This window comes from Rousettus aegyptiacus, unplaced genomic scaffold (genome assembly GCF_014176215.1).
Source record: "Rousettus aegyptiacus isolate mRouAeg1 unplaced genomic scaffold, mRouAeg1.p scaffold_m13_p_3, whole genome shotgun sequence".
NCBI lineage: Eukaryota > Metazoa > Chordata > Mammalia > Chiroptera > Pteropodidae > Rousettus > Rousettus aegyptiacus.
In genome coordinates, this window is record NW_023416306.1 from 25,219,252 (window position 1) to 25,761,864 (window position 542,613).

Sequence of the window (542,613 nt, forward strand, 5' to 3'; positions counted from 1 at the left end):
TTTGATGTTTTGTTAGTGGAGCTTTGCTTAAATGCCAACAGGTCGAGTCCTTTGCAAAACTCACTAGCAACATGTTAGACAAAGAATGTACCCCATTCCAGTTTGTTTTTATCCAGAAAAAAAGATGTAAGCCCTGAGACTAGGGGTTTTTTTTGAAACACAAATCAACCAGTTTCGTACTTGAAACAGAAAAGGCTTTGAAGAGATTAGAATCACATTATCTTGCATTTTTCCAGTCAATATCAGAGGAAGAAAACTATTTCAGCCAAATTAACCCCTTATTGTCACACTTAAACATTCTCACACCAAGGCAGACATTTCTTAAAATTCAGAATTGCCTGTCAGGACCCCTTTGGATCAGGGGTCCCTGAACCCCGGGCCGCAGACTGGTACCAGTCCATGGCCTGCTAAGGACCTGGCCGCACAGCAGGTGAGCAAAGCTTCATCTGTATTTGCAGCCGCTCCTCAGAGCTAACATCACCACCTCAGTTCCACGTCAGATCATCAGGCATTAGATTCTCATAAGAGCATCGGTCCCTGGGACCAAAAATGTTGGGGACTGCCGCTTTAGACTATTGATTTCTGTTCTATAAAAGGCACCAGGTATCATGCCCCACATATCAATTTATACTTATTGAGTGCCTACAGGGTGACTGGTACTGTGTCAAAAGCTGGAGACACCAAGGTGAGTGAATATGGCATGCTCTCTTCTGTGGACAGAGGGCTACCTTGGCAAGCCCTGCAAGCTCAATAACTAAAAGTGACCACATGAGATGTTTTGATCATAAAAAAATTTAACTGAGTGAGTTATGGAGGGAAGTCACGTCCTGTACGATAGATTAATCTCTACCTTGAACAAGCTCTGCCCATTGTTTTTCTGTCTCTGGAAGAACATACGTGAAGTGTCAAAGTGAGCTTTTCTCTAGATCCTGGTACAGAGTGAGTACCCAACATTCCTCATTATTACCTTTTACCCACATACCCCTGTGAACTATGTATGTGAAGTGTTAACTATCCTGCACCCACCAGTGTAAAAGAAGTATGTATCTCTCCCTTTTACTTTTTATCCAGTCCTAGAGATTTCCCTGCTTTGCTTTCTTCTACTTCCTTCGTCTACCACCGATGGATTTCATGTAACCTTTCTTAAGTCTCTCCTTTGATTCTAATGTATAAAGTCAACTACAAAGCTACTATTTTCCAAAGCATCTTCTCAGTCTCTTGAGATTTTGCTTCTAGGACTAGCCCCCAAACCCTTGGCTCATAATAAACTCTCTAAACCTTTCTTTAGTTTTGGAATTTCTTTTGTCAACACTTCCTTTCAGTACCTTGGTGTCTAATAGAGGAGTTAGTATGGTGAAGTAAATCTGGGATGGTGGGGTCACAGGGTGCCACCTATAACTGCCCCAAAGTACCAGGACTCTAAGTTACCCCAGTTTTCTCCATTCTTTTGCTGAGCACAACATAGCCCACCAAAGAAACCTCCAACTAACAAAGGAAATGATTGGCACAAACATTTAATTATAGAAATAAATGAGGGGTGGGGGTGGAGGAGAATTAGACTGTCCCAGCTAAAGGGAGATAAAGAAGGTGAGTTGGCTTTTGGAGCAGGTGCTTTGGGGAGAAGATTTATAGCTTTCGATACAAGAGGAAGATCCAGAAAATGATCTTTGAACATATTAAGTGTTATTTTTTTCCTTGCATATCCAGAAAAAAAAAAAAAAGCCCCTTGATGTCATGTTTTATAATCCAAATTCATGTGACATCTTTTTTTGGAACTGAATTAAAAATACCTATTTTACAAAAAAAAAAAAAAAAAAAAAAAGACTCCTAAAGAACTTTGCTTGCCCCAAAGTGACACATCTTGTTGGCAGCAACTTGCCACACCTTCCTCAAAAACGAATCAAGAAAAGCTGCAAGTAAATTTTTTTTTTTTTTTTTTTTTTTTGCCTACCCCATCTTGCTGACAGAAGTCCACTGATTGTCAGATGGAGAGGGGATTGTGAGGGTCACACTTGCCCTCATCCCTCAGGGTGAGTCTTCCCCTAGAGCTTTCCTGCTTGTTCAATACCTCACCCAAGGCTTATGGCCTTTGAGTTTCTCGTGTAAAGTCTGCTCTTTCCATGGCTCATCTTCTTTAAGGCTGACTGCAAGTTAGAGCCAGTCTTGTGTAGCTCTCTATCCTCGCAGGATGACTATGGCTCACCCCTCGCAAGTTATGAGTGAGCATGCTTTGCAAGAATTTTGAACAAAATGTCACATTATTTCATCTACCAATTTGCATATGGATCTCCAAACCCAAAGACACTCATCCCTTACATTTAAACTTTATGAATTTTTTTTTTAACCAATCCGCATTGAAGCGGTGTTAGCCAAGTTCCTCAGTCTGGCTCCTAGAATAGCAGGCCGAGCCAATGCTCCTACAGTGGAATGTTTCATATTTCACAAGCATTGTTCATAGGAGTGAACAATTTTAATCACAGGCAAATGGAAATGGGATGAGCCCAATCACAATTCATTCGCTGTGTCTTGAATGGGGGCCTATTTTTCTTGACCTCATGGGCTGTCTACCCACCACCCCAACAAGCTGGGGCTTTTGTGAGGCAAGAAGAACATGTATGTGGATAGCTCATGGGCAAAATGTGAACAGTGACTGCCCTGTTGCTGGGGGAGATGACCAAGATTTTTAATAATTTTCCTGTTCTTGCTACTTTACATGACATTTAGAAATTGAAGCAACAAGGGGATTTATTTTATTTGGCTTTATTTAACCATATAGTCATGTAGGTCATAAGAGCCTTTTGAAAACACACTGCTACAGATTGTTGTGGAGTGTCAAAGGGTGTTGAGAGGCTTAGCTTGTTAGATTCCTAGAGGCCCATAGGGTAGCTTTTTTTCTTTTTTCTTTTTCTTTTTTTTTTTTTTTTTACAATAAGACAGCTGAGCAACTTAACATGAAACATCATGGGAACGGTAAGATCACTGTTCTAGTTTGAAGGAAGTACAGATAATTGAACTCAAATAAGACATAGGGATTGTCTAGTTAACAACGAAAAGTTATGCTTTCTACCATTTTTTTTCTTCGTTCACAAGTTTATTATGAAAAACACTGCCGTGCTCTCTCTCATGCAGTAATATCATCTTTTAGGAGGGGGAAAAACAGTTCCGTTCAAAACAACTCAGCAAGTTCTGACAATAGTGAAGAACAATATGAGGCTGACATTTGAGAAGGGAAAAAAACTGAGTGCAAACAAATTATAGAATTAAATTAAACAATGTCCCGGGAAATAAATAAAATGATTTCAAAACTCATAAGTAGAGAGGGGGTCTCGGTACTTAAACCACAACCTTCGTTGTCAATTGGTCAATTCCCATGTGTTAGTAAACCATATACCTATTAATATCCAAAAAAATATATAAAGAACTGAAACAACTCAAGAGCAAAAAATTAACAATCCATATTTTAAAATGGGCAGGGGAACTGAATAAACTTTTTTCCCAAGAAGACATACCAATGGTCAACAGATACCTGAACAGGTGCTCAACATCACTAATTATCAGGGAAATACAAATCAAAACCACAACAAGATATTACCTCAGACTTGTTAAATGGCTATTATCAAAAAGAAAAGAGATAGCCTATGGCCATGCCACCCTGAACATGCCTGATCTTGTCCAATCTCGGAAGCTAAGCAGGGTCGGGCCTGGTTAATACTTGTATGGAAACTACCTAGGAATCCCTGGTGCTGTAGGTGTTTAAAGAAAGAGAGAGAGAGAGAGAGAGAGAGAGAGAGAGAGAGAGAGAGAGAGAATAAATGCTAGAAAGGAAGTGGGAAAAAGAAAATCCTTGTGCACTTTTGGTGGAAATAAAAATTAGTACAGCTACTATGGAAAATGGTTTATAGAGTTTCCTCAAAAATTTAAAAATATAACTGCCATATGATCTAGCAATCCCATTTCTGGGTATATATCCAAAAGAATTGAAATTAGAATCTCAAAGAAATATTTGTACTCCCATACTTATTGCAGCATTATTCACGATAGCCAAGACATGGAAGTAATCTTAAATGTCCATCAACAGAATAATGGATAAAGAAAATGGAGTGTATACATTTAATAGAACATTCGGCCTTTAAAAATAAGGAATTCTTGCCATTCGTGACAACAAGAATGAACCTGGAGGACATTATGCTAAGTAAAATAAGCTAGACCCAGAAGGACAATTACTACATGATACTACATATATGAGGAATCTAAAATAGTCAGACTTATAGAACAGAGAGTATAATGGTGGTTGTCAGGGTCTGGGGGAAGCAGAAAATTAGAAGGTTTTAGTTAAATGGTGCAAAGTTTCAGTTATATAAAATGAATAAGTCCTAGAGATCTACCATACAACCCAGAGCCTATAGTTAACAATACTGTTTTGCGTACTTTAAAATTTGCTAAGATCATATGTTAAATGTCATCATACAAAAAAAAGTGATACTAATGAAAAAGGGTGGGTGGGACTTTTGGAGGTGATAAATATGTTTTGGACATACATTGTGATGGTTTTATGAGTATATACTTATCTCTAAACTCATCAAGTGACATATATTAAATATGTACAGCTTTTATATGTCAAAAAGTAAATGAAAGTTAAATCATCCATATTTCCCTTCATTTGGATGTCACATAAACTTTGAGAGATTCCATCTTGACTTTCTTTGTGAGACAATCAGAGACCTTTTTAGGCCTCCTTACATAACAATGTGCAAATGGAAACATTAATAGACTATAAAAATATAAGAGATGAAAATAATGGAATCGATCTAAGAACCAAAGAAAAATCTTTCTATAAAATGTAGATTGCTGTAACAAATTTTAGAGAATTTCTAAATTAAGTTTTTGTAAGATTCAAAAGGACCTTGAATCTACAAATCATGTAGTTTTGAAACAATAATGAAAAATTAATGAACAAATCAAATAAAAGTATTTAAAGATGTCTGTTGGTTGCAGTGAATTTGGTAAGTGTGCCTGGGTCCCAAATTTCTAAACCCTGTCCTGCCACTCCTTTCAAAAGCCATCTCCTGGAGTATGTGTATTGGTGACTAGTTATGGCGAAATCATCCCCAAATCCAAACGTTATTTATTTTTGTGAACTGGGCTAGACCATGTGACTTGTGCCTAGAGGAGGTATCTTCCTGACTGGGGGGAGGGAGGAGAACTTCACTCTGGTTCTTGTTTAGTCTTCTAAGTGGAGGAAGCAAATTTTTCAAGTGAGAGGAGTACCTAGTTTCCTCCTACAATACCAACTGCACAGGAACAAAGAGAAAAGCGATTCAATAGGAAACACCCAGAAAGAGAGGTTCCCCAGCACCAAGAACATTTATCTCAGCCCAGTTCAACTTAAGCTGTGTCCTTAACTACTCTCTTCAGACTTCAAAGGAGAAAAGCCTTGAACTCCCCCTAGAGAACAGAGCTTGTGGCCAGCACTTCTCCATTCTGCGCTTCCCACGGGCTTCACTGGGAGCTCACTTCCCTTCTCAAGTAGAGGCACTGGAGATTCCCTCATGCCTTGAGCCTACTTCTCCTTTAGTACTTAGCACTTTGTGTGACTTGTTATAGCCCATCTCTCCCCTGCACATATGAGCCCAGAAGGAAACCAGAATATGTCTCCCCCCCACCCGCCCCCCACAAAATGCCACTTTGACATAAGGATTATTTTGAGTTAAAGGCACCTAAAAAAACAGCAGATGGGAAAAGGGTACTCTGACCTTCCTTTTGTATTCCTGAAAGCAGGAGATGAAATTCCCGTGTGAATGATCTCCTCCCTAGACCAGGAGGAAAAAAAAAATTCTTATCTCAAGAGATGGAAGATGAGGCTGAGAGTAATTTGTACAACCCAACCTTGTTGAACTCACCCCCTTTATGTCACTTTTCCAGAATTAACTGCCCTAACACAAGTTCCTTTATCTTGTCCATGTTTTTTGCAATTTACTACTTTCGTCCAACTTAGTATGTAAGTGTTTGGCTGTAATTGCTTCTTAAGGTCTTTCCCGTGGTACATGTAAAAATTTGTACATTTTCTTCTGTTAATCTGCCTTATGTCGAGGAGACGGTAGAGGGTAAAGTTTTGCCTCCCCTGCAGCCCCGCAAGGTAAAGGACTATGGACTGTCACTAGGTCTCCTCCATCCTTGAAACAGGGTCTGGAATGCAGTCCACCATTGAACAACATATTCGTTGGAAGAATGAAAGCCTGTGAGAAACAGAAAGTCTTAACATTCCCGGATGACCACATTTTATCTTGTAATGTTCAGTTATTTTGCTTTTTTTTCTGTTTCCCCCACCCCTCTATCACCTATTATAATTAACAATTTACAACGGCCCTTGCCCATGAAATGTTTCATTTAATTCTCATAATTGTGTTAGGGGGCAGATATCTGTGCCTGCTTTTACTAGATAAGAAAACTGACATTCAAAAAGGTGAAGTGAGTTGCTCAAAGTCACACAGCCAAGAAGTAGTAGAATGAAGAAACTAAGTTAGGGCTTTCTGACTTCAGACTCCATCGTCTAACTTAGGACACTTTACTTATTTTCTTTGGACTTTTGCGAGCTTAGTCTTAGTGTAATTGTCTGCAATAGTGTGTGTGTGCATACCCCCACACACATGCACATTGCACATAAATTGGCAAAATGAAGATAGCTTTCTCTGGTTCCTGCTTCTGTTTTGTAAACATGATCACCGATTGTAAAAGAGTCAAATAATAGAATATTGGTTCTCAACTTGATTGCATATTGGACCTCACCCTATGATTCTGACTTTATTGGTCTAGAGCATTTAGATTTTTAATGTGCTGTGTAAGTTGAGAACTACCACAATACAGAAAAATGTAAAGAAAATTTAAAAAGAAACTTATATCACTACTCAGATAAAACCATTCCTGTTAATATTCTGGTGACTTTCTCTTTTCGTGGAAACACAAATCCAATGTTACAAAAACAGGGTATCATACAAGTTGTTACGTAGCTTGGTTTCTTTATCCACACACTCCCCACTGCCCTTGTACCTTGAGTGTGTATGGCACACATATAAAAATACATTTTAATGCATTTATAATATTCTATTACATGAATGGAATATAATCATCTTAAAAATCTCCTACTAATGGATGTTCATATATTGTTTAAAATTTTCTGTTAAAATCTGCATTGCAGTAAACACCTTGGTACACACTTTGATACCATCAGTCTTGTTATATTACTGCTATTTGTTTTTCCAGTCTGATTTATGCTTCATTATAATGTTCCCACCTAAATTAAGAAGGAAAAGAGGGGAAGGAATGAAAGAAGGAAGGAAGGAAGGAAGGAAAGAAGGAAGGAAGGAAGGAAGGAAGGAAGGAAGGAAGGAAGGAAGGAAGGAAAGAAGGAAGGAAGGAAGGAAGGAAGGAAAAAAGATATGAAAGGCAATTTCAAGAAACAGAAAATCTGGCTTTCTTACATGTTTCCTCTGCTTATTTTACAGATGACACATATTAGAATGATGCTCTTTTTAACGCTGACTCCCAAGCATATCAGTGTATGTGAAACAAGGCCATGTCCCATTTCCTGGTTCCCCTGTGGCTCATTTTCTGTAGCCGAAGGATGACCATTTAGGAGGCAACAAGCCACAGATTCTCAGGAGGGAGATTTTCCAGCAAGTAGTCCATTAGCCACAAGAGGTCACTAGGGGATAAAAGACCACTGCTATTCTGAGCAAACTCTTTCTGGCTGAATGCACTAGTTTTCCAGGTGTGTGTTAGCAAGGGCAGGAATCATAGGAATAGAATGATCTGATAGGAAACCAGGGTTCTGGATTAATTGTAGACATTGATTTGCTGCAAGATATAAAGGAAACATTCTTTTCCTAATCACATCACCAGCCATTGTTTTAGGAATTATCTTGCCATCATAAAATGCTTGAATAGAGAGAAATGGTTAAGCACGTAGGCTTTGGAGTCATGTCTCAGATCAGTAGACCTTGAGCAAGTTACATAAGTTCTCTAAGCATCCATTTCTTCATTGGGAAAATGGTGATGATGATGGCTAGATCTATTAAAAGAAGTAAGTATGTAAAATGCTTGGTTCACTTTAAAGCCTAAATAAATGTTTCGCATTGATATTGAAGGGGATATGAGTTCAGTTTGGGGCCTTTTAAGTTAGAGGTGGTTGAACATCAAAATGGAAGAAAAGCAAGAGCAGAGGGAAGCATTCGCCACCAAACACAGCTTATAGGGTAAGTTCAACTGTCACTCAACTGTCTAGATACTCTTGGTTATGCTATCTAGCAATGTTTTACTTTTTTTTAAGATAGATTTTATTTTATAAACAATACAGTGTTTTCATGAGAAATTCAGGAAATTCTACTATAGATATGGATCAAGGAGAAAACATGGGGGAAAAAGTACACGGATAAAATCGTGTCTATGAGATGCCAAAATTTTTAAACGAAGAAATGAAAAGTTTGGTAGGTTATCTGGTTGACATTTGGCATCATGCAAATTTCAAAAAGGACTTTAATAGTCATTTATTCATCCTTACCATATACTTGCTGCCTTATTAGAATTTTATTCAGCTAGTAAAGGGGTTGTATACTTAAGGTTCAAGGTTCCATGTAGAAATATGAAATATCTTAACTCTTTCCTAATGAAAACCCTTGACACAAGGGAAGGAGGATGGAGAAGATTCTGTTTTAGAGAGGTGTCTGGGAGAGCTTTAGAGGAGATTAGAGATGGAGAGTTTAAGATAGTGACTCTGGAGTATGACATATAAGACAAAAACAAAAGGAGATTTAAAGAAGTGTTGCTGCAGTTATGAGTCTGACCTTCATTAATGTCCCTTGAAACACGTGAATAAATATGAATTATTTTTAATTGCTTTTAGTTCTGTGACCTTAAAGGGTCCTGGTATAATATTCCAGGGACACAAAAGATAAAAAAGTAACTAGTGATTTTAAATCTACGTTACATACATCAGTAGTTAAAAAATCATTTCAAGATACTTAGATATAGATAATATTCAATATTTGTTCCTCTCTTTTAAAAATGAAAAGATTTGATATATGTATCCATTGAAGAAAAACTCTTAAGTACCTTTAAGATAGTCTTTGAACTGTGCCTACAAGTCTCTAAAAATAATATTGAGAAACTATGTACACTATGTGTCTTTATCGCCAAATGCATGGAGTTTTTCTAGTTATTTTTGTTATTGATTTCTAACTTACCCTTATTGAGGTTTGTATAATATAGCGAGCCTGCAGAATTTCCTGAGACATGTTTTATGGCCCAGGATGCGGTCAATTTCGTAAATGTTCTAAGTGTCCTTATATATAATATGTGTTCCGCACTTATTGGATGCTGTGCTCCATTAGGTCAAGGTCATTAATTATGCTGTTCAAACTTTTATATCCTTAGAAAATTACTATGAAAAGTATAAATAAATTCTCCTCCAGATTCTGGATTTATGTTTTTGTCCTTACAGTTTTTGCAATGTAGTTAAAGTTTCTATTATTCATAACATTAAATATAGGGAAAAAGTTACTTGTTCTTGGTGAATAAATCCTCTTATTATATGGTAACCCTCTCTTTTGACTTAAAAATCCACTTGGAACTTCATATAATCATGTCAGTTTAGTTTGGTTAGTGTTTGCCTGGTGTAATTTTTCCATCCTTTTACGTTGAATCTTTCTCATTCTTTACATTTAGCTTCATTGCTTGTAAACAGCATATATTGTTTTTTTTTTTAAAAAAATCTATTATGATAAATGTAAAAATCTACATTTATCACAAATGAGGTTTTTGTATTTATATCTACCATTTTATTTTGCACTGTTTCTTCTTCCTCTATTTGTTTCTTTCTCTCCTTCCTTGCTTTCTTTTGGACAGAATACTTCCTTCCTCCTTCATTCTTCAAGCATATTTTCATTGGGCATAGAATTCATTTTCTTCTATCATATTGACGATCACATACTTTCTCTGGCTTGTGTTGTTGCTGTCAAGATGTCATCTGTGAGTCAGACTGTAGTTCCTTTAAAAGGCCTGTTCTCTCTGGTTGCTTTTAAGACTTTCCCCTTTCTTGTTCTACACTGTCACTATAAAGTATTTAGATCTACTTTTCAAAAATTTTGTCCTGCTTGAAATTCACTGGATTTCCTGAATCTGTGAATTGATGCTTCATCAGTTTAGAAATTTTTCAGCCATGCTCTTTTCAAATGTTACTTCTGCTTCATTTTTTTCTCTCCTTCTGCTAGTCCGTTTACACATAGGTTAGAAATTCTCACTGATTCCTGTGTCTCTAACTCCCTCTTCTGTATTTTTATCCTAGCCCTCACCCACCTTTGTGCTCTATAGGTCCTACTTTCAGTTCATTAATTCTCTTTTGACCCATGCCTAATCTACTATTAAATTTACCCATCGAGTTCTTGATTTCAGTTGTTTTTTAGTGCACTTCTCTGCTTATATTTTAAGGTATGCTAGACACTGTTTTGGAAGTTTATTTGTAGAAGTAATTTGGAGGCCTAAGATAGTTATTTTCTTCCAGGAAAGGATGTTAGATTTGCTTCTATAAATGCCTGGGGAGTGGGCCCACATCAAAGCTATATCTTACTGTATAAACAGTTTTTTCCAGTTTTTTAAATTTCTTTTATTAATGCCTTATTAAATAACTGACTGTATCTGCATTCCCTTATTCTTCTACTACTCTGAAGTGCTTGCATATCTTCAATTAGTTTTAGAAGTGGGAAAGGATGATCTTTATCTATCTATATATCTATATCTGTATTATCTATTCTATCTCCAGGGATCTGTACCAGCATCTGTTCTTTACAAGGTGATATATTGCAACCCTCACACATTTTACTGTACTTTTAAAGTTAGTTCAGCTGACTGTGCTGACATGTAGAATTCCAGTTATGCATAACCTCTGCTCTTTAGTAAGCTGCCTGGAGACACGTGATTTGTACCGTTACACTTCCTCTGTTCTTGTACATCCGTCTGAAGTTTGCTCAAGGAAAATAATGCTTGCTCTGGGAGGTCACATGGGTTTGATCGAGCCTAAGGCCAACTCATCCGGTGGCTTCGCTCACTGATGTGCTCCCTGAAAGTGGTGGTCTTCTTACCGCCTCCGCCTCTGGAATCCAACTACGCCGTCTCAGCTGCCACTCGGGCCACCACGTCCCTGTGCGCCGCCCAGTGGTCATCAGACGACCTTAGCGCGAGCATCTGGGACGCGCAAAGGGTCGGTGAGCTCCCTGTAGAACACCTGGCCTCTGCGTGTCCCTCTCGTCCTTCACTGCCCCCGCAGAGCACAGCGACCGCCTCTCCCACGCCTCATCCCGGCATCCCCTATCCCACTCCACAGGGACCGCCAGGCTAGTCTCGCGTACCTCGCGGGGACCACAGGGACCTGCGTTCTGGACCCGCACCTTCTGCTGGGCTAGGGCAGGGTCCCCTCTCCGAAACCAGCTCTTCAGCACCTTTTTCAGGCGCCCTGCGCTGTTGCCTTATGCCATCAGATTTTTTTTTTTTTTTTTGCTTAAATGTTGTAGGGTTTTTTTTTAAATTGTAAATTAAAATAGATAATTTTCTAAAAGAACGAATATCTCCAACTAAAAAGTTATCACAACAAAACACGAGCGACTTTACCATGAAAAAGAGTAAACAATCACACTATCATCACAAAATTTTAGCCTTTTCCTATAAATTCTAACCACTATATATACATGAGATTGTTAAAAAGAACTTTAACAATTAATTTTTCATTACTTGTACTACATGCCATTTCTCCTAGTTTATAATTTTTTACTTATTATTCATTATTGTCATTATTTATGCCTACAACACCTGGTGTTCCAAGGTGGTGTCCCATCCAAGTACTACCCAGGCTAGACCCTGCTTAGCTTCAGAGATCAGACATGGGGCTTGTTCAGGGTAGCATGACAATAGATCATGCTTTATGGCTCGAACCCAGGACTTTCTGCATGTAAAGCAGACATGCTGACTGCTACACTATGGAACCACGTCTCCCCAATTCTTTTTTACATAAACGCCCAAGCCAATAGTTCCCCAAAGTTGCAGGTTTCCATTGAGTTTTTTTAAAGTTCTTTTACTAGAATCATCTTGCGGTGTGGTCAGGTATTTCTTCTGGATGTGCTAACTATGCCTGTCTTGTTCTTGGCTATGTATCCTATAAAAAGCCTTGTTTCCTGGCCCTCCCAGAGGTCTGTGAATTACCAAATATCCTTTGGTAAATCCCTTTCTGCTTAAGCTAGTCAGAGTAGTGTTATGAACTAAATGTTTGTGTCCCCTCAGATTCATATGTTGAAATCCTAACCCCCCAATGTGATGGTATAAGGAGGCGAGGGCCTTTGAGAAATAATTAAGTCTTGAGGTTGGAGCCTTCATGAATGGGTTTAGTACCTTCATAAGAAGAGACATAAGAGAGCTTGCTTGCTTTCTCTGCACTCTGCCATGTGAGAATACAAGAAGATAGCCATCTGCAAACTAGGAATCCAGCCCTCACCAGAACCTGGATCTGTGAGCACCTTGATCTTGGACTTTCCAGCCTCCAGACTGTGAGAAAATAAATGTTTGTTGTTTAAGTCACTCCACCTATGGTATTTGTTCTAGCAGCCCGAGCAAAGACAGGTAGAGTCTGTTATTTGCTTTTAAGAACGTACAGTAAGAACATTAAAAACACACATGACATACGATTTACTATTTGGGGAAAAATACATTTAAATTCCTTCCTCAAACCATTCACAAAAATAAAATACTTAATGACTAAAGTGTTGAAAAGCAAACAAACAAACAAACAAATAAACACAAACACTAAAACATCAAAGACAAAAGCCCAAAGATTAACCTAAAAAGAAGTGACCAAATAAATTATAATTAACTAACTACTATGGTTCACTACTTCATATTGGTAGATCAAAAATGTGTTTCTGCATGAACTAGCAGACAATGAGAAATGGAAACCTAGTCAGTTGAGCAATTTCACATTATACAATAAAATGAAATTGATTGCTCAGAAGAAGTACAACTCTTCTTAGTTCTCAGATCAGACAAGAAATTTCTATCTGAGCAATGCATAATGAGCACAGTTTGTGATAGGATTTTATTGGACAATGACCATAGTGAATTTGACCCATCTATTTTTGTTTATGGCCCTCAGGCAAGACAGATGGCATCACGCCAAAAGCACACTAGTGCTATTCACCCAAAAAATTCCAGCAGGAAAGGTGTAGTAGGCCTGGTTGTGTAATGTGCCCATTCTCTGTACTTCTGATATCATCCAACTGAACGGACTGCTTATTCTTCAAGGAATCCTCTCCCAATATTTCTTTCAGGTGATCTTCTGATAAATAATTAGACTGGAGCCCAAGTTTATATTCCTTTGTTGTGGAATAAAGATCTATATACATATGTAAACAATCAAGACAGGTGTGAGACAGTGCCTTTTAGAGGCCAAGGGAAATCCAGGCGACTTCCATAATTTTAAGCTTTTAGTAAAAATGAAGAAGAAACAGCAACACCAGAGTTACCAAAACTGTAGTACAATTCGAATGTATGTATTTAGCAAATTAATGCTTTGACTGTACACATGAAACAATAACTGTGTGTATAACTCATTTGTCAATAACATCTAAGCCAAATTGGAGGTCTTTCTTGAATGTGAAGCTCAAGACCCTCCTAGCCCTCTGGCACTGGTTCTGGAGAACAGATAAGAATCTATTGGCATGGGCCTGAATAGAAGTTCATTCAGCCTTTACTCATCAGGGAACCACTGGTGTAGAAGCCAATACAAAATTGTTTTACTTCATTTTAAATGGTTGTCTGAATTGCCAAAGACTTGTCGTCTGTATGTTAATAGCCAGGTAGTTATAGCCTTGGCTAGACTCCCTCTTTGGCCAAGATTAAAATATCATTGATACATACCTAACTTAAAACAAAGCTTTCTCTGGCTTTAAGCAAACATGTAAGAAGGTCAATCCTGTGTGGGCTTGATTATTACAATCCAGTTTAAAGAAGATGGAGGACTCTAAAAAAGTTATTTAAGGTTCAGAATTGTCCATATCTTCCTGGTAATGATTAGCTAACAGGGCTACTGTCTGTCCTGGTCATGTCTAGCTCAAGAAAATAAAATTACATCATCTTGGTTTAAAGGGATGCTTGTCCTTTGTTAATTCTTCTCTAGTGTTTTCTGGTTTGTTCTACTCCCACAGTCATGGAGCAGAAGGGCAGTTGTGGGGTAGGGGGAGCAGAGAATAGGCCCATGGAAGGATTGCTCCTCATCACAGCTTGGCATCCATCTCTATCCTCTCTTACACATGCGCGAGTGCACGCACACACACACACACACACACACACACACACATACACACACACACACACACACACACTTCAAGTTCTGTCTCAGAGCAGGAAACACGCTATACTCCCAGCTCCGGTCAGTGCGTCCACATTTGCATTCTTCCCTCAGCCTCAAAGAGACTGCCTTCCTCAGAACTCACTTACGAGGGGGCTTGCTTCTCTTGTGACCCTCACCACACAACCTTGGAATATACTTAAAAGAAAAGCCAGCATTGGGATATAATACCAAAACACCTTTTAAGGAAGGTGGGCTATGTCAGAGGAGGTCTCAGGGCTTCTCAGTGGCTCATCTCTAGCACAGGAGCCAGTCCAACAGCCCAGCAAGTTGATTTCTTTGGAGATAAAAGGTTTAGAGGTGAGTTGGGGGTAGTGCCTCAACTAGTAGAGTGAAAACAATTCACGCTTCCAAGAGCAATCAGAGAGGGAGAGAACAAGGAGGAAAAATGGAAGAGGAGGGAAGATTAGAGCATGCAGCAGTGAGTGGAACACATCTGGCATCTGGAGGGATGTTTCAATGGACTTTTAAGAATAGAGATGACTCAATTCTAGATTGTTCTTTGGCCACTGTGTAATTTCCCTTTCTCTCTGCAAACCTTTAGCTCTATCTGCTGTTAAATCAATTAACAAAGCCATTAGACAGAGGTGGCTCTAATGCTGTGGCACCTACATTAGCAAACCACAATCTAGGCCTGTAAATGCCTCAAGGATATGAGATCAAAACCTAAAATCAACCAATCACAAAGAGCCAACTAGGTTTTAAGCTATCGCCAATCAATAGTTTCTTTACTTTGCTTCTGCCTTTTCTCTATTAAAGTTTTTCTCCAGCTTCCTCTGATGGAGCACTTCTAACCACTTGGTATTGCTGAAATAAATTCTTAAAATTTTAATATGCACCAGTTTATCTTTTAACATTATAAAAAGTCTTTGTGCAAGTGAAATTGCTTGGTTTTGGCCTTTTATAGAACTCTGAGGAAGGAGACATTTGCCATCTAGGTTACCATGGAATGGATTGGGCTGGTGCAGTGGGACTGGGGGTGCTGGGGCAGGGGGCAGGTGAAGCATGTGCTTGACCGAACTGATTGGGTGAGAAGCTCTGAGCCAGAGTGCCCTTAATAACAGAAACCCATGGGACTTTCCCCCAAATTAAGGGAAAGGCATTGGACTATCTGGAGTTTATAGAATAAAGATGTGAGCCAATCTTATCTGAATCTAAAAAGTCTTAGATCAGAGTTATTTGTGTTTATTTGTGATCTTGCCTCCTCTTCCTTACCAGACCCAAAAGGGATGTTCACTTTTGCAGAATCACTATAAGTGGCTAACCTCATAGATTCAGGATGGATAAGGGAGAAGGTATGAGGGAAAAGATCCCAGTGACAGTGCCTTTTGGGCGCTGGGGGAGAGGACAGGGCACTGGAAAACTGACTGGCAAGTTTACCTGCACACACATGAGCAAGAGCTCTAGCAAGAGGTAACTGTTTGTATTCTCTGACCATGATGTTCCAGAATGTAAATATTTTTAATGTCACTGCCTTTTTTCTTTCCACTTTCAAAGTGACAGCTTTTACATTCCTCTCTGGAATCGAAAGCCTCTGTTCTCACTTGGCAAATGGCCCAAAGGAGAACCATCGAAATGAGTGACAGAAGAGGGCAGGACGGGGCCAGGGGACGGATTAAAGGACAGCAAACATTTCCCGCTTCTCTGCTCCAGTGGGGCCAGGGCATCCGCTGCCTGATCATGATCATTCTGCATGCAGCCTCCTCTGCTGGGTGCCAGTGATTGAATGAGGACCTCCCTCGGCAACCTGCCACAGAGACAACTTGTTCCAGCCTCTTATTTGCTCCTCCATCTGGCAGCCCTGTGGGGCCTAGCAGGCCTAAGGGTTAGCTGTGCTGCAGAGGATAGGTTTGGGATGGCACAGGCCAGCAGTATATCCTCAATGGTCAGCACAGGGGTGCTAATGAAGTCAGCCTGTCCGCCTGCCTGGCAGGGTGGCCCTTCTCGCATTCAGTCTCTTCTGCCTCCAGAAATGTGGGTACATGGCCTTATCTATTTATCCATTTCTCATCTTTCATTCCTCTTTACACTTCCCACAAGTAATATTGCCATTTTCTTCGGTCTCCTCAAACCTGCTTCTCTCCATCTCTTTCAGTGGATAAGCCATAGTCTCCTTTGGTTCACGTAATGAAGTAAAAAAAAGTCTTTCCTCATCTACGGCTCCCACTACACTCTGAGAGGCATAGCACCTCTTCCCGGGGTGGACATGTAACTTTTGAGATAGACTCGGGGGTCAATCTTAATTTTTCTTTGCATTAAATGGAGACAGTTTTGTGGGTGGGAGTGAGGTGGGAGGACTCAGAATGGAGGACACGGTTGATGAGGTTGGATACTGTCGGAGCAAGCATTTTAGAACCATTCTTCTTTGGCGATTGAATTTTGAGAATGTGATTAGGAGAAAGGAATGATGATGATGATGATGATGATGATGATGACGACGACGCTAGCAATGTCTATTATTTCACAAAAAAGCATTATGCTTTTTTGTTCATTTAATCCAATCCTCCAACAACACTGAAGGTTAAGTTTTAGAAAACTTCCTAGGAAACTGAGGCTCAAAAAGGTTAGAGAAATTGCCCAAAGTAACACCAGACGTGAAGCTCTGCGCTGGAGTTTGGAGCAAGTTCTATCCGACTTCAAAGTTCACATTCTTAATTATTGGACTATGTTGGCTTGCCGAGAAAAACTTATGGCTGGACCTTCAGAAGGACAGAAAGTTCAGTTTGTAGATGACTGGATTATATAACTCACTTGGGAGGCTAAGTAACCCTGTTTTTCATTTTTGGGGGGAAGAGTAGGTGGCACTGAGGTAGTCACTAAGCAATTGACTGGTCTGCCAGCTACATATGCTGGCTAGCTACCTGCCCCTCAGTGTCTGGGCCTTTTTATATAGCTTGTCAGGAAAATTTAATTCTGGGTCTGGTCAGCCTGGCACTCTACATTCCTAAAGAGTGATGAGATGAGATGAAGCAAACTCAAAGAATAACAGAGGAATGAGAGGTGGGTGGTTAGAACGACCTAGTTTCTTTTATATATTCCAGGATTTTGAAGCTCTCTAGTCAATAAATATTTCATTTCAACAATACTTTCTCCCCCCCCCCCCCAAAAAAAAAACACTTTATGGTCAAATCTAAGTTTCTTATATTATTATTTAAAACCATTTCCTTTACTTTATGATAACTGCAATTTGTCAAGAACATGCAAGTTTGGGAGAAAAGACCATGAAATACCATAGCTAGAAGCAACCCCCTCCTTCACTGTATAGATGATGAGTTCAAGGTCCCAGGATTACTTTAGAATAACGGATCTGTAGTTTAGTTCTTGCCTTACTGCTTACTAATGGTGTGACCTTGAGTGAGAGATGGAATCAATTTCTCTCCTCCCCCAATAATACCTACCCTGTTGATGTTGCAGGGATTAAATGGAATATTCTATGTGAAGTGCCCAGAAAAGGCCCTGTAAGAATTAAGTGCTCAACAGAATGTAAAACTCTCCCTTGGTATCATCCAGCTATGCAGGGTAGAGATAAGGTCAGAACCTTATTTTATGATTCTCAAATATGTGTGTGTACGCACACACACGCACACACATGCCACAGGAGCAGTGTGTAATGTCCGCTTCTGTGAAGTAACAGGGTTTATAACACTTTGTAATTATGTAGGGAGTTACGGTTTTCATAGCACTTATTTAGATGACAACATTCAGTCAGGGCAACAACGTGGTAAAGTTAGACACGGTGGTATCCCTCAGCCCGCTTTGCACAGCAGGGAAGGGAGGCTGAGAGGTGATTTCCATCCACTTTACAGCTATTCAGCGGTGAGACTAGACTGCCACCCAGACCTCATGCCTCTGCGCTTATGAGTCTTTCCATTCGTGCTCAATGCCTTCCTACCTAAAGGCTAAACAATTTCACCTAAGAGATAAGGAAGATTGAAAGAAACATGCTAGGGGTCACCAATGACATAAATAGCCATCGATTCTGATTAGATAGTGAGAAAAATTGGACTTTGAGATGATTGAGCAAGAGGTAAAGAGAGAACACTGAGGAGGCAGTAAACAACCCGCTAGGAAGGAATGTGGAAGATGGGGCCAGGCCGTCTCTGCAGACCACGCTGTAACCCTTTCCTGGCAGATAAGTACTGGGCACTCAGCAGTTCTGAAACTCTGCAGCCCATTTCTTCCACTTTACTCTGTCTCTGCAGAGTCTAACTGCACAGACCCACGTCCTCAGACAAGGAAAACCTCAGTTCTTTATCACATTTTGAGCTTTTTAGTTTTATTCTTCAGTTGCAATGGGGTGGTATCTCTAAGTCCTAGAATTTCGATACTCTTAAATTTACTTACCCTGGAGACCTGAGAATACACAGAATTCAGATTTCCTAGAGATGAAGGGTGTCTTAAAAAAAAAAAAAAAAGAAGAGCACACTGAGGAAATGGAAGGCACCCAAATGGTTCCTGGCCCCAGGCTTCATTCTGGTTTTTTAAAGACTATGCACTCTCAGATTATGGGTTTTTAAAAAGCTTACCGCATCTCTCTCACAAACTAATGTTTAATACTCCAACTCTGTGAGTATACCAAACAACATTGTATTGTACATTTTAAATAGGTGAATTATATGGTAGGTGGGGTCAATGAAACTGTTACATTAATAAAAGGGCCATAAAATAATTGAAAGCCTGATTTCAGAGAGAGATGTATGCACTCACATTGAAAGCAACATTATTCACAATAGCTGAAAGCCGGAAGCAGCCCAAATGACCATAGAACAATGAATGGATTAACAAAATGCTGTATATACGTATGATGAGAATATTATTCAGCCTTTAAAAGAGAGGATATTCTGATACATGATATAGCATGGATAAATCTTGAAGACATTATGACAAATGAAATAAGCCAGTCACAAAATGATTAATACTGTATAATTCCACATATATGAGGTACCTAGAGGATAGTCAAATTCAGAGACAGAAAGTAAATGGTAGTTTCTGGGGCGCTGGGGACAGGCAGGAATGAAGAGTTGTTTAATGAATATAGAGTCTCAGTTTTTTGCAAGATAATAGGAGTTCTGGAGATTGATTGCACAATGATGTGAATGTAATTAACACTACTGAACTAGACACTTAAAAATGGTTACAGCGATAAATGTTATGTTATGTGCATTTATCACAATTTTTTAAAAAGGCAGGGGGACTGTGCATCATCGTTCATGTGTATCATTTCAGGAGAGCTGCAGCTTGGACTCCTGTGGAATTCCAAAAGAACAATGATAGAAGAGTTTTCAGAAGCTAGTGCAGCTTTAGAAGAACGTAATGGTCATATTATACCTCTTAATTATTTAGAAGTTCTCAGGGATAAATATTATAAGACTCCAGACTTTTCTGAGACTGATATAAATGAGATAAAAACAATATATTTGTTTATTCATTTATTCAACAAAAGTTAATTGGATGCCACTGTGCTCTAGGCATGGTGCTGGGTGCTGGGGAGAGATTGGTGAGGCATTCTTGCCCCCACCGCCACAGGTCCTACGGTCTAATGGGCTGAATTTGTTGGTATGGAGCATGAGTTGGCCGTGTAAAAGTCCAGAATATCTGGACTTTTCTTTCATATTACTACATACTTAGAGTCTTCCCTGAATTCGGCAATAGCAACCACCACCACACCAATCTCTTTGTATTCTGATATACTTTCTCTTCTTTGGTTTAATTTGATTTGATGTGATCCTGACCTTAACCCTGTCCTCCCACTTCTTACATTACAAGCCTCTTGCTGAGAACAGGTCAGTCTTATCTCGTATTCTCTACAAAGTACATACTCTATGAAACGTCTCTGCAGCCAACAAAATGCATTATAAATGCAAAACCTCAATAAAAATTTTGTGAACTGTGCTGAAATAATACTAGCCCTATCTCTAGGGTCGAAATCACGACTGCAGGTTTCAGGGTCCTGAAACGATCCCAACTATCCAAGCAGATTGCAATACAATAAGGAACTATCCGAACCACAGAGTGGAAAAGATCATTTTAAATACCGTATTAACCTAGCCATGGTTTTTCCTTGTGTTGTGTCAATGTGGCCCCTTTTTATGAAAGTTCTTTTTACATAATAATAGTAATCTGACAGTGAGTGTAACTTTATGATATACGAGGTTTACTTGCATGTTACAAGTTTATTTGTGGACTCAGACCTCATACAGTACATGGACATATTTAACTCATGGCCTGTCAGTTGACTTATGTAGATATCATATTCAAATCAGAAATATCTAGAGTGGGTCAGGGAACAGAAAATAAATAAAGTAATTATTAGAGGTAATTATAGTCATGATCATGAATGATATCATCTTATTATTGCCTATTAGAAGATTCTGCAATTGGGGGCCTCTAAATCAAAATTATGCATTTAGATCCAGCTACTTAATGAAAACTATCTGTGTGCTAAGCTCCCATTCATATGTTATTTCATTCAGGCTTCACAATCAGTTTCTGATGGAGCTCACTTATTAGCCCATTTACAGATGATGAAGCTCGGGACAAAAGAGGTTGGAGGATTCCCCAATATTTTACGGCCTCCAAGTCCCATGGTCTTTCCATATATCATGACATCTCAATTTTGAACATTTTATGGAGTTAAGAGACTAAAAAATTTGCAAGCAGTCTGTGATGCTCAGGAGTTCGTGTTTCTTTAAGGTCCAGTAAGCTTTAGCCTTGCACTCTTGAACTTTGAGTTTCAGCTGCACATCAAAACAAACCCTGGCAGTGGGCAAATACTGATGCCACAGGAGCAGCAGCAGGTGGCATCATTCGGGGGCAGGTGTATTCATGCCCCTCTGACGTGCCTGGCCAGTCTGCTGTTCACGTGAAACGATGGCCAGCAGGACCAGGGCCACCTAGGTCTGTTGACAAGTCATTCTTCCCTGGTTAATGAAGGTTTAATGTCCAAGGTTATAAAGTGCCGGGGGGCAGAGAGGGAAGAGCTAATCTATGTAGTTTTTGGTGACTAAAAGGTAAATACCTCTCCTTTAGACACTGACTTGGAGTGAGACAGACTTTCTGTATACCTGTCTTGTGACTCTAAGCCAGTTACTTGCCCTCTCTGAACCAGTTTTCTTATCCAGAAAACAGGGTAATAAACTTTTCCTCAGAGAGAGGCTGAGATTGAGGATACGTGTAAAAAGAACCTAATGTATTATAGAACCTCAGAAAAATAGCTATCACTATTATTGTTGTCGTAACAAGAATTAGTCCTGGCAGCATAAGTGAACTTATTTCTACCAAGCAGCTGTCAGTAGTTAGAATGTTTCAGTCACAGTTTTGACCACCCAAGTCCTGACCCCAAACAACGGTTTCCAGCCTCACTCTCTACTCTTTTATCACCATCCACCTCTAATTCTCCTATTCATCTTTGATAAAAATCATGTCTGATGAAACCTCCTATGTCCCCTAGATCATATCATCTCAGTCTGATAAATTAAGCACCAAGCACTTGAATAAGCACCAGGTGGAGATGAGGAAATCAGAAAGTGTGCCTTTGGGTGTCTAGTGGCATCAAGAATGCCGATGGGAGCTGTGCCTGAGCTAGCCTTCCACCATCCTTAGGACAAGCCTTGACCAAAACTTCCCCAGCCAAATGAGCCTCAAATTTTGTGTTTCAGACATTTCCATTTCCTTTACAAATGTCTGAAACACAAAATTTGAGGCTCATTTGTCTAACAGTGCCTACTTTTAGAAGCTATCTGAGCCTAAACTCTATTTAGACAACCTAGTTCTCTGCTACTTTTTCCTTCATTTCATTGACATTTCACTTTTTCACCCACAGATTCTTGTGTTACACTCAATATCATGGAGCACTTTGATTCCCGCCCCCCACCACCATCAGTTTATGAGTTATTCCAAAAGAACATATTCCTGAGAATTTACATTTTCCTGTGATTATGGTTGTTTCATTATTTTTAGATTTCCTCATGACATTTTTTGTTTCATTCATTATTTGACTCAGGAAGCATGCAATATTTTTATTTACCTTCTTTTGAATTAGATTTTGCTTCAATGCTTAGGAAAAAAACCTGTAGAATGAACCTATACCCAGACATTGCCATCTCTAGGTGAGCTGATGGCTTAGATCAATCACTTTGAGTTTTATTCTAGCTTTTAACCAGCTTTAAAGGCAAAAATGTAAATATTGAGAAAGAATGAGAATAGAGCAAAAGACAGTGAGTTCTGGCATTACAAATATCAGGGAGCCCAGCTTGGTTTTGGGGCATGGAACAGGGTAAATCTTTGAATGCCTACTATATAAGGGTACTTTACAAACTTACTTAATACTTTTATGAAGTTGACATTCTACTTTACAGAGGAGAAAATTAAGGCTCAGGAAAAAAATAAATAATAATAATAGTAAAAACCTTGCCCAAAAGTCATGTGTTTCAAGTGCTGAAGCTAAGCTAACATTCTTCTCAGTTTCCCTTGGTGTTCTCTAGAGCTCAGTCATTCATTAGCTGTGTCACTTAGGGGAATCCTCTAACCCTCCGTGTCTCAGTTTCCTAACTTGTAAAATGAAGAGTCTGAATTAAGAGCCAAAGGGTCTTGCTAGCCTTTGTAGCTTTAACATTCTATGCGATGCAATGAGTGCATGAGATGATTAGAAGGATTGGCTGTTTATGAACCAATCAGAGGTATGGGATAAACACCTTCCTACCAGGCCAAGGTGGAAGGGGGAAGGCAAAGTTAAAGAAAAAAAAAAAAAAGACTGTGATGAGAGGTCTATAAAAGCTGTGTGTTCCCAAAGATTCGTCCTATTTGGCAGCTGCTGCCTCATCTACAGCTTCTGATTTCTAAGAAGAGTCTTCTCTCCCCCGCTGTAAGTAAAAGAACATCTTTTGTCTGCTTGGACTGCACCAGGGAGTAAGGGGTTAAGGATAGCTTGTAGAGGAAAAAGTTCGCTTGCATCTGTTTTCAGGGAAAACTTGATAGCGGCTGGAAACGGTGATAATCTGCTGCACTGATTGTTTTTCTCCCTCTCCCTAAGTATAACTGTTCGCTCACACCTTTCCTGGCTCTGAGTGGCGAGCAAAAAGCTCATTTGCAACCGATGCTAGTTCCTGTTCTTTTGCATCTTGACCTAGGAAAAGCAACTCGAATACTCCTATTTGTTTAGTTCTACTCAGTTTTTGAGATTCCTGCTCATTTCTACTCTCTTCATAACAACTTACATTTTGATTTATTTATATATCTATCACCTTATGTCATTTTCTTCATTTTCTTCCCCCACCTGCTGGTACAAGCACTAAAGTTTCTTTGTCACAGAAATGAACTCGTGCATGTTGCCCTTCACCTTCACCCACTGCCCAAATGAGAAAAGGGAAAAGGCTCGGAAACGTCACAGCATAGTTGTCATTTAATTATGAATTCTCAAAGCTTCCACTTGTTTGATACTTCCTATAACATTTCCTTTCGGTACCAAATACTTAGAAGACCCTAAAGCTTAAGATATTTGGAATCAAAAGCTGCTGATATATTTCAGTGCAGTTATTCTACTCTCTGGAAAATAGGCATATGAAGATATGATGCCTTTTAAAATAAATGACTTTAACTAGTTACTAGGGCTCCATTAGCCACGTGGGATCAAATAGGGGCTCAAGCTCACTTTAGCCAAGGCATATGTGGAGAAGACCCAGGCCCAGGCTAAACCTGAGGTGCTGGGCCAGGGAATGGAGTGTAGTTGCTGTAAACCTAGGCATTCCTCTAACTTACTTGCCAGTTTAGAGGAAAGAACAACACTTCCTTTTTCTGGGCTGCTGCATGTGTGTTCACAGGCTGTCTGACAGCATCACACTGCATTTGTCACTGTGGCACTGGGGTGCGTAAGGAGGCTGTGGTCATCTTCATGCATCCATATGCAAAAATGCTGCACATAGTACTTGGCGATTATAGGCTTTCAGTGAACAAGCCCCTCATGTCTTTCTTCTTAAAAATTCATCTGCCTTGCACATGGAGAAGCAAATGGACTCTCTACTGCCTTATACATTTCTCCAGGAGTTAAACATTCATTTTTTTTTACAAATTCGTATCTTTTCACAGAAGCTCTTCTAGGAAGGCAGAAAGAACCACACTGTAGGGTTCTAGCTGTTATTTTGCTGAAGAAGGATTAGAAATAGTATTCCAAATAATAAACCAATAGGACATGCTTACAATCCTAGAACATCACAACCTAGGAGAATCAGATGTATTCTTCCTGGGCCTCTGTCTCCTCATTTCTGGGTTGGTGGGGTTGATTGATACAGATATCTGTGAGGTCATTTGTAGCTCTGTTTTTCTGGGTTTACCTTTTACATTCATTCTCACAACCTTCTCCGAGATTTGTGTGCGTGTGTAGAATATATATATATAATATGTATGGCCTGTTAACATTTTGTGTATAATAAATTATGTAATATGTAAACCTGCTAATTAAGAAATCAAATATTATTAAAAATTTTCATAAAGTGAAGTGTGAGAGTCATTCCACCCCATCTCATTCCCCAGAGGCAAGCCCAGGATGGTTATTCTCTGCTTAAATAGACCCACAAACAGTGTATGTCTATATCATGTTTTTAATTTAAAAAATAAAGAATGGTACTCCATATTACATACTTTTATGAAACTTGCTTTTTTTCATTTTTAATGTGAACAACTTCCAGTCACACTTTAAAAAAAATTTCGACCTGAGAGCTCAGTGAACAGAGGCTTAAGGGCATAGAAATCATTTTCTATCATTACCTACTCCCAGCTGGCCTCGTCTCCCAGGGGTGAACATTGGCCTGAGACCCTGTTTTATGATTAACAGATGGTAACATTTGTGCTGATGTGGTTCAGACCTTTAGTCCCTCTGTAGAAGTTTAACTTCCCACAAACACTATTGGTTTGATTTGATCTTTTCTCTGTTTGTTTTTCTGGTCGAGTCAGCACACTGTCTGAAGAAAATAGCCTGATAGTAAGTAGAAACATGGAAGTCCTTTAGATAATTATTTTTTTTTAATTTAAAAAAGAGAAATAATAATAGTTTACATTTTTGTAATGCTTTATAAAGCATCTTCATGTTTATCATGTAATTCAACAAATATATTTTGAGAAACTACAATGAGTAGGGTGCTCACAGGTCACATTTGGCAATGAGACAACCAGAGCAGATATTATCGCCATTTAATCCATAATAAACTAAGACTGAGAAGTTACCGACCTGTGCATGGTCCCAGCCGGGGAGAAGCAGAGCTGGTCATTGAATACAGGTCTGTCTGATCTATTAGCAGTAAACCTCTGTGTGAATATGCAGACGTTTATGAATTGGTAATGCCAGTGGATTGGGGATAAACAATCCATAGCCCAGGGATTTGGGGTACTCTGGGGTATCATCAAGGACATCAGAGTCATCCATGGTCCATTCCTTTTACCCAGCTCACTCTTTCTTTGAAAGAGAGGAGTACTGCCCCTTAGCCCAACTTTGTGCCTCATTAGCTATTTTTCCTTGGACACATAATTAAACTCTCATATATTCTTTCTTTCTCTATTATATGGGAGGAGGCAATATCCCAGCTGCCTTCTAGGAATATTGTGAGAAATAAATTATATAGTGCATGTAAAGCAATTAGTAGAGTGTTTAGCAGTAAATAATAATTTGCTATTATTATCGGGTTACTTTTCACTTTTGTTTCATTTAGAAAACATCTTTATTTTTTTGGTGACTGTCAACTCCTTTGTGCAAATTCCTAAACTGAGAAAGAAAATTTGCCTTTTGGCCTGAATGTCACTTTTATCTGCACGAAGACCTGGAGGTCAGGTCCAAAGCTAAAAATCCCTGACTGCAATATCAGGCCTAACTTATCAACAGAGAGAACACTATTTTCAGGTGGCTGGGATGTGAGGAGCCTTGGAAGATCACCTTCTCTAGAAATTGTTGTCCACTAGCCTGCCCTGGTGCCCAGTGACATCACTGTAGTTTTCTTCTTTTCAGTTAAGACAAGAACCTGTTGAAGAAAGAGTGGCAACAATGGGAGTGGTGTCAGTTATAGCTTCTCATGAATTAGTTCAGTAGCCATCGACTTCTTATATCAGGGGACAGGGTACTGAGAACCTGCCTTGAAGGGATGCAGAAAATATGAAGAAATCAATTTGCCATGAGAGACATGCTTCATCCTAGCTGAAACCTTGGACAAATCAGTAAGCTTCTCTGAGTCTTAGCTCATTAATTAATAAAGATAATGCCTGGGCTGGTTACCTCATTGTTGAGAGGATCAAAGGAGAACTGAGTTGCCCCTGGGCTTCCAGAAAGTAGAATGCAGGCACAGGGCACCTTCCCTGTGCATGAGTGTATGAGACGGACAGGAGGCCACAGGATTGGGTAGGAAACTACTCAAAATACTCTTCACCGATTTGTTCTCTTTGATAGCTCAACCTATGCAAAATCACTCTTTCTAACATACAAGATAAGAGACCTGTGGGCCAGCATTTTCAAGAGCGCCCAAAGTGGCAGCTGAACAGGGGTAGTGAATCCCTTCAGAGGCCCACTACTGAGGGGGTTGTTTGAGTAGGGGTCTTCGGGGCAGAGTCTCTCTTCAATAAAGCACTGAAGCAGGAATAACCACATGACTTCAGCATCCTTGGGGCACTTAGTAAAAATCCTCCTTATCCGTCTCAAATAATCTTGTAGGTAGTAGAATATAAGAAAAAGGTGGCTTGTACCTCACACACTAAGTACCAAAGCTGAAGGGAGGTTAACATGAAGGCCGAATGGTGTTTTCTTCTCTCAAGCTTAGAATAATCTGGTGCTATAGGATAACAGAATAAAGTAGAGAATGGTCACACAAACCAAAAGCCTCACTCTCCTGGCCTCAGGCCACCTGATGACATCAGGAATCCACAGAAGAGAGAGATAGTCAATTATTGCAGTGCCCTCTATTTGTCATATTTGAATGGGTCATTAATTAGCTGATTCAGTCTCAAGATCAGTGATCCCAAAGGTCTCCTGGAAGGCATTCTGTTCAGGATCACTATGAACATTTGGCGACTCACCTTTATCCGTTATGGCTGACTGCAACTACCTAGGCTAAAGGGAAAAAAACCTCAGACCTCATTTATTTATCCATTTATGGAAATGGGCCGGAAATGTCAGAGGGGCCTACGGGGCTTGTCTGCACACCCCGGCTGCCTCGGTCATGAGTCTTTCTGAGACACCCACAGCTCTGTTCAGGACTCTCCTGCATTCTTTTCCAGACCCGTCACCATGGCCCACCAATTTCCAGCCCTCACCGCACAACAAAAGAAGGAGCTCTCAGATATCGCCCAGCGCATAGTTGCCAATGGGAAGGGGATCCTGGCTGCCGATGAGTCTGTAGGTGAGTGCAAGGAACAGCATACGACAGACAAACGTACTCTTGTCGCTGCACTTAGCAAAGGCAACTTGATGGTCACATTCTCTCTCCTCTCAGAGGAGTAAAGGCTTATGCACAAAGGGGTGGGAGCAGAAGACTCCGTAAGCATGGACCTTTTGAGTCCTGTCATTCCAGTATGCAGGTTTCTGAAAACCAAGGACAGAGGCTGGAGCTGTCCATTTTAAGGCCCCTTGCCAGAGATCATTTGAATCCAGGCTATAGCAGGGCCAGGAATTCAGTAGCCAGAACGAGGTCAGATGCACAGCCCTCTGCTGCTAAGGAGAAAGCCAAGGAAAGGCAGAGAGGGCAGGGAAGTGTCCGCATCTGGCCCAGGGAAGGGCTTGCGGTTGAGAGAAGCCCGAGATGGTGCAGGGGAGAGCTGCGGCAGGCCCGCACGCCACCATAAAATGATAAAAGCCAGAGAAGCTAATAGCTTGCCCCGCTCCTCCTACTGTGTGTACATCCGATCAGATTGAGGACTGGAGCAAGGGCGGTCTGGACAGGCTGGAGGGCTTTACCTACCCACCTGGACATGCCCACCCCATACACTTCCTAACCAGCATCCTGACAGCACCCAAGGTCTCCCTGGGTGAGGGTCACTGAGACGGTGTCACCGAGAAGGGCTGCGGGAAATCCCGGCTTGCTCCTCATGCCGCCTGCGCACACCCGCCATAGGCACCATGGGAAACCGCCTGCAGAGGATCAAGGTGGAGAACACCGAGGAGAACCGCCGGCAGTTCCGAGAAATCCTCTTCAGTGTGGACAGCTCCATCAGCCAGAGCATCGGGGGCGTGATCCTGTTCCATGAGACCCTCTACCAGAAGGACAGCCATGGGAAGCTGTTCAGAGACATCCTTAAGGAAAAGGGGATCGTGGTGGGAATCAAGGTGAATAATTCCACTCCCCTCTCCCCTCTGCTTCACCCCTGCCGAGCTCCTAGCACAGGGGCAGGGGCCGGGCTGACACCCAGAACTTTCTCATTACTTAAGTGCTGCTCTCACTCCTTTCCTTCACATCTTCCTCTTGAGAACAGACCCTCCTCCAGACTTTTCTTCCAAAGCCCTTTTCTTTCAACTGTTTTCTATAAGGTATTAAATCTCTTAGTGTCTCTGTTTCCTCATTTCTGAAATGGGGATGATAGTACCTACCTCATAAGGTTCTTATAAAGATGAAATCGGTTTTAAAAACAGTCCCCATTACATAATTATTTTTCAGGGCATCATAGCTATTATTATTAAAGCACTTACGGTGCGGCTGTAACTAGGTCTTCCAAACTGTGTGAGCTTCTCAAGAGTGAACATTAGTATTCAATGAGTGTTTACAACTCCAGGCACTCGTTTAATCCTCCTCACATCCTCTGGAGGTAGACTCAATTTTTATCCTTATTTTAGAGAAGAGGTGAGAAAATAGCATGACCGGGGGTAAAGTAATTTGCCCACAGCAAGGGCAAAATTGGAGCCATTTCAGCCCAGACTGTCTACCTCCCTGGCTCATGAACTTAGGCCCTGCTCTGCTGAAAGTAGAGGCTGCATCATTATTCTCTGTTATAAACACAGTGCCTGGGATATGCAGGTGCTCAATACACGTCTCTTGAATAAACAAATGAATCATTTAAGGGAAGCTGCTCTTACATGGAACCTCTGCTTCTCAGGTGGTATCAGACTACTTCTTATTTACCAAGCTCCAGATTGTGCTTTCCGTCCTCTTAAGGTTGACACTCTTACATTGTTCCTTCCAGGTAACTTTCCTTCTGCTATGGACTGGACAATTAGTTTGCGAAAGATGAGAACTATTCTTTAACACCAGGGGCTCTGCTTGTGTTTTACTGGGACACCTGACATCTGCTAATTACTTGTTAATTATTTATATTCACAGTTAGACAAAGGAGGTGCTCCCCTTGCAGGAACAAACAAAGAAACCAGCATTCAAGGTAAGAGTATTGCCTACTGATATGAATCATGCCAATATATGTTTGAAATGAGCAAGGGTAAACACTGGTATCACACTGGTATCACGGGTATCACACTGGTTTTAGAGCTATGTATACTTGATTTTCAGTCCTACCTCCTCTATTAATAACTGTGGGACTCAGGCTAGTCACTTAAATGTTGAGTCCATTTTAAGGATAACAATATCTGCTTTGCAGAATAGTTTTGGACATTAAATCAGACAATATATATAAAGTACTTATTATAATGTCTTGCGCAGAGAAGATACTCTGTACCTGGGAATATTATTTTTAGAGAAAACTCCCACAGCAGTAGAATGGTCCCAGGCTTTGAGATCAGATACACCTGGATTTGAATCCTGGTTGCATCATTCACTACTTAGATAATTTTGCAAGGTACTTGCCCAAGTAGACAAACACAAACCACAGCACTGGGTTAGCTAAGCAGAATTTGAATCTCCGCTCTGTCACTCTTTAGCTATGCAATCTTGGTTAATTCATTTAACCTCATGGAGCCTCAATATCCACATCTGTAAAGTGAGTATAATATTAACTATTAGAGTTGTTATGATAACTAAATGAGAAAAGATGTACAAAATACCTAGAATCATGCCTCAAACATAGTAACAAATATTAATTCCTTCTAGCCTTCTGGAGTATCCACTATGTATATCAAACCATATTTATTAAATCCAGTCCTTTGGCTCAGTATTGGATCAATGTTTATTCGCTCAGTATTGGATCAATGTTTTTGGTTCTCAGGCTCTGCTGACCAAGAGCTAATTTAAGGGAGAACTCATTCACTTTATCTGTAGCCCCATGGATGAGGGACAGGGGTGCAAAGAAGCCATTCTCTCTTTTGTGACTTGCAGGTCTCGATGGTCTTTCTGAGCTCTGTGCTCAGTATAAGAAGGATGGTGTTGATTTTGGAAAATGGCGTGCTGTGCTGAGGATTGACAGCAATTGTCCATCCACCCTTGCTATCCAGGAAAATGCCAACACCCTGGCCCGCTATGCCAGCATCTGTCAGCAGGTGCTCTGCCTTCCTTGTGGACTAAAAATCAGTAGGCGGGAGCCGTCTTCAGAGTCTATCTTTCTAATTTTACTATAATTACACATGAGCCCTACTCTCACCAGTATATCCTGATGGCATTTTTCACTACTTTTTCTATAGCTGCCTGTAGTAAGGAAAGATTTGGTTCCACAAGCCAGCTATGAGTCCAAAAGGCAAATGTCATCAACTGCTGCCCTTCTGTCAAAGTGCTATAAGCTGAGTCCTAAAAGTGCTCAGGCTTTTGAGGCCACAGCACTTGATCAGCCATGTTTCACCATGTCCAAGACAGAGTGATAACTCTGACCTAGTCACAATCCAAATAATTTCTTAGAGGATGGTGAACTGATGCTAAACTTTCCAACATATGTTGAAGTATATCTGGGATCCAAGTTAAGTCTGATTTGCTTGTGTGGGTGCTGTGTTGGGGTTCCCTGAGTTGCAGGCACCTGAAGATTCCCAGTCAGAATTATAAACACTTCTCGAATTCCTTAATTAACCCACACAAGAGACATCTTTCTTAGTGGTTTAAGCTTGACTGCTCTACAAGGGTGACGGTTAGGTTCTGAGAAAGCTAGAATAGTTTCTAGAATAAGATATGGAAATTTAGAGTTAGCATTTATTTTACCCCATTCTTAGTAAGACATTTTTTTAAAAAAACCTCATGGTTCCTTTTTGGCTAAGCCATGCTCACTAGACAACCCATTCCACTCCTTTTCATTGCCTTTAAATCACCTGTATGGTATTTTCCTATAAGGGCTTCATTTTACACTAATTGCAACTGTTGAAAATCCTCTTAAGGAAAGGGCCCCAGGGAACAGAGCTTTACCCTGTCCTGTCCTTTTTCCTTTTAAGAATGGACTGGTACCCATTGTCGAACCAGAGGTAATTCCTGATGGAGACCACGACTTGGAACACTGCCAGTATGTCACCGAGAAGGTAAGTCTTAAATATAAAAGTCCCAATTCTAGTTGGAAATCTTGTTTTTAAGTAATAGCTGTTACTTTACATATGTTAGTTGTTATATATAAAATATTCTTCAATTGGAATCATTATGCAGTGTTGAGAACGTAAGGGCGTATTATCAAACCCTCTACTTTGTTGGCATATGCTATTCTCTTTATGGAAAAAGCACAGGATTTGCAGTACCACAGCTAGGGTTTGAAAATCCATGTTCCCTGTTGTGGGACTTTGGATAAGTATATTATCTTTTTGGACTTCATTGCCATTATGTATAAACTAAGAACATTTTTAAAAAGATATGAAGTTCATATGAAAATATGTAATTAGAAAATAATTTGTTCGCATGTGACTTTCTAAATTAGCCACAGTATTATCTGTAAGAGAGTAAGAGAGTTGTAATATAACCTGAGCTCGGCTTCTTCACTTGCAAAATTAGGTGGACTAAAATGAGATCTGAAAGCACTTCTATGCCCAAAATGTATGTTTTTATGACTATTCAGCATCTATGGGAATGGTGAATAGAGGCCAGTTTAGATGTCCCAACTGATTAAATCAAGGCAGTCTCAGTTGACCAAAGGGAGTCATGGTAAGACAAAAGTGAAGCGCCTCTAGGAAGCAGAGCCATGCCCATAGTTCATGCAGAGAGCAGTTAGAAAAGGCCAGCTTGGCTGTGCTTAATGGCTGTAGTTTGCAATACATTGCCCTGATGAGGCCTAGTAGCTGATCAGGAAGCTTTGATCAGATCACATTGGGAATTCTTCCATCCTGCATCCCTGCAGGGTAAAAATTGCCAAGGCCAGGTAACTCTAAGGCTGGCTCTAGGTTTCACCTGTTTGGACTTCTCTTGTCCTTCAGGTCCTGGCTGCTGTCTACAAGGCCTTAAGTGACCATCATGTTTATCTGGAGGGCACTCTGCTGAAGCCCAACATGGTGACTGCTGGACATGCCTGCACCAAGAAGTATACTCCAGAGCAAGTCGCTATGGCCACTGTCACAGCTCTCTTCCGTACTGTTCCTGCAGCTGTTCCTGGTAAGGCCTTCCCTCTCCTCTAACTAGAGGTCTTAGCCCTCATCCTTTGAAGGAGCTTCATAAGCATTTGTGTTTATCCAGGTTTCTTCTATCCTGCAAAGAGACCTCTCCTATGTCACAGGCAGCCAGCACTTCCCCTCACACTCCACGATACCTGAGTCTGTCCAGATGCACACAATCCATTGGTTTCCTCAGCATTTCAGCACCCTCCTTATTTATTAAAGCCCTTCTCTCCTTAGCCCGACTAACCTCAGCATAGGCAAACTAATATCTCTGACTCAGTCCCAAGTAAATCAAGTAGAGAACAGATTGAGAGATTATATCTCTTTTAGGCTCATTGCTTGCTTTCTCAAACAGGGTTCCTAAACTAGGACTAACAGAGTGGAATGGCTTCTGTCCTTCTAGGCATCTGCTTTTTGTCTGGAGGCATGAGTGAAGAGGATGCTACTCTCAACCTCAACGCTATCAACCTTTGCCCTCTGCCAAGGCCCTGGAAACTAAGTTTCTCTTATGGGCGAGCCCTGCAGGCCAGTGCACTGGCTGCCTGGAGTGGCAAGGCTATAAACAAGAAGGCGACTCAGGAGGCTTTTATGAAGCGAGCCGTGGTAAGATGCTACTACTTCTTATCTAGTTGATTGAGTAAACACTTGGTGGCTGGCTCTATCACATGGAAAAGCTTTGCTTTCCTCAGGCCATAAAGGTGTCTCCAGATACTGTCTACTAGGTATTTGAAAATGTGGCATTACAGCTCAGTAGGAAGGTTAGGGCTAGACACAGTTGCGTTATCCACACTGAAGGTATAGTTGATGGCAGTAAATTAGAGGACAGTTTCCATGGAGACACTTCAGAGGGAAGATAAGAGGGCCAAGGACTGAACCAGGGACACCTTTCATTTTGAGAAGTTGAAGAAGAGAAGTCACCAAGACAAGCAGCAATAATATGATAGGATGAACCAAAGATTCACAAGAATTTCAATAACAACACACTACAGAAAGATTCAGAATAAGGTCTTAGAAAAGGCAGAGACTGGCATTTAGGAACATGTCAGTGAGCCTCCACAATACAGCTTCAATAAAGGAGAGGGAAGGTATACAGTCAAGAATTTGACAGGGAAGGAACCAGAAAAATTACCAGGGTAAATAAGAATGATTTTTTTTTTTTAATTCGACTAGTAACCATTCCTTTTTGAACACCTACTATGAGTCAAGGACTGAGGTGAACGAAGCATACACAGCCACTGCCTTCGGGGAGGTTAGATTTTAACCAAACAGGAGAAAGCTTGGCATATTTAAGTATAAAGCAAAAAAAAAAAAAAAAAAAGTAAAGATCAGGAGAATAGGGATTATTGAGAGGACAGGGATTTAGAGGAAATAGGATTGCATGAGACTAAATATTAAATACAGGTGGCAGAGTGGGTCTTAGACGGGAGGGAAGAGCAAAGGAGAATGGTTTTGAAATAAAGTCTATTGAGGTAAAGATCTGTAGCAGCTGATTGCTGACTATAATTGAGGGTATCTGTTTGAGAGGGATAACAGAATGGAGTTTTCAGTCTCTACAGTGGATAAGCTGGATTAGCAGTTGAAGTTGTCTGCTGGGAAACTGACCAGATGGGCCAAGCATCAAGCATGGTGCTGCTGAAAATGAGAGCATGTTTGTGGTACATTAACTTAGATCTTGAATTTTCCTAACAGCTCTCTTAAGCATGCAGGAAGATGCAGATCAACTTAAATGGAAATAGAGTAGAAGAGTAAAAGTTTAGCAGGAAGACAGAAGAGGGCTAAATTTGAGTGACAGCCTTGTAGCCTTGTTCAGCTTGCTGATCACAGAAGAGGCTGGGCAAGGAAATCAAATGTAGCCAGAGGTTTGGCAATGAGGTACTGAAGGAAAGGAAGGCCCAAGGGGAATTTAAAAAAATCATTTTAGGCACATAAGAGAGGCGTGAGATTTTAGAGGGAGTGCTTTACCTTATGATGGTGGCAAGCTGGGTATGGCTGTGCTGGTGTGTGGCTGATGGGGTGGGGAGATGCAGCAAACATGATAGAGGGATTCTGACAGGACAGGCCTGAAGGGCCACCACACAAAAGGGAAGCTGAGTTTGGCATCTAAGATGTGGTTCTCAAGCTTGAGTTCCCTGGCAGGCTTGTTGAAATACAGATTACTGTGCCACAGTCACCAAGTTTCAGATTCAGATGACCAAACTGGAGAATTTCCATTTCTAACAAGTGCTTAGGTCCATGAAACAGACTTTGAAAATCACTGTAGATGAAGAAATAAGTCCTGGAGAGAACAAACAATGGTAACAGTGACTCGAAGGCCTGGTAAGGCTGAGTGGCATTCAAATATTATTATAGGATCCATAATTTAAACTCACCTTTAATTAAAATTAACACAGGGAATCAAATGATATTTTGATAACAACTACATAAAAATTGCATAGTCTTGTGGAAAAGTTAGACAGAAAGTAGGATTTTTTTTTTTTTTTTTTTTTTTTTTTTTTTTTTGCAATAGGGTACCTTCAGCTGCACCTTGCCGGATGCTTGGTAGTAACAGCTGATCAATTTCTTAGTAGACTACTTCAACAGCTATTCCAAGCTTCCCTACTGTTAAGATGGAAATCTCTGGTCCTTTATCACTATGCTAATGAGAAGTTTCTCAGCTTTAATTTCTAGTACTGTTGCAATACTGTTGGTACTAAAAAGAAACTTTCCCAATAACTGACACAAACCTATGCTCAGAAAACAGGGATAAAAGAGATAACATGTTACAGAAGGAGGGGTAGGTATCAGCCGTAATATTCAGCAAAATCACTATAAGGAGAAAAATATCAAAATGAAGGTGTTGCTGGTTTCAAATGCAAAGTAGCAAGGGTCAAGCCCAGGGTTTCCTTCGCTTTAACTCACTCTCCTCTCTCTCCTTTGTTTTCTAGGCTAACAGCCAGGCAGCCAAAGGAAAGTATGTTTCCACCGGCTCCTCTAGTGCTGCCTCCACCCAGTCACTCTTCACAGCCTGCTATACCTATTAGAATCGGAGGCAGGCCAGCTGGCTCCAGCTCTTCTAGCCCGGTAGGAGGGCTGCAAGAGAACAAACATTCGACTGACTCTGGAAATTAGCCAAAATTAAATTGGAACTACTGGAAACAAGATACATGTTAAATTCTTAGACACAAGGAAAAAAAAAAAAAACAGTTCTTGAAACTTAAGTCTGAATATCAGGGATCTGACAAAATTTCACATGATTTCCTCGACACACTTTCTGTTCCCCAAGCCGCAGAGCATCCATCTAAGAAAAGAATAAACTTTAAAACAAAATTACCTCTCCATTCAGATAACGACCATTTGATGAAACATCTCAGAAGCTGAGGGTAGAGGAGTGCCTCTTATTAAACAGTCCTAGCAGTAGTAGGTTGTGGAGACAGCCGCAACCAAAAAAGAAATAAAATATGCTGTAAACCTTCAGTTGGCATCAGGGTCTTACTTTCTGCTTTCTGTTTTTAAAGGGCTTGGTACATTGTATTACCTTTGACTCTACTAGACATGACTGACTTTAGGGTCAGGGTCCTCAACTTTGGCTACTTATCGGAATCACCTGGGAAAAAAATTCCAAGTGTTCAGGCCATTTTCCAGCACAATTAAATCAGAAACTTTTGAGGTGGGATCCACTAAATATCAGGGTTTCCTAAAGCTCCTTTGATTCTAATGGGCAGTCCAGTTAGAGAACTACCAGTCTAGATTTCAAGTTTGAGGCTATCCAAAAATGAATGCCATTTATAATTTAAAGCAAGCTAACATGGAAAATGATTTGGAGCAATATGTGGAGTGTAATAAGAGAATCATGTGACTTTGCAACTTGGAACATTCCTCTTCAGGGGGCCCAGGTTTGGTGACACAGGACTACATCTTCCCCTGCACATCCAAACATACTGCCTAGTTGTGCGATAGTAACATTCACATAATTATACTTCACTGGCTTTTAATTTTCAGAATTATTCTATAGAAAAAGCATTAGAGACAACCACAGTTACAAAGGAAAATTTAAACATTATAACTGGACAATATCAAAGTAATAATTTTGGTTAAAAAAAAAGCAGCAGTTTAACAAACAGAAGGTGGGAAATTCAAGTGGAGGAAAGCAAAGGGGGCACTAATTCACTTAATGGGGAATCAGGAATACTACTTAAAACTGATGGATTTAGAAATAGCACTTTAATTCTGTTAAAGTAATAAATGGATACAAATTATTTAAAAATGTATACATATAATTAAAACAGAAGATAGTAAATTCTTTGCCTTGAAGAGTACAAAGATAAATGATATTGCTTTGAGTTAATACAGTAAGAAATAGAGGCATAAGCATATTATTTAGAGGAATAAGAATTAGTCCAAAAGGGCTGCTTCTGATGAGAAAGACATGGGATTGGGGTGCAGGGAAGGAGTTATTATTTATGTATGTAATGTATAAGAATGTTATATATTTACAAATTACATATATAAGGAAGTCCTCACTATGTGCCTCTACAACATTTGAATATTTATTTCCATGTACTTGTATTACTTTTCTAAAAACTACATCTATGTAAGCAATTCAAATCTACCTTAGAGGACATTTAGCCTAAGGCTTTCATTTTACAGATTATAAAACCAAGCCTTGAGCACTTAAATTACTTGCTGACTGTTACACATTCTGGGGTTTAGGGAAAAGCTGAGAGGTGAGAATTTAGGTCTTTTTCTCTTACAAGAAACACATAGCCAGGGAAGAAGGTAAGGGCATGGTAACAGGCAGTGTTCAATACCTCTGCCACCAGAGTCGTAAATCTTCGACATTCCTTATTGTATCCATTCATTCAATCAGCAACTACTTAAGCTCCTACCATGTGCTAAGCTGCCCTAAAAGCTGATGGCACCTGGTGTGACAAATCTCTTCTGCCAATTTTTATCTAGAGCTTACTCAGCATCACTGACCCTATGTTGTAGAGAAACCTCTCAAATTCTCATGTATGGCTTGAACATGAATTTATAATCAAGGTTGAGTTATTTATATCTTTTGGCCAAAGTCAAATTATCTTTCGCTGAGGGTGAGGATTTACGAAATGCATTTTCCTTGGCTATCATCCAATATATTTTCCTACTAAAGCACTACAGTTGTCTTTGAAATTTTAAGCCCAGTATTTTTTCTACTCAGGGTAATATGAAGACAAGTGTTATGAAGCTATAGACTTCAACTTCTACTAACTTTATGGTCACTGAGTGAATATATTAGTGGCTTCCTAGCTTTGGGTACTTTGTCAGATTTATTCTAGTAGTTACTGAACATCCACTAAAAATAAAACCTGGTACTAGGTACTGAAAGTAATTAAGACAAGTTTCAACTTTAGGGTAGCCATGGCATTTGTATACCAGACAAGTAGACTTAAGCAAGAAACACGATGCCATTGACTGAGGGTTGGAAAGTGGGGAGGAGAGTCTATTAGTCTAGCTGGGTGCACAGAAGGAAGTGATGGCATCTACGCTGGACATCCCAAGATGGCAAAAAGGAAAGGAATTCTTAGAAAAAGGAACTGCTATTGCATAAGAAAATACTCCGATAATTCACTGAAAGGAGATAATACCTTGAAGGCCTAAGTGTTAAAAGCCAAAGTCACCAAAAATTTCTAAATGCTGGAAGGAATAAAAATAATTGTTTTTTTGCTCTGAAGAGGGAGGATGTGAGAAGGGAGAGTAGGAGTAGGGAAAAGGAGGAGGAGAAAAAAGGAAATGAAAACGGAAGAGGAAGAGAAGGCAGGGAAAAACTAGGGCAATCTGGAATTGCGGAGAGGTGACTAAAGGATTTTCGAAAAGGGGGAGAGATATCAAGCAATCTTAAGATACGTGTCTTCTTGATAGAAAGCCAAGTTTCACGTGAGTCTACATCATGTTTTACAAAAACAAGATAATGAGATGATTCATCATTCATAATTTGAATTTAGTAGAAGCCAACTGTGATAATGAGAATATAAGCCTCTAAAAACTTGCAGAAATCTTGGAGCAGGCTTTAGGTAAAGCAGAAATGGGACTTCAGGTCCACCTGACTTAGCTCCCCTGGAGTGAAAGACTCCACATGATGTCTACATTTCACTCACGGCAACAGCAGAGTAAATGGGGGTCCAGTGTGCAAAGGAAGTTGTCCAAGGTCACAAACAGTAGGTGAGACTTAAACTAGCGTGATTTTGCAAAGTCCTCTTGGAAGGTAGTATTCACAGTGGTGAAAAGCATAGATTCTGGAGTCAGACAGTCTAAGTTCAAATGCTGACTCTGCCACTTACTAGCCATGTGACCTTGGACTTATTACACAATCTTCCTGTAGTTCAATTTTTCATCTCCAAAATAAAGTACAGTATCACAAATTATTGAGAAATTAAATGAGTCGATACATCTCAATAACAGGTTCACAATCCCTATCCACAACTCAGAAATCCAAAAAATTCTGAAAATCGAAAGTTTACAGCAAATTATTTGGTGGCAAAACTTGACTCTAGGCTGTCATCTTCATTCCACTTGAGGAGATACAGAGGTATTAAATGTCTGATTGTAGGTGATAACTCAGACCCTGCAGAGCTATACACTATATAGCATAAACACTATATTTACTCTCTAAACTCCAAAAAATGCTCGTTTCCAAAATACATAGGCCCTCAAGGCCCTCAGATAAAGAATTGTGGACTTGTGCTTAGAACAATATCTGCCATACTTCTAGGGTAAAAGATACATTATCCATGCTCGAAAGAGCCTGGACCATTCATGTGATGTTACCAGTTCCCTACCTGAGCCCATTTTCTAGAGAAGATGAGTTAAGAGATAGAAGTAGTGGCAAGCTCAACACTGCCAGTCACAACTCTCTTTCTATTACCCAAATAAACATGGTTTTCCAACAGTCTGTTCCATGCTTCTTAAAATAGCCGCACGGTACTGGGCATCAATACATGTAAATATATGAAAATCAGTCAAGAAGTATCCATTCAGCACCTACTGTAATGTCAGCACTATAATTATATGGTCCTTGTAGGCTTACCATTGAGATGAGGAAAACAAGGATACAATTAGTTAGCAAACAAAATGGTACACAATAATGAGCTAAACTGCAGTGGCATAGCCCAGGTGGTGAGATGAAAAGGGAAGGAATGCCTTACAAAGGATGAGTTGCAGGCAGTTTATTGCTTGTAATACGATCTTGGGAAACATACTTAGTCTCTCTGAGCCCCCGTTTCCTCAACTGTAAAACAGGACTGTTGTGAGTTAGCAATATTTTATGAATAGTGCCAGATACATAAGGCATGAATAAATATATTTTTCCCCTGTCAGTTTATAGGCACTTGGGAGTGAAGATGAATTAACTGTGTCTTGACTAGTGTATAGATTATACAGGCTGAGGGAACTGTGGGAGGTTTAGAATGGTGAGATCAAATGGAGTGGCATAGTGGCAGAAAAGGGGAACTTGACAGAGATATTATGCGAAGTCTTGCCTTAACGTATTAATAGGGAAATGTGAATGATTTTTGACAGGGAATAACATGATAAAAGAGTATTGCTGAAAATTATTTTTTAGAATGTAGAGGATTGAGGAGAAACTGGGAGCCAGCTAAGTGTGCATAATGGCAATTCAACATAGGGCCTAATGCCTTGTCGGTGGAAGTTGGTGAGTGGACATGACATAATTGGACTTGAGAAAACAACAAAACTCTCCTTTTGCAGCATAGCCATTTGCCACCCTAATAAAGTCTTCATTTTATTCTAACTAGAGAGGCAAGTACTAGAACAAATGAATATTCAAAATACTTCTACATCTACTTCTCAAAAAGAGGCTCACATACACGCACAGAATCAGCTCTTTGAGCACGATGATGTAATGAAATATAGCACATCTCCTAAACATAGAATCAATTCTGTGGTAGTCAGAACAACCAGGCTGGGCTGTAGCCCGAGGGTTCAGGTGTCAAAGAAATCTACTCTGCGTCTCTTTATCTACTTGGTTTAATGTTTATCCACTGTGATGGTTAATTTTGTTTCAATTTGACTAGGCTAAAGGATGCTGGTAAAACATTATTTCTGGGTTTGTCTGTGAGGGTATTTCTGAGAGATCAGCATTTGAATCTGTAGACTGAATAATGATCTGCTTCACCAATGCTGGTGGGCGTCATTCAATTCACTGAGGGTGTGAACCAAACAAAAAGATGGAGGAAGGACAACTTTGCTGCCTAGGCTGGGGAATCCGCTATCCTGCCTTTGGACACCAGTGCTCCTACTTCTTGGGCCTTTGGACTCAGGCTGAATTATACCACTGGCTTTTGTGGTTCTTCACCTTAAAGACAGCACCTGTGGGACTTCTTGGCCTCCATAATTATAAGCCAATCCTAGCCTTTCCTTTCTGTCTTTCCTATCTGCCAATCAATCCTGTTAGTTTATTGGTTTTTTCTGAAGAACCTGAATATATCTATTATTTTGCTTTTTTCTTTGAAAATTGTTCCACCTGTTATTCCCACAAAGAATTTCAGTAATTCCATTAAAAGACCAGTCTTTTACATCAGCTGAGCCCTGAACTTAACCCACAAACCACCCTCAAGTTTTTGTTTGGTTCTCTTCATTCTCCTCACTGCTACTCTAAACCTGTAGTAGTGATGAGGCTCTTAAATCTTATCCGTGTCCACTCATCTTCCTCCTGATTCTCAAAACATGATTATGACTATTTCTTGAAAATGGTTTATCTCGAGTACATTCTATTTCCCTCAACTGTCTCCTTCCTTTTACTCACAAATGGAAGCCTCCAAAAATTTTTTTCTCATTAGTACTAGAATTTTAGCTTATCTAATTAATTTTCCACTTGCTTCCCTTTATCTTCAACCTCTCCCTCAACTGGCTATCTTTCCAGAATGAAAAAATACTCAAATTTTTCTTTAATCTCAATCTACATCCCTTTTTATACTTACAGTCAAGCAATCTACCTTTTATAGACCAGTAAAATTAAGACTTGGAAAAGGTTGCCAATATTTTTACCTAAAAAAATTGCTATTATTTCATAAAAGGACTTCATTTTTTAAAAAGTGAGAGCAAATTTCAGAATGTAGTAAAGGTCTTTAATCGATTTAGTTTTACAAAGACACTGTATTGTCCTACCATTTGAATGTAGAACCGTCATGAATTGGTATTTGGGAACTGATGATTTACACTCTGACACTACTTAACCCCTCTTCTCATACAGAACTCATTGACTTTCTAATTGTCTAAAAGACCCTCTTCAACCCTTCTTTGATGTCTCTGCAGTGCTCTTCCAGGTCATCTTCCTAGAGCAGCTATCACCATATACTGGGTTTTCCATACTTCTGGATGTTCCATTCTCAGTCTCCTTTAAATCTTGCCCACCCACTAAACGAGAGTAGGCCTCAGGATTCTGGGTTTTTTGTTTTTGTTTTTTGTTTTTTGCTTTATCCTATACCTAAATCTTAATTCATTGCTGTGTCTAAACACTGAATTCCTAAATAAATTTCTAGCCCAGTTATGTTCCCTATCATGTCCATATCTCCATTTGCCTCTGGACATCTCTACTGTCTCACAGGCAGAACAAGTGACGATTTACTTTAAATCCTTGGTTCTACTTTTTAAACATACTAATATATTTGACAGGATAGATTTTATACTATAGTAACAAAGAACTTACACAAAACAAAAAACACAACAGGTTTAATGATTAAAACAGATGAAGAGGTTTATAATTACCATTAACTAAAGGAAGCCCTAAAACCAGAAATAAGGATTTTAAACTTGCATGCAAAGTCTAGTTACCATAAAAACCAAAGCAATACCAAAATATCTCAGCTTCCTAACATAAACTCCAGGTCTTTTTATTTCCAATTCTTGGCAGTCAAAATATGTACACTTTCACATGCTACTGGTAGTGAAGGAGTAAAATTATTTGTATAGCACTACAAATATCTTTCACAGATGGGAGGGCACAAAAAGAAGTGTCTTCCTCTACCTTTTTGGGCCCATCTTGGAAAAAAAAAAAAAAGGCACTCCCAAAGGTTCCTTGGTAACACCTTTGCTAGGTTTGTTACATAACCTTTACATGAAAAATTAATGGTCCATTTATTTCACAGATGTGGGAACCACAAGGCATTGGAACTTTCTTTAACTCACATGCCAAACAATTGGCTGAAACTGACAAAAACTTTGGATACCAGTTTTTTAAAAAAGCTGGGCTTTGTTTCCTTGAAAACTTCATTGTGTGCTTAATTACCGCCCTCTGGCCATGCACAGCCAAACATACTAGGGAACTGAAAGAGCCACCATGTGATGGTAGCAAAGGACTCTGAATGATTTCTAGTTTTCTAGCAGTAGCTGCTTCCGGCTCCTTTGTACCAATGCAGCGCTGTCATTCTCCCTTTATTAATTATAACCAAGAGCTCTGAGCCCAGGTTTAACCTATTGAAAGATTTGTTTAAAAAAGATGCTTAAATTACTGAGTCTTTCTCTATGATCATCAAAACAAAGTAATGGAAATCTTCAAATGCCTGTGGGCAACTGTCCAATAGTCACAAAATCTGTAGAAACCATTTGCCTGAGGCCAAGAATTATTTATCACTAAATCTGATGTTAACACTGAAACTGCACTTGGGAAGCTAGTGTCCAGTCAAACTAAGCTTAAATATTCCTCTACATTTACTGCATCCATGTAGTATGCAATTTTTGATGCTGAATAAGCGATATGCGACAATTGAAGGCCTCGCCACAAGCATCACATTCATGTGTTTCTTGGGTTTTCACTTCTGCGTGGATCTTCTGATGGTTGACAAGGCTGCGCTGTTGACTAAAACTTTTGTCACACTTCTCACACTTGTAAGGTTTCTCTCCTGTGTGTATTCTCTGATGCTGAATAAGGCCTGAGTTCCGGCTAAAGGCCTTCCCACATTCATCACATTTATGGGGTTTATTACCTGTGTGAACACCCTGATGTCGAATAAGATTACAAAGTTGGCTAAAGCTTTTACCACACTGTCTACAGAGATAGGGTCTCTCACCAGTGTGGATTCTCTGATGTTCAATAAGAAATGAGCTCCGACTGAAGCTTTTCCCACATACAGTACATAGATAGGGCTTTTCACCAGTGTGGATTCTTTGATGTTGTACAAGATGAGCACTGACACTAAAAGTTTTCCCACATTCATCGCATTTATAAGATTTTTCCTTAGGGAAGACTTCTTGTTGTATAACAAGACTGCAATTTGGATCAAAACTTTCCTTAGTTTCATTGTAGGAATAAGTCTTCTCTCTGGTATGGATTCTCTGATGCTGAATAAGACCTGAGCTTCTACTAAAGGCTTTTCCACATTCCTCACACTTGTGGGGTTTATCTCCTGTGTGAATTCTCTGATGACGAGTAAGGTTGCAAAGCTGACTGAAGCTTTTCCCGCACTCTTTGCACTGATAAGGTCTTTCACCTGTATGGATCCTCTGATGTTCAATAAGGAATGAGCTCCGACTGAAGCTTTTTCCACATTCGATACAAAGAAAAGGCTTCTCACCAGTGTGGATTTTTTGGTGTTGTATAAGGTATGTACTTAATCTAAAGGCTTTCCCACATTCACCACATTTATGGGGTCTCTCTCCAGTGTGAATTCGCTGATGTTCAACAAGTAATGAATTTCTACTAAAGCTTTTCTTACATTTGGTACAGTGATAGGGTTTCTCACCAGTGTGAGTTCTTTGATGTTCAATAAGGTGTGACTTCCAACTGAATGCTTTCCCACAGTCAGTACATTTATGGGGTTTTTCACCTGTGTGAATCCTTTGATGTTTAACAAGGCTCCTTCTCTGGCTGAAGCTCTGTTTACACTGATTACACTGGTAGGGTCTCTCTCCAGTATGGATTCTCTGATGTCTAATAAGTGTTGAACTTACACTAAAGGTTTTTCCACAGTAATTGCACTCATAGGGTCTTTCCCCAGTGTGAATTCTCTGATGTTCAATAACAAATGAGCTGCGACTAAAACTTTTCCCACATTCATTGCACTGAAAAGGTTTCTCACCAGTATGGACCCTTTGATGCTGAATGAAATGGGCCTTGCGGACAAACCCTTTTCCACATTCTTCACATTTATGGCATTTCTCTTCTGAGTTAGGTCTCTTACGAATAATGTTAGTGTTTCCTCTGAACATTCTCTGTTCCTGGGTCAAAGATTCCCTTGGTATTTCCCATAAGAAGATTCCTCTCTGTTTATCTAACCTACCAACAAGTTCAAAAGTTTCTCTACACATGGGATCCTGGTCAATTTCGCTTTTTATTCTTGTAACTATTATACCCTGTGATTCCACTTTTTCCTCGATTTCCTCAATTTCTTGTTTCACAGTTGGCTCCTCATCCTTATCTCTGTTCAAAACATCTGGAATAATAAACAGAAAACAGGAACATCAGCCAAGCTCTTTGCTAGAAGAGCAAAAATGAGATAATTCAGATAAATTAATCTACTACTGCACAGTATTGTTGTCAGATTAAATTAGTCCATTTACAAATAAGGCATTTAGGTCAGGACCTGGCAAAGAGTACAAACTATATGAAAATTATTATTATTTAGCATTAGTTATCTGATGGAATGTAATGTATTTCTTGGACAATGGGTATGAAAAGAGTGTTTATGAGGCAAAAAAAGAGTCAGTAGGAGCAAGCAGAGTTGGAAGAGCTGGTAAACCAAGAGCAAATTATGCAAAGTAGGGTGGACAAAGAAATGAAACAAGTAGTAGTGGGATGAAGAAAGAATAATATGGGAAGAAAACAGTAGGTTCCAGAAAATTTAGAATGAGATAGCATTATTGGAATGTGAGTAGACCAAATAACTGACAAAATGGAACACATAAAATGATGCTAAGAAGGACAAAAAACAAAAACCAGGAGAAGCAAGAATTCATTCATTAATAAGAATTTATTTGTTGAAATCAAAAGTATTCCACACACTGTACAATGAGGCCTCCTACTAAAAGGAATGGACCATGAATACACATGGAGAACGAAAATAACATGCTAAATGTTAAGTAAAAAGCAGCTGCTATATAAAGACACAAATTGGTTTTTAACAAAAATAATGCACTGAAGTGACATGGTGATATCAAAGTCTATGCTATAGAAAGACAATAAAATAAATATAAAGGAACAAGGTCAGAGCTAAAGAAGAAACAAAAGAAAAAGAGCAGTCTATGGTAGCTTATCACTTTACCTACCACAAATCATACCACATTCTTCAAGTATGTATGATTTCCACTCCTCTAAAGATATTAAGACCCAAGTTGGAACCATTCAGTTTCAGCTGAGAATCTCTGTGACATCTGAGAAATGAAAATCTTGCATATGTTGGAGAAAAGATAACATAAAGGTGTATGACATGGCAGAGTGCATACAAGACATGTAAGCCTGTCTCTGAATTCTTTCCTGATTTTCTCTTTCTTGCTGCCTGCTGAATAACTTCAGTAGAGGATTCGATCGCTACAAAATTGATATTTAGCTTACAGCAATTTCCTTTTTAGACTTTTTCTTTTCTCTCAATTTTCTAGTCTTTTAACTGTACTGTCATCTTTGGATTTTCTTTTCACTTACTTTGAACTAATCATTAAGTTATTTTACTCCCCTCAAAACATCTTCCCTTATTCCCCTAACAAACTACTAGAAACTTTATCTCTACTTGGGCTACTCACAGTATTTTCTCTTAACCTCACTTTCGGTGGACTGTTTTCCTTCACACTTATGAAAAAAGATATGTGCACTCCCTCAACTTTCTGCCCCCTGCCTATAAAATTATCTGCAATGGTACATGAATACATATATTCCATTCCCATCTAAGGCTAATCCATCTACCCTCTCTAGATCCCACGTGCCTCTGGGAACTTGATCAATTAATACAATTTCTTCTCTTTCGTCAATTTGTATTCTCCACTGACACTTTCCCATGAACATACAAATATGTCCAGTTTTATCCTGAACCCGAACTCCTCTTGATGGAAGTCAAGCTTTGAAAAAAATCTTAGGTGTAGCTCTCCATTTCATAATTGTTTTCATGCCTAACCTATTCCCATTCAATCTATTCTAAAACCTACTGTGAAATCTGGTTTTCGCTTCCAGCATTTAAAGAAACTTCTCATTCAGTCACCAATGACTTCTGAATAATAAATAAAATGGATATTTTTCAGTTCTTATTTCACATAGAGGCATCTGACACTGCTGACCACTCCTATTTCTTGAGACTATCTGTTTTTGGCTTCTACATTATCATATTCTTCTCATTCTCTCCCTACTACTTCTTTGCCCTTTTTTCTAATACATTTCCCTCATGTTTTTCTCTTCCTCTGTGAACTGGTCATCATCTGCCACCATGTCTGTCTCCACCTCTAACCATCATCTCTCGAGGGATACCACTACCCTAAAGTCTCAAAATAGGAAATCATCCTAGATTTGCTTTTCTTAGCATTAATAAACCACCAAAATCAATGATTCTACTCTCCATCACCTACCTTCTTCCTTTTACTACCCTCATGACCATGCTTTTCCTGGATTACTGCAAAAGCCACCTTATAACTCTTAGCTCTGGTCTTTAGGCTGCCCCCACACTATGCCTACTTCATTGCCTCCAGAGAGATCTTCATAAAATGGAATTCTACTCATGTTACCACCTGTAGATTCACCAGCACTTCATCACTTCTAAGATCAAATCAAAGCTCTTTACACTATGATACTCAGTACTTCGTAACAGTGTTTCTAAGCTGCAATTCACTCTTACCCAATCTATCACACAATTCTAAGTGAGCACACTGATTGTGTTATAGTCTTTCATCTCATTTCATTGAATATCTTGCTTATTAAATGAACCCCAACATTATTTACCTGGCAAATCTTTGGTTTCTCTTTAAGATTCAATTCAGAGCATTAGTTCCTCTACAAAGCCTTCACTAACTCCACTAGACAGATTTAGGTATTGTTTTTTTATCACTAGCTCTTATATCTATAACTCCGTTATAGTTGTTATTACATTATACTTTTAGCTGTTTGTATTTGTTTCTTCCACTGGATTGTAAATTCCTTGTAAAAAGGGAAAGTCTCTTACCCAGTAAATATTGTTTCAGGGGTTTTACTCTAAGGAATAAGAAAAAGTTATCATTGTTTATAAATAATGTTTACCTAAAATCGCTAAAATAATTAAATGAAATATAATAGCAATGACAAGACTAATATGTAATAAATACTGTTTCTTAGTACCAAGAAAAACCAGTTAGCAAATAGTTAAAATATGTTCTTCATAATAACAAAAACCATAAAACTTAGGAATAAATCTAAGAATAAAAGTGTAAGATCCATAAAAATCCCCCATAAATTTTTTTCCAAAAGACATAAAAGACAGTTTAAATAGTCCACAAAATTGCTAAAGAGATTCAATATTATAACGATCCTATCTGCCTCTGGGAATTTAATTCTTCCCAAACCAATTTATGAAACTGACTGCATTTTAATCAAAATCCTATGAACTAAAAACCCCCCAATGAATCTAAATTTCAACAGAATGTAGAAAACTAGTAAGTATATCCTGAAAAGGAATATAAATATAAAAGAATGATTCACCTTGACAGATATACAACGCAAAATATTGCTAAAGTAAATAAAACAGTGAGGCACTGGCATAAAAATAAATAGGTCAATCAGATAGACAGGTAAAGAAAATTAATCACTTTAGGCTTCCACATGAAACACCCAAGAAATGACTACCCATTAGATCTGGGTTTGGTAGCTATAATAACCTTCTGGAGTATCTGCCATGCTTGCATTATATGTTCCCATCTTGTGATTATAATTTGTCTAGAGTAGACAGCTGACTTAAAGTTCATTTCTCCTAAGAATTTGGAATTGAAACTGAAATAGCTAGTTAGTCTGACTGTGACTAAAATTGTAATCTACCAAGTCAGAAGGTAAAGCATATGAACACAGGAGGAAAGACTAGTCTTCCAAGGAGAAAGAAACAGAGCAAAAAGATAGTTAATTCCCAACTTTCTGAGTGATCCAATTCCTGGTTTTAGTCCTTTTCTGAGGTCCAGTTGCAATCCTGCTCATATATTCCATGAGCTATCTATGCGCCTGTAATAACTTATCTTGTTGGCTTTAGCTAGCTTGGACTGATTTTTATATTCTTTAACCAGACAGTTTCATAATGACAGCTGAGGGGAGAGAAAAGGCAAGAATATGGGAAAGCAGAACAAAACAGAAGTTGGCACACTTTTCCTATAAAGGACCAGATGGTAAATATTTTTGGCTTTGTGAGCCATGTGGTTGCTGTTGCAACTACTCAACTCTGACACTCTGAAAAATAATACATAAAATAATGGGCATGTATATGTTCCAATAAAACTTTATTTACAAAAAATGGCAGTGGGACAGATTTGTCCTGTATACTATAGATGCCAACCCGGCTATCCAACAGTGTATAAAAACAACAGTTTTCTTGGTACTTGCATTCCTAGGACTAGCACAGTGCTTGATAACTATTTACTAAATGAATGAGTAGTTGAACAAATAATTGCAGAGAGACTACAGTCAAATAAAAGAAACAATGAATTTATGGTCTTGTTGGTACAGCAATTCAAAATTCTGTCAAGGTCCAACATGGCTCAAGCAGACTCGAAAGAAGTCATTAAAACTAAGTAAGCTGATTTCAAGTGAAAGGAATTAAAAATCAAGAACTGAGAAATCAAGCTGTCAGCTGTATTATCAATGTAGTTATTAAAGTTTTTTAAAGAAAAATCAGCATGGAAAGGAAAGATATGAATCAAGAACCAAAATCACAAAGCTAAAAGAGAGCTGTGTTAAGCGACACGATGAAGTGGAAGAAAACTGTACAGTGAAACAGTCGAGTGATAGTGATCTTTCATCAAAGGAGCTCTCATGAAGGGGATGGAGAGTCTATCGAGGAAGATAAAAAGACTGTGGAGGGAGAATAAATGATGAAAAGCTATATTTCAACTAAAAAAAGAAGAGACTGAAAATAGATCACAGATGGACTCATGCCATGCCTTTGTCCATATTGTACTCGCATTTGCAGTACTAGGGATAGGCAAGGCTGGGTGTTTGCCTGGTTCTATCAACCAGGATATCCATACGTGTGGATAAAGCCAGCAGTGACTCGGAGAGACACCATGCACGGAAAAAAAAATCAGCAGCTGATATTGCTGGAGATTGAGATGGTGTGCTAGAAAAGGATGAAGCTAGAAATCTAGGCAAGGACTATATTTGGGAGGTCCCAATATGACCTCCCAAATATAAGAAATCAAGATTTTTTAATCCTTTAATTTATCAAGGATCATTAGAAGTAATAAGCAGTTAACTAAGACAAAATCACTTTGGTGGCAATAAAGAGAACATATTCAAAGAAAGGCAGGAGGCTAGTTTATGGGCTAATGCAATCATCTAGTCAAAAAGTATGAGTCTTAAGTTTATTCATTTAGTCACACAAATATTTAAGAAGTATATATGCATGGTTCTGTGCTAAGTGCTAGAGAAATCAAATGAAAAAAATATAGTTACTGTCCTCATGAAGATCAATCTAGTTAGAGAAATAACATAAGAATGATTATAGTACCATGTGATAAATTCAATAATGAAAGGGTAATACAAGGTAGCACAGTGGAAGGAGTGCTTAATTCTGAAGAAGCCCTTGAGATCTTACTGAATTATCTGATTAGCCACGTATGAGTTAATTATGCAGGCCTCAAAAGGAGATGACTAGGAAATCAGTGCTCAACAGCGAAGATAATGACAATGATGACACTAGCAATCGACATTTATACTGTACTTACTAAATGGTGGTCGGTGTCTTAAGTTTTTTACATATATTGATTCAGTTAGTGCTCACAATTACCCTAAGAAGTAAGTGCTATTACCATTTCTATTTTATAAAAAAAGAAACCAAGGCGCAGAGAAGTAATTCATCCCTGGTTACAAGGCTAGTAAGTGGTAGAAGCAGGATTTTTTCTTAGGGCTCCATATCACCTCTCTTATATGGAGATAAAAATTTGGGCTTTATCATCACATAATGGCAGCTGATGACCTGAGTGTAGACAATGTCTGCAAAAGAAAGTATAGAGACCGAGGAGAAGTCTGAGAATGCAAAGCAATGGAAGGAAGCAATAGTTTCAAATATCAATAGAGAACTGGAATAAAATAAGGTCCAAAGAGAGTCTTGCATTTGATAACTGGGCTATATTATTATAGACCAATGTTAAACAATTTAAGGGGAGTGGTAGAGGCAAGAAAAGGGGTTTAGAGATAATGGGAGGAAAAAAAGTACAGAAACACATAAACTATACTTAAAAAAAAGTTGGCTGTGAAGAAAATAAAGAGCAGGTTACAGGGAGCTGCAGGAAAGAGACTGTGGCTCAAAGGAGAGTTTTTACTTTTTCCTCTTTCTTTCCCCAGTTGGAAGAGCCAAGAACATATCTATCATCAGAAAAAAAATAATGAAAAAAGAATAGAGACTGAAGCTATAAGGAAAGTAAAAGATAGCCAGCTGATGTATAAGTGCTTAGAGAAATAAGAAGATAGGAAGAGCCTTAAGTGTGCAGAAGAGGGGCACAAAAGTTCAGAGTTCATGTTTAGTGGCCTCTATCCTTGTGAAATAGAAGGTGAGGTCCCCTACTGAGTGATGGACCCAAAAACTCTTGTTTTTGGAAGAGTCACCAAAAGGAACAGGGGAATGAGCAAATAAAGGATAAAAAACTTATCGAGATGTAAAAACCCAGTGGAGACTAGAAGAAAGAAAACCCATGCATATATACAGGGAGTCAATCCTTTCCGTTAAAGAATTTCTCTTGCTGTGTTGCAACTTACATAGGAGAGAAAAGAGACAGATTTTATAACCACTACAGGATTTGAAGTTTACAGAATGGGTAGAGCGTAATGACAAGGTGACACGAGAGCATGATGGTGATCATTCAATTCATATAGAAACCCATGGATTAGACAAGGAGGCGAACCAGGAGGAGAAAAAAACGGACAAGTCAAGGAATAGAAAACATCATTAACAACAAATAGGTTCAGTAGGAAAGGAGTAGGAGAGGAAGAAAGGTAAAAAAGTTACAGTAAGCTCCACTTGAGATTATGTCTGTTTTGGTCACACCTAGTTAGTCAATAAACATCTACTGCCTGAACAATTAGTGAAAGAATAAAATATTGGGGTTTAAGAGTTGCCTGTTATGACAAAATTGAGAGTATGATCACTGATGTGAGTTGCTGAATAAAATTGGAAAGCAGGGTCCCTGAACACAATATGGTCAAGATACACTGAGGCTTAAATAATGACTGTATAACTGATGGTGTGGGTAAGTACAGAGAAGACTCTGAAACATGTGACAAAGTCTATGTATGAGGATCCAAAAAAAAAGTTGACAAATGATAGCGAAAAGGAATTGAGTGGGTAGAGCAAAACCACGGAGGTCTCAAAAGAGAGAAATTTTGTTTGAAGGTGGAAAACAAATGCTTTGGGAAGAGCACTGAAAAGCTGGAGAGCAATAACTTCTCCCTTCCAGCTCAGACAAAGGATGAGGAAGGAAGAGGATGTGGGAGAATAAGCAGCCCGTGCTAGTGAAGCTGTGCCCTTGGGAAAGCGCCAGGTTTCAGTTAAGGCCAGGAGGGGCAAGGAACATTATGTGAAGAGGAACAGGGGCTCCAGAAGGCAGAGTGAAAAGGGGTGGGAGGAAAGCAGTGGGAGGATGAGCCAGGAGGAAAAGTACAGAGCAATACGGGAATAAGATTATGAAGACAGGAAGCCAGAAAGGCTTATATTTTTGGTCACTGCAAGGATGCTAGAGATGACAGTCATGGAAACAATTAATGGCTGAAAGGTCTGAATCAGAAGTTTGGAACAAAGCAGTCCAAGTGTCTCAGGGTCTAATTTCTAATAGCCTCTTAGATATTTTAATCACAGAAACAGCAGATTCTTACCCAGTGAGACCAGGTTTCCATAATTCTCCATCATGACATCTTTATACAAGCTTCTCTGAGCTGGATCCAGATAATCCCACTCCTCCTGGGTAAAAAACACAGCCACATCCTCAAATGTCAGCAACCCCTGAAATAGTATGATTTCTGTAGTCAGTTCTTGTTGTCTCAAGGACAATTCTACCACTGCAAGTAGCAGAAGCAATCATTTATTGGGGCCATACAGGCTAGAAGGAACATAATAACAGTTCCAAACGGAGCCCACTTCTGGGAACAAACTGTAATAGACGGGCACCTCAGACTGGAGGGTAACTAAGCTGGATCCTTGTCCTTGCTAGTAAGGGGCCAAAGGATCAAGCTTTTCTGGTGTAATAGTTATGTCCTGATATTTTAATTTCAGTAAGCTGCCCCAAGGTTCCTTCACCTTGTCACCTCATTCCAATTCTCTATTCACACTGGCTTGTGACCCTGTTCAATTCAATTTCACGAAGTTCTATTAAGCGTTTATCTTGGGTCCAAGCATCGTGACAAACGCAGAAGACACTACGGAGGGTCAAAAACGATGCCTCACCTGGAATAATTCAATTCACAAATGAGAGCGCTAGTTTGGAACACTAATTTTCTGTACTTGATTTATCAAGTCGCTCTTGAGAACAAGAAAAAAAAAAAAAAAAGAAGTCGGTGGGCAGTTTGGTCACGAACCGCACCCCAAAGCAGTAGGGGGCACTTCTTGCACTATGCTCACCCTAAAGACCACAGTCTGAGAGGTGGGAGCGGGGATGGGGGTGGCGCGGCCTAGCTTGGGTAGTGGAGAAATAAGATACCCGGAGGGGCGACTTACCTTGGGCTCCAGCGGGGCACTCGGGGAGGCCATCTCTTGGCCAGAAATCAGGGCAGGAACTTGGGGCGGCCGCACGGAAAGGAGCCTCTTGTGAGGCCTACCGGATAGTTGGAAATTAGGCCCGACGAAAGAGAGGCCTCCAGGACGGGTCTGGCCAGGTCCTGCCTCAGCCCCCGAGCGGTCACGACCCCAGCAGCATATCAAATGCGTCCTGTGACCGCCCCCCAAACCCCAACCCCCTCCCCTGCGTGGCTGCGCAGCATTCCAGGCCTCGCTACAGCCTCCTCCCAGTTGCCAGTTCCTCCTCCTTTCAGCCTAGTGGTGCTCTGACCGCCCGCCCCCAGACCAGAAGGCGTCACCCGGAACCTTCCCGGGACGCCCCCTAACTACAACTCCCGTCATGCTCCGCGAAAACGTCACGGTCCGGACTCTGTCGGCAATGGCTACTGGACTACATTTCCCGGCATGCAAAGGGCGAGGGCCCCTTGGATGAGTAGTCACAGAAAGAGAGAACATCCGCCACTAAGTTGACACGCGATTGGATAGTCTTGGAGCGTCCCTGCCGGTCTGGTCGAAGCTCCATCCGGTAGCTGTCGTCAAAGATGGCGGCTCTTTCAGGGCTGCGTGTTACCAGAAGAGGCCTCACGTGGATAATCGCAGGGATGCCACGCAGAGAATTTTGGTCTCGATTCAGGTAAAGCGGAAGGTTAGGTGGTGGATCACATTCATGGAAAGTAAAGAGAGAAACACTGAGAAGGAAGAAGGGACGAACTGAGAAGGGAGTGTTGTGCCATTAAGACGGAACTCAAGAAAGTGCTGTTAGGGTGCGGAGTTCAGAAGCTTCAGCGCCGGTCTCCCCGAATGGTGGGGTTCAGTCACTTCTCTTCTTGGCCTCAGTTTTCTCATCTTGTAACGGAAACACTGTCCCCTTTCCCTGCCACTGCACTCATTAACTTATTAAGCAAACTATTGAGTTTGAGTTCCAGGCACCAAGTGTGATGTCGGGAAACAAATGACTCCTTTGGAGAGAGCAGCTTAGAACATGAATGTGGAAGTGCTCGGTAAACTAAACTCGCGGGATATTTCTAAGCAAGCAAAATTCAGCGGTGAAGTGCAGCCTCCTCATTTTGTTGGTTTGTTCATTGATTTATTCAACAGATATTAAATGTCTGCTCCGGCCCAGCATTTCTCTAAGTAGGATACAGCAGTAGAAACAAAGTCCCTTGTCAGAGCTTAAGTATTCTGACTTATGAGGAAACCGAGGCCCTACAGAGAGAAAGTATTTTTCTAAAAGGCACAAGTTAACCGCAGAGCTGGATCTAGAGGCTAGGTCTCTTTACTCCTCATTTACTGCCTTTCCCACAGTACCATGTGGAATGTTTTGAAGGAAAATTTAGACTCGCGTAGTGTTAAGGCAGCAAAACTATTGGAAACCTCAGGGAACAATGTGTGCATTCCCTCTTAGTTTTCAAACAAAAACTCTTTCACTCCAGAAGGATTTTTGTTATCAGCTTATGTATTTATTAGCTTCTAGTCTTTTTTGGTTACTATTTGTTATTTCTCAGATCTCCTTCAAGTTTGTTACATTCATTCAACAAATATAGAATGTCTACTATATGCCAGATGTCTAGATATTAGGGATATGATTGTAAAACAGACCAAATCTTTGTCCTCATAAAGCATGTGTTCTGGTGGATAAAAAAACTGAACAAATGCAGAATATAATTTCAGAAAGTGGTAAACTATGAAGTTAACTAGAACAGTTTAAAAGGTTACTGAGATGGAAGGAATGAATTAAACTTCATTCAGATGAGATGTGACTGGAGTAGTTTGAGGAGAAATTGGCAATGAGGAAGTATAGACTAAGTATAGACAACTCTTTTGAGAAATTTTGTTGTAAAGGAAGCTAGAGAGGAACATAGAAATTTGGAATTTTTTTCTTTAAAGGGTGGCGATGTCATAGAGTTTTGTGTGCCCTAGGGGTACTCAGTAGATAGGGAGACATTGATAAAGAGTTGATGCCGAAAGAGGGCTAAATTTCTGGAAGAGTCTGAGTGCGCAAAGAGGAATAGTGTTGCAAACTATACTGTTGGTCAACATTGTTCATTTCCAGTGCTTCCAATTTCTATAGAGATGACCGATCCCAATCTAATGCTAACTCCATGGAAAATAAGTCAGTTCATAAATAGATATTTTATTAAGCACTGAAATAGTGTCATGCAGATTCCCTCATGTTGGTCCATCTACTCAATAAGAGTTATGCAAGTAGTTTTCAAAAAACCCCAAGGTCAATAAAACAGTTCTCTTTATTTAGGAGTTGATAATCTAACATGACGGTTCTTAACTAGGGTGGAGGTGGGGGGGCAGTTTTGCCCACTAGTGGGTGTTTGACAGTTATTTTGTTTGTTGTGACTTAAGGACAGGTATACTACTGGCATGTGCATTAGTGGAAAGAGGCCAGAGATGCTGCTAAGCATCCTACAGTGAACAGGATAGCCCCCCACAACAAAGAATTACCTGGTTCAAAGTGTTTATGTTTGGGCTGAGAAACTTTGATCTGGTAAGAGAAGTAGCATGTCAAAAAAATGAAAACTCAGGTAGAATACAGTTTGCTCTGAGAGCAATTTGAAGTGCTATAGGAGAGCAAAGAAACATATTGAAGTTATATTTGATTGAGGAAATCAGGTAAAGGTCTTTGGAAGAAACAATTTTGTTCTAGGACTTAGAAGATGAGTAGTATTTCTACAGGTAGAGATGAAAGACAGGCATTTCAGATAGGTTATAACTTGAACTAATACACGATGTCAGGAAAGCAGGAAATAGAATGCAGTTTAGTTTGTGTAGGGCATAGAGTATACATAGGAGATGAGTGAAAGATGAGGTTAGAGAAGGTAGATTGGGTTTGGATTTTGGAGGACTGGAAATCACAGACAGAATGATTTACCTTCTTTCCCCATCCTTGGCAATCCTTAGAGCATGTAAAATCTGTAATTAGCTTTTGCTTTTTGCACAGACAAAAAACAAAGACAAAAGCTAATTATAGGTTTTACATGCTCTAAGAATTTACATCAGTTCAACTGTAAGTTGCTTCTCTCCACCTTGGTCAGAAGAGTGGTAAGTGTGCAATTTATTTGTTGATTTGTCGGCAAGAATGGTTCTTGTGTTTGTCAACTTGTCAACTTCATTAATCTAGTGAACTAAAGATTTCTTTTTGATCATTCCAGAGAAGAGAAAAAGCCAGTGGTGGCAGAGATTGTGGAAGAGGTGAAGAAAGAACCTATCCTGGTGTGCCCACCCTTACGAAGCCGAACATATGTACCACCTGAAGACCTCCAGAATCGTTTGCAATCTCGTGTCAAAGAAATTTTTGGCTCATCTGCTTCTAGCAATTGGAAGGACACCTCCCTGGAAGATGGTCACCTGAAGTTCAGGTTCTTGGCACGTTTAGCTGATGACTTGGGCCATGCAGTGCCTAACTCCAGGCTTCATCAGATGTGCAGTGTCAGAGATGTTCTTGATTTCTATAATGTGCCTGTTCAAGAGAGATCCAAATTTGATGAACTGATTGCCAGTAATCTGCCTTCCAATTTAAAAATCACTTGGGGTTACTGAGCAGTTCAGAAGAGGAACACATTGAAATCATTTTTTCCCCCTGAGCAAAGGGGCTGCTTATCATATCTTTTGATGCTTTGCCATGTGAAATACTGTCAGAACTGTTCTCTAAAACCATTTTTTCTGTGGAAGAATGCATCATTTTTTTTCTCCTATCATCATGATTTGACAATAGGATTTTTTTTTTACATTTGTTCAAACTTTGTTTTTTTTAAAAATGGAATCGAGCCATTAATAATTTATGAAAATCTTCTCTTGAGGACACTAATTAACTTGGTTTAAGATATGAAGCTACTTGTTAAAATGTGGTCTTTATTCATTATAGCCATAAAATAATAGATGCAAGAAAATGTTTTAATCTTTTTAGTGCTCTAAATCTAAGATAGTATTATGTATAATATATATACAAATAAGGAAACTTAGATATTTATAAAAGAAACATAAAAGTCTATGTTGTATATTATAGAACTTTGTTTCACACTTTGCTTTAGTGCACAAGTAGAAATAGTAGAAAGTGATACTGTTTTGGATTAATCTCTTTTGGAATTAAAGTAGATTTCTTGATGTGTGTTTTGTTTTTTTTTTTAAGGTGAAATATGTTTTTCTGCCTTGCCAATTCCTTAATTTATTATAAATGAAAAAAATTAGAATATGTACCAACCATTAAGCATTATGACTTTTTTTAATAAGCTATACCAGATTCTATATCTAAATGATAGTCTCTTCAAAGGAGATTATATTTATTTCAAACCTTTTTTATCTTTTCTGTAACTTTTTTAAAGTGGCCTTGAATACCCATGAGTATACACTATGTGGTAAGTCTTTACAGACTGTGGTGTACTTAATTTGTGAAACTACTCAAATACTGAGTTACCAGATGGTTCTGAATGACAAAATGATTAAACAAGGAAGGGATTAAATTAGGAATTATTTTTTTTAGGCTTTAGATATGGCTACAGAATAATGAGACAGGAGAAGGAATTTTTCATATTTTGACTACTGATAATTTTGAAAGAAAGGTGATACATTTTAAACAAAGGAAATTACATTTATTTTCATTCCCAGGGTAACTCCTTTTAAGAGGGCAAAAATCAGTTGAGTTTATAAATTCTGGCATGTTTATTAGAAAAATTAGTTACAGTACAGTCATGTCCTATAAATATCAGCAGACAGATACCCGATAATCTACATTTAAGAACTTCAGCAGTGTCTACAGTGTCAGTATTTGGAACCCTGGAGCTTTAACATTAGAGCTGTTATATCCCGTCTGCGTCTGTGAAAAGGGTTCAGCATGAAAGCATTTGAATTATAGGATTGGGTTATCGCCTGTCCCACACAATTCTTCTAATCTGAAGACAAAAAAAATGTACAATGGGCAAGATGGAAATAAAGGATGGTAAGGGCAGTGTGATATAAAACTAACAAATGAACAAACAAAACAGACACAGTCAACAGTACGAAGGTTACAGGAGGAAAGGGGGTCAAATATATGGTGACTGAAGGAGACTGGACTTTGAGTAATGAACACACAATGCAATATACAAGTAATGTATTACAGGATTCTATACTCGAAACTTAGATAATATTAATATCACCCCAATACACTTAATAGTTATCAGTTAATTTTATTTTATTGAGCCTTCGAACTCAGTAAGTATGCTTATACAACACCTAACAAAATAGATTCAGAACTAGTAGAAATGGTTTTGCATTATCTATTTCAAGCAGCATAAAACTGACTTTACTGTTCTTTTTCATTGTAATGTTATTTTTCTGACTATAAAAGCACCTTTTTTTTTTTTTGAGGAAACTGGGAAAGACAAAACATTTTTATCCCGTGGCTCAGATAATCACCTAACATTCTGGGATAGTTCCAAATGTAAAAAAAAACTTTTTGTATTTTAAAATTTATTGTGACATGTCCACCTGTTCCCTTCACACTATGAGCATTTCTGATTATCTTCAGTCTTAAGAATAACAAATTTGAGTAATGTCATATTATTCCATAACTGGATATTACACATTTATTTAGCCATATTTTCTAACTGGATATTTAAATTGTTGCCAGTTTATTATTATTATTGTTATTTTTTAATCTGTGTTTTCTAGTTCTTCGAGTATTGGTGGGCTACAAAACTCCCTCTTGCTCAGAAGAGGAAGTTGTTCCCACTGTAAATTTCTTGACCGTAAACCTAGGAATGGACGGACTACTTGGTCCTGCTGCTTTGATTTGTAATGCTGTTAGCATAAGTCCTGTGTATCCTAAAGTACAAAGTGACAGGTACCTTGAAATCAATCATATCTGCATTCATGAACTTATCTGCAATTTTTACAATCTTTTATTTTCTTGAAGTTTCAAAATGCAAAAGTCCCAGAGTTTTTACTTGAATGGTTTCCAAATTCAAAAGCAGCCTCTAAAGTTATTTTCTAATTCCACAAATGTTATTTCAGTTGTACAATTGCAGACTGCAGCTACCATCACATTTCTGCTGCTTTCCATCAGGAAATATCAAATGCAAAATATTTAACACTGATTCAACACTAAGGATACACTGTTCATATTTAAATTTCACCCCCGATCCAGTTTTGGTTCATGCTTAGCATTTTGTTGTCATGTCTACTTCATCTCCCTTACTTTGAAACAACTCTTTCAGTAAATTGGGTTTTTTTTACGAGAAATTTATTCATTTATTCTCAGTTGCCAAATTAGTTGGCATAAAGTTGTTCATAATATTCTTACAGAAGTCCCCCTTATCCGCGGGGCATATGTTGTGCTTCATTTATTTTCATTGCTTTATAGTAAGTACTCCACTGTATGAGTATGCCAAAATTTATTCATTCATTTTATTAATCAATATTTGGTGGTTTTCAGTTTTTTAATATCTTAAGAAATACTGCTTTGGCTATTTTTATACGTAATTCCTGATGTACTTGGGCACACATTTCTGTTGGGTATATGGTGGTGTGGTGCGTTTAAATCTGAGACCCACGGAGCCAACTGAGATTAATTATGAGCCTTTATTAGCCGGCCGGCGACTGACTCTCCCCACTAGAGAATCAGCCCAGAGCTTTCAGAGGAGGCAGCTTATAAAGCCTAAAACCACATCAAACAAGCAAGCAGGTTTACAGAAGCAGAAGTTAGCTATTAGTATATCTTTGCACAGGACATCTCCTAGAACTACACCCTAGTTATACATTAAGCAGATTATAGAAGCAGAAGTTGGCTGTTATCGTCTGGTGCAAAAATGTTGTTTATGGGGGACTCTTAAATCTTATAGCAAACAGGGCCTGATAGCCAGTTCTGTTATTTGCATCCTGGTGGTGATGTTGTTTGCTTTTTTTTTTCTTTCTTGGGAGCTGGCGCTTAAAGATATCACTACTCCCTGTCTTGCCCTAGTGACTAATTTACTGGAGAATTTTTCACTCTTACAATGGAATTATACCCAAGAAATTATACCCAAGAGTCTGAGTCTTGGTGATCTATTTCCTAACCAACTCTTCTTATTTTAAGAATTTGTAATCTTTGCCAATCTTGTAGGTGTAAATATACCCCATGATTTTAATTTGCATTTTTCTGATGACTAATGAGATTAAGCCTTTTTTTTCCCATTTGCTTCTATTTGTTTTCTCTTCTGTACAGTGCCTGTTTAAGTCTTGAACTCAACTGAGATTTTTATAAATTGAGTTTTTAGGAATTCTTTGTATATTCTGTTTAATAATTCTTAATTAGTTTTATGTGTAACATAACTTGTGTTTTTGAGGATTTTGCGGAATATTTGGCAGATCAGAAGTCCTTAAAATCAAGAAAGTTAAATTTACTAATAGTATAATAGATTGTACTTTTAAAATGCTCTGTCCATCACCTCAAGTAAATAAGGACTCAAGTTTTATGAAGATTGGGCTTTTATTTTCTTGTTATGTAAAATCCCACTACTGCTCCATTTATAACTATCTCAAGAGCCCCTATGAATCAGTCAGGGACAGGGAGGGAATCTATGGGAGATTTGGTCTTGCCCAAATTCTAAAAGCAGAAATTGTGCCCACCAAGAAGTATTTTGTTACTCATTACTGTGACCACATTAGCAATTCTCAGCTTATTAGGGAACCCCCTTGACTTCCTTATTTGCAGAGGGAAAATGTGCCTGAATGCTACCTATAGAGGTGGACTCATTTCCTATGAAATTGATAAAAATATATGAGTAAATTCAGGGGATATCCTTAAGAGGAAGAGATTTACAGCAGTCCTCTCCCCCTTTCTGCCCGTCCCCGCCCTGCCTACCCTGGCTACACAGCAGGAGGTGAGCATTGGGCTAGGGAGCAAAGCTTCATTTCTATTTGCCCCAGCACTAGCACCACCTCAGCTCCACCTCAGATCATCATTAGATTCTCACGGGAGCACTGGTCCCTGGTGCTAAAAAAGGTTGGGGACTGCTGATTTAGAAAGCATAGAAAATGAAAAGAGGGAAAATAGGAGGAGACTGGATTCAATTAATTTTCAGGTTAGTAGGTAACTAGAGCAAGGAGGGGGACAGTAAGCTGGGTTTCCTCTTTCGTAAGCTCAGTTAGACTACAGAAGGTACATTTGAGGTTTTGGCCATCAGGACAACTCTAGGTAGAGTATAGTTCATCCTTTGCTGCTGGAGAAGAAAACTCAAGAGGAAGAAGTCAGGTACTTTGGCTTGTAATCAGAGCTATCTTTTCTGGGCTGATTGGAGATGGGTTAAAATCTCAGTTCTAATGAGAAATAAAATTATTAATGCCAGTGTTTGGCATTTAGCAGTTCACAAGGTCAAATAATCTTTCTGCTTATTTTATAATCTCAGAGAGCTGTGGGATTCCAACAGTGCTCAGATAAGGGTATATATTTCAGTGGATTTTGTTTAGAAAGGTTATCAATAGAGTTGCAATTATGAGGCTATCAAGGAAGAATTAATATTTCTGAGGGAAAAAATGAAAGGCTATCCAAAATTATTTAACTTTATTTTATCTCCCACCTCCATTAATATTTTTCTCCATCTATAAGGATGATTTTTGTGGAATATCTTAAAAGAACTCTTAGTCTGGGAAGCTGAATTGTGGTTGTATTTTTATAAGTTTGTTTGAAGGATGATTGAATGTAAAACTAATAACACGTTAGAATTACATTCTGCGAAAATATTTTTGAAGGTTGACTATATTTCATATGTATTCATGTAACTAAGGAATACTTTCTGGTAGTGAAATGTAGTAAACTAGGGATACGAAGAAAATACTGATGACATTTGAAAAGAAAAACTAAAGTTAGTCATGAACTAAAGTTAATGACTTTTCAATTAATTTCTTTTTGTTTGGGTACACTGGTTGATGCGTGTGATATTTAACTAGAAGCTTAATGGATAATGCATGGAAGGAATACTACCCCTTTAGGCTTATTTAAAGAAAGGGCTGCATCTGATCTCTCAGTGACTGTCACAGTAGACCCTTGATAAGTTTTTGTTGAACTACTTACTAATCAATTTGACCAAGAGTTGGAGATATGAATTCCATCCTTGACTCTGCCATGCATTTCTGTGTAACCTTAAAGTCCTTGATTTCTTGAATATTTTTACAAGAGAAATATGGTACTTTTGGGCTATACAGTAATTTTTTAAAGTTTCCAGGGAACAATATTTTATTTGCCATCATATTCTCATTCTCAGCATTTCTCTCTCCTTAGGCTCATTCTCATCAGCCTGTATCATGCTTGTGTCTATCTGATCGATCTCTCTCTTCCCCTCCCCTCCCCCTCCTCCCCTGCCTCCCCCTTTCCACTTCCCCTCTCCCTCTCTGCCTCTTCCCCCTCCCTTTCCTCTCCCCTTCCCCTCTTCCCCTCCTCCTTCTTTTCCACTCCACTCCTCCTCCTCCCCTCCCCTTCCCTCCCCTCTTCAGCCAGACCCAGAGGTGCTCCCTCCCCCTCCCTTCCCCTTTCTGGGGTAGCTGGCGTAAAACTAGATCCCACCAACCATTAAAAGTACATTAGATTATGTGTTGATTTCTCTTCATTTTTCTCTACAGGGGTTCCTTTTTTGTTGCTTTATCATAACTGAAAGTCCCCATGTGGAAGAGATGGTTTTCCATAAGGAATTTGTCACTCACTGGAGTTTAATTTAGATTCTTTGCTTTCCTGGCTTCTAGTTTATAAAAACAAAAACAAAACTGATTTTGTAGTTAATCCAGATACTTTGGTTATTGGAATAAGAATGATGGTCCTTTTCGTGGCTTTCTCCACACTAACCAAAAAAGGAGGGCATTCCTTAACTTTTAAGAGGGAGGTTATAAAAAGGTCAGCAAGACTTCTATGTACCTAGAGGGCTTGTCAGCTTCTAGTTTTTCTTAGGACTTGGTAAATTCTAAATACTAAGCTATAACTATTTTTTTCTCTAGGGAGCAATACACATGTCAGTCTCCTTGTTCTTCCCAAAGATTTTATTCTCATTCTTTTGAGAAGATCCCTCTATTTATTATATTCTGTTGGAGGTAAATTTTTAAATGCTAAGCATTTTGTTTGTAGGACTTGGGCAGGGCATTAGTAATAGAATCATCTGTTCCATTTTTACAAACGTTTAACAAATCTCACTGTTTTCAATGCTACATCTCACTCTTCTCCTCCGCTGCTCTTGATTTTTTAAGGGTTCTGAACGGCAGATGGCAATATCTTCCTTGGATGTGTTGATACCATTCATGCATATTTTGACTGATGCTTGGTTCATTATTATTATGAAAGTTATCAACTTTTTTTTTTTGTATCTTCTAGAAATTTGTTGGCAGCTCCCAGGCGTTTCGTATTCAAAAGTTATTTCAGAGTATTTGCTAACTAACTGAAGAATTAGAACAGAATCCCAAGCAGCCTGATTCCTGGTTCAGTTCACTGCCTTATTTCTTTCTCCCATATTTCTTTCTATTTTGAGGTTTTACTGAAGACGTTACTGAAAAATCATTCAAGGTGCCACACTGTAACGATGATTCAGTTGACAGCTACACCGGCGAAAGCCCTTTTTGATGATCTAGTGCATATCCGAGCTACAGGCCTGACTCCCTTTCAGATAGTGCTTCTTCAGGCAGCACTGAAAGATGAAAATGGGAATCTCTTTCATTCTTATGCCTACTATAGGGCCGATGAAAATGGTGAGGTAGAGCTGGAGCATGCCTCTGCACTTGGAGGTGACTATGTTGGAGTCCACCCCACGGGTCTCTTCTGGTCCCTGAAACCTGAAACGAAGTTTACTGAACTGCTGAAAAGAGATGTAATAAATAGCCCCTTCCAGATCCAATTGAAACTTTATGATTCAGATTTCACAATGATCCCCGGTGCGACCGCTCCTCCAAGGGTCAGCCTAATTTTGGAGAGGAGGTACGTAGCACCCGGTGTCACACGAGTCCAAGTCCGAGAAGGCCACGTTCGAGGAGCTCTCTTTGTCCCTCCGGGTGAGTGGGATTACCCTGGTTCTTGTCATCCTTCTTTTCCTCCTTCGAATACCTTATACTTCTAGGAGTTTAGCTTGGATATGGATAACATAGAGAGCATTCCTTTTCTGCCTTAGAATTGGGGTTAACTGGGTTAGGACAAGAATGTGGTGATACATTCTTCCAACTCAAGTTTCATCTCAATAATTCTGGAACTTGGCTAAGGATATGACTACAAAGAGTTTTGGAGTCCTTGTATTATGGGATTTCCATAGTTTTGGATTTATGTGAAATTTATCTGCGTTGAACCTTAGCTATCTGAAGACCCACGTCCTGATATTGTGGATCATGTCCCCATTTTGGGGGGCGGTTCTGTCATATCTCAGTTTCAATTTAGGCGTAGGTCATTGCAAGATTGTCACAATAAGCTGATAATTTAATGGACTGAAATGTTGCAATAAATATAGAGGATGCAAAAAAGTTTATACCCTCTATTTCCATAACTATTGCATATTTATAGAATATTCTATAAATCAGCAAATAATACATCATTCTCCCTAGTAGCTATAAAACTTTCCAGAACACTCATAGTTTCCCATAGTGATCTCTCCATATCAATAGGTGTCTCGAAACATCTATTGGTCTATTTCTCAGAGTTCATTGTAGGTCTGAATGAAGCAAAGCTCATTTCCCAGAAGTATCCCTAAGCAGATCCAGGTTTCAGGTATGTCTGAAATCCCCTTATTCAGACTGAGGCTTTGGTCTGAGACACAGCCATCGCATCATCAGGATGTATTGTTTCTCTCTCTCTCTCTCTCTCTCTCTCTCTCTCTCTCTCTCTCTCTCTCTCTCTCTCTCTCTCTTTCTCTCTCTCTCTCTTTCTCTCTCTCTTTCTCTCTCTCTCTCTCTCTCTCTCTCTCTCTCTCTCTCTCTCTCTCTCTCTAATAATTACCTTGTAGAACTGAGATGGGTTGAGGAAATCTGACGTGTTGGCACTGGTTTCTGACAGCATAAATTTATAGATGGTGTAGAAGGAATGAAAACTTTCCTTTCCAAATTCACCATGACCCATGCACTTACTTGGGTAAATTTGATTTTTTTTTTTTTTTACACCCAGTAATGAGTATATAGGCTACTTTATTGTGTGTAGGGATTAGGAAGCAAGTGGCACAAACCTCTACGCCTCTATTACCCCGCCTCAGTTAAAATCTGAATATCAGTGCAGGCCTTCCACCTTGGGATGATATATGCTGTTTTGGAGCGTGCTGTTTGGGAACACTCTTGGACACCGCACATGCTGGCTCTCCTGATTTAGGTGAATGTTCTGTGGGGATACAAAGGAAGGTTGAGTTGTGCAGGGCCAAAAGAGATCGGGTCCAATCTCAAAGCATTTCTCAACTACGGTGTCCTTCTAAAATAAGAGGCTCAGTACTCTTGAAGCGTTTCCTTTATTTCTGTCAATCAGAAGATGCAAAAGCATCCCTATTTATTTACTAATGTGATACTTTTTAAACCAAGATACATTCAGTATTGTTTTATTTTTTTCTTTTCTCAAGGTGAAAAAACATAGCAATGTTTGTTTCAAAATTCCCAATATACCTTTAAATCAAGCCACTCTTTGCATATGGATGGGACCAGATTTCCTTGGCTAATATTGCTGATAACAAAAATAGAATACCCTCAGTAAGTGCAGTCTGCATTACTTTCAGTATACGTGCTCTGTTTTATTTTAGAAAGAAGCTGCCTACACAGAGTTTGAGTGTAGAATAATATGATCCAGTGAATGAACAGTGCTATTTCATGAAAGAACTAATCATTTACATCTGCATGGATGCAAAATTTAATGACCATATAGTCAGATGAGTGTGACAGATCAATGCTAAGTAAGGATTTTAGCTAAAATAATCATTTTGATAGCCCTCTTTTTGGAAAACCATACATTTTTGAACCCTTTTTTTGGGCTTTGTAATTCTTTGATAACCCATTTAAACCTGTGGAGCCTCTCATCAGTGAAATGAACATATAATCACGTGCATTTTGTATACAATTTTGGGGTCTTCATTAATCTCCTGAAGCCTATTCGTGTACCTATTTACAGGTTAAGAATCTCGGGCCTAATTTCTTTGGCTTTCTTTACTGTAAGGCTATAGAAGTGAATCTCTTTTAGTTCCCATTTTCCTTGGCCACAGAGATTAGATATGTGACTGAACATGGTTTCCAATCAAACTTCTGGATACTATGTTCCATTATATATTTAATCCATTTTAATTCTGTCTCAGATACAATGCTGAACATTTTCTCTTGAAAATTTGTCTGTTAATTCCAAAATTTGTGATGCATTTCCTTTTTGTGTTGTCATTTTTCTTTTCTTTACCTCACCTTCCCTTCATACCCAATTCTGTTCTGTTTTGTTCTTTTTCAGGAGAAGGCCATTTCCCAGGGGTAATTAATTTGTTTGGTAATTTTGGGAAACTGGTTGAAAGCCGGGCCAGTCTCCTGGCTAGTCATGGCTTTGTCGCCTTGGCCTTGGCTTACTGTGACTGTGAAGACCTGCCTTCCCAATTGAAGAAAGTAGATTTGGAATATTTTGAGGAAGCTACCAACTTTCTCCTGAGACATCCTAAGGTAATTTTTGCCTTTTCATTAGATCTCAGTCCATGTGTTTTTAATAACCATAATATTCTTTGACTTCTTTTGATTTCCAAGTGTGATTCTCCCTCAGTAAAATTCAAATTCTATTACATAGCCATATTAGTCATAGAATTTATTTCTTATGCAGTGCCTTTTGCTCAAAAATTTGAAATGTATAAGAAGTTTACCTGTGTATATCATGGTATCATAAGGCATTGGCTTTGGTTTCAGACAGAATTGGGTTACATTTCCAGCTCTATCCCATCTGGTTGTGGGAATTTGGGTGAGTTACTAAGACTCTCTTTCTTCATCTGTTAAATCATATCATAGTGAGACTACTTCATAGTCATTGTGAGAATTAAAGGGGATAATAGAAATAAAATGCTTATGAGAGTAACTGGCAATAATAAACACTCAATAAATGTAAGCAATTAATATTTACATCATCTTTTCTGATAACTATTATATCACCATACTTGACCAAACAGATAATCTGTATGTCTTTGAAGAGTTGCTCTAAATTTTTAGTTACCTCTAAATTTTTAGAGGTAAACATTATGCTGTAGTACTTTCCAGTCTATATGCCTTTAAATCTTAAAATGTGCTTGTTATCCCTTGTAATTTTTCATTTTTTTTCTTAGTAAGAATTGATCTAAGGAAAATTAAGTCTCTGTACTACATCTTTTTTCATATAAGGATCACATAAATATGATCAGAATTGCAATAGTAAGATGAGCAACAATTATGACAATCTACTGATGCATTGAAATTATTAATAGTTTTTTTTGATGCATATAATGGAATTATCCTTCAATGCCCCAACAGGCAATGTTATCATTGTGCTAGGCTTCTGTGTGGCTTAGATGGGAAACGTAGTTACACAGTCTTGCTTTTCACTTTCTTAGCCTTGTTCCCCTTATATTCTCTGTGTGACTTTTGTTTCGCTGTTCTTACCAGTGTCACAGGGACCACTGGTTAACGACTCAGCCAGGCCTGGAAACTGGGTTTCTTTCCTAGGCTCTGAGTACTTTTATTAAACCTGCCATGCACTGTCTCTTCTGTGGAATAATAGAGCACAAATCTGTCAGTTCTTTGTAGAACTTATTACTCCATCTGTTAATTTTAAGCATCTTCAAAGGACTCTAACATCCCTGATCCCAAATTTGGTGGCCAAAGTTGTAACAAGAGTTGGTGTTCTGCCAAAGGCCAGAAACAAATTAGATAAAGCCTGCAAATATTTGAGTCACTTAAAAAAAAATTAAAGTACAGTTAACATATAATATTATATTAGTTTAAGGTGTCCAGCATAGTGATTTGACATTTATATACGTTACAATGTGATCACCATGATAAGTCTAGTAACCATCTGTCATGGCACAAAGTTATTACAATCTTATTGACTATATTCCCTGTGCTATACATTACATCCATGTGACTTTTTGTTGTTGTTGTTTATCCGTGTTATACTTGCTTTCACTTTATCTTCCATGACCAAATCCATTCAGAGTTCTCATGTCTCCTGTGACTCTATATTTTGTATATTAATACACAGAATTTCAGAGCTTGGAAAGTCCTTTTACTTTGACTCACTCTTCTTAATATACAGGATAGAAGTGGAGAATATATATGACTCATTCAATTTATTTCATTTTCCCCCCTTACCTTAAGAATTTATCACATTCTGTCAACTGAATACAAGTGGTAGGTTCATTCATAGCTTTCTAAATAGTAAGACACCCCCTACCCCCAACATTAGCTAATGAAATGCCTTGTTTTCTTAAGAAAACATAGGAAATAAATTAAAGCTTTAGAAAAGATGTGACTCTCTGTAACACTGAGAAGACTGGGAAATTTAAGAAATATCATTCTAGCCTTCTCCATCAGAAACTCCACAAGCTTTCTTAACCAAAGCTGAAAACATCTACCTCCATATGTGTTTTATGAGAATAAAATGCCTTATGTTGATACTGGTTAAGCCACCATCGGGCACTTTCCTGGGAAACAGCCAAAACATTCCTAATGGATTCGTCATAGGAGGAGCAAAATCTCTATCCTTACATGGAGCTAGAGCTCAAGGAAAATCAAGGCTTCATTTTGTGCTGTAAGAAAAAAAATGTCATCTTTACTCCTTCTCATTTGTTCTTCCGTACCAAATTGGGGACTGGGAGCTGTACATTCTGCACTCATAAATAACTCATGAACTTATTTGCTTCTTATCTCCACTGGTGTTACCTTAGTTCAGGGCACCATCATTTTTTGCCTGTACGGTTGCAATACGCTTTAGCTTTTCTGTCTCCATATGTTTAAGTCATACTTATAAGATTGGTTTTTCTAGAGCAAAATGATTTTACTCACTTGCTTAAAGGTCTCCCAATTTACTACAGGATAAAGGCAGGCTTCCTAGCATGTTAGATAAAACTTTTCATGATCTGACCTCTGCATACTTCTTTAGCCTTATCTTAAGCCTATCCTTAAAATCTGTCCTAATTCTCTTCTGCAGTTAGGTAAAAGGTCAAGGCTGATTAGCATGTCTTTCAAACCTCTTCATTACCAAGTTGCTGTTTTCTTTCCCAAACATTTTGCTATAAACTCAAGTGATAAAGAACCACCTGTGATTCCTTCAACGCATTGCTTCTTAGTTTTTGCTCCTCCCTGGTGAATCCATTAGGAATGTTTTGGCTATGTTTCCCAGAAAAGTGGCTGATGGTGGCTTAAACAACATCAACATAAGGCATTTTATTCTCATAGAACACATAAGGAGGTAGTGGTTCTAGCTCTGGTTTAGAAAGCCAGTGGAGTTTCTGATAGAGGAGATTGAATTGATATTTCTTCAATTTCCCAGCCTTCTCCTTGATGTTGCAAGATGGCTGTGGCAGTTTCAGGCATTAATTCAACATGGAAACATCATAAGCAAGAAAGAGTAGTCAGAAACCTAGGCTTTCTTCTCATGATTCTATGCCATTTTATGTGAGGGGAAAAAACCTATACTCTAGGTAGAAGGTGTTGGTCTTACAAGAAAGGCTGAAAGAGTATGTAGCAAAGGGGAATAGAGCCATCAGAATTTATCCCTTGAGTCTGGATACATTGCTATGTACCACAAAATGGAGGTCTTGTTGGCCTTCAAATTGCGGAGAATGGCTCCTGTGTAAGCAGCTAACAGTGTCTACTATACTCAGCGTAGAATGACAATACTTCTTGTTTGCACCCACCTTTTGTTCGTTCTTTTCTTTCTTTCTTTCTTTCTTTCTTCTTTCTTTCTTTCTTCTTTCTTTCTTTCTTTCTTTCTTTCTTTCTTTCTTTCTTTCTTTCTTTCTTTCTTTCTTTCTTTCTTTCTTTCTTTCTTTCTTTCTTTCTTTCTTTTTCTCTCTCTCTCTCTCTCTCTCTCTTTCTTTCTTTCTTACTGTTTTTTAAAGAAAGATTTATTTCTATTCATAGTAATAAAAATCACATTCCCTAAATAACTCCCTCTATAAATATAAAAACAAATGATAAACAAAGCATAAGGCTACATTTTAAAAGGTAACCCTTTCTTACTTTATCTTGTCCCCCTTTCCGATTTTTCAGGTATCAGTTCGGTTTTATTTCAAACATGGTCTGAACATTTTTTAAAAACTAATTTTAATTTTTTATTTTTTATTGACATTGATTAATGAAATCCAGTAAGTTTCAGGTATACAATTTAACATGTGTCCATTTTTAAATATACAGACTCGACATCCATTTCTTTTGAGAATCTTTCTTTAATCCTGCCTTTATTTTTTGACAAGCTGAGTTGGCAGCCTTGCCTGTATGCATTCTTATTTATAAAGTACTATAATCATAATTTTTTTCTTTCCTGTCACTTTACCTGGCAGTGAGTTCTTTAACAATAAGAGATCATGCCTTTCTTCTCTGTGTACCCAATGCTTGGTACAGGGTACATGATCTAAAAATGCTTGTTTGATCACTGACAATGAAAGAAACTGAGCCAAGCCTCCTTTATGAAAACTTTCTCCAAAGGAGAAACCTTGTGGGGAAACCAAAGCAAATCTAGAATTCTCTGTTCAAATTTTCATGCTCTATCTTACTAGTCTCACTTTTTTCTCAGTCTTTTCCTACAGAGTGTACTTTCCTCTGACCCGCTAGAGAGCTCAGAATTTGTACCACAGAGTTTAGCAATTACACCATGACTCATATTATTCACAATAGTAATATTCATTTTTCTTATTCTCCTCACTACACTGGTACTTCTTTAGGATATTTTAAATTCAGCGCCCAACACAATGCTAAATCCATAGTACTCAGTCAGTAAAGACAGACAAATTTTTGAGGGAGTATTTCCTTTGAACACATATTATATATTCCAGAACTCTAGAACCAGGGAGTGGGATTAGTACTTTCTTTGCTCCCACTGGCCACAGAAGTTCTTCGGTTGTTTGAGATTGTAGGGTTTTGCTAAATGATGGATAGACTCAACATCTCATCTCCATTATTTTCAGGTCCTTGGCCCAGGCATTGGGGTCCTCTCCATAAGCAAAGGAGCAGAGATTGGACTCTCCATGGCTATTCACCTGAAACAAGTCATAGCCACCGTACTTATTAACAGGCCCAACTTCGTAGCTTTAATTCCACAGGTATATCATGGGCAGATAAGTCAGCCCTTGCCCTCTTCTCCACAATTTGTATCCATCAGCAACTTAGGGTTTGTTGAGCTTCAACAATTGTTCTCGGGAAACTGAAGATGAAGCCAGTCACACTTTTCTCCTCCCCATTGAAAAGGCCCAGGGACATTTTCTCTTCATCGTGGGAGAAGATGATAAGGCTATCAACAGCAAGGTTTATGCTTGGCAAGCCACAGAACAGCTGAAGAGAAATGGGAAGAACAATTGGACCCTGCTATCCTACCCGGGGGCAGGCCACCTAATAGAGCCTCCCTATACCCCACTGTGCTGTGCCTCAGAGGTGCTCAGTTTTCAATGCTTTATGCACTGGGGAGGGCAGGTGGTCCCACATGCTGCTGCACAGGAACATTCTTGGAAGGAGATCCAGAAGTTTCTCAGAAAGCGCCTCCTTCCGGTTGTGACCAGTCAACTCTGAGAAGAGTAGATAGTCCAAGAAATAGAGAAGCACCATGGTCTTTAACCCGATCTTCACTTGATTTTCATAGAGCAATGCCTTTGACCTCTCATTGTAAGAAGGAAGTTATAGCAAGAGAAGGCAGGAGGACCGAGAATGGTCATATCTTGACTTGGCAAAGGGAAAACCACTTCCATTTAATCCAATATTATATGCTGAGGGTTTTCCATTTTTAGAAATAAACTGAGGAATCTACTTGCCCTAAAATATTCCGTTTTACAATGATAGCAATTCTCTAGAGGAAAAAATTACCAACAACAAACCACAGAATTATCTGCCTTATAAAACAAACATGAATAGAATCAGGGGCTGATTTCTTATAAGTCAAATTATGTATGCTTAAACCTCATGTTTGAAAATATGTTCATGGCTCTTGGTTACTTCATTGTCATTGGAGAGCTAGAGCTGGGCAAAAAAAAAATATGTCATTTTAAGGCAAAATGGAAGCTGATATGGAGGTAACATCCTTGAGTCAGTCTACAATGGGTAATTCAACAAAATTTAATAAAATAAAACAAAATAATTTTTTTGTATCTAAATAGGTACTGCATTTTGAGAGAGGAACAATGGAACGATTCAAGATTCACAGAGTTGCAATTTAGGAAAATAGCTGTGATGGTGTAGGTTGATTATGTGCCTCCAGATTAGGGCCTGGCAAACTCTTTCTAGTAAAGTACTTTTGAAGAGTAAGTATTTTGGCTTTGTGGGCCATAAGGTCTTTATTACTATTACCCAGCTCTGCAATTATAGCACAAAGCAGCCACGTAGATAGGACATAATGAATGATTGTGGCTGTGTTCCAGTTAAACTATTTACGGACGCTGAAATTTTCATTTCATATAATTTTTACATGGAACAAAAATAGTAATTTTCTTTTCATTTTTCTCCAAGCAGTTACATACGTAAAAACCATTTTTAGCTCACAGGCAGCATAAAAACAGGCCATAGGCTAAATTTAGTGTGTGGGGCATAATTTGAGGACCCTGCATATAGAGCAATCCAAATGACCTTGTCCAAGGTCAAATTTGAGGTATCTTCTCTAAGGGGCAAGTCACAGCCCAAATATTCCTGAGCTATGGAATTGCATTGGATGGAAGTGGAAGGTGATTAATAGATAATCAAGATGAAGATGAACCAATAGAAAAGTATTTTGTAAATATGGGGAGCCAATAAGGAATTAGAGTAATAGAAATAATATGAGGAGATTTCAGTTGCATCTGCCTAAATTCTTTTTTTTATCTGCTTTCTGATATTCCCTCTGTTCAGAATAAAATCATTCCATTCAGTATGATTGGGGCTGTTAGCCTCGCTCCTCTCCCATTCATAGACATTTTCACATTTCCCAGACCTGACCAATCATAATACCCCACTCCTTCGACTGTCCTAATTGTGTAATTGCGATGACTAATACCTTCTATTCTATACAATAGTTATATGTGTTATGTGCTACATGCATTAGTTATATATGCGACATGCTATATGATAGTTATATTGGGTATAATTTTACATGTTTCCTGTTTTGGGCTTTAGGAAGAATGCCTGTCTGTAAGGTATAATGTTTGTGTTTGGTCTGATATATATCTCTCAATTTATAGTTTATGGATTTTTTTTTTTTTTAAATCAAGAAGGTTTGGGTGCTTTTTCAGCATCACTGGAAATGATTATATGGTTTTTTTTTCCTCTGTAGATCTATTACTATGATGAATTATTTTTTCTAGTATTGAATCATCTTTGCAATTGTAGATAAAAACTTACTTGGTCAGGATGTAATTAACAATTACAAATAAGTTTGAACCACTGTGTGTGTGTGTGTATGTGTGTTTGCTTAAGTAGTACACCAATGTTCTTGTTTTATAAAAAAAATTTAAAAGTTTTTCTTCCTTGTTATAGTAGTTTAATTAAGACAGAAATATCTTCCCTTTAAAGCTAGTAGCTCCATTCTGGGTATTCTACTGTTCCCGGTAATTTTTTTTAAAAGACAACCTGGATTTTTATTAATAGTTGGTATATATCTTGTCTGTACCATAGTAGATTTTTTTCAAATCGTACTAGTTCTTTTTTTTTTTTTTTTAAAAAAACATTTTATATATCAGAAAAATCAGAAACATTTGAAATTAAACTGTGATAAAATATTTTTAAAAATACGCTCCAATTTTGGCACATCAATGTTACAAAAGTTAGAACAAATAAACTGCACATTGATTTTATTTAATTTTAAAAATTATATGAACAAAACTTTGTAGACGTTTCTGGCATTTTGTTGTTGTCGTGGGAACACAAACAAGGCATAAAACTGACCATTTTAACCATTTTCAGGTGACTCCACACTGAACTATACTGCGACATTAAGTACATGCACATTGTTTGCTTCCATCACCACCATTAGTTTCCAGAAGTTTTTCATCTTCCCAGACCGAAACTCTATACCCATTACACAATAGCTTTTCATTATCACCTTCCCTTAGTCCCTGGCAACCACTTTTCTATTTTCTGATATTTTTATGTTATTTTTTAAAACACTCTAGATACCTCATATAAGTGATTTCATACAATACGTGTCCTATTGTGCCTGGCATAGTTCACTTAGCATAATGTCTTTAAGTTTCGTCCATGTTGTAGCATGTGTCAGAATTCTCTTCTTTTTTAAGACTGAATAATATTCCATTGTATGTATACATCCCTACATTTTGTTTATCTATATATCCGTCAATGGACATTTGGGTTGATTCTACTTTTTAGCTATTTTAAAAAATGCTGCTGTGAATATTGATGGATAAATATCTGTTTGAGTCCCTGTTTTCAGTTTTTTGGTTGTATATCCAGAAGTGAAACTGCCAGGTCTTATTGCAATTCTATATTAATTTTTTGAGGGACCACTGTGTATGTGTAATATCCAAAATACACAAAGAATTCACACAACTTAAAAACAAAAATAAACAAACAAAAAACAATTGAAAATGGGCTGAGGATCTGAACAGATATTTTTCCAAGGATGACATACAGATAGCGAACAGGTAAATGAAAAGATGTCCAGTATCACTAATTATCAGGGAAATGCAAATTGAAACCAAAATGAGAAATCACCTCACACCCGTTAAAATAGCTATTATCAACACAATAAATAATAAGTGCTGGAATGGATGTGGAGAAAAGGAAATCTTCTTGTGCACTGTCGGTGGGATTGTAATTGGTGCAGCCACTTTGGAAAACAGTATGGAGATTCCTCAACAACTTAAGAATAGAACTACCATATATCTAGCAATTCATCTTTCGGGTATTGATCCAATGAATACGAAAACACTAATTCAAAAAGATAAGTGAACCCCTATGTTTGTTGCAGCATTTTTTATAATAATCGAGAGATGGAAATAACCTAAGTGATGAATGGATAAAGAAGATGTGGTATATATATACAATACTACTTAGCCACAAAAAAAGATGAAATATTACCATTTGTGACAACGTGGATGGATCTTGGGACAGGCTAAGTGAAATAGTCAGGTGGAAAAGGACAGAAACCATATGATTTCACTCATATGTGGAATATAAAACAAATGAACAAACATAACAAAACCATACAAAACTCATAGGTCTAGACAACAGAATGGTAGGTATCAGAGGGGAAGGAGGCTGTGGGTAAAGAGGGTCAAATATGTGGTAATGGATAAAAAGTAGACTTTTGGTAGTGAGCACACAATAGAGAAAACAGCTATTGAATTATAATGTGCACTTGACATTTATATAATATTAACCAATGTTACCTCAATAAAAATTAGTTAATAAAAATGAAAATCATAATCAGCTATTTGCTAAAATGTGGGCACAAAATAAATGTCTAATAATTTATGAATTATGAACGTCTTTATTTTATTTCTCATTTGAAACATTGCTGGCCCATAGAGAGAACACCTAGATATATATTATAATAATTCAATTCAATTGTCTTTGATATTTGCAAACTTCTAGTCATAGAAAAATCTACAAATATGTTTAATTTTATCATTATGATGGTATATTTCAAGTTAGAAGGTGGGAGAGAGCCTATTGTATTGAACTGTTGGTTCCTTTGGTTTATAAGTTTAAACATTTGTAATATTGCATGTAGGTCTTATTTTTTACTACTGCTCCAGGTCCCATAAATGTAAGGGATAGGTTTGTACATTACAAGTACCCATCACCTTCTACAGATGAATTCTCGGTAATATGGCTCTGATTGACTGCAAGGAAAGCTGGGAAATGTAGTGTAGCCCAGGAGGAAAAGAATGGCATTTGTTGAAAACATCATGGTCTCTACTACACAGTCTCATAAAAAAAAACAAAAACAACAGGAACAATAAAAACAAAACAAACAAACAAACAAAAAACCTTAGTAACTTTCAAAGTACCAGGTTCTTTAACATACTTGGTCTCAGTAGCTATGCGCATTATTTGCTTGAAACTATCAAGTGTCAGCTTTCAAAATTTTAGATGATCTAGTGCAGTGTTTTAAAATTTTATGTAAGTTTTACTATTGATAGACAAGATAATTTTAGATGGTTCTGAAACATTTTTACTTTAGTGGTTATTTACTTCATAATAATGCATACCATAAAAAAATTACTATTTTATCAAACCTATGTTTTCATGAATGCTATCATTTAGGATGGAGTTAAGATAAAAAGGGAATATATTTTAAAAATTAACTAAACAAAGCAGACTCCACATTTACTTACTATAACTCAGATATACAAACACAGAATTTTCTTTAATTTTCTATAAAAGAACCAGGTTTCCTATCAAACAACTGTTTCCAATGATGGGGGAGGGGAAAAAAACAACATAAACCAGGTCATTAAAGGTATCTTCATCTTTTTCTGTTTAATGTAGCCCATGTTCATGTAAATATTGAGTTAATTTGAAGTTCAGATACTAGCAGGAATGTTTATCTCCTTCAAAAGATATTCTCTGTCTTTTTCTCCAAATCTGGGTGCAAGGGGAATTGTATATTCTCACCAGATCAAATAACTATTCTTGGCCAGCTTTTCTAATCTGGTAGAAGTGCAACCTGTCTCATCTCCAGGCATTTACCTCTGGTGTACACCGGTGAAGTATCTGTACCTGATATAGCTCATAGTCTGTCCTCTTAGCGTGGTCAAGGCCAGTAGCAAACGCACACTCACCCTCTGGGACTGGGTTTGCCCCACTTGACTTTCATTGTCCTTGAAAATTCTCTGAGTGTTAGTTGTGTCTTTTATGAGGTCTCTGGTAGACCTGTATACCCCGTATTCTCTGCTAAAGGGTCGGCTCACATGTTGCCACAATGATCCCAGGGAGGACTTGCTGGCCTTCAACTCTTAGGTGCTGTCCTTGACCAGTACTATGAGAATATGGGAACTTCTGGAACCCTTTCACACAACAGGAGTACAAAGAGAGACTTGTGTGTACTGTCTTTGCATCTCTGCCTGCCTAAACACACAACACCCCATTTTACTCTGCTTTCTAGAACTTCAAACAGGAAGCAGGACAAAAGTTTCCTCTGGGGCTTTCAAGTTTCTCATAATTCAGTTCCACCTTTAGTCAAGGCCTAGACCTTCTTTTTAGGCAGGGCTGCCTTCTCCCCTAGGACAACAAACCCCAAGGCCTAGCTTTAAGATAATAAAGCTTCAAAGGAAGAATAAATACTGAGAACATAAATACTTTGGCAGGTATTAATAATAATGATTATCCTTGCCTTACATGTAATAGGTCTGAGTACACACATATGGCTAGCTTTGTGAAGGTGTTACTTAATGACTGTTTTTTTTTTTTGAATACTGAGCTATGTCAGCTTTCTTATTTTCTAGCTGAGCAATAGAGACTCACAGAAATTTTTACGATGAATTAGTAGCAGGGCTGGGATCAGAACCCAGGGACACTCCTAAATTCTATTACACTATGAGATTCTCCCCCGATCCTACCCCATAGGCTGTTAAACTCTATACTCTGGAAATTTGAAATGCATTTGGGGCTATAAACTGTTTTTGTCTGAGGAGAACTAGCAACACTTTAATTTTTGTATATACTAATTATGGAGAACTTTTTCTCAGTTCTAATGTATAGGAACAGTGTTGGGTCTGTCACTGAGAGGAAGTCGCTGCTTCCCACTGATTGTGTCGCAGCTATGTGGATGCTTCAGTCTGTGAGTTGGATTAGTTGTACATTTTGACAACAAGGCAGACTACAGAGCTTGTGTCCCGAGGAGGCATTTTTGCATTGGGGGCAGAGAGACTGGGGCAGGGGGAGGGGTGCTTCTGCTGTTCCTTGGAAAAGTGGTTTGCAAACTGGGCTATGGATTAGCATCTGTTAAAACTATGGATCTTGGAACCTTACCCCAGGCCTATATCAAGTCAGAATCGCCAGGTGCAAAGCCCCTGTGGGAATCCTTAACAGACTTCATATGTGAGTCTTAAAACCACACTGCTCTGAAGATGGATTTTTGGGACTCACTTTCCTAGAAACCACCAAAAAGGCAGCCGTCAAAGAGACCACTTAGAGGAGGAAATACAGAAGGAATTGAAACAAAAGAGACTAGAGCTGAGAGTAGGGAGGAGGAGTGAAGGGAATGGCTTAAGAGCCAGAGTTCTGCGATGAAATGTAAGACTCCATTATGAAACACCTCAGTGAAAGGCACACCAGCTAGGCTGAGCCTCCGCCCCCAGATTACGTGGCAGCATATTCTGGTAGCTCTGTCACTGAGAACTTCAAAATAAGCTGCTAACGGTTTCTGTAGAGACAATTTCAACTTTGAACAATAGGCTGGGGTGTTTTGAATGACATAAATTAAGGAGCAACAGGAAAGTATCCACCACTTCTAGTTGGCTCAGTAAGCCGTCCTGCTCCAGAGGCTTCCTGCAGCAGAATTTAGGGTGAGTGTTTGGGGAATCAGGGCTGTCATGGCCTCCGCAGAAAAGATCTGCTTTCTGATTCAGGCTGCTTTCATTTTGGCATGTGTGTTTCTTTCATCTCAGCAGGTAGCACAGTTCTGGGAGGGACCAGCAATTACCACCCTTGGTGTTTTTTTTTGCTCAGAAACATTTGTCTGTAAACGTCAGCGTCCAGCTGGTAAACTTATGGAGAAATTGTTTCATGACTCAAGTAATATTTTTTTAGGATTTATTGCTTGGAAGGAGAGTGAGGAAGTAAGTACCCAGTGAAGAAAGGAAAGCAACAGCTTCCTAAAGGGAATGAAATTTTGTTTCTTGATTAGTAAGTTTAACTTCTATGGGTAAAGCTTTGCTCTCCTTTATTCTTTGCTTCTTGCCTCCTGAAATGTTAGTGTCTTGTCAGTTTTTGACTGCCCCTCCTCCTAATGGGTCAAATTCTCTCAGAGACTTTAGCTTGACCCCCTTCATGCTGGGAGTCTGGCTCAACAATGTAGCTTTCAGCTTTCAGCTGTTCTGGGTTTGCATCCCTTTTACTGAGGGGTCACTCTTTAACCACAACAGGCTAATCCTGGGTGAGGCATCTGAATTCTGGTTTCTTGCCCTCTGATTTCTTTGTAATCTTGGTTTCATTGATACTCTGCAGTGCAGTCTTGCCTTCTGCTGCAAAGAAGTGAGGAAACCTGGGTTGAGTCACATGGTATAAACATAGCTGCTGAGTGTCCATCTCTGGGCTTTAGGTGGGTAATTCTCAGATAAAGAGAAACCATGACTGAGATAAAAAGAAACCATGACTTAGAAGAAACCCCAGTTTCTATATTACAAAAGCTCGATATAAGTATTTTAATTACATTTTTGGTGATTCTTTTTCCTGCCAGTTATAAATCTCAGAACTCCTAAGTACGTACAGTATATGATTTGCTAAATTAGTATTAATAAGATCCCTAGAGTTTTCACACATAGTTGCTGCCCCTGAGGAGTTTGCAGTCTGCTTGGAAGGATCAGATGTGTGACCGAGAGGGGGTATGGTACGCAATTCAAATTAATTCAACTTGGAAATAAAATCTGTATTGTGTCATTGCATTGTATAACAGTTTTGAGAAAGAAAATAATAACAAGAAAAGTTGGGAAAGCATTTGTAAAATAGTTCAAATCAATGATTCCTTCTTAATGATCTCTTTTGGGGGGACAAAGGAAACTCAGATACAGAGGCTTACAGGAAGGATCAGATCAGAAAATACCTACAGAGCATCAAAATGTTGCTTGGGACATGGGGTGCTTTTTTTTTTTTTAATATTATGTGCCCATTTCCCTAACATAAATGAAAATTTGAATTGGTGCCACCTTCTTTTGTCAAAAACTTTCTTGTATTGTGGGAAAACATTCAGAATCATTTAATTAATTTAAAATTAATCTGTTGACCATGAGTTTAAATTTATATGAAATGGTCAGTACTGCTGATTTTTGATAGGGGATCAGGTTGGGAGTGTGAGCTCTGCAGAAAATCACTTTTTTTTTTTGTAAATTACTTTTTCATAGTAAGTGCGAAAAGGCATTTTTCCCTTTAGCATCTCCTCCCTCCAACGACTGTTTCTACAGTAAAGAATTGGGCATCAAGAGCTGCTTTTCTGTCCCTGCACAGCCAGAGCCAGTTTACTTTTTCCAGAAGCTTTCTTCTACTCACAAATCTAAACCCCAAAGCCTTTATATTCTGTAGTCCTCCATAAAAAATTAAGCATCTCTTGAAGTTTTTTGAATCAAGCTTTTCAAAGGGACACTGATTACGACGATTTGTGTGAAGATCTTGTTGAAAAAAAAAAAAAAAAAGATGCATACCTATGCCAAAGTCTCTGTGAGAAATTTTCTTTAGAGCTAAATTTTGGAAAGGCTTCACTTTTTCCTTTCCCCTGAGGAACTTGTAAGTTTTTTTCTGAGGATAATTGGAGCTACGGAACTGCCCAGGTTGCCTTTTTCCCTTTGGCTATCACTAATTCAGCGCCAAACTTATAGCCCACAAAATGCTCTATGTATCATGCCTCAGGTTTTCTTTGACCAATGCCTCTGATTCTAGTTCATATTTTCCTAGATTCTATTTTGTTTTTACTCTTTATTTGTTTATCTGTAAACAGGTTCAAATCCTTTGCGGGCTGAGGTATAGAGGAAAGAAAGGAAGGAGAGAAAAGGAAGGAAGGAAAGAAGGAAGGAAGGAAGAAAGGATGAAAGGATGGAAAGATGATAAGAAACACCCCGAATTTTCCTCATAACTGAGCAGAGTAAGAAATGGCTGATCAAATGTATAATACAGTCTCTTTATTACAAACATTTTGACATTTATCACTCCAATGAAAAGGCAGGAAAGCAGAAACAAAATCATAAAGTTTTATCTTCTCTTAAAAAGAGCAAATAGGAACTGCGAAACGAGCTGGAGTTTGGTCTTACAAGGGCAGAAAGGGATTAGAGACTAAAAAATATGAACACCTCCACAACATAGTTCTTGTTTATGTAATTGCATCCCAGGTAGGTTTGAGGACTGAAACGCAGCATGGATTTTTCTTATAAGCCCTTTGTCATGAATCACTCCTTTGGGTTTTAACAAACACCCTGTGAAACTGGTCACATGGGTATAATCTGAACTGAGGAATTAAAGTTCAATTTACTGAAAACCACAGAACTAAGACTTACTACAGCATTAGAATGGGTAAGACAGAACACGAAAGCGTCAGACCCAGCTTTAATTTCTCATTCTCCTATCAATTACTTGTGAAACTGAGCATGCCATTCACCCTGTTTCTTCCCAGGTAAAACAAGAATAATGGGTATTCTCCACATGTCTTCTCCCTCCTCCTAGTGTTCTGTGTGCTTTGCCTGTCTCCAGAAATCTAACTTGGCCAGACCTAATGTAGGCCTTGTTTAGCCCTTGGAATATAGTCTCCAACCCAAAGTCTCCTCTTCCACCTCAGGGGAGGAACTACCATGTGGCCCGTTGGCCAGTTACCCATGCTCCAGCTGACAGCCACGCCAGCAAGTGCCCTTGCGGATGAGCCAATACATATCCGAGCGACAGGCCTGGCCCCGTTGCAGATGGTGACCCTTACTGCATCTCTGAAGGATGAGACAGGGAAGCTGTTCCGCTCTAAAGCCTTCTACAGGGCTAATGAGGATGGTGAGCTGGACCTGAAGCAGGCGCCTTCGTTTGGAGGCGACTACGTGGGGGTCCATCCCATGGGCCTCTTCTGGTCTCTGAAGCCCGAGAGACCTTTTGGAAGGCTGCTTAAGAGGGATGTGATGAACAGCCCTTTTTTGGTCACTCTGAACCTGTATGACTCAGTTTGCTTCCAATATTCAGCTACGGTTGAGCCCAGGGCCAGCCAGGTGGTGCAGCGTTGGTTCCTCAGCCCTGGGACACGGCGGGTGCAGATCCGAGAAGGCCGGGTGCGAGGAGCCCTTTTCCTCCCTCCAGGTGAGACGAATCTTTGGTGATAGAGAAACCATTGTTGGTTGCAATAGAAATAGAAGCAAAAACAAATGGCATCAAACTTGTGGAGAACTACTACTTCCCACAATCTATTATGACTAACGTGCCATTTATGTTAGTGAATGAAGGTGGAATTTGTACTGCTCGGCCTCTCCTTGACCCTCTTTTTACTCTTTCTGATCCCCTTCTCTTCTCTCTCTGTTGCTCTCAGGAGAAGGCCCTTTCCCGGGAATCATTGATTTGTTTGGGGGCCTTGGGGGTCTAGTTGAGTTTCGAGCCAGTCTTTTGGCTGCCCATGGCTTTGCAGTGCTGGCATTAGCGTATTTTGCCTATGAAGACCTGCCCGACCTGCTGGAGGTGGACCTGGACTATTTCGAGGAAGCTGCCAACTTGCTACTGGCTCACCCCAAGGTATTTAAAGTACTTTTAATTTTACCTTGCAACATCATGATAAAAGACAAAAAAAATTTACAAATATCTATTCTGCCTGTTTTACCAATCTGTTTAGACTCGGGCATAGCAAAGTTTACAGTTAAAATAGGAATACTAATACCTACCTTGTAGGATTGTGGAGTTGGTTAGAGATCAACTTAGTGCTTATTGACACAAAGACAATAGAAAAAGGGTGGCTATATTGTGGTTATTTTCGGTGGGAAAAAAAGCCAAGACTTCTTACATTTAAAGTGCTTGTAATTGATTCACAAGTGTCTCTTTAGTGTTTTGTCTGCCACCAATCTCAAATCATGAATTCTCTGGCTTGACATGTTTTCACACTTTAATAATGATCTCAGCATAGGGTAATGCTAGAGTAAGTCACACTACAGAGCCCTGAGACTGAGAACAACGTAGAAGTTCAGTGCTAGAGCTGGCCGGAGGCATCAGAGTAAGATTACCAGCAAAACTGACTTGGCTGTACCATCCGATTAGCCGAATAAGCTCTTTAGTTAGTTTCAGATCTAGGAGCAGAACTAAGCCTGAAGTAAGCTCTCAATGGCAGGAACTAGGCTAAGGAAAGGAGTCTGGGAAGGAAGGGTGATTTTAGAACTCTCTCTTGTACTATTGAAAATGAAGACCATGGACTCCTTGGCGTCACCTAAGAGTGTTTGTTTGAATGCAAACTCTCAAGCCTCATCTCTAAATTGGTACCTACATTATAACAAGATCCCCAGGTGGTTTGTATGCACATTCAGATTTGATAAGGACTGGAAAAGTACATCTCATAACTCAGCTTTTTTCTAGGAATTAAATATCATATGATTTATAATTCAGTACCCCTCATGAGGTCCCAGAATACTGATATTTGTGGTAATGATTATCAAAAGAAACATACAGTCAGGTGTCAAGGTTGACATTCTATTACGTTGAATCATATTAGCTTAAGGTCTACTAGTTAAAAAATGTTCAAATGATTTCTTATCGTTCAATCTAACAGTGGTAAAATAATCATACCAGCTAACGTTAAGTGATTATTTGTTAGACTCTATGCTAAATACTTTACAGGCACTATCTATCTCATTTAATGCTCACAATACCCTCATGAAGTAAGTACTATTGACATCACCCTCACTATCTCAGATGAGAAAGCATATTCAGATGAACTAATGTGCCAAAACTATACGGCTAGTAGGTGACAGAGACCTCTGGCAAAATCTTTGCTCCAAACGTTCAGTCATCCTGACTCCTTGACGTTTCTTCTCTCCCTGGAGAGCCTCAACTTTTCTCAAGGCAAGAGAGGATATGCATCCTATTGGAGCATCATCGGTACCCTTATTTTCAGTGTCGCCATCGTCGTCATCAAATATATATGTGATTTTTCTAAGCACATTTGACTCTTTTTGAAAGACTGCCTAAAAGGAATTAAATCCCATGTAAAATGTTATCATGTTAATTTTTTTATTTTCATTTCAAATTTAACCATTTGTGTTGTTTGCAGAGAAAGGGCAATTGCCAAAATTCAATTTGGGTTTAAATTTAACAGAAAAAATTCAATTCCCCCCTTCACCTCTTGGTATTGTTGTAAACTTAAGCAAAACTTAAACTTCCTGAATCTCAGTTTCCTTGGAAGGACTGAGATAATGTATGTAAAGCACTTAGCCTAAAGTCTAGCATATAGTAAACTCTCGATAAATCCATCTTGTCATCTTTGTCCATCTGGTGTCTTCTCTTTCCCTTTCCCCACTCCTCAACCAATCCCAAAGCGTTTTAGGTTTTACCCCTGAATCTTTGTCAATACATCATACTCCCTCCATCCTTCCTGCCAATGTTTTAGCTCATTCTCTTATCATTGTGCGCCTGTGAGACTGCAATTGTGTATTAATCAATTTCCTGTCTCCAGTTACAACCCTCCTCCCTCGTTCCCCGATCCATTCCTCACACAGATAGTTTCCAAATGTGGATGTACATTGGATTTCTAGGTAATATTTTGTTGTATTAGATTCTTGGGCCCACTCGGCCCCATTGAAGTAGAGATTTGAAATATTGAATCTCAGAGAGCTCTACTTTAAAAAGTTTTTTTCTCCCAGGTGATTCTGATGATAGTAAGGTTCTGGGAACACAATTATGAACAAAATAAATATACCAGGTCATTATGTCTTTGCCATTGTCTGTCCAGAATGCCCGTCCTGTTCTCCTTCATCTCTTAGACTCTTCCTTCCCCTCCGCTTCCTCAGCCTATCACAGAATGTAGGGCTCTCTCCTGAGACTTACTACTTTTCTTATTGAACTGGGTACTGAAATTCAGCTGTAGGTAGAATCCAAATCTTTCCTCATTACAGTCCTCCTCAGCCCCTCAAGGCTTTCAGGATTAGCCTTTGGATTAATGGATGTGCAAAGCCTTTGTAGCCTTAAAAGGCTATTTAACTATGAATTACACTAACGTAATATTTGAAAGAACCCAGAAAATCTCTGGAGAGAAGAATTTGATTCTTCAGCAAGCTTACTGACCTTTGCTCTTTTAATGTAGAGTGTTGCTGGTGTATTAAATCCTTTTATAGCACTTTCATGAAGTTTTTATTTCTATTGTTTCACTTGATCCTAACAATTTGGAAGGTAGATAATATTATTGCCCCCATAAGGCAATAAGGCTTGTAAAGGGTAAGGAGGTAGAGTGTTTGGTCACAGAAGCTGGTAAACCAGAGTGCCAGGACCCCCACCTCACATTTCCTGATTGTCTATCATACTAGCTTATGGCATATGTGACAGATCCTTCTCAGAGTATGGTCTGTAACAGGTCCCCTTTATTTGTACTTCAGATCCAAAAGCCAGGAATTGGAGTGATCTCTGTGAGCAAAGGTGCAGAGATTGGGCTGGCCATGGCCTGCTTTCTGAAGCAGGTGGTAGCCATCGTCTGCATCAATGGACCAAATGCTATCTTTGAATTTCCGCTCAGGTACAGAAACCTGGTTATTACACCCATCCCCTCATTTCTGGAGCACATGCAGATCGATGTCTCAGGGGCTGTACGCCTCCGCCACTACAGGGGTGACCCTCGGGATAAATCGAATCAGCAGAGCGTGCTTCCTGTCGAAAAGGCTGGGGGTCAGATCCTCTTCATTGTAGGAGAGGATGATGAATCATCCAATAGCAAAGAATATGCTAAGCAGGCCCTGGACCAGCTGCGGAGCCATGGGAGAAGCAATGGAAGGATGCTGGTCTACCCTGGGGCGGGCCACCTCATAGAGCCACCCTATGCGCCCCTGTGCTATGCTTCCCGAAACAACCACCTTTCCGTACCCCTGCTCTGGGGAGGGGACCCTGCTGCTCACACGGCAGCCCAAGAGCACGCCTGGGGAGAGATCCAGAAATTCTTCAGGCAGTACCTCTCTCAGGCCAGAAGCCAGCTCTGAGCAAAGGCTAAGGGTGATGATGGCGTAGGGAGAACAAAAACGAGAATAGGCAGGGATGTGGCGAGGAGAGGGGGCTCTTCGGAGTTTTCCGTATTCACAGTCATCTTCAATGACCTGGGAGGAAATTGGACAAAATCAAAGGACAAAGGTATAAGTGCATCTGAAATATTTCTAACAAATTTGTATGTACTTTGAATTTTTGTAAATTGACTTATGTGCACCAGAAGATGTTGTTATTTCAAAATTATGATACCATTGCAAATGGAGTAATCTTTTGTACCCCTGTGGGAGATACCTTGATCCAGTGATTGTCATGCTAGATAAATTCCCTGGAACTTCCAAGTTACTTGTGGAAATGTTTTATGTTTAAACTATTATGAGTTGAGTTTTTGACATTTGATAGGAAAATTCTGATACCATCATCAGGTATAACGCTTGCTATAGATTGCCAGTAGATAATTATTTTATAATGATGCTTCTTTTTATTCCTAAAACATATTTATTTTTGCAGTTTTAATCAGGAATGGGATTAAATTTAATCAAGTGCCTTTGTAGCATTTATTGAAATTAAATGAGTTAGTATATTTAAAGCTCTTAAAACAGTGCCTGGTACATAGCTTTTTTAAAAATATGAGTTAGCTATTATTTTCAAAATGCTTTCTCTTTCAATTTGTTAATGTGGTGAATTACATTCATTAATGAAATTGTTTTGCTTATTCATCTAACTTTAATAAATGAATTTCTCATATTGATTAATTCAGGTTTTAAAATTTATTATGGAGCCAATCTAGTCATTTATATTTTCTCAGAATTTCGCCTGTATTTTCTGGAACACATTTTCCTCTTATGATTTTTTATATATTTTTTGTTGTTTATTTTCATGCTTTCTCTTTTTCCTCTCTGTCTGACTTGTAAAATATTTGTCTCTTTTATCGATCTTTTCCAAGAACAGCTTTTGGTTTATTTATTGGTCAAATCTATTTTTTCCTGATTCATCAATTTCTGTTTCTTTAAAATAAATACATTCTTCCTGTGATCTTTGTGTTTATCTTTCTGGCTTTTTGATATGCAGTGTTCTTATTTTTTTAATTTCTAAGTAGTTTCTAATTTACTTTCCCCTCCCCTCTTAAACCCAAAGCACAAAGTATCATCCTTTAGATAACTTTCTGGTTATAAAGAGAGGGGAAGAATGACATCATTTTTAATGAAGGGGTCAGACCGTAACCACCTGAACCCACAGATCAAACTTAGCACCTCTAAAATGGCCAGTTTGACATAACGTACTTCATGATCAGATGTAATGTGGAGAAGCCATCTCCTGCTTACTGAGGGTTCTCTGTCCACTAAGGACTTCCTGTCACTTTGGGATAAATTCCAAAATCCATAACGAGGCTTCTAAATTGCCCAGCATGCTCTCTAGCACCATCAAATGTTTCCTACTATATTCCAGTCACTCTGGCTTTCCTTCAGGTCTTCACATTTGTAAAGCTCTTTCCTGCCCCAGGATCTTTGCACATGCTGTTCTCTTGGCCTCAGGTGCTTTTCTCTGCTTTCTGTCTAGTCACTTCCTATTCATTCTAACATATATATCATTTCTTTAAAGAAGCCTTTCCTGATAACACTCTCTTTTGCCCTATCTAAATCGAGTCCCCTCTTCAAAGTACTAATTATATGTCGTTTTGTGGTTGTTTTCCTTTCCTTCCACTTTGAGTTCCAGGAGGGTAAGAAGTGGGTCAGTTAATTTTCTTGCATATTCTCGGTTCTTACCTTGACCCCTGACAAATAATAAATGCTCATTAAGTACTTACTGAAGGAATGAAAGTATCAGTTGATCCTGGGGCCTCTGGATCCAGAACTGGGATACAAGCAAGAGGTTTGGTGTTCATTACAAATTCCCAACAGACTATATTGTACACTTATTGAATTCAGCAGGGGAGAAATAGTATAATAGCCTTAATGTAACATTCTTTAAAACAGACTAGGGCAATCTAGTATTTGATGTGTCTGCTTCCAAGATACTTAACACACTCGAGAGATACAGGTAGTTGTATACAATAGAGAAATCAAGTCAATTTTTTTGAAACAAAAGTGCTTCTCCTGACTCTTCTGTTCTTTAAGTCATGCCAGTGATACTCCCTCTCCTCCTGAGTATGCGATTATGCTTGTTTGCATTCTCTAATTCACTCGAGCTACATTCAGCCCTTCTGTCTATCACAGCCTAATAGGGAGATTGTTAGGATGTGTCGAGAGAGGCTCCCACGTGTTCGTAACTGCTGAGTGCGGTTTCCTCACCCTTATTATACCTGTATCTAAATCTTCTTTTCATTTCCAAATGAGTCAAGTTTCCTTTGGCCAATTTAGGAAGATGTCTGGAATCCATCTATTTGACACACTTTAACTGCTTGCTCTGTGTCAGGCCCTGTTCTGGGCACCGAATCAAAAAAAATGAAAAATGTCATAGATATCCTCAGGGGCTAATAGTCTCATGAGGTTGCTTATGTCAACAGACTTGATTAGCCTTTCTTTTGTTCCTTCCCACTTTCTTCTCACAGAGAGTCAGACTTCTCAGGCTACTGTAAGCTTTCCATAAAAAAAGGAAGAAAAGCTCATTGCAGAATTTATTCTTTCTGAGGCTAAGTGACCACTTGCCCATTGGACAGAGGGCTTTGTCCTTGGTGGGTGGCCCAAGTGGAGGCTTCCCTAACCCTAAGACATGAATCTCAAATGGCAGGCTTGGAAGATCAACATGAGGCTCACGAAGTGACTTGTGGTTAATTGGGGGCAATGCTAAGGTTGCCTTGGCATAATGGAAGGAATAAGACTGGCTCAGGGGTCCTAGGAATGTGAGCCCAGGATGCCCCTTAGTTTCAAGTGCCCCAGTGTGGTTATGGTGTCCTATAGAGGATGACTCAGGTAAGTACCAATAACCCTAAGCCCAAGGCCAGGAAATTGGGTTCTCTGGATAGAGATCTTGGAACACTTCTAAAGTCCTTCCAGACTGAGACTTGAGAGAAGAATAGAAGGATAACGCACACTTTGTCAACTTGACTTAAGTTCTTGGAAATACCATCTGCTAGTCAGACAGTTAAAGGGTCTGTCATTGAGATAATAAATGGGTAATGTAAAACTAATATAGCCAGATAGCATTTTCCAGAATGTCTTATCATGAATAGTTAAATAGAATTGAGCTCTTATTGCTGTTCTGAAAAAAAAAAAATCCTAAAATATGTTTAGAAAAGGAATCACTCTGAAATTGGGCTACTTAGGTAGCCCAGAGTTTGCAAATTCTTTTTCTCGTAAGCAGTATGCACTCTTCTCATGATGTACTTTCTTCACCTCCACCACCCCCTGAACCATTTAAGTAGCCTTTGAAAAAATGTGGACTTGGTTTGAAGGCATCTTGATGTAGTGCAGCAGTCTCCAACCTTTTCGGCACCAGAGACCAGTGCTCCTACGAGAATCTAATGCCTGATGAGCTGAGGTAGAGCTGGGGTGGCGGGGGCGGGGGGTGGTGGTGATGGTGATGGTAGCACTGGGGAGCAGCTGCAAATACAGATGAAGCTTCGCTTGCTTGCCTGCCGCTCACCTTCTGCTGTGTGGCCCAGTTCTTAACAGGTCATGGACCAGTACCAGCAAATGGCCTTGTGGTTGGGGACCCCTGATGTAATGAAAATAGTAAAAGTTGGAGTCAGGCAGACCTGTATTCTAATATAAGTGCTGATATGTACAGCATCTATTAGGATTTATCTCAATGGGCATGGAATCGAAAAGGATGAATACTTACTGAGGTCTCTTCATTGTAACCCTTCAAATACCTTTGCTCAGTGAATGAAGCTTAAAACAAAAGACATGAGCCAGAATACATTTTGTGATAACTTTTATCTTCTCTTTAGAAAAAAAAAATATGTACAAAAAAAGGTAAGAAGAGCCAACATGGAAGTGTCAAGAAAACATTCAGATAGATACAGACAAAGGAGCTCCTCTCTTAAAGGAGTTACACGTCAGTTATTACCATGCTAGAAAAATGAGATGCAGTGAAAAGTCTAGAACAGTTAAAAGCCACAAAGTCAGGCTGTTGCTCTGGGCTCTGGGTTGTAGATGCTCTGATACCTTTCCGTAAAATAATACTGTGCAAACTGTAAAATATTCATTTTCATATAAAGTCCATACAATATGATATACAAAACTTGAGTTGACAGGGAAGGCTGGTGCTGGCTGCTGTTTAGAAAGAAGGCTGCAGTGTCGCCTGTCTGCCCAAGGACATAATTCCAGAAAGATCTTGAGAGACGATTATCTAAGAAAGAATCATAATAACCCTAACAGTCCTCAAATCCAGGATTTTCTGCCAATTGTTTGTGTAACTGGGTCACTTCATTAATGCATTACTTAAACTTAGAATGCAGTAACATGTTTAGAGGTCAGAACACAGAGTTCTTTTTGAAAGTGATACTTCTTTCTGTACAATTGATTTTGAGATTTACCTTTAACCAACATTGTCCTCCCTGAAACTCAAAGGTTAACTTTCATTAATATTTAAAACTTCTGGAGGAGGCAGCAACTGTGGTAATAAAAGGTTAAAGTGAATTGTTATATTAATTTTATTTCTGTGTCTATAAAAATGAGAAAAGAAGGTTTGTGTACAAATATCACAAAACAACATCAATCATTGAATAAATGTGGTTCTTCAATGCACACTTGAACAAGAAGAAATTTTCGTTGGTTTAAAATTCTGGCATAAATATATTAAAGCTAACCAAAAAAAAAAAAAAAAAAAAAGTCAGGGCAAGCGACATCAATTCCTCATACAAAAAAATGTACAAAACATTAGCCTCTAACTAGATAAACATAATACTTGTCACAGTTTGACATTGAGTAACTGTGTGTCTTGAAGTATCGAACTGGAGAGTGATAAAAAAAAAAAAAAACAGCTTGAGACACATCAGCCATCTCAGGTAACTTCGGTCATGGAGGCAGAGTGATTCTGCAAACACAAGCAGATAAAATCTTAGCGTCGGATTGATGGACTCATGCACACGTTCACTTTTTCCTGAATATCCCTTTGTTGCACAGGCTCCTCCTTTTTTCTGACATGCTCTTCCAAGGCCTCTCAAATTGTTACTTCTTCTATTAAATCTTTCTTAATTTTCAACCCAAATCAGCTTATTCTTCATCTGAATTTGTTCTCTATTTAATTCTGTCTCATATTTACTTGGCTATATTCTAATATGAACATTTATGATCTCAAAAAGAAATTTTAACTGTATTCTACATCTTTTTTAAGATAGTTTTTAATATTGAACAGTTCTAATTTTTGAAAAAAAATTCCACATGATTTATTCTTTGAGTCACGAGTTATATAGAAATGACTGAATTTAATATTTTCAAACGTATATCTTTTTGTTTTTAGGTATCTGAATTTTTCTCAAAAGAATGTGGTTTGTGTGATATCGATTCTTTAAAATTTTTTAGACTTATTTTATAGGTGCGTACATGGTCTATTTTCATAATGTTCCATGTGTTTTGAGAAGGATTATACATAATACACATTAGATCAACCTTATTAATCATCAAATGTCTTTACAATATTTTGTTTGTTTTCTTAATTACTGAGAGAACAGTAGGCTATATTAATAGTTAAGTTTTGGAGGAGTCAAAAGTTATACATAGATTTTCAACTGCGTGTGGGGGCCAACTCCCAATCCTAGTGTTGTTTAAGGGTCAACAACCTTTTGCAGGCCCTAAGTCTTTCTCTTTTGTTTGGATTTAAAACTTCTAGTCCATGGAGCTGGCAAATACCGTAAGAAACTGTGGCTATGGATCTAAATGATTATTACAGGCTTCCTGGTTTCTGTTTGTTTTTAAGACACAAGAGATTAACATTATATTCCTGAGAGCTCAATCATACATGTTAGAAACTGAGTATTTTGGATTTTTCAAGATACTTTTATCGGCCATATTTGTAAAAGCTAAGGTTTGATACATTTTATCATTAATGTGGAAAATAATTTCTTTTATGTTTTTACTTATATAACATGGTTTTTGAAAATTGTTTTTTGGTCAATATCTTGTTTATGTGTTTATAAGATTCCATCTAAGAGTAAGAGGTAAAGATAAATTCAGCATCCTAACATAACAAAATGTGTGACTATGGGCAGACTTCTTTAACTCTCCAAGTCTTTTTTTCTATTGATAATATGAAGTGTTTTGCATGAAGGGGACCATTAGAATTGCTCTGGGAATATTTTTTTAAATATATAATTTTTTTTCACTCCAGAATTGCTGAATCAGAATCTCTTGGAGTTAGGTCCCAGGCATTTGGGTCTCGGCATACACAGAATTCTTTGTCTGTGTTAAAGAGAGAAAAAAAGTCTTCTTTACTCTGGAGACACAGGGAGACTTTATGTCATATCTACAGTGAGTTAACACAGTTGTTTCATCTCTAATTTCTTTGTTAATATAAACTGTGTGTGACAAGGACACACATTGTTCAACACTAAGCTTAATCGCTCCAGTGAATGTGGACTTAGAGATGTAGGATATGGCTGGCGGGAAGCGGGTGTCTTTAGGGTCACAGTGAGATGTGAGCCTAAAAGGGGATCTCTGTGAGATCACAGTGACTCTCTAAGACCACAAAATAATGATTTGGAAACTTGACTATTTTTGTTTTGTTTGCATTCTGTAATTATTTACTTTTTGATTTCTCTTTACTACTTGGGAAAGATTTTAGAAAAATGCACCTTGTTTACATCAGCCCCACTAAGGGGAATCACACGAGGCAAATATGCAAATTTGAGCTGGTTTTAGAGAGGAAAAGGAACACCATAGCTCCAGGGGGCTCAAAGTGGCAAAGAGAAAGGGATGCCTCAGGGGGAAGGAAAGGAGGGTGCCTGGGTGCCGTCCCCATCCAGACAGTCTTCCTTTTGAAGTATTTTGGACAGCGGAGTGCATTTCCTGCATGTGAATGTGTGCTCTAAAGAGAGGCTCATCTCTTCTCTTGAATCTCCAGAGATCCTTTTCCTAGGTTCTATCCCAGAACTGACAAAGGCGCAACTTCCAATAGAAGCCAAGGCTGTTGGAATGCACAGGGAGTTCTTGCCCACAGGGGAAAAGAAAGGGTATATTTATTTTGGAAGAGCTCTAGCTCAATTCAAATTCACCAGTCTGTGCAGCTCAGTTCAAACACACTATCCCCTATGGCATATTTCCATATTCAATGCCAAGAGCTGCAGATTTCAGAATGGAATTTCCCTTGAATGATGCATCAGGCAGCATGGTGTATCAAGCAAGGCCTTTAGAAATAGATGGGCCTGTGTTTTAATTCTGACTGGGCTACCCTGGGCATGTTACTTAATCTCTTTTTGCCTTACACACTTCATCTGTAAAATAGAATAATAATGCCAATTGCAGGATTAGATTCAATGTGATGGCTCGCAACAAATGCTAACTTTCATTTCTTGATCAACGAATAAAGGGTACATTCCCCTAACTAACTACATAGAAATATATGACCCTAAAAGTTACTTGAATCTTCCACAACTGGTATGGAAGGCATCACTGAATCTTCCACAACTGGTATGGAAGGCATCACTGGAGATATAACAATCTCCACCTAGCTTTCTGGAGCTTCATTTTGACTAGCTTGCAGAAGTCTTGTTCATTGTTTCAATAAATTTCTAATTTCCATGGAGGTTCAGATAGTAACTATGGTCTGATTTTAAGTTCTTGGTTTTGACTAAAGTGTCTATTTCAGATTTTGGTTCTGCCTTGCACCTGTTCTTCCATCAAATATTTATTCCACACCTAGTGAATGCCAGACACTATGGAGAATAAGACATGGTTCAGATACTCAAAGGTCTCTAAGTCCTCGGGGAGGTAGATATGAGAGGGCGCTATTGGCATTAATTATGAGGGGCAATCATAGCAGGGGCCCTGAGGGTCCTCTCACCCAAGCCTAATATTCTAGAAAGGCCTCAAATTATATGCAGATGAGGTACCTGTGTACAAAGATATGTGAACAGATTTGAAAGAAGTTCTACTACTGCCTATAATGAATAATAAATTAATATGTATTTTAAAAGGATTTTTAATCTTGTGAATAGCAGTTTTTGGAAACCCATTTGGCACTTCATTTTTCAGTGTAAGTAGAATCCCCCCAAATATGGCCTGATGTCTCTCGGTCTGGTCAACAATTCATGGTTCTGAGGGAGAAGAGAGAGGGAAATCTGGAGAAGGCTTCAGACAGAGGATAATGCTCGAGCACTGCTGGGCAGAAGGATGGGGAGGAAGGGGGTATCCTTAGGCCAGGACGTTCAGGGGGAAGTAAACAACATTTACTAGGACACAGAGACTGACATGTTTGTGGAACTCAGCAAATATTTCTCTGCCTTTTAAATTGACCTTTGTCTTCCGTTGCTTCACCTGAAAAATAGAGGTAATAATTCTGACCTTGCCAGGTATAGAATCATAATTCGAGAGGTAAGAAAAACTAGAGAGAGAGTCATTTTATTATTTCATTACAGGGTATCATTATTTAGCTAATTTGTGATTCCACCTGCATCAACAGGCCGTATATAGATAAACTAGCAATAATGTTTTTCGGTATGTTATTTCTAATTAGACCAAGTCAAAATTTTCATCTTAATACAGGGTAAGGTAGAATAAACAAATAAATAAAATACTTAGCACTGATTTAATGCAGAGCCCTAAATATTTTTCTCAAGATGGCAATAGCTTTATTGTTTTGTTGTCTTAGATGTCTGATAGGTAATAATCTTTAAATAGTAAAAAATATTATTTTTCTACTTTACTGATGTGAAGCACATGCTAATTCCAGGGGGAGGTGATTTGCTGTTCCTTTGCATGACCTTTAAAAATGATTTAGTAAGGAAATTTCCAAATACAAGAAAGATTTCAAGATAAATAGACTGTTATGGAAAATAAACATTTTAGCAGGATTCAGCTATCTGAAAAAAGTGGCATGACAATAAAAACCCTGTTTTATTATTAGTCATTCCTCTGTCTGCTTAAAGAACTGCCCCCTATCCAGCTCTCTATAGGCCAGCTACGCGGCCTTGAGCAAGTAATTTAACATCGCTATCTTCATCTTCGGCATTCCTCTCTTTATCCTGGAAATAGGAATTACACTATCAATGCAATAGGTTTTTGTTCAAATAATACTTGTAAAGCACCTAGCAATTATCCCAGGCAAAAATAAGTACCTAATGCCATCTTTCTAGTCTCCTTTCAGTTGGCAAGCCTTTTCCATAGTTTTCTCTATCTTCACTTTGTACCCACACAGCACTTTGGACCTCTGATTCAGCCTGCCACATTCTGGTTACTCATTTATATCTACTTTTCCTAATCATCTGTGAGTTCTATGAGGGCAAGGACTATGTGGCTCGTTATTTTCTGTATCCCTGATGTGAACTGAGGTCCTGGCGTAAATAAGCGATCAGTAAGCATTGTTGCCTTGAATTTTTGATGGCTATCATCAAAATAGATCCAAAAGGCTACTTAGTTAAAAACTTTTTCAAAGTGCTTATAGTTTATATCTGTCCCTGAATGTAACAAAACCTTCTTCTTTCAAAATATTATTGTCCTAGTTATTAAATCAGATTGGCCTCCCACATTATTGGTCCAAATTTTATAACTGTGGAATTACATCGGAGGTCAGAGGTCAGGGTATCCTGAAGCAGCTGAGTTTAAGATAGACATTACTAAAACTTCCTGAGGATTCACAATTGCCTAGCCCCAGAATAAATACAGGACTGATTGAGGAAGCTATAAAGTTCTTGAGGGCCTTCATATCAGATTCTTATTGGTGCTGGATAGATCCGGTGGTATCCTGCTTCCAGTAGAGGACTAGATTAGTTGGCCTCCCAAGATAACATGCCTGAGCCAGTGGGGTTGGTTTGCTAAAATCATTGTACTATACCTGTGCACTTAAGGTTTCCAATGGGCTTTCTATCCTTGGGAAAGCCATTAGGGGTACTCCACGGGGGTCCTCGGGTTTGGGTTTGGAAGGAGAGCCTTGTGTTCCTTTAAAGTTATGGACCACACACATTCCCTGCAGAATGAGGGGGAAAAAAGATTGGGTCAGACTACAGCCTTCGCTGAGTGGCCATCTCTGAATGTGACAGACCTTTCCTTAGATCATCATTGCCCAAGTGACTTTCTTCCTTTGAGCCAGTAGGTAGGGACCATGGAAAGACCTAGAGTATGGTCCAGGATGTCTGCTGAGCACAGTCTAGGTGCTGAGGAAGTATCTGTTTGATCTTCAGATGGCTAGTGATAATCAATCCACCCCATTGAGTCTGTTACCTCATCTGTAAAATGATAATAATATAATACCTGCCTCATAGATCTGTAATGATTAAAAGACAATTGTAAACCACCTATAATTAACAGCTAACACTTATTGAGGGACACTATCTGTCTGGCACTATTCTGAGAGTTTTACTGTATTTCATTTAACTTTCTCAACAATCTCACACGAAAGGTATTATGATGATCTCCAACTTAGATAAGGAGGCTCAGAGATGCTGGATAACTTGCCCAAGGTCACAAAGAGATTTAAACTACATAGCTCACAACACTATAATATTTTGCCTCTTAAGTGGCAAATGTATAGCAAATACCCATTCAAGATTAGCTAGTTTTTAATTCTTGTGTAAGATGATCATCCTTGAATTTTGCGACTAGTATTTACTAAAGATTAAGTAATTCCTCAGTGGCATTCTTCTGTTTTTGATTCCATTAAAAAAACTTTCCTCTAAATTACTACCTACTTTTCTTATTTCCGACTGAGGCCCTTTCATACTTGAGTCTGTTTTTACCATCTGCTGGGCTTCCTTTGCCCATGTAGAGTTTATCTGTTTCTTTCCATGCTCTCTTCTTCCATTGTTCTCTGTCTTTGTTTCTATGTCCAATACCTTTTAATCTTTCCTGTAATTCTTCACACCCTGCAGAACATTTCCATAATATTCTCTGCTTTCCTTCATCTCACTCTCCAGTTCTGCTTAAACTTCCTCCACTCAGGAAATGGGAGAAGTAGAAGGTGTAAGCGCTCTGGAGTTGAAGAGACTCAGGTTAGATTTGCAGCTTATTGGCCGTGTGGCCACTGGGCAAGTTACTTATCTTGAGCTTCGCTTTCCTCATCCAAAAAATGAGAATGGACTATTGTTAGGGTCATTCCAGGAGCCCACGATCTGGTGTATGCAAAGTGTAGGGTAGTAGTAATTGCTCAATTAATCATCCCCTGCCCCCTTTTTACCACTTTCATCTTCATTGGAAACAAAACAACAATCAATATATGCCACAAGTATGCTCCTATTCTCAGACCCCTCTCTTTTTTTGTCTGTCTTCTCTCCGACATCTGCTTTGAAATGTTTTCACTCTCTTCTCCAACATCCTTCCCCTCTCATTTCCCAGCTCAGTGTATGTGTATATGAAATACTCATTTCCCAGCTCAGTGTATGTGTATATGAAATATATATATGCACACATGCAGACTCAGTGAGAGACAGTGTGGTATGTCTTCTACCAGAGCAACTTAAGAGCAGGTTTGGGTCTTCCATAAAGATCGTTCGTGGAAAACAAATTTCGTTATTTGCTATCAATTGGGAAGGCAACAATAGTCCAGATAGTAAACTGAGCGGTAGGCAGCAGGGCTGTGAGTCACTGAGAGAAAGCAAGGTTAATGTTAAAGTGGCATTTGCATAGGGGGCCATAGCAAACACCAAGGATTTTACAGATTTCTTCCCAGATTTCTTGACTGTCTTGGGACAGTCCAGACTGCTCTTTCTAGCTGGGGATGGCTGGCTCTAGGACTGATCAGCAACATTGTTTGGCTCTTCTTTTGAGCCCAAGCCTTTATTTATGCACCATTGATCTCTCTTTAAGAATACTCTCTTCTGTTTAAGTCGACTGTATTCTTTCCTTCATTTAAAAAACAATCTTAGGGAAATATTCCCTCTGATATGTCAACATCTCAGGATCATCTCAACATCACTTTTCCTGCAGCTTCACCCAGAGATTTTGCATTTAAATCCTTGTCTTCCACTGTAGAAGGACTTGAAAAGGCAGAGAGGCAAGCTGAGTAAAGGCTGATGTATTCCAAACCATTTCTTTTTGAAATGTAAAACGATGGAAAAAAAGGATGGAAGGCTGGACTTTAAACCTTTACAAAAAAACTTCTGGAGAGGAATCTCATCTAAATGGTTATTTTTAACATTGCTTGTAGTCATTTTTTTTTCTAAATAAAAATGAAAAATTAAAATTTAGTCTTTTAAAAATTAATTTGCTGAGATCTATAATAAACTACATTTTGAATTGAAAAAATTTGGTGCTGGTTGAAAAGAATGCAAATCCTGTGATAGTGATCATGTGATCACTATGCCCAATATGCTGCCTAAACTCTGAGCTGTCTGCAAGTACTAAGTGGTGGCTTTTTTTTTTTTTTAATACAAAACTCTACCAGATTATTCATATGAGGAAATAAATTTGAGAAGTTATTTTAAAACAGTGCCCAAGAAGCATGTTCAGATAATAACAGAGACCTTCTAAAAAGTCCGGGTGTGGTTAGCTGAGGCTTTTCGTATTTCCAAGTGGGATGGATATGCAAGTCTGGGCCAGAGCTGAGTTTCCTGGGATGCTGGAGAAGGGGCTGCCTACTTCCACCAGTGGCCTTCGTTCTCTGTTCTTCCCGCAAGCAACACTTAGCTCTGCTCCCCATACATTCTGAACAAATATTTTAGAACAATGGTTTGAAGGTATACCAATTACTAGTCTGCCCAGCCCCAGGCCCCAGAGCAGTGTTGAAGGAAGAGATGCAAGTCATCTTTCCTGCGCATTCCTCTTCCTGATCCCCAGAGGAATATGCAATCGTATTTCTCAAAGAAAGGGTGCTTTAGAAATCATTCTTGCAGCAAAAGGATGCCTAATACTCAGAGAATAATTGCAGCTCACAAGGTTGGGGTCAGGGGAACGCAAGCTTAGAATTGCGAAGTCTGAGAAAACTGACTCTCCATGGTCTTGGGCATCCTTTCAGAAGGAAAGCAGTAGAGAGGCGGAAGCTGACCTACCAGAAACAGGGCTACAGCAGTGCCCAGGATGAAGCCCGCGATCACATCAGAGCAGTGGTTCCTATACTCAGAGACCCGGTTGAGGCCTGTCAGGAAGGCTGTGCAGAGGGTCCCGAGGCACAGCACTGGCTTGGCCAGTCGACTGCTCTTCGTCTTGATTGTGCTTGTGATGTACATCTGGAATAGGACAGAGACTGGGGAGTGACTGGACCGGGCAGCCTCCTCATACAGTACATACACACACATGCACGCACACGTACCAGCACAGGCAAATAGAGGTGGTGCCAAAGCAACCACATCAACTAGTTGAACAATTCCCCTGAGTTACTCAGTGAAGAATTTGGGAAGGAAACCAGCACGGCAAGAACAACAGATGTACATTCATTGTGGTGTTTTGTATTCTCGTGGGCATATGAACAGGAATTCTAATGACATGAAAAATGACTACATAATAATGATCAGATTTAGAACATATCGTTTTAATGCAACAAGTTAATGAAACTCATATAAGATTCTCAGATACCAAGTAAATTTTCTATGACAGTGAAATTTATGGGAGAGAAGCCTAGTAGCTATACATTTTACTTTATGCATTCCACCACCCACCTGCCCTGCATAGTTAAAGCTGATTCTTCACATTTTCGAACAATGAATACAAGAGTGTTAACTGATTAGTTGGTTGAACTAGAACTTCTACATCAGTGTGGCACACAGATTGATTTCAGCTGTGCTGGAAAATTAATTCCCACATTCTTCAGGACAACTGTGATCAGCTCTATCCATTTACTCCAATATTAAATTTTTTTCAGTGTGTGCCATGACATACGGAAGATTTGGATAACTGCTAAGTAAAGAATGATTAAACTTATGACATAGGAAATTTATGAAGCCTAAGTTTATGTAAGCTGTTCTGATTTCTTTGTAAGGAGCTGGTGGTGCAGAATTGGGAAGATGGACCTTTTTCTAGTAAGTAAACACGTTGCCAGATCACTTTGGTAATAGCTACAAGCAACCAGTAGAGGGCATTACTGATCCATCATTTCTTTAACAAATAAGCTGAATTTGCAACCCTGAAAAATACTTTGCCGATACTAAAATTATAGGCTATAGAGTGTTTGTGTCGCCTGAGCACATACAATTTCAAATAGGTGCATTTTACAATATGATATTGGAAATTGTTAATTTCCTAGAGTGATGCTTCAATACTGGTGTGAATACGGGATGACGGAATCGTCTTTATAGCAGATGCCCTACAAAACTGGTTAGATCGGAGTCACATAAATTAGAGCATATTATTATACCATTCTGAGGCGAGGTAAGAAATATCATGTAGCATTTCTGCTAGGTATATTTAAGTTTAGTTTTTTATGCTTCTACATTGTTTTTAAATTATAACCTTTATTGGTCTTTCTTATAAGATTACAAACTATTAAGAACATGAAGCCTACAGCTAATACTCTTCACAGGATGAACTAGTACTTAGGAGATTTTTGTCAAGTAATCTCTGAAAGTGCTTCACACATAACAGGGATTCAGGAACATCTGCACAACTGGAATCTTGTGTCAGTGTTTATCTGATGATTGTCCACGGGCATGATTTGAACTGCATCGTATCAAGACTTTAAAAACACACGCTACAGCTGCATCTATTCCGAGTAAGCTGACTGTACTTACTTCTTTCTCCCCAAAGGAGATTTATATCTCACGTGATGAGAGTAATTATGAGTAACAGATTTAATTTTATAATGGTGTCATAAAATTATTTTCACATAGCAATAACGAGTTTGCTAAAAATATAGAAAAAGGTGCAAGAGTACACTGCTTCATTGCTTTAGGTTCTGGATAATTTAGGGCAAATCAATATTTTGGAAACTAAAAAATATGCTTAAACAATGTTTGGCATAGGTTTTTTCTTTTGTTGTTTTTGTTTTTTTTGGTAAAGTGGAGAAGCTCGCTGAACTGTAAGTGATCTGTCTTGTATTCTGAGACTTCTAATATCATTAACATTCATATTTCTTTAATGTGGGGGCAGCGAAATAACTTTTATCATGTATTCATTAAAGAGTAGATCTAAAAGGAATCACTAAGAAGACTTATTGTGGATAACTGCTGGTTGATGAATTAATTCTATAAATATGATCCTGCAAATGGGACACAAAGGGACCTTTTTTTTTTTCTTAAAGAGAATATTCAGCAATTTATTTCAAACACTACTAAAGAGACCAGTAGTCAGTCACCTTTTCTCCACCCTGAATGTATGTGTTTGGGGTGGTGGCAGAGACGCTCTTCCATCAGAGGCTGGCTGTCAGTGGAGGGGATGGGAACATACTCTCTAGGGGTGGGGGTAGAGATGGGGGGCAGTGTGGGCGTGCTCAGAATCTCTGGGAAGAATGGGTGGGCAGTTCGAAAGAGTCTTTCCTTTGTCTTCTCCTTCCTTCACATTCACTGGGAATCATTAGACTAGCCACATACGGAACATAAAAGAAGTAGGAGAAAGGTCTGTTTCTGACCAATAGTTGCTCTTCCACAGATAATTGCATAAGAAATCTAGCCTTTGAGCTGATCCCTAAGCATAGTCCAGAAAAAGGTGAAAGGAGTTCATTTCCTAAATGGATGCAATTAGGAGTAGAAAAAAAAGAGGGACACTATTTTTTCTTATTGTATTTTAAGATGTGAGATGCACTTCAAGTTTTCCCTGTGATGAAAGCAAAAAATTTAAAAAGAATATTATACCTCAGTGGGGACAGTTAAAGCCTGTGAGATCTGGAGAGAAGTGAGAAGTGAACTTTTGAGTGTTGGGGGTCTTATAGGATCATGCATATGTCCTGGCAAACTGATGGAGAAGAGTGTCGAGAGGAGCAGAAGAAAGCTGTGTCTTTATCTTGGGTTTGCTGCACTGCAGGGGGAGCCATTCATATAAGGACCACACCTGCAAATTTGTGGGCAGGTGTGAGGCATGTGTGCTGTTCTGGAACCAATGAAAACTTTGGCCTAGAGTGTTGCTGTGGGTTGTGAGAGAATCCCAGACACGGTGCCAGGAGTCTGGGTACCAGCTCTAACTGTGTGTTCTTAACTATTCTCTGGGTCTCAGTTTCTGCATCTATAAAATAGGAAAATTCGACTAAGTGATTATTAACATCCCTTCCAGAACTAATAGCCTCTGGCAGGATATTACACTAGGATGTTGGGGGTGGGGGTAACGGCATAATAGTATATAGGAGAAACATATTGTAATGTGACTTTAAAAATCACTGTGACAGCGATGAAAGAATGGGGCTGAGGAGGGCAGAGAGACACACATCCCAGCCAGAGCTCGACTTGGGAAGGATGACAAGACTTGCATACTCACCGTGGCGTATAAGGCGGAATAAATGCTCAGAGCAGCGTGTTTGGAAGGAAAGGATCTCCGAGCCTTTTCTATCACTTCCAGGTCCCCGGTGCAAATGTTCCCATTGTTTATAAACTGGTGGTGAGCTTGGCAGTCTGTACTGGTGTAGTTCGGCTTGCACACCGTCAAGAAGTATGGAGTTAGGTGCCCAGTGACTACTTGTCCAGCATTTACAAAAATATCAGTAGCAAAAAGTCCAAACGCAAATACCCCTATAAGGAGATTTAAAATTATTAGAAATGGTGACAGACACCATTGATAGGTTTTGTCCCTGAGAGAAAATGGTGGTGAGTCCATGATGACCTATCAAAAAGGTCCTACCCAAAGTCAAATTGTCCCCTTACTTTTAACTTTCCAGGGAGCGATGTCTGCTCTTCTCAAATCATGATTTCTTCCAAATTGATGCAGAAATTTTGCTGTTAGCATTGTATTGTTTCGTATATTAGAAGCCGCATATTCTAATGGAAATAACTTGAATTTTGGAGTCATATTGGACCGGGGCTCCAGTCCTACCTTTGGTGACCCGTTCATGGAATAAGTTATTTACCTTTTCTGAACCCTGGTACCCTCAGCCACAAAATGACTGGAGGGAGTGACACCTCTAAAAGGAGTTGGAGAGATAAAATAAGATAGGCACGAAATACCCGAGATGGTGCCTGGCTCTAACCAGTTACTCAACATCACTTTTCCTTCTACAGAAAATAGCTTCTTTCTGTTTGAAAATGTAAATTCTCCTAGCAGAAGTTATCTCTAACATCATGGCAGGCAAGAGTGAATGAGGCTGTTAGGGAGTTGTCCCTAAAAGAGAGAAAAAAGATCGTTCCAGAAACCTTGATTGAATTGGACGTTTCGTTTGACATTGGACAGAGAAAACCAGAAGAAAGGAAGTGTTAAAGATGCCTGTTGTTGACTGTACTACTTTCCTATTACTGCTGTAACAAATTACCACAAACTGAGGGCCTTAGAACAACACAGACTTATCCTCTTACAGTTCTGGAGGTCAGAATAGGTTTCACTGGGCTAACCTCAAAGTGTGGGCAGGGCTATGTTCCTTCTGTAGGCTCCAGAGTAGAATTCATTCCTTGCCTTTTTCAGCTTCTGGCTGATGCCATCATTCCTGTCTCATGACCCCCTTTCAGCAATCACATCATTATGACCTCTGCTTCCACTCTCACATCTCCTTCTCTGACTCTCCTGCTTCCTTTGATAAAGACCCTTTGATCATATTGGGCCCACTGGATAATCCAGTACAATCTCCTCCTCTCAGGATCCTTATTTTAATCACACTTGTAAATTCCCTTTTTCCATGTAAGGTATCGTATCCACAGTTTCCAGGGATTAGGATATGGACATTTAGGGACAAGGGAGCATTATTCTTTCTACCACACTGACTGTCATTTGGCTGAGAATCCTATGAGTAGGCTATATTTCTTGGATTTTATCTGTTCTCTGGTAAATTCCAAAGGATTCACACCACTAAGCTTGAAAATGGACAGGCAGATCTCCTTACAAGAAGCTTCACTGTTAATTCGTTTGAAGCCTATACAGTACATCTATAAATTGTCTGTTAAGTATATCAAATATATCAAGACATGCTGTGCAGTGCCAAGGTATGTATAAGTTCCTTGAAGGGATAAACCTGACTTCTGAAATGCAGCTGAATTATGGGTTAAGTTGGCAAGTACGAGAGGCTAACCCTTGTAAATGTCAAGGGTCTGCTATAGTTTCAGCTACTTTTCTACCCAACTTTGACTCCCATATTTAATGTCCTGAATCTGCATATTGTTCCAATATCAGCACCCAAAAGTTAATCCATTAGAGCAGAAGTGGGGATGAGTTTGGCTGAAAACTTCATCCGGTTTTCATTTTGATCTGTATTGATTGCCATAATTTTCTTTTTTTGTCTTTGCCAGGATGTGCTTTATCACAATGAGAACTGGCTCCTTTAATAGCTCAGCCAGCTCGCTCTCTTAGGGTCTGACCTCTGAGAGCAGGCATTCATTCATCATTCGTGGCAGTTCCCACCCCTACATTCCAGAATGGCTAGAAATTTTTTCACATCCTCAAGCCAGATTCTCAAAGAGCAGGTCTCTGGCTTTTTTTTAAGGGGCAATAAGTCTGTCTAGACATACTTTTCTGGGAAACTAGGGTAATTTATGAATCGAAAAGGGAAAAACGACAGTGTTTTCCTCTGGCATTTTATTTGTCAGAAGTGCTTCCAATTTGGGTTTGTTCTTTCTGAGACAGGATTTCTAGGCTCCTTGGCTTGGTGTCTGAAGTGCCAGCCCCGTGGTCACAGAGATTCTGTGACAGGCAGTTCTCCTCTTGGCTGTTGTGCGATGCTGCTTCTGAAAGTCGCTTGCCCCGGTTCTTCTCTGCCTCTTCGGACTCTGTCTGCTCCTCCCGACAGCTGGACAAGTATCTGCTTTCCAAACATTGCATTCTGGTGCATTTGATCTAGCTTCATGAGGGCACCAAAACGGCCCAAGGAATCCACTTACCTGGCACAGGCCATGCCATCAAAGGGAAGGGGCACCTCACAGACCATGTCAGATCACACTGCGCTTTTGTAAGAAACTCCAGCTATTCCTGTTATTAACCCTGAGCTCCTTGTGTATAATTTTACAAGCCTCAGAAACTAAAAATAATGAATTCTTGTCCTTAGAGTCAGGTGGAACACCAATGATGGTCTCCTATATTGCAAAGTATGATGGTTTTAAAATATCTAGATACCCTGAAATTGGTGTCTAAAATTCTTTAAGTGAGATCATATATTTGAAATGTTAACAGATACTTTTATTCATGCCCTCCCTAGTAGGTTCTGTTTATCTTACAGCTCTGCTCCCAGTGGCATTGCTTGCTTTGGGAGAGCTGGTTACATTTCTGAATGGATTTACAGCAAACAAAAAAAGACTAAAAGTGAAGTGCTTTTGGTCTGCCAGGGCTATGTGCTCCAGACACTTGTTACTGCCATTGCTTCATTTATTTGGAATCTGAAAAGGCCTGGCTGGGAGGACCAAGAGCCATGGTCTGTAAGCTAAGACCACGGAGTTTAAGAAACAACCCTAGAGCAGGGGAGGATGTGGCTGAGGATGTCACTCAGGGAGGAGACAGAGCCCTTGCGTGTCTGTCTGAAGGAGAGGAGGGGCACTCCATGTTCCCTGCCTCATTCTGGTTTTTGGAAATCCAGTTGAAGTGTGTCCTGTGCCTCTCAGGCTGTAGCTCAGGAGCCCTGCATACCATTTAGAGAAGTTTCACATTCAATGTGGTATCAGAGCCACAGGGCATCTGAATTAGCAATGACGGTGGGAGGGTCAAAATGGCTGAACCCAAGGTCCACCTCACAGGATTCACACATTCTGGCATGGAATGGGGTAAGCTGTTGTGAACACCCACAGGCCTACGAGGCGAGAGGTATTCGAATCTTGAGAGGACCAGGAGGCTAGAAGAAGCCCAAAATTATGACAAAGATTGGAATCAGTTACAGAAATTAGGGTGGTAGTCACTTCAATTCTGCTCTCTGTATTTCCCTGAAACTGTCTCCTCTCCTCCAGCATTCTTCCAAATGTATTTAGGGACACACTCCTGCACAGTGACTAGTGGCAGGGCACGGGCATTTGCCATCTTGCTTCTGAGAAGATTAGACCAGTGCGCTCTGGAGAACAGTGCATGCTGGGCACTGCAGCTTTGTGTTCACTCCATCTTTATAGCAGTGGGGATGTGGGGAGATGCCAGCTCATTGGAGCTCGGGGAGCGCTAGTAGAAAGCCTACTAACTTGGGATTGGACTCAATGCTGTGCACACTGATGGGTCTCAAGATGAAGCTCTGAACAGTGGGCCAAGAGCAAGCCACACTTCCATTTGATGAATATCAAATGTGTATAGATCTTGCCCCGCTTAACAGCAAACAGGGATAGGTGCCAGAGTTGGATGGGTGGTGGGGTAAAATGGGTGAAGGGGGTCAAAAGCCACAAAGTTCCAGTTATAAAATAAAAAAAAAATCACGGGGATATAATGTATAGCATGGGGACTATAATTAATAAGACCACATTGCATATTTGAAAGTTGCTAAGAGAGATCTTAAAATTTCTCATCACAAGAAAAAAGTTTTGTAACTATGTATAGTGATACATGTTAAATAGACTTATTGTGGTGATCGTTTTGCAATAAATACAAAAGTAAAATCATCATGTTGTATATCTGGAACTAATATAATGTTATAGGTGAATTATACCTTAATTTAAAAAAAAGAGTGAATAGGGAGAAATAATCTCCCGTCACATGGGTTCTTGGAAAGAATACTTCTATTTTAGACTAGCATAGTACCATTATATGTTTTTTTACCCCTTGTACCAGTATGAATTTCAGATTTGTATAATTATTCAATAATGTCCATCTCTCCTATTAGATGGGTAGTATATACAAGTTTTACTTTTACTTAATGTTATAATACAAGCACCTATTATGAAACCCAGCACATAGTAAATATTTAATAGATATTCATGGAATCAATGAATGAACTGCTGAAGATACTTCAGAGATTATCGGGAGAAGAGGAATAAAGAATATAGAAACTTGCCTACATTTTCTAACTCACATTGGTGTCTCACATCCCCGATTATATTGAATACAGGATTGACAACAAATCATTTAGCATGTAAGTTGTAGGAACTTTTTATAAACGTCACAAAATCCAGAATAGTTCTAGGCACCTAGCAAATGAAAAGAATAATTGAAAACTGGGGCTTATGTGTCTCACGAGTTAGGAAACTTATAAATCATAATTTAGAATAAGAGCATTATACATTTTCAATGCAACAAGAATAAAAAAGGAACCTCGAGTTGGAGTATTAAGATCCATGATATACATAGGAAAGACTTCTTACGGGAAACATTTGTGAAGCAGAAGGAATCTGGAAGTCATGAGGAACTTTGGGAAAGTTTTACTTATGTCCCCATTTCTGATCTGAGAGCTGCAATAGTTGTCCATTTAAATATTAATGATGGGCATATGGAAGCATGGCTCCTACAATAGTTTCACGTGGGGAAATCAACACAGGGAGCTTTAAAAAAGAAAAAGATGGTGAAAAGACATAAAAACAAATTATCTGCAGCAGATCGGTAATCCTACTACTTCCTCAACATATGTTTTCAACCTCTTATCGAACATTTCTAAAAGAGGACTGCCCTTTTGTCTGTGTATGGCAAGGCAATGTATTGGAAGAGAGTATTTAAGAACTATTGTGTTGTGTGATGTTAAGAATGCTTGAATACTTTCCTGTTTTCAAAATTTAACCAGCATTGGGATTCTTTTGTTGTAGCTTGTTTACCGTGATGTTCAAGAAACAAGGTAACCTGCCCTCAAATCAGTTCCTGGCCTTTGTTTTAGTGGGGAAATGATGAAAATCTTATCCCACACAAACAAGTACAAACAGGTGGCATGGGTTCATCAGTGCTGTTTTTGACAGCAGAAGGGGAATATCTAAGGAATTCTTATGTTCAGTTTCCTCAAAGTACATTCTGATTCAATTACCAGCTCTTAATTATAGATCACATCTTTCATCCAATTACCACTCTAAATATAATACAAAATATAAAGAAATGCGAAGAGTTCGTTGTTGCCTTTTTTTCCCCCTCCTTATCAAGATCCCCAGGGGAAAATTTCAACAGAGAAAGTCATTCAGCTGTTGCAAATGTGTTCTTAATTCAGCTGTGAAGACCATTCCTTCAGAAAACAACCGTTTCTTTAGGAAAAGATGGTGAAATGATTTCTCCTTAACATGCTTTATTCAAACTGAACATTTCCTAATGAAGATATTGATCTGCAGTTACCATGTTCAACCCATTTCCTTGTAAGAACCAACTGAGCAGATGAGTTGTTTAAGATTGGCACGAATATTAGTAAATAATAATGATAAAAATTATAATGGAGGCTAATACATTGTGCTTTGTATGTACTAGATGTTGTAAATGTTTTGAAATATTACTTCTCTTAATTCTCATTTTAACTCTATGAGGAAGATGATATTATTATCTCCACATTTCATAGATGAGGAAATTGAGGCACAGAGAGGTCAAATAACTTGATCAAGTTCACATGGCTAGTATATAGCAAAGTTGAGATTAGAAACTAGTGTGGCTCTAAATCCATACCCTTAATCATAACCCTCTAGATTATACTTCCATGTACTTAAAAATATATATGGGTTGGAATCAAACCATGAAAAAAGCACTTTAGCTCTGTATGCCCAATAGTGTGCACACACATGCGTGTGCACATGCATGCACACACACCCACACAGGCACTAAGAGGCAAGGATTTAGAGCATGCCTCTGATGAAATGTATCACTTTTTCACAACAGAACAAGAATTCCTTAATTTTTTAGCCAACAATTTCCCAACAAGAATATGATAGAACACCTATGACATGTCATCATTGGGTGAGGCAATTTTCTCATCACTTTGGCAATTAATCTGCCTTTTTTCCCCTAGTATAATACAAACGCCATCAGTGCGAATTGGTCTACATATGTCAAATATTATCTTAAACTTCAAAAAGAAGTTTCTGACAGAATTGAGTTCCTTGAATAGTTAATTTCAGGAGTTCACAGAACAAGATTCTTGTGGTCTCTTTCTCCAATAGATGTTGCAAAAACACCAAAGGCTGACAGCTATCTACTTGTCTTGATGTCATGGTTTTAATTCTAAGTGTAGGTTTCATTTAAATTAATTAATATCACAGGGTTATTATGTAACTCATAGAAAAAGCTGTAAAAAACATTTTGTAAATTGTGAGCTCTATATAGATATTAATTACCATGATTTTTTAACTGAGAGAAGTAGATGTCCTCGGTATTTAAGTCGATTGTAAAATTATTTTTAAACAGAGAAAAGTTACAAGAACCCTATAATTTTATCAACCTCAAACAAACATTTGTCTCTAAATGTTATTTGTTCTTTATGTTAATAAAGCACCTTTTATAATATGATGAGCTGGTAGTTTTTGAAAAATGCTTTACACTTGGCATTATAACTACTCAGGATGTTAAGATGAAGAATAATTACTCAGTAAAGATGGTGGGTAATTCACTAGAAATCCCCCCAAATATTTTTTACAAATGAAGGAACAAACACATACATCTCTACTTCCCCAGAACATAAAATGACATAATTTCTTAATGACATGGTTGTATTGTAATAGGAGTGTCCTCTTTCCCAGGACAGCATCTCTGTGCTTTATCTCTCAGCTGTTTGACTCTCTTTCATTCCTGCTAGCCTTTAAATATCTGATTCTCAGCTCTTCTAGGAAGTGTGGATCCAAGTGCTGATTAATAGAGACCAAAATCCTGAAACCTTGCCAGAAGCAATGATAATTTTACAATAAAATGTGTGGAGGATATGGATAGAGACTGGTCTGGGAAGTATGCTGTAGATTAATAAACTCAATGTGGGGTTCCTTACCTACCAAGGAATCTAAAAACAAGCATAGCAAAACCTGGCAGGCGCCAAATAACGGCCCTCAGATTATGCCCTTTTGGATTCTTGTTTTTAGTTTCTGAATCCACCCCCATTCCAGATCGGCACTGAGCCCTGATGGGCTGCTGCCAGCCCTGCTGACGACTAACAGATACTGACCCGATGCTCTTGTTCTCTGCTTGATGCATTTCCTAATCACTTCTAGTATGCTCTAATATAATAATTTAAATGATTTCTAGAATGCACGCTACTTTTTTTCATTATAGGAAACTTTGAATTTGCCCTTTCTTAATTGTTAGGAATCATTCCCAATGTTCAGATAGTATTTTTGCACCTTGCTGTGACGAATTTTGTTATGTGTGTAATATCTTACATAGAAAAAATATTCTTTTTTTAAAAAAAAGTCCTTAAAATATACTCATTTTCTTAAATCTTTACAGCAGTGGATCTCAACTCAAGGTAATCCCTCTCCCAGGGAACAGTTTGCAATGTTTGGAGACATTTTTGATTGTCACTAGTCAGGGAGGAGAGTGCTGTTAGCATCTGGCAGGTAGAGGCCAGGGATCCTACTAAACATCCTACAATGTTTTGGACAGTTCTCCACCTCTATACAGAAAAGAATTATCTGGCCCAAAATGTCAACAGTGCTGACTGAGGCTGAGAAACTCTGCTTTAGAGCAAATAAGTTCATTTTGGTGCCAAGAATTTGCACTGGCTAATCTGCAAAGTGCTAGAGAAAACAGCAGTCTACTCAGTCCTTTTATTTGAGTCGAGCCTCCAAACATTTGTGTTGGGGAGGGCCCTTGGAAAAGGATCATTAGAGAGTCTCATGTGACTAAATAACTTTCCTCTTGATAATTAGAGTGACCTCTAGAGTTCTGGGTCAGGAGTCTTGTTTGGGTCTGTAATGTTCTGGTTCACCGAGGATGACATTCAGAGGGAAGATTTGTTCTCTGTACTGATCAGAGCCATTGAAAGCAGCCTTGCCACAGCTTCTCCAGACCTCAGCAGAGGCTGATCCCTGGCTATGCCATTTGGATCAACCAAGCTCCTGGTTTCAGCATCCCTCTTCTCCCTGCATCCTTGATCCCCACATACAGGGCAAAAATCCTGATCCCTAGTAGGAAGTACCAAACATCTTGGTCTCAAAGTCTGGTGGTTTGGCTACTCATGGAGTCCAAAAACTGAGGTCCCATTTTTTCCCCGCAAAATCCATTCTGGCTTCTCCTTCTGATCTATGTACTTGAGCTGCAACTCTGCTTCCTAGAAATATCTTCACCTGCTTGTAGGCCCATGCCCTGTTTTGCTCTTGACATTTTTTCTTTGAAGGTCTAGCTTCTTTTCTCAGCATTAAAGTTGGGTGCCTAGGCAATGCGTTATTTTTAGACTACCCAGCCAGGCTCAGCTTTCTTGGTCAGCACATGTAGCTGATCTAGTGCACTGGAAACCTGGTTGGCTGGGGTGGTCCCTGTCCTGCTATGACATCACTGCCAACTTTAGACAATTCTCATTGTAGAACAGCTTCTCCCTCTTCATTTAAAATTACATATCTTCTTCCACAAACTCACAATTTCCCTTCTCTATAGCACTTATCTTCTCATGAACATAGTAATTTATTTATTTTGCTTAATACCTGGCTTCCTCCACTAGAATATAAACTCAATGAGGGCAAATCTCTTCCTCCTAGGTCCACTAATATGTTCTTAACATCTTAATCAGTGCCTAGTATATGGTATATGCCCAACAAATTATTCATTGAAGTTTGAATGAATGTGATCAGTCCCCCAGTTTGTAATTTAATTATAATAACTAAATACAAGCAGAAATAGACTGACTGAATCAAATAAAGTCTCTTCAGATAAAGTACAATTAAATGACTTTCAAAATTGAGAAGGATTCTCTAGTTCTTGAAAAGGCTAACATTAAGCTTGTCTCAGGGTATCAATTCTTACAACCATAAAACACTGTGACCTTTGAAATTGCATTTAAAATATTCATGCTTCATTTAGATCACACTTAATTTATGGCAATTAATTAGTGTTACATGAATTAACTGTTTACCCTGGCACTTTCTATTCTGTCCAGTGCTACTAAATACTTAGAGCTGACCAAAATGGAATAAGGCTTGCTAGGAATTTAATTAAATTTTTATTAGAAGTAATAATGGAACAACTATGTAATTCCAAATGAAAAGGCCGTAACAAAAAACTTCTAGATGACAGGCTATTTTAGGTGCTAATAGTCTAATCTTGGTATATTTGGATCTGTTTTTTTTTTCTTTAACTCAAAAGAAACTAGTAATTGAGGAAAAGGTTAATTTCCATTACTTCTGTATGTTAAACATCCCCTAAATCCTCAGAATTCTAATGCTATTTATGCATTACTTTTCAATGTTAATCAAAAATTGCTATTTAATAATTGATATTTACAAGAATATATTTATTCGAGTATATTTGTGAATGAAAAGAATTGAACTTCATAAATTTTGAGGGAAATGTGACTTCCTTATTTTGCTTCGCTGCTGAAAAAGGATTACAGGGGTTTATCTCTCTTGAGAACTTAAATCTGTATATTGTTCAGTTTCACGCAATACCGAAAGAAATGGTGTAAGATGGAAAGGAGAGGGAAGAAATGAGGAAGGGGAGAAGTCCAAATATGTGTCACATTTGCTTTTATAAAATATTGGTCAAACTTGTTAGTTCAGCCATCTCTTTTCTTCCATTTGTATATCATGGATACACAACTTAAGAAATTACACAATAGTTTAGAAATGGGTAGAGGAGTTTACTTATGAAGGTTTATACCTAAAGTGTAGGAGGTGGGACATCCTTCTTATAATGATAATCTGGGGTGGGGGGCAAAATACATTGTTGGATTTGTGAACCAGAGGATCTCAATCCTCTCTGTCAAGGTCAACACAATTAGCATTTATCTACAGGAGGAGATGGTTTAATTGGAATATTTTCCCCTTGACTTTGCTATTCTTGCCGTTTTTCATTTAAAATTAAATTTGGATCTGTGGCATGGGCAACAGGCTATCTATTGAAGTCTATGTCACACAGACCAGAGGAGACAGGAAATTTGGGAGCTGAAGTGCCAATTTCAGTTCTGCTTTCTACATCGAAGACTACGTTAAAGAAGTTGGCCATCCTTCTGGATAGCCTTTATTATGCCACCCCGCTCTCAAAAAAGGTAATGTTTAGCTCTCTTTCTGATTTTAAAATTCTACACATTCATGATAAAATATTAGAAAATATGGAATAGAAAGTAAAAAATTAAAAAAAAAATATCCATTATCCTACAACTCAAGAGTGACAATAGTTAACACTTAGTGTATTTCCCTCCAGTGTATTTCCCTTCAATATTTTGTATGAGATACACATGCACAAATAGATATATATACACCACATATGCACACTTATATAATGTGTCCTTTTTATTTTGAAATAATTATAGATTCATAGTGTGTTGACTTTTTCACATAACACTATATCTTGAATATTTTCCCTTTTATTAATAATTCTTAAAAATACCATTTTCTTAGGCTGCAACTTATGGTGGTAGTGTTATTTTTTTAAAATGTATTATCAGATAATTCTAATTTATATTATGATAAAATAATTATAGTCCATAAAAATTAATCTATATCTCTGATCATTTCCTTAGGGTAGATTATTTGAAGTGGAATTTTGGGTTTAAAAGGACAGTTATTTTTAAAACTATTGAAATATACTGTCAAATTGCTATGCAGAAAGGGTAATTAACTTAGTTTCCCCAGAAATCTATTAGAATCCCAAATTTTTTCTCATTCTTGAAAGCATAAATCATTATTTTGTTAAAAAATATTTTGCTAATTCATTAGCCATTTTTTGTCATGTAAAGCTGATTGTTTTTGTCAGGAAATTCTATTTGTAATGGATTCTAAAATAATAACATAAACTGTAAGAGAAAAGTCATGCCATTTCAGCTTAATTAGAATAGTTTGCTGAAACAGTTATCATTTTCTAATGCGAATTGCATAGTTTGCATTTTGGTAGTTATTGGGCTAGAAAAAAAGGACTGTTAAAGCTCTTTACAAATAACATCTTTAATATATTTTGATTATTACCTTATTTTACCTTAATTTTTTCAAAGGAAACAGCTCTATTGAAAATATCTTTATTTTTAGTGCTTTTTTTATGAAAAAAATTAATTCACAGCCCTTAGTTACCCTTCTTTAGGTAAACAAATACCTCCTGCATCTCCAGTTCTCCTATATGAAAAGGCAGACTAGACTGCTCTGACTTTCTCTTAGAAACTGCTGCTAATTTCCTAGAAATAATGTGAAGGGTAGTAATACATTTAATTAAACAGGAGGCAAATGAAAATTTAAGAATCGGCATTTATGAAAGCAATTTTAGGAAAATCTGTGATTTAATGGAGTTTATCTCTGCTTCAAAAAAAATTTATTGAAAACCTACTATGTGCCAGGCATTTTGCAATATGCCATTGATACAAAGTGAAAAAGATACAGTCCCTGCTCTCCAAGGGATCACAAATTAATTCGAGTAATAGATTTAGGTAATTACAGCAATGTGGTAAGTGCCTATAAAAGGCATAGGTATAAGGCTCAGTGGGGGCCTGGAGGAGGAGGTAGCTTGGCTGTCTGGATTGGCACAGAGGCAAAATATAAGCACCATTCCAAAGGATGAGTAGGATGTGTCAGCTTTAATGGTGAGAGGGTGGCGATGGAATATTCTGGGTAAAAGGAACAGCGCATGAACAGGAATGGAGGCAAAGCACCAACTGTTAAAAACACTAGGAATGCCTGCCTTGAAAGATTTTAAGCAGTGAAATGACTTCATTATATTTTTCCTCCAGAAAGATCTGCAAAATGGTCAATAAACGATATTTTTGCGGGACTGGAGTGAATGGAGCCAAGACAAGAAGTAGAAAGACCACTTAAAAGGGTAAGAAAATTTCATGTCCTAAACCCGTGGCTGTTAAACTTTGGTGTGTATTAGAATCACCTGGATGACTGGTTATATGACACAGATTATCAGGCTCTATCTGCAGATTTTCTGATTCGATAGGTATGGGATGAGGCCCAAGAATTTACATTTCTAACAAGTTCCCAGATGGCTTAGGGTGACTTCCTTGTTTTTGATTTAAGCAACTGTGTAGATTCTGGTGCCACAAAACGGAAGACGGAAATCATGAAGCTAGTGCTTCTTTGTCTCGCAATCCCCCTTCCCTTTTGATGCTGTTTCCCCTAATTCTCCAAGGTTGACCTGTTTCCCACTGAATGTCTTCCTTTTCTAATATCCCTTCCTTATAAGCAGTCTCTCAGGCTGTTGAACTCTTAACTAATCTCATTTGCATGTCCCTGGTTTATGCTCCTAGGATCCAGCTCCCTGTTAGCTTATAATAGAGCCAAATAAACTGATGTGTTATTGATTCTGAACATGGAAATCTGATACTTCTACAAGGGTGATACATTTCCACTTTAATAGTGGTCTTCCTGAAACCATGCCTCAGACCAATGCAAGTAGAACACAAGTAGGAATTTCATGTATCACAACGGACAACATGCAAGATTCATTCCTGGCTGGAGGAGTCTTCTGACGTCTCTCAGTGAACAAAGACTTGCCCTGATAATACATACAGGTAGGCCTAACATACCTGACAGATGCCAGTTAAAATTTCCATTTTTTGGACTCTGCTGCAGCTAAGGTGGTTCACAAACAGGTATGACTTATATTTGCCAGGGAAAAATAATGGTGACTTTCAAAGATACTTCCATTTAATTGTAATCTGATAACCTTCTACTTGAATAATTTACTTCATTTACATGTGCCAGAAACAGATCAGACCATGGTCATAAAATCATTTTCCCTGAATCAAATTATGTATTTGTGTGGGCATGCATTCTTCCTCTCTCTCCCCTGCCCCCACCCATCAGGAAAAGTTACTGTATCCTATTTTACATCAGATTAAGACTGTAACCTACCTTAAAGGGTTTTGAGTGAATTAAATAAAATAATGTATGTAAAGTGTCTAGTCCAGTGTCCTGTATAATAAATATTCTCTTCTCTCCATTTTTCTCTTTGATGATTTGTTACCTAGCCACCATGCTGAGAAGTGACTAAACTCTGAATGTCTTTGAAAGGTAACCTCAGTTTGGAATGAGCAAACCAATCAGCGGGGACATCATTTTGACCAGGGTATACCCGAATGAACTGACTGCAGATTTCCACAGGTCATTCTGCAAATAACATTAGGAATTGCCAAAGACTACTTTTTCTGCTTTCGAATTAGATTTTCTTAGGCTTCCCACTCTACTACTTCCCTCATTCTCACTACAATCATAGAAGTTATTGCATATTTGATTTTGATGTTATCATTTCCTTATGACTTGAAGAAATCTGACCCATTCTATAACAGGAAAAAAAGAACTAAAGGTAACCAAAAGAGTTGAGAGCATGCTGTATTCTGGCCCTCATTTTCTCAGTTGTCAGTTCCATATGTTCTAAGTAGTATCATGGCTTGTTTTAATTCCAGCCATGTCCATACTTTGGGAGTTTTATCCTGGTTTCCATGAAGATTTGATCAGTAGGTATTTGAAGGATCACATTAGAATACTGTAATAGTTATTTACTGAGTATTTACTGTGTAGGAATTCTGCATGATCTATAGTCTACCTACACCCAAGCACACATTCATTCCCATACCTACAATCATTACCCATATACCCCAGGAATTTTTATAGAAGCCCTGGAAGGAAGGATCCAGAACACACCTTAACTATTCCTTGTCATGAACACTAATGAAACTATTTGTTTCCAACTTTGGAAATGCATTATTTTCAAGAACCTGATGAATTAGATTTCCCACACTTTGTTAAGTTCCTTGCATAACAAAATTACTGATGGAACAATTTTGTCAGAAAATTTGATTATCCCTAAATTCATTTTCTTGGTGTCCCTTCCTTCCCCCAACTCTTGCCTAAACGGTAGGTACATGGCAATATCCAGTCAATATTAAAATATATGTCCAGAGGGCATCTCAGATAAATATTGTGTGCTCTTGTACTCACCTATGAATCTTATGATCCTTCGGAGTAAGGGGTTCAGGTAACAGCATTCTCCGGTTAGAATTGTTTTCTCCTGGGCAATCAGAGATTCTCTGGTTGACTTTATGAAATACATGGAAATCTCCCCAATAAAAATCTGGAGAAGGAATGTTTAAGAAATGTCAAGTTGGAGAGCTCTCTGATAAAAGAGACCAGTGACTTAAAAAAACAAACAACAAAAAAACCTTCTAAGGCTCCACAATCTTTTGAAAAGGTATCACGTTGGAGAGATGGGGAGTTAAATAATAGTTTGCATGGAATGCTTCGAAGAATTAGAGAAAGCAATAATTGATCATTTCAGATAGATTTCAGGTTATACTATTAAATTCGAAGGTCATAAAATATAAGTTGGAATAATAAATTGTAATAGAATTTACAATGTCGTTCATTAATGCTGGTACTGAATTTTTTTTTTTAACGTAATGTGTAAGTTGCAATGATGAGGAATGATTGGGACAGCCAATACTCTCAACAAGGCATTGTATGCTCACATTGCAGTAAATTATTACTTCATTATATGGCAATACTACCATTATTTACATGATAAATCATTTATTTGAACATGGTTGCCTGAGCTATATTTATACTGCTCTGAACTGGCTGATTGTCCTGTCCCTTCTTTATGATTGGCAGATCTCTCTTGTTATCTCGAACTAATACATGTACGTCACCATTTAAATCATAATGCCTTTGCATAGATCGTAAGCTCCCTGATGATAGGGAGCTTACATCTTATATTTCTTCATTGTGCTTACAGCACCCAGAACAGTGTATTCTCATTTAAAATAAGAAACTAGCATGAGGCAAGTTGTCACCAACTCTGACACTGCCACCATTAAAGACCGAGAACCATCAATGAAGAATAAAAAATTAAACTAGGCATCGGGCACTTTCTCATAGTATTTTCCATGCTCAGAAGGTCTCTAGTGTAGGTGTTATTACTCTGCTTTTCTGGGGAAGAATGAAAGTTCAGTTATGTTGAGTAACTTACCCTTCAGAGCATGCAATTGGTATGTGGTGGCACTGGGAATGGTACCCGAGACACCTGGGTGCCAAAGTCCACACTTCCCACCATATCATACACCATTTTTATTTTCCTAATTTCTATATTTCCCCCAGAAGAATTTGATCTTGTAGATGCTCTTCTTTTGCACATCCTGTGGTTTTATATAAACTCTATCAGTGTTCTTAATTCCCATGCCTTATAGTCCTCCTGTCATTATGGAATATCTGTTTAGATGAAGAAAGATGACAATATCATGAATGGCACATGGGCGATGGAAATCAAATTACAGAATTTAAAAACTGGAATCCTTGATAGCTGTTTTCCCTCTCTTTTTATGAATGAGGAAACCGAAGCTCTCGGCGACTTGGCCACACGTAGCCAGACAGTTCCTGAAAGCAGCTCTAGAATGGGGTTTATAAACAGGTGCTGTCATCCTGATCATAGAGGTAAGGCAGAGTCAGGTTAAAATAATTCATCCAAGGTCTTCAGAGCTAGTGAGCCACAAACCCCAGCTCTGAAGCCAGGCAAGCTTGAGTCCAGAGCCCTCCCTCTTAACCACTACACTTATCCTTAGTAGGACTTGGTAAAAATGTGTGTTGAATTTGTGTTTAATTTTGAGAAGACAGAAAACAAAACAAGTTAATTGCAATGTTCTTTAAACACTGGAAAAGTCATGTGATAGTGAAGTACAAAATAGAATAGTGTAGTGGAAACAGAACCATAGGCAAGTCAGAATAGGTTGGGAAGTCGATGGAAATAGAATTCCGGGTTAGACAGCCAAACAATGAGCCAGAATGAATCACCTTGTCAGCTGCTGTGTAGGTACAGTAGTGCAGAGGTAGAAATATTTTGTGCCTAACAGGCCTTGGAATCAACAATGAGTTAATGAGTTTCACATTGTAAAAATATTTGAACATCTTCAAGAACTCAGCCCTCCCTCTTTGCCCATAAGGTGCCAAGGGGCTTTGTTTGTCCCTACTGTACATGATGGAACTACATTACTCTTCTTTATCTTAGTGAACAGATGGGGAAAAATTCATGCATGCTCAGGTACATGAAATAGCGTTGCCTTGCAGGAGCTTTCACTCGTCCCACAGACCAGCTCAGGCGTTCTTATTATACATGAATCTCTTACCTCGTGTTTCTCCTTGCTCATTCTTATCATAAATAATTACATATTATTATTGTTATTCTTTTTCATGGAATGTTGTACCTCTCTTATTCTCTGTTGTACCTCACAGGCCTAACCCAGTGGAAGGGACACAGTAGTTAATCAACGTTGAATGAATTAAGCATATCGGATTAATGAAGGCCTTTGGAATATAGATTTAATGAGGTAGACCATAAAGAAAGAAAAATGATTTCTATTATTTATCCTTTGAGACCCACTGAAAATGTCACTGCTCTTTCCAAAGCCTTTGCCAAGTCCCCTGGGGAAAAGGTAGACCCAGCATTGTCGTCACTCCCACAGCACATTATACAGATCCCTATCCTGACATCTATCCAATTAATTACAGTTACTGTTTGTATGTCCCTCTTTATTTGACTATGACATCCTTATGGGAAGGACTTCTTCCTCCCTTGTATAGTGCCTAGAAAAAACTAGTATGTAGTAGGCTCAGTCAATATTTATTGAATGAATAAAAGATTGAATCTTTAGAAGACCCTCTTATAGATGGAAAGAATGCTCTGATCTTAATTTCTCTGCAGATAAACACTGTAGGACATTTCCACTATAGACCAGACAGCATGCAATGATTGGTTAATTGCTTAAGATAAATAAAAAACAAGGACTAAGTAACACAGAGTGAACGCTCTCTGTCATACTAAATTCCTTTATACACTCATTGCACAATCAACAGCTTTGGAGAGGGTGTACCCACTCTGCCAGGACTTTTTCTAGCACTGCGTCTCCACATAGCTGTGACAGGTGTACAGTCAGGGCCGCGGGGAGGGAATGCAAACAAACTGATAAATATACCATGAAATGACATCTGATTAAAAAGGAAATCAGGGAGATGGGATGGAGAGTGAAAAACACATGAAAATAAACAAGAAAAGAAATAAACATTGCTTGCCTCAGCAATTTCAGAAGCCCAAAATATTCTTACACTATAGGAAAGAGTTGTGCAAATTCTAAAAGTTTTACATTCAATGAAGCCTTCCTTCTACTATTCACACAAGAGAGCATAAAAGCAAGACAATGCATAAGAAAAATCTATACACGACCTTCTTGTTCAAAAATACACATGTGTGTGCACACATGTACACACATAAAAATTGAAATAAAATCACATCAAGGCATACCAGACTAAACAGAAGATGAAAGGGTATGGGGCTCAAATAAATCCATAAGTAAAATGTCCTAAGATTCTCATGTCAAAGGTGATTAGCAGTAAAGAATTATTACTACCAGCAAATCACAACTGAGGTATGAGGCATAAAAGAAAAAAATCAGAGCAAGGATATACATTAACCTATATATCTAGATACTGACTGAATGCCTGGAATATATCAAATGATAATGAATGTTTACATAAGGAAGAAAAGAAGGAAGGGAGAGAGGAAGGGGGTCATTTTATAACTAAAATGTAGGAAGATATTCTTGGTTTTCGGTTAAGAGTGATAGACATAAACGTTGCTGATGAAACAATCCAGCTCTCAGATCCCAGTGAGTGGACTTCACAGATGTTCGTTTTCCTGCAATTTATTGACCATATATAGGGTGCTATTTCTCCATTCTCTGGGTCTCACAGTCCCACACAGGGCCTGAATCTGCTAGGAGAGAGGGAGAGGGAGGATTCTGCTTGATAAGGGGAAGGGGTCTCCTTTCCTGCCAGGCCTCCAGCCCACATTGGATGCCATTTTGCACATTGTGGCAGATTTATGACTCTGGTTTTGGCAGTGATTGGGTTCCTCCATCTGTACCTTTGCCACGCACACTCTGCCTCTATCTACCACTCTGTTCAGAGAGCAGCTGGAGCATGTGGGACTCACCATGTGTTTGGCCCTGGCCGCCCTGCCTATTATGGCCTTTCTCATTGTTAGCTAACAAACATCATATCACTCATAGCAAATGAGAATATCCTCTGGTAAAAAAAACGATTAAGGCCCAGCTCTAGGTCTGGCAATGAACGAACTGTGAATGGATGCCATCGGTGGATTTCTCATCCCCCAGTTATGCCAGCTACAATCCCCAGTGACACAAGGCATTTAGATAATAGCAAATATACGTTAAGTAATTGTTCTATCTTGCTAAAGTTGTCTTTAAAGTACGGAAACCTAAGTAGCAAATATATAAACAAATAACCCTGAAACATGGTACATCAGTTTGGTGTGTTATCTTTTACACTTCATTTCTTCACAGTGTTTTACAGGATATCTGGTCAGTGATAAATAAGGCATATACATGCAAAATACTTAGGAAATAGTTTTTAGATTTCAAAATATAAACAGTCTGCAGAAGAAAATGGACACTGCAATTTCATGTTGTAAGGGAGGTTCACTGCATGTTACATGTGGTTGTCATTTTAAAGGGCATCTATAATTACTAGAATACATCCACACATATGCGAGCTGTGGCAGTATCAAAGTCGGTACTGTTTCTTGAGTGTGGGCTGTGAAGCTGAAATCCCAGCTCTCTCCCTTCTTGAGGTGTGAGTTTGGGCAAGTACTTGGATCTTTTTGAGTCTCGGTTTTTCTTTCTCTTTTTTTTCTACATGATTTTGAACATGGGGGTAATAGCTGTATTAGAAAATTGTCGACAGTATTATAAAATGTATGCCAAAGCACCTATAGAGGTGCTCAAGGAATGTTTGTTGCCTTAATTTCCTGGTCTGTCTAGGCAAGAATATGTGTTGGAATTGATTTTAAAAAACTCATTGTCTCTAGTCCTGGAGTAAGGAAATATGGTGTGACTCTAGCTTGGTACTGCCCTAAGCGGGTGTTTGAACTTGGACCAGTTGATTGACCTCTCTGGGCCTCAGTTTCATGTCTGTTGGACTAAAAACCTCTTGGGTGCTTTTTCAGCTCCGACACCTTTGCCTTTGTGAGAGAAGCTGACAAGAGAAGACTGATTAAGGGAAATCGAAATTATACAACTGAGCTTCGATCTCAGTCCCATCAGTTAAACTCTCTGGGGCCAGCATGGTTTCTTGTAATGCTTCTTCCCTCAGCTTTCATTCACTTTTAAAATCCCATGGGAATTTGCCCTCACCAGGAATCTTTCCTTAAAGCAAAGTAGACACAGATTTACTCCAGAGTCATCAGATCTGTTGATATTTGTCACTTGGGTTCTTAAAGGACGGCAGAGGCTTACAGCCCCCTCTCTGGGTTTTGCTTTGAGGGAGAAGAAGAGAGGGTTCTTTGCACACTTCTCAATATTAGTATATTAGTGTCTACATGGCTTCAGAGCTTTCAGTCCCAGTGATTTTTAGATGCTTCCAATACTCTTCCTGGGAATTTTCTACAGGCATGAATGTTTCCAAGAAAGGCAGATATGATTTTTGTTGTAGATTGTTTAGAAGTGACCCAGGAAAGTTTAAATGTGTAGACTGCTGTCTGCATGCTCTGCTTCCATCTTTCCTGATGAGTGCTGTTGACCACCCAGGTCTGCAGAGAGAATCTGGTCCTCTCGTTTGCTGAGTTTTGGTTGGTTCAAGAACCCTTGACTTTTGCTTTATTGTACCTAAGTGTAAAGAAAGGAATTTAGCTCTAGATACTTCCTATGCCTTTCAAAGCTCAAGGCTTCGATAGAATCAAGGTCATTGGGATGATGGTATTTTGAAAATCATTCAAGAACTGATAAAATAAGTGTTTTGTGGATTAGAGCCTCTCTTCTGGTTTTAATTCAGGGGCTGAATCTACCCATTTAGAAGGTCATCTTAATTTGACACTTGTTATAAAACGTAGCCCCAACATGGTACACTGTTTCCAAAGCATAGTAAGTAGCCTCTTATGCTCTTCCCACCCCCCTCTGAACGGTGGGAAATTAAAATGAGCTAGCTAAAACAATGCTCTCAATAAAAAGTAAAATGCATTGCGATCACCAAATAAATTGATCATCATGTCTTTCTGGGTAGACAAGAGTGGGATGAGTAATTCAAGAAATGATTGATCAAAGCTCCTTACACAATCACCTAGTTTCCAATCATTCGAAGGGGCATCTTGAAGGTGGGAATAAGCAAATCTCTCTGTAGGATGACGTTGGGGGCAAAAACAATCTGTAATGGAATTTGGAGTTCTCATTTGAAGTATTGACAGAAAATCAGGACGTGGATATTTTTCTTCAAGTTTTTAAAAAGTCCACAACAATTAATGGGCATCTCTATAAACCTTTTTCAGAAAAAAAAAAAAACTGTAAATTGTAAAGACTAAATACATCAGCAGTAAAGAAAATGTGCTCATGCTAAAAAAAAAAAAAGTATACAAAGAAGTCATGTGATAATGTACAAAAGGAAAGTTGATGTGAATTATAAAGTGCTAAAAGGGGTTTCACCAAATGAGATTGCTCAGAGCCTGGAAGAGGCGGACTATGAGGCAGGACAAGGTCCTGTAATGTCTCCTTTGCTTCAGCAGCTGTGTCCTCATCAGCCGGCCCGCAGACTTGCACTGATTGAGAGTCCACTGTGTGATCCGCACTGGGCTTGGGCTTTCATAGTCACCGTAAGGGCGTACAGCCCAGAAACCCCCTAAGTGAAGATTCACTATTTCCTCCAGACTGTGCCTTTCCATCAGATCGTGTTGGTCTCTTACTTTCCTGGGAAATTCTAGATGAGTCTTGTATGTGTGCATGCACACTTGCATGCAAACTGTGAGCTGTTTCAATTCTCTTGGGCAGAACAGTCAAATGTTCTGCTGCTTCGATACTAAATACTTCCCTGTTACTTTGTTGTGAAGCCAAGAAAAAGGCTTAATAGTCATTTTCTCATGCCTTGCAGCGCTGGAGCTGAGATAAAATAAGGATAAATCAGATTCTCTGCTGAGTTAAATCCTCTTATCCAAACAGGCTCTCTGCCTTTGACTACGAGTGTCTGAGTTTACTGAGGGGGCCTGAGGCAGTAGTCAGCCAGGATTTCCACACTGGTCAGAATGTACCCTGTAGACGTGGAAGTATGAGCCACCACTTTTGGCTAAACGGTTCTGGACACAACAAGTCCCCAAGCTCTAACCTTTCCTAAAGATCTGGGACAATAGTAGTTTGTCCCTGTAAAGTTTATCTCATGTGGCCTTGCTTTAACATGATGTTGATATTTTCTGACAACAAAGCACAAAAAGGAGAAATAGGAAATGATGGGTCAAACGCACAGCAGTCTTTTCGCTCCTGCCTTTCCGTGCGTCCCTGCAGTTGTGAATGGAGTTGTTAATATCCACTGAGACACAGAGCAGTGTAAAGCACTAGGTTTTTCTATGGCTGATGTGCTTGAGAATGCACAGAAAACCAAGGACCAGTTACACAAGTGACCCCAGAGGAGTCTTGCCTTCCTTTTACTCCAGGGAAAACAGGAAACGGGTTTAAGAAGGAATAAAAAACAAAAACAAAAAACTGTGCACTTCTGTGAAACACTTAACCAGGCACAGAGATGTAATACTGAACTCCAGAAAGAAAGTTGAGACCTGGGAGTTGAGAATTCGACATTGGAGCCTTTTTGTCAGATTTTTTTTAAGCTCTCATGGAACATCGGAACTGGAAAGATCCTGGAGGTCATTTTGTCCAACTCTTCCTTTTATTTACAGATAAGAAATTGAACCCATTAAGGGATGACTTACTAGAGGTTACAGCATTACTGAAGGCAAAGCCATACCTGGGATCTCTGTCTCTCTTGATAAGGCAAACTTGAGATAGAATGATTCTGCAGTGTGATAAGGACGAAGAGGCCATGCTGAGTTAGCCACTTGGGATCTGTGTCTCTGTGGCCCTATTAAGGCTGTTCTTGCCAAGGCGCCCCACCCTTGGATGGGGCAGAAGAAATGAACATAGCGCCTTCCTCCCAGGAAATGAACCTGAGCATCACGAGAGTTCTGCTTTCTGTCTTGATGCTGCTCACTTATTTTCATGTTTTGGGGGAAAGATCAAGCACCATCAACAGGTTTCAAAGGCCTCCTGGTTTTCTGCCATTAACCCACCAGCTATAATTAGCCTTGGTTCCTAGCAATGCCCCCATTCAGGGGAAAAATAAAAGGGGAACCAAATGGGAGGCTATCTGCCCAGTCACGTATAGAACTAGCTGGGACCTTCAGCAAATCATTTGATGACCTAGTTAAATCTCAATGTTCTCAACTCAGAAATGAAGGGTATTAGACCACATACTTTCTCCGTGTTATTTGGGATGTCTCTTTTCTATTTTGGTCACATTTTCACCCGGAGAAGCAAAGGCATAGAAAGGCTGAATCAGGGTTCCATGCTTAAGAGCTAGACCAGAACTGTAGGTTCTTAATACTCAGTCACTGTCCATTGACCACATCCTCTTGGCTTCCCATTGAAGCAGCTGAACACTATGTCAATTTGTGTCACGTCGGGAAAGGAATCAATGGAAGAAAAATGACCAAAATTTGTAACCAGGAGAAGAGTTTCTGCTGAAAATCTTACAATAAGAGATCTATAATTTTTGCCCAGAGATAACAGAAAATTCTTCACAAAGTTCTGTTTTTCTATTTTTGTGTTTGGCTATGTGCGTCTTTGTTTATTAGAACTGCCATTTTCCAGTTTTGTTAAAGATTGGTCTTTCCATAATTATCACCAGAAGAACTGGAGTATACAATTTGTTTTAAAAATATATCTTTTGATTTGAAAATAATATGCATTCATGTAGAACGGGAAAGAAATATATAAAAGTATTAAAGAGAAGAAAATATTAACTGTACTATTAGCATTCAGAGTTGGTAGCTGTAAATTTTAGTTTATTTTTTACTAGTCTTTTTATACATAATTATATATTTGGGATTATACTTACAATACACATAAGGTATCTTCTTAGGGTCTATTAAATATTCAGACCTACTGATAATCACATGCTCCATTTGGCATTGGTCCACTTCAAAGGAACCACAGCTTGCCAACAGGGCAGTGTCATATGCTCCTCTTTAGCACGTGTCCAGCAGTGGTCTAGCAGAGTATTACAGCTCAGGTGCAAGGAGACCACAGACTTGATAATGAATGCAGAAGCCACCCTGGCTTAAAAGCTTCATGCCCTACAGGAGTCAATATATGGTGTAGCAACTCCATAGGCAAAGCCTTAGAGTTCCCAAAATGGACATGCCAAGTTTCCAGAGTCACTGCACTTGTAAGTCTTAGCCTGGAACTTCCTTGTGTAATTACAATTCTCTGAGTCCAGATGCAATTAACCAATCAGGGGGTAATTTTGCCCAATAACATAGACACATATCATCTTTTTTTTTTTTTTTTTTTACTAGGAAAACAGAGCCAGAAAATTGAGAAGTTTAGATTTTCTTGCAGAAGGGGAAAAAGATTTCCTTTGCCATGCTATACACAATTTTTAGCTTTAAAGTCACAAGCATGTTTCATTGCTATTAAGGGTGTTTCAAAAACATAACTGCCTCATAATGTATTTACACAATCCACTAATATTGTGTATTTAGCTAGCTCCAAGTTTTTCACTATTAAAACTATTGCTGAGATAAAAATCCCTTTACAGAAATCTTTGTATTTACATAAAACTCTAATCAGTTTCCTTAACAGAAATTCAGGAAATGGAATTAGTGACTAAGTTTAAAGTTTATAAAACCTTTAATACGTGGTTGACAAGCTTCTCTTTAGAAAAAAAAAAAGTAAGTCTATACTTTGTGTGAAAGTATTTGCCCTTTCAACAACATGGGCTATGCTTCTTTAAAACATTTGCCAATTTTACATGGGGAAATTGCTGTATTTTTTAAAATGACTTTTCTTTCATAATTGATGAGTTAAAAAATGTTTAAAGCACATAGTCAATTTAATGTTTTTTTACTTGTCTATTCTTGTCCACCCCCACCCTTTTTATTTTGGAAAGCTCATCTTTTTAATTATTAATTTTTTAATTATTTACATTTGAATCTCAAAAGAAAAGTTTGAACGCACCAACTTTTTCTTTGCAGTTTTTATTTACTTTTTCTTTTGACAGAAATGCTCATTTTTAGGTCGACAAATCTATCAATCCTTTTCTCTATGCTTGCATCAACATTACTAAGTGAGACTCTTATTGCTACTGAGAGTGCTCTTGTGGGTGTGTATGTACACTTTCTAAATGTTGGAAATCATATTTTTCTGACTTTGTAATATGCATTTAAATGCTTTCTATTTGTTTTTAGGCTCTGGAACATTTTGTTTAGTTATGGATTTTCTACTCTTTAACAGTTCGAAGGAATTTATGCCATAGTTATGTATCCTCAGTAACATTTTGTGAGAAAAATTTTAGACATCTTTAAAATTTTATTCCATTGTTATTTATCTAGTCAGTTTTTCTACACCCTTTTAAGGTATTGTTAGTAAATTATCTTGTCATAGAATAGTATGTTTTCTTGAGATGTAAGCTTTTATGGGCACAGAATTGTATATCCAATTTGAATAAAAATATATTGTAGACTTTTAAAGGTTTATGCATTTTTGCTTATATATACTTTTTTTTTCTTAACGTGTTTTACTTTTGCCTTTCTTATATTAGACACCAGGAGGTTGTACATTTTACTTTTCAAAGAATAGGCTCCTGACTTTATAAATCAATTCTATTATTTTCTCATTCACTTATTTTTTATTCATAATTTCATTAATTCATTTACCTTGCTTTCTTTAGTTTTTTTTTTTTAATGAAAAATCTCTAAAATAACAATAAGTAATAATAGGAGAACCTAGGTAATGATATTTCTGGGGTCTGGGAAGAAGAGAGCAAAGTATTAGTTAAGTCAATAGATCACTCAGAAATTCATGCTTGAATATATAAAGAAATGATATGCTTATGGGACAGGAAGAAACCAGATTCCAGACTAAGCCCACCACCCCCAGGTATAGCCGCCATAAAACCATTTCAGACGGAACCCAAGGTCACCTCCTGGTTTTATCTGTGGAGTACAGTGTGTCACTTTTTAAGGTACATAGAAGGGTATCTTTTATGCTTTCTCTTATTCCTGGCTGGTGAGAAAGGTTATGGTAAAGGATATAAGAGGGATAATAGAGATCAGCTTTGCTCTGGGAGAGGGCACATCTCCCATCATTCTGAGGGTTCTCAGTGGAATCTCATTCTCTCTTCAGGTGGAAGAAGTTGGTCTGTGACCCTGAAGAGGGCAAAAAACAGTTTCCAGCCAGGTTCTTTGTTTCCCTACTTCTAACCACTTAGTACATGCCAGACACTGTGCTAAGTCACTTGTATGAATCATCTTATTTAAGTCTCATGACAACTCTATGAAATAGTCACATTATTTCCATTTTTCATGGGGGTAGGGAACAACAGAGTGACTTGTTTAAAGTCACACCAGCCAGGACATAAATCCAGGTATGTCAGACTGCAAAGCTTGTATTTTTAAACACTCTGATACATCATGTTTTATCAGCGCTGACTTTAATCTCGACAGCACAGTCTCGTCATTTAAGGGGAAGTGTGCTGAGCCTGGGATCAATGATCAAAATGAACTTAAAGCACTAGGATTCATCACTTCTTAAAATTCTATATTTCTCATCTTTAAAGCAAGCAAAAACTTTGCATAGAAAACTATACTTGAGCTGAATGTCTGAGGAATTAGTATATTCCTCGGCATGTCAGTATTTTTCTTACTGCTCAAAAAAAGAGTGGAGAGGGAGAGGACAGGTGGGGGAGGATGGAGGGTTGAGGGAGGCATCTATTTGGAAGAAAAAGGGGGAAATGATCACTGAGATGACATCCAGGCAATTTGACCTTGTAGCATGGTTAGACACAGAAACGCTTATTTTTAAACCCTCACACAGTCATTTTTAAAATTAAAATGTCTAAGTGTTATATCACTTTACCAGAGAAAACAGATTCGTGAGCTTTATGCTTTGAAATAGTCTCCCTAAAGAATTGTCTGGCCAATTTTTTTGTTGCTTCACAAGAGAGAAGAATGAAATAAATGAAGGTAATGTTGCAACCTAATTGAATGAGATGTAATGTGAACAGAGTAAGAGCTATCAAGAATGAATCACTGTAAACTTCAGGTCAAGTGATTTCTCTCATCTCCAGCCTCTCTGGAAGTTCAATCAAAACAGCCGGCGATACAGGCCTGGGGGTTTCTAGTCTGCTCTAATCTGAGGCCTTATATCAGCACTGGCATTTATATTCAAGATCTCTTCTTAATACTCACAACATTAGCATGTTAGCCAACCACGCCTGTTGATTTATGATATTCATACATCGCGTGCGCGCGCACACACGCACACACACACACACACACACACACACACACACACACACACACAAGTTCAGATACCAAAAAGCAAAATCCACTTATAGAAGACAAGACCTATTTTAATCAGCTTTTACGCAGAGCTCCACTCATTCTGTTTTGGCTGAAACAGGATTCCCCTGATAAGGTTGCTGGTGAATGCCCAGGAAGAGAGAAAAGAGGAGAAAAGGCAAAGAAGAAATGTTGTTTCATTTCTGACAATAAAGAAGGAAGTCTATTTCTGTACTTACAATAGCAGTTGGGGTGGCAGCCAGCACACAATAGAGCACCAGAGGGGTGATGAAGCTTTCTTCCTCTGTCCCCGGGTAAGGCTTCATTAAGTCTCCATCCTGACAGAAGAATCCTTGGATATGCACCTGAAAAGTGTCAGTGCATTCGAAGTAGTAGGCAAGCAGCACTGTCCCAGCCATGATGACAAGCTGAAAATATAGCATGGCCACACAGAGACATTAGCAGGGCTTTGGAGCAGCGCTTGCCCCTCAAAGCACAGTCCCTCCATCACCTGGCAGCTCTCCTGGTACGGATATTGGCCAGTGTGTGAGTCCCTGGCTCAGCATGCTCTGGGCTCAGGGAGTGTGTGTTTGCTCGTCTGCCTTATAACATCTGTTATTTAAGCCTTCCAGAAAATAATGAACAGCTTCCATGTGAGAGGCAGACCACAGCAAAGCTTGCAGAGAGACCCAGCTTCTGCTGCCAGTCTCTCGGAGGATACATGAGAACCAAGACAATCTTTCCATTCAGGTCAGAGGTGAAAAGTCAAAGGTCAGTGGAATAAGAATTGGTAAGATGTGGATGTGAGATCTGTTCATGAGAGATTTCATAAAATACTAGAGATAGACTTACCTTAATATAAAAAAAATTAGAGGTACATAAATTATGAACAAGTAAATGAATGAACAGGAAATCTAAAGCTTAGAAAAGTCAAGGGAAATTTTCAGAACCACACCCTAAATTATTGGCAGGGATGAAAATAGTACAGGTATCCTATATCTCTTGTAACTTTTATCCTTTCCCCAAAAAACTTTGCCTTTATTCCAAAATGTTTTTCACCAGTAAATCTCTGCTGACGATTACATCTTATTATAGATATATATCCTCCATAAGGTTTAGACATGAAAAGGGATACATTATCCTTTAATTTTGACTCAGAAATGTCCTAGATACTCAGCAAGGTTTTAGGCATTGCCTTTAACAGGTTTGAGGCATTGAGGGGATACGGAAAGGCCAACATTATTTTTCTCATTCACATTGGGAAGACACTAAAAGACCAGGATAAGATGGTGATAAAGGTAGATAGAAAATAGGTCTTTGGGGTTATGAAATTATGGAAAATTAAGCTGAAAGAGATCTTAGAGACTTTCCAGTTGAACACCTTGGTTTCCTAGGTGAGAAAACCGAGGCCCAGCAAGGACAACTGACCACTGCTAAATCATTCAGCAAGTAAACAAAATAGGTGTTTAGACAGCATCGGCAATGCAGGAAAACTCAAATGAAGAAAGAACATTTTAAAATGTTGATTTGCTTAAAAATATCAATGTAATCATTATGGGAAAAATTCATAACTTGTGAGAATGTCTTTGTACATCTTGTATGGCTTAAAATTGGTTTTATTTGCAGGGGAAGAATATAAATCAAAGCAAATCTAAAATGTTAATGTTAAAATTTGGGGCATCTAAGCAAATGGTATTTGAGAATTCTTTGTACCAAAAAAATTGGTTTTATTTGGAAGTACATATGGGCAAATGAGGGGGAAGCCATAATCTTTTCAGGTTTTAATAAAGGCTATACATTTCTAATTCCAGCCTCGGAATGACTAACTTAAGGTCATAATGAGTTAATATTAAAGCCAGAACTAGAAACCCACATTTTCTGGTCCCCAGGGGGAAAAAACCCCACCTATACCATTTTTCTATTCACTTCTTTAGCCATCATATTGAAGCAGAGTCTTAAACTCTGCCCTTCTCTACCCCATTCTCTGGAACCAGCCACAGCCTCTGTATCTGAAATATCACCTCTGCAATTCCTCCTCACCACAGCCAAGAGCATCATTTCCTTTAAGGGTCATTTGGATTAAGAATCCTCCACCATCCTTCCATTTTCCCTATTTCAATGCCTTTCCTCGCTGGCTCTGAAGGCTTGGGTATCTCTGCTTGCAGTGTGTCTCAAGCACAAACTCCTAACCATCCTGTGATATAGGTCTTCAGCTTTTGGCTGTTTTCATCACCACCTTTCTTTATCTCCAGGTAGGTTACAGATTATTCTGTCCTTTCACTCTCCCTCATATGTGACTTGTTTCTGGCTCTGTGAGGATTATACTCTTCTGTTGTCTGGCATTTTCTGCTCTTCTTTCCAAGTGGACCTTCTGTCACAACTTCTAACCATCCAGTAAGCGTTGGATACTCCCACATGTGTCTCTATGCCTGAAGTTTATTGGCACCATGTGTAAATCACTGAGGCTCATGCCAGCCATCTCTGCTGTTTCAAGCATTTGGTTTACTTTTCTTTTGAGCAATAGAGAAGAGTCTCGGATACATACGTTTCCTATAAGAATGAGAGATCGTTGCTCCGAAGCCGCCCCTACTAATGGGCAATCTTGTCAGCAACTAATTTAGAAAGTCAAGACATGCAGTCTATTTCTTTTCTGCTTTACTTATCATTTGAGCTTCCCTAATCAGAAGGAAGGTAGCCAGCTGATCTGAATGTTTTGGAGCTCTACCTCTGGGGTCGTCTGTCTCCTGCATAGGGGTGATCTGGGATTTCTGTGTGTCTTATCCATGTGGCTGGAAACACATTTGTCCCTCTCTTGGCATCATCAGCCCTTAGGAGATATCTGCTGGGAGAAAGGCGGAATCTACGCAGGCCTTTTAGACAAAACAAAAACAAAACTGCATGTGGCTTCCTCTACTGAGGAAGAGTATTCTATTCGATTGAGTGCCTTTGTGCTACCACTTCCACTTAAAACAGGAAAAGGTGAAAGTGAAATAAACAAAAGCAAAAACACATATATGGTGTATATATATATAAAAGGACTCAACGGAAAAGAGAATAGAAACTTTTAGAACGTAGAACTACCTTAACATCGAATGCATCAAAATCAACAACAACAACAGAAGAGCCAAGGTCATATGCCCAAATTTCAAATCTTGAATAGCTCCCTGACCAATTTAATCCTGAAAGCAGCATTCAAAGATAATTGAAGGAATGAGTTAATGAATTAATTGCAGAGCATAAAGTAAAGAACGGAGGACCTTGGAGACTCAGGGTGGGAAGTAGGTGGAAACTTCAGCACCCTATGAGACAAAACGGATCCAACAGCCTGAGTCACCTTGCCTTTGCTTCTCTGTGAGTAGCCAGAAACCCCTCCCTGTTGGATTTTGAGCAATACTCAAAACTCCCCGGAGAATCTCCAATAATGCCAGTCAGAGATGCACAGAAGCAAAAATAGAACAATTCAGATCTTGATTTCTAGATTTCTTTTCTATTGAATATCCTCTTGTGACCATATATTAAAAAGGAGCTTATGCATTTACTGCAGGAACAGAAACGCCATGTCGATCCTTCTTCCGCCTCGCGGCACTGACGACACTGCACAGTTAGCTGTCAGCATCCTCCCTTCCTGCTCCGTCTAGGCCATGATTCATCACTGTCTAGGTTTGTGTCACTGGTGCCAGCTGGCACACTTGCCATCTCTGTTGTCTTCTTCGGCCCCATTTAGGGATGCATGGAGGGAGGCCATAATGTTGGTGTCACATGAGCAGATGGTGAGACCATGCTGGGACCCAAGCGCTGGTGGAAGGGTCGAAGATGTCAGTGTGGAAGGAACAATTATGGCTGTCGGGGGGGGGGGGGAGGCAGGGGGTAACAAGGTGTAAGGAGCTCATGTACCAGGCGTTTTCCTCAGCTGTCACTTTCCAAGAATGACAATCCAACATATATGTACGATATCCTCAATTCTTATTACGACCCTGAAAAGTAACTCAATTTTTTTTTTCTTTTATAGAAGACACTGGGAAAGGTTAAAAGATTGGTCCTACCTGATTAAAGATCCCTTCCATTAGACAACTGTAATAATAACATTTAAGCACGTCAAACAAATAAATCATTTTTAAAAAGTAATGCATCTGTATTTTACTACCAGAGCGCTTAATAGAAGATAGTCTCTAATTCATTGTTACCCCAAAATTTTTAAAACCCAAACCGAGAAAAACTATGTGTATGAAGGAGTGCTTGAAGAATACATAGACCATCTATTCTTCCAGAAAATGCTTACTGTTATGAGTTAGATACTGCTCTAAATATTTAATACCCACTCCTCACTTAATTCTCACAAAAACCTGAACAGGTAGCTGCTATAGTATTATTAGCCCTATTTTACAAACAAACAAACAAACAAAAAAACCTAAGGCAAAAAATTTAAGTCAGCAGAGCTAGTTCCCAACCAGGCGGTCTGGCCTATACTCTTAACCTTTCATTGTTCTGACTCTCTCAAGTTCAACCTAGTCTAAATTATAATGCCCGCCTCCCCTATTCTGTCCTGAAATTTTGTTTCTGTGCATTTCTCTTTGATGTGACATCATCGGCCTATATCAAGAGTTTGATATGTGGTCCCATACGGAAAACAGCACCATCCTACCTTTTTTCTTACCATGGATGATAACCCAAAAAATCCTTCAAAAAAAACTTGATTTTATTAGATACTTGTCTCACAGTATGCAAGTTCTGTATACTGTAGAGACTAAGACACATAGGTGCAGATTTCAAATCTGCTAGTTATTACTGTATGACTTTGAACCAATTGTATAACCTGTCTGTGCCTTAGTTTCCTCACTTGTGAGATGGATAACTCATTTCTCACATAAGAAAGAAGTTCTCATGGGAGTGGTATGAGAACTATATGCTTTAATTTTGAAACCACTTAGGTGCTTAATAACTGTCAGTTGTTATTAAGACTTGAGTATAATTTTTTTTTCTGAATAAGCAAATACTAAGCGTCTTATTTCCACAAATACAGATTTTCAAGAGCCATGTAACTATTCTGTTCTTCTATTTGCAAACAATATTCTTTCTCAAGATACGAAGAAATGAAAATACAATATTAAGCAATCAACAAGTCTTCCCTTGTCAGTATATTCAATCCTTAATTGCCTATTGTATTTCTGTATTTTCTGAAAGACCTTTTATTTTATTGTCATAAGAACACTTAAGATCTACTCTCTTAACAAAGATATAAGAGTACCATACATCATTGTTGATTATGTAGCAGATTTATAGATTGTATTCATCTTGCTTAATTGAAACTTTATGCCCTTTGATTAGTAACTCTCCATTTCTCCCTCAGACTTCCTTCTTCTAATTAACAGGCAATTATGCTGTGGTTAAGAATGGCATCCTCTTGTGAAATTGAAAAACTTACATTAGACTAGTGCATGTACGAGAATTCTTCCCCTCTTGTTTAAGGAGAACCAAAGGTATAGCCATAGGCAAGGATATGTAGATGTGATGAGATTGTTCAGTTATTCAACTAATATTATTGAATGCCTACTACATGTAGACATTGGGTGTATTGAGTTGTTAACAAACTGAATAACAAATAAAAAACTGTTAACAAAACAGACATGATCTTTGGATTCATTACAACTTTCTGTGAGAAAGACAGTATTATAAAAGCAAGCCCCCCAAAATGATAATGACTCTCATTGACCACTTAACTAGTTATGTAACTTGAAATGCATTATCTTACATGATACTAATGCCGCCCTGTGATATAATGCATTAACCTCATTTAAAGAAGAGGAAACTTATCCAGGCTCATAGAATCGTGAATGGTGGGGCCAGGATATGAACCTCTGGTGCCACTGAACCACTCTTTCATACTTTAAACCTGCAGTAAGTATAGCAAGGCAATGTTTGTGAAATGCTTGGCATAATGCAGAGCACTTAGTAAATGCTCAGACTTTTCTCTTGCTCTTTGATTTTTATTTGCTTGTCTTTTTAAATGCTTTTTTAACATGGCTTTGGGGTAAAAGTGGGAGTTGACTGAAGGTCTCTCGCTTACGCCCCTCTGCTTTCGTAATATTTAAAAACACTACTTTCTCCTGCCTTTGGCCATTCTTTCCCCAACTCTTAACTTTTCCTTTTCCTCTGCCAGGTCTGTCAGTGGTGGTGCCCATCTAGGATATACCTTTACCCCTCTTTTCATTTTCTTCCCATGCTCTCCTCTTGAGAGATCTCATCTCTCACTATAGTTCCCACTCTTATATTGATTCCACTGACCATCATATTACCATTCTTGGCCCCATATGCTCTCCTGACCACCATCCTGGTGTTCTAGATACTCCAAATGCCACAAGTCTAAAACAGGATTCAGCATTTCTCCTTCCTTCAACCTGTATCATCTTGAGTTCCCTATCCTGGTAAATCCAGCCAACATCCTCTCAATCACCCAGGCTGAAAATTTCAACATTATCTTAGACTTTTCCTTCTTCTAGCTTTCTCACTCCCCATCATCATGCCATCTTTGGTCAGTTGCCACATCTTTCTTACTGTAGTGCCCCCCGTATTTGTCTCATTTTCCTTATGCATGTTCTTATTCAGGCCTCCATACTCTCTCATCTACACTACTGAAATCCTGTCCTACCTGCTCTCGTTACCTTTGGGAGTTCGACCTCTTTATGCCATCACTTACCTTGATACTAAAGAGTTATCTCCTAAGGCACAGCTATAATTATGTCTCTCCACTCTGCCAAAATCTTCAGTGATAGCCATTTCAGGTAAATCAAGCAATTTTCTCTGTATTCTACCTGTGTTTTGGTAATGAAGAGAAGAAGCCTGCCATATGCATACAGAGCAAGCCAGGCATTGCTACTCATTTAGCAAAAACTACACAGGTCTATCTTTCAGCCTAGACTCCTATACCTCCCTACGTGGCCCTGCCTTGAAGAATAAATGCAAGTACCACATCCTTATCTTTTTTTTTTTTTTTTTGGTCTGCCAGTGTCGGTTATTTACTGGTAAATAATATGGAGAAATGTAGAGTGTATGATAATATTTTCAGGTAGATTTACAACTATACTAAGAAAGGGATAATTATGGGGTCTAAATTAAGCTAAATTGAGCCCCAAATTTTTCTTTATATTCTGCCATCAGGGATTTTTTTTTTTCATTCAATGACATGGGCGAATACATATAAAAGATGTTAAGTGTCTACTGACACAAAAGTGGCAGACATAGCTAATATTAGAGAAAGCAGAATAAAAATCCAAAATGATTTTGACATTTGAGAACTTACCTTAGGAATAAGTGTTAAGTCCTACAGTGAGACTCTGCTATTCAATAACTTCAGAAGCTAGTAGAATGGAAGGCCTAGAACTCTGTCCTGAGAAGCCGGCTGTCTCTGCCCTTCCATAGGGCTGCCTTAGGACTCAGAGGTGGGGAAGGTCTGAGCTCACTAGATGTTAAACATGTGAGAAAGTGAAAGTAATGAGAGGATGAGTCAAGAGAAGTCTGTGAAAAGAAAATTCTGGATGACTCTGATGTGCCTTTTATTTACTTATTAGAGGTAAGAGAGATGGAATCAACATATCGATGATCCCTATGATCTAAGTCCTACTACAGTCCTAGAACCTCCTCTGTTAACACTAAGTTGGTTTGGGTGCTAACCTAAGATTTCTCAGCAGAAGCCTTAGAAGTCAGCAAACTACAGCTGAACACCAGCTATGTGCTAAACCCCTCAGCTAACTGATGAAAACATAAAGACAGAGGAGTTCTTAGTTTTTCAAGGATATGAGAAACTGAGCCAATGATCGCTGTTATAACACAATTGCTTAGTTATTATAATTGGATGATGGATGGATGGATGGATGGATGGATGATAGCTGTGTGGAAGGATGGATGGGTGTTATGATGACATTAAGAAGAGAACATTAACTGTTAGAGACATTTGGTGAGAGGCAGGGAAGAGCTGTGTTAGTAGCGATATCTGAGCTGGTTATATAATGTAATGGAAGTTCATGTGTTCGGAGCTTAAAGACCCAGATGTGGTACTAGATGGACCATGTACTACCTGTGTGGCTTAAGCCCATGTATAAAATCTCACTGAATCTCAGTTTTATCATACAGAAAATGGATATACTAATATGTAACACTTATTCGTGAAAATTAAAATATGTAAATAGTACTTCTTAGCCCACAGCTTACCTGAAATCAACTGATCAATCAGAAACTCCATAAATTTAAGGTGTTACAGAGCATATCAATATGCAGAGAACTGTTGCCCTGTGAGAGAATGTACACTAACAAGGTGTTGGTCTGCTCAGCTTTTGAAGATGATACTGAAGGTTGGGGAAAGGATAGAAACTGTGAGCAATCACTTCTCAGTTGAGTACCAAAGGGAAGTGGCACTGGAAATCCTTTCTAAGGACAGCTGAATGTCTCCTTGGTCAGGATGTTCCACATTTAGCCCTCATACTCTGATGACAAAAAGGAGAATCAAAAAGAGGGGGAGAAAATCATAATTTAGAGATAAAGGCCTAACTTTTGGTCTTTATTCTGCCACTGACTGGCTTTGTAATCCTAGACACATTACTCTGGCTTTTCTGATCCTCTGACCCACACTGGGTGGGGGTGGCGAGACCTTAACGCATATGAGGTAACATAAATGAGAAGACTTGAAGAAACTCTTTGCAGATGGTAAAGCACCACATTACATAAAGTATCATATAATATACATATTATACAAATATGTATAACCATTGAGAAAATTTAAAAATTCCAGGCCAATATAAGGAATGAGTAGCTAAAAATAGGTTTAGGAGGTATAAATGCATATATTATTAGAATTTTCTTTAATTTATGAACATATTTAGGCCCACAGCCTAATTCTCCTTTATGCCAAAGGATGGTGCCTTTATGTTTACAAGATGTTAAACCAAATCAATCCTCATTCTTCATTGCACTGTAATGGGCAGAATCTGAGCTGGCCCCCAATATTTCTTCCCCTGGTGTACGTGTCTAGTATGATCCTCCTCTTTGGGTGTGGACAAGATTTATAAATACAATGTGATGTCACTCCCTTAATTATGTTACATTATATGGCAAAGACATAGGAATTGTGATTATACGATTAAGGTCCCTAATCAGTTAACTATGATTTAGTAAAAACAAAGATTATCCTGAGTAGGCCTGACCTAATCAGTTGAGACTTAAAATGAAGTCAAAAGATTCAAAGCAGCAGATGCACTTGCTGTTGGCTTTGAAGAAGCAAACTGCCATATTATGGAAAAGACCACACAATCAGAATTTGCAGTCAGTCTCTAGCTGTTGAGGGTCTCAGTCCTACATTTCTGCCAACAACCAGTGAGCCTGGAAGAAGATTTTGAGCCTCAGGTAAGATCACAGTACCAGCTGACATTTTAACTTTCAGCTAACAAGACATTGAGCAGAGGACCCAGCTAACTTACACCCAGACTCCTGATCCACAGAAACTATGAGATAATAATTTTGTGTGGTTTTGACGGGCCATACGTGTGGCAATTAGTTACATAGCATAGAAAACTAATGTAATCAGAGAAGCTCTCCAGTGACGGCCATAAGCAGATCAGTTCCATAGAGGCTGCTCCTGTAGGGCAGAGAATTGCTGCTTTTATGCTTTTGCTGACTCTCTTTCATATGCAGAAACTGGAACCTCTGCTAAAGCTAAAGTTCCTGAGCTCAACACCCTCTCTGGTTCCCAAACTTGAAACATGCTGTATGCTTAGCAAGTTGAATTTATTTACTTTGGAATAATTAATTTGATTTCTAACTGTAATCATATAATTACTTTTAAATTAAGTATAAATGCAGGGGGTCCTGACTGGCACAAAATGAACAGAGTAATCAAACTATATGACTCTTTTTTCCACTCCAAATCAACGAAATCGGATATTTTGGTCATTCCTTACAGGTTTAACATGGATAAAGGTACATTCTAACTTCTATTCAAGCTTTCGGAAAGACAGAAGGTAGCTCTGGTAGTTGGCATCATTTGGAATGTTCATCCAGACGCCGACGGCCTTCCTCTGAGAACTGTACACGCAAACTCCCAGTTGTGCTTCTCCTGCGAGACTGAGTCCCTGGCTGCAGCTGACTTGTCCATGGGTGGATAACTGACCCAACTTAGGCCATGAGCTTCTCTCTCAAGAACTTGAAGTGGGATTTACAGACCTTTATGTGTCTTTCTTGACCATTTGAACTCAGGACATATAAATCCAGGAGCTACAGAGCTGTGCTGTGTGGCAATTTGAACCTGGAAAAGCTGTGAAAGTTAATGGACAGATCTACAGAGGAAAGAATAAAGTGGTCATGTAAAGTCAACAGACCAGAAGGCCTGGAAAGAAAGAACAGTTCTGGTTCTAATGGTTTTTAAAAAATTTTTCATTTTAGTTTATGCTGAGGCCAGTCTATACTTCTTGGGTTTCATAGGATCCACTTATCTTTATCAAAAAATTCATTTTTGGCTTCACAAAGTACAAGTGGTTTTCTGTTCTATGAATCCAAAGAACTATAGCTAAAACGACCTACTTTGCCCATAGAGATATTACTTCTCTAGGGCTCTGGAATGGAACCTCTGCTCTAAACCCAAAGTAATCTCTTGGGTTTGACTGTCCCAGTGCCTGCCTTCTATGTAGGGAAGAACATCATTGGGCAAGCTACAAGAACACCACCAAAGGCATCCCTTACCTCTTGCAGAGGAAAAGGAGGAGGGTGTGGATGTGGGAACAGAGCCTTTTCTATGCCATCCACTCCAGTCAAAAACGCTGAAGAAAATCTCTGGAAATATGATTGCCTAAGTGACCAGAATAGTTACCCCTGCTCAATGGAATGAAGATGTGTGTCATTTGTGATGGGTGAGACATATGCAGCAGACATCGTGAATAAGCAGGTCCGAGGCAGTTTGAGTGGGAACAGGCGAGGAAAATTTCATTAATTTGTAAGGATGAGGCCTTCTTAATTTTTAAAGAGCCAGTTGAAGAAACTACACTTAAACCATAATTTCAAAAGGAAATGTAATTTTCTTAGCATCTTTAAAATTTCCTTCATTAATAATCAAAAGACTTTTTCAGTAAAAGAGATATGGATTTAATCAGCGGGCAGAGCCGCTGTGTGAGCAAAACCTGACATCGCAAGTGAATGCACAAGCTGAGCGCTTGAATTGTTATCACTGCGGCCTTTGCTTTCCAAATGAACACCGAACTGGCTTTGGGAAAACTGGTTTGACTTTCTGCCTAAACAATGGCTTTCTAATTGGTCTTACACCATTTTGAGACTTGTGCCTAGTCTGAAGAAAAAGGAGAACTTTATTGTCACTTTCTTTGGCCTGTCTGCGCTATAATAATATCCACATTAAAATCCTAGTGTATGATGTTTCAGGTAAAGGTAATTAAGAACTTCAATATTCTAATCCACTTAATCTTGGGGAAATATGACAGAATAGGATTTCAGCCCAACAAAAGAAATTCGCCTAGACATTATGGATCCTCCAGAGTGGAATTACATTCGGTGGGGCTTCATGGTTTATTTTATCCTGTACTTTTCTGTATTTAGGGGTGGGGGCATAGGATGTGTTTTTCATCACTAGGAATACTTTGGTATAGGACACTTGGTGTAGATATCATAAAGAAGAACCTAGAAGTAGATGGACATTGGCTTAGCTCCTGAACACTAAAGATCCTGAAATTGCTCCAGAAGTCCTCCTTGGTCACCTTTGCCATGTGCTGAAATGGCTCACTCCTGGGCTCCTATAGCAAACCTAACAAGATCCCAGCCTTCATGGTGTTGCATAGCCATCCCTGGTTTTCCTGTGTCTCTCTCTACCAAGGTGTGAGGTCCCTTGTGAAGGAAGGGAAGGTATCCTTCAAATTTGTAACCCCAGCTCAGCACCGGTATTTAACAGGTATTTAAAAAGATATCAGCTGAATGCATGGATGAGACTTTATAGTTTGTTTTACTCTTAGCAATTTTGCCATCTGTTCAAGAAACCTAAAAACTTTTGGAACATCTTAGTCTGTTGGCTAAAATAAAGTTTTTAATATAAATTAGAATGTTTTCAACAGTGATCTCCAGTATATAAGATCTTAATAAGTGCTTTGGAAAGACAGAGAAAGGGAGAGAAGGGTATTTGTGGTTAAAAAAAAAAGCTGTAATTATTTTGCTCTAAAGAATAAGGGATATGTTCATGGACCTACTGTTTCATGGTTTTAAAAGGATATTAGAGATATAATCAGTTGTCATTAAATATTAAAATCAAACTGTTATTTCATAAATAAAAAATATTGAGACTTCCTGTTTTGTTATTTACAACATGAATCCTTTTCTCATCATGGGCTTTTAAATTTTCAGGAAAAAAAGCACTAAAAAGATTTTATGACTATTTGGGCAAAAAGGCACTAAAATGATTTTATGACTCTAAATTAGAAAGAAAACATAAAACTAACATTGAATAGTCTGCATGCCGTATAGAGCAAATGTTAAAAGTTTGGACTGAAAAAGAAAAAAATAAACTAAGGAAACAAGGTAGAGTTTCCTGTTTACTTTAAAACAATTTTAAACAGAAGTACTTAAGATACCATTTTAATTTCCCTACCAGGAAGGAACATGATTCTTTTTTCTCCATATGCATTGCCAATTTTCTTGGGAATTAGGCAAATGAGAAGAAAAGGAAAAACACTCTTCTGAATCAACCAGTTTGTTTTTCTTTCTAATTAAAACAGGTAAATCTCAACATTGCAAGATTTAGATTTCTCATTTTCCTTTAAAAATTACTGAGTGGGGATTTTCCTTATTTCCCTTAAAATTACTAAGTTGCCTCTATACTAGTGTGTCTCCCAAACACATTAGAAATGCTGCATAAATGAACACAGACCCGATCCTCACACAAACTCTTGGAAATTGTCAGATCACAGGTGCTCAGGCCTTCACCTGCTTCGCTCTGGCCTCATCTAAATGAACCCGAAAGCAATTGGGTGAGCATTGAGGTTCATCTAGCTTGTCAGGTCTTTCCCACTGTGACGGTAATGTTTTGCATTGATGGAAATGTTCTATATCTGTACTCTCAATATGGCAGTCACTAGCCATGTGTGGCTATCAAGCCTTTGAAATGTGGCCATTGTAACTGAAAAACGGATTTTTGAAACCTTATTTTGTCTTATTTAAATTTAAATAGCCACACATGGCTAGACTATATATTAGATGGTGCATAGTTTTGCATTAGCAGAATTGTGCCGTGAACCAAGCATAAATTTGAAGCTTTTTAAAAATTATAAAACACTCTAACACATAAAAATTATAAAACACTCTAACATGTAAAGGTATAAATTGAAAAACATGTCATCAGAATTTTATTCACTAGAGATTAGTCATTATTAACATATGGTATGTATTTATTCTTCCAGACTTTTTTTTCTCCCCACATAAACAGGTAGATTTTAAATTATATAAGGTAGAATCACACTATACATGCTATTCTGCCACTTGTATTTATCTTAACATCTTTCGCCCACCTTTTTATGTTAGTAAATAGAGGTCTGCACAGTTACATGACCCAGCAGATTCCCTTTTTCATTAAGCCAGTCTTATTTTTGTCATTTCCTGTCAAGGAGTTTTGATTGACACAGGCGTGTCCAAGGACCAGATTCACCTTTAGGGTTAGCATGTTGGGTGTATCAAGGGCTCTATCTCAGGATGAAAGATGAGAAGTGGTGCAAACTCAAAAGAGAGCTTTGCATTGCAGGCAGAGGAAGTTAACATTATATACTTAAAAGGAAACTGAAGGGTTTTGAGCAGGGAAGTGGCACCATGAAAACTGTCACTAAAGACTTGAAGATGGTGACCCTGGCAGTAATCTGTATTAGACTGGAGCAGAGACCCTTGGCAGAGAAATCAAAGTTTATTGAGAGGTCAGTTACCAGGTACTCAGCATACCACTAATACTGCTGTGCCATAGCATTTACAGAGTGAGCTCACGAGATCCTATTTAGGTCTCACTCACAATAGAGTAGAATTAAAATATTGTGTAAGTTTAGTTTTCAACTACTATCATGAAGCTATAAAGTAATTCATTCATAAATCTTCTACTGATAAACCAGACCTTACAGAAATAGCAATGTACGAAATGAAGTCTCTGTCCACATGGAGAAGGCTGTAAAAGGAATAGATTTGGGGCTGGGGAAAATAATAAGTTTGATTTTGAACAAACAAATTTTAATTTTAAAACGCCTATTAGACATCCAAGTGAAAGGAGGCAATCAGATATATGAATTAGAGAAACATCTTGGGCATCATCAGAGTATGTGATCGCCTAGTGAGTGAACATACATAGAGAAAAGAGGAGTCTAATAGATGAAACAAATGAGCAAAGGAGACTAAAGAAAGTGGTGACAAGAGAGTTGAAGAGAAAATAACAATGAGCCAAGAAATATAATCTCCAAAGAATGGGGGAGAGGGGTGGTCCAGGGCTTTGTATAACTGCAACAAGGAGGCAGACTAAATGGTGCTGACTGATGGCATGAGTTTCTAAGCTGAGTGACTTTTAAGGAGAGTAGGACAACAGTCCAGAAGAGGCAATGAGGAGCAAAGACACCTACATTGTCTCCTGGTTCAGTAGCACATGTGGTATGAGAAATAAAAATGGCCACTTGGGAGGGCTCTAGGGAAGCCATATAATCAAGAAAGCCAAGTTTAAAGTAAGAAGTGGAAGGAACTGTTCAGACAAGGTTAAGGATAAGGAACTTTACTGATGACAGATTTGTGAGTTTGGGAGTTCATGGGGCAGCAATTTAGGGATTGAAGAGGGTGTGAGTTGGAATTAAGTAGAGACGGAGTTGTGTGAGGATGAGAGATTACCTGAGGTCCTTGTTTTCTCATTGTGGTTAATTTAGACAGGGACAAAGAGCATAGCAGAATTAGTCCCAGTGTTCTCTGGGGCAGATTAGTGGGGCCGTTTCGAGAAGTAAGAAAGAGACAGAGAGAGCTCTTCTGTGCCTGTGAATTAAAAAATAATAAGCCTTTGGGTGCTAATGTAGGAATGTGACCAATTAAAAATGTTTTTATCATAAAATATGTTTCCTAAGTTGTGGCAGTTTTAGCAGTAGGCATCCAGGCAGCACGGATTCAACCCTTATCACAATAAATATGTGTTGAATATCTACTATCATACTACGTATGGGAAAGGATGAAGAGAAAGGAAAGCAGTCATCTCTAGGAAATGTACATCCTCAAATGCAGCTGTGCCTATTGTCCAGCAGGTGACAAGAAGAGACTTGGCAGTCTTAAAAACCTTTTCTTGCTCTTTGGGAATCCAGAAGATGTGTCTCCTCCTTTGTTTCCAGGGCAGCAAAGGCCAGTTGTCTACTTCCCCAAGTAGTCCTATCATGGATATCTGTGGTTCAGAAATCCCTGTACTGTTTATAACAAGCACCTAATAAACTATCGGAGAATGACACAAATACAGAACCAACATCTTCATTGTTCAAAATGTGGAGGACTTAACCCATCTTATATACCTAATCAGACTTCTCTTTCCCCATGTATTTTTAAAGAAATGAGGAAATGTGAGAAAAAATAGTAGTCTAAAGTCAACAGAACTAGAATGACAAAAAGATGCCAAATGTGCCATGCTCCTCCATCCATAATTATGACAGACAGAATGAGTTTCTTGAGATTCTTTCCTTCTCTTCAAATCACTTTTCATGTGGTACTCCATATAATCATCACCAATTGATTAGAATTAGGTCTCCCCCAATAACCTAAGGAGCACCACCTTTCCAGATATATAAAGTGGTTCCTGAAATAGAATAGAATACCATGACAGTTTTAGTACATGTAAAACAATTTCTGTGCTCCTTCAAAGTACTCCTCATTCCTGAGACAAGAAAACTCTAGATCCAAAGTGTCCTCTCCAGAGGAGAGGCACACGAGAGGCAATCTAGCATGGCATTACCAGATGTTTGTTCATCACTGGTTTATCTTACTTTTGGAGGAAGCCAGTAGCTTCAGTAAAGATGGTTACCTCTTGCCCCAGGAAAGGCCCCAATTCTGTCAGCTGATAGTATTGCTGTATCATGGAGTTTGGCATGGAAATTGATTTAATTGTGGTAATTCTACTAAATTCAGAGCATTGAATGGAGCAAAGATTTTTTCCCCCCCTCTAATCTTAGATTAAGTCATCCCCAAATGCATTTCATTAGGAAAATGTTATACTCGCCTAACAATCCTAAGACCATTTCTCAGTTTCAGTCTTGGCCTGGGGGAGGCTTTCTTCACCTTGTCTTTAAAAGGAATGTCCAGCTATGTGGTTAACTACATAAGCTCAGAGCTTGGAGTCATTTGAAAAGTCTCATTTAGAGAAGCAGAGACTGAACAGATACAGCATTTTTGTTCTTCTATTCTCTCTAAATTGAACTAAGATAAGAACAGTCATTAAGCTGCTTAGAGATTTGAATTAGGAAAATAATTATTCTAATACACATGATAGGGGAAAGGCTCACAGAGCTCATACATATTCTGATTCTTATGAAAAACTGTCACTTTCTGGATATACATGCTTGGCTGGAGGTTCTTAAAATAATCTAAGTCTCCTTTTCTCACTTTTATTCTCTTGGATTGATTTTTGTTCCTTTTGAAAAGGATTGTTCCATTTAACGATTGTTCCATTTTAAAACTTCCTGAACATGGAACAATGCATAATCTGTATCATTTAGCACTCTAAATACTCTGCCATTATACTAGGGTCCTTATGACTGAGCATGCCTTGTCAATGGAAATTTACTCAATGAAATGTGAAATTACTTTAGAAGACACATTTAGAGCATTTGATTTAAGCCAGGCATGTTGAGCTGAAAGGTTCAGGAAGTTAGTTATATTCTAGGTAGTTAGTAATTGTTTATCATAGGGTACCTTTTCATTCTCAACTGCTGCCTCTGCCTTTTGACCTTTCACAATGGTCTTAGAGGGTAAAGGATCTAGCATGTAAAAGATCATTTTAATGGCGTCTTCACATTTTCATGACATCTTTGATGTCAGAACTGTTATAACTAGGGTGTGCAGTCAGGGTGCTGGTCTAAAGCCCATCAACTGTCACCTTATACCTTGCATTATTATCATCTCATAGTCCCCCAAAGCAGGCTCTGTTAACAGTAGTGCCGTGTGAGCAAACCAGGCTTACCCCAACTCATTCCTAGGCACAGCTCTTTTGTTTTCAATGAAGGAGGATAGAAACTCTATTCCCCGGGAATCAGAAAAAAATATTTTTAGCTTTACATATTTAAGAGAAGGTTATAGTCACTTAACATGTTCAAAGACTGAGAGATGTAGAAGATAGAATAGCAATAATCTTGCAACTTTAATCTCTAAAAATATTCCAATAAGCACCCTGGGTCTGAAAGACAAATCCTTCCACCTGTGAGCCTGTAAAAAAGATCAGTACACTAGACTAAGAAGTCTCTAGGGATTGAGAACACAGCACAGCTATTATGTTCTCAGAGCCTGCTATGTGGTAGGTGCTCCATGAGTGCTTGTTCAGCAAGTGGATGAAAGCCAGAGCAGAACTGCAAGATCCAGACGCTAGGCAGATGGGTACTAACACACAGACCACTACACCTTCAGTCCATGTTCTCTCAAATGCCTCAAGACAACCATGAACAACAAGGAATGTCGTGCAAATTGCTATAGTAAATCTAAAAACCCCATCAGAAACTGAAAATACTTTTCCTCAGAAACAACTCTTTAGATTCCCTTCCCTTCTTTGTGATGGCTGTAAAACTCTCTTCTCTGACATTACAGGTGAAGGATGGGTTTGGTTGATGGAAGTGCCCAATTTGGTCATTTAGAAACCTGAGACAGGAGGAGAGTGAGTTGGAGTTGCTTTTGTGTTGCTTATTCTGCTTTTCTCTCTTTTGTTGGACAATCTATGGAGACCAAATTTCTAAATTCTGTTGTCTAACAGGTTTGGCTCCAGATGACATATTATTGGGCTCTCCCTCCTTCTAGAAGCTGCTACCCATGGTTTCAGAAAAGAGCCTTGAAGCATCTTGGAGAGTCCTTGTCACTGCAGCAAAAGCTTCATTGGATATGACTACAAACAGAGGCATAAAAGGGATGTTTATGTTTTTGTTTGCTCTTGCACCTCTGCCTGTGCCAGGACAGCATGCCTGGGTTCACTGGCTAGAGGGAGCTGTAAGATACATGGATGAGAGCCAAGTCACCCCCCAGGTGATAGCCAACTAACCCACAGATGTGTGAGCCCCAGACAATAGCTGGTCAACTCTCAGACCTATGTGTGAGCCCAGCCAAGACTAGAACTGCCTAGTGAGGTCTAAATAGCCCATCTACAAGACTCATAAGCTAAATAAATGCTCACTGTTGCATATCACTGAGTTTTGGAGTGGTTTTCTGTGAATCCTTATTGTGTCCAAAGACACAAGACACAGCTACTTTCTGTTGCTAAGTGATAGTATAGTTCAGTGATTAAGGCGCTTGACTGGAAGCTGAGAGTTCAGGTTCAAATTCCACCTCTGCAACTTATTGACCTGGGGAGAGTCTCTTAAACTCTCTATATCTCAGTTTCTTCATCTATAAAATGGAGACAATAATATCTACCAATAGAGGGCTGATGTAAAGAGTAAATGAACTAATTATATGTGAAGAGCATGGAATAGTCTCCGGATTATAATAAGTACTATAATGCGATACTATCACGTGCTATTATGTTGATTTGCATTGGTGAAAAAAGAGCTAACTGGTTTCATTCTGCACATCCCACAGCCTGACTCATCTTAATTAGGAATGTTAGCGGGGTTTTCCCGAGGATTTTATTTTATTTTTAAACTATATGTGTTGCTGCTGATCTCTTTGGGTAGGCAAGAGGTTTTTTTAAGTTGGCCTGTTTTTTCTCCCTTTTCCTGACTTAGTCTGTACTGTATCTGTGGCTATTTGAGATTTTTGTCATTTTTATGTCATTTCCCCTAGATTTCAGTGTTTATGCAATTTTTCCTTATTTTTATATTGTTTTTTAAATTTTTGGAAGGGCTATGAGAAGGGGAAATAGAAGGCTTGTGGTCAAGTAGCTATTTGACTCAGGGGGACAACAGTATAATTTCAAACAATCTAATCCAACCTTGTTTATTTCATCTTCCTTATTTTAAATTTTCATTTATTTGGAATAGCTTGGTAGATTAATATTCTTTGCTGCTTTCCTCATATTTGAGCCTATGTCAATATGTATCAATTGAAAGTTAACTGGGGAAGTTCCTTGGTTTACGTACTCTATCATTTCTCTAAATTATGGGATTACAGACTCTAGTAATTGGAAGGCACACCACAGATTATTCAGTCTCTTTTTACAGATGAAGAAACTGAGCCTCAGACAAGCTAAGTGACTTGTTTGAGGTTCCAGAACAAGTTAGCAAAAGATCCTGTATAAGAATACAGTATTCTTCTAAGTCCACTGGGTTCTTATTTTTTATTGTTCAATAACATATGTTAAAATACTATATATGTGTATATGTAGTATATATAAGTTAGACACAAAATATTAAAATAAATATCTGGACACATCACCCCATTTTAGAAGTATGACATCATCAATGCCATAAAAGTTTCCTGTTTATGTAGCTTTAACCTCAATCTACTGTATCCTGCTGCATCCCCAACCTAATGCATCCCCAGAGGTCACCATTTTCCTGAACTTTACATTTTTTATTTTCTTGTACATTTGTATGTTTCCATATCCATATATTTAATAAAAATTTTATCATACTACAGTTGTGTTTTTTTCACTTAACATTACATTCTATATTCACCTATATTTTTGCATGTAACGGGTTCATTCATTTTCACTGTTCAAATTGAGTATTTTCGGGGATTTTTTTTTTTTTTTTTGCTATTAGGCAAAAAAATCTTGATCACGTCTACTGAGACATATATAAGTTTATAACGTTTCTCTAGGGTAAGGGCTTAGGAGTGGAGTTTCTGGATAATAGGATAATATACATTTTCAACTTTGTAAAATAATGCCAAATTGTTTTTCAAAGTGGTTTTCCATTCCATGTTCATCAGCATGTTTGACAATTCTCACTCTTCACAAGATCAGTAATGCTTGGTGTAGTCAGCTCTTCAGTCTAGTAAATATGCTACTCACAGGTAGGTAGGTATATGGTAGTCTTAACTTACAGTTTTCTAATAAATAATAAAGTTGAACATCTTTTCATATATTTATTTATCTTTATGTTTCCTCCTCTTTGAAATGCATATGTAGTCCCTTTTTTTCTATTTTTTTGGTATTATCTTCTTAAAAAATTGACTTGAAGTAGATTTTAATATATTTTAGACATCAATCTTTTATCAGCTACATAGGTGCCAAATACATTTTCCCAGGGATTAATTTATCTTTTTAATTTCATTATGCTATTTTTTGATGAACACAATTTCTTGGTTTTAATATTTTCTTTAGTATTTCTTTACAATTCAAAGGTATATTTTATTGTATGTATACACAGAAAAGAAATTATCTCCAAATTATAGAGATTTTATATATACAAATAATCTACTATCCTAGTCAATCATATATCTAAAATAATCTAAAACCAGTACCATATGGTTTTACTTACATGTGGTAGTTTAAAAAAGCGACCAACCGACCAAACAAACAAATCAGAAAGCATAAAAACAGAGATCAAACTGATGGTTGTCAGAGGGGAGGGAGGTAGGGGGGACGGGTGAGCAAAGTGAAGGGGAATGCAGCCAATAATATTGTGATAAGTTTGCAAGCTGATAGATTACTAGATGTAGTGTGGTGATCACGTTGCAAGCTATAAAAAAGTTGAATCACTATATCGTACACCTGAAGCAAATATAATATTGTATACTAACTGTACCAAATTTCAAAAAAACTTTAAAAAATTACTGAGAATAAAAGAGAAGCAGGAAGGTTTGAAATGAGCAACCATATTTCCAAATTTCTAAAAGGAAAGGATATAGAATTAAAAGCATTACTGACAATAATGATTGAATTTTACATGCATCCTGGACACGATCATAGAATTGATGTTAACAGGGCAACTTTGTTTGTGTTAGAAAAGGAAGTATTGATCACCCTGAGCCAGGACAGGTTCACTAAGTACAAGTCAGGTCATTTCAGACTGATCTTATTTCATTCTTCATAATGGAGTTACTAGATTGGTATAGCAGAAAAACGGGCTATTTGTAGTCTGTTTAGACTACATGCAGAAATCTGGCAAAAGGTGACCTTGAGAATTTGGTAGACAAGACAGAAATGTAGATTGGTTAATAGGTATACTGAATAATGGATGAACTCAAAATGAGTTTATTAATGAATCGGTAGTAATATATTACAGAGAATTCTAGGTGTGTTCATTTCTCAGTCTTACGCCAATGAGTTAGAAGTCAGCCTTATCAAATCTGTAAATGATGTGAACTTTGAAGGACAGACAGCATATGCACTGAAAGACTGAATTTAACAAAGAAATTCATAGAGCTCATAAACAGAAGCCCAATACTTGGGCCTAAAATAATCTGTTGGTCAAATACTGAGAGATGGTAATGAGAGGGGCATAAATACAACTTAACAGAACAGCAATATTTAAATAAACAGGGCTTAGGGGAAATCCTGTTTACTCTCAGCTGATAATTAATGCTAACTAATGTGTCTTTCTTGGAAATGTTGCTCTCCAATATTTTTCTTCTTTCTGAATGGTAAACCCCTCCATCTTCACTGCCTCTGAAACAAAGTAATGTAAACCACAAACAGAAAATAAAACCCTTCTTTGATTTTATTACTGCTGTTAGCCCAATCTTTACTTTTTTACACTACAGAGAGCTATTCAGGGGTTACTTTCATTTGCTCTCGCCACTCTTCACAAATCAGTCTCATTTAAGTCATCAATGACCTCCTAATTGAAAAACTCATTATTTTTTAGTATTAGGCTTGCTTGAAGCTTCTGTAGCATTTGACACTCCTAGCCACTTTTTAATTCTTGAATTTCTCTTTCCTTGGTTTCCTTTCTTTTGTGGTTATTTTTATAGTCTCAGAATTCTATCTTGTCTCTTTTGTCAACTCCCTTCATGTGCACATCTCATTCTACCATCAGCTTTGTACTTTCTTCTCACTGTGCTAGGGGAATCTCATGTACTCCCAGGGGTTCAACTGCATCTTATTGTTGAAACCGTTATTTCTTACACAAACCCCCTTCTTGAACTCTAGACTTTATTTTCTACCGAACTTCTCCAATAGCTTCAAGTACTACCTATACTTTGATTATTCACAGATATATAATCCTAGTCCAGACCTCTCTCTATTGACATCCAGGCCCTTATTTCTAAATCCATACTCAACATCTTCCTTTGTATGTTTTTTAGGCTTCTTATACTCAAGATTTTCATTCTGAATTGTAACCTCTACCTCCTGAAAACTCTTTTTATAGTACTTTCTTTTCAGAACACCTCCCTACCCCCATAGTTATTAAAGCCAGAAAATGAAGAGTTGTTCCTGATTCTTCCTTCTTTTTTCCCCCACTTCATGTTCAGGCAGACTCCAAGTCTGATCTATTCTATTTCCTTAATATCACATTGCCACTAAAGCATTTTTTAAAAAAAATACAAGCCTACTGATTTTCTTTTTCTAGAGGACAAAAATTCTGACTCCTTAGCATGCCACCCTAGATCCAGATGAGCTGATTCCTCCCTAGCTTTCTAATCTTATCCCATAGCTCTTCCCTGCAAATATCCAAAGGACTATATGTTTCTACTAAAAGTAAGGTTACCTTCCTACTTTTTGCTTTTTTATATATATCTTTGGGCCTATTCATGTTTTTCCTTTTGCTTCAATTGTTCTATCTTCCATTTCTTTGCATGATAAATTTTTTTAAGGCTTAACCTTATTTTCTTTCAGCAGCATCTGCAACTTTCTCTTCCGTGTTCATGTAGAGCCTCATTTTCCTATTATAGTGTATAACAGAGTAGTAACTACTTGTTTCTATTTATCTTTGTAGCCCTGGCACTTAGCATAGTACCTGGTATACAGTGAACACTTAATTCATGTTTATCGAATAGATTAACTCAATGTGCATGACTTCTGCAGTGTCACTTCCAAAAAAGTTTGTTCTCCTCTGGCCCTAATAAAGTTCCAAAACTTAAAGACAGTGATAGTTCTGCTTTTTTCTGGGTTGATCATTCCACATTTAGAATATTCTGCTTTAATGTGATGCTGCACTTACCTTGAGGCAGATATAAGCTAAAAAACATTAAAGAAGAGCAATAAGGAATCCAACATCAAATCAAAGGAGCAATAATTGAAGAAATAGGAAATAGTTATGTGAGGCCCCAAGAATCATATGAGGATTAACAGTACCTATTATAATAGTAAGCAATTAAGAGCAAGCCACTCTTTTGTAATAAAACACAACTCTGGCAGATTAAACATGACAGGTTCTTTGTTGTTTCTCTCTTTGAGAGGTGGAGTCTAATTCTTTGTCCTTGAAGGCAGTTTGCTTGACCAAAAGCATGGGATGAAAAGGACATGGCAAAACTTCTACAACAAGGTCCTACAAAACCCTGTCACACCACGTTGGTTACTCTGAATGTTTCTGTTGGGGTGTTCCATTCCAAACACAGTCATGATCCTGTGAGAAGCCCAAGGCACATAAAGAGGCTGTAAGTAGGTGCTGCTAGATAGTGCCAGTGAAAGTCATGGGTGATAGCCAGTTTCAGCTGTCACCAATTAGTGAGCCATTTTGGACACCCAATCCAAATGAGCCTTTAGATAGCTGGAGACTGTCAACATCTAACTGCAACTACATAAGAAACTCAAGCAAGAACCAGCCAGCCAGACCCTTTCTGATCCACAAATTTGAGCACAAAAATAAAATTTTTTAACCATTAACTTTGGAGTTTCAGACCATTGTGTTTGTTACACAGCAATAGATACCTAAAATAATAACTACAAGTGTTGATTGACTGAAGAGTGATTTGGTAACAATAAACCACTATGGCAAAAACGAAGATGTGTCACTCAGGTTTCTCCCTTCAAGAAAGGACTTGCTGCCCAGCTGCAAGGAAGGTGGTTAGTTAGCTGACAGCCTCCAACTGTCAGCTCCTTCAGGGGCTACCTCATGTTCTGAGCTGTGGTCTTGCTCTTTTCAGGGCAGGCCCCAACCAATGACTGAGCAAGGCAGTGTCAGCCAAGGCCATGTTCTTCTTCGGAATGCCCTCCAGTCAATGACTAAATAAGACATGGTTTAAAGTTCTAGCCATTTTTGTCCAACTGGTGACTCCTTAATGAGCAACCCTTGCTCTAGAGCTCCCCACTGGATTGGCAGAGACGTCCTCTGGTCTGTATCATGGGCTGATCCTCTACCTATCTACCTCTTTTTACAGGTATTACTTCCCAAAGAATATTTTTCACTTTTTTTCCATCTTAGTGTCTGATTACTAGAGAATACAACATATACAATCATCTTGCATTACCTTTAAGAAATTATAATAGGAAAGAGCAACTTTTAAGACTTAGCGGCAGAACAAGCCTAGTAACACTGTGGCTATTGATTCTTGATTTAAGATCATTGCTTGTTTCATTATTATTTAAGTGAAACATGGCAATAGCCTTGGTTATTGGCTACCTAGAAAGCAAAATTAAGACTACAAATAAAAGGAGTAAGTTATATAGAAAACACCAGCAATCTTGATTTTGCATTTGCTTGAAGAGAAGTGGCAGAACTCGACGGAATGATAAGTATCTCACAAAGATCCAATTGGCCTTCTGAAGAATTTGCTGATTAAAACACCTCAGTCCAAGTTCACTAATTTCCCAACCTTGTCAGAAATCCTCATGTGCTTTCTTAAGAATATGTGGGCTGAGCAGGGAGTCTAACAGTTTCCAGGCATTTATGAAGGGGCCCTGAGATTGAATGTTCTTGGGAACATTTAAATTACACTATCACAGAAACAGAATTTGTCTCCTGTTTGCTTTACTGAGTTCAAAGATGATCATTTTTAAAGTTCATTGTGGTAACCAGGGAGGTGGGAGGTGGTGGTGGTGGGGGAGAGAAACAATTAGTACATCATTTGAAAATAGGAATTTTATATCTCACTGGCATTTTTGTTCTAAGTCTTTGTCCCTTTGGTCAAACATTTATAGCAATATGTGCCTTTTTTTTTCTGACAGTTGACATTATTCTTTGTGGGGAAGAGAAGAATGCCAGGAGAAGGACATAATCGTTCTTTCCAAATATTTTAAGAATTAAGAGAAATTAGATTTGTTGTAGTAAAGCTGTTATAGCAGTCAGTGTATAAATTAGCCCAATATTTGAAAGCTGGACAAAAAATAAATTCTGCATGAGCTTTTTTGTCAGAATTGTTCAAAGGTGCAATATGTTACTTTGATAGGCGGTATGTTCTTTATTGCTAAGGGACACCAAGCAATTACTTGATGGTGATGACATTAGAAAGGATTTGAGTAAATCAGGAGCATTAGGTTTTAAAATCTCTTTATGATAGACATTCTATAAATACAGAAGAAACAGGAAGACAAATACGAAGATATTCTGAGGGACTTTTCCCATTAAATATAAATATAATCTAACAAAAATTACATTACCATAATCAAATGTTAGTTCGGGTTCTCATTTTGTCAGGTATAAAGCTCTGGCCAATACCTTTAAAATTGTTTTTCTAATAAAGCCAGCCAAGCATGAAATAACTTCTAGCTGCTTTAGTAAAGACTAATAGAGAAAATTACACCAACTAGAGGCTAATAACGCAGACTAAGATGACCCTAGAAGCACATGTCCTTTTTAGACAAGGTTGGTGAATGCAGTGCATGCTGTAAGCGAGGGGTGAGGGGTTTATGTTCTCATTTTCTAAAGAAATGTTTTGGGAAATTTATCAGCAGGGGGCATTGGTGTTCTATCAGCAGGAGAACTTGACTCGGAGAATAAGTGCTCTAGGTAATTCTGAGTGCTATAAAATAATCAACAGATCAAAGCAGGAAACTATTTTTCTTAGAAAAATCTGCACAGACATATCATGGGTTCTAAATGAAACTGAAGGAAATAAAAGTACAGCATGTACATATTTGGTTTTTCCAAGATAAATGAAAGATATTGGAGGCCTTAAAATTTTTTTTTTTTTTTTGAGAGAGAGAAAAAATATCACAGCAGCTGCATATTCAGCATTTCCAAATCCTAGGAACTGAGAAGACAGCTGAATCTGCATCATGGTGAACTAGTATCACTAATGCTTGCAGCTCCCATTTAGCCGTAATGAGAGTGACATTCAACAATTCTCTCTGTGTTAGAAACTAGAAACTTCTCTAATACAACAAATACTGGTCTGTTTTTCTCTCTTCCCTTCTACTGGTATAATTAAAGGCGCACAATCATTAAAGAAACTGAGGGGGAGAGGGAAGGGAAATTATGTAGATTTGGAATAGGAGATAAAGAACTGCATTTCTTCACACTAAAACATGCAAAGCAAAGCCCCTTGTTTGTCATGGATAGAAAGGTAATTAAATACCAATAAAAATAAATATAAATTTTTCCACTTTTACCGTGATATGAATGCTAGAGGCCGATATGATTAGTTATGAATGATTACACTTTATAGAAGAATTCGATATCCCAGCTTTCTCACCCTCTGTCCTCAAAAATACTTTTAGCTTTACACCTTAGAAGTTAGAATTCTAGGACTTAAGGGCACAACACAAAGGAAGAATATATCGAAACACTCATATATACACATACTTATAGATTTCTGATTTGATTGTATTTGAAACATGAGAACGCTACCTAAATTCCACCTACTCTTAGAAGCTCATCCAGATTTTTAACTTAGTTCATTTAACACACAGTAATGAAGGCCCCTCTAAGTAAATGGCAGATTTGAACTAGGAGTACTTAGTCTTCTATAAAATTTGCCTTGACCTCTGGGGCCACACTCTGTACTCCTGGACCATGAGTTTCTAGTTGGGTTATATTTTTTCCAAACTTAATAAACCCTTACAGTATTTCTACCTGATACTGCCTATAGTCACAGAAAGGAAAGTAGCACTACTTTATTTATATCAAATGAATCAACAGTAAGCAAAGTACCCTTGACGTTTCTGTAAGATGTGGGTTTCATTACTGCAGTGACATAAATGAATCTTAACCTTCTCAGAGGCAAAAAATTCCCTGAGTAATAAACTCAAGAAACTTTGACTTTCACAGTGACATTTTCAAACCAATAAATCTGGGGCGGGGGGAGGGGGGGGAGGGAGGAGGGGAAAGTCATCAGAATGGTTTTGCATTTGCAAATAATTTATAGACCAAAACAACTAAAAGCATAATCAAATAAGATATATATATATAAATAATGTGGTATCTTCCACAATGTCTTTTCAAAACTACCTGGGAAAATTAAACTTTGCAATAGGAGAAATTTTGCTAAATTCCTCTTTCATATAAATATACATGGCTTAACCTGTCCGGGGCAGAAAAACAAAACAAAAAGCCTTTCTTCATAGTCAGGAGACTTCAGGCTGAAGATGGCTTCCAGGCAAACCACTACGCTAGGAGTATTCAACAAGTATTCTTTATCAAGGCACCATTTTCTGTTCCCTCAGCCCTCTTCCCCTTCTCCCAATGGCCATGCCTGTGAAAGGATAGGTAGGGGTTGTGGAGAGAGATGTAGTGAATGCTTTTCTAAAGACAAACTTCTGGCCTTGGAGCTGGACAGTTCAATTCCCTACTCTGCTACAAACCAGCTGTGTGAGGCTGGGCAAGTCACTCAACCTCACCTGGTCTCAGCAAAATGGGGGAAATGATTCCTAATACGACAGGGGGAAAATATCAGTACATGAGGACTAACAGCCTCCAGTCAAGGAAAATTCTGGCCATTGACAATTCTCTTTCCCATCTCTCCTTTTAATTACATAGATCCAGAATGAAATATTAAAAGGCAGAATGTATTGCGGCAATTACACTGAAAATTCAAAACAGAGAGTGACTAATTAAAAGAAAAACAAACCAAATCCTTAAGAAACACACCTAAAAAGGAGTGGTGTTTTTGTTTTGTTTAGTTTTGTTTTTGCATTCTCAGCCTTTGTGTTTGGTGGTGTTGACTTTTAAGGGAGCCAGTAAATAGCACCCGTTTAGCTCACCAAGTGTTTTGAATCAATTGAGAGAGAGAGAAGATGTAAGAAAGATGAAGACAATCCTCGATACTTCTAAAGGCTGGGTTAGAGGACGTGGCTTAGCTGGATCTCTTAATATCCAGCCACAGAATTAGGTGGACTTACCTACTCCATCATAGATAGTGCTAGAAAACCACGGTCCTTTTCCACATAGAAGAAAGAGACTAGAACACGTTTCCTGTGGTATCTGCCATCCACAGGTAAGGAAGGAGGAAGAAGCTGAGCTATGTATGCCCAGTTCTTTTTCTAAACTCGCCAATGATATTTATTTCACCTCACGGGAGGAGCAGCTGAAGGGGAGGAGAGAAGCCAGGGTTGATACCCTCATCGATATCTCTGCACAGGAAATGCTTCTGAGCGCATAAATCATCTCAATTCATTCCTTTTTGGCAGAATGAATTGGATTTTACAATAATGAAATTTATCATAAGTAACAGAACTCTGCATCCATATCCTTAATGTTTAAACAGACCACATTTCATCACCCTGATAAATACAGTCTGGTTTTATTCTGGAATGGGTTGAAATGAGACATGATATGTCTGAATTTTCCTTTCCTTTATTTTACTGCATTTAATTTCCAGAGATAGCTGGATCATTTCCAGGGGAGGGAGGGGAGAAGTATGTATGCATCTACAATGATCTCTGACAGTATGACAGGGAGCATTGATTTTTACACCAGTAACCAAAATTACAGTAATTAGAGGAAATATCCACATCTTTATAAACAGAGTGTTAACCGATTCAAAGAAACTTAATGAGAACTTACAAGAGGAAGTGTACTTTTGCTACTGAGAATTAAACATTAATTAAAGTCAGAAGGCAATAGTTAAATTGCCTCTCTACCCCAGTCACTTGGCAAGGCACAGAAATTGGAGAGGCTTTAGAATCTGCTGACTTTGCTGGCTGTGACCCTTCAAATGGGTTCTTTAAATTTATGGTCAGTTTTGATGTTGAATTTTGGTTCCTGTTAAAGAGTTTTTTAAGATCTTGTTGCAGAAGTTAGGAGATGAAAGTTTTTCAAATGACTAAGATTTAATTCTGGCACTTTATTTTGAAAAGTATTTTTATTCTAAAAATAAATAAAGGAAATCCATATATGGACTACAGTATGATCTCAACTATGAAATAAAATACGCACAGAATATATTGGAAGGACATACATGAAACTATTAGCAGTAGATTTCTTTGAATAATTGAATAATGAATGATTTTCTTTTTCTTTTCTGCATCTTATATTCACTTTTATAAATGAAAAAAATAAACTAAGTTTTAATTTCTCAAGGAAGAGTTAATCAGTGCCCTTTTCCCCACCCCCCAACTGGCTGTAAGGGACTTAGGAAAACTAGCTTTTCTTTCTGTTTTTAAGATTTTAGGATTTGGAAATTTGATGAACTGGAAAAAAAGACACAGATGACATTTGAACTTTAACCTCATCATTTTTTTGACTGAATAACTGCATATACACTCTATTTCATTTCAATATAAAAGTAAAAATTAAGAATTAATGTGTTATTGCAGCTTTGATCCAGTATCAAACCTCTGATCCCATAATAAACAAGACAAATTTCTGGAAGCAGACCTAATCATTTTTCCATTCTGAGTTAAGTCAGAACTGGCTGATTTGGACAGTGGAGGTCATGGAAATGGCCAACTGGTCATGTGAACTCCTTGGGGGCTGCAGCTCAAAACACTTTATATTGATTTGTAGGTAGATAATATAGTGACTTGGAGGGAGAGATCTTTTCTCATTTGATTCCTTCAGCTGAAGTATTTTGTATTTCTTCTCTACGAATCTCCATTAACTTCCTACTGTTCCCCAGCCAACTCGCTCTCTCCCAAATTTAGCTGCAACCCTGCCCAGTCACCTTACACCTCTACATTGAATCGACCATTCTACTTTTTAAAAGTATGACCTCCTCAGTTCCTGTCTAGCATTTATGGTGAATTTTTAAATAATCTCATCTCCCCCAATATGTCACATCCCAATGGTCCCACTGGAATTTACTATCAACTTCAACCTCTGTCCAGTTTCTCTTCATTTGTGTTTAAATTTGTTGATTAGATATACTTTATTTACCTGTTTAACCTCTTTATATTCTATCCATTTAATGTCCTGATATCTGTTTTATGTACTTATTCTTTCTTTCACAGCGTCTTTTTTTTTCATAACTTTTTTTACACACTGCACTTTCACGTATGATATATTGTCACCAAACTTCTGAGGCATCTATTACATTCACTTAAATATTCAAATAAAAGATGTGAATCTAACTCCTCACTTTCAGAATCCAGCATTTGTACTACTCAGTCCCTACTGCGTGTGACTGGCATGGGCTGGCTTTTGCACCAGCTTCAGCCAGCTTGGAGTATGTTAGTCTTGGATGCGGGGCCTACAGTGGGCTCTGATTTTAAGGGAATTTGCAACATGATTTTTCTCACCACTTAGATTGGTTTTGCCTACACTGCCCTGTAGGCCGGGAACAACTTGACTCTGTGTGCGTGCGTGCGTGCGTGCGTGCGTGCGTGTGTGTGAGAGAGAGAGAGAGAGAGAGAGAGAGAGAGAGAGAGAGAGAGCACACTTACATGTGCTTTCTCATAGCACAAAGCAGAGTGCCCTAAACACACTACGTAGTTCCCCTGAGTTTGTTGAATTGACCTGAGTTGAAACCAATAGCAACAAAATTGAAAAGCTAGTTACCCACACCTTCTAAATTATTTTAGGCTTTTCTATTTTCATTAGGTCAAGTAAAGGATGCACAGAGTGTTTTTTTTTGCTTGTTTGTTTGTTTTGTTTTTGTTTTTTTAACCTTAAAATGAAATTAGGTGTAGCCTGAGATGCTGATCCACAATTTTTTTTTTTTCTTAAAACCCTTTTGAGGAAAAATACTATAGGAAAACCACAGTTCTGACTGCAGCATAAAACAGATTTATTGATTTACCTTCATTCCCGTGTTTGTGCTGGTTCCTAGGGATGCATTGAAGAATAAGGCACACATTACATTTAATGAGCTCGAAGTCTAGCAGGGGAGATAGTCCTATTCACAAATAATTATAATGCAGAGGGTCAAGTGCAATTATAGATGAATTTACAAGATACAGTAGTAGCCCAGAGCAGGTTATGTCTGGTCAGGAAAGGCTTCACAGAGCAGATAAAACCTCCACCACACCATAAACCTTTCAGGAGAAAATCATTAATTTTGAAATTGAGTCTTTTTATATGCTCAAAAAATGTTGCTAGGATTCCAGTTGTTGAAGCAGATGGAATACCCATGCTTTGATAAAATTTTTAATACGAATGTAGCAGGTAAAAATCTTGTCTATAAACCAGGGTATTAAAAAAATTCCATTTCTTTTTTAAAGTCAATTTATATTTGAATTTAAGCCACCATCAATCTCAACAGGTAGCAAACGAAAACTATTAAAGTAAGGATAATAGTGTTACACACTAACAATGATTAAAAATGTTCTGCTAGGAAAATAGTGAGGATTCCAGGGCCATAGCCAAAAAGATATAATCCACTATTGAATTTTGAACATTCGTTTCAGTTCATGATGGGGAACATAATTAAAAGCTTCCATTCTGATGTCTGAATTATTTTTCCTTTCTCAGTGAACCCAAAGTTACCAATATTCGGGCCTCTGCCATTGAGTCTTGACGGAGTTTTTTATTTCTTCTTTATCAAGAGGGCATCCTGGTGGCAGTTTCATGTGTAGAGAAAATGCTCTAGGCTATCTGCAGGACCAGCCAAATTGTATACCATTGCCCACATTCTCTGAGACATATAATAGAGAAATGGCTATTTATGTTCTTGCCATCCTACTGCATAATGTGGATCATAGGCAAGGGATTGTGTTTAACTCAAACCTGTCAAATGTTTATATGAATTTAGGATGACAGGTATAAGGCATATAGTAATTGAGTAGAGGGTGGTTTGATGCATTTCGGTGTTGTTAAAATGCCATATTCTTGCCAGAGCTGAAAGAACACCACATAATACCTTATCAGGTGAGCACACACAAGTTTTACAGCTACGCTGGCCTTTCAAGGTAGCCCAGGATGAGCAAACAATCTTCCTGTTTGTTCTATTCCAGACCACAGAGTTTGAATTTTAGCAAAATCCATGCTCATGTACATTGATGCACTCTTTCTTTAGCAGGAATTCCCTTAGAGCACTCCAACCTGGGAGCAGAGCCGAAATACTTTAAACTGTCATACATAGTGCTGGCTGGTGGTCTTAAGTGCTGCTTCGATTCCCACGTAAATGCAGGCTACCCTAGCTGCTGCTAATTTCTCTGGGGACTTGGTGTCGCTGCCTAAAAAAGTCACATACTACACTTCTGCTGATGAACTTGCTTCACCATGCAGATCCTCTTGCTATTACACATTAATGCTGATTTTCTATGTACTCTGTGTACCACTAGAATGGCTAAAAATCTTCTCATTATGCAAGGGCTTTATCTCCCCTATTTTCCTTCTTTCCCCTCTTGCACTTATTTATTTCTGGGAAAAAAAGGGGAAAGTCTTTATATCCTCTCTTAAGCAAATAATAGTGAGCATATTTCTTGATAAATAGATTATTTGCAAATATATATTCATTGATTTATCTTCTCCTGGAGGGGGCGGACAGTTCACTTTTGCTGATGAAAAGCACAGGCTTTGGAGTGAAAGACATGTCAGTATGATTCTACGGTCTGTTTCTTACAGGTGTATTGCTTTGGGCAAGCTGCTTTACCACTCTGAGCTTCCATTTCCTCATCTTTAAAGTGGGGGTGGTTTTAGGAAGACAGTGTATGTGACTTGCTTGATATATAATAGGTGCTCAAAAAGGTTAAGTCCCTTTCCTCTGCATTTGAAGAATGAAATGCTATCCTGCTTGAAGTGAAGATAGTCAGGCACTGGGGTTCCCATAATTAAGAGAGGTTCTGATCAAATGATAGGGACAATCTGGGAAGCTTCTCCAAGAAGCAGTGGGCTGTCCCCCAACCTGGCCCTGTCCAGTACCCAAGTGTGGGTGCTGTTTTGCCACACTTGTCTACTGACGGTACCTGGGCACTTGTCAAGTAGCCTCCAGAAATGCCTTATAAAGAAAACAGGTCTACAACAAAAGCTCTGTGATAGAGTAAGAAGGGGGAAGATTGCTAAATCATGGAAACTATCAACCATAGGAGACAATTAATGAAATTGTTATAGAAAGATATTATTTGGCCTTCCCTAGCATCTGTTACCCCATCTTCTGGGATCATATTCCTAACTTACTTTGATAAACCACTTTGCCTCAATTATGGCTCTATGCTTTGAAGGAAGTTGACACTATCTATAGCCCAGAGTTGAGCCTTGATTAACTACAGCAAATAACACATCCAACCCTCTGGCTGTAATGATTGGTTCATGGATGAATCAATGAAACATATGAATCAATGAGAGCAAAACTAAACATTTTGGGGAGCTTAAGAGAAAAAGGAATTGGCTCTCTTTCGTGCAGCTACCACAAAAAAAGTTCTCCCCTTCTTTTGGATGGGGTAATGTAAAGCTGTTGAGGCCTGAACTACCATAAGGGGAGCCTAGAGCTGCTGCACCATAGTGTAAAACCTACAGATGAAACTGGCATCGACAGAGGCAACTGAAAGTTAGAGGGGAATAAACCCCTGGTGAACGTCTTTATACTGCTGGATCAAGCCTTACCTGAAGTCACTCACATATATGGACTTTTCGGTTATGTGAACCCATTGGTTTAAAATCTGTTTTGTAAGCTTCAACTGAGAGAGCCAATACACTTAGGGAAAAGAAAATCCTGTGAATCTAATTACCCTCAAAGATAAATTACTTTCTATTTAGGTAGAAGACAGAATTGTAAGAAAGTCATGTTCTCTAAAAGATATTGGCACCTCAATAATGTAATAACAGCCGAACTGATGTATCTCTTTGATGGTCTTCTTTGTGACTTTGCTGCTCCATGTTATGAACTGAAGGTTTATGTCCTCCCTAAGTTCATATGCTTAAATTCTAACCCCCAATATTACAGTGTTTGGAGATAGGGCCTTTGGGAGGTAATTAGGTCATGAGGGTAGAGGCCTCATGAATGGGACTTGTGCCCTTATAAAAGAGACCCCAAAGTGCTCTCTCTCTCCTTCTGCCATGTGAGGTCACAGGGAAAAGGCAGACTGTCTATGAACCAGGAAGTGGGCCCCCAACAGACACCAAATCTACTCGTACCTTGATCTTGACCTGCCCAGACCCCAGGATTGTGAGAAGTAAATGTTTGTTGTTTAAGCCATCGAGTCTATGGTATTTGTGTCATAGTGGCCCCAAATGACTAACATAAATAGAATAATAATCTGGTTTGAACTGTCAAGTAGTAATAAAAAGACAAAAGTAATCAGAGAGATCTGGGTTCAAATCCAGATATCACTACTTATTAATTTCCTCATCTGAAAAATGGGTTTAATAATAACTATGTTTTAAATTTGAAATGATGAACAGCAATATAATTAAATCACTACGCTCATTTTTTTTTTTTTTTTTTTTTTTTTTTTACATAAAATTGATCAGGAGGTTATGCAGAACTACCTTCTAGAAAAGTGGTTCTTAACTGGGCACGATTTTGCATCCCCAGTGGACATTTGGCAACGTCTGGAAACACTTCTGGTTGTCACAGCTGGAGGGGCAATGCTGCTGGCAGTTAGTGGGTGGGCGCCAGGGATGCTCCTAAGCTAAGCATCTCACAAGTTCCAGGACAGCCCCTACCCCGCAAATCATTGAACGCATAATGCCTCCAATGCCTGGGTTCAGAAACCTGGTCTAGAAGACGTGTCTGTTGTGTCTGTGGAGCGCTCGCACAGGGCCTGGAGGTGCGTGATTTCTGCCGAAACACTGCGGGAAAAGGAAAGAGGAAAAACGGCACAAGGAGCACGTATAAGAGATGATAGCACCGAGAGGAAAAATGGGGACGCCCGCCCCGTGCCAAGTCTAGGGGAGCTCTACCTATGATCTGGTGGGTTTTTGAGTGAATGAGGGACATAAGCATCAGCTGAGGAAATGTCACGATTATGGAGCGCCGGGGAGTGCAGTCCTGAGCGCCCAGCTCCGCTGCTGTCCGTGCTGCAGTAAGAGCGCACAGGTCACCCGCGTGAGCGTGCGGCACGGCACAGCCCTGGCCGGGAGCGCGAGCGCTCCTGGCATCCCTAAGTATGGTGAGGTGACGCACAGTCATTATGTTGAGAACTTGGAGTCAAGAGGACTAGGACATCTTAATTTCATTAACCAGCTACTGACCTCCTCTGGGTTATATATTGTTTGATGCTCTTTAAACATCATTACATTATGTTATTATGTTATGTGTGTGCACGTGCACTGAGAGTCTTTGCAAACTGGCGTGGTGGGGAAACCGAACACTGCGTTGTTGTTCAGTCTAACAGATACTCCCAGGTATGACAGACAAAAAAGGTGGGATCATCCTATAAACCATTAATAGGCCCTTTGTGGCAATAACAATCATCATGAGGTTGCAGAATGTGTACAGAAATCTGCACTAAATGCTTCTTTTCTCATGAAGCTTCTGGTACCAAATGGTGAGAAGGAACTCAGTGTCATGTATCCCACACCTCAGACCTGGGACAGAGTTGCTGAGAAAAACCCAGCTGGGAACCCCCACAGACCATCCAGCTACGGTGTCTGCGAGCCCCATTCGCCCATAGTGAGAGGAAAGGGTACGAATGGCAAAGCCTCCTGGCAGTAATGCGATGATGCGGCTTCTCTTCCCCTTTCACCCTGTAGGGAGAAGCTGGGGAGAGGAGAATGTTCACTACGTGATGGGTTTAATAACTTCTCTTTCCTCTGTTCCTTGGGTGACTTAATCAACTTCTCTAAAGGATGGATATCGGATGTGTGTGAATTTGCCCGTGTGTGTATCTGGTGGCAGCTTTAATTATCGCCGCTCATTACCATTCCCAGTGTTCACTCTAATTGCCTTTGTGACTTTACTTAGCAACTTATGTTAAAACATTTGAGCAATTCTTTTTTCTGTTGGTAAAATCTTTAAAATAGTCTTTGTATTATCCTTGCTTTAATAGTTTTAGTTTGCTACCTGCTGAGATTGCTGTACTCTTACTCGCTACATTTTTAAAGACAGCTGTTAGATGTTTCTTTAACTGTCCAAGTAACATCATAACAACTAAAATAAAAATCAAATAAACTATTTAAATTTCCCATGCTTCGCTAATTAATAATGATAATAATAACAACGACAACAGTAGCTAACATTTGAGAACTTACCATATGCAAAGCACCGTTACGATATACATATATATTTTTTCATTTAAGTCACAAAATCCTTATGAGATAGGTAGCTTAATGTTATTTACATCTATTTTATAGAAAAGGAAACTGAGTCTGAGAGAGATTAATTTGCCCACAGTCATGCCAAATGATGCTCTGTCAAACAGGACATGGATGTCTACGGCCATGCTACCCTGAACAAGCCCAATCCTGTCTGATCTCGGAAGCTAAGCGGGGTAGGGCCTGGTCTAAAAAAAATAATAAAATAAAATAAACACAGGACATGGCCAGGACTCCAGCTCAGGACTAGACTAACTCCAGAACTCAAAGGTTATGTTCCAGTTGCTCCCTCTGGTTGGTTGCAACTAGAAGGTTGTTTTCTCCCAGTATTATGCATGCACAGTTTTTATAGTTATGCAAACATAGCACTGCCAGACTTTATTGTCTGCTCTTTTCACTTAAAATACTAAAAACACTTTTCAAGTTGCTATATCATATTCACGAGGTGAATCATATTTATCGGAAGTATATTCTTTTATAAAATCAATAGATCATACTTGACTTAAGCACACTTCTAATGTAGCTTATTCATATAGTTTCGGTTTTATCATCTTTTAACAATAATTCACTAGTGAACATGTTCATGCATTCATGTAGTATTTTCTAATTTTGACTTATTTCTGGGGATAAATTCTTAGGTGTGAAGGTATTGAGTCAAAGGGTTTGTTTGAGCTTTTTTATAATTCTTCAATTTTTTTTTTCAAAAAGTTTTACAAGTTATGCCCCTTGTGAGTGCTTCTTAAAGGTACCAGGTTTACCATGAATTTATCAGCATGTAAATTCATCATTATTTTAAGTTTGTATTAATTCAATAGTTGTCTTCTTTTTCTAGGCATTCTTTTGAAAATTAGTGAGGTGGAACATCCATTTACATATGGTTCTTTTTATTATGTTCTATTAACTTTCTGTATAGTATAGACAAAGGTAAACTATGGCTCCTTGGCTAAATCTGGCCCACTGCCATTTTTACAAATAAAGTTTTATTGGAACACAGCCATGTTCATTTATTTATATATTATCTATGGCTACTTTTATGTTACAATTGCAGAATTGATTAGTTTCAACAGATACTGCATGGCCTGTAAATTAAACCAGCTATATAATTTGCAAGGTTCAGAAAAAAAAATGTGGAGCCCCATGGCCAAAGAATATTAAAATTTTCCAGTGGCAACAACAAATCATTAAACCAAGTGAAGGTCACATGACTACAGCTGGCCTTGCCCATGTAACCTAAAACACTTACTATTTATCCTTTTACTAATAAAGTGTGCTGACCCCTGGCATATATATATATTAATCCTAAATCCTTACTAAAAGGTTCATATATTTTTACTTGCCTGTGATTTTCCTTTTAAAAACACTGACATTTGTTTTTATATATGATAGCCTCTTTAATTTCCTTCAACAATCATCGTTCCAAAATCCAATAAGTTTTTCTACTAGTTTCTTTTAATGATGTGGATTCCTATATTTAATTCTATTTATAATGTTGATTTTAATGTGTAGTCTCAAATCTGGTTATGTGCTAATCTATTTAAAAATTGTTAGTTACAATGCCAATTGTAAACGTTTTTCTTAATCGTTGCCTGGTGATGCCTACCTTATCATAAATGAACTTCTTATTTATAATTGATCAGTTTTTGAGCCTTGTAATCTGTTTAATCTGTTCCATTAATTTCTGATTTATTTTTATTTTTATTTTTAGCTCAGTGATTCTCAACCAGGGCTGATTTTGCTCCCCAGGTGATATTTGTCAGTGTCCAGAGATTTTTTTGGTTAACACAACTAAAGGAGGAGGTGCTACTGGCATTTGGTGAGTAGGGGCCAGGAATGACACTAACCATCTTACAATGCACAGCACAGCCCCCATGACAAAGAATTACCGGGCCCAAAATGTCATTAGTGCAAAGCTGAGAAACTCTCCTTCAGCTCTGTATTTACTAAAGCCTTACAACATTTTAAAGTACATTGTCATGTGTTGACAGCCACCTACCCCACTTGTTTCTTTTTGAAATATCAATTAGTCTTCCTGAATGTTTTTTTATAAGTGAACTTTAGTGTTTGTCAAGAAACACTAAAGTTTGAGAGTCTGACCAGAAATTAACTAGCTACAAAAAAATTTATATTCGCAGTCAGTCTTCTATTATAGCTCTAGTTTTTATGTCAGTCCTTACCAAGTAAAATTTCTGGTCAAATTTTCTAGTTTTCATAAACACCTCTCCTTTATTCTTAAGTATTTTACAAGTTTCTTGTTTTAAATGGATCTCTTTATTATTAAATGGCTATTTCTAGATGACTATTTTTTATTTCAAACAACTTTACTAAAACTCATAATTTGAGTGGAGTTTGGCTGGTTTCTTTAGATTTTCAAGCTACAAATTAATATAATTTGCAGATTCTTTCCAATGCCTATCTTATTTTTCTTTAGTTTTTACAGCATAGGTGTGGACTTTCAAACTAATTTTAATTAATAATATTGATAGAATTAGAAGTGTGAAATATTTCTTGATTAAGCAAAATGTTCTTAATTTAGCATATTTATCATTTTAAGTTAAAAATAACAAAAACTTGCAATGACTCTATAAAAAATTAAGCTACAGACCTTTATTTTAAAGTAGTTATTACTGGTCTTTTGATTTTATTATATGTGATTTTATTATACAGCAAGTATATGTGTGTATATATACATACACATACAGATATACATATGCACATATACAAACATAACAGTCCTGTAAAAAAATTAATGTGATGTGGCAAAGTGCTGGATATGCTTGTTAGGTTAGGACATGCTAGCAATATAAAGATGTGCTTACACTCCTTGAAGTACAAGGAGCTATTCAGGAGCTGTCAAGGGTAAAATGTACCTCTGTAGCAGGTCAAATTGTAATTTCCCCAGCATCCCTGCAGAATAATATGATTGATTCTTGAATAGACTTGAACAAAAATGTTTCCAACCTAATATTTAGTCCTTCAGAGATAGCAATCCCTAAATCTTTTTACCAGGAATTCTTTTGTCACCTCATCCATCTCTTTGCAGATTTTTCTGGGGGTCTCGCGGGGCAGCCAAGAGTGACTGAGCTTCACCTTCTCTTCACAGATCAAAAGTGTACACAATGCTTCTCTCCAGACTGACCCATGCTTCTGTTTTTCTCTATGAATATATGGAGTCATGGAAGTTTGGAGTAAGAGATATAATACTAATGAAATAAACTGTTAAATCAAATTATCACAGATTTTTTTTTATGTCAGTATTTAACCTTCTGTGAATAACATTGAAACAATAATTCATTTGCATTTGAAGTGGTTATGACTGAACTAACTTGCCCTTTGCTTTTTCGCATGGTTTTCCCTTTCTGGATACAGAGTATTAAACTTAGAATCTGATTGGCAATAAGGAATAATGGAAGGGTTGTGAAAATGAACTGCACTCCAAATGATATTAGGTAGAACATTCTATACACAAAATGCTAAGATATATTTCCCCATGGTTGAGATGGTCATAAGTTTTCCCAGGATTGCGCCAAATAAGACAGGAAAGCCTACCAGTCTAAACCATGATTTTTAACTTATAAAGTTGACATTGATAAATGACAGGAAGGTAATGTCTATTTATAAGTTTTATATATTTCTGCACATTTACTATTTTAATATTAACAGAATTTCTACAGTATATATGTTAAACACATACCTTATTTTGATTTTAATGCTTATTAAAAGTATTTGTAAGGATTATATCTTTTTCTGAGTATTTATTTATTCAAAGTATTTTATGCATTTGTCGTCCCTGGATCAGGTACTTTTGGAAAGCAGAGATGTTCACAGAGGCTCTTGATTTATTAATTAACATTAAAAATAGTTTAAAATTCACAGAGGCATAAAAATGGCTGAACCATTATAAAAACTCTGAAAAACTATAGAAGAAATGGTAAGTTAGCATTAAAGGAGAGATCGAGTAGACTATGAGAGTAATAAAACCCACTGTGACTAAGATGGACAGAACACAGAAGACAGAATAATAATTGGATAAAAGAAGAGTGAAACACCCTAGGACCAATCAAAGAGCACTTCCAGGCATAAATACCCAACAAGCTCTTATCAATGGGGAAGGAAATTACCTGGGAAACACTTATTACAACTAACAATGCCGTAATAAAATCGTACTCAATCTTCGTTACACATATCTCTCCATTCCTTCTGCTACAGATATATCTATCACATGCAAAGAAGACAGTTTCCTATATATTTATACTTTAAATGGTTCTTGATAACTCAGAATACACTTTTGATAATACCTGTTTATACAATCTGAAACCTGTCGGTCTATACTGATAATACATGGCTCTCTCAAGAGATTGGTCATTGAACTTATTAACTATTGTAACTGAGAAGAATGAGGTTGGTGATGACCATATCCTAAAATAAAATATACACTTTAACAACTATTATGCTCTTCTAGAATTACATATGTTATTCTGGGTATAGGTGGCATTATGAATTACTACCATTTAGAGTCTATGAAATAGTAGAATATAAAAGTTAAGAGCTAGGCATGTAGAGTTAGACAATTGGATTTGAACCCTAGCTGTGTAATCTTGGGCAAGTTAATTTACTGCCCTGTGTTTCAGTTTCCTCATCCCTAAAATGGAGGGTAATAATATCTACCTTACAGGCTTGTCACAAGGAATAAAACAAGTAAATTTATGTAAAGCACTTAGTGCAGTTTATTATGCGCAGTAAATATTAGATGTTTAATATAATATCTGTCCCATCCATCCATCCATCCATCCTATTATTCTATTTCTTTAGAGACCACTGACTAATGTACATTTTCAATTTAGATCCTAAAGTGACTCTTTCTGTCCAAAGGACTAAAATCTTTTCAGCATATGAGCCCATTAAGAGCAAATCTCCCAGAAGAATTGAAGTCAGATAGTGGCAGAGCTGCTGCATCAGCAAGCCATGCCCGGGGTTAAGGAGGTGGGCATAACTAGTACAATTCAGAGTTATCGTCCATAATGGACGTAACCGAATACTAAATGCATTTAGAGAATACTCTTTAGCCAAGGACTGCTAGGAACACACCTGTAGTTGAAAAAAGTGGGTCTGTTACTTGTTTCAGAGATAGAGAATGTACCCTGCAGGTAACTATGGGGTGTCTCAGTAAGAGGTTGTTGGTAAGAACTTAAAGGATTGGGGCTTTGAGTGCTTCCAGGAGGGTCCACGGAAGCAAGCTTCTCTCTCTGGACTGGGTAGTTTTGGAAAGCAGGGGTAATTTTGTGGTTATCTGAATAAATCTTATCTAAGGAGGGGGCAGACTAGAGAGAGACTAAAGCAGTAATTGATAAAGAAACAGCAGTCACTACTATTATCTGAGAAAGGGGGATGCTTGATATTTTGTGGTGTGGCCAATGTTCATGTTTGGTCTGTGTTTAGACGTGAACTCAGAGTGGTCTTGTTTTAGTCTTGAGCCATTACAGTCACAGAATGGCCTTGTCTGACGTTGGTGTTCTGTGAAATTGTCTCTGTTCAACAGGAGAGCACCGAGGCCCTGGGGGGCAGGGGTGCTCTTCTTTTTCTACCTTAATGAAGCTCATTTCTGACTGGGTGGGTGACCCCTTGCGAAATCTCCAGTCCTGTATTTTTAGTTATTACTTTCAGCAGTAACATCTCAATTTTGAAATTCGCCAGGGGCTCATAATACCATAATTATAATTATAACATGAATATAAAATTAAATTTAACTAATTTAAAAATGGAAGGATGCCCAACTTCTATTGTAAAGATAAAGAAGAAAAATGTATTCTTATTCCACATTCTTGGTTTTAAATGCCTCTCTATTTTTATGAATGAAATTGACCAATAAAAATGTGTAAAATTCATCATATTCATAAGATATCCTGTCAAATTTTGGGGAAAATTTGATGGGAGACTGTGAATCCTCTTATACTCAAGACCATTCTGAAGAAGAAAGTAGGCAAGTTCTGTATCCCCTGCAGAGGGCGCCAGAGAGTGGGGTAAGGATGGAGCGCACACACTTGTCTTCCCTGTCTGTTCCCAACCACTGGCTCTTTCCCTCACAAACTGCACATAGCTCAGAGAACTCCTGCGTCCCGCGAATTAAGGATCCAGAGGCCTCTGAGCTGCTTGTGTCAATATCTACACATCCTTACCTGTTCCTGAATGATCCCCTCAGTTCTCTGAAGAAATAGCATGAGCTACATTAATTTCTTGTGAGATGCATACAATTTGTATCTTACTACCCCCAAACCAGTGGTGCTTCTGCCTATGGGAGAATGCCATTGTATATTTGATTGCAGCACTAATAATCACTGTTGTCGGTGTTAGCAAAGTATGGTCAATGATCGTACTTTAAGGCAATTGTCAGGACATAGCAAACATATATAACATTTGGTTTTATAAATCTAAAAATAATTCTACACCTGAAGGAAAGTTAAGTGGTTATGAAACTAATTCATATGCTTCCAGGAAGGACTGCTCATTTTTCACATCTAAGGCTCCATTATTTCTGGGCTCATACCTGGGTTAATAATCACTGCACAATCAAACTGTCTGCAAGAATCAGTGTTAATCTTGAAGACAGAGTAAATGATTAGATCAGCAAGGCTGTGATCCAGAAGATAGCTGATGTGCTATTTTAAAAACTTCTCCCTGGTAAAATAATCCATATTTGCAGAAATTCCATCAAGAGAGCATCTCAGTAGCTGAAAATGGACAAATCTGGAATGGTCAGATTCCTTCGAACATTTTGGCTAGCAAGAAAGCTGCAGCTGCACTGTCAACTGCTCACAACATGTTGCCAATTTTATTTACCCTATGCATCGTCGTGAGTTGGAGCAAATGTAAGTTCTTCATTGTGAGAACCTGTCAATCCAATCTTTCTGATCCGTAGACAATAAAAAGGGGATTGTGTAAAGAGAAGAAATACAGATTTTGCGGCTGTGGAAGTGCTGATGGACTGAACATGCCCAAGAAATCTGAGAAAGGACCCTAAAGAGAGAGCCGAGGTTTCACCCATTCCACAATTACCTTAAAGGTTGGTCTTGTCTATAACATACCCATGCTGCAGTAGCCACATACCACGCATACTAGGCAGAAAGAACACATGGAGGACAAAAGGCTGCCTCTTTTAATGCCATGGACTTCATGCCTTAGCTAATTTGTTTAGTTTTCAAACAAGTTCTGTGAGGAAACTTGAGTAGAGCTGCTGTAAATGGAACACAGAACACTCGAGCTCTCAAACTCTTGTGTATGTCAGAATCACCTAGAGGGCTTGTTAAAACACTGATTATGGGGCCCTCCTGTCGACTTTCTGATTAATTATTTCTGGAGTGGGAGTCGTGAACCTGCATTTTGAACAAGCTCCAATGTCATGCCGATGCTACGGGTTGGAGACCACCCTGTGTTGGTGAGTAAATGAGGAAATGAAGGCACAGAGAGACAAAAGAGCATATCCAAGTTGAGTGTTTCTCTTTTTCAGCTCGGCCCAAAGGGAAACACTAAAGATGGTGGTAGTGGCCAGAGAGATTGATTACCGTAAATGGAAAAAGTACCAAATGACAGTTTACAACTAGTTAGAATTTGTGTGAGTCTTTTATGAAATTATTCCGAAGGATTCATTAGAAATTTTCTATACTCTTTTTCTGACTGCTGTGAAAAAAGGTAATGGAATTACCTTCACAAATGTATTAATTTATTCTACTCCAAGGATATGATATTCAGTGATTTGGCAAAACTAATCTGAACTAATAATAGACACACATTTACTGAGACTAAGCAAATTTTCCAGTAGAGCGATACTTAGCCATTTGGAACAAATGAAGTTTGAGGAATAAAGATGAAAGAATAACTTTAGTGTCCAAAAGAGGTGAGAGCGTTCACAAAGAGAGCAGCAAAAATTGACTAAAACACAAAGCTAAAATGCATGCTGACAAAAAAAAAAGAAAAGAAAAGAAAAGAAATTCTCAACCACTGTCAGACGCTCAGGTTTGAGAGACGGTCTCTCTGTATCCGTGTCTCCTAAGGATGTGTGAGAACCATACATTCTCAGAAACCTTGATTCTCTCCAATGGAGTCAGGCAAACACTCACTGCCTGTTCGCTTCCACCCTGTGAATGAAATACATAGCCCTTTAAAAATCCTAAATCTGTTTATAGACCAGAGTTGAAATCTTGCAGCCTATGGGACCAATATAAGTGAGTTAAACTGGAAGAACAGAAGATAGTAGGTAATAATGGGACTTGGTTAATGAAAAACTCTATGTTCTGTTTAAAGAAGAAGCTGTTTCAAAGTTCTAGGAGCCTGTTGCATTATGGGATGTTATCCGAGTGTTGCCCAATCTTCCAGTTTTTCAAGAGGTATCAGAACTTGCATTTTCATGCAAAGTTTCCTGACTGTTAAAATAGTGTGTAACCCATACTAAATACATTTGTAGGTAGGACGGGGCCACTAGCCTTCCATTTAGGACCTCTCCTTAGACTCTAAGTCCTCACTGTTTTCCTATTTCACTGTTTAATTCTGGATATGTATCTGTCTCCCCCTTAAAGAGTATTCCTGTTTTCAAACTCTCTCATAGACTCAGAATTCCTTCCCTAATTCCTAAAGGACAAGCCAGGCAAAGCATAGTTCTATCAGGAATTCTTTGATCACTTCATATGCTGAGATACTGTCCATTAGTGATGAAATTGCCTCTGGTGATGAGTTGGAAGTGTCGTAAGGTCACATAGCCTGGAGCTGACTTAAGGGGTGAAGCTTGGGTTCTATTCCCTATGCTTATCCCCTTTCTTTTCACCCCCCCCCCCCATCCTTCCATCTCGGGTTCCTGGTACAGTATTCTGAGAGTGCATGTGGGCTCCAAGAAAGAGAGCACTCTGCCCAATTATTCGGTATTAAGACTGACAAACCACCGCTGTCAAAAACCATAGCATTGAAAAAAAAAAAAACTAAATAAAAAGAATTAGAGGGCATGGAGACAACTCTGCTTAATTCTTCCAGTCCAGGTACAATTAAAAAATAGAGGACAGCCCTTGTAATAATCCTGTAGGTGACTGTGGTCTGACGTTTATAGTGCATTTTCTATCTCATTCTTCTTCATTTCTTGTAAGAGGAACAAGTGAGAGAAATGAAAGGGTCTAAATATTTAGATTTTTCTTAAGGGTTTATTTATGAATTCACTGAAGGAATGTGTATTATCTTACATTTGTCATACATGAAGCTAATAGTCTATTGAGTGAGACATACACACACACACACAAAAAACCAAGAAAATTAAGATACCTGCAGGTTGTGTAATCTGGCAAATAATGACAATACAAATAAATAATCACAGAGGAAAAATCTCTTAGCACACACTTATTTGTTGCATGTCCATACTCCCCAACTAGGGCAGAAGGTGGTAAGTGATGTCCCTTTTTGGAGGGATTTGAGTGGGCAATGGCTCTAAGTCCTGGGTAGGCAATGGAGGGTTCTTTTGGTGGTACATTTTATGCCTGTACAGGAGATGTCAAACCCCAATGTCCTACAGACCTAGTGATGCTGGTACCCTCTTCTTCCATGGTGGGTCTCCAGAGTTCTTAGATGAAAGAGTAAGTTCAGGTATTGGTCGTAGTTACAGGGGAAATATAATTAGCCTACGTGTGGTTAGAAATGTGATAGTTTAGCAGGAAAATTTGAGTGCCACAGATGGGAGCTGAATCAATGTCCATTTTCAACTCCTTTCAAGAAGACCATCAGCTAAAGAAGAATTCAAGTTTAAACCTACCCATTTTCCATCCCCACTTTGCCCCTCTGCTATGGAGTGAGAGAACCTTGGACAATCTACATGTAACACAAAAATATGGAACAAAAAAGGTACCTGAGTAGAGAGCACAGACTCTGGGAGAAAGCTCAAACTGCAGAATTGAATAAATGGAGTCTCAGGTTAATATGCCAAATCAGTAGGTGTTTTACTAAACGTCCTCAGATATACTTCTTTGAAGATCAAGGATAAGGACTATACTCAATGTGAATTTCTAGGAAGTTAATCAGAAGATTAAGGTGTGGGCCTTGAAATTGCCTGTGTTTATTGTGTGTGTGTGTGTGTGTGTGTGTGTGTCCAAGTCCAGTTCACTCCTTTCTCTTCCAGAGTATGGATTCATACATTCACAGATAGTCTTTTGTTCTACTGACAAAGTTCTAGTTAAAAAGGCCTTCAGATAATCATTTTAGGTCAGTAGTTATTAAACCTTTCATCATTTCTGAGAAATAGTCTATTTACTATAAATCCTTTGGTCACTGTGACTTTAATCCTCAAAGAATCCCTGAGGAAATACTTTGCTGTAATTTGTAGGCAGACTCCCCTCTCCCCCCATGACTATCTTACCCTCTTCCAGCCATCAGTTGAGATTCTCCATGTGGAGAAATAGAGCATTTCTCTCTTTATCATGATTACAGGAAAGATCATGATTCCTAAACTGAGTAAAACTAAGTAAGCAGCACCTCTATGCTTAAGCAAAGCTTTTTTTTTGGATTGGCTTGTGTAGAATACACAAGCAGGAAGTAAAAGACACTCAAATAACATTTATGGGCGTGTTCAAATGTGACATCACTTTAGCGCCAGCTTAGGGACCAACACACACGAAAATATTTTTCAATAAATACATATTTAATAAATGTTAGTTAAGTAAAACAGATGATTAAACATTTTTTAAGGTCAAAAGCTAGTCCGTGGTATACCTTTTAAGTGACTATGTTTGTCATGTCCAATGGGAATTGTCAATGTGAATTTAATAAACATCAAAAAATAGGGGAAATTATAAAACAAAATGCTTAAATGCATATATACCCCAAATAACAATAACTTTCAGGTGAGCATCTCATACCTTTGGGCTATTTGCCTGTAGGTGGCAAGGTATTACCACCTACATGATTAACTTCTGTTTAGAGACACCTGATTTCAGGCATTGACAATACCTCTTCTTAGAAGAGATTTTTTTTTAAAAAAGCATTTATCATATGTGCTTCTCTAAAATCGTTTTTTTCTCAAAATAAGATCCACCTGCCAACTGCGTTTAGCATCATGTGGGGGTAGTTCAAAATGTAGATTTTTAATCAATCATCTTTTCTGAATCCTGTCTCTGAGGAGTCACAAATTTACATTTCCACCCCTTCTTATGATTCTCATGCAGATCAAAGTGTTAGAACCTCTGCTCTAAGGCCCTACTGTTTGGGAAAGATAATTTCCAAAAAGAAACAAAAACAAGCATTGAACTTATGAAACCTCCTAGTAGATATGTAAAATTTTTGCAAGCATTAATGACTTCATTCTTTTTCCAACAGGGGTTTAAACATAACCAAGACTCTAGTAAAACTGAATATTACCAACTTTATAATTTGTGTAGACTGGACTGAACTGGGGTGAGCACAAGCTCCTGACCTCAATGTCCCCAGTTATTCAATAGTCCCAAAGCCGAATTTGATTCAAAGCTCTGTTGGGAAACTCGGAAATTGTTATTAGCCTAATAAGAGAATGTCAGCTCCTCTAGAGAAGCTTAGAAGCCATTCAATACTTCCCGGACCCTGAAGAACCAGTCTGGACTGAGGTTGGTCTCCAGAGAGATGAACATGTATACAGAATGGCAAAGCACTAACGGAAGGGCTCAGCTATGTCTTGGCTTTCTCAATAATTGGGGCAATAATTGCAGAGTGCCCATGAACTTGTCTGGAACTCAAAACCAGAGCTAGTAACACTCTGCATTCTCAGCTGAACATCAGCCAGGCCTAGGCACTCCCTTAAAGGACCCAGGTGGGGAGGTCAGAGCCAGGCATGATCGAGCCTAGCACCAGCATCAAATGTGAATCTTCCTTCTCTTTGATATCTTTATCACAATACGATTTTTCATCCCTATCATGAAATACCTTACTTTCCTTACTCATAGTGTGATACAAAGTCCTGAAAGAGATGGGGGTTAGAGCAAGTGAGCCCTACAAAGCCCCAGTGAACTTGAGCTGGTTTTTAGTACCCACCACACGACATTCTACCGATTGGGTACAAATAATATAAAACCTTACATTTCTTAGGGTTTGAGACCAACACAGGTTAAATCAGAAAAAAAAAATATAATCTTTCTTTCTTTTTTAATATTGAGATAGGGGATCTTTTATACTGTATAACCCTGCTGAGCTTATAAAGACAAGTGAGAAATTCACATGGGGAAACAACCTTAGGTTATTTTCACTCAAATTTTCAACAGATATTCATCTCTACAGACCACTTAATCATGTCAGTCACAAGAAAAACAAAGATACAATTCTTTCTCAAATTCCTCTCCCTGTTCTAATTCTACATAGAAAATATAACAGTCTCATTTGTAAATGGGAGAGGAAATCACTTCTTTTCAGGGGGAAAAAATCATTTGAAAAGGACTATTCTGAATGCCATAACAGTTTTGTTGTCTCATTTTGGGAGTAAAAATAACTACAGAATAAGTAGACACATAGACATCTTACAGAAATAGATGTATTTGCATATATGTGTAAGCCTGTATTTTTTCTCCCAATCCCTACTTGATCTGCATAGCAGATACAAGTCCCACTGCTTTACTTCATAGGAAAATCATGTTCGAAGCTGGAAGAAACCTCAGTATTCGACACATACATTTTACAGATCAGCAGAGTGAGGTGTAGAAGGTTCAACGTAATTTCTACAGTGGCTGCAAAGTCACACAAGAAAAAAGATGAAAACCTCCAACAACTCCTGGCCCAGGACTGTTGCCAAAGGACCATGAAGTCCTTTTTTCCCTAGGGTCTCTACTGAGATCCCATATAGCTTAGTTTAAAAAAAAAAAAAAAAAAAAAAAAAAGCATAAAAAATACTTTCATTGCTCCATTTGTAACATAGCCTAGGTATGAAAACCCAATGTGTGATGGAGTTGGAAGGAAAACTGCCCCACTGCGGCTTTCAGGGACGGCACTGCCCCCCAGTCATTCAGTCCTGACGAAGTAGATATTGCTGAAAACGTGTCTCTGCAGGAGGTGAGTAAAAATCAATGATTTCAGGTCTTCAGATCATTTGACATTTCTTATAGCTCTTAGCAAATTCCATTCAATTTTGTGCAGTAAGAATTTGTTGAGCATTGCAGCAGAGGTGGCCAGTGCCCTGACCACAGTCGCCTGGCATTCGCTGCTTTCTTACAAAGCATCTCTCTGAGGACTTTGAGTTGCAGGAATATGCTGGCTGCGTGCAGGGCTGGCCAGAATCAACACCCCTTGGAGTACACCTCAAACAACGATGCAGCCACCATATGATAAATACTCCAGCTTCCTTCCCCCTCAGTTGGGATAACTCTGAGGCATGCTCTCTCTAGGCAGCCTCCCAGAAGCCTCCAGGATGCACTGAGCCCTGGTTCCTCACAAGGAAATGGCAAATTCTCTGTATTTGCTTCATCCTTTTTCCATTTCCCTGTTCTCCATAGATACTTTATGGGATTACCATCCAGATCAATTATTCATACTCAAATCTGTTTTAGGGTCTATTTCTGGAGCAATCCAACCTAAGACAAGCACGTACTCTATACAAATCACTTTTTTTATGATAGGCATCAAGAGACATGAAAATAAAAAAGATATTGTCCCAGTCATCAAAAGGCTGAGGCCAAGGAGGGATAAGACTTCTACATATCTAACCACATAGGTAAGACAAGAGAAAACAAAGTACTCTGGGAGGAGACTAGAGAAAAATGAGAAGAATATGTTCACTCATGAAGGAATTCCACAACAAAAGGTAGAATTTGCCATTAAGAACACAGCATGAAATTCTCTATGGCAGGGAGAAGTCAAATAGACAAAGTAGTAACATTACATACATCGAATAAACAACCGCGGTCCTGATTTCATCTGGAGATATATGTCAGAGAATTTGTCGCTGCTTATACAATGCAAGTTTGAATGATCAGTCCAAATGGAAGAATTTCATACAATCTAGCCTCATTTTTTTCGGTTGCAAGGTCGGCACAAAGCCCCAAACTGGTTGGACAAGTTTAATTGGCGATTTTGCATCTTGTGTTTGAAGAGTGTCAAAACTATCTGTTTTTTCGTTCAGTTCTGTCAAAATAGTCTAATTTCTGTGGAAAGCAAACAAATTAAACAGTAAAATTTTGTGTGTCATTAGGTCGATAAGTCAGCAATTTGAGTTTTCACTTGAGCTGCAGGCCGTGCCAAAGTCAGCTAAATGTTTATGGGTCATAGACATTGGCTACACAGAATCCTATAAATAACTCTCCTTGAGCCCAAGACAGGTTACTGAATAAAAAAGAACAGAACAAGTTGAATAAATGTATATGATAAGAAACCTTGAGGGCATCCCTGAGCTGATAAAATGCTGGCTTTTTCATGGTAAGTGGTTCTAGCTGGTTTGTCCTGTGAGCTAATGATTAGACAGCATCTACTAGCCATGTGCTGGGACCCTAAAAACTCTGCACATTCCTCAAAACAACCTAGTAAAGCAGGTATTATTATTACCCTTTTATAGATAAAAAAAAAACGAAACTTGGAGATGCTCAGTAACTAGCTGAAGGTCACACAGCTATTTTGTCAGACCCTTAAATTCAAACTTTTCCCAAAATACTATGCTGTCTTCCTTCAGGGCTGAAAAGAAAGTACACCAATATTTTAGCTTCAAACGGTTTTGTCTTAGGAGATGCCAAAGATGAATTTAAACAATTGTCAGCTGAGAAGAACTTAACACTGTAGTAACACAAAGTTGAAATTCTTATTTGGTCAAATAACATACTTTCAGGGAAAATGTGTCTTTAAAATGCCTTCTTTTTTTTCGGCTAAGCATTCTTTTGTCTACTATCAAAGGAAAATGAATTTCCAAGTTATCTAAATTCCACGCAGTACACACAAAAATAACTTTTTCCTCCACAGACTCTGAAGATTTCCTCAAGGAAAATCCTAAAGCTCATTGTGGAAAGACATACCAAAGACACAGCAGATGCTGGCAGGGACCCTGTGCCCAATTTTTCTTTGACTCATCCCAAGGGCACTTGCAAATAGCCCTGAGATATTTGTAGGATTTAATAGCAAGTAATTAAGATACTTTGGGAAGGATTTCAAATACATTAGATTTCATAGAAGACTCACACAGAAATGATAGCAGACAACATGAAAAATAAAATTAACTAAGTTAACTCAATTTTAATGAGGCAGATTTAATGAAATTTCCTTCACCAAATCTCTTTCAAAGAAGTTTTTAGGTCTCCATTCTTAAAACCTTATCCCCTACTTCAGTTGGAATAAAGTTGTTCTACTCTCTGTATATTCTCTGCTTAGTTGGGGTTTCTCTGAGGTGGATCTTGAGATAATGATGTGGGTACAAGCAGTTTCTTTGTGAAGGGATCCCAAGAAGGAGGAGAGAGAGTGGCGGAGGGAGAAAAGCCAATTAAGGTGCAATGATCACGAGGTTATTACTCGGGGCAACTGGCATTCTACCTTGCTGGGGACTCCGCAGAAACCAAAGCCTGTCAGAATGGTCCCACCGAGGAGTGAAGAAGCTGGACTATTTATGCGCTATCACCTCTTCTTCAATGGTCGAGAGTAACTGGGGATCACTCCCCAGCACTCACGGCCTACTCAACATATTATGCCTAATATGTTTCTACAGACAGAGAATGTTTGCTCAGGGCTGTTTGCAAGTGCCCTGGGGATGAGTCAAAGAAAAATGGGCACGGGCCACTGCCAACAACTGCTAACTGGGTCTACTGGTATGTCTTTCCACAATGAGCTGCTTTATTGATTTAGTTTTTAAACTATTGAACATAGGAATGACCCGAAAAACTTAGAAAAATGCATATTTTTACCCACATACACCTTCTATTCTGATTATCCCATCATTCTGATTAAGAGCACTCATTGGGTTCAAGAGCCTAAATATTAACAAGTACCTCAGTCATTCCCAAGCAGGTAGTCCCTAGGCCATAGTGTGAAATTACTGTGCTAGTGAAGCCAAAGACCATGAATTCATTCCCATGTGGGCTAACCAGTGTCTCGGAAAAATCTCTTACTTGAGTATAGATGGACCTTACTTTTCTATGGGTCCCATTTCTTCAAATATAAGCTGTTGTTCCTAAAAAGAATATAATGAGAGTGTGTGGATGGGTTAACACTTTGCGGGTCTAATTCTGCAAAATCACTTTAAATCTCGGTATATTCAACCGATCATGAGTCAGGAGCAAATTACCAGATACCCTTATGCTAAAGTGGCTATATTTTTTCAACACATGGTATGAGTGACAGTGCATATGGGGGAAAATAGGAGAGAAGAGTTGACACTGAGACAAAAATGAAATCCTTGTACCGACGTATGCTGGTCAGGAATCTTAGGGAAAAAACTATCTTTAAGTCACTGATACAAAGAACCAGCATATGAACCAGTGCAGCATACCAAACAGTGACGCATCAGAGCTTGAGCAGCTTTTGAGATTGTCTTTTTCAAACTTTTCAGAGCTGTGATAAAGGGTAACCTGGTTCCAAAAGCCATTCACTATGCTCAGAAGTTTTTCAGTGATGGAGAGTTCCTTTCACGTTTTTCTTGTCTGCTGTGTATTAGGGAGTGTGGGCAATGGGGCCCCTCCACTTGTTTCTCCCTAAGCAGGATATTCTGCAGTCTAGGGAGAGATAGTATTAATAATACCATCTTAATTTAAGTTCCTGTCCCCTTTCTTTCGCTCCAGGTTCTCATCGCCACTTCTCTTGTGATTCCTTATGACCAGGTAAGGTAAAAACTCAGAACGGCCAGGGGTGTTCTGGTTTATCAAAGTCCTTAGGATAAATTGTTTAATACGACCTGCAAGGTACTTCACCATCTGCCTATCTTATCCTCTAGACTCTAGTCTTGTGAGAACTCTTGTAGCAATTCAAATTCTCAGTACCTTCTTAAGTAGAGAGAAACCCATGAGGCCCATGCCAAGTTGTCCCTTCCTCCTAGAGCACTCCTCCCCTGGGAGGCTCTCCTCCACTTGAGTAGCATCTTACTAGTCGCAGGTATTGGTCTAAATGCAACTTCCTCTGGGATGCTTTCCTGACCCCTTTGGAAAGGTGAGTCAGAACTGTTACAGGATCTTTGTAGGCCTTGGGCTCTTTTACTTTTGAAGGCTCCCTCTCATATCACATTAAATATCTGAAGCTATACTACACTGTATATTATGTAATTGTTCTTGCCACAAACATTTGGAAATAATTTTTATTGTTCTGCTTTCAAAGTTATTTGGCTATGAATATCTAATTTAATTTGCTATAGGTTATTACAGGGTTAAGAGTTATAGGTTTGGTTGCCAGTATTGTTATGTTAATAACCAGCTGTGTGATCTTTGATGAGTCACTCAACCTCTCTGAATCTCAGTTATCTGAAAGAAGAGACATTTGCATAAGTGACCTAAGGCACTATTTAGCACCAACAGCCCACGTTTTTTATCATTAGCTGTCCCAAGAGATATTTTCCGTGGTGGTAATTGTATGGAGATATTTTCAGTGGTGGTAATTGTATGGGGGTGGGACAGGGGCACAGAGTCTTTACTCACTGATAGAATATGCACCAAAGACTTTGAGAACCATGGGTGGGAACCCTGACCAGCGCTGCCAGTTAGGTAGAAAAAAAGCAGTTCCACAAATATGTGTAGAAAAGATCATTCTAAAACTAAAAATAAGGTCATTATTTTATATAATGAATAATTAAATATGTAAACCTATAACCAGGAAAAAGAAATTTAGAGCATTCAAATATATTTTCCCCAAATATATTTTCCTAAACAAGACTGACAATTAAAGCATGATTATAATTATTTGTAGAAATTGTCCCCTGAGACTTAGTGTTGGTGACAACTGCATAGTACGTGTTGCAAAATCATTGTTAGAAAGAGGAACCATCACTATTGTTTTCATTAGTTCTACTGAGAAATAAAGTGAGACTTTAGATTTTTTGTAAATATGAGTTTCAAGTTATGGAAGAAGTAATGAGTTTTACCTTTCTATAAAGACTTCTGAATATCATATTACACACATCAGTAGTAGTGCAATCTTAAAAAGCAGTTATTTAATTTTCTTCTGATGGAAAAAGCGATTAAGTCCCATGTAAAAATATACATATACATTTAATCCTAGCATCCAGAGGTGAACACTAATTTTTGTGCATACCTTTTCTTTCTAGGCATTGTGGTTGTACAGGCACATATACATTTTCTAAAAAGTCATCACATTGTACATCTGTGTTGCAGAATTTGAATGGAGAGGTTATCGAGCTTGGAGGCTACAATATCTACTGCCGTGACCCTAACACACCTGTCATGTCTGAGAAGTTAGTGAGGATGATGGTCCACAAAAAAAAAAAAAACAAAAAAAAACGTTTTCTATGAATAAAATGAAAGGAAAAATGAGGGTAGAAGAGACAAAGTGTGTGAGCATTAGGCATTGGTCCTTCCACATGGATTCATGTCTGAGTTCTACGCAATGGCTGTAGACAGAAACATAAGACAGCAGCACCCCACTAATGCTCAGGCGATGAACTGAGACGTGAAGTTTGGGAGCAGGGCCTCTTCCCACCCTCTGTGTAGAGAAAGTGCCAGGAGCAGAGATTAGTTAAGAGACCCCAGTTTGAGCAATGGTAACAATGGCAAGGGCGAGGCACCTCTATGTGGCTTCTTTGCTTGAGGAAAAGGATGTGCATGGCTGGAGGTAAAGAAAATTCTCTAATTCTCTGGGTAACAAGAGCCAAGAGACTGCTTCACAATCGCAGGTGACAATCCTGAGCTTAACTGGGAACGTCTGCAGGGCTGCTGGAATCCTCTGTGAGCAGGTGTGAGCAATGGACAGTGAAATTTTGGTTCTTACTGACAATGTCTCTGCCAGCTATAGTCACAGTCTGATGAAGCCAGACTCAGATTATATACTGTTTTGAATCCATTCCCTCTCCCCGACCCCTTAACTATCTAATGTTTCTTCATGGAATTAAACATTTTTCTATAGTATCATTTTTATGGATACATAATGTTCCACTTTTTGAATGAAAAAGAAAATTTAAATCCCCTGTATTTTAATAAGAGGCTTTTCTTCATCATGAACAATTTTATGACAAATTACCTTGCAGCAAAATCTGTCATATCCATGATTAGTTCTGTAGGCGAGATTAAGAGTATACTTTTGGGGTCAAAAGGAGAATACAAAGTCTTGAAGATTTTGGTACACAGTTCCAAGCTGCTCTCTCTAGAGACTGCTATTTTATACTTCTTTCTCTTACAAGTGAGCATTCCTGTAAATTACATTTTTATATTTTATGAGATAGATTAGAATTTTTTTTTAGAATGATCATAACATTGCACTGACTTAGAAATTAGACTTCATGTATTCTCAAAATTAAGTAAAGTCAAGAAAAATAAAACAAGCTTGGTCAGCTACACATACCAATGATAACTTAGACTGGTTCAGATTATATTTAAAGGATGAATCTTAAGAAAAATGCATCACAAAGAATGAATTCACCTGCAGGCTGTGCAAAATAATATACTGCAGCAGATGAGATGCTATTTTTTATAGTTTTTTAAAAATATAGCATGTTCAGTCCAGAGTTTGTCATTATTTTGGTTTGGCTGTCCGGGCTCATGCCCCGTAGAGAAGAACGTAAAATTCTATGATGATCAGAGTACTGGTGCATCCATTCGAGATTGTGAAGAATGCTTGGTTTAAGGTGATATGTTAAGTCTCGAGAAAAGTGATGGGGAGAATATCACCATATGGTATTCAGTCTGGGAACAAGGTGGTCTGGAAAACTACAGAAAGCAGGTGGTGGTTTGAGGAAAGCATTCTAGGGTAGCATCTGGGAAATGCCACTTCGGAGCGGAGAGTTCTTGCTAAGATGGTCATTTTTGGATGGTCTCAAGAAGACAGGTAACAGAGTCACTGGGGAATGTCACTGGTCTCCGAGACCAGCCACTCATGTAGTGCTTGAGTTTCCTTTCACCCTTTTATCACTTGGCAAAGTGACACCTACTTGAACCTTTCAATGATAGGAAACTCTCCCTATCAGTGCCACTCACTACATAAATCATTTAACAAAAAACTCAGCAAACACACACAAATGTCATTATTAGTTACAATGTGACCAAATACAACCTTTTATTATCTGGATGATTTGGACATTAACTTTTAGTGATAAGAGGTAAATCGAGGCCATTGTGGTGAAAGTCATTTAGCTGTAAAGTATTTCTCTCCCTTAGACAACATTTGTAGGATGTATTTCCCACTCACTTTGAGGTTGGGCATGGCCACGTCTGTGTTGCTTTGGCTAATAAGATGTACATGGGAGTGACCTATATCAATTAAAGATGAAGCTTTAAAAGTCTGTTGTGAGTTTCCATGTTTGCTACTCTTTATCAAACTGATCTTGGAAACGCATGTTGAGATGGAGCCTCCAATAGGATGGGTCCCCATGTAATTGTGATGGGCAGAGTCCTCCAATCTATCTACACAGGACCTGCTGTGTGAGAAATCAGCTTGTGTTGTATTAAGCCATTAAGATTTAGTCACTGTTATTGTGGCAACACCTATCCCATACTGACTGTTAGAGTTAGTTTTAGCTGGGATTATTTTAAAATACCAATTTATAAGATACAGTCTTGGTCAATATATGTATTTGGTCCACTTCCTATATATCTACAACTTTAGTAACATGTAAGCACAACCCATGTTCAAACACCTCAACATTAAAAAGAAATTTAATAGCTCAGCATTTTAAACTAAGGCACAAAATGAACTAACATATATTAGAGAACTGTTCAAATCTTAGATGAGTATATGCACCAAATTCAGCTTAGTGGTTACATCTGGAGAGGCAAAGAGAAAAATGTGATCCTGTAAAGAAGAGTACATGGGAGCTTCAACTGTAAGTTATATTTTATTATTATTTACTTTAAATTTGAACCAAATAATGCCAAAATTTTAAGATTTTATATAGCTAGGTTATAAGTGATTGAATAACTTTAATTTTCTGTCATATAGAGTATGCTTGAGATCATTCAAAATACATTTTTTAAAAGAATTATTTAACAATTACTGAGGTCAAAGGGTTTTCTAATTATTATCAGTTACCCTAAACCTCCACCAGACAAAATGACCTATTTCCAAAAAACATTCCAGATAGTTGAGATTTACCTGGATTAAAACATAATACTCTCTAAACTCAAATGATGGAAGATTGTAGAAAGGCAAATGAACATCCCAACATTTCTATATGTTTAATTCTGGCCTCTAAACATAAAAAAAAAAAAATAAAAATAAAAAAAAATAAGAAAAACCTTCCTTCCTTTACATTAATTCTCCACTGGAGAAAGTTCACCTTTTCAACATACCTATGAGACCAATCATCATGCCTACATATATTCAGTAGAAGAAACATAAGATTTGAATTTTATGTTTACTTAAAATCTCAACTTTAACACCTATTGGCTGTGTGGCCTTGAGTAAGTAACCTCTCTATCTCAGTTTCTTCATTTGAAATTTAAAAAGTGAAGGCAAATTCCTATTGCAGAGTCAATATTATCCTACTGTGTTCTTTAGTACTCCAGTTATATAACAGAATACCACACAAATGTCAAACATGGTGTATTTAATGGTATAATACCATCATTCTGGGATTTAAAAATCTGAAATCTGATCAACTAACATCTTGAAATGTGTGCTGAGAGTTATGCGTTTCATTAAAATGTTGACAGGAGCAAAGGTACTCTCTTTCAGACCTTGTCCCTGCCTTATTCAAAATCCTTCAAAGACATTTAACAGTTATGATCATTACTATTTTTAGAAAACAGGAAGCAGGTGTGGTAGGGGGATTACAGAAAGTGGGGGCTGAAAGGTTCACAGGCCGAACTCCCACTCCTGGCCCTTCCCTTGGAGTCCAACCATCTGATTTCCTTCAGCACCAGATCCATTTTCTTAATCCTAATTTCTCTTCCCCGCCTGAGAATTTATTTTAACTGGGACCTTAATCCTCAAACATTCAACTTGGAGAGACTCAATGCTGAAGAACAGAAGAGCGCTCACTCAGATGGAAGAACACCTGAGGATAAGGAAAAAGGGTAATGGCGACCACATCGCACTTAAATAATCAACACTGGTGTTTTGATACTGTGAAAAATAGATTCCTAAATACTGGTATTATTCTTTTCATCTAGTAGTACAGATATTAGTCAAAATGATTAAATAATTTAAAAAATGGGAAAAGTACTTTACAATTTGCATTTGTCACTACACTTTAGAAGACTCACAAATTTTACATTGCTTTGTTTGAACTCTTACCCAATAGCACTTCAATATATATTCTGAAAACGTAGTCCCCCTAAATCCAGCAATGTTACATATCTGGGGATTAAACTATAAAAGTTCCTCTCTAAGTGTCAGGGTTCTGGTGTTCATGTGTGTGTTTGATGTGTTTTTTATTTTTGTGTTATCTGTTTTATATTGGGTAAGAACTGTTATTTTTAGGTAACACTTACTAAGCACTTACTACTTAGCAAGCACTTTCAGATGCATCACTTCATTTATTTCTCAAAAGCACCCATGAGGAATTTGTTTTTATTTCCATCTCACAGATGAAACAACTGAGGTCCAAAGATATTATTCAAGTTTATCGCAGCAAAAATGGCAGACTGAAACCCAGCACTTTCGACATCAAGTTATTTTCTCATTCTATTTGATTAAATATGGGGATAAGATTTTAATGTTCTCTCTTTGGCAAAACCTAGCTGAGTTTTTTCTAAAAGTTAAGTGAGAAAAACTCAGTGTGTCAAATATAAAAATTTAAGACAGTAACAATCTAAGTCTCAGGAACAAGGCATTCAGAGCTGCTAAGCAACTGCAAATAAAGATCAGAAAGCAAGGACAAGAGTCATTCCTTTTTAAAACCTGAGGCACACAAAACAAGAAAAGCATTAAAATGGCACTCAGTTTTCTGGCTCCAGAAAAAAACAAAAACAAAAACAAAACAAAACAAAACAAAAAACTCAGAATCATCAAGTTCTTGCAGAACTTCATGAGATTATTTATCTTCAGGCTGGGATTTATAACAATCACCTGGTAGGTTCAAGCTGAGAAAAATGAGTTGTCAAACACAAGCAATAAAAATTACAGGTACAAGAAACCACCAAAATGATAAAACTGTCACATCTGTACACATCAAGCAACAATTGCATTGATTACATCCAAACTCCTGATATTTAGTATTGTCTGCCAGGGAAGCTAAGCTCCATTTAGACTTTTGCTGTTAGCACAAATATATTTGAAAAAGACTTGAATGAGTTATTCCCGAGTTTACAGAAAATGTAGTGAAATTGTCTTGAGAGGAATCCATTGGTATTTGGAAAGATTTGTCGAAGGGATATCTCGGTCCTAAGCATTTTGGGAAAATATATTTGGTATTGATTGTGAGGGTAATGGGAGACCTCAAAGAGTTCACATTTTTATTTTAGGAAAAATGATGTTCTAATCACCAAAATGAGTGTGTCTTCCCCAGGCAAATCCTCCTTGTATAGGTCCTCAAGTAAGAGAGGGATTGCTTAAATAACAGAAAAGGAGAAGGGAGAAAAGCAAGGAGAGAAGGAATGGCAATCGAAAATATATCGTGAGAGAAATGGAAAGAGGGAGGTAGGAAAGGTGGAGGGAGGGAAAGAAAGAGAAGGAAGAACTACGGATATAAAACACAGAGAGGACATTTAATTATTTTGATCACTATTTTTATTTGTTAGCTATTTTGTTGTAAGTTCCTCTATCCTCACCTAAAATTGATATTATTGAGTTCAATGATATTAAGTTCAGAAATGAGAAAACAGATGTTCTCTCATGTTCATTTAAAAGTTGTTAATTTTCTATTCCTTTTCCTACTTCTTCTCATTCCTCTAGCTTTTCTCTATCTCAGCATTTGCTATATTTTCACTTGAGAACCATATCAGTGAAGAAGAGCTGAAAGCTGTTGGTCAGAAATATTGTTTTGGAACAACTTGTAATTTTAGCGATTCTGGATTTCCCCCTCATTAATGATAGAAAAGTTTATATGCTGGTCCTTAAATCATTATTCTCTTGTCAAAGGCTTTATTTAAGAGACTCTGGCCAGCGTGGCAAGGTACATTTAATGATTAGCCGACACTGGGAGATAGACAAAAGAGATATTTTCCTAAATACTAACATTCAAAGGCTTCGTTTCTGGAACCACCTGCTTTGCCCATTACATAAACTTCTCAGTCCATTCTGCTGTCCTCCACTGTTAATCTCCCTTTCAGCCCATTATCTTCTCTAGGTACTCTCTGAAATCTACAAACTTTGCTCTTTCTTTAGCAACATCTCAACTTCTCATTTTGGTTTTTAACATCCAAGGATTACCTCAAGCGATGCTGTCCTGACTTATCACCTTGAGAGCTTCAGGCTGCATGCTGCTTGTCAGACAACTTCTCTATCACTGTTTCAGCCCTCTGAGTAGGTCCCAAGCAGGTTCCTACATTGTCAGCAACTTTAGACTGAGGAGGCTAGTTGGCATCTATGCTCCTTACCAACTGCCACAAATAAAATAATCCCCCAAAGTCCTGGGCTCAGACAGTTAAAATCACTAAGAAAAAGCATGCGAGCACTATGTACCTCTCATTCCTACCTCCATCCCACACACATTTCAAGGATGGCCCGACAAGCCTGATTCTATGAAAAACTAGGCGAGATCCAAATTACAGAAGTCTAGTTAGTATGGAAAGTTTGCAAGAGTGCCAAACACATAATGCCTTGGTGGGAAAATAGGTAGTGAGTAAGTGTGTGTTGAATGAATGAATGCATGAAAACATTCCACTGCAAACCTCTATAAACAATGGCTAGCCTTCGTTCATTTTTAATTTTTATTCAATTGATAAGTGAGCTGAATCAAAAGGGTACTGAAAGTAATAGAAATTGAATAAACTTGTGATACAGTGGACCTAGATGGGAGCAGAAAAAGGGGTACATGTCTATCTCAATAACAGGATTTGGATTTTAATGTCTACGAGGATAAGACATGAGGACCTGAGCAGGAACTGAGATTCCTGTGTAAAAGACAGAATTCCTGAAAGCTTGCTTTTCACTTCAGAGTAGTGTTCTATATAAACCCACCTGCTGGCATAGGACAACTACCATTGTCTCTATCCAGTATTACACTGGAGGTATTAGCTAAAACAGTAAGACAAGGAAAACAAATTAAAGTCATAACAATCAGAAAAGAAGAAACAAATCTGCTATTTGCAAATGATGTAACTGTCTGAAAAGAAAATCTGAGAAATATACAGACGCGCTCACAGAATTTAACGGTTTCCTCGAAAAAACTGACAAAAATATCAACATTGTCCCTGTAATGTAGCAGCAAACAACTGGAAAATGTAATTCTCCCCCAGCAATTCCACTGCTAGGTGTCAACCAAAGGGAAACTCTTGCACCCACGTACATGCAGACAGATATAAGAATATTTCCTGCAAAAAACATTATTAAGAGTAAAGTTGTAAGAGTGAAAAAAAATTAAGAAAACAAATAAGAACCAACCAAATATACCTACTGTCCCTCAGTAGGTATATTCATACAATAGGATAAAATGCAATAATTAAAGTGAATGAATTTCCAATCTGGATAAATGTGAGATAAACATAATGTTGAATAAAAAGGCAAGTTGCAAAAAAAAAAAGAAAGAAAGAAAAGTTCAGCATGGTATCATTTATATAAGATCTCCCCAAAATATTATCTGTGAATAGATACACATGTAGGAAAAATATGAAAATATGCATGAGAATCATACAGAGGAAAAAGCTTCTAACTTCACATATATAGTTACTTCTGGTCCAGCACAGCAGGACTTCAGTCGTAGTTGTAATATTTTATTTTCCTTGAAAAAATATTTGAAAAGCATATGGCAAAATTTTAACATTTGGTCTTGATGGTGGGTGTAGGAATGTCTGTTGTATTATTTTCTCTGTTTAAATTCTTTCATAATTAAAAAAAAAATGAGAGTGAAAAGATAGGCACTGATCAAATTGACATTTTAATCTATTTTTGACCAAGTTTTTTGATATGTTATATCAGAATGCCTGAAATAATGTAGAGAGTAAGTCTTTGATAAATGAAATACATGAGAATCATGAGAGCCACTTTGAAATTGACCCCCTCTCAATTTCTACTTAATTCTACTTCCTTTTTTTCCCTCCTGCTTGTTTCTGATCACTGATATGACTTAAATTTCCATGCAAAATAAGAATGATAGTACAGAAAGAAAAAGAATAAACGGTCTTTTATCTCTCAGATTTTTAGATTTGTATTTATGTTTGTGTCAGGTTAAGGCACAGAAAGACTGATTTATGTCTCTTATTGCCCGCTCTACCAGTCAAGCTCATCATTCACACATTAGTGGGCTGAAAATCTTCAGAGATGTAGCTTCCAGCAATAAATTAAACCTCTAACTTTGAGGTTTGGTTCCTGTTTGATTTTTAAGAAAATGTAAAATAAAATTGCTACTGGGAGGATAAAGATGATGACAGATGACTTATCTCCCAATTTCCTCCAGCTCACTTAAAAAATTTACTTTTCTTATAACAAAAGAGAGTTCCAATGTTGAAAATAAATGCTATAGCCTTCTGCCCTTCCCACATGAGCAGCAGGAGAAAAGAATCATTTTCCTTCATTACAATTTCAATATGAACAATAGTAACTAGAACCCACAATACATATAATGTATAATTATTGTCTGAATGGTGGTACCCTTAGCCTTGTATGGCAAGTTAAAGCAAGAGTATTAAGAATATGTGTTTATGGCGAGATATGAGTTCTTTGTTTACCCTTTCAGAGATTTAGCTTAGCTTGAGTCTGTGTATTTTGACTTATATTAATATCTCTGTCTCAACCTAATCTAATTCTACCTGATTCTTCAATACAAACAGGTTCACAAATATCATCAGAAAGTAAGTAATCAAGTAATATTTGTTCATCTAAATTCCCAAGGGATATCTATAAGGTGAAACTCAAGAATCAGCCAAATTATATATATACATAATTTGGTCAAAAATCAGAATACTAAAAAGAATCCAACTGACTATACAGATAGCTTAAGTTATTTCAAGAGGTAAAAGATAAAAATACTTGTTGCATTGATTCGTAGGATATATTTAAACAACATATGTCCTGAAAGTATATGCCTGCTAATATAAGTAGTGGTTTAACCCAAGTGTCTGTTTTCACATGGTTAAATGGATCAACATCCTTGTTCCTGTTACACTCAGCTAAAAAGATCCCACAATACCAGAAAATGCTATATCCGATCCTTGGGATGTAGAAACTACCCAGGCAGTTACCCAGAAGGGAAACTCAGACACTTACTTTACTTACTTTTCAGCTCTTTACATTGTCATATTAAACCTAATCTTTAGGATAAAAGACAACCTGTTAGATGCCTTATCTCTTGAAAAGGCAGAAATAATATCATCTCTGGCAAATCAACATCTTATTTTGAGATAACCTGGAATAGTTTTGTTTTTTTACATGACTCAAAATTTCTTAAAATTTCCATGTTTTGTCTCCTCTATAGCAAACACATAAAGAAGGAGGTACAATGGGGAAGGCGTGCAAGAAATTTAACCAAAAAGATGATGGAGAAACTGTTTGCTGGTATAAACTTGAAGCAACTCAACCATATTATTCATGACAGAAGAAATTGTACATTTTACAGGCTCTCAAAACCCCACTAAAGAAAAATGCTCACTAGAGATAGTCAACTCTTAAGATTTTTTCTTTATTTGGGTTCTGAGGCAAAACACTATTAACATTACCTGTAAACTGCCTGGTTTGTTGAATTCCTGAAACATGATATTGATTTTTTAAAAACAACTTAATTAAAATGCTATACTCATAATTGATAACGTATTGAAGTCACCATTAAAAATATAAGAAATGTAATAAAACACAATTATTTTGTACCCCCATAGATGAAGTTTATAAACCTGTTCTATGGCTTCTTCAAGAAACACTTTGCATAATTCTTTATCATATTTATGCTATCAAAATTTAATGGTCAATTATAAGATTGAATAATATTGTAAAATAACCCAAGTTCTCAGCATAAAAACTGCTACTATTATTAGAGTTTGTCCATAAAGGTAAAAAAAAAAAATACACATACCTCTACAAATATAAAACACGGAATGATGGAATAACTTCTCTGAGTGTTGTTTCCTACAGCCATTTCTTACACCATGCAGTAAGGCTGCACCGTCTAAAATTGTCGAGGCTGAAACAGAAATAGGTAACGTGGTGTAAGAACCATATGTTTAGCAGTCTTTTAGGTATTTACAGAAAAATATCATCTACCCTGTAGATAAGTAGGCTGTATACAAACAACGCAAAATGTGATCTATAACACAGTCAAGTCAAACTAATAATCATTCCAGAGAAAACAAAATCAAAAGGACCAGATAGGGAGTCTGTGTGTACCTAGCTACAGCCAACAGAATTCCAACTGCCTGGTGCTACATGGTGCCTTAACCCAGTAGATTGCCCTCATCCCATGAAACACAGTGGCTGCTGTGAAACATTTCTTATTGTCCATCCTGGAAGGATCTCCTCTTTCTGTGCCTGATCTTTCCTATGTACAACTTAGGAACGTGTTTGTTTTGCCCTTGCCTCTCCCTTTGGAGTTGACATTTAGTAGTGAGGCTCTAATCCCTGTCTCTCTTCCTTCCGTGACCACCCTTTGCCCTGGCTCCCATTACTACACAGCTATTACTTTGGATTAACATATCACTGGTCTCCGTCCCTGGGTTCCTTCAGCCCTGTGTTTGCATGTGTGTCTGTGTGGAACCCAAACACAAAACACTGATGCTATAGTATATTCTTTTAATTTGTAAGAATGGAGTAGCTGGGCAACAGCAGATTATTTTAAATACTTGTTATAACATCCTATTTTGAACTGAAAGTGTTCTATAAGGAGATCAGTTAACTTGGGTTCTCCTTAAAAAAAAAAAAAAACCAAGTAGAGGATTTAGATTTTTATTAAACTTCCAAGGCCAGATCAAAGGAATTTTCCAACACACCTTCTTACTCTCTGTCTAAAGGATTCCTTAACCTGTTTCAGGTATCTGCTTGTGATAGTTACTCTTTTTCGTTTGTTCTGCTTCTGTGTCATCCTTCTCAACGGTTCCTATGGAATGTGGCTAAGAGTGACACAGGGACTGCTAGTGCACGTGAATGGCCGACTACACTTTTTTTTGAAGGTCATGAATTAATGTTAATGTTTTCAACTTAATGATATTTTTAACTAAGTCCTTCCTTACCTTTTCCAGAATGAAACATTAAAGTATATATATATATATTTTGAGTTACCAATTTTTCACTTGTTGATTAAAACCCTCTGATCAAATTTAACATTATGTGGGATATCGTTAAGTCCACATCAATCGCAGGACCATGTTGAACATGGCTGAAGGTTGAGTTACATCCATGCACAAGATGCCAACAGTTGTAATACCCCTTCCCCAAGCTGTGGCAACTGAAAATGTCTTTAGACATTGCCAGCTATGCCCTTTAAAGTGGGAGAGAGAAACAGGGAGGTGGAGATGACCCCTGATAAAGAACCACGAATTTAGAAGAATCGAAAGTAGAGCCCCTAGGACATGAATTTTTGAGCTGATGAACTTGCTTCACCTGGGATAAAGGCCATAATTTTGCCAAAGGGAACAAACCTGTTCTTGCTTGGTATCTAACACCTGGAAATCACTGCGGTGCCTTGCTGACATCTGGGGAAGCGAAGTGCATCTCAAGCTCAGAGGCCATGACTGGGCTGATATTAAAGCTCCTGTAAGTGGTGGTTGCTACCGCTCTAAACACCAAGGCAAAGCAGGGCTGTTTTATCCACTAGGTACTATACAGGCCCGACTTCTAAGGCCTGTGAGCTATTTAAGAGCCCATGAAATAAGAGATGAAATACCGCCATTTGCAACAACACGGATGGACCTCTAGATAATCATGCTAAGCAAAATAAGCCAGACAGAAAAAGTTGAAAGTCACATGATATCACTTATATGTGGGATATAAACCTGAAACCAACAAACGAACAGGACAAACAAATAGACTCATAGACATGGACTATAGACAAGTGGTTACCAGAGGGTCGGGGGGAGGTAGACGGGGTAAAGGGCGTCAAAAACGTGGTGACAGAAAGAAATATAACCATGAGAGGTGAACACACAGTATAAATATATATCTTACTGTTAAAGTGTACACCTGAAACTTACTGAATTTCATTAACCAATATCACCACAAAAAATTAATTCATTCATTAGTTTTAAAACCAGCTCATGAAAATATAAGAAATGAACACTAAGGCACCCAAACTATGCAAAAACAAATCAGTAAATATGTAAGTATACGCCTAAAATGTAAAAGGCTCACAACTTCATTAATTACTAAATTTAGCAGTCATAACAATTTAATTTGAAAATGATCCATAGGTGTAATTTTCTTAATTCTAAAACTTCCTTTGCAAAGACATTATGATTGTAAATTAGTGACTCAGAAAAATGATTTCAAGAGAAAAGTTTTAAAGTTTCATTTTGCCACAAAATAAAAATTTACTGTCAGATTACTCTTTTATGTGTTTATTATCATATGAAACCAGAGCCTAAAAAGTGAGTGTCAAAAACAATCTCAAACAACCTTAAAATAGCCCTGAAGGGATTCTGCTTCCAGCCAAGGGAAAATAACTATGACTGAATTTCACGCCTGACACAACTAAAATATACAGATAAAATAAGTGAGACAACGGTATTCAAGGCATTAAACATGAAGCGACTAAGAGCAGTGATCCTTGGAAGATGGGAAACAAAAGAAGTTAGCTCTACGGTCGCCCTAGCTTACTGCCTGCAGAGAGTCTCCAGGCCACGCACAGTGGAGGGAAACCTGGAAAAATGGCAACCGTCTCCCCGAGTTGAGTAGGTAGAGGTGGGAACGTGAAGAGGCCTAAGAAACTGGACTTTTCAAGGCAGAGCACCAGCGAGAACACTGCACAGAGAGCTGGGCTCAGCAGAGGATGGATGAGCATGGCAGGAAACTACCCAAGGCCCAGAGAGAAACCATTCTGAAGGATTAGAGTGAATAATAGCCAGGGCTCACACAGGGCCAAGAATACTTTCTGTTCCTACCAACCATGAAAAAAGTCCTAACTCACCAGGCAGCAGGTAGAGGACTTCAGCTGGGGTTAATTAACAACTCGAATATGAAAACATTTCTCATCCAAAGACCACAAGTGACACTGAAAAGTTCCTTGTATTGTTTTTTCCTTCGATTTGTCTGATAGAGAATATTGGCTATTTATTGAGATTCTAGGCCCCTAAGCAGTAGGCTTTTCCCTGGTGTCAGGGGCCTGGAAAACAAGAATGTCACAACACAATCCATGACTCAGGTCATGTCAAAGGCATCTCCGACATGCGATTTACAACCTTCATTGTGGTGAAACTTTCCCATATCTTAACGGGAGATAAGGGGGAGGGGGTTGCAGTAGAGAGGGGAAAATTAAGGGATAAGAAAAAAATGAATTGTGAAAGTTATAGTTTATTTTACATAAAGTTAAATATATTTCGAAAAATATAAGTTAGCCAAAATCCCAACATCCATCTCATCTTTAATACATGTTAAATAGGCATTAACTTCCTTGATGGCACTGAGCTGCCTCTCACTGTCTGGATCATTTCTATTCAATATACTAGCTCCAACCAGGATCACAGTTTGCATTTAATTTCCCAAAGCTGGAAACTAAATTTTTTTTAAAGCAACAAAGACATTAAGGGATAGCAACAAATTAAATGGGATTATAGATGAGTGCAACATAGATTTCATTCTGAGATGGTGTGGGATTTAAGAAGGTGCTCCTGAGGCTTTCAAGATAAATACTTTGCTAAGTTTTGAGATGTTTTCCAAAGCTTGTAAAGAATTACAATGTGAAGACCCATATATAATAAGAGGGTGGCACTGGCCCTCCTTTTTTCTCCAGTCTGTCCCCCTCCACAGTGTCTCATGGCTAGATCCATGCCTTTGATCTAGCCCAGACTAAGGCAGAGAGATACAAAGGGCATAAAACCCACAATTCAGGGAAATCCAGAATTGAGTCAAATCCTTACAAAATACACAGGATTCAGGGACCCTGTGAGAACACCTGTACCTCCCCCTGCCTCTGACATTGTTCTTGAGTGGCATTTTAGACCCAGAGATTACTCCTGGTTCCCCTGGGGCTCCAAGGGTATACTGGCCTGGGCCTTATGGTCCTCATTAGCTTTGTCGCTACTGTTTAAATTTGATGAATCAATCATTCTCGTACCACCTTAGTCTCTCCAGGCCTGTATTCCTGGACCTCACTCAGTGACTGGGAGTCAGCTCTCCCATTTACCTAAGGGAATCTTTTCAGCTTATGAGTACGCCTGGCTCACACTTTGGCCCTGAGCCTGAATGGACAGTCTGTGAGAGAGCCACTGCCCCTTGCCATCAAAGTATTACTTGACGTCTAGCGTCCCTGCGGCTGGCCTTCTCAGAACTGAGGCACCCCCGACCTTTCTTTACTCCGGCACTCAGTTTCTGCAACATGCCAAACTCTTTCTCACCTCTGGGTCCTCTCACATTCTATACTCTTCCTTCCCCCATCAGAGCTGCAGTTAAGCACCATTTTCAATGGGACAGTTTCCATAACCGCCCTCACTGGTTTCGATCTGTTACACACCTTCATCATCCTCCTTCGTAACATTTATTATATAATTATATAATATTGGTGTCTCTTCTAGACTACCAGTCAGCCTTTCTCCACGTGGCCAGAGCCAGGTTTGTCGTGTTCAGCATTGTAGCCTTAGCACCTTGCACAGTACCTGGCACACAGTAGGTTCCCAAATGTTGACACCAGCAATGTGCCCAAGCTGCTCAGCTTCATCATTTGCTCTGGGTCAGTTCTTTGGCTCCTGACCTAGTCGTAATCCATGTCTTCCTCAGATTGACAATATGGTCCTAATGTAGGTCTTGGGTCAGTCTCTGCTGCTTACCACAACTAGCTCAGACTCACTGTAAACCTCGGAGCCAAAGAACAATGCAAAATGAAGTGTTTGGAAGGCCTAGAAATCAAAATGTAAACTGGAACAGATCCCTGTATGTAAAATTGAAAGGAGAAAGTATTCCACTGAATTCTACCTGTTTTTTTTTATTGTTAAATAAAGAATAAAAAACACTTTAGACACCTGCTTTAAAAAGTGTGTGCCTTAATTAAATACAATGAAAGCTGAAGTTAAATTGAAAAAAAGAGTCCAAGTTTACCGAAAAGTTAGCCATCTCTGTTAGAGATGAATCTTTTAAAAACAAGGAGCACAAGGCTGCTGCTGACCACGAAGCTCAGCGGACGACCTGAAGCAGCTGAGAGAAAAGACAGCACGCTGTTGTCTAGGTGGCTGATGGGAAGGGGCACCTGGGATCGTCTTATGGACCACCACCAGTGCTGCTTAACAGGAAAACAATGCCCAGAGAAACAGGGCATTGCCGTAGTTTCTTTATTGTTGATATTTCTTACCCCTAATTTTCCACCAGCAGAGTGGGGCTGTGGGGTGGGGGTGAGGTGAGAGGGGGACATAGCTTGAAAAAGTAGCAGGGCATAAAGAGCTTTTTAAAATTATGAAGTAGTTAATGTTTCCTTCAATAAAACCAAAGGATGGAAGGAAATTAAGTTTCGATGCTCAGTTGAACTGAAACATTGAGGCACTGAAGCAAGAACAGCCAAGGTCAGAGACAGGGACACAGACATGCTGCCCAGTCCAGAATGGCATAGACATCGGGTAGGTTCCAGGGGAATCTGTGTTCATCTTAAAATCTGGGAAGAAAATAGAGAATATGTTGCAATTGCTCTCAATTGAGAAATACTCAGTGTGATCCTTATATATACTTAGTATTTGCATTCTCTTGCATCTGGTTCTGGTTATAACATTTCAAATATAATTGCAGTTATCAACAACCAACTTTACACAGATGTCGTCATCATGATCTATGTTGTAGGATTGACTAGATTAAAGGTAAAGAATTCTCTTCGCTTCTTTTGGCTTACAGCATGTCAGACAGGTGGTGGTGGGTGACTGATAAGAGTTAGGGAGACTCATTAGGGGCCACCATCATCTAGGTGAGAGGTAATTAGAACCATGTAGGAGCTGGCTTCAGTCCAGTTTTTGCATTTTTGAGATGAGCAGTGAGGAGAATTAAGTAGGAGCCGCTGTTTAAACCTGGGCCTCTCTGGAGTGCCCTGGAAGGGGAATTTATCTTACTATAGTCAGAGGGACCAGAGTGCCCTTTCAGACTTCCTAGTCATTGTTTCCTCTACATTTCCCTTTGATTTCTGTTCTGGTCCTCATCTCTAGGGCCACAGTGGTTTCTAATGATCCAAAAGATGGGATCACTGAGTGGAAAGGAAAAAAAAAAAAAAAGCAAAAGATTGATCCAGGGTGAAGAATTGTTGGAGAAAAAAGGAAATGCCCACATAGAGTGGAATTCTAAAGAAAGTGCACAGGAAAGTCCTTTAGGGGGTGCTGGTTCCAGGACATTAGACAGCCCTTTATGGTCTTGCCTGTAGGGATGTATGTCACAAGCTGTTCTGAGCAGTGGGGAGACTGTGATTCTGTTGTTCTGCCAAGCGAAGCTGCATTTTCCAATTTAAAGCTATGCTGCCCAGGAGCCAAGTGGTTTGTTTTTCAGAAGAGTAGACAAAGAGAGAGACAGACAGATAGACAGAGAAGGGGGGTGCGGAGGGGGGACGGACTGATGGACAGAGACAGACAGCGAGAGAGGGAGGGAGGGAGAGAGATCTGTAAGTTGAGATACCAAATCTATCCTCATATCAACTCTCTGAAACAGTAGTTTTGTTTCTGTCATTCGATTCTTGGGTCCTTGGACACCCTCAGAAATTACCATCAGTAAGTCCCTGTGTCCTTGTGACAGGTTAATTAATTAACTCCATTGGGGTCTCACAGGAGACAGGAGAAAAAAGTGAGAGAAATTCCCTTCACCACAAGAGATTTCAGAGAAGGATTCAGATAACACTGGCACAAGCCTGGGTTTACCTTCTCTGCTGCACTATCAGGGGAGGACAGTGTATGCAATTCTGTGACTGAGGCAACCTGAGAATTCTGAATGAGTATAATACTACTGACAAAATTGCCCACTAGTCTCTTTGATAAACACTTCTGAAGGCTTACTATTCCATATCAAGCTTTATGAAAGGTTATAGCTTTATAGTGTTGTTTTTATGTTTCAAATATGCTACTTCTGGGGTTTATTTGCAGATAGTATGGAGATAGGCTGAGCATTCTTTTTAATACTGTGACCTGCTTCCCTCACCTAGCAATCCTGGTCCTTCTTACCTTACATCTACTTTCTCTTTTGTTTAATATACTTTATGACTTATTTATTATGTTTATTATCTTTCTCCAGCTCTCAGAATGTGTCACAACTCCTTATTTTTTTTTTTTTTTACTAACTGTACTCACATGTCTCTTGGAAAGATGACATTAAATAATTACACGTGAGATTAAAAACAATGACTCTCTGAGACCCATAACAAAGTCAACCTGTAAACAGTCTAGGGAGCCAGGGGTCTCCCCTGAAGAAGCCGTGTTTGGATGCAGAGGAGTTAAGAGGGTGGGTGGGAACCACATTGCTGTCAAAAGGAATAGCGTGGAAGTTTCCGAAATGAGAGAAAGCAGGGCCATATGGCCGGCACATGAAGAGCACAGGCAATGAGACATGTAATGAGGCTAGACAGGAGAGGGCTCAGATGACGCAGCGCCAGGTAGGCCTGCAAAAAAGTTTGGAATCAGTTCTCAGAGTCGTAGCAAACTACCGAAGGGTTTTAAGGAAGCAAACTGCCATGTCCTGATTTGCTTTTATCAAAGATTATTCAGGATACGGAAAGCGGTTTGGCACAGTGGAACAAGTATAAATACGGCGACATGGCCAGCTGAAGGCTCGCTCCATCTAGATAAGAGGAGAAGGTGTCTTGGGTTAAGGATAAGGGAATAGAGAGAGATGGGTGAGTGAATTCAAGAGATAATTAGAAGAGCAAATAAGATGTAGCAGTTGATTAAAGTGGGAGTGGTGGGAATGTTAAAATGCATTTTCCTATTTAAATTCTTCAATTAGAACATACATCTTTCCAGTGCTGTATCCAGCAGTGATAAACAGCTTTCTGTTTATTCTGTTGAATCACCTGCAGCCTCCTCTTTAATCTCTCTTCCTGAATCCCAGTTGTGTCCTCTCAGCTTCATCTGGCCCAGAGTCAGGCACAGCATGGGACAGACTGTAATCAAGAATCACTTCCTATCGCTTTTTAAAATACCACGCTTAAAGGAAAAAAAAAAGATCAAAACTTTATTGTAAATGTATTTCCCTCCAAGTTGGGGTTCCTAAATATATATGAATGCCTTTCCTTATTTTCTTTTTTCCTTTCCAATTTCCACATATTCTTCAAGGCACAGTTCAGTTTCTACCTCTGCCAGGAAGCCTTCTTAGATTAGTCAGTAATGATAGTCCTGTTCTGATCTGCACATAAGCCATGCAGCTTACTATCTGAGCCACTGATGTGGTGTTTAATCACAGGCTGCCTTAAGACATCGATGACAGGATGGGGTAAGGCAATCTCTTAGCCCTTTTCCAGTCCATGATTTCCCTTCTGTGCTCTCATTTTATCTTTCAGTCAAACTCCAAAGTTCTTAGCTAACTTTCCATGGGTACCTGGGTTATCTTTCCTTCCGGACTGTAAACTATAAGAATGTTCTGACTTATAAGTCTTTGAGTCTCTCACAGCATCTAGAACTATAATAAATGACAACACTGGTGAATACTTATGGTTGTTCCAAGGAGAACTGTGCAAGAGGTGATTAAACATTTGCCTTAGCTCTAACATGCCCTCCTCTCACTTTATTATGTCTGCAATAATGCTAAGCGAGCATCAAGTAGGCAGTCAGCAAATGCTGGCTATATCATATCTTCAAGAAACCCTGTGACTAAAGCATAGTCAATTCATGAAAATTCATATTAGAATGAAAATCAATGATATCGAACAACTAGTGATCCAATTTTAGATTAATAGTTTCACCTGTCCTATTACTAAATTACTAAAAACAAAAACAAAACAAAAAACTAAAGCGTTAAGTACTTTGAGTTTACCTTTTTTCCCCCCTTTTCATTTTTAATGGAAATACTTAAAAAGGTGTCAAAAGGTCAGGATCAAAAGGATAAAGGTAACAGCAAAATTCATATGTCATTACTTACGCATTTAATACAACAACCCCATGCCATAGATCTAATTATGAACTTTAAATTGATGGAAAACAGACTGTTACAGAGAGTTTAAGCAAAGTGCCCAGGATCACAATTGGTGATAAGTGTCAGATCTGGATTTTATAACCTGGGTATCTGACCCCAAAGTCTGTGTACTTAGTCACTACATCAATATCTTCTCCGGAAAAAAAGTGAAAAAGAAAACAAATGGTTTAAACTACATCCCTGGTCATCGGCCTTCTGGCTACTGGTCAGTTCCCTCTGTGGTGCACAGGCTCTTTATTGAGTCCAATAAGCATCCAGGGATTGTGATTTTGCTATAAGGCTTGAGTTTTTCCTAATTTTAGAAGAACTTCCAGAAGTCGTGGACCAAGATATAGTCAGTAACTATTTAGGAGATTTCTTTTCTCAATCTCACTGAAACTTCATAGGATGGTAAAACATTCCAAAGACTTGATGTTCTTTTGTAGCCCAACCTGGAATTAGTTAAGAATGTAAATTACTGCCCTCAACCACCCCAGAAGGCACATTTGCTCACTGACCATGCTGCTATCTATACACTTTGGGATGAGGTTAACACTGTTCCAGTGTTCTCACCAACATGTCCTCCTTCCTCTCTGTATTTTGCTTGTAACCTATAGAATAAAAGCTAGCCAGGTTCACCAACAACCTGGGCAGGTGTCTGATGCCACAGAGTGCTACCAGATGGCAGGATTTCCTGCCTGGGTTAGCCACAACCCTCATCATGCCAGTAAATGTAACTTTACATCTCGATGAAAAAAACCTGAGTTCCATGGACTCGAGCACTGGTTTTAGAGCCTGATGGGTGTGGATCTGGACCCAGGTCTCAACTGGAACCAAGTAAGTAAATTAGATTAAGTCCCTGTGTCTTGCTGTGTTTCTATTTCTTTGTATTGTTGTGGTTGTATTGGAGGTAATTATTGTTGTGCAATTCATCCCTTACGTGTGTAGCATTTAGCGTATTCAAGGTGTTCTATAAACATTTGTTGAATGAAAGTTCTTTACACTCAGCACTTCCAGTTGTTTTCTACTTTTCCCTTCAGTGTTCAGACACCACTAATTAGGGAAACACTACTATAATATTCTGCTTAATAAGAAGGGACACTTTCTAGAGAACATACTTATTAAACATTCTCCTTATTCACCCAGATAAAAAGATTATTAATTATTGAGTTTGGCAAAGTCCCAGGACACCTAATTTGTTCACATCTATTTTCAAAAAGCTTCAGATTTGAATATGAGTTAATTTCACATTTTCTTTCCTCACAGAGAAACCACAAGGCAATCAAGCAGGTAGCAGTATGCAGGCCACATTTCAGCCAACAGCGCTTTATAAGGAGGAGAGTCACTCTTGAGATTGGAGGAGAAATGCAGATAATGAGATAAGGAGAGCGATGAACCAAACAGCACGAAAAATTAAAAAGCACTTGTGGGTTCTGTTGAAGCTCTTAATTAATGACATTCTTCACAGCACAGAGCAAACCCATCTGAGCAACCCCAAAATAAAAAGAGCATGTAAAACTTACTGAAGGGTTAATGCTGGTAAAGTGATAGGTCAAGCCCTGAAGATGTTAGAAGGCTCCCCCCCCCCCCCAAAAACCAAAAATCAAAAGCAGTGATGAGGTTGCAGCTAGAATGCTCTAAACTTAATAATAACTAATCAGTTTAATTCCCTTGAGTTTAGTACATCATGCTAAGATGATCTTGCCACAGTAGCTCTTAAAAAGGGGGAGAGGCAGCTGCAGAAACACATACATATGCTGTTGGCATAAAATTCACAAGTTCTGCTCTCAGTAAATAAAGCCAGTCACAAAATCATTTGCTTCGCCCTTGGGAAGGCAGGCACTTTTGTCACTGATTTGTGGATGAGCCCAAAATGTTTCTACCAAAGCATTTTATTTAAGGCCTTTATAGTAACACAATCTGGGTGCAATCTAAAATCTTACACCACTTTCGTGCTGGGACAATGGCAAGGCAGAAGAGATGCCTGCTGTTTAGGGTAGAGATAGAACACTGTCGGGCCATATTTAACCTCGCAGCATACCTGCCATGCAGGTTGAAAAGTGAAACTTGCAGCCAACAGAAAGATTGTTCTCTGGAGACCCAGTACAATAGGATACAACATGTACTAACTCATAACACCTTCATTGCCGATATTCTGGATATTCTTTTATCCTCATTTTACAGTTGTGGATACTGAGGCTCAAGTTAATGTGCCTCAAGTGGTTACCAGGCTAACAAGTATTAAAGCCAGAACACACACTAGGTTCACTAGCTTCCACAGCCCACCGAGTTCCATGCTAGCTTCTCGTCCTACATAAGGCTTACTCAGGACAGCTAAGCTATTGATACTTGGGGATAGTAAATAATGAAATATTTACCCTAATAAATATTATCAAATACCCAGAAGAATAGAGTCTCAAAGTAGGAAGCTATCCCATTAATCATCTAGTCCAAGGACCCATCCTATGTTTAGAACTTCAGGAAAGGGCTTTTACACGGTTTGAAATAAGGTAATAACTTTCTAAAGAGACAAAAAGTCTTGGAGTTTGGGGAAAATCCCCTTATAGGACACTATTTTCTCCTCCTTTTAATAAATAACTTATATTTTGAATACCTCCCATGTGCTAGGCCATGCTAAGCTCTCTAGCATTGCCCAAAGAATCCCCACAATAATCTTATAAGGCAGGTTCTATTATTAACATCCCCATTTTACAGACAAGGAAACATGCTGGCAAAGTAATAGGTCAAGCCCTTAAGATGTTAGAAGAATTCCACCCACCTTGCCCCGCAAAATCCAAAGCAGTGGTGAGGTTGAAGCTAGAACGTCCTAAACTTAGTAATAACCTAATAACTCTAATTCCCTCGAGTTTAGCATATCATGCTAAGATGACCTTCAAACAACAGCTCTACAGAAGGAGGCAGCTGCAGAAACATGTACATATGCTGTTGGCATAAAATTCACAAGTTCTTCTCTAAGTAAAATGGGAATGTTAATGATAGTTTAGAATGGTTGCATAGCTTGCCCAAGGTCAGACAACAAGGAAGCCTTAGGACAAAAATACAAACCCAATTTATTAATGTAGCCGTCAAGGTATGTGAAGACACATGGTAAGATATGGAAGGAAACATCATGAGTTGCTATGATTCTCTGGCTTGATGTCAGCAGACAAGTTGCGATTATTTGCGAGTTTATGGGGAGACATCCAATAACTCGATATTTTCTTTGATCTAAGTAAGGCATGTCCAACTTCTATTTGGTTTCCTAGAGTCAAAATATCTGGAGTAACCAAGGTAACATGTTAAGTACCACGTGTTAAGCCTGTATTTGAACATCTGCAGTGAAGGAAAATATTCTTAATAGCTTGTTCCATTTATGAGCAGCTGTGATCAACAGAAAATTATACTTATGTTCAGCTGACAATGCAACTGTCAGTTCAGAACCTCCCACTTGTATCTCTTACAGGTCAAGGGCAAAAAAATCATGCCGATGAAGTGACATGACCAAAAGCGAAGAGGTTTAATGCTATTCACTGAAGCACAAGTGATCTTGAAGGAAATTGAGAGAGATTCTTTTTCAAGGACAGCTTTAATAGCTGAAGGGGAATAATGTTTTATATCCAGTCAACCATTCACCTACAGACAACTTGTCACACTAAAGTGGTTAAGTTTTTTTAATAGTTCAATGACATTCGAATGCACATAAGAGGTTAGAGTGAACAAAGAAGCTAAAGACTTTTTTTTAGAAATCACATATGCATTTAATTTGAAAGTCTTTCCAGTCCTAACATTTTTGCATAAATATGTATGGAATCCTGATGGCTAATTAGATTATAAGCCTTTTATTCAAGAATTTGTCCAATTTTATGCTCTTCATGAAACCTGAACTCTTTGCTGATCTTGGTTTGGTCCATATTAAATAAGCAATTGTCTTAACAACTTTAAAGGCTACGTTTTAAATTCTCACATTCGCTAAGCATGCTATGTCATGGAATTTATAATCTTTATTTTTGGACAGAAGTTTGAAGACTCAAATACTAAGACAAAATGGATTTCTCATGTGAAAGCTTTCATTTTAATCGAAGAGTAATAAAGTACCAAATGCTCCCGAAACAGAAAGCAAAAAGTACAAATTGGCACTTGATATCATCAGCCAGACAGCCTTTATGTGGACGTCTTCATGTGGTTCTCCCAACAACCCCTGAAAGTGGAGATTATGTCCTGTTTAACTGTGAAAGAAACTAAGGGGTAGAAAAGCTAAGTGACCTATCCAGTATCCCACAGCAACTAAGCAAAAGTAGTTCTCAAGCCAGGTCCTTGTTATGGAGCTTTCAAATCGAAGACCCACGGAGCCAATTGAGATTAATTATGAACCTTTATTAGCTAACTCTCCCAACTAGAGAATCAGCCCCGAGCTTTCAGAGGAGGTAGCTTATAAAGCCTACAATTACATTAAACAAGCAATCAGGTTTACAGAAGTAGAAGTTAGCCATTAGCATATCTTTGTGCAGGATAACTACACCCTTAACATTAGCATATCTTTGCACAGAATATCTTCTAGAACTACTCCCTGGTTAAACATTAAACAAGCAAGCAGAAGTTGGCCATTTGAAAATTTTCCCCCTTAACAGTCCTCAGATACAGCACCACTTCTTTCATTACAAAGGAAGGTCAGTTCGCAATTACCCAGAGAAGAATAAACCACTCTGAACATAATAGTTCCAGGAGGCCTTATCTACACTTAGCACTTCATTCCAATTTTGTATCCCATAGGGTAAATGCTATCACTACCATCAAATTTTTATAGGTATATGAAGTCCTGCATTATTTTTTTCTGGTACCATAATGTCACAATAAGCAAAATAATTCCTCTTTGTGGAAGAATCTTAAATTGCAGTCTTAAGCAGGGATCCCCAACTCCTGGTCTGTGGACTGGTACTGACTGGTCCGTGGCCTATTAGGACCTGGGCCATACAGTAGGCAAAGCTTCATCTGTATTTGCAGCTGGTCCCCCAGCGCTAGCATCACCACCTCAGTCCACCTCAGATCGTCAGACATTATTAGACAGATTCTCGTAGGAGCCCCGGTCCCTGGTGCCAAAAAGGCTGGGGACTGCTGGTCTTATACGTCTGGCTATCAGGGTTTCAGTCCCTGCAAAGTGGAGATGCAAAGCTAAACTATCAACACACCGCTTAGAACACTATGGCTTTCATTTTAACCAGCTCAGTCCCTACCCATGACCTCTCTCCCTTGTGGATGTGTTTTGCATGATATTCCTTTGTGCTTGTTTGTGGGAGTAGCCATTTTACCATCCTCGCCCCCTTGAAGTTTTAGTTCTTTGGCACTATAGCTCCGACTCGCCAGCTCTTCCCATTTGTTCCTCTTTTAGCCTTTCTCTTTTGTTCCACACAGCATTTCTTCATAGAAACTTAAAAACGAAGTAATATATGCGATGAGTTTAAAACATCAAGTAAAACAAGCCTACGACCCCAATGGCAGCCTCCCATTTTGCCTTTCTTCATCTACATGTCCCTCTCTCTTCACAGGTAATCACTTTGAAATATTTTGATCCTTCTGATATTTAGTAAACAGATTAACATATTAAAGGGAAAATAAAGCAATTAGTATCATTATGGAGGGGAAAAGTAATTTTCAGTTTCATCAACACTCCAGAAGAAAGTCCAGAAAAAAAAACTTACATTACCACAGCCTAAATGACCCTTCAAATTTTTCACACCAAGACAACTCAAAATAGGATAAACGTAATTGAGATCAATGCCTATATTTCAGGCTCTGTAATAAGGAGAGCCCAGATATTCTATGACTTATCTTAAGGATATGAATTCAGGTGTGAGGGAGTTTGTACCTTTAATTTTACTTTTTAGATACCTAGACTACCTGATTGATGATTTAATTTCTATGTGTTTAGTTACATAAACTTGATTTTTCACAGTGCAATTTCATTTCCAGGTGTTCTTGCAAGATCAGCTACGAGAAATCAAATAAGACCTACTTCCATTGAAAACAGTCAGGCATCATCAAAATTATCAATTTTACGTGTAAGATGTGGGAAAAAGAGGTTTTTATCTTATAAATTCTTAGACATACTTTTAACTCTTAAAACTGAAGCTATATGACAAAGATATGAATTAAATTTGGCACATACACACCTATTACATGAAAGGTAATGGAGAGTCCATTTAACCTATGCTTCTCTTCACTCAGCGGAAGAGTCACTCTTCCAAGCTGTAGCAGATGCTGTTTGTACCCAGCATATAGCTTGAGCCTTGCTATTTCAGTAATCAGGCCCAACTTCCAGTTCTGCAGTATCTATCTACATCTCTTTATCTGGGGACATTTTACCTGAAGCAGTGGATAACGGCTCAGTGACCTGGAGTGTAGGCTGAAAGTAACAAGGAATTAAAATTCTCGTTCCCGGCCTTTTTATCTTAACTTTGTCTCAAGGACTTTCTTTGGTGGGTTTGATTTTTGCCAAGATGTTATTTACAGCTAGAGATTCTTTGTATCAGATTCTGATTTGGTTGTTTGGGAGTGAAGCTCCCAGATATTTTTGATTGTTAGCTGGGTTCGAGAACCACTGCTTTTATTCAAATCAAAGTTTGTTTTAAGATAAATACATTGCCTAAATTCCTAGGTTACAGCAAGACAGATGGTCTGATTGTCAATATCATGTGTTAGAACTAAAATTGAAATCTTTCAACACTCTTCAGTGTGCTGTTTACTCAGTTATCCAACATTTACTCATCACCTACTAGATTCCTGTCTTATGTGCTGATGAATAATATATAAAGATGAATAATCATCATCCCAGTCCTGGAAGAGCTTTGGCTGGAGGGGAGGCAGATAGGCAAACGTAAATCACAGTGCAATGTGAAATATACTATTAAAACACTTTATCACATGGTGATCACAGCACTAATTGCTATATAGGGAAAACTGCACATTAAATAACTTTAGTTCTTTCATTAATTGCTGTAATACATAAGAGAGCCAGGGCCTGTACATTTATTCTCAAAAGGTATTGTTTTTATTGTAACAAAGCAGTACATGTTCATTTTAAAACAACAACCAAAAAAAGAGCTCTTGGAAGCAACCCTCAACCAATGGCTAATGGTAGTTGCAGTAAAAATGCCCAGCTCCCCCACCCTTTGGACAAGAAAACTCTGAGGCACGCATTTTATACTGTTTCCCAGACTCCCCAAAGGGTTGAGCTCCAGTCACCCAGTGTAGCTGGCTTGAGAGTTTGTGCTTTAGAGGCTGTCTTCCTTCCCTGTCCCACTTACCCACTCCCCAAATGGTATTTCCTGTAATTAAAAAAATAAAGAAATGACTTGTTCTTGCCTTCTTGTTTCACGGCATGTTCCTTGAGTGATCCAAACTCAGATAAAGGCCTTCGGTTCCTCTACTTGAATTCTGGTCCTATCATCTCCCATCTCACTCTCTCTTCCACTGACTTCCACTTCTTCCCAGGAGCCAATTTTCTCACTCTGAAGAAACCTCTTGCATCCTTTCATAGCTAGTTTCCTAATTTCTCCCCCCTTTCCTTTTCATCCAATCTATAGAGTACTCCATGTGTTGGAATTATAATCTGGCTTCTTTATCCATCTCTCTGTTGAAGTTCTTTTCACCAAATGGCACAGTGACCTTCTAAATGCCAAACCTAACAATTTTCTGCTTCTAATTCACTTGATTTTTCTATATTACAGAAGCTGCCTTCTTCAAAAATTCTATTACCTTGACTTTTGTGACATCACACTCTTGAGTATCGCTTATATTTCTGACTATTTTTCTGCAGCCTGCTTTGCTGGATTCTATTCTTGTGCAAATCTTCTATTTAAATGTTGATCCTTCCCAGGATTCTGTTCTCAGAATTATCTTTTCACCATACATGCACCTCCTAGGTAATTTCATTTATAATCATGGGTTTAAACACCATAATATGCTAACAAAGTTCCCCTTGAGGATTGGCTACTCTTCTGAATTTAGACACCTATATCCACTACCCTATTGGACATATTTACTGAATGTTCACAGGCATCTAAATTTCATGCATCTAAGACTAAACTCAGCAATTTTTAGCCCCAATCTCCCATAATCTGTATCTTAGTGAAACCTCCATGTGCTCAATCACCTGTCCTCTCTCTCAGGGATCATGACTTAGCAAGGAACAAATCCTGGGAATTTCATCTTCTAAGTATTTTTCAAATGTATTCTCTCCTTTCTTTCTCTATTCTTGCAGAAAAATCAAGTAAAGTTGGGACAAAAAAATGTAAATTGGATGAGGTATATTTTTGCAATTTAACCTTGTCATTATAATACTCCTCATTAACTCCCTCACATGGTATCATAACCTCTTATTTAGGTTCCTTATCTCCAGGCTTTATTTTACCTACCAATCCACCCTCAATACTGCCATCAAATGATATTTCTGTAGTAAGTGGGACTATGTTAATATCAGGCTCATCAGTACACAAAAGATAAAGTTTAAGCTTCTTTATGTGAAGGATAGAGACCTTCATTATCTTAAAGGCTATCACTTGCTGTTCAGAATCACTTTTAGTTGTCTGCAAATACTAGGCAGTGGTTCTCCTTTTGCATTCCAGCTATTACCTCTCTCTGGAAAGTCTTTTTCTCTGCTTATCTGTCTGTTGACAACCTATTCATTCATTGAAACTTTGTGGGTTGTTCTCAACATGCGCTTCCCTAACTCTGGAAGACAGAATCAATCATTACACATTTTGCACTTCCGTTTCTTCGACATAACTCTTCTATTTGGTGTATCATACCAAGTTCTATTTGTTTGCTTCTGTGGCTATTCTATTACTAGATGGCAAACCCCTCCACCCATGACAAACTCAGAGCCCCCTGTCAAACGCTAAGAGGAGTGTCTGTCTACTACTCTGCAGCACGTTATGTACTCGCAATTAGTTAACCATACCTGTTTTGAAGTCCTATTTTCCCTTCTAGACTCTCTGGTCCATGAGGGCAAGGTCAGTGTCTGTTTTGTGCACTGCTGTAACCCCAGTACCAAGCATTCTGTCTTTCAGAGGAAGTATTCGTTCAATATTTGTGGACTAATGGGCTTACTCTTTGAAGTCAGGGCCCAGTTCATAACAGTGCCCAGAACACACAGCATCAGATACTTAAACTGAATGTCAGTCACCCCATCCAAACAGCATGGGGAACAAGCATACGGAGTGTTTTCAGAGAGTTAGGAAATCTCATTTTCTTTGCATAATTTCGCATTTTTGCTCATCACTATTTTGGTAATATCATATCAAGAAGTTCCGTAGTAAGTTAGACCAGGGGTGGCAAGCAGATTGCTTTTGTTAGGCTCTCTTGAATAAATTTATAATAGATGCCTTAAGTTTTGTGTTGGGAAAGATTATGAGGCCACGTTTGAGCTCAGTGTAAAGGATACAGTGATGAATTAGCACTCAGTCATGAACTCAGCAAGAGGGAAGGAGCAGCATATGTGCTACATAATTGCCATCCCTTTGGAAACCACAGGGGGGGTGCGTCACGGGGATAAATGCTACATGGTCAAGCATTTATCCAGAATGTCCCGGAACCTGACGCTCAGCTGATTACTTATTAGGATGCTGCTCTGCTATTTGGTCTGACTGTATAATATTTTAAAGCAACAAGTCCTTAACTCTTACTTCTGCAATAGCTGATGCCTTCCCTTGCTTAAAGAATACTAACATATTTTCCTTTTAAAATAAGTACGAATATTTGAAACCAAATAAATAAAAAGGCCTTTGGTTATTATGGCCAGTAAGTTTCCTAGGATAATTCAGATTTTATAAATTCTGTTCTATAGGAAATATTGACACCTTGCACTGTCACATATTTTCAAAGTTGTTTCCCATCCATTATTCCGTCTGAGAAGAATTCCAAAGAATTACACAGCCGACTCATAGTAACGAATATCCATTATTTTGGTATTCTCTAATCCATGTAATATTTTCTAGTAGCCACATATGGCTTTCTTTTCATCTGCTTTGACTTTTCAAAATATACCTTTGCTCAAAGATGTAGAGAGGTTTCCACTTACTCTATTCTCTCAAGTACTACACATAAAAAATATTAAGGAAAAATTCTATTTAATTGGAAATGACAGTGCTGCCCCAAGTATGAAGCATAGCTGACCAATACTGTGAAGTGTGTATGCTTGAGAGTGAATACACAACCTCCTTCGACCTCAAACAGGAAAGAGATTTCACCAAGAGCAAGAGGCACTGCCTTAAAGGCCTACTGAAAAGTCATTTCGGTTAAAGCAGTGAGTCTGGGGACACAGGCAGGTCTTAAAAGAAGCAGGTCATATCCCAACAGATCTGCAAGGAGGGGGATCTGATGAGGAACTATAAAGCTGAGTGGCTCTTTATGTGGTCTGTAACATCACCATTTGGTTGATGGATTGCCGCAAGAACAGGGTGATGGGTGGATAAGAGGCAGCAGTCCTCGGATCATGACACTGACAACTGCTGACTTAGAGGTTTTGCTGAGAACCACATCAACTTTCTGAATGACAAAAAATGAAGTCAGGTGCCTGAGAGCAAGATAAATAAACACAAGACATAACGTTTTTTTTCTGAAACTGTGTTTGAGATAACAAGGCTTACCCAAAATGGTGCAGAATTCGTTTTCACTCTGCTCTGAAATAGTCTTCTGAAATGGGTGGGTACAAGTCAAGGATAACTAGTAATCAAAAAGACACCAACTTGAGACCTATGCATAAAAGCTATACAACTAGAAAAGCAAATTAAACAAAACTAAAACTGAAACCCCACAACTGCAGGGGAAAAAGGAAAAAATTAGATATTTAAAAGAAAAAGAACAACCCAATGAAAACGGTTCAGACTAATAAATCCTGAAAGATGCCAACATATTACAGAAGCTATAACAAGAGCTCAAAGAGGAAATATTGGGTTCTGAATAGGCAATTATCTTTGAGACTATAGAAGGTGATAAAGAGTGAGTTGGTACTACTCAAGAAAGAAATGCAAAAGAAAAATAAAAGCATGAGAAAAGAAAGCCTCATTAAAAGCACAAATATAAAATAAACACAACTGAAAACAAAGCCAGGGATATAGTGGAGAGGATTGAAATGGCATCAGATAAGAAATAATGAAGATAATAACCTGATCATAAGAAAGATGATAGATGCAGAAGGCAAAAGAAATCTGACATACCTAGAGATGGCGATCCTAAAAAAGAGAACAGGAGAAAAATAGAATAAAAATAGTCAAAGATATAAAAGCAGAAAAAAAATCCTGGATTAAATTTTGAAACTGCAGATAAAAAGATGTACTCTTGACTAAGAAAGCATGATACAATATTGATGAAGCTGTTGGCTCCAAAGATCAACTCTATAGATGTCCAGTTCTAAAAAACAGTGAGAACAAAACAATTATGTTGGCCTCTGGCTTCTTTTTACCAGCACTACACATGAAATATGGTGAAACAATGTGTACAGAATTCTGAAAAAAAGATGTGACCTAAGAATTTCATAACCAGACAAGCCGTTCTTGTTTTCCTAGCCACCTCTAGTGCAGGCCCGGTAGGGGCTCACTGTGTGGAAGACAAGGCCACCGAGGGTCCAAGATGGAATACAGAGGTATCCCCAGATAATAGGAAGACTGTGTGGCCTTATAGAATTCTGGAGCTCTCACAGAGAAGCCCAGGAAGTATATGAAATGGTAATGGTTATGAGTAAAGCGAGGGAGTTTTTAAGGGCTGAGCTCTCAAGGAATTTTAATTGCTAATTTATTCATTCATTAATTCAACAAATATTTGACTTCCTTTTATATTCCAGTGTCTATGTTTTACACACTTAATTTTGGATATGTGATTAGAAGTATTTTACAGTAATTACTTCTTTTAACCATAACTCTGATGAGTGTTTTCCCATTATCTCAGAAGTATGAAGGAAACATGGGAAGCAATGTTAACGGGTCATAATTCTGTAAAGCAAATTCTTAGGAGGCTATATAACACAAGTACTTATTACCTAAATATTTCTAACACAAAATTTTAAAATGTAAAGGTCCTTAATAGATTTTTCAATAAATCGTGATCAGAATTCAGTGGTGAAAGGTAATCACTTCAGGTAGAAGGATGTGGAGCAGGGGTCCCCAACCCCTGGGACATGGACCGGTACCAGGCCATGGCCTGTTAGGAACCAGGCTGCACAGCAGGAGGTGAGTGGCAGGCCTCCGGGCAAAGCTTCATCTGTATTTGCAGCCGTTCCCCGACACCAGCATCACCACCTCAACTTCACCTCAGATCATCAGGCGTTAGATTCTCATAGGCCCACTGGTCCCTGGTGCCAAAAAGGTTGGGGACCGCTGATATAGAGGATTCTAATGGAAGGCTTTTGTGGTAACTGTCACTTGAACCAGGCTTTGAGTTACAGGTAGATTTGGATATTTGGGGATGAAGGAAAGGTGACTTCCAAGCAGAGAGAATTGTGGGAATGAAGGCCCAGAAGTGGGAAAAGTTCTGACATGTTCTGGAATAAAGAACATTGGGCAGGAGCTGCTAGAAAGTAAGGTGGGATGAGTCTCTGTGGGACCTGCTGGAGGGCCTTGAAGGCCAGACTAAGCCACAGCGATCTATCTTCGTTCTGTGATCAGTGAGGCGCTATTGAGGCAACATATAGCAAAACCAACACTGTGCTTGGGGAAGATTAATCTGGCAGGAAATCTCTAAGATAAATAATAGAGAGGCCACAGATAGGAGGCAGATTACAAAGCTAATGAAGGGTTTAGCAAAAGCTGGGGAGGGCCTGGCCTGACATGATGGAAGCAGGGAAGGGGAGCTGGAGATAATGTTAGAGATTCATTCCGGGGGTAGAAGTAACAGACAAGAGTTTGACAAATGACTAAAAAATGAAAATGACAGGTGAGAGAAAGTGGGGGTGGAGGAGTGGAACCCAAATATCAGGTGGTTACCAGGGGGCTGCTAGCAATTTTAAGGGCTATTTGAATTGTGTATGGGAATGGTTACTTGACAGGCAAATGAGACCGGGGCAGGGCTTAAAGTTCGATAACGAGGAGCATCTGAGATAGATTCTTCCAATCTAGAGCAGGGTGCCCAGGCCAGGTTGGAGAAAAGAGCAGGGGCGTTAGCTGTACGAGGTCCCAAGGGAGGCCCCTGAGAAGATAAAATGAAGACATATTGTCGCCTTCATAGTTACACCGAGGTGGGGACCCTGGACGTCTCCACTCCATTCAGTCTACTCCAAGCAGAGATCACCTGGAGATAAGGGAGGTGGGTCTCTCCTAACGCCCACTCTCAGGAAAATGGGCATCTGAATCAGACTGCGTTTATGACCACAGTTTGCAGAGTGCCCAGGGAAAAGACAGTGCCTTGGATGTGCCACAAGAATGAGCATTGGAGACAAAACACACGTGGGCTTAAATTCCATTTATGCCACTTACTGAGTGACAATAGGCAAGTGACTTAACTTCACTGAGCCAGCCTTGGATAGTCATGTCTCACAGCATTCTTGTGGGAATTTCATAAGATAAGAATGCAAGCCTGATGCATAACACTCAGCAAATGGGGGCCCGGTACCCCTCACCCCACTATGCCCGGTGTACCTGCTACACAGCTGCTGCTTTCCCGTAAAGTCGTTTCCAATTCCTGAAGCTACGTCTTCAGTCTCCGCCTTGTGTATCCATTCTCCCTCTCCTTCCCTGGCACTCCGTTCTCTTTGTCCTGTTTCCAGGGAATTAGGTCTCTCTTCCTCCTACATTTTGCTCTTCAGTCTTAATTGCCGAGTGTCTGTCTTGTGCTTTTTACTATTCTGCTCCTCCCTCCTAAGAAGTTATGACTAAAAAGACTCAGAAGGGGCCAAAAAGGCACTTAGTACAAAAACTCATCTTTTTGATTTGCAGAGCAGTTCCAAATATCTTACCCTCGTATTATGAGGCAATGGGAGCCTTCATAGGACCCAAAATGACTTTTTCTAAAGGCCACCCAAAGACAGAAAACTGGAAATTTCCATAGAAAGCCCTTACTGTGGATGAATACAAGACATTCTTCCAAACTATAAATATACAGACATTGGAAATATACTAGACCACTAGACACCGGGAGGATTCCACTCTGAGCTACAGAGACCTACTTGAGAGTGAAATTCACATAATGCCATCCAGACAACCAATAGGTAATTCCAAAGACAGTGTCTCTTTTGTAGGGGGAGGACAGAAGCCACTCTCAGCCACAAACTCAGCTCCTCTTTAGATCTGAAGGTATCAGGTGGCTGGGTTGTGACTGCATTGTCAGAACTGCTGAAGTGATACTTTGCCCAACAACGTGATCTTACAATATTTTAGCCCTTACTTATTAAGCAACATAAATCAGAATAGAAGTCTCTTTAAAATTTTGTAATGCTTCATGGACTTGAAATGAGGCTTAAATATCACAAAATATCAATTCCAATAGACAAAGCATTTCTGTCTCCTCCACAGGCTAGTATCATGTGTTTGGGGCAGCATTTTAAGTTTCTCAGAGGCAAGGACCTTTCCTCCTGGCCCGAGGATAAGAGTCTGTCATCACTGTGAGCTCAGAGTTCACAACATGCTGTCCTGGTTTAGGGGGAGGGGAAGACTAGGGAGAGATAACTTTGTTAATTGCTCTTCAGGCCCTCCTGAGGAGTAAGGAAACTCGTTTCTCTGAGCCTCAGGGTTGGCACCTGTTTTACCAGGTTATCTAGCTGTCCTTTCACTGCTGAGTTTCTAAAATTCCCAGGCAATTCAAGAGGACAGGATATGGAATGCCCAGATTCTCCCTTTCTTTTGCATAATTAATGGATCTCATCTCTTAAATTGGTCTGGCTTGGTAGGATCTCTGAGGGACCCTCGTTTTCTGCCCCATGGGCTCCTATCCAGCAGGGCTTAACATTGGCATATTACCAGGTAGTCTTTCTACTTTTCTATTAAAGACTCTGCTCTAAGGGACCTTCTCTGACCACGCTAAGTATCCACCTACTTTACTGGTCATTTGTCAGTCAACACTTATTATTGAGTATCTGCTATGTACCAGGCCCTGTGCTGGTTACTGGGGGTATAGAGATGAATAAACTAATTCCTCAGAGCAAGAGACATAAAGAATTATGTTACACTATGAGAAATATCAAGAGATGACTGCTCTAGGAACCCAGAGGAAGCAGAAATTAGTTTTACCCAAATGGTGGGACAAGGGAAGGATTCCCAGAGGCAATTGTGTTTAGGCAGAGACTCAAAGGGTAAGGATTTCACCATGTAGAGAAAGAAAAATGAGTACTCAAGGCAGGAGAAACAGCGTGAGCAGAGATAACAGATGAGAGAGCACTTGGTATGTTGAAAATGCTGCTGGTATGATTGTCTATAAAACTAATTACATGAATGGATGAGAGGGTGGAAAAAGAAATTGGAAATAACTTGGCTTAGTTTATGAAGAAGTTAGCAAATTGTTTTTAGGCCAGTGCTTTTCAAAGTGTGTTCTCCAGACCATCGCATCAAGTGAAACTCGTTAGAAATGCAAATTATTTTATCCTGCCCCAGGACTGCTGCATCAGAACTAGGGGTAGCAAATGACAATAAGAGATGATGAGGAAATGAAGGAAGTCAGCAATCCACCTTTCCCATGCCTCATCCAGGCAGGCAAGTTACCGGAAAAAAAAAAAAAAAAAAAAAAGATATTACCTAAGTGGGATTTCTGGTTTCATAATAAATTCATGAGAACCCACTTCACCCAAGATTTTAATACTACCAGGGGACTCCACTCTGCCCTGGCCACAAGTTTGCTTTTCCTACTCATATTTGTTTCTCTCCATTTATCACAACCTGGATCTCAGTTAAATTGCCTCCTCCTCTACAATAGGAACTTCTTGAGGACCTTTCTGTGGCTCAGTTTACTTACATGTAAGATAAATTCTAAAGAGGCATTTTCTTGGTGAAACAGGAAACTTGAATCATGCAGTGAAAGATGTTCAGATGGAGTTGGATTGAGAAATGTGGTAAAAGTTGGATAACTACTGCAGGACAGAAAACAGAATTATTTACCAATAGGGAGAACCAAGTTAGGGCTGGGAATGATAATATGCCTGACATGGCCAATTAACAGGATTATATTCTCCCCACCCCCCATACTGTTAGGGATCAAAGGAACCAGAAGAGAATTCAAACAACAGAATGATGTTAGGGGATCGCAGAGTAGGGATAGGGGCTGAAATTCCAGAGAATATAGAAATAAAGTGTACTGGTGACAGAAGTTCAAGAATCAGGTAAGAATATGTGACCTAATGCACTTTCTCAATTTCAGTTGCATATTTATTCATTGCTTTCCAATATTCATCCAACAGCTTGAAAATTATCTTCGAATCAATTATTTTTACTTAGTCTCATTCTAAAAATCATGAGTTAGAGATTTTCTAATCTTTCTTCAAAAAATATATGTTTTAAAGTGTTCACTCATACACAATCTAGAATCCTTTTGCTTATTCTGTGCTAGAAAAAAAAATCCATTGTATTGTTAAGAACGTGGTCTTTGACCTATGTTCAATTCCACCAAACAGGTAGTACTGAGATTTGGCCACTTCTGGTGTGATTTTTGGCAAGGTACTCAATCTCTCTACTCAGTTTTGTAATCTGAAAACCATCAATGATAATATGTTCTTCATTAATCATCATGAGAAATAAGGTAATTCACCCTAGCAACTGGCATAGAATAGATAGTGATGTTTTTTATATCAACCCTCATTGTGTCTAAGAGTTTATGATGGTAATTATTAAACAACATGAGACAGAATAGCTAATATTTTCGTAGATCAGAATCTTCCCTCTTGTCAGAGGAGATTCCTGTAAGTTCTCTTGGGAGACTCACCTCTCCTCAAAATGTCTAATAGAATGCCATGTCTTTTGTAGTTGGTAATTGATGCTTATTTTCTTTTCAAAGAATTCTTATTCCTTATGACATTCTCATACAGGGATACTAGTGTCATACTTTCTTCTGGACAGAAACTTCCATATTTGAATCCTTTTCTCCTGGGATCCCCACCAGGTGTCATCATTGTGACACCTTTAAGAGGAGTGTTACCTACTCACAGGCCTTGATGTCACTCACCTGTGGAGCACACTCTCCATCTCTTTCTCACATTTGCTTTGTGTCTTGCTGTTGCTGCTAATTTCAGTCTCTCATCCTAGCACTGGGTTGTAATACTTCCCGTTTGGCTAGACAGTATATACATATCAAATTGTGGAAGTTCAATATGTCTGACTACACATTCTACCAAGCAATCTACCCCATAACACACTGGCCAAATACTATAGACAATCAGCTGCTATCTGCTAACTCTCATTCTCCTTCACTTTTTCTAAGGGGTAGAACAATTTTGTTGGCCTCTTCTCTGTTATGTCATGCTATTAGGGGTCATTAAACAGCTGCCATATTGTACCCTCTAGGAGGAGCCATTTATCCTTCCATGACAGAGGAGATGATGGGGAACTATTTAAATAGGGGGAAAGTCCCTGGAGAAAGAGACTTTTGTAAACACATAAGGCACCCTCCTCCTGCCTTTTAATCCCTTGCCAAAGCATGTAAAATGCAACGAATGTTTTACATACCCAATGATTTCCACCCTCACACTTTTAATGCTGTTTCATTCTTACTGGTGTTTCAAATACCGTTTTTCTTATGCGCTGCACCAAGCAGAGATTCTGGCACATAGTACCTCGACAAACACTTATCGAATGAATGAAAATTAGACTTAACTTCAGTCCCTATAGAGAAACAGCTTTTGTCCATATAAGAAATCTATTTTCCCCCCACCTATTAACCTTGTATTCTGTGTCTCTAGGAAAAGCCAAAACAATTTATCAAAAGTAATTTTTATGAGAATGTTTTTCAGCCTCAGCCCTTTAGGTGACAAAAGAAGGGGAGGGAGAGAGAGGCACTGACACCTTTCTAGCTCCTTTGGCACTCACATTATCGCTCTCACTTGAATATACTAGAGGTTCACAAGTTTCATTAATTCTATCAAGTGGCAGATGTGTGGTAGCTGTAAGGAGAACGGCTGAAGCAGAGTAGCGAAAGCTCTCCAGCTGATTCAGATCTGGACCTAGATTCCAGGCCCTTTGCCTTTGACTCTGGCCTCACACCCACTTGCATCTTTTACTTCAAAATGGCCATTCTATTGGCCAGTTACAATGATATGTAACTTCCGTTTTACATATCCAAACGTGAAAAAAATAACTGTTAATGACACCACTCTTAATGTGAGTGCAATACACTGACTCTTCACTTTCTTCGCAATCATCTCCTGTATCTTACCTACCAACTTGTCACAGTGTCAACCCTGAGGGGAAAAGGACCTTTCCTCACAGAGCTCCCATTAGGCCAGGCACTTGGCTAGGTCTGCTTCATCTGTTTCTGCCTTTAGTTCTCAGAGTGGCTGCAAAGCAGGAATTATCACCCTCATGTGAGAGAGGATAGCTGAGGCTCAGAAAGGATGTCTTACCCAGGAAGACAAAGCTAGGAAGTGCAGAGCTAGGATCTGAACCATGAAGTAAAGTTCATGTTTTCTAGGCTACCTCTGGAGATGGGGTTTGAACATGGTCATTTCCATGTGTCTATTCTATTGCTGATACAGTTGTCCGATTTTCATACTAAGGGGGAGTGGAGCTCCAGCAACTCTGTTGGTATCAATAGAATTCATTATAACTAGTTATTCAATGCTTTCTAAGTTTTGTTTTTTTTACTGTTTCTGAAAAGTGAAGGAGTGCAGATTACTTATTGCACAACAAATAGACGAAAAAACCTATCAATTGCAAAAGTGCTTTACCATGAGGCCTCTTGAGGTGAATACATTATAAAGACAGAACTGTGTCTACCACCATATGGGATGTTAGTCGCTTTTGGCTGCTCCTTTACATACTTGGAAAGAAGCCAGTATTATTGTCTCCCATGCTGTGAGACCTGCAAGAACAAGCCTTGCCAAGCCAATGCGGGGTAGGTGTTTAAAGGAGAAAAAGCCATCAGTTGGTACCCCAAGAAATTGTCATGAAGAGCCTGATGGGGAGAGAGAATCTGGCTGCTGAGTGTTCAGAAATTGGACTTCCAGTTATTTCCCAACTAAAATCCTTATGTTTGTTTATTCTTAAGATGTTTAAAAAGTGATCATTAATTTTTGATTTAGAATGAGAAGAGAAATTCTAATTGAGCATCTCTGTACCACAGAGTGCTAGGTCAAGTACCTAATTTTATTTAATCCTTACAACAATTCTAGCAGCTAAGAGCATATGCTCTGGAATCAGTTTTGTGTTTGAATCCCAGCCCTGCCTCTCACTAGCTGTGGGATGTCTGGTGAGTTACTTCACCCTATATGCCTTGATTTCCTCATCTGCAAAATGGAGGTTATCACGCCCAGCCTGTAGCTCTGTGGTGAGGAGTAAATAATGTTTGTGAAGCATTTACCCCAAAACCCTGTACGCAGTAGACATTCAAATACATTAATTCTTTCAGTAAATATGTATTGAGCACCTGTTTGTGCCAGGTATTGTTCTTGTCTTTGGAGAGACTGTGACATATGAAACAGACAGAAGCCCTGACCTATGGAATTTGTTATTTAGGAATATAATTTAGATTATTAACAACCCAGTGAGATATGAGGCAAGTATTACTGACCTCAGTTTACATACAAGGAAATTGAGGCATAGGAATTTATTCCTCTAAGTTACCTCAGTGGTGGAACCCGCCTGTTATACTGGAATAGACAAGGTGACAGAATTGTCTTAATAGTTGTATGTGCATAACTAATTAGGCATATGCATGAGGAGCAGCAATGATAATTCACAAACGCAGCCTCATTTATTCTATCTGTGTGCTGTTAATGTGGGTGGCCTTATCCAGCAGAAAACCTCAGGATTTATGGTCAGAGGAACTGGATTTAAATCACGACTCTGCCACTTACTCCCCGTGTCGTGTATCCTCTGAGCAACCTGGTCTCTTGTAAGGTACACTCGCAGTGCTATTTGGGGGATAAAATAAGGCATGTATGTTCAGAAATTTTGTAAATCCTGCTACATTATGGAAAGGAATGTTATAATATGACCAGCTCAGAGGCAGACTGTTGGTGATACATACTACAAGTTGGACCACTGCTCTTTAGAGCTTATTCTTGTTAAGTACACTCAGACCTGCCATGTATAGTATGCAGGCTACGCCTTGCACAAGAGCAACCAAAATGGAGACAAAGAGCTGAAATACAGCCTTGTCTCTGCTCACCAAGCTGTGCACCCAAACAAAGGACCACCTCCACCAAGGGGAAATGGCACCTTTTTCAAATTTGCCCAAAGGCAGAGAATGGGCTTGCAGTGTCTTTGCTTGTACTATGGGTTCCCTGTTAATCTTCATCTATTTCTGTCCAACTAAGTTTTTTTTTTTATCCCACCAAGTTCTATTCCTTCTGTCTGTACTCTTCTTTCTTCTGACTTCTCACCTGGTGAGTTACCTCACCCTCCATGAAGTAACAGCTTGCTCAAATCAACATGGCGCCTCTCATTGCCAGTTGCTTCTTTTCTCACCTGTATTTCCCAAGCCCAAAGCACAGAACATCTCTCCATCTAGATCAGCCACCCAATCTGCCAAAGAATGTCATCTCTCAGACTGCTCTAAAGGCCTAAAAAGACAGGTGTTGTGAGACAAGCGTCTAGACTGTAGATCAGAAGAGCCAGAGGCTGTCACTAAGAAACCAGGTAAACACAGTCCTCACCACGTAGTTATGGTTTATAATAACCACAGAACATATTTTCAACAGTACATGAAACTCTTAAAAGCAAACATCAGAATAAATGCAACCCATGAAGAAAGATGTACACCTGTGGGCCAAAAATTGAATAGGAAGATTTGAGTGAAAGATTCAGTAGTAACAAGTAAAGGTAGAGTGATACTCCACTAGAGTGATAAAAACAACTTGAAGACTCAGGCAAAGAACATTGTCATGCAAATAATGTTTTGAATGGCATCAAGTAGAATCAGCAAGAGAACCCAAAAGTCTATTTCTGTTCCCAAATTTTAACACATCCAATGAAACAGGTCTCCCATCTGATTAACATACCTGCATATTTTTTCTCAACTCTACATTGACAGCATAAGCTGCCCCTATGATCACTATATGTTTCTTTAGGCCACTCTGGGTACTTTATAACATGCAAACAGTATCTCAGGTTTTAAAAGGAAGTGGGATGGTGATAACTGGTGAACAAGAAGATGGAATAATTATTCCCCCACTAACTCTGATTCACCTGCCATGGAGGGCTGTGAAGGGAATGGAGCAAGGGGAAGAGGAGGAGGAGGAGGCGAGGGTGGAAAAAAGAACTCCGAAGTAATTTACGCCCACTCGGAGGTGAAGGAGAGGAATTAAAGCTGATGAGAATATTGCACAGGGACCTTCCTCAATCCATGCAACCTGGATCTCTGCTTTTATCTGCAGAGTTGTTGGCCTGCCTCCCTTTCCCAGCATAACCATCTAAAACAAAGCGTAATTGCGTTCATGTACAAGATTGACCAGACTCCTCTGCTGCTCCTATCCTCCCTGAGAACCTGCACACGTGGCGGGAGGGGAGAACTGACAGACGTGAAGGTGCGAACAAGTGCCCCAGAACGTAATGGCAAATGGAGGCGCGTCAAAGGATGTGAGTGGCCAGCTGTTATCAAGAAAGGAAACCCGCACCAGGACCTGCAACCTTTAAACCAGAGGTGACTCAGACTAGGAGGGACATGTCTTTCTAATCTAATGACCTGGATGATTCAGAAACACGATCTGACAGAATATAAACTGCGGCTCAGCAGTTTGTAAGCAGTGACATGGAGAGCGATCCTGGAAGTTCCATTTAAGTGGATGATAATGTTTCATTGTTCTTGAGAGAAGTGGTAAAAGAGAGAAAAAGGAACACTCTGCAGGGGGGGCAGGGAAACACCTGAGTCACTTAGCCTGGCAGGGAGAGAAAGGCGATTCTCAAGAGTTTGAAATCACAGTAAATAAGTACAGGTTGTATGATACAGTGGTAAGTACTTTGCCCTGGGAATCTCAGCCAGTGCGCCAATAATCAAAGCACCTATTTAGGGCTGAGTATCCTCAAGTGGAGACTGATGAGACCTTTGTTCAGATGGCTTAAGAATTTGCTTCTTTCACTTTAGGAAATACAGAGAAAAAAAGGACATCGATTGGTCTACAAAATTAGAATGACCATGTGGGAAGAAGCATCAGGGGAATTTTTCCAGGGCTTTGAAGGTTCTCTAATCTGACCCTGCAAAATGACGCAGTTACACGTTCACTAGCCAAGGAGTTAGGGTTGATCAGGCCTTATACCAGCCGACTCTAATTAATAAGCGTGACTCAGTGAAGTCATTCTCTATACCTCAGTCACTTCATCTATAAAATGAGAGGTGTCAGCTGAGCCATAAACTTGACTCTTTAGAGGTCTTACATGAACCCTGTATGCCATACCCAACCTCCATTCTCACCATTTGCTCATAGATACCCTCTGATTAATCTTGGTGATCTATCATTCCTCTGCTTCTCCTCTCCACAAACACCACACCCGGTCCCCATCACTTCCCCTTTGCTTTTGCTGTTCCCTTGCACTAGAACTTGAATTGAGTCCATCATCCCTAATCTCTTCCGAATTCCCTTAACGGTTTACCATATTCTCCATAAATTATTCTCGGCTGCTCTGATAACCTGCCATCTTTGCAATTTTCCTTTTCTTACAGACCACAATATATCGCTTAGCACTTGACTGTATTATTTGATGCTGTCCTCAAATAATTTTCTATGACTTAGGCTTGTCTCTTTAACAGGATAGCAGATTCCTTAATTCTTAAACTCTAATATTCTTTATGGTATGCAAGCATTCAGAGCTTAGTACACAGAAATACAGTCTATTTGGCTTGAGGACAACGAGATACTATTAATGGATACCACCCTCATTTTCAAATGGTAGAGCAAACTTCCTGCACATTTCCTAGAACTCCAAACCTAAACTTGAGTTTAGGTGTTTATAATCTGTGATTTCCTTGACTTCTTGAATACTAGCAATTCGAATATTTGAATGTTTTCGATGTGACAGTTCTACATTCTAGATGTTTTATATATACCATCTCACTTAATCCTCATAGCCACCCAGTAAAGTAAGTGGTATTATTGACCCAATTTTGTAAATGAAGAAAACAAAGCACAGCAAGATTAAGCAGCTTGCCCAAACTTAGAGTAGTAAAGGGTAGCGCTGGGAAATTGAACCCACGTTTTCTAAATCCAGAGCCTGGGTTTATAACCACCATTCAATATTAGTATGCAGCTTAAGTGTGATTTTACTTTGCTGTGTTTTCTCTTCCCTATAGGGATAAACTCAAGAATAGTAGGCCTATAATAGATCTGTCCTTCAAGTATGAAACTTTCATATTCTTCAAGTTGAAAACATTGAATAACAGATATTTACTCTTTATTTAGTGCTCACTCTAGGCCAGGCACTATCTTCAGCATTTATGTATATCGTTTAATTCTCACAAGTGCCTAAAACGAGTCATGTAAAGTAGGTATGATTATTATTCCTCTTTATAGATAAAATGGAACTTAAGTTAATAATTTATTCAAAGTCAAAGGTTTTTAGATGAAGCTAGAATTTGAATTCGGTTCCATCCAACAGTGAAGGCCAAACTCAACCTGTGTTATGCTTTCTCATTATCTCATTATAGTGCTAGTATGAATTAATCATAGCAAATGTTCTTTTATAATGGACATAAAATCAGGGGGAAATTAAATCTGTTCTAGTCAGCAATTAGACAACACTTATTGAAAGAAAAGTGGTATTAAAGTATAAGACAGAGTTCTAAAACACGTGTCATATAGAGACAGATGCCATGTGCAGAAAGGGGATTCAGAAGTAGATCAAAGCATGTATCGATGGGAAAAGTCAAAGCCAGGAAAAGAAAAAATTTTGTCATTCCTAAGACTATGACTCAAGCTTATCTTTCTCTAACAGAGCTTCCTAATTGGAGCCTGATTCCAAGGGATTTATATCACAGCTAAACACTAGTTCAGTTGTATAGTTTTGTAGCATAATTGAAACTATCTGGTGGCCAAACGAAGACAATGAGATAACACGAACCATAATCCTTGGTTAATCATTTGAGACAAGTTCCAGAGAGTGAAGAAAAAAAAGGAAAAAAATAGACCTAAGCACTATAATTCCCTAGTTCACTCTTTAGGGATTGTGCCTTGTTCGCTTCTAGGGGTTTAGTGGTGTTGGTTGATCTCAACCCTTTCATAAGCCTTCCAGGAGGTCTCTATGGACAGCCCCCTCATTTTAAAAATCTATTTTAAAAGCCAGGACAATGTTATAAGATGCTACTAGTCAAATACTCTAGGAGGAATATAGTTATGGAAAGCCAGAATAATCTCAATATACCAAATCTTTTCTTATGAAACCTCCTAAGCAAAATTTCCAAAAAAAAAAAAAAAAAAAAAACAATAACCAATATGGCCATGGCACTTTCTATAAGCCAGGTACTGTTCTGAGAACTTTGTTTTAACTCATATTCTGTCAGCAACCCTACAAGGTAGGTACTATTATCACCATTTTAAGATGGGGAATCTCAGACAAAATGAGGTTAAGTAACTTGTCCCAGATTACACAGCTAGCAAGTGGCAGATATAAAATTTGAGCCCAAGTCATCTGACTACAGAGTTTATAGTTGATATGTTTGCTACAAGTTTCTTTCAAAGCAAAGTTCTTCCCTGTTTTCCCAAAATTAGGTTAAAATGTATGGCTTTCTCAGGCTTTCAAGATTCCGCGGAAAGTGAGCTAAGGAAAGTGGCGGCAAATCTTTCCTATCCGTGTCTGAAAGAGAGCACTCACAGAGCTAGTCGCGTGGCCTCCTGCCTGGAGAAGAGCCCACTCTCCGCTTTCCTCCCCCCTCTCTTCTCTCCCTTCTCCCCTCCCGCTTCTCTCGCTTCCCTCACCCCTCTCCCCTTTCGCTTGGCGCTCCCCGTTCCCCACACCCCTCTCATCCCCACTCCCCGCGGCCTGCTTTCTCCCTCCACGTCCCGAAGAGAGCTTCTGAGGCCAGCTTCTTCTCAGGCGGTCCTTTTAAAGCTTTTTGCCTCCAGCCTGGATACACCTGGGCCAAGGAAGGTGGGTTTGCCTTAGGAATCAGAGGCTTGATTTGGGAAACCTGCCTTCACTCCTTTGAAACACAAATACTGCTTTAGTTGCCTTCCTGCGTTTAGTTTATACTGTGACAAAATTTTCTCCTTAAAAAAAGTATTAATGGAAGGACTCTAGAAATCAGGTAATTTCACACACACACGTACACACACACACACTTATTCCAGAATGAGTTTAAAAAGGCATTTTAATAGTTTTTAAAAACACCATTAATGTCAGATTAAATCATGTGTTTATTATTAGTACACACAGCTGCCCTTATTCATAATAAGATAGGGAATGGGGGCCATTATGCATATATTTATCCCTGAAATGATTTCTAATGTAACTATTTATTTTTATAATAAATTTGTGATATGTGAACTGTTATCTACATTTTACAAATGAGTAAAGAGAGGCTCTTAGAAGTTTGATATCTGTCCAGGGCTTCACATATAAATAGTAAGTGGCTGAGCTCACATTTAAAGTCAGACTGTCTACATCAAAACCTGTGCTCTTTCAAGTACCTCTTGATGCTGTTCACTTTGTCAGTTTCCACCTTGCTCCTGATCTGCATTCTCTGCATCCTCCTACTCTCCATTTGGAACATCTGAACACACTTACACACATGCCGCTAACTCAGCTTAGCACAAATGATGGAGAGTGAAGTGGATAGGTGCCCAGAAGTGGTTTTGTATTATTTATGTTTTCGAGCATGTTCTGCTCTTTCTTTGTTAGTTGCTTTATTCTCAGTAATTGATTGGGAATCAGCGAGAATAAAATGAAGCTGAGAAAGTTCTCAAAAACTGTGTGCCAGTCCTATAAAAAAAAAAAAAAGGAGGGAAAAAAGGTTCTTAGCAATAGGATGGTTACCATCAATAAAGTGCCAGGCCTTTTATCTAACTTAATTTTCATAACATTTCTCTGAAGTTGGTATATGATTAGTTCCATTTGTGGAAGAGGAAACCGAGGGTTAAGGACAACGAATAACTTGCGCAGGGCTACGTTGCTGGTAAGTGGCACGGTTTAGATCTCACTAGCTGTCTGACCTAAATGCCCCATCTGCTCAGTGTCGTCGCGCATGCTGGTCTCAGAGGGGAAGCGTCGTGCCACGACAACATGAACACAGGGAAACCCTGAAGGGAAAGTGATGAGTGTAGAATAATTTCAATACGTACTCTTTTTTTTTTTTTTTGCCTTTTTTTCAGCTTTATGAAGTATAGTTGATGATAAACGAAACATTTAAAATGTAAACTTGACGACTTTTGACATATCTATATATCCATCAAACCATCACCATAATCAAGATAATGAGCATATCCATCACCCCCGAAAGTTTCCTCGTTGCCTTCACGATTTACCCCTCCGGCCCTCCCGTTCCCAGGCAACCACATGGTGTTTGTCACCATACATCAGTTTGCACTTCGAATTTCGTATATATGGAAATATACAGTATGTACTCTTTTGTGTCTCCTTTTTGCATTCAGTATAATTATTCTGAGATTTATCCAGGTCGTATATACTAATAGTTTGTTCTTTTTATTAGCAAGTGGTACTCCACTGTATAGATATAATGCAATCTGCTTATCCATTCACCTGTGGGTAGTTTGGTTATTTCAAGTTTTTTACTATTATAAATAAAGCTGCTAGGAATATTTGTGTACAAGTCTTTGTTTGGAAATAATACATGCTTTAATTTCCCCTAGATTAATGACTAGAAATGGAATGATTGTGTCATATGGTAGATGCATGTTTAACTTAATAAAAAGAAAACCTTGTGAACTGTTTTCTAAAGTGGCTGTCCCATCTTATATTGTCACCAGTAGTGAATAAGATTTCCATGTGCTCCATATCTTTGCTAACATTTGGTATAGTTAGTGCTTTAAATTTTCCTCAAGGAATCCTTGGACCCCAGCAGGGCGCTCTTCACTGTGCAAGAGGGCATGGGGACATTAAAGAATTACAGGACAAAGGACTCTACCCTGTGGAGTTCGAAGTTTACTGAGGAGTCAATGAAGTAATTGGACCCCTTCGGTACAGTTGCATATCTACATCTCTGGTCTATTATGACATATATGGTAAAAAGGATAATTAGGATAGGATAAGGTATCTAAATATGATAAAAATAATTTAAAGGGGAAGATGAAATAAGAGCATAGCATTATTAAAGATAGTTGGTCAGGTTTAGCTTCTGGGATGAGATACGTTTTGTACCAACCTTGAGAGAACAACAGGATTTTTGAAAAAGATGGTGTTTTAGAATCCTCTACTGACTAGGTTGACTTGGGTCAGTTATTTAACCTCTCTGTTCCTCATGACAGGGGGATTATAATGTGAATGATCCACATCAAACCATATAACAGAGAACTATGAAGTCACCTCCATCCAAAGTTTTCATCAAAGAAGTGTGTCAACTCTGCAGGTTACATGGACTTAGGCAAAGAAATGAATAATTGCCTACATATTTTGAGAGAGAGCATGAATTAACTTGGGCACATCAACAAAACAAATGCCACCCTCCTGTCATTTTAAACTTGCACTCTCCTGAGTGCCAAACACAATATCCAGTCACTGCTTAGAAGGGAGTGCCGGCTTACCACGCCTTCAAGGCGGCAATGAGAATCTTGGTTTGGCACTCAATAAACTGTCTGCCACAGACCGACTCAAATGATACAAAGATTTGACAAGAGTAGATAAGCCCAGTATTATATCTCAAAGGAAAAATGATTTCTATTCACTTTAAAAGTAAGCATTCATCCATTTTAGAAAGGAACTCCGAATTTTAACAAAAAGATATAAGGACAGGTTGAGAAGAATCATGATTCCTTGGCTTTTCTTCCTTGGAATTTCTTTACAACTTGATGTTCTGGTGATTGCAATCACCACGTAAGAATCGGCTCTTGACTTCTTAACACTAGAGATGTCAGTTATTCTTTAAATGTATCTCCGGACACAACACCCAGGTTCTTCAAGAAACTTTCCACTATCCCAAATTATTCTTCTCTAGATCTCCACAAAATTCTCTGGACAATCCTTTGTAGACATTCTGTCAACCTTAATCTGATATCCCCTACACCATGTCTGCTGTGGTTTCATTCTTTCTCCTCTCCCTCCCTACTTCTCAGTGACCCTCTTGAAATGATCCTCCAACATCTACTTGCTCTTGCTACACTCATACCCTTCTCCTCCCCGTGGACTCCTTACTGTCCCATGAGCACCCAGCCATTATTGGGCACATTACATTTATGGTTGCCCACATTTGTCCTTACTGGTAGGACCAGACCCAGGCCATCTGATTTCAAGGCTTGAAGTCCTCACTGTGAAGATGTTCTACTTTCTTACTGTCCTAAAAGCCTTAGAACTGATTTATAGGTAGAGCTAGTCAACATTCCTAATTTAGAAGGACTTTCAGATTGATAATGTTTGAGCTTGGAATACTTTTAGAGTATAAAAACTCTACTTAGGGTTTTGGAGATGTATAGTTACATTGAACTAGTTTATAGGGAAACTATCCATAACAAAGTCTTCAGGAACACCAATTCCTTGGTGTAAGCCCAGATGAATTTAGCAAAATGAAACTAATTTCGAGTCTAAGGAAAAAAATTATATTATGAAGCCCTAAAAACATTACATGGCATGTTTGTTTTAATGAAGCCATTTATACTAAATGTCACTTTTTGCAATTCTGGAGACTACTAATTAGCTTCTACAGACAGACAGACAGACAAAGCCAACAGTCTTTGAAAGTAAACAGGTGCTAATTAGGTATTAGAAGGAAGATGCTTAGAAACTGATGGAGATGGAAGTAGTATACAAAAGGCAATAACTCCAATTCAGTTTAACTGGGGTCAGTTTTCAAATAGGCTATTTTTTCATGGGGATACCAACTGCCTCACAATAAAATTAAGTTGACTGTTGATTCTGATTGGTTACAGAAATTGTTAAACAAGATTGAAACTAAAGTGAACAGTAAATATGACTCTACAAATGACTTCTAGAATATACTTCTTTGAAACCATTTTTGTTTTGTTTTAAAATAAATATCCACTTTAAAGCTTGCAGGAGGTTTTATTTCAACTTTAATTTTTCCCTCACTCTATTAAGATAAAATTAGCTTGATGTAATTTCTACCTCTATAAAACAAGAACCACCACAGAGCTGTAAGATTAAAAAAACAAAAACAAAAAACTCTTAGAACAGCATCAGGCACATATCAAGTGCAATTAACTGTTGGCTAGTAATATTATAAAAACCAACAGTTGTAAACAATGTCAGTGTTTGTACAACAAAGGGAAATGAACAAGTTTTTAAGTGCCTGGAAAGGGTATCCATCTTTATGACATATGACTGTGTTCCTGTGGTGAGATTAGCCTTCAGTGACAGATCAGGGAAGAAAGCCAGATAAGAGTTCTTGTTATGGCTCCAAGGCTACTTTTGAAAAATCCCCTCTATGCACATTCAAAGCAAATCGCAAGAGCTAACCTGGAAAACAAATGAATACAAAGAAAGTTCCAATGTCTGTTTTTATATGAAGGAAACAAATACCAAAAGACTGATTGTTTGGATGGGCTCCAGTTTCGCAGATAGCACTGGGAAATGCCACATCCATGTTCCTTAGGGTGACTCTGGCCTCAGTCCTTTAAAACACAAATTAGTGGAATCACTTAACCACATGCTATGGCCGCACTGGGGATAGGTCCTCAAATAGCTTGCCTCGTGTGTATCCCACATTTAAAGGAGAGGAGGAAGACTCAACCAGGAGAACAGCAAGGGTAAAAGCTGCTGTCTCTGGAAGGATTCATTGTTCTCACTTGCCCACACTCACAATTCTCACCACACAACCAGTTATAAAAACCTTGTGATTCCTGTAAATCTAAGCTGTTCAATTACTTTTTCACCTTCCTTGAACATCATATCCACTCCATGTGCTGACAAGAAGTGTGAGAACTGACTAACTGTGCACATATTCTGAGGTGAATGTAGAATAAACCTGAGTTATGTTTACTCTGCAGTCATTTATAAAAAATCACCAATGACTCCTTTATCATAAATTACTATCATAAATGTTGTTACTTGTGACTAAAATGCATGGTAATACTCAGAAGTACAGAGTTATGGCAAGCATAGATTTTTATTATTATTAAAGATTACACAGTGTGTTGAAAAGACCTGCAGACAGATCTGGCTTCAAATTTGGGCTTTGCCATGATGTGTACTCGGACGAGTAACTTAAACCCACTGAGTCTCAGTTTCCTTACCTGTGGAATGAAAATAAACCTTGCCAAGCAGGGTTGCTGTGAGGATGAAAAGGTTCAAAGTGCTTGGCACAGCACATGGCATGTAAAAGTGCAATGAATGAAAAGCTTTGTCAGGTAAAAAGAAGCTAGGTACTATTTCTAAGATGCAGTGCACTATTCCACTGGCTAAGATTCAAGCATCAATTGGAACTTGTAAGAAACCCATTCCAGAGGACTTTAATCATTAGGTGTCCTGAATGCCGTAAAAGACTTTAAAAACAATGTGACCATCAGAGAACCAGTATTGATAAATGACCTCCCACGCCCCCGTGAATCGGCCTCATCTGTATTTGGGTTCAAATGTTAGAGAATGTTTCTTTAAATTGAGCCCACATTTGTTTCTCTGTGATAACCACCCACTGATGAACTCTGATTCTGTCCTCTAGGCCACCAAGGATAATTCCAGTTTGAACAATATAAAGGATGTGATAATGGTGATGAGATTGAAGAGCCACTAAATCCTGGCAATCACAGAATAGGAACGACCTCATAGGGTCATAGTTTCTCCCAGAGATTCTGAAGCTAAGTGGGATTGGTGGCTGAACTAACTGATCCTCAAACCCTTTCTTTGGTGAGGACCTCACACTTACGTCTATTGAAAGAGGGGAGAATACATTGGTAACCATTTCCTTTGTTCAACTGAAGAAATGAAATGGTCACAGGATAAAAGAAGGGGAAAGTACTTAAATAATAGACACTCACCCATCCATTTATTCAATAGCATCTGTTGCTAACTGAATAGCACCTGTTGCTAACTAAATAGCACCTGTTGCTAACTATCTATAAAAACGGGGCATGGATAAGCCATTTAGAAAGATACCTTATTGGGCAACAAAGGTCTAGCCAATAAAGATATTCATGAAGTTTCTTTGAGGAATAATAAACTTAAGACAATAAAAACACAGAGACATTGATGATACATTGGTCGACAAACTTGGAAAAAAATAAATAGAACATTTGAATATTATCTCTCTTTTAAATAAGTCACAAAACCTAATGTCAATAATTCTAACCACCAAGGCCACAATAGAAATTCTCAAAATTTGATTGCATTGGCTGTTATTGGTAAGGTAAAAGAAAAAAAAAAGGAAATAGAAATTGTGAGAATGAGTACATTTCATTCCATATCTCTTACTCCTACTTCATGGATGATTATCTTTATTATTGTATGTGTGAAGATGTTCTTCTCCTGGGAAGCCATAGTAAGAGGAGGCTGGAACACTACTTTGGATGTAAAGATGTAGGGCTTGAATCAGTCACCAGAAAGAATCCAGAGATCTCTCTTAACCAGTGGACAAAAACTTAAAGCACAGGCTAAAAGCAGGGAGGAACATCTAAATTTTCCTAGTCCTGGCAGTAAAGTGAGGTAGGTGGCCCCTAGTGAGGCTGTTGAGATGCCAATGAAAACCTGCACTTGTACTTACATGTAGGACTAGCCTCCACAGCTGTCTATGGAACACATAGATGAGGCAGAGATCTCAGAAAGAATATGGGGAGTGAATTTTTCCAGAGCCCGGAACTGCCGCAGTCTCCCAGCAAGTAAAAGGACTAAAGACCATTTGAGGTTGCCTCAGAGGTCCTCCGGCAAATGTCTCTCATTCAGCCCACCAAGGATTTTGGTAATGTGCAGAATACAAAAGAATTGTGTAACGGTACTACGCCGGTTTCTTCTCCGTGTGCTCAGCTAAAGTTTCTAGTTTCCTGTTGACAGTCCCCAACCTATTTCAAGGTTTTCAAGGGGCCAGATTTTCAATTTCTCTATAGCCTAACCTTTCTCCCAAGGGGCTATTGGCTCTTCCTCTTGGTTGCTTATGACCATTCCCTGTCAACTCTGCACTCAGCTTTTTTATCCAGAGATATCTCCTGGTAGTTCAATGGCCTCCAGAAGGAAGTTTATTTATGAAAAGCTGGACCTTCCTCTGTAGCTTTTTGCTGCCCTCCACTGGCCACATCTAATTGCCAGGGTTTGCTCTTGGGCACTGGACAGTAAAATATGAAAACATTTTACTCTAAGTGTCTCCCAAGAGACCAGGTGGGCTTTCACATTGCCAAAGCAACATATTACCAAGGATATCATTAAAAAGAAGGAAGCCACATTCTGAAGGCCCCATCCAAGCCCATACTTTGAAAAGAGGTATCAGGCTCTCATTTACTAAATACATGTTGAGCACTACGTGTTAAGCGCATGGTAAGGCTGGGAAGACAGAGATGAAAAGGGGAGAGAGAGAAAAGGGACTCTCAGAAATCTTCCAGTGATGCATGCCCAATGACAGCTGACCCATTCCCAGGTGGCCAATTCTAGTGTGGGAGGGTGGTCACTTACTACCAGAGCCCCAAACCCAAACTCTTCAGGAGCTTTTGGAAACAAACTGCTTATGAAATGTCATCCAAACCTGCACTTCATCTGTGTCCTTGTCTCTCTCTCCCTCTCTCTCTCTCTCTCTCTCTCTCTGTCTCTCTCTCTCTCTCTCTTTTTTAAGACATCAAAATCTAAGACATAGGGTCTCTCTTCAAGAATTTCATAATTGGAAGAAGGAAGACAGTCGTGGAAAAAAATAACTATAACATAAATCATAATGTAGCAAGAGCCAAGCTGTGTGGGAATGAGGAGGAAGAGGAATCAATTAGGACAGTGTGGATAAGAAGAAGCATTTAAGGGCAGTCTTCCTAAAAAAGTACACTCAACTCTCATCATGCTACTTGTGTATTTAAAAAGAAAATAAGAATCGCATGTCTCCCCATTGTCTACAGGCTCAAATAGAAAGCCTTTAGCATGCCTAGAGTAGGTTTCATCATCTTTCCCCTACCTTTCTTAAGAGCCCTTCTCATCTTTCTCTAACATTCGCTGGTCCATTTTTATCTCAAACAATGTGTAGCCAGAACCCAGAGAGAGAGTTCCAGGCATGCCTTCTCAGATCATGGGACAAGTCCTAGTTCTTCTGTGTCTTACTCCTAAACTTCTGTTCATCTCCCATTTCATTTACTCAGCTCTCTCTTTTAGACTATTTCCCAGAAAGCAAATTGGGCCTCTAAGATGTGACTCCAGACACACTCTCTTAGATATGCTCCTCCTCTTTAGCTCCCTCACTTCAGCCCTGCTAACCCCAGATCCCCAGTACTCAAGAAGTCTGCACACATGTCTCATACATGCAGTAGCATTTAAGATTCTTGAACATTATTGGCCAGGGCAGGTTATGCTCACCTTCGTTGGCTTCCTGCCCATCCATGTCCCCAGATGATGGTAATAAATCTCGTGTCTTGGTAATTTCTCTGGACTAAGCCTCTACCTTATATTCTGAACATTCGATCCCAACTTCTGCTGTCCACTGGCTGCCATCTGAATTGTTCCTGTGTGCTTTCCCTTGAAACCATTTCTAACATAACATTTGTCTCCGTTGACAGCATCTGACAAAGCAGCCCTTGGGCAGGAAATCCCCAATATCCTAGGGCCCCACTGATTGAAGAAGAGGGAACCAGACATAACAAAAGTGATGACGAGAACACTGGAAGGATTAGATGATGTTGACTGATGTTACAAAACGCCAGGCTCCATGCTCAGTACATTATATTTTGGACCCTCTCACCTAACTTTTGAAGGAAGTGTTCTTATTATCTCCATGTAAAAGAAACAAAGACTTTGAAGATTAAATAATCTGCCTAAGGTTTTCATATATCTGATTTTAGAGCCTGCACTCTTCATCACATATATTTTTTTTCCTGCCTGCTTCATAGATAGTTAGTGCTCCATAGTTATTCATTGGATCATCTAGATTATATTGACATTTGGCCACAGAGCTACGTTGGGATTTGCAATCAATCCTAGAAAGTCTTCAAAGGTTCCAAACTGGCAGGACTTGAATGAAGTCCAAGAGGCACTGTTAAGTAGTGAGAATGATCTGGAACTGAGCAAAAAGTGATCATTCCTAATGGAGTGACTTACTATTATTGTTGCTATTATTATTTCCCCTAGCTGAATCTGAGGGAATTCTATCAGTATAAAGGAAAGAATCCCTCGCATTAAAATTGAATGTAGCTAAGTGCACATTCAAGTTATATAATAAAAAGCATAATGCACACATGCCATATGGTATATGCTCATATCTCAGCATCAGGTTTTATGTAATAGTTGTCATAAAGGCTATTATGCAATATGTTTTTTCATGTCTCTCACAGCTTGATTCCTTGTCTTCTCTTTGTTTCCCGAGAGAAGAAAAGATGGATCCTTCACTCCCGACTGGCAATTTGTATTTTTAAAAGTAAAATTCTGCAAGTATGATGAGACCATGTCTGTTTTGTTCATTATTGTAGCCCCAAGTGCTTGGCCATGATAGCACTTGATAAATAATCGCATAGTTGAAACCAGCCACAGTTCCTACAACTATCACAACCGCCCTCGTAGGCTAAATTTACGCAGGTTGCTGCTGATCCTCTGTGAGTCAGCTTTGGAGCAAAGATGTATGTAAATGTTTAGCTTGACTCTTTTCCCATCTGTCCCTGAAGCTCCATTTGGAAAAAAGAAAGTGTCCTTCTAGGAGTGAGCAAGGCACTTTGTTTCACTGTGGGGCTCTGTTGTGAGAATGGAATGAGGTGTCCTAAATGAATGTCCTTCCTGTGCTGTGGCGATGGGACAGAACGTGACAGGGCAACAGAATCACACACACCATGACCCTAGTGTATGATGCTGAAGTTACCTGGAGAGTCATCTCCAGCAGCTGGGGGCTCAGACAAGGCTCAGACAATTCTAAGAAACATAATTAGCTATAAGAGGTAACACAATCAAAAGAGACCTCTTCTCTACATCTCCAAAGTATGAATTTAATTAATAAATGGTCCTTAGTGCTTCCCTATAGAGAAGCATGTTTAGCAGCATACACCTACTATGATTTTCAATGAGAACATGAAAAACAGAAACTCTGACCGTTCCATTCTTCATTAAATTGAGACTGGCACACACGTGTCACTGTTAAGAGTATTTTTTTTGGAACCAGATTAAGTTCAAATCCCACTGCCATTTGCTTCCATATCTACCTGTTTTACCCTGTTCTGTGTCCTAGAGGCCGCCCTGTGTGGATCACATCAGGATACATTCCTCACCAAAGGTCTGTCTTTTACAGGTGAACCTCTTTATACAGCCTGGCTAATACACTCTTTACTAGTGTGCAATTTGGGCAAGTTACTCGGCCTCTCTGGGTCTCAAGCTGCCATTTATGTTGGGGACGATCGTGGGACCTAGGTTACAAAGGTGACAGCTAGAGGGTTCAAGAAAACTGTGAGAGTGTAACTAGGCAGGGGTTATAGTGCCGTAAATTAGAAGGTCAGGAAAGGCCTCTCTGATGGTTACATTGAAGCTGAGAACTTGAAGGAGAAGAAAGAGTCAGTGGAACGGGGTGCAGTGGAAGGGAAGTAAGGGGGTTGGGGAGGATAGGATTCCAGACAGAGAAAATAGCGTGGAGAGAGGCTCTGAGTCAGGAAAAATCCTGAAGTGTTGGAAGAACCGTAGGCAGGTAAATTTACTGGAGCACAGCAAGCAATGGGGAGTGTAGAGAGAAGGATGGGACTAAAAGGGAAAATGAGAGCCAGATTTCGTAGGCCTTTGCAAGCCTGGTAGAGATTTTGGATTTATGTGCCATGGGAAGCCATTGCCAGACTCAGACCCCTAGGTCTGGATGCTGCTGTTTACCTTGCTGATTTTTACAATATTACCTATTTTCAGACTCCTGTCTGCTTTTCAGGACACCTATACCACTCTGTGCCTGACCTCTTGTGGGGCCACCCCACTGCCCCATTGTCTGTCTTGCCACCACCCTACCCTGTTGCTGCCTCTTCCTCCTTCTCCAGCTCTGCCTCCTCCCACCTTTCACTGGAAGGTCTGCCTCTGGGTTCCAGACCTTCAACTCTGCCACAGCCTCTGCAGCTAATCCTCCCTTGCCTACCTTCACTTATCACTGGGCAGGGACCTCTCCACAATCCTGCCACGGAACCAAAAATGCAGTAGAGGCTGAAGTTTCTGCAGAAATACACAATTTAAAAAAAATATTAAATATTTTTAAAGTTTCTTGGGGAAAAAAAATTTATTTATCAACAATGCAGGGGTATGGTTAAGTTTTTGTTTTGGCTTGTTTTCCTGTTTGCTGTTATTGCTGTTGTTGTTTTGCATTTGAAAAAGCTTCAGTATCAGCATAAAATAAAACCTGATTTTTTGCTGTTCTTTCTTAACATCACTACATTTCTCCCCAACCATACTGAATACTGGTGTATTTAAAAAGTTGTAAAAATAATTTTATTAGGAATGCAAACTGGGGTTCCATGGTACATCTGAATTTTGATTTGTAAAGATTTCAGGATGATAAATTTTCTGGTTCATCTTATAAAAAGTGAGTGATCCATTTCCTGCAGAAAATTTATATATAAATAATAGTCATATATCCATTACTCATATCATTTTGTTGCTTCTCTAAAAACCAAACATCACTTACAGAGTATGAGGAAAAAAATGTATAAAAACACTGACCTGGTTTCTTTATATTTTGTTTGGATTTGGTTTGGTTTAGTATAATTTTCATTTGAGTAAATCAAAACTAATACTTAGGGTTCTCATTGGAAGCTACTAAAACATCCTCCAAGGTAAGAAGCATTAAGATGCTCAAGGACTCAACAAAATAATAAAATTCTTCTTATCACGTTCTTTCCCATTTCTGATTATCATTTTAGCACCTCCTAGACTTGTATGTCTATATCTATAAGAGTAAGACAGTCAAAATTGAGGTTTCCAAGTATATACAACTGTCCCAACAAATAGGCATATCTCTCAGGATTTATCAGCTCCCAAAAGAAGTAAAAAACTGGAGGAAAGGGTCCATCATGTGTCAAGCCCCAAACCATTCATTACAAATACCCATATTCATTACAATATCCAAATAATTGAGACAGAAATCTGAACGGTGGTGAGGTGAGTTTTCTGCTTCATCTCATGTGAATTGACAAAGACTTGCTTCTGCTGTGTTTTTTTCCACGTAAATGATAAGCAAACAAGCAAGTACCACTGCCTGGCATTTGACAGTGTGAGGATGAAGTTTTAACACACCTGCTCAAGATGTTCTACAGTTAGGCAGCTGCCGGCATCACTTCCTATCTCAATTTGGAGACATGAAAGTGCACTCTCAGCATTCCTCACTCCCACGTTTCCCCCAAAGTGTGAAGCACCATACGAAACTGTCAAGCTCAGCTCTGCACTGCTTGGAGTAACCAAGTAACAATGCATGCCGGGAGGAGACAATGATTAAATGCAGGAAGAGACAGTTTCTATACTACAGCACTCAAATGACTGTGAAAGACACTGCTTGCATTTGAAGCTGTTCGTCTGGGATATTTTTAGATGGGAACAATAGCAAACTCCTAAAACCCAAAATTGCACCCTATAGGGATATGAACCCAATGGATAAGGACAGCATAAATGGCCAATCTCAGCTAAATGTTATTCATGAGCGTGGGCTTTTATATCCATCTGTACTCACTTTTTAATCCCATGGGTTTAATCCCAGGACCTGTTGCCCATGGGTTTAAATATAAAGACATATGTTCATATGCTTCATAATACAATACAGAAATGACAGTATCTGATAAATTGTCTTTGCCATCCTTTATGCTTTCGTGGTATAAGTGATGAACTTGGTATTAACCTAATATACAGGTAGGTTGTTTAAACAGGGTTGTAAAACCGCATTGTCTAAGTATGATTATCTGCTGATATATATGCCTGCTGATAAGAGTATGCATACGGGGGCAGAGAAATGCCAAATGATCCTCTGAGCTTAAATTTGTTTAAATAAAACACATTTTGGAGTTGGGAAAGGAAGAGCTAGAGTTGAAGCAAGTTGTATTTATTTTAATGCATTGGTATTTGAGAGAAAAAATTCTATTCTATTCTTTTACTACAAAGACTTTCTAATATTTGAGTGACCTTCTAAATGTCTCGTTATCAGTGGCAGGGTGGACGGGTGGACGCCCATCAGGTCAAGCAGAGAGAGGCTCAAGCATCAACATCGCACCACAGTCAGGGAGACCCAGGAAAGCCTAACACACAGCTTTTATCACAGTGCGAGTGAGGTTTTATTACCTGGTCTCTCGTGGTAAAATTTTCACAAAGTAACTGACAGCACTTCATAGTTTGTCTTGAATTATATTTTATTTCATTGTGGAGATTTTTGTTGTTATTGTTTTAAACAATAACAATATCTTTTCTTTGGTGAGCTCTTAAAAAATACAGATTTAAAAAAAAAAAAGAAGGAAAATAAAAATCACCCATTGTCCTACCACTAATCACACTTAAGTATATCTCATTCCAATATTTGAGTTACACCGCATGTATTTTTCAGGGGGCATTATCTAATACTACAGCATGAATATTCTCTTACATTATTCTTAATAACATCATAATTCATCTTACCCATCTTCTGTGGCTGATCACTTACATTGCTTCTAATTCTTTATTAACAATGCCTAAAGAATATCTTAGAACCGGGGCTTTGCATACACACATATATAATTCTTTCCATAAAATTAATTCCTTAAAGTTGTATTGTCAGGTCAAAAGGCATATCAATTTTAAGGCTTTTTATCAGAACACTTTTAATTATAGAATAGCACATGAACATAATCTAAAAGCAAAAGTCTCTTTTATCTCCTTCCCCCAACCTAATCTAGAGTCCACTCTTATGTAACCACTGTTAACAATTTCTTATTTATTCTTCCAGATATTTTCTGAGTAGATAGGCACATATGCAATGTATACATATATCTTGCTTTTACACACATGGGAGAATGCTATTTCTTAGCAATATGTCTTGGGGAGTATTTAATATCAGTTCATACACTTCTACCTCAAACCTTTCAATGATTTCATTAGATTTAGTTGGCTGCATATATCAGAACTTATAAAAATGGTCCACTATTAATGGATACATTTTATTTAATTTTTGTTATTACAATCAATGATATAACATTCTTGTACACTTTGCAAACTTGCATAATTATACCAGTATAAAGGGATTTCGTTAAGTAAATGGATACATGCTTTTACTTTTGTTAGCCATTGTCTCCTAAATGGTTATATTTATTTACATTTCTTAGCAACACTGAGTATTATACCACCTTTTAATCCTTGCCACTCTGAATGCAAAGATGTATTATTTTTGTTGTTATTTGCATTTGTAGATCTTTTAGTGAGAGTGATCACTTACTCAATTTGGACCTCAAATTCAAATTTCCAAGAGAATCATCATATGGATTCTAAAGATAGGGAAAAATTTTGCCCCAATATTCTTCAATTAACTAATTTATTAGCTAAAAATTGTTTTGTGATTTATATTCTTTACTTCGTGTTCATATTTTCTTGCTTTTATATTTGATAATTTAAAACAATAAGAGTTGTTCTGTTTTAGCACTCTTAACAATGGCCAAACTGTATACATGTTTGGGATACTTTGCTGGGAGGATTATTAAACACAAAGTCTCCTACTTTTCCCGCCCCAAAGCAATCATTCAGAGCCACATAATGGCTATTTGTATGTGCCAAGAATTCAAAGCATCTCTGAAAGTGCTGAGTCAAGAATAAACCACCCAGATGCAGATATTATGCATGGCTAGTTAATTATGATTAAAATTTATTAACACATCATTAAGTGATAAATAATAAGTACTCGAATACTGAAATCATATTTTTTTAAAAATAAGAATATAATTAAGAAATTAATGGTGATTATCCCTGTGTAGTAGGACTATAGGTTACTAAATTACTCTTGATCTTTCTGTGGGAATGCTAAAAAAATCAACACCAAGTGCTTTGTTCAGGAACTTGCTAGCTATACCCCTTAAAAGATGTACTAGTAGGATTTTTAAAAATTCATAATGATTCATTCATTGAGCATATTTGAATTACTTTCTGTGTAGCTATCCTTGTATTCCATGCCAGAAGTGTGTGGCATAGCAATGACTCCGTAAGAAATGACTAGCAATGTCAGAATAACGAATGCAACGCTGATTTAAATGCATCAACTACGCCTTTGGGGAAGTCCAAGTCTCAGTTTCTTTGAGGACCTCAAAAAGCTTTTGTTTACGTGGGTTACATCAATCAATCTTTACTTAATTCGTAATTAAAAGTGAGACGTTTTAGAAATATTTCTTAAGTCAAGGATAACATTCATAAACCTACCACAGGTTAACATAAAAAAGGGGTCTGATGAAAAATAAATACATTTTCCAAAACAGAAAACAATTATAAGAAGAGCATCACTCTTACATTTTTGCAAATCATTTTCATGTGTAGTAAATAGAAGACAGCTGGATTCTTCTGTCTACTTTGACGTTCAGTCTATTGTGATAACACATGCCATGCAGCCTCTGGGAAACCTACTACACACTACTGAGAGAGTAAGAGGAAAGAGGCAGGTGGCATCTTAGTATTATCATGAAAATAATTTTGAACTTGTGGACACCTTGTGAAGGTCTTGTGGATCTATGAACTGCACTTTGAGGAGCTCTAAACTAGGCAATTTCAAAGGTCTCCTTCACTTCTGACATAGTATGAATGTATGCCCCATTTAAAAAATGCCAGAATGGAAAATACGAAAGAACACAGCATACTAAGGTCTAACAAAGAAAACACAGTAAAAACAAGGAAATTTTCTCTAAGTTATAGTCTTCTAGGATTTGCTCTTTCATAAAAGTCAGACCAGCTTTTCAGAAAATAAATAAAATTTAAGCAAAAATTTTAAGAATTTGAGAGAATTTCTAAGCAGAAATTAATTTCTGTCATTAGATTGCAGAGAAAACTTCAGTTTGGGAGTTTTAAGAACTCATGAGTTTCTCAGAAAATTCTTTATTTATTTTCAATTCATCAGATAGATATTATTTTATTTTTACATATGTTGTGAATCTCAATATATTTGTATGGATGGGGTAGGGTGTGTAAAAGGCGGAAAAAAATTTTAATTAGTCCTAATAACTGGACCAGAGGTAGGAACTGTGTGTGTGCGTGCACGCTGTACATATATAAAAGAATATAAATATTCATAGTTCATTTATAGTGCATGTTGTAGTCATTTCATAAAGAGGTAAGGTCTCTCTGACTAGAAAACAATCTTAGTGTACAGGCATTTTTTCTACAGATGGGATTTCTGTAATAAAGAAATTCTAGTATGCGGAGTTGGGGGGAGAGATTTAGACATAGGTTAAATTGAATATAGTAGCCATAGGTTGAAATGAGTACGTTAAATATCTTTCAAATTTTTGCTTAGGTTAAAATAAGAGGAAGGCTTTATGAAGCTGACCAGATAACGCAAATGCAGGCATTAAGAAGCATATTCATTTAATGTACCTGTGATTAATAAGAAATAGTTGTGCTTCATTCCTTACATGAATTTAAATGAGAACTGTCTGTTTGCACAGTAGAATGAATTCATTAATTCCTATTAAAGAAGTAGATTCTGGCAAAATAGTCTATAAAAAGCTTCTGTATATGACACGGCAAGAGCGGAATGGGGGCAGAAAGTGTGCTTGTAGCCGTTTTCCCAACTGAGAATATATTTGAAATGAACTTTAAAGCTTTTAAAAAAAGCAGCATATAAAAAGCTTAAAGTTTTAAGGACATATTCTGGTTTCTCAAACCCAAATGATGACTTGTAAAATAAATACATCTTTAATATAGAGTTCAATGCCAATCTCCACCCTTTATTAGGAAAAGTTAATTACTTAATTTATACAATTCGCCTATGTGATTCTGTTTACTCATCAATAAAGTGTGAGGAGCTGGGGTGGATGATTTATACAGACGTGAGCAGTTCAAATAATACCTAGAATATGCAATCCTAGGTTTTTCACAAATGAAAAAGAAGTGATTAGACGGTAAAACCTTAATCTTATTCCTTTCCCAGGCCCAGCCTTTAATCCACGTGGTCTCATTAGCCTGCCTTTGCATGGAGATGAGAATCGTTTTGCATTGCAAAATAGTCACTGCCACCATAAAGGTGAAATCTTCTCATCTCACCTTCCACGTGCGACTTGCTTTAAGTCAGACTTCTTCATCTGTCTATCTTGCTGGGTCCTAAATTTAGTCAGGGATCCATATTAATTAACTACTTCTGTAAATCTCATGTATTTCTAGATATCGTACGTAAAAAAATGCCTACAACGTGACTCTCGTAAAGGAAGGAATATGACCCTCTGACTAGGTGTGATAAAAGGGAGAGGAATAATCAGCCACCCCATTTTTCCAAGCCCATAACTCTCATTTTATTGCAATATTCTGACAAACAAATAATCACCAGTCCCAGTGACTGGATCTAGGAAACAATTTATTATGGGTCATTAGCTAAAGATGCTCATTCAATTGTATGCAGCACAGGCTCCTTGAGGGCCTCACAGGGAGCGGAGGGGAGGAGGGGAACTTTCTGGTGAACCATATTTTTTTAGTGTATTTGCATTTTATGCTTTTTTTTTAATCAGAATTATTTTCCCTTGACTGTAATATATGTCAGAAATCAGAAACCAAATTCTTCTTCTTAGTCAATATTTAGTCCATAAATGTCTGCTGAGCAGGATTACAGACAAAAAGAGAAAAAAGAACAAAGAGTTCTGGACTGGAAGAGACTTTAGATCTAATCCAACTTCCTCTGTCATCATAATTTTCATAGAATTTTGTTGTTGCTGTTGATGGGTTTTTTTGTTAGTTTGAACACTTACTCTATGCCAGGAATTGTGGCTAAGCACTTTACATGGCTTGTCTCTAAATACTCACAAAAAATAATCTACATGTCTACTCCTGTTAAACTTATTTTTTGTTTTCTGTTTTTTCTTTTTTTTTCTTTCTTTTCTTTTTTCTTTTTTAAAATAATTTTTAGACTTATTTGAAAGGAAATTGGGGTATGGAGAGAAGTAACTTGCCTGGGGTCAGAGAACTGGTAAATGATGCCTTGGGATTTTAACAAAACCAAGCAACTCTAGAGCCTGCCTTTATAACAAGCATGGCAAGGACAGCCTTTAAACCCTCTCCCATGACAAAACAAAAACCGCCAAGCTCTTCTTTTCTCGTTGTCAAGATGGCTTTTTCATTTTTTATATTTTAAAATGAGGCCCAGAGACTCAAATTAATGAAGCAAGCCCACGAAGATACCCAGGGGCACTGCCAGGATGGAACGCAGGACTCCCTCTTGAACCACACGTTCTATCCAGGACTATCCATTAGTCGTTTACTTGAGAAGAGACTCATTCTCGCGTGAGGTTACGTGCTCCTGCATCCCCCTGCCTTTCTGATGGTTCCATCTGGTTTCTCTTCACTAATCTTTTCCTTTGCCTATTCCTTAAACATTGATGATCTCTGGAGTTTCCCAACCCAGGCTTCTTTGCCCTTCACCCTTCTTCTCAGTCTTCCCCATTCCCATAAGTGTAGTTTTGATTGACAACTCATTTCCAAATTTCTGTCTTTGGCCTCAACTGTCTCAAGCTCCAAACCCAAATATACGACATCCCTTCCTAAATACTGAGGAGGAACCTAAACTGACAGTGTTTAATACAAATACATCATCCCTTCTAATCCATCCTTCCCTCCTCCCACCTCTCCCATTCATTCCACCTGAGACTCATGACCCACCAGTGCACAGGTCCACAAATCCTATTGATTTTTATCTCTTAAAGTAGCTCCTAATTTTGTCCCTTACTTTCCACTGCGTTTATGATAGTTTAGGGCCTCACCATCTGTCAAAAATAAACATTGCAGTGGATTTCCTCTTCCAGCTCCATTTCCAATCTATCTTCCACTCATTTTCCACAGCGATATTTCTCAACATAAACCGATAACATTACTTCCCTGCTTAAAATCATTCGTTGGTTCTCTATCACTGACTGGGAGCAAAACAAAACAAAATAAAACACCATGCTCTGTATCACAGCCCAGGACCATTTCCATGATCTGATTTCTCAGGAACACTCTAACCTCAGCCCCCTGCCATCAGTTCATATTTTATTCTAGAAATCCAAAACTACTCGTGGTTTCCCCAAGCTATTTTATATTTCATGCCTTGCCTATGGGCCCTCTTACAGAAACATGTGTCCCATCTACCTCCTCATGTCATCTTATAGCATTCCTAACCAGTTTTTAAAACAGACCTCGTATATCATCTCTTCCACCCACACATCCTCCGCTGTAGCTTCCGCTCCTAATATAGATCTTTCTTGTGCACCTTTGCTCCTTGGACACCTACTGCTGCATTTCCCACGATGTATGGTAATTGTTCTGTCTAGTCCTATAATGAGTACCTTCCGGGGTAAAACACAAACACACCGTCAAGACATCGTATCTACCTAGATGGTGCTCACTCATTCAAATATCCCACATACCCTTAGATTTCATACGTGCTTGTTCACAAGTTTTCACAAACATACTGTGAGGTTCATTTACATCCTGCACACATTTTACTGTTACATGTGCTTGTGTAGATGTCACACTGCTTGTTCAGGTGATATAGATGTCCCTTACATGTTACACGTGCTCACTTACAGCTGACACGTGTTCATGTAGATGTCAATCAGTGCACTCAAATGTTACACCTAGGTGTTACAAATACTTAAAACAGTGGTTTTCAAAATGTAGCTCCTGGACCAGCAGTACCAGCATATGCTTGGTTCTCGGACCAGCAGCACCTGAATGCATATGCTTGGGCCCAACCCCAGATCTCTTGACTCTCAAACTCTGGGGTTTCGTTCCCAGCAATCTGTTTTAATACATCTTGCAAGTGCTTCTGGGACATGTTCAATTTTGAGATACAGTGACGCAGAAGTTACATCCTCATTCAGATGTTCTACTTGCCTGTACATATCATCTCCTTACTAATGCAGGTGATACACATGTTCAATAAAATGGTACACACATTAGCTTTTTAAAACAACATATTCATTTCAGCACTAAACAGCTCAAACACTGCACACTGATATTCTGATCGTGTATGTTCAGAAGTCATACCAGAGAAATTGCAAACTCCAGCGGACAGTACACATGGACAGTGAGATGATACACATGTTCACTGTTGTTTAAAATGTTTTCTTACATCTTACATATGTTAAATTATTCATTTTGATCTTCCACAGTCATGTGCTTGTTAAGATGTCACCTACCCTTTTTCAGATAATACACATGTTCACTCAGATTTTACACATGTTCATACATGTTTCGCAGTGCACACAGATGTTTCACAAACATCTGTGTTCTGATGTTAAATGTGCTTATTTGGATCATAGATGCTCAATTAGATGTCCATGGGACCATTCGGTTGTATGCTCACTCTTTCAGATACAGCCTTCCATGATCCGTGTGTACTAACCAACCCACACTAGAGATAAAGGACATCTACCATTCTGGCCACTTCCCATCTTGATTATGGTATTCTTTAGAAATCTTCCTCTCTACCTGGTCTTCTATGGCACCTGGTCTCTCTCCTGATGCTGTTTGCATGTTATTCCCTTTGAAAAATGTGCTGGGTCACCAGCTGCCTCGCTGCTTTTTGTGATCTTCACGGTAGCCCAAGCACACCATTGTTTATGCAGTATTTACATCAGTTTGCCACACTCAAATATCTTCACCTACTTGGGGAAAGTTGTTCCAGCAACTAACTGTAAGCCCTTCATGGCTATGGAAGTGCTTTTAACCACATGTTCTGTCATCTGTAGGCAACAGGGAGCCACTGAGGGTTTTGAGCAAGAGAATGATGTGCACTGATTTATCTTTTAGGGACATCACTCTGGCTACAGTGTGAACAACACCTGAAGGAAGAAAAGGCAAGAAGAAGGGAGCCCTGCTAGAAATTCATTCTAGCTGCCAGCCAGATGGAAAATGATGATGGTCTGGGTAAAGTGGTAGCATGAGCGATGAAGATGTGAGGACGAACTCCAGAGAGAGTTAAGAGGTAGAAATGACAGGATTTAATGATCACTTGACAAAGGGGTTGAGGAGACAGAGAAGTATGCTCTACCACATTTTCAAAGAAGTGAGTTTCAAGGCAAATATTCCAGAGGGGCTGGGAACAAGGATCTGCTCTGATATCTGGCATTCACACGGGGCCACCCTCCTGGTGAGATATCCAGAAACGCTGGCAGCGAGTCACGGATATCTAGTCAGTCATGTGTTCTGTGGCCTTGACTGCTTTTTCGGATAAAGCAGCATAGCTGATCTAATGAAAAGAGACAGTCACAATCTCCATTTCATTTAGCAAAGAAGATGGAAGCAGCTGCCATAGTGATGGACTTACGTGTCAATTGAGTCAATAAATGGAAATTCTAAAGTTAAAGCAGAATGACCTGGATTGAATGCAAAACTGTTCATTGGCTATTGTGTGTTTGTTGGATGCATCAAAACAGACAGAAAACTAATTATATGACTTGTGAGTGGACAAAAGTTTGACATTCTGAAATTTCAAAGCTCTATTATAGCTGCTACAAACAAAATATTCAGTTAAGAAAGTCAGGGTTGCATATTAAGTGGGTGCTCAACTGAGTGAATAAATAAATGAATGAATTTCTCTAACATATTAAATCTAGCTTTCAAGATTCCCTGGTGATTACATTATTGTTTGCATTTTCAACGTGGGCTTGGTGATAGCATATTAACAATTGCAAGTGTTGATTAATGGATCATATAACTTGAAAGGAAATTTTAGGGGCATTCCCAGGTTTTTGTACGTAGCTCAATCCTGTTCAGCTCGATGAAAGCACAACTGTCACTCTTATCAAAATGACTCAAAGCGAGTGACGTCTCTCTCTCCTTCCTTCCCTGCCTCTGCGATGATCAGGCCAGGTCTGATCTATAGAAAGAAAATGAGACCTACAGATCATCTAGTTGCTTTATATTCTTTGGGAAGTTAAGTAGGGAAAGGGGAGAAGAGCAGAGAGAGGAAAGAGAGCGGGGAAGGAAAGCGCAGAGGGAAACAAATGGATGAGAGGAACAGAGAGCAGGAGAAAGGAAAGAAAAAAAAAATTAATGAGAGTTGAGAGGGAAGAAGGAAGGGAAAAAAAGTAAAAATGAAAGAAAAGAAGAAAGGAAAGAAGGAAGGAAGGAAGGAAGGAAGGAAGGAAGGAAGGAAGGAAGGAAGGGGAGAAAAGAAGGAAGGAGATGGTGTTTGTTGAAAGGAATGGAACCTAGAGAAGAGTCTTGGGCAAGGAAGAAGGATCCCTAATAACTTCCTTTAACTAATTGAAGGAAGTCATGTAGAAGAGAAAATAACCTTCCCCTATATTGCTGTAGAGGGCTGAGGTGAGATTAATGGAAGAAACTTAAGAAGATATTTGCTGCTTTGGTAAATGGAGAGCTTTCAAACAATCAGAACTATCAAATAATATAATGTATTGATACGTCATGAGCTACCAGTGACTGAAAAAGTTCATAAGTCATCCTCCTAAGCCTCAGAGTTGGTACATGTACTTCTGCCTGGTATGGAGGCTGGTCCAGATGATTTCAGGATCCTTACAGTGCTATTCTAATGTAGAAAAAGAAATACTTTCTGTGCTTATGTGCTTATTATAAGTTGTCTAGCTAGCACATAAAGAGTAGAAGAAAGGAGAAAGGGAGAGGAAGAAACTCAAGATAAAAGGAAAGGAATTCATTCATTTATTCATTCATTCATTTTTTTTCATCTAATAAATACTTGTGGCTGAATGGGACTATAATAATGAGCCAAAATAAATAGTTCTTGTTCTCATGGAACTTACAATCTATTAGTGAGACAAACATTAATTAAATATATCCTCTAATTAACAGACAAATACTAACTGACATAATGGCTCTCATATAAGTGTTTTTAAGAAACATATAACAAGAGCGTTTGACTGGGAAAGGTTATGGGGTGTGTCTTAGTCAGCTGGAACTACCATGACAAATAGCATAGACTAGGCGGCTTAAATAACAGGCACATATTTCTCACAGCTCTGGAGGCTGAAAAGTCCATGATCATAGTAACAGCCAAATCACTGTCTGGTGAGGACCCTTTTCCTGGCCGCAGATGGCTGCCTTTCCACTGCTGTCGTCATACAAAGGAGAGAGAGAGTTCTGGTCTCTTCCTCTTCCTCTAAAGACACTCATCCCGTCATGAAGGCCACACCCTCAAGACCTCATCTAAACCTAATTACCTCCCAAAGGCCCAATCTTCACATACCACCACACTGGAGTTTAGGGCTTTGACATATGAATTTTGATGGGAAGGGACACAAATATTGCGTCTGTAACAGAAGGAGAGGCAAGGAAAATCTCCTGAAGAAGTGAAGAAGCCTTGGAGGATCAGTGTGGACATGGGAATCTATCCCAGAGGGAGGGTACAGCATGGGCAATGTTTCTGCAGCATGACAGAGCAGGAGGCTGCGCTGAGAGGCCAGTGTCCGTGGAACACACACAAGAATGAGAGGGAGGTAGAATGAATTTTAAGAGGTAGGCAGGGCTGGACAAAGGAGGGCCACTTTATTTGGTAAAGGGTTTGAATTATACTGATCCTTTCTTTCCCTAACTCAACAAATTTATATTGAGGATTTATCATATGCCAAGCATCAACTAGGCACTAAAAATACACCAGGGATGATAAGAAGGTATGACTCCTGGCCTTCATGGAACTTAGAGACAAGAGAGTTAGAGAAATAGTTAAACAAACACAAAAATCACAATGCAAAAATAGTAAGTGCTGACACAGGGAAGAAAGGAACCCTAACATTCTGGAGGATGGGCATCGGCAAAAGCTTCCTAAAGGTAGTAGAATTTTAATGAGACTTGAAAAAGAAGATGACTTTAGCAAAGTAAAAATTAAAACAGAACATACTCTAGTTTTAAGGAGCAGGTATGCAGCCCAGAGGTAAGAGAGAGAACACTGCGTTGGAGGAAGATGAAAGTTCAGAAGTAGCTAAAATAAAGGGTGCAAAGAGATAGTGACGAGAAATGAAGCTGGGGTTCTAAGCAAGGGATACATCATGAAGGGACCCATCGTCCATGTTATAAAATGCATCCTGATGGAAGGGTTCGTGTAAAATGGAATGACAAGGAAAAGCCAAGGGCTAGGAAGCTATTTAGAAGATTGTTAGTATAATTTAGGTGAGTGTTGATGCAATCCTATTATATTCTAGACCAGGGATCTCTAACCCCTGGGACATGGACTGGTACTGGTCTATGGCCTGTTAGGAACCTGGCTGCACAGCAGGAGGTGAGCGGTGGGCCAGCGAGCAACACTTCATCTGTATTTGCAGCCGCTCCCCAGCACTAGCATCACTGCTTCAGCTCCACCTCAGATCATCAGGCATTAGATTCTCCTAGGAGTACTGGTCCTGGGTGCCAAAAAAGTTGAGGACCACTGTTCTAGACAGGAGAGGAAAAGGAAATTGGATGGAGTTGAGACAAATTTAGAAAGTAGAAGCCATTATACTGATTAGCTAAGTGTCTGATTAGCTAAGTAAGTTGTGGTAGTCAGAATAACAGCCACCCAAAGATATCTCTGAAACCTATGACATTGTTAGGCTACATGGCAAAGGGGAATTAAGGTTGCTAATCAAATGATCTTAAATATGGAGATTGTCCTAGATTACCTGGGTAGGTCCAATGGAATCACAAGGGTCCTTAAAAGTGGAGAAAGGCAGAAGAGAGAGAACCAGAGATAGCAATATGAGCAGGACTCAGCATGACTTTGCTGGCTTTGAAGATGGAGGAAGGAGGCAGATCTCTGGGGGTTTTAAATACTCACCATATAGGATCACTGTCAAAATATTTGTTTCATTGGCTGAGTACTAACACTTAGGAATCAATAAAGGCACCGCAAATTTAAGCAACACTTTTATGTCCATACTACGACTTTTGTATAAAAGTTATAATTTCAGTATGAAGAAATTTCTAAAGAAGGAATAATAAAAAGCTAAGCAGGTTAAAAATGTGTGATTACTATAGATAAATGACAGAAAATATTGCAACCATTTCCCAGTGTAATCCTTGATGTAATTTCCTCAAAGCATTTTCAGGGTGACAATGAAAAATGCCAAATGTCTTTATGCTCATATAGAGCTCAAAACAGAAAATTGTATTGCTGATTACTGAAGATGATCTGATATAATCATTGTGAAAATTAGCAAGCACAAGGTTAGAGAACAAAATGTGTGTTATAGAAAAAAAAAGGAATGAAACATAAGAGTTGGATTTGGACATTTGTGCTATTTTCACTGTTTACTCTATTTTCATGGTCATTTCATTTGCCTACCATATGATTCCTACAAGCAGAGAGCAGATAGCAATTTCATAAGCAGATAAATTCTTTACTGGCTCCCAGAGTTACCTTCTTTAACTAGCTACACCTACAGTATTCTAGCAGAAATTCCTTGAAGCTCCTTGCTATCTCTAAATTCTATTAGTCATTTCCACAGGGATTAGGATGTTAGGACTGAAAGCAGGGGAAATTTAGATGTTTCTGTTCACATTCCAAACTTTATCAGTAAGAATCTTCTTTTAATTACTACTTGAAAAAGCCCAGGCAGGTTTATTCATTCAGTGTTGACAAAGTCTCTGCCTGAGCTGCTCTCTCTGCTGACACTGGCATTTCAGAGGCAGAGATCAATCAGACACCTGTTATTAATGAGTCAAATTTCGGATTAATGCAATGACAAGTTATTTCATTTGTGGAAAAACCATTTACCTCCAGAAACAATAACTAGACAATTTTGATGAAAATAGTGCCAAATTGTTACTCTCACTTTGGGAACAGATTAAAGTCATCATTTAGGAACATTAAATGGGTTAATTTCTCCCTCCCCACTTTCCGGATAATCTAGTATGTAAGACCTTAGAGAATTATTTACATAAAATGTATTGACACTCCACATCAGTGTAAATGTGGTTTCCTGTTCATTATATCACATTTTCTGAGAACAAAGAACACGTAAATTGAATCCAGTCTAGATTGATTTTAGAGGGTCACTGAAGCGAGACCTGGAGTAACAAAGCCAGAATAAATAAAAAGTGAAACTTAGAATAAAACAAATATTTATCCTAGATTTACAAGCAACATTTCTTTTGATAAAAACGGATGTGAGTTTTTAATTTCTTTTACTTTTTTCTCATGGTTTCTGTGATTACTAGGTCTCCTTAGTTACATATATGAAGACTTTTAGTAAAAAAAATGAAGACAACGATGGTAAAAGACTAGCAGAATGGATAAACATAAAACAGGAGTGGCAGTGAAACTTTGCTTCCTAGATTTTATAAGTAATATTTGTCATCATAAATAATAGAGATCTGTTCTAAGGTATGTTTGTTTGTTTGTTTGTTTAGGGAAGCCCTGTTTCTTATGAGATAATATTTAGATTAGTCATCAAAGCCTATGAATACTATGGGTTTAGACTTTTGTGTGTACTAAGCAGTCCAAGAAGGAACATAGGGACCTGCTTGTGGATTTGTGGCTCCTGGCCTATTGTGCATGACTCTGCCCTAAGAGTATGAGGGCTATCCACACACTTCCGTCCTATGCTGTGTCTCAAACTTCTAGTAGCAGCAACAAACCTTGGGTCAGAGTCTAAGATTTCTGTAACTGATAGTGCCATTGACATAAGGATGCATGGCCCTGATCACCTTTCAAGAGAGGACCCACTCATTGCCCAAGTGACTTGCAGACAGCCTCCAGATGTCAACACCTCTATGGACCCTTCAGAGATACCTGGCTCTGGGGCACAGCCTTCATGGAGTAGCCCACATCTGGTTACTGAGCAAGATGGGACAAAAAGATCCAGCCATTTTAACCTATCACAGGACACCTTTAAGGGAAATATCTGTTCCAGACCTCTACGTAGGATTGGCTAAAATTTTATCGGACATACATGGCAGTTTGCCTTCTTCCTTTACCCAGTCTTGCTTCTTCCAATTCTTTCACTGGTGTTGGTTCTAATAAAACTCTTGTACTCCAAATTCTATCTTAATGACCACTTCCAGAGAACCTAAGTGATGACATAGGTTGAGTATACGGAAGTAAATTTTTTCAGGTGTTCGAGAAAGTTACATGAAAAAGAGTAGACAAATTAATGTAATATACTATATTAATAGGTTAAAAGACAAAAGCTACAAGATCAACTTTTTGAAAAATCTAACATCCATTCATAATGAAAACACTCAACAAAATAGAAATAGAAGCAAACTTCCTCAACCCGATAAAAGGCATCCATAAACACCCATGGCTAAAATCATACTCAGTGGTGACAGACTGAATGTTTTCCCCCTAAGATCAGGAATGAAACAAAATATCCACTCTCACTACTTGCATTCAACATTGTACTGAAAGTTCTAGCCATGACAATTAGATAAGAAAATAAAAGACATAAAATTAGAAAGGAAGAAATGAAACTCTATTTACAGATGACGTGATCTTGCATAAAGAAAATCCTAGGAAAGCAACAAAAATACTGTAGAACTATAAATAAATTCAGCAAGGTTGCACAAGGTCAGTATACAAAAATAAATTTTGCTTCTGTACACTAGCGATGAACCATCAAAAATTAGAATTAAGAAGACAATTAAATTTTCAATAGCATTAAAAAAGAACAAAATATTTAAGAATAAATGTAATACAAGTACAAAACTACATCCTCAAAACTAAAAAGCACTGATGAAAGAAATTAAAGATCTATATAAATGAAAAGGCATCACATACTTGTTAATCAGAAGACTTAATATTGTTAAGATGGCAATACTCCCCAAACTGATTCTATGCAATTACTATCAACTACTATCACAATTAAATCACTAAGCAAATTAATTCAATGCAATTACAAAACCCTATGTTGCTTCTTTGCAGAAACTTACAAATGGATACTAAAATTCACATGGAACTGCAAGGGACCAAGAATATCCAAAACAATCTTGAAAAAGAAAAAGTTGAAAGACACACACACTTTCTGATTTCAAACTTACTACAAAGCTACAGAAATCAAGACAGTATGGTATTGGCATAGGATGGACATATAGATTAACAGAATAGAATTAAGAGTCCAGACATAAACCTTTACATTTATAGTCAATTAATTTTCGACAAGGATGCCAAGACTATTCGATGAAAAAAAAAAAATAGTGTTTTCTACAAACAGTGCTGGAACAACTCAGTAGCCACAAGTAAAAGAATAAAGTTGGACTCTTTCCTTATATAATACAAAAATATTAACTAAAAATGAGCCACACACCTAAATATATAAGCTAAATTTATAAAATTCTTAAAAGAAAATATAAGAGTCAATCTTTATGACCTAAGGTTAGGTAATGTTTCTTACACGTGACACCAAAAGCACAAGCAGAAAAAAGAGAAAATAAATTGAGCATAATCAAAATTAAAGAGTGAGAAAATAAAAATATAACCCACAGGAAGGAAGAAAATATTTGCAAATCATAAAATTGATAAAGGATTTACGTCTATAATATATAAAGTACTCTTAATAAAAAGACAAGCCAAATTAAAAGTGGACAAAAAATCTAAATAGATATCTCTACAAAGAAAATATACAAATGGCAAATAAGCACATGAAAAGATAACATTATTATCCATTAGGGAAATGCAAATCAAAACTACAATAAAATACCTCCTCCAAACACCAGGATGGCTATAAAAAAATAAGATGTGGATGTGGAGAAATTGGAACCTTCATATTTTGCTTCTGGGAATGGAAAATAGTGTAGCTACTACGAAAAACAGTTTGACAGTCTTCAAAGGGTTAAATGTAAAGTTGTCATATGACCCACCCAACAATTCCATTCCTAGGTCTACATGCAAAAGAAAAGAAAACATATCCACACAAAAACTTGTACATACATGTTCATTGCACTATTATTTATAATAGCCCCAAAGTGAAAATAATCCAAAAGTCTGTCACCTGCTGAATGGATAAATAAAATATGATATATACATACAATGGGCTATTATTTGGCAATAAAAAGAAATAAAATATTTATACATCTACTACACAGATGAACCTCAAAAACACTATGCTACATGAAAGAAGCTAATCACAAAAGGTCCATAACTATATGGTTCCATTTATGTGAAATGTCCAGAATAGACAAATCTAGAGATGAAAACTAGATTAGTGGTTTCTGGGGGCTGGAGGGTGGACAGTTGGGGGAGAAATGAGGAGTAATTAATTGTTCATGGGTAAGTGTTCATCTGGGGGTGGTGATAATGTTCTATAATACATTGTGGCAATGGCTGCACAACTCTGTGAGTGCGCTGAAAGCCATTGAATTATATACTTTAAATGGTGAACTGTGTAGTATGTGAATTATATCTTAATAAATTTTTTTTTTTAAGAGCTGGCAACAGAAATCAGGGAAAATATTCACAGAATATGCTTAGGATGTGTTCGATATATGTTCCCTGCCACCAGGAAGGTAGCAGTACCCTTAGAATTTAGATGTAGATTAAGATGAAGCCAGTAGAGCCATCCTGGTCCACTTCCAATGAGAAAAGAGGACCCCTAAGAAGTCAGAATAGGTTCTAGGGACAATCTAAAGAAGAGAGCCCACCTCATAGACTGCCCTAGCGCCAGCAGCAACACCTCTTTAAAGCCTTGTCTTTGACCTACTGAGGAATGTCAGAATTCATTTCCCAGCAGCTTTCTGGCAAAAGTTCATTAATTATGGCTTCACCTTCTGTTCTAAACAGGAACCTATCACCCCAACAATTTTTTCCCAATTTCTATGGTCTCCTTCTGTATTCTAATTTTGACCGCCACTGTTTGGTTTTGAGTCCCCATGTTTCGGTGTTTAGGTTTATGAGTAGGTGGCACCACCTAGCCCTGTGCTCTGCGGATCAAGACCTTCCTCTCTTCCTTGACCCTGCTCTACCTCATTCATCTCCCTTACTGGCCTCACAGGCAGCCCTGTGATTTAATCAAGTCTCTTTTAGTTACAAGGGGCAGAAACCCAACTTAAACTGGCTCGGGCTAAAAGAGAAAGAGACGTATCTTCGAAGAATATTCCAGAGTATCATTTTCTATAACTGAAGAAATAGTTGAATGACCAAATTGCAGGAAAAGTGCTACTGGGCCTCGGGGGCAACTGGAACCATGGATGTGAATGCCACCTGGGCTCTTACTCACCCATCTTCTTGTCTCTGTTTCTCTCTGTGAACCTGCTCCATTTTCACTATGGTAGATCGTTCAAACCAAGAGAGATCATGGCCATTACTAGTTCCTAAGCTCCCATATCAAAGTTTCCATATCACAGAGGTAAAAATCCTATGTCTCAGTTTTAATAGGAAAATCACAGAGAAAATATCTTATTGACCAAGAAATCAGAAAATATCTAGCCCATGAGTTGCAAAGTAAAGCCAGACCTAATGTAGCCCAAAGAAGGGTTCTGTTTATATGGCAGGGATTTCTGTTGTTAATGCTACTTAATTGGAACATCTTTAGTTAGAGCATGCACTCTCCAATTGGCCTCAGGCCTTGTCATACCCATTGGTGTCATGCTGCATGGCTGTCCCTGAAAGAATTTGAGTTTGTAACCCAATCTACATGAGACACTAGGCCATTTTCACTTCCCTATGCTTAGTACCCAGCCCAATATCTGGACACAGTATCCCAAAGAAATCCATGAATCAAAAATGGAATTGAATTGAATTGCAAAAAGACCGAGGGAGCATTGCAAAGTGAATCTCCATATTCTACATTAGAAAAAAAAAAAAAATATGACTCCGTCTGTGAAGCTCTGATTTTCCACTTTTTCCTCTATGAACAAAAGTCAGATATCTTACTTCCTCCTGTGTAAAATGGGTATAATGTTAGTACCAATCTCACAGAGTATTGCGTTGATAAAAGAAAATAAAACGAATAGAATGTGTTGCCATCACCATCGCCACTATGCTCTCACTCTTAACACACTCCATCTACCTGGATCTCGTGATTCACAACGAAGTTTTAGTCTTCCTCTCCCATTGGTAGGGATTGTCGTATACCTGGCTGGGCAGAGCATCCCTGACCATTCAGATCCTGGAATTCAGAAAAGAGAATAGGCCCTAGTAGGTCCCAGAGGCATAGCACAGACTGTGTTGTTCCTCCAAGATCTGGGACCGTGTGAACATTTCTAAGAGAATTTTTTTCCTGTTTAAATAGCCTCTCGGCATCCCCACACAGGAAGCTGAGTCAAAGTCCCCTTGTGTACCAAGCTTAGAATAGGCTTCATTATTGTGACTGCAGAGAGCTTCTTTAAAACCAGCTATTCAGGGCAAACACAAGTTATCTTCTCTGTTCCTCAGTTATTAGATTTACAGATTCAGAGACATTAAAACTGCATCCTCTTTACAGACACACCGTAAAGATTCATTAGGCAATATCAGGCAAAGGGAGTTCTCTCGAGGTTTACATATAAATATACCCACCCTTGTCATTACAAGGTTTGGAAATATTCTCTCTTTTTCTCTTATTTAAGGTAATGAATTTGATTATTAATGAATAAAAAGATAAAGAATAGACCTTTGTATTCAGCACAGCATTCCTTGATCAAACCTTCTCCTTTGAAATAGATAATGTAACTGGTACTGAAGATGCTGCATGGTGGTCAATCACCTGTCTTAAGGAGCCACTTCTTTATAGCATCACACAGCTTCCAATATCATTTTGATTCAGTCTTTTATTAAACATCTACCTTGAATAGGCAATTGATTTTTGTCAGTCCCTGGAGCGAATGCTTAAAGGAGGTGTCACTGCATTTATTTTAAGAGGTTCCTGCTCCTTTATGAAATGCATTTGATTTGACATACAGGAAAAAGGAAAGGCTTCGTCGACTAAGTGCTATTCTTTTTCACAGTCAATTTTACATTACTTCTTTTGTAAATGCCAAAAATCCAGTTCTGAACCACAGATCCTTTGCATCTTTTTTATCTCCCCAGCTCTACTTAAAAAACAACAACAACAACAACAACTTTCTCCAAATCTGATAATGTATCAGCTAGAAGGTTTGAAGAACTTCTAGAATGTCTGGTGTGTACTAAGATAAATTCTCAGGAGAACTAGTGGACATTCCATAAAGTAGGATTCATTTTCTAGCCTGTACTGTGCAAACCAAATTTATCTAGGTTGATTCTACGGGAGATGTAGGCTGAGTTCTCATTTATTTTGCTCACTCCTAAACCACTTTTGAAATGCCTTTGCCCCCTCTTCTCCCTCTGACAATCCAATTCTTTCTTTGTATGTTAATAACAATAATACTAATCATAGTGATGACAGAAGCTGCCCTCATTGGTGTATCCTGGGCAGTTTACTTATATTCTCTCATTTTCTCTTTATAGCAAACAGCCCATAACTAACATCATCTCGTTTTCAAACAAGGAGGCTGAGATTTAGAGAGATTAACTAGCTCGATCAAAGTCACTCATGCACACATAGACCTAGATCTGTCTTACTTAAAAAAAAACCCATACTCTGTTGCCCCTAGAAATGTGGAATTAGAAAATTCAGGCCAAATAAATAAGCATTATATCAGTACTGTCCTTCCAAATTTAAAATCCAGAGAAGGCAAGGAGTGGTCAAACTTCCACTGCAAAGTAGTAAGTGACAACCGCATTTTCTTGAGTTTGACTTTGCAGTTGAACATAAATCTAATCCAATTTCATGGCATGACAATGAAGGCTTTCTCCCTGTAGCACTGGTTTGACAATACGCAGTAACACCTGCACCTATGGGGAACTTCACAGGGGTGAACCACACTAAAATATCGTCATCTCCTCCTTGAAACTAAACAAAAGCTTTCCTGCTTGCCCCGGTAACCCAATCCTCAACATGAAACAAAAAGTTGCCAAAAAACATCCAGATAAAATGACATTATAACTACCATGAAGGATAACAAGGAAAATAAAAGCAGAGTAGGTAAACCTAAGGACTCTGTGAAAGCAGAGGGGCAACCGGCCACCATCTACCCAACAAGAAATGGGAGGATGTATTACTAACAGGTAGGCTGTACGTGGTAAGTGTTTTTCACAGAAGCTTCTAGAGCCCCTTCCTTCCCCCTGCAATTGTCACTGAGTCGCTGCGCATCTGACAGCAGCTATGCCTACCGTTCTCAAAAATGATGCCCTGGCACTTACTGGATAGAAGTGATTTGATCTCAGGGACAACTCACAATATCCAAACGGGCATCAGTGAGAGCACTGCGTTTGCTTATAGTAACAGATATTTCTTCATCCAGACAAAGAGAAGAGTATGCTTGCTCCTGCACTAATTGCTGTGCCTTACAAAGGCAATGCTAGCCAAGTTAAGATTCATGCTCATGCTCCTAGCTCTTTGTCAATTCAGCTACTCACAAGTTTCAGTGGATTCCCCTGATAACTCATTTCAACACCCCACACAGTCAGGAGATTTCTGCTATTATCTAATCTCCATTCCTCTTTCTGAAATTTAAATACATCCCTGCACATCTTATCTTAAGCAGAAACAAAAGCAAACCATGTCAATACGTAACACAGGGGAAAAAATTAAATCTAACTTACTGTAGCTATTTCTGCTTTCTGATGAGGAAATGTAGAGATAGAGATGCCCTAATTCATATAACTCTCTACTTCTCCTAACCTGATTCAGAGACTAGAAGGGAGAAAATAAGTTTGAAACCACTTCTGATTCAAGATAGTGAATTAAATACATGCATTTAGTCCTGCTCCTTCTTAAACCCCATTAAATCTCATGTAAAGTATTTTTTAAACACATGAACTCACAAAGAAAAATGGGAGAGGAGATAAACCAAAATGTTGGATGTTAGGAAGTGGATGGGTGGGTGGTAACTCAGTAGACTCAAAAAAGCGAAATTCTAAATCATCAGCAGGGAAAGGCAAAAAGTAGTCTGCTTTCCAGTGCAGAACTCCCAGCAGGCTCACAAATCAATGGCTGCAAATACTTCTGCAAGGAGTAGAGAAGATGGGACTAACAATAAGAAATTTGCTAAAAGAATGTTTAAGAAGCAGTTGGCCTGCCTGAGTCCCAAGGAGAGTGGAGGCACAAGTAAGAATGAAATGAGTGGCTTTCTCTCACAATGTCTGTGAGATTTGGAGAAGTGGAGGCAGCACTTTGGGCTTAGTGTGTCTAATTGTGTCAACAGGGCATGTGGGAGCAGGCTTAGCACTAGCCCTACTGGGATGTTGGCACAGGGCCAGAGGGTATGTTACAAAAGGCAACAACTCCAATAATGGGAGGTGGTATAGGTATACCTGTGGTACAAATAATACACTCTCATAAAACTTTACTAGGCATATCACAGGAAGAGAGGGAAGTAGAGAAGTGAAGGGAAAATGGCAGATGTAAATGGTGGCTGAGAAGATGTTCTAGAACGCTCTTGGACCATCCCTTGGAGACTCCATAAATAGTTAGAGGGATTTCATAGTAGGAAGAATAAGTTCTTACTGTAGGAAGCATGTTTTATACACACACACACACACACACACACACACACAGATGTACATACACATGCACACTCTATCAAATCTGGGCTCTGGTACTCAGAGTAAAATAGATGACATATTAATTTTTAACTACCCTAATTATATTTCATTGCTAAAGCCAATTGTTTATTTCAACTAGAAAATCACAACTGATAATGGGTTTGCATTTCTACAAGTATGTTTGAATTTCAGTTATCTGACATCTCACAGTAGGGAATTACTATTTGCATTTTCAGGTGCCCACATCTGGAATTCAGGCATGAGATTGAACACAATTATCCTTCACAATAAAAGTAAACAGAGCTCGGCATGAATCTGCTAATTGTTATTTCCCACTGTGCTACAATTTTTAGTCAGAATATATACATAAAAGAGTAAGTACCAATCTGTCCATTCTTCTCACAAAGGCCAATGTTATCTTCTCAAGGCTTAAATCACATTATTTCATGCTTAAGACCCTCCACTGGAGAATAAAATTCAAACTCCTAATCCTGGCAAACAAGGTTCTAGATCAGTGGGTCTTGAGCTTGAGCATGCATCAGGCCATCAAAACTCAGGCTGCCAGGCCACACTCCCAAGACTCTGGTCTGAGATGGGGTCTGTGAATCTGCATTACTCACAGATTCTTGGCTATGCTGATGCTGCTGGCCCAGAGACCTTTGAGAACCGCTGCTCAACCTGCTCAGGTCTCTGTCAAATCTCTAGCTTTATCTCCTAATACTCACCTTCTTGCCCAATAATGCTTCGGTCACACTGGCCTTTTTTCTGACCCTCTACATCTTACGCTTGTTCCAGTTCAGGGTCTTTGCACTTATTGTTCCCTCTGCCTAAATTTGTTCTCTCCTTGATCTTCATCCTCGTAACCACTCTAGCCAAAGAAAGTCTCCCTGGACCACTTTCATCTATACCATTGTCCTATTTCATTTTCTTATCACTGCTGCTTATTTCGATCTGAAGGTATGCTATAATAATTAGCTCATTAGCTGTCTCCCATACAAAAAGTTCCACATGGGCAGGGATTTCCTCTGGCTCTCTGGTTTATCTGTAGCACTTGGAGGCAAATGATAAATAATTTTTGAATAAACAAATTAATCTGTGGATAAGACCACATCTCCTGGTTTGAGTTTTCTAGTCACAAGAGAGTTTTCATCACTAGCCAAATAGGCATCCAACAGCTCTACATCAGTTGGTCTCTTTCCATTACTCTCATCCAAGAACCTTTTGTTCCCTGTCATCTGTAATTAGAAAATTTATTCCACACGTCATTAGTAATTAGAAAATTATACCAGGAGGTATAATTTAGTACAAAGCTGGTAGAATGTCAGTTCTGCTAAGCAGAAATATAGTAATGTTAGCCTTAGTCTAACAAGGAAAATCAAGCTATTTTACAAAAGGGGGAATGGTGTTATAAGCGAATTAAGCATATTTTAAAATGAAGCAGAATTAAAATTTACTTTGATGTATATCTGTGATCCCAGGCATTTGACCCCTGACAAATCACCAAACTTCAAATCTGCAAAAGGAAATGTTGATTTTCAAGATTTTTAAAATGTTGTTAGAGCCTTTTGAATGACTCAGTTTCCAAACTAAACAAAAACATTGAATCACTTCTCTTAGACACTGGATTATCTAACGACTGTCTGTTCTCCAGCTCTTACACTCATTTGAATGGTTTCTTACAACTGTTGGGCATGAAAGTTTATTTTCAGGAGACGCTTAATGTTTGGTTCAAAGTCTGTGGCTCACAGTAAGTGATCTCCCTTAATTTCTTTCAGTTGGTAAAGGAAGTAAAACATTGTACTTTAGAATCAGATCACTGCTGGGGGTTTTAATGGCACTTCATAAACTCGTATCTGTAATCTTCCACACTCATAGTCATTCTACCAAATGTGTTTCTATTATGTGGACTTTTTTCTGGGTAATCGCTTGATAATTAGCCCAATACTCGGCCCCACTCAATATATAAACACTCACTCTTCTCTTGCTTTCCTGTTATACCCTGCAGAATAGCCACGACATGGTGATGTTCAGTGGGTACTTAATGACCAGCACAGCAATCAAAGAGAACAGGAGCACAAAGCCTTATTTGGAGAAAGAGATCCTGTTTTTATCATTGCCCGTACTGCCCATGACCACAGAACAAATTTTTTTTTTTTTTTTTAAGAACAGACAGCCTTGATGTTTATTCAAAGAGAGGAACATTTTTTGACCTGTTTCTGCAAATGGGCTATAATATGATGTGTCAAAATATTCAATTAGCTAAGTTATCTTAGGCAAGCTTCTTCATCTCTCTGCACCTCATTTTTCTTTGGGGGAAATATTAGGGAGTTAAAAAGATTAATAAAATCCAAAATCCCATGCTCAAGTATTAGATCCATTTCTAATAACTCCTTCCAGGAAAAAGGGAAAATGCTACATCCCAATATCATACACAATTTCTATAACCTAATCACCTAAACTGAAATATAAGTGAGCATTCACGAACCATTAAGCTAATGTCTTGCATTATATTGATTCACAAAGATACTGGATGCCATGCTCACTTTTCCTGATGCATTGATACACTACCAAGGACTTTGCAACTGAACTAAGAGATGAGGCCTCAGAACCACAGTTTGCTCATATTGCCTGGAATCACTTTGTTTTCATGCTCTTTTCTAGCTCATTGCTTTGGGACAGAAATTATATAAGTGACCCTAGAATCCCTTCCTTTCATATTTTGAGATTTTTATGGTGTGTGTGTGTGTGTGTTTAGAATATCATCACATGATAATAGGATATTAATATTCATGGTTTCATTTTCTTTCTCCACAAAACAAATTCATATGGATTAGCACCGTCTGCTTCAATGCAGACACACACACACACACACACACACACACACACACACACACACACGTGCGAGCCAGGGCATGGAAATCCATGTAAGGAACAACTTAACTCAGAAGGAATGAAACAGATCAATCTACTTTTATTTTTCAAGCCAAACAGATTGTAAAAATAAGCAAAAGTTAAGTGTGACAAGGATTTTAGCTGGAGAATGTGGTAGATTGCCATGATCAGAGAATACTTAGGAAAAGACAAGGCTAATCTTATTGAGGTTATCTGGCAATGTGGCGACGACCAGCCCCAAGAAACCCACAGTTCTACAATCAATTTCTCCACCAAGGGAACTTAGTTTATTTAGGCTAATGAACTGAGGGAAGACATGAGACTGAAAATAACATCTAAGCATTTTTGTAACAAAAAATGTAAATAGTTAGAAAAATGTAAATGATCCAGGTTGCACACAAACCAAGAGTTTGGTTCATTCTTAATGAAACCTGCAAATTTTTATTTGCATGTGGCTCTGAGAAGCTCCCTACTGAAGAGAGCCTTACCCTGATTAGTGGCCCTTTGAATAACACTCTCCATGATACAGTCATTGAAATGAAACGCATGCTGTGCACAGCTGCCTCAATTTGTGCAATAGATCTGCTGCAAAACACATTTGGGCTGAGAATCTTGTACTGGTGAGCTACTATTGAATTGTAAGTTCCTTTGAGAAATAACCCAGCAGAATTAGACTTCTAAAGTATCGCCATGCTATATCTAAACATGCCATGATTCATTACTTTGTGCCTACTTCACCTGACTTAGACCCACTCCCCCACGATGATCTGTGTTATATCCACATAATACTACTAGCTACCTTTTGTTTTCCAAAAGCTAAACACCATGCCAGGTACGTAACCTACATTTTCTCCACAATCTTCAGAAGAATCTGTCAAGGTATATACATATTTAAAAAAAAACAGATTTTTCCCATTTTATTGCATTATTTATCCATTAGTAAACCAATAAGTATTCCTAAACCTCATGCTTTCTCAAGTTTTTAACTAATTGTACACACGAATGGTGAAGTTATTTTCTTTAATAAAACACAGGAGAATAAAAAGTTTTCATAATGATGTAAGAGCTTCTAAAATTCTCTACAAATCTTCCTATGAGTTAATATAATATTGTCCCCTCAAAAAAAAAAAAGCATCTGGAAAATATTAACATATAATTTCAATAGCCTGCAATGTAAACATCTTTTTATTGGTGGAAATAACATTTGAAAAACCCCTCCGCCCATTCCATGCCCAATGGGTAACAATTTATTGTCAATTCTACTTTCTCAATATCTATTGAATGCATATCTTCCTCTCTGTTCCCTCAATCATTTCTTTATTAGCCATCACCTTCATTACTGTGGCAGAGCCTGACTAAGTTATACATCAAACCAGTTCCCTTTTCCTCTGGACACAGTGCTAGACTCTATTTCCCAGCCTCCCTCAGGTCAGCTGAAGCCATCTAATTGCATCCAGGATAATGGAATGTGCCTGCAAGTGTTGTCTTCTTCTGGAAGGCCCATAGAACTCTCTTATGGGTAGGTGTACCTTTCTTTCTCTTTTGCAACCCATCGGCTGAATGCAGCAGACTTCAAAGACTTAGAAGATGGCTAAGCCACAATATATAAGGAAGATAAGGTCTGAGTTACAATTTGGAGGAGAGCTAATCTTTTATATGAGCCACCTAACTGGGAACGACTGCAGTGGACTCTCATAAAAACCAGATGCAAACTTTCATGGCACTGACACGAAAATACCGAGATTATTTGATAGTAGCTATCTGATGAATATACAACAAAAATAGCCTCATTTGCCAGCTTCTCCCCCTTTATAATCTATCATCTGCCCTGAAATCATGTTTATCTTCCCAAACCAGCACTTTGTAACCATCACCTACATTAAAAATGTACCAAGCAGACATATGCTGAGAACCTATTACATCTCAGGCTAATTTCTTACAGAATTTTACACTTGAAAACTCTCCACCTGGCTTTCAGGGTTCTCCATTCATGTTCACAAGTTTGCTTCTCATTACACCCAACACCCCATGTCTTTAAATTTTTGACAATCTAAATTATTTGCTACTACTGACATAATTTAGATTTTTTCTTTTTTTTTTGCCTCCATACCTTTGAGTCCTTTATCCTCTCTCTGTTTCTAAACCTTGTGTTTCTTTTAAGCTCTGGTGTAGCTTTCATTACCAGAGAGTTTCATTTCCCTGAAGTTTCCAGCTTAGAGAATCTCTCTTTTGGTCCATCTCTCCCTCGCTCCCCCGCTCCCCTCACCCCTCTTAATCTTCCTCTAACTCCCATAGCACTTTGTTTCTCTTTATAAATTCTGCCACTGCAGGAAGATGGGTCTACATCTGCCTTGTTCATCACTGTATTCCTTGGAGCCAGCCATGCCTGACACATAGGAAAAATTTTTTGAATGAATATCACTCATTAGGCTGAGCATAGTGCCAGTAATTAAAAATATATAGTTGTTTAATGAATGTGAAATTCAAATTTCCCCCAGGTTATATCAGTCTAGATTTTAATACTTTACAGTAGCTTTACTCACTCTTTTCCTTCAAATACCAGCCTTCCTCAGTATGCTGTATCTCAGAGATGGCTTTCCATCCCTCTGGTTGCCTAAACTAGAAACCTAAGATGACTTTTCTCTCTCCCTTACCCGCTGAGCTAACTCCTGCTGATGCTACTTCTTAAATGGGCCTTGAATGAATCCCATCTTCTCCAGTCCCTAATCCCCTTAGCGCAGGCTTCCATGGTCACCAAACTGGTCTTCCTGTTTTCAGACTAGTCCTTAATCTCCACACACCCAAAGTCCACTAGCTAAACAATAGTCAGATGGGCTTTCCAAAATCAAGTGCAAATCCAATCTTGTTCTTTACCCACTCTAAAATCTTGAAAAGGTTCTTGATGAATTTCACAATCAAGTTGCAGATAAAGTAAGAATGGTCTACTCAGCTTTTCAGAACTTAATTCATTAACTCAAGAAATATACAGGAAGCACCTTTTCTAAGTGCCAGATTCTGTTCTTGGTGCTGGAGGATGCACTGGTGGAGAACAAACAAAATCAGGACACTCGCTGAGCTTGCATTCTAGTGTGGAGACATGGGCAAATGAAGACGAAAAGCATGTACATTAGTTAGTGTGTTAGAAGATTACAAGTTTTATGGAGGAAAAAAACCCCAGCAAATAACAGAATCCGAGTGCTCGCTTCGGCAGCACATATACTAAAATAACAGAATCTGGGAGTGCAGATTTGGAGATAAGATTTAAACGAGGTGATCAGGGTAGGCACTTATAAGAAGGTATTATTTGGGCTGAAAGAGTATGAACCACACAGAGGAAGTGGCCAGCGCTAAGTCCTGGGGCAGAAGCATATCTAACCTATATGAAAAGGCTGATCTTATAACCCCTCAGAAATTTTCGCTTCAGCCACAAAGACCTACTTCTACTTACCAAATATAACCTCTCTTTTCTTCTGGGTGTTTAGACATTAACCCATCTGTCTGAAATGCAACCACACCCCCTTCATTATGTAACTCTTCCTCATCCTCTGGGAGTGGGCTAGGCACTTCTGCTCCCTTAAACCTCAGTGTGCATACAAATCATCTGAGATGGAACCTGGCAGTCTGTATTTCTAATAAACTCCCAGGTGATGCTGATGAAGACAGTCCATGGGCCACAGGAGTAGCTAATTATAGAGGGTTGGTCTGGGTCAGTGGTTTCAGCCTCGGGTCATATTGGAACCACTTGTGGAACTTTTTGATACTTCCTCCCTTGGTGTTCAGGTATCTGTATATTTTCAAGTCTCCAGATGATTCCAATGTGCAGGCAGGCTGAGAACCTGTGAAGTCTCTAAAACCCTTCTAATTCTGAAAGCTATCACTCCAATGACCAGGCCCTTCCAGACAGGGCATCACTGATACTGCTCAGGCAGGACATGGATGTTGCCATTCTAGACACAGGTCTGTAGCACAGTGGTTCTAATCACAGGCTCTAGAAATGACCGATGTGGGTTCAGATCCCAGCTCTGTTGCTTGACCTTGGGCAAGTTGCTTTACCTTTCTCAGCCTCAATTTCTTTATCTCTAAAATGAAAGTCATTACATCTAGCATGTTGGTCTATTCAAGGATTTTAAAAGGTTATGCACAGCATTTGTAGGTAGCCAGTAATTTGGGCTGCTATTGATATTAAATATGAGATTCTGCAGTACTGGAGCATTTTTCTTAAACAAAGATGCTAGTTTGATCTCTTGCTTTCGTCCTAAAGAGCATCCACATGAAAAAATAACAAGAGCCACTAGGGAAGCCTGGATCAGCATAAGTGCCATCAGGGGAACCCTTTCCCGTGATTTCTTCCCCTGGCTTCAGCTCCCGAAGCTATCACGGGGGGAAGCCAGTGTTTTACTTTATGTAACATTTGCCTGCAATAACAGACAGTAATTCTAAGTAATCTTTTGACTAGCAGACCATTTTTCCTATCCCTTGTCACCCTTGTGCATGTTAAGCAAAGTTGATATACTCACTAGGAGCAACATTCTTGTCTGTATTCATTTGCGAGCTGTGGATTATGGTTCTGATTGCCTTATATGAATCAAACACTCTCTTGGTGGAAGCTGTAACAGCAATGAAATCATTAAAATGGTTCCATCTAATTAGTAAGTCAGGAGCACATTTGTCTCTTGGTATTTGAAGAAGGGATCGTGGAGCCACTAAGCCCAGGTTTCCATTTCTTCTAGGCCACAGGCACCCTGTGAGAAGCGAGTGTGATAAATTTTCACCCATACCAAACATTTAAGCATTAGGGTGATCCTCAATACTGCCTCTCTCCACCCTACTAGGCCTAGCTAACAAGTCCTCAGAAAGAAGATATGGCAAAGTTTAACAGAAATTCAGATCTGTCAAAGCTCTTCGATGATGGCTGGAAACCATGCTCCATACCTGTTTCAAACCCATGCCCAGACCTGTCTGCTCTGTTCACTTCCCTCAGCTTTCGTCAATATATTGACTTACATATCTACTCTACTCCCAAGACTTAACTCACACTGCAGTGTTCTCTTTTTCCCTTCCCCACATCTAAATTTTGAGAAGTATTTTCCCTAGACATAATATTCTTATAAAAACTGGTTGAATTTAGTAATATTATTTGTAAAATTCATTCAGTTAATATATGTGAAGTGCTTAAGCAAACAATATGTACATGGTAAATTCTCAATAAATGTTTGTCATTAATATTATTATAGCCATTAAAGAGAAGGTCAGCTATATTATACCTCCACTAGTCTTTTGTGGGCTAACCTGTGTTATAGACATCTTTTAATAATAATTGAATATCTTCTAAGCATTAAGCATTATGGTAAGCACAGTATATGCTTTACCTTGGTTAATTCTCACAATGGCCTTATAAAGGTGGTACTATTATTCCTCACTTAAATGATAAAGACACTGAAGTTCAGGTAGGTGATAGAACTAAGTCAAAGCCATATAGAACTAGGGTTCAAATATACAGCTCTTCTGTCCTTCAGCTTTTTTTTCTGAGTCACAATGTTCAACTTCCTGAAAAAACAATGCTTGGTCTTCCCTGTCCATTTTTGTTGTACTCAACTCAAAATTGTCAAAGCCACGAGAAACAAGGAGAACCTAAAAACTGTATCAGTTTAGAAGAGTCTAAGGAGACACAACAAATCAATGTAATGTGTTATCCCAGTGGGATCTAGAAACGGAAAATAGACATATAGTAAAAACTAAAGAAATCTAAATAGAGGATGGGCTTTAGTTATTAATAATGTATCAGTGTTGGTTTATCAATTTTGACAAATATACCATAGAAGCATTAATAATATAGGAAATTGGGTACAAGTTATACAAGAACTCTCAGTAATAGTCTCACCACTTCTCTATAAATATAAAACTCATCTTAAATAAAAGTCAATGAATTCTTGTTCAAGGTCATGCTTGGAAGAGTATAATATTTCTAACTATAAAGTCTCATAGTAAAAATATGGAGGATTACGCTGGTTAATATGCATTTTGGAACTCGAAGCAATATAGCAGTTTTCTAATCCAAATTATCCACCTTTGAAAACATCTCATTAAAGAAATTTAGTGAGATGGTTAAAAAGCGAGATTCTGATAATTCCTTCCTTTGAAATTCTGACCAGAGTAAAAAAATATTAGACACATTTAAAAAAAACTGCTTTAATAAAAACAGAATATGTTATGTAGAATATTAAGGCTGGAAATCCAAAACCAGTTATTCTGAGAAAAACTCTTACACAAATGTGCCAAAGCAAAGTTACGAATCAGTGCAGCCTAATTCCAATGGTATGAAAAGAAGTAAGTATTCAATTCAATGTCAGTGTCATTATAATAGGATATCTACTATACCATGCAGAGGAGACATTTTTCAAATAGGAAGTCCTCAATATATACATATCTTGGCTACTTAAAGAGGTCTGTGTAGAGTGAAAGTCAGTGTCAAGGAATTCCTTGATGGCCTCCATAAAAAGTAGGAGAAAGCCTGGTAATAACAATTCCTTCCAATACTCTGTAAAATTCAAGAATTCATTCCCTGGTCAGGGTGACAGCTCAAAAATATGTTTACAAGTTCTTTGACACTCTTTCTATCTAGGTCTGTGTCCACTATGCTTGAAATTGTATGCTTCAACCAAGAGCATACAGCAGAAGTGACCCAATGCTTCCAAAGTCAGGTCTTAAAAATCTACGTGTTTCTGCTTTCTTCACATGAACACTTACTTGCTCTTGAAACTTTCAGCCTGGTTCTGTCTTGCCCCACTGTTGTTCGAGCTCCAGCTATTGTTGGACCATAACCACATGAGAAACTCTGAGCCAGGGTAACTTCAATACTTCCTAAATTCTTAGTCCACAAAATCTGTGAGAGATGATAAGATTATTGTTGCTATTTTAATCCGCTAAATTTGAGACAATGTATTATGGAGCAATCACTAACTGGAATAGTCAGTTTATGACTATCTAAGTATTGGGTTAATATAAAAATGCATTGGGTTAATATAAAGTGTTAGTATAGAGTAATTATGATTCATTGATTGCACTGTGTCAAACCTGGCCATAGAATCATAAATATACAGATTTATATTAATGGTAGGCAATGGTGTTTTAGTTTAATATTATAATGACTTATTAATTATTCACATCCTTTGCCTTAATTTAGAAAATATTTGCTAGGCATCTACTGTGTCAGGCATTATGACAGGCCTTAGGAATTCAATGGTGTATAGAACAAATACATACATAGTTTCACAGTGCTTACACTCTAGTGAGAGAAACAGACAAAAACAAGTAAACAAACAAATCAAATGATTAGCAATTATGATAAGTGCTATACAGGAAACCAACATGGTGCTTGGGAAAATCCTACTTTTGACAAGTGGTTAAGAAAGTTCTCTCTCAGGAAGTGGCATTTAAGACCAAAAGATGAAGAAAAACCAGTCGTGCTAAAAGCAGCAGAAGTGCTCCTAGAAGAACATGGGCAAAAGCTCTGAGGTAGAAATATGCAAGGACCAGAGTAAAGTTAATGTCGCTGGAGCTTAATGTGTGAGAGGAATATGGAAGAGACAGTTAGTGTTCTACTAAAGAACACTCTCTCTGGGTTGCAGAGTTGTTTTGGAGAGGTAGCTTTCTAATAAGAGATTTTATTTCTAATCCTATGCCCTTATATGCAAGCATAGCCATTCATGTGACTGAATCCTGGTCAAAAGAATGTGGGTGAAAGTGCCACCACTAGACCTGGCCCACATAACTCTCCACTCTCTCTGCTTAAGTGCCAGCTGGACATTAATACCTAGAGTGTCCTTGAAAACCACATGCACAGATGCACAATCAATCAATCTGAGCACCTGAATGAGTGCATGGAGCAGAGACCATTCCTCTTTCCCTCTTTCTACCAACCGGATTTACAAGAGTAAGAAATAAATCTCTACTGGTGTTGCGCCATAAGATTTCAGGATTTAGCTATTAACAGCAGTTAGTATTGTTTTAACTGAACCAGGAAGAGTGATAACAAGATTCAGCTGGAATTCATAATGGGGGGCTGGATCAAACAGCAAGGAATTTGATTTTTACTCTACAAGCATTGAGAACCCATTATTGTATGCAGGGAAGTGAGATGGTCTGATTTAGAGTTTAATATCACTTTGGGCACTATAGACAATGGACTGGAAGGCAAAAAAGTAAAAGTATTGTGTTGGGTTATTACAAAGGGTCAACAGTAAAGAAATAGAAGTCCAACGCTCTGTCAATTGTGAACTCTCAGTTTGGTTGAGAAGAACAAAGTTCACAGAATCAGATTTTCTTTTAAATGAAAAGGAATAATCATCTGCTTCAAATGAGTGATTTGTATATTACTAGCAGCTTAAAGATTTCTGGAACTCTTAATAAATACTTCATATGTTTTAGAAAACACAATCTACTCATATACCATTTCACCCTGGGTATATTAAGGAAAGTTTTTATCAGGCTTCTCACCACTTGAGGTCTATAAAACAGCTGACTGTGTGATCTGAATGAAATCTAGCCCCATCCTGCTGCTCCTAAAACCAAACTCTGAGCACGATCTAAGACACTAATTAAGATACCATCACTATAAGGATTGAAAAAATCTTGTATACACAATGATGAATAAATAATTCAAAGTAAATCACACTTCCAAATACAAACTCAGCAGGAAAACAGGAGACAGAACAGCTAACTTGGCCAGGAGGGTGTGTAATGGGGTTGGTGGTGGCGGGGGCCAGGTTCAGAGGAAGAAGAGTTTGTGTAGAAGTTTATCCAGGCAAAGAATTATGTCATATAATACAGGATCTATTATTTCTTCTTTGCTTTATCTTACAATTGCTATTTACTGGATCTAAGTTTCATTAGAGTTGTTTTTGAGAAGAATTCTTTAGTCGAACACAAAGTTAATGTGATTTTAGTTATCTTTTCTCTATATATTTCATGAGTTAGTACTCTTGATTCTCTATTATAATTTATAATTTATCATATAATTCTCTATTATAATCTATTCTCTATTATAATTATAATTCTCTATTATAATTTATTCTAAACATGTTCCCCAAAATGTAGCCTCAATCAAATCAGAGTCTGAAACAATAGAGGCTAAAATGTGAAAAATATACTTTGCCTATAATCTAACATCACAGGTGTTTGTTACTTGCTATGCTTAAATATAAAGTTTATCAAAAGGCTTCTTATTCTGCAAAACTCAGGTTAACCAGTATGAAAGGAATATAAATTCATATGTGGCCTCAGGAGTGCTAAACTGAAATAAATTTAGGCATCGGTTAGTCCCATTTATGCATTTATTCTCTCTCTCTCTCTCTCTCTCTCTCTCTCTCTCTCTCTCTCTATATATATATATATATATATATATATAAATTCAAATTATCTTCTTTCAAAGAACATCTGTGAGTTTGAAGATATTTTTACTTTTGTATCGTGGTGGTTAATGTTTTAATGTGGTCTTTAACATCTGCTTAAATTCCTCAGATTTTATGAAGGAAATCATATACCACACACACACACACACACACACACACACACACACACACACACACATCAGACCTTGTCATAACTGTGAGCACCCCAGAAATACTTAGGAAAGGCAAAATTTGATTGACAGGTAGAAAACGTATTAAAATGTATTAACAATTTCTAGCTTTTACTCACTCCTTAGCTTTGGACCCAGCAATTACATGACCTGCATGACAAAAATGCAGCTGTTTACAAAGATTCAAAGTGATTTCCAAACGGCATGATGGTTCTTGTCTCTCCAGAAGATCCTAGACTCAGCCATGTCATATTTCTTGATTTTCTCACCTGAAGATTTTGTTCAGATTTGAGAGAAGCTGTAGAGGGTTGCCCTCTTACAAACTGATTTCCAGAGAGCTTGACAGATCATCTGCTCATCCATCCACAAACATTAATGAGCCTTCACTATGCACCAGTTATGATCCTATATATTGAGGACTCTTTACCCTTGAGAATAGAATAATCTGTGATATGATGGGACACATGTTTTAGGAATGTAGACAAGGGATAATTAATTCTACCTGAATGACACTCACCTCAGTAGTCAATTGAGTCCAGAGAGAGAGAGAGAGAGAGAGAGAGAGAGACCAGACCATGCCCTTAAAGCTCTTTGCATTCTACTGTATGAGTACATTTTTTACTTTTCAAGGTGGGCACCCAGCTGCTCTCTGTGAAGATATTAGTTTTCCCACAATCTTGCCAACCCTAGATATTATCAATTTGGCTTCTACCAATCTGATAGATAAAAAATGGAATCTCATCATTTGTTCCATGCTGAGGACTGCGGTTAAGCTTTATAATGGACATACCTCATCTACCTCCTTATATTTCTTGGCCTCACTCACTTCCCAGGCTTTCAGTTGCTTATTTTACCTCTGATATGGCAGCAACCAAGGAACCTCGCGCATGCCTGTCAGTCTACTTCCCAAAGCCAAACAGTTACTTGCTCAGGAATACAGGAATACACTTTGGCTGTCGACATGTAGTCAGGCCAACCAGCTCACTGATGACTCCTGCCACACAACAAACACCGGATCCTACTTCTGAGTGACTATGGAAAGGGCTGATTGTCACAGCAAAGGGGAGCTAAGCTCCAACAGATTTTCAACAGTAGAAAATGAGAAGATGACAGGGATCCAGGAAGACAAATTTTACCTCCTCCCTCACTTCTACAGCCTCCTCTGAGGTACGATATCTGTGAACAAGCTATTCTGAAGATAAACCATGTGGCCAAGTAGACAGATATGCCATTCAACTATCTCTTGGCTTTTTGGGAAGCAGTGGCCAGAGTATAACACACCATCTTTCATTGCTCCCTCTACTCCTTTCCACGCTTCTCTTTTCACTCAGAAGCCAATAGCAAATTGTACTGTTTTTAGAGGAAACAGGATTCACTAACAATTTCCGAGGAATGTAAGGCATAGATCCATCTGTTTTGGAAAGATGACTCTGGAGACATATGGAAACTCAGTAAGAATGAGGGAGAGGCTAAGAATAAGGAGACATGTTTTTAGAAGTTTATTCCATTGGGACAGGTAACAGTTAGAGCAATGAAAGTGGAAGAGTCATATTAAAGGAGTTTGGGGAAATTAAGTGTTGATTAGATCATTCATGGAAAAAATGTAGACGGAGGAAGAGTAAAGCATGGGGTAACAACAGTTGTTAAAGACTGGAGAATGAAAAGGCATTAAAAAGACTGAGAAAGGCAGGTTGGGAGGTATGAACATTTGAAGAAAAGGGAATTTAAGGAGGGACTAACAATGTTCAACAATGCAGAAAAGGTCAAATCGCCTAATGAATAAAGAAGGATCCAGAAATCAGCCATGATAAATTAGTAAGATGATTAGAGAAGAAAACACATGGAAATATAAAAAGTCCTTCCAAGCTTGCCATAGAGAGGAAGGTTTATACTTAATATACTATTTTAATATGTTTTAAAGAAAATTTGTGATAAGGATTATCTAAAATCTTATATATTTTAAATCTCATTACTTTACAGCCATATTGTATATTCCCTCTATGTATATACACAGAACTTAAAAATCTTTTGCAGACAGGTGGCTGATGAATGACTGGATCTTTAATTCATAAATTTAACTTGTTATGTTCATTGGGTTTATTGTGTGTAACACACACAAACCCTGAATGATTCACACAAACTATTTTTTACTCATAAAAACATGCCAAAACCTTCTCAGAGAGTTGCTTTTGTCTCCTTTTAGAGAGCTCATTCTTCAGTGTGTATAAACAAGCAAATGCTTTGATATTCAAATTAATGAAAGCACTCAAAATGAGAAATGAATCCATCTGAAAATTATAAGCTTTCATTTGATGCATATTAATGAAAAGCTCACACACAAAAAAGTTATTTGAGAGGGTATCTACTGTACATTCAATGAAGAACTCCTTTGAGGGTAAAACAGATAGAAAGCTTATTTCACAGTTAATAAGAAATCTGAGTTCTAGTTCTGTCTCCACAACAATAGCAAGTGGCCGGAAGTGTGGACTTTGAGGTCAGGGAGATATGGATTTATTTAAACCCTGCCTCAGCTATTTGACTTTGTTAGGGAAGTTAATTAACTTTTTTGAGCCCCAATTTATCAAAAATATAGAAATAACAATGCTCATTTTGCAAAGTAATTTAAAGAATTAAAAGAGTGCATGCAATTCTCTTAGCAGAGAACCTGGGACTTAGCTGTTGTTGTTATTAATATAATCGTTAAGTTGAGCAACTCTTTTTTTCTAGGCATCAGTATTCTCTCTTATAAAATCAGAGGGTTACCTAATTGATTAGTGAGAAATAAATGTGATGACATAGAAAATTTCAAGAAAATTTAAATACTATGCAATGCTTGATATTGTCATGAAATACAAAATGTTATTTTGCCTGTATCACAAAGAACAATAAAAGGCCTTATTCCCTGTGCCATTTCAGACAGAATACGTAGTCTCGTGTGCTTGTATCTCCTCTGTTAGCAATAGGGGTTCGGTAATTTCAATTTGAGATTGTTGAGTTTCTCCGTGCTTCACCAACATATGGGATTATGGTAGTTATAATAAAATTTCACAGGTTCTTGCCCCCATTTACTTAGGCAGGACCTGCAAGCAACACCCCCAACCCCCTCAGAGTCTCACTCAGGTATGTCTGGTGGCCCCCATAAGGTATCTCATGTGCGCTCATTTAGCTCCTGGCATCATGTGGCATTTGTTAGGTTCTTCCTCTCCTGTCCTCTCCTGTTCTAGCTCTCCTATAACCATCAGACTGATGGAGCTGATGGGAGTGGAGGAAGCCAATGCAAAATACCAGGACTAGTAGTCCACAAAGGAGTCCAGGGTCTGACTATGCTGAATGTCAACACAAACCCACCTTTGCTGACAGAAGCCCCCAAACGTTTTCATCAAGGCCTGAACCAGTCCTTGGAAGTCCTGTGCACCATGGAAGAATTCTGAGATCAAGCTCTTTCCCAGGTTATAACTAGGAAAAGAGAGGTGAGGCCCTTCTGCTCTTTATCCCCAAACCTATCTTTTCTTTATCCCCCTCTACCCAGTCTCTGTTTGGGGGAGTCAAGTATAGAGAGAGCCCTTCCTCAGTCTAATCCTAAGCTAAGCTCTCCTTGTTTTCCTCCAGCTCTCTCCATCACAAGACATGTGTGGGATATAGATAAAAATGGTACTGAGAGTTTACGGCCATGCTACCATGAACAAGCCCGATCCTGTCTGATCTTGGAAGCCAAGCAGGGTCAGGCCTGGTTAGTACTTGGATGGGAGACCACCTAGGAAGACCGGGTGCTGTGGGCATAAAAAATAGATAAATGAATAAAATAAAGGATTGTAAACTGACAAGGTCTTTGCAACCTGTGAGGTCAACCAAGGGTTGCCTTGCCTAAAAAAAAAAAAAAAAAAAAAAAAAAATCATACTGAGAAAGTAAGAAACATTCTCTGTCTTCTGTCCCTTCGGGGGTTGGAGACTCTAGTTGGAGGAGAAACTTATAACCTTGGAGAGATGAAATGGTTCAGGCTTTTATATTGTAATAGGTGGGTTCATTATTGTTCTGCAGTGCATTTTTAATATCTGGAATCTTTCTTCTTTTTCCTATTCTGGATGAGAGGAAATTTTGCTTCTTCCCTTTCTTTGCTTCCTCAGTTAAATGAACAAGGGTGTGTGTGGCTCAAAGGAGAAGAAAGAGGGACCTTGAGATCTGAGATCTTTGAACTGCTTTCTAAATACTCTGACAAGTCACCACAGAGGAAAAGGAAGAAGGGATTAAAGTGGACATTTATCTTTGGGAAATCTGAGCAAAAGACACTGTGTACAAAAAGTCTTGTGACCCAATAATGTTTATCAGAAGCTCTTTCTTCTTAACTGACAACCAAATCCTAGGGCAACTGAGCCCAGAAAGTAATAGGGTCACCATCAGTGATAGTAACTTCTGCAGATGGTGCCGTGTCATATACCCAAGAGCTGATTAATCAAAGACTGGATTAAGAAATCTTAAATGACCCCAAGGCATCTGTCAAAATAAAATTTTAGCAGTCTTAGAAACTTCAAAATCAAAAGGACACTAGGGACATACAAGGATCTCTCAGAGAATGCTGAAGAGAGATTTTTAAATTGATTATTCTTTTTGTATCGTGGGTTACATTCAGATAGTCCTTAGGGCCAAGGACTGAAATTCTGACTTGATGTTAATTTAATTCTAATTGGGAAGTTCAGGTACATATGGGTAGGTATAAGGTCTTAGCCCCACTTGAGAATGAGGGGATCTGATTTCCCAAATTAAACTGGATTCCTTGGCTCTGAGTTTTCCTGACTCCGTAAGATGATCTCAGAATGTGTAAATGACTTGGGAATGGCTAAACTTGAAGGTGCCCTTGTCTTAGAGAGGATGCTGTAGGTGTAGCCTGGTCCAGATCTGCCAAAAAAACACGTGACCAGAAAAAAGAATTAAGGTGTAGAAATAATCCAAGACAGTATTATTAAAATACCAGGATGAAGGAGAGACATTGAAAAACAGTCTCTATAAAAGGTATATGTGGTTCTGAGGAGTGAATAACACTTCCACTGAGATATATAATTCCATGGGTCAAGTGCCCAATACACACTTTCAAAAAGAATTAGGAATGTTTTGCCAATAAAAATAACCCACAGAGAGAACTGAAAGCTACTTGACCTAGCCAAAATTCTCAAAATAAGACACATGAGTAAAAACTACAGGAAGATGGATTTCAAAGACATTTAAGATAAAATGTTTTAACAACTGTAAGGTGGAACGGGTTACCTTTGGAGCCTACATAATAAAATGATTACGAGGTTTAAGAGTCAGAAAACCATGGTTTTGAATCCTGATGTTTAACTTGTACTTGCTGTGTTTTTCAACTTCTTTGGGCCTCTCTTTTGTGACCTGAAGGCAATGGATACTGATAGTGCATAATTCCCTGGAATACTAAAGGCTTAATGATATAATGTATATAAAGCATTTATACAGTATCTGGCACTTAAGAAGACTCAGTAAATAGAAGCTGCTATTATTACTGCTTTTGTGTTAATAGCTGGTGTGAGTAGAAGTTGCCAACTACAGATAGAGGAGAAAGTTAGCTGTGGGGAATTTACATCACGTAAACAAAGAATGCTTATTTCTAAGCGTGTGTATTCTAAGCAAACAATGACTTTAAACTGACTGCTCAAAAGAGATGAAGTTAATTGTGTCCACTGGCAAAAGACTCAAAATGTGTTATTCACTATACCACTCCATCGTACCCATGTGAGTGGAATCATATAGCCCAGCACAATAAACCAGACAGATCAATAAAGTTTAAACAAGAATTCCCACATGAGGTAATGCAGGGAAAAAAACCCATCAAATTGGATTATGGCATAAAGGGCCTCAGTGTGCTTGTTGAAAATATCTGTAAGTGATTTTATATGACCTGAAGCAGAATACCAAGGGCTAGTGATTACATAAATAATGGAGCAGGAAGAGAGCAACAATATTTAAGGTTATTCAAGACAATGAGTAAGCATAAAGCTAACATTTGAAATGAGAGCGTCTAATCCAATTCTATAAAGATTAATAAACTGATCTTTTGAGTTACTTGAAACACTTGAGCAAACTGCTTTCAGAAAGACAAATACGACTGTCTCAGCTGGAGAATTAAAGGTAAGTCCTGTCTTGAATGAAATAAGAACTCAGAACATTTTTCAGTCTATTATTTGGTTTTAGAGATTGTCTTTATTAGATGAGTATCGAAAGGATACTTCTGGGATTAGCATAAGAGAAGAAGGACTAATAAATTTAAGATCTTTTTCATTGTTAGCCTAAAAACTCAAAAACAAACTAATGTTACAGATGATGATACAGGGAAAATAGAACTTGATCTTATTCAAAGTGTGAAAAACCCCATTCCTACGATACCTTCTTTATTCAATCATTGGTTTTAACTAAAAGGGACTCCCAATCCTGGACACTGAACTCATGAGCTCAGGTTAAGCAGTCCATATGGAGCCTTTTATTTACAAAATGGCTACACTGGCACTGAGAAGAAAAGGAAAAAGCACCTCCACTCCACTCCTGCCACAGGCCCTCCCTGCTTTCATACTCACAGGAGGGCCAGTGGCTCTCCTTAGCAGGTTCCTGCTGGGTCAGCTCCTAAGGGCCTTCCTCAGTTCCCATTCTGTCTGCTTCACTTTGGGCTGACACAGCAAATGCGCACGGAAGAGGTCTGCAGCCTAGCAGAGTCAGAGACGAGAAACAAAAAGGGCTCCTTTCATTTATTTGTTTGTTTGTCTGTTTGTTTGCAATTCTCTCCCTCCACTGACAGTCAAGGATTTTAGTGGCTGGCGCCAGGGGAAGACACTGGAAGAAATCAATTTTTAATAACCTCAGAGATCACAGGGCAGCAGATAGTAAGTCCTTGAGAAGATCAAATCCGGTCTAAAAGAGGGCAGTACAGGGTTCATGCACAGCACGGCTGAAGGTAGGTGGGAAGGCCTAATAGAAATATCACATCTGGACTTCGGTACACCAACACCATCTTGGATTTTGTTCCAATTGACTGTGTCATCAACAGGTTTCGAAAATGTTGCTGGGACCATTTTTTGACACTGGTCAGAGGTTGTGTCCAAAGCAATGAATGCTTGGGAGGGGCCCCGGAAATTATCTTGTGAATTATCTCTGTGAAAGTCAGGTTATAGATTTCAGGCTATTTAGTAAGAAGATTAATAAATAGGAAAATGTGATTCAACATGGAAAAGAACATTCAAGCTAATCATTTTTGATACTGAAATATACTGTAAATAGGGTTTGAGATTTCCCTTTCTAGAGATTATTGGAAGTAGTAGAGGCTATCATATGCTCCTGGTTTCTTACAGAATCAAATGCTCTCTTCTCGGACTGGTACACAAGGCCATTTATAATCAAGTCCCAGACTATCCTTTACGCTTCATCTTTTCCTGACAACTTCCAAATCTTTTACCCCAGCCACACAGAAGTACTTCTTTTGTATTCACTGATTCGTTTATTGATTCATACACCCATTCATTTATTCAACATACACATAGCATCTCATTAATTATCTAAACGATCTTGTAAGGTTGGTAGAGTGTTATCCTTTCTCCTGGAGCAGGGATGTGAATGCTCTGCTAAGGAATCTGAACTTAATCACTGAAAGAGCTGGAGATTCCACAAAGTACATAAAAACACAAGGGATTTTTGTTGTGGAATGGACTTGGTCTGATTTTTATTTTGGAAACATAACTTTGGAAGAATTAAAGTAGGTAAGTGTGGTGGGGTAATTGATAGTGGACACAGAGGATACGATAATGAACCAAGCAAGGTGTAATAAGAGTATAAATTAATCCTGTGCTGATAGGAATAGGGAAACATGGAATCAATATGAGAGACATTTAGGAGGTAAAGTAATAAAAGGTTAGATTGAGAAGGGAAGTAAGGGAGAAGGAGGTTCCAGGAGGAGACCTGGGTTTCTGGCTTAGATAATGGTGGTGCCATTAACTAAGAGCAGATTTGTGGGAGGAAATAAATCCTTTTCCATCTTCTGGTTTAGGTACTGTGTGACAGACATCCAAGTTGAGATGCCATCAGGCTGTCTACCACGTGAATCTGGGCTCTTCCAAATGGAAACATCAAAGATAAATTAAAAATAAAGTATCTAATTTGTTCTGCCCTTTTACTTTCACCTGATCGAAAACTCTAAGTGCTAATATCTTTTTACCACCGACTTAGAAGTATTTGTGAAATAATGAAATATAGGCAACTGTTGAATGAGTAAATTGCTATGGTGTTCCCAGAAGGGAGTTTGGCAGAATGAATCTCAGTTAAAAGTGTATCCATCCTATGTGGTAGATTTTTGGGGAAAAAAAAAAATTCACAATGGTTTATAGATCTTTCTATCAAAAAGAAGAGTCTATTTCTCTGTCCCTTGAATCTGGGCTTGGCTATAGATCTTGCTTTGACCAATTTCACATTAGAAAACAATGCAAGCAGGGAACTGAAAAATGGGGTTTGCCCTGTCTTACTGCTGGGAAACTTTCTACTAGCACGTGAACAAGCCCAGGCTAGCTTCCTACAGGAAGAAGACAATGTAGAGAGAAGCCCCAGCCACCCAGTCATCTCAGTCATGTCAGCTGTGCCACCTGAGGCCCTGAACACTCTTGACTGTGGTTTCTCAATGTTGCCACTATTGACACCTAGAGCCAGATAATTCTTTGTCGTAGAGGGCTGTCCTGTGCATTATCAGAGCAGGAGCTCTAGCCTCTACTCACTAGATGCCAGTAGCATCCTTTCCTCCCCAATTTTGTTAGGCAAAATGTCTCAGAGATTGCCTATGGGGAAAATTCACCACCATTTGAAAACCAATGGTCTAGACCATATTTATTGTCCATAAGGTGATATTCAAGATACAGTTTTTATAATAATAGCAAGTAAAAATTATTATATGATTATGTCATATATACTATGGTATTTTATGTGGATTATATAATTTAATCCTATCACAAGCATAAGAAGTATTATTATCTTTATTTTACAGAGAGAACTGAAGTAAAGAAAGGTTAAATATGCCCAAATTCACCTAGCTACTAAGTAGTAAAGCAGGTACTCGACAGTCTGTTACTATTACAATTCCTTAACTATCATTTGGAGCCAATTCATTGGTTGTAACCAAACAGGTTATAAAGGAATAAGTATACTATGATATCATATTACTTGTTAAAATGAGGAGCACTGTATGTAGGCATAAAGAAATCCTACAAGGATATACATCAAAATGTTAACCATGGTTATCACCATCTGGGTGTTAGAATCACTTATATTCTGTCCCTCTAAATTAAAAAATAAACACGACCTATCTTCAAGGAGGTGCACAATGAACGGAAGAGACTAACACATGTGCAAAATAGCTATAAAGCAAGAACAAAAATAAAATGAGCACTAATAGAAGAACAGACTATAATATGAAAATTAGGTAGAAAATTATTATTTCTGACCAGAAGCATCTGAGAAGGTAGAGAAGATTTTAGTAGGTTGTGAAGGATAGTTAAAACTTTGAGAAGTGCACATGGCACAAGAAGGTTCAAGACACAGGAGCAGGAATATGCAGGGCATGCTTATAGAAAGGCAAGAAGTCTTACGTGGCTTGAGCAGGTGGGAGATAAGATGGAGAAGATAGCCTAGGGCTTAATATTGAAAGATCTGAGTGCCAAAATGAAGAGCCTGGATTTTATGGCGAGCGACTAAAATCGTTGAGGAATGGGGTGACATGACTAGAGATGTATTTTATATGTATAGATCAGACAGCAGTAGTTACAAGGAATTGGAAGGAGGAGAAGTAAGAGACCAATTAAGATGAGTGAAAAAAAAAATACAGGCAAAAATAATGATAGCCTCAATTAGGACAGTGGCAAAAACAGAAACAATACTAGAAACATTGTAAAAAGCTGAGACTGGAGACTCATCAACATCAGTATTAAAGGGCTGGGAAAATAGGATGAAAATAGAAGCCATAGAGGCATAGAGGCAAAAGGAAAACTAAGAAAGGACCATGTAAAGGAAGCCATGAGAGGAAACAGTCTAAGTGAATCTAGAGTGTCAGCAGAGTTTGAGTGAAACCTTTTATTTATGAAGAGAAGGCTGAGTCCAGGTAGGAGGTGGTGGACAAAAGGACAACGCAGAGGCAGTGAGATGAAAGGCTAAGAGGCTGCAGTACACAACTGTTTCAGAACTTCAGGTTTTGGAAGTAGAATAGTTCTAGTTCCATGATCAATCAATACTGCCATTAACTGGCACCAACTTGGACCAATCTAGACACATAAACATGTTTTTAATCAACTTAGCACTACCAACAGAGAGAGAAGATCCATGGAGTACTCTCTCATCGTCCTTTGGGAGCCTCCCTCTCCTGGAACCCTTCTTCTATCCTATTCCATAATAGGATAGAAGTATTAAAATATCCCCCATCCCAGATCCTGTCCCTTCATACTTGGTTCTTCCAGGAACAACTAAAATAGCAGAAAACACAGCAGCTACTCATTTGGGATATCTTTCTCATATATACCAGTATCAAAAAAATTAAATCCAAACCATATTTGGAAAATTTAGTTTTCATTGTTTTTCTATCTTTTACATTCATAACTTCATGTTTAAAACAACTGCTCTGTGATTCCCCTCTTCTCAGAGTGGACAGTAAATTCTCTCAGTACATAAGTCTTTTGCCAAAACTGACACTGAGGAGAATTCAAATCAACTTGGAGAACACAAAATCACAGATCCTGGAATTTCCTGGAGTCTTGAAGGAGGCTTTGATTTTAGTTGCTGGATGTGATAAACTCAAAGGCAAACTGATCTCACTTACAATCTTGTTTTTAAAAATAATCAAGGCTCTTATTAGAAGCATCACTTTAACATGCATATGTATAGATACATACATATATATATGTATATGTGTTGATTTTGTTTATTTTTTAATACGAAAATGGAATTTTACAATAACTGTCACTTGAGAAGAAGTACACCATGGCCATTAGAGTGCCAGCTTTGGAGCCATCCTACAAAGGTTTAAATCCTAGTTTTACCACTAAATATTTATGTGGCCTTGAAAGTCATTTAGCCTGACTACATTTTATTTTCTGCTTTATTTTCTCAACTGTCAATTGATACTGTGACACTTGAATGAAGTAATACATGTAACTTAGAATAGTGCCTGGTACATGGTAAGTAATATAAATGTTTTAACTACTATTATTATTAATTTTCTTTTTCCACTTACCAAATGGTAATGAACATCCCATCTCACCAGGTGAATAAACATAAAGACACATTTTTCAAACTGGTATAATTTTCCAATTTATTTAGTATTCCATAATTTATTCAATGCACTATTGATAAGTATTCAAATATTTTAACTACTAAATGCTGTAATAGTGGATATATAATATACATATCCATCTTTAAAAACTCATTCCCTCATTTCCCTAAAATAACTTCCCCGAATTCAGATTACTGAGAGAAAAGTGTATTTTCAGTTTTGAAATATTTTTCAATTAAGTTCTGAAACTATTATAATTTATAAAACCAACTTCAGTGTGCAAAGTATATACATATGCAAATTTGCTACCACTGAACAAAATCAATATTTAAAATTTTTTTTACCAATCTTGCGGCTGCAAAATGGTATCTTGAATTTTTATTTGCTTTTCTTTAGCTGCCAGTGACACTGAACTCCCCTTGATATAATGTTGCCCATTTGCATTTTACCTTTTATGAGTTTCTTGTTTGTACCCTTTGCTCATTTTACTATTGTCTATTTCTCATCGACTGGTAGCGTTTTTTGACAGCATGTTTATTTACCCATTCTATGCCACATGTACTGCTAGTATTTGCCTATCTTTCAAATCTTCATCATCCATGTTCTAGCAAATGGCCACTCTTTAGACAACAGCTCCGAATCGAAATCTTTGCTGGCTTCTGAAGACCTGTGGCTCTTGAAGTATGAGCATTCAATGCAAATGCATTAGGAGATATGCATATTTCCTATTATAAAATCAATGCTTCTAAGAATCTCCTTGAAGTGAGACAGTATCATATCACTCTACATAGTTTACCTTAGAAAATAAATCTTTTCCTGAAAAAGGATACTTAGTTTATTTACTATCTCATTGTGAGTCTCATTTCTCTAGGACAGGCTATTATCCCAAAGCACTGTGTTCTTCTCTGATACTTTATATGAATATATGAAACTCAGTAAGAAGTTTACACACATGGCTCTAAGATCCCTGTGGTTTTCAATTACCTCAGGGCAGGCCTGGTGCCTCTTACCTCAAACACTCACTAGATCGAGGATCATGCTGTCTTATGACTATGTTTTTGTGTTCCCAATGAAATGGTAAACTCAGTTGTCATTTTTCATTTTGCTTTTCAGGAGCCCTGATGTTTTCCTGGATACAGAACAAGGCTATTTGGCATTTCTCCCTGTGAGTAATGATCTATTTATGGACTTGTTTCTCTGGCACATTTCTCCTGACACAGTTCTCAAGACACAGAGAATGAAAGAATTAATTTGGGCCAAATGGAAAATGGAATGAAGGATCAGGAGATTCATTTGGTCAATCAACAAATATTAATTGAGTTTCTACTATGCATAGAATGGGTAAATAAACTGGGTGCCCACTACCGATACAGTGCAATTTGAGAAAAATCACAAGACTTACCTAAGCTAAAATACCTCCCTCAACAATACTCAGTTCCTAAAGATCTTAGTAACACCAGCCAAAATCAGCAGCTTTAGAAAAAGAGACATGTGACAAAAACCAAAAGGGGCAAGAATTAAAATAAATAGAAGAGCTGCTCAAAGATAGGAGGCCATTCAAGGCAAACTACAGGCACAGATGTATTTGCAGACAGAATTAATGTACAGTATGATCATTATAAACGTATATATTTTTATAGCACAAACACTGAGCATCGAATGGTGAGGAAATCACATGGTTCAGACCTGAGACTGGACTCATACTGGTTATAATCTAAAATGAGGGTAAAAAAAAATAAAAGGAGAAAGAAATTGAAGTGACACAATTATAAGAGTATAACGGACACTGCTTGGGCTGAAGAAGGAGGGGAAAGGTGTTCCTGACACAAACCACAGAATGGACACCATGGTGAGGCAGAGCAGGGAGGGAGGACAAACATCCACACACCGGCTAAAAGACAACAGAATTGACCCAGTGCTCAGGAACACACTTAACATTCTTTTTGTGATTTCATTTCTCAAAGAGCAGATGAAGTCATTAGGTGGAGTACTACTCTGTAACCCATTCTTATCAACGGTAATGTGGAATGAGGAAAACATCTTCAAAACAGGAAAATGAGTATTCACGATAGCCAAGGAGGAATATTTCAAGGAGTCTAGAGAAGAAAGGAGCAAAACCTCTAATCTAAAACTCTATGAATGGTTAAAAGGACTAGGTGTATGTATGTGGGGCGTGGGGAGCCTCAAGTGTAAAAACTGCAAATGATTCTGCTGGGGAAGGAAAGGTGAGTGACTACATGAGACTGGGTTTCAAAAAGCTCCACTTCAAAGTCCACATACTAAAAAGGACATATAACCAAGATAAATACATTAAAATCATGACAAGATTTGTAAGGACAGTAACAGCAATCATAAGCTAAAGGAAGTAGGGGTTGAGAAAATGTTGAGAGACAAAAAGAGGGTTTTATTGGCTTTGGTAAGTATAAGAGAAATGACAAATTGGGGCAGAGGATAGAGAAGAAAAACATGGAACTTAATAATTTTCCTGTTGGCCTGGGTGGAGGGATGGATTTCAGAGTTGTTGGGGAGGGGTGGGAGTCAGGCATTAGGGGTTAGAAGCAAGGGCTGTCTAAAATGGACAAGAGAGTAAATAAGAAGAAATGGAAGGGGAAAGTAACTCAGAGTAAAGGGACTTTGGAAAAAGGTCAAAGGAGAAACCATCCTGGGTGAAGTGCACATGGAGCAATTCATAAGGTGTTCAGCAGGTCCTTGATGTAGTGTATTTATAAACACAAACATGCTTAAGAATGTACACGTTGGATTTTGTAAGAGTAAACCAGTCTTGGTTAGTAAATAGGAATTTCTGAATGTTGGAAGAAATTAGGATTCTTCGTTAAGTTTTAACATGTCTGTATCCTCAAGGTGTGGCTGATATTTCGTTCAAGAGTAAGGAAAGGAGAAAACAACTGACATTTACTGAGAATGAAGAATATGCCAGGAGATCTACAGACAGATTTACAGATACTCTTTACAATATTCATATGAGGTAGGTGTTATTAGCCCACTTTTAGAATAGGAAATTGAAAGTCAGAGAGGTTAAATATCTTGCCCATGTCAAACGTAGTAAAACAGAACTGAAAATTATCTGTTGGACCCCAGAGCCCCCAGTCATCTCATTATTCTATACTGTCTCTGGGGCAGTACAAGAATATCACAAACTCTTTACGCATCAGGTGGCTTCATTGCTTACCACCTACGCAGCTGTAGGGCAAGCCTCTTATCTGACCCTGTCTGGCTAAAATATATTTCTAAAGAGCAATCATTTGGAATCTCTAACCCAGCACATTAGTAGCTCACCCTCACTTATTATTGCTCAACTAAGTTGCTCCATTAGCCTTCTAGCTTCCAACTCCCAGAAGCTCAGGGAAATCCCATTCATTCATAACTCTTTAGTTCACTTACTCATTCACTGACTCTTCCATTTATTCATTCATTCAACAAATATTTAGTGTACACTCAACTATGTCCAATAATAAAAGAAAAGGAATATGTCTAGTTTCAACTGTTGCCTGTCATTAAGACCCCAACAGTTTGTCTAGGTCTCGCTAATTCATCCATTTGAACTTTCCTTGTGATTCTCATCAAAATGGTTTTGGTTTCTCCAACTCAACAGAGGTAAAGGGCACAAGACCTTTACTTTATTATTGATTTTGATGCTTTCAAACCATACCTCCCTAACTGGCAGGTCTTACTCCTTCTATTTTAAGTGAAATAGCTGATTCTTTCTGAAGCAGTTCAGACCCACCCTCTCTTCGATCTCTTCATTTTCCTCTTCTGCAAGCAGCCCCCACCTCCACCCACGTACAGTTTTAAAATCAAGGCTGAGAACCTTCTCAATTCCTCTGTGTAATCTCAGACACACTTCATATTAAAATGGGAACATAGGAACCATAAAACTGAATAGCTTTAGGTAAGTAATTTCGGGCAAACTAGGTAAAATGATTCCTGGTATGAATGCCAAGCATATACTCTGTTTACCATAGAACACTTTCGAGTAACAAAAAAGAGAAACACTTCTGAGCCTACAGTGAGTTATATCTTCTGCCAGTACATGCATTTACATCTGATTCACACTACATGCTTTGGTTTTCAACTGTCAAATGAACAATAAAAATTTGAGCCTCTCATTCCTGGAAGAGTTACTTCATCTCCCTTCATTTTCTATAAAATGATGGTGCTGAATTAGTAATAATGTATTAATAAATGAGCACTTTTGCAGAATTTTAGAGTTTACCCTCTCATACATTATCTCAGAACAATTCTTTATGGTCTTCATTTTACAAATGAAGCAATTAAATCTAGAGAGGTTAAGAAAACTCTCAGGTCACACAGTGCGTAAATGATGTAGTCAAGGCTCAAGCTCAGATCTTTTGATCAAAATCTCATATTTTCCACCATGTTCCACCTTTTCCAAATGATCTTTATATTCTTGTTCAGGGGCTGGGGTGGGCATGGGCTAAAAGTTGCCTGGGTGAGGGTTAGGGATCATGCATTAAGGATTAGCAGTAAGAGCTCTCTAAAACTGTCAAGAGTGTAGACAAAGACAAATACAAGAGAAAGGGAGTGCTGGAGAAAAGAGGTAGAAGACTGGGAAAATGTCAGAGGAGAAACTATGCTGGGTAAAGTCCATATGGAACAACAGTTAAGGCGAAGTTTGTGTTTCATCTCCTATTATAATGGAACAATTATTCTTTTTTATTCACATTTTAATAATATTTAAATCACCTTCATTTATAAAATATTCCCCATGGAATTATAATTTGATAAAACTTCTTTTTGATCAAAAATATAATCACTTAAGTTACAGCCATTTTTTAAAACTCAAATTGAGAAATAATTCAGAATTACTTTTGAACAAAAAGAAAAGTTCTCAAGTATCTTCCTGTAGCTCTAGATGTTCAGAAGCAGGTTTACTTGAAAGCTGAATTTACCTTAAAAGATATTTATCGTTATTTCTAGGATGGGGGTGGGGGTGCGGGGTAAGGTCTAAAACCTGGGAGAGAAAAATGAGGAAAACTCTTGGTGGACAGATGTTTCTTTGCTACTAAAGAATGCTGTAAGCCAGAAAAATTCTTTGACAGAAAATATCCTTGGGCAGGTCCATGCATGCTTTCTGGAGGAATAAGGGGAAAAAGATTCTATGCAAGTATATGTATGTGTGTAAATACACACACACACACACACACACACACACACACACACACACACACATATACATCAAGGTAACCAATCAGTAAAACCAAGGAAAACAAGACTTAAAGTATGTATCTAACCAACAATGATTAATAATGTTGTCTTTATGTTTGAGAAGGCATACATTTTCATCAATTCCCAAGCATCTCTGTGAAAATACAATAATGCAGGGAAAGAGAACTGAGATGTATTTAAAGCAAAGCTTTGATGTATTGATTAAATCCCTTCATTTTCCCACCTCTTGCTATGCTTCTGAATTCCGCAGTTCATGGGTCAGCAGTGACTGACAAACACCTGACAAATTTGGGGGGTTACCAGGATAATGAGTCATATTTTTGGCTTTTTGGTTTAAGTCTTAATGTCAAAAAAAAAAAGAGAGACATCAAAATGTTATGGAAAAAAGTGTAACAACCCAGTATTTTGAAGCTTGACATCTAAATGGTTCTGAAGGTTATATCAGCTATATGTCATGTGTATATCATAAATACTGAATAATAGTTGCTATGATTTCCTAGTCATTATTATGTTCTCAACTCTATGTTTAGGCAAGTAATGTATTTATTCCTTACAAAATCTGATAAGAGAGAAGTACTTTTATTATCTCATCTCTCAGATGAGAGATCTGAGACTAAAAAAGACTAAGAGATTGGCCTGACATCACAATGTCAGTCAACTGGGACTAGAACCCAGCTCCATCTGACTGAATATTCTGGGCTGTTAATCCACCACACAATACTGCCTCCATATTGGAGTATTTAAGATAGAGTATTTAAGAATTAGAGTTTTACTTATGCTTTTATCATGAAGAAAAATCATCAGTTGATATAAGGAAGAGCGTATGCCCTGATTAAAGTTGGCAGGTAAAATGTGTGTATTTTGGAACTCATTCCTTCCGGTTCAAGATGGCAAGAAGCAAAGCTGAAAAATAAACTTCGGCTAATATGTTTCTAGAATACCTTCCCTAGGTAACGTGGGTACCATCTCATTACAACATTATGGTCGGATCGTTGTCTAACTTCAAAGTGTTGCTAAAATTGGAGACTGTCAAGCCAGGAAGGAGGAGAAGATGGAGCTTGGGCAGAGGTTAGAGGGGCAGGGAGGGATATGGGCACAGAGAGGCAGTCTCTGGAGCAGCTTGTGGGTGACAGTATTGAATACAGCATGAGTTTCAATTTGCTAAGGGTTTTTTTGCTCAAGCTAGCATTGGGACGTGAATTACCTAGTTCCTCCTTCCAGATGTGAGGGTCGTTTTGCAGTCAGATATAATGCAATCAGCACTGACATAATAACAGGCTGAAAACCAGCCTGTCATCTCAGCCTCTCCAGTCACCAGCTGTGGGACCCTGGACAAGTCACTTAATCACAATGGACTTCAATTCTCATCTAGAAAAATAAGAGAATTGGAATAGATTATCCCTTCCAGCAATTCTGTGAATCAAGGAGAATTACAGCTGCTATCATTCATTAAGTTCAAATTAAATCCCCTCATTACTTTATCTTTTGCTAGAAAGTGACCTCCTGAAAAGCATGTGGTATAGTAGGTGGACCCTAGAAGGAGCTCAGAAGATATTTGCTCATTGACGGTATCTACAGAATATACACAAGGACAGATGGCCAAAGGACTCTAGGATATGTCAGCTGAGTTCCATTTTAGGATGGAAAGTAGCATTCACCCTTGTCATATAATAGTAATATTTACCAAATGCTTATTAATCTAAAAAAATTGCTTTCATTTGAAATTGTAACTAAAAGTCAATGGTAAAATAATATATAAAGTTTATTTCCACCTTTTTTATAAAAAGAAGAAAATGTAATAATATATGTAAATATTATGGACCAAAAACGTTAGAGGAACCTACAGCAAAACAATTGATAGTGGTTTTCTGAGGAAGAAGTTGCAGTGGATATATGACTGATTTTTGTTTTCTATACCATGTGCTTCACTATATCTGCATTTTGTATAACATTGTAGTACATATATAATTGGTTTAATTCGTTCTGTGATTGCTAAAATATTCTAATTGTTTCAAACTAACCTGACGAGGAATTGTTTGTTCCACATGCTACACGTCAGCCCATGTGAAAAAAACAAAACCCAAATGATTTTCTCATAGAGATATTGCCTTGCTTTTATACTACTGGGAGAACACACACACACACACACACACACACACACACACACACACAGAAAGAGACTGATTATGTTTTTTCCAGTTAATACAAGTGTGAATGAAAAGGTCTTACTTTTTTTTCAGTTCCTGCGACTCTCAGGAGAGAAGGCTGCGGGCTGATTACTAGAGCATCTGAGTGTGTGGGTTTGCCTGGAAGGGATAGCCAGCACAGGCTGGAAGATGGGAATAATGATAAAGCTTGCTCAGCTTGTAGAGCTCTGAGCTGGACAGCATTGCTCTCAACCAGTTTTCTTTCCTGTTAATTATATCTGATTTCACTTGATTATGGATTGCATTCCATTTAAAATGTTGGGAGTGGGGGTGGGGTCACTGCTCTATGCTATTTATCAGAAATATCAATGAAAAGAGCACCCCAGAAACCCTTGACCATCAGCCGTGCAAATACATTACTCCTCATTGTGATGGATTTGCTCCAGTAATTATTATCACCTTTTCTCCAGTCTGTGTCTGGGAGTATTTCTAGAACACTTGATGCCATAGTGCCCAAACAAAAAGCCCTTTCTAACATAATGGAGGCAATTTAAAATATGTGCATTTGTGTTGTGTAAAAATTTATGACATTCAGACAAAGAGGGGTATTTATTTCCTATGTGTATGCATCTCTGCTTTCTGTTGTTACCGATGAATGGGGAAAGATAAATGTAGCAAAGGAGGAGAAAATAATGGCTGGGAGGGGAGCTGGCGGCTGACTTCCCATTTAGGGAACAAGCTGCTGAAGCCCTCCGCCTAAGGCTTTGATGATGGTGGAAGGTAATGGGGTGATCTGTCACCCCAAGCCTGAGAATCAGAAGGATGAAGTAGAAGGAGCACAAGCTTTAAACTCAGAACTGGGTTTGAATCCAGCTCTAGCTTTGAGAGCTTGGGTAAGCTAACTCACTGTTCTGAGACTCGGGTTTGCTCAACTGTCAAATAGAGATATTAATATCTATTCCAGCATGCTTTAGAATTAATAAAATATACATAGAGCTCCTTCTATACTCAACAGTTGTGCCTTGGATGGTAATTAGTAGATACCTCCTCAAAATTTCCTCCTCTTTTTCTCCTTTCCATTAATGTTTCTTTTCTGACCTTTTCTATTTTGGGGGCAGAAATGACCACTTTTTTTTTTCAATCGTCTAACCTCAAATCTTCAAAACAGGCCAATAGTGCCATAAGCCAAGACCAGCCAAGTTGATGGATAAAATAATTTCCTCCTTTTTCCATGGTGGATATTTAAAAAACTCAAGAACATAGACATATAAAAAGAACATGTAAACTTACAAATAAAAACAATCTCAACTTTGTCCATTGGTCCTGAGATAGATAAATAGATAGATAGGTAATAGAGCTTTTATTCAACATTTATTTTTTCCTTTTGGCCATGCTTTTATACTGTAAATGTGGTTTACTAATTAGCAGACCAGGCAGGTCATGAAATGTATATTAACAGCTCATACCATTGGTTTGAATGGTGTTTCTTTTGATATTTTCAATTAGAGCCCATGCCATACACAGTGCAACTGCATTCTTATACCAATGTTGGAAGGCAAGGAAGTAGCCTCCCTCCTACTTTGTGGAAAGAACAGAGCTGGGACTAACATGAAAAGAGTGAGGCATTTGCATTGGATACAAAATTTAAAGGAATGCCAGAAAACTCAGTAATTAAACAATATTTTGATGCCATATTTCAAAAAGTCAAAATTAATGCAAAAAATTCATGATAAGCAAAATATCGAAGTTTTAAATAAAGATAAGAACCAACCCTGCATTTGCATGACAGTGTCTCCTGCAGCTCACCCTGATCCAGGAGCTGGGTCGATCCTGCATCTGAAATCAGGAAATGGGTTCTGGTCCCAATTTTAACACCATTCAGCTACATATCTCAGGTGAGTCACTAAGCATCTTTGGTTCTCAGTTGACTCATCTTGATCACTTACAAGTCTGATTATAAAACTGCCAGTGAGACTTTGAACTTGAAAATTCTATGATTTCCTATAACATGAAGCCGTAGTATAGAGGTATCAACGATGACTTGAAAGAACAAGATTCATTCACTCAGTCAGTCATTCAATCCAAAATGTTTGCTGAGCAATGACTACTTGACATGCTGAAAATACAAAGTTGAGGACTATGGAAAAACCTAGAAAAGGAAGCCAAACCTAATGCTAAAAGATCAGGACAATTTTCTCTAGGATGTCACTTTGACCTAAAGGACTAAAGAAGTTAGGCAAGGAAAGGCAAGGATGGAATTCCAAAAAGAGAGAATAGCAAGCCAAAAGTCTGAAGACAAAAAAGAAAAATCTCAGTTACAGAACTGTAATAAGTTTATTATAACTAAAACATAAATACGATGCATGAAACGAACAAAAAAAAAATCAATCTAAGTATTTGGTCGAGTGTAATGCAATGAGCACTGGGTTATGGTCAGACCTGGGTTCCAGTCACTGCACTGTTGCCCAGCTTGCTGGGTGATGGGGCTTCCCTATCCACTGGGATTCTATTTTTGAGCACACTACAAACTTTCCCATGAAGAAGGGAGTCTTTTAATTCCCAAAGAATGTCTCAAATCTCACATCTGAGCTATTTAGAGTTTACATCCCTCAGAACCAAAGAGGTGCTGTAATTAATACATGGAGTCAGTCACTTCCCTGAAAATGACTTTTTAAATAGCTAAGCAGCTTTTGCATGATGCCCAAGAGCCAGAAGAATGTGAGGACCAGCCTAGAGGCAAGCAAACTGTCATCTTCCCCAGCCAGGTGTGAAAAGGAGGCAACTAGGCAAGTGTCTGGGGCAGACACATATCGTGCATGTCTCCTCCACCTAGGCTTATGATGGTGGAGCTGGTCTCCTCCTGTCATATTTGTGTCTGCTGATTTACTTCCTGCACTTAAGAAGATAGGATTAGAGCCAGCTATTTATAACTGACCAAAATTCTGTTAAACCTAATATTAAAGCACATAATCTCTAGAGTCCTGAGCATAAAGTCAAAGCTTTATGTTTTGAATCTTAACTGTTGTCACACATAATACCTACTATTTATTGAGCACTTACTCTATGCCAAGATTTCCAAATATTAACTCATCTAATCCTCACCATTCTAGGTGATGGGTTAAGATGGTTATCTCCATCTTAAGAGCAAGAGCAATGTGAAGCACAAGAAGGTAAACTGAGTGCTCAAAGTCACACATTTGACAACTGGCGCAGCCAAAACTCAAATACAGCCTGTCTAGCCTGAGTCTGTGCTCTCGGACAGTGTACTGCATAAACAAAGTTCATCATTCTGCACACCCAAATGATGCCCTTAGAGTACACCACTAAGAGGCCCAGGACCCAGGACACTCAAGGATCTGAATTCTCTGGGCTTCAGTAAGCAGAGCAGTCACTTAGTTATGGGGGTGAAAGGCATGCTTCATATCTGTCCCCGAATCAACCTTCCTATGCTCTTGAAAAAAGGCATCCTTCCTCCCCTGTCTCTTCTCTCACATTCTCCTTTCCCACACCTTTTGTTCTTCATAAGCACCAGCTCTTTCCATCTGTTCCCCCTTGATAAACACTGCTTTTGAGGCTCACTGCACCTTCTCCCTATGGCCCCATAACTCTTTCCCCCACCAGACTTCATAAATGACTGATAGGTATGCTTCGCCTGGATTTCCTCACCTCCCATTCCCCACTGAATTCCCTGATTTATGGCTCCTGAGCACGCTGCTATACTAAAATTGCTTTCCTAATGGTCACCAGTGAACTCCTATTCATTGTCTTTTATCAGTTCCCTACTTTCAATCTTTTCGACATCTCTTCGCTTAAAATCATCTTGGTAATTTATACCTCTGCTGAGAGGAGACAGTTTGTAGGATTATTAAAATGGGCTTTGAGACCTGATTCTGACACTTACTGGATTGGTAACTTTCTACAAGCTATTGGAACCTGTCTGTCTCAGGTGTCCCAGCTAAAGAAGGGAAGCCCCGGTAGCACGGGGATTAAACAAGATTCTACATGTAGGCACTCACGTAAGTCCCGACACACAGATCGGACTGCTTCCATCAAGTCCGACCACCCCAACTTATGGTTCTCAGGCTTTTGCTTTCATGCCAGTTCTTTCTCATCTTGTCTTAGTATCCTATGGTACTTGTTGCTCTCCTTAATCTCCAAAGTTTGCTAAATGCTGCAAATTAGTCTTTGGCTCTATCATTTCCTGCTTTCTCCATCCTCTCCCTCAATAAAAACACTAGTTGGCATTTACTATGAAATCACTGCACACTGGATTCTGCACTACGTGCTTTTCAGGATGTTCCAGCATCACCCCAGAGTTAATTTCCACAAAACAGCACCGAAACTTTCACTTTCCTGAGCTAACCTCCCACTCCCATTCCTCTGCCACCATTCATCCAGCTACCAAAGGTCAAATCCAAAGTGCTATCTTTGATACTCCTCTTTTATACCCCAATAGTCAACATGAAAACATTCTCATGTATTTATCCATTCTGGCATCTCTTACTGGGATTTCAAGATTGGAACTAAATACACTTGGGTTTAGTTCAGTAAAGGACCCAACTCCTAGGGCTGCACGGTTGATAACTGGAACATGGGTGGTTTGGTTCTCATCCTAGGATGCCAAGATGCTATGAGCTCTTTAAATGAGACCCCGTGGCTTACAAACTCCCTGGTCCAGGATTATCTTAAAAGTTTAAGCAAGGTACATGAAATCAGGAAATTCTGACTAGGAGGAAAGAAGAAGGTACTAATATTTACTGCCAGCCTACTACGAACTAGGAATTGTGCTAAGTGCTATTGTTTCCAAGATGGGCCAATGATATAATCTTTTAAACGTAAAAAATGTGATGTCACAATGCTGCTTTCTTATTGGCACTTTATAGGAAAGTTCTTTATAGAGGTAGTCTCCCTGGATCATTTCGTCTCTGATGCCCTCCCATCCAAAAGGTTGATCACCTTGGAAAAATGGAAGCCATGATTTAGCTTTTACTATTTCTATGTAGGAATCATCACTTCATGGCTGGATTTCTCGTTCATTGATTTAATCATTCATTCAATGAATATTTATTGAGACCCTACTTTGTATTAAGCCTGTGATGAATACTGAAGATATAGCTATGAATATCATTCCCTTGAAAAACAAGAAAGTGAGCTGAACGAGTAAATGCAAGGGAAATAGAAGACAGTATGGGAGCACATAGGAAATCGACCCTTCTTAGATTAGCAGGGTTTTCTTTTCTCACTTGATGTCTCCCAGATATAGCTCCTCCTCTCCACCTCCACTGCTACCATCTTCATCATTTCACACCTATATTTCCACAATAAGCTCCTTGCCTCCAGTCTCACCACCTCCAATCCCTCCTCCACATGTGGTCACAGCCTTCTTTCTTTAAAGTAAATCTGAACATGTCTCAAACTTTCCCAACCCTCAAACTCTCGCCCAGCCTTTCTGATAAAATTGAAGCTCTTTTGCTTGGGATATTTCCATTCACACTTGATTTCTTCTTATCTCTCTGGCCTGATGGTTCGCTACACCTAGGGGTTAAAAATCCACTCTTCCTGCAGCTCTCATACAGTTTTTTTTTTTTTTTCCTGTCTGAGAAGCCCTCTTCTCCTTGTCCTTCAAAACTCAGCTCACCTCAATTTCCTTAATAAACCTTCTTACCTCCCATAGGTGGATGCTCTTCCTTTGTGTTTCCATAGTATCTTGGCCATATCTGTATCCAAACACTCTAAGACAGAAGTTGTTAATTAATGTCACCCAGCTGCGATTCATCTTGGTATCCACACTCCAGCACCATGTGCTCTAGCCACATGGAATAGCTTATAGTTACCCTAATTCATCAGACCCTCTCACAAATTTCTTCTGCCTAGAATGTCCTTTCTATCCTCCCCTACCTGGTAGAAGACTATTCATTTTTTAAAAATATTTCAAAGATCACCTGCTCAAATCCCCCAAGGGAAGAAAATATATCACTTACATGTCTGTACTATTTGCACTTGATTTACCCTACAATTAGAACTGTTTGTCGGATTCCATCATAGTTAGCTAAATATTATGTTTCTACCTCCTTGAAAGCTGGGACTATTTTTTTACTTCCTGTTGTTTTTTTCTCTCCAGCCTCCAGCACATAATAAGTGCTGAGGTGTGTTTTCTGCATGCTGAGAAAGTCCAGGAGCAGGGATGGAGCAAATAGCAAGAGCCTGCAGCAAAGCACAGAACTATTATACTCTCTATTTCATGTGTGTTAGTCTTGCATTTACAACTAGATCATAAACCCTTTGAGGGCCAGAACTACGCTATACATTTTTATATGACTTTTGATGTTAAACATGGGATAGGTGGTCAGCAAATACATATAAATACGACCTGAGTATAATCAAATGACTCGAACTGGCAGATGTAGGTAGAGGAAATAGATCATAAAGAGAGTAAACAGAGCTCTATTACAAAGCAAAACATAATCTTAATCTTTTCTTGCCTAGTTTGGCAATAAAAATAAGAATGTTCACCATGAAATAAAAAGGACACATGCTGATAATTATATTTAAACGCCTTTTATGCTAATTTCAACTTGAAAATATTTCTCGTAAGGACTTGACTTTACTAGTTGTTTAAAAAAATTTTTCAAATTTCTCTCTTATTGAATACTTTCAAAAAATCAAAAAAAAAAGCGAAGCTGTTTTAATAATATGCATCATTTCCCACTTCCCCTCTCTTTTTTTTTTTCCTTCTCAAAAACTTCATCACCTTGGCTATGTTGACTTATGAGTCAAGGTCTCTTTCATATGTAAACTTTTTCAATTAACCTCATGTTTTCTCCCACTTCAAAGAAGTTACAAAATGTTAAAAATTAAAATTGAAAAGGTCCCCAGAGCAGCACAGAGATGGCCTCCACCTGTCATCTTGAAGTGAAGAGAATACCCTCAGACAACCCATAGTCACAAATACTGAATCTGACCTTGTAGTGGGTTCTTCCGTCAGCATCAGCTTGGCTTCTAGGTTCCCTACACACCTCTCTTACAAATCCAAAGCTCCTGAGGTAGAGCAGAGTCAGAAACATACCTGTCTGCCCATCCCCCCTTCCAGGTATAAACAAAACATCAAGATGGAGAAACTTTCACACACGGCACTTTTCTGGACTTAAAGAACAAATTTGTGACTCTGCTAAAGGTTAGCCCAGGAATAATTGAGTGTTTTACACTCCAGATGTGACATTCTAGAAATCTCCAAAGCAGAGTCTCATGAATAAAGCCACCAAAGACAGCAGAAGTAGGAGAAGGGGTATATGAATTCCATGAAGGCTGCAGGGTGCCTATTCCTGCCTTAATTGGCCTCTAGTCACACCTCTCCTAAATAGCCATCATCTGTTCCTCTTCTAGTCACCTTTGTCCCAGTCCTGGACTCCACACACACTCCCTCAGTCTCTGCTGTTTCAAAGGGCCATTAGATTTGAGGCTATTCCCAGGTGAACTCTGAGACCCGCCCCAGTTGGGGCAGGCATTTTAGGGAATCCTTTCTTCGGGACCTATTCCCTGGTACCGAAGAGACAGTCAGAACCGTGCCTGTCGACCAGCAAGATATCAGGCTGCAGAGAATCGTTCCCACGAAAGAAGCTAAAAGGGAAAACGATATCCCCACAAAGAAAAATAACCCAGAATCCTCCACATATTCCACGTGTGTGTCATAAAACCCCAGGGCAAAAATAAAGCCCCAGCTTTCCTCCGCTGCAACCGCAGCTACAGCAGCCTCAGCCCCAGCCCCAGCAGCCCCAGCCCAGCTCAGCTCCCAGTGCTTCTGCCTCGGGGTGCCTAAGACAGCACCTTCCCGGGGGAGGAGAGATCCCGGAGCCCAGCGTTTCTAGGAGGTGATTATGGAAAGCCTTTCAGTAACTCATCATTCATCCCCGCACTGACCCGAGCCTCACCCCGGCGCCTCTGGCACTGGCGTTGAATGAGAAAGCCGAGGGCTGCCCCTCCAATTCTGCAGGTGACAACCCCCACCCACCCCCCGCTACGATGCGCCTTGGGTAAGGAGGTAGGCGGGAGGAAAGGATGACAGGTGCCCAACCTGAGGGAAAATCAAAGGCCACGCTTACAGCCAGGGGTGAGAAATCCCAACCCCCGCAGGGGCGGGAGGACTTGGCAGCAGCTACCTGCAGGGCGCCCCCGCTCGCACGCCGGCTCCGTCGCAGCCCGGAATACAGCCAGAAGGGTGGAACGGGACAGAGGGAGCCTCCACGCCCCCTTTGTCTCCACGTTTCCCAAATGACAAGGGAGGAAAGTTTACGAGCAGGGACGGCGCGGCTTTCTGCTGGGTCAGTCTGACACCTCGCAGGAGGCGACCCTCCCTGGGATCTTCCTCTCACCCTGCACAGCCCTGGCACTGCCTTCATCTGCACCTTGAAACCCGCAAGCGGGGTTTGGGCCACCTGCACCGCCGCGTCGGGCAGGAAACCTGCCCCCTTCCGCCCTGACGCCCTGGAGCGGCCCGCGGCTGCGGGCGCCCTGCTCACCTCTGGTGGCGGAGCGTCCTCCCGTGCGCCCTATTGGGCGGTCCGGCTCCCCCGAGCGAGGTGCATTCAGGCAGCGGCCGGAGACACGCTCCCCGGGCTCTGCTGCATTCCGCCTGCGTGGGAGAGCTAGCCGGCAAGCGCGCAGCGGGCGTGGACGAGTGTGTGTGTGTGTGCGCGTGTGTGTGTGTGAGAGTGTGTGTGCGCGCGCGTGCGTGGGGCGGGGGTGCGCGGGATCACAGATCCCCCTCGGCGCCCATCCTGCGCTCTGCCTTCGCCTCCGCCTCCTCCTCGCACTGCCGCCTGCACAGGGTCCAGGTTTCAGGATCTCTGGTTTGTTTAATGAAAGGACGGAGCAAAAGGCTGGCGGGGAGGGGTATGGGGGGGGGGGCGGTGAGAGAGGCGGGGAGGGCACCGGGTTGCGCATGCTCAGAGAGGGACACTGAGCGCTCACTCGGGAGCTCAGGCAGAGGGAGGAGCGCGAGCTGGGGTGAAGGCGAGCTTGGCTGCGCCCACCGGAGCAGCAGGGGCTCCGCCGGCTTCCCGGAAAGCAGCTGGGAAACCCGTCAGCAAAGGTGCGCCCTGCGCGGGGACTCCCTGGAGCCCGCGTGCGGGAAGCTGGCGGCGGCGGGATCCCGACCCATGCTAGGGGACCGCTTCGGCCGTGAGTCCTCGTAACGCCAGACTCTGTTCTCCGTGTATTTTTGGTGACAGCTTCGGGGTTCCTGTGTACCGCTCTCCTGCCTCTGTGCTGTGGGGGTACCGTGGTGCATCTCCCCAGAGGTCCAGGAGGAACCACAGGCAGCAGGTCTCACCTGAACTAAAATGAGTTTCCTGATCTTCTTTCTCCCCCTCCCAACTTCCACTCCGTGAAGCGCAGGAAAGGTCAGCTGTGCACTTGGGTCCCAAAACAGGTTTGATGGGACGAAGGCGAGGAGGGTCACACAAAAACTCTCTTCCAGAGAACAAAGCAGGAGTGGAAGGAAGGTGAGTCCCAGAGGGCTCCATACTCGGCCTCCTTTGGAGACAGGGGTGGATGGAGGAGACATTTCCCCTACTAAAGAAGGCCAAAGGAATAGATTCATTGTCCCCATTAACTTGAACGCCAAAGCAATTCTTCCTGAGTATTCTGGCTACTTGGTAAAATGGAAGAACTGTCCACACAAAGAGAGCCCAGTAAGAGAACCTGAGCCCGCTCTGGTGGTGGCGGGGTAACCTGAGGCCAGGGGAGATGCTGGGCGAGAGGCTTAGTGCGTGGAGTGGAAACTCTTCTTTAGTGAGATTGTTCTATGAGCAAAACAGGCCAGCAGTTAGGACCCATTCAAGAGCTTCCATTTTCAACCTCCTCCCTGTTTAATCACCCTGTCTTTCTATGTTCTCACCTACAGAAGACATCCCAAACAGGAAACTCTGGATAAAGATATGCCTACTTCCTGTTTTGTTTTGTTTTGTTTTGTTTTTGGCCCCTCCAGAAAAGGGCTACCTTTTGGTCACCCAGCCTTGGAGGGATAGAAAACAGCCATCTCTATGCAAATCTTCCCAAGCTTTCATTAAAGATCACCCTGAGCATTTCTACTATGCAGTGCAAGTGAGCAGATGCCTTCTTGCTGAACTCCGACCCCCATCCCATTCATCTTCCCAATAATAATGCCCAGTGACATTAGAACAACAGGACAATTAGATCAAACCTAAGAGCACACCAAGACAAGAGAAAACAGCATATCTAAATACTACCAACAAAAGCAAAGTTTAGGAGAAAAGACAGGGGAAGGGAGGGAAGGAAGAAGGAAGGAAGGGAGAGACAGAGAGAGAGAGAGAGAAATGGAGAGGAAGGAAGGGAAGGAGGGGGAGAGAGAGAAAAAAGAAGGGAGGGAGGGAGAAAAAAACTAAGAGAAGGGAAAACTTAAAACGTCAAAGTGCCCTGAGTGTTATTGGCTGGTTTCTTTGCTTGGTAGTTCATCAAAAGGAGTAGAATTGCAGCATCTCTTTGCTTAAAGGAGAATGAGTATGAGTCTTTCTACCCACCAGGTAGGTGAGATCAGATTCTCCTGAAAAAATAGCAAAGTCTCTATAGTAAACAGTATGTGGGGCTCCTACTTTCATGTCCATTTTTCTCAGGCCTTCCTCTTGGCACCAGGCTTCTTGGAAGGCATCTTAGACAGATCTGCCTTGTTACCACATTATCCAGTGAACAGAGGATAGAGTTCCCTGGGATTTCAGGGTGTTAGCTTTGGCAGAGCCTTGAGACAGGAAAGCCATTCTCCCTGCACTCAGCACTGTCAAACAGCAGGTGAGTGAGGGCTCTGAAGCTAAGAAGGGGGTGGGTCCTGGAACAAGGTTGTGGGGCTGGGGTAGCTGCAGGTCTCCACTTTGTAGTTCTATTAGCGGAGATAGTACTGGGGCACTCCCTCCTATGATGAGACATATCAAGGGCCTCCTGGCCAACACATACACTCTCCTTTGTCTGAGCCTGGCTTTAGGGGAGGAGGGAAGGGACACTCTGTTCACCATATCAAAGCGCCAACAAGGTCAAGGGTGAAGGAGACTATAAATCTGAAATTGCAAATAAAACTGAATCCCTTTATGGTGCTGCTATGAGAGGGTGAACTGGCAGTTCTGAAGAGATTTTTACTGTTTGGGGAGAGTGGAGGAAGCACAAGGGACATTAAATGAGGTGATGTACATAAAACACAGTGCCTAATGCATAGCAAGCTCGCCATAACTTGTAGCTGTCATTATTTTGGTTAACATTTTCATTATTATAATATATATTGTTTTTAAAGGCTGAGGAGGTTTTTTTTCCCCCTAAGCTTAAACAAAATGGATGAAAGCCAAATGCCTTCCAATTTTCCTGTTGGCTTCCTCCATCGCCCCCTCACACACCGCCCTGATCACTGATGTATTCAAATCCATGAAATGAAAAGCATGCTAAAAAAAATGTGTGGCAGTGGGAATGGTGAATAACCCCAGCCCTCACCCTCCACACTCAGAGCTAGACGTAAATGTGAGATAGCATGATTTTTCAGTAATATGCCTCAAGCACTTTTTGCCAGTCATTTCTCACAGAGATTAAGGACCCCTCCCACCTGGCAGTCAGGGTCTCCTGCTGTCCGCTCCACATACATTAACTCACCAAGCTTTGTATTTTCACCTTTTTTTTTTTTTTTTTTGCCTTCCTTCTAATTTTAGCTATCTAATGTGTTACTCCTCCTAGGTAACAGAATGCCCAAAGCCAATTAATATGCACACATCTGCAGATGGTTTTGAGAGAAATTAATGGTAAGAATTTCAGTGGCTGCAGGTATTTTCAATGCTCCTCAAATTCAGATTTCAGACTTAGCATTCATCCCTTTACCTAGGGGACAATCCCTAAACTTGGCACCCCTCTCTACCAATAGACACGTCTAATGGCCTCACCTCCAATGTCAACAAAATAACCCAGTATTGTTGCTGTTCAAAACAGAGTATCAATATCAAAAAAAAAAAAATCCAGAATTAAGAAAAAAAAAAAAACAGTTTGAACATAAAACTCTCCCAAGTTATGCATGCTATAGAAATGCCTCAGTTCTTAGAAAATTATATAAAAGGAATTCCACTAGGTTTTATATTGCTGAAATAATATACAACTCTATGGTGATACAGTATATACATAAGTTCTGCTCTGAATATTTTCTAATAATTATGAAGCATATTTACCATTTGCATTTAAATTGTCTTCTATGTATAATTTTGGTCCTCTAATGAGACAAATAGATTTATAAGTGTTTCTTCTTGTAGAAAGTGTGTGTGTGTGTGTGTGTGTGTGTGTGTGTGTGTGTGTGTGTATATATATAGAGAGAGAGAGAGAGAGAGAGAAAGTGAGCGTGCGTGCGTAATATTTTTCTGGTTGAGTAAAAATGTCAAGCCATGACTGTAAGGACTAAACTAGTAATCATTATAAAAATCAAAATGTTTCTGTGAACATTAAAAACTATTACCAAACTATCCCTTATAACCCTTTCCATCTTTCTTATTGTCACCCTTAACACATGAAGTCCTTTTATTTTATGTCCGACTTGCCCCCAGGTAGGTTGGTTGTGAGCCATTCAAGGTCAGAGGTTCATTTCTTTTCAATGCTCCAGGTGCCTAATGAAAGTAAGCAAGTAGTATACATTCAGTAAATGTTTAAAGAGTGAATGAATAAATACATAGCCAAAAATAAATTTCTGCTGGTAATATGCTGACTTAGAAAAAGATTCCCAAATACCTTGACCTTATTACTCCTCATAGATGATGAAGTCAATAGACACTATTTTTTAAGGTTTCATATGTGTGGTGAACTAAAAATGGAAGTTGGATGAGAAAAGCAAAACAGGTTTCTGCAGATAGTTTTTATCCCCTTGGAAACATATAAATCAAGCCCATTCTAATTTTTTTCTGGTTCAGAAAGAGAACGCATTTTGGCTCAAAGTGCATTATTATTCAAAGGATAGCTTCATGCTGGGCAACCTAATCCAGCCAGAATTATGTTCTAATTTATTTAACTTTCCCCCTAAGTAGGATGAAATGGTTGACTCAATAGTGGTTAGAACTTGTTTTCTCTTCAAAAGAGATAATCCAAAAAATGAAAAGGGCCACCCCCAGGATCCCACCCTCAGCATTTCTTTTATTGGCATCCAGAGTGAAAGGGACCAGTAAAAAGTTGGTTTTGTCACGTTCTATCAATCACACAGGCCAGCCTTGGTCCTCTTCTCAGGTTATCTTCATCTGTGGGTGCCCTGTGTTTTTTGCCGGGACCCTGACTGATAGATTTAAAAAAACTTTTTTTTTTTTTTTTAAATTTATGGACTCACCTCACCCACTTTGGACCTAATGCTTATTGCTACTTCATCTGCTCTGATTTCTGGGGCTCCCCATATACCATGATTTGCGTTCTGGGTTACTATATTATGTGTCCCAGCCTCTAGGATCCATGCATATTTGTTGCTGAAACTCCAGCCTGTCTCCACATGCCCACAAGTGGGATCCAGACATCTATTATTGATTCTCCCACTGTTTGGTTCTATCCTTGGTGCCATCCTTGTCATCTCCTCTTAGAAATTTTACCCAGAATTGTTAGAATCATAACTCAATTTCCCTTGTACTTTACATATTGTAGACATCCCACTGCTAGCAATTCCTGCCTGTTGACCCTGCCCTAATCCATGAGAGGCTGGTCTGCCCATCTATCTCTCTTCTTTAGTCTGTCTCATGCTCTCAGTGTGGAACTCCCAATATTAGTGTCTTCATTTTTCCTCATCTTTAAAATGAGAGGTCTGAATAAATTACTCAGTCATCACTTAATAGCATAACCCCAGGCATCAATAAGCATTCTATAAAAAAATAGATTATAGTTTAGGCTTTGCGGGCCATGCAGTCTCTGTCATAACTACTCAACTCTGCAGCCACAGACAATGCATAAACAAATAAGAATGGCTATGTTCCATTTTTTTTCTTTCTTTCTTTTCTTTTTCTTTTTCTTTTTCTTTTTCTTTTTTTTTTTTTTTACAAAAACAGGTGGTAGACTGGATTTGGCTTGCAAGTTATAGTTGGCTAACCCTGAGTCAAATCCTTTACTTTCTGCCCTTCACCTCTGCCACTAGCAATATGTTGGGTAGAAGGAACCTGACAAATCCTGCTTTCTGTCCTGACTGTAAGAAAATAATATAAACCATGAAAGTGGTAAAGGAAGTCTTAGTCCATCGTCAATTTAAGGGCTCCTTGTCAGTGTGGCTTTCACACTATCTTGAGAATACACTCAGAAAATTATTATTTTTTTCTTTTCTGCAAAGCAGTTGGCTATGTTTTCCACATGGAACAGTGGCAGCAACAGCAAATTTCTATTTTTAGCCTAAAACTAACTTGTGTGGTGTACAAGTTTAATGAGAGGAGTATTTGAAAGAAAAAATGGGGAAAAAATAATAGTGTGAGCACAATATTCCTGGTAAAATAAGGCAAGTAAATATATTCTAATTATGACTAGAACCTAAAGAAAATTGCCTCTTAAAGATAAATAAACTCAACCCCAATAAAAAAGAATACATTCTTATGTAGGTCACAGTATAAGAACAACATTTCTACTGAGTTGAACTCACACAAATTTAGCTACTAGCTGAACATTTTTACACATTTAGTCCAAAGTTATAAAATTCAGCCTATCTAAATATTTCACTCCCCCAAAGCAATCTACAGATCCAATGCAATCCCTATTTGTATTGGTTTGCGGGGGCTGCCATAACAAAATAGTACAGACTGGATAGCTTAAACAACAGAAATTCTTTTTCCCACAGTTCTGAAGGCCAGAAGGCCAAGGTGTTGGCAGGGTTGATTTCTTCTGAGGCCTTTCTCCTTAGCTTGTCGATGGTCTCTTCTTGTATCTACACATTGTTTTCCCTCTCTACATGTCTATATCCAAATTTCCTCTTCTTTTAAGGACAATAGTCATACTGAATCAAGGCCCACCCTAATGACCTCATTTTAACATAATTACTTCTTTAAGAACCCATCTCCAAATACAGTCACATTCTGAGGTACGAAGGTCAGGATTTTGACATGAGGATTTTAGGGGGCCACAATAGAGCCCATAATACTGTCAAAATCACAATATTTTTTTTTTTTTGTAGAAATAGAAAAATTCATCCTAAAATTCATATGGAATCTCAAGGGACACTGAGTCACCAAAACAATTTTGAAAAAGAACAAAATTGTAAGTCTTACTCTTTCTGTTTTCAAAACTTACTACAAAGCTACAATAGTCAAAAACAGTATAAAGGCAGATATATAGACCAATGTAATAGAATAGAGAACAGAAATAAATCTTTGCCTATATGGTCAAATGATTTTCAACAAGCATGTCAAGACCACCACTTGATGAGGTAGGGAAATCATTTCAACAAATGGTGCTGGGAAATTAGACAGCCATATTCAAAAGAATGAAGTTATACCCTTACCTTACACCATATTCAAAATAAACATAAAATCAATCAGAAACCTAAACATAAGATCTAAAACTATAAAACTCTTAAAAGAAGACGTAACGGAAAGGCTTCATGCCATTAGCTTTGACAATAATTTCTTGAATATGACACCAAAAGCAGAAGCTACAAAAGAAAAAAATAGATAAATTGTATTACATTAAAATTAAAATCTCTTTATATCAAAGGACACTATTGACAGAATAAAAAGGGAATCCATAGGAGAAAATATCAATACTCAGGATATGTAAAGAACTCCTACAATTCAGCAACAGCAGCAGCAGCAGCAGAAACCCAATTCGATAATACACAATGGACTGGGATAGACATTTATCCAAAGAAGATATCTAATGTGCCAATATGTACATGAAAAGATGTTTAACATCACTAATCATTAGGGCAATGCAAATTAAAGCCACACTGATAATGGTTATATGAAGTCATAAATAAGAAAGTATAGTTTGCATGGAAAAGAAAAAATGCAATGAGTTATCACTTCACATCCATTAAGATGACTTATAAAAAAGAAAGAAAAGAAGATAACAATTGTTGGCAAGGATTTTAAGAAACTGAACCCTTGTGCATTACTAGTGGGAATGTAAAATGGTACAGCCACTAGGGAAAACATTATGGCAGTTCCTCAAAAAATTAAAAATAGAATTATTATATGATCCAGCAATTCCACTTCTGGTTATATACCTGGCTATGTCATCTTAGGTGTATATCTGGGAAACATATCAGGTAAGATAGTCATTCATTTTTTTATTTAACCAATATGTATTAAATGTTTGATGCCAATGTAAACAGAGAATTTCAGATCAAGAATTCCAGCTAGTACTCTGAGGAAATTATTCCTAATATTCTGACTCTGTATTTGTGTGTTTTAGTTTACAAATGTATTTGTTAAAATAACAATTCCATGAAAGGCTTAAAGGAAATTCCTTGAAGACTTAGGTAAAAACAATCTAATGATGTTACTGGAATTGTACAGTATGATCATATGAAAAATTTATTTTAAATATATAATTTCGATGTAGACATGAATTATAACAAATTGATTTGATGAAATTTTTAAGAGTATGTTTCCTGTCTTTGAATCATCCCACAGCCCTTACGACTAGTATATAATATAACCTAGCAAAGTACCTAAACTATTCTTCTGACTAAGGAAATTCAGAAAAATCACTGAACTCTACACCAAACTATGCATTTCTCTCTTAAAATACCAGTGATAATTAACATCACCATCATATCATCAGCAGATAATCTTCATCGCAATTAGTCACCTTTAGTCTACATAGCTTGGCAAGCCAAAAATTCAGTGAGACTGGGTATGTTATTTTTGCTTGCAGTATTCCCCCTTTGACCAGTAAGATTATCTATATTACTTCCAAGAAACCACCATTCTCCAACTATGTGGTTTTGGGATTAAAAACGCTTCCCAACTCTAAGCATGGGCACAGAACCTCAACCTAGTTAACCAGATTCTCCTACTGCCCCAGCCATTGTGATGTCTCAGAGAGGGCAGATGATCTGGACTTTGTCTAACGGGAAAGAAAATGTCTCCTTTTACTGGGATTCTACACATTTAAAGTGCTCTAAGAAGAGAAACCTTACCACAGTTTGAACCCCTGCATCTTGCCATGCCTTAAAGTACCACTGGACTTTTCAGTTACTTGAGAAATTAATTCATTTCGGCTTAAAGCATTTTGAATTAGGTTTTCATTCCCCACTAAAAGTGTCTTTATGATATAATAACTTTGGCATCTCTTTAAGAATAGTAACAGCAAACAAAAGGGAACGCGAGCAAAGAATTAGAACAATGTTGAAAGGATCACATACTGTGACTGATTTCTGGGCCTGAACATTTCAGGCCGCCTTCCACCCTTAGCATACAGCTTGCATGTCCTCTTCCCCTTTTCTGAATTGCCAGATTCGGAGGCTGGCACTCTTCAAGGATGACACCTACCGTTAGACAGATGGAGCTGAGGGGGGCAAGGCAGAGGCCAGGCAGACCCTGCCAACTCATTTGGCCTCAGGCCCAGCCCTTCTCTACAACCACGACTGCTGTCACTATCCAGCTAAGGCTGGTCTCAGTGAGTGCTCCTTACTGTCAGCTTCTCTAGGCTCCTGAAGATGACAGTGGTGTTGGAAACTCCTTGACCCTCCTAGGCCTGGTGGGTCCCTGCACTAATCACGTCTTTGTGTGGTCAGACAGGTGTCCCTTGGCACCTGGGCAGGCTGAAGCTGCCTCCCTTCCCAGAGGCTTCTGCACCGCAGGGGGAGTCAGGGAAAATGTCTGGAACAGCTGCCACTCCTCTGACTGCCAGGCTGATCTGACTGGCTTGTGGGTGTTCCCTTCTTCCACACAGCAACTAAAGGTGTTCAGTTCACATACCACTTCCCAGAGAAAGAAGAATGTTCTTGTTTGTCCCCCTCCCCAGGTCAATCTTTTATTCTGCACCCAGAAGGGATCTAAAATGTAATCTAACCATGTTGCTAATTAGTTTAACTCTTCAATGGCTTTCCTCTGCCTGATGCTCAAGGTTCTTCATGATCTTGACAAAGACTTCATACATAACACCCTCAAATCTTCCAAATGTGTCATGTCAAGTTTTCTCTCCCCAGTACCTCCCACATGCTGTTCTGACTTTCCCATCAAGTCTACCCAAGTCTTATTTGTCCTTTGTCAGCTCAGACACCTCAGAGAGCCTTCTCTGAATCCCTCAAGGTGGGAGGGAGGAACTGCAATAGTCCTTCCTCTGTGTCCTCATAACACCCTGAGCTTACCTCTAGCCTAGCGCTTCTCATACTATGTTGTAATGCCATTTATATCTTTGACTCCCTTTATAACCCATGAGCAAATTGAAGATAGGAGTTATGTCTTTTACCTGCTATGTAATAGGTGCTTGGCTTATATTTGTTGAAGAAATAAATGACATAGGAATAGCTATGCCTCCCTACTAAAATTAGAGCATAAAATGTGGCAGTAAAGCCGGGTTCTTAAGGGGTATCTCACCTCAAGAAAAATGTGACTTTCTTTTGCTGCTCATTCAGGGAAGTGCCATATTCAAAGTGAATGTGGATTGTGCTGGCCTGGACACAGAAGAAGCAAGAGGACTCTCGCCACTGTTTCCCTCCACTACTTACTAGGTCTCAGAGAAAAGAATTCTTGGCTCTGGAGCATCCTATCTCCACTGCCACTAAATTATATCGCTTTTAGCTCTGTGCCCACTCCCCCAAATGGCAGCATGGTATGGGTGTGCACAGAGCACCAGGGAACATAGCCTGCCTTGGCACATCAGTGGTGCCGGTACCCCCACATGTCCAGCGGCTGCTGTGCTACCTCATGCCTGCGTTAATGAGTGTTAGCAGTATTGAGGGCAGTGAGACTTCAGTGGCACCTGCAGTGTTGGCTCGGTGTATTGGTTTTGTCACAAAGATCAGCGTCTGTGCCAATAATGGTGGACATCAGCAGCAGTTACAATGTCGAGGCTCCCTCTTCCACTATAATGGCTTGCCCTTGCCAGCAAACAGACTTAAGTAGGAAAATAGTTGTTTTATGTGGTAGCAGAAAGGATCTTTTCATTTCTACTTGTGACCCCATTTGATACACCATAACAAACTGGAAGAAGCCAGAGGAATACTGTTTTATTTTTTTCAGTGAGATTCTTTCATCTAGATTGGTATGGCCTAAGAAAACATTACAAATTCTATGGACTCCATTGAAAAAGAGCCCCAAAACTTGAGTTTAAATCTTGGTTGTGTTTCTTACACTGTTACTGAGTAAGGAAGGTCCTTCTCAGCGTCAGGGTCATCATCTGTAAAACAGGCACAATAAAGGCTCATCTCATTGGATGCACATATGGATTAGATAAGATCATGTGTATCGGTGCTCTACAAATGTGGAGTGTAATCAACAGCCACTCTGTAAAGCATGATGCTTTATACAAAGAAGGTGCTCAGTAAATATTTGAATTGACATATAAGAGAGCTATCTCTAGCTCTGAACACAGCACTGAAATGTTGCTAGGATAAATTGATAAATCCTAATTTTCTCCACGTCACATAATTCTTCTCCATTTTGGGGGAAAAGACTGACATTCACAAGATGGTTGGCAGCTAGGTGAAAAAAAAATATAGGACTCGAGTCTTGATTTCAGTGTAAAAGATGCCCCCGAGCTTCTGAAGCAGCAATCACACTTCCAGAATATCCTGAGAGATTCTCACAGTCCCACTGAGTTCTGCCTTATAAACCCTGGGGAAGGTGAGCTCCGAAGAAGCTGCAGGGAGTAATTAGCTAGACTCCCTTGACTACTTAGCAGCACAGGGTTGTGCTGGTTGTAAGTGACAGAAGCAGTCAACATCGACAAGAACTACAAAACGAAATCCACTCACAGCTTCACCACCAGCTATGAATGGAAAGGGGCAGCCTTGGCTAATTGGCTTGGTATCCGTGCCTCAGATGACAGTAACCATGATTCAAGTAAAGCCGGAATCAGCAAACCTAAAAAGACTAATGGGTAGGCAGTGAGAACACTGAGGAAGGCTGGGTGTAGATGCAGGTACTCGGTCTGGTGGAAGGATCTGATCGTTATGGGGGAAAGCCTCAATGTTTTCAGTTTTTTGTTCTTCAAGAGAAGTTGTAAGTCAGGATTTGCATGGAAACTTTGGTTTTTTAAAGTTGAATAAAACTCAGATGCCAACAAAGAAACCCTGTGTTGGCCAAGAAATCACACTTGTGAGCAGGATTGAACCCCTAGCCAGCCAGTGTGCATCTTCTAACAAACACAGAGCTCTTTTGCCACTCTTCAGAGATTTCTTGCTTTAATGTGGGTTATAGGCTACAGAAGGGCACATTCTAGAGTATGTGGGTGACCTGATTATGCTATAATCACCAGGAAATTATGAGGTGCAATAGAAACTATAAAAATGAGCAGTGATATCATAGGGTACAATTTCTTGTGAATCAGGTCAGTAAGGTGAGTGGGGGGAGAAGGCTTTCCTAGGTAGTTCAAAGAGCATAGAAGCACATGTGTCTCTGTACACAGACAGACAGACAGACAGACACACACACACACATAAACACATACATACACACAGATCTCATGGATTCATCACCTAGGTAGAAACATATGCAGTGAATTCAGTAGAAGGATACTACAGATGAATGAAAATAGTATTGTGCTATTAAACATTATCTCCTTATTAACTGCAATTACCTAGCTTAGTTTCCTAATCTGTGAAAGTGGTAAAAATCATGCTCTTGGTAATGCAGAGGACTCAATAAGATAGTGTATTTGACACCCAGCACAGTATCTAGTATATAGCATATTCTATTTACTATTATTATTATTATTATTATTATTATTATTAAAGTTTAGTTCCATGCAGGCTTAGGCTTTCCTTTTAACACACATTTCATAGCATCTAACACAGTTGAGTGTTGGACCGTCACGAATGTCATCTCCAGTGGGCGGCTCCATGCTTTTGCATATTGCTAACGAGGGAAGGCTCACTGAGATCAGCCTGAGAGATCGGTTTGGAAAATTCAGTTGCACTGCTGCCTCCTGCAGCTTCTCTCATTATGATCCTCCACTGGGAAGGGAGTGAGGTGCCTCAAACAGCTCCTCAGTAGCACCGCTCTTTGCCAATAATGAAGTCCTTTCCATAGTGAGAAATTCGGCAGAAAAATTAGGCTATCAGCATTTTTTATTGTAGTTGACATATTTCACATCACCACTGGCTGAGCAAGATCTCTGTAAAAACGGAGAAACAAACACTTATTGACATTTTCCAAAGGAGTCCGATATGTATCTGGGGTCTGATTGGCTCCAGTTGAATAGATGGAGGCTGCGTAGGTACAGTTCTGAATTTGTCAGCTTGTCTGTCTGTCAATTTCAATGTGCCTTTACTCATACTTCCCGTCAGTCTTTCAGGCTGGTCTACTGAAATGACTGGTGGGCTATCATAAAATGCGTAACACATGTAAATATCTGCAAAGAAAAAATTAAAAGATAGCAAATTCCTTACTGGTTACCAGCCATGTGTCTTCGTCAAGGAGAACAAACTAGTGAAACTGACAACTTTTGATGAGGTGCTCATTTCTTATTGCCTCTCTTCAGACACTTGAATGACTGTGCTAAAAACCACAGGAGTTGTCAATGAGAAGGCAGGGTTATTATTTTGGGAGAAATAACACATATCTTCTACTATTTTCATAAATATTGAAATTTATGTTTTCCATTCTAGGGGGTACAAGTTTCAATCTAACATTAGTGGAAGGCTTCTTTTGGGGCATAGATAGAAACCTATTGGTATGAGTTCAATTGTGTCCCCTCAAAATTTGTATGTAGAAGTCCTAACCCCCAATACCTCCGAATGTGGCTTTATTCGGAAATAGGGTCACTGTAATTAGTTAAGATAAGGTCATACTGGAGTAGGGCGGGCCACTAATCCAATATCACTGATGTTGTTATATAAATGAGAAATTTCATGTAAGGAGACACACACATACCGAGAACACCATGTGAAGGCTGGAGTTATACGGCCACAAACCAAGGAACAGATCCTTCCCTGGTGCCTTCAGAGGGAGCATGGCCCTACTGACACTTTGATTTCAGACTTCTGGCCTCAGAACTGTGAGACCATAAATGTCTGCTATTCTAAGCCATTCATTTTGTGGTACCTTGTTATGGCAGTCCTAGCAAATGAATATACCTATAAATCAATAAACTGGATTTCGGTCAATGGAATATAATGGATAAATAAAACAAAATACTTGGATTTTAATACAAAGTCTCTTTTATTGAACCACAATTTATAGTATTTTGTTCTACATTTATATATGATACATTCATGTTGAAGGACCTTCCAATAAAGGACAGTTGTAAAAAAAAAGTTAATAAAACACAAATAGAAAGAGAACACCAATATCACAGAAGACAGAGAAAGGACATATATTAGCTACAAGGATTAATAAAATTTCTGAAAGTGAGTCTCAAACTTCTCAAAGCTTCTTGATTGCCTGAGCAAAAAGCAAAAAGCAAAACATGGATCACAGATCAGTGTGTCAATAACATTTCTTCTGGATTTCCTTAGTGGGTGGGGTGATACTGTGTTTCTTTTCCAACAATCCACATTTCCCTCTTGAGCCTGTGTATAAACATGTCTGCTTCACGTATTCAACAGAAGTTGGTGTGGAACAGGAACCAACCTTCTACGTAGCTCTAAATGCTGTTCCCCAATCACCCAGGACCCCTTCAATTCCTTTTGTCCATGCAGTCTTCCTTCTCATGTGTGTTTTGAGCTGTAATTTTCTTTATCAATCTATCTATATTTTCTCAATATTTAATTATCTCTATTCTAGGACTTTTCCCCATTTGCTAGCATTCTATGGATTTATATTTTTATATACATATATATTTCAATTATTCTGTAGTTTTGGGTAAAAAGATACATCCCTACACCTGACCTTAAAGATCTAGTTTTATGATCTCAGTCCCCAGAAATCTATCTTTTAGTGAGCCTAACTGTTCTACCCTAGTAATGGAGCTGACAATGGAATACTGGCAAATGAAAATTCCAACTAAGAGAAATAAAGTATTCACTTTTATACATTGAACTACAGTAATATGTGTAAAGACTAATTTCTATTATAGAAAGAAAAAGAATTTGTGTTTTAATGTTTTTCTTAAATATTACACCCTTCTCTTTGTGGAAGCACCGCAAAATAGAAAACACACTTCTGTGAGATTTTTAAAAGGCTGAGCCCATTGAGATATAATTAAAATTGTATTGAGATATTTGTATTGAGATATAATTAAAATAGAAACATAGCTATCAAGGGTTTAGTTCAATTAATTTTGATAATTGTATACACCCACATACCATCACCCTCAAAATCAGATACTAAATATAAAATCAACTTTGGATTACTGGAATAAGCACCACAATCTCATGGTGTATTATACTTTTTAAAATATTTCTAGATTTAATCTACTAATATTTTGTTTAGAATTTTTTCATCTATATTCATGGTTAATGTCAAATTAGCAAACTCAAAATCATTTTAAATAAGGTTTCAGAAAAGTCATTCTTTATTATTTTTCTTTTTCTGCCTTTTCCTATAACTTTTTATTATACTTATAACTCATAGCACGATAATTTTATTACTTTTAATATTTTTTAGCATGTCTTTTCGGTTCTTATTCTTTTTCTGATTCTTAGCATTTACTGAATGTTGACTATGTGCCCAGTGTTGTGCTACGCACATTATTATTGCATTAACTCATTAAATTCTTCAGACAATTGTGTTTCACGGATATTATTAACCTCCCAATTTGATAAGCAAAGAAAATAAAACTATAGGCATTAAATATATTACCCAAGAGCATAAGCGATAGAGTTTGGGTTTAAAACAATATTTTGATAATTTCAGAAACACATAATCATCATATTGTTTTGCTCCCAGCATCATCCAGGGATTAAGGAAAAATATCTATTGAATACGTTACCTCCCAATTAAGAGCAAACAACAGGTATATTAGTTACCACAAATTTTGTGGATTAAAACAACCGAAATTTATTCTCTCACAATTCTGTAGGCCAGAAGTCAGAGATCGAAGTGTTAGCAGGGTGATACTCCCTTTGGAGACTCTAGGGTAGAATCCATTCTTTGCATCGTCCAGTTTCTGGTAACTGTCAGTATCCATTAACTCATGGCAGCATCTCTCTCCAGTCCATCTTCACCCCACCTTCTCTGTGTGCATGTGTCTTCTACATCCTGTCTCAAATCTCCTCCAACCTCTCTTCTATAAAAATACATGTGATTGCATTTAGGGTCCCTCCAGGTAATCCAGGATAAACTCTTGCTCTCAGTATCCTTAACTTGGTATCTTTTCCCCCATTAGGTAATATTCAATTTCTTTTGCTCAATAAAGTAACATTCATAGGTTCCAGGAATTAGGAAGTGAATTAATTTTTTTGAGCCAAGGGTATTTTTTCAGCCTACCACAACGAGGCAATCCTAGTTGAAAAGAGCATGCTTTCTGGATCACACATACTTTTCTTTGGGTAAAAATCCACTGACTTTTTAGATTACCTACACTGTCTCTTATGCTCAGTTCTACAAAGGCTCAGTCTGTAAAATCACCATCATATCATTTATTCTTGCCTACTTCATGAGCATCTGGAAAAATAAAATGAACTGTGACATATAAAACATTTTCTGAATGGTACCATGGAAAGTATAAAGGGCCTAATTCTACATTCTAGGTTCTGGAATCAGACACTGGGATTGGATCTTGGGCCCTGGCACTTATTAGTGACCTCTGTCTTTTCATTTATACAGGGAAGGTAAGATACATATTTTACAAGTTTGTTGTGATAATCAAATGAGATAATGTATATTAAAATGAATGGCGTGCTGCCTGGCTCCTGGTAACATTCATCCTCTTTCTTCTCTGCTAAAAAAGGTCCTGCACACACCCTCTGTATTGCTACAAGACATTATGCAGATAAGCTTAGGTCAGCAGTTTTCATTTTAAGCAAGAAGGACAAACATAGATAATAACTATTTAAATAATTAATAGGCTGGAACAAACCATTCACTGATGCTGTGCATGGGAAATAAGAATTCTCTGTCATGACCTAATTCGTGTCCTTGATCAATACATTTTTTCCTTCTTTATTCTGGGGAATGTAAACAATATTATGCAAAAAAAAAAAAAAAAGACCTAGTCAAGGCCTGGAAAAGTATAGACCCGTAAATTGACGTTATTGCTAGTAAAGTTATTACCATTCACTTGCATTCTAAAAGACATTCCTGGTGATATTACTATTCATATATAAGAGTAAATGAGAGTGAGATTCGAAGGACTAATAAATAACCCTGAGTTCATTCCAGTGGAGTTCTATTCCTTTTTACATCTCTAGCTAAATGGCTCCATTCATTAGTTTATAGATTGGTGACATCAAGCTTATGGATTTAATTCCTAGGTGACCTTTTACCCATGACCTCTCACATGATCACAGACTGAAGCCTTGATGTCAGGAAGAGGGCTGGCTTATAAATGGGGGCCTTTGACCAAAAGGAGGGCTTGATGAGGAGCTGTTCTTAGTATTTAAAACAAACTCCTACTCTACTTCCCACCATTTAATTGGTGGTGTTTCCCACGGATTCATTCCCCACGTTCTTATTTTGAAGGGTAGGGAGAAGATTCCCTGGGGAATCTTGCACAGTCCCATGCATTCAGCTATGTCCATGACCTTCAACTATAGAACTCCAGCTGCAACTCAGTCTTTTACCCTCTCCTTCCTCCTCTCCCCTGCTTCAGGCCAGTAGCCATAACCACTAGCCTTTAGATTGATTACTCAGGCAAGGGACCATATCAGGCTCTCTGAATGTCCCTCTGAAGACTCTCTTACTAGATTTAAGGAGCAGCCACTACTCTTTTCCTTTGTCTGTCTATTGAGTTCAGAGCAAAAAGAGGGGGGGGGGGAAGCAGTCGGAAGGAAGAATGTAGGGGAGGCAGGAAAGTTCTCACTTAACTGCTGACACAAGCCTCCTCTTGGACCTGGTAGGTGTTTCAAAACAACCCCATCTCTTGGGGTGCTTTTCTCATCCCTTGATAACCTCCTACTGGATCTTCCTGACCACAGTTCTCTTGACCTGGTAGGGGATCCCCTTCAGCTGACCAAAACGGGTTTCACTGGGTAAAATCAAAGTCATATTCCTCTCTGGAGGTTCTTAAGGAGAACCCATTTTCTTGCATCTTCCAACTTCTAGAGACTGCCTGTATTCCTTGTCTTGTGGTCTGCTTCCATCTTTAAAACCAGAATGGCTGATCAAACCTTTCTCATATCGAATAATTCTACTTCCTGCTTCTGTAGTCATGTCTCCTTCCCCAGCTCTGACCCACCTGCCTTTCTTTTCCACCTTTAAAGACCCTTAAAATTATAGTTGATATTCTCTGTATCTTCGGGTCAACTGGTTAGCAACCGTAACTCTATCTGCAATTTTAATTACCCCTTGCCAGTAACAAAACATATTCACAGGTTCTGAGAATTAGAACTGGGACATTTTGGGCAAGTCATTATTCTACCTACCACACAAGGAGTAACCTCAGATAGTACCAGAGGTTCCCTGAATCCCTCCTTGTCTTCCCCTCTCACTCAGGACGCAGTTGTCAATCACTCTGGCTGCTTGTTTGACCCTGGAATCATGGCCAATATCTGCTTAATAATCTCAGGTGCTAATGAAGAACAGAATTCGAGGCCTGTTTTCATAACAATTTTATTGAACATGCAGTCATGTCCTTCGTTTACATGTCAGTTTTCATGATGCAACAGCAGAGTTGAGTAGTTACAGCAGAAACTGTGTGGCCTGCAAAGTCTAAAATATTTATCATCTGGCCCTAGAAAAAGTTTCCTGACCCCCACGAGGGCTGCTCTCTTTCTCTCTGATTTATTCTTCCTTCTAGATTGTAGCCTTTCACAGCCCCTACTGAAAGTCAAGTGTGTGGACCAGGGCCTCCCTGCTTTGCTGGACTCTGAATCTCATTTTTCACAGCACCGGCCCCATTTATCCATCACAAACTCTGATCAGTTTCTCCACCTTTAAGGTGACATTTTCAGAATCAGCAACTTTCTTGAAGAGAAAGGCAGTACCAAATGCAAGGTCTGCGTCTTTCTTGGAGCTTGTTTCCTGCAAATCATTTCCATTTTAGTAGCTCACCGACAGCTTCAAACGAATACTGTTTATATTTTGCTTAGCTTTCTAGCTGTTCTGAGCAAGAAGAATGGTACAAGCAATCTGGTCCACCAAACCAGTAGCATGGTTTTAGTGCTCTTATTACATTTTTATTGCTTCCAAATCCTTGTTATGTTATCCATATTTCTTTACATATTGGTCTGTTCTTTTCTATGTTTAGCTTATGATTTTTTAATAGCTTCCTTTACAGTACTCTATCTCTTAAGGACTATGCTTTCTTGCTAATGAGTCAGGTTTTATGAAATATTCTTCTCAATCCTATAGTTAATTGTTTTCTCTAACTTGTTGACACTTTAGAATAACAAATTCCACCCCCACCCCCCCCACCCCCGCTTGCTTTGTATTAATTTACTACAGACCTCGTTTATTTAGTTTTGCTTCTATCTCTTTATCTCCCAATTAGGTAAAGTCTATCTGGACTTGATAATAAATGTTTGCTCTTAGTCCCACTTCTCAGATAAACAACAGATCTGCTAATCAGATTTGTCCTCAACTAGAGAGAGGGCACACCAATGCACAATTTGCATTCAAAGTCCAATGTTCCAGCAGTTTCTTCATCTTTGCTGATGCTGAAATGAAAAAAAAAAAATCTTTAAAAATTCCTTTCAGATCATTTACAGCAATTGAAATTCTTAACATCTCTCAGTCCTTACATTTATCCAGTAACTTTTTTCTGAATAACTAATACACAAGTAAGGTACAGCAATTTAGCCATCACATGGAAAAGCACCTATAATCAGGGACAACCGCTAAGTTTTCTGATCCATTGACATAGTCGCTGGTTCTCTAATTCAAGAGACAGGTCAAAGGAGAAGAACAAAGCTTCGTAACTCCTCAGATTGTGTCTGTTTCAAGAGGTGAAATCTCAGTAGGTTCATTCTCCATGCTGCTCTGTCTTCCACAGTGGAAATTTCTCTTATTTTCATATATTATATTTTCTATCAATCTTAGCTTTTTGTATTACCTTGAACTTATTTTTTATATTGATCTTATTTTGTGATTCTGAGAATGCTGGTTGACGCCGGTAACAGTTCTGCAGAATTGAATCCTGCCATCATCCAGGGACTGGGTCACTTCCTTGATTTCAGGCATTAAATGCCTTTCATACTTGTTCTTAGGCTTTCAAGATTCAAAGAAATGACATGGTTTGTGAAATGAATTGCAAAGATGCAAATTAATATTGACAGAAATATTTGGTATAAAATAAACCTTTTCTTAAAAATTTCTGCTTTGGTATCTAGGGATTTCATACAGTCAAGGATTTCTTTTTCTTTTACAAAAAATGTTAATGAGTTGCAAAAAAAGCCACAGCAGAAATTTTCTACTTTGTGCAAATGCATTCTGATGTTTGGGTGTCTAATGAACAAACTTTGTTGTACAGTGGAAAGAATCAGAAGACCTGGGTTTGAATCCTTTCTTGTGTCCTTGAACAATGCATTTAACTCTGAACCTCTCTTTTCTCTTACTTAAAATAGAGATAATGATGATAATGATGCAGCCTCACCTACTTCACTTGGTCATTAAGAAAATGAGTGGATATAAGGTATGGACAAACTTTGGAAACTATTAAGCCCTGTTTAAGTTATATTCATTTTGAAACTATTTCTAAATGAAAATTGAGTACTACTTGTTGCCCAGGTTAAATTTAAATGATAAATATTCTTGTTGATTTCTAATTATGCATTCACTCCAGAAACTGATGTAGAAAATCCACAATATTTTCTATATGATGGGTAAACAGAACTGCCTATGAGTGATGAAACTAGTTTAAACTTTAAAGGTAAATGCATCTTTTGCTAGTGACGTGTCAGACATCAACTACGAGCACATTTCTCAGTCTCAGGTGTCTTCATTCAAGCAAATTGGGGGAAGTTCAGACCAAGATGTTGAGGTTAAAAACAAAAAACAAAACGCAAATAAGACCCACTATGAGCTATACCATAAGAAATCGATTTCATATGTTTCATTTTCAATTGTATTCAGAGGAATTTCATGTAGGCATCATGGTATGAGATTTTTCTTACTTTTTTTTCCCTACGATAGAATTGGATACATGCATTCTTACTGCCAATGAAAAAAACTCAACCCTAAGAACACAGTTTCTCATTAAAACAGCAGAAAAACAGACTGCAGTGGAAGATTAGCTCACTAGAAGTAAAGATTTTTCTGTATGTCTTTCAGGAAAATATTACTGTTGCAGGAGCAAGACTTTGATAATTTGCATACACACAAAAAAGAGGGAGGATTTTCCTGAAAGAGTGGCTGTTATATTGATAGCATCAAGACAGAAACAGGTTCATAGGTACACAGAACAAACTGAAGGTTGTGGAGGGAAGGAAAGGAGACTGGTGAAGAAGGTGAAGGGGAATTAGGGGTACAGACCTCGTTAAAAAAAAAACGGTCAAAGCGATATAATGCACAGCATAGGGAAAATAGTCAATATTATTGTAATAACATTGTATGGTGACAGATGGTTAACTAGACTTACTGCTCTGATCACATTGCAAGAAATATACATTTTGAATCACTATTGTACTCTTGAAGCTAATATAATATTATAATAAATTTTATGTCGATTATACTTTAATAAAAAACTGAAGGGCATGGTACTGATTTCTTCTAATAACTGTGAAATTCATAGTAAGTATATTATTATTTTTAAATATAAATTCTTTTATAATGTGCTTTTGAAAATATGGTGTAACCTCACTCTGTCAAATGTGAGAAATTATCTCTAATTAGCAAAAGATTTATAAATCTTGACTCAGTTTTTATTAACATTGGTGGTTGTAAATTTGCTTAGAGGGAGTGTTACAGTTATGAAAATTAGCAATAAAAACTTCTGATTCCTCCATTTCCTCTTAAATTTCATTATGTATGCATGGAATATTCATTTGAGCCTACAAATAAAATGATTACTGTTGCAAAATTTTTAGTGTTATTCATTCTTATTTTTAATGTTACTTGTTCTTGGATGACTTTCCTGGACGCTAAAAAATATATGATAAAGATTTAAAATAATTAGAAAGTACAGAATAATAAAGAAAAAATATTAATAATCTTATTACTGTAATTGTTTAACTAAAATTTTTAATTTTTTCTATGCAAGTATCCATACACATACACACACACACACACACACACACACACATTCTACGTTTTGCAAAAATTGGTCATATTGTAAATCTAGTTTTATTTAATGATTCCATCTTTTTTACTTAAAATTTCATGGATATTATCCATGTAATTAAATATTCTTCAAAAATATTTAATTTATGAGAAACATTTACTAATTTTGACATCTGTAATAGGATATTAGAGAACTCGTCAGTTAAATGGTCAGACTATAAATACTTTTTGGAATTATGTAACTTTTAGAATTCTTTCATAATTGTAGAAGTTTTTTTTTTCAATTTTTCTTTCTTCCCTTAAGTAATTAAATTAATATATGGTCTCATTTTCTTAATATAAAATTAGTTTTATTTTTCTAAAGAATATTCAATAATGTAGGCAAAAATAAATACCATTTGTAGACTCACTTCATAGTTCATTTCTATTGATGTCACATTTCCATCAAGGCCTTTTTTAAATTCATTTATTTATAACTGTGCATGCAATTATGTAAAAAAAATTGCTATCTTTATAGTCTTTCACCCTGCTTTTTTTCAATTAACACTATATCATGTTCATTTGCTCACATCCCTGAATTTTTTGAGAATATGACTTTTTATGGATGTACAGCATCCTGTATCTTACAGACAATCATTTATTTCACTAGTGTTTTGTTGTTAGACATTTAAGTTATTTGCAATTTCTCACTACTATAATGTTTCAAAAAGCAGGCTTGATATCTGCATATGTTTCTATAAATTTATGATAAATTTTTAAAAATAAAAGTCATTTCGTATTCAATATCAAAGGTCTATACAAATTTAACTTTACCAAAGTGTTTGATAAAGCATATTCCACTGAGTTCTTTACAACATTAAAAAAAAAAAACTTTGCCACTTTGAAAAGCAAACCATGCTTTATTGTTTTTTTCAAATCATAGTTGTCTTTGATTAAGACATTTACTGGTGATTTGTCTATTTTATACATTTTACATATTTATTGGTAATACATTTTATTAGTAATTTGTCTTTCTACGTTGTGAAATGTTTATTCACCTTATGTGACCAATTTGATTTGTAAGTGCTCTTTACATCTGAAGATATAAATCTTAACTTGACCTTCAGAGCTATAAGCAAATTGCTCAATATCAGTAATAATTAAAGCAAGGATTCCAATCTGTTTTATTTCTTGGTGTTTAATTGACGGTTTCTCAATCTATAATAGTATTTGCCAACCATGTGGTCTTCAGTAAAATACTTCACCTCTCTAGGCCTTGTTCATAAATTATATTTATTCATATATATTCATGTACATGAATTTTATACATGAACCATTATATACATCATGTTTTAAATGGAATATTGATTTTTGATATTTCTCCTGAATATACAGATAAAAGTAATCTCATGCCAAGATCAAACAAGTCCTGATTCTAATGACATTTAATGAGAACCCAGTAATGTCTGCAGAGGGCTTTAAACAAGCTCTTTGGACTTAATGTAATAGGTCCCTGAGAACAGGATATCTTAGGCCTTTCCAACCATATCATCACTAAAGCTGAAGCACTTCCAGCTTCTTCCTGTCCAGAGTTGGAGACTTTGAATAAATTATTATGGTAACCACAACCTGTTTGTGCCAGAGTATATATGTGTTTGTGAAAATATATTCATTACAAAACCCCACCGAAAATATATTCTATGTCCACCTATAATTTTTATACATTACAAAACCCCACTGAAAATATGTTCTATGTCCACCTGTAATTTATACTCCCTAAGACCTCAAATACCTATAACTCTTTTTATCCTTGTCAGATTTCAATATTTTATTGAAAATTTTGAGAGTAGAAAAATGAAAGTGAGAAAGGAGAGAAAATGACAGTGCTGTAATTGATCAGTGGTTGAATTAGTAGATGCCAGGAGAAGGCTGTGCAAAAGCAGCTTAAAAGAAAAACGTCGAAACGTTTGAACAAACAAGTCACTGGCCTGTCTGCCTCAATTTTATTCTTTCATACTCTCCATCCCAGGAAACTTGACTTGTTGGTATAATAGCTATTATGATATTGTCCTTGAATCCTAGAACTGCGTGAGCAGAGAGAGAATAACTGCAAGCAGATTCCTGAGCCCTAAAGAAGCTTTGATCTAGCAAGAGAAATGAATCCTAAGAAGCTTCATTCTGAGTGCCCCTCATTCATCTCAGCACAGGGTGCACTATTTCACAATATGGGATCTTTGTCATTTAAATTATCATAATCTTTATTATGTAACTTTAACAATTGAGTTGATCTGGTTAAAACATAAATCTCGAGTTAATTAAAAATAAGCTTTCGAACATGTATTATATTTATAACAAATGTACTGTAAATAGAATAAAGACATGCTATTCACTGTAAAAAAAAAAAAAAAATTTCTACCTCCTTACCAAGATGAAACCAACAGGACTCGATAAGGGCAGATCTGTGAAAAGGCTGGACTTTGCCACACTCACCCTCATTCCCTCACCAGCCCCAAGACACTGAAATCACTTTCAAAATGTTGAGCTTCAGGAGAGCTGGTGTTTTGTTCTCTTTTTTTTTTTTTTAAGTCTGTCCTTGGGTTCTGTAGAAATCATTCCCTCTTGAGAAGGATATAGGACTACTTAAAACTTTGCTTAAATAAGTGGCTGATCCTTCTCCTTTTCAACTATGTATTGAGAATGAAGGTCCTCACCTAGCATCTAATTCCCTACACTGTATCTGTGATAGTCTGGAAGATAATGCCGTTCCTGGCTGAGGATGTAATTTTTCTAACACAAACACAGAGAAACAGAGGGAAAAAAGCAGACGGTGGTGGTGGTGGTGTGTGGTTGTGGGAGAGAGTGAGAGTATTTCCAGTTAGAGAAAATTCCTTTTGAAGACCACCTATATTTTTCTGACTCTAAATACCATGAAAACAAACATTTTTGAAAACAAATAGTATTTAAGATAAATGATCTCTGAAAGGTTTCTACTGGTTGCAATAAAAACAACATCGACTAAAACACTTGTCAGATAAAACATATCTACTTTTTGGATCCCAGCTACAGTTCAAATATTCTCCATTGCCAACATTAGATCTCTGAATATCCTGGTTTCCCCTAAGAACACCTTATGCTCTAATTCTCCAACTCTTTGCTAAAATAAACAAGCAAGCAGAAAAAAAACAAAAACAAAAACAAAAACAAAAAACACACCAATGAACAATATCCCATTACATTTACACCGGGTTGAAAATGTCAGTTGTTTTTTAAGGGGGAAAGTGGTCTTATAAGGTCTTACACGTTAAAGTATTTCTTTTTGAGAGACAGATTTAATTTCAACTGTTAAATTTTATGCAGCAAGAAAGGCTGATAATGACATTAAGATTCTTCTCAAATTTAACTTAACCCAACAGACACTTAAAATTACTGTCTTTGGAACTATATTTGGGTTCAATACTAAAAGTAGCTGAACCTCCTCAGCCATAAAATAAAGACAAATACCTATCTGGCAGATTTGTAGGAGTAAATAAGACAGCATTTGTCCCACAGAGACCAAAGTTTATGGCATTCATGTCATGTATGTGATAAATTATCTTAATTTATTCAGGAACGGGCTGGATTTGCCTTACATTAGAAGTCACCTGCTCTGCCTTTTATTAAAGACAGTCCTCAAGGCATCAGGGGATTTCTTGGCTTAGGGTGGTCTCACAGCAATGTGGGGAAATGAAAGCTTGCAGTAGGGAATAGCAAATACTTGTCACAAGTGCCACCAATCCTACTTTGTGTCTACAGCAGACATTGCTAATTCATCTCAGTATTCCTTCTCCTTGACCAGAGATATCGTTTTAGAGTTTTTAACACAGTCTTAACAAATTAGCGCTAGCATCGAGATTAAAGCATTTTGACCTTAAAGGTCTAGGACAAAAGATCAGCAACTTTTTCTGTAAAACTCCAGAGTTAATATTTTTTATTTTGTGTGCCATATGGCTTCTGTTTCAGCTCCTCAACTCTGCCTTCGTACTACTCTGTAGTATGAAAGCAACCACAGACAACATGTGAACAAATGGGAGTGACTATGTTTCAATAAAATTGTATTTACAATAGTAGGCGGTGGGCTAGATTTGGCCCACGGCCCAATGTTTGCCAACTCCAGGTCTAGAGTCTCTCCAAAAATCAAAGGGGGTCACTATAATGGCAAATGCTGCTGAAATCATTGCAGGAGAGTTTGCAAAAGAGGTATTTTGGCCATCTGGCAAGGTGGGGAATGCAAAAATGGGTCTGAGACTTGACTTCCTTTGCTTAAGTCTACCTGAAATCCTACTGAGGCCATTTTTCTCTCAGCTCTCAGAGACTGCAGAGATTAAGTGTACCCCATTTCTCTTGGACCTCAGATGATTCAGTCAATCTATTTCAGGTGTTTGTGTTGATGTTAAAAATGTACCATCTGATATATCCTACTCAGGCCATTTACAACACTCGTCTTTAACCTTGAGTTTGAGGTTCCTTCCCACTTAAATTCATAATCCAGAGGTCATTGGAAACTCCCATTGCCCCAGCAATTGAAGTGACCCTAGAGTGTTGCCTCCTCCATAACCAGGCAATAAACTGAGTTACAGGTAAGTATCACCAAAACCACGTACTTTCTCTTGGAGAATTATCACGTTAAGAATTTTCTTCAATGAGGAAAAGTAATGGATAGCCGAGTGTTTGACACTGGACAAGTAGTTTTACCTTCCTGAGCCACAGTTTCTTCATCCATAAAATAAATATAATAATACCTTTCCTACCTATTTCAGAGAATCAGTGGGTACCTTTTTTACTTGGGCTAATATGTGCCATGAAACACCACATAATCTGTTAAAACTCCTTCACCTGCCATTCACCTCCACGCATATTATCATAATTACTTACACCCCATGACAAACATCAGGGTTAATACTGGAGGAATAGGTCTGCTAATGCAACTTTCACCCCCAGGTCAGAGCTGTTCATCCTGATGAGTGTCCTACCTTCTTTATTCATCAGCCTCTTGTGACAGAGAACATGTAAATGTCTCCAGATGGATTCTGGCTTTCATTGCCTTTTGGCACCAAGAAGCTTCCAAGTATCCAGCATCAGCAAATCAGACAACTACAAAGGTACTTAAAAACTCTCCATATTTATGCCAAGGAAGATGATAACATATTCTAAGACATACAGAACTGAAGCAGTGACTACTGCTGGGAAGCATTAGGTAAGAATTATTTACTATAATAGCTTTGATGGGCAGAAGAGCCCTTCAAATTCCAACTGAAGAACCCTTTGAAAAAAGTAAAAACCTGCTGTTTTCCTTTCAAAGTCCCTAAGTTGCATGGGAATAGTGTATTTGATTTCCTGGAGAAATTCAGATTTGTCAGTGTTCCCAGAGATTTCTGAAAACATTCATTTCAGAACAATCTACATTGTCTTCATGCATGCATTTACCAAATGATTGTAGATACCACATTCTTAGCATTAAAAAGTATCCATGGCAATAGTTTTTCCCAAAGTAATCTGTTCCTCAGTTTCCCCACTCTACAAACACTACTTCAGTAAAGTAGGATTTACAAATATCTGCTTTCCTTCCTTGTGAGGGTATGAAAAAAGAACAAATGGAACAATGCCTATGAAAGTACTCTGGAGCTGAAAGATCCATACAGCCAAGTCCAATTAAAGAGAAAGGATGGCCTCCTTGCAAGCAGCATTTGTCTCAAAATGACTTCTGCAATGTAAAATCAAATAAGGTACCTTTTATTATCTTTGCTTTTCCTTCTACTCAAGAGTCAGCTGCCACTTATTAAACATAGTCTCTGCTATCCAACTGATTTCCTACTATTTATTCATAAACTAATAAGGTGACCAACTTTACTGTGAAAAATAGGATGTAAATCATTCTTACAAAGTATATCATGTTTGCTCTTCACAGGGCATGATGGTTATACTTTATACAGTCAAAAGCTGACAGTATGTTTGGCTATTTTCCCAATAAGAAAAATAAAGCTATTTCTGTTCATCTGCTTAGGTCAGATGTTGGGGAGGCCTTTCATTGCACAACACTCCCAATAGTAAATCCGGGATCCCACTCTTTTGTTCAGAGGGACTAGGAGTGCCCTGTGCTGTCAAAGTGGAGGGTTAGCCACACACGTTACTTTAGATGGGCCAAGGGAAGTGTCAATGCACAGACAGCATCGCCGCTGCTGGCAGGGCGAAGGCCATGTCTGTAGGGAGCCCTCAGAGACATAATGAGGGTGCTAACACAGAGCCTCAGCAGCAGCCATCACTCAAACTGTGAGGGACGGTGTGCCGGAGAGGCTTATGCTGCACAGCTTCATGGTTCTGCCTATGGAAGGCGCTCACTCCAGCAGAGACCGGGCGTTTGGTCAGACTAACCTGTCCCGCATGTGAGGACTCTCTAAGCCATGGAGCCCACTGGCTTCCTCCCCAGTCGCCCCGCTTTCTTAACTCTGTGGGTTTCCCCAATCACTTTCCTTCACCCCCCAGGTTGGGGACTTCTGACTGGGCATCTATCCTCCTCATTTCTATTATGTATGGGTTAATGTTATGCTCTGCCCCTTCTGGGCTTTGCCTTTGGATTTCTGAAATGCGTTTTTGCTCTCCAATAGCCTGGGCCTTACACATCAAAACCTTTGCCTTTCACAGCTATTTCTCTGAATTGGGCTTCAAAAGCTCAATTTGAAAGGCAAAGAATCAAAGTTTCTCTTTTATAATAATCCAATCATTCTCAAAATAATGAGTGTCTCCAGCTGAACTGGGGAAAGGTGACGCAGAGACTGTGAGTGCACCAGCATATTCCGATAGACGCTCTCCTTACGGTAGTCAGTGCTCTCTGCAGTCTTTTCTAACAGGCAGCAGGAACGAACTGAGGTGATATTCTGATTTTCATCTCTTCTGCTCAAGGACTTGTCCATAAACTAAGCGGCTGCTTCGCATTCATAGGTGGACCAGGAGAGTGTCAGGACACACACCGGCACACAGCCAGCCATCTCCTTTCTTACTCAGTGTGTCACATTAAGTAACGTGTTTCTGTGAGATAATATTGTAAGAGTTTTTCTAAAATCATGTCAAGGTACTTATTGGAAGTCATAAAACGTAAACCATACATGTATTCCTTCTTGAATGAATTGGACAGCGTGATTCCAAAGTAGGCCCAAAACAAACAGCTATAGATACAATGACCACTCCCGCACTCTCCAAAGACTGCTTCTCAAAGGGCGTTACTTGAGCATAAAAATATTTGGTAAACTCTCCAGAATAATAAGAATACTTTCCTTTTATTAAACACATATTCTGTGACAGTGCTTCACATATGATAACTCCCTTAATTCACCCACAACTCTAAGAGAAATATCCCATTTTACTTATAATAAAATTAAGACTCAGAAAGATAAAATAACTTGCTCAATTTCATACAGCTAGTAAATGTGTGAGTCAGAATTCAAACCCAAGTTTATCTGACTCAAAAACGTACATCATAATCAACTACAGAGCTGGTTAACAGTTACAGATGCCCACCCACCTCGAGTGACAGCTACGAAGTTGTGGGGGCCATCACTGTGCAGGTTAACCCCCTCTCAACTTCTAAATGACCTCAGTTTATGACTCTGAACACTGTTCTTGGTGGCTTTCTGATCCTGGGACATTTACTTAACTTCTCTATGCCTTAGTTTACTCACCTTTAAGATAGAGAGGGAGAGAACTATAATTGTGTCCTCTGCATGAGGTCATTCTGGAAAGTGAGTCATCATATATAAGCTGCTTAAAATGTTTCTTAACATGGTAAACACAGTTATTATTGTTGACCTCATGTGCTATTGATCAGATGGTCTATGGTATATTACACAGTGTGTCACATCATAATCACCCGAAGTACATAGTTTACCTTAGGGTTCACTCTTGATACACATTCTATGGGCAAGGGCAAATGTATAATGACATGTATCCATCGTTATGGTATCATATAGAGTACTTTTAGTATTCCTAAAAGTCCTCTGTGCTCTGTCTATTCATCCTCCCCGACCCCAAGCCTTGATCTTTCTACTGTATCCATAGTTCTGCCTTTGCCAGAATATCATATAGTTGGAATCATATAATGTATAGCCTTTTCAAATTGGCCTCTCTGTTAGTATTATGCATTTAAGTTTCTTCCACAGCCTTTCATGTCTTCATAGCTCATTTGTTTTTAGAAATGAAAAATTCTTCAATATCTGGATGTATCAGTTTATTTATCCATTTGTCTACTAAAGGACATCTTTGATGCTTCCAAGTTTTGATAATTATGAATAAAGATGCTATAAACATCTACGTGCAGGTTTTTGTGTGAACATAAATTTTCAACTCCTTTGGATAAAAACCAAGGAGCAAAATTTCCAGATTGTAGAGTAAGAGTATTTGTAGTTTCCTAAGATATTACCAAACTGTCTTCCAAGTGGCTATATCATTTTGCATTCCCAATAGCAATGAATGAAAGTTCCTGTTGCTCTACATTCTTCATCAGCATTTAGTGTTGTCAGTGTTCCAGATTTTGGCCATTCTAATAGGTGCATAATGGTATCTCATTTTAATTTGCATTTTCCTGATGACATATTATGTGAAGCATCTTTTCATATGCTTATTTGCCATCTGTCTATTTTCTTTGGTAATGTCTCTGTTAAGGTCTTTGGCTCATTCTTTTATTTGGGTTGTTTTCTTATTGTGGAGTTTTAAGAGTTCTTTCTATATTTTGGATAACAGTCCTTTATCAAATGTGTCTTTTGCAAATATTTTTTTCCAGTCTGTGGCTTGTCTTCTCATTCTCTTGACATTGTCTTTCATAGAGAAGTTTTAAATTAAGTCTAGCTTATCGATTATTTCTTTATGGATCACACTTTTGGTGTTATACCTAAAAAGCAATTGCCATACTCAATGTTATCTAGGTTTTCTCCTATGTTATCTTCTAGGGGTTTTATAGTTTTGCATTTTACATTTGAGGTTTGTGATCCATTTGGAGTTAATTTTTGTGGATGTGAGGCCTGTGCCTAGATTCTTTTTTTTTTTTTTTTTTTTTTTTTTTTTGCATGTGGATGTACAGTTGTTCCAGCACCATTTGTTGAAAAAACTGTTTTTGCTTCATTGTATTGCCTTTACTCCTTTGTCAAAGATCAGCTGGCGATAGTTATGTGGGTCTATTTCTGTGATGTCTATTCTGTTCCATTGATCTATTTTTTTAGAACAATTATTTTTTCACTTAACTGTGAGTGTAAAGTAATTTTTTAAATATAATAATAATTTGTTATGGCTGATTGGTAATTTTTTTAAAAACTATAAAATTAGAATGCAGGCAGCTAGCTATATGTGAAAACCTTAGGACAGTTCAGGCAACTAAGAGTAGTCTCTTGCACAAAGCAATCTATACTTGCTGTGGTTAATAAATATATTTTATTCATAAAATGTCACCCCCTTTATCAAACTATTTCCTCATTCTAGGTAAACAGAAGCATGGGTGTATTGAATTTCCAGATAATCTTCACTCACTGTCAATATACAGAATTTGGTAGTGATTTAGAAAAAAATAATTATAAGTGAAAAAAGAAAACATCTTAATTAGGTTTGTTTGGAGTTCTTTTGAAGGAAAAAAAGATCATTTCGGATGTGCTGAAGTCAAAAAATTTACATTATATTTATTCATTCATCAAATCCTTATTGAATGCCACTAGCGTCTCCACCTCTGTAGATGCTCAAAGGCCAGGTTATTCTCCATATTAATACAGGTTCACGTCTAGTAAGTATATTCCTTTTCATATGCTAAGTCCTCTAACAGTTACAACTGTTACTACATTTGCTATTAAATTCTGTTTAATTTTTAAATCACATGAATTTAATGTAGTTTCTAAAAGAATGTAATACATTTCTTAATTTGAATATATCATGAATATTAAACACTATCAAACACTACTTGTTTTAATTCACATGTAGAATATTTACACCTCATTTGAACTATACTTCTATCTGTTCAATCCTTGTTTTCAAATGGATTCTTAACATTCACAACCTAGAATATTTTATCCAAACATTTTAAATGAAATCATTTATATTTTTATTGGAAACCAAATCTACTCCAGCACTAATTATGTTTGTATTCAGTTTTAAGCATTCATTTATATCTATGCTTTATTTCAACCATTCAAATCTTTGAATGAGAATTTTATAGCTTAAAAATGGAGACGTGCTCTTTCAATGTCTCTACTTTCTGTCTTCATTGTACCATTAGTCATCATTAGGGTAGGATTCTGATCAAGGAAAGAAGCATGCAGATGATGGAAATACCAACATAAAAATAAAGATTATGATACAAAATACCTTGTTTATTGTGCCCAGCTAACATTCTGGAAATAATATAGTCTTTTATTTGTTGACAATCTTAGAATCTATCAAAGAATATGTATGCTAGCTAAAATCATCCACATTTGAGAATGCTTCCTTTGGAAACTGCATTGTGCTGTTAAATTTTTGTTAAATGTACTGATACATAATTTTACAGATTATGTACTAGGTAACAAATTTTTCATACTGTAAAGCTGCAGAGATCCAAAGCATGTGATTCGGGCACACATCAGTTTATATCATAATAAAAATTAGTAAATTATTGTTATGATATAAATTGCTGAGTAAATTATTAAAATTCTATGATGTAGTGTTTAAAATTTGAACTGGAAAAAAAAAAAGACTAGATTCAATTACAATATGACAATGCTTGTGTCCCCTGCCCAAAATTCATATGTTGGACCTCTAATTCACAATGTGATAGTCCTAGGTGGTAGGGCCTTTGAGAGGTAATTATGTTTAGATGAGATCATGAGGGCAGAACCCCTATGATAGGATTAGTGCCCTTGTAAGAAGAAGAGACTATAGATCTTCCCCTCTGCCATGTAAGGGGACAGCAAGAAAGTGGCCGGCCATCTGCAAGCCAGGAAAAGGTTCCTCGCTAGTAACCAAACCTGTAGACACCTTGATCTCAGTACTCCCAGCTTCCAGGAATGTGGTAAATAAATGTCTGTTGTTTAAGCCACCCAGTCCATGATATTTATAGTAGCCGGAACTAAAATAGTGGGAAATTAAGAAATCGTTTTTTATCCATTTATTATATATAAATTTATTGGGTATCTATCTGCATGCAGAGGATTTAGTAAAGACAAATAGGAAATATTTCTTGACATCAAGATGTTCACCATCTAGTCATGAAGACATATGTGTTAATAATTATTATTCTATTTTATTACAAAGGTCTGTACAAATTCCTCTGGGTGCAAGGAAAATGGGGTAGCAAATTGTTTGGAAAAGCCAGAGTCGTGTTTACGAAAGAGATAATATGTTAAATGTGAATTTGAAGAAAGAGTTCTCTAAGCAGAGAACTGAGAAGAGGCCATTTCAGAAAGAGGGAAGATCAGCTGAAGACTCAAGGCCTGGCGTTGCAAAGTGAGCTTGGAGAATTGCAGATGGTTCCATGAGACTGGGTATGGTGGTTAGGAAATGGGAGCAGCTGAGTCCAGAAAGGCACATTATGGGGAGACGGCAGGGTTTGGAATTGTAGGCCGTGCTAAATAAGTTGTATTTAATTCTGGGGGAAAAACGAGGTCACTGAAGGTATTACCTAGGAGAGTCGATGAAATGTTTTAAATATATTACTGTGGTAACTGCTCTCCCTAAATGAGAACACTTGGTGGTTATAACTCCCTAAGCATCCAATACCATGCAGAACAGTTTCCTCAGTATGTGCTCGATACAGTGTCAAGTAACCAGTGAGAGAGTGGCTTAGGGTTGAACTCTCCTAATAGAATAATTGTCCTGATAAATCTATATCTGTGAGTATGTGTGTGTAAGCCTCATCTCTTGTTCACAAATTAATGCATTCATTTGAAAATATTCAGTAGTATATACTTAGTATGAGCCATACACTGGGATAGATGCTGAGAATGCTGAAGAAAAAAACAAAATCCCTCACAAACTGCCCAATATTGCTTCATTTATTCACTCATTCGATGGTTCTTTTTAAAATATGGGTGCATGATATGTGCTAGCTACTGTTCCAGGAGGCATACTGATAAGTAAACAGGCAATATAATTACCACCCAGTATGTGCTATCATAGGGTAAATGCAGAATGAAAGAGAAGAGCATTGGGGCAGTTCTGAAGGGCAGTTAGTTCTGAGAAGTTTTCTAACAGGGGTGAGGTCTGAACTGAGGCAGAAGGATAAATAAAAGCTACCTGGAGAAGAAAGAAAGGGGGAGGCTTGTGGCCTGAGGCCTCGAAGCAAAGGGAGTCACACTGCTTAGGCCTGAGAAGGAAGAGAACTCAGTACATTCCTCAGCCTATATGCAGAAGTTTAGCATGGCTGGAGTGGAGAGTGAAGGTGAGGGAAAGGGAGATGAGGCTGGAAGAGAGAATCAGAAGCCACGTTGTCAAGAGCCTTGACTGGACTTGATTGATCACGAGTACAATGAGGCTACAATGGTATGATATGATCTCTCGTCCCTGAATAGCCTGATGACATGGGCAGGACATGGTCAGAATTACATTTTAGGAAGATCACTCTGGATCTCCGTGGAGCCATGGAGAATGGGCTGGATTGGGGAAAAGGGGAAAGAAATCCAGAAGCAGAGACCTTTTCATGGCTATATATATTTTCAACAGTCAGCACAGATATTCAATAAATACAAACATGGGGTGGGGTGGGGCCTAAAGGTAACTCCTGTTTGTTGGCTCTATAATGATGCCTACAATGATGCATTAAAAAACAACAACAACAAAAAAAAACCCTGAAGTTCTTAATAAACCATCTGAAGTTAAACCTTTACATATTTTCTTGAAGCTCTTGGCTATTTTCTGTTCCAAAAGACTGGTTTACCTACATGCACCCTCAGTGACCTCTAAATAACAATGGCTAACCTTCCAGAATATTGATCAAACTAGCTTTTTTCACTCCTTGACAGTATGTATACTGCAATTACTTATTTGTTATCTTATTACCTAATTCAAAATGTCCCGTGCAAAATCAGCAGGTTTACTTGACTTTAAATCCTTTTGGCAAAAGAGCCAGAGTGATCTTTAGGAAAGAGAATGAGATTTGGAAGCATAAGATCCAGGTTCTACTTCTGGCTTTGCCTCTTAATAGTTCTGTGATAACAAATAAATCATAACATTTCTCACTGGCAAAATGAACATAACATACCTAACTCACGTAGTTATAAAGATTAAATAATATCATGTACGCACAACGTATTTTGTACAATCTATGAAACTATAAAAAATATGTTATTGACACGATTATAAAAATAATAGGGAAAATCTTTGTGCTTTATTATTATAACCAACATGGCCTGTTTCCTGACAAGTACATAGTAACTCTTTTCTCACTAGTGTGGTTTACCCAGGATCATAGATTTACTTAAATCCAGAGTCTAAAGAGGTGACCTAATGGAATTGCAGTGAGACACAGGAGCTGTGATTACACTGATTTCAATTTCGCACACTCAGGGTCTTATCTGGCCTCCCTCCTTAGGCCAAACTCTGAAGATGAGGACGATCAATAAGATGCTTGCCTGAGGAAAGAATGCAGCACCAGGTCCACAGAGAACAGGAAACGTCATTGACTGTGTAGAAGAATTACACCCCGGAAAACACAAAAGAAACCTTCATTTGTTAAAATAGAGAAGATTCCTCACTGTTAAATCAAGAATAACAAAAAAGTGAGAACCCTTTACTACTTATCTGAAAAAGCGTCAATCTCTTCTTTACATAGCCCACATATGTATGTGTCAATGCTACATGCTGCAAACACAAGAAAGAATGGATGTGAGCCATGATGCTTGGGGAAACACTACCTCAGCTCACAAAAGAAAAATAGCCTGTGAAAACAAAAATAAATCATTTTCATACTCTAATTCTGCATCAATTTCCAATTCATAATGATTTACATTTTCATGCAATTTGCATATGTTATTGCCAGATCCAGTATGTTTTTTGTGACAAGTGGACTGAATCTGTACCATTTGCACTTTTTCAACAGCTCTCAGTCACTTTTCAGCGCATAAATAGCCAAGAAGACCAATCAAACGTTCCTGGAGATGCTGTCAGTGATTCCTTAACACTATCTTGAGAGATGCATATGCCCCTAGTCCCAAATTATATACAAATATACTTACAGAAATATATATGTACATACATAAAATATCTACACTACGGTACAATAGTTGATAATTAAATATACCTCTTAGTCCACCCCTCAAGAGAGGCACTTAATAATTTGTCCCTTAGGAAGGTGTATTTCTAGCTGAAGAAAGGCCACACTTAACAACCATTGCATGGGCAGTTCTAACCACAAGGCCTGGTACAGAGAAAACCCTCAACAAACGTAAATAGTAGCAATTGTTGTGGTTGTTGTTGTTGTTAATCATCATCCTTCTTAAAGTGTCAAGTAGAAATCTGCATTTGAGAAGAGTATGCCCTTGCTCTCCCAAGCATCTCATAAAGGTCGCCATATCAACATTGGTCTGTCTCCTTTGGTGCCACAGGCCTGAAACTCCACACAGGATCAGGGAGACCAATTTTATTCTGACAAAATTTCCTTTGTGTGATGCACTAATTCTCAGATTTCCACAATTGAAAATATAAAGCCCTTTCCCAAAAAACAAAAATGGATCTTATGAGATTTCTACTTTATGGGATAGTAGAGCAAGTATGGGCTGTGGAAAACTGGATTCAAATTCTAGCAAAACCACTTACTAAAAATAGCCTTAGGTAAACTATCTCTCTGAACCTTGGGCTTATCTCTTTAAAATAAGGATAATTTACTTTTGATGGCTGCTATGAGTAAAATATTATATATTTGTAAATATATATCTTGTCAGCCATCAAATGGTACCCATCATCCTAGCCTTCTTCCTCTTTTTTAAGTTTCTTGGATCTATGAGATTGATAAAGACCTTACCACAGGCCATAAAAAGAGTTTTATTTGCTGTACACTAGAAGTCAACCCAGGCGTCAGTGACTTCTAGTTTCTCCTGAACTGTGGTTACGTCAAGGTAAGATGTGCCTCTAAGTTACCAACATACTTTAGACCCTGATTGTCTTAACTCTTCCACGTGGATACTCATTCCAAGGAAACTGTCGCAACTCAGCACTAGTAATCTCTGGATCTCCTCTATGGATCTGGCCTCCAGAGCCAAGATCTGGAGGTAGATTTTTCAGGATGGCTTCTACGCCCTCTGAGGGTTGATTAGTAATTTGGAAACAGATAAAAATTGTTTTTGAATTTGGATAATATGGCAGGTGATGAAGCCGGAGTAACAAACACAAGAATGATTTTGGCAGTGGCAGCAGTATTGACTTCCAGGACTGTACTCTAAAAACATGCAACTAGGTGCATTCATAGTGTGTTTATAAAACAAACAAACCAGTCTCTGCTCCTTTTCAAAAGTTGTTTTCCAGTTTTGAAAATATACATATGCCATTGTCAGCACAATAGAATGATACTAAAGTGTTTTTGCAAGAATTTAGAAATAAATTTCACACACAATGGAAATGACTAGTCAGTGATGGAAGTGAACCAGAAGAATGCTTGTGAGAGAAACAGATGTGACTCGGGAGGGAACTTGGGAAAGCAGACCTGAATTGTGATACTGTTTGGTAAGCAGAAATCTAATTAATTCCATGTGAAGAGGAGGGTCTGCATAATACATGGAAAGGTAAATAAATGCAAAGAGCCAGAAGTTGGCTGTGTTTTGTTCAGCCCTGTTCAGGCAGACAAGCACACACTTTCCTAACATTAAAGAGGTGATTTCTGCTGTGGGCAGGGGTGATTTATTGCCTTTCCCCTTAGCCCTGATAAAATATCTCTCAAGACTAGCCACCTTCCCTTGCTCTGATTATAGGCTGAACAAATGACCTTCTGATAATACTGGAAGGTGACAGCCTGAGGGCTGACCCTGGGCCATGGCAAAGTCTCAGAGATAATGCAATATTATAAAGCCCCTTGTAAAAACCCAACCAGTCTTCTGCCCAAAGCTGTCCTTTCTGCCTATAAAATATGGCCATGACTGAAAATCTAAAATTATAGAAAATTATTCAGAAAGTTAAAATCACCATAACTCATAACCTAGAGCTACTCACTGTTAACATGTTGGTGTATTTCATCTGAACTATTTTTTTAAACAATTTTTAATATAACTGAGATCAAATTATATAGTTTTCCATTCTGCTTTTTAAATAAGCATTACAACCTAGATATTTTCTGAATTATCTAAAGTATCCATAAATATATCCATTAAAATTATAGAATATCCCGCTAAGTTGGTTTTTTCTTTTTTTCAGTGTACTTAACTAATCCTCTGTTACTGGATATTTCAGTGGCCTCTAATTTTTTTCCTTTACTATTAAGAATACTGTATAATAGGTATACTAATGCAAAAGTCTTATTCTCTATTTGTGATTATATCCCTGGTTCGAATCTTCATGGTTGATTTGTATGCTTACTAAGCTCTCTGTTTCTGAATCCAACTGGTTATTGGACTTCTCCACTTGAAAATTAACATGGCCCAAGCAAAGCAGTACTGAGCATGAATCTGCCCCTGGCCTCAGCCTAGGCGCTCTGATATGTTTTCTGCTGAGAAACCTGTCTTCAAGTATGAGCCGGGGGCTGCTGGCAAAATCATAGGGACCGGTGGGCATGGGAATCAGGAAAGAGGGAGAGAAGAGCTGCCCTCACCACCAGCGTTTACAATCTGGGCCTATGGATCTTGATTATGTAAACTCTGATGCTCGTGTCGGATGCTCGTTTTATTCTATTTCAAAAACTCTTATTTACTGGCTCCTTCATTAGTTTATCAGTCCTCAGTCCCGGCTCTAAAGTGGCTTCTAATATTCACCCCATTTTGTTGAGACTCAGAGAAGTTAAGTGCCTTGTCCAAAGCCAAACATGCAATAAATGGTAAAACTGTATTCAGCCCAGGTCTGTTGTGTCTGAGTTTGTAATATTTCCATTTCGCCATGATGTTTCCTCTCCAAGGTATGTTGGGATGGAAGGAAAACACATCAGGCTGCTAAAGCATTTTATTATTCTTTTTGAAGGTGTTTGAGAGGCAATGGTGGCAAGCATCAATCTGTAATTCTAAACAAACACAGTTTAAAATCCCAAGTGTACTATCTCACACACGGATCCACCTGAGACCCCCAGTTTGAGTGATGATAGAAGCAGCTGGAGGTCTGCAGCAGTTATGGGAGATTATATATGTTCTTGGAGCTCGGGAGGTCTAAGCACTCTACTATCTATAATTGAAAATGTGCTGAAGCAAATGGAAGCTTGTGATCCCCTGTGCATTTTATCAGATGCTTTGGACATTAAAGGAATTCCTGGAAAATTATAAATTGAAACACTTGTCACATAGCAGTAACAGGGGGAAAAAAAAATCATACTTAGACTTTGGAAAGAAAAGAATAAATTGCCCATAAAATAATTCATAACAGATCTGCAGCTAGAATTGGTTATGAGAGTGTAATGTGGTATAAAGAAGAAACAGAATTTCAAAAATGCATGGGCACCACTGCTAATTCTTATACAGGAGCAAGAATAATTGTACAGAGATAGCTAATTGTTCTGCACGAAATGCAAAAGGAAAACAAATATAACAGTATTACTTAAGGCATGTGAGGGAGAAATAGAGCAAATATATTTTTTCTTTATAAGGAAATTTCACTCAAAGCGATAGCAAATTGCTTTCGCAATAAAAAGTACTATGAAAACATAAAAAGTGTGCCCTCATTTTCTCATTTTTTGATAAGAGGGACTCCAGACAAATTTAAGAATCAGTTTTAGTAAAATATACAGGAACATTATTTAATTAAGTACTCTAGATACTTCCGGACAGAATGGTGGCAAGGATTGTCCTTCCTCCAAATCCCCAGGAAAATGCAAAATGTACAAATAAGATCTATACATAAGAAATTAGAAATAAGTTGTTGAGAGAATAGTACCAAATGGACCAGATTAATGGAATCATTGAAAACAAACCTCGGATCTGTCACTGAGAAAGAAGAGCATACCTGGAAAGCAAATGAGAGAATGCTCCTAGCTTAGAGGGTAAGAGTTTGAGGACAAGTGTAGGCTGAGGAGTTGATGGAAAATGCCCCACATAAACATTTTGTGATCTGGCAGCAACTGATCCAATGGTAAAGATTACCACAGAGGTGTGTATGCATAGAAATGCATACAACAAATAAAGAAGTGGGTTTTGTGTGTGGTGTGATGTATGTGCGTGTGCATTGTGTGCACGTGTCTACTGCAGTGAAGAATTCCACGGGGATCTAGTTCGTAACAGTAGTAAATAAAAGAAAGTCTAATCTCTGGCTGAGAGCTGATAATCTACTTTCTTCCCCCTGTATTCTTCCTTTCTATCCGCATCGAAAGTTCCAAGCCTAAAACATTCAGACAGGCACACACAGAGTCTTAGACCTTTCAGAATTTCATTCCCAATAGTGGGCAAGCACAGGTTAGGACAATAAAGGTATGAAAAAAATTTCTGCTGCTCAAAGAAGAGAGGAAATTGGCAGGTATTTTCTGTTCTGTTTTGCTGCCTTCACCGGGTTTTGATCTAAGAGTTATCCTTTTAAATATACTGAAGAAAACCTTTTTCCATGAACGGGAACAGTTTAACCAGCATGGGAATTATTCATGTAAAAGGTTGACTAATACTCAGTGGTAGAAAAATCCAGACTCATTGTTATTTAAGGGGAAAATTCTTGGACAATCGTTCACAATTTTCCTTCTTTTTATTGAATCATTTAATCTTTTCAATTTCTTGAATCAAATTTGTTCTGGGGCTTCTCTCAAAAACAGTGGAGATAGCAACAGGCCTGTTCGAAAACTCTTATTCTGACGACGACACCCTCGGTTTTGGAGGCCTCGCTCCATGTCACGTCACACATTAATTTTTTGGCTAAAGACTGTAAAATAATTGGCAGGAAAGATTTTGGAAAGACTTTCAAATTTTTTATTTTGGCTGTAATCATGTGAAGATAATACATTCACATGATTCAAAATTCAAAAATGTATACATAAAAATGTTCCCATACTTTTGCCCCAAAAGCTATTTGGGTCCATCACCAGGACAAAACTGATTTATCACGTATTTTTTAATGATTTGTAAAATTTTAGTTTTCGACATTCATAATGCAGTTTCCAGCTCACTTCTTGTCCTCTAATATTTTTATGTTTGTGTTTCCAGGCTTACAGGCCTTTGGAATGCCACAGGCCCTGGGTCTAAGCACAGTGCCTGGAGCACCCCATCAATAACAGGGTCCCGATCCTGGCCCTGGCTGTTCCTAACCACCCTGCATTACATTTACACACCTCCCCAGCAACTCCACCAGCAGTATACCCTCCCTGTGCCCCAGGCTGAAAATAAGCCAGCAAAGTTTCTAACTGGATGAATTATTTACTCAGATTTTTTAAAATCTCAAGAGCCATTTCTTACAGAATGATACCTAAACCTGCTACTTTTGGCTCAAAATCCTATCACCTTTACTTTCCCTCTTCCACGCAAGAATGTTGGAAGGTTGTAGAAATGGGCATTTGGGATTTTGTGAGGCTAACGAATTTATACGATTTATAGTGTTTACATTCTTCCCAGAGTAAGCACCAGTCAACTTACAGGAGCTCTCTTGCAGAGCATTCAAAGGAGTGCTCAAAGATAATATGTGTGGTTTTATATGTATAGATACTACCACTTTTAAGATCTAGTTGGATCAATTCCACACATTTTTCAATGTTTTACCACACATTTAGGGATATATAGATATATAGATATGGATATGGATATAGATATAGATATGGATATATATAGGGATATATATGTGTGTATTATATATAGGGATATATATAGGGATATGTGTATATATACGTGTGTGTGTATATATATATATATATATATATAGAGAGAGAGAGAGAGAGAGAGAGAGAATGAGATTGAGATTCCTTTACTAGGACCTTGAGCACTGCCTGCTGAAATAAAGCCAGAGGTGTTCATCCATCCTGGAAGAGATGAGATCAGGGGATCTGAAATTGGAACAAAGATACTTGAAGTTGATTAGAAGAACAATCTTCGCAGCCTAAGGCCAGTCACCAGGTGTTTTTGCGGCTCAGTTTTCCATTATGTTAGACACAAAGTGCAGCTGCAGGCTCACTCGAAATGAATGAAAAGAGCCTCATTTATGTTAACAGTCAAAATGCATTCCAAAGGCAGCTGAGGTCTGAAGGCAGAGATATGATTTCTGCATCTCAGTGTTTGAAGATAACTTTACCAAGGTGAATGATCACTAACTCCCTCTGCCAGTGTCCTGCACTGGACAAACTACTGTGCCTGGTGCAATGTCCCCTGCCTCAGAATCAGGGCTCTTAGGGAAGTAGAGCTCTTACCTCTTTCATTCATAAAGCATGGCTCCTATAAAGTCTTGGTTATTATATGGTATTCTGTGACATCAAGTACTTTGTAAATATTAAATGCTAAGACTTCTGGAGTGGTAGGAGAAAAAGATTTCAAGGTCAAGAGCCCAGTACTCAGTCATGGCTCTGATGACAGTGGAAATAATGGTATAAAACATAACTCCCTGGCTCAAAAGCCAAGTCAAACTTTAAATTTAATCATGTTTGTGATGTTCAAATGGTTTTATATTTACCTAGAACTATTAATATTCTCATCTAATAAGTACAGATAAAAAGTAGACATTATATAAAGACATTAATTTGCTTGTGCAGATGAAGTTTAGGCATTCTGAAAATGAAAAATTTTTTTCCCTTCAACTGTAACTTTATACAAAAAACACAAAATTACACCAATATTAAAAGGATAAAAAACAGAAGCTAAAGTTGAATGTTTTTCTGGAAGACATTCTGGTCTTTGAGAAAATTAGTAGAAGGAAAACTTCAGGTCATAAGTACCACTGAATATTTTTAGAACTGACTGCAGCGTTATCAGAAGTCTGCAGCAATCACCACTAACATGCAGCAACCACAAGAAGAAAAAAGGCATTGGAAAAGCGTAGAACTCTGAAATCAGAAACAAGCACTAAGTCTCTTTGTAGTTACAATGTAGTTACTAAGGATTTGAATTTAGTATGATTATGAAAGAGGTGATTGCAATGGTGGAAAAATATGTATGTGCTATTTAATACCATTTCAGGAACAGAGTAAATGTGTACTAAGCAATAACTGTCATTATTTTTTAATGTCATTATTTTTTAATTCTGCAAAAAAAAAAAAGAGCAGAACTAAAGTTGAGGCAGCCGAGGGCAAACTACTATAGAAATTCAGCACGCGACAAGTTCTATTTTTAGTAAGTTTAAGGATAATGGTAATGTGTCCCTCTATAATAGAAAAGAGCAAAAATATACATACATACATACATACATACATATATGCATACGTACATACACACACACACATACATACATACATACAATGCAAAAAGAGTAAAGAAAAAAAATGAGATCTCTCCTATATCGGAGTTTAATATTAAGTGGCTTTACTCATCTCTATTAGGGCAACTATCACCATTAGGAGGTCTGTCTATTCCAACACACCCCAGAAAGTCACCTACACTCTCAGTCCTCAGATAATCTAGAAGCCAGTGTGTTCCACCATCAGACTCGAGAAGCACACAACTTCAGTTCAGAATGAGAAACGGCTCCTAATCAGAGCGCTCTGTTTTTGAGTGTCTGGTTTATCAAGAGTTAAACCTCTGCATTCAAGTGCTGCTCCCAACTAAGAGACTGAAAAAGAAATCTTCTCTGATTAAGAAAATTGCAGGTTTTTATGCATGTTGATGTTTGGAAAGGATATTGCAATATAATACGGTTCTTTAAAATTTTATGTAAATATTCCTAGATTATTCTGTGATTACTTTCTTTGAAAATTAAGAGACAATGATGAGGTTTGTACAAAATGTCTCCTAATTTCCTTTTCTTTTAAATAACACAAATTTTCTTATTTTCCATCAATGATATCACTGGTACACCAGTCTGACTTACAAGAAATCCTCACACATGGCCATTGAAATCCAAAACTTTACTTCTTTGGGTTAAGTTTTCACTTTCTCGAGTTTATATTAAACTAATAGTACAGAATTTGCCTGGAAAAGTGAAAAATACTTTTTCCATTTTTATTTTCATAGATCTTCATAATCCTTTATAAAAATTTTTTAAAAAGTATGGAAAACATGTAAGCTTCCAAAATGCTCCTAGATTTGCCTATTGTACTATACATACACTAACTAGAACATATATTCTGATCTATTAAGTATTCTTGATACATACAATAGATTAAGCTCTTATTACAAAGAATATTGGGCTGATTAAAATATGAAAAACTTTCCCAGCAAAACCTATAATTGAGCTTAAAGAGCCCTAGATATTGGGAAAGTGACCTAGAAATCAAAGGAAATGGGAGACATAGGACTGATCCTTTGATCTCTTTGAACCAATTCATATTAAATATTTACTCTCTAACTTCTAGAGATTCAGAGATTCAAAACTGGATTAGACATAGGCCTTGGTCTCAAGAAGTTCAAAGTATAATGAGAATATCGACAACTTTTGTACTACTAGGCATTGTCCAAACTGATGAGTTTCCTTTAATGGTTTCTTTACCCCAAGGGCTCCATCAGGCAGTTCCCTGAAAGGCTCCTCCCATTCTGGAAAGTGGCCTGAAGAACATTGCCAGACATGGCCTCTGGGACACAGTCTGCCGTGCCTGTTCCCTAATTCGAAACCTGGGCTTTAATGCATTGCTTTCTCTCTTCCCTTCTACCTTGGTCTTGACACTTCGGAGTTTCTCTTGCTACTTGAGCTTATCTTTGCCTAGGGTTCAGAATCCAGTTCCTCTCCAGTCCACACCTCACAGCTGCCTTCTATTTCCATTCTCATTCATTCCTTGACTTGGGTGGATCCTGAACTCCAGCTGGCCCGCCCTGAACTCTGGGCATTCCCTTGCTGCTGTTGGGAAGTCAAGGGGATCTTCTCAATGGACTTGGTGTAATGAAATGAGGTTTACGAAGATGCAGGAACACTTAAACCAGTCCCAGGAGGACATTAAATTGCTAAGTGTTTGAGCAATTCAAAGTTAATGGCAATGATGATCACCACCATTTATCCTTAGGGTCTCTATCCCTGTTTACAGGTGAGAAAACAGGTTCACATGGGTTAAATAACGTGTCCAAAGTTCGCACAACTTGTAAATGTGAGGGACAGTGCTAATATTCGATCCCAAATTTATTGTGCTCCAAAGCTGTACTCCATGCAAGATTATATACTTTTGTTTTATTTTTAATGACAGTATCACCACTTTCACTGGATTCATTAAAATGGCAAAGAATATAATGGAGGAGCTGGAGGTCACTGCCACTCACGAAAATAACTGCTAATATGCCAGGTATGGGCCATGTCCCTTACAGAAATCATCTCGTTGAAGCCTCAAAAGTAACCCTATGGGATACATATTACTGTTTCACTGTTATTTTCATTTTACAAATGAAAAGAAAAAACTGAGGCACAGAGAAGTTAAGTAACTTGCTAAGATCCCACAGCTACTAAGCAAGCAGGGGAGCTCAAATACTCCACAGCCTGTGACACTCGTCGCCATGCATCCCCATCCTATCCGCCTCTCTGATGGATGGGAGTGACTTCGATCTCAAAGGGGATTTGCCCAATCTCCTTTGCTTAGATGGTGTCGCACCTGCTCCTCACCCTTCCTGTAGCTTCCAACTCAATCTATAAAATCAATCCTTGCTGAAACGAGAAGCTCTTACCAGTGTAACTGGATAAAAAAAAAAAAAAATGGATCCTAAAGCAAAGGCTGAGTTAGACTTTCCTTCCCCTTTCTTTGCAGGGGTGCAGGGGCTGGCAGTAAGGGGCTGCCCTCTAAGATCATATCACAATCTGTTCCAAAACTGGAGATATAAGTGCTTAAAAGGTATGAATTAGCAAAGAGGGAAACCGTGGGTTAGGAAAACTGGATACATTTGACCAGTGAAATTATGTATAATGATGTTGTTTATAAGAGTATTACTCACAGACTGTTGTCCCTTGACCTCATTGCTTTAGAATCATTTAAGACAATTTTTAAAGACAGTTTTGTACACACCTCTCTATGCCTGTCTCTAGAAACTCTGGGGGTCAGACAGGGCTCAGCGATCTTTATTTAACAATTAACAAGCACCTCTGGTGTTTCAGATGTAAATGCACATCAGAACCCGCCACATGCTTCTATGTCCTCCAGTATTCTAATTTGGGTTTTGCGACTGTTTTGACAGATTACGATGAGAATTTACATTACTTCAGAGCTGACAGAATAATTTATTACTTCGGTCATTATCAGAATAGATTATAGATGTTATAGATATATTCGAATACTTGGATACTTTTGTTTTCTCTTTGTCACTGAGGCCCAACACACACACACACACACACACACACACACACACACACACACACTACCTCGAAACGGCAAGCAGAATTCAGTTCAAGCATATTTTTTTGCTTACTATTTCATACAGATTTTAAATGCATTAGCCCAAGTACTGCAGAGAGATGCTAATCAGTGCTTTAAGAACAAAAGGTTTTATACTCAAAAAAAAAAAAAAAATGAGCTTGGGAAACTGCTTTCCTAAATCCTTCTGAAGATTCACAATACATACTAAAGATGCAAGGTGCTCCAGGGTGAAAAAGAAACTTGCTAACTTCATTTAATATTTGACAAACAAACTTATTTGGGTAGAAGGTGATCTTTTCCTTAACTTCTGTGCTTTCCTTACCGCCAATTTGCTTAGCTCTGAATTCATTTACTCCACAAATATATGTTACAGTATATGCAGTAACTATAAACTAGGCAGTGCGTTAGCTTAGAGGATAAAAGGGTGAATAAGCTAGACAGACTATTCAACAGCCTCCTGCATTACCATGTGAAACTCGTCAAATCACAAAGGTTCCTCATAGCCCCAGGGGCCCTGATGCAACACAATCAGCTATCTTGCTTCAGTTCCACCACTGACCTTACTTTAGTTACAGTTTGCAAGGGACTTGGAGAATCTCTAAACAAACTCAAAGGGGCTGCTGAGCTGGGCTTAGCATGAGGAGGGACTCCCCAGGGAGCTGCATACCCACGTGAGTTCTATAACAAGTACAATGTTATAGGATCTGTCTTGGTATACTTGAGAGCAAAATGGCTACTTCAAAACAGGCATTTGAGCTAGTCATTGAATCTAAATTTAGTTCACAAATTTTATTCGGGGCAGTAGTTTCTTCATATTATGACATAATGCCAGTTGTATGCAGAGCTGTTTCAAATGTCCACTGACAAATGAAGTAGATAATTGGGGTATTTATTTGACGATTTAGGTGGACAATGCTTTGTTACTGTATGTGTTATTGTTGGTTTATTAATTTTCTCCTGAAATAAGGGACACTAAACAGTCCACTAAAGGAGCAGGTCTTCCTATTATTTATCCCATTGCTTTGAGAATGAGTAAAGAATGCTAAATCACTGGCTCGTGTAAGAACTGATTTGGGGCTTAATTTGTTTTAGTGACCATGCCAATGATAGGTACTCCAGGCTGTAAATTCACATCTGTCACAGTGCAGTCAGTTTTGATTTTGTCTTTGCAAAAGATGCCTTCCAACATGGAGAATCTGTAATCTGTAAGTGGTTTTATGATGGTTAAACATTAAACTCTCCCTTAGTTCTCTCCTATGACAGAGGATATAAAGGTAGGAATTTAGGAATTGAAATGGGGTCAAAATCCAGGTCATCTACAGAAACGAAAGTAGCAATTTTTCCATTGTTACATCTTTTGCTTTACCCAGCTGTCCCCATGTATACCTAAACCTGTGACAATGTAAGACCTTTGTAACTCTTGGGAAGAATAAGCTGACTCACTTTGGCACCCTGAATTCTAAACATCAGCTAGATCAGCCCAGCTCATAAACACGGTGCAAATATTGCTGCCCAATCATACACACATCTACATTATGGCCATTAGCTGTGAATGTCTGTGTATTGTACCCCCTATTCTTCCAAATAGTGGAATGCTTTGCTCTGGAATGTGAACAAAATTTACAAATCACTCACCTATACTAAACCAAATATATTTATTGTTTCTTTGTTTGAGACAGCAGAATTAGCCTCCATCTATTTAGTCAAGAACTAGTTAGTGAAAATTTACTATCTATTAGATATTCTGCTAAGGGCTGGAGATACAGCAGGGAGAATGAGATGATGTCCGGAATTTAAAGTACATCTTCCACAGTCATATGAGGCTTGATTCGGAATGTGCAAAATAGAGAGTGTCTTAATTTTGAAGTTGCCTAATGAGTTTGAGTCACACTCTTTCATGCTCGTTCCTACCCCTACCCACTTTGAGGATATTCATGGAACCCTAACTTCCAGCTGAAGGACTTTCAAAAAGAAGATTGTGTAGGAAATATGAAGGAAAAAAGTGAGAGGACAAGTTATAATAAAAGATGTTTAAAGTAGAGATAAAATTAGGCAACCTAATTCCCTTTATCAAGGGAATATGATGTACAAGGTCACATGTAATGTCTGAGAAGTCTCTACCACAAAGAAGCCATCAGAGGTACCACCCTGCCAATATCAAGTTTACTATTTAAGACGAAAATGGAAAAAAAAAAATCAAGTGGTGCTATGCCTTTACAACCCGAATTTTGAGAACTACCACCTGGTTTCAAGAGGGAAAACATGGGTAGAAAATCAGCATTCCATTATCAAATGGCTAGATTTTGGTCTTCTAGTAGAAAATTCTGAAATTTTTATATCCATCACTTATTTACCTTCTACCATGTAGGTTTTTTATTTGTCTGTATTTATTATTTTCTACTGAATAAAATCTATATTGAGCCTTCTAAAGTGCTTTTAAAGAGTATAGTATAACTACATGTGGAGTATAAATGCAATATGTGTGTGTGTTTGCACACAAATAAACTTTATAACACTGAGCAATTCATCCTCGGAGCTTGAGATAGCACTTTATGAGGTGGCTTTAAACAAGAGGTGTGAGAAACTGGAGCTATTTGTGTTTGTCTCGAGAGAATAAAGCTTTTTCCTTGAGTTCTCTGATGCAATGTAATGTTTGAAATTTATAGAAATAGCATCCTTTTCCCCTGAGAATAAAACCACCCCCAAGGCAGAAAAATAACCCTGCAACATGTAACTAGCAGGTAGTCTATTTCGTCAGCTACTCAAATAAAAGCTGCAGAAATTTGAGAAAAAGAACATTTTCAATTATATTGCACAAGTATATTATTCCCTTAACAGAGCTCATAGCCCATTGTGCCTCACCAAAAGAAAAGGCATAGAATTATTAAAGCTACCTCTTTCTACTTTGTCCCCACTCCTCTACACCACAGAAATCCAGTTCCCAAGGAGGCTTTGCAATCAAGGATAGCTGTTCAACAAGCTCACTAGTCAGCTTTTCCTGTTGTTTACATTGCTGCCAATCCCACGAAGTGTTCCAGGTGTTCAAGAACATTCTGCTACTTAAGTAGAGAAGAAAAGCTTTTCCTTTCCATGACAAAGTTGCTTCATCACGAAACTCCTGAGTTTCCTTTTACCGCCCCTCCAACCCCCTTTTCAACCCCTGAAGTCTGGCCACCCCCCTAACCCCCGCAGGATGTTAGGTGTCCCAAGGTCCTGTCCAAAGCATTCCCCTCTCATGGCACTGGAATCAACAGCCACTCCCTTCTTCCTGACATTCCCGCCCCCACGCCTTCCCCACCATTTCTCCAGCCTGCTTTTTCTAGAACACGTCTGACTCTCCATCTCAGTTTGTCATGCCTTCTTGTCCTTTAAGTATTCATGGTTCTGATGTTTCCTCCTCAGTCTTTTTTCCTGTATATTCTCCTTAAGCTGGGCTTCCTTAAGTAAGCCACTTCTCTCTGGTGCTCAATTTACACATATGTGGAGGGAAGAAGATACTGGATGGACTGGGTAATTTTTGTGATGACATCCCAGAGAGAAGAAATGACAATGGAGCTAGAAAGCTACATATCCTGGGTGAGAAAAAGACAGGTGCAGGAGAATGAATCTCAGGAAGGACATCATGAGAGAATTGGGTGCCACGGCTCAGGACAGGCCCCAGAACCCTGTGGGGCCCATTGAGATTTTCTAAGAAACATCAAGTGTAGCTTGTAAAGGAGAATAGGTCACAAAAGGGAGGACTGAGAAGTGTCTGGACAAGAAACTGGATATGTTGCCTCATTTTCCTTCTCTTTTCCTTCCTTCCCGACCCAAAGAAAAGCAAGGTAGAATCAATAGTCTCAGATTGCCTGGTTTTGCTTCAGGAAGCCCAAGCATCAGATACCTGACTCTAATATAGTTAATTAGGGCTCACCTAGGATTCAAAACCAGCTAAAGTATTCTTTAATCAAGGGCTCTATAAGGAAAACAAGAAGCTTTCTTGATAGTGCAAGTGTTTTGGAATGAAAACACTACACACATGGTTTATGGGTAACTTGTACATAAAAATTATAAAGAATATTCATGTGGGAGTTGATATAAATGCCCAGCTGTTCCTTGTTAGAGACCTGGTAAAAAGTCTGCACCAGATGTGACTAAAGGCTTCTACTCTGTTCCCCACAACCAACCCTGACTGCACGGGGATGGCTCAGTTCGTTTGGGGACCTTAATGCCATCTTCTATCACTGCTGAAGAAGTTTGTTTGTGCCCACATGTCTACAAAACACCTATAGCACGTTACTTGTTACCCAAGTATAATGGGAAACAATTACAAGGCTATCACGAGACCTGTTCTACAAGGTTCGGGTTCAAATAATGCCTTTTTTCTTTTTCCCATTTTGTCATTTATTTAGAACAAGAGTTCTCAACTGGAGAACCCTAAGACACACTTGGCCATGTCTAGAGACACTGACAGAGGTGGGTGATAATGATATCCAGTGGATAAAGGTCAGAGATGCCGCTAAACATCTTACAATGCAGAGAACAGTGCCCCCTCCCCCACACAAAAATAATAATTATTATTATACAATCCAAAATTTCAATAGTGCCAAGGTTGAGAAACTCTTGATTTATAACAAGCTCAATGAATTGTCTGTCAAGATTTATAAGAAGTCCAGTATCAGTCACCCAGGTACCCTCTCCCCTTTGCTTCCTTCCCTTCCTTTTGGGAGTTTGTGGTAAGCCTGAAAAGAGATCCCTGGGACTTCCGGTTTGGGATGGTGAGCTCTGCCTCTCAGTCTATGGTTACTTGATGTTCTGTGTGACCACATGGTACCACGGGTCTGAAACAAAGGGGTTTGCTCTAACCTCTTGCTTTCCCACAAAAGACCCTTGATGTTGCCAGCTGGATCTAGGACTACCTAAAAGTTGTTTTTTTGTTTTTTGTTTTTGTTTTTGTTTTTTTGTTTTTGTTTTGCCTTTTCTGGAGCTAAGGAGAGCCAGGGCCTTAGGCATGCTATGCCTTCATTAACCAATTAATGGGATAATCTAAATGCCTTTCAATTCTTACTAATGAGGTCACAGCAGTGAAAAACAAAGTACAAGAAATTTCCCAGTGGGTCCTCCTGCGAAGTGAAATTCTCAGTAACTCCCCTGATTCTGATAAGGACGTCTTTCAAGCTGGGGTCTCTGAGTCCTGAACTCTGCCCCTGGGAATACTCCTCACATTTTACCAGCCCTATAGTGATGGGACAGGTGAGAAAACTGGTCCTCCCTGGAGAGAAGGGTAATTCTCTGATACGACATCAGATCGACTAATGGATATCACGTGGTGCAGACAGCTGAGCATGGCTCCTTCCATGGGCTGCCTGCCACCGCACATCCTCACCACTGGTGATGGTTTCAGGCTTTCCCATTTAGCTATGCCGTACACAATGTATGCTGACTCCAAGTCTTTATCAAAGTATATCTTGGAAGTGTAGTGATCAGTGTGCACATTTGTTTCTGAGGGCTTCTGAGCTCTTAGTGAAAACGACTGTGTCTTACTCATCTCCACAAAGTCAGCACAAGCCTGTGTTTAGCACATAGGAAGCACTTAGAATTATAGAATGGAAAAAGCAACTAAATAAATTATTTCCAAATGAAATATTTGTAAGGATTTATTAAAAAAAAAAAATAGAATGAGAACAGCTATCCAGAATTCGCGGGGCAATATTTTATACAGACAGCTGAAAAGATCAGCACACAATTCTTCCGAAGCTTTTAGCATAATGGAATAAAAATCAGAAACAGATGATTTTTTTTTTCCTGTCATATGGAAATCGTAGCAGCGAATAAACTCTGTCTTTTATTTTTGGAAGACAATAACAAAATCTCACACATCAACAGTTGAATTATTTGTCTCACAAGGTTAGCTGAAAAACTTGCCTGCAAGTTAAACAGTTAGAGATGATGGGGTGGGCTTTCAGAGGCTTGCTACCTCTCACCTGTCTCAAGGACAAAAGGACTGACATCAAAGTGTTATGGACATGTAAGTAGATTCTCCCCAAATACCCACTTTGATCTAAAGGCAGCTTAAAAGCTGCCTGCTTTTAGGGATAGTTTTCGGTTATATGAATGATCTTTCTACCCGGCTCATTTAGCCCAAGGTCAGGGAACTATCATGCAAATGAATTTCACTAAGAGGAATTCTGATTTTACACCATTGGGTAGAGCTGACTCAAGGAGTGAGAAATGGATGAAGTCAAGTTTGCACTTACTATTATTCTGACCCTTGGGTCCTTGTTACCAAACTGTTGAACCACTTGAATTAAATCTCTAGATTAAGTATAAAGTCTTCATTACATAGCAAATTATAACTTATGCTGGAATCTCCAGTTACCTCAAAAACTGGCATAAAATTATCAACACATTTTTCTTTATTTTTAAAGACTGCTTCATTGAGCAAAGCATGGCTTCAGATGAAGGTTGTATTATCAAAATAATAATAACTATAGCTGATATAGTTAATATTTATCTCAGTTTATATCTCAGATATGCAAATAAACATAACTTTATAATAATTATTAGTAACTTGGCCTAATTTCTATTTCCCATTCCTCTATGATGGCAGAAACTTAATCACAGATAACTTGGGGTCTCTTCCTCTTTTCTTAGAGTTGTATCTAAATTCTGCATGACTTGTACAATGCCATGGCATTTGATACAGGGGGTGGGACTCTAATCTGGTCTTCGATATTATATGTCCATGCAGATACAGGGTCCATCTCCCTAAAAAAAAATCCATCTCCTTTCCTCCAGCTTAGGTAGGAAGGTAAATCTCTTTCTCATTACCCCTAATATTTTAGCCATGCCTAAAGTCTTTTCCAGTCATCTAAGGGCTTAGGCTTATGGAGACAAAGTCAATAGTACTTCTTTGCTTCTGTCTTCAGACCTGTCCCATCCCTGCTTAATCAACGAGCACAGACCTGCCAGCTACTTGAATATGGTAGGGGTGGGAGATATAGGGGGAAAAATATGAAGCATCAGGAGAAAAAGAATAGGTTAGTATCTCAAAATGTTACCTTACCACACTGAGTATCCTCCTCTTATGGTTAATTTGTGTGATTTGTTTCTCTGTTTCCTCATCTGTCAGTCCAAGTCCAATGTTTGTCATGAGACAGCTTTGCAGGATGGTCGCTCATCCCCTTTACTACCTGTTCAGATGCTGCCACTTTCCTTCATATAACTAAATATAGGGTTTGGAGGTTTGTGCAGAACCCACAGCTTCATTTATGATTCCTAGCAGATATTCATCTAGCAATGGTGCGTTGGGCTGAGGTTGGATCTTATCTTCCTCAATCTCATCGTTTCTCTCACCCCTCTGTATTCACTACTCCAACTCTACCTCTGTTTTCATTTTTTGGCTGACGAAAGATCCCGACAAAAGACTTCTCTCATAGTATATCACACAATGCATTTTTTTCCAGGCTCCTCTTCCTTTTGAAGTGTTGTACCTTTGGAGTCACATTTGCTACATGGATTAGAGAATGATACTCTCCATTTCAGGGCTGACAAACTGGGAAATTATAACAGAGTGGGGAAGAGATGATTCCAGCTTAGTCTGGCTTAGAACATTTTATGCATAACTGTATAACGGTTCTGATTTTTTCTAATTATATCCCTTCACTGCCTTGGAGTAGACAGATGTATAAAAAGGGAACCAATTAGAGTTTTCCAATACCTTCCAGAGGAACTATTTTAGGTAGAGTACATAATTTGTCATCTAGGAAAGTGCTTCTCAATCCTTACCTTCAATGATGCAGCTAATGAAAAGTCAGGCCAGATGTTGAACTACAGTCTCCTCTTTGTCATTACCATTGTTAATTTTGTTATTTTTTTCATAGTCTTTTGAATTTTCAATGGGATCTTGATGGCATAGGTATTGGGCACATCTAATCTGTGTTAACTCAGATGTCCTAAAGCTGGAATCTTTATCCATGTCTACCTAAATCTATCCCATCACACTTTCTGCTACTTCATGTTGCTGTTTAAGGCAGGCCTTAAATGTAGTGCAGTCAATTCCAATTTTTAATTACTTGAGTCTATTTCAAAAATAGATTTGAATTCTTTATTATAACTTCGATTTGTATTTCCTGAAGGCAATCAGGGGATTCAGTAATTTAAAAATGTGTGGCCTATACCATAAAAACATTTGTAGATGGTAGACGTTCTAGGCAGGAGTCAACAGTAGGCTTTTGACATATTGAACACATAACTTTAATGAAGTTCTTGGTGATTTGAGACTCCACAATTGGGATATAATATGATAAAAGAGGAAAGAAGTCCAGGCTTCAGTGTAATGGACCCAAATCCAGGCTCCTGCTCTGAATCTTGAGCAACAATTCTGAGTCTTGACTTTGACTTGTAAAATAGGGATAATGATGTTTACTTCCAGGGACGTACATATATTAAATGAGTTTGTACCTAAAGCTTTGGACATGCACAGAAGGTACACAAAAATAGCAGTTATCTTATCAGGTTAGATACTACTGATTTCGAGTCACAGAATACCTAACTCAGGTTAACTTAATAATAAAGGAGATACCTTGTATTATGTAGATGAAAAGTCCAAAAACAATGGGCTTCACATGAAATTTAACGATAGTTCTTAAAGTCAATCGGGACTCTAAATGCTCTCTGAAATAGCCTCAGATTTGCTCTCTTCCTTGAGTTAGCTTTGTGTCAAAGGTACCTTCCCTCATGCTGACAAAATGGTTCATCATGCTCCCCAAAAGAAGAGAATGAGACTATTCTTTGCAAATCTTCAATATCTCTCTTTCATTCCCCTAATTTTTTTCCACACCCCCAACGCCTCTACGAAAATCTTTTCTACCTGAATTTTGGAGATGGAAAAAGGGATCCTTCTCCATTCAAGCTCTCAAAATTTTTTTCTGTGCCTAAAGTTTTCTACACATTCCTAAAAATTTAGGTTTTTGAAAACCAAAGCCAGAAAGTTCTCTTTGTTTCTGTATTTTACCCCAGTATATCCCACCTCTGTGACAATGCTCACTTGATACTTATTTTTTCCTTTCCTAGAATCAGAGGAGTTAGAAAAGCTTGCAATTATTTAAATAAAATACTTATCTTTGCCTGCAGAGACAAGATGCACTACACACATAACACTTATTTTATTAATCATCAGCATTTTCATTTTGGTGAGTTTTTTATAGCTGCCTCAGTATTAGCAATAAACTCTAAGGACTACCTTGCTGATACAGTTAAAGAAATAAATAAGGACATTTCTAATTCCCAGCCTACAGGTATGAGGACTTGAGCATGCACAAAATTTTAACATATGCCCCAAGGAGTCCTTGTGGGAGCTCCATCAACTCTGGGTTAGGATTCTTATCAGCAGTTATAACTGAATCTAGGTATTCTGGTTTTCATCAGCTGTTTGAGATTTGATAGCTGAACCCAACAATCTTTGGGATTCTCATTCTGTTTTTGTAGTTTAAAAAGAAAACCAGTTGCATATCTTGGGATATTTAGGTTATTGTTTGTCTGAACACAACATTGCTTCAAAAGATCATTGTGTAACCATCAAACAGACAGACACAGAAAGACAAACAAGAAAACCTTCCAGACTTCCAGAATGGCTTTTTTCCCTTCTACAAACTTCTTTTTTTCCCTCTACAAATTTACATATGGAGTTTTGCATGTCCTCAATTTGTGACTTCTTTCGTTATTGCCATTATTCTGTGAAGAAAGCTATACATTCTTCCTAAACTCCTGGACTGGGCCTTCAGATCTGTTTCTCAGCACAGCCCCAGTGAGAGGTGGTAAGGGTTTGTAGCAGAGGCCCTAATTAAAATTGGGTACATGGGGCTTTTCAGTGAAGGTGCAAGTAGGGAGTCTGTGTTAGATTATTTTAAATACTGTTCTGTGTGATTAAAGTTGTATTGTATATGTGTTAATATTGGATTTGGCTGAAATTCTGTCTGAAAACATTTTATTCAAGAGATTTTAATGAATTATAAGCCAAGGAAAAAATGTATAAAACTTGGAGGAAGAAATAATCTGGCAGTTCATAACTGCGGTCCTCAGACACCCTTGAAAATAATAAACCACACCTAGGAGTTACCAAACTCTCGATGGGCAGTCTGGGCTCAAGATACTTAACTGAATAACACCTAGGTGCATAACCCAGGAGAGTAACAATTCCTGACACTGGACTCAAGTCTTCTACGTATAAAGTCCTTTTAACCAGGCTTCTTCTTTTAATAGTTTGCCTATAATAGTCATTGGCACAGATTGGGCACTTTATATGTATTGAATGAGTAAATTAGTGAATGACCTTCAGATTTTGGTGTGTTCAGGCACTCCAATCACCTTCAGCCCAAGCAATGGCTTTCAACAGCAGAGATTTTCAGATAGATACACAAAGACCCTAAAATGAAAACATACTACCACTGAGTCACATGTTAAAAGAATCAACCTTTTTTCCTGTAACATAGAAAGCCAAAAGAGATATAAGCATGAAGACATGCTGCCAAGACCAATATCAACCCACTTACTGATTTAGAATAGCCAGCATTTCTTTGGGAAATAAGGTAAGTATAAGAATAAGAGTCCTGGGGGAAAAATGCAACATACATTTCTCTCCAAACAATTTCATTAGATTTTCCAACCTGGGACAGTCAGATGCAAAATTACAAATGGTGAAGAGGAAATAAATCCTTCTGAGCAGACCAAACAGGGAAGTGTTCTCTGTCATTCTGCTCATCTAACCTCATCCATTGGTCTGCTGTTGTAAGGCCCTAGAGTAGAAAAATAAGTCAAATCGCCCTCAGCTTCCCAGGCTGCATCCAGCTGACCCACCTCTGAGGGTCTGTACTTTCTAACCTCTCCCCTGAGACCTGCACCCCAGCCCAGCAGCCACCATAGACATGATGAAACTGTTGACCAACAGTCCTGAGTATGAGTAAAATAATGAGTAAACAATTAGAGCAAACTGTTTCCCAAGGAAGGCATTAAATCAACTGTCTATTTCAAAAAAAAATTAGGCTTTCTAACAGGGCTCAGTAGTTATAAATTCATCAAAACAAACGAACTGATTTAATAAAAGGAATGAAAGAAAAGCAGGAAGAAGAAAGGGAGGGAGGGAAAGAAAAGGAAAGGAAAGGAGTGAAGGAGGGAGGAAAGAACTTAATTTTCATTTTCTTTTACATTTTAAAAACATTATAGCTGATATACCATTCACCACTTTCTAAAAGGCTAAGTAAAGTAACCAACCCTTGATTTCGACAGCTGTAATTTGGAAATGAAAAAACCTTCATTTCTTAAAAACTAAATAAACAGAACTCTCAAAGTAAATCAAAGCCATGAGCTGAATTATTTACAGAACCCCAGGTAATTATTTATTCTTTAATGTAATTTCATTTTTCAACTTCTCTCATTGATGTCCCTCAAAGTCCCTCTTCCTTGATAACAACAATCATTATCTGGCTAGGCTGTAGCGTTGTTCAAACACTATCAGCCAATTTATCTGCTGGTGGGAAATCCAGGGCATGATTGCCTGAAGAGATTTCAAAGAAGAAGGTAGACTAATTTATAAAGTCCTTCCTTACGTTTCATTTCAGAATAGTAGTAACTGTAGAATAAATGCATTTGTATTATTTTTAAAAATTCCCCACTTCTTTTCTACTTATTCAAATATAGTTTAAATTCAGAAGTCTTCATTTGAAAAATCATTGACTTTGTAGGTTAAAAATATTGTTGCTTGTGGGATTTTAGATTACCTTTTGAAGGAAAAGACACAGAATCAGGATTTGGGCAGTAAAAGGGCACTTGCTTGATTTTTTTTTAATATCTTATTTTTTAAAAGCAGTTTTAGGTTGACAGCAAAATTAAGAGTCAGGTATACAATTTTCCCATACACCCCCTGTTCTCACACATGCATAGCCTTCTCATTATTAACATCCCCACTAGGATTATACATTTGTTACAACTGATGAACCAATATTGACACATCGTCGTCACCCAAAGTGCACAGTTTACCTTAGGGTTCACTCTTAGTGTTGTACATTCTTTGGGCGTGGACAAATGTATAATGAGATGTATCCATCATAGTTATCATAGAGAGGATTTTCATTGTCCTAAATGTCCTCTGTGTTCTGCCTATTCATCCCTCCTCAACCCCCCAAACCTGGAAACCACTAATCTTTTTATTGTCTCCATAGTTTTGTCTTTTTGAGAATCTCATACAGTTGAATTTTACACTATGGAGCCTTTTGAGACTGGCTTCTTTCACTTAGTAATATGCATTTGTTTTCTCCATGTCTTTTCGTGGCTTGATAGCTCATTTCATTTTAATGCTGAATAATTTTTCTTTCTCTGGATGTAACAGTTTATTAATCCATTCACCTACTAAAGGATATCTTTGTCACTTCTAAGTATTGGCAGTTATGAATAAAACCGCTATAAACATCCATGTGCAGGTTTTATGTGAACATAAATTTTCAGTTCCTTTGGATAAATACCAAAGAACATGATTGCTATATCGTATGGTAAGAATAGGCTTAGTTTTAGAAACCACTCAACCGTCTTTCAGAGCAGTTGGGCCATTTCATCCCCACTAGCGATGAACAAGGATGCTCCACATCCTTGCCGACATTTGGTGTTGTCAGAGGTCCACATTGTGGCCATTCTAGTAGGTGTACAGTGCCATCTCATTGTTACTTAAATTGTGCTTCCCTAAAGACATATAATGTGGAGCATCTTTTCATATACTTATTTGCCACCTGTATATCTTCTCTGATAAGATATCTGTTAATGTCTTTGGTCTATTGTTTTTAATTGGGTTGTTTTCTATTAATGAAGTTTTAAGAATTTTTTGTATATTTTGGATAACAGTCCTTTATCAAACCTATCTTTCACAAATATTTTCTCCCAGTCAGTGGTTTGTCTTCTCATTCTCTTGACATTTTCATAGAGCAGAAATTTTTAATTTGAATTAAGTCTAATTATTAATTAATTATTTATTTCATGGATCATGGATTTTCCCTTTGGTGTTACATCTAAAAACTCGTCGCCATACCCAAGGTCATCTAGGTTTTCTCCTATGTTATCTTCCATGAGTTTTACATTTCACATTTAGGTCTGTGATCCATTTTGAGTTAATTTTTATAAAGATGTAAGGTCTGAGACTAGATTTATTTATTTTTTCCATGTGGATATCCAGTTGTTCCAGTACTATCTATTGAAAAGACCATCTTCCAAATGTTATAATCAATGTGACCTGCTCATTCCAACATAACTTTGTCCCTTATCAAACAGGCTTTATTGGGGATGGGCCTGTGCTGTATGAGAACTACAGAAACAGATGTATTGGCCTATGAATCTCACTGTTGTCTTTCCAACCATATCTATATTTATCCTGCTCTTGCCTTCCTATATTAAATCTCACTATTATTTACATTCTTATTTTAAGCATCTTCAGATTCTTAATAAACAAACACTAAAAAACAAAACAAAACAAAAACAACCTAGAAGATAATTTAGGTTTCTCATAGCTCAGAAGGACATGTTTAAAGATTAATGTTCTGAAAGTATAATCCCCATCAGCCTCATTAACACTTACACATGGTTAAGGTTGAAATGGGACATTATACATCCTTAGTTCATTTCACTCTCCTTTGAGGGATGACGCTGAGGGCATGTGCGGGTGTGGCTGTCACACATGATTCATTACCACTATTTAAGACCGTGCTTGTTTTGTGAACACCAGCGCAGTTTTCAAAGCCTTCCGTTGGCCATTTGATTCTCCCAGTCACATTTACCCTAAGTGGCCTTGTCTGAAGCTCTAATTGAGAATGATCATATAAATTTATGTACTGTCCTTTATTTTGGGTTAGCCCCATTTGAGCTCGTCCCATACAAGCTGGTTTATCATCTGTTGCAATCTATTCTCCACACATGCCCTTGTTCCGTTGTGTTACATCCTTGCAGTCTTGATAAGCTTCACCAAAACAGCATTTTAGTTTTGTCCTCATATCTAGGTTGATGAAACAATTCAACCCCCCCCCCCCCAATGAGGCATCCTGGAGCTGATCTAAGTTTCCCTATCACCTACATAATAAGAAATTGCCTCTACTTGACAGATTCATATTTGGCATTGAGTTTGATGCTACATCTACCATACTCTTAGAAAGACATTCTTCAATTTTTAATCATTTCCCAAATTCTTTGGTCCTTAACACATTGCTGACAAAGTGATACTTATGTAGAAATAACTGATAGTTTTTAGCTGTCTCAACAAATCTAATGAAGGCTGGTAGATAGCTTCTGAGTTTTAGTTTTTGTTTTTCCAGTTGATTTATGTTCATAACACTACCAATTTTCTAAAACTTAGCCCTTTGTGTCTTATGTTAGCAGTACTGGCATGGCATACATTAATAACAATTAATAGATTAATGTTATTAATGGTTGCAGTTGTTTTTTTAAATTAGCACTTTTGTTATTTTAAGATAATGCTTCCTGAACTTAATAATCATGCTCTTGAAAGAGCAACACCCAGTTGTTTGTGACTAAAAACAGCAATCAGGAGAGATATGTAATTGAAACCAAACTCATACCTAAGACGAAGTCAAAAGAACATACATTTATAACTACTATTTAAAGCACTGTATGAAATGCAAAATAAGAAAGATATATTTACCACTGGACAGAGTAGAAATTCTAAGTTGGAGGTAAAAAAAAAATAAATAAATAAAAACAAAGGATAAAAATTCTAACAGTGACTATATGCTTGACACCATAGTTGGTATTTATAAATCAAAATAAGTAGTTTCTAGAAGATCAAGAAATGCTTGTCCAGATTATAGCTGGAGTAACCATGGGGAAAACCATGCCAGAAAAACATCCAACTGAATGTTTATATAGATAAAGAACTTTGAGAATTGCAGCTTGAGGAGTGACATCCACACCGGGCGAGCAGAGCGGTTCAGTGCGGTGGTTAAGAACTGGACTAAGGGCCTAGACTGACTGGGTTCACCTTCTGCCCTGCCGCTTCACGGCTGTGTGATCTAGTCACTGTGCCAAAATTTTCTCTTGTATGAAATAGTAATAATAATAACAGCAATAATATAGACATACCTCATAGAACTATTGTGAAAATTCAAAGAATAATGAGATGTTGGCCAGTGTGTGTAAAGCAATAAGCAAAACACAGAAAACTAAATAAAAATAATAACTACACAAACAAACAGAGACTCATGAACATGGACTATAGACTAGTGGTTACCAGAGGGTAGGGGGTAGGGGAGGAGGGAAGAGGCAGATGGGGTACAGGGGTTCAAATATGTGGTGACAGAAAGAAATCTAACTATGAGAGGTGAACACACAGTGTATATATATATATGCCTTACCGTTAAAGCGTACAGCTAAACTTATTGGATTTTGTTCACCCATGTCACCATAAAAAATAAATTAATTAACGTAAAAAATAAAAAATAAAATAAATAAAATAATAACTACAGCTTATGCTTACTATATTACAGTACCTAGACACAGTACCTGGAGTATAGGAAGTGCAAGCCACAGTTGTCATGTTGTGTGTGTTCCACTCACTAGTTGAGAAGCCATAGTTTTTATTGTCTTTATTTCTTTGTGAATCTGAAGTGGTCAGTGTGTCTAAGAAGGTCAGTCTGTACTGAGATGCTGGTTAATGCGTGTAAAGTAATCGGAATACAGGTCCTGAGAGTCTGTCAGGAATTCAGGAATGGATAGCGGCTCTGGTCAGACAATCCAAGCCCCAGTGGACCCAGGGTGGTCAGTTAGTCAAAGGCTGTCAAGGTGTGTCTGAGTATTTCCCCAATACCCTCTCATAGGCCTGGGTGAAATCTTGCTTCTCCAGGGTTGTGGGCCCTAAAGGAAGCCATAGGACAGATAGGAACAGATGATTTTTGGTGGCTACTAACATACAGACTTCCTCTTTTCTCCTTCCTCTCCAGCCCAGCCGCTTAGCCTTTGAAGTATCTGCCCCAAACTCCCTGACTCCTTGGTGGAGAGAAGGGAGATCCTCTTCTATTGCAGCTGTCCCATAAAATATTCCAGGAGACCCTGGTCGCTACTGAAGCTCCAACCAAGGTCACAGGTGACCTAGGATACAGAGCTCTTCCCTTCTTCACTCGCCCTGCCTCTCAGTTCTTCATTCATATACCCACACATCTGCCCAAAAGTTGCCCTCTCCAACTTGCAATCATAGTGAAGTCCTCAAAAGGCAGCAGAGTCAGCATGCCACTAGCAGGTGCAGGCCCTTGAGCAGCACTGTCCAATAGAACTTTCTGCATTGATGGAAATATTCTGTATCTGCAATATGGTAGCCATTGGCCAAATGTGGGTATTGAGCATTTAAAATATGGTTGGTATGACTTAGAAATTGAATTGTTATTTAATTTTAGTCAATTTAAATAGTCACCTGTAGCTAATGGCTACTGTTATTGGACAGCACAGCTTTAGAGACAGCTTAAGTCCAAGCCCTGTTGCTGTATTTTCTGGCCTCGTTGCATTGGGAAAGTGACTTTAATTCTCTGAGCCTCAGTCTCTCATATCTGGGAGTAATATATTACTTACCGAATAGTGCCACTGCAAAGATAAACTATGCTCTAAATCGAAGCACCTAGAATAGGATATATTCTAGAGTAAGGTTTCAGAAACTATAGCTATTACATGCATTTAAAAATACTTATATTTTCCCATGATTGAGCTGGGTTTACTCTTCTCAGAGTATTGATTCATTGAAGTAATCACACCAAAATCATGTTCGGTTGACCCTTAAGAAAACATAGAGAAAACATCAACCAATATTACTTGATGGAAACATAACAAAAGCAATTTTCAACTATACCTTGGGAAAAATACAATGACAACCATACCTAGCTGGGCCTTGGGGAAACATACCTAAACCTTTTTTTTTAATCAAAAGAGATCTTATTCTGTGGGTGTTTCAAAAGCTAAGTCATAACAAAATTTCTTAAACTAATGCCATATTTTGTTTGGTTGGGTTGGGCCTTGCCTGAAATATCTGACATAGATATTTAATAAAGGGTCATCAAAAATCATTTATTAAAGCAGGAAATCAATTTAATAAAATCTTCATCGAATACCTGCTCTGTGCTAAGTGCAATGGAATGCACAAGAATAATATGACATCGTTTTGGCTTCTAAGAATTTCACAGTGTTTTTGGAGATGCAATCTTTTCAAAGCACAAATGGCAGAAAAATGAAGTATAAGTGGCATGGGTGTTTGGAAGAGAAAAGCCCAGTGTCAGCTGAAACAGTTGAGGGGAGCTTAATAGATGGAGGTGGGCACCAAATCATAAAGCCCAACAAAAAGCACTGGTCATCTTCTATGTCTGAAAGGATTAGTATAGGAGGAATCATTTCTGGAAGCACATGCTTATAGTGGGCATTGTTTAAATTGTGCAAGCTGGTATGGAAATTAAATAAGTATCCTTTTGCATCAATTCATTCAAGAAATATTTACTAAGCATCTCTTATGTGGCTGGTGAGGACACATCATAGGTAGCTCGTGGTTTGCTCAGATTTGTATAGTTGAAAACTTCATGTGGGCTTTATGCATGACAGCTTTGTATCCCCATATTCATAAACCAGAATGCCCTAGTACATGAAGATGTAAATTTACATGGTTATCACAACAAAAATTTCTACAGAAATATTACTGTCTAGATGTCTAGGTGTTCACTTTAAATCATTATGGGTGGGCTTTACGTTTCAAGTTTTTCAGTTTCAATGTCCTTTATTATTCCTTTTAAAAGAATATTTTTTTACAAAAATTCCTACTGGGTAGATCAAAATTTTAACATTTTTAAAACAGTCACAAATATAGGCCAATAAGGGCTTTCATATCTCTTGTTCTAAGCAGAAACTTTGAAATGTAAATTCTAAAATCATAGAATCATATAATTTTCTCCTAAGAGTATAAGCCTCTATTTTTTGCAACATATCTAAAATGAGCAGGAAATTTCGTTAGTATTAGGGGCCAGCAAACTACTTATCCTCCAAAAAACATTTTATATTAAATATATTGGGGTGACATTGATTGATAAAATTATATAGGTTTTAAGGGTATAATTCAATAATATGTCATATATATTTTATATGTTATATAGGTTTTAAGGGCACAATTCAATAATATGTCATATTGCATTGTGTGTTCACCACTCAAAGTGAGATTTCTGGTAGGGTAAAGGTGGTCAAAAAAATATTTCAAGGATTCACAAATAAATACAAATAGAAAAAGAAATAAGTAAATTTTAAAAAAGAAAATGAGTTTAAGAAAAAAAAAAAACTAGCTAATGCACCCCCTCCACTTTCATATAAAAATATTGACTCTTCTATTTGAGCCAGAGTAAAGGAGATGATATGACATGTCCTCCATTCCCAAAGTGTGGTCCTTGGATTAGCAATATCTGCATCATGTAGGAACTTCTTAGATATGCAGAATCTTAGGCTCTGCCTCGGGCAGAGTCAGAATTCACTGAATCTTCCTTTAAAAAGATTCCCGGGTGATAGGTATGCACATGGGAAGTTGAAAAGTGCTTCTTTAAGAAACATTAAAATATTACTAAATTAACTTGAAAATACGGTGCCCATTAACTCAGCCCTGTGTCCTCAATTTCTTTTATAGCTAACTACATGTAAATTGGTCCCACAGAATAGACAGGGATAGTGCTTTCATGTTGAAACAACAAAGGATTTTTAACTGGTGAGAACATTTCCTCCTGCTCAAATAAATACTGAACATGCATTTTTAAAATATCAGTTTAAAGAGATAACAAATTGCTTTTTTCCTGGGTCACATACATGACTGTGGAGTCATCTTTCCCATCGACTGTTTCATATTTTAAGTTAAAGTGAGGTATAAATGCAACCTGAATAGTACAACAAAAAACTAGTTAATGATGAAAGTAGAATTGGAAAGATTGAGGATCAAAGAAATATCAAGGTAGTCAAGGTAGTCAAGAGAAATGGAGGGAACGGCTGGGTGAAGGCAAGCAGTGTCCTGGAACACCTGCTTCCTTATCCCTTACGGTCCTCTCAGACACTCTACCTCCATGCTTCAGAGTGATGGAGCAGGGCTGGAAGCAGGACCCTAAGCCAGAGACAATCGTTTACAAAATACTCTTTAGGGCAAATAAAATTAAGCCCACTGTCATTGTAACCAGAGGCATTCAGCCCCTAATAGATGTTAAAGCTTAAAAACTGGAATAGAAGTGCATCTTTTAGTTTGGAAAGATTAATGATTAAAATAAATTGAAGAGGATCTAGCTTATAGTTGTTGCCTTTTTGTAGTTGTTAGCTACAACTAACAATTTCTTATGAGAAAGAAGGAACAAAACCTTTGCTAAAATATGGATTTCTACTCTTGTGTAAAAGCAAATTCATGAAAATTTGTCTAGTATGATTTACTCAATTACTCTAACAGAGGCTAGGAGTTTAATATAAATAAACCGAGTATAATGAAATCATTGAAATAAGGTATTAAAAGGGCCCTAATAGTGGTGTTCTGATAAATGTTTAAAAACTGGCTTTCTCAGCGGGGGGGGGGGGGGGGGGGGCCATACTGCCAATTTCAATGACATAAATGCTCCCAACGCCATTGGTTTCAGGCTACCATGGTGATGGCATAGAATGCAAAGTTTGGAAGAGATTCACACAATCGGTTTTCAGGAACTCATAAAAGCTGCTCCAACACATTCCTAAAAATAACTAAATGCGCAATTTTTTTCTACTCATCAATAAATTAAGCATCATTTGATCACTGATCTACAAGTGTATTTATTTATACCATGAAACATCTAATGGTTCTACTGTTAATCAAAGGTTAAAGGCCAAAGTTTAAACTTCAAATGAGTAAGCACATGAATTTTGAAGTCTGGCTTCCTTATTTTATTTTTAGCATATCAGAGAAGGCCTTTAAAGGCTTGCACTTTTTTCTCCTCCTGAACATCAATCATTCTCAGGCTGATGTTTTTAATACCTGCTAAAGATGTACTGTGCATGGCTTATATTTTGCTTTCTTGGATGTCTTCTGAGTTTCTGTCACTGTGTTGTGTGTAATCATGAATTCTGAGGATAGACATGCAGTAATGGCCATGACTATCTACACTTTGGGGCACTCTGTCATCATTTTTGACAGCAATATTTCTCAAAATTGGCAAATAAAGTTGAAGTGGTTGCCTCAAAAATAATTTTAAGGCAGACATTTATATATAGTACATACAAAGCAGGTTTACAAAGTTATTTGTCAAAGATGATTTTTTAAACCCTAATAGAAAATAATGTTACTTCCAAGTAAAGTTTAAAACACAAGAAACTCAAAGCCTTATTATTGTACATCCTGTTCAACTAATTAGACAAAATCTATTATGCACTTATTATAATATCATGCAGATGAGATTTCTCATTTAAAAGAATATCTCATTAACATTTACTTATCTAGTATCTCCCAATCTTTCGCAGCAATATTAACAACACATTAAAAAATGATTCACAAGACCACTAGAAATTCTGACTCTCATCATATCTAGCAATAACTTATAAACTAGTAACAGTTATAAGAAATACATACATGAATTTAGAATACTGGCCCATTAGGGAAAAAGTACCATGCAAAATATGTTATGTTGTCACTCTTGCAACATAACGTATTTCTTAAACAAAACAAGTCATTTTAAACGCTGAGCTGAGATGAAAGGGGCAGAAAAAAACTTCATCCTCAATGTAACCTGGAAAATAAATCTATTAATTAGCAAAACGTTGGAGGAATTTCTAAAAAGATACAGCAAAAATAGGATGTGGCTAAGGAAAGTGCCACTCCCAAGGTTCAATGCATGAATATTTAAAATATGTGGAGTTGTCCTTCTCAGTGCCTGTCTCTTGCTGTCTCCCTCTCACTCTCTGCCTCAGAGAGGAGACCACACTCTGTCTATGGAGTGTTACCCCTTTTCTAAAAAATTTTCCTTTTGACTCTAAAAAAAATAATTAAAAAAAAAATATGTGGAGTAATTACTGAAGAAGAAACCCAATGTGGTAGGCAGCATCTGAAATGACTCTGAATAATCTCCGCCTTTTGGTATTCACCCTCCTGTAGTCCCTTCCTCATGCACATGTGTATATTGGACCTAGTGACTTGCTTCTATCAGAATACAATAAGATGATGGGATATCACTTCTGATATTACGTATAAAAACTGTGACCTCTGTCTTGCTAATCCTCTTTCTTGCTGGTGTTCTTTCTTGCCCACTAACTTGCTCACTCTACCATGTTGTGAGCTGCTCTATGAAGAGGCCCACATGGCAAGGAAATTAGAGTGGCCTCTGGCCAATAGCCCATGAGAAATTGAGGCCCTCAGTTCAACAGACCTTGAGGAATGGAGGCCAGTCAACGACCATGTGAGTAAACTTGGAAGTGAATGCCTTCCCAGTTGAACCCTGAGACAAGAGTACGGCCTCTACCTACACTTTGATTGCAGCTTGTGAACAATACTGGAGCAGAGGACCCAGGAAAGCTGCCTGCACTCCTAGCACTCAGAATCTATGAGGTAAGATACACTGTTTTAAGTCACTAAGTTTTAGAGTAACTTGTTACAAAGCAATAAATAATATGCCCACAACCAACACCCCCAACATCAACACTCAGGACTTGGAAATAAGAATTGGTCATCAGGAATCAGTGAACAAATTGAACAAAATTTCGGATCTGCATCAGTGCCTGCACTAACCTTCCTTGTAAATGTCCAGACTGTTCAGAGGTGTAGGTATTGCCACTAAGAGCTCCCAATCATTGTGGTCATGCCAGTTAGAGGTCAATTTCAGACCCTCAGCCATTGTTGTGTTGCTGGACATAGTGTATCAAAAATAAGGCACTGGGAGTAGTCTGCTTCCTGTGAAGTCAATAAGAGTTGCAATTTTCTGTAAAAGACTATAAACAAAGCCAACTAAAGGCGGTCTCCATTCTGTTATTACCATGCACTGGCAATTCTAAACAATGTCAGTGATGAAATACTCCTCCCCATTGGGCAGACAGCCCTCACTGCCTCCCTTTGGTGCATCACAGACTGCCAGGACACAGATCTTACAACTACTTGGCAGAGTGAGGCTCGCTGCTGTGCATACCCTTCCTGATAACTACATCTGCGTTTTTTAAAATAGAAAACTGGGCCTCTTACCCAACACAGATGCCCTCACAGATTAAGAGTGGCAAGAAAGAGCAGGAGTAAAGGCAAAGGCAGGCTCTGGATTAAAACAACTTAGACCTTATGATTGACTTTCAGGAGTGTAACAGTGCCCCATGCACAATCACCACCTGTGATCACCTGTCAGTGGCAATATTTATTCTCATTCATTCAAGAAATATTTATTGAGTGCCTAATTTGAGCCAGATATGGTCCTGGACTAGGGAATTGGTAAATGAAAAGACGCAAATAATTGCCTTTATGGAGCTTTTATTCTAGCAAAAATAGATTGAAATAAATTAAAAATAAATGCTACGAAGGAAACTAAAACAAGGAATGGGGAATGGCATGTGCAATGACGGATCCTGCAGTTTTAAATGAGGTGCTCAGAGAAGACTTCAATAAGTAGGGGACAATTGAACAAAGACCTGAAAGAGGTAATGAAGAGAGCCATGTGGATATCTGAGGAAAGAACAATCTGGGTAAAAGAATGATCAAGTGTGCATTCCCTGAGAGTGCAGTGTACTTGGAGTGTTTGAGAACAGCAAAAAGGTCAAGAGGGCTAGGCTGGAGAAAATGAGGGTGTGGTGGTAGGTGAGATCAAGGAGGGTAATAACCTCTGCTTCTCTTCCTCTCCCAAATCTTCTGTGAATTCCCTTCATCTGCGCAATCTGAAGTTGAACACGGCTGGCAAAAGATTCTAGGAAATATAGGTCCAGGCTTCCCACTTCCGAGAATAGAAGTGGGCAGGGAAAAGTGCTAAATACCAATAAGCAATACAGCACATTAACTTTTCTCACCTTCCCTTTAGTATCTGAAAAGAATATTGTCAAAAATACCTTCTACCACTTTAAGACACTGACATAACCTGAAAGAATTAAAGAAACACTTGCCTGAAAGGGGCCTGATTTCTAGTCCAAATCTACTACTTGACCTTGAATAGGCCCCTAAACCTCTCTGAATCTGTTTCCTAACCTGTCTAGTGAAGACAACAAATATCTATCTCTCAGAGTCATGAATATTTCATGATTTGGTACATGTGAATGGCTCATCCCAGTGTCCGATATACTCTGAATAGCAGCTAATATTATAGATGAAAAAATTAAGAGTCCTATGAGTCCTAACTCTGGCTCCACTGCCCAGTCATTATATGATATTAAGTAATTTCTTTCCCTTCTGTGAACATCAATTTCCTCATCTTTAAAATGAGAATAATAAGACCTACCTCACGGAGTTATTTTGAGGATTAAATGAGATAATAGAAATATGATACTTATGCTGGTACACAGCAAGTCTCAAGGAATGCTAATTAGGATTAAGAAATAAAGGGGTTGGATTTTCTTCAAATTCTCTTTGTATCCTACAGAACTTGGTGCTAACAGTGAGTCTATAATATAGGACTTTCATAATCTGCCTCTTTCAGAACTTGTGGGATTTACAAATCTTATTTCCTTTTAAGTATATTTCTTTCTAACGCACTTTAGGAAGAACACAGGAAAACTAGAAATGCTTGACTGTCTAATCACCTGCATGTCCACTGCCCAGATTTCTGTGCAGGTGCTGAAATCAAGAAGCAGGAGTTAGCACAGATGACCCTGACCCTATGGGTCTCATAGGTCATTTAAATTAACTCACCCTTTCACTTTCTCATTCGTCTACCACTTGGCCTCTTTGCCTAGCCTTACAGGGCAACTGCGCAGTTGAGGAAGGTGGTTCCATTTTCTGGGGCTATTTCATCAGGGAGTAAACCCAGTACTGAGGACTTGACTGTCCCAAAGAAACTTACATGGCCAAAGCAAAGCAAGGAAGGAGAGTGGAGAGCAGGCAGCAGCCTACCAACCACTACTTGCACTGCTTCCCAGAGACCCCATCATGGCCCTGGGAACTGTGAGAGCACAAAGCAGGAACCCATTCTATCAGTCATGCTAGCAATTTCCTGAATGCAGTCAAAAGTGGGGCAGAAACACTGTCGAAGGACCAAGAAAATGAATGAATGAATGAGAAGGCCTCAGATATGAGTACGCTGAACACTTGCCCAGAACATAGAGTCACTAATTAAAGGCCATATTGATATTCGAATGACATAGGAATGTGAAAAATTCTCCCCATCACCCTGACAGAGACAGTCGAGGATACAGGTCCAGGTTTACTTCACCTGAGCATGTTCTCAGTACCAACTAGTTAAGCTACATGTAAATAATGCTTACATTTCCTACCTCTCCATTAATCACTCCAAAACAATTTTTCTTAGAAGAAGGGCCTGGCATGTGGAAAACACTTCTTTACTTGTCTCTCTGGAATTTTTAGTGTCCATTTAATTACTTATTCATTCATCCAACATGTAATTATTGAGCATGTACTATGTTTCAGGCACTGGGCTAAAGAACTGAAAATATAACAAGAACATGACCTGATTGTTCCTGGCCCTTTGAGGAGCTCTAGTTTGGGGGAAGGAGGCAAATCAATTAATCTACAATTTGTCATAGGGATTGCAGGAAAGAAGGAAGTGGCAGAGGATGCTAGACAAAGGGCACAAAAATCCGAAAGAGAATTGAAGGAGGCTTCCAAGAAGAACTACATTTGAATTGATTTTAGAAGGATAGAAAGGAGTTAGCAAGTTAGAGGGCCAGAGAAGTGGGGGTACTCATGGTTATGTCCAAGATGGAATTCTAGGCAGAGAGAAACAGCAAGGGGAAAGGCACTATGTGTTCTAAGTCCCGCAAGTGGCTTAGTGTGATTTGGGATTGTGAGGGGAGATAACATCTCAGTCTGCAGCTCAGAAAAGACCTATAAGCTAGAGCCAGAGCTTGCAAGTCCTCAGACTCAAGGACCTTGCTGAAGCCATGGAAGACAACCATATCACCTGTGGTGTGTAGTGTGAGAAATAATCTGTTAAATTAATTAAACAAGGAGGCCATTAAACTGGTGTGGCTTTAATGCCATAGCAGCCTATATAAGCAAACCAAGATCTGAGTCTGGAAATACTTCAAGTTTATGAAATCAAAACACTAAGGATAATCAATCACAAAGAGTCAACTAGGCTTTAAGCTATAGCCAATCAAATAATTTAGTTTCTTTGCTTCCATACTTTACATAAGCCTTTCCCCTGGATCCTGTCAGTGGAGCACTTTTAACCGCCTCTGGTTTGGGTGTTGCCCAATTCCAATCCATTTTTTGCTTAAATAAATTGTGTATGTTTCAGTTATTCTTTTGATGAGTCTAAGGAACAACAGTTGCAATGCACCTGATCATTTTTAACACCCTATTCAACTCTACACAATCTTTACCACACTAGAGCCCCACCCCCTTTATCTTCCCTGGCATCTAGACTCTTAGCCAGCTACCATTCTCTGTTTCTACATTTTCTAGAACTGTTTGCAATTACTAATCATATCAAGGTAGAATAAGAACCATCAACTCTCTACATTTTTAAGTGACAGTGGGGATTTAGTCACAGTTTGGCACTAGAGAATTCTCTTAGAATGAAAATAATCATTCCCAACAGAACTGTGTAATACGTTAGGTCAAAAGAGGATGCTGACTTTCTTTAAAAAGAAAGACTCAACTGTACTTTAATCTCTAGATGTTGCTAATTAATTTTTTCCCACCAAGTCAGTTAGCAGCCAGTTTCACAGATTTCTTAGACTTTGGTTTTAGTGTTCCCTTTGTGGGAACCCTGCAGAAAATAAGCCTGTTCTTTTTTTGCTTAGTTGTTCTTGCTTACAGGGTCAACTGGATAGATTGTGCTCACTGAGCCTTTTCGATTGAAGGTTTCTGACTCCTTTTGGCTAGGCAACCCCCTAGGTCTACCCTATGGACTCACATTGTGGCAATTTCTTTTTTATTGGATTTCTTCTGATTGATCCTTCTGCTGCTGTACACTGTAATTCTCTGCCCAGGATGTTTCCTGGAAACATCCTAGAGGCTTGAAACTTTCAAGTCCAAGTTGATGGAGGCCTCCTATAACCTTGTCCTTACTGAAGCTGTCCAGCCCCATCATTATGGTGACTCCATAGGATGGCGGAAAGAAGATGCAGAGAACCTGTGCTGACATCCAGGGCTGGTTTCATGGGCATATGACCTGTGTAGGCACTCAGGGCCCCACGCTTGGAAAGACTTACACTTGTTTTAATGCTCTGCTGTCATCACCTTGAAATTATTAATAGCTTTTTCCAAAATTTTCATTTTGCACCAGGCCCCACAAATTAGGTAGCTGGCCCTGCTGACATTATATTCCATTTTGATAACAAAAATGAGCCTCAGTGGTTCATCAGGTCTAGTGTTTCAGGGGAGCAAAGCCAGTTCATTTACTCCTATCATCATGCCTATGGCTGCACACCTGGTAAACCAACTTTAAGAGAAGTCCAAGGACATCATTACACTGGGAAATTATGGACAGACGTAATTATGGCCAGCTGAATACCACTAGGCACCACACACAACTTCACTGCCAAACTCCAGACCATTCAGGATAATAAAGACAGTCAAAATTGTCAAGGCACTGAGATCCTCCCAAGCTGTGCCTAGCCTCTGGTATAACCTCACTCAGCCTAAGACCAGTTCCCTAGAGAGTGCTGTACTTGAAGAAACCATACTTTATAGCAATCTGGATCTGTTTTCAGGAAGTGTAAAGGGAGATGTCTCTTTGATTAAACCTTTTATTCATTTAAATACAGTTAAACTAAAAACCAGGTTAACAGAACAATGCTCTGTTTGCTTCTTTTTAATCTAAGAACACCTGGCTTGTTAGACAAGCAACCTGAGAAGAAGGCATCTTTCCAATTGTAGAGAGTTTTTATACCTAATCTCCTTATTCATTTAGATTTTATCCAAAGGAGTAAAGCTGTTATGTTGGATTTCACTTGCATTCACTCGATAGCCAGTTGCCAAGAAAATCAAAATGCCTAAAATTCTGGCTATACATATATATAATTCTGGCTATATATACACATATACATACACACACACACTCTCTCTCTCTCTCTCTCTCTCTCTCTCTCTCTCTCTCTCCTATATATGCACACACACATGCACACACACATTTATACATATGTATATAATGTCTCTTGACTAGTGTGGTATAATTTGGGAAGAGTGATTCATTTTCTTGGCTAAAATATGCTGTTAATTATAGAAGCAGTAGTGTATTGGAGCTGTCTCATAGGCTCTCGAGCACCAAATGTACACATCTCTTCCCAATTTCACATTCAGTAATGTCACATTGGTGTCTTGAAATTAGCCATGATGGAAGTATTTATATCAGGGGGATACACGCTACAAACCAGGGCACTGTTCCCCAAGAGATCCATTTACTGATATAACACTGTATAGAGAGGGCTTACTGTAAAGAATTCTAAATGAAACTTGGAAGTTGTGGAAATTAAGGTATCGTAGATTGAAATTATTAAAACTAAATAAAACTGATGAAGAATGGTTAAAGTAGGAGTTTTAATTCCACATAAAAGGAGAGAGAGAACTGGGAGAATAACATGTAACTCCATTAGCTCCAACCTGTTGCTGCGAACCATCTTCCAGAGAGGGCACGGAGTAGCCTTAGACAGCAGCTGAATCCTTCCCCTGACCCTGAGCAACACTGCACTTGAAAATGAGATTAGTGAATATGTGTGTGTCTGTGGGGGTTAGGGATACCTAATGTCATAAGTACAAATCATAAAAATAAATGACTTCATAAAATACATGCCTTCATTTTCTCAAACTTAATACTATTAAACTAAAGACAATTTTATAAGGATGGGGGGAATCGAAACCATCAGAACTCTAATTATCCCATTATGTGTAAGTGTATAAAAATAATCTAAACATTATATATAACAGAGAAACAAACTGATTAAAACTGAATAGGAACACTGTCATTCTTTTTTTTTCTCATCAAGTATAATCATGAGAAGGAACCCGCTTCCCAACAGGAGACTATGAGAAATTAAACAAAGGATTTATTACTCAGCTGTCTCTGGCTGCAGAAATGTATGGCCAAAGGGAAAATTGCAATAGATGTGTTCTGTAGAGGGAAATGAGTCCACTGCATTTCATTAGTCCTGGTAAAGTTCTTACAGAAACAATCCAGCCAATTTCATTTTATCTTTTCATCTTTTGGATATATCACAAAACACCCTCCACAGCCCACCAAATACCCAGCATTTACTTTTCTAGTAACTTTTCTATTCTGCAATTCTTAATGGTGGAGAGAACTAGAGAGATGGATATGAAAGGTATATAGGAATCTTAAGATCAGGTGTGTAATTTAGAAGACAGTTTCAATATACCTTTTTTTATAATACAAATTAAAGAAAGAAAACCTGGACAAAATCTTCTGGACTAGCGAAAATACAGAAAAGATGCAGCATATCGTGAGTTACAGACATGGTTTGAAGTGCTAAATATTAATGCTCTAGGCTAACTATTAACACTCTAGCACATTTAATACTCACAACCACCTTATCAGGTTATTACCTACTATAGATCCCATGGTATAAATGAGGAAACTGAGGCACAGCAAAACTAAGTGACTAGCTCATGATCATATAACCAGTAAATGACTGAGCATGAATTATAAAACCAGTAAGTCTAGTTCTAGACTAGAACCTATGTGTCTGTGCTCGAAATTTCTCCACTTTGCTGCCTTGAGCATGGAGATACCCACCTTGAGAAAGCCAAAGAGATGAAAATATAAAACTACCAAACACATAATTTGGGGTAGAATTTTATTATTGTTATTTTACAGAAAGTTAGTCTTATATAAAGTAACGTATATACATAGCACATTTCTCTTTTATTATTCAGAAATTTTTCTACCCTCCCAGACTTAACTTTCATTTATCTCCTTGAAAGACTTCATCTTTCCCATCTCCTGGTACAGCCATCATGCAGAATACAGCGCTGCTTATGAGATAACTTTTTAATAAACGAATCAACCAACCAATTAGTCAGTAGCTGATATAGAGTTAATCTGGCCTGGAATTGAACAGTGCTTGCTGTGGTTTATTATTTTAATAGTCTAAGATGTTCTGAGCATCAGGACAAGCTTTGAAGCTTTGTAGACAAGAGCTGTAAAGTCCTTGTATGAATAAAATGAAGAAAAGATGTTGGGAAAAATAAAGAAATTAGTCCTTAATGATGTGTTGATAATGTTCCAAGTACAAGACTGTAGGTATCATTTAGCCTATTATTTAATTCTCATGACAACCCATTTGGCAGATGAGAAAATGGAGGATCAACAAATAAAGCAATATGCCCAAAGCACACCGGCTAATAAACAGAAAACTAGGGCTATGAGCCAAATTGTTCTACCTATAAAGTTCTTTTCACTTCCATCCTATATTTCAGGTAAGTGGAGGAAGAAGTGGGAAAGGGAGGAGGGGGGGGAGAGAGAGAGGAGGATGAGAGGGAGAGAGGGAGGTAGGAGAAAGGGAAGGAGAGAGGGAGAGACAGAGAGACAGAGACATTGGAGAATGAAGTGTGAATACGATGAGATTTAGCCATGAACTTCAGTTGCTACTCTAGTTTGCACTAGAAATATCCAGGCAATTATTTTAATCCCCCAATTTCCTTGGCTGGGATTAAAATAAGAATGACCCAGTTATCACAGTCCTCCTGACAGCAAAGTCAGGGCTGACATCCAATTAGTTTGGGCTTCACTGTGTTCTGGCAGTCCCTCCCCACAAAAGAAAAAGCCTCAACAGAAGCTCTTTTTCACCTTCTGAGTTGGAGGTAATTGCCCCTGCTTGGGAAATTCCACACCTCCATGCCCTCAGGCAGCAACGTGGCCATTCATTTGCGGTCTTGGCACTAACCTGGCAGCTGCAGACGCCCCGTTAGCAGTTTCGGCTGTCTGGTGAGACACCTGTTCTCCCTAATTGAAGGCGATGGGCAAGGGGCTGGTGGAAGAATACTGGCGGCACCTCCTCCAATGCCTTGTGATTGGACAAAAACTCACAAGGAGCCGTATGTAAAGAAAATTCTGCCTGCCATAGCAGTTCTTCAGAGAAGAACCAACTTGTGGTACTTGCAGTAAATCAGACACCCAACAATCTGATGATGGGCAGTAGAGAGATACCTTTAGGAAAGAATTCTGAAGGAGGAAGTTTAAAGAAGTGAATAATGTGCAATGCCTTCTCCTAGTTGCTAATACTATACATTTAAGAATCTGCAGCATTCACATCCTCTTTTCCATCTGCCACCTCTCACTTTTTAGTAATTGGCTAATGGATGCTAAAAGCATGATGAGGAATGTAGCATACCCAATTTATTACTAGAACTCATTTCATAGATAGCATACTGCATTGAATATATAGTTTACATTTAGAGATCGATATTACTTGGCTGCAATTTGATAAGTGCTTCTAATTTAATTTCTAGCTATGGCATTTACTTAATCAAAACTTTGGCAATGAAAGTCGATTCAAACACATAGTAAGCAAATTTGGGAAAGAGTTAGGAGAAATCACAGCATGAAGAGTCAGGACCTTTCAATTCATTATTTCAGTTCATTATAACTTTAATAAAAACTCTGTCAGTCTTTTAACAAACATTAACACACATTTACTGTCTGAGCACTAAGAGAAAACATAATAATGATAAGACATTCCAGATGGAGGGTTTCTAGATAGAAGATATGATAAAATCAGAAATAGCACCATTACTGTATGGAAGGCAAAAAATAAGGTCTAATCAGAAATAATCTTATTAACTAAATCATATATAAACAATATCTTAATATTACATTATGATATGATGCTTTTGATGACTTCAAATATATATATTAAAGTGTGATTTTGTTTTTAATTATAAGAATAAATCCTGCTTAAGATATTTTAAAAGCAGCTTGGACACTGTTCTTAATATACCTAAGATGTTACTCTATTTAGATGTCTATTCTAATTTATTCAAGCCTTCGAGTATTACTATTTTGTTATAAATGATCAAAAATTTGTTCTTTCCCACTGGAGCTCCTTGAAACAGCACGATTTTCCTCATTTTATATTTTAAAGGCATCGTGACCTGATAGTAAGAGTTACACAACCACACATGAAATCATTGACATCAGCCCTTTCATTTGCAACTGAGGGCCTTTAGGAGAATATGGTTAAATTAAGAAGTAAAAAAAAAAAAAAACAACTTTCAAGTAGATGAAAGATGAAAGACCAACATAAAATGTATGAAATTTCAACTCAAATCTTTAAGACTGCAAAGAAATGCCCCCTTCACCTAAAAGAAAAAGAACATAGACCGCTTTGCCATGCTAAGTGGAAGAGATTCAGCTTGCTTCCCCAGTGTTCCTTCCCTTGGATCTGTCCCCTCTCTCCTGCCCCATCCTCCAGCATCCCAGGGCATCTGCAACTTTCGGAAGAGAAGTTTCTGAGCTCAAAAGATAGTGTTGCCTGGGCACTCCGGAACTTTATAAAGGATTTCCTTGTAGACTCCTTCCCTTGGATTCAAGAAAGAGACACATATCCACACACCCTCACTCCCGACTCACACAAGGGTAGGTGAGATGAGAGCTTCTCTTTGTGAATACAGTAATCCCCAAGAGGCCACTTCTTCCTCCCCCCCAAGTCTCTTCTTATATTTAGTTGGGAGAAATAAGCCCCAGAGAAAGGCTGAGACACCTGTGGCTGATAGTTCCATCCACACAGAATGTGGAGGACTTTATTATTGCTATTACTTATTAAACTAATCTAAACAAACTCACAAATATAGTGGACAATTTGGAGACAGACAGAGAGGAAGGGGTTTGGGGGTGGCTGGGAGAATGGGGTGAAGAATTAAAGAAGTACAAAATAGTAGTTGATAGTTGGTCATGGGGATGGGGAGCATAGCAGAGGGAATGCAGTTAGCATTAATATGATGGCTAGGTGGAGGGCCAGGGGAGAGAGGGAGCAATTGGGGGGATCATTTTATGAACTATATAGATGTCTAACCAATGTACTGTATATTTGAAACTAATTTAAATAAACTTTAAAAAATGATTTAAAAAAATATGGAGGACTTAAGTTTCTTTTGTACTTAGCTTTAGGCCTTTGCTGATTTCTGCACTTCTGGGCCAAATGGAAACACCTGACCCAATATCTAGCACCAAGCTTTTGTATTAGTATTAGAAACAGCCTAAATGCCCATCTATGGGGGAATAGAAAAATAAAATGAACATATTCAAATTATGCAATATTGTGCTAAGAGGAATTAATTTGATTTATATATATTAACATGAAGGGATTTCAGAAACATTCATAAACATGAAATGAGGAAGAATGAGAGTCCGGTGTTCTCTAACTCCAGTTGCCTTATCATTAAAACAAGGACTCATTCATTTAAGAAATATTGATTGCCTACTAGGTACCAAGACCTGTTTCAGGCAATAGGGACACAGCAATGGAAAGTGAAAGAAGAAAAAGAACGCTTCCTTCACGGAGGTTATGCTCTACTGGTACAAAATAGGAAGACAGACAATAAACAAACAAAGCTAAATTTATAGCATGGCAGATGATTATTTTAAGCTATGGAGAAAATAAAACAGGGAAGAAAAAAAATGTAGCATCAGAGGAAGAGGGCTAGGGAATTTTGAAAATAAGAGCTCACTGGAAAGGTACTATTCCAACAAAGACCTAGAGGAGAGGAGTAAGGAATAAACCTTCGTTGTGACAGATACACAAACAAGCTTCAGAGAAGCTTTCTCAAGCCTATTCTAGTATACATTCTTTCCCTATTTTCCAGGGTGGATATAAAACGTTCTCTAATTTTATATCTTTTCAGGCATTTCAATGGAAATCTATTTGCTCGGGCTGAGAGGAGGAGGATTAAATACTTAGCATTTGCGCCATTTTCCAACCTGGAACTAATTTTATTTTAAATCAATATATACCTTTTAAGGAATTGAGTAGAAAGAACTTTAGTTGTTATTGAGTTATTCAGAAATAATTATGCTTAATATACCTGGTGCTTAAGCAAGGGAGTCAATACTCACACTCTGATTTTGAGAATTTTAGTAGGCTGAATGAAAGGATTTGGCTCATTTCCTGAAGAACAATCAATGTAAGTCAAAATCTCACGAGCTTCCCTCTGAAATGTATTGTTTAACCTAACGTTAGCTACAAAGCTAACCATAAAGTCAATGTCAGAAGAGATCCTGTGACAAAGGTAAGAAAATCAAAATTAATGTCTAGAAAGAACTGGGTATGAAACTCTGCTTCTTAACTTAATGGACCTGCTATATTAAGTAAGATAGCTCATTTCTCAGGGCCTTAGTTTCCACATTTGTAAATGGAAATACATTCCTGCTTTTCAGGAAGCAAAAATATATAAATGTTTGCTCTACATTTTTCCCTCTGCTAGATTTTAAGTTCTATGAGGGCAAGGAACATGTTTGCCATATTAAACCCAGTACCCTAGACCTATCACAGGCCTCCTTGGCACATAAAAAGTGCTCACAAAATTTTATGAATTCATGGATATATGACAATATATGAATAGTTGTCTGGCACAGAAGAGATCCTAACACAATAAAACATTAGTTTTATCCTTTCTCTTCTCTCCTTCAGCATTCTAGGGAACTTTCTCTGCCTAAACCATTTTACCTGGTCCTATGTTAGTGATTATGAATCCCAAGAGTTTTTTCCTGTTTGGGAATTGACTAGTCAGGAACATAATAGAGGTCTTCAAGCCATGAACATGACCCATGCACTGAAAATGGACTTTCTCCTGAGAGTGACTCCTAGGTGGTCACTGGGTCTCTCAACCACCTTTGGCATCCTAAAGCATAGGTTGCATCTCTTTAGAAACCTTTACTGTGATGTGAAAAAAAATGCATTGACCTTCTTCCCTAAGTGAGGGGCTTAGTCCAGGCATCCTATTCCTGAGAGATTTATGCTCTCTGCTCAAACCAGGAATGTTCACCCAAGGTGTTTAGAGTACATAAGGAGTCAGAGGATGGCAATCCCGGCCTTCTAAACAGGAGTCAAGATGAAGTGGCTAGAGGCCCAAACTGAGGCCACCTGCTTTCTCTCCATGGCTTCCATCTCAGAGTAGAGGGAGGGCAGCAATTAATAGTCCTGGAGGTCTAAACTATTCCTTAAAGGAAAGAGACTGAGGAGGAACTGAAAGTGTAAATGGTGTGAAGAGAAAACACGTAGCATAATGTTTAGGTGCATTCTGAAGTCAGATTTGGTTCAAACTCCAAGTTCACTAACTGGTTACAGCAACTTAACAATTGTTTAACTGGTCTCCTTCTATATATAATACTAACAGCCAACATCTACTGAGAATGCCTTATGGGTTAATACATGCCTGCATTAAATTCTTGCCATAACTCAATGAGGTAGACGCTCGTAGTATTATACTAATTTTGCAGATAAATAAAAACACATGGAGCAGGTATATTACCCGCCCAAATTCTATACCTAATGCAACAACCAGCCAGCACTGTTATTCCCTATACCACTGTGAGTGCTGAATTAGATGGCGTGTAAAAAAATGCTTTAAACATCATCATGCTTTAGGAGAATCATGAACAGAACTACTTGGCCAGAAATCAGGAATTGAAGTTCCATAGGCAGTAAGGTTAATTAAGAAAAAGAGAGCAAGCTTTTGATTTTCTACTATAAGCCACGAGAAGCTTGGATCAGATGAGGGGAAGACAATTAAGATACTGTGGCAGTGATTTATGTGTGAAGCAAGAATAGCATGAAAGGGCATGATGGTTTAGAGAATAAGAAGGCAAAAGCACATAAAAGAATGGTGGCTACTGGGAAGGGTGACTATTTGGAGAGGCAGTCTGATAGAAAAGGGTACTTCAAGATGGCTTCCTTGGATTGTAGTAGGTGAGGATGGCGCCATTCCTTTAAAAACACGCTGGGAGCCAAGAGTGGAAGTGGGCTTTCCAAGGAGATGGATGCATTCCATATTTTTAAAATTTAAAATTAAAGCAAGACATGGCAGCCAGGCAGGTGAAGAAAAAAGCCTTCTCATGAATACATGAGAGTAGACATGAAAAACAGTGCCATCAAAAAGAAAGTTCTGAAATGAAACTACCTAGAGTAAACCTTTGCTTTTATATTTTTCTCCCAACAATCACAATTTGTTGGGCTCCAACTCCTCATGATCACATTTTAATACTTCCTCTTTTTGTGGAAGTCACAGAGCTTTGTGGAAAATTAAGAAATTTTCACATGTGATGCTTTTCTGATTATAGTGTTATGTAAAACAATTTATTTTGATGGATTCTTATGGCTTGAGTCTATCTCGAAAAGAGAAAAAAAGAGGTCTTCCTCTTAAAGTGGCTTCTCGACAGTAATAACTAAAAGCAACAACAGGGGGGAAGAAAAGCTTTCACAACCTTTTATCTGAACATTCAATTGAACTATTCAAATTATCAAAACTTGCGTCTGAGTTCTTAAATTTGAAAAGTGCAGAAAATAAACTTTTTACTCTCCTCAGAAATGATGTGATATTATCTCTGCAGGAGAAGAGATTGGGAAGGTTTAGAACATCCTTTAGGCTCTTCAGTTGATGTCACATCAAATGGGATGCCTTCGTATGTCAGAAGGCTCATTCACTGCACTCTGTGCCTGCCAAAGTCCAATATGCTGAAACTCCCACTCAGGTGTTCAACTCCATGGGATGCTTTATGCCAGCAGGCATTAACTGTTGAAGTGCCAGTCTTAATCACTGCTGCTAAATCTTCATTGTTTTAGCTACCCAGAAGAGTTACGTGGGAAATGTCTCCCATTTCAGGAAGCAGTCTTGTGCCTGAAATAGTCTAATACATAATGAGTATTTCAACAAAAGTGGAAACAGAGGCAAAAGTGAGAAATCCTTGAAAGTGCAAAAACGTCTTCTTCCTGAAGTATCCTCACAACACCACATCTGTCAGGGGTGATGCCAGCAGGTGTGCAAATGGCAACCTTTAATGTTCAGTTCCTTCCTAGTTGTGAAGCACTGAATAAGTTTCCAAAACCTGTGTTCTCAGTTTATTCATATGTAAAATGAAGATATAATCCCTATTATATAATTTCGTTATTGAAAAAATTACATGTATAAAATGCCTAGAATAGTGCATCCAATAATGTCAGTACCTATCTCCCTTCTGGTTCTAAATCACAAGCTCATCCTCCAACCCTGCCCCATACCTAGCAGAATCCACTTCTCTCTGCATCCATGCCCTTTTGGGATTCATGGAGTCATAAGTAAAATTATAAGGGTCAACACTATTTGGCTAGGAAAACCTTAGGGAGATATATGTATTTACCAATTTGTCCAAAAGAAAACTAGATTAAAATAGTTGTGGAGACACATGTCACGTAGACATCATTAAGAGATCATGTCGAAGGGTCCCACATAATGATTTAGATTGGATTTTTCTATTGGTTCCAGGTCAAAGAGGCTCCCAGCCTCTTTTTGTTATAAATAAATATAATAATACATATCCAGTGATAAATTATTCTGAAATATCTTAGCATTAAATCATTAGGTTGCTCAAGAGAAACCTAAGAATACACAGAACTGAACTGGTTCTATTCATTCCTTAAACAACTTTATAGAGCACCATATAGGTGACAGGCATCATTCTCAGTGCCAGAAATACAGAGAAAAATAATACAACTTTCCTGTCCTCAAGGAGATTACAGTCTGTTAGGGGACACTGGCCCACTGTTACATATGTACAAAACAGCATGACACGGGCTTTAATAGAAGTAGAGGTGCCAGGTACCCTGACAATTGAACTGGATCTTTAGGAATAATGGAGAGTGGAGGAACAGAACATGCACGAAATATTGAAATGTAGAAGAGTATGATGGAATGAAGAATAATAAGGTTTTAGGTTGGGTACCCTAGAAAGCAGAACCTGAATAAGAATTAAGGAGCTAACACATCATTTGGAAGGTATAGGCCCAAGACCATAAACGTGACAAAAAGAGAAAGGAGACAAAGGGACATGTGATATGAGGTGATTCATTGCATCATAATAGCTACAGCCTCATAAGTGAAAACAGAGCACATCACTCAGCAAGTATACCTCTCCAGATGAGCCACACTTAGGAGTGGTCCACTAGCGAGAGAAAAGAAAAAAGTCGCGTCTGTTTTCCTATCAGTCAAGATCCCATTCATGGTAGGTCAGCTGGGCCCCTGACAGCTAATCAAGAATCCAGATCCCACACTGGTATGTAATGCTCATCCAACTCTGAAAATAAGGGGGATGACCTGAGGCAGATGGTGTGACAACTAAAAAAGAAAGAAGAGATTAGGAACTCTGAAAAACCATCATGACTAAATAGAATAGCATGGAAGCAGGAGGAGGAAATATGGGGTGGAAATAGCAAACATTAATTTGTGACTGTCTTTAGGCATACCTTTAAAGATCTTAGATTTTTTTCTGTGGTTCAAAAATATTTTGAAGGTCAGCCAGATACAGTACAAGTTTAATCTAGTATCTAAGTAAGTGTGGATCTGCATTTTCTACTAATTGTTCCAATATTTGGCCAAGGTGAAAGAAATTCACTTCAGGCTATTCCAAACTGAGATGTGGAGACAATCGACTGAGATGCTCTAATTATACAGGGAGCAGACAAATGGTCAATGAATATGCAAAGGTAGATGCTCTTATCTATTCTGTTTAATTGCAGATAGAATTTAAATCATGATTTGCTCAAACAGGACAGGGATACCAGGCCCACATGGTATCTTGAGTTGGTCTAGAATTGCATGAGTTGGCTAATATGACTGTTACTACTCTCTGGTAAAGTGCCTCCTTTTCACAGAGCAATCACCCCAAGGATGCAACCACATTTAGTGCTCTTTGAAACACAATCAAGAATAACATATGGCATTTTTTGGAAGAATGATTTTTTCATTGTATAGTAATAGCTATTGTCTAACAACCACCAACATTCTAAACAGCTTTTCATAATCCATAATCTCATTTAATCAGCATAGCAAATTTATGAGAAATTATTATCCCCTTATACTGATGTCAAAATTCAAAGACTCAGAAACATAATGTGCCCAATGACTAAAGATAATTAATGGTGCTACTAAAATTTGGACCTTGGACCTCAATTCGTTTGTCTCCATTCAAGGAGCACATTTCTTCCGCTCTACTTTTTCTGTCTCACAGAGTTGTTTTGTGAGAGGACTAAGCTTTTTGTCTCCCTAGGGACACAAGCCTTAGTAGATAAAAAAAATATCCAAACATCCAAAATTTTCCTATGGCAAATTTCTCTTAGGCGACACCAAATCTTGAGAAAATGAGTTCCATATACATGACATGAAGTGCTCTTCCCATTATGGGAGGTTCACATCCTTAAAACCTATATAGGTCCCATGATTTTAATATTCCAGAATTCATCTCAATAATATCAAACATTTTTAAAAATCATACACCATCCTTCATGGTCAATAGACCTGAATTTAAATCTGGACTCCTTTGTTACATATGTAAACTTGAACGAATAATTTAACTTCTCTGAACCTCCTTTTATTTGGACATAAAATGAGGCTCACAGTAGCTCTCTCATGGGATTTCTAGTTTATTAGATATTAAAACAAAGGAAGAAATTGGCAACAGTTTTGCCTGAGAGTTGCAAGAGCATCAAGGATCAATTATTCCAGTGGTGAACAAACCTCCACCTAATCAAAACTTGAAGTTTGACCCTTCCATGCCCAATCCCCTTATTTCCTTAGGGATCAAAATGATGAAACTTCTCCTTCAGAAATAAAAAACATTGTAGAGATGAGGAGTGAGTGATTAGAGTATCTGACTAATTGGTAGAGTGAAAGTGAGAATAACAATTTGTCTCTTGTGCTCTCTTTTGCAGTTAATGACAAATATGATAAAAGAAAAGATGTAGGATCCTTCAGGCTCCTTTATGTGACCCGGGGTCTGCTTCACTGGCCCTGCTTGTTCTAGCCTATGGCCTTTGCCATTGTGTCTCTCCTTCCTTCCTACTTCTGACTCTGCTGTTTCTGACATGAGCCAACCTGAATTCCTAGCTTTCTTGTCACAACTAAATTCTGGTTCCTAGCTTTCATGTGGCAATTGGATTCTGGTTTCTTTTCATTATCAATTCATTTGTTCAAAACCAGTTGTGGAAACATCTAGATAAGATGGTTGCTAGGATAAGACATGCCTTACCCCTTTACCCCAATTTCCATTGAAGCAACCAATGAACATAAAAATTAAGCTACAGAAATATTTTTAAAATTTGAACTTGCAAGTATGGAACAATATCTGTAGGATGTTCCTATTGATGTACATTCACATAGAAAAATAAAGGCTGAAATACAATATAAAATAAAAATAGACAAAATAAATTGTTGGTCATCAATAGGTCATGAGATTACGAGAGATTTTTACTTAGTTTTGTTCTTATTTGCTTTCAAAATATTAAATAATTAGCCTGCATCATTCCTGTAGATAGAAAAAAAATAAATATTGTTTCCTTTAAAAGAAAACAAAAGAAATAAAAATATGAAATATCTTACATAATTACCTAAATATTACAAGTAATAGAGACTGTAGTTCATTTTTATTTTGTCTATTTTGGATCATAAATAGCAATACTACATACTCTGAAACATGCCCTAAGGCTAATAAATAAGAAGTAACACATAATTCCTGTAGGAAATGGACAACGTACATTTTAATGGTCTTCTGGTTATGGCAAAATGTAGATATTTGAAGTAGCATATAATGAGTTTGGTACTAAAGTTTGAAATATGCTGTTAAAATGCCACAAAACGCTTGAACAGCATGACTATTAAGCTGGTTTTAATTTTCCATTTAATCATAAAGAATACACAGATTAAATTCAGATTTCTTTTCAGCATCTTTATATCATCATATCTCTTTCCAGCATTATTATTATATCCCCTGAAGCTATCTTCATCAACTCTCTGGCAAAGAGAATTTAACATTTCTATTTACTTTCTCAACTTTCTCTTTTCCAAGGAACATTGTAATTCAATAGTCTGTGTGTAAGAAATTAACCCAATTATGGTACTCCAATCTTAAGACATGACACGATTGTTGCTTAGGTTAATAAGTGTGGGGACAGAGAAGGAATGGGCCAAGAATTAGAAAATTTTATTGAAGAGCTTAAGAAATTATTAAAGTATTAATACCGAAACTTCCAAAACTCCTCCAGTATAGTCTGTAACAGCTGCAGCATAATTTACGGATTTATGTTATCTTAGATTTTCTCAATATTCATATCTGTCTTCTGTTTATCTAAATTCTTTAAACAGAGACATATTTTATTTGGAGATTGCTTTCAATCATACTTTTAAAGTAGTCTCAAAAATACTATCTACAGTACTTTTAATTTCTCTCTTCCTTTTTTTACTTCATACAAACTGGCCCTGCTTGTTACTATATTCCTAAGCACTGCAAGAAGTCAGATGTGCAAATGAAATAAGACATAGACATTGCCCTAAAAGAGCTCTTAGTCTAAAATAGAGGAGAACTTGCAAATAATTATAAGTTTTATAACGACAATGTTTATGATGTTCTTTGCGGCACAGAGGAAAAAAATGAGAAATTGTTGGTCAAGACAGTTGACAGGGAAGAGCCTGGGTGAAGGGATATTAGTTAAGAGGTTACTGCAATTTCCCACAGAGAGAGATTGAGGTCTTCAGCTATGTTTTGTCTAAAAAATAAGGTCAAGAGGTGATACCTTTGATGGAATAGACAACTAGGGGCTGAACTGCTAAGACCAGGCTTCTCCCAAGAATAATATAATCTATAGATGGAGAAATACACAAATAACTTTCAGAAACATAGCCCAGTATGATAAAGATTATAACTTAATTTTCAATTTATAAAAAAAAAAAATCGTAGATGTTGGAATCCAGAAGGAACAACTCTGTGTCTGTTATAATTGCTAACATTTATTATGGCAGGTTTTAAGCTAACCTTTTTACCTGTATTATCTAAGCTAATATTCACAACAACCCTAAGAATTAAATATAATTATTTTCTTAATTTTACAGAAAATTAAGACATAGAGAAGATAAGCAATGAAGTATAAAAATGGTAAAATCAATATTAACTCACAGACTGATACAGCATCTGGGCTCTTAACCAAGGATTCTACGTGACTATAAGTTAGATTTATCTGGGGAACCTTTAAAAAATATTTATTCCCAGGCTGCACTCTAGACCAACTAACATAGCATAGGGCTCAGAAATGAATATTTATGTTCTTTATTTTTTAAGTTACCTAGATGATTCCACGTACAACCAAGTTTGAGAACTACTTCATTTTGCTATGAAATAGAGTGAAAGTGATGTTGAAAAGACAGTGAGAGGTCAATAAGAGTTTAGCATATGGGAAAACAAAAAAGGGTACCCCAAGTAGAATGAGGAGCATGAGCTGAGGTATAGGATGTTAATACAAAGGATATGCAGTGTGTCTAGACCACAAGCTAGATTTAGATTTTAAAGGGGCTTCAATTGCCTAATAAGACTGTTATTTTATTCATAGTGCAAGAGAGAACTTTTAAATGTTTTTAAATGTAGAAATGAAGGAGAATCTGATCTATTTTAGAATAATGGCACTCTGGGGGAACAGATAGGCTAAAGGTTGGTAAATGGCTTGGGGCTTATTAAAATAATCTGAAGAATTCACATTGGCCAGTGGTTTTGTCTGTGGCATTCTACTAGAAAGTAGATCATGCCATTAAATATTTATACTTTAATTCGAAGTTGATTCTCTAAGGTACTTTTATACCACAGCTATTATCCCAAAGTACATGAACTCGAGAGATTTAAAATAAATTTAACAATCATTTAGGTGTTAATAAGACTAGTCTCTGTCTGGTGTCAGGAGGAATTCACCCTACACAGAGGAAAGACAGAGGAAAAGGTGACAGCAGGAGTGAAAACTAATATTTTTTAATTAGACTCAAGTCTGTTTCTTCAATCAAGAAAACTCTTCTTGAGCCATGGAAACAAATACCATTTTTAAAACCACAGCTTATTGAGAAAATTATATCTTCTTTACTCGACTGTTGCAAATTTTCAACCTACTATTTAGAGTTGGGATGTGTGAGGCATTAGAATACCACAATGAATTATAGTGGCAGGCCTCTTTTCTTCCCTTTTCCTGCAATTCCTCTAAAAAGCCAGGCTTCTTGTTTCCTTTGGAAATGGAGTCAGCTGAAGGAGCCTCTGATTACTATGAGGTTCCAAGATAGAATGAGGCAATAATGCCAGCCGAAGGCACTCACTGTATGTAATGAATTAACTTTTCTCCTATGCATCTAGAATGTTATAAATTGGGAAAATTGTAAACATAGACACTCAAATTATTTTCTGTAAGGCTTAATTATCTAGCAGAACCCAAGCATTGAATAAAAGGTATGGAAGAATCATGAGTTGATCAAAGAAAAGAGAGAAAGAATATCAAAGCTCCTTTTACATTAAGAATGAACCATCCCAGGTTCATATAAACAATGAGATTGGAATTTATGGACATGTACATGTCAAGACTATTTTCCTTCTTTTATTAGTTTGTTTCCTGAAAACAGCCTACATGATAAACGCCTGGGAGTATGCTAATTAGCCATATACCTATAATCGGTAACAAAATATCGGCCTATAGAGAAAGTTGTTCTAAAAACAGGAAATATGGGAATCAATCTAATTAACATTATCCAGTCCTAAATAAAGCTTTAAGTAGCCATTTGAAAAACTCTGTGTTCTTTGAAAAGAAGTCTGGTTTCTGACATTAAACAATATGGCCTGAAAACACAAATTCTTTCTTCTATCTTCTGAGACCTAATTAACATGGCAGTAAAGCAATGTTAAACATGGAATTCTATTTTTGGCATGCTAGATATCCCGAATGACCCTCATAATTAAATGTTGACATAATATTTGTTTAAAAATGAATGCATTACAGATCAAAGGAATCCAAATGAAGAAATAAAATTAATAAATGAAATAAATCAAAGAAATGAAGAATAAAAGAAAAACAAACCCAAATGCTGGGTTTTTCTTAATTTTCTGTGGAGATGCTAATCTTTTATTTTGATGGCTACCCAGCCTGTGAAGGAGACAGAGAAAGACATAGGTCTGCCTAAGAGACACAAATTTCTCCCACACCCTACCCCAAATAAATCTGGGGCCTCTAAGAGCAATGTCATAAGTATAATGGTGAATGAAAGTACATCTACCTTGAAAAATGGCATGATTCAGAAATCAAATTGTCTTGGCCTTGGTGTTGGGTAAAGGAAAAAAAAATATTCTCTTTAAGAATTCATAACTATAAACTACCACTCATGCTGCCAGTGAGGTCTGAAAAACCTCAGGCAGATAATTTAATATAAAATGGCTGGCTATGTTCCACATAGAAGTAAATACAAATCCTCTCTAAAGGACTTCAACTTCAACTCAGGCTTCAAAAAATTCCCACAGATAAAGTTCAAAAGAACATGAGCTCACAGTCAAAAATCCCAAAGCATACAAGAAAACAAAAAACAATCACAGTTCATCAAAAGCAATAGGCAGAAGAATCAAATCTGCGAAGATTCCAAATTATGGTATACTAGACACCATATATAAAATAACTATGTCTGATGTTTAAAATGTGAGCAGGAAACCAAGAGATTTAGAAATAACCAAAGAGATTGAGGATAGAACAAATAATCCTTCCGGATATTAAAAATTCCTTCACCCTAGGATCCAGAAGGTCAGCAGAGAAAGCACCTCCCCCTCAAACAATGAGACTAAGCCAGAAAGCCTATAAAAATCGTCTTTGAGCCCCTCAGAGAACTGAGATCACAAGGTAACCCACTGAACTAAAATCCAAAAAAATGGCAATGCCTACAAGGAGAAATGGATCCCACATCTGTTTTGTCTTTGGCGGAGCAGCGGAGGTAGGAGGTAGCCACCACAGATGTGGGCGAGAAGAAAACACGTGATATTTTAATAAAATGTTAAGGGACAAGTTTGGGCTGGTGAGAATGCCTGGGAACTCAGAAAGAAGAGGAGTCTGCACTCAATCACAAACTCTTTTCCACTGACCTTTGCCAAATATTTATGAAAAAAAATTAAGGGCAGGAGAAGAGAGCTGAAAGAGATTACCTCCATGGTAAAGATGTGCAAAGCCTAGTAAGTGTGAGCATGGAGAGGAGAATGAGAACAAACCTTCCTGGCTCCAGACCTTGCATGAGTGAGAGGCATGAGTTCAGGAGGGCAGGAAAGCCTGCTGTGCTCATGTGAGCAGAGGTCCCATCTCTAAATCTGACTTAAGTCCACTGCATTTTTTACGTTATAAAAAATCCTACTTTGATGTAAAGTTGTTTTTATCACTTTCACTAGATATGAGGAAGAGTAAATGATAGTATCTAACAGTCTCAAAGGTACTTTTTTAAGGTAAATGTGTAGAATAACTCTTCGAAACATAAAAGTAGCTCATCAATTCATGAAATTGAGTTGAGTGACTTGGTTATCTAGAATTCATTGGGAAAACCTGAGAATCTTTTTCTAGGGTAAGTATCAATACTCAATAGAGAAGTGTGGTATAAACGGACACCATTTTGCTTAAAGGTAGATTCGGCAGCTCTTAATTATGCCACAATAATGGTCCTCGTTCTTCCATTCCCCAGCCCCAAACAGTACTTCCTTCGACTTTCAAAGGACTTCCAGATTTCTGAAACTAACCCAGCTCCCTTAATTAAATAAATGAGACAGAAATCTAAAATGCAAAATGTCTGTATGAGATATAATTATGTTGAGACGATTTTAGTTTTAGATGTAAGTGAGTGATCTATCAGAGTAGGTTATAACTGCATCTATATATGGAGGGAGATGAAGAAGCGGGTATATGAAGAGGGAGGAGTCATAAAAATTAATATTATGACCTAGTAAATCTGTTACAAATTAAATATAGAAAGTAATCATAAAAAGTATAGTTCTCATATAGGTTTTCTGTTTCTGGTTTGGTAAAAACTAATAACTAATAAATGGCTTCAATGATACCCACATTACTTAAGTCACCTTAATTTCATTCACCAAATGTTCAATGAACTACTACAGTGCTAGGCACTGTTCTGGTCATTCGGAATACATCACAACAGAGCAGAGGTCCCTCCACCATAGAGCTCAATACCAGTGGAGGGAGACAGACGATAAGAGTAAATGTGATAAATGAGTAAATTATTTAATATGCTAGGAAGTAAATGCTATCACCAAAAGAAGGGGTAAGAGGGATGGGAGATCGGACATGCAGAGTTGTCAAAATTTCAGTAGTAAACAGGATGGTCAGGATAGACATCATTGAAAAAGTTGAATATGAGGAAAGGCAAGAAAGAAGAAAGCCAAGTAGTTAGCTTACGTGCAAGAAGAACATGCCTACAGAGGGAACAGCTGGTATACCAGATAAGTTCAAGCAGTAGGAGGAAAGTCAAGCAAATGAGAGGTAAAATTGTGGGAGAGGTCATTTCCTCATTCCTATACATTTTCATCTCCAAGCTATTAAGTTCTAATGAAAGAAATCACAATTTGGTAGACTTCACTGATAGACAAATTACCCAATCTCAGCTGCTTTAGTCCAGTCTTATTTTCCCCCTTCCCTAAATCATTTCCCACATCAGAACTTCAAACACTATTCTAATCAAGCTCAAAGGTTTGCCCCCATATCCTTCACTCTCCACAGATACCTTGACTCATACTTTGTTCAGAGAGGAGCCAGGACAACGTCTACTCACTCCTATGAGATTCTGCTCCTTCTCACCTGACTCAAAGAGAGAATGCCCCCTCCTACTTAAGCCCAGCCTTAAACCTGGCCTGAGCGCTTGACTCCTTCTGAGTCTCTTTCTTAAATATTAATGTCTCCTATCAATCCACACTCTTCTTGAACATACCATTACCTTAAATTTCTATCTCTATTTTGATGGCTTTCTAATCTACATCTCTAGTTCTGACTTGCTCCTGAGATATAAGCAGAACTTGCTTAGTTAAATATGTATGCTCTGATACATCAAATGTAATGGGTCAAAAGTCAAGCATTATTCCACTCCCAAATATATTCTTCTTCTGCTTCCTATCTAAACTGGTGGCATCATTATTCTCATAGTCGCCTAGACCTTACTTCTTTTGTTTATCTCCCATTTATAATCAAATTCTATAAATTCTTTTATGTGTGTGTCTATCACACCAATGCCCTCCCAACATCCTTCACCAAATATCTGCATTGACAACTCTCACCAGCCACATTTATTCAAAGAAGATATCAAATCATGAGCATCTTCTATTTTGAGCATAGGCTAAGTGACATTTGCCATTCCCATCTTTTTCTATAAATAAGGTTTAGGATTTGTTGTTATTGTTTTGTTATTGTTTATTTGTTTTTCATTGCTAGTACCTAGTAAGATAAGTGCTTCATTCCTGCGAGCAAAGGAGAATAGATTGGCTTCTATATAAATTAAATTAATCTTAAGACCACACCAAAACAAAAAATTTTACAAGGGGAAGCATTTGAACCAAGATTGGAAGAAAAAATGAAAAAATAAAAGGCAAATAAGAATTGGGAGAGACTTTCAGAAAGGCAGAGATGGAATAGCATTGGAAAACACAGAATTACCAGACAAAGCCTAGAGCTTCAGCTGCCACAAGGAGAGCGAGAAATAAAGATACAAAAGTAGGCAAGAGCCAGATTCTATATCTATCAGGGAGCCATTCAAGAGTTTTTATCAAGGGAGCGACCCAAGAAATATAAACGTTAGGAACACCCCACTGTATGCTGATGAAGAACTGAGCTTAAGTCATTTATTTTATGCCCCACAGAACCAAGTACAAATTTTAAAGAATGTGTAAAAGTCAAAAATGAATTGTATTAGACTAAAGTAAATGATAGACACTCTGTGGAGAGCAAACAATGGCTGCGTTGTGTACAAAGCGCAATTCTGAGGTGTCTAATTTGAAAGGGGATATATGAGGCTATTGTGAAGTTGAGACCAGCCTGAAAGCCCCACTCTCCCAGTTCGTAGGCTGGTGGTTGCCATGGTTACAGTTGCACGCTAGGCTTATTTATAGCTATATCCTATCTTTAGTAAATTCCACAACAGATGAGAGAAAAATTCAACTGTGAAGCTATCTAAGTGTATTGGAAGCGCTTAGGAAGAGGAATAGAATTAAATATACATCAGAGAATCTCAAAACACCAGGGAGAGCCCCATTTTAAATAACTGCTCTGTGAACAGTGTTCTGAGTAAATTGAAAAAATAAACCCAGGGTTTTGCAAGCCTTCTGCTACCTCCGCCTTTACAATTTACAAACATAGGTTCCAGAACAGGTCTTGGAAATTACTTACTTACTTACTTATTTTTTTTTTTTACCACCTATCATACACAAGACACCTACAGACATTGTAAGTCTAACAATAACAACACGAGGTAGATATTAGTTTTATCTCCATTTTGCACATTAGGAAATTGAGGAGCAACAAGTTTAAGAGTTTCCCAATGCCACATAGTTGATAAAGACCAGAGCTAGGCAAGAGCCCAGGCAGTCTGCTTCCAGGGCTCTTAACCAGTATGATACACTGACTCATTTAATGTCCAACAAAAAGGTCTGGAGACTGGAACTCACCTGGAGACTGCAAAGCCATATTTCCATTTAAAGTAAATGCAATTCTAAAATGATTACTTGCTAATAGAGAACACTGAAACTCTATCCTGCAAAACTACATATACCCAAACCTGAAATCTCAAACACAACAAACTAGGGGGATCTACTCTCATTTCAAGAAGAGTAAGGAAATTTTTCTATTGCACGGCAAATTAAATACAATTGTGTGCACATGTGCACATTTTTAGAACAGATGTATTATGTACACAAAGTAAAACAGCGGCTTATTAAAAAGGAATGGATATTGATAGCTATTGTTTTTTTTTTCATTTATCTTAACAAGTCAATAAAGCAAGTATTTTTGATCCCTAGTTAACAGAGAAAAAACTGAGGCTCGCACTGAATAAAAACTTCCTCAAACACATATCCCCAGTAAGCAGAAGAACTGGACTTGAAATCTAAGTCCTTCTAATGCTAAAGCCTGGGAATTTTCTCCCTTATGTATGTTTGTACTATCCTGACTTAAAGGGGACCAAAATTTGGCTAGCTCCTAACAAAGCCTCTCCCCAAGACCAAAGTAATTGTCTTTGAACAAGTACAGCTTGTTGTAGGAGGTGGAATTTGCTTGGACGAGTTCTGATTCAATGAAAAAATCGCCCACTTTTTGGACAGATATGTATTAGATTACCATGACTTGTGTAGGAATAATAAAATGACTAAGGTGGAAATATATATATTTTGTTGCAAATGTCCTTCGCTGGGAGAGGCTTTGAATAATAGTATGGTAAAGCTTTGGGATTCACATTGAGAGATTTTATAATCTAAGAATCCTATAATATTTGCCCATGTTTTTATCAAATAAATATTTACTAAGTACCTATACTATATGTCTTATGGTGGTAGGTTCTGACGATACAGTGGTGAATAAGACAAGTAAATACAGTAATTTTGAATGCTAGTTAAAATGCCATCTTAGACTCACAAACATTCATGATATTCATTCATTCAACAAACTTTATCAAATGCTTACTATACACCAGTCAGCATAGTAGATATTGAGGACAAAAAAGTGAATAATTCACACTGCTAGAGGCAACTTAAGATATCGACCATATGACAGATGTCTAAACTGAAAGAACTAAGAGACTAAGCACCTGTCCAAGATCACACAAAATTGGAGTTAAAAATAAGGGTTGGTGATTGTAATTTTGATCTCTGTACTTTTCCTAAGAGTTCAAAACACTGCGAAGCCTCTTGCCATTTCTGACACTTCATAGTATAATATGATTGTTATTGCTGTCTTTTCTCCTAAATCAGAGATAGTAAAAAAAAAAAAAAAAAAAAAGGTAAGGTCACACATCTGCTATAAAGATGTTAAAGCTACAACCTGAATAAGAGAGTTATCTGGCCCAAAATGTCAAGAATACCAATACCAAGGTTGAGAAACCCTGATCTAACCTATCTTTTTAAATAAAAATGGCTATCAAATATATATTATAACATATAAAAAATCCTCTCTGTCTGAAATAAAATAGGAACTCGCATAAGGTACTAGGAAGTCATCTAATATCACTCAGAAGAAAAAGAGGTTATCTTTACATACTGAAAGCTGGGGAGAGAATCTTAGAAAGTATATCACCAATACCAGCTTGGATGAAAGGTTTATATCTAACTGGACCATGATTACAGACTTAGATATGTCTTGACCTCACATCTAATTCATTTCTTACTCCATATACTTACCAAATAATTCTCAGACCTCTGTTTGGTTTCATATGCAGAGTATTTCAAGGAGAAAAAGTTTCTCTTGTTGAGTAGCAAAAACCATGGGATGGGGTTGGTATATCTGGCTTTCAGATAAAAAGCACTCCTTTTTGGTCTTAAATGAAACATAATTAGTCCCAAAATCCTGTTCAGTGAGGTCTTGGGTCTGTAGAATAATATAGTTCAGACACATAACTATGGAGTCTACACTAGCCCTTAACTGCTTCTTATTACAGCCACTATCTACCAACTTCTCACCTCACCATTTTCATCTCCTATTTTAAATATTTAAATATATAAATTGAAATATTGAGGTCTTGGCTTTGGAACTTTAGAAGATTTTTAAATGATATGAATGTGAACTAAATTAATTCCCTAGAAGGACCTGAAATTAGACATAAACACAATAAGTAACCCTTTCTAGTAATAAACTATTCAATTAAAATATTAATTATTGACTCTACACCTCAAATAGCCTTCTGATAAAAAATAACAAAAGCAAAATTAAAGACAAGCAAATTGACAAAACTCAAAACATTTGTGAAGATATTTCAGAAAGAAGGAAGGAGGAATGGGTTGTAATACTAGTATAAGATAAAAATAAAATTCAAAGCCCTTAAGGGGATAAGATGGCCTTTTTTGATATTCATACCGTGTTAATCATTCATGTATTTAGTAAGATAGCATGGAAAAAATAATAGCTAATATTTATTGTTTACCACTTTCACTTTAACCTTCACAACAACCCAGAGTTTCATTAAAGTGTGAGATAATAACTCAATACCTGAAATAAAAAAGCATAAAGCTGATTTTATTGCTTATCTAAATAAAGAAGAGCAATGCTGGTCAGATATAATCTCTCCAAGTTATTGATATAAGGAGAAAATTATATATCCACAATACAACTTTATGGGCTAAATAGTAATGTTGTCTCAAAATATTATAAAAGGAAAATACCTTGGAAAAGTATTGAGAAATTAACAAAAAAAGACACTAGTGAAAGATTTCTACAGCTCAAGCAAACAAAAAATGAGCAAAGATATAGAGGAGCTGGCTATTGTAATCAATAAGGTTTATCTAGATGCTCTGGTCTATTCTGTGTAGAGCCTGCATCTCCTTTATTTAGCACACGGTCCATTTTCTCCCTTAGGAGGCCTAGCCATTCCCCAGTTGAGGGCTCAGATTTGGTCCTAACTATTGGTCTGGTGGCCAGGAGTGGAGTGGAGGATATATCTTTATAGGGATGTGTATTCATTACTGGACTAAAAAACCAGGTTCTTGAGTCTCGGTGTCATAGAAATGAATATTGAACTCAGAATAAATTTTGAGTAGTTTATGAGAGAGAGAGAAGGAGAGATGGAGAGGGGGGGTGGAGAGAGAGAGGCTTGAAAAGTGGATAGAGGTTTAGGAATGAGGATGTGGTTCCTGGTTCCCAGTCCTGTGATATCTGCCACATTGTCATTGGTTTCAAGGTGGTCGGTCATAGGATGTTTTTCCAGGGTTTATGGTCCCCGTTGAGGTTGTGCAAGAGAAAGGCTTATACAAACATGTTGCTTAGACTTTGTGTTTTAAACGACCATTCCTAAATTGCAGACTTAAGATGCTATCATTTTTTACCCTCAGAGGCTTGCAGACACTGAGTTAAATCTTAACTGGAATGTCAGCAGGGAAGGAAGAGGTCAGACTACAGTTAAAAATGAAGTCTCAGTTTTAGATGAGACAGATAGAGTCTCCCTTCTTTCACCTGTTCTGTACTAGCTCATACTGCCCTGCCAGGCAGAGGGCTTCACCTTGTCTTTAAACAAGAAGAATCATAGGCATTAATAGAAAAGACTAGGTCATTTGTGCAGGCCCAAAGGATACAGTGTGATCTGAGTTTTCAAATTTATAGAGTGCAGTGATCCATATGTCTTTCCAAATCTCAGAGTCCTACATCTTTCTGATCAGGTCCCTGACTTTGGTAGAGCCAACTTATTGGAGTAGATCATTCAAATTTCTCTGGAGTTCTGCTACTCTTATATTGAAACTCAGATATGATTCTCAGATTTTTCTGCCCTTCCAGCTACAAGTAAAAAAGTCTCTTCATACACTGCCAAAGAGGCCCTCTGATTTTCTTATTCTACCTACAGCCTTAATCAACCTACAGTCTTTCACTATCTTTTATAATGCGTCAATATTATCCAGCAATAGACATCCAATTTCATAATTCTTCTAATAACTACTTCTCCTATCACTCTCAACTGCCTGTATATTGCACCAGCCAATGTATTCCCTTCAAATATTATCCTGCCTCACTTTGTCACTAGTGAATGTTTTAATAATTGCAGAATTCCAGCATGCCAGAGGCTGCTGTTACTCTACCTGCCACAGGTAATGAGGTAACCTAGCTCCAACACTGCATTATAGAACCAGCTCCCTACGACCACTTCTTGTACCATCACAGGCTTAGTTACCTGGAAACAACACACTTTGGAGTGAATATTTGCATGTAGGAGGTTTACTGGAGAGGGGTTTCATGAATGACACCCGTGAGGACTGGCCAGCAGGAAGAAGCTGGACTGTGATGCATGACACACTTGAAGCAGAGGTCTCCGCTAATCCCACAGGAAACTCTGGAGAGAGGATGGCCCTTCGGAGTTGTCTGAAATTGAGGCAAGGGGAGGGCCTTGTAACTCCACATTAATGCTTTACTGGATGTGGGTTGCCCCTATGGGGCTCTAACCTTAGAAAGACAAGTCCCCTTTGACTGAAGACAGTTCCTGGAGAGGGACAGTTGTGAGCCATCAGCACAGTACATGCCAAGCAGCTGAAAGAACATGGGCTCCAGTGATCTGGGAAGCTGGTACTCTACAAACAGAAAATAAACCTTTTCCATTTAATATCGTATTTTCTATATAGTATTTTTACTCTATCAACAGAAACTGGATCTTAGTATCCCTAGTAGTATGAGTTCCTTTAAATCATATTTTCTAGAATGTTCTGACCTCCTGAACTTTGAAACAATTAAGTATTTGCTTCAAATCGGCAGTGACTTGTTTTAGATTACCATTTAACATTACCTTCCTAATCACTTACTTTATTATATAGGACTCTCTGTTTTCCTATCATACACAGATATCCAACTTATTTGAAGTTTCCTCACTAAATTAATCTTGACTTTTGGTGAGTAACCACTTACAATTAAGAAATGAAGGCAGAAAGGGCTATACCCCATGTGGATGAAATGCAGATTTTTAAAACGGCTGAGATGAAGTCCTCATTCCAACAGAATCCCGTCTGGGTCTCTGAGCAAGTCTATCCCTGTTCTGATCACCTGTGGCGCCTCTCCAATGGGATCCCTATCACATTCGTTCTGCTAATCCTGCCAATGGCTTTCAACACAGCTTGCTAAGTGAACCATCCTTTCAGATTCTGCCCATGCCTCTACAGAGTGTCCATATACTAAATATTTCTCTGACCATAAAACTTCATTTGTGATGTAAACTTTCTCTCCACTTTACCTTCATTTTTTATCAGCTCTTCATTCCTCTTCTCTAAACTTTCCATGTTCGGTGTCTCTAGATTCCACCCCTTGACCTCTTTGCCTTTGTCTAGCCTTGGAATAGCCTCAAAAATGAAAAATAGTTAATACTGTAATGAATTTCAAAGGCTGCTCTCTACCAAGGACAGTTCTAGTGGCATGGAAAAGAATGAAAAGAACCAGAGAGACGATTGTGTAATAGCAAGACCCAAGGGTTGATGATGGAGCTAAAAGTCAAAACAGGTCAAAAGGCTAGGGGCTGAATCAGCTCATAAACAGAGCAGCTGGAAAGGAGCAGAGGTAAGAACTAAGGAGGCCTTCCAGAACATTCCCTATGTAAGGAACTGGAAGGCCCTCATTTTTTTTTTTTTTTGAGTATTTTTTATATACATGTGTAAAGATGGCCTAGGTGGAAAGGAGGCTGTTGTCATCTTTTGGAGATACCTAAATAAAGCAGTCATGTGGTGCTTCTGTGTAATGCTCCCTGAGAAAATTTGATTCCACCTTATCATATATATATCATATATATCATATATAAGGTGGAAGATAAGCCTGCTTTATCAGCTCATTTACCATTTAGGATACCAAAAGTTACACACTAACAATTTCCTCTCACTGCAGACCATAAGATAATTCGAGGAGAACAACCTCCAATAGCAATAGAGAGGAATATAGAAGGTGATGGTATCTTTTTAAAAAGACAATTATAAAGAAATTTTGGAAGACATATAAGTCTATGACTGTGCACTTTGCCACTATTTTCTTTAATAATAAATTGTGTATTTTAGAGAAATAAACATTATTTCCTCCAATTTAGTAACCTAAATCGTAGCATGATAGGAGCTTTCTTTTTCTATGAGCCATTGTTTTGGATGCTGTTGATTTCTGCAATAAGACCCTATTTTGAAAATGTCCCAAGATTTTACGATTGCCATTTGAAAGAAGCATGGTGCTGAATAAAGCTATAGTAGCTCCTGCAGTCACATCAAAATTTACATCACAAGCATAATTAGCATGACAATTTATGGATTTAGTTTGAGAAATGCTGCAAAATAATTTCTAACTTTGCAGAGATCAAAGAAAATTAGACATTTAGATCACCACTTATCTTCGCTCCCATTTCATTATTAAAGTAAATCTTAATCCACTAAGAATTCCTTTCTTATTGGGAAAAATAGTCTAGTGTTCTCATGAGTTCAATAACTGAAAGACCATGGGAGTCAAATACGTCTAACTTATCACTTAGTGATTATTATCTAGGTTTATTTCATATGAGCAGACATCCAAATATAGTAGCAAACTAAATCAAATTATTTTAAGAGCATAAATAAGATAGAGAAAAATTAATTAGGATTTTGCTTATAAATTCATTCAGAAATCAACAAATATTTATTGAAATCTATTGAATACCCAGGCATTTTGCCAATATTACCAAAGCTAATTATTTTTATATTTTAAGTTATTAGTGTATAGAAATGAATAGTTTACTTTAGTACTTGCTAGTATATGTGAATTCGTAAAGGCATTTGAATTGCATAACTAGCACTTCTCAGCAGCAACCCAAGATTAACCACTCGTTTCTCATATTGGAAATTGTAATTAAGCATACACTTTCTAAATTAACAAGAGATACCATTTATAACAAAGTTATAAGTGGTATTTGAATTGAATCTTATTAATGTCACCAATGGATACTGGCTAGGGTTTGGTCTTAAGACAACACTCACACACGGAAGCCTGGTGTCTGTCTTGTAGACAATGGTAAGAAACTTGGACAATGTGGTTTTCACCTTCAAGGACAGAAGAATTTTGCTGAAACTAAGCGATTTTTTTTATCTGATTAATGTGCAACATGTTCTGACTGCTTGCAGAAACTTTTTTAGCCATTTACACAAACGTGAAAATACTTCAAATTGTGCATCAGTCCTCCATCTACATAGCATAATCTCTGCCCCTGCTCTGAGACTCAGAAAACTTACTTTCACATTAGTCATAGAGTTGGAGTCACATGAATTATCCAGCCTCCAAAATGTTGGGCTGAAAAATGATGTAAACACCTGGAAGCCCTTACTCATGATTGCATCAGCATCTGTTTGAGCTGCAGCTTTATTGCTTATCAATGCCAAGTTGAGACTGGCTTAATTGTACGGTTTCTAGATCTTTGGCTGACAGCATATTGTCAGTTTGCTTGATTATAGCAAAAACTCATAATTGTTTACAGCTGCAAACAAATGCGAGGCTGACTCTACAGAGGTACGTGTCTTTTTTTTCTTTGATCAACAGCTTCAGTTTGTCCCATCAAGATGTCATCAGTACATAGTGCTCCAGGTTCAGTTCATTTGGTATAGTGGATATTGTTGGGTTACTTGACATACAGGCAAGTTGTTAAATTTTCTTCCCTTACTAGATAGTTGAATTGAGACCACCAAGTTACCAAGTGAGCCCATGTTCAACTTGGGATTTCCAGGGCCAAAGCTAGGACAGAGGAAAAGCCGGAGTATAAATCTAAGCCAACATATGAGCATACTAGACTTGGTGAGTTCAAATCTCAGACTTTGGGCCAAATTGCCTAACTCCCCTAAATCTCAATTTCCACATCTGGGAAATGGGAAAAGTTTAAAGTAGTACATAATCAGAGGTTTGTCATGACTAAATTATATAATTCCTTGAGGTGCCAAAAATATTAGCTATTAATAGCTAATAGTAAATGTTGATAGACATCAGCTATTAATAAGCATTAAAAGTAATAAGCAATAAACATTATCTATTAATATTATTGCTGTTATCATATAGAAAAGTCCTTACTCTTCCCTGAATTTCAGACTTCTCAACTGTAAAATGGGAGTAATAAATCCTGAAACTGTTTTAAAATCAAATGAGATTTGATTTATATTATACAAAATGCCTTGTATAATACAAAACATATCAAAATATGTGGTGGTATTACTTCTGCTGTTGTCTTCATTATTGGCACTGGGGTATTCACCCGGCGAGGGGCAGAGAGGTATCCTCATATATTAAACTTAAAGATACACTAGGACTCTAAACTAAATTTGTTATTATGTGCCACACACTGTACTTGTTCAGTACCATGTTTACACTGTTTTTATATTCCATTGCTAATTTCGGTTACGTTGGCAAGAGCTAACAAGGATGCCCTTACACGGTCCGATATCTTTTCCCATAGTCTCTACTTCTTCCTACCTTCCCTTGTTCTCCAAAATTCCCCAACCCTATAGATATTGCTTATAATATCCATAATATTTAAGGACGGTTTTTAATAACAGGTCATAAATTTGTTTTCTCTCTCTCTCTTTTTTTTTTTTTTGACAAAGTATTAATGAGTGCCACCAGTTACATCATTCTTGAGAAGTTCCAGATGATCATGGGATCTGGAAAAATGATATTCCTGGATATGGTAGTAAAATGGTCAAATATTCTCTGTTATCAATTGTCACCTTCAATTATAAGATTAGAATCAATAATCTCTTCTCCCAAGGATGTTATATGGATTATGCTGAGCAATACTCCTCACAGAGATTAAGGATATAGAAGTCGCTTAAGGGTTAACTCTGAATCTGATTTATCTTCACTCAGTGCATTCTATCTCAATATTCTGGACTACAGATGTCAAAGGTTCTTAGGCATCAATAGCATGAAGCACAATTTTACCATTGAGCTTCAAAACTAATTTGAATTAACTGAAGTTTACATGATAAATAGAAAGAATGGAGGCTAGAAAGGGAATAAGTTTTGAAAAAAAATTAAACCATATTGCTAATCAATAATAATCATGTTCCATGAGAGAAATTTATTTTTGACTGAAAATGAATAAGTTATAATTCATGGCAGAATCTTTGCTATATTAATAAAACTTTGGTGAAATGCCATTAACTTTCTCTGCCTCACTTCCTCTATTTTTAACATGGTGGTTTTGGTTATAGTTGATGACTTTTATGACTGTCAAATTAAAAGTTATGCTCATGGTGGGAGAGGTGGATCTGTAGATTTTAATAACGTCTCCCCCTCCATGCAGTATCACCAGCAACAGGAAGTCCTTAGAACCTGAACACTAGTATAAATGTGCACTCATATAATCAAGGTTATATTTATGAGTTTGTAAAATAACATTAATAATGTCCCTTGTCTGCCATATTGTCTCAAAATGTTTTCTTTACACAGCTGGCAAGAGGAAAATCATTATTATAACTTTGTGAACAACCTTCAAAACTAATTTCAATGGGAGCAGGGAAGGTTGTAAAGATAATAATGGGTAACAATGGACATCTATGGAGTGATTTAGAAATCCGTTCTGAGATTTCACAGAAGCACCCCTCTCAGAAATGCTGGCATACTTAAGAAGGTGACTGGAAGTTATAGTTTCATGAATTTACAATAGGCCTCCCAGAAAGGCCATGGAAGGAGCATTGTAAGTGACGGTTTGTCCCCAGGACACCGGCATGGAAACTGCCAGTGAGAAGCTGGAGTGGACGTTGCTTGTGCTCTACCCAGGTCCTCCCTGACCCCTTCTACTCGTTCCGTGTGCCCCTTCCCCAGCTCTGGTGCGCTTTTGCTTCCAACAGCCCACACTTGCACTGCAAACTGGAGGACTGCCCTGAGGCTGCTAGAGTCACTTGCCTAAGCGCACAGAAAGCCAGAAGTCCCTGGGAGTTTACATCCCCAAAGGGGTTGGCAGAAGAGAAGAGGAATATGAAACTCAGCTTTGGGGTGAGACAGCACTGAAGCGTAATCTGCATTCCAAATATCTGCTAGCGCATCAAGCTACCACCACCTTCTTTGGGACTTCCTGAAATTGCACGTGATGGCTTTGTCTTCCTCCCAGTTCTACTTCCCTGATGTTTTACTATGCCTCCTGACAGCTTCCCTAAATCAATCCTTACAAATAAATCCTCTTGTTAGAGTCTGATTGACAGAGATCAAAACAGAATAAATCCAGTCTCTTAGGAATTGCCATGAATAAAAAAGAAGCAAACTTAAATGAGAATGTAAGGATATATCATGTTCATAGCAGCACTATTCACAATAGCTGATGCATGGAAGTAACCCAAGTGTCCACAGATGGATGGATGGATAAACAAAATGTGGTATGTATGTGTGTGTGTGTGTGTGTGTGCATACACACATACACACATACATACATACATACACATACATACATACAGTGTAATATTATTTAGCCTTAAGAGAGAATCAAATTCCGACACAAGCTACAACATGGAAGAACCTTGAGGATATTATACTAAGTGAAATAAGCCAGTCATAAGAAAACGAATACTGTATGACTCTACTTGAATGAGGTATTTAGAGTAGTCGAATACATAGAGATAGAAAATAGAATGGTGGTTTGCCAGGAGATAGTGAAGGTGGGGTGAATGGGAGTTACTGTTTAATGGATATGTAGTTTCTGCTCTGCAAGATGAAAAGAGTTCTGGTGATGGATGGTGGTGATGGTTGCACAACAGTATGAATATATTTAATGCCACTAAATCATACATTCAAAAATGGTTAAGATGGTCAGTTCTACATTGTGTATTTTACATTCTTTATATTAAATAATTTATATTTTTCATCCCAAAACATGGAAAAAATTAAGATCATGTAAGATCTTTATCTGGAGGCCATTCGTGGGACTTGGGACACTAGACTTGGAAAGAACTATTGGAGGTAAAATACTGTGGGGTGCCTATGGAATATCGTCCATGCTGGCTCAGGGAAACAAGCCTTATATTCCAGGCATCCAAAGAGGGTTATAAAAGGCTGAAAGAGTCTAACAGCCCTCCTTGAAATCAACAGGCTTCTAAGAGTCATTAGGTTAATATGAGAGCAAGAGAAGCAGGATATCAAGATTGCCAGGTGGTGGGATAGAGATAAGACACCAGGAGCCACATATGAGACTTTAATAATAGCCAATGGGAATGTATGCGCCACCCAGAGAGAGGCTCACAGGGATTCACCTGAGTGTGGGCTCAGAGTGTGACAGTTGTTACATCTTCTAGGGGAGATAACATGCATACAAATTACACCCATCACAAGCAAGACATGATGTACACCATAGGGAATGTACAAGTTGAATGCTATGAAAACACAGAGTAGAAAGGAATTGCTTCTAGTTGAGGAGATTTGCAGCAGCTGGGACTATGTAACAGAAGCATAGAAATGGTATGTTATAGGAAGTAATCACCTAGAGATTGGGGAGGAGATGTGATACAAGTTACAAATGCCATGATATATCGATTAAAGCATTTATTGACTCCGGCTAACTCTGGGACTTACTCAAGTGTTACTCACATTTAAATGTCACACACAGACACTCAAGAATTGCAAATGTTCCCAGGATATACAAACTCATTTGTTACACATGCTCATAGGTCACACACCAGTTCAAAACTTTTCTATTCACTGCCTGCTTAGCCAGAGTTCTGAAGGGAGAATTTCAGCACAGCAGTCGGTTCATTCTTTCAGAGAATCTTACTTCCTCATAAGATTCTAAGGCCTTTTGCTCTCAAAGGGAAGCGCCCAGTCCAACCTTGATCTTTCACATTTACCCTCATAAATTACATGCTAATTTGTTATACAGACCACTTTAGGCCTGAAGGGGCATGAGAAGGGAGTGGTTACCAGAACCCAGAGAGGAAAGCTATATGGAGGTTACCTCACAAGAGCTATGGCATTTGGAAGAGGAGCAACACCCAATCTACAGACACCCAGCAGGGAGGAAGCCAGAAAAATAAAGACCCAAAGCTCACGCTCCTCATGGCCTCCCTCCCACGGACAGAAACAGGAGAAAAAGTCCAGAGAGATTACTGATGTTGTCATGTGGGTCAGTCTGGGGAGACAGGAGAGGGAAAACAGAGAGATGGTAGCAAAAGGAAGACTCGGTCTGACATTTCTGACTTTGAAGATAAAAGAAGAGGGCCACAGTGCATAGAATGCTGGTGGCCTCTAAAACCTAGAAGAGCCACGAAAACGAATTCTCCCCTGGAGCTCCAGAAGGAACGCAGCCCAGCCAACACCTTGATTTTAGCCTAGTGAAACATGTTTCAAACTTCTGATCTCAAGAACTACAGATAGAGAAATTTATGTTGTTTTAAGCCACCACGTTTGTGATCATTTACAGCAGGGATGGGAAACTAATAAAAAAGGGAACTTAGAGGGCATCTGATCCAACATCCTAGCAAACACATAACCTGGAATCAGGGCTTTGACTGGTGTGGGAAGCAACTTTACTGTGCTATATAGTATGGAATTTGTGAAGGTCTTTGACCTGGGAAGTGACATACTCAGAACGACACTTCAGAAAGAATATTTATTCACCTTTTACCTTCGGTATGTTGAGATGGGAAGGAGATAGGACTTAAGGAAGGAGAATCAGTTGGAAAGCTGTTATGAAAGTCTGGTTAAGAAGTGTGGGGACTTAAAATAGGGTGGAGCCAGTAGGCATAGGAAGGGAAACAAATATGGCAGAGATGTTGTCATTATGTAAAGAATGGAGAGCTTATATCAAGGTTTTAAGACTAACTGACCACAATGATCATGACGGCATTTATAGAAACAATGTGGCTTTCCTTTTGGGCATGGCACCTGCCATCTTTAACAGAGTCTAAATAGTTTAGAAAATATCTGTAACAGCTTCTAAAAAAGTTATGGAAAATGAATTATTTGTTTAAATAAAACTCAAATCTAAAATGATAATTAAAAAAACAGCTGAAATTCAACCAAGTAAACCAGAGGGAGGCACACCTACAGATGTGGTTATTATTAAAATACTTCCACTTTCCTTTAATTTGCTTCCTTTTAGGAAAAATTAAGAAAATGTTTTTGAGATATATAGTAAATATGGCCAATTTCTCACATGCATTTTTTTTTTTGATTTAATGGAAACTGTTTAAATAAAGCAAAGAAAACTCCTTGAATATGTCTTATAAATGATTAGGACAGTGTTTGAACACCATGGTTTTTAGTTCATAACCAAGCTGGACAACGATAGACTATTTTGATGTTTAGTTAAAAAAAGTAAGTATGTTTTAGATTATGTTCCCCAGAGGGAGACCATGAGACCAGGACGTGAAGGTGAATGAGTTATTAGGAAATTTCTCAAAGAAAACTGGTAGAAGAGTAGAGCAGTGGGATAGGAAAGTAAAGAAAGCCAAGCAAGAATATCATATCAAAAAAAAGTCCTGTAGTGAGCTCTGTTTGATGGTTTAATTATTAGTTAAAGCTGCTCTTTATGACCCCTGAAAGCACTATCATCTCCTGACTAGTCTTCCTCCTTTTATTTTTGTCCATTTAAGGTTCAATCTCAACATAATAGCAAGAATGATCATTTAAATTTGGATTCTGCCATTTTCCCATTAAGTTATTTTATTAGCTTCCAATGGTATGTTAAGTTCTTTCACTCCCCTGACTAAAATACTTTAGTGGCTTCCCCTGGCATTTAAAATTAAATGTGACAATGTCCTGACCTCTGTCTACCTTTCCAACGTCATCTCACATTTCCACCGCTCATCTTTGTTGATCACAAAGGATTCTACCATTTCCTAGACATCTCTGCACTGGGAATGGATGGTTTTAATCCTGGTTCCTCCTTGTCCTTCTAGATCTCAGCCTAAATATCATCTCCTGGAAGACGTCTTCCCTTATCTATCTGACTGTCTGTCTGTCTGTCTGTCTGTCTATCTATCTATCTATCTATCTATCTATCTATCTATCTATCTATCTATCTATCTATTGTTCCTGGCCCTTTTGTTATTTACAGAAACATTTCTTTTCTAGCATTTACCACAACTGGTACCTATTTTGTTCGTTTATTGTGTTCTCTCCACTGGAAGGGGAGCTACTTGAGGACAAGTATAAAATATCTTATCCACCATTGCATGCCCAGTACTCAACAACACTTGATTCATATTAGGTACAGAATAAAGATTCCATTAGTGAGAAATAATTGAAACACAGCTGCTACATCTTGTTTCACCTTTGTTCCTAACAATTTGGCCATTTGAGGTCATTTAAAGTATCATCACTTTCCATGAAAGACCTGACTAAATCTTAGCTATGGTCCAAAACAATTCTGGGTGAAAAAAACTAACACTTTTTTCCCCCATGTTGAAATGATAAGTTTAAACAAGATTACTAACATGATAGAGAACTGCTCAGAATAAGTTGTAATAGACCTTTCTAGAGTCATAATGTCTTCACTGCAGATGGCAATGCAGGTAGCCTCACTGTGACATTTTTCAAACTGTTTTATATCCAGGCCTCTTCCTCAGTTATTCCTTTTATCGTCTGATAGATTCACAGAGACTAAACCTCTGGTGACCATTTCTTAAAACTAGGCAGTGGTACTTAAAATTTTCTCCTTGTTTGAAGAGTTTTATTTTAGAATCTTAAAAAGAAGAGCCAATGTGGATGGTGCTTTTTGGCCTAATTTCCTCATCACTCAGTTAAGCTAACTGGATGTGCTAAATATGTGAATACTTCAAGAGGATGCAAGCTGACATTCTTGTTTCTAGGAAAATTGTTCTTTATAGTCTTTAGAGTTCTTCATCTTTTGTCAATGCTAATTGAGATTAATGACCTGATACTAGATGCTATTGTTTAATAAAATATGTCTTCTATTAAATACTATTTGGTTATAATTCTAACAAAGTAATACATACTCATTTTAGAAAATTTGGGAAACATAGAAAAGTTTTTTTTTTTTTTTTAAAAATAATCATCTAAAAAATCCTACTCTGAAATAACCCTATTATTTCATTTTGTTATATACCCTTCCAACCTTATTTTTCAGGCATTCACTCAAAAATAACACTTATGGAGCACCGATCATGTTTCAAAAGGAAGCCTAGATGCTACTGAACAAGAGAGATGAGGTCCATATGTTCATGTGGGTCCTAGGGGACAGTTGAGAACATTACCAAATAAGATGATTTCTCTTAGCGATAACAGCTATGAAGAACACAAAATGAGTCATGTGACGGTGAAGGTCATAAAAGGTGAGAGAGTGAGGACTAGCTTCTTCAAAGAAGGTTAACAGGGAAGAGTTTTCTAAGAAGAGAATATTGCCCTGAGACCTAAAGAATAAGGAAAGGCCAGGCATGGGAAGATGTGCAGGGAGAGCATTCTAGGTAGATGGAACAGCACACGTCAGGAAAGAGTCTGATTGTGTCTAGTAACTGCCACAAGGTAAGTGTGGCTGCGACTAGAAAATAAAAAGACACAGGCAGGGATTTCTCATATTCTTTATATATTTTGATCAACTTAATGCATACCTTTTCATTTACAATATTTTTGACCTAGAAATTTAAATTTTTATGTTTTCAAAGCCATCAGTTTTTTTTTTCTTTGTGGTTTCTCCCATTAGAAAGTCTTTTGCCTAACCTTCAATCAAAAAATACTCACGTATAACTGCTTTGAGTATTTTTATCATTTCATTAATACATCCACAGTTTATGATGATATATGACTAAGATGAAAATGGGTTTTTTTCCCTAAGTAAATAACTCATGGGTGAGTGCAACTTTTTGAAATATCCTTTTTTTATGCTAATTTAGGTGGTACCACTATCATATATTTACTGCTTATATTCAAGGCTTATGAAGAATAGGAGTGGAATGACCTAAAACAGCTATTCTGGCAAGTTTGAAGGAAGAATTAAATGGTCAAGAGCTTGAAAGGTGAAAGACAAGTCAGAAAGCCACAGTAGTTATCCAGACAAAAGATGTAAGGGCTTAAATTAGGGTTATAACACTAAGAATGGAAGAGAAGTTGTGGGTAAGAAAAACACTGATTAAGTAAGCAAAACTCATCAAATGACTCAATGTGTGGCTGGGGGGAAAAAAAAGAAAGAATCAGAAATGATTCTGAGTATAATCTAAAGTGTAATGCTTCCATGTCTTCGCTCCTGTTGCTTCTTCATACTCAAATGCCCACTCTTACTCCTGATTCGAAACTCGAATCAAATACTGGAGCCAGGCAAAATCAGCAGTTTTTCTTCTTAGCACATTCTTATTTGAAGCTCACAATAACCATATTCAAACAAACGAGGAGAACACTATTTGAGCAGCAAAGTAATTTCTTGTCACACAGAGTAAATGGCAAGACCAGGATTCAAGAGGATCTGTTGTGTTCAGCATCAGTGATCCTAAAAATTACACCACAGTGCCTCACAGGCTCACCCAGCAACACTGACAAACTGTTCTCACATACCTGCAAGGAACACAAAAGACATTGCTGTTGCAAAATTTAAAAGCTCAAAGAGGCTATTGTTTTCACTAAGTTAACTGGATGACTTTATTTTTGCAAAAAGAAAAAATAAAGCCTGGGTTTCCTAGCACTTGGTCTAGAACTTCTTCACTATCATACATGCATGAACATGCACATGTACACACATGCACACACAAATATACATGTGCAGGCACACACGTACGCGCGCGCGCGCACACACACACACACACAGAGCAACAGGAACTCAACTTTACAACTGCAGGCTGCTGACGATGCCAGGCAAGAAATGCATCACCTTACACTGAAAAAGCTGTGAAAGCAGAAAAATCAATCTACCGTTTTAATAAAAAATGTGAGAAACTGAGAAGATGAGCTATGGTGCAATCGCTTTGGGTGGATCTGGCTGTTTTGCTATTAATCATTCCTCTACTGTGCAGTTATAAGAACTTTATTTAATTCTATTCAGTGCTTTGTTGGGTCCACTGCAGAGGCACTGAGACCAAGTGGGGTGAGATTATAAAACCACCATTGTATACCAAGGGCCAGGAACTGTGCACACAATTACAGTCTTCCAGTGGAAAAGATTAACCCCTGGAAAAGATAATCATTTTCCCCTAGACTGAAATTTCCTCAATATTGAAATTTCCTGACCTGACAACCTACATACTAGCTATTAAAAATCTTGGATCTAATATAAAATCTTATATTACATCTGGAATAGGTCTTCAATTACTCCTTTTCTGTTTTAAGAATACAAATAAGATTAGATTGATACCTTACAACTAGGGTTTTAAGTTTTCTTATAGATCTAGTTATTTTTATCTGTATTGTTTGAGGTCCAGAGAGATTATGCTCTAGAGAACTACCCTTCTTTCTATAGCTTTCTCTTTTTCTCCCTCTCAAAGTATCCACTTACCATATTTAGTTTATAGTGGTAAATTTTTCTTTATATTTAGAACAGGTGAGTGGGGTTCAGGAAGGATATTTTCATTACATAAATTAAATCTTCTAATTCGTTCCAATAGCCTCTTCCAATATATGAATTACAAAAGCATAGACCAAATGATAAGTTTCTATATCAAACAGTCATCAATTTTATACAGATTATTAAGAGTACATTCATTCAAACCCCATTAATCTGATATTTCTCATGAAGTAGAATGGTGGTTTAGCTGTGGTCTGTGAAAAAATTGCTATCCTAAGCATATTAAGACGGAGTGAAAAGAAAACCACATATGACATTAATCTTTACTTTTTTCTAACCACATTATTTTTCAAGAACTCTGAAAATATCAGTGTACACATGTCACAAAATTTTTTGTTGATCAAATCACTGTTGATATTTTGTTTCTGCCAAACAGCTACCCTCAAGGCATTTATCATCTAGTCTCAACAAACTACATATTTTTCTAGTTAGAACTAATTCTTATGACTGGATTTTTAAAATTATTTAATACTAGCGGCATACCAAAGAAAGTCACATATAAATTTTTAACCACAGAGACAGACTCCGTGACCATACCACCTAGCCTGAGAACTAGAACATCCCCAGTGCTCCTGTATTAACCTACATGCTCCATTCTTATCTCTTCATCTGTCTCTTTCCACACCCACACCAGAGCTAACCACTATCCTGAAATTATCATTCCTTTGCTTGTCCTATACTCTTGCTCCATACATATATATTCTTAAACACTAAATTAAGTTTTGCTGGTTTATTACCTTTTCAAAAATGGTATTAAGCTGTATGGACTCTTTTGTGACCTGCTTTTTTTTTCACTCAGGATTCCGTTTTTAAGCTTCAACCATGCTATAGTGTGATTTGTTCATCTTCACTACCATGCAATATTCCATTTTATTAATCTGTTGTCGTGGTGATGAGTATTTGGCCTGTTTCCAATAACTTTCTATTACAAATAACTCTCACACTGCTATGGACATTCTTGTATGTGTATGGTGTTTATATGCAAGAGCTTCTCTAAGATATACCTAGGGAAAAAAAAGCTAGGTGCTGGGATATATTATAGAATTGTACACGTAAAACTTATATAATGTTATTAGCCAATAACACCCAAATAAATTAATAAATTAAAAAAATCCAATTTAGTGGATGTATAATGTATATCATTCTAATTTTAACTTATATTTCCTTACCAATAAAATTTAGCGCATTATTATATATGTATGGGACATTCGGATTTCTTTTGTGAAATGTCTATCCAAAACTTTTGTTTATTCTATAGCAGCTTGTCTATCTTTATCTTATGATTTGTAGGTATTATCTATTGATAAATAAAATCTTATCAATTTGCAGATACTAGTCCTTTGTCAGTTTTATGTATTGCACACTATATCTCCTGGTTTAGTACTTTAGTACTTTAGTATTTTCATTCTCTTTCTGGGGTCTTTTGTTGAATAAAAGTTCTTGACCTTTATTGTAATTGAATTTGTCAGTCTTATATGGTTAATGATTTTTGTTTTAAGAAATCATACCCAACTCTGAAGCAAAACAGAGTAAAAAAATCCTTTCTCTGATATACTAATTATTATCCTTGCAAATAGTATAATTTCATTTCTCATAAAGTATTCTATAATTTTAACCAATATTTGGGTATTCTAGGATCATGTGAATCACAATCATCTTAGTATTTTAAAATGTTAACTCACAGTCCCTATTTTTTCAACAAATATTTATTGAGCAACTTTTATATACCAGTTTCTGTTCTAAGCATAAGAACACAGAAGTAAATTAAGCAGACAAAATACTTGTGACATTTGTGGTTTACATGTATGCGGGAGAAAGCAAATAAGCAATAAATGGGTAAAATTCACAATATCCCTTCCTCCTTTTGTTTCTCTACCCCAGGACCCCTAGCTTCTCTGACTCAGGTATTTTACAGTGACTGTTCTGCTATGGCAATGATGACTTTTGCAGATGCTGTCAGAAAACTAAAGCTGTGACATATGTTTAGCCTTGAGGATTTCATCCTAGGAAGAGCTGCTAGCATACAGCAATGGGCAGGATTCCAGTGAGTCATAAACATTCACTTCTTCGAACATAGAAAGCAATTTGCTTCAATTAAGTATTTCTCTAACCTTGGCAGAAGCCCACCATCTCGATTGATGTTTAAAGACCTGATCATATCAATGGAACAGAATAGACAGCCTAGAAATAAACCCATGCCTACATGATCAATTAATCTTTGACAAAGAAGGCAAGAATATACAATGGTATAAAGACAGTGTCTTCAATAAATGGTGTTGGGAAAACTTGGCAGACACATGCAAAAAAAAAAAAAAAAAGATTTAGACCAGTTTCTTTCACCATATACAATAATAAACTCAAAAATGTATTCAAGACTTAAATGTAAGACCTAAAAGCATAAAACTCCTAAAATAAAACATGGACAGTAAACTCTTTGACATCACTCTTAGCAATCTTTTTTTTTTTTTTTTGACATGTCTCTTGGGCAAGGAGAACAAAAGAAAAACAAATGAGACTATATCAAACTAAAACGTTTTGCACAGCAAAGGAAACCATCAACAAAATGAAAAGAGAAACTACTAAATGGGAGAAGATGTTTGCCAATGATCTATCAAATTGGAGTGTGATATCCAAAATATATAAGGAAGTCACACAACTTAACACCAAAAAGACAATCAATCTGATTAAAAAATAGGCAGAGGACCTAAATAGACATTTCTCCAAAGACATTACAGATAGCCAATATGCATATGAAAAGATGTTCAACATCAGTAATCATCAGAGAAATGCAAATTAAAACCACAATAAGATACCACTTCACACCTATCAGAATGACTACCATTAATAAATCAACAAATAATGAGTGTCAGTGATGATGTAGAGAAAAGAAAATCCTTGAGCACTGTAGGTGGAATTGTAAATTGGTGCAGCCACTATAGAAAACAGTATAAAATTTCCTCAAAAAATTAAAAATAAACAATTAAGAACTATCATATGACCCAGCAATTCTACTTTGGGGTATTTATCCTAAGAAATCCAAAAAACTAACTTGAAAAGATAATATGCACTCCAATGTTCATTGAAGCATTATTGACAACAGCCAAGATATGAAAGCAATCTAAGTGTCCATCGATAGAAGAATAAAGAAGTGGTACATATATACAATGGAATATTACTCAGCCATAAAAAATAAAATAAAATTTTGCCATTTTTGACAAAATGATGGACGTAGAGGGAATTATGCTAAGTGAAATAAGTCAGAGAAAAATAAATATGATATGATTTCACTTATACGTGGAATTCAAAAAAAATAAACAAATTCATAGATACAGAGAACAAACTGATGGTCGCTGATGGGATGGGGGTTGAAGGGATGGGTGAAAAAGGTGAAGAGATTAAGAAGTATAAATTGGCAACTATAAAAACTGTCATAGCATACGGAATATAGTCAATAATATTGTGATAATTGTATGGTGTCAGATGGGCACTAGACTTATCAGGGTAATTGCTTCATAAGGCATATAAATGTCTAATCGCTATGTTGTACACCTGAAACTAATATAATATTGTATGCCGACTGTAATCGAAAAATAAATTGAATAAGTGACTACATGGTCATATTAACAAATGCACCAAGGCCCTTGCTTTGCTCAAAGATAATAATAATAAGCTTTTTTCTTATTTGAAAAATCGTGTTGCTTTAATGGCAAATGTAAACCTTACACTTTGGATCTTTAATAGAAATATTAAACTACAATATCTTTGAGTAACTATGGAAAATGCACTTTGGAAAGTTCAAAGTTGGAATCAAGATTTTAAAAATATCCCATATCTAATATTGGTTAAGGCTTCTGTACAGATTATCCATTACAATTTAGCCCTCAAATCCCCTTGTTATGCTCTCACCTTTATCTCAGGAAATGACTGCCTGGGAACTAGATTTTCCGAAATCCCTACGACAGAATTCTGAACTAGGGAATGCCAGTTAGAGGTGTCCTGTATAATTAGAGAGTAGGAGAGAGGACAGCCAAATCCCTATTCCCCACCTACACTGGACATGGTCGCCTGCAGAGACAGGATTTTGCGAAAGCATCTCTACATATTTCCTCATGAATCCCCAACTTGGTGCTGCAGGTTTGTGCTCCTGAAACTTTCTAATTCCCTGAAAGCTGGTGGTAAACCTGAGATCTAGCAGTGGCCTTTCTTGATCTTCTATACCCACAGCTCTTCTAATGGTTTTGAAAGCATCTAATTACCTTTATTAAATCTCCTTCTTGCTTGAAATACCTAGGGTGATTTTTTTCTAAACTAAATCCTGAATAATATAGCATCCATTCTACTTCCTCTTGCCTCTTTTTTGATTTCTAAATCTCCAAATTGTGATTAATTTGATTGATAGCCTTCAAACATAGAACCACACACACATACACACGCACGCACACACCTACATACCTACATATATATCTACCTACATACATACCTACCTACCTACCTTCCCCCCACCCATCACCAACCAGGATTCCTGAACTGGAAAACTGAAACACCAGAAAAATTCAATTTTTAAGTAAATTGACTGGGAGCCCAATAGATCCTTTGAACTATAGAAAAAAACATACATCACTATAAGAATTTATATTTCATTTCATTATTAATGTGTCCATAAAATTCACAATGTTAGAAACCTCCAGTCATAAATATGTATGTGCGAGTACTGAGAGAGATGGCCTTTTTGAGAATTATGTATTTTGAACATCTGATTCAGGTAATTAAATTTGCTAAACTTTAAAAGGCCAGAATTCTACTAAAGGTCAATTTACTAAACATCTGAAATATGCTTTCCAATGTAGCATCTGTATTAGTTTGCTAGGGCTGCCATAATAAAGTACTAAAACCTGAGTGGTTTAAACAGAAATGTATTATCTGAGATCGAGGTGTTAGCAAGGTCACAATCCCTCTGAAGGCAGCAAGGAAAGATCTGTGCCCAGCCTCTCTTCTAGCTTCTGTTTGTTTGCTGGCTATCTTGTTATTACTTTGCAGATTATTATCCCAATCCCTGCCTTCATCTTCACGTGGTGTTTTTCTTGTGTGTCTGTGCCCAAATTTCCCCTTTTTATAACAAAACCAGTCATGTTATATTTGGGCTCACCTTAAGCACTTCATTTTAATTTGATTACCTCTGTAAAGACCCTATCTCCAAATAAGGCCATATTCTGAGATCCTGGGGATTAAGGATCCAACATATCTTTCCAGGGGGACACAATTCAACCCATACCGGCATCCTTTGGAATTGTCTCTCAATAGTCTCCTCAAGGCCAGAGCCAGACAACATGGACAGATTACAAGCCACATTCTGAATCAATACCTAACAAGTGAATGCAAGTATAGTTTAGTTCCTTAAGTTTTCTTCCCATGTGTCACTGAAGTGAAAAGATTGCCAACTCTAGGTGACCTTGATGTATTTGTTTTATATTGTACATTAGATCTATTTAACTGCAAAAATATATGATCATAAAAATTCAAGCCACACAGAAGTGAACAAAACAAAATATATTCTCCAGACCCCTCCCTTCCTGCCTCAAGTCCCATGTGGGAGAGAAATTCCGTTCAGAGTACGTTTTTCCACATCTTTTTAAAACGTGCACGTATAAAACATTTTTTTTTCTTTTTTGCTAACCTGAATATTCTAATGTGGCTGAATTAACACATATTGCTTACCCAGAAAAGAAAACATAAAAGCTTTTTAAAAAAATGAAATGAAAATTTTACTCCAAGATATCTTAAGTGTATCTCTAGAAATTTGGGGGGAGAGCAAAACAGAAAAACCCTTAGTGGGGAGAAAGACAACTTACTTGTTGGCATATTGCAACAGAAATACTCCTTAAGTTCATTATCAGTTCAGTTGGGAAAGAACCAACTAGCACATTTCCTGGCACCCAACGGCTATGCAATAAACATTAATACGTTAATTAATTAGACAATAAAGTAGTCTCCAGGAAACATCGTTTGGGACTGGAAAGTCTGGAGTAGGAATAGGAGGGGGCACAGGTGGTGTTGTCATTGCTCCTCTCAACGAACAGTTGGGAGTTTCGAAGAGAAAGGAGGCTATGGGAGGTGAAAGACTGGCTATGCAGATGGTGTCAAAGAATGAAATTTAGATTCCTGGACTGCAATATAAAAAGCCAAAATGATAAGCTTGGGGCTAGAAATGCAGCACATGTTATCAGTACAGGAAAGCATATGTTTGTCCAGAAATAAACTAACCTGATTAAAAGGTCCTGAACATGGAGCAGGAGATGTGGACATTGGTTGAAGCTTTGTCTCAATTAAGCATAATTAAACAAGATCATTGAGTCACTTTCATCGTAGTCACTTTTCACATGACAACATAATGTCTATAAGCCTTTCTAATCTTATTATTCAATATTTCTCTAAAAGGAGATAAAGAGGAATTAAAAAGTGAACTATGTACCCACTTACTAAGGAGACCCAACAGACATGGAAGGAATTATAAAAATATATAAGGTTCCCAGAGTATCCACAAAACAATAATTAGGAATAGATTCAGAAGTAACAGCCATGTCTCAGATGATCATACATCATTATGTAGAGTGTGGGTAGAGAACAAAGAAATCTTGATGTTGCAAAAAAGAAAGAAAACCAGAAAATGCAACATTATTGTTGTCCTCAGACTTGGTACGCAGCTGCAGAGAAATGCAATAATGTATTTTATGTAAAGAAAGAGAGGCAGAATTTTATTAAATGCAAATGAGATATACACCTTCTCAGAGATTCTAAAATGTGAGGATGAAAACACCCTGAAGAATGCAGAGGTGATGAGGAAAGGAATCAACTCTAACAAATTTGTTTATCCATTCATTCAACCTGGATGATATTCAAACATTTAACATTTGATATGGGCAACCAATCAGAATGTACACTTTGTCCATCAGAAGAGCTACCAGATACAAACAAACTACATAATGGTATTTAATTTAAAAACTCATTTTACTATAAATATTTGGCTTAACCTTATGTTTGACTGATTTAACACAACCACAAGTTCCATTATCCCATATTTTGCTCATTCTTGGAACAATGGAATAAAAAATTCAGTAATTTTAAGCATTTCTCCATGCCTTGGATATATAAAAATGTGTTTCTCTTGCCTTTAAATAGGTATTAAATTAGTGAGGTCTCAAAGTTTTCTTACAGAAATTTGAAATCAATGCCCTATTGTTCTCCAGTATTTATTATTCCTGAGAATTCTGAGCTAGCCAGATTTTTATTCTTTTGCAGGTACACATTATATATATTGGGATTTTTCTCTTCATCTGAGTATACTTTGCCAGTAAATATCTAGGTGTGTCTCTCTTTTTGTTTTTAATTCTTTTTCATTTTTATATGTTCCTTTCAGGAAAGTTTTCTGCTTTTTTCATCTCTATTATTGCTTCTGCTTTTCTCTATTCTTTCCTTATATTGTTCTTTTTTTCCAGAACAGCTATAATTCAAACAGCGTGAGTGTATTGTATGTGTGTGTGTGTGTATATATATATACACACACACACACATACACATGTATATAATTTTTAGCCTTATAATTTACATATACACATAATTTTTAGCTTCAGCCTCTGAGCCAGGCTATGTCCTTTCTTCCTTTCCCTGGCTCTGTGACAATTCTCCGTTGCCCTCACGTTGTCATGGCAGATGTTGCTGAGGTAGTGGTAGTGGTTGTTTTCATCATCAAATGAGAGGCAGTCTGTCCAGATAGCATGTTTGTCAACAGTTTGGTTATTTTTCTGATTTCCTTGACTCTGTTCACTATACATTTGGATGTGGATCAAATCCCCTCTCTAAAATCTAAAATGAAGGACAGGTCAATGTACTCATGGTTGGTGAATGGTAGATTGAATGAGAACACAGTCTTTTGACCCTATACTTCTTCCTGATGCTACAATATAAGAAGAGTCAAAATATCCAGATATGACATTGTGATAAAGCAGTGATGCTGCTATTACAAATGTATGTCCAAGTGAATGCATATGTCAATATGTAAAATTCATAATGACAATCTATTATTCCTATTCTATAACAGAGAAAGATTTAAAACAACACTAAAGCCAAAGATGACATAGTAAAATAGTTACCATAATGATGTAAGCAGAGGACTCAGTACAGCTTATCCAAAGAGTAATTCAAAGAACAGAACATATTGAAGGAAATTGAAAGACTTCTTTCGTATTCACAATAAAGGTTTGATAATCTTCCTCCCTTTGACTTTATTATTTTCCCTAAAAGAGCCTGTAGAATTATGTAATTGCAAGATGAAATGCAGCATGAAGAGTGATTTTTCCATTTTATGCCATCCAATAATTAAGTGAACGAGTTTGCAGCAATGTCAACAGTCATTAAGAAAAGTCAGAGATTAGATACTGTATAAAAACAAACAGACTAGGCAAATGAATAAATAGCTTTTAGAACCTGCTGATACTTAGAAATGGAATTTTATAATTAAACTTAAAACTAATTTACTTGTAAATAATAACATTAGTAATATGCAAAACTATTGCACTGCGTTTCTTGTATGCCTTCTATAGTCTGTCAGTGGCAAGTCCTTTGTATCGTGTGTATTCCCAATATTGACTCTGGGAGATCACTGTCATAGAGGGTCACCTTGAACTCTTCAACTTTATGAAGAAAAGTCTGAAAACCACTCATATGATACCATAGCCCTGTTCACCAGTCTTGTTAAATATTTAATAAGCAACAAACTGTTAAAAAGCCAATTAGCATGACCTCACAGTCCTTTTAGAAGTTTAAATGCAAGTTTCTGTCATGTAACTGTAGAAAGATAACTGGATTTTTGTATATAATTCAGTCACCTAACAACTAATCAACAATTTTCTTTTCAGTTTTAGGGAAGTTATTTAGTTTTAGTTTTGTTTTGTTTTGTTTGGAAATTTGGAATGTGAATAAAATAATTCAAAGAAACTCCCCCCAAGTTATACAGGCAAAAATCACTTGGATTCAGATCCATTGATTTTTAAAATTTTTGTTCATTGTTTTAATTAAAAAAATAGTAATAATGTTAATCAAGGAAAATTTAGAAAAACTGAAAAGATTATGAAGAAATTATAATCAGTACTTCCACCACTTGGAAATAATCATGGTTAACATAGACATTTATTCTGGTTAGTCATTTAATAAATTTTTACTGATCTTACCATAGACAGAATGCTGTGCTAAGTGCTATAAATACAGGAGTGAGCAAGGGCCAATCCTTGCCCTCACGAAGCTAACAGTGTGATAAGAAAAGAAGACAGTGAACAAGCAGTTGCAAATCTGATCAAGAGCTCTGGAGAAGTAGTTCTGGATGCTTTGGGAGCATCAAATCAAAGATGTATATGATTTAGAAAGGTATCACCAAAGAACTGATGGTCTCTCCTCCCACCAGAATGTAAGATCCACACAGGCAGAGATCTGTTCACTACAGTTCCTAATACACAGGTGGAAAAATTAGATAAAAAGAGAGACAACTCTTCAAATAGGTGAGATAGATAAAAGATAAAAGGAAAAATAAAATTGCAGGTTAACAACTTCATTGAAGGGAGATTCGCGGAAGTCTTATTTAAGGAGGTATCTTAATCTGCTGAAAATTTAAGAATGGAAAAAATAGATTTCAGAGTTCTGAGGAGAAGAGAGAGAGAGTATAAAAGAGTTGTGGATGGTTAGAGTTTGAGCTGCCAAGGAAACTGTTGAGGTTAGTATTCGTAAGTTTATATGACACCAATTTGACCAGATTGTTGTTTTTAGCGTACAGGACTAGAAAGCTGAGTGCTGGCAAGGCAAAGGCAGATATGGGGCTCATCTAGGGTTGTAGCTTTGCCAAACAGATACATAATAAGGACAATAGGCAAGGAAAGTGTTTGAAGTTCATCTATTCTGTGGCATATTATCTGGAGCTTATTTATTTTACCAAATAGTATTCCGTTGTATGTATATGCTATATTTTGTTTGTCCATTCATCAGTTAACAGGCTTTTGGATCGTTTCCACTGTTGGACTGCTACAAATAATGTCACTTTAAACATTTGCATACAATCCTTACCTTGGGTAAGTACTTAGTAAAACTGTTAATGGATTTGGAAAGTGTGTGTTTAAAATTTTAAGAATCTGCTATATATCATACAGCAGTGTTCACTAGAGTCTTCGTATTGCACAGTACATCCCTAGTACTTATCTTAGAGGTAACTGCTTCAAAGTCCCACCTTCTTCATACAGTAAACACTGCTGTATGATAAATAGGAAGTTGAGAGAGTACATCCTAAGAATTCTTTTCACAAGGAGAAATTTGCTCTTCTTTTCTTTTTATTGTATCTATGTGAGAAGATGGATGTTAAATAAACTCACTGTGGTAATCATTTCACAATTATGTAAATCAAACCATCTTGTCATATATCTTAAACTTACAGTGATATATGTCAATTATTTCCCAATAAAAACGAGAAAAACAAAGTCAAAAAAAATTTTAAGAATCTGCTAAACTGTTTTTCCAGAATAGTTAAGGCACTTTCCATTTCTATAATATGTGCTGGTTTCATTTTCTCCATAGTCAGCACTTGCTATTGTCGGTCTTTTGGATGACAGCCATTCTGGTGGGTATGCAGTGATATCTCGTGGTTTTAATTTGCACTTCTCTAATGATGTTTTAACATGTGTTTTGGGACATTATCCTACATTCTTTGCTTTGCTGGGATGGCTCCATTTTTAACTTAGCTCCTTGTTCTAATATCTCAATAATTCTTGTGACAAAGTTCATATTTTCTTTAACTTATACTACAATATTGGTACATTTTTTTTCCAAAATTTTTTCTCAAAAGTATGTTTTGCTCTGCCTCTATTTTATTTTTCTTATTTTATCTCTCAGAATAATTTGTAATTCTTTCAGATTCCATTCTGTTTTGTTTTGCTTTGTTTTCATCCTTGAAAGAAGATAGCTTTAACCTGGACGGTTATTTACCTAAAAATGATCCGGTTAATTTCTGAGTCCCTTTCTTAAACACCATTAAATTCCGCTTAAATCTTAAAATGAAGAAAACTTCTAGCAGACAGGGGAAAGGATCTGGAACAGTGGGAAACGTCAGTAGTTGTCTTTTGGTAACGACTTCATTGTTGAGAAACCATAGCCATCTTTCTGTCTTTGATTCTCTGCTCCTTGTACTCAGTATGACTGAGGGACTCCTTCTTCCTGACATTACTACCCATCATTTTTAGGGTGACCCCATCTTATTAATAAGAAGTCATGTCAAGCAAAAGCCTGATCCCTGCTGGCTTCCTGTTTGGTGTGACCATATAACTCTGAGCTCCATCAGAGCCACTTCCAAATGTTATTAATCTATTGTGAAAAAAAGGAGCTCTAGGTGGCATGGCCTTCACTATTGATTCTTCCTTTATCTACGACATTTATTTATCTTAGCAGGATTTTCATTTTAGGTGTAGTAAGTCCTTTTGACCTGCAAACACATAGGTGGTTTTCCAGTGAGTAAAAAAATTTTAAAGCAACGTATTTTCCATTTGTTCTGATATCTTTATATGGCATTTATTCATATTTGTAATAGCGTCTCTGTTTTCTATTCCTTTCATGTTATCGTCTTTACATTTCCATATTGTTTTTTCTATATTCTAAGAAAACATTTCAAAATTATCTTCTACATATATTACCTAATAGCCTCAAATTTTTCTTGCCTTGTGTGCTATTTCAGATTTTAAATCTGAAGTTATGTTTTTAATTGAAACTGAAATTCAGGTCTTATTTTTGCATGCCTTTCAATAAGCTCTCTTGTTCATCTCAATAGTCTGTCTCATTATATTGCCTTTGACTTTTCATCATAGAGTTGAATGAAACACTAAGAATTTAGTTAATCCTATAAACAGATGCTATCAAAATACTTTGTAAATTCTATAGCAAATGTTTAACAGAAAGTCTGTGCTTCTTTTGTTTTTTAATTTATTTTTTAGAAGTTTGACATTTTTTTCTTTTACTAAACATGTTATTTATCATTATTTTATTTATTTAATGAATAAATTACTTAAATTTTTTCCCCCCATCTACCTTCTCCCTCCTCCCTTTTATTTCTTAATGGCTTTGTTTTGCCATTCTATATTTTGAAGAATTCCGTATTGGTTTTTCTTTATCTGCTTACACTGGAATTAGAAGAGGTCTACTAAGGCCTAGGTGTTCCCTGGCCGCCCATATGGTTGTTGGAATTTCTTCCATCTTAAGCATGAATGCTGCTTTTTATAGCTTTACATCGCAGTTCAGTGAACCAATGGCGGCTGTAGAAAGGTAGCAAGGAAGCTTCATGCATCATTTCTTCTTTGTGATTGGTCACACAGCTGTGCAAAGGCCAGTTTTCTCTTGAGAGATTTATGTTTAGCCTGGCCTCTGCTCCAGTTACATGGTTTGGCCCTCAGATGCCTCCTTCCTGGACCTTCTGCTGAGTGCAAAAACCCTACTGTGCTGCCAGCCTTTTGCTTGATTTAGCTACTGCATGGATTCTGAGGCTGCTCTCAAGTGTTTTTGCTCCAAAGCAGCAAAAGGGATTCTCAAGGGTTTGTTCTGTTTCTCAATATAGAGCTCACCTTTTCTTCTCAAAAAAATAAATAAATAAATAAATAATAATAATAATAATAATAATAATTACTATTAGCTGGTACTGTCTTAGAAATAGTGGTGAGTGAGCCTTAGTTTTCCATCATCTTTAATTTTTTCTTAACTCTCAAAAGCTGGAACAATTTGTTCTAAATGTATTCAGTCCCTTGATCTTTATTGATGGTTACTTATTCCACCCCACCAACTAATCACTGACTCCTAAGACTCCTTTCATGTAATACCATCAATGCTGACACACACATACTCACTCTCATAACATGCACGTAGGTACAATTCCGCTGAAGTCAAGAACATGATAAGCTTATATTTTAACAATTAATTATCGTTGTTCTGGAAAGTCAATGTAATTAGGCAGGAATACAAAACCGGTAGTATAAATATTTGCAAAAACGAGGTCAATTATTATTTGTATGTGATATGACTACCTGATAAATGCAAGAAAATCCATAGTAAAACTACAGGAATTGATAAGAGTTCATTGAGATCACAACTTATTGTTGACTGGAACACATTAAAAGTCTGGATGAATATTTTGACTTTCTTTTAATTATTTGAAATAGTGTACACACACACATGGGTGCATGTATAGGATGAGAATATCAAAATGTCAATAGTGGTTATCTTTTCAAGTGATAAGATTACAAATGCTTTTTTCCCTTATCTATGTTTTCCAAATTTTCTATAGTGAACATGCCTTGTTTCTATAATAATGTTTTAAAATAATGAAGTGACATAATGAATGCTAAAGTGTCCAGCTATAATAGTCACTCCTTTCCTATGATTTGCCATGGTGAATATTTAGGAATACATTAATAAAGCCATTCTTGTAATTAGAATTATAATTACATGTAAAATTATAATTCATGTAAATTATAATTCATACTATAATTCATGTAAAAATGATTATTTATTTTTTATGATAGTGACCTTAACAAAGCACATCTGAAGAATAAATCCAGCCAAGCATAATACAACCTGAAAAATGAAAACAAGAGCAAAGGATACAAATCCTTCACAAAGACCTTGTAGGTTAGTATGTAATCAGATTCAGTTTTTAATAATAGAAAACAATTTCAATGCAATATATGTCAAATTGGGATGAAGTGCAAATAAGACTGGCAGCTCTGTAGAGTTATCTCTTCTGTCTTTGAGATATCCTTTCTCGCTTGCCCCTGAATAGCCTGGGAAAATGCTATACATCCCGAGTAGTCAAAAATATTCATAAAGATCAAAGGCAAAAGGTCATTCAGCTATTTTCCAGGACAGAAATTAATACAGTACTAGGAAAGACAGTTGGTGGAAAGTTCTCTAAATACAGATTCCAATTTTAAGTTAGCAAATATTTGTCAGACTATACCAAGTACTCTAGGCATTTATACATACTTTAGCTAATTTAATTTCACAACATCCTAATAGGTAAATATATTTTTCCCAGGTTAGATATGAGGACTCAGGCTCTTTAAAGGAAAAGGTCTTGCTCAAAGTGAAGAACAAGGTCTGTAATGCTGTCCTACCTAACAGATAAACAAACAGAGGCACAAACAGAGAGCTGAGGCTGATACCAGATGAGAGGTTGTATTTGATGTTAGAATGGAAGTGGTGGGCGTCTTTACTAAATGAAACCCAAGCACTGTGCTAAATGCCATGGACATAGTGGTTTTTACAAAGTCTAAGCTCTGTTTTTACCTTCGTGGTGCCTACGGTCTAGTTAGAAAGACAAGAATTAAGTGGTTAGTCTTATTAGAACTTAAACAGTGAAAAGGACTATAACAGAAAAGCATAGGTGAACAGCAGTTGTCCTGGTAAGGAGTGTAGGTGAGATCATTTTAGGTGGATGGCACAGCATATTTGAAGGCTATGAGACAGGAAAAAGCCCTGATCATCCAAGGGAATAAACAAGAGTCGGCCAGTGCGAGTGGATAGTGACGAAGAACAGATAGTGGCAACAGATGAAGTTGGAGGGGTGAGAAGGGCCACATGCCACGGAACTTGTAAGGTATCTTAAGGATTATTTATATATTAACTGAGGGACAAAGGGAAGCCAAAGAGTGGTTTTAAGTGAGAGTGGCACAATGCAATTTCCTTTTTTTTTTTTTTAAAAAAAAAAAAAGACTCAGTTGTATTGTCCTTTACTTTCTTTCTCAATTAACTATTCCCTCAGAATATCTTCAAGTTATTTCCCCTGCAACATTCTTAGCCTTGCAGTTTGAGTGGAATTTATTTCCCCTTAACTCTAAGAGTGACCCTACAATCAACAAAACTCACCCCTCTGACTACAGTGGTAGGTTCAGGGAAGGAGACGTAACCCAAATTTGGTAAATGAGATCTAAGAGGGTCTTTTTTAAAGACTACTAGGAAAGAAGCTTTGTCACTATTCTATAAGAGCTGTTGAGAGAAATGTTTCTCTTTTTGAAGACCATAAACAAAGAAGCCTGAGGACCTAGGATCTCCTCACAGCCCCCTTCCCAGGGGGATCCAGTTTGACCAGGAGGATAATGCAATAAAAAGTACATAGAAACTGAAACAAACTAGAATTTGGGGGTCATTATTGACATTCCCAATGAAGTCTTTTCCGCAACCTACCCTAACTCTGGCTTTTTCAATTATATAAGCCAATAAAAGTTCTTTTATTGTTCAAACTGTTTTCTATCATTTGCCACCAAATGATTCTTTGTGGAGATATCTCTTAGGAGTCTGTACTCCAGGAGAGAGATACTGTTAGCATTGGTTAGGATTATAGAGTAAATATGGATAAATGTGATGAATTTGAGATTTACTTAAGAGACAGACTCAACAGAATCAGAGACAAGCAATTTGAGTGAGAAAGAGGTATCAAGGATGATTGGCAGATTTCTGGGCAGTGAACGGAGGTGGTATTTTCGGAAATCAGAACTATGGAAGAGGGAGCAGGCTTCAGGTTGGGTTCAGCGTTTGGGAGATGAGCACAGTTTTGCACACATTGAGCCTTAGGATCCTGTGAGCTATCCAAGCAGAGATATAATAGGCAGTTGGACATACAAAGCATATAAGAAAGGAGAAATAAAATAGTATGCTACAACAAGCTTTTTCAGATTCCATTTCTCACCTTCCTTCAAACAAATGTAAAAGAGCAAGTCTATACAATCTCTTATAGTCAGAATATTCTTAGCCTCTGAAAGGAGAGTGAGAAGAATGACAAGAAAAAATAGGGAAAGATATTCATGTTTAACAAAAGAGGCAAAGGAGACTAGACTCATTCCTATTCTGTAGAAAATAATAGAAATGCTGAGGAAAGTGGGAATTGGTGTGCCCTAAAACATCTTCATTGGATGAAGGACTTAGAAGTCTAAAAATAAAAAATAAAAAATCTGAAAACATTAAATGTAACATGATGTCTCAAGAGAGGAGTTTCAGCTAGTAATAATGTGAAGAAGTCTTTCTAGTCCATTAAAATGCTATGATGTATGTGAGATCTGAACATACCCATGAAGGGGTAAAAATGTGCTGTGCTAATCCTTGCTTGTTGAAGAAATGGCCTATATGAACCCTAGGGAAGTAGACTTCATATACAATGGGAGAAAAAAAGATTAAATACCCCAAACTGACAGCCACAGATCCAGTGGTATCTATGGTTTGTTTGGGTTTGGTTTTTTCTTTCTTTCCTTTTTTTTTTTTTTTTTTTTTTTTTTTTTTTTTATCTGAAGCCTAGACATTTTGATGTGAACAGTGGGAAGGAATATATCTGAGTTTCGCTGTGATACAGTCTTCAAAGCAGCCTTGCTATATCCTGGGCTTTTCCCCTAATAATGCTATTGATTTAAGGAATTAAATAACAACTATTCTATTTTCAAGGAAAGAAGGTATTATTTCTGTGGTCAGAAAAGTTTTGATATTTGCTATTTGAGGCAAATAAAATGTTCTGACAAGTTAAATTTATGAAGGAAGGCAAATTCCTTGTGGAAGAGGAAAAAATATCCATATGAAGGGAACAGTTTAAAACTAAAAATGATAGGGATGAGATTGCAATAGAAGAGGATATGAAGGAGCAAAGTGGAACAGAGGAATTAAAATCAACTTTGGAGGTAGTTAAGAGCAGAACTGACACTTCAAAAAATAGAATCACTGATAGGGATAGCAAACTTGAAAAAAATTGATAAATGTAGAGGGAGGAAAAAAACATACAAAAAAATGAAAATATGAGTTCATGAGGAAGGCAAGCCAATGAAACTAATTCTGACTAATATAAGAAATAGGGAGTGTTATCAAAAAATTTCTAAGGGTTCACAGAATTAAAAAAAAAAAAAGATTGGAAAATCAGTTTTGGAAATAGACAGGAACCAAGAAAGCGCCAGAAGGTAAAGATGTCCTAGAGCCTCTTTCATCCACAGAATGGATGAAAGGGCCTCTAGGACACAGCCTGCAAGGGACCACCACTCATTGGTTTTGTGCCATTTGCTCAAGTTGCAAAGTCCCAAGAGAGAGTACCTGATTTTTCAAGCTTAGATACATGACTTAAGAATAAAACGATTTTCCAGGATCTTTAAGTTCTACTACACTATAAGCTTCTTAAAGGGTCAAGACCAAATAATATACAAAATACATATAATATATACATTCCCACATTGCTTAAAACATTTTTTAAGACAACTACTAAATAAATGCTTGTTGAATGATTGACTAAATAAAATTAAACCATGTGGACACCAAACAGATCATACTTATATAGAGTATCTTTTCAGAAAAATTAATGACACGAAATTTTAAATAATTCCTTCAACACCGTCTCCATTCAATCATTCACATATGCCTATTGCTGTCATTTCTAAGACTCCTCAATTCCACCTTTTTCTCCATTCTCACTTAGTTCAGTCTCATAGCCTCCCCTACCTTAACTACAGCAATGAATCTAAATTGCTCTTCAGGTAGGCCTCCACATAGCAACCAAAGTGATGCATTTAATTTTTTTAATGATTTTATCTGTTTCTGCTTAAAACATTTCTATGATTCATATTACCTGCTTGAACACACCCATGCTCCCTAGCATGCCCCCGACACACACACACACACACACACACACACACACACACACACACACACATTTTTTAGCCTCCATTTGCAATTCCTGAAAATTCTCTGCCTTCTCATGCTTCAACACTTTCGCTCGTATTGTACCTCCTTTATTCTGAGCATGTGTTCTACCTGCAAAAGACGTAACGTCTTTCAAGACTCAATTGCCTTGAGGTTTATGTTTTATGGGTCTGTATTCCACCGGAATTCTGTGGATTTTTTGAGAGGGAACCGTGTCTAATTAACTTTTTGATTCCCTGTCATACCTATCACAGTTCCTATATTGCATGCTCCTTGTAGAAGATTTTTAATATATTAATAAAAATACAGAGTTATTTTATGATCAGTGTTTCTGACTTTTTGCAAAGTGTGAGCAAACTATAATACTGCTAATTGAAATATTACTCCATCATTGAAGTTTTAATATGCTTAGGATAGATCTTCAAAGAAAAAATTACATCTAACCAGAATTTTTTCTCAGTGCTCTAGATTTGCATGTCATACATACACAAAACTGATTTTGACCCAGTTATGTAAGATAGTTTGAAGGTGATTCTAAACACAATGACTTTATGTAACACCTACAGACTAAGGATTGAAGATAATAACTCACTAGAAAATGACAAATAAAATCCAAGAGAGAAATTGGATTTTGTCTTTGATGTTGAGATGTACTTTGTGGGGTTTGTAACTGGAAGTGATAGATGTGCTCTTAAAGTAACTCATGCATCATTATCAGACTAGTAACAATTTTCTAAAAGGAGGATGTTTTCTTCAATATAAATAAAAACACAACAGTAGTTTTACAGCTGTGAACAAAATCTATCAATATCAAAAAACGAGATGTATTGGAGATAGTTCTAGATTTGGAATGAAACTCTGAGATTCTTGCTTCGCCCCTTAGTTGTGTGGCCTCAGCTGCAAAACAAACTTTCTGAGCTTCAGTGCCATCTATTTTATCTACCTCAAACGATTGTTATGAGAATCGAATAAGTAGGAAATAGTAATGTTTTATAAAACATAAAGTGATTATAAAATTTAAAGAAATAACAAAAAATGCTCATTGACAAAGGTAGGAATTAAAATTCAAAGTTGGCAGAGTGATCAACATATTTTGTTCTTTTCCGAAATGTAATTCCTTTTTTTAATTAAAAAAAAATTGGTTTTTTAGGCTTAAAGTTCTCAGCAGGGTTTAAGTTTGGTATGACAAAGATCTAGGAGCTTACCCAAGTGTTTGTTTCCCTTGTGAGTCACTCTCTATCACTAGCTCACCAACTTCCATTTCTGTCACATCAGCACAAATGGGAAGGACAGTCACTGCCAGGTACCCTTTGCTCATCACCAGTAGAGTAGAGTGGTTATGAGCCTGAACTCTGCAATCGGATTACCAGGGCTGAACTCCCAGCCATTACTGTGCAAACCTTGGCAAGCTTCTTCCCCTTGCTCATCTATAAAATGGGAATCATCCTCTGTATTAGATTCTTTTTGCTACTATAATAAATTAATTCAAGTTAGGGTAAGCCGCTCGTTGGCCACTCTGAAGAGCAACATGATGCTCAAATGAAAGGTGTGGCTAATGTGAATATCCAACGAAGGTGACTTGCTGGTGGACATGGGTGGCTACCGTACCGGCATCTCCAAGCCCAGGCTGCTTGAGGTATCAGCATTCTTCTGATATAACTAACTCCAGATACAAAAAGCACCTTCTAGCCCTGAGTGTCAGTCCTCAGCCTCAAGCTGTGTTGAATCTGGGGAAGCCAGAGCAGATTCATTGACACACATTTCACAGGCTTTCTCTCTTAATTTACTCCATTCATGGAGAATTCCTCTTGGCAAGGTGTTATGGCCTTTGTGTCAGCAGAACCTTGTATAATTTAGAAGTGTGTTCCTAAAATAGTGAAAGGGCGGAAATGTCTCAGAGGCAGAAAATTTACCTAAAAGGATTCAATTGGGAGGAACGTTGCCAGAGGCAGCTAATCATATCGAATCACAGGTGGGGAAGTAACATGGCATAGGTGTCTGACCCATCAGCCCAACATTTTGTGCTTACCTGTTATTAAAGAGATAGACCTTAGAAATGGATCATTAAGTGCCTCTGTATTTAGAGAACTAAACTGAAAATCATGGATTCACAGACTGCCAAAATCATAGAGATCTTCAAGGTCATCTATTCTAGCCCAATGGTCAGTTGTTGTTTGAATTCCACTTACGAATATCCTGACAAATGATCTTGAGCCTCTGCTTGGACATGTCTAATAGCAGAAAACTCATCATTTCCTGCAAGCCACTCTCTCCTTTGTACACCTACTATAACTAAATAGTTAATCCTTTTAGGATCCTGAACCCCATCAGCCTAAATAAATGAACAAGTAAATAAATAGATGTTTTTCAAGCACTGGTGAGTGATCTCGAGTGCTGAAAACATCTTTACAGCTGGATCCTGAGACTTTCATATGGCGGGAACTAACTGTGCTTAGAAAAATACTTTAATAAGCCATTTTGGGTGACAAAGATGAGGTCCCAAGGGTTTATGATGTAAGGAAAGAGCAGAACCAAACTGCTGTGTGTTAAAAATTAATGGAATTTTGAGGTGGGGTGAGCAATGAAAGGTTGGAAATGGGATTGAAGAAGGGAGAGAAGGTGCTGAATAACACAGCCAGATGCTGGACCCTGTTGGGGAAAGGTGGCCAGTTAGAAATTCCCTATTCCTGAAGGTCTTTTAAGAACAATATTATATTTTAATTGGATTTAATTTCTATCAACAAAAGGTAGATTTGTATAACACTTTTAGAAGGCAATTTGGCAATATATATCCAATTTGCTTTAACCTGATAATCCCAATTCTTGACATTTTTCCCCTGAAAAATTAAATCAAATGTGGAAATGCAGAAAATTGGAAACCACCTAGATCCTAAAGCAGATTGCCAAGTGAATTATGGCACAGCCCCTTGATGAAGTACTTTGCGATTACTAAATATGATATCGAAGATAACAACAGGAAATGTAGCATGAATTTTTTTTAAAAAAAATAAGAAAATTACTATTCAACATTAACCTACCAGGCAAATAAAATGATAAAAGTTCTATGCATAAAAAATATTTTAAAAGAAATACACCAAAAATGTTAATGAGTAATCTCTAAAGGTAATAGTCTCCCATTTTTACAAGTTTTTGAAATTTTGTGTAACAAACTTGTTTAACACTTAGAATGGGAAACCATTACACAATCTATTGCTAAAATTCAATTTTAAACCTCATTTAAAATATCTTCATTGCTGTGGTTCTCTACCAGCTAGATGAGAGAAGCAGCTTCACAATTATAGAAAAGCTGTCAGCTGTCCTTTTAAACCCAACTCTGACATTGGTCAGTTCACACTCCCTTTCTGAGCGCCTACTGTGGGACAGGAATAAAGATACCTACCTGCCTCTTTCACAGGATTTTTGGGGGATTCAATGCATTGGTGAATACAAAAGCCCTCAGATTTCTACATCCTTATAAAATTATGAAGGACTGTTACTGTTAGATTAGAATCTAGGGATAGTTAAGGCATTCCTTCATCTTCCAACCCATTCTTCTTTTACAACTGGCCACTTAATACAATCTAGGAAAATATACTATGTTTAGGTCATATTCTATACAGCACACATTGGGATAAAATTTGCTATTTTTCAAAAAGCAAAATACAGAAAAGATCCTGAAAGCACTGATACTTTAATTGTCATGTGTGGTATGTGTCTGTTTGTGAGTGTGTATATGTGTGTGGTGAGTCTGGTATGAGTGTGTATGTGTACCTGTATGGTACATAACGTGTATGTAAGTATATACTTATATAAGGAAGCATGTGTACATTGAGGAGACCTTGGGAGCCAGAGATGAAATTTAGGATTACTATTGTTTTGTTTGACTATTCATGGCAAGTCTGGATATTAAAGCAGAAACTTTCGAGACCAAAGATTAGATTCAAGTTCTGGGGATGTGAGCCTATCACATGCTGAAGAAGGTCATTGACTGGAACCTGATTGCAATACCTTAATCTTTAGGCAGAATTCAAAATAAGACCAACTTGGGTTCTTTCCAAAAGTTAGGGAAGAATCACTAGGAGACTAGGGGCAGTTTCTTCTCCCCTCCTCCCAAAAAACAATACGTACAGTAAAAAGAACACAGACTTTAGTCAGAAGCTCAAAGTTATATTCATATTTTCACTAACTATAAGGCCATCTCTGACTACCAGCTCAGCATGGTGCCCCTTCACCCCACTCTGCCCTGATACTTCCCCAAATTCCTGGGGACCACCTGAATATCTTCTCCCATTACTTAATCTCTCCCAACTCATCACCAATTCTTATGGCTAGATCCCTCTGCCTCCCAATTCTTACAGCTATATTCCTCCCCAACCCAGCTTGCACTATTTAAGTAAGATCAAGTTCCCAGCCTGGCCCATCTCCCAGTGATGATCCAGGCCATGTCAGGGGCTGGACACTAGGAAGCCAAGAGAACGTTTTCAAGTTATTTAACCCTCTTGGCCCAAGTTCCAAGGCTAGTGGGCTAAATGATCTCTGGTATCCTTTCTGGATCTAATTTTGCATGATTTTACCACAACATGATAATAACAAATCAAATAATAGTTACACATACAATTCATATAGTGAGCCAGTATTCAATGACTCTTTATTCACTTTATCTCCTTAACACACACAATAAGTAGATAAGCCAGGTGTTATCGTCATTCTGCCTATCCATTTTGGAGATTACGTAATTTTTCCAGGACAGCAGGATTCAGACCCACATCTTTTGATTCTAAGTTTTTTATAAATAACTCTACTGTTATTTGTTCAGAGAGAAAAAAAGATGTGTGCAATTACAGTAATTCCAAAATTCCAAAATCCCACATATAAATAATGCAACTTTTTCAGACTAGATTCAAATCCTTTGGGGTATAACATAATATTTCAATTGTTTGTGAAGCAAGCCACATTTCCTACACAGAAGAGAAGCTAGTAATTCCAAACACTCTTGCCACACTCAAGGGGGCTAGAGTTTAGCACAGAGTCTAAACACAGAGCATCATGGGCTTCACCCTTTATACAGTCGCACTACTGCTTAACAGTCTCTTTAGTCCTGTTAGTTTTCCACTGTTGTTACATAAGAAATTATCATGAATTTATTGGCTTAAAATAACATAAATTTATTCTCTCACACTTCTATAGGTCCAAAGTCTGACATTGCTCTCACTAGGCTAAAGTGAGGTATTGGGAGGGCTAGCTCCTGCTAGAGTCTGTTGGGGAGAATGTTTCCTTGCCTTTTCTAGCTTCTAGAGGCTGCCTGCATTCTTAGCTTATAGACCACTCTCTTCATCTTCAAATCCCACAATGCAGCATGTCTCTGACTGTGCTTCTGACCACAGCAGGGAAAGGTCCATGTTAAAGACCAATGTGATTAGATTAGACCCACCTAGAAGACCCAGGATAACCTCCCACCTCAAGGTCCTTAATCATATTTGCAAAGTCCCTTTTGCCATGATAGGTAATATATTCATGGGTTCCAAGGATTAGGATATGGACGTCTTTGGAGGTTCATTATTCTACCCACCACAATGATTATTTTTCATTAGTTTTATTTAGAATAATAACTAAAATTTATCAATGTACAGCCTGTATATCGAATAGCAATGTAAGTTTATATACATTATTATAAATTTTTACAAAAATACCATGAGGTTGGTATCACTATGCCCATTTTACAGACAGTGAGATGAGACTCAGTGGTTAAAAGTAACTCTATGGATCACCTCGCTACTCAGACGCAGAGCAGGCCTCTAAACCACTGTAAAACGAGCATGTGCAGCAGCAGAAACAGCCACTTTTCGATGAAATCATTGATTCCCAGGCATAAAGTTGTCAACTAGGTAAGCTCAGCTGGAAGCCTCATAAATTTCTCTGCATGAGGGAAACCTTCCCTATCCACAGAGGCCGAGTTTGCAGTCAGATTCCTTTGCCATAGTATATTCCATCCACAACAAAAGGGATATCTAGAGATTAAAATAGCAAAAGCTTCCTGCGAGAAAAAAAAAATCTTCAAAAACCTCTGTAGACTCTTGAGATTTTTGGTAACACATGGCAAATGTGACAGGTTTCTTGGGCGTCTGCTAGTACTTGGCATCGTCACATTCCACTCAGTTTCAAAATTGTCATTTTTTGGCCCACTGAGGCTTTAAATAGTACCTCCTAACAGCCTGGACAGCTTCTGCAGTTTTTGCTTTCTATTAAGAGCATGTGAGGGCTCACAAGCTATTGAAAATAAGTGTTACAAAGTAAATGCTTTTATACATTTGGTTTGTTTAAATTGCTTTGAGGACGTTGAGAATGAAGACACATGTTTCAAAATGAAATCTTCCAGGATAATGATGCCATATCTCAAAGCAACCAAAATATCCACTGCTACCCAAAACACGATGCTGGGACAGAAATGCACATGTCACATTAATGCCAGGGCCAAAAAGTGAGAGAATAAAAGAAAATAAAATGTCAAAACACTAATGTTTATTGAACACTTTCTGTTTTCCAAGAGTTTTGGAAAACCAATCTCATTTAACATAACATAAGTAACCCAATTTTGCTGGTGAAGATGCGGAGCCTTAGAGAGGTTAAGTAACAATTCAAGGTCACCCTGCTGGACAGCAGTAAGGCTGCGGCTGTGTCTGGCCATGGAAAGAATCCACTTCACCACACAGCTGGACCAAAGAAGCCAGTCCCTAGGGTAAGAGTCAACCCTGACTCATTAGAAGGTGACCTAATTTGGAAAATAATATTTATTTGCTTTACAGGCTATATGGGAGACATGAAGCATTAAAGCTAAAGGACAGGCATGTGCAGCTGACTTAGTTCCAGCCATCACTATCGCAACACACCTAACAGGAGTGGTGATAGTGATACCTTGTAATTGCACAGTGCCCTTCTTGGGGAAGCTCAGAGCTCTCCACAGACACATTCACATTCATCTTCTCAACAGCTCTAGAATGGAGGAAGCAGCACGATCACCTTCCTTCTACACTGAGATAAGTTAATGCATTTGCCTAAGGTCATTCAGGGACACAGAGGGAGAGATGGTATCCTTGGGACTTTTGTCCACACTGCTTATCCACTGGCTATGGGAAAACTAATATAATAGCCTGGACTCAGAGACCCATGAGTGAAACTTGCTTTGCTCTATAAAATCCCTGTACCACTGGAAACATGTGACAGAAAAGGCTTCTGTATCCTTCGTTCCTCCAGATATTTATTCCTAGTGGATAGGGGAATCTTTCTTTTGCTAAACAACACATTTGCATTATTGAAAGAATAATTAATCTTGGCAAGAAAAAGGTTTGCTTGTCAAATTAGTGTCCTACACCCAAAGAACCTCAAATCCCTGAGCAGGAAAGATCCTCAATACTTCTCCAGGATAGAATTTAGAATGATAACTTCTGACCTTAACTACAAGGAACATCAGCTGAAGAAAGTAAGACCCCAGGGAAGGGGTAGGAGAGAGAAAGGGAAAAAAGAGAGAGACCCTACGGAGAAGGACCCTCAAGTGGGACATCCACTATATGGGCCATCCCTAAGGTGAACCATACAAATGGTAAAGTGTTATTTAGCACAAGCTCTGCACACCCTTGGTGCTTGCAATTGGCTGCTGTTGTGATTGTGGTTTTTATGAGAGTTGCACATTTTCCCACATATTTCATGGCTAATAACAAGTATACACAAGATACAGAATGTGTCTCCTGAAGCACAATACTATGCAGCATAAAAGCAGGTAGAACTCTACTAGTCTTAAACAAAAGCATGCATCTTATTCCAAATACCAGCATTAACAAAAGGGTTCTACTGCGCCTGCATAAAAATCTTCACAATTAAAGATACTCCTCAAGGCATAAGGTTTAGCACTTGAGATTTGCAATGCTGTGACCTTGAGCCAACCACTGAGATGTTCTCAGCCCCCAGGGAAGTAGTTCAGTGACCTCGTCCTCTTCCTAGTCAAAGACTTTATCTTTATAAAAATTTTGAAAATATCTGATTTTTATAAATGCTACAATCTCAAATGTGAATTCAATGAAAGTGCTGTATAATTTTTTTTGCTTATTGCTCTTAAATTTGAAGCACAAGATCAAGGGCTTTAGGGTTAATAAAATGGGCTTTGCCTACCACAATATTTCCCAATTTCTGATGAATAAAATCCAAATAAAAATCAAAAAGGAGGGGAAAGGAGCAATCTGAATTTGGAGAAACCAGGAGAAAAGGTTCAAGAAAATTATGCTATAGATAATAGATGAAGACAAAATAAAGGATTAACAAGAGCACAACCTGGCTGGGAAGAAAGTGATCAGAACCCAAGGAAAAAGTCACAAATAGCCTCCCTCCCCCAGCTCAGAGCTCAGGGGTAGGAAACAAGAGTTGATATCGAGTAGTAACTGTGAGGCAAATTCATAGTCTCCTATGCAATCTCATTATAACTATAAATACATATATCATTAATAAAACATTAGAAAATTAAATCTATCATGATATTTAAAGAATAAGACACCATGACGAAGTAGGATTTTTTCCAGGAAGAATGTAATTATGGACCAATACTAGGAAATCTATAATTCATCATACTAATAGATCGGAGAAAAATTATCTAATTGCCTCAAGAGATATTTTGTTGAAGCCACTGATAAACTTTTAAATCTATGACCCAAAAATAGAAGTATATTGCTTAATATGATATGGAATCTCTATAGTCAAATTAATTGGCATATAACACTTAAATATACAACACTATGGACATTTTTATTAACAAAGAATGAGGCAAAAATGTCCACCATAACAACTAATCTTTTAACATCTTTTTGGTAGTTCTAGGCAATTAAACGAGACCACTAGAATTAAAAAGAAGTATAAATGTTAGGAAGGAGAAGGAAATTTTATTCTTACTTACACATATCTAAAAATAATCCAAGACAATGAACTAAAATAAATATTGGAACTAATAAGAGAGTTCAGTAATATGGTTATTTAAAATATATATATATATATTTCAAATGATAAATTTTCTATGTGCCAGTTATATCCATTTTATCCTCAGCTAGAACCTACTCATGTTGAGAAAACCCTGAGAAAAATGAGAGTAAAAGAAAACCAAACATATGAATATTCCAGGAGATGATATAAAGATACCAAAAGAGCATCAATTCTCTAACTTCCCAAACTATAATGGCAGAGTTGAGAAGAGGTGATAAACATCTCAAGGATCCAAACAAATGGTTATATGAAAAGAGAAACAAGCAGCATTGCCTTCCCTTTTCTGTCAAAATATTCTAAATTTTCCTAACAGACTGAGTCTTTACCAGAGTGTCCCACACCCATGCATCAATCTGCTGCTAAGAGCGAGTGCATTTATATCTAAACTTGAGCTTACAGAAGCCATTTCTAAGTCATGTTCCAGACCCCAGTCACAAACAGGTAATCTCACTACCAGACCTTCACAGATTCCTATGGTAGGCTCCTCTAACCTGTATAGCAATGGTTATCCCCACTCTTCCTAAAACTCTGGGATTATTCCTTCATTTACTCTTCAAATCCTAGCCCCTTGTCAATTAATTCAATTCATTAACAAGGAAAACTTTGTCTTATTCTGCTTGGGAACTGAAATTCTCCTACCCACTCAGGGTCTGCTCTGCGCATTTATTCATACATACATTCATCCAACAAATGTCCATCGGTGCCAACTATGGACTAGGTGCTGTTGCTGCTGGCATAATAATAAATAAACCCTCACAGAGTTTATAACTTAGTGGATGATCCAAACAAGTTGAAAGCAATCACAATGCAGTCACTTAATGTGTGCTAGGGGAAGCATAAGATGCTAACAGAACAGAAAGTAGAAGAGAGCTGAAGGATGAGTAAGAGTTAAAAGACAAAGTACAAGGTGGAGATGGGGAAAGGAAAGAGCATGGCTCATTTTCCTCATCTCTGGCATATAGCACAGGCACACACCTTCAATTAACATTCCCAGACCCGACAGGCGATCTTCTAAGAGTTGGAACAGTTTTAGGTGGTACAGAAATGTTATATGCAGTGTTTTATGGCTCCTTGGAGATCTCTGACAGCACTCTAAATAATCCTTTTGCAACTAACAGAAGTTTCAAGTAAATAAGATGAATTCTGGACAGAGTGTTTTTTTAAGAGCCTCTTTATCCTCTGGAGCTGAAACCCCTTTCAAGGACTACTCGAGCAATTCTAGTTGGTGGATGACAACCCGCCCCCCCCCCCCCCGGTTACCAAGGATGAGAAAGGCATATGAAGAAAATACCGTTTTGGTCTTCAGTAAATGTTTGAACTCCGCTGAGTCTGACAGCAAACCCCTAATGACAAAGGTGAATTTTATGATGTAGGCTTTTCCCATCAAGGCTCATGACAGGTTTTTTTTTTTTTTAAAGGCTCAAATCACAGTCTGCTACCATGATCAGCATTTAAAGTATATAGCATAGAAAAAGCAGCTTTATAGATTTGGAAAATCTTAATATCTTTTGTCTAGGACAATCATGTTATAAGCCAAAATTTTTGCTAATCTCCTAAGAACCAGCACTTCTATCCAATTCTAGCTGCTTCTCAGTTACCAAAACACCACTTTAATATGTTGCTCTAGCCCCTAGCCCCTTCAGACACTGTTTAAAACATATAAGACATATTTACTATTGGAAAGTAGTTACTATGACACCTTCCTAAACTTAAATATTTACATATATTCTGTTACATCCTGGAAGGGAACAAACTCTGACATTCCCTCATAAATTATAGTAAAGTTACTTTGAAAGCTAATTTTTTTTTATTAAACGCAATGTATTTGTTGCTTAAAATGTGACATAATTATTGGTCTTAAAGAATAAACAAGTTTTATAAATTCCAAGGCAAGAGAAAAATAATTTACTTCCTCCTAAAATAATTACAAATCACATATCTGATAAAGAACTTGTTTCCAGAATATATATGTGTGTGTATATATATATGAAATTTATGAAATTGTATACTTTAAGGACATATATATATATGAAGAACTCTCAAAACTCGATATTAAGAAAATAATAAATTGTCAAATGATTTGATCAGACACACTTCCAAAAAAAGATAGATGGCAAATAAACACATGAAAAGATATCATTTGGGAAATACAAATTAAAACCATGAGATAAAGACTACACATCTTTTTAAATGACTAAAATTTTAAAGACTAAACATATGAAATTTTGGCAAAGATGTGGAAGACTTAGAACCCTAATACGCTGCTGGTAAGAATATAAAATGATACGACCACTTCAGAAAATATTTTGTCAATTACTTAAAAAGTTAAATATATACTATAGGATCCAGCTATTTCATTTCTATTTATCCAAGAACATGAAAAGTGTATGTGCACACAAAAGCACGTGCGCAAATGCTGATGGCAACTTTATTTTTAATATCCAGACTGCGAACAATCCAAATGTCCATCAATAGGTAAATGGAGATGTGGTAAATCTATACAATGGGATACAATTCAGCAATTAAAAGGAATGACTACTGATTCAAGACACGACATGGACAAATCCCAAAACAGCTATGCTAACTGAAATAAACCAGACTCCCCCCACCAAAAAACGTTTAAGTATGATTTCATTTATATAAAATTCTAGAAAATTCATACTAGTCTACAGTGACATAAATCAATGGTTGCCTCTAAATGATGAGATGGACTTATAAAGTGACAAGAGGAAAGTTTTGGGAGTGATGGGTATGTTCATTATCTTTTATCATTATCATTTGCATACCTCAAAACTTATGAAATTGTTCACTTGAAATACATAGTTTGTTATATTTAATTATACCTCAATAAAGCTGTTACAGAAGAATATACACACATATATATCAAAGTGTTGATGGTGGTTATTTTGGGAAGGTTAAGACTGCTTTTCATTTTATTCTACATACTTTATTTTGTTTCACAACTTTTATAAACAAACCTATTACACTTAAAATCACTTTTAAAATGTTAATTTTTTCTACTTATATTTAAAATCAGAAAAATGGTAACTTTGGTCATGGTCTGTATGCTTTCATTTTTGTATACTTTGTAAAAAGTATAAATGTACAATTGAGTGCTCTGATTTTTTTCATCAAGCATTATAATTTTTCTAATGTATAACACTTTTGGTTATATTTTTTAATAAACAGGTAATATTCCCTTTGTGTTCTTGGATCACAATTTACCTAATCATGCTCTTTCATTGAGTGTTTTAATTTCCCTTCCTCCTTTTTCCCTCATGCTGTTATACTTAACTTTTTAAAACTAACTTCAAGCACATAATTTACATTCTTTTAAAATACATGCTATCCAATTGTTTTTCCAAAGGGAGTCATCATTTTATATTTCCCTTAACAATACATGAGTATCATAATCTTATCAGTATTGCACTGATGTTTTGTTATTTGGGGAGTTTTGTTATTTTTTGTTATTTTGGGGGATGTCTAATTTAATAAGGCAAAAAATGATATATCACTGATTACAAAAACAGTTAAGCATTTTCCATGAATTTGTTTTTATATTTTGTCTTTTGTAAATGGTATTATCATCTTATTACAAGAAAACAATTATAGTGAATTATTTCAAAAGGAGGTAAAGAAAAGAATGAAAATGCATCTCTATAAAATAAATGAGAGAGGAAATGATGTGTTTTATTAAAAAGGATTAGTGATGACATGTTTCGGTAGACAGAAAACAACACAACAAATGCATAAGCTTTAATGAATTTCCTAAATCCAGGAAACACTCTTCTGGAGCAGTGCAAAATAAATGCTCCAGAGCTGTGAATGGAGCTGACTTCAGGGATTGTGGCAAGCTAGTGAGCAAACGCACAGGCACCTCTCATACCTAGTCCATTGTTCCCAAATGATAATAATGTATGACCAGGTCTTCTGATTTATTTCAAAGATGGCAGCATTCTTGGTTATAATATGAACACTCCCCCATTTTTAAAATAGTATTAATTAAAGAACAAACTTTGTCTATTCAAACAAAACATGCTTGGGGCTGTTTTAAAGCTGAAGGCTGCCAGTTTTCTACTCCTGGGTTGAGCCTCAGCCTGAACATCTTCCATTTGTGTTCCAACACTTTTTGTGAGCATCCTTCACCATGCTGAATTGTCTCTCAATGAGACAGGAAAGGAAACTTTCAGTGAAGGATATCTGGTTAATCATTGCATATTGAACACATGTGTTTGTCTCTATTCCTTCCTGAAACCCCACTAATGACAATAAAGAAATAAAGAGGTGGAATTCCATAAGAACAAAAAGAACAGTGAAGAAAACTACAATGATAAAGATAACAGGAAGGGAAACAACACGGATGAGAGGTGGCAACAAACTTTTAAAAAATGGAAAATAAATGGAGGATTTATCATCGCTAAGAAAACTGAGTACCAAACCCTGCAATGAAGGGTGATAAGAAGTAAACCAATTCATATCATTAGCCCCATAACAACTTAGGGATTGGTGGCATCAGGTATACAAAATTGCAGATGAAGTATGAGGCTGAAAATATAATCACTGACTGAATGTCTGTGCAAAGAACAGTCAGACAGAGAATTAAATCTATGAAGAAATTAAACTTCAAACCAGGACACTAGATATACAGCAGAAGGTGGGAAAGAGGTGCCACGCTAAAAACAAGAGTAGGAAGTGAAAAGTCTACATCCTGAATAGTGAGGTTCTCATCCAGCTTCCTCTCCTTCCTTAAATCCAAGAGTACTGGAAGCCACGCATATCAGCCCCTATCTTCAGGCAGAAATCTGTAGAGCCCTGCACAGGCCCCAGAAAAGATACAGATACTGATATGTGAGGATTTCCAACAATAGAAAGGTCCCAAGTAATAAGTCTTCACAAAATCCTGCTGTAGAATTGACTCCAAAAAGCAGATGGATACCTCTAACATCACGCTACCTCTTGAGGAATCCTAGGATTCTGCAAGGTGTCACAAGGGGCTCTGTGAAAGGTCATGATTTAAAAAATAACATCAGCTTTGAATTACACATGCCTTGAGATGAAATGATGGACACCGACTCGACAGCCCCATTAGCAATTTAGTAAGAGACCTTTCGGCAGTGCACTGTAGGGTTATGTTTATTGCATTAAGACCATTCTCAGTCTTTGACATGAAAAAGAGGAGGCTGTTGATAATTGATAAGTGCTACACTGCATGGAGGTGACTGTGGTGGGCTGATGGCATCGGCCCTCCCTACCTCTATTTATGGGCTGTTTATGTGAATAAATAAGTTCTGCTGGTATAATAAAAGAACTGGAAGGAAAATTTCACTTTTTTTTTCTGTGCTGTAATCCAACTGCTTCCCTGCCATTTTGCTACTATTTTAAACATTGCAAAATGTGGTTTGTAGAGGTTAGAAATAAAATGTTTTTTGAAATTCTCATTTCGCGTGATATTTTGTGTAGTGATTTGTTGTCTTTGTTTTACATTTTATTAGCATTATATTTTACAAACATGTCTGATGGCCCAAGATGGTTATTTTGAAGATGACGTATGAACTGGTAAAGAGTATTAAATCCAAGTCAATGAACAATTCCAATAAGGTCAGGGATGAAGAATTACAATCTCCAGAATCAATTCACTGCAATAGTGAAACAGGTGATAAAAAAGTCTAGTCACCCACAGAAAGACAATGAATATTCTTCTGAAGTTTTCAACTTTCAATACATCTGAGCAAACTCTTATTTAACAATCATCAAGAGAACATCGCAATTTGACTGAAAATGAAATACATGTGTGCTTATCTCAAATTTGACTGATTCTAGTAACTGTGCAAGAAGAAAAAAAGCACAAGTTTCAAATGGATTAAATAAATTTCATTATTTTTTAATTTTAAAAATAATACTTTTATGCCTATATATCCCAAAAGAGAGAGAAAAACAACACAATTATACAACAATTTGTGAATTGTTAAAATTAAAATTAATCCTGGTCATGAATGCAGTCAGAAAATATTTCCTAAGTCTTGTATAAAATTATATCTTATAACCCATTTTATTTATATTGCTTTTGCTATAGTTGTAATAGTATCACTATTTAACACTGTCAATAAACTTTCATATTACATACAATTAATTAAAATCAATTTACAACCTCTTCTTAAATCTACCAAGCCCATATTTAGAAAAATCAAATCTCATGTTGGCTTAAACCAGTTATTGAACAGAACTTTGCTTCATGAGTTTTATTAATTTATTTTTTAAAAAAGAAAGATCTTAATTTAAAAAAAGATAAGCTCAGTTTAACTACTTGATTATTTCAAGAATGGCTGGACAGATAACCATTTTTAGTTTAAAACAGGAAGAAAACTACTCATCCATGCATGTTATACCATATATTATAACTCATTAACATTTTATGTAGTAGAAATTTGTAATAAGACTTTGGGCTACTTGGATGAAGTTTTAAAAATCAAGTAGGAAATATTTAAAGAAAAAATCTTAAGTTACCACTACTCATATTACTGACTTAGACTCAATATCCTACATGGGAAAGAGAAACTAGATACAAAGAGTGAGTTAATATGCAAAATAAAATAAGCAGGCCTGCAGAAAAATATTCTGCACTCAAAAGAGCACTGGAAATTATTCTTGAATTATTACATCTAAAATTTAGTGGTATTGTTATGCATCAAGATGAAGATGTAATAATTTTATACAGAAGTTCCCTGAGACCTGAAAATTAGTTCAAGGATTCCTCTAGAGAGAAAAGATTGAGGAAGGCTGTTCTAACACAAAGGGAAAGATCACAAGTAAATAGATAAAGGGAATATGGAATAAACAAACAAAACATTCAGGCACCAAAAAAATCTTTGGAAGAAAAATTATCATATCCTCAAATATATTAGAGAGGTTAAATTATTATATCCATGAATAAACGGGATGATGTAACTTAAAAAAAGGAACCAGCAGAGAACTAGAAAAAATTCTAAGAACTTCCAAATACGATAGCAGAACTGAAAAATGCAACAGATTTGGAAGATGGAGTCACCAAGGAGGTAAAAAAGGAAAAGGGGGAAATGGATATCAGGAAAGAAAAAGTAAGAAAAGAATCATTCTGAGAAGTACAACCTCTGACATTTTTCTAAAAAAAAAAAAAATTAAAGAGAGGAAATTATCAAAAAAAAAATATGATACAAGCATATTTCTAGTAGTGAATGAGACTGCCCAAGTTCTCAACCAGTAAATGAAAGAGACCCATACAAAGACATGCTATTCCAAAAGTTTACAACACTGAACAGAGAAAATATAGGTCACATTCAAGACCTCAAAAGTTAGAATTAATTCTTTAGAGCAATACTAGAAACTGAATGTTAGTAAACAGTGCCTTCCAAATTCCGAGGGAAATTTATTTCTCAATTTAAATTCAATACCCAGCCAAATTATCAATTAAGTATGATGGTAGAAAATAAACATTCTCAAATATGCAAAAATATATTTTAACTTCCACACACTTTTTCTCAGGAAGTTACTGGAGAGTATTTCAGCAAAATAAGTTAGCCAAAAAACAGGGAGACACAGGATACAGAATATATGAGCTCCAACAAAAGAATGACAAAGAAATGGCCCAAGATAGTATTTATCCACTGCCTAAAGCTTGCTGCAAGATTACTGGGGTCAAGTATGTGGATGACTCCAAGAAATATATTGTAGAATATCTGATGTGTCTTTGTGAAAAATAGAGCTAAAAGTTTTACTATAGAGAGACAGAGACTAAGAAATCAAGATGTAATAGTAACTTTTATTTTCTCAAGTAATTTTCTTAGGATAATTTTAAAGTCTGAGACACAGATTGGTTTTATTATATCCAATACTGGGATTTCTCTCTGAAATGTATGACTTTTAAAGTGTATAATCAATCATGGTCTTTCAACATTTAAGAAAATGACAGATTTCAAATGTTTTAATAATTTTAATTCAACATAATTTCCAATGTTTAATAAAATAATAAAACACGAGTCATTTTTTATTAAGAAAATCATTTTTTCATGCATTTGAATAGTTCTTAGTTCTGGAGATTCCACTGAACCTGCTGATTGAATTCAATCCAGTCAAAGTGCTATCTGAGCCTTGCTCTTTTTTTTTAATTTGAATACTAAGTTAACATTTCAGTTGGCCACAGGCACACATCTACTCTATTGTGTTACAGGAAATCTAATATACTCAATTACATTGTCTCAGTCCTGTAAGCATTTGAGTTGTTGAACCTTAATTTAAACAAAACAAAATACCATGACGTTGCAAGTGCATTCGATCTTTTACAGTGAGTCAAAGGGAACTGAACCTAGAGTGTAACAGGATATTCAAAGACAAATGAAAATTACACCCTATAATAAACCAATCAAAATTTTACAGCATAATCAGTGAATATTTATACTCATTGTATCCTGGCTGAGGAGAAAGGAAAAAGAAAAATCTTAAAAGTATGGCCCCAGGTTCAGCATACAGAAAATACTAACCACGGTTCTAACTCTGTATCTGCTCAAGTCATCTACCTACACTTACTGCTCTGGCATCTCTGTCTGGGAAGTAGAGATAAGGCTTACCTTTATCATAGTGAGATTAGGACAGCTTAGTTGGAAGAGGATGGGAAAGTTTTTTGAAAAGGATATATGAACACTCTTGTTATACATTATAGTCCTAATACTAACTTAGGAAAATCCATTTAGGTAGTAAGACCACTATAGAAAATTTTCAAAGGAAAATTCCTTTTATCCCTGAATAATCTTTCCAGGCCCCCTCTGTATCCAGTGAGCTGTCAGGGCTCAGCCACTTTCAATGTGAGCTCCTCTAGGATAAGAATTGTGGTCTTTAGGGACATTCTGTAGAGCAACTCAGATGCCATAGATGACATCAAGAATTCTTAATGCCTTTTTCAAAGAGACACCGAGGCAAGTAGGGCCACACCAACAGAACAGAAAATTTTTCAATGTAGGAAGAAGTAAAAAAAAGTTTTATACTTTGTAACTGTCAACTCTTCCTTTTTTCCACTCTCTATATTACCATGGCAACAAAGAGACTTTTCTATCAGGTAATAAATAGGTAAAAAAAAATAAAATAAAATAAAAAAAATAAAAAAAAATACCACCAGCCAGCTGTTCTGTAGATTTATAGAGCCTCAGGCCGTAGGATATGTTGGCAGCACTGGGCACTTCTTGCCACTGAATCTACTTCAATAAATCCCAAGCAGTTCCAGAACATCAGTATGTCAGAGAGCTAAAGCCATTTCCTGTCATATTCATTTTTCATACCTTTTCCTATCGTCTCAGATGAGGAGACTCTGGGCGGAAAAAGCAATGGGAAAAGGGATATTTACCTTGCTTAAAGGTTGTCGGCATATGTAATTATTGGTCAAGAAATGGCAGAGCCATCAACGCTTCTCACTCTCATACTAAATGTTAACCTAAAGAAACTCGTAGTAAAAATATGAAACAGACATAGAAATCAAAATTCTTGGAATTTTTTCCAATTTGATTTAAATGCAGCAATGAATATGTGCACTGAAAACTTTAGGGCTTACATTTGAAAAGGTGTCTTAGAGCAGGCAGAGGTGGAACTCAATTTGACCACACAGCAAACTCTATTAAACTGATTCAGTAGTAGGAAGGAATTTTGTCTCTGAAGAGCAAATTTTTCAACCACTCTTTCGACTTATATTCAGTTAAAGGGAGAATTCTAAGAAAGGAGTCAAAATATCTAGAATTGTAATGACATGGAACAGGGCTTTCTAGTGTACAAGGGAAGAATTCAGATACAAACTTAACTAGTTTTTGAGAGAGTTCCCTGTTAATTGCTCCATTCTGGAGGGCAAAGTATATATTTTTTTCAAGGAATTTATGAAATTAGCATCTCAGTTTGAAGCCAGAGATTGTTTGTTCTCTTTTTTTACTGGCACCAATACAGGATAAGAGTTTCTGACTCACATTTACTTGTTAATAGAGCAAGATATTTTTTCTTTAACTACAAATCAGGGTACATCTATAAGCCTACAGCAAAAAGAATCCTCTCACATAGAAAACTCGCAAAGCAGAAGGCTGACAGGCTCGGCTCCAGTGTTCCTGAGGAGGGAGGTTTTCAGACAGTATTAAACAAGTGTGGAAAGTTCATGTCATGCTTGTCTACTCCAGTAAGACCCTGAAGGTTCACAAAAATATCAAATGCTGGGGACTGCAATATAAGAACCAAGAATTTGGGGACAACTAAATGAACGCAAGCCATCTTCACAGGAACGAGAGTTTTCAATATGTACTACCCCGTAGTTTTGGCTAGGAAAGTCTCTTTTATCAAAAGGGTCTGTGCTTCCCTCTGAGCACCAGTTGGTTCTAAAAACAGACTGCCAGGGAATAGAATATGGTGGTAGAAGGGAAGTCACTGATCAGTGGTAAGATGTGATGAAGCAGCTGTTGTGTTCCATTAGACTCATGAGCTAGGCAGAGCCTTCAAGCTAATTCTGAGAGAGGCAGCCTGCCAAGAGCAAAAGAATAATAATATATTCCACCAAGATTGTTAAATGCTTTTATAAACCAAATAAATGATGAAGGAAAGTTCTTCATAGAAGAATATCTACTGATAATGCAAAAGAAATAAGAGAATTTTAAAAATCACCCTTTATATAACCGCTAATGAATAAAGGATCTGGATCTCAGTTATGAATGGAAGCTAAAACCATTAAGTGACAAGTCGATGGTGAACTTTATAATAAAAAATCTGGCTAAAACTTCCTGAACCTCCTGATCAACCTTAAAATACAATGAAAAGTGGAACAGTCATTCTGTTTCGCCACCTGTGAATTATTCTTGCCAAAATAATTGAATCTAAATCTAGTTGAGCCTCTAGATCAAGTTAACAGTCCACGAGAAACATAAAATTGAGGATGATATTAAATGACAGGATGAGGATGCAATTAGCCAACTTCGAAATGAGAAAAACTCATTGTCCCAGTTTCTTTGAGAAATAAATAGCATGAAAAAGGGAGACAGGGACTGTTAGAAATCGAGACTTCAGAAAGATAGCAAATAAATGTAATGTGTGGATTCAAACAAAACAATTGTGAAAAGGCATTGTGAGGACAAATGTGAAATTTTTCAAAGGAATTGTTTAATCAGATGACATGAAAACTTTGTTAAATTACAGTGATATTTTTAAGCCCTCATATATTATAAACAAAATGACATATTTACTGATAAAGTAATATGATGTCATGGATTTGCTTTAAATACGCCACCAAAAACTAAAGTTGTAGGAACAGACGATATAAAATTGGCGAAAATCTGATGACTGTTGAAGCTGGTTAATGGGTACATTAAAGTACATTTCACCATTCTATTATGTGTTTTTGAACTATTGTATCATAAAAAGATTTAAAATAGAGAATTGCTTTGGCAAACTGTTTCTTGGTATAGTCTCTATTAACACAATCCATGGACAAAGTTCACAGGAGGGAGAGTGGACAAAAAGAGAGGAGAAGCAGGAAGTAAGGAAAGTAAAGCTGGTCAGGTAGCTGCAGGTCATTTTGGTCTCTCTAAAGGAGAAGACTTGAATTCACCTTTGTGATTGATTCTACTTTTTTTGAGAAAAAACAATCTCGGATGAGCCCTTTGGATAATCGAATGTTCGCACTCATCATTCTTCAGGAAAAAGTGATATAAAGTATAAATTCAAATGTTTAGTTTGAGAAGATAGCAATCTCTACTCGCAATGCAGATTACTGTAAAATGTCTTTGCCAGGATTATCTCTCTAAGGCTTTTTTTTTGTTTGTTTAGAGTACTATTTCTTTTCTGTGCAAGGCTTTAAATAATACCATTGCTTATCTCATGGAAAACTCCTAAATGTGCGAATGCTGTAATTTGGGCTATTGTAATTTGGTATAATTGCCTTGGTAGGAGCCTTTGGTCAAGATCACTTGACTGTGGGATTTCTTTAAAAGGAGTAAATATTCCTGCTGCCAATTGTTCTGAGAAAGAGCAGATCCTGAGCAGGAAATGAAAATTGAGATGGCAGGCATAGACTAGAGCAAGAAATAAATTTTTTTTTCTCTCTGGAAGTTGATTCTGGCCTCCAAAGTGTCACCAGCCATGAGGATACCATCAGGGACTCATCATCATGGATCCAGGCCTAGGAGAGCTAGGAGGGTCCTCATCTAGAAGCAAGTTTTGTTACATTCCATATTGGCTGTTTCCCGTCCACTGTTCTTGAATCTTCATCAGTTTGGTAAGTGTTGGGGTCTGGTCTCAGTCATCTCACAGGGACACGCTCTGAGAAAGATCTGTGCTCATACTCATACAAAGAAGTGGAAGAAAAATTGCCAGTCAGGAAACCTGTGGTGACCTAAAGCAGAGTGAGCAAAGGCCCATGTGTACAGCAACATAGAAATCAAGCCTCCAAAGCCAGATGGCTTGACACTAGGACAGATTTTTCACTGCAGGTAAGCATCTGGATTTCCAAAGAACCTGGTGAGAGCTGTGCTTACTGCTGGAAGCCAGAGAAGAAGCATAAAGCCTTTGCAGTATAGGATATTAATGCAAATGCGTTCTCATAAACCGATGAGGCACATAATCAGTTAAAATTATAAAAGGAACATTTAATTTCTGTCTGGATTTAAAACAAAACAAAATAGTGGTGCATTCAATTCAAAGAAAAACATGCTGTAGCTGAAGCTCTGACAAAAAAGCTTAAAAAAAAAAAAAACAAAATTTGTTGTGTGTGTGTGTGTGTGTGTGTGTGTGTGTCTGAAAGAGACAGAGAATGAGAATGATGTCAGTCTTCAATACAGCCACATCTCCTGACACTCTGATACCAAGAAAATGGAAAAGAATTGTTAGACATTAAAACTTGTATCAGATTTTGTTTTTGCTGGTGACCAACTGCTCTGAATATGATAGCTTGATTCAATTTGGAGAACTATGATGTCCATCTTTTGATGTCTCCAGGCTTCAGGACACATTAATTTATGGTAAATAACAAGAATTGAGCTCTTCTAATAGATGATGGTGTGAGCACAAGTGACCAGCCTCCCCAGCAGATGCCAACGGAATGACCCCAACCCAGATTTGGTTCTTTCCTCACTATGAGACTATATTTGGGGCAGAGGGGGAGAGTTCAGGCATTTGGTCCTAGTCGTTTCTGCATTAGATTCCTTACCTTCATCTCCATGATGTCTCCTGAGAGCCACTTACTTGTTAGAATCTAAGATTAAACATGATAACTAGAACTGGGCTTCCTCCTGGCACTTGATTCTACACCCAAGTCGGTACCTGACCTAACTGGTAGAAAAAACCCCTCCCTATCTCTAGTTTACTCCAACATCCCCTACTCGTTTTTTTTTTTTTTTGTCTTTATTAAAATATAATAGAAAATTAGTTGCTTGTATTTACATTGTACGATTTGATGAGTATTTTTTAATTTTTAAATTATAGTTGGCATACAGTAATATACCAGTTTTGGTTGTATAGCATAGTGATCAGAGACCTACATAACTCTCAAAGTGGTCACCCTACTAAATCTAACACTCCTCTTCCCCCTTACATTTCCCTACTCTTACATGCTCAGTCAAGGAAAAATAATCCTTTATCCTATCATGTTCTAATTAACCCCCATGATACTTTTTCCTTGGCCCATGTATTTCTACCAATTTGCCACAGTCCTGTCTATTTGACTCCAGATCTAACCTCAGTAAAATGACCACTATGTAGATTTATATGAATTATCAATTGAATCATTTACAAAAATTTACTGTTCTGTTCTGTGTACCCAAAATCAATGTTAGGCTCCAACTATGCTTCCTAAAATATACCGCCCTTAGGATCTTTTCTATTTATTCAGTTAATTAAAAATGTCTTTGTTATTTCCCAGTCATGTGTTACTTATTATATCCTAATAAGTGCTGTTACACAGATTAACTCATTTAATCCAATCTGCTAATATTTATTGACTACCATGTACCCAGGTATTAGACTCTGTAAAAGAAACAATAGTACAATTTCCTAAGCTTCAAGACCTTGAAATGCAGTTGAGTAGATAAGACTTACACACACACAAAAAAATGTAATACATCAACTAGTACCATATAAGTGGTTCAGACAGCAAGTTTTATAGCTTAGAAGAAGAAAGATATAATTGACACATAAATGTGCAATGTTTGATTGAATTAGATTGAACCACGGCATTCAATATTGAAAGTAAAGACAGGTGGAGTGACATGAAAATTTTATAATCTGAAAATGTGCATGAAAATGCTGAGAGATCATATGCATGTTTCTTTTAAACAGGTTTTTACTTAAAATATATAAATTATTGAAGTTACATATGTTATTGGACAATATCACCACTGCACATGGAAACCCCTATAGGTGACATATCTGATAATGTGCTAAAAATATAATAATTTTAATTCATTCTGTTTTTTGATAGGTCACTATAGTTGCTAGATACATTACAGAGTTTTGCTTAATTTGATGCTTCTGAAAAATATGTTGTCATTTGATAAATAACATTCCTTCTCTACTGCCAAATTGGTTTTCTTGTTTCTTTCAAATAGAAAAAAAGCAGAACATGACTTTCTGAAAGTTCACAATGAAATTTAAAAAGTCACATTTGCAAGGAACACCGCACAGAAAGTACTACAGATGTGAAAAAGTTGTGACAAGAATCTGTCTCATTTCTTTCCTGTGACTTTAATTCGTAAATCAAGATGAGCATGTCTAAAATATCACTAATAGTTTAGCACACTGGTATGATTATTGAGACAGAATCTCAAAACTGAAATATTCATATTAAAATGGCAAGACCACAAATTGAATCGAAATGTTCCTATTAAAATGGGAGGCCCATAAATTAAGGCCCTAGGTAGCAACATTAGTATCACAACCTGAAATAGGTCTTGGAATTTCCAATTTTCAGTCAGGGTATAAAAGATCCCCTAGAAAAAGGAAGTAAGTGCACCTTCTGAGAGAGAAACCAGTAAGAACATAACAAATATAGCAAAGAATATTATACTACCCAGATGAAGTACCACAAGGGTAAACAGCACGGAGCAGGGAAAAGGACAGAGAGTGAGGGCACATCCTGATGTTGCTTGCAATGAATGGATGAGGGACGATTTGAGCAGTGATGAGGAGAAATGGATGATACTGTCCATCAAGATCCCAGTACACTTCTCGCGGTGGACTGGCCCTTCCTTCACTCAGCAAACAAAGGCTGTCAATCTTCCCGGTGGAAGGGTTATCTTTGAAATAATTTGAAATAAATGAAACATAGCTCCTACATTTTCTTCTTGAAATATGGTTATCCTGTGCCCAAAGCTCTGAGGTATAATCGCAGTGTAATTCACATGGTTGGTCTGTGCCTCCCCATTCTGTGGAACTACTTTAATAATAATAACCACAAATCTAATAGTTATGGAGTGTCTCCTGTGTACCAGACACTCTACTATTAATGTCTGCTTTTCCTCAGCAGTGAGAAAACAAATGTGGATTCACCGATTTCAAGTCCTTGGCACATGGTAGATAAATAAATATCTCTTGAATAGGTGGACAAATGAACACAACAAACCTAGAAAGTTTCTAGCTCTGCACTTCCTGAGGGAAAAGTGTTCACAGTGGCGTCAGGGAGATCTGCCCCTCCCTAGAGCTTTAATTATAACAGATTCATGACAAACACATGTACACTGTTCTTGACGGCATCTCTACCTTGGTTCTCTTTACTTTCAGACACTTTCTTACCCATTAGTTCTAAAACATGCTAAGAAGAGTCTAATTCTTACCCTTTTTGTCTCAGAGTATAATACTTAGTGTTCCATGCATGACAAATATGTGTAGAATCAAAGGAATGGTTTAAAAAAAAAAAGTTAAAGCAGGAATCAAGATTCATTACATAAAAGAAATGTATAAATCCTAACTGTAAAGGGGCCTTAATTATTGTGACAACACAGCCCCTTTTTCACCAAGTAAGTGAAGAACTGGCATGTGGTTTTAGTTTTACGTGTTTCAAAAGCTAACTATGAGTATGTGTATAGAGTCAAATGCCAGTTTCCAAGAAATAGGCACTAATCTGAGTTTAAAACCCTCTTTTGACCAGCAAATCCATGCTGAAAATAATAAAGGACTTCTCTAGATGTAGCTTTTCCTTAGGGTCCATTCAGAGATAAGGGCAGTAGAGAGACAACTGGATAACTATAGAAAGCCTATTCCAAATAAGTCCAAACGTTCCTGTATTTCTTTAATAGTCACTTATTATATGCCTATTATGTGCATGACACTTTCAAGAGCACAGGAGAACCTCCCAGTCTAGTGGAAGAGACACCAGAAATCAGGACTATGTGACTTGTGTTTCTTACAGGAAGCTACAGAGCACAGGAGAATGTCCTAAACTAGCTGGGGTACCACCTCTAGACTAGATTACATGGAGAATAAAAGGATCGCTCTACAAATAAATATTTCAGTTGGCTTTCCTAGGCAAGGGTGGCATTTGACATATATTCTCAGGCAATGCCCACATTGAAAATATTTGGGCAAAAACAATAGGCAAGCAAAGAAAACCCTCCTCCAGCCTCTCATACTTAACTAGAAGTTTGTAGTAAAGTGACTCAATATATCAGAGCAGTAAGATACCCAAATTTCAAAATGCTCTTCACTTCAGAGTAATTTACTTAGTGATATAATGATGCTTTCGGCCATCTAAAAAAGATGTACTCCTATAAAAACTTAGTTAACAGAAATAAATAACCTGATGGTTTTGGGGGTAGAGATCAAATATACCTTCTCTTAGTGCAAACTGTAGGTATAGGACAATGTCGATATGTTTATTTAAAAAAAATAAATACACATATAACATATAAATTCAAATAATCTGAGTATCTACTACAGGTTATTTTTGCTATTGTAGCTGCACCAACAGAAGATACTCCTATGCAAAACTTCAACTCTAAACAACATTTTTGATGTAATGTAATTACATCAATATAATTATCCATAGTTTTATACATTTTAGAGTTCATTATGTTTGATGGCAACGAAGCTAAAAAAATATGCCAGTTCTTCCTTCATATCACCATAATGTGCAAATTACATATACACTTGATGTGTAATTGTATGTTACTAAATTCTACATGTAAATGATATTTAAGTTTTGATGGTTTCACTGCTTCTTTAGCCAGTATACCTCCACAAATTATACACGTATATGAGAACCTGCAAAATAAAATTCACAACATCTGGAATACAATCAAGGATTCCGTGCCTACAATTAAAAAAAAGAAAGAAAAAGAAAACTGATCTATAGTGAGGAGAAATTCTATCAGAACTGACACAAATGTTAGCATTAGTAGACAAGGGCATTCCAAGAATTGTAACTATAATCCATAAATTCAAAATGTTAAGTAGAGACACAGAAGATATTTAAAAGACCTAAAATGAAATTCTCGAGAGTATAACTACAATGCTTAAAATGAAAATTCACTGATGGTATTAAAGGGAGAAAAGAAATTGCAGAATAAAAGATTACTAAACTTCACAACATAGCAATAACCAAAAAGACAAAGAGAAAAGAGAATATTTTTAAAAATATTTTAGTGAGCTGTGGGACAAATTCAACTGGCTTAATAGATGTGTTTTTGGAGCTCCTGAAAGAGAGGGAAAACAAAAAGAGGGAAAAAAAGTTTGAAAAATTACAGCTAAAATTTGTCTAAGTTTGATAAAAACTATTAACCCACAGATCCAAGAAACTCAATGAACTACAAACAATAGAAGAGAGAATAAAATTACACCAAGGAATATCGTAATCAAATTGCAAAAATAAAAGAAAGATAAAAATTTAAGATTGACCAGTAAAAAAGGACACATTATATTTTAAAAAGAGAGAGAGAGAAATTCCAAAGGTGCCCTAGGAAACCCTTGAGGGTGATAAATACGTTATTTTAATTCTGGTTGTTGTTTCATATTGTATTTATTCAATATACACACACACACATACATATATACACACACATATATGTTTATGTACATCAAACACTGTCAACTTGCACACTTAAAATATGTGCAGCATGTTGTATGTCAACAATACCTCAATAAAGCTGTTTATAAAAGAGCAGGTCAAAGACAAAAGCATAGGTTTTTGTCTTGGTCTTAGATCTCAAGATCCTTTTTCATTTTATTTTGTTTTGCTTTTGCTTCTATGTACAACATCAACGGTCTTCTATGTGGCATGATATAATGAGAAAAGCACTGGGTTAGAAATCAGAACCAAAATTTTTTTTTTTTTTTTTTGCACTCAGCATCTGTGTGACCCTGAGCAAGTTACTCAAACCTTGGACTCTGTTTTTTTCATCCAAAAGTTGAGGAGGTTAAATGGGATAATCTCTTAAACATCTTCAGCATCTACGATTTCCTGTGAATCAGATTAGCGGTAACAGAAAGACTCCTCCCCTAAAAACTGATTCCAGAGCAGCAGTAGGATTCACATCTGGGCACAATTAAATCACTCACCATTCAGATAGATAGAGAGAAGCAATGAAAGTAGAAAGAATATTTGGCAATCCATAAGTTTCCATCTGTTGTACATTCAAAGGTTATCAGGAAAGTACTGACCTGTATACTGTACATCAACTCAGGGAAGACGTAAGTCAACAATAACAAAGCAAGCAGCCCTGTCCTGTAATTCTGGGTAAGACACTGATACCTTCCCATAGGGCTGTCACGATAAGGCCCATTTTGAATCACAAATTAGGACTTTGGACTAAACGGTCTGTGAAGGCCCTCCTACTTGCTCCAACATTCTGTGATTTGCATTTTTATTGTAGAATGAGAATTAAAATGGAAACAGATGAACAGTTTTCACACCCAGTCCCAGTTTCAAGTGAAATGTTTCTGCACAAGAATGTTTAATTGCTTTACAAAAGTCACAAAGATGATTCAAAGCTTCTTTCCTCTCCAAACAAGCATAACTATTAACTGTGCTTGTACAATATAGAAAACATGATGTTTTTGGATAATTTGGAAATGAACATAGACAATATTTTATTAAATAACTATTGCTAGTATCTATCAGCAGGTGCCTGCTGAATCTTGCTATGTTCATTTCCCCTTTTGACTTTAGCCCTTAAGAATATCTGTATCTTTTTTTTAAGTGTACTTAAAAAGATGGAGCAATTGTTTTAAAAAAATGTCTCTACACTGGTTACTTACATTTATTGGTGGTTGTAGCAGATACTCCCATACCCACTCCTGACTGCCATCCTCTTCCACCTGCCTGCCTTCAGTAAGATTTTAATACAATCCTAGCCTATTCTTCAAGCCAGGCGTGGCCGTATGACACAATTCTAGCCACTGAGTCATAAACAAAAGTCATACGGCAGCCACCTTTGATTATTCTAATGAGGTTTATTATACATTCCCCATGACCCATACCAACCCACCCCATAGTACTTTCTTCCTTCTCTGAACATAGATGTTATGTCTGGACCTCCAGCAGCTACAGTGCAACCAGAAAATTACGAGTTGGCATGCCAAGGGCAGTACAGGGGAAACACAGAAAAAGCTTAAGTCCCAAATGACACAGTTGAGTCAAAAAGATAAACAAATGAACAACTATTTGTTTAAGCTTCTGTTAGCCAGACTGCCCAGTAGCCGCAGAACATATTCCTTAGGCTTGGGGGTAAAAGATTAATTGCCTTTTAGTTTGAGAATATCTGTCACTTGCAAACAAATGAAATTAATCCTTCATTGGTTTTTAATATTAAGAACACCATCATTGCATAACAGGGCTATTATATTTAGTCTTGGTTTCTATCAACATTCCAAGGAGGAAATATTGGCATCATCTCAGATAAACAGCACGGGATATATTACGCGCGCATGTGTGTGTGTGTGTGTGTGTGTGTGTATAAATATAATCATGATCCAGTTTCTATTGTGGTCACAGCCTCTTTCTGATTACGAAAACTCATAGTTAGGTATTTAGCATAAGCATATTTTCTGCCTCAAAAGTCAGTCATTTCATTCATTCATCTAATAAATAGTTTAAAAACCCGCTATGTGTCAAATACTGTCGTTTCCATTTTCTCAACCGATAAGTTCAGGAATTTGTCAATCCTTGTCATTCAATGTCCTTCAAATCCTAAGAATGTACATTTTTTTATACATGGGAGAGAGTAAAATAGTTATGATTTGTTGTTATTTTAGCTATACTGATAGTCAAAATCAGCAATCAGTGAACAGGTTCTACGAAGGGCCAGAGAGTAAATACTTGAGGCTTAATGGGCTACAAGGTCTCTGTTGCAACTACTCAGCTCTGTCACTGAAGCACAAAAATAGCCACAGACAACATGAAAATGAATTAATGTGACTGTGTTGCAATAAACCTTCATTTCTAGGCACCAAAATTTGCATTTCATATAATTTTTAGGTGTAACAAAATAGTCTTCTTTCCGATTTTTTTCAATCACATAAAAACGTAAACACTTTTCTTAGCTCTTGGGCCAAACAAAAACAGGTAGCAAGCCAGCTAAAAAGCCATTACCAGATGAAACCTATTGTTTTCTCCTGAGTGCCTCAGTTACCTGGTTATGCCTTACAGCAGGGCTCCCCAACCCCTGGCCTCTGAGCTGAGGACTTGTAAGGTCCTGGCCTGTTAGGAACCGGGCCGCACAGCAGGAGGTGAACAGCGGACGAGTGAGGGAAGTTTCATCTTTATTTGCAGCACTAGCATCACTTAGCTCAGCTGCACCTCCGATCATTAGGAATTAGATTCTCATAGGAGCGCCAGTCCCTGTTGCCAAAAAAGGCTGGGGACTGCTGCCTTACAGAATAAGTGAATGGGAACTTTAAAAATCTCACTAATGTTACATGTGTAGTTTTTCTAATACAGTTTAAACAGAATCCCCAATGTGTACTATTTAACGAATAAGTGATTCTAGATTTCTTGATTCCTGCTTTCGTTTATATGGGTGAAATCAGCCTTGTCGTACAGCAATAGGCAGCATTACCCTGGATGCGTTATGATCTAAAAGCACATTTCCACTGACAACAGATCATCCCCAAGGAAGCTGCATGCATAGCACAGGGGAGTACCCCATTCACCTCTGTGCTTATCCCTATTATTTTCCCCCCAAAATCATCCCATTGTGGCTGTTCTTCTCACGTCACATAGCACCCTCGCAGGGTAACAAAGGCGTTCTTTGGTTGGCACATGATTTTAAGTGTCTTCCTTGAATTCAGTCTGGACACTAGATATGTACAGTGTCCTGTTTCATACAGAAGTTAATGGGATATGAGGTTGCTAATAATAGCATTAAACAGAAAAAAAAAAGAATCGGTTTTAGCATTCTTGACGAAAAGAACAAGACACCGTTATAGAGTGAAAAACAAACAAAAAAAGCAATGGTTCTTGTCATTCTAGAACTCAGAAACATAATCTCAAAGAAAGAGTTGGGCATTTTGACTCTTGTTTTTATTTAGATCATCTCCTATGCACACTTGGCATCAATAAATCATATAAATTGTCTTTTTATGATCAAATATTTTCTGATTCCCTTATTTTTCTAGCCAGAAACAGAAATCAGTGCACTGTGAAAGCATCAGGCAGCTGCAGCCCACCTACCTTTGTCCCATTCGTTTGACTTATTACCCTTTCCGTGGCAGCAGCCCCTCTTCTAGGACTGGAGCTCTGCCCACATTGCCATTATTTTTGGCTAGAGTCCTATTAAATGAAGGTGACTTTGATTTCCAGGCTCAATAAAAAGACTTAAAGAGAGGTAGGTGGGTGGATAGTGACTGATTTACTGAAAGCATCTATTAAGAGCAGGGCACTATACTAAGCTCTTCCTATATCTAACAAATATGAGATTATTCCTTTAACCTCTCAATAATACCACAGGTTAAGTGCTATTATCATCTTCTTATAGATAAAGTAAGAGGGGGTACTCCTTCCATTGTACCATACTGCCTCCTGGATTCTAGTTCTTCCAAGCCTCTTCCCCTAGAATCTGAATTTATCTCCAATTTCTCCACATAAATAGGGGAGGATTCTAGTTCTTCCAAGCCTCTTCCCCTAGAATCTGAATTTATCTCCAATTTCTCCACATAAATAGGGGAGGATTTCCTAAAATCCTGATCACCCTGCATTTTGAATTACCCGGAGCTGTGCCCTACCCACCTCTTCCTTCCAGAATAAATTTGAGACTATATTATGTTTGAGCAGCTCAAGTTCTTGCTCCAGGCCAAAAGTCTGATCACTAGACAGCTTTTCTCAAGCTCCTGCCCTGGGCCCTGGTAAAAAGATTCCACTCCCTGCCTGACAGCTAGTGTTTCTAGATACCTAGTATACACGAATCATGTCTATTCGAGTCATATTATTTCATTGCAAACCTTCAAATGCTTCATCCTACCAGTGAATAGGAAGGACGCTTTCCCATCTTAACATTTCAATAATAAATTGTTTAATATGAATTTATGCAATTAAATTTGAATTTTTCTATGAAATAGAATATTCCAATGAAATTTTGGTTTATCTTGTCCAATAGCAGTTTCAAGTGCTAGGTCCTGGAAAGTATAATAGTATGCGCAAAGAGATACATGGAGCTTTCATTATATATTTAAATGATTAGACCTAGTCCCAACGCCAAAAGTTTGAATAATTTGACTAGTGAGTTTATATCTACTACAACCATAAGAGAATCTCATTTTATGTTGCATAATGAGGGCATAAACAGCCAGAACTCAGTCTGGGCCTGTGCCAAATACTGAAATAGTTGAAGCTGTCTTTGACGTCTCTTCACCCGTTCTGTGGTGCCTCTCCCTAGATGCCATATTACTATCGTGTATCACTCAGATCTGCCCATAGAGAACCCCCTAAACTCCAGTTCTTTCCCATTCCCCATTTTTGCCCCTATGAAAAATTACATTTCTGCCCAGGGTCTCAATTTTCTCAGTCACATTCTCTATTTCCGAACAAACAAACAAAAAATATTCATGATATAGTCTAACTATAAGTTCCTTAGTAAATCTCCCCTGATAGGTAACATATTATCAGTTTGCCTCCCAAAATTGGAAGTTGGAGGTCACTGGTCAGAACAAGGAGAATCAAGGTAAAGAATTTCAGACGACCACAGAAGCACAGACTATTGGACAGCTTGGCAGATAGCCAAAGGATGTGGTAGGTACAGATGGCAGCAGTCCAGTACCCAGGGATTCAGATGGCAGGTAATTGACAGGAGAAAATAATTAGGCAGGTGGCTAATAGCACAGTGTCAGCTATCTAAAGTTAGGTCAGACACAAAATCAGAAAACTAGTAATAGTAAGTCTGAGAAATAAGGAATTCGTAGAAACTGAATAATTCTATCAGAAGCTCCTGGATTACTGAACCATTTCCCTCCCCAGCTTTGGCAATCATTTTGTCCAGGTGTGGTTAACCACAGGTGTCTGAAAATGAAAGGGACCTGACAGGCTCAGATGAGGAGAAACTGAACAACATCTGAGAAGGTAAGGTTAATAAGACCATTGACCAAGCCTCACAAACAAATCTCAATTATTCTCCTCCTTCAAGAAGGGGCAGAATTGCAATTACTGAATCCATTCTAAATGCAATACTCACATCCATTCTATAGCAAGAGGAAAAAAAAAAAAACTCAGAGATTAATTCCACCTGGGAGTATAAGGTTAGATAAAGAATTAAAAAGGAATGGTTGAGAGGTTTCACAAAAGAGATAATATCTGAGCTTGATTATAGAACATAAATAAAATATTGTCATATAGGAAGATGGACAGTCCAAACAAGGGATACAGCGTGAGCAAAGGCAAGGAAGCTTGAAACTATACATTATACTTGAGGAATTGTAGGTTGTTTAGTGTAATTAGCACACAGGCAACATGGTAAGAAATAATAAAAATAATCTAGACTATATCTATCTATATGTATATATACACACATATATGCATATATATACACATATGTATATATATGTGTTCATATTCATACATGTAAATATAGACATGTATATACATAATTATATGTTTTGTTGTTGTTAAACTATAATCAGATTGTGAAGTCTTTAACTATAACTCGGGGAATTGAATTTGATCATAAAAGAATCCATTCAAAAATTTTAATCAGGCAGAGAGGCAAAATCAGTGTTGTAAAATCAATAAGAATGTGGAGGATGAATTAGATGAAGAGAATCACAACACAGAGACCAAATCCAGCAAAGGTCAGTTACAACCCATGCAGGAGATGATGAGGGGCTACGGCAAGGCAGTGGTCACGGGGATGGGAGAAGGTGGCTTCAAGAGTCTTGAGGGGTAGAATCAACACAACTTAACAAACTATTTTACATAGAGAAAGAGAAACATTCAGGTTCCCTATGCAGCTGATGAGATGGGTGTGCCATTAATGAAGATAAAAAAAAATAGGAAAAGATTTGAGGAGACAGAATTAAGGATTGAATTTAAATATGAAAAAAGTCAAAAACCTGGAACATTGGAGTGAGGTTGTACTACAGAATCAAGAATCCAGTATATTAATAATATTTTAATATTATATCCAAATAATATTTGAATGCACAAAATTACCTAGAGAAAATATCTAGGAGAAGGAAAGAAGGAAGAGAACCTGGAGAAGACTAAATTTGTTTACACAGGAAAAGATTTATCATGACTATGAGTAATTATGCAGACATTACAGGCAAATGGTTATTTTCCAATAAAGTGATTCTTATATTTCAGATAGATGAAGGAAAGGCATGACAGATCATGGTTAACAGAGAAGTACTGAAAAGTAGAAAAGTTTTTCTGTACCCAAATACACCCACATCAATGGCCAGCTACTCCCTCTATTTAAGCCTTCTTGAAAAAAAACAAGCAAATAATAATGGTCTGTGGGCTCCTTTCTAGTTTTTGAATCTGCAGTCCTATAATGCTCTCCTGTCAGAAGCACTTGCTTAATTTATATCTTATCTACAGAATACTGGCCTTTTTCATGGGCTGATACTGGACTACCAATGGCACAGGCACCATCTAAAATATATCTAAGTTCATGGCAACCAAGTATACCATTGATATTATGCAGCAGACCTAGATGACAACTTTCTGGAAACACACTAGTTCTGTTGGGGCCAAAATACCCCATGCGAATTAAATCTTTATATTTACCCTTATTTCCTGGTAACAAACAATTTAGAAGTAATTTTTCAAGTCATTCAGCAACATATAGTAAATAACTGGTCAGAATCAAACATCCATGTTAATTAGCCTGATTGTGGTAATCATTTCACAAAGCATACACATATCAAATCATCACGTTGCACATTTTAAATGTATTTCAATTTTATTTGTCAGTTTTACCTCAACAAAATGGGGGTGGGGGAGGTACAAAAGAAACAAACATCTAGTTTATTACAAGAAACCTTGGTAGTCTCGACAATAAAGCTGAGATTACAAATGTATCTTATAGACTTGTTATGAAGGTCAAATATTTGTGGAAGTGTTTTATAAACTTTCAATTACTATATAATTGTTAGTTGTTCTTAGTAGTATCACACCTCTGGAGTTTAATGAATAATTCATGATACAAAGGATTAAATGACTGATTTTTATTTCTTTTTTACTGCAGTTCATAAAAAATAGTAAATGATTATAACATTAATCCAAAGAAACATGTGACATTTTAACAAAATTTATATTCTGATGATCTGACTGAAAAATGTTAATAAAATTGTACATATTCTATTCAGCACCTACACAAATACAAACAGAAACTCTAGCCCTTTCATTGTGAATAATGGACTGTAGTAAACTAGGCTGCCAATGAAAGCCTCAACAGATGTTTCATTTAATCAATAACATTGTGTGAATGGTAAAAGTATTGAACATCAGGGAATTAAAAGGACATCAATTTCATTCGTATATACTTAGAGCAATACTGTATAGGGATTATTTTAAAAGAAAATTCTATCCCAAAATGATTACTCAAAGCAAGATAAAATGCAGAAAAGCACTGTTGTTCCAGATACTAAGTTTAATAAAGAATCAGTTCATCCTGCAGGAATACATTCTAGTTTCCACATCTCCCTGCAATATTTTACATCTATGCTAAAGAAAAGCCTGGGGTGAAGAAAAGATATGACTGAATGAACATTTCAGCAGCAAAGCCCTTTAACTTATAGTAGAATGATGATAAATTAGTTCGAAAGAAAAGGAAAGTAAAGGAAAATTTAGTCAGGGTAAGAAAAGTAAATGCAGGCTCCCACAATTCACAAGAACATACGTGTTATAAGGGATAAAAAAAAATGTTGACAATGAATACAACTTTCTGTGTATCCTAAACATTTGAGGGCATTAGAGAATGCAATTTTCTGAAAGAAAATTTCTGTTCAAGAAATAAGAACTATCTATAAACAGGGGCTTTGTCTGAAAAGACAGAACAGACAGAGAGAGACAAGAATCATTTCTATTCTAGAAGAAAGCTGCAGGTTTACAGAGTGGTAATCTATTTGGGAGTGCAGCTCTAATTCTGCTGCTTACAATGCTTCATGTCTCCAGGAATTTCCAGCCATTTCCTTTTACAGAGGCCCTGGTATGATAGTGTATGCTGAATGGGATGGCCATAACTAGGAAATGTGGGCCCAGGATAAGAATCAATCTCAGCCGTCTTCTTATGTGATCACAAGATAATTTTTTTAAAGCCCAAATATTCTCCTTGATTTGGTATTATGGCAACTGAGCTCATTTGTCAGTAGCTGAAAATGCATGACTATGTATTTACCCCTAAACACTTAAAAGGGAAACAGAAACCCATATTTCTCATGGAAAGGAGGCTTGACTTGTCTAGACTATAGATCAAATTAAATGGGAGCCATGAGGAAAATGAGCCCAGATTTGAGACAACAAATTCTGTTGATAGATTTGGCTCAATTAGACTTGGGGACAAACTACACCACAATAATGGGATTTGGTTCCATGTGAGAACAAAATTATGGAGTTTAAAAAAAACTCCTTTCCATTACAATCACTACTAAAGGATTCTGCAAGAAATGCACTCAAATGAATTAGTTGTATAACTGTTACTCTTTCATTAAAATGATTTAATAGTTCTACAAATGTCGTGGCATTAGCATTTTATGCAAAGCTATAAAACAGCAGCAAGTAAAAAAAGTCAACTGCCTTTAAAAGTCAGCACTTTTGGACTATGTTTATGAGACTAGATGGTCACTTTGTGATATGAAATGGCAGCATCACTAAGATAAATACTGTTTGCTGGCCAGTTTTATTTTGGGCAGGAGGCCATTAAAGGCACGAGGCTGCCGAATTCATCTTTCATTTGGATGGGCTTCAACAACGCATGTACACTGGCTAACTCATCCTAAGAGCTCTCCAAGGAGAAGAAAAGCCTTTTGGAATACATATATCTTTAAGAAACTATTTAATTATATATTTTTACAATGTTTAAACTGCTTCTTTCAGGTATATCTATGTAAGTATCTAAATATAATAAATCAATCAATCGCTCTCTATGTCAATATCCAAAAAAACATATTCATAGGCAGGTGATAGACATGTCATGGCACACCCTTCACAAATGACTTCCAGAAGAACAGAGGGCACAAATGTAAGTGCTGACACTGTTGACAGTCTACGGTCAGACCCTTGGATCTCTAAATAAACATCAGATGTTTTCCAGCCTCAATAGAGTATGTAAGTGATGTTCACATTTTCCATTTGTTGTTGTTTCCAATTCTATTTTATAAAGAAAATTTTGAAAAGAATTAGCAACACGCAGGCAGGATAGTAACCTACAAGCTTCCATGATGTTTCAGTTATTAATTGGATATTCATCAATGTTAAGTTTAATGGTAACAAGTGTCTAGTGATATAGCTGACATTCAAATTAAAAATAAAAATTGGATTGTCATAATTTTGAGCGTAAATGGATAAAATGTAAATGGCTAATATACTATCCATGGTCCTTCAAGAGCTGATGCCATACAAGAGGTTTGGGGAAAAAAATGGAGAAAAATAAGTCTTCTCTTTTCTGTGTTATTTGCCTTATTTGCGCATTACCTGTGCCATTCTTTGGCTCATATGTTCAATAACGTGTGTTACAAAGGAGGCAGTATGCTATAGCGGGAGAACATTGAATTTGGAGTAATAAGATCTGGGTTAAAACTCTGGTTTGACCTTGGCAAATTACATAGCTCATCTCTAAAACCAGGAAACTGTTTTGGATAATGTCAAAGATAGTGGACTGGCTGGTGTGGGCAAAGAAAACAACACTCTGTCACCACATAACAGTGATTCGCCTCTAGTGGTCGGCCCATAACTGTCAAGAGAACAACTGTCAAGAGCAGTCAGAGGGCATAGGAAAGCTCTCTGTGGCCCCGTAATATCCATATAATTGAACTGATGTGTAAGTTTGGTCACAATGGATTGTAAGTGGCTTTTTCTGGCCCTTGTATTATCACACTCCAACACTAAGCTAATTTCATTTTTTATCTTAAATTTTTAAATAGTATGTTGGCATTATCACTTTTAAAATTCTATATTGCAATTATAATTATTAACTCCCACCAATATCTGTTCCTTACTTATCGAAATCTCAATTTTAAAGGCAGACAACTTGAACAAGAAATGAAGATATAGTGTCAGTGTCAATCAGAACTTAGAGGAGTACTGAGGCTGGGTCCTAACTCTGGGTTCTAACTCTGTTTTACTTAGAAGTTTGAATGTTTCCCACTGTTAATAAATACATTTAATTCTACTGCCTACATCAAAAATGCAAGTACAGAGTAAGCAGACAGTACATGTCTAAATGTCTATTGCAAACTTTGGGGTTCGGAAAGTAGTAAATTACATAATCCCTGACTTCAAAAAGTTTACAATCTATTAGGGAGGTGAACATGAAAATGTTTAGTCAGCAAAGTGTGTGCGATGGTTCTTGAAATATAGTTGTAAGAATCACACGGGAAGCTTAAAGATGCAGATTCCCAGCCTCCACACCTAGACCCATGGATTCTAAGACAGTAGATCTGGGGTGGGTTCAGTAATCTGCATTTTTAACAGCACCAAAGTAGGTGATTCTATACACATGGTCAGGAGACCACACATTAAGAAACACCAGTGGATAGAAGCAGCTCAGGCTTGGGAGGCAAATAGTCTAGGTTTCACTCTCAGCCCCAGAACTATCCAGCTATGTGATCTTGATTAAGTTACTTAAGACCACTACACTTTAGCATTCTCATCTATAAAATGAAGATAATAATAGTACCTATCTGTTAGGTGGGTGTAACATTGATACCCACTTAGTAAAAGTTGTTCTTCTTTTTGTTATCATCAATATAATAACAGTAGTAACTGACCAAGTGCAAATTGGTCTGACATTGTTCCCAGAATTCAATGAATATTGAGTTCTGGATACAGGTAGAGAAAGCTCTAAGGATGAAGCAGGAGTCAGACTAAACCCTTAAAAGCAATGAAAGGTTTGTACTGTCAGATAAAATAAGAAGTTGTGGGTAAAAGAGACGTGCTGAGCACATTATCAAGGAAGGTGAGAACGAGTTGTGTGAGACCCGGTAAGGGAAGCAGCTCCTGAAGTGGAGGGCTGGAATGGGGAGGAGTGGGAAATAAGTAGCCAGAAGACTGAAGTTCTCCCATCTTATTATTTGGAACACGTGTTTTAAGAGGCAGCTACATTAGGGATAGGTCCTCTCATTACGAAACAATATAAAAAGATCAATTTATAGTAACTCTTCTTTTTCCAAAATTAATCCTTTTTTTTTTACAAAATAATTTACCACACAGAACCTTAACTCACTGGCTGCATTAACAGGTTTAAGAGACATTTCAAATCACTACCAAGAAATAATTCAATCTTCTAATACAAGACTATGAGCTTTCACTTTCGGGAACCTCAGACTGTTTCAGAAGCATAATAGCTCTAAATACATATAGGTGCTCAGCTAAATAGCAACATATGAGATGAAGTGGGATAGCCATGAGAAAAACTTCCTCTCCTTTTGAGAGCTGCAACGCTTATTGTTCATATTCCCAGGCGAAGCGATTGCTTTGAAAATGCAGCCAAATTGTTTTTGTTTATATTGAGTGTCCATAACTATGTAAGTAGCAATAAATTAAATATCGTATACATCAATAGTCGAGCTGCATAATTCAATTGAAAATACAGTACACTCTAATTTGACTTCGTAGGTATCTAAGTAACTTCATTAAATTCATAATTTAGTAGATGATGAGAAAAACGCAGTGTACTAAGGCACTAAAAGCCTGTCTTGTTTCTCTCCTCAGGCCTCTGTTTACAGGGATCCTTAGAGCTTTACTTTCTTTTTTTTTTTTTAGTGCTTAAATACATATTTCTTGCAAACCCACACACAGACGAGGCAGCCTCGCTCTCTTCGGGCCTCGCTGACGAGCTCCGTGGCTGGTCCACTGCTGCTTGATCCTCCAGGAAACATGTACATCAAACATCTCTAAACCCCAAGAATGGAAGTATCTCCGAACTGGTTCCCATTGTCCATGAATGTCTTTTCTGATTTAAGACATTTTTCAACTCCTCTTTGTCTCAGGAAAATAATGATAAAAGAACATCTAAGGACAGTTCTTTTTTTTTTGACTCTTCAAATGATGTCTTAAAAATTATGTCACAACCATAAGGCACTCAAAACATGTGGGCCAGAAGTTCATGAGGGTGTACACACTTCGCTGTCATAAAGGCTACCCACACCCTGCAGACAGGGCAGCTGTGTTTAACACCTGTAAGGCACAAACTAAATGTAGATCACAAGCCTGTCACTGAGGAATCAGTAACCTAGGCTAAGAGACATGACTGCGTTGGTTATTAAGATATTCATTACAGTAGAAAACACTTGCCTTAAAAGAACTACTGCAGAAAAACGGAAATTTATCTGAAGTGATACTTTTATGTTACTATGCTCACGAAGTAATTACTATAATGAAAATACCGCACTAATGTAATTTGTAATTTTTGATGAACTAGAAAATATGCCTGCTGCCACTACCATTCATTTCCTGTTTTTGTGAACTGGGAATAAAATGACCAACTTAAGCTTCACTTCACTAATTTGATTCCGGTTAATGCCCCAAGGAGAGCTATCAGCATGTCTCTTCCAATTGCCTCCTAGGGAACGAGAGAGAAATATTTGGCCTATTAAAAACAATGGACACATTCACTTCTGTACCAGCCTGGCAGGGACCCTGTGCTTCCGTTTACAACTGCCAGGTTCATTCAGCAAATTTGATTACCTTTTATCAGTGTGTTCATGACCAATCAAGACAATAGCAAGACATAATCAAATTCACTAAAACAGCAGTTTTTATGGTCACATCTGCCTAATGTCCCTCAGTCTATTTTCATGCACATGTAATTAATAGTTCTACACCAATAACTCAGACTTCCAGTAACACAAACTTTGGTGGTGAGAGCCCTGGTCATTGCCTTGGAGTGAGCCAGGCCTGGGTGTGTGTTCTGGGTGGTACACTTGGTAGTTGTGTGACTTTCAACACATTCTTTAATCTCTCTGAACCTCAGTTTCTCTGTCTATAAATAGAGATAATAACACCTCTTGAAAATATAAAGGATCTAATACTCGGCATATACTCACCAACATTGGTTCACTTATGAACATTGCTCAAAACTATGTTAAAATAACTCTAACTTTGATCATATTGGACTTAAAGAATGGAAATGAAAACCAGCCAATGACAGATGGGTTCAGAATTGCTGGGTTTTAGTTTCACACAAATTAATCTGTCCCATAAGTTCCAATAGTAATTAGCTGCAATAAATTGATTCCCATAAAATATAAATATACTCTTATAAAGAAATACTGCCCTTATATGAGATATCTAAAATAATAAAACTCACAGAAGTAGAGAGAAGAATGGTGGTTGCCAGGGTCTGAGGGGAGGGGAAAATGGAGATGTTCAATGGGTATGAAGTTTGTGATGCAAGATCAGTAAGTTCTAGAGATCTGTATGACATAACTCCTATTGTTAACGATACAGTGCTGTGCACGTGAAAAATGTGTAAGAGGACAGGCACCATGTGAAGTGTTCTTACCACAAAAAAAAAAAAATGTTGGGGGGGGGGCCAAGGGAACTTTTGGAGGTGATAGATGTTTATTGCCTTAATTGTGGTGATGGTTTCAAGGTATATGCATGTGTTCAAACTCATTAAATTGTATATGTTAAATATGCACAGTTTTTTATACTAATTACATATCAATAAAGCTGTTTTATAGAAAGAGCAAAAAGAAAAATAGAAACACTTAGAAAACTTTACCACAGCAGCTGCTCTCTACCTCAACCATGAAGAAGTACATCTGGTGACTAGAAAGCTCTATGGTCACCATTTGCTGATCATCTAACGGAAAGAAGCCAATTTCCTTTCCCGCTGCCTGCCTTGCCCAATTCTTCCTTCCAGTCAGCTTGGACATCTCCAGGAAAGCATCCCTCAAGTGCTCTCTCTCACGTGCTCCCTGTTTGTAGCTCTAGGGTTGCCCTTAACACTTCCTTGTGCTTTACCTCACTAGGACCATGTCTTACTTTTCTCTGTATCTCCAGCACCTACCCGGCAGTGTCTGGCCCAGTATTGACTGCTGATGGACTAGACAGAAACTGGCCCCCAATCAGGGAGATGGAAACAAAATCTGACCCTACCACTTACCTGTCCGTCTTTTCTAATACTGTGACTTTATCACCTCATTAGTCATTCTCTCTTATAAAACAAACAATGATGAAAGGATGCCAAGAAAGATAGGAATTATATTTGCTTTTGTATTAATAGCCACTGCCATTGAAACGCTGTCACTGCAAGTCACTGGTTTTCAATATAAGCAGGGGCAGAAAGGCACTTCTGAACTAGACATTTGTTAATCAAAGAATCATGTGATCGGTCTCTCTTATGAAGGATGAGTATGCACCGTTGCTCTAGCAGAAGAATATCATAGAAACATTTGTTCCTTACCAAGTGAGACCCCTCATAATACCTGTTGGCATCTAGGTCTGGTTTCTGGGGAAGAAGGTGGATAACTAATTTGTACATTGCATATTCCAAAACAGAAGACCCATGAAGGTAGCCCAGGATGGCCCAAAATAAGGCCCAGGGGAAAGAAAAGTCCTCCAGAAAAAAATTACCTGTGAAAACGGTTCACAATCTGGGCTCAAAAAGCCTTGAGATTTGGAAGTTAGGAGGTCTGGTAATAGCACAATAGCCTCTCAGGACCCAGCCATCCTAACATAGGACATTTGAGTATAGACTTAAGAACTTAAGTATAATCCTGGAGCCCAACTGTGAAGAACCACAGTTGTTTGCACAGGAACCTGAACCAATATCATACTGCAGAGGAAAACATCACCAACTATAAATTAATATGAAGCAAAGTCCAGGCTTCCTATTTCCCTCTAATTCTGCCATTAAACGAAGAAATAACTCTTCTTTCAACCTGGACAAAGTAAGCTTTTGGAGTTCTTGGAAATTTTTAAGTGGGGTTAAAACATTGGCCATCTTCCTATTAGAACGCCTGGGATCTCGAGCAACTTATTTGACAAAATTAAGGTCCTATGATCATAGTTGTACCCTGAATTTTAAAAGTAAATTATATTGATTATGCTGATACAGAGGCAGGATCTACACAGCTCAGCTTGAGAAAGCAGTAAACACTGGCCTACTGAAGCTGCTAGGAAATACGCATCAGACTCTCAGCAGCACGGAATTGCCACTTCCTGAAAGCATGCATTTAGTTTATTATCGTCTGTGTTAAATTTCTAGATAAAGTGGAAATCTGGGTATATCTCATTTCCAGTGCCAACTTAAATTATAAAAAAAAACAAATTATAGTAGGAAAGAGTATATGACATCGTCACACAAGAAACACTGAGGTGTTTCAAACTATTATGCAGAGGGAACTAGATGGAAGGAAAGGTAAACATTCCCATGACTTTGTTTATGTGTTGGACAAATCTACCTAAAAAGTGGAAGAGGGCTCAGTAGAAGCCATGGAAATTGAGGACAATTGAAGGAGTTAAGGGTGCTCCATAGGATCATCTAAGGCCACATTAAACTCCCACATGAGCCTTTGGAAAAAGCATGGGTGCTAGAGACCACGTCGAGTACAAACTCCCGAAGGAGCTTACTCCTCCTAGCTCCCGTCTAGAGGAGACTGCCACGTTAGACCACATACGGGGGCACTGCCACGGCTAGTTCATTTTGAGAGCAACATTGCCACACCAGAAAAAGTGACATTGCAAAGTTGAAGTCTGATTGGCACAATAAATATGGGGGGCAATGCTGGTTCTAGCCCCCACTCTTTTCTTACTAGGATGCTAGATCCCTAGTTGGCAGCTCAAAGCTCCAGACAACCTAACCTTTTCCCTTTCTTTATCTGTGCTAGACATATTCAAACAAGATTCCATATTCCCTCCATCAGACCCATTTCAACTACCAGTAGAGGACAGGTATTGACATTTTTCTCTGAGATAAGCAAACAGGAAAAAAAAAAAAAAGTCACCAAACATGTAGAGTAATAAAGCAAATGAAAAGAAGCGAGGAAACCTGAGGAACTGAAACAAGTTCACCCCTTTGAAATAGGTGACCACCAGAAACAGGAGAAAATTTTAGGTATTATTCAATGTGTTCTCAAAACAAGAGTCTAGAGAAAAGCACACATACATGAAACCACAACAGGGCATCAAGAAGTCACAATATCCTCACATCGGAAAAAAAGCTACATGGTAATGTAATTATGTAGTGAAAAACATTACAGTGGATATAGTAACTGATTCAATCCTTCTAAAGATGTAATCAGGATTATAGAAGTCAAGCTCAAAACATTCTCCCGCAAGTGCAGCAAATATTGATTAACAGTTTTTTTAATGAAGGAAAGGCTAAGATACATGAAAAGCTCAGGAGCAAGTGGGAGAGGAGGGGGGAAGGCATACTGTGTTTTCCACAGGCAAGAGTGGGCTCAGAGGAGCCGAAGTTGCTCCTCTCTTGTCAACTCCAAGTTCAAAGTCATGTCAGTAGCTTGACATCCACATGTCAGAGGGATTTATACCACAGAAATCAGCAAATGCTACAACTACTTCCTTTTTTTCAGGAGAACCAATACTGTCCCACAGGGTATAGTTAGTAGGTACTTTTTTTGTTTTCCATTGTGGTAAAATGTATATAAAAGTTACAATTGTGGCCATTTTTTAAGCATGCAATTCAGTAGCATTAAGTATATTCACAATGGTATGCAACCATCATCGCCACCGTCCATCTCCAGAAATTTTTTACCATCCCGAACTGCAGCTCTGTACACAGAATACTATAAGCTCTATTCCCTTTTCCCCTCAACCTGATAACCACTATTCTACTGTCTCTTCTAAATGCCTCATGTAAGTGGAATTATACAACATTTGTCCTTTTGTATCTGATTATTTCATTTAACATAACATTTTTAAAATTCATCTGTTATAGCATGTGCCAGAATTTCACTCTTTTTGAAGTTGAATATTCCATTGTGTGTGTGTGTGTGTGTGTGTGTGTATGTGTGTGTGTGTGTGTGTGTACCACTTGATCCATTCATCCATGGATGAAAGTAGATGCTTTTTAATACTTGTTGATAAATAGAAAAATATATATTTAAATAAAGATCAGTAGAAACTCTGGACTTCCTACTAATAGGACATGTGCATACTCAAGCAGTTACTTGGAAAATAAAAGGACATACTGCAACCCACCATCCATAAAATGGGTCATACTCCTTCAAAAATATGCTCTAAAGTCCCAGCATGTTGTGCTGAAATCCATCACCCACTGAGAGTCTTGCTATAGGAGTTAATTAACAAACATGCACTGAGCACCTGTTCAACGCCACACACTGCAATTGGTACAGTCACAAGCATCACCTCACTCATCCTCATGAAACAGAGATTTTCTTTATTGAAATCCTATATGCACTCTTTGAACAGTTTACATCAATATTTAAATTTTTCCCAGCTTTCTTAACATATAATGGACAATTAGTTGCTCATATTTACACTGCACAATTCAATGACTTTTTTTCAATTACTTTTGGCATACATTAGTTTCAGTTGTATACTGATTAGAGATCTATATAACTCAGGAAGTGGTCACCACACTAAATCAAGTACCCCACTCCCCCCTTACATTTTACATTGTTGACTATTTCTCTTATGCTACGTATTTTATGTCCATGACTATTTTGTGTCTATCCATTTGTACTTCTTAATCCCTTTGCCCTTTTTCACCATCTTCCACCACCACCACCAACACTCCCTTGCCTCATCTAGTGCCCTCAAAATATTCTCTGCATCTGTGAGTTTATTTCTGCTTTTGTGTTGTTATTTTGTTCTTTAGATTCCACATGTACATGAAATCATGTGGTATTTGTCTTTTTCTGACTTCATTCAACACAATACCCTCTAGATCCATCAAGGCAATATCTTTTTCCATCCCCTTCCTTTTAGTCTGTGTGTGTCTTTCAATCTGAAGTGAGTCTCTTGTAGGCAGCATATGTAGGGGTCTTGTTTTCTTATCCATTCTGCTTCCCTAACTTTTTGTTGGAGCACTTGATTCTTTTCCATTTGATGTACTTGTTGATAAATATGTAGTTATTACCATTCTTTATTCATGTTTTTGATACATACTTTTTCTTCTGAAAGAAGTCCCTCCAACAATTCCTGTAATACTGGCTTGGTGTTGATCAATTCCTTTAGCTTATTTTTGTCTGGGAATCTCTTTATCCGTACTTTAACTCTAAATGATAGCTTTGCTGGATAAAGTATTCTTGGTTGTAATCCTGGGTTTTCAATACTTTGAATATTTTGTGCCATGCCCCTCTGTCCTATAAAATTTCTTTTGAGAAACTGGCTGCCAGTTTTATGGGAGTTCCCTTATAAGTAACTAATTGCTTTTTTCTTGCTGCTTTTAAGATTCTTTGTATTTAACCTTTGACATTTTAATTACGATGTGTCTTTCTGTATGCCTCATTGGGTTCATTTTGGGTGGTACTCTCTGAGCTTCCTGGGGTTATATATCTATTTTCTTCACCGGGTTAGGGAAGTTTTCCATCATTTCTTCTCCCTCAGGTACCCCAATGACACAAATGTTGTTACCCTTAATTGTGTCCCGTAGGCTCCTTAAATTATTATATTCTTGGTTACCTTTTTCTTGCTGTTCTGATTGGGTGTCCTTGGCTTCCCCATCCTCTATATCAGCGTTTCGTTCCTCTTCTTTCTCCACTAAGATGATTCCCTCTAAATACTCTTCATTGTAGACAATGTGTTCTTCATTTCTGACTGGTTCCCTTTTATAATTTGCATTTCCATTTTTATGTTTCCATCTCTTTATTGAAGTTCTGAGTTCATCTACACTTCCCTTAATTGCACTGAGTATCTTTATAACCAGTGTTTTGAACTCTGCATCTGTTAGATTACTTGACTCCATTTTTCCTTGATCTATGTTCTGTTCTTTCATGTGGTTTCTGCTTCTTTGTCTTCCCATTTTGGCTGCCTTTCCATGTCTGTTTCTATGTACTGAGCAAAGCTCCCGAGTCTTCCGGTCTAATCAGTGTGGATTTGTGAAGTAGGTGTCTGTCCAGTGGCACAGTCCTGAGAGGAGTTCAGCTGCAGGCCAAATTTAGCCCCAGCCTGTGCCCCTCCAGGGCCACCTGTTAAGATTCAGTAAGCAATCCACAGATGCTGTGCTTATAGTTGCCTCAAAAGGCCATGCCAGAAACCAAGGCCAGCTGCCATCAGTGTGAGTCTTGGCGCTGCTCAGCAAGTGGCACAGACGCACTGAGGACACAACCGAATGTGGCTTAGGTGGAACCTTGAGTTGGGGGAGGCAGAGTTTCAGCGAATCCTCTGGGCAAAGCAACCTCTGTTATCCAGTTTGATGATTTCTCAGGTAGGGTGGCGCTGAGTCTACACACTGCAGGGTGGGAGAGCTCAGCAGAAAGACAACGGATGCTGCCGACCCTTCTGCCCAGGAGAGAGCCTTACCTCCGGCCATTGCTCCAAAAACTCTGTGCCATCTGTAAGTCCCTGGTGTCCCCTGAGCAGCTGACCTGTTGCTGGTTCTCAGAGTGAGCAGGTCCACCACTGCAGAAGTCAGTCCAGTTGCAGACACGGCCCCTTTAAGAGGCGTCTGCAGCTGCTGGCTGCTGTTGCTGTAACCGCTGTCTCACTCAGCCGCTCAGGCTGGGCAGCCTCCTGTGTTTGCTCCCTCCTCCCTCCAACCGTTGCAGGGTTGCAGGGTAATTTACTTCTCTCCCTAGTCCTAGGGCTTCTGTTCAACCAGACCCCCAGGCGACTCCACCTGCTGTTTGCTCTATGTTCCGTCTCAACTCTGAAGTGGTCGTAAGAGGGGAAGAACAAAATTTCTATCATCTACATCTTTTTGCTCAGTCTCCAATATTTAAACTTTTTAATGATGCAAATGAACTGGTTTCTTTCTTAACTTATCTAGTCTAGCATAGATTGACAATAATCAAAGGGGTATCTATATATACATTGTTTCTATGTTTTCATAGTAGAGAAACAAGACTCACAGAGGTATTTTGATGGAAATGGAAGAAGAGTTTCAAGCAATTTGTGCAAGCTAAGGATGTTCATATTCATTTGACAGCAATAAAAGGGAAGAGGGCAATTGTTTCTGCTTTCCAGATAAGGAAAAAGGCTTAAAAGTGGTCAAGTGACTTACCAACACAGCCAAAAGGACAGGAAATAGAAGGCAATTCCACCGGGAACTGGCAACCCAGTGTCTGAGAAATGGGACTACTAGAAAGACTGAAAGCTACAGGCAGTAAGCAACCATCAAGGAGCTGCATGTTTTCCCACGACCATGGCCCAATGGGTTTTTGTCTCCCGAATGTATCAATCTGGGATAGGGATTATAGAGGGGAAGCTGTGTCCTGAAGGGGTTCAGGAAGTCCTTACACTCCAATTAGTGCCCTAACTTTGCTCTTTTGTCTTTCAAGTCAAACAAACCAGAAAGGTGGAAAACAGTGGTTCTCAACCCTGGCTACACATTGGAACCGCCAGATCACCTCTTAAAAAGCACTGACGCCCAGGCCCACCCAGACTAACTGCAGAAGAACCTGTGGGAAAGCGGCCCGGAGGGAGGGCCACAAATGTAAAGCCACAGCTTTAATAAGGGACTGCAAACTTGCATGTGTCTTCATCAGATGTAAAGAGGCGCACACCTCCATGGTAACTTTACTTCTATTATCCCAGGGAGTAAAAAGCCAGAGAGGGAATGACCAGGAAATGGAACTACACACAGATATTTCATAAACTAAGCACCAGAATGAAAAGGAAAGCAATGCAGGCAACTCCCAAGACCACCACTTCAGCCAAGATTAAACCAGTGGTTCAAATCTAAACGGAAATTGGCTAAATCCTCCACAGGTTTCTTTTCTTCCACTCAGTTCTTTCTGCTGTCTTTGACTTTGTTTTTTTTTCTCTCTAGAGGTGATCCCTGTGGATTGTGCCAAACAAGCTTATTCTGATTGATTCACTGCTGTTAAGACACTTTCTACAATTACCTAGCCTCAGAAGAATTGTTCAGAGGACTCCAATCCATTCAGAGGTAACAAACCAATAAAATGTTGGAATATATTATCAAGAGGCTGCTGTAACGTAACAGTTAATAATACATTGTCTTTCCACAAATGGGCTATGAGGATGAAAGCCCTAAATAGCCCAGGATATTACTGAACTTGATTTCAGCTGGGTGCCATTGCTAATTAGCCTGGGTAATTTTTTTTCACTTCTCAAAATAAGTATACAGCTTGGTTCACTTGAAGTGTGAAACATAAGAAACAGATCCTAGTCTGAGCTCTGTGCTCTCTGTGAGAAAGTGGAAAGGAAAGCGAGCTAGCAACTATTAGATACTGTGTGAACTCCGTCTTGGAAAAGAGAAACTGTTATGGGAAGCTTTGGCCAATCCTAAGCCAGCAGTGTAGCACTAATGATCCTTGAGGCATCATTATGGGTTGAACTGTATCTCCCAAAATAATGCTGAAGTCCCAGACCCCAGTACCTGTGAATGTGATCTTATCCGGAAATAAGGTCTTTGCAGATTATCAAGTTAAGACAAGGGTGGGCCTGGGTGTCAGTGATTTTTCCTTATAAAAAGTGGAAATTTCGACAGAGACAGACATCTACAGAGGAATGATGATGTGAAGACACAAGAAGAACACCATCTACAAGCTAAGGACTGCTTGAGGCTGTCAAAAGCCAGGAAAGGGGCCTACAACAGATTCTCCGTCACAGCCCTCAGAAGGCACCAACCCTGCTGACATCTTGATTTCTAACTTCCAGCCTCTAGAATTGAGACAATAAATTTCTACTGTTTAAGCCACTGAGCTTGTTGTACTTTGTTACAGCAGCCCCAGGAAACTCATATGGCGTCAAAATAAAGTATTGATTTAAAACCTGGTGGACCATTTAATACCAGACCAGTAATCCAGAGGCCTAGGTAAAAAGAGGCATTCAAAATGATATGTCAAAGAACACAGGCATCAAACAAAGCCGATTAGAGAAAGTTAAAGGGGTAGAGAGAACAGGATCAGGAGCCATCTCTAAAAACCAAAGAGATGAGGTTCACTTCAGCAACATGGATTTAGCTCCCACCGTAGGCCCGGCACTGTCCTCGGTGCTGGGGATACAAAAGTGAATAAGGAGTTACATGCCATCTACCCCACTAGACTTCTGTCGATGCAGTGTGCCAAGACAGCAGTGAGCAGGGTGCCTTGGGACTGAAGGGGTGGAGGATGCTCACAGCACGATCTGGGACTTGGAGAAGACCCGCTGGAGAGTGAGATATCTAAGCTCAGTCTTGAAGGATAAGAAACTGGCAAGCTGGACCAAAAGATGTCTATTTTCATAAAGAATCCAGGAGCCTCTTGGTACTGTGTTGACAGTGTCTAATAGCATATGACTTTCTTAAAGGAAGGAAGCATAACCTTCACACACACACTTGAACATAAAGCACACGTTTGGCATCTGCAGAGCTGAGAGCATCTACTGGAATAACCAGCAGAAGCAGCAGCCACATTACAGAGCAGACAGAGGGAGCCATGGTCAGCGGGAGTAGCCAAACCCAGCCTGTGGAGACATGAGAACAGAAGGGGAATAAAACTGCACGGGCCACAGGGACATCAGGTATGTTTGTTCATGATACACATGAGACACCCCACACCACAGCTGCCTTTGAGAATTACCAGAAAAACATAGAGAACTTTGCAGAGGCACATGACAGCACATAGGAGCAAGCCCGAGAAACCAGAGTCAAAACAACCAGGATCTCATAGAGTTGTAGTAAGAAATGAAGAATAAAGAATATTTCAAAGCAATAAACCGCCCCCATTCCATCTATCAATGCTTGGCACGATCTGCATTTGTGTTTACTTTATCATCTTGTGTTAATTTATCATCACTATCACCTACCGATATTCCTTTCTTGAAAGTCACCTGTTTTTGAAATGATGGCTCAGTATCACAAATGAGGCTGATTTAATGACTCTGGCAAGTGACAATGTAATGGGGATCACAATGGCTGCAAACATGAGCACAGGCAGGCACGGCGCGCACCTCCTTTGTGTGGCAGTGTCTGCTAATTGTGTCTAATGGAGGAGTTGGAGGTATTCTCCTTCTGTTTTCCTAATGACGTTAACGTCTTCATGAGGTTAATGAAACGGCCACACGGGCCAACTGTGAATGGCTTCGTGTTTAATATAAAGCCATCTAATCTCAGTCTTATGCGAACACTGGGGATTACTATTGTTGTAATTGTCTTTATTACTGTGTAATACATCAGGGTTTTTTCTTCTTAGGGCCAGAATCAGAGACCACCAAGGACCTGATTCGGAGACTGCTGTATTGCTAGGTGGACATCAGCTGGGGTGTTTAATGATATAGCCCTGGTTTGGTTATAATCCTTTATGGTCTCTACCGCCCCCTGCTGAGCTGCAGAGGGAGGAGTAGCTCTCCAGCAGCCCCATGGGACCAGAAGACAAACTATGAACACCTGTTTATGTACTACCGCTTACTATGAGCTTTCTAATACTTATAACATTCCCATCTCATAGGTCTTGTTACTGTTATCTTACAGATAAAGAAACTTATACTTGAGTAGTAAGCCAGCTTACCTAAGGACACAGGGCTTGTGAGTGGCAGAGCCAGGACAAGGTATAAATCTGTCTGACTCACATCCGTTGTTATACACCCAACAGGGGACATGGTATAGTGAAAGTACACATATTTTGAAACCAGATAAACTTGGGTTTTGATTTTAAATCCTCAACTTGAGCTCTTTAAGATAAACCTTAAACAAGTTATTAAAAGTATTTAAATTTCCTTAGCTCAGTTTCTCAATCTGTAGACTGAATCATTATACGTCCCTTGGAGGATTGTTGTAAGGGTTAACGATTAAGTAGGCAAAGCGCAGGACCTGGAAAACAATGACTGCCTCATATGTGGCAAGTGGCCATATGGCGCCAGAGACAGAGGTGGACAAGGATCTATCAGCCGGCCTTCCTACGGCTCAGTGGTTGCTTCATTTAGGTTCCCAAGAGGTTTGTAATGCAAGTCTATGGCTCAAAAAAATGCTGGAAAGCTCAAATAATGATGCCAACACATCTAAATAGCTCCTTAACACTTATAAATCACTTTTGTGTATATTTTCTTTGCTCTTCACAAATATATAACTATAGATGCAAAAATGTGCCACAAATAATTGAGGAAACTTACAATGTGCCCAACATTACACTACACATATAAAATACATGGTTGAACTTCATCTTCAACCTCTAGGTTGGTGGTATTATTTCCCACATTGTCTAGATGAGGAAACTGAGGCAAAAAAAGATTAGGCAACTTTCCCAGAATCGCACTGTACTAAGCAGCAAAGCTAAGACTTGAACACTGGCCCATCTGACCACAAAGCTCATTTCTCTCAACCACTGGCCTATACTGCCTTTTTCTGAAATATGCAGAGCAAGTATTTTTTAACTAAATACATGAGGATATTCTGACTCACACAAGGGTAAGTAACTTGCTCAAGAACTTACAAGTCGTATTTGGGAAAATTAGGACTGAATGGGGACCAGGAGTGTCTGCAATCAGGAGTAAGTGCCTTGATCTCTAGAGAAGATCATAGTGAAGTAAAAATGATCACTCTCCGTGTATAACACAGATAACACATTTATGAAGCAAATTAATTACATGTTTAATTTGCCTCTAAGGTTCTTTTCAAATCTTTGATTCTATAACTCCATTTTTAATGTAGAGGGACTCAGCCTTAAGACGAGAATAATTTTTTTTATTAAGATAAATATAAAGTGACTTTGGCACAAGAAGTTTCCAGGTTTGTAAGGTTTGCAATGTGACAGCTGGAGAACCGTGTGAAACTAGTCATTGCCCAAATGCCCAGAGATAAATCAATAATAATGAGGAAAAACGATTATTCATTGAAACTGGAACAAGGTGAAGAAAAAAATATTATCTCTTTGCAAATCTGGCCTAGCACTTTCACTATAAATTAAAATCTATGATAAATCTCAAATAAATTGGATGGACATCTGCAGTAGAAATTAAATTACCGAAGAAAAACTGTACATTTAAGGAATTTTATAAACATGGAAACCACGAAGAGAGATGACTTTTCTTGCAGATTGTTTAATGGATTCCTTCATTTAAAAGCTTTTAAAGAGCAAATGTGATGCCTCCCACTCACATACTCCTTCTGAATATTAAGGACTAAGAACTGGACTGTGAGGACAGGTATCTCCAGCAGTAAATGTAGAAAATGCTGTCGTAGTGTCAGAGACATAAGGCCATCGCAACACAAGGACTGGAACACATAACCACAGTGTCTAAATGCAAAGTTATCAAGTGTGGGCACGAGCCTGAAACTTGTAACCATATCGTAAAACAAATTTCAGTTTTGTTACAACTGTGATTATCATAAAATCAGAATGGGAAGGAAGGCCTTTATATATATTTTCTCATCTTTAAAGATGGCTTGAGTTTCTATATATCTCAAGATCTGCTTTGTATTTAAAATGAACAGTGAGGAATATAAATAATATCCAAATACAAATAAAATAACATTATGCTTCTTAAAAGTTGTATATAAAGGAAAACATTTTTTTAAATTATTGGAGATCCTACTATTTAAAATAAACCTGTCTTGTCATTTCCCTTTAAAAAGTGAAAAATAATTTACTGTTCTTCAGTTTCTACTGTTTATTTTAATTTTATATTTTTCAATTTATTGTAAATATTTATATTTCTTCGAACAAGACTTTGAGGTCTGAACGTGTATTAACTGAGGAAAGTGCCTTAAACACAGACTTTTCTGCTTTTCAAGGAGGGTTACCTTTTCTGTGGCCACAGCAGGAATAAAGACACACTTAGCCATTCAGCAACACTGGGCCCAGGAAATTGCCTACATCCCATAAACCATTATGAGTCACCACCACATAATGACAAGACAGAGAGAGGCAAGTGTCCTCTCTGAGCTAAGATGAGCTTAGAAGGAAATCTCCCACCTTCTGCGAGATGCTTTTACTGTAGGGAGAGAGTAGGTGAGTCATCTTGACAAACAATGGATACCCCAAACTCCCGGCCTCTCCTCTCCAAACCTGTGCCATCTCTGACCAACTGAGACAAATGATTTTATCTTACACACCATACTCCCTTAAGATTATTATTTCCGCTACCTCTTTCCCATTCCTGTTGATGGCAAAATGTGTGTAAGACTCTATGTCCAACAGTAAGTCCCTTGGCAAAAAGGCAGACATAGCTACTTTTAAGTTGTCTCTTGAAATATACAGAAACTGGGAGCTAGGAGAGATCCCATTAGAAGAGCCAAAGAAGACCCAGCTGCTCTCCATACCTTAGGCAGGATACGACCCCTGAAGCAAGCCTTATCTTTATCCTAACAAGGGACCTTGCAGAACCCAGCCAGTACAGTAGCTGACTGCCAGGTCAGAAGAAATGTCCAGCCTCCATCTTTGCCATGTGACATTTTAGTATATACTTTCATCTGAGTGAATGAGCTCCTTTTTTCTGGAAAAAAAAAAAAAAAAAAAAGTCTGGGGAAGATATTTTTATTTTCAGAAATCCTTAACAGGTAAACTCAATCCACGTGACCTAGAGAGGGAAATCAATAAATCAGACACCAGAGCTAGCATGAGCTGGAAGAGAAGCGTGGCAGAGATTCACTTCCCCCTGAATGGTCTCAGACCAGAATATCACAGGAGCTAAGAGTGCATTCCATGGTCGGACACTCCAGGCAGACCGGAGAAGGCTGCCTTCTGCCTCCACAGACAGAAAGTCTTGTTCAGGAAGCAAGAGGCATCTCTCTACAGCATCTTCCTGATCTGTAGTTTATAAAATGGAGTTTGTGCTTTTTTCCTAATTGTAGAAGATTGTACAAATGTTAATGAGACTTATTATTTTCTGGAATAAACGCAGGAAAACCTAAAAGGGAAATGGGCCAAAGTTTTACAATCTGCTGTGAAGAAGATCAGACCTATATTCAGAAGACCTGGGCTCTAACACTGCCATATGCTAGCAAGCACCCAGCACTCCCTCTGGTCCTCAGTTTCCTCATCTGTAAAACAAGGCATGTGCAAGGGTTGCAAACTGACAATCTCTAGTCTGCCCAATGTTTCTTAAAAAAAAAAAAAAAACCAAAAAACTGAATTTAGTCGTCTTTAAATGCTGTCCAGGTAGCCTGAGCCCATCACTTTTTTGTCTTATACCTGCTTCTCCTTCGCACATTTACAATACCGACCTAGCCTTGAAAGCATTTGAGCTTGAAATTCAAGAATCTGAGTCTTTCCCAGTCTTTAAAAAAAAAAAAAACCTACAGTGTTTTGACCCAGGCAGCCACAGATAATATCCCCTTGTTGCCTCTCTAACTTGGATCTCTCAGCTTGAGCTGCATTTTGAAAATGAAGAGATAAAGGCAGCCCAGCAGGAGGAACGAAGAGCACATGTTTAAGTATGGCACTGTGAAGCATCATGCCACGTTCTAGAAATGCAAGCAAGCTGGGTGCAACTAGAAAGGTTTAGGCGGAGAAGGAGAATAGAAAAATTGAGGTGAGATGTGTAGCAAGAGGCTGAAAGGAGTTGTGAGCTAAGCTGTAAACCCTGAATTTTGTGCTGAAAACTGCAAGGAGATAGCAGATAGGGTTGGCGGGGTGGGGGAGAGGGGGTTGGTCACTAAACGTTTTAACCTGTTCGATTTCTACTTTAAGCCTGCCTACTCTGGAGGTTACATGGAAGATGAACAAGTACTTTCCCCATTAGTAAAAAGAGTTGATGTAGAACAAGGGTTCACAATGCTGGTTACAAATTAGAATCACCTGAGAAGCTTGTAAAAGTGCTACTAACCTTGCATCATGCCTAGCGATTTTTTATTTAATTGCGGGAGGGGGGAATGAAAGGAACAGGTATTTTTTAAGGCACATGAATCTTAAAGAATCTAAAATTCTATGAACTATATCGAAGAAGATTCCTAGTGAAGCATGGTAAAAAGCCATTTCCTTTGCATCTTCAGACCCCAAATCTGAAACAAGGTTTGGAAAGCACCTTCTAACAGTGGGACTATCAAGCTTCTCCCTGAAAAAGCATAGGATTATTTCAGAGAATGACTTCACACCTCTATTTTAGAATTTCACGCTATCAAATTATTTAGATGTGAAGGAAGACCAGCATCTCCCAAATGGAAAATCAATATGAAATGATAAGTACAACCTATTCACACTTTATAAAGGATTGTTTTTAATCATTCAGTTACTGAGCATACATATATATAAACTTACTAATATTTTCCAAGATCCCAGCATGGTAGATGAACAGGCTCCCTACTCGTTTTTTGTCTCTTTCCTTCCTCTAGTCTGAACCTGAGGACGCTTGTTTGTTTGCATGGTTGTTTTTAAAGCTAATATTTACCAAGCACTATCTCTGAGCCAGGCATTATGTCAAATACTTTACAAATATATTCATATATATTACTATTGTATTAACAGATAATTACAAAAAAGAAAAGGGACTTGCTTGAGGACACGAAGCTGGTAAAAAGCAGTGCCAGAATTTGAATCCAAATCCATGTCTCTTCTAAGTCCACGCGCTTCATCTCCACCCTACCCGGTACCGCCATTCCTCCCCACTCTCTAACTATATCCTGCCTCCTACCCACACCCCCACATCCTCAACCTGACCTGTGGAGCAAGATTCCACTTTGAGTTCACTGAAAGTATGTGAAGAGGCACATTAAGAGGAAACATACTTCCAACCTCTGATCCCTCGGTCCTCTCTCTGGGGTGATCCCTCAGATTGCTGTCAATAGGGCGCCCTCTGCTGCTTAAGATGATTAAACCATAGGTTAAGAAGAGAGGGCCCAAAGATTCACAGGGCCGCCTTATACTGAGACCTCATCTGGAGATGAATTTGTCCCTTATAAACAAACTATACCTCCCAATTATTTAAAAAAAAAAAAAAATCAATCCAAAATAAAAATGCTTCAACTCCAAAAAGCAAGAGACATCAATCTCAGTTCCAATAGTTTGTCCAAATTCAAGCCGCAGATTGGTTACAGTGGTCCTGAAATTAGTCTCCACCTCACCCGTTAGACGTTGCTATTTTCCTTCTTTCGCACTGTTCACATTAAACTAAAGCGTTAACCTTTATGGCTATTGTCTTCTTTTAAAAGGATGATTGTGAGAAGGAAAGTTTCCTGTCTTAGACATTATAATGATGTGGAACTTGCTGCAAGGAGCACACAGCCCTGGATGCTTGCTTTCTTTACTCAGAAATTATAAAACATTTAGGGAACCCTGGGGCAAGTGCATCATAAAATATTCAGCAACATCTGTGCCATATTATTTACTGACAGACTAGACCCAGAAAACATGGCGCCTGCATTGCAGCTGCCCTGCATGCATCACGGGGGTCGTCAGCCTGTGGCTGGAAGGCGCTGGTTTACGGTCCTTTGCTTCCTCCACCCTCTTTCTCCCGCTGCCTTTCCCCTCAGCACCTCATAGTCATGGGGCTCCCAGGACAAGCTTTAAAATAGATTTGGGCTCATAGTCTCTGTGAGCAAAACAATTTCTAACAAAGGCTGCCTGGTCCTGTAGGGGTGGGTTGAATCGCTCTCCTTAGCAACTTACAAAAGTGAGTCACTGAAGGCTATAGCACAACCTGAGGAGGTACTTACCTGGGGGCCGGTGAGAGCACCCCGCCGTCCCTGGAGTCTGCGCACACGCACACGTAAGCTTCAGGCTGCTCTGCCCGGGAAACTGGAAGAATCCTATAGAAAGGAAAAAGAAATAACTATAAGTCAAAACACCTGACACCTGTCAGACAGTTAACACATGCAAAATCAGCACCTCTGTGCCAGGCGCAGTGCTAGGCTCTGGCTTCTTATCCTGCCTCTGCCACCTTGAGACGCTAACACCTCTGTGATCCTCATTGTGGGTTTCAGGATGCGGGGAACAAGACAGTCACCTGGAGAGCTATTGGAAATACACACCCTTCCCATCACCGAATTTTGCTAAACAACTGCCCTCTCCACCCCACTCTTTCCCCATTCCCAACTGCATGTTTATTTTCAAAAAAGTTCTACACAGGATACAGCCCATCCATTTCAATAAGGACTGGATTAGATCCTTTAGAAGCAGAGTGACCACAGACCGAGTTTGTCCAGTACAGTCCCAATTTACACCGATTGTCCTGGCTATTTTGTTAATAACATCCCCTTTCACTCTCAAAAGTCGTAGTTTGGGCATGTAAAATATATACTCACCCTATATAAGGTCCCCTCCAGACCCTCATCAAAGATTTCCAGTCTTCTAGAATCTTCCACACAAAAAATCTCCCCAATGATTTTGAGATTTGAAATCACCAATTGGGATGTCTCCCAAGTGTCTCAGCCTTCACACAGGAGGTTTCCCTGTTTCCTCCTCTCCTGCTCTGCCTCCCCCATGGTCTGCAGTGAGAAGCTGTGTAAAGACCCCTTGCCACAGGACCCGCACCTCTCACTACCAAGGGTGCTGCAGGTGGATCTGGCATAGCAGCAACCTGAACTGCCTCCAGGTGTGTAATGAAGGGAGCAAATCCCACACACCTGCTAGTGCCACACTCAGGCATAAGGCCTGGGAGGCAATGTGAACACAGGCTCCCAACAACTGTCAGAGGCCTTTTTGCAGAACGCCTATTCTTATTGGTCTCTGCTCCTGTTAAAGAAACTGTAGAATTACGGCCTATCAGCCAACCTAGGTTACAGGTGTGTTTCTTTAGATCCACCACGTTGTTTTCATGTTGAGCCAACATTTTAAAATATTAGGTTTCATAGAGAATCAGTGATGTGCTAAAGAAACACTTGTGAAAGCCAAACGTTAAATTTTCAAAAATTTTGTGAGCAGTTGTTAAACACAGCTATAATTAAAACTTAAATTATGCAAACAGACACCTAAATAAATCCCGCTAAAACCAAAGGCAATAATTAGATGGTGATAATGGTCGTACAGGTTAGAAAACATACTAAAATTCATTGAACTGTATAGTTAAAATGCAGGAAGAGTGAATTTTCCTATATGTAAATTTTATTTCAATAAAGCTGTTATGAATAACATTTTAAAGGTAATAAATACTCAAAAGTCATCTCCTCTTAATTATATTATTATAATTTACCAAGATCTATACCCTCGAGGTTGTTTACATCTATTGTATCTGTAGGGTGGAAATTCTAATAGAATGCTACTGCCTTCTCTTTCCAACTCCACATTCTGTAACGTGCCTTGAAGACTTGAAATAAGCCATGATGAGATTAACAACATGGAAATAGGCAAACATTTCATATCAGGGCTTAATTCATTATTTGTTGTTGTCTAGACTTAAGATAATAGAGAAAATGTTAATAACGCAGGTTAAACTTGAAGTGTCTTATGCCTGTTGTCTTTACATTATGAATAGCTCTGAAAATCGAGTAAGTGTTCTTTCATTATTTGAAAGCCATTATCCAATTCAGAAAAGAAGTCATTCAAGTCATGATGAACACGTGTACTTATGAGTGTTGGTTGATATTTTCACTTACTATAATAAGAAAGATGAAAGTGAAACAAAGACTTATGTCAGAATTACACTTATAATCAAGTTTCTATTCATGGGCTGATTTTGTGACCCTATTATTGGTGATAATTATAAAAACCGAGAGTGGATTTGGTAAGAAATAGCAAGTCACACGAAGTATGTTAAGTTTTATGAGTATTTGCAAATTGTTTGCTACTACATATCTTTTATATCAGTAAACTTTATAAGACATTAAATATACATACACACACACACACACTTTGTTGTTAAATATTTACTAGCATGCTATTCAATATCATCATTTCCAGGTTTCCCTTGAAAAATCAAATCTGGTAATATTATACCTGTATGTCCACCTAGGAACTAGAGTTGGCTGGAGTTGAGGCAATGTCTTACCCGCCTTGGACAGGCACACAGCCTCCAGTTCACTCTCAGTCCTCACCACTTCCCATTGTTTTCCACTCCACTTCTTACGTTTTCATTACCTGCCATCCTCCAGTGGGCTTCTGAGTTTAAGTATCCTTAAATATGGTCCTTTCCTGCAGAATCAGACACAAGTCCATAACGCTAACCAGAAACACTCAGATATAGTACTGACTTCTTGCGGTAGGCTGACAAATAGCCCCCAAACATATCCACATCCTAATCCCTAGAACTGGTGAATATATGTTGCCTTATAGAGTTAAAGGGATTTTCAGTTGTGCTTAAATTACAGATGTAGAGCTGGGGAGACTACCGTAGATTATTCGTATGGGCTCAGTGTAATCCCAGGGTTTTATCAGAGGGAGGCGAGAGGGTCAGAGTCAGAAGAAGATGTGAAAACGGAGCAATGGCTGCAATGAAGGCACCATTAGCCAAGGAATGCAGTTGGCATCTAGAAGCTGGAAAAAAGGCAAGGAAACAGATTCTCCTGTAGAGCCTCTAGAAGGAACACAGACTTCCTAATGTTTTGATGTTAGCCTCATGAGAGTCATTTCAGATTTCTGACCTCCAGAACTGTAAGATAATAAATTCGTATTGTTTTAAGCCAGTAAATTTGTAGTAATTTGTTATAGCAGCAATATGACACTAATACACCTTCTAATTCTCATCAGTGATATACATTCCCCTCTGCCCAAATTCTCCTCTCTTTCCAATCAGCCACATCCCTGCCTAAAGTTTTGTAACCAGTCTTTTTAAACCAAGAACTATGTCTTCACTTAAAATTTTGACTTCAATTCTATGATGGATGAAGGATAGAAGCAGAACATGCAGGGAATGCATGTTTTGGAACAGATTCCCATCCCTCTATCTTATTGTTACATCTGATATTGTTCAACATACTCTGCTTTCTCACTCAAAGGGAAAGGGGTGATGGGATAACCAGGTAGCTTATTAAAATAAACCTAAACTTCCCCCCAATCTCTCAGTACCTCATTCTGCCTCTAGCTATCCCATTTCCAACTCTCCTTTTTGCCAGACTAATTTTTATTCTCCATTCCCCCCACCTACTTTGCCTTTCCAGCCCAACTAACTCAAACAGTCTTGTCTCTTGACTCTTGATCTTCTGGCTTAGTTTTCTAAACTCCATCTAGCATGTTCACTCCTGCCATGATATATCCATGGACTAGTAACTCAGATTTAGCACCCCTGACCTTGGTCCAGCCCTAAAACCTCTCCCCATTTCATGGAAACTGCCCTTACTACACTGCTGGGGATCCTTCTAAGTTCAGCTATAAAATAATTCAAGTATTAAAGATCATGAAAATGAAAAGTATCATTGGAATGTATCTTCTCTGTTAACAGCGGTACCTGAAAATTCAAATTCACATCACATTTTCCTACAATAGTAACATTATAAATAACAGTGTGCCAGCTCAGTCCATTATACACATGACTTACCTACAATATAAGTAAGCTACAGAATTCTCCTACATTCTGGGTCACAGAGAAAAGTAGAAGAGGTGGCTGAGCTCCAGGCCAGCCGTGGGTAAAATTCTGAAGTGAGTCGAATCTTATTTGGTTTATGTTTCTTTAGTCTCCTTTCTGTTACCCTCAAACTTAACTAAATATAAAATCTCCCACCACCCCAACCACTAGATGAACTGTAGACTACATTATCTACTTTGGTAGCCACTAGTCACATGTGACAATTCAGCAGTTGAATTTCAAAGACTTAATACAAAAAAAAAGAATGTAAAATATCTCATCAATAGTTTGTACATTAAATAGATATCTAAATAATAATGTTTGGGCACATTTGAGTTAAATAAAATGTATTATTAAAATTTAAATTTTTTAATTTTTTAATGTTTCTAGGAAATTTAAAATTAAACGCATGGCTCGCATTTGTGGCTCACCTTGTGTCTCTGTTGGGCAGCATTGCTCTAGACGCTTGCTATCCAAAGTGTTGTCCACAGACCAGCAACTTGGGTATCACCTGGAAACTATTAGGAAGCAGAATTGTAGGCTCACTGAATTAGAGCCTGCAATTTAACAAGATTCCGGGGTGATTCATCTGTACATTAAAATTTGAAAATCACAGTTTAGGGATCAACAAACTTCTTCTTTAAAGGGCCAGATAGTAAATATTTTATGCTTCATGGGTCATACAGTCTCAATCATAAATAGTGAACTCTGTCATTGTATCATATACAAATGAATGAGTATGGCTGTGTTCCTGTGAAACTTTATTTACAAAAACAGGCCACAGGGTTTGCCCACCCTTGAATAGACCCCTGGTGTCTCTAATGTTAGCATTCATTTGCATCACTTGGGGAGCCTGTTCAAACAGAGCTTGCTGGGCCCCACCCTCAGAGTTTCTAATTCAAGAGATCTAGGGAAAGGTCTGATAATTTGCATTTCAAATGTTTCCAGGTGATGCCAGTGCTGCTAAACCAGAGACCACAGTCAAAAACCACTACTCTAGAATTATGGTGTAATAGAATAAAATAATCAGTCTTTCTGACTCCATCTTGTTCAGGCCTGCCAGTTCTTAAAACAGGTCAGTAGCTTCTACTTAGTCCAGCACATAAGCACAATAATCACTAAAGAAATTTAGACTCGAACTTGGAAATTACTGAAACAACATCCCTGCTCAAAACTATCTCCCCCAAGCAGATAAGTAAAATATGTACAAAAATGATTGTTTATCAAAGATGTATAGAAACATCATCACTAAAACCATGGTAATCCAAGTTTTGTTGATAGAGAACAAAAAAGTTTTGATGCAAGACAGGGCAAATCACCCCAAGTTGGTGGCAGGAAGACCAAGCCCTGCACCAAGAAGAGAAAAAGGTCCTTTGGCAGGGAGTGTATAAAGAATTCAACACACACACCAAAGTTGGAGTCAAAAGAAAAGTTTATTAGAAAAGGGATAACATTCCGCAGACAGAGTGTGGTCTCCTCTCAGAGGCAAAGAGTTAAAGGGACAGTGAGAAAGTGAGAGAGAGATGGAGTAAAGGCACTGAGAGAGACCCTGAGTGTTCAGGGAGTTTAGTTTACAAGTCATTCTTCAGTTCCCATTTCCTTTGATGTGGACATACAGTGAGGAAGGGGAAGAGTAGTGCGAAAAGGTAAGAATACATAGAGTGAAAGGCCTGCTGGCAGTTCCTTGCCTTTAATCCATAGGTTCTCCATGGTTGTAGCCATAGGGAACAACTCTTGCTTCCTGTTTCCCCTTCACAGGTGTAGAGAAAGGGTTGTTGGTAATCCAGCAGAAATCTTCCTTTGTTCTGAAGGCGTCCTCCTGGCCTGGCTGCAGGCTGATCAGCATATTTCAATCTCTGAATGTAGCTTGATTAACATTTTTAATTCTCTTAACTCCTCCCTACAGTTAGTTTCACCATCCTCCTCAGACCCTCACTGATGCCCAGATGTCTGTGGTCATTAACCACCTCTTGACCAAAAAACTCCTACCATTTCCCTCTTCCCTCTACAGAAAAGAAGCCTGAATTTCATACTTTCTCAAGATAATTGTTCATCTGTACATCTTCACAGCTTACCGGTTTTCCGAATAAAGTCAATTTCCTTGTCCCAACACCTTGTCACTCAACTTATCGGCTATTACGCAGTAAGTGGTTTTCAATTCAGGCTGTACACTGGAATTGTCTAGGAGTCTTTTAAAAAATACACATGCCTGTTCTCACTCTTGAACAATCAAACCACAGTCTCTAAAAGCGAGAGGCCTAGTGGCACTGACATTTTTTAAAAGCTCCCCAGATGATTTTAATATGCAACCAGGTACCTACACATAACAAAATTACCTACTAGTCCCTAAATAACAATGGCAAGCTGTTAAGAAAACAGAAATGGTAATGAACTAATTTACAATTATTTGCAAATTTTACAATTATTTGTGAAAGACCTATTACACCTTAACACACAAAAAACAAGTATTTCACAAAGGGATTTTTTTTTTGTATGGTTCTCAAATTGGTAGAACAGACAGCCAAATGAAGCACAATTTTAAAACTATCAGGTTGTTTGAAAGGTATTTTTAAGAGAGTAGAAAAAAAGATAGGTGATCATGATTTGCTTTCCTACACTATTTCTGGTTTTGGTTTCCCAAGTAAAACAACCGAGCAACAGCAAGTACCAAGACCTGACTCCTCGTGCTGACCTTGCTGATAAAACCAGCTGTGTGACATTGGATAAAGTCTCTTGAGCTTATGCTTCCTTAACTATAAAACAAGAGGATTTGGCTTCTATCTCTAAATGCCTTTGCTTTACTATTTGCATTATATAAATCATGACTTTTTATAAACATTTCAAGATTCTTCTCTTTGGCAGCAGCCGTCGGTATTGTATCAATAAGATCAGACCAAGAGTGAAGGCAATGGCTTATCCAGAGATGTCCTGTATGTGACTGTTGTTTATGTGGTAGCAATCTTGCAGCGCCAAGTAGCTGGCCAGCTTTATGCACCACTCTCAGAAATCAGAATCATGGCCCAGGGTCAATACCAAGTAGAAACTTGAGCTACTGCACCAAGTTCTCAGCTACTTTAAATGGTGATATTGAAGCATGAGAGAAAGAGGAGAGTGAATAATCTTTACCATGGACAAAGAGAATAAAAACCAAGTCCTAAGATACAGGAGGCTTTATTCTTGGATGAAGGAAGAACAGAACAGATCCAAGAGAAGTCGACAAAGACATCTCAGCATTGGTATGAGAATATAGGTCAAGAGGAAAAATGACAATCACTATATGCAGCAGGGGACTCAATAGAGACACTCATATGAACTGGAGGAAAATAGACTAGAAGGAAAAGAGGCAAGTATATATAATTGACTTTCTGCATCTATATTTCAGGCCTCACTCACTTGAAAATAGTCCAAATGCCCTTAGAAAGGCTAATAAAGTTATAGTAATAAGATCAATTCTGATTTTTTGGAAGCCCCCAGTGAACAAAGGTGCCAATAGTCGTGGACAGATAGACTTTGGACACTAGGAGTTATAATTTCTATGTGGCCTTTTAAGGAAAACATTTTATTAAATTTACTTCACTAGATATTCTGTCTACTGAATAGTCTTTTTCGTGTCATATACTCATGGGGGCTAATTTTACTACTCTAAATAATCTCAATTTAGTGAGAAATTAATCAAATTGACATTTAAAAAGCAAGTGCAATGATCACTAGCGGTAGTCTAGTAATTTCATCTTTTATCAATAATAGACGTGAATCAGTGTAAGTGAGCCCATCTCTTTCTTCCCTTGAAGTCCTGCCTGGATTTATAAAATAGAAACTTGCACCAACACGTCCCCCCTCTTGAGGAACTTCCATCAACAATTCTACTCTCTTGCTCTTCTGGAAGAGGAGAGGAGCGACTTATCTGATTCTTGAAATTGGGGTAAAATGCATGGTTCATACATATCTTTGGCTGAGTTTTGAGCAGCAGATTAAGACTAACCACTGAAAAGTTATGGAAGTGGGCTGAAAATTACTAATCATTCTTACTTGCTAGCAGGGAGAAAATTTGAAAAAGACAAGAAAGTGACAATTATTGAAGAAAACAGAAGTATTACATGTTCATGTTCCAATAAGGTATATATTTATATTTGTAGTTTTTTCAATGTGAAATGGGATAATGTTATATATTCATCTCCAATTTACTTTTTCACATAATAATGTGTCATTGGAATCTCTCTAGGTCAATATATGTGAATCTGATCCACTCTTTGTAATTACGCTATGACAGCTTGTAATATGATTATTATAATAACCTTCTATTCTCCTATTAATGTTCATTCAGATTATTTCCAGCTAGGTTTTTTGGGGGTTTTTTTTGTCACTACAAACATTAAACATCCTTATCCATATATCCCTAAGTACTTGTGCTTTTGTTTTATTATAGATTACCAAAAGGGATTATAAAATAAAGCGATATGATATATTTTGATAGATATTGCCAGTTGCTTTTCCAAAAAGTTCTAACCATTCAAATTCCAACCAGCCACGTATGACTACCCATATTTCACTTTCAACAACATATAAGTGTCTTCAAAATTTCCCATTTTAACACACTGATAGTTTAATTTTTATTTCCCCGAGTATTAGTGAAACAGAGCATCTTTTTGTATATGTGCTGAATATTTCCATTCTCTTTTTGTGAATTTTCTGTGCATATCCTTTGTCTGCTTTCTTGAATTAGGTCGTTCGCCTTATTCTTATTTAGAAGAAGTCATTTGTTTATTAAGGTTGTTAAATTTGTCCATCATAGATGTTGCAATTTTGTGTTTTTTTGGTCATCTATCTTTTGCTTTCATTTGTTATGTTTGAACAAATGTATTTTTAAGTTTTTGAAGTTTAATATATCAGTCTCTTATTGCAGTTGGGATTCTTATCTTGCTTAGGAAGTTCTCCTTACCTAAGGGTAAAAAAATACACTCCTAAATTTTATTATTTTATATGTCTACATTGAAATAATAAATCAACAATGTATTTTTTATTGAAGTAACAACCTTCACATACAGAGAAAAGCACAGATCTTAAGTGTACAATTCGAGGATTTTGACAAGCAGATACACCCATATAAACAAAAACCTATCGAGATATAGAACATTTCCGTCACCCTGAAGAGTTTTCACGTTGCTCTTTGCCATCGGTTTGCAGACCTCATTGACAACCAGTTTTGATTTCTATCACATATATTAGTTTTGAACTTCATATTAATGAAGTCACACAGTGGGTATCTGTCTTCTTTCACGCAGTAGGTTGTCTTTGAGATACTTCCATGTTACTGCTAAGCCATATTCCAGTGTATGAAACATACAAGAGTTTTTTACCCATTCTCCTCTGATGGGCATTTGGGTTCTTTCCTGTTTGGGGCTCTTATAAACAAGCTTCCATGAACATTCACATACATGTCTTTTTGTGGACAGATTGGATAGGTATTTTCATTTCTCCCCAGGGAAATAGCTAGGAGTGGAATTGATATGTCCTAATGCAGATGAAGTTTCCAACTTTTTAAGAAACTGCCAACCCTTTTTCTCAACCCTTTTTCTAGAATGATGGTACCATTAAGACACCTACAAGCCGAATCTGAGAGTTCTTATTGCCTTGCATCCTCACCAACATGAGGTGCAATCTTTTAAATTTTAGCCATGTAAGCAGGTTTGAAGTGGTTTCTCATTGTGATTTAAATTAGTATTTTCCTAATAACTAACGATATGGGTTATTTGTTTTTTATTGTTGAGTAGTAGGAGTTTTTTATATGTTCTGGATATAACCTTCTTATATTGTGAATATTCTTTTATGCATTGTAAATATCCTTTCAAAATTGTGGCTCTTCTTTTTATTTTCATAACAATGTCTTTTGATGAGAAAGTATATTTAATTTTAATAAAGTCTCATTCATCAGTGTTTTGTTTATAGTTATTTTCAGAATAAATTTGCATTCTCTGAGTTCCTTCTAGATATTCTCCTATGTTTCCTTCTAGAAACTGTATAATTTTGCCATTTAAATATAGGTCATGGATTTATTTTAATTCGGTTTTGATTGTAAGTATGAAATAAGTCTTGAAGTTTATTTTTTCCATATGTTTAATCAGTCATTCTAGCATTACTGAACTGAAATCTTCATGATGACAATAGTTCAATCAGAATGAAGACAGAAAATAATTGCAATGCCTAGAATTGTCAAATATAAATAGAATTAGGCATCATTATACAAGCTGGTATATAAATGTAAATCATAAATTGATAGTACCTTTCTTCAGAGCAATTTGGCAAATATCAAGTTCCTTAAAATATATATATATACACACATAATAAACTTTGAACTAGCAATTGATTCAAAAAATCAAACTAGCAATTTAATTTCTAAAAATTCATGCAGAAGAAATAACTCACTTGCCCAAAGATTTCTATACAACAATACTGACAACATAGAGATCATCCAAATGTCCAAAATCAGGAGACAGGTAAAATAAATCATAACATTTCTAATAAATTTTATAATAGGATTTTATGCAGCTATTAAAATTTGGTTCAAAACTGTTTAACAATCCTATTGCTATATATTTGTAACATACTAAGTAAAAAAGTATAAAACACCAAATATCATTTAACTATACTTCCGTAAAAAGATGATATAAAAGACGAGTGGGCTATATACCAAAACATTCTATTCTTAAAAGAAAAGAATATTTTACTCTTTGCACCCATTTATTCTTGAATCCTCTACAAAATTTTGGATTGAGATTATAGGTCATGTAATTTTTCTTGTCTCTATTTCGTCTTTTCTCTATAATTAGCATATGTTGCTTTTGTACTAAGAAAAGAACATAATAATTTTAAAAGATAAAAGGGGGCACCTCCAAACCCAGTATGTGTTTTGGCCACATGATTTTCCCAATCAACTTCAAAACAGCTGTATTTCATTTAATTGCTACTTCTCCTCTCTTTTCCCTGCTGCAGATATCATGCGGATACATGGCGGATTTACAATTACTCCTCCTCTCCTCAGTGCGTCTATTATTTTCATCACAGCTCTAGTAGGTGTGTGTCATGTGGGTAACCATGGAGGAACAATGAAGCAGCTCATCAACATTGTCACAGAGTCAAAAAGGAAATAAAAGACTAAGTTGAGAGAAAAGATCATTTGCAGCAGGTATATTCAGGATTTCAGCTTTCATGTAGAGAAAATTAGGGGAAAATTGGAATTGCTTTCACTGTCCATATGTTAGAACAAACAAAGGGAACTTGTACTCCCTCCCACCTCCGTACAATTTGTGCTACCATTTTATACATTTGCTTTGCTCATGCAGATAATAAAAGGGACACGCTGTTTCTTGTTCTGCTTCCTCTTCTATGTCAGTAATGTAATTTTAGGCCTATCAACTGGCCCCATTCAACCAGCGCCTGAAACCACAGGCTCCTCTTCAACCTTGAACTGGAAACACAATTCATTAGGATCTGCTTCCCATTCCTGAAGTCAATTATCCTACTGGGAAAGTAATTTCCCAGTACTCTTGTTGTACAAGAGTAATTTGCTCCTAGCTTCCATTTACTCTTCAGTCTTCCACAGGATTGTAGCATGTTGGAACTAGAAAAAGTCTTACAGAATCATAGCTATCACTTAGAGTGCTCCCTCTTGATAGGCACTATTCCAAGAGCCATGCATACATATTAACACATTTAATTCTTATAGTTCTGAGGCAGGGTCTATCCTCATTACAAAGATTAGGGAACTGAGGCACAAAGAGCTTAGATGGAACTGTCCATTGTCACACAAGAAGTATTTCAAGATTGGAAGGAAGATTGTCTGGCACCAAAGTCCCCTTATACTAACTTCGTGCTCTGCCTCTCTGATATCATCTGTACATCCAGTCCTCTTAAGGCACACCAAGTACCATTCTCATTGCAGAAAAATTAGAAAGCACAGATTGCAAAAGCAATACATCATTCATGCATCTGTCTTTTATCTTTATTTATGGTGTTTTTTTTTCTAACATAGGGAACATTTCACTCTGTTTATCAAATCTTTCCATCTTATATTTTTTGGTGTCCGATTGTGATGGTATACTTAGATTTTAACACTTCCAGATGATATATAGATATAGATATAGCCACCTATATTTACTTCAGTTCTTCTATATTGATTTACTTACACATCCTATTTACTTCAGTTCTTTTAAAACATTTATATCTCTAATATGGGTGGAATTTATTTTGATGTGGTCTGAGGTAACTTTTTCCCAAATTGTTTAGTCAGCTGTCTAGTGTGATTTATGATGTGTTCATCCTTTTCCTGCTGATTTTAAGTGTATCCTTCATGACTTGAGTCTGCTTCAGGACACTGCCTTCTATTCCATCAATATGTCTCTCAGCACTTCTTTTTCCCCATGTTTGGATTTTTAATACATCTTAATGTTTTACTGGGAAACATTATTCTAAGTTATCGCTCTTTTACAAAGTTTCTCTCAATATTTGGAAAATAGTGCTATCATTTGATGCAGCTTCTTATTCAAGAATTTGGTGTGTCTGTACATGGTTTCAAGTCTCCCTTTCATGACGTTCAGAAAGGGCTTCTTTAAAAGAAGTAGTGTTTTATGGATAATTTGAGTAAAACATTCTCCTTATGTAAAACATCATAGAATATAGAAAGTATGTAGAAGAAAGTGAGAGCCACCCTAGATATATGGTGTACATATAATTTTCCATTCCTCACAACTGAATTACATATTTTATACTGTGTGAAACTTTTTTTCATTTAACAATATTTTGTGAGTTTCTTTCTTTGTAAATAAGAAAAAACTATATTTATCTAGTCTAGTTTCCAAGGAATTGAGTCCTTGTTCTACTGACCAGTAGAACATACATTCTATATCATTGTTGTAAATGGCTACATTGTACTCTATCATATGGATGTTCTATACCTTATCTAACCACTCTCTGTGTTAGAGAATGAGATGGCTACCCATTTTTTGCTACTATGTAAACTTTGCAATAAATATCTTTATTTCATCTTTGCAAAATTCTCAAATTATTTGCTTTGAAGAAATTTGTTAGACAAGTAATTGATGGGTCAATGCGTAGACATATTATTCAGGCTCTTTATAAATATTGCCAATCTTGGAGAAGTTGATTGCAAGTACCATTCCCACATAAATACTGAGAGTTCCTTTCTATTCAGAGTCATTTCACTGGTTATTAACACTGGATATTAAGTGTCTTTTAAATCTTTGCCAATCTATTGAGAAAAGCAAATTTCACTGTAAAATGCTGTAATCATTTCTATCAGCAAACAAAATATCATAATTTATTATAGACATACTCTTTAAAAACCAATAAAATTAACATTTTTTCATCAAATAATCAAACTGCCTGGTAATATTACAAATTATTTTTATTTATGAAGTATATTTTTGTCTATGTTCAACTTTAATAAGTGATTTTTAATTGGGTGTGTCTGTTATAGGTAGACACAAGTAATTAGATTATATTTTTGTATGCAATCTGAGAGTCTTAGTCTTTTAATAGGGAGATTTTACCCATTTTTATTTACTATTATAATTGGCAGGTGGCTTTACTAGATTTTCACTAGTGTTTTGGAAGGATGATCTATTCATAGTTATATTAGTGTTTCAAAAATATTCTAAACTGACATTTCTCTAGCTATAAAAATCAAAATGAATATTATATTTAAAATCTAGCATTAAATAATGTTAAATAACATTAAATAATGTTTAAGCATAATTGTATATACTGCTACTTTTCTAATCTAACTTTCCATTATTTATATTTTTATCTGTTACATTTTTACCTCAGTTATATTTGTTTTCATGATGGCCAGAGGGGAGGGGGGCTGGGGGCCTGGAAGAATGGGATGAAGGTTTAAAAAAAGTACAAATTTACCCTGAGGGAAAATATCAAATGGTCTAATATTTGTGTGTTTGAAGAAATAATGGACAAAAATTTTACAAATTTGTTGAAAACTATATATACTCATGTTAAGAATCTCAACAAGTAGCAAGATCAACATGCACACACAAAAAGAAGATACTGAGGCACAACATAGTCGAATTACTGAAAACCAATTTAAAAAAATCATCAAAAATGATCATCAAAAATCATCAAGGCATCCAAAAAGCAAAAGGCATTTTACAGAGTGGAAAACAAACTCAAAAATGACTGCCCATTTTTCATCAAAAACAACACCAGCCAAAAGAAAATTGTATTAGCTATCTACTGCAGCATAGCAGTCACCCCAAAACTACTGTCTTTAAACTCCAATAACAACATATTATCTCTTACAAGTTTTGTGCATCAGGAATTTGAGACTGGCTCATTTAGGCAGCTGTGGTTAGGTGTCTCTCACGAGAATCCACTTTCAAGGTGATTCACTCTCATTTCTGAGAAGTTGATTGGTACACATTTGTTACTCTCCAAGTGGGTCACTTTGTGAGACTGCTTGAATATCTTCACGGCAAAGAGAGTGGCTGTGTCCACAATAAGACCTTCAAGAGCCAAAGGGCAATGACTACATTAAACAGTCTTAGAAGTAACATAATGTAATTTCAGTCATATTCTATTGATCACATGGGTTAGACCTGATTCAATATGGGACAAGACTTGAACAAACACGTGAATACCAGGAGGTCAGGATCATTGATGGACATGTTGGAGGGTGTCTTCCATAAGAATAGAACATTTTTAAGTGCTTGAGAAAAAAATGTCAACCTGATATTTTTATGTGGCTAAAATATCCTTTAAAGGTGAAGGCAAAATAAAGAACGTATCAAACAAAAACTAAGAAAAGTGCTACAAGTAAACCTGAACTATAAGAAATATTAAAGGACATGCTTCTGACTTAAGGAAAATCATATCAGATAAAAACTGGAGTCTGCCCAGAGGAATAAAGAGTGTAGGAAACCATAAATATGTAGTAGATAGATGTAGAACACATTTCTTTTCAATTTTAAATTTATATAAAAGATCGTTGACCATTCGACACAAAATAATAATGTCTTGGGGGTTATAATATATTTACATTTAAAATGTAGAGTAACAATAGCATAAAGAATAAGAGAAAATGAGAATACACTGTTGTCCAATTTTTATATTGTATGTGACATAGCATAATATTATGTGATGTTGAACTGTGATAACTTAAAGATGTGTATTGTAAACATTAGAGCAACCAATAAAAATGTATACCAAACAAAGTAAAAAAAAAAAAAAAAGTACAAATTAGTAGTTGGTAGTTGGGCACGGGGATGGGGAGCACAGCATAGGGAATACAGTTAGCATTAATATGTTGGCTAGGTGGAGGGCCAGGGGAGGGAAGGAGCAACTGGGTTACTGTTCTATGAACTATAAAGATGTACTGTATACTTGAAACAGTAATTACTAAATTTTAATTTAATAAAGTTAAATTAAAATTTTTTTTTTTAACATTTCTATTTAGTTTTGTAATCTGAATTAGCTGTGCCTGATAATGTTCCTTTGCTCACTACCAGATCCATACTCAAAAAGATACCGGAAAGCCTGTTGATCACGCGAAGCAGGGTTTTATTAAACTTGCTGAGTATAAAAGAGCACCACACTGAGGAAGTCTCAGCAAAGTCTTCAAAAGTGGGGAGAGGGTAAGGGAGGGAACTTTCAGGCTTTTAGAGGCTAATGCTTGTCACAGAGTTTCAAGGTGGAAATAAGTGTGGTCCAGGCAGGACTGGTCAGAATTTACAACTGAGAAGTTGTTGAAATAATCAGTTGTCTTATCTTTGGAACACAAGTTCCTGTGGAGCTACTGTGAAAACAGTTTGTTTGTGGATCTGAATGAGCTGGTTTTAAAAGAATTTGGGCTCAGTCTTGCCTTTTTGGTTTTATACAATCCATCTGTTTTGCTAACCAATTATATTTTCAGTTTCATTCATCACTGTCAGTCTCTGATTTTGCTTCATCTATTTGTTGTTTAGAATATGCCTTCGAATATTATTTAAGAAGTAGAATATTTTTCTGAGTCCTTGAATTCATGACTTTTTTTTTTTCTATTGACTCCACTATATGTAAGATCACTTATTTGGGTACAAGTTTCTTGGTCACAACCTCTTTTCCTCAAAACTCTGTACACGTTGTTCCATTGTCTTCTGACATTTGATAGTATAGAAAATACTGTGAGGCTAGTACTTTTCCTTTTTATTTTTATTTATTTTTTGCCTGAATAATTGAGAATTTATGTTCTTTTCCTTCAAAAAGTTTATTGGCCTATATTTAAGTATGGATTTCCTTTTAGGTTTTAGATCTTGTCTGAAATATTAGAGCCCCCATTTTTATCTATATAAAAAGACATGTTTTTAAACCAGGAACATTTTCATCAGTCATAACTTTGATAATTGTTTCTGTTCTATTTTCTTATGTTTCCCCTCAGAAATACCTATAATTCCTATCTTTGCTCATCTACTTCTATGTTCCACATCTTTCCTCTTTCTGTGGTTTCTTTCAACTCTTCCCCCTTTTTTCTCCATATTCTGTGAGTGTTCTTAAGTTTGTCTTTTCATAACTGTTTCGATTTACAGTACTGCTAATTCTGCTCTAACTGCCTCCAAAGCAGAATGAGCATTATTTAAGGGCACTCCCTCTGAATTCAGAATCTGGGCTCTTTTCTGACTGACATTAAGTGGATTTCTAATCCTCTTTTTACTCTAGTTTTCTCATCTGTAAAACAGAGATAACAAGAGTTGCTATCTCATAAAGCTGAATTCGATGAGTTAACACATGTAAAGCACGTAGTTGACACTCAAAAACTACCATTGCATTTTTTATAATTATATTTTAATCATATTTATTTTTCTCTTATTTTATCTTCCTAACTTTTCATCTAAGTCTGTTACTCTAATGATTTCTTTCCTTGATTCACAAGTTTTCTTACATTCTACAGAGGATATAAAATAATGACCAGAACTCTTCTTAATCCTGCAGTATTTTGTTTTCAGAGATGTGCTCTTCTTCTGAGTTTTCAAGATCTTATTTACTCTTCCCCTTTTTATAATCTTTTCCAAATGTCCAATGTCGAGTTTTGGACTTTGATCTTTGAATGTAGTGAATATATTAAATAAAATATTTGCCCAAGATCAGGTAAGTGAATTTCTCTTGCCCACTTGTTACTTGGGTACCGGATCTTTCTTACTCAGCCCTACACCTGGAGAGCAGGTTACACCAACTCATTCCTGGCTTCTAGCAAGCAGCAATACTGAGGTAAGGGGTCTCCTTTCCCCCATTTCTGGGTCTTTGGCATACTGAACCAATCCAGTGAATTAAAAACCACTTCCTGCTCTGCAACAAGCATCTATTTTCCAATCTCCTCCCCTAACCATACTATTTTACCTATTGGAAACTATACATCATCATCATCATCATTATTTACCATCATGTCTAAAACACCATGTGCCAACACAATATAAGACCCTTTATATCTCAAATCTATACAATAACTCTGCAAGTTAAATATTATTGTCTTCCTATTATAGATGAGGAAACTGAGGCTCAGGAAAAATAAGTCTCTTCCCCAAAGCCTCTCAGCTATTAAGTGGAAAAGGTTAGATTCTACCCCAGATCTATCTACTCATTCATTGCTCTATACCAGCAATGTGCCCCTGCCAGTCCCTGCCCCCTTCTTCCAGCTGTGTGGTTTTCCAATAACTTTTTCTATAAATGAATATTAAAAGATATGGAGGTGGAACTTTGTACTTTTGCCATCTTTAAAATAATCAACAATGAAGAAAGAAAAAATCAGACACTATCTCTCTAAAATGGGGCTGATGGTGAGTAAGAAGAATCACTGTATTTTTCCTTTTGTTTAAAATATAGTCTGTTTCATAAGGTTAAGTATGAGTGCCCCAGAAAGGAAAGATAAGGAGGTATTTCTTAATCTTTCTGTCAATAAGCTTTTTTTCTTTAATCTTCTTAGATAGTATAATATAGTTTTAGGATTTTCCTTGTACCTACATAGGTATTTTCATGCAAGTTTGGGAAAGACTCTGTCAGAAATTGCTAGCCTAATACTATTGTAAACACTGCAATTTTCTATCATTAGGCCCAATTAGTTAGTCTGTGAGAGCCACTGAAATATATGGGGCACATTGACTTTCCTACCCCTCTCCTACATGTGAGCCTACTCCATACAGAATATAGACATGCTAACCTGGGCACTCAGAGGTCAAGTGAGGAAAATTTGCTACAAACCACGAGTTTAAAAATACTCCATGCATTAGTTTGAGGTTAATTAAGAGGATGAGTTTTGTCATAAGGCCAAACCCCACCTCTAACCTGAAGGAATAATCATTCAGATCATGTCATTCACGGTGGCAGAGAAAATGTAGGGTCGCTTAGTTCTTTTCGTAGTTGCTGGTTGTAATTATCTTTAATTATATGGTCTTTTTATAATTTTCTACTTGAATCAAGAAATTTGAAGAAAAATAAAATAACTAGTATTCATGTTTAGCATTTCTTTTCACATGTGAATATGTTCTCTAGATGTTTTTCTAGAGTAAACATTGATTCAATAGAGAAGATGCTGAGAGAGCAGGATATGATCAGGGTTATAAATTAACAGTTCATACAATTAAAAAATGAGAATCACCTATTAATAAGCTAAACACAATGAAAAAAAATACATTTTCCTTCTTCCAAATCACTTGGTTAAATATTAGAGCTTAATTAAGTGTAGCCCACGAAAGAATATTCTCTAAAAATATTATGACTTGATTCTTCAATAATGGAAGCACACTATTTAGTTTCCAGGGGTCATAAAATCTGTCCTTTATGCTCTTGCTATTAACAATTTTGTACTTGCAACTACGAGTTACTAAAAATAATGAAGGAATTAGCACAAGGTTACAACAGGCGCTCAGAGCCGAAATCCTATGCCCAGAAACTGTTGTCAGTTTTGAAATCACACATCATCACTGAGTCAGTTATTCATGTGCATGTCTGCTGGGGAGCAATGATCGTCTTGTGCCAAATTTGGCAGGTGGTGTCCTCATATTCCGAAGTAGGGACAGAAGCTCTCTAAAAATATCATTCTTCCATATTCACACAGGCACCATATTATTCTGGGAATGAATGCATTACTATCAACAATAGGGTGTATATGTATTTGTTTATCTTTTACACCATTTCTTGCTCCAAAAAAAAAAAAAGATTTGTGTTTATGTCATATTTTAGGATGGAGCACCTAGCCTGATGCCTGAACATAGTACTCAACAGATGTTGAAGGAATGAAAGATTCCACAAAGGAACTCAGAAACTCTTTCCTAGGAATTATATTTTAAATACTAAAAGCCCAGAGCAATTGGCTTGTTTATTTTTAAGTACCAGTACATTTCTTATATGTTTCTATTTGTTTTCATAATGTTCATCCTTATCTAGATATACAACAGTAGTTCATGCAAGTGCAATTTTCTTTGCCAACATAGCCCTCAGCTCCCGTCCTTCTGAGCTTTTTTTCTATACCTATCTCCTTTGGATCCTTCTCACTATATTTGCTCAAGCCATTACCTCCTTCTCAGATGACCTCTTTAGCATTTACAACAATCTAAATCACTTAAGTCCCAGCTCAAAAGAATCTTTCCCCAGGAGCTTGCCAACCCTCCCCATCTGTCTTCACCCCTCAGCACACACACATTAGGTCTGTGCTAGTCACCCTGGTATTTCTAGCCTCCCTTCTCTACAGCTGTTCTTCTAGTGCACATCTACGCTATCTCCCCTTAATTGTGAATGCCTCCAGGAGAGCACCTGTTCTGTCTTTTGGACACACTCCCTTCCACTGCCCCATAGGATTGATTTCCCTACATCGTAAACGGTAAGAACTCGATAAATGCTTCATTGTTCAAAGATCACATTTTACCAGGTATCGGCCAAAGCTCAAAGTGGTTTTTTCTTTTTAGTTCTTTGAGCAATCTATACAGCTCTCTGATTCGCAGTCTTTGCATCAGCACTTCATAAACACACATTTTTCTACAGCCACAGCCACACTTGGGTGATGTATTCTAAATGCTGGCCTTCTATAAGGCCTCCTAACAGGACCTCACAAGCATTTTTATGTCAAAGAAATGTGTGCATGCGTTTTTCTTTCTATGCCTAGAGTTTTCTTCTGCTTGTCCAATGTAATAAGAGAATATTTAAGAGGAAGGTGTCATCACTGCATAAAACCATCTTTACTCTGGGAGCAGAATAAATCTTTGTATTTTATTATTGTACAGGGTAGAAAATCAACCACGGTCCTTCTCCAAGTTATCAAATGATAATACTAGAAAAAAAAAATCAGTGGGAGCTTTGTAAGGCAGAATAATGTTCAGATTTTCTTCTAGTGCATGGGGAGCCCCTGGAATGCTTGAAATAGTGTGGGGCTTTCTTAAAGGTCACTCAGGTTCTGAGTGGAAAACAGTGGGGACTATGGAGTAGTCCCCGTAAGGATGGTTTGGACCATATCAATCTTTCTTATGAGTGTGTTGAAAAATAACTTCTAAAAGGTGGATAATTACCAATAGGAAATCAAGTGCATCTTTTTGCAATGCAGCCTTGGGAGAAGACAATAAAAGTTGAGTCAACAAGCACAGAAACCTGGGACATTCCTGAATTACCTGTGGGTGAAACAGCTGAGAGATGCACATATGCATTCCATAGAGCAAGTAAGATTTTCCTTGCTGGCCTTGATGTTTGTCATATGTCACTGCCTTGCAAGGGGTTCAGGCGAGTTCCCTACATAGTGGGAAAAGTTGTCAAGAAGTGCTCCTGGCTGTATGTCAAGATCTTTTCCCTGAGCAATACCAAGCTGAGAAGGCTAATTAGAGTTTACCCAGGATATTTTCATCTCAAGCACCTGTTTACCGTCCATCCTGAAACCACAGGAGCTGAGCATGTATAAGGACAAGTTCATCCGTGGCACGAAGCTTTCTTCAACCACCCCGGTTAACTATCCAAGATTTGACCCAATATACATAGGAAAAGCATTATTTTTTTTGTAGGGAAAATACTTTATATAGGTGAGGGGATAGGAAATAATATATATTAATCCCCTCTGTGTCAAGCTGTGGTAGTTATTATATATTTTATATTCATTGCTCCACTTATTTCTTCCATCAAGCCAGCAGGGTAGTCATGATCATCCCCCATTTATAGACAAGTAAACTGAAGCTCAGGAAAGGCAGGGATATACAGCCAATGAATAACAAGGCAGTTTTTATTTCAAAGTTCATATTTTTAAAGAAGCAAGTACATAATATGGCTTTGATTTCTCTAAAAGAACAGATGAAAGTTGATGTTTATAAAAGTGAACAATTGTGCCTTAAAATAGCTTTAATTTTGGTTTTGTAAAATAAATTCATGTTCATCATAAAAGGTTCAAATAATACAAGAGATGTTCACTCCCACTTCCTGCCAACACTCAGTTCAGACTTATCCATGTTCCTTTCTGCCCCTGGTAAATGCAAAGCATCCTACAATTCTTAGTCCAAATTTCCTTCAAAGTCTTTCTTGCATTCTTCACCTTGCTCCCCATCTCCCTCTGACCAGACAGAATCACTCCCTCCTCCTGTAGATCTTCACTTATTCCTCTGAAAGCACCCCTACTGTAATTTGCTATTTGTGTGTATTTCTCTTCCACTACATTGCAAGCTCCAAGAGGGTAGGAGCCAAATCCTATTTTCATCTTTATGCCATGTGCATAAATGCCACGGCATCATTTGCAGCATAACCTGACTACAGGAGAAAATATGCAATCTCTTTTTATTATTTGGAGAAAATAGCATAATGTGGAGCACGAACTCAGAGGCAGACCGTGTTCAAAACCTGGCTCCGCCCTTACTCGTTGTAACTTCAGACAAGTTAATTAACCTTTCCACGCTTCAGTTTTCTTATCTGTAGAATGAGGATAATATTAGCAGCCACCGCATAGTGAGATCATGAGAATTTAATGAGGCAATATTTGTAAAGAACTTAGAAGAGTACCTGGCATTAAATAAATGTTTTTAAATGTATTTAAAAATCAATATCATTCAAGACCTATTCCTGTGCCACATCTTTCAAAAGAGAGGAAATTACAGTTCAAATTCAGATTCTTGAGACTGCTTTTTTCCCACCAATTGTTTTCACCAAATATTTGTGCAGTCAGTGCATATGGACAGTTAACACTGGACCCTATGCTGTTGAAAGGGATTTGGTACCTGGAACTGATTTCAGAGATCACTGAGTTTAAGTTTCTCATTTTATGGGTGAGGAAACCAACGTGAAGTGGCTTTCCAAGGTCACAAGGCTCATTCATGACAGCACCTTGCGGGCCAACCCAGTGCTCTTTCCACACATTCTCAGATAATACCATAAAGCTTGGGCACTGTCAGAATTATTTGGAGAAAAACAATGTCGGCAAAACCGTATGAGCACAAGGCCAGTGCTGATTATTCAAAACAGACCTCATTGTTTTCTGACTGAAGTTGAATTCTACTCCTTCTAGTGAACGACTGTGCCCTTCTCCTTGGGTGATATTACCATGAGTTTCAGAAAATGCTTCTGATTGCTTAATGAACGGCAGGACAAATTACAGAATGTAAAATCTCCTTAGTGTCCTCTAAGTGGAATCTCTGCAATTTTATACTTTCAGTAGGAGAATACAGATGATTGTTACTGTTGCAACAAATGTGGGGACATCATGGAAGAGAATGCAAAATGCGCGTGCTTTTTTTAGGGTTAAAAGGGACTTTGCAAAGAAATTTCTCACTTTCTGAGGGGGGGTGCTTCAGCCTACACCACCACCCCCTGGACACCAAGTGCACTCTCTGCTTCCCTCAGAAGTACTTACCAGGATGTTTGGAGATGCAGTAAAACAGTAAAGTCAAGGATATGAACCACTCGGTGGGTTCACATTCAAAATCCTCACACACGAAGTCTGGCCCTGAAGGTACAAACAAAATCAAAACCAGCATGGTCTCTCTTGAGAGAAGATTCCTGGGTTTTCGCCTGCTTCTTTTTTTTTTTTTTTTTTTTTTTTTTTTGCAAATATGGTATGCAGCTTGGAAACATTTTCATAAATGGTTCGTTCTTCCTCCTCCAGGAATAGGATCACTAGAGCGTGAATTATGGCCATCTTAGCTGACAAGCATCTTCCCAGGAACACATCCTTTCTCATTTGTGATTGTGGAGGTGCCTCCAGTGGAACTGACTGAGCAAAAAGAGGGTCGGAGAACGCCTGTGGCTTCTCCATCTGCTGACCAATCCCTTGCCCAAGAGATTACCAGACAGTTGATTTGTGTTCTTTTCTCAAAGCCATGTTGAACAGGGTTTTCTCTCCCTCCTGCTTGATCACAAACATAGGGAAATCCTGCTGCTGCTGACTTCTGCCTCTTAAAATTCCCCTTTCCAGCGCTACTCCCACTACGCCATACTTGAACAATAAATTATTGTTATTCCTTTGCTGAGTGATAATATTCATAACTATTGCCAATCAGGAGAATCTGTTTGTGGTTATTTCCTATTGCAGCTGTAACCACAGCACTACAGGGTATATGAAAGGAGAAAAGACCATGATATAGCCCCAAACACATACTGTCTGATAGCCTTGTTCATCTCGCCTGGAATTTTTCTCCCTTACACATCCCTACCTATAATATAAAACTATCTGTGGAAGCCACTTAATTTATTGAAAGGCCCTCATAAAATAATTCCATAATGCTTGGAAAAGTAGAAGTTGCTGAAGTGGAAAAATGGACACATCTTTAAAAGGAGATGTGAGGTAAAGTGAAATTCACTAACTATGAGAGCAATGCCCCAGCTCACTGATGGCCCCTTTAACCACCTAGTCGCCCTGCTCAAAACCTTCCTCTTCCTTATTTCCTTCCAAATCATCACCAACAGTCAAGTTCTACCTCTAAATGTTTCTTAAATGTGTCATCCCTCATCCCTAAGCTGACTGTCACAGCTTTGATTCAAATTTCATCATTTCTCTACAACAGGTCTCGTGGTTCTCAAAGTGGAGCACCTGCACCAGTAATAGCAGTATCACCGGAGGACTTTTTGGAAATGCAAATTCCCAGGCTCCACTCCAGACTCACTGTATCAGGCACTCTGGGGTGAGCTTCGACCGTCTATTTTAACTAGCTCTCTAGGAGATTCTGATGCCCACCAGTTTGAGAACTACTTTATTCAATGGCATCTGTACTTATCTCCCTGCCTCCTACCTTGCCTCCTTCCCTATTAATGTACAGCAGTCCCACTGTATCCGCAGTTTTACTTTCTGCAGTATCAGTTTCTCATGGTCAACCGCAGTCCAAAAATACAAAATGGAAAATTCCAGAAACAAACAATTCATAAGTTTTAAATTGAGAGCCATTTTGAGTAGTGTACTGAAATCTCATGCAGTCCCACTCCACCCTGTCTGGGATGCGAGTCATCCCCTTGTCCAGCAAATCCACCCTGTATACACTACCTGGCCACCCGTTAGTCACTTAGTAGTTGTCTCAGTTATCAGATCAGTTAGAGAGAGAGAGAGAGAGAGAACCACATTCCCATAAATTTTTATCCTGAGGGTAAGAGGGGACTACTGTATCTTCCCATAATGACCTTCCTAAATACAAACACACTACGTCAATTCTCCTGCTTAAAACCTGTCAGTGGTTCCCTCTTGCCCCCTAGATAAAATCCTAACTTCCTAGAAGGGCATGCAAGCTTCTCCCTAACCAATAAGTTTCCTTCCCTTCTGTTGATCTCCCGGCCACCACACGTATCCTATGATTCAGGTATACCAGACAGCTTCCCTGAATGTGCCTGCTGAAGTACATTGCTGCCGCCTCAGCTGGGGAAGACAAAGAGGTCAGGGAAGGTTTCACAGAGGCAGGGTCCCTTGTCTGAGTCTTCAAAGAAGAAAGATGGAAGCCACACCAGGTATGGTCCTGGTAGGTGCAGAGGTCACTGTGGCACTACTGTGCACATAGGTCTATTTATTGTTGTAGGACCTAGTGACTTCTGGGTTCTAGAATTCAAGATGCTCTTGCAGGAGCAGAAGCTCAGGTCAACAGACTCTAGTTTGTGGAACAGGAAGCCTGGCATCAATGGTTCTATTCAGGCTGTGGCTTTCATCCATCAGCAATTGTTAGTGATCCCCATGTGACAGTAAGAAAGCAAAGATAAAATATATTTTGGAAAACTTCTTGGATGACTAGGAACCACTACAATATGTGTGTGTAGGGGGAGGGGGGTTGTCCAGGAAATACATTAAGGAGCAATCAAGACTGAGAAATAGGAGTTAAAACACCACTAATAGTTTGCCAACACGAGACAGTGTTGGTTGGTTATATGACCTTGGGTAATGAGTAAGCTCTCTGTGTCTCGGTTTTCTCATTGTAAAATAGGAGTAGTAATAGTACCTACCCTATAGAATTGCAAGGAATAAGAAATGAGATTTGAATATAGAGTACTTAGCATAGCTTGGCACCTAGTAAACACTCAAAAAATGTTATTATCATCAATTATCACCAATATTACAATTCTTGAGAGTTTATGAGCTTGTCAATGTCATAAACTGACATTTAGAGAAAAAACATCTGTATGAGACAGAATGTGTTCCAGCCATCATGAGAGCATAACAAGATTGAAACTGCTTATATCAGTTAAGCCTTTGCATTCGTCCCCCTCCAGTTCATTCCAAATAGTAGGTCCACTGGGGGTCCTCACTGGTGGTTACTCAAGTCTCAGTTGGTTCCAAGAATTTGAGAAGATCATGAGTAGAGCTTTCCCCCACACTTTATACAACTCACCCAAGAATCTGAGCTTTTGAGATAGAGACAGAGGTGGAAATATTATTACCTGATGAGAGATCTAGCTCACAAAATGAAACTTCATGTACAGAGTTATCTCAATTGCTTCATTTCCTTTTGAACAATGACAACATTACTCATCTGTTTGTTATGATAATTCCCATACCTTATGGGCTGAGTTGTTACTTTAACAAGAAAGATCAATATCTCTCACTTCTACATTCTTTCCGAGTACCCCTAGTTTGATGAGGTGTTTATGGCACAATCAAAATTAGAGAACATCACCCCTGTGCTGTTCTAACAGCGTATCTTAGAAACAAATCCTAGTAGCAATCAGATACAATGAGGATTCTAAGTTTCTCCCAAGCTTGCTAAGTTTACTCCCTTCATTTTTAGAATGTAAGTTTCAAATCCTGCAATCTACGATTTTGTGATTAAATAATGGAAAATGAACTGAAGCCACTAATATGAATAAGTGGGGCTATCAACAAGAGAACTCATGATTGTTTTTAATCAGAGTTTTAGGAGCTATAATGAAAGTAATGACCTAGAGACAGTTTTGTCCCCATCATCTTAGTAACCGCTTAGGGGGTCTTTGCATGGTTAGCAATGTTTATTATGAATTTCCATCTAACCCTAATTGGCTCAGATTAGACATTTGGTTACTCAGTAGGATTTAGGTTACCATAAACAACTGAGCTACAGTTGATAGGGCCTGGCTTTGCAAAAAGTGGTTTCTAACATGCCTACGCATTTTCTCTGTCCATCTAACAACTCGCGTTTTTGAAATGCCAAATCTGGCCTCAATATTATATTAAGTCTATGGCTATGCCACTCTGAACAAGCTCGATGCCATCTGATCTTGGAAGCTTAGCAGGGTTGGGCCTGGTTGGTACTTGGATGGGAGACCACTCAGGAAGACTAGGTGCTATAGACGTAAAAATTAAAAAATAAAAAAATAAATAAGAGATCGTAAGCTGACAAGGTTCTTGCAATCTGTGAGATCAACCAAGGGTTGCCTCACCTAAAATAAATAAACAAATAAACAAACAAACAAATAGATAAATAAATAAATTTCAAAAAAAATATCATATTAAATACTTCTATAGATCCTCTCTTTTAATCTCTACAACAAACCTACAAGGAGGCTACTCTTAACATTAGCACTAAATAAATGAGGAAAGTGGCATTTAGAGTGTTTTAACTTGCCCAAGGTGCAACAGCTGGTCAGTGTGGGGCAACAACAATCAAACCCAGCAGTATGGCCCATGGAGCCCATGCGTTGAGTCTCTGGGCTCTGCTACCTCCATACTGAATCGAAAAGCCTGAGTTTCTAAGCAGTTCCTGAGATATCACAGTTCTTTTAACTTTTCATTTTTTAACCAACCATCCTTCTCTCCTTTCTTTAGTTGCTAAGAAAGTCAGGACCAATTTTCAGTGCTTCCCAGGGAAAGGCCCTTTAGCATATTGGAGAATGAATGGCTTATCTCTGATCAGTCAGACACAGGCCCATATCTCAGCTCTTCCACTCCAGCCACGTGAACATGGGCCAGTGATTTCACCTCTTGGAGCCCTATTACCTTATCTAGAAAACAGCAATGTAATACATTCTTAGAGTTATTTTGAGGACAAAATTAGAAAAATTAACATAGGTGGTCTTGTCAGTAGATTGGTGGTAATGTGCTTGATGAAAAGATGTCAGCCTTATGTAGTAAGTACAAACGCTGTTTCCTGACCTGTTTGGTGTTGAATGCTTATGCACGTCCTGCTGAGTCACCATGTAAAATGTGTTTGTTACTGTGAGTTGGGGCCAAAGTTTGAAAGCTACTGCCCTAACCCCTCCTCCCTCCAACCCTTTTCTCTGAGATCTCTGGGATCCCTTTCAACCCTTTTTTTGTTTGTTTCTTTTGCAATAAGAAGTGAAATTCCCTTTTCTTTAGGGTTTGAGCTTCCTAGAAGAGACATTAGCAAGAAACTCATCACAAGAAAATAAACTCTTCTTTATGGGCTCTTTCTGATTTAGGGAAAAGAAACCAAGAGCATTTTTAACTAAGTGGCAGAAATTTGCCTGATTCTCAAATGCTGCCCACAGCATCTCTGTACATAGATGAAAGCCCAACACTGTCCTCTGATCAGGTATCCAAAAAATTTCCTAAATGAGTACGTCTAGTGATTGGGATCAATTACCTCATTCTATTTCTCCTGGTTTTCCCATGTTTATCCCATTCTCCCAATCCCTTCTTGCTTATTCCTTTATCTCCTTAAATCCTTCTATCTTTCTTCTGGCCAAATAACTTATTGGAATGTAAAATGCTAGTTTATAATTCTTTATCACATATTTTCAATGATAATTACACAAAACCAACATCCTTATTTCCATTTTAATTAGCATAACTCTTCGATAATTGAATGGTCATCAAAAGAGTAGTTTTAATAACATTTGTTTCCACTTTCAATTTGGCATTTATCCATCATCAGGGCATTAAGCTTTCATTGAATTTTCCAAATTCAAGCAGCACCTCTACACAGTGACTTAAGAAGCTGCTCTTTGATTTGCTATCACGCAAGCTCATAGAATAGCCATACACTCAGAAGGCACCCTCATGGAAGCAAACAGCTCTATTAACACCCCAAAACACTGACACAGTCATCCTGAGCCAGTAGTATCATTATGTACACAAAACAAGATGAATGACACAGTATATGAGGCCAAGCAGAATCCTTTCCAATGCAGGATGGAAAAGATGCCCGATTTACCTTACTGTGAATGTAAGAAACAATTGTCATCCTGTGATATATAGTTACTTTTCTTCATTGCAGACTATGAGGGAATGTTTCAATCATGTTATGTTGGCCTTTTCTTTACTTTTACCATAATAATTATTATTGACAGATTCATTTGGGGTAAGAAATGGTCTTTCAGAAAAACATTGGGGAATTGCAGCAAAGCCCAGGGTATGGGGAGCAGATGTGCATTATGAATCAATATGTGGCATAATGAGAAAAGCATTCTTCCCTGTCCTATTAATTGTGAGCACTACCTGATAATCAAGAATTACTGACCCCTCCCACCCTCCAGCTAGCAGATATTTGTGTATTGTAATGCACCATGGTCCAAATACAAGCTCAATTCTAGATAATGTTGAATTATATAGAATTTTCAGTAATATTACTCAGACTTCTACCTAGTCCCTCTGCATTGCCTGTAACACAACTTGTGAATAATACATAAATTCCTTCCGATAAGTGAATGGTTGAATAAATGGTACAATGTAATTGATGAAATATTGCATGAAAATTTTAATTGTTAATTACAGAGATGATTTTAAAATATGGAAAGTGCTTTAGATGTGCAGTTAAATGATAAAAGAAGAATGCAAAACTGTCAGAATACTAAGATTACAGATATGCAAAACTGCGATTGGATACAGAGAAGGAAAAGGCAAGCTGTTGTATTAACAGGGAGGATGATAAGCAATTTCTTTTTTCTTTTGAAAATACCCTTTAATGTTCCTATGATAGTCTTATCATAAAAGTTATTTTAAAATCAAAGCTCACCTCTTACAAAAAAGTTAGTTCCTCCTTGCCATAAAATGCATAAAATAAAACCTGCATGTGATAAATGCTGAAACATTTTTTTCCAGGTTCAAAAATAGTATCGGAATCTGCCAAGGAATAGGCTCACATTATTCAATGTCAGACACATTTACGCTCATATGTATTAGTAATTCCTTTGGTTGACTTTTTCTTGCCGTTGTCATAGCAACCATTTCCACTGCCATTAGTACCTCTAGGGCCCAGCTTCGTTCACATATTTTTAGGCTGTTTCTCTTCTAACGAAGCAATGAATACTTGTGGCATATCTGTATCAGAAGCCTTGGTGACCTATTCTTCTACCTCAGAACTGCTGAGCATTCGGTTTCCTTCCTTTCCGTTTCCAGAGGTACTTCCGTGTATCTTTGTGGCGCTTCTCTTCACTAACTCTTATAAGCCTCTTTATTGTTTCTAATTAGATCCTATTTGGATTATTTAAAGTTTCTTTTTTTCACACATACTTTATGTCTCCCTATCGAATGACCCTCTGTCCATTATCAGTAACATGGCACATTTTCACTAGTGATCACTTTGGACTATTGCCATAGAAGAGAACCAAAATGTCATAGAAATAACCGAGACGTTTAGAGTGATTCTAGACTGATAATCACATGATTATATAGTCCGGACTTGCACACTTCCAGTCACAAGGAGTTCATAAAAGCAAGATATCTCCTTGCATTTTTTCGTCAACTGTCCTTCTAATAGTCATTTCTATCGACTATTAAGAATACTGGCTATACTTTTTCATGTCAAATTATTTTTTTCACAATAATCAATGTGTTATGAGATAGACTAAATAGAGAATACATTTATGTACTTTTTGTTAAGCAATAAAAAATGTCAAAAGCCTTATCCATGTTTACTCCCTTTGGCTCTAAATTCTTATAAGAACATTTTCTAAGAAAATACTCTAAAATGTAGGAAAAAATTAGGTATTTCGTTCATTGCAAAATTGCTTATAATACCAAAAACACTGGTAGCCATCTAAATGTTTAACAGTAGAAAAAAAATGTGTGGTATCCACAAAGTAAAATATTATGCAAATGATACCTCTATAATAGCATAGCAAGTACAAATGATATGATAATTTAAAATATTAATTTAGAAAATGGGATGTGAATATGTGATTGTAACTTTGTAAGATGAATACATTAAAGCACAAGTCCCGTAAGAACAGGAATCATGTTTGTCTTATCTATAAATGTTTGTATATAAGTGAGTGAATGAATAGACAGATGAATATATGTGTACCAAAAAGAATGGAAAGTAATACACCAAATTCTTTTAAATGATTGTCTTTGGGAGATAACTTTGGGTATTTTCTAAATTATTCTTTACTTAATGTATTTTCTATCATATTAACTTTTAAAGGCTTTTTGGAGAAGTTAAATTAATCTTTTTAGGTCTATTCCCTTCCCAAGAATCAATACAGAAAAAATGTATACCCTTTCTATATAGAACCCTTCAAATAATGGGGGTCAGTTGCAACTATTGCAAACAAACTGTATATGACAAAACTTTCCAACCCCATACAAGGTTTACTTCAATCTATAAGATTAAATATTTTTAAATGGTGAGAAAACATTGTAAACTCTAGAAGATGTACACACTTGAGAATTCTGTACACTAAAATTACTTTTATTATTTTACAAATTTTATTCCTAATGCATGAGTCAGATCATTTTAATCTTCAAAAATTTGGTCTAATGAATAAAATTCAACCTCTTAGTCTAGCATTCAAGGCCTTCTAAAACCTGGTTTCAAAGTATATCTCTAATTTCACGTCCTATCACAATATTACCCAAACCATATACACTAGCCTTGCCAGATTGTTTGCCATTTGCTGTGTATATGATACAATGTCTTGCCTTCCTTCCCATGCTCACATTATGCTTGTGCTGCTCTTTCCTTTCCTTCTTGTCAAAATCTTTCAACACCAACTCAAATACCACCTTCTCTCAGCCATCAAGATATGATCGGTGATGAAAAAAATCACTCTATGGAACATTTAAGATTAAATCACCTTTAAATTTCTCAATATTCAGGCATTTTAGTTTGTGCTATCAAATCAATCAAAAATCAAACCCTCAATTATCCATTGGTCTTCTAATTAGGACCTACTGTGAGCAAGTTCATTAACAAGAGACAGACGTTCACTTAAGTCCATCCTGACAGGGTACTGTTTGTGTGTTTGTGTGTGTGTGTGTGTGTAACATGGAAGTTTGGATTCGATGGTTAACGTAACCAGCACTCAGCAGTGTGTGTACATGTGTATGTTGTGAGATGAGAAAGAGTAGCACATACTGACTAGAAGAAATTTCTGGGATTGTAGAGCCATTCGATAAGTTTTTAAGAATCCCAAAATGGAAACTTGAATCACTGGTGGTGAGAGACGAAGGAGAGAGCAGCAATTTTTTAGCCTGGTAGATGGACCAAGAATGGCATGCAAAAATAATAATAATAATAATAATAATAATAATAATAATAATAAATTTCAAAGGACCTTCGTTTCTACCTTTTAAGGCATACTTGAAAAATTCATCCAAAGATGACATTTTAAAATGTTTCTCTTTTATAACGGTTGCTCAGTACTAGCCTTCACCCTGCCAATGAGCACACACAGGAGATAAAACCACCAATCCAGAAAAACACCAACTGTCAGAAGAGACTGACACATGGCATCCTCAGTTAACTCAGGCACAGAAATGCCTTCACTGAAACGCCATGCTCTCTTCTCTCCCTCCTCCTGTGGGTGACGCTTCAGCACAGCCAAACCATCTTCCCTTGCCTCACAATCATTTTTACACAGTCCTTTAGAGTATTAATTACATTTCCCTTTTTTAAAAAATAAATGTTCAAATTTACATCCTCATCAATAAAGGCCAAATATATAATACCCCCTTCCAGTTTGTCTGAAAATTCACTCAACCAGTTCTTCCCCAATAAAAACAGAGTGCACTTTTTCTCACTTCGCACTTCACTAATTCCTTCAATAAGCTCTAACAGAATTACACCAATATTTCATTTCACAATGCATTTTCCCACTAATCCACTGAAGGATTGCTAGTTCAAACTGTTTCAAGGGTCCAGATAATTGATTGATGCTGACTGGTATTACTCCATCTCTCCAGAAGATTGAACAAAAAGAAACAGGATTAAATCACTTCAGAGAGGAAATTCAGAGACAGAAGGAAAAAGCTTCTTGAGCATATAAATCAAATGTTACAAGAGTTTCTGTGGCAGTTTTAGGACACCAATCATCAAAGTTCTTTAAAAAGAAGTTAAGTTTATTTTTAAAGCCTCAACCTCCTTGTAAGAAGTGATCTTGAATGATAGATCTCTTGATGCCTTGGTTTTCACACACACACACACAATCTATGATTAACAAATATTATGGCAGCCAGTACTGCTAACCGCCTATCCGATATCCATTCTTTCCTCTTCCTGGCCAACAGATTCCTCTCATGCTGCTAGAGATGGCCACATAACCTGGCCAATGACTAGGAGGAGCTTCTGAGGAACCTTTCCAAAAATAAACCAGACTCAGCTAACATGCTGTTTTTGCCCTGTGCTCTTTCTCTTTTCTCATTTTTTTGACTGAAAGGCAAACTCAAAGCTGCGAGATGCAGCCACCATCTTGAAAACGTGATATAGGAAGCTACACATTAAACATGGCAGAGGAGGAAGACAGAGTTACCAGTCAGGAATGGCCTCCTCTAGACTTATTGTTATAAAACAAAAACAAACCCCTTCTTTAGTTAAACCACTGTAATAGGGTTTTCCATCGTTTATAGACAAACTCAAAGCCAACTGAGACAATCACATTCCCTCTTTCTTAAAACTACTTTTGGCTTGTATGACACCACATTTTCCTGGTTTTCCTCTTTTCTCATTGGTCCTTCCTCCTCCTTCTCTTTGGCTGGATAGTCTCTGTTCAGCCTTCTAGGAGCACTCCAGAGATCAGTCTGGGGTCCTTTGAAGGCAAAATCATGGTCCATAAAGTTATTCACATCCCAATCCCCAGAACATGAGAATATTTTACTTTACATGGCAAAAGGGGCGTTACAGATAATGATTTAACCTGGAAGGTTATCTTGGACTATCCAGATGGAATTTCAAGGATTTTTATGATGGAAAGAAAGAGACAGGAGAGTAAGATTCAGAAAAAGCTGTGATAATGAAAACAGGTTAGAAAGATAGACTTGAAGTATGGGGGTTGGGGCCTACAAGCCAATGAAAGCAAGTAGCCTCTAACAGCTAGAAAAGGTGAAAAAATGGATTCTGAGCTCAGGGTTAAGAGAGCTCAACCCTGCCAACACTTTGATTTCAGCCCATTTTGGATTTCTGACCTCCAGAACTATGAATCAATTTGTGTTGTTTTAAGCTACTGAGTTTATAGTAATTTGTTACAGCTGCAATTGGGCATTAACACAGGCCTCATTCTTTGCTCTAGCTACATGTTCTTCCTAAGAGATCTCAAGGCAACTGTGGCTATAAAAAAAAAATCTATATTCCAAGACTATTAAATCTTTCTCAGCAAATATGACCTCTCCTCAGATTTTTAGGTTCATAGATCCAAATGACTACTTGTGAAGTAAAAAGTATCAGCCCCTTTACAAAATACAAACTTACCTAAGTCTATTTTAGTCTGAACGTGTTACCTGTTGAATTAGTCTGTATTTTTCTGTGCTCTTTACATGTGATGAGGCAGTGTCTGATGGTAGTTAGGATGTAGTGACAGAGCAAGCCATCATCTACTTCATTCATTCATTCTTTCACCCAAATACGGTCACTGACCCAAGAATATGCCGGTTGCCATGTCAGTCCCAGAAGTGGATAAGTCATGTTCTACCTGTACATCCGGGATATCTCAAATTCCACATATTCATTTTGGAAACTCTACTTTCCCCATCTCGTCCCATATACCAGTATTTCCCCTCCCCTGCCCCCCAAAAAACCACTCCGCCCCTTTCCAGACTTCTTCATCTCATTAAACTGCACTGTCATCCACCCAGTTGCTCATGCCAAAAACCTAAGAGCTTACCTTCCATTTATTCCTTTTTTTCTCACTGCATACTTCCAGCCTATAAACAAATCCTATCAATTCTATCCTCAAAACACACCCCAAAGGCATTCACATCCCTCCCTCTCTATTGCCTCCTCTGCAATCCAAGCCACCATCATCTCTCACATGGACTACTGCAACCACTACCAATGACCTCATCCTCACACAGCAGCCAGAGTAGCACATTCTTTTAATGTAAGTTAGACTATGTTACTTCCTGCTTAAAACCACCAATGACATCTCACTGCACTTAGAATGAGGATCAACCTCCTTAACCCGTCTTTCAGAGATTTTCTTGCCTCTGCCTAATTCTCCATCCTTGTCTCATACTAAGCTTGCTGTGTGCCTGACATGCTGAACTTCTTTTGAACGTGACGATCTCCATTTTGTATTAGGACACTTTCACTAGCTTTTTTCTCTGCCTAAAATGCTCTTCCTTTGATTTTCTTTCTCAGCCATTAGGTCTCATCTCAACTGTCACCCCCTCAGTGAGTCTTTTCTAACTACCCTATATAAAACAGTCATCTATTTATTCCCCAAAACATCTTTCTATTTTAATTCTTTGCATGGCATATATCCCTGTCTGATAGTCTTCTTGTTAATGTATTCTGTCTACCCCCAAGAAAATGGAAAAGTTATTATAGCAGTGGCCTTGTCTTTTTCACTGCTGTGTGCCCAGATCTTTTAAAATTGCCTGGCACATAGTAGGCATTCAATGAATATTTGCTGTATGAGTGAAACTTTCCCCAAGAACTATCATTACAGTGATAAGCTGCTCTTATCCAGTCGTCATCACAAATTACCTTCACTATCATTCTTAATAAGTAGCACTATATTTGGTTTCCCTGTTCACTTTTTCTCTTTCCTCTAATGGATGTGAGGTCCTTGAAAATAAGAATTATGAGATCATAGTACTGACTAATACGTTTAAGGCTGTCAATCATCATATTTGAATGAATGAATCCATGAATTAATGAATGAATGAGTAAAAGAGGACAGTAGACTGCTCTGCCACATGAATTTTCATGTTGCCTACCATACATAAGATGCATATAAAGATATAAACTAAATTAACAGGTAGCAAATTCACACAAAAGTAGACTAGTTAGAACTCTATCCTCTAAGGGGGCTGCTTATATGATTCTAGTTTTCACCCTGGTCAGTCTGTGAGTCAGGTAGGGTCTACATGAACTAGGTATCAATATAGAATAACACTCTAAAGATTCCATGCTTAGGAGGACTATAAAGTGTATAAAAGAATTTATGAGGAATTCCTAAACCCTCACTCTGTAATGAGAATGAGATACAGCTCACTAACTATTCTAATATACTAAAAGCCATAAAAAATACTGAATGGACTCTAATATCAGTCTCATTTCACTAATAATAATAATATAATGGCTTTAGCATTTGTACAGCTAACATTTGTGGAAAATTTACTAGACTCTAGAAACTTTGCTAAGAGTTTCATATGAGGTATGCCATCATAATTCTTATTTTATAGACAATATAACTGAGTTTGAGAAACACAAGGTCACACAGTTATTCCATGGCAGATCTAGGATATATACCTGGTGTTTTGACTCCTGAGCCCACACACATAACCGCCACACTAGCCTAAATTAATGAGCAGGGCCAAGGACTGACCAGACTTTCTCGGATGGTTCTCTCTGGACCCTCTTCTAAATGGCTTAGAGTATATGGCTCCCAGCCCACCTAGCCTGTACTATGCTGGGCTGTCTGGATGTCTTATGCTCATATCAGATCTCTTACTATAAAGACTTGGGTCTCTGGTTAGGTACTTATTCAAAGGGCTGATTTTTATCATATCCTAAATCCCTAAACATCTGGCTTGGCTTCCGTCCCGTAGATTCCGGGTAACGCCGTGCACGGCTGCTTGGTGCTGGAGCTCACTGGTTCTCCACTCTGAGTGCTCTGCAGCTGGCTCTCTTGGCCCTGACGTTCTCTGCTCTGTAGCTGAACTCTGGCAACAGGATTAGCATGTTTCAAAGTCCCTTTGACATAAAAAGTATACATCTGCTTGAATGACTCGCTCATTGGACAGAAACATGAAAGCAGTAGCATTCCCTATTAAATACCATTAAAAAAAAAAACCCAAAATGTTCAATTAGTTCACACCCAATTTTGTATAGGTTATTCTAGAATACTCTAATAGAGAACAGGGCTTTATAATCACATTTGGTAGATTCTAAATTGAAAACACTTTAATAAACAAAATCACCAGGCACTTTCATTTCTTTAGCATTTCCACGCTGCAGCACACAGTGAGAGAGCATCAGTTATACCTTCCTCCAGACAATACTGCCTTGGTGCTTGGGTTATACAGAGAGACACTTTTGTCTTTCAATAATGCTTTTTGCTTTAGCATTTGGCCATTTACCACAAAGGAGATGAGGACAACAGGGACAAAAGATGGAAATGTGTATTTCTACTACCTTTTTTTCCTACCTTTCCTCCTACAAATGTTACAAGGTACATGGTCTCTACATCATATGTTTTTTCTTTGGATTATGGGGATATTTGAAAGAGCCTGGGAGAATTCTGGCAAAACTGGAAAGGAAAAGGCACCAAGCCAGTCATCAGTTATGTTTTCAAGCAAATATCAGCATATTTTTCTAAATGCTGAATAAAAAGGCATATGAATAAGGAGTATGTTGGAAAATCTCAAAAAATGCATCTACATTTTAACTGCTAAAATCTCCTGCCTCACTAAATGCAATAGGTAACTTCCAATGGGGGGCCATGTAGCTTTAAGAATATTAAAGCCTTAAGCCTAGTAGAAATATAGCCAATCACAATATTAAACATAATTTGTCTATCTTGCTTAGTGTAGACATCACTTATACCCAAAAAGAAATATTAGGGCTTTGCAGTGTGGTAGCTCCTCACAGCTGTCAGAAGCCAGTTTCCTTATCAGTCCAGCAGGAGTGTAATTAAAGACAATGGCCTGAGCAGCTGTATTGAAAAAACAAGTCATTTGTCTTCCCCTTCCCCCACCCCTTCAGCTCAAGTAGTTAATCTGAACACAGCATCAGCTTCATTGTCAAGCCTTCTTCAAAAGGCAGAATAATAGGAAACATATATCTGTTTCCCGCTGTGGATTGTGAGGATTGAAGAAATACTTGTTCGTATCTTGCTATTGCATTATATAAAATGCAAGCAATTTAGGTCTGGATATTCAAAAGCTCCTGAGATAGAGCAAGTTTCAGGGAGGGAGAGGATCTGGGAAATGGCTTACAGTCAATGCCATTCTGGAAAACGTTTAACAATAGACTCTCCAGGGGGGAAACCCAGACTTATCACATTTTCCAATGTTCGTGGTGTAAATATTCCCACGGTGGCTGAATTCAAGCTATCAACATGACATCACTGAACACAGAGTAGGAAAAAGATGCACAGTAGGATGTCATTATACAGTATTTCTACCACATATGCAATAGATGTAATTAATCTCAAGAACAGACAATAGCGAAATATAATAACAAGAAAGTGGAACATTTTGAGTATTTGCTACTTTTTAAATGTAATTTATTGAAATTTTATATAATTTTTAATAATGACTATATTTATCACCTGGTAGAATTGATGAAAACAATTATCTCACACAAGCCAATACAAACTGACTCCAGCCCACCACTATCTATACTAGACTCTAGCTGCCACATTACTAGAAGTAATAAATAGCTCTATAGGTAGAATAAGTGAAAGAGTATGCCTAAGAACAATGTTCATTTTTTTAAACGATGGAATTTGGTCACTTTGTAAATAATTTTCCTAAGACCTACCTCTCCAGAATAAGTTCCCAGAAGTCAGGAAAAAAAAAAAATCTACGAACATGTTTATGTTTTTACTTAAGCAATAGAAACCCAAGTACTTTTCATAATCTTGATTATTGAGAATGTATTTTGTAACCCTTCTCCCTCGTGTGTACATAACCAAGCGCTTACGGGAAGTTTTGGCAGAGGCACCAAGGCAATAAATGCCACCTTCCAAGTGAAGTGCAAAGCTATGCCAAGAACTTGGAAAAGAGGTGATCACAAAACTGATACACGGACTTCTACTTCTGGGAAGGTGGAATTGACATACTTTTCCCTTTCGCTCCCACTAAATACGACTAAATACCCCGGATATTACATACAAAACAAATGAAAGAAGACTGTGAAAAGTGGAGAGAAGACAGACCAGCTAGGGAGAAACACAGTGGTCAGTTTCCTGGCTTTTGTTTTTGCCTCACAAATCCCAGCATAGGAGCCAAAGAAGCCAGGAACCCAGAAACAGCAATGGGCACAGAATAAAAAGCCCCCAACAGCCCACACTCTCCAGCCAAACGGCCTTGTGAGGATGGAACCGTTCTGTATCTTGACCGTACTGCTGCCAGCGTCCTGGTTGTGATATTGTACTATGTTTTGCAAGATTCTATCATCTAGGGATCCGGGTAAAATGCACATGTGATCTCTCTGAAGTATATTCTACAACTGCATGTAAATTTACATCTATAAACTTAAATAAAAATTAAATTGAATTAAATAGAAATAGTTACATGTCTACTGTTCTGTTACCTATATCAAGATATAAAGGGATCAGAGGTCAAAGGTTAGGAGACTTTGGAGAAAGTTATTGGTGTGCAAAGAGATCTGACCTCCCTCCCAAGGTGGTAAATTAGGGGATGTTTCCTTTGTCCCTGAAAATCGAAATAGAGGAACTGTAAAAAGACCTCCTGGAGAGTTTGTTATTTGGCCTCTAGGGACCAGGGCATATAGAGTGAGTGACTCCCACCACGCCTGCCTGAAAAATCTAAAAGGCAAGAAACCAGTTAGCTAGTTTTGATAGATAAGCAAATGAGAGGTAGCTTCTTGGAGCAACCTACATTCCTGGAGCTTGTGGAATAAAGGACTTATGACTATGGACCAGATGCGGGTCATGCGCAAGAGAACTAGCAGGGGTCCTCTTAGAGCTAGTCTGAGAGAGTCACCCAAAGGGGCAGGAAGACCTCAACAGAAAGAAGCTAGGATATTTCTGAGTTCCTGAGGGATAAGAGAGCTTCACGTCAGAATAGAAATGCCCAAGTCAGTGGAAGAGTGCCTTTTCTCTTCTGAGGGATCAAAAATCAACATGGAGAACGAGGAGCAGAAACCCCAGGTTGGAAAGGAACCAGCAGCAGCCAATGCTATATAACGTTCACACATGGAGTTGTCTTATGTTGTGGTAGCAAATATTTATTATTGGTTCTTAAACTGAGCAATCCTGAGGACTCCTGCAGACAGTGGCTATAGAATAGAGTAGTTAATTTTTAATCATCATATAAATAGGTCAGGGTCCTCATTACTGAAATGCACTTTGAAATTGTTCTTTAATTAACATAATTACCATTTAACAGCAAGAGTAAATTCGTTAAAATTAAACAATTCAATGGAATCATTTTTTCCCCCTAAACCTATTTTCTTATGTGCAGTCTTTCATGAGACATACTTTTTTAGGCTTCTCTCTTACCTCCCCTGTCCTCCTCACACCCCTGCTCTGAACCCTACCCCCATCCCATTCTCTTTTCCAAAGAGGAAAAATTCCAATTATAAGTCATATTCCAGGGCACAGATCTTACCACATTTGCTACTGGGTGGAGCCGCCATGCACAAAAGGGTCAGCATATGAGTGTGCTTTTTCTCTCCTTTTGTTTTGCGATGCTGAAGTGATGAGCTGTCCCATGTCCTTGTCATATACTATCTTAAGATGATAAAATGATTCTCAAGAAATACTAAGGAGGAAAAAAAGAAGGCTGTAGAAATTACTATAGTATGATATTTTGTTTCTTTCTCATGTTCTCTATTCCATCCTTTAAAAAAAAAATCTTAACATACTTTACTTGATAACTACTATATCATTCAGCATTCTGGAAGTTCTGATTCTGCTACTTGTTTCCAGTAGCAGAATTCAAGGTGGATTGTTTTCATGTGCGTTTTGCACTGTTAGGTTGTGACCTTGTGATAAGTGGAACCTCTAATTTGAAAGGTAACTATATAACTAAGATGTTCCCATCATTTACTTTTTAACAAACATTAATTAATATGCCAGGTAGATTTACCTTAGTTTATACCCATGAGGAGCTTTAGAGTTACATCTACATGTACTGATTGGGTCACTTGGGTCAAAGAGTCAACGTCCTAGTCATAACATTAATAGCTAATGTTTACTGAACAATCACTGGGTACCAAGCATTTGACCTGCATTACAAATAATCCTTCAACAACCCTTTAAGGGAGGTATTATTATCTCCATTTTATAGATAAGAAAAACTGAGGCTTTAAGAGAAGTTGATAACTTTTCCATGGTCATTCCACTAGCAAACTGTAGAACCAGAATTTAAAATCATGACACCCTGGCTCCAGAACCTAAACTCTTACCCACTAACCTATAGTACAGTATAGTATAGTAGATTTCAAAGTGCTCAGGCTCAGGTATGAAGTAAAGGTAACAGCAGGAGAGAGACTGGATTGAGATCCAGACGTTCCTCATTCATTCAGACATATATTATGAGCTGAGAATAAATAGCATGCTGCAGAAACCTGCCTCAGGGAAGACACATTCAAGGTCTGGTCTGAAGCAAGGTTTAATTTCAAGTTTCACAAAATAGGGACCCTGAGGCTGCTGCTTCCCATGCCGCCATCAGAACAGTCCTGGGCTTTCAGCAGTCCAGCAGCAGGGAGTTTGAGGGACAAAAACAAGTTGGGGATTCTGTGGTAGGAACAGACATGAAAGCACAGAAGTCGGTAAAGTTACACCAAAATATATGGCTATGCTGAAGCCCACCATCTAGTACACACATTTTATTAGCCTAAAAAAAAAATCTGGATTTTCATAACGTGGTATTTGAAAATGCCACTACATGGGTCTGGAAGACAGAGCTCTGGAAAGATTTTCTGGATTTTAAACAGAAGACAAGTTCAGAAGATTCATCGAGCTGAAAACATGAGAAGCTAAGGGTAAAGCGTTTGGAGGGTGAGCTTCTGAACGGTACTTTTAAGGCTCTAGGTAGATAGACGATCAGTGCCAATAAATATCAAGGATACTTGTGCCTACTCACTAGCAGACACAACCTCTTCTAAAAGAAAAAGTTCTCTCAAAAACTCAAACTAAATAAAAAGTGGTAAAATTCTTATTTCTCAATAGAATATGATACAGCCTTGAAAATCTCATTTTAACTGTATGCTACTGTTTGCCATCTATAAAAGTTCTACCTAGAAAATTAAGAGAAAAAACTGTGTACATTCTTTCATAATAACCCATGCTCTTGAGTGTTACGGAGATAAGCACCGTGTAATTATTAAACTATTGGATTCTTGCCCGAGGCTGATTAATCTCAGAACACCAGACACGTGTCTTGTTCCTGGAGCCGTGGCCAGGGGTCAGTTCTTAGGGAGGCTATTTAGGGTCACTGTGTTTCATGACTTCCCAGCTAGTGACAGTGGGGACAACGCAAGATAGAGAGAAGAAATAGCCCTACTGATAACAGAGTGGCACTTCCTTTATAGATAAATGAAAATGTATTATTAGGTCATGACTGACATTTAATAGGTAATTCACTCAAATGACTTACCATTTCATACCCTGTCATTTGTCACGGTTCTCCTTGTAATAGCACACTGAACAGAGGCACATTTTCCATCTACATTCAAAATCACAGCAAATTCCCTCGTCATCGGCATGGCTCTGCTGAAGGATGAGGAGTATGAAGGTGAGCGTACCAGAGAACCACACGCAGACCTCTGGACTGAACTGCCTGTTGCATATTCACTCTGCCTCCATCAGCCCTCTTTGCGTCTATCAGCCCGTTTTGGCCACACGGTGGGGCTTTGCCTGCTTTCTTTGCCATTTTCAAGCCATCGTCACTCAGATTGTTTCTCAGGGAACCTCACCCTTTGTGCTGTGGTGTAGAACTCAGTTTCCTTGGTCCTCACCATTCATTCCCTTGGGTGTGATCTCCCAAAGGAGGCACCAAGAGCATTCTTGAGGGTGTTGCTGTTTAGCGCAAGGGGAAAACAAGCAGAACTTAACCACGGTAACAAATACATGTAAGTTACAAACTGATAAGACTCCTCAGGTCCCCTAGTAATTGGAAGCACAGTTCTGGGGCTAGAGAAGATTCCATATGTGTTTCCAGAAAGAAGAGATGCACTACCACTTAGCTTATAGTATAACTGTACTAAGTAAGATCCAACCTACCTTAAAAAAAGAAGAGATTGAGGGTAGGGGGAGGGGACTCATATATTTATATGGAATAATCTCCAAGATATAAATGAAAGCTAAGTATAGAACAGATACTTTTTGCATACAAGAGGAGAAATACGTAGTTAAATGTGTTTACTTGTAAATGCCTAACTCACCCCTAGAATGACACATTAGAAACAGATAACACAGATTGTCTCCACAGAAGGGAACTGGGTGGCTGGGAGACCATTGGCAAGAAGAGTTCTCTCTTGAATCCCTGTTATATTTTTTGAAGTTCTTTCACTCCTCAGTCTCTTCATATCTGAATGTACTCACCACTCCATAGATATAGACAGATACATGAGACAGATTTCAGTGTTAAAAATCTGAAGACATTATTCATCCAGTTCTCTGACATGAGAATGATGCCTCTCTCCCTTTCTCTCACTATTTCTTCCGTCTTCATCCATTCATCCATTGAAAGATTTTTGTGAAGTTTAAATTCATTCTGGAAGTATAAGAGAGACATAGACTCTAAATAACTAGTTCCCTTCTCTTCCCCATTCTTCTCACTCACCCTTCCCCCACTTTACACAGAGCCTTCCTTTTCTTAAAAATAAATTTTGAAAAAAGCTCTTGAGGGATGTTTAATATCTTGTTGATTGTTAAACTGAGCTTAAAATATTTTTTAAAGACTTTGTGGAAACATACGCTTTGTTTCCATAGTCTTTCATCTGTATATGAGTACCACTAGTAATACTTAAACACATAAACATTTAAAAATTTTTAAATGTTTCTAAAAATTAAGTTGAGGGCCTTGTCTTCTGATAAAAGACAACAGTCTCCTGCACATAATGTTCCCCTTCCATGAAACATTTTTCAAAAAAGAAAAAAAATAACATCCTCAAGTTTAGTAAAACAACAATTTGATTCAGTGGAGAATGAGTTGCTACAGATGGTCCTCAAATTCTGTTGCAGCTTTGGAACCCTTCCTGAATAACCAAAAATTGTTAGTTTAATATGAAAAATTGAGAATTCAGCTCTGCAATAGAAAATGTAGCATGAACCAATAGCCTGCATTTCTGCAAATCTGGAACTGGGAAAGAATAGCAGATCAAATAAAGGCACCACATTAAAATATTTGTCAATTGAGTGGTAACTGATATTATTGTTGACAACTATTTGTTCCCTACCCTGCAAGAGAATTACACATCTTCGTTGTTTGTCGTGAGTTCTGCAAGGCAGTACCTATCTCACTGCCCATTGTCAGACTTGCCCATGGACTTGATAGGCCAATGGATGTCAACAGCAATGACATGTGCACATTGCAAGTAGAAGCTTAAGAGGCCTGCTTTTGCTTTTTAATCTCTGCTTGAAAAAAAAAATAGCATATCCTAGATAGGATGCTCTATTATCCTGGATTCCAAAATGAAGACTCAAGGAAAAGAGCCATGGAAGAGAGCCTCAGCCACAGCCGCATCCAGAGGCAAACTGCAGCAAAAAGAGGAGAACTTGAGCCAGTTCACAGAGGACATGCAATGAGGCAAAGAAATCGATCTCTGTTGTTATTTTATGTGTCACTGAGATTTTTGGGGTTGCTTTTTATCATAGATTAGATGATCAATTCAACAAATAAATCATGATGTGTTCATCCCCAAAATGGGGAAACTAGATATCTGTGTTCTATGAAGAATGGGGAAAAAAATGAACATTCATAGAAGATTTTCCCACTAACTTGATGCCTGAAATAACCTCTTGAGCCTCATCTAGAAAATAAGAGGCTAGAGTTCTATGGTCTCTATGTGAGTTTCCAGAGCTGGCATTTCATGTGAGTTCCTTGCGGGGGGAAAAAAAGATTCCTGAAATAACTTACAGTCATTGCTTTGCCAAGGGTGTGATATCTGGCCTAGGTTAATCCTTGTTTTTTGTTTTTTGTTTTTTTCATATGACTGGTATTTTAAATGCACCAAGAATTATTAGTACCACTTTCAGAAAAGACTATCTTCTACTTCACTAATGTTTGAATTGTTTTTACTTCAGAAAACAAATTCATTTTTATTTCTATTTTTACCTACTTAACATTATCTAACTACCCAAAACCCTGCAAGTTTTCCATTTTTAAAGGGCAATCTTTAATTAAAATTTAGTTTCTTCTTATATTGTCATGGATTTCATTAAAATGTCTATAAGTGTAATGATATTAATGTGAATCTGACTACTGTCTTTTCTAAAAGTTTGTAAGTGATGATGAGATACCATGAAAAGATTTCAAGTCATCAGAGTCTAGTTTTATTAAAGATCAATCCTAGATCAATCACCATTAATGACACAGAGGCATTGTGTTAAGAAGGAAAATTCATCTAGAGTTTGACAAATGGATTCCAAATAAAAAAGAGTGGAAATAACCTATCCAGGCTGAAAGAAAGCTTTTAAAGGCAGATACAGGGTAGCTCCGTAGTGTAGTGGGCTCGCACCCCAGATGGAGCCAGGAACCGTACCCAAGGTGCTCCAGGCCCCGGGTGCTTGCCCCGGGTGCCTGGGAGGAGACGCCCCGCCTTCAGAGATCCAGTTCTTAAGGGGAGACGGCAACATCCACAGGTTAGGAGTGGAAGTAAGAGTGTGTGCAGAGGAGGGGGGGGGGGGATTAAAGAGGGAAAAAAATTTTAAATAAAATAAATAAATAAAGGCAGACAAAGTCAAATGTGATATTCTGAAGCAAAATTTTCCTATGCCTCTCCTGACGTGAAAGAAAAAACCTCCGTAGAACATCTTGTAGGACGTTAATGTTTTTAATGTAATTTTAGTCAACAAATTAACTAAATACCTATTGGATAGAAGAAGATGCCTATAAATATGCCAATCTTTTTAATTCTAGGCAAAAAAAAAAATTATAAGATGTACCCAAATTAGAAACAGGGCATTAGAAAAAATATATGAACACTATTGTTTTCCAAGGTACCTCATTAAAATTCAATGCTATGAACTCACTTAACATGTGCACTCATATCTGCATATGAAATAAAGGTACAGACTGAAAAACATAAAAGGTAAGTTTAATTGAGAAAATTTGGGGTGGTTTTGGTTTATATATTTTGTATTGTTGTTATAATAATATTTTTAAATAGTTGTAATACTGCTACCAGTATCTTGTTACAGGTACTAATTTTAATGTCCTATTTATATAAATTCATGCTCTGTTCAGAAAATGTATATCACAAGGGAGTAAAAAGGAAAACAAAAGCATCCATAATCCTACAAAAATTCTAAATTCAATCTTTTATCTTTCCCTATTTATATGAATAGAGGGGAAATAATGGAGTTCCATCCAGGAGTGAATAATGCATAGTTTAAGAGTAATCTCCTATTCAGAATGACTAAAAGATGAGCACGATGTTTTAAAATGTGTATCTGAAATATATGTTAACCTCAAAGAACTACCGACACAGCGAGAAGTTGTTGGACCAAGATTTTAAAAAGGACGGAAACCAAGTGAGATAATTCCAGAATTTAGGGCACTTTTCCCCTCAAGGTAAACTGCCAGTTCTGAAAAAGAAAAAGACAAATGAGAGACTGAGAAGCTAAGCACAATTTCCTTCATTCTCACAGGAAGAGGGAAATAAAACTTTGAGTTCAAGGCATCCCCAGGAAGAGGGGCTCTGCGTGTTCACTGAGATTCTGAAAAGGCATTAGGGTGAGCTAGAAGCAGACGCGCCCTCACAGGAGCTGAAGCTCAGATTTGAATCTGGTCTTAGTTTCTGATGGGATTAAGTTGCTCTGCCCAGATGAACTGTCCACAAGAACCAAAGGAAATCTTCCCTGGAGGAAGAAAACATCACCCAGAGCCTCAAATTATCTCAAAATTTTTCATAAATAATACCTGGCATTCAATCCAAAAGAAAACAAAAAACAAAAAACGGGCATATAAGAGGATGAGATTTATCTGAAAGTCAAGGGAAAAAAAAACAGTGAGCAAACTCACAAGTGATACAAATATCAAAGTATCAAAGACAAACACATTGAATACACAATAAAAATGAGCAGATGGAGGATTTCATCAGAGAACTGGGAAGCAAAAAGTAAATCAAACGAAAAGTCTAAAATTGAAAAATAAAACATTGTAAGTTGTCGAAAGGAGATAACAGACAACTGAAAAGACAAATAGTGAAGCAGAACATCAGAAGAAAACAGAGAATCAAAATGAAAAAATATAGAAATGAACATAAAAGACACAGGATATGGTGAAAAGGTCTGAGAATAAGAGAGAATAAAGTAGAAGCAATATTTGAAGTAATAATGGCAAAACTTTTTCTCAAATAAAGAGGGGAAGAAAAAAAAAGAAGTGCTACAAATTCCAGGAAGAGTAATTACAAAGAAAACCATACCTAAGCATATCATGGTCAAACTGCTAAAAAAACAAAGACAAAGAGAAAACCTTAAAATTGGCCAGAGAAGAGAAATATGTTACCTTTAAAAGAACAGCACTAAAACTATCAGCGGATTGCTCAACAGGAAAGAAAAATAAGTAAATAAAGCGAAAAGACAATGGATTTCAATTACTAGAAGAAAAGAACTCCCAAACACAGAATTCTATATCCACCATAAACATCTTTCAAAGTTTAAGACAAAATACATTTAATAAAAAAAAACTGAGAGAATCTGTGATCAGCATAAACACACTAATGGAAATAGAAACGGGAATTTTCAAGAGAAAGGAAAAATCCCAGAAAGAAGCACAGAGATGCACTGACAATGGAAAGGGTAAAGTATGTCAGCATATCTAAATGAACCTGGACTATAGAATAGTAACAATATCATATGGAGTTTAAAATATATCATTAACAACCTTGACATAAGCAGCACATAAGGCAGGAAGGGGCTGCTCTACCATCTTTACATTATCCAGAACTAGAAAAATAGTAATATAAATATGTATATTATAATATGCAAGTATTTGGTTAATCAAAAGAAGACAAGAAAGGAGAAAAAGAATAGAGACTAGTAGAACAAATGAGTATCAAAATTATAGGTTTAAACCCAAATGTATCAATAATACATTGAATGTGAATAGATCAAGTACATAATTTAAAGAAAAGGTTGTCAGATTGCCAGGTCAAACATAAGCAACTCAATCATATAGAACAAACACATCATAACTAAATGAGATTGAGAGTAAAAGGACAGTAAAATTATATGTGCCCTGCAAACACTAACCCAAAGAAAGCTGGTGCATCGTCACCATCATAAGACTAAGTAGACTTTAAGGCAAGAAGCATTACTAGACAGATGTAAAGAGGGACATTTTGTGATGATAGAAGAGTAGATCTAAAAATAAAATACAATAAGTCTGAATTTGTATGAATCTAAAAACATTATCTCAAAACATATACAGCGAAAAACTGACAGAAATAAAAGAAGAAACAGAAAAATCCACACCATACTTAAAGACTTTAAATCATCCTTCTCAGTAACTGAGAGAAACAGCTAATACACTATCAGTAAGGATATAGATTTGAACAAGATTAACAAATGACCTACGGGCAGACATAGAATTATGCACCCAACTAGTATCAAAAACACATTCTTTTCAATTATCACAGAATATTTACCAAATTATCCATAATCTGAGACAGAAATCAAGTTTCGATAAATTTTAGATTTAAATAATATAGGTTATATCCTGACTAACCACCGTAGAATTAAGCTAATGATTAATACCAAAAAGATAACAAGAAAAAATCCTAAGAAGATAATGAAAGGGAGACATATTTTAAATGAATGACAACATCTTTTTAAAACTACATAATTATTTTTAAAAATGAAGAACTAAAGCCACACTTGTAAGAGCATTTATGGCTTAAATGTGCACATTAGAAAAATGAGAGACTAAAAATCAATTATCTCAGCATTCATCCTCAGAAGTTAAAAAGAGAAAAGGGCATCAAATTAAACCCAAAGAAAGCTGAAGAGAGCAAAAAATAAAGATAAGATCAGAAATTAATTTTTTAAAAACCATATGAGTTAACAAAGCAAAAAGTTGCTTCCTTGAAAGGAAGCAATAAAATTAACAACACCTTCCAAGACCAAAAAGAAGACCAAAAAAACAAATAAAAAGAACATCAACTACAGTATCTACAGATATTAAAATATAGTAAGTAGATATTATTAACAACTTTATGCCAATAAATTTGAAATGATAAATCAACTGGACTAATTCCTAGAAAAACATAACAGCAAAAGTATCACAAAATCCGAATAGTCCTATATTCTTGGAGAAATTGAACATAGCCTGAAATTTTTTCACATAGCAAATTTTTACAAACAATTCTTTATGTCATTAAATATACTTGTTCAGTAATGGAGGACATTTATTACAGTAGTTAAGATTTGGGTTTCATTTAAACTTTACTAATTCTTAACCATGTGATCTTTGATATATTATATAACTTCTTTATGCCTCAGTTCTTTTTTTAAATACGAACCTCATTGGTGGAATATCACATTTACTAAGTACAATGCCTTGGCTCTAGTAAACATTTGGTAAGGAAACAGTATGTTTCATGACTGCTTAACAGCCCATTTTCCCCTCATATAAACACTACAAGATAATTCTTGTTCATCTACCTTTACACATATTCCTCAGGATAAAAACCTGAAAGTAGAATTGATGGATCAAAACAGAGTCATGCACAGGGCCCAACTGTCCTTCAGAAAAGTTGAATCAACTTAGGCTTCCACAAACAGTATAAAAATGTTCATTTTCTACACTCTCATCCACCTGGATATTCATCTTTTGTATTTTTGCCAGCTTGGTAGGACCAAGGGGTAGATGGGTATTACATTTATTTTGCATTTTACTTATTTAGTAAGTGTAAACATTTATTAGAACTCTTGTTATCTTTCGTCGTCCTTTCATAAATTGCCTTTGCACAATTTTATCAGAGTAGAAGGGTAGGAGAAAAACAAATCACAAAGACTTGGTGGTTAAGGGATCCCAAGGCAAATAACTGTTGATTCTCAAATTGGCCTACTTACGTGGAGGTCAAGGAAAGAAGAAAAAGGCAGACCATTCCAGTTTGACATGGGGCAGGTTTAAAAAGCAAGGGACTATATTCCCCTTCCCCTTATAGTCAATAATATTGTAATAAGTTTGCACGGTGACAGATGATTTACTAGAATTAGTGGGGTGATCACACTGTAAGGTATAAAAATACCAAATCACTATATTGTACTCCTGAAACTAATATAATCAGTATAAGATTATATACCAACTATACTTACATGCTTAAATTGTTTAAAAAGGAAAAAGCAAGGGAACTTATATACAAGGCTTTTCTCCTGCCAACTAGAATCTTAAAAGATTACAGAAAGGTCTTAATGGGGTTCAGTCACTATTCAGTCCAGATGGTTTCAACACACATGGCTCTCTCAAGGCTGCGTCCTTGAAAATGGCTCCCACTGTGGGAACGGTGGGCCAAAGGTACATTCCAGAGACAGGGGAGGAAGTGAGGAAGCTCCAATTGCCCGGTTTTAGCTCTGGGGTCATTGGGAGGTCACATCCTCTCAATTACCTTTTCCACAATACCATCTGAAAATGTTTTAGCTAGTCTTTCCCTTTCGGGAGACCCAAAAATTGTTTGCACATGGACAGCCCTTCTTTCATCCATTTTTCTTCCGAGATACTTTTTTTTTCATATTGATTTATAAGAGTTCTTTATACAGTTATCTTTTAATTCGGCTTAGGTTTATTTACTTTCATCCTCATTTAATAATGAAAAGAATTAAGGTGATGCATTTGTCTCTGATGACAGTTTTGGTCATAGCCCCTATGGGTCTTTATAGGGAGTTTTCTCATTATCGTTATCTTCTCAAGTTTTGCATCTGGAATCTGTTTTTCATAGTATCTGGATTTAGTACATAAGAAAAGAAAAGAAAATCAGGGCAGCACAATACCAACTCACATTATTTGTTAGGTTTTGATTCATTAATGGATATGAAACGAAGTACATAAAAACCATACCATGAGGAGGATATTCTAAACTAGAGTAGTTGGGTTTTTTCCAAACTCAAAGGTTAAAGAAAAAATATGAGAGAAAGGAGAGAATAGAAATTCTGAAGGGCAAAAATTATACATATTCATTGTCAGAAATTGTATGTAGTTAAAATGATATTGCACCCATTATGAAATAATGTTTTAACATACCAGATGTGATCGATATTGCTTAGGTCTCACAAAACGAGAGAACTCGAATGCCAGGTTGTGGACGGGCACCAGTTGTAGTTGAGTCTAGTGATCTCCAGCGAAAAAACATGTTACCACAACAAACTGCCCTGAGGTCTGTTTTACCGAGAATAGAAATTACTTCCAAGACTAACAATGTATGTAGCATTGTTTATACTGTTGTGTTGACAGTTTAGAAATTGTTGACATTTCCGAAAGAGCCATCTGATAAGAGATTTTGAAATTGGAAACAGCCCATGGCTCCTTGTCAAATTAAGCTCCTGTTAAGTGCCTAGAGAAAGAGGGCATGAGGAAGCCCAGAACAGGGCCCAAAGGAATACAAAATTTAGTGAACTGATTCTGAGGAACCAACTGAAAAGAGATATTTCTTAAACATTTACATTTCACCTTTTCAGATGAAAACTACATATAAAATCTGTGCAATATTTGAAAAAAAAAATGGGCAAACCATTATTTTGCTTAATCATGTTTACATAAAATTAATAGTTAATACCCTCCCCGATGAACAGATATACAATCATATCAAAAAGTTCAAGTTGTGCCCCATCCAATGAGATATAGTAATATGAGCTATGAGAGCTTGGAAAGGGAAAGTAAAAAAAAGATGGGCAAAATATATAATTGCAAAAGAGACATTGAGTCTAGCCTCTATTTCGGCATAAATGATCCTGTGCCCATCAAAGCATAAGTGTAGGAATCTGAGGCACTGGCTTTTTTTTCAGAGGCCACAGACAGAGAGGATTTCTTTACATCAGCATTTTCCACACCGACTTCCCACAGAATCCTTATAACCCAGCACACATTTAACACTGGTCTGGAAAACACCATTTGGAATATATTTTGTAAAACATGTTTATTGACAAGCATACAATAATTTGTTGAGTAGTTTAATACTGTATAGCACAATTAGTAACAATTGTTATGTATTTTTATGTATATATATAAAACATAAATATGGGTAAAATGTACTTACATAGTATGTATTTTGTTATTATATAGACATACCCAGTTGATCTTCACTAATCTTGGATTCCATATTTGCATATTTGTCTGTTTGCTGAAATTTATTTGTAACCCCAGAATCAATACTCATGGCACTTTCATGGTCATTTGCTGACATGTGAAAAGTGGGGGAAATTTTGAGTTGCCCAATGCTCATGTTCTCAGTTGAGGTTGAAGAAGGTGAATTCTGCCTTCTTGTTGTAGTTCTCACACTGTAAACAAATAGGTTGTGTGTGTGTGTGTGTATGTGTGTGTGTGGTTTATTTAGTAGTTTGACTCTGCCTCTTTAAGATTCATTCTGTGTCAGAAAAAACATACTTGGCATAAATCAACATTTAAAACTCTAGAATAGCAAAGAACTGAAGTTAAACACT

At 37.9% G+C, this 542,613-nt stretch overlaps 6 protein-coding genes and 3 pseudogenes across 14 annotated transcripts; 7 read left to right on the forward strand and 2 right to left on the reverse strand.

Moving 5' to 3' along the window:
• The first annotated feature begins 3,634 nt into the window (after positions 1 to 3,634).
• Positions 3,635 to 3,752, forward strand: LOC118600830 (annotated as a pseudogene).
• A 19,416-nt stretch (positions 3,753 to 23,168) lies between these two features.
• Positions 23,169 to 36,299, forward strand: ALDOB (aldolase, fructose-bisphosphate B). Its single transcript, XM_016123898.2, has 9 exons — positions 23,169 to 23,306; positions 27,695 to 27,816; positions 28,528 to 28,739; positions 29,728 to 29,782; positions 30,673 to 30,833; positions 31,707 to 31,790; positions 32,670 to 32,844; positions 33,250 to 33,449; positions 35,771 to 36,299. Exons 2-9 carry the CDS (start codon positions 27,705 to 27,707, stop codon positions 35,864 to 35,866), a joined length of 1,095 nt encoding a protein of 364 aa, XP_015979384.1. The 5' UTR covers positions 23,169 to 23,306; positions 27,695 to 27,704; the 3' UTR covers positions 35,867 to 36,299.
• A 5,626-nt stretch (positions 36,300 to 41,925) lies between these two features.
• ZNF189 (zinc finger protein 189) lies at positions 41,926 to 54,006 on the reverse strand. Of its 3 annotated transcripts, none has more exons than XM_016123886.2 (3): positions 53,675 to 54,006; positions 52,837 to 52,963; positions 41,926 to 45,250 (listed from the first exon to the last, which is right to left on the reverse strand). In XM_016123886.2, the coding sequence occupies exons 1-3, from the start codon at positions 53,705 to 53,707 to the stop codon at positions 43,530 to 43,532; spliced, it is 1,881 nt and encodes a 626-aa protein (XP_015979372.2). In that variant the 5' UTR covers positions 53,708 to 54,006; the 3' UTR covers positions 41,926 to 43,529. The 3 variants fall into 3 exon arrangements, with proteins under 3 accessions (XP_015979372.2, XP_015979373.2, XP_015979374.2); XM_016123887.2 differs by having other exon boundaries at positions 42,530 to 45,250; positions 52,837 to 52,921; XM_016123888.2 differs by having other exon boundaries at positions 42,551 to 45,250; positions 52,837 to 52,918.
• Positions 54,007 to 54,238: 232 nt separating this feature from the next.
• On the forward strand, positions 54,239 to 57,850 carry MRPL50 (mitochondrial ribosomal protein L50). Its single transcript, XM_016123897.2, has 2 exons — positions 54,239 to 54,368; positions 56,899 to 57,850. Exons 1-2 carry the CDS (start codon positions 54,277 to 54,279, stop codon positions 57,284 to 57,286), a joined length of 480 nt encoding a protein of 159 aa, XP_015979383.2. The 5' UTR covers positions 54,239 to 54,276; the 3' UTR covers positions 57,287 to 57,850.
• Positions 57,851 to 57,946: 96 nt separating this feature from the next.
• On the forward strand, positions 57,947 to 74,520 carry LOC107499578 (bile acid-CoA:amino acid N-acyltransferase). The gene is given in 5 exon segments (XM_016123889.2): positions 57,947 to 58,101; positions 64,213 to 64,729; positions 67,131 to 67,333; positions 71,818 to 72,045; positions 72,047 to 74,520. Coding segments are annotated over 5 exon segments (1,335 nt in total). The 5' UTR covers positions 57,947 to 58,083; the 3' UTR covers positions 72,416 to 74,520.
• A 4,589-nt stretch (positions 74,521 to 79,109) lies between these two features.
• Positions 79,110 to 87,296, forward strand: LOC107499579 (acyl-coenzyme A amino acid N-acyltransferase 2). 5 transcript variants are annotated; one of them, XM_016123892.2, is made up of 6 exons: positions 79,110 to 79,338; positions 79,583 to 80,093; positions 81,483 to 81,626; positions 82,314 to 82,813; positions 83,040 to 83,239; positions 86,080 to 87,296. In XM_016123892.2, exons 4-6 carry the CDS (start codon positions 82,327 to 82,329, stop codon positions 86,671 to 86,673), a joined length of 1,281 nt encoding a protein of 426 aa, XP_015979378.2. In that variant the 5' UTR covers positions 79,110 to 79,338; positions 79,583 to 80,093; positions 81,483 to 81,626; positions 82,314 to 82,326; the 3' UTR covers positions 86,674 to 87,296. The 5 variants fall into 5 exon arrangements, with proteins under 5 accessions (XP_015979378.2, XP_036094214.1, XP_036094216.1 ...); XM_036238321.1 differs by having other exon boundaries at positions 79,583 to 79,678; XM_036238323.1 differs by having other exon boundaries at positions 79,583 to 79,611.
• Positions 87,297 to 90,533: 3,237 nt separating this feature from the next.
• Positions 90,534 to 304,076, reverse strand: PLPPR1 (phospholipid phosphatase related 1). 3 transcript variants are annotated; one of them, XM_036238324.1, is made up of 9 exons: positions 303,715 to 304,045; positions 294,256 to 294,419; positions 194,908 to 195,015; positions 130,374 to 130,562; positions 117,696 to 117,828; positions 103,105 to 103,355; positions 99,756 to 99,932; positions 96,608 to 96,739; positions 90,534 to 95,091 (listed from the first exon to the last, which is right to left on the reverse strand). In XM_036238324.1, exons 3-9 carry the CDS (start codon positions 194,968 to 194,970, stop codon positions 94,969 to 94,971), a joined length of 1,068 nt encoding a protein of 355 aa, XP_036094217.1. In that variant the 5' UTR covers positions 194,971 to 195,015; positions 294,256 to 294,419; positions 303,715 to 304,045; the 3' UTR covers positions 90,534 to 94,968. The 3 variants fall into 3 exon arrangements, with proteins under 3 accessions (XP_036094217.1, XP_036094218.1, XP_036094219.1); XM_036238325.1 differs by lacking the exon at positions 294,256 to 294,419 and having other exon boundaries at positions 90,534 to 91,654; positions 303,715 to 304,076; XM_036238326.1 differs by lacking the exons at positions 194,908 to 195,015; positions 294,256 to 294,419 and having other exon boundaries at positions 90,534 to 91,654; positions 303,715 to 304,043.
• LOC118601276 lies at positions 280,204 to 280,322 on the forward strand (annotated as a pseudogene).
• Positions 304,077 to 516,931: 212,855 nt separating the features above from the next.
• LOC118600641 lies at positions 516,932 to 517,050 on the forward strand (annotated as a pseudogene).
• Positions 517,051 to 542,613: the final 25,563 nt, after the last annotated feature.

What these genes read in the sequence shown, in the direction of transcription:
- LOC107499579 (XM_016123892.2), top strand. Translation starts at nt 82,327, where the DNA reads ATGTGGCCCGTTGGCCAGTTACCCATGCTCCAGCTGACAGCCACGCCA. An exon ending in AGCCCTTTTCCTCCCTCCAG is followed by an intron (nt 82,814 to 83,039) that starts GTGAGACGAATC and finishes TGTTGCTCTCAG; the next exon opens with GAGAAGGCCCTTTCCCGGGA. An exon ending in TGCTACTGGCTCACCCCAAG is followed by an intron (nt 83,240 to 86,079) that starts GTATTTAAAGTA and finishes TTTGTACTTCAG; the next exon opens with ATCCAAAAGCCAGGAATTGG.
- ALDOB (XM_016123898.2), top strand. Translation starts at nt 27,705, where the DNA reads ATGGCCCACCAATTTCCAGCCCTCACCGCACAACAAAAGAAGGAGCTC. An exon ending in TGTTCCTGCAGCTGTTCCTG is followed by an intron (nt 32,845 to 33,249) that starts GTAAGGCCTTCC and finishes CTGTCCTTCTAG; the next exon opens with GCATCTGCTTTTTGTCTGGA. An exon ending in CTTTTATGAAGCGAGCCGTG is followed by an intron (nt 33,450 to 35,770) that starts GTAAGATGCTAC and finishes TTTGTTTTCTAG; the next exon opens with GCTAACAGCCAGGCAGCCAA.
- ZNF189 (XM_016123886.2), bottom strand. Translation starts at nt 53,707, where the DNA reads ATGGCCTCCCCGAGTGCCCCGCTGGAGCCCAAG. An exon ending in GTGCCCCGCTGGAGCCCAAG is followed by an intron (nt 52,964 to 53,674) that starts GTAAGTCGCCCC and finishes ATACTATTTCAG; the next exon opens with GGGTTGCTGACATTTGAGGA. An exon ending in TGGAAACCTGGTCTCACTGG is followed by an intron (nt 45,251 to 52,836) that starts GTAAGAATCTGC and finishes TTATTATTCCAG; the next exon opens with ATGTTTTGAACAGAGATAAG.
- MRPL50 (XM_016123897.2), top strand. Translation starts at nt 54,277, where the DNA reads ATGGCGGCTCTTTCAGGGCTGCGTGTTACCAGAAGAGGCCTCACGTGG. An exon ending in GAATTTTGGTCTCGATTCAG is followed by an intron (nt 54,369 to 56,898) that starts GTAAAGCGGAAG and finishes TGATCATTCCAG; the next exon opens with AGAAGAGAAAAAGCCAGTGG.
- PLPPR1 (XM_036238324.1), bottom strand. Translation starts at nt 194,970, where the DNA reads ATGGCTGTAGGAAACAACACTCAGAGAAGTTATTCCATCATTCCGTGT. An exon ending in CTGCCACCCCAACTGCTATT is followed by an intron (nt 117,829 to 130,373) that starts GTAAGTACAGAA and finishes TTCCTTCTCCAG; the next exon opens with ATTTTTATTGGGGAGATTTC. An exon ending in AAGGATCATAAGATTCATAG is followed by an intron (nt 103,356 to 117,695) that starts GTGAGTACAAGA and finishes ATCTCCTTATAG; the next exon opens with GGGTATTTGCGTTTGGACTT.